Consider the following 554714-nt stretch of genomic DNA (forward strand, 5'->3'; position numbering starts at 1 on the left):
TAGATAGGGGTAGTATTGAGTCCAAAGAGAAGCGTTGGTTATTTGTAAGAAAAGTGTGTTAGTGCATTTATCTCCCTTCCTCTCACTCCTCAAGTTGTTTCTTCTCTGACAGCTCCCATCAACAACAGCATGCCGGTGTTAGTGTTGTGAGAGCATGCATGCGTGTTTGGGTGTGTGTACGTGCTGTACATTCTCCACTGAAGGGGCCAGGGGGTTACGGTGGAGCCACGGGGCCACAGCGACAGCTCGCCGCCCCCCTCCCTCGGCCCCCCCGTCTCCCCTCTCACCCTTCTGGCCCTTCGCTCCTCGCCTGGCAGGCAGCCCTGCATCAGGCAGACACACCACAGGCTTCGCCCCCCCTCCCTCCTTCCCCCTAACACCCCACCATCCCCCTCCGCCCGCTCTGGGCCGATCGATACAGCTCTTCGCCTTTCATCTGACCAGAGCTTTGGAGGAGCCGCACTTCCTGAAGAAAACCCAATACAGCACTCCCTCTCATGGTAGCTTATACTGTGTGTGTGTGTGTGTGTGTGTGTGTGTGTGTGTGTGTGTGTGTGTGTGTGTGTGTGTGTGTGTGTGTGTGTGTGTGCGCACATGCTGAATGCACTGACACTCATCAACATGTTGATGTGTTTGTGAATGAGGATGTGTGGGTGTGTGACTCACAGGGAAGGTTTCATGCATGTTGGCAGATGCAGAGCTGAATCAATTAAAAGAGAAAGACGAGTAAAGTGTTTGTTGCATTGGATGGTGTTAGCATGAAAGATTGGGCCAACTGCTTAAACATGGCGTACATGGTGCATGAAATGGTGTAACCCGCACAGGAGAAGCTGTTTGGTCAATGTAGTCAGAGTTTCTTCCCTAATTAGACCTGGAAGTTCTGAATTAGGAAAAATCCCTCTCACCAGTTCCGTGGGTCAATTTTTAGGTGCCCTGAATGTGAATGTGGTAAGAATAAGTTACAGCCTCAGAGGGTGAAACAGTTTCTACCTGCTCTGACGTGGAGTCTGTGAGAGGAAAGTTCAGTCTTAGTGGAAATCCTCATAAATACTTCAAAAGTATGAGCGGCAACACTCATTTTTCTCTCAGTTTCTCTTCGGCTTTTCCGGTGTTGTTTGAGGATTGGGGGTCTAAACTCTCTCCCTCTCTTCTCTGCCTATCTTACAGATCTCTGACTTGTTAGTAGATAGGGAATCCTGACTTCCTGTGTGGAAGACGGAGAGACTGAACCTCTTCACTCAGCACCCAGGTGTTAACAAGAGAGGCTGTACAGGTCACGAAGAGGTCAGACAAAAATGCTACCTCCCAGGAGAAAAACAGACCACATGTGGAAAAGGGTTTATGAAGGCTGGAATTATTTTAGCAAAAGCCGAAAAAAGAAAACCCAGAACAGGTTTACACTTGAAGTCCTGACAGATTCAGACAAATGACCTTAAACAGCTTGTTTTCAAAAGGTTTAGGAGAGATTCCAGGTTTAAAAAAACACACTCACCTCTCAATGATGCACTGACTCCTTGGAGTTACAGGCTTTGTGTCTGTACTATTCTCCATATCATTCTCCACATGGAGGTTGTTGAAACACCTGCACAATAAAAACAGACACCTTTCTTGTTACTCCATTGAATTATTTCTCCTGTTTGGTTTATTTCTGTTTACCAAGAGCTGTAATCATCTCTCTACTCTGAACTGGGGAGATCTTCACCAGCACATGACTAAGATCTTATATGTTTAATGAGTTCCCGCAATTGGGAATATTTTATAAAGTACATCTTTCCATGTTTGGACATTGTACTTTACAGAATGTAGTTTAAATGTGTTTCTAAGTATGATTAAAAGTCAGTCACAGTGGAGGAGTAGCAGTTTGTTAGCAGAGCGTAGTAAACAGGCTGAGAGTACAGCTTGACCATGTCCTGGATGTGGGATGATCCTGAGTTATTTCCAGCACGAAAGACAAGTATCCATGTCTTGATTTGGATTCAAGCAGCCACCGGTAGCCAGAGCAGGGTGCGGAGGAGAGGTGTAGAGTGGGAGAACTTGGGTAGGTTGAAGACCAGCCGTGCTGATTAGATGCATTATTCAATGCGGTCTGATGCAGTCGACACTGATTTTAGTTATCAGAGAAATTTATTGTGGAAACTATATTTCAGTTCTTTCTATAAAAAAGCAAACTTCAAATTGTCCATAGAACAATGGACCAGCAACTTGTGTTGAAGAGATACAGGAGCTAAGAGGAAAAAATAGAGCAAAAAAGATAAGCAGGGCAGAAGAGCATGTATGATACAAAAAGTTTTTCAAGTCTCCTGGTCTGCTTCCATGTTGTGTGCACACTGCAACTCACTCTGGGCTGCTCAAGTGTGCCATACTCAAGCATGACTGGTCCCCTGCAGTTCCATTCACAACTCTACTCCAATAAGAGCCAGACTTAAGCACTGTTGCTTATGGGACAAACATCTTCACGTTCTAATACGACACGCATGGCCCCTGTCATCATGAGCTGTCTGTTTATAAGAAGTGTTGTCTCATCAGAATCAGCCCAATGGAGAACATACAGAACCTATCTACGACTTTAGTTACTTTTTGGCTTATGATAAGTCCAGTGGCGATTGCTCTAAGACTGCAACGGAAGCTCAGCTTCCCCTAAAATCTCTCCAAAAAGTGTTGATATGTACTGCTGTGTGTACATTTCATTAACAAAATATGCGCTAGAATTCCTTCCTCTCTTGCTCAGAATCAGCTACCTATCACAGGAAACTGGCTCCACCTCCTCCTCATTCATCTCTGCAGCATCTCAGCACTATAACTCAGTCGGACGCTGGGCGTCTTCTGACTTCAGTGGGGAAGCGTAGAGTGGGTTGTTCCACTGTGGAAACTGGACGGTCATTGGATAAACGCTGGGCTTTGTCCCGCCCTCAGACGCTCAGCGTCTCTGGGGGTCAGTGAGGCAGTGGGCTGGCCTGGACGCTGGGCTTCTGCATGATGATTGGACGATCTGTCTGAGGCCGAATCCCTTTTTGATTGACAGTGAAATGAGCCAGTCAGTGATCTTGAAGTATAACCCTCCACTGGAGCATCTTCTGAGTTCTACATTAACTTGTTCCGGACTGATCCGGAGGCTTTATCGATCCCCAGTGAGTTTGCCTTTCTTAAAAACAACGAGCATTGTGTTTAAAGAGTCTCTATATTTTCACCAATAAGCAGCTACAGCTCCAGCTGCGGAGCTTCTCCCCCTGTCACTCACACTTACAGCCTGTCGTAGTCTCAAGTAGCAGCTCCAGCTTTACGTTTAAATAAATAAACAAATTTATGATGTAGGCCAGAAAAAAAATGACTTTCCCGTCCTTGACTGACCAGCAGCTGCCACTGGTTAAGTCACTTTGGTCTGCCACAGGCCTCGAACAGCCCCACCACTGTTTAAAATGATTGTTGAGAGGAGCAATCGCACTTTTTATATCGCTGCATATGCGTGCTTGTGCTCATGAATGCAGTGTAACACTAAGAAGCAAACCTCTCCAAAGTGTGCCGAAGCCAAGGAGGCGTACCATGCCTGAGTATGGTAGGAGCTGGCCAAATGGACCTGACACTTGCTTGGGCATGGCATGGATTGAAAGTGTTACCACCACCTTACTGGTGAGTAAACATTGGCCCTCCCCTTATCTTTGTGTCACTTTACTTGGGAATAAAAAACAATACATATCTGAAACACATAGTAAGCATGTAGAGCAAAGTAGTGATAGAGCATGAGTCAGTGGCACTGCTGGATTTCATGCCGGGGACTGTTGAGCTATTCAGCTGCATCTGGCTTTACTAAATGGGCCATTTTATTCAGTTTAAGTTTAAAAATGATAGATTGTTTGGCTTGATTTTGAAGTTCTTCCATCCTTCTGATTGTGTTGATTGTTGAAAAAAAAAAACTTCCTTTTTTTTGGCAAAATTTGGGGTCACTTGGAAGTACGTGTAGACACACATGCTTGTACACCACCCACCCATCAGACAACCTCCAGTCAGGATGTCGTCCGAACAGATGTTTAGTCTGCCCTGAGCAGCGCACCGCTCTCTGTTTTTATTAGCCCTCTGAATACACCGGCTTTCCACTCATGCACCTTTGCCTTGGTCACTGCAACCCCCCTAACCTGACCCATGCACACACACACATGCCAAGCCTTTGAGGTGGAACGTCAAAGGGTGACGGAGCCGGAGAGAGGACAGAGGTTGGAAGCAGGGGAGCGCCTGCCAAATCCACGGGACCGGATAAACAAGAGCGAGTGTGGCCGTCAGGGATTGCTACATTGTCCCAGTGGAAACGTCTGGCCCTGGATGACTCAGCCTCCGACACGGCACAGGAGGAGTGGAGAGACACCGCTCTGTCCCAAACAGTTTCCAGACTTTCCAAAACAGGCCTGTTAATCCTGGCCTGATGGCAACCAAATGTCAAGAGAGGGATGAGAGTGTTTGTTGGGCGTAACATAATTTCCCAGTCCAGACAGAATACTTCCAAACCTTCAAGCTGGACAAAGGTATGTGGACACATAGATGGGAACGTTCATCCTGTTGTTCTCCACAAGAATATGCCTTTAAATGGCAGATTTACAAGTTCTGAAATGACTGAACAATGAAAAATAAAATATGAAATGTAAAATGAAAAGAGAAATTATTTTGATGTCATAATAAAGAAGCAGATTTCAGAGCAGATTCCCATTTGAAATGCAAACATGAAAGATAAATGATGGTTAATTAGGCGCCTAAGCCCTGAGTTAGATGCGGCCTTGTTTCTGCCTTGGCCTGTGTGGGGTACAAGTTGAGGACGCCCACTGCTCGCTGCAGTCACAGAAAGGAAAATCAGGAGTCAGGAGGGAGAAAGGGAAAAAGATCCAGGAATGCACAGCAGGGCTGCTGGGTTGGCAGGTAGATGAAGTGAGGATCACACAGGCCAACGTGAGGGTGATAAATGCGCAAAAAAGAACATACGGGAAGAAAAACAAGACCATAAATCACCCACTGGGGATTCATGTTAATTGTAATTAAAATACATTTATCTGGCACATAGAGCAGGGAACTGATACTGCCATTGATCAACAGGACCCAAGCGCTCCAAAAAGGAAATGAAAAAGGGAGCTCAGGGTGTCCGTGCAAAGATCAATGTGTGACCCTGGTTTTGTGTCAGTAAAAACGGAAGTTTGCAGAGGAACCATATAACAAATAAGTTCCTGTACTGCTCCTGTGGCAACGCTGGTCAGTATGATGATGGAGCCATCAATTCTGGTATGGAGTTCTCTGACTTTGACCACAATTTAGATGCAATCTTGATTTGTCAAAAAAAAAAAGTGAAATACACAGAGGTAAAGCTGCAGAGGGAGATCAACCCTCATCTGAGCTCAAGCCAACCTATCATTTTTTGCAACTGCCAAGAAAGAAAATGTGCAAAACATTGCCCTGTGGAAAGAAAAAAACCTTCTTGAAATAGTTGCCTCATAGCTTTTTTTCAGCCTATAGTCAAGAACCACAGCATTGCAAAACCTCAAGCACAAAAACTTAGAGGAGGCAGTCTGTCGTCCACTTCTTGACCCTGATGCACAATCCACCACCCACAGCTCCGAACTCACGTACCAAACTGCATCACTTTATTTCTGCGACGTGCCTGAGTTTCTGCTTTACAACTGGTTTTAACGTAAAGCAAGATAACCTTTTAGAAAAGAAACAAGACACAAGAGCGGTTTCATCGTCACCCTCCAATGGATAAAAATCAGATGAAATCAGAATTGGCATATCGCATTAAGTAAGGGATTTTATATGATGAGAAAGACCTCATCAGAACACAAAATATTTATTTATTTATTTATTTTACAGCAAAATAAGCCCTGCTGTTTAAATGGTCAGTATTGAATCATAGCAGCAGATTCTCATCAGCATTTTAATCAATCAGTCTTTATTTGTATAGCGCCAAATCAAAACAAACGTTATCTCAAGACACATTTACTCCTACTGCTTCAGGGATATTTGGGCTCTATGTTGATATGTCCATCCTCATTAAGCTCTCCTCTCTAGAGTCGACACACCCTCAAACACATATGTCACAACTGTTATGTTGTTGACAACATCACCACTGCTCTGGATAAAGTTAGTTTAAAGCAATCAGCAACTTTAATCAGCACTCACTAGCTCTGCGGTCAGTGCCTTGACTGCAGGACAGGATCTTGTTCCATGTTCCCTCTCGGAGATGGTTGGAAAGCTGTAGCTGCTCTCACAACTGTGCTCAGTACCTTCCACTAACTCAGACTCTTAAAGGTCCCATATCATGCAAAAATCACTTTGTTAAGACTTTTAGTGAAATTTGTGGGTATTTGGCTTTCCTCCCAGCCCACAAAATGTGACATTTAATGATAAAACCTGTAATTGGTAGTGCTTGTGACTGTAAAATCCCGACCTAAAACGAGCTGTTTGGATTTTGGGGATTTGCTGACATCAGCGATTCCCTTTTTTGACCAATCAGGAGCAAGTCTGACCTGATTGGTCCACCGGAGCAGATACCCCCAAACCCCCTCCCTGCCCAAAGAATGCCAAAGTTGAAGAGCCATCACTGCTTTGGTTTTGGCTGTAAACAGCCACATAGTTCCGTGCTCAAGCTTCCCATCTCAGAAGAAGACAACACTAAGTGGCTAGAGTTCATATATCAAGGAAATGTGCCAGCTACACTCAGTAAAACTGTGCATGTGTGTGCTAGTCACTTCACGGCCGACTGCTTTTCCAACTTTGGACAGTACAACAGAGGGCTAGTGAATAGACTGGTCCTGAATCCAGGTGCATTACCAACTATCCGCCAACAAACCTCAGACCCTGGAAATGTGAGTATTTTAAATGCTGTGTGCTGTGGAGCAGATGTAGGAGCTTTTCCTCAGTGTCCCCTCTGTCTCTGTGTTAGCTTCAGGATGCTAACTTTAGCTGCAGTTAGCCTGTTATTTTACCCTGTAATGTTACAGTAAACAAGCTCACTGTTTTCTAAACATTGTGCACTCGGAGCTCGTGGTGCCGCTCTCAGTGACGCGGAAGAGCGGGGCGGTATCAGCGGTGGCTCATTTACATATGAAGGTCACGCCCACTAAATCAGAGCGTTCTGAACAGAGGTGCTATGAGAGCCTGGAAACAATGCTGCTGTGCTTGATTTATTGGCTTTTTGGACCAAAACATGTTACTACCATTTCATGAAGACATCAATGATCCATATTAAACTGCAGAAAAGGAGCACAATATGGGACCTTTAAAATCAGCCTGAGGCAGAGTCTAACGTTTTATGCTGCTGTGTCAATAGGAGGGTTTAAGGAGGGTTGAATTGACAGTTGTCCCTGGCATCACCTTCATCTATGAGAAAAAGTCACAGCTTTTACAGTTCTTACCAATCAGAATTTAGCACTACACAGCTGGGTTTAACTTGAAATGAGTAACTAATTAAAAGCACTTCAGTATTTTATGAAGTTCTTACCCAATGTCTACTCTATAGAGTTAGATTTTCATTCCTTAAGCCATGTGCCTGAGAATAGAATAGAATAGAATAGAATAGAATAGAATAGAATAGAATAGAATTACTTTATTGATACCAAACTGGGAAATTGTGGTGGTACAGAATGAATTGTCAGAGCCAGTGAAGCAATCTATAATACATAAATGGTTAAAAAGAACTCAACATAAAAATATATATATATATATATATATATATATATATATATATATATATATATATATATATATATATATATATATATATATATATATAAAATATATATATATATATATATATATATATATATATATATATATATATATATATATATAAAGAGATATATACACCAAGATATAAATCAACATACCTACTGGTTTTAAAAATGAAAAATGAAATACAACATTAACTTAGACTTGTTAGCTGAATGTAAAAATGTAATAGTTGCTTGGGTTGAGAGATGTAGGTTTGCAAAACACAGTAACTTGCACACATTAATATACTGATGCTCAGTGTACCAGATTGAGATTGTACTTTGCATTTTCAGGCACATCAACATAGGGTAATATAAGCACCAAAATAAGGTCATAATGCTTGTCTGGGAGACAAACATGATAGCAGAGTGAAGTTATAGAGTGGTCTTGTATCAATTTAGAAATTAAGTCATGATATGGCTTTCCCTCATGAAATGTAACTCTAAATGAGCAGTTTTTCACAAAGCTAAAAGAAACAGTATCTGGGATTTCTGGGATCCATGTTGTGAAGAGCACCCAGCAGAGTATTCTCTGCTCTCCTCTCAAGGGGATTTGGTCCCCGTATTGTTATCCAACTCCTTACCCTCATGAGACTGCAGATAGCATCCCAACCTTGCTGCAGGAAAAACCCCACCCTCTTCCATCCATACACACAGGAATACTGAGTTTCATAACAGACCCCCATCAGGACATGCACTAATGCCACAGCAGCTATGCTACTCATTTACACAAGCTTTTGGTCTCTAAGTATTGAATATGCAAAAGTGCGGTAAACGACTGAGCGTGAACCAAAGAGAAGTGAATGTTGCGTTACACGTTGAGTTTTGCATGGACAATTTCACACCCTCTGCGACACACCACACAACGAGCACTCAACACTACATTTATAGCTCTTTGAACCCTGTGGGTGCAACAAACAACAGGAACAAAGCATTGTTTTTCAATGGTCTGTGACAGTGTGTGCTGCTCAACACTGAGGTCTTTGCCTTTACTACTGAGGCTGTGTTTGCTAAACGAGCCAGAGCAACACCACGGAGCCCACAAGGCTCCACGCTTTCTGATACGACCAGGGGCTTTTCTCTGCCTGCACACTCCTTCCACCACCTCCTTCCCCCCATCCTTCCCCTCCGTCAGGAATCTATATTTCATAAGCGAGCTGTGGAGCTCCAGTGCCCAATTATCAGCAGATAAGGCGCAGGAAGCCCTGGAGCGCCGGCACGGCTATTTAGATGGGGAGGGGGGAAGGAGCCGGAGAACGAAGGCAGGCAGGCAGGCAGGCAGGCAGGGACCCAACCCCCCAGGGGCACTTCGCCCTCACCACGCAATTTTTTCTTCCCTCGCTTTTTTCTTTTCTCTCCCTCGCTGACAGCTCCCCCCTTACCTTAGCGGCAGGGTTCAATTAGTGCCGGCGGCAGCTAGCACCCGCAGCCCCGCTCAGCCCGGGAGCTGGAGCCTCAATCAGCACACACCAACAACACGCAAGGCTGAATCCAACTAGTGAACTGACGTCAAGGCAAGTTCAGCATTGGTCTTACACACAGCAACGAGCACATGATGCATATGTATGTTTGTACACTCGCACACACATTTGGGAGGCCTCTCGTATCTCAGCTCTGAGCGGAACAGCATCAAGTAACAGCTGAACTAAACTCTTGCTTTCTGCTCTGTTTTCCTGAAAGCCCAAAGCTGAGAAATGGATGATTCCAGAGCTAGCTTTGCAACCACAGAGTGTCCATGGAGATTCGTTACTGATATTCATTGTTGTAGTTTAGAATCATGTCGGAATAGTCTCTTGGGAAATACTTTAAGCTACACTTTGACCAAATGTAAAACCATCCGTAGCTACGCCAAGTATTTCCTGATATTTCACCATTTCTCAGATGTGTTGTTGCTGCCTCCTCAGACTGGCACATTTAAGTCAGGACTTTTCACACTCTTCTGTGGCCCCAGACCTCTATTAGCGAGGGGGTAAAACTCGGTGTGCCTCTCACATTTTCAGACCCCAACAAAAAAAACACACTCCAACCACCAATGCTGAGCAAGGTCGACCAGGGGTCAGGCACAGCTCACGGATACGAGACGGATATCGATTCGCTGGGACAGGCTGTGAGCGTACACAGACACAGAGACACACACACACACACACACACACACACACACACACACACACACACACACACACACACACTTTGGTTCCCCTCCTCTCTTTCTCTTTTTCTCTACAGTCACAGGGCAGGCATCAGCCAATAGATCAGCCAGGGGCAGGAAACGGCCTGGGTCAGAGGGGACAGTGTGTGTGTGTGTGTGTGTGTGTGTGTGTGTGTGTGTGTGTGTGTGTGTGTGTGTGTGTGTGTGTGTGTGTGTGTGTGTGTGTGTGATGATAAGACTAACAGCCTGCTGAAAGCAGCTCTAACCCAGAGCTATATAGGACCTTCAGGCTGTGTGATCCACCACGAAGCAGCTAAGTAACAAAGAAGATTGTTCCGAACACACACTGATGAAGTGTTAGTCTAACGCATGTACAAACCAGACAAGCATTACTGTTGTTTGTCCATCTTCCCTAAGTTGGATGCTATTACTGTGGAGCCATTGTCACTGGAGGACTGTGTGTGCGTCTTGCCGTGTGGCCTCCTTTGAGGGATCCGCCAATGGTGGAAAGACAGGGTTGAGAGTGAAGCGAGGCTTCCGCAGCGCCGGGTAGACTGGAGGCTCAGCTGGAGTCATGCACAGAGCGTCAACGGTGGATGGGTCGTCATGTGCGTGCACGTGCCATGCATGATTGCTGTGCATGAGTGAATAAGTTAAATGCACATCTGAGTGTGTGTGCATGTGGGCTTAAATGTGTATGTGTGTGCGTGCGTCTGTACGGTATATGGGAGAAAAAGTCAGGGGGCAGTGAAGCGGAGGAGGGCAGGCAATGCTCCCAGGCATAGAAAGCAGGCCAACTCCATCTCCCACTATGGAAAGCTTCAAAGAGATGGGGCAGTAAAGCCAGAGATTGTAGCGTACACTAGGTTTTCTCATGGAAGTTGTGTGAAATGAGCGGTAATGTTCTACTAAAACTAATCCAACAACAACTGCAACTCATAGCTAAAAACGAAAACAGAAAACAGTTACAAGTTGATCTACATAATGCAAACTGCTTCTATCGTCTCTGATTTTTTTCTTTCCACTCATTGACAGAGGTGTGACCCTGTTTTTGTAACTTTAAAAAAAAGCCACCACTTTTTTCACTATGACTTTTCATTAATTTCCTGCATCCTTCCAGTTGTTGAAATCCCAGGCTCATTATAAATCAGGTGGTTTTGACACAGAGGACTAAGGCAGTCAGTAAAGACCAAAGATTTAGAGAAATGGAGAGAAGACAAAGACAGTGAGGAGGAAGTGAACTCGCCCTGCTGACGCTCTTCTTCCACAGTGAGAGTCCCCCGGCCGGTAGCCTCAGACATCTGTTTGCAGTTAGTTCTCGGCACTATTACGCGTTTCCTGTGCTCCTGCCTCACACAGCCACGGCCACGACGCAGCCCTCCCAACGCCACGACAGCGGCTCACTCTCTGTAGATAATGTGTCGTAACCCACACGCATACACCTACCACATGTCCACTACTTTCAAACAGGCATCACAACTTTAGATTCATTTTTCTTTTCTTGTATATTTTTTAACGGCCAGTAAGCTTTTTTATTGGGATGTGAAAACCAAACAAAATGTGGACTGAGTCAAAAGGTGTAACCAAAACCAAGAAAAGGTTTCCCCTGTTCTCTGTCTTCTCTTAACTATTTCACAGTAAATATTTTGACCCCTCAAAGTGAAAAATCCTCTGTGTTTTTCAAAACAGACAGCGGATCAGTTCTATTTAGTCTCTGATTAGGCTGTGCCAGTAAGCCAGTATTTACCACCCCTCAGCCCTGAAACTGGGTTGTCAGTAGAGAAAGCAGGTTTTTTTTTCCCTATAAGGGGAAACCGGGGCTTGTTGTCACACGGGTAAGTTGTCACATTGCAGCTAACTTTCCCACCAGAGGGCGCAACTAAAAAGTGAAAGACCATATTTTTCCTATACAGGGTCAGGTGTAGCGTCCTGTATGAGAGGAGAGGGGCACACTGGGTGCGTCTCAATGTGTTAATGTTGTGTCTCCTCCGTCCTATCTCCTATGCGGCACCGGAAGGACTTTCTTAGTCGCCATTTTGAAGACTGTCCCAAAGCGATAATTGTGCTCAGAGGAGAGAGGAGAGAGGATGGAGGAGACTGATCGGAGGAGCTATGATCGAGGAAACGAGAAGCTGGCTTTGCGGAAGTCTTTTCACTGACAGACACGCCCCCGTATGGAATATCACTCTCTGATTGGACGCTGCAGCGGCTCAGACTTCTCTACATGAGACTTCACAAACACAACGGAGTTTAATGAGAGAAAAGACGAGCTGAGGACAGGCACAGAGGATTGTTCAGAAACTGATCATAAATCTGGTAATAAAGTGTTCGCTGTGACTTTAAAGCACAAAATACTGAACACAACCATCATCAAATCAATATAACAGAGGATTAATACAGAAAACTGACTGATAAATAATATCTTCCTGAGACACAATAAACTAGGTCATACTAGTAAGCTTCAGAGAGTTCACGATCAGATGTGCTCCAGATAAAGGCTAAATGATTCATAAATAATCTCACAATTACGTATTTTACCGGTAAAATGATCCGTGAGCTTCTAAAGAACACAGAATAAAGAGAGAGCAGGTTTTCTTCATGGTAACGTGTTTGATAAATAGGTAAAAGGAACAGACAGAGCTCTGTTACTGTTTATGTTTCATCAGAGTTATTACAGCGCACATGCCCAGGCGCACAAACAGCTGTTAGAGCTGACTGACAGATGATCCAGAGGTGATCAGCTGATGCCGTCATCAATGAAACACGTCGCTTCATGTGACGCTCCGGAGGAGAGGATGATCTAAAAACGAATCTCCTCCATCCTCTCTCCTCTCTCCATTTCCTCACGTCGCTCTCATGCATATCTGGTGGGAAGGACTAACACACAAGTGAACGACGCAAGCGGAGGAAGGAAGGATGGAACTTTGGAGCTTTGAGACGCACCCATTGTGAGCTTAGGTAAAATTAAGTTAGCCCAAGTTCATGCAGGACACGGAAGTCATACGCCCAGCTGTGATCAGCTGACAGGCTGATGTTCAATCTCTAACCTCTCTCTCAACCAATCACAGCATGTCTAACGACAATCCCATCTTCACTCTGTTTTATCCCTGCTACCTTTTTGCTACCCAGCTGCTGCTGTCTTAATAATTCCTCCTACACTCCAGCCTCCTCCTATTAAGACTCTGTATGTATCCTATTGATATGTATGCATCCTCCTAATCTGTATGTACGTATGGGGGTTTTGCTATGGTCTTCCTGGAAAGCTGGAGCAAGCTGCTTAGCTAACCCAGGGAGTACTCTAAAAAGCAGAGCTGTAACGTCAATTCTAACTGTTTCCATTTGGCAATAAATGGTTCAATGTATGACAAGAGTGTTCCTGACTGAACATCATTTAATCGCTTTGATCAACCCAAAGTAAAAAATAAACTACTTGATATATTAAAAAAAAAACCTCTTTTGGATAAAAATCCTGACAGTGATACATGTGAACTTATAAGAAGAGAGGTTAAGGCATCCTGTTGTAGCCCAGTCATTGTTCTGTTGTAAGCTAACTTTAAGCTAGACCTACCTTTAGCAAATATGGTAGTTTGTGACAACATGTCTCAGTCATTTGGGGTTAGCTGTCACATATAAACACAACTAGAAGGACAAGGCTGAAATGGGATTTACATTAAAACAGAGGGTCTGCTATCAGCAGCTGTTAAAATGACATTTTGAATTCATTTTTACAGGAAAAGGGTACTTGAAAGGTGAGGAGATAGAGAGAAGACATGCTCAGGAGTTACAAGGAAAAACAGAACATAGCCATGCTGCACCTGTGATGGTGAGGGCAGTAAGGCAGGTGATGCTAGCTCATAAACCAATCAGGAGTTCTGTGAATGACTTTAATGTCAACTATCATACCTCGACTCACCACTGTAAGATGTTCAGCTGAAACAGAAAGTCAGACAGCTGTCCCAAATACAGTTGTTGGGGACATTCACCATGGGAGGTTTTCATGGTGCGGCCAGCTGTTGAAATTTAAATTCAGATTTTATGGAACAGAAAAAAGGCACCGACAAATTTTGTGATGCATTTTGGTTTTCTATTTTTGTCTGATTACCTTAAAATTAGACAAACACTGATCGATCGGTGCCGATTTCCTTAATTTCCTTAAGCAACTATGGCAACTGGCCATAGTTGCTTTTTGCTCTGAGACCTAAAACTCAGGACACATTATTGGTTGTTTAAGTTAAAACGTAAAGATTTTATTGTTTCACAGGTATTGTTCAATGATTTTCAATAAAATAAGATTGGAACATTGAAGGTATATGCTGTCAGTAATAAAAAATAAAGAATAAAAATCTGTATCAATGAAAATCGGTATCGGCAGGTCGGGCTTTTTAAAGATCGGTGATCGGCCAGAAAATTGTGATCGGTGCACCCCTGCTTGAAATTACAGAAGTCTTTTGTACAGTTTTTTGATCAAATTCAGCTGATCAAAAGCATTTTTGAATAAGGTTTAATCTGGTGTCTTTTTTATCTTTTAGATCTCTTTCATGTTGCAGGACAAAAGACGAAACTGAGATTCAAATAATAGGGTTAACAGACTATATTTCTCAGTACCCTGGTGGTAGCATCCCTGTTTTCAGAGTGGAATAGCTTTTCTACAGCTAACTGTAATCTGTCCAAGTAAGCAAGCTATGTTTTCTCACAAGAACTTTAAAGCACAGCACCCTGTCTATAATCTTGTGACATTGTAGCAGCTGGGGATCATGTGGATACACAGGCATGAGTTCATCTGACAGGAGGACACACATGCAGTTGATTCTCAATCACGCTACATTAGCAACACCTGTTAATTTGACCAGTCCCAGGTCAGTCCTCTAACTTAAACACAGTACAGGACGAATAAATGAATGACTTCATTGTCTGTTTCTTGTAATTTTTTTGTATCTTTTTTGTGATCTTTGTATTTGGAGTGGATCATTACTTTGTATGGCTCCTTTGCTGGTCATGGACACCAAAGTTTTTGTGGCTTCTGTGATATTTTTACTACTTTTTCTCCTGTGTTTGTCTGGAGATCCTACATGTAACCATGGCTGCATTGTTTACATGTGAACTCAGCTGTTAGCAGCCTGTAGCATGTCAATGCTAACAGGTGTAAGGCCTGATGTCTTCCCACAAGGTGAGAAGAAGGAGGTGAGGATGACGTGCTGGTTCTCAGGTGTGAGCTAAGAAGTGACGACATGGACCTGTCCTTCAATCCATCGTTATTGGGAACGTAAGATCTATCTCCAATAAAAAACAGAAATTAACTTTAAATTTACCTTTTTTAATTGAATAAGTTGTTTAGAAGTGCTATTTAAATGTTTGAATGGAATAAATGAAAGACATGTAACTTTCTTTTAACTTTGAAATGAACAGTCTCATAGCATCACAGAGATTTTTGGACATAAAAACTGAGACACAGGCATGTGTTTCCATGTATGATAGCCTGTTCTATGGGTCATTTCCTGAAAAGGGATAGGAAGTTGTCTATTTCAAGCACTTATGATACAAAAAAGGGAGAACAGCTACAATCTGTTGTGTAATAAACAGGATTGTTATCCAACCTCTTGTGTGAACCTTCAGGACTCTGACAGCTGATTTGGTGGCAGTGGGTAGAAAATGTCTGCTGCTGTTTACATTTCATAACAGAGCTTCACCGACATGGCAATAAAATACTGAAGCTGAGTCTGATGCACGGTAATGGGGATGCTCTGAGGCCTACGCTGTATTTGACCTGTCATTCTAAGGAACTGACAGAAAAGCAGCGCACATCATGTCACTCACACATTTGTATATTGTAACATTCAGTGCAGCTACCCACTAGATCAACCACAACGCCTTTCAGTGAGGTGATCCCCTGTTTTGGGGAGTGGAAAAGGGTGACCCAAGAATGGAGAGTTACATGTGAGAGGTAGAAAAAAACACACACCCACAGGGCCCTGCTGCTGAGAAGGGGAACACAGTCACTTTGTGGGCTACACCGGGGATTACGGGTATTAAAAGTGAGAATGAGGGGGTGAGAGCAGAAAAAGAAAGAACATCAGTGCAATGAGGAGGAGGAGGTGAAGAGACAGGAAGGAACTTCTCAAAGGCTTTCCTGCGTTGGAGGGACTCCCCTCACCACGCAGATTCTCTCTAAACAGTACAAAGAGTATTCTCTGAAATCACAATGTGACTGGAAAGTTACCGAACCCACATTCACCTACACCAAATCAAAAGGCCAAGCTATCTCACATCTCAGCTTAACTATTTCGTGCTGTAGAAAAATCAATGCACAACAAATCTAAACAATTCAATCTTAAAGAGAATTTACTGTAATCTATGAAAAATGATTTGTACTCATGCTTTTTTCTCAACCAACAGGAAAAAAACAGCACATGAATACTTCTCCATCCAAACTCAGGCTTAGAACATGTTTTTCAGGCTTCGAAAAGCCCCACCTTAATTGCTCCCAATCGGGGTTGAGCGCGAGCAAACGAGAACAAATGAAAGTTTAAGGAGGCAGTATTGATTTGTGTGGAGGTCAGGGGTAGGTCACCTCTATCAGAGAATCAACAAACAGCCGCCAGCACCCTCCTCAGCTAAGCCAATCACCTTATGACCTGGTCCACCGTTACCATGGTAAATGACCCTGAACCACACAGACTATATACTGGGCTCCTCACTGAGTGAAAGCAGCAGAGTGGAGATGGTGGAGGTTCAACAATCCTTCAGGGATGGCGGCTAATTTTGTCTTTATAGCTGACATATGTTCGTAATTTGAAATTAGTACGTTTTCTCTGTCAAGAGCATAGAGGGCTCCAGGATAATTCGTTGAGGTGGCTGGATTCAGTGGTACTAAACAGTGAGGATTTGGTGACATTGTGTCACTAAGTCATGGTTTTGGATCATCTGCATGGAAGCACTAATGTAGGTTTTGTTTCAAGCATGTAATGAGTGAGGTTTGAGTCTAAGGCCTGAGAGTGAAACTAATATTGCCATAATTATGGAATAAAATAACTGACTTGTGACTTTGTGTACATTTGCTTTCACTTGACAAATATTACTGAAAATAATGTTTGGGAAACCATAAAGTTTTTCATTCGGAGGATAAAATCTCAGATTTTTGCCCTCTCCCAGTCTTTTCCATCCTGCCCTCCCACCCTCCTCTCTAACACCCCTCCCTCCCTCGGAGGCAGGCAGGCTGTGGTGGTAACCAAGCCTCTGGCAGTGTGTTCCTATCCTGCAGGAGCCCTCAGGTTCCAACCTGTCAATATCCCAGGCAGCGTCTTGGCTCTGCTGGGGCTCAGTTAACCTCCTCACCCGCTGCAACCGCACAAGGGGGGCTCCTGTCCCCTCTGCCAGTCCAAAGAAGAGCACGATCAACCCTCCTCTCCCCCTCGCCCTACGCCTCCCCCCTTGCAATCCAGCCCCCAAACCGCACACACCACACTCACATCCGTAAAGGGCAGCACCCTGGCAAGCAACAGTAAGCAATATGGCAGCTGACGGCAGTTTTCAGCTCACTGACGTCTTCGTTGTTCTGGAAGACAGTCCCGTTGGAGGTGCGCAGAGGGTAAAGAGGAAGATGATATTGGAGAAAAGGCTGAAGGAGAGAAAAGCTCAGTGACTCCGTGACACAGGTCCCATCAGTCCGTCATCTGTATCAATTACAGGGAGAGGAAGGCTACATGTGAAAATGAATCGATGTAATAAGTCGCAGCTGAAAGGAAGTTTTGGAGTGATTTAGAGGACGTAATGTGTGAAGTTATTAAAAAGACACAGAGTCAGAGCGGTGTCGAAGTGTGGCTGATTGTGTTTGAAATCTAAACACAAAGTAAGGCCTGCTCCCATGATATCACACACACACACACACACACACACACACACATACACACACATCCCACACACACGCCGTTCCTGACTGCAAGGCACCGCGGCTGTCTGCCGGCAGCTCAGGTTACGGCTGACCGGCGGGACAGACTTTATGGAAACCTCTCTCCCACACCCACTCTCCCCCTCCGCAGGGCTCCGGAGGAGGTATCGGGTTGCTGGTTCAGCGCCGGCCAGGCTTGGCGCTGGCGGCGGCTTGTGATCTCGGGTGCCTGTGTGTGTGTGTGTTTTATCTCCTTCTCTTTGAGGGTATCGACACACAACACTGCTGTCTCCTCCAGGTATGTAGGTGTGATTTACAGTCATGCACATACACACATGCAAATCTGACCTCTTCCTCTAATCCAGAGAACTAAAACAATCATTCTGCTTTCCAGTCTGAGCTTTAATACGAAGTTTTTATCCCAATAAGAAACACACGTGTGCTCAGAGGTTTGCAGCTATGTAGCGAGTTTTGCGTATTATACTTTGAGATGTCAGTTTTAAAGATTTTGCAAACAGACCAATTACAGGATTAATTCAAATTGACTACATTTATTGAGAAATGTTTCGGGCTTGTTGATTATGTTTCCAGAAAAACAAAACTGTCACTGAAAACTGTTGATCAAAGTGTCTGATGAATTATCAGGGACACTAGTCTGAGACAAAGACAGAAAAGTTCAGTTTGTCACTTTGGTGAATGGATCTTTAAAATGAGGCCTTCCATGATGAAGTATTTTTATTCACAAGCAGCCATGAAGGACTCATCACCTAAATATAGAACCAGTCTCTAGATGTGCTAACTGGGGGTGCACCAATCACAGTTTTTGACCCAATCATTGATGACAGATCTTTAAAAAGCCAGACCTGCCGAAACTGATTTGGGCTGATACCGATTTTTATTCTTTATTTTTATAACTGACAGCATTTACCTTCAATGTTCCAATCTTATTTTATTGAAAATCATTGAACAATACCTGTGAAACAATAAAATCTTTATGTTTTAACTTAAACAACCACTAAAGTGTCCTGAGTTTTAGATCTCAGAGCAAAAAGTAACAATGGCTGGCTGTCAGACCTTCCCAGAGGTATATAAGATCAGTTTCATATATAAGGATGGGCCAATCACCGGTCACCAATCCCCCAAAATTAACCCTCCGAAGCATAAAATGTGGAATTCTGTGTCAAGATTTTTGAAGTGATTTTATTCTTAAGGTATCAAAATAATGTTTTCAATGTCTTTTTTTCAAATACATGATTTGTTCAGAAAGTAACAGACATGTCTACTCCAGTGGCCAACGTTCAGTATAAAACAGCATGAACTTGATGTTACAAAAAAAAAAAAAAAAAAAAATTGTAATAATATTTTTTTATTATTATTATTTTTAATTAATAAAAATCAATTTTATTTATTTTTTTTTATGGTAATTCCATTAAAAAAATGTTATGCACTGCAAAAAAAAATCAATATTTTCGGACATTTTTATCCATGCATATTTTAAAGTTGATGAGCTTTTTCTCTAACATTCTGAAGAAATCAAGTCTTTAAAAACACTAACATTGCTTTTTTTCATGGTTTATGAAGAATACACGGACGGATACAGTTCCACCACAGAAACCATTGGCGTTTTGTAGAAACTTATTTTTTAATATCTGTCCACTGCAGGGACCACAATGCACCAGAGGATTAAGGAAATTGGCACAGATCAATCTGCCAGCTGATCAATCGGTGCATGTCTAATGCTAACTTTAGTGTCCAGTACGAGGTCATAATCAAGAACTCAATTGTTCTTTTTTCAATGTTTAGTCAGTTTTCAGAGTCTCTCAAGAGCCAAAGAGGACATCATACAACTGCTGCTACAACAGAGCATAGCTCTCCATTTCACAAGTTCATTTACATTTAAAACCTTATATTTCATGTCAATCACAACAGCACATACTTAAGAGCAAAGCATTTCCACAAACATCTCTGCAGCTCCTAAATTCCGGAAAATAAATTGCTAACGGACAGAAGGCTGAGAAATCCTTCCTGTCTATGTGGTCCATGAGAAGACACAGGCAAGGTGCACTCGCAGGTCAACATGGAAAAGACCCTCTATATGCAAGGACCTTGTGACTGTTCTGCCGCTGGCTCACTTGCTAGCCCAGCAAGGAACGGCATTCATGAATAATGCATGGGGACATCTGCCACCATTGAATTATAGATCTGTGGAGGCCCAGCATATGGGGACGGCCCTGCAAGTGCGAATGGCTACGACAAAATATGGGTTCAGAAAACGTGAATGATGATCAGGTCATGCAACCTTTCCCTCATAAGAGTGTGGGGTGAGTTGTAAATGTGTTTATGTTAATATATATAGGTGTTTTTCTGTTAGCATTTCTGTTTATCTCTGGAATGAGGGAAGTCCTCATACAGTAGGATTATGATGACGCTGACATGTTTCTGTTTTTTTCTTTTAACAAAGCCCCAGCCAAGCCATGTATGGATAATGTTTTTAAGCCTCTACCACCAGCATCCTCTCAGTGAAGTGCAGCTTGCTTGTATATTCTATACTATCTGGTTGAAAGTCCCGCTCTTTAAAATAGCACAGACAGGACGAAGGGTTGGAAAGTGGGGGTGTTTTTTCGTCCAGCCCAGGCTAGCAGGAGGCTCAGTCTTCCGGGGACCAGTTCGATCTCCGCCTTTCTCTCCAGGATTATCCTCTTATCAGCACCGCCAAAGCCAGGCTAAGAAGCGCCAGCAATTAGCCTATCTTTAATTAACGAGCACCTCGCTCCAAAACCACCCACGGTCCATGTAGGCTCCCACTTGGAAGGCAGTCAGTGCAGCGTAAAGATGAGCAGACTTAATCTTGTTTTTGTCTGAGTTTAAGAGAGAGTGAATGTGTAGAAAAGGGCAAAGTTCATCTTCAAGTAGCTCGGGAGTTGCGGCATGCAGAGCATCCCTCATGCATGCACCCTCGCAAACAAGCCTTTGTACACCCCAGGTTTCAAAGGGAATCCTACCACCCACCACTGTTCCACTTTGTAGTGCATGTGCGCCTGTAACGCGCCTGTGTGTGAACTTGAGTGTATAGTGTGTGGATGGATGCAAAATTTAATTTATGCCATCACTCACTTAAATTTCCAGACCAACTGAAGCCTCCTAATCTATGATGGAAACATGGGTAGGAGAAGACGTGGGACAGAAATCACCAGCATGTGCCTCGAGGTTCACAGCTCCTCCTCTCAACACTACAACCCTTATGAGAAGTCGAGAAAAAGTTGTATACAGCTACCAACATGAATAAACAAATACCGACTGCAGCACCATTGATTAACTAATGACTCTGTCGACAGAATGACAGTGGACAGATTCATCTGAGAAAGAGTAAGATGATGTCCTGCAGATGAAAGAAAAAAGGATAAACAGAGGGAGAGAACACCAACAGTGACATGGCCGGGCCTTGGCACCGCTAGACGGAAGGGGTGGTGGCGGCAGCCCCAGCATGCATACATTAGCGGTGCTTAGGCGCACTAATTGCTTCTCACTTAGACAAATCTCCTGCAAATCACGGCTACGCCGCCAGCACTGCCCAAGCCCCCCGGGAGGGAGAGACGGCAGGCAGGCGGACGGAGCAAGAGGCAGAGGAGGAGGAGGAGGAGGGGTGGATGAGGAGGGGGATGGCGAGTGGAGCGTGTGTACCAGAGGCGCCTCGGAGCAGGATGGAGGAGGAGAAAGGAGAGATGGAGGAGGAGGAGGAGGAAGACGAAGAGGGGGGCGCTCCCATGAGAATGGAGAGACACGAACAGCGAGAGGGAGAGAGAGAAAGTCCCAACACTTCAAGAGTGTCTCTCTCCCTCCTTTCTGCTCATCCACAGTCCAGGCTCAGAGCCCCCCCCTCCTCTTTCACCCCAACCCTCAGAAGCCCCACCGCTGCTCTGCTCCTCCAACTCTCCATCCACCCTCTTCTTCCAGCTCTCAGATCTCTGCTCTGCCCCCTCGCTTGCCCCTCCTTCCTCTCTCGCACTGCCTCCCTCTCCATCGCTCCACAGAAAAGTGGAGGAAAGATGAAACTCTACAAAGAGGGAAAAAAATCAATAACACAGATGGATAGCTGGATAACAGGGTCCGGCATGCTTCGGCGGTGAGGCAATCCAGAGGGTGCCCACACAACTTCCACACAGGCGGAGAGACGGGCAAAAACAAGACGCTGGGATGAGGGTGGTAATCAGCCTCAGGAAGCCAACATCACCCGCAACACACACGTACACACTTGTTCACACACACACACACACACAGGCACATGTTGCAATGTATGTGCATATACAGCACTCAGTGCACACATGCAAACTATAGACAACAACACATGCACTTGTCATCCACATCATCCAGCACACACTCCTGTTCTTAACTCCAGGAGGATTAAATAATTCATTAATGTTGGGAAAACACCACAAAAAATACCTTTATCAGGTAACCTGAGGTGAAGAGAGAAAATATCTGTCTGTAACACAGATATCACACAAAGGATCAATACTATAACAGGGACTACATTATTCCACCAGTGTTATCTGAGATATTGGCTGGCTGAAGGCAACATTTGTCTTGTTAGAGCTGGTTGAAGGTACTGCAGGCTCCCATAAGGAAATATGTTGAAAATATACTGCAAAGGCATTGCCTGCATGGTTTTTATGCATTATAAAGATAGTGGAGCTTGTAGTTGCAGCTAAAGTTAGTGTTAGCATTTATTTTCATAGGTTTTTGTTGCTTTTCTCAAACCTGAAACTCTCTCGCTCCTGTAATGTCACCGTGGGCAGAAGCTAAGTTGTGTTAGCTAGAACCAACGCTAGTTTAGCTAGTTGAAACTTGACTGTGAAGGATCAGGTATTAACATCAGATTTGAGTTCAGAAGTAATTCAAACTTACAGGAAGTGAGTCTTGACTGTGAATTCTGCAATCAGGCCACACCATTTTTTTTTACATTGTAAGTATGAGTACAGATGGTTACATTTCTACAAAACTTTGGGGTCACCAAAGATACCTCTATGGAATCATGGGGACTTACAGAGACGCCCTAATATTTGTCTTAACTGCTGCTGATTTCATTACCTAAACTTGAGCTAAAGCTAACAAGAGCCCCTCTCACACAAATATTCATGGATTATTATTTCTGAACAGCAGTATCATACTAAATCTGCACAATGTGATTTGATGAGTGTTGCTGTTTGAAGGTTTGGTTGAATGAAGTGAATATATTTCAAACTTAACCAGAGTTGAATCTTGAAAGCAGCTGAGCTACTGCAGCAACTTCAAATAATTTCACTCTGACTTCCTGTGACTGTATCTTCCTGATGAAACCAACTATTTCTGTTTTTTCATCCCATTTTTATTATTAACACTTAAAATTTAATCGTGGTTGCCAACATTTTCCCTTTGACTCTTGTTCAATTTTCAGCAGGTTTTGTCATTTGCTGATGTCACATGGTGTTTTCACTGAAATACATACACTTAATACACAACATGGCTTTGAATTGTTTTTTCTCAAGCAAAAAAAATAAGTAAGTGTTGGTATGGGGTTGGGAAAGTACTAGATATGTTTGGTTTATGTTCTAGTTATTATGATATATATCATAACTTACACTGAACCAAGAAAATCTCTGTGCTGGTTTGGGACATCTCTTGAAGCCCGCCTCGTTTTGTGATTAAAACTTTGTCAACACAAGCCCATGTGGGCCAGTGGGTTGCTAGTCTCGAGGCTGTTGTTTAACATGGTGACAGGGACTTTAAAATTGTATCATGCAGATTCAGGAAGTGGAGGAGAGTTCAGTCTGTAATGAGAGGCTAATGAAAGGTTTATACACAGGACCTCCGTCCACTGAATCAGACTGGTGGTGTTTAAACTCCTCTGGTGATTTTTGGGTTGTTGTACTTCACACAGTGCATGAAGGGATGGCTCCACAGTTTATGGCCTCTTCTGTATTTTTTCATTAAATAAATGAAATTGTGTTTACTTGAGACTGAAAATTAAGATATTTATAACTGGTTATAAAGTAAACTGTGACTCTCAATACTTTAGATCATAGCATGAACATAGCGTGATAAAGTTTGTACCTTACTTATAATCTGTGAGTAGCAAAAATACGCAACAATAAACAAGAAAAACTTCTAGTTTTTATGTTTTGATCAAAAATTAAAACTGACTCCTTTAGGAAAAGGAGCCTTGCAAGTCTATGATAGTTTTCAAATTCTGCATTTTGACGCATGATAAAGCTCAGTATGAAATGCTACTGTACCTTGTGACAGCCATCTTTATTCTGCCTGGTTTTGGTTGAGCCTGTTGTTGGTTTTGTTTGATACCCATCCCTTCCTCCTGAGCCAGTGCTGACTGGGTGTGATGCTTACAGCAACTGTAGGAGTGGTGAAAGGTCAAAGACTTCATTACAGTGAAGGTAAATAACAAACACCCAACTCCCATACACTCACCACATGTAAACAGGTAAACACACCGCACTTGCCCAGTCTCTTCCCACTGCCCAATCCTTGTGGAAATTACTATAATCCTTTCTTGGGAAACGTCCAAGAAACCATTAGGTGACTTTTTCAGAGACAGAAAATTTGCAGTTTTTTTTCCAGACGTAAATGTGATTTTTTTTTTTGTTGTTGTTGTTTAAAACATAGTAAGATATGTAAAAATAATTTATTTATTTCTGGAAGTGTAATGGGGTTGATTTTAAAGATGAATTCTTAAAAAAAAAAAAAAGAGTAATATTTGGTATGAATAGGTCACCTGACATGATTTGCAGGTCAGAGTTCAGTAGCATTACTGCTGGAATAGGATCGACCCAAGGTGACAACAAGCCTTCATTATAAATCCAGAATCACACTGGATAAGAGGATGGTTCTGAAAAGTTTAACTTACAAATTGAAGCTAGTTAACAACAAATGGTGAGTTTAACCATCCACCATATTCAAAACTGAAACCTCAAATGATGCTTCTAATGAGCTTCTTATCAGAAAATAACCAGTGTAAACTCAAACGATAGCACAGTGTGTGTTTCCTGGACCTTACGTTCTTCATGCAACAAGCTCAAACACAACAGAAACATGTGACTACAGCTCCATCTTGTGGAGACAAACAGACATCTCATCCTACAGCCTTCGTTTCAATAAGGGCATACAATAACACTTTTATGAGGTGTCCTGGTGAACTTTTTTTTTATTTATTTATGCAGTTCAACAGCTGATAAATATAACACAGATCATAATAGTAAGACAGATAACAGCTTATGACATAAATACAAAAATGTGGAAATCCTTTTTGAAGATTTTTTAGTAAACTATACAGGAACTTAAAACTACATAACAAAAAGTTTTATTTGGGAAGAAATCCTCACAGAATAAATCAACCTAAATAATTAAAACTCACATGGAATAAATATGATACATATGAGCCATCTTTTATTTCAAAAAGTACTTGACAAAAAGGACTCAGTTAATTCAATACACATTTATTTTTACTGATGAACTAATGACTAAGATGTAATGACAAGCTTTGGGAAACTGTGTAAAGATTCAGTTATTACACCAAAGACTCAGAACTAGACAGGCATTGGCTCCATCTTTGCTAATAGTTCTTTAGTTCTTAGATGAACTAATAACTTATACAGTTGGGCACTTACCGTCTTTTTGTCATGGGTAAGATGAATCAAAGCCAGCTCTTAGTGAATACTTAGCACTGAAAATGCTGAATATTGAATGTTGAATGATATTGTTGACACTGAAATATTAGTTGTTACTAGATTAATTCAACAAAACAAATCAACAACCAAACTGGCTCTTTTTCTGGCATTAGATGGCAGCACCTGCCGCCAAACAAACTTGAAGTTAATTAACTTTCTAAGGTTTTTCCCTTCAGTCTAAATTCTTGATTGTGTTGTAAATCACTTTGAACAAAAGTATCTGCTAAATGAAACTGAAGAATTGAAGACCAAAGGATATTACACAAGTTTCATTGAGACTGTTGAAGGACATAACAACATTGTCTGCTAATAGTCAGAGTAAGTTAAATACCCATTGTGTGTTTACATTCATCTCCTTTTGTTTTGTGTTTTGTTATGTTTTTGAGCTTCTTGATATTTTCTTCCAGTTTTGTGCTGTTCATTAAGGGTTGGCGGAGGTCATATTTAAGAATGAAACATTGTAGTCAGCTATTTTTTAATTTACCTTAATATTTCTTTCTATCTTTCTTTCTTTCTTTCTTTCTTTCTTTATTTATTTATTTATTGAACAAAGGGCACCTTTAAAGGGGTTGTTAGCTAGGGTTTTTCCAAGATGAAGACTCTTCATCCCATGAGCACTTGCACCAGCTGTCAAGGGAACACAGCTCTAACCAAGGTGCGCATTTGTTCCGAAGCAGATAAATGGAGAGCAAATCTATCTTTAACATTACTTTTCTTTGTATAAAAACTTTTTACCAGATTCAAAGCATATGCAACATGGGTGCTCTGAAACATGCCCACCCTTTAACTGACACAAGAGACCCCTGAAAGCCTTAACTGCAAAGCTATGGGTAGTTTCTTAACCCCTTATAACTAATGAAAAAGAAATTTTTCGGAAAAAATGAGGACTAAAACATAAAGCAACCCAATAGTATCCTCATATCACCACAGCATACCAGTGTGAGAAACATTTCTACAAGGTATATTATTATATCTCAAAATTTTACCACAGCTCTGCTGGAATAAACAGGCGACATTAAGTTTTTGATCTGCAGACAGTCAACAAGGGGAGCAGCTTTTATTAGGCAACCTGACTTCAAGCTGAGTGAGCTTTTTTTTTTTTTTTTTTAACAGTCTTCGCTCACTGCTAATTCATGACTTCAATGACTTTTTAACAGGTATTGACAAAAATGGTTCAAATAATATGATCTACCCAAACTTGATTTATGTTCCCAATTAATGACTGGCCCTGTTCCCTGGAGATGGCAAAACTGTTTCTCATCTTGTGAACCACCATTACCTCACCTGTAGCCTATGTTTGGCACACTTAAGACAGAAATGAAAGAAAACAATGCTGGTGAATGTCACATTAAGTGAGTGTTAGTCTTTATAGACTCTCCCTCATCACAGTTAATTGTAAAACAAATTCTGCTACATCTATAGTTTGGTTTCTTACCTGTCATTTTTTTGTTGACTGACATGGAGCTAGCCTGCCTGCATTATGAGCTGTTTCTGCACCTGGTGTGGTTGGTCATGCTCTTCCAGCTGGAGATACAGCATTTGTACCTGTCAATCAGTGCTGCCAGTCTGAAAGAACAGACAGCCAATTAGTAAGAAATTAATTGTATATTCATATTCAGACTGTGACCCAGAGAGCCAGAAAACCGTGGCTGTAAACTGTTGTTGTTGTTTTGGTTGTAATCACTGTTGTTGAGTTTGACTTTTCATAGTAAAGAAGAACAGGCCTTACTACAAACTATGGCTGCAGTTTTCTCAAAGAATATATAGAAAGAATATACAATTCAACCTGGGGTGATCTTATTATTTTATTTGTATTTTTAATATTTGAGAGAAATAATGTAACTGAGTGTCTAGACAGAGTAAAATGGACAGTGATGGGGCTCTGATGCCCTCTGCTGGCTAGCCACCATGAACAAGTCTACAGTGTTTTGAATGCTCAGATTTTTTTCTTGCTGTTCAGAAATCATCTTAGTTTTGCAGCTTTATAAGAAATTCTATTCAACAGCAGAAAATGTTATGAACCCACTGTTATGATTTTAAGAGGAGGCTTTTAGAACAATCTTCAGTCAAGAGAAATCTGTTGTTGAAAGAAAACCACTGAGATATATTAACAGACCTACGTAAAATGACAGTCGTGTCCATGTGAACGTTTAACCTTTTTAACATAAAATATCTCCTTAAACTTTAGCTCCTGATTTGTAATCTTAATTTCTTTTCAAATAATTCTTTCTGAGTGTTTGACATTTTTTCCCTTGACAGCTAAATAGCTGTTCCTCTAAAGAAAACTAAAACAAGGCTCACCTTGATTTAATATCATTATGAATTTAAACATCCACTTGTGCTGTTACTCATTTAAGCTAAAATGAGAAGTTTTAAGTTAGTTATTGTACAGATCAGAATCACTTGTATGGCATCTTCAAAAGTAAATAAGACCATCAGCGATAAGGCTGATGGTATAGTACGTGTAACCACTGCCACTGAACACATGCTCACAGAAACAGCCTTTTACACAGATTGAACAGCAAAAATCCACAATGAATGATAGTTTTACTGAAAGCCAGACATGATTTTCCGTCAGAAAACACTTCTTACACTTATTCACAATAAGATTAGAGAAGAGAAAATACCTAATACTTCAACCCAAGTCCACACAATCCAAAATTATTCACATGAACTATGTATAACAGATCAAAAATAAAGACTTTCACACTCACAATGGCAGTCAAAAAATACAGTGAACAACTGACAGCACAAATCTTTCTGGGCATATTTTAGATACGTTTTTTTCTACAGTGGACCTGGAAAGTATTCCCAGCATATTCCAAAAAATTTTTTTTCTTCAAAATTCTAATACTCCGTAATGACAATGAGAAAAAATGTATTAAAAATATTAAACTAGGTAATCACATTTGCCCAAGTAATCACAACTTTTATCACGAAGTTTAAAACTGAGCTCAGCTGCATCCTGTTTCCATTGATCATCCTTGAGATGTGAGTCCACCTGTGGTAAATTTAGGCCTTGTATACATGTAGCTGAGCATTTTCAAAAACAACCCCAGACCTAAAAACCCATGCCAGCCAATCAGAGTGAGCCCCCATCGTTCAGCGGTGACGTTTAAGAACTGAAAACTCTGTATAAGGATGTCTACACAAAACCATGAAACCAGCGTTTTCCAAAATCTTCACTTTGGCAGGTGTTTTCCGAAAATCTTGTTTTTTGTTTTGGATGACAGGCGTAACCCATGAAAATATGCAGTTTCCCAGATACGTATGGACATAGCCTTAGCTGATTGGACATGATCTGGAAAGACACACCTGTCTGCATAAGGTCCCACAGGTGACCAAGCATGAAGTCAGATGAATTGTTGGTAGACGTCCAAGACAGGATTGTCTTGAGGTACAAATCTAGGAAAGGTGCAGAAAAACTTCTGCAGCTTTGAAGGTCCCAATGAGGACAGTGTCTTCCATGGAAGAATAGAAAAAGTACAGAACTGCCAGGACTCCCCTGTCTAAACTGAGCAATCGGGAGAAGAAGGGCCTTAGGCAGGAAGGTGACCTGGAACCTGAGGGTCACTCTGTCAGAGCTCCTGCGTTCCTCTGTGGAGAAAGCAGAACCTCCCAGAAGGACAACCATCTCTGCAGCGATCCACAAATTAGGCCTGTATAGCCCCATTTCCACCAAGCAGTCCAGTTTAGATCAGCACAGACTGGTACAGGTTGAGTTGGTTAAGACTGATCCTGTTTGCATTTCTACAGCCAACCGTGCCCCCTCATGGTAGGCAGCGTGTAAGCTGGGTGCCAATAACCATGTCAGTTACGTAGGGAGATGGACGACACCCAGCAATTTGTCTTCTTTTGATTACCCTGTAGCTCTTTGCTATAAAGCACAATCAAACTTTGTTTCAGAGAAGACTGTGCCGCGAGGAGAAATATAGCTGCCACTGTTGCGTGGTAAGTGACAATTCTTTTGACCCATCAATGGTCTGTAGTGTTGTAGCTCCACCTTTTGGGATTGCATCGGTTTAGTCTGGCATCCCTACGAAAGGGTCCCAAAAATGTGAGACGGTTAGTCTTGGTTATTTGGGGATCTGTCCTGGGATTAGTCAGTTGAAACGTCACAAAATGCGTGACGTACCAAGACAAACTGAACTGAACCGCTTGGTGGAAACAGGGCTTAAGTTTGAGTGGCCAGATGGAGGCCACTCCTTCATAGAAGGCACATGGCGGCCCGCCTTGAGTTTGCCAAAAGGCACCCAAAGAGCTCTCAGACCATAAGAAAATAAATTTGCTCTGATGAGACAAAGATTTAAGTCTTTAGTCTGAATGCCAGGCGCCATGTGTGGAGGAACCAGGCACCACTCATCACCTGGCCAATACAATTCTTACAGTGAAGCATGGTGGTGCCAGCATCAAGCTGTGGGGATGTTTTTCAGCAGCAGAAACTGGGAAACTAGTCAGGATTGAGGAAAAGAAGAATGCAGCAATGCACAAGGATCCTGGATGTAAACCTTGTTCCAGAGCGCTTTTGACCTCAGAAGAGGGTGAAAGTTCATCTTTCAGCAAGGTAACAACCTTAAGCACACATACAAGATATCGAAGGAGTGGCTTCAGGATGACTGTGAATGTCTTTGAGTCCCAGAGCCCAAACTTGAATCGGATTGAACATCTCTTGAGAGATCTGAAAAAGGCTGTGCACTGACGCTCCCCATCCAACCTGATGGAGCCTGAGAGGTGCATGCAAAGAGGAATGGGCCAAACTTCACAAAGATAGGTGTTATCAGGTTTGTGGCATCACATTCAAAAAAACTGCTGCCAAATATGCATCATCAGGGTATTAGGCAAAAGCTGTAAATACTTATGTACATGTGATTTCTTAGTTTTAGTTTTTTATTTGAATACATTTGCAAAAATAAAACAAAACAAACAACAAAAACACATTTTCTAGGTTGCCATTATGGGGTGTGTGTGCAGAACCATTAGGACAAAAAAAAAAAAAAATTCTCTCTTGAAATGACGCTGTGATATAAAAAATGTGGAAATACCTTCCAGAGGCCCCATACATACAACACGTTCGGTGACTCAATGCTTAATTTGACAAAACTGAATTTCTTTCCCAGCTGAACCTGACAGAGGTGATTTCCGTGGTTCATTAATCCTTTTATGATGGTCAAATTTCTGTTTTCTTTTTATAGTGAAAAACTCACTTATTAAAAGGTGTTTATTTGGGTCAATGATATTTAACATTTTGAATACTTCAGTGAATGATATGAAATCTTAGGTGAGTGACACACATTTTTTTTCTTTTTTTTCTCTCAAAAATCCAATTAAAACCCTTTAATCTGACAATGTTTCATCCTACCAGTAAATATTTCATGTTTGGTCAAAACCTGATGTAGCACAGATTATCCTGTTCTGCCATTACCCCCATGTTTAACCATTCTTTTTTCCAACACTGTGATGTGTCACTGTGTTGGAAAAAAGAACCAGAAAAACACGATCCAAACAGATAAACAGATGACAATTTGAGAAAAAATGCCATGTCCTCAACAACAGTTCCCAGCTTTATTATTTGAAGTCCCTTTTTTATGATTTGTTGTCCTGGAGGTCAGTGATTGTGGAAACACTGTCATCCTTATTTTTGACCTGTTGGCTCAAAGGCCCCATATTCTGCTCCTTTTCTGCAGTTTAATATGGATAATTGATGTCCTCATGAAATGGTAGTAACATGTTTTGGTCCAAAAAGCCAATAAATCAAGCACAGCAGCATTGTTTCCAGGCTCTCATAGCCCCTCTGTTCAGAACGCTCTGATTTAGTGGGCGTGACCTTCATATGTAAATGAGCCACCGCTGATACCGCCCCGCTCTTCCATGTCACTGAGAGCGGCGCCACAAGCTCTGAGTGCACAATGTTTAAAAAACAGCGAAGCTTGTTTACCGTAACATTACAGGCTAAAACAACAGGCTAACCGCAGCTAAAGTTAGCATCCTGAAGCTAACACAGAGACAGGGGGTACACTGAGGAAAAGCTCTTACATCTGCTCCACAGCACACAGCATTTAAATTACTCACATTTCCAGGGTCTGAGGTTTGTTGGCGGATGGTGATAATTTCTTGTCTTCTTCCAAGATGGGAAGCTTGTGCATGATGGAACTATGTGGCTGTTTACAGCCAATAACAAAGCAGAGCAGCGGGGAGGGGGTTCGGGGGTATCTGCTCCGGTGGACCAATCAGGTCAGACTTGCTCCTGATTGGTCAAAAAAGAGAATCGCTGACATCAGCAAATCCCCAAAATCCAAACAGCTCGTTTTAGGTCAGGATTTTACATTCACAAGCACTACTTAATACAGGTTTTGTCATGAAATGTCCCATTTTATGGGCTGGGAGGAAAGCCAAAGACCCACAAATTTCACTAAAAGACTTAACAAAGTGATTTTTGCATAATATGGGACCTTTAAATATATTAATTGTAACATGTATTTTGTTATCTTGGAGTAGGTTTATCCAACACATTAATATATAAAGTTAAAAAAAAAGTCAGGAGAGTTTTAACATCTCACTGTGAACACCTACTTATACACAGAGCTGCAGAGTTGCTGTGCAACAACATACAATAAAGGTGAGATACTTTCCCCTTACATGACCTCTTCCTCTTCATCTTCACCTCATGCTGTTATACTGTGAAAGTGAAACACACACACAAACTCAAGCAGTGCTGCTGGGTGGTTGGTGTGTCCGTGTGGGGGCGAGCAGCTCCCAGACAAACACAGTGTGACGGGTTCATTCAGCCAAGTCTGGGCAGAAGGTCATGCTTATAGCAGAGCTGGAGACAAGGTCAGCCATGATGAGACTGACAAGCAACACTGGCTGAGATTACACACGATAAGCCTTTGTTCATCCTGCGGCCCTTTTGCTCGAGCTCATTTTCTCTTCCTGTCTTTCTCCCAGACTGCCTTCATTTCTCTCTTCCACAATGCCAAGTGTTTACGCTTTCATTCTGTTCCACTCAAAGCCTTTTTGCTTTGTTTAAATATTTTGCCCCCCCCTGCAGTGAAGCTAGTGCGACAACATGCTTTTTTTCTTTAATGAGGGCAAACAAGCAATGCAAAAGACAGCTTTTCCTGCCTCCTTTTTACTCAAACACACCTACAGAGGCACACAAACGCAGAGCGAGCATCTTCTTGATTTATTGAGCATATACTGTACGCTCACGAGCACAGACAGTTTGCAAAGCTGCCACACTTGACTCCCACACAGTCACTGAGCTGTTTCTGTCTGCGGTGAGTGGGAGAACATGGCACTGTGGTGTGTTTGCTAACAGTCAGAGAGACTGTGCAAACACACACTCACACACACACACATTCACTGTGCACAAACACAACATTATCACTGTTTACACACACTGCCTGTTGAAGCTCATATATGCACAGAGCAACTGTGCAAACGGCAATAAAACTTACATCAGCCTGTGTGTGTCCAGAACAGCTGGTAATTGTAGGAGGAACCAGGCTGCGTGGGCCGGTTCTGTGCACAAAACGGATCTGTGCAATCTGTCACTTTGTTATGTGAACAGGAAATACTGTGTGCAATGTCTAAAGAAGAAAAAAAAAAGGGGAAACCTTTACTGCTTGGGTTTTTTTTCTAATGCAACACTGGTTGATTCGTTTTTCACTTTTTAATCTGGTCATATTTGTAGACAGCAGTGGAGCACTCAAAGAGCTCCAGGCAGAAAAATAAAATTAGTTAACTGTTCAGCAGCCTGAAAAAGAGTACCCTCCTGCTTATCAAAAAGTTACGCTTCATGTTTTTGTTTATTTATTGTACAAACCAGATGAAACAACTGTGTCAGTTTACATGTTGCATTAAAAATAGATGAATTTTCCAACGCGCTCTTTACGTCGGTTTACACTATTTCCACTAGAGGACTCTGTGCACCACTTTCTATCCAAACAGCTTCAGGAAGAACAGTGAAAGGAGACATGTGGACAATTACAGCTGTCCCTGAAGAGGGCGGCCTTGTCAAGAATCTTTGAAACACCATCCTGTGCTCTCATTTCATGAATTAAGAGATTATACACCGACTACAACCTCACGCAGAAAAGACAGAAAGTGACTCCTGCTTTGAAACATGAGCTTCAATTCAAAGGAAACTGTTTTCTTTGAGTTGCTAAATTCAAAATGATCAAAAGGACTGGTACAGCAGTGTAAAAATGGGGAACATCGTTGGAACAAAAAGTCAGTGAAGTAAAGTGAATGAAAACAAGCTGTAAAAGGAGTTTAATGGTCGACTGCAGCCCCTGTGGCAGCTCTGCGTTCAGCTCAGGCTGTTGTAGCTTGTGTGGTGTGCTTGCTGCTCTTTGTTCTAACCAGAGCATATGCCACAAGCCCTCACTGCTTTTCCTCAACAGCTGCTAAGCCCATTAAATCTGCAGCCAGCCACCGGAGTAGAGGGGCTTACAGGGAGGGAGGAGGGCTCCACTAAACCGTGCACTGCTCCACCACAACCCCGGGGGCTGCACCAGAGAAATGTTCAACATGAACATGGATAATCAGGATGAGCGGTGTGCATCCTGCTCTATGTTTCTTTGATAATAAATGGGTTATCAGGTTGAATTTAAATCAGATTACTGTAATATAGTGTCTGTCATGTGTTGGATCACATGATGAGATGATTTTCTGGTCAGTGTGCTGATATAGCCTGAGTGAAATGGAGGCGCTCTGTTCTACAAGGTGCCTATAAAGGAGAATTTATGAGCAGAGTGGTGATTACCCAGCATCCATCCTGCATCGTTTAGTAAACCAACACTCTGCCTGTTTGCTCTGCAGTGCTGCGCCTCAGGCTCTGCCGCTCAATGGCTCCCAGTGCTTCTATTTGCTGTGCTGCAGGATATCACAACACTATTAATTTCTAGGCTTCACATCATCTCATTAAACTGACCAGTCCCTCAGCACAGCATAAAGCACAGCCATATAAAGACTTCTGGGAAAAAAAAGGAGAAAGAAAGAGAGAGAAAGAAAGAAATACCATACATGCCTCTTTTACTTTGTCTCTGTTCATTTCGAGGCTCAGTGATTTGTCTGGATTTTCTTCACACCTCCATCTCGAGGGGGCTCCAGTTTGTTCATAACCCCGCTGCTCTCAGCTGCTGAAAAGCTCCACAGCCAAGGGATTAGCCACAGCCTCTGATTAGCGGCCCACTGCTGCACCCCAAGGAGGATTTTATACTCACATCACAAACACTGCTTTCAAACCTCTGCATCTCAAAGCTCAAAGATGCTCTACTCATTGGTATCATTGCGGAGGTAAAAACTATCCTCCCTAAAACACAGTGAACAATGGATAAATACCTCAGTCTGTAATAGAGCCCGACCAATTAATCGGCCCGACCGATTATTCGGCCCGAGCGATTAATCCGACCGATTAATCGCTCGGGTCGATTAATCGGTCAGGCCGATTAATCGGTCGGGCCTATTAATCGGTCAGGCCAATTAATCGGGCCGATTATGCCTGTCACCGATTTTTTAACATCGTGTAAGTTCCTTTTTTGTGAAATAAACAAAGATAAATGCTACTGTTAATTCACACGTCCACCATTATCCAATGTAAGACTATAATACGGCGTTTAAGTTGCTCATTTAGTCTTTACATTTTTATTTTTTTTTCTACTTGCTGTGTTTAAAGTTTGACTTATTCATCAAAGGTGTTTACAGTTTGACTTCTTTATTGTGTTTACAGCTTGTTCTTATTTATCATTGGTTTACACTACAGTTCTTATGTTGACAGTTTTATAATTTAAGTTCCTTGTTTTAATTTAATAGTCTTCTGTCTCTGTCTTGAATCATATGGGTATTATAATGATATGTGATTATATACAGTATATATCCCGTGTATATCAATGAATTTATTTTATATATCAACCGATATATCGGATATCGGTTGATATATTGGATATCGGCTTTTTTTTTTGCCCCCAGTATCGGTGTCAGCCCCAAAAATCCCATATCGGTTGGGCTCTAGTCTGTAATACTTTTATCATTCAAATGAAGCTTCCTGACACCCTGGAGTTGTTACTTCGGGATATTTATTTCTACAAAATTCAACAGTAAAATCAACAACAGATTTCTCCTAAACTGAAAAGTGCAATTTGTTGAAATGTGCATGTTTTTTTTATTCCTTATCACCTAAATGTCACCGAACTTGTTTTTAACTCTTAAAATTCAACCAGAATCTTAAAAAAAAATAGCTGCACAGCTATGTTCATTAGCTTTAAGCTGTTTTAGCTCACAGCCTCATTATCTTGTGAAATGGAGCAGAAAACATGTGGTGAGGCAATAGGTGGAGATAAACCAGGCCTCAGTATAAAATATGTGTTGGCAGTAGTGTTAGAGAGGGTCTATTACTGCTGAATCTTCTCAGAGCCGCTATTTTCATCCAAGATAAATTGTACTCTGGAGCAGGGACAAATATTGGGCTCGCCACCTCTTCTTCTTTGATAACCAAGGTGAGGGAGAGGCTCCTGAGCTGCATGCATTTAAACATCTTCTTTTGGGCGGTGCTTGTCCTCAAGGCCTTGAGAGCTGCCTCCCTCTGCCCGCCCGCCACTGAACAACACGCAGTCTGATAGCATTCTCTTCTATGGACTCTCGCTGAAGATTAATTACACAGTGGAGGTGAAGTGAAAAAACAAAGGCCAATCTATCCGCGTCAGGGTGAGTGGACAGCCCCGCGGAGCAGCAGGTGAATACTCTGACAACAACATCTATCACAGGGACAACCACTACATAAACACAAGGTCAGGGTGCTTCCTGTCTCTGTCAGCCCCCCAAGCTGAACAGCTCAAGTTAAACCCCTTAGCCCACAAGTTAGCCCCCAGACCACCTTTCCCCTCAGCATCCTGGTCCTCTAAACAACAGGAGGTGAAACTAACCTGCTGCCACGCTGCACTGAAATCAAATTCTGGGTTACTTTAAGGTAGCAGGCGACTGACAGCATGCTATCAGTCCCGACACACAGACTGATGAGCGCTGAGGAAATTGCTGAGGAGGAGAAGCCATTTACTGCCTGTGATTTATTTAGCATCAGGGCTGTTGCTACCCTGACACAGGCAGGCTTTAAAGAGCCACCACTGCACATCTGAAGGGCCAGGGTTGAACCTGGTTTATCTGCACGAGAGAAGGCTGTGTGAGGCCGCTAACCTAAAGTGTGTCAGTCAAGTTTACAACATCAGATCCCAAAAACCACATCTGTGGTGCACTGAAATAAATTGAATGTGGAATGAGGAGTTAAACAAAGACTCATCGAAAGATGCACAGTTTGGGTAAAATCTAGCCTTTAATAATCTCAGCAGGTCAGCTGTTGTTGAACTGTTTTTTATATGCCTTATTTGATCAGTTTCATCCATCCAAATTATTTCCCTACAATAACTTTATTCGCTAAATTTCTCAGGATTTTATACATACAAAACATCCTTCTCTTCTTCAATTGCAGAAGTGGAAGTCACTAATTACAGATACTCAAGTTACTGTAGTTGAGGAGCTTTTTGGTTTAATTGTACTTTTTGTCTAGTTTTTTAAACCCAAACTTTTACTTGTACTACAGTTTTTGGGTGTGAAGTATTTTATGTTACTATATTTAACATAGCACCAGATACTGAGAGAAAAAAACACTGAAAAGCAGAAAGGACAAAAGTTGACCTTTAAGTGCGACTTCCAGCTGATTGGCTAACATCTATCATCCAGGAAGACATGTATGCTGAAATCACAACAAATACTTTTGTCCTTTCTAGTACAATGAAACATTAATGAAACAGTTTTTCTAAAACTGACTCCTCTTTTAACTATAGTCTGGTAAAATGTTAGCTAACCATCATAGGTGTTTCAGAATGAATTCTTAGCACAGCAGGCTGTGACTGAAAGAAGAAAATCAGTTGCTTCAAGAATGTTAACTGAAAAAGCCTCTTCTAGCTGATGTAGAAAAGTTGTAGCATTATTTGGAGGTCATATGTTACTTTCAACCCCCCTCCCCCTCATTAATTCATAAATAATTACTCATAAGACTTTAAATACTTTTTTGAACTTTTACTAAAGTAGATTCACAGACTGGTACTTCAACATATTCTTAAGTAATACTAAATCGGGGTAGCTGTACTTGTACTGGAGTATTATACTGCATTATCCTCTGTCCGCCAGTATAAATACTGAGTATTTAATCCATCACAAAGTTAACAATGATTTATAGCCAAGAGAGAATAGGCAAAAGGTCTGATTATAAAATTCTGATGTCATTATTACTCACGAAAGGACAGTACTGGAGAGAAATTTATTGGTCATGGACACCAAACTTTTTGTGGCTTCAGCAATATATTTACTATTTTTTCTCCTGTGTTTGTCTGGAGATCCTGCATGTAACCATGGCTGCATTGTTTACATGTGAACTCAGCTGTTAGCAGCCTGTAGCATGTCAATGCTAACTGGTGTAAGGCCTGATGTCTTCCCACAAGGTGAGGAGAAGGAGGTGAGGACGACGTGTTGGTTCTCAGGTGTGAGCTAAGAAGTGACGACATGGACCTGTCCTTCTATCCATTGTTATTGGGAACGTAAGATCTATCTCCAATAAGATGGACGAGCTAGCTGTGCTAACCCAGCAACAGAGGGAATATCAGAAGGCAGAGTAGCATCATGCTATTCACAGACATGGCTAACAGAGCTAACATCAGACACCAACGCCACATTGGAAGAGCTTCACCTGCTGTGAGCAGACAGGATCTAGGAGACAGAGATGGAGCATGACTGAAGAAGCTCAGTCCTGGACCCTGTGGAGGTGGAGGCTGGCTGAACGGGAGAATGATGAACAAGCTGTCGTCATCTATTTTCTTATGGACCTTTTTGCACTTTCTATACGCTTTCTTACTTTTGTTTTCTTGATTGCTGCTGTGACTTCAATTTTGTTGTACTTGTCCGCCTCAGTCCCACCCTTTGCCTCATATCAACCTGAACTCAACCTCGCCTGAGTTATGTTGAGTTCAATGTTTCCAGAATAATAAAACAGACTTCAAAAATCCACTACAGACACATATGGGGGACGTCACAGAGACTATTGCTGCGTTTCCACCAAGCGGTACGGGTCGGTTCAGTACGGTTTGGGACAGTTAAGTCTCATCCCGTTTGCGTTTCCACAGAAAACTGTGCCCTCTCGTGGTGGGCGGCGTGTAAGCCGCATGCCGGAAGCCACAGCTGGTAAACAATAGCGCGACGCCGTAGCAGCTTACCCCGCGATTAAATCCAACAAAGAAGAAAACGCGACACAGTAAACAAAGAGCACGGATGGAAGACATGCAGCATTTCGTCCTCGCTGTGATTTTCATGTAACTCTCTGTTACAAAGTGCAATCAAGCTTCGTTTCAGAGAAGTCTGTGTGCCGCCAGGAGAAATGCAGCCGCTGTCGGGGTAAGTGACGATTCTTTTGACCAATCAACCGTCTGCAGTGTGTTGCTCCACCTCCCGAGAGCGGATCGGTTCAGTCTGGCACCCATACGAAAGGGTCCCAAAAAAGTGGGACGGCTCGTCTCGGTTTTTAGGGATCCGTCCCGGGATGAGTCAGTGGAAACGCCGCTAAAAGCGCACCGTACCGAGACGAACCGACCCGGACTGCTTGGTGGAAACGCGGCTAAAGTCCACATACTATGCAGTCTGTGGTGTTGACTGTAGAGTAGATAGAGCAGGGGTGGCCAACCAGTCAGAGACAAAGAGACAAAAAAATGACCGTGGTACGATAACCACGTCACACACGTGGTCTAAAACACTTCCTCTCGCATATAAAGAAAATGACATAAAATGAAAATCGATACATTTCCAATTTTCAAAGCGAGGTTTACTGTGTTTGTGTATTTAAATTTGTACTAGAGAAAAGAAACTGAAACTTAGGTATCAACCTGTACACCCAAATATTGATCAATACTGAACCAAACATTGGCATCAGTATATCAATATTTTATTTTAGATTGATCAGCACACCACTACTCATAACTCTCTATATATTTTTATGAATGGATTGAAAAGCTGCACACCAAAGAGCCACATGTGGCTTGCGAGCCACAGGTCCAATGTCTTCCGTGTCAATTTTGGCACTGCCTGTGGAAAACGTGGGTAGTGTTCTTTTTTAGTTTGAGGAAAGTTTAAAAAATAATAACAATGATTTCCACTCCTTATCAATCTTTGGTTTCAGGGTTGTGAAGTATATGAATTTGAAGCTAACACTAACTTTGTGACTGTTGAAAGAACAGCCCCTAGCAGATCTTTTTTAAGCACAATTTTCTTTGTTCAAAACATTTTTTTTGCAGATACAAATCAACAAAGTATGTATTTATTTACAGTTAAGGCGCTGTGTTTGAATAGCCCGGTGCTCCAAGACGTGTCCATCACTTGTAACCCTAATCATGTCCTATCAGCACTCATCTACCAACTACAACCTCACCAAGTAGAGAAAACGTAACCTCACTCTTCATTTTATTGTTAGACTCTCAAGTTTGAACAGACCACTGCAGAATAACTAAACATCATCACAAATAGTTGAACCCGTTTTCCAGCCCTTACCCCGTGCTCTATCACTCTCAGGTTTACTTAATCCATGAAATCTTTTCTAGCAGAGAAAAACAGCTCTCTCTTCCCACTGCTAAACTTGGTCGGTTAAATAAATTGGTCCTGGACAATTAAAACGGAAACTTAGGATTTAGAAATCACCTAACTTGGTGCTGATTATCTCATTTTAAATTGTAGTATACGATCAGGTATACATTTGTAGACGTGAGACTTTTCAACATAACTTGAAAAGTTCTCACAGGAACTTGAAAGATGAGAGAAATATTTGTTAGGAAACATAGGAAAAAGAGAGACAATGCTTCTAAGATTGGAAAAAAAGCTGGTGGAAAAAGTAATAAGATATGACCACCTGCATGTAGATTAAGAGTGAACTGAAGTGCATCAGGAGTGAATAAGTGCTGGATTGCATCATAAACCCATCGTGTGTGACAGGGAGTTTGGGATTTATACATTTCCTGGTTTTGGGATTAACAGAGTTTATTCATAAATTTGAGAGTAAAACAAATCTGTTTCAGAGCTCTTACAGGTTATGAAAGCCTCATGAGAGCACATTAAAAGGGTTAAGGGAAGCCACACGGCTGTATGCTGACTGCTTCTTAAATTGGTTCTGGGTTTCTTTTCCCTTCATGCAGAGGAGAAGTAAATCAGATGACAGCCTGGAGTCTTATTTTCATCTGAAAAATAAATTTGAGTGAGTGCTCCGCCAGAAGAACCAATATCCCTCCACTGTCCCAACATTTTGAGATGACAGAAGAGGACATTTCTGCAGACTGTAGCCTCAGCCGTCTCCTGATTTTGTCAGATTTTCCACTGGTGAGCGGTGAATTGAAAAGCTGTTCGGTGGAGAAGCAGAAATGTCAGGTCTATGTGCCGGTGACGGAGCACAGACGCTGAAGAGACAAACATGGACGAGGACAGTTGGAAGGGCAATACCCAGCAGCACAGAGTCCCACTGAACGTTAAGTCTCTGCCAGCTGCATGTTTTATGACAACACATTAAAGAGGAGCCTGGAAGTCTAGCGTGTGAGCCGTGCTTTGTCTATCTGCTGCCAGCGAGGAACCAAACCTGGCACCGCTCTGCTGAACAAAGAGTTCCTGCAACTCTGGCTACAGGCTGTTCCTCTAAAATCAAACTCAAGACAATAGAAACAGAAGGGAGAGTGTGTGTATGTGTGTGTGTGTGTGTGTGTGTGTGTGTGTGGGTTAGGGTAGGCGTCATCAAAGTTCTCCTGAGGGTGTGTGTGTGTGTGTGTGTGTGTGTGTTGGGAGTGGGTAAGGAATGCTCGAGCCAGTGGCTGCACTGGGCTGATCTGCTGGTGGAGACGAGGGGGAATCCAGATCGGCTGTGACAGGAATGTGAGAGCAGGATATGATTAGAAGTATGAGAGCTGCAGCCAAGGCCTTAAACACACAGCAGGCTGCAAGGAAAACAGATGCACCCAGATAGACTGATACAGACGCTCACATTAGGGAAAGTCATTACAGCACACATGTTAGAGCTGAACTTTGAGACTGATCAAAATAGCAGCCAACTCTGAGACATGAAATATTATGCTTGTGGTATGCAGGGCTGCAGTGTCCTCCCCTGTTTTGTGTTTCTTCTGGCCAAGATCTTTTAACGGCTTCTCAAGAACAAATTGAGAGCTCAGTCTTGACCGTCAACTCCTACGTCTTACTCACAACAGGAATTTACAGGGAGCAGCTTTTAACTGAGAAAAGCTAATCGTTTTTAAACCAAGCTGCTGCCGTTTTGCTGTCTTATTTCACACCTGAATCTCAGACTTCAGTTTCCATTCTACTTCATCCAGACCTCCAGTCCTTACATCTAAGTTACAGTGAGGCGAATGCTATGGAGAGCCTCTTCCTCCTCTTTTTCTGGGGAGACGCAGCTTTGTTTACAATTAAAACCACGAAACACAAAGTGTTCCATAAAGAGATACTTTTAAAGCTTGTTCCTCTTTTGGAAACTCATGAATGTGTGATTAGAGTTGTATAAACCTTTTTATGGCTCCACAGGCAGCTACACTCACTGACATATTGCCCCAAATAATGTCCATTCAGTCAGAGTTGATTAAGTTATGAGCAGCCAGCTTGTAATTTTTCATTAGGGCTAACAGCCTTAAGCTAATCTTCAAATGAAATGTTAGGGGTCAGGTTGCATTATGGGTTATGTACACTTAAGCTGCGTTTCCACCAAGCAGTTCGGGTCGGTTCGGTACGGTTTGGGACGGTTTGGTACAGTTAAGCCTGATCCCGTTTGCGTTTCCACAGCAAACTGTGCCCTCTCGTGGTAGGCGGTGTGTAAGCAGGATGCCAAAAGCCGCAGCTGTTAAACAATAGAGTGATGCCGCAGCAGCTTACCCCGCTATTAAATCCAACAAAGAAGAAAAACGCGACACAGTAAACAAAGAGCACGGATGGGAGAAATGCAGCATTTCGTCCTCTCTGTGATTGTCATGTAGCTCTTTGAGACAAAGTGCAATCAAGCTTTGTTTCAGAGAAGACTGTGTGCCGCCAGGAGAAATGCAGGCGCTGTCGGGGTAAGTGACGATTCTTTTGACCAATCAACCGTCTGCAGTGTTGTTGCTCCACCTTCCGAGAGCGGATCGATTCAGTCTGGCACCCATACAAAAGGGTCCCAAAAAAGTAGGTCGGCTCGTCTCGGTTCTTAGGGATCTGTCCCAGGATGAGTCAGTGGAAACGCCGCAAAAAGCGCGCCGTACCAAGACGAACCGAACGGGTCTGCTTGGTGGAAACGCGGCTTTAGATTTCAAAGCATTTCTAAGTTAAAGCTACTGTGAGCAACTTTACATCTGGGTTGTTTTGGGCACCCCGTGTGGCAAGTACCTTCCCAAATCTTTGCTGTGTGTGTCTTGTTGTGTGTAAGTTGTATTTTGCATCAAAAAAATCTCATCAGGCTGTTACAGCTGGTGTAATATTCTACAGATGATCTGTGGGCGCCACCATCATGAGTGGCTGTCATTACGGCAGGGGAACAGTGGAGTCTACCACCACCTGCTGGGTGTGACAGCAACAGAGATGTTTGTAATATAGACCTTAAAGAACCACAAGAGTAGTGTAATAAGAGGGCTATGACTTAAAGGAAACCCTGGCTACCAGAACGTCATTTTCCTAAATGATCAGTGTTTTTACCAGCTACATAAGAACGATAATAAAATCTCTCAAAATATCTTGGTTTGTATAAAATTTGAAATAATATCTTCACTCGTAGGTCGCCATTGTTGTTTACGCCGCAGTGACGTCTGGGTAGTGACGTCATATGGTTTCACCGGTCTCAATCTCATATAGGATTTAATCTCACGACGCAAAGTCATGTCGTCTGTTCAACCATTTCAGTTTGAACCCGAGAGAGACGTAGTGAAAATGATAATACTGAAAACAGACAATCAAACAAACTTAAAAATGAAGACGAACGAGGAAGAGAAGAGGCGAGAGCCGGCCAAAGTCGCCGGTGTGCTTGCGGCTGCTGCGTAGCTATGTCAACGGAGAGGGAGAGCGTCTGATGTAAGGAGGTTCACTTTCTGTCATCAGCCGTTCAAGGTAACAAAATCTTACTGTCCTTTGATTAAATTAATGCTATCAAAAATAACTTCAGTCACTAGAATCCTTCGCTGTTGTGTTTTTTACATGAGGATGACCGACGACTTGATGTTGTCCAATGGAAATTGTTTACGCCCACAAGTGATTTCCCACAACTTCCTTTTTTTCTTGTCTTTTGGAAAGCTGTGCAGACTAACATCAGTCTCCTTGTTTCCTTTCGACTGAAAAGTGCACCCAAAAGCAGCGCAATGTGGCATTAGAAAAGTTTTTTTCGCTCCTGAAACCTAGGGACTTACGGCGACTAGCAGTGAGTAAACGGCGAAATCCAGACGCTCAGCACCAAGCAATCAATCTATGTCATCAACCAAGAATAAAACAATGGCTGCGCCTGTAGGATAGAAATGGTGTTTTAAACTGTATATTTTTTTAAAGAAAAAACAATTCTTTATGTCTTTTAACAACAAATTCTTGTTTGAGACAAGCATTTAAGCATTTAAGCATTTTTATGCCTATTAGTCCTTACAGTCGGGGTTCCTTTTAAGTAAAATATCACGGATGAAGGATTTTACCCATGTCAAATATATTTTTAAGGCAAATATATATTTTTTAAGGTCCAGAGATCATGCTAGACTCTCTTAGCTAACCAATCAGAATTCCCTCAGACCTTTACTGTTTGTAAACAGTTACGACTGCACGCTCATCTTGGCAACAGACGTAGTCATGGGCTGTTTCCCTAAGCCCAGGTACCTTGCCTTGCCTTGGTCTGATGTGAGCGTGGGGTGGGCGTGGGCAGTCATCCACATCATCAGATGCTGACCAAGTGCTGTTCCAATGTTCATGTCCTCCAGAGGCATATGTCCTCCGTTTGGTTAGCATGTGGCTAATTGACCAAGGATACACAGGTGTATCCTTTGTAGCCTTGCCATGGCTATAAATACCCAACATGCAATGCGTGAACCTACGAAAAAGGAAAAAAATGGAAGGAAAAGACGCACCAGAGAGAGACGCTCCAGTAGAGGCGCGTGGTAAATTCCAATTCAAATGTAAGCAACAAAATACACCTTTTGAAAATAACAACTTATACCATGTCCAACACTGAACTCTTTTGTGTGTCACTCACGTAACTATAATTACTGAGAATCTGCACCTGCAGAGTATCAATGATGTGACAATAAAAAAGAAAAAAGCGTACAAAAGTGGCAAGACATGACAATATTTGTAGCTGCTTGAGCTCCTCCCATGTTTGTATAAACTTTCCAAGCACTGTCCACAGTGCAACACATGTTATGTGAGACAATGTAACTCCAATTACATATACATTTGTGACAGGAACCTGATGGTTAAATATGCCTTTGTAGGCTGTTCCATTAGCATCTCCTTTTGAGCAGAGGCAGGACACTTGCCTTGGATTGGAAGGAAGTGGCTTCAGAGGCACTGCCTTCAAAGCCAAGGCAAGGCAAGGTACCTGGGCTTTGGTAAACAGCCACGGACAAGGCCGTAGTCTCTACTGTTCCTGATACCATGAAATTAAGCCAATCCACATTCACAGCCACTCTGGATATGACGCTGGTTTTTAACTTCCTTTCTAACAGCTATATAGCACCCATCAGTCATGTGAGCTGAGCTGCATCTCTGATTGGACAACCAAACACCGATAACAGCGTTAACAGTGTTAGCATTTCAGACCCAAGCTGTTTTTTAAACCAGGTTGTAAATGTGCTTTTTAATGCCATAAAAATCCATCATTTTTTTGTTTTGTTGATGGGTGGTTTTTTTTTAACTTTAGGTCTTTCTGCAGCCAGCCTCAAGCAGATTCTTGATGAACAGCAACTTTAGCACTTCTCCATAGGCTTCATTTGTCTGATTCAGATGTTTCCCATTAACAGAGACTCAACGGTTAGCACGGTCACTCTTTCCTCCAATAAACCAGTAGCTCTGTAACAGTCAGAACTCGATAGAAGTTGACTCCATGTTACAATATAATTTATGAAAACTGATCACAGAACAGATATTTTTTATGATGCCTGCAGCTTAAATTAAGTGTTTCAAGAACGCCAACTCGTCTAAAATAATGGAGCTAAATCCTTGCTACTTCCGTTGCCAAAATGCGCGCACATTTTTGATGACGTCGACTTTAAATTGGCGTATATGCGTATACCACTATATGGGGCATAACCAGCGTTTAACAGCAACAAAACACTCAATAACATTGATCAAGCATCATGTCTCACAAGAGCAACTGGCACAACATATTTCACTATCAAACTCCACCTGAGTCCAAGACAATAAAAAAAACGTACTAAACTTCGGCCTGAGTTGACGGTCATGATGTTGATTAACAGAGAAGGACTTACGACTGAAACATTAAAATGACTGGAAAAGTCATAGTTCCAACTATTTGCTTCCAAGTTTGACTGAAAAGATCATAAAGTATGGCTAGCTGCTTCTTTTTGCCTTCTGCTGCATTTCAGACATTAAACAAGCAGTAGCTTCAGTAGACTTACAGTTAGCTCATAGCTTATTAGCTAGCTGCTCCAGTCACACACCCTCCACACAAAACACAACACTGCATTTAAAATAAACTAGGTTACTCACCCACTGGCGATTTTGGTCCTCAAACCGGTGAATACATGTGCAACCGCCGTTTCCCTCAAACTTTAACATCCAGTCACCATGCTTGAGCCTTGCCGTTTAGAGAGAAATGGCTCCCGTGGTTCAGTAAAAGTTAAGAGTTGTAACGCATATTGATGATAGCTAACTACCGTCTTTTTGTTGTGAATCCCATCATCAACTGAAGTTACGTCTTTACTGCTGTGAGCATCGATTGAGCAAGCTAACCAGCTCCTACTTCCTGTTTATATCATTAATATTCAATTAGCCATGTGTTGCTCAAGTCGCTTTTTTTTTTTTTTTTTTTTTTTTTTTTTACAAGTTGCAGTTTTCCTCTACTGTTATGGCAGCCTGAAATAAACCCAGTCCGCAGACCAGACGTAGCCACATTGGTTAGGACGTGGACTTTAAACTCCCTTTTCTAACCATAGTTAATCATAATCATTATTATTATTGTTATATCAATCACAATCATTATCTTTGGACTTAAATGTCATGATTTCTTTTCATGTGTGGATTATTTGAGTTAATCCCAATGTCTGGTAGAAATTCCGTTTGAATTACAGTTTTGGAGATAAATGTTATGAGAAAAAAGTTGAGTCGTTCAATACTTATTTTCCCCACTGTATAGGGGAGAATGGGGTAAGTTGAGCCTGTGGGTTAATTGACACCCCCGTCTCTGGGGAAACGGTATGCATCAGTGGTCACATGACTCTGGATTTAGTTAGCCCGCCTCATTTCATGCTCTCTGTGGTAAACAGAAACACAAGTTGAAGTGTTAAGTAACTTTTATTCGCCAAAAATCAATTTTTGCATGTCGAAATAAATTTTCAACATATTATGAATAATGATTATTTACTCAAAATAGTTTTAACAATATTTAAAAACATACATTAAATGTGTTGCTGAAGTATCAATGTATAAAACCATGTGAATTGTGTAGCGAGGTATTAGCCTGAATTGCTAAGCTAGGTTGTTTTTAACAAAATGGTGGCTGCCAAACTGCTTTAGGGTAAATTGACCCAGTGATTTAACTTACCCCACAATGAGGCACTAAAGTGTCAGAGGTAAAACGTGTTTAAGTGTAGTAATACACAATGATTTGTTTTTTTGTTTTGTTTTTTAAATATGTGTAACATTGTAGACAAGCTAGAATGCCTAAGGAGCAGCAGGAAGACAAACTGGGGCTCAACACCCCTTGAGGAGATGCAGAGAGCAGCAACCGAAGTCCAGGGTAGAAAATCCCTGAGAAAAGTGGCCACAGAGAGAAATATTGACAGATCAACCTTACACAGATTCCTAAAAAATAAAGAGGGAGGGGGAGTGACAGTGGCAGGCTACACAGGGACAGCAAATGCAAAGAGGGTCTTCACAGAGGAGATGGAGGAAGTCCTTGCAAACCATATGAAAAAACTGGCTGACCAGTCCCATGGCCTCACTGCAAAGAAATCCCGTGGTAAAGGCTACGAAATGGCAGAGAAAAACATTATCCCTGTCCCCAAGAGCTGGAAAGCTAACCGTTCAGCAGGTAGTGTAGAAGAGATCACAATTTAACTCAGGTAAACAGTTGGTCTTGTAGCTAAACAGATTATTAGTAATGTCCCTATTCTTTTAGGTCGAGATTGGTTCATCATCTTCAAGGAACGCTACCAAAAAAGTCAAAAAGTCAACTTACCCCCACGTGGTTCAATTTAACTTTTGAGGTGGAGCAATTTACCCCTTAGCTGGGGCAAGTTGAGCCACAAACCACTTTTTGACGGGTTATATTTCCATGACCAGTTGTGGATGTGTTCTAATTATTTCCATTGATGTGAGACATCATGAAATTAATGTACATGTGTTGATTTCACTTCAATTTCATTTCCACTTGCCTACAGGTCAAACAATGTAAAAAGTGGCTCAGTTTACCCCGCTCTCCCCTACACATTAATGCATTAATGTTGCCTGTGGTCTAAATAGGTTAAAGTTAGAATTTGAACTTGGCACACAACAAGCTAGTACAAGACTCTTATAGAGAGAGTTGTTGTGGAAGCTCAGCCCTGAATGAAAGTACGAGATGATCACAGCTGGGTGAGTGGATCTAAGGGTCAGAAAAAAACTCACAAACTGTGGGTTCACTCATCTAAAAATCAGAGGGATGTTTTTTCCTGTCATGAAGCAGCAGGTTTGTTTTTCACACCTGCGTTGTGACGAATGCAGAGCCTGAATTCTCAGCCCGACCTTTACTCTGACTTTACAGGAAAAGTGCTTGAAAGCACAGAGCGACACGACAAGTACCTTAGCATACAGCAGAATTTAAATCCTCCTCCAGGTGTACTTATCATTCCAGCGTTTCACAGGAAATCCTTGCTCTAACCTTTCCTTGGAAAATGAAGGTTGTGTCATTGGTATAAATATTCAGCTGTGTGGAATGCAGGGAGCAACCTTGTTTAAAATAAAATGCATGTTTGCACATTTGAGATGGGCTCATTTGCATTTTAGATGGGTTTAATTATCTGTATTTGCATGCATGAAACTCCAGCAGCTGTGTGGGCTTTTTATTTGGAGTTTCCAAACATCCACAGGTTGTTTTGTGGGTGACTGAATGTCAATCCATCAGCTCAGTCAAACCAAGAGATCCAGACTACATGACAGGATTGGATGTGAGTCAAAATTGTTGTGTTCTTGAAGGTAAATTAAAAAAGACATTAGCAGCAGTCAAAGCAGCAAGTCCAGAACCTAATCCTGTTTAGCCACAGTCTGAACGGTGTTGACAGTGAACTCTACATGAACTTGTTGATAGATAATGGATTTCATACATTATCCATAGACGAAGGCTGATGAAAGAGCCATGCAGCTTATTTAGAAATCATAATGATCTTTTGATGAAATTATCCTAATCCAATTGTGATAATAAGGAGATACATTTAGTCAAACACGCATGAAACAAATAAGTAAAGATCAGGGACGGTGTTGTGGGTAGGCCCAACTGTCCCAGGTCCACCCACTTTTAACAGGCCCACCCTAAACTTTTCCACACAAAAAAGAAAGACAGAAAAGAAAAGATTTAAAAAAGAAAGCAGTTTAAAAGAAAGATTGATGAATTTAGTCACTTCAGACATGTCTTGTTATTGTTAGATGCCCTGTCTTTTTAAAATGAGCTGAGTTTGGCAATTTTTTTTAGACTTTTGGAAAAAAACAAAACAGAGTTTTCGAACATTCAGCCTCATGTTATTTGTTATTTGGGCAGGACTAGAGAATGAGTTCAGGAAAGACTGTAGATTTCCGGTCTTTTTTTAAACTGTAGTTAATGTCTAACAGCACTAATCTTTGGTCAGATCTATGAGGAGTGATTGCAATTTTGGTCTGTATAAAAAATAATGCAATCAAATATCAAAGCTGCTGTGAGGAAGATCTGTTTAAACTGGACTGCCTCGCCACCTTCTGGCCCAGAGTATCACGCACACTGTTGTGAAGATGTAACTTTTCACATGGCGAGTGTTTATTTTGGAAATAAATGGAGATCAGTTCAAAACAGGTTTTCTTTATCTAAGATGACTTTTACCAGATACAACGAGATGAGGTCAAGTATTTACCAGTTTAGTTGCGTAGCGCTGTTGTTTGAAACATGACAACAAACTAAAATAAGTTTGTACCGTAGTTTAATTCGTTCTATTGACAGGCTCTCATGTTTGAACAGACCACTAAAGAATAACTGCTGCGTATGGGTTGGAATTAACATTGTCACAAACAGCTTGGCTTGTGTTTTGGCCTTGAGCCCATGTTGTTTATCTTTCTTTGGCTCTTCTGTCCTTTTTCTGTCTGACAGTGAGGCTCCTGTGTCCACCATTACTACAACATTAATCACAGAAATTGTTTTCAGCAGAGAAAAACACAGATCTCTCTTCTCACTCTAAACTAGGGTGCTGTTTACACAACAGCGGTTTTAGGGTAAAACGCCAAAGTTTTGTTGTGTTTCAGCCTCGTGTTTACACGGAAACTGCGTTTCAGCCGACCTAAAACGCAAACTTTTGAAAACGGCCTCCAGAGTGGGATTTTTATGAAATGTTCCCGACACTGTTGTTGAGTAAACAGTAAGCCGGTGTTTTCAGCGGAAACGCTGACGTCACACTCCACCCCGCGCGAGCGCATACAACAGGACAACAGTACCATTGTTTCGATCGTCACGAACTACCGTGTTGTGCTTGTGCTGCTTAATCTACTGTATCTGCTGACTGTCTTTATACAAAAAGTGCATCTTTCGCTCCACTTTTGCACTTGGTATTCACCAATACATCAGATGATCGGCTCAACTCTACTTTGGTGGAGATCTCCCAAAAGCTGCTTCTGGACAAGACAGTTATGGCACCACCTACCGGCCTGGCATGTTTACTACAGCATTTCAGTCCCTTTGCGCAGATTTTTTCACTTCATTTTCACTACATTTTAGCGTTCAGTCTCATTTTAAAGTGTGGATTACGATCAGGTATACAAATACATACATTTTTTTAACAATAAAGCATCTCTGGTGAGATGGGTTTGAGCTTTCATTTTCAGAGCAATTTTGAACATCAGCCTCCATTGATACCTGATTAATTTATTTTTGTTACAACAAGTTTGAAAGGGAAAACAAGGAAAAACTGATAAAAGATTTAAGTGGAGATTTTATGATTAAGTAGAGTCTTTAAGAAAAGGGTGTAAAGCAGTTTGCATCATAGTGAAGAGAAACTTACCCAAACACTGCATCAATGAAGGTGCATGTGAAATTACATTTTTATTACAGGATAAAACTTGTTTGTTCAAGACAAAACATGGAGCCAATGATTATTTCATCACAAGGGACATAAAACAGAGTCCCAGACAAATGAAATCTCTGCTATCATGTCTCTGTAAATCTAATCCAGACAGCGGTTGTTGAATCACACCAGCGGCAGCTTTGCTTTCACTGTCAGCACGGCTCATTTCTACACAAACAGACTCCTGCTCAGCCACAGAGCAACCCGCTGAAGGAACACGGCTACCTTCCGACTCAATGCACTAATAGCATGTAGGCTCCTCTCTGCCACTGAGCATCACTCTGCAGCAGGCAGGCCCGGCGGAGCGGGAGGGAAGAGACAGGAGCACGTAGGAGGAGAGGAGGCTCTGTGTCCGAAACCTGCTGCAGCAGACACAATAACACAGCGAGAGCAGCAGAAGACATATTGCTATGCAGACAGAAGGAGCAGATTTCTGTGAGACGATGTATCCCTGTGTGCATGCCTGAGGGGTACACACAGCGCTGTGAGAAGGATTTGAGTTGACACAAGTCACAGTCGCTCCATCGCCGGTGAGGAAGAGGAGGAGGGGAGATGAATTATTCAACCAGCCACTGCTGCTCGGCTCTGACGTCTTGTTGTGTCTTATGGGGAGGTGAGGCGAGCCAGCAACAACAAGCAAGCGGCACCTCCTCTCAAAGCTGCCGTCACATGACAGCCCCAGGATAGAGCATCCAAGGAACCTCGATTTTCCCGAGGACGGGGCATCATTTCAGAGAGCAGCGGCAGGATAATAGCTCCCCCTCAAAATGACAGCCATCGCTGCGGCACAGCATCACAGATTGCTGCTCTATCACTCTCCATACACACAGGATGAAATGACAGGCCGGGCCTGCTGATAGCGAGGTATCTCAGCCTGAGTAAGTGTTCCTCCTGGCTTAGCCCTCCTTTGATGTTATTATACCACAGCAGTGCAATATTCAGCCATGAGATCCACTACCTGCTGCTGAGGTGATCTCTTACAGCTCGGGGCTTGTGGAGCTGAGAAATGGAAGGCTGGAAAATGAGAAATAGGGTGCCTGGTCTATTCTGTAACACATTCAACCTGTCCTGCAAAAATTCTATTATTCAAGAGCAAATGCAGGAGAAGGGTGTTATCAAAACAGAGCCGCATCAGTCCTGCTGCTCAGCCTGAGAATGACATTTCACAAATGTAAGAAGAAACAAGGCGCGAGGAGGAGTGATTTCAGCTTTCTGTCTTCACACTTCAGCAGGGAGCAATAATGAGGGTTTAGCCTTAAAATAGGATTGCTGTTTTATTTTGCTGCTGGGAAAAATAACTGTTTAACCCGCCACCCAAGTTCTTATTTATGTACCAGTGGAAGAAAAATTCAGTCATGTGTTGTGGTGTAACTTAGTCGTTTATTTTAATTCCACAAATTTTTCAAAAAAATTACAAAATACTCAAATGGAGAGAACACAGGACTCACAATTTTTCTTATTATTTCTACTTTTTGTTTACATTGTGTCATCCCATGGCGACTACTCATATATACAATAAGCTTCAAGATACCAGTATATATATAAATCTTAGCAGTCAGAATTTACATTCTGCTATTGCCGCTTTCAAACAAGAAGCTAAACCATTGACAACACTTAACATCAAAGGTTTTGGAGACACAAAAAAGAGGGAATAAAAGGCGAGGGAACCGTCAAGAAACAAGGCGAAGATGATGAGGAGCCGTCGTCGGGAGAGAGACAGGAATGGGAGATGGCGAGACAGAGCGAGACTGTTTTGGGATTTTTAAAAAATGGGGCATGACTTTGATGCTTGTAAGTGTTTAAATGTTAATTATAGTGCTCCAAGGGTAGATATGGTCACTTTAAAATGCAAGTACAGTTTCTTCATTTGGTTAAAATAAAAGATAAAAAAAGACACAGTTTTATAATTGTCCATGACGGTCAAACAGTCTTAGCTCATGGAACAAGCAGTATTCATGTCATGGCTACAGATAAAAACAATAAAAAAAGACAAACTTAGGCTCATGTGCACTGTACGACAAGTCAACACAACTTGTAACAGTCAGTGGCACACACAAACACACACTCCTGAGTCCCAGGAGGCTGCGAGTATCCCTAAGGAACCAAGGCATACGAAAACATTGTGAAGAAAACACGTGCACACGCTCTTCTACAGTCACACACAATCATCACCCTCTCCCTCCTGGTTGTTGTGCATCAGCAGGCCCCCTCTAGTGTCACAGTGAACATTATTACAGCCTATTTGGAGGATGACTCAGTGAGACATGAGCCCTGCCACAAACATGGACGACCGGACCAGGACAAGAAACGGTGACACAGCATCACACCTTGAACAGACTCACAACCATTCACACTCTTAAAACAATCCCAAAGTCCTGTTTGGCTCCTGGTATGTCAACTAATTTAGGTCCTGATCATTTTAAAAGAAGTGGAAGCAATTTTGAATGTCTTTAGTTCAGCCAAATACATTTCTGGTGTCCAAATTTTTAAAATCATCATTAAAATCATTCTCTGTAAAAACAAGAGGAAGTGTCACTCCACTGTATTGGACTTAAATAGTGATTTTAAAGGATAAAACCAGATGAGTGGAGCTCTCTCAGTGCAAACTGTTTTTTTTTCTTTTTAATCCATGGCCTCGGTGTGCTCCCCACAGAAGCCGCAGTGACGACTGCGTCGCCTCTTCAAGTGTTTTCAAATAATGAACTCAGCATATTGAGTTTACACATTCTGACAGCCTGCTGCGGGATGATGAATGGATCTGGGTGTGTTTATGGTTTACACGGAGAATATGTAGGACTAAATCTAACACAGTGATGTCAGAGGAACGTCACAACTGAACCACAACTCTCTCAGAAACTGCTCATTTATAATGCCATGGTGCTCCCCTCTGAAACAAGGGATAATGCTTCAAAACAATTATATCGGAGGTTGAAACGACTTGGTTTGGAGTCCACACCTAGTAATAATAATAATTATAATAATAATTATATGTTTATATATACTATTTACAGACTCAAAAACGCCATGCTGTAGCTTCTCTTAAAATTATGAAAAACCTCCAACAATGTATTAAAATAAATGTTGAATTTAAGATAGCACTTGTTATTTTTCCATAAACGGCCTGACCGGTCTTGTCTTTTTTATGTTGATAAGCACAGTGTCTTGTTCTAGCACCTACAAAAAATGTCAGGGAAGCTTCTCATGCAGGAGTCTTGAGGACGTTGTCACTACTGGCTATATACCAAAGAAAGTCAATGTCTTGAAAAATCATAATAAAAAAAAGTCCTTGACAGAACAAAAACCCAATAGCAGAAGAATTCTCAGACGATCCACTTGGCCTTTTCCTGTTCTTCTTCCACTGAATGTAACAACTCTGTAACAACTTCCCAGGTCCTGCACCTGTCAGTCGCTGCCTCCCCTGACTGGTTACAGCTGCTTGTCGCTCTCCTTCTTCAGTCGACTGAAATACAGAAAACAATGATTGTTAATATAAGATAAGCCAAAGGCATGCACACAAGGCTTAAGATCTGGGAGTTTTCTGAATGGTGTTGTTGCTTATCTGACCTGTAGTAGTCCTCCTGGCCAGGTAGTGGTCCTCCGTGCATGTGATGGTGCCCGTGAAGCCACTGCTGCTCCATGGCTAACCTTTGGAGCTCAGCTGACTGGGCATGCATGGCCTGCAGCTGGTGGGCTGCGGACATGGGTGGTGGCAGACCTCCAGGTAGATCCCGTGGGTATGGAGTACCTGGAAGAGGCGCAACACAAAGATTTGATCAGGCTCTTTGGCTGAGCAGGGTGGAGGCTGATTTGGTTGGATGTGATATTACTGCTGATGAGAGATGAAACTGGCAGAGAGCTTACCAAAGACTGGGTGGCGCAGCATCTCGTGTTCGTGTGGCGGCTGGCCGAGGAGGGGGTTGGGTATGGCGCCGGGCGGGTAGGGGAAGCGGGCCAGGTGAGGTCCAGCTGCCAGGGGATCTACTGCCAGCGGATGGGCCCCCGAACCTGGGGGACACACAAGACATTCACCACCACCTTCTGGGAGTCAGAGTCTGAGGTTCAAGGTACACTCATCACAAGATAGTACATCACACAGTGCATGCTGCAGGCATTATATACAAAGACTAAAACTTCTCTCAGGAAAAACTTTACAACATGCATGCATTGTAAAACATCAGTTAGCTTTTCTAAAAACTTCATTAGAATATATATTTCAAATAATAGCGTAAAGGCTAAAACTTTGGCATATTGAAAGCATATACTGATAAGCAGGACTGATAACATCATCCTGGTCTGAATTTTTTTATACCTGAAAGCATGAAGTTTGAAATTTTTAAAAATAATTCAAAATTCTTGCTCATAGTTCAAATGAACAAGTTTTTCTGTATTTAAATTTATGCATTCTCAGTAGAGAAACTTTTACTATATGGAGTTCCTCAAGGCTCTGGTGTGGGCCCAATACCTTTTCTTTAACTTCACCTATGATAAACTGTTTACAGAAAGATTTTTACTCATTGGGCTGCTGATTTCAATCTCCCTATTCATATATTACTCAAAAACATTTTAGATTAACACAAATATTAACAAAACAAATCTATCTTGAACATGCTATCAGATGACCTATGTGCAGATTTTTTTTTAGTTTAAATCCAAAGAACAGAAGTGGTGTTATAAAGAGCGTTCAAGTTAAGACAATGTAACCTCAACACTTAATACTTCTTTGTTATTTTCTGAACAAATAAACATTTTATCAACAGTACAGGCAGATTTAAATGTATTTGTATAAACAGGGCTTTCTTTCACCTTGGTGGAGAGGATCCTGCTGGTGGAGGTGTAGATGAGAGTGAATATGCGAGTGCTGGTGGTGGTGCGGCGTGACATTGAACATCTGTAGACGTGCGATGGGGTCGTTGGCTACTGTAGCCATCCTCTCAGCATGAAGTCTCTCTGCAGCCAACCGCTCAGGGTAGCTCATTTCTGGCCGCAGCTGTGGCCCAGCGAGGGCCAGCCGCTCACGTTCTAATGGGTTCAGGCCTGGATGGAAGGAGGCGAAAGGGTGAGGGCCGGCCATGGGGGGCAACGTGATGGCCCCATGCCGGGCAAAGTGCTCCATGGGATTTGTGGAAGGGTGGAGTGAGTCCATTTCTGGAGGCTTAACCTCAAAACCAGGTTTCATCCTTTCCCTTAGCTCCCTCTCACGAATCTCCCTCTCTCGCATCTCCCGCTCTCGTAGCTCGCGCTCCCGCATGGCAGGGTCAGCGTTGTATAAACTGGGCATGTGATAGGCCAGCAGAGGGTCCGCAGGGTTAAGGGACACAAAGAAGGGGTGGTTTCGATTGGTGGGGGACATGACGTGGGGTCGAGCGTACTCGCTGAGGGTGCGAAGGGCAGGGGTGTCTGGCCCGATGTAAGGTGGCACAGCTGCAATCGTGGTGGGGGGGCCGTCGAAGGGCGGGCGCATGTGGGCGGGACCAGCCATCTGAGTCTCTCCCATTCTGCCTTCATGGGAAGAGCTGGAGGCTTTCTGTGAGGGGAAAATGACATGTTTAGATCAACTGTAAGAACAAAACACGAACAGTGCCAAAAGCAGGAGAAACAAACAAGCACTCACCGCGGCTCGCTCTGCTTCCTTTTCTCGTTCCCGCTCTCTTTCCCGCTCTTTTTCCCTCTCCCTCTCTCGCTCCTTCTCTTCCCTCGCTTTCTGTTCTGCTTCCCTCTTGGCTTTCTCCAGAGCTTCCTCTCTCTTCTTGGCCAGTTTGGACGTAGCCAGAGGAGTGAAGTAGAAATCTGTTCTTGCACATGAGTTGTAGCCTCGGTCCAGGTGCTTGTAGAACCTGTGGTCATGATGGAGACATTCACATCAGTCACTATTTACTCCTAAAAAAGGAATAATGCTCCAGTTTGTAAATTAGTATGTGCTATAGACAGACATTTTAGACTGGAGGCATGATACTCAAGTCTTATTTGGCATGTTGAATGGAAGGATAATGTCCCATTAGATAAAAGACAGCTCACATTAGCTAACAGCAGTCCATTATTCAAAAGGAAACAAACTCCCTCAGCATTCACGTCTGTGGCTATGCTGACTATGTATTAACAACCTCATTGCTATTCATTGGCAGTCTGAGAGCCACTTAAGCACAAGGCAACTACAGATAGTTTTATTCAGATGCCTCAGTTCACTCGCATCTCGCTGTAATTAATCTCCCTGCTCTCCATCCCAGATAATTCCTAACCATCAGCCGCTCAGAGCTCAGGGCTAATTGCGGCCTTGGATGTCTGTTTTTGCTGAGGACATTCGATTTGTTGCTTACATCAAAGCCTTCAAATCTGAAGGCAAAGGCTCTTTGTAGTTGGATGTGTTTGAGCGCTAATCAAAATCCCCAAACAAGAACAGGAAGCGGCTCGACAGACTGCTGATAAATAGCAGCTTGTGCAGGTGAAGGGTTTCATCTTTCACAGAGCGTTTTGGGGTAAAGTGTGGACGTACCGTGCTGACTGGCTGGCGTGGCTGGGTGTATTGACGACAGTGGGCTCCGGGGAGGGGCTTCTCTGTGGGGGTGGGGGGCTCTCTGGTTCCTCTGTATCATCCAGTGGCTCCTCTTTGATGTGTACAGGAGGGAGTACTGGGCCCGGTCCAGCACAACTGACTGAGGCAGGGAGTGGCATGGAGATGGAGGAGGATGAGGCTGAGGAAGATGGAGGCTGTATACTGGGCATAGAGTTTGATGAGGATGGGGGAGGGCCTGTTGGAGGTAGAACTGTGTTGAAAGGATGACTGGAGAATGGTGGCTGTGGTGGCCCGCTGGGGTGTGAGGCTGCTGTGGTGGGTGGCAGAGGCGGAGCTGGTGGAGGCTGGTGGCTGGCTGATGGTGGTGGGAGGCTCTGGGATTGTGTGAGGACTGGAGGCTGTGCAGGTGGAGGCTGGAGCTGCTGCCCCTGAGGCATAAGCTGCAGGGGAGGTGGGTGTGCTGATGGAGGATGGTGGGTGGACAAAGAGCTGAGAGGTTTGAGGGCAGGAGGTGGAGGAAGGTTTGAAGGCATCTGAGGGAATGGGGGTGCAGACGCATGAGGTGGATGTTTGTGAGACTGTGGGTTGGGTATCTGAGGAATGGGCGTGGTTGGAGGGGGCTTGATGTGAGGCATAGACATTGGGGCAGGGGGCAGAGGCTGCTCTCGAGGAGGCTGACCTCCAGTCTGAGCAGATAACTGTGATTGGGAAGGAGGCGTGTGCGGCCTCTGCTGTGATTGGCCAGGGATTGGAAGGGGAGGGACCTGAGACTGACCCACAGGAAAGCCCTGAGGGGGCATGGAGTGAGGGTGAGGCAGGTGTGAGGGGCCAGGCTGCAGAGGGTGCGGCAAAGGAGGCATGGGCCCGTGATGGGAGCTTGGTAATGATGGAGGTGGGACTGGGGGGCCAGGGGGCGGAGCCTGAGTAATAGGTGAATGTGGAGAAGGAAGCCTTTGAGGGTGGAGGTTGGCCCCTGACTGAATGAGAGATACTGGGCTGGCCTGGGGCAGAGGCTGGGGAGGTAGAGAGGTGGAGGCTGCTGTGGGGGAGACCTGTGGGGGCAATGAGGGAGCTGAGGTTGTAGGCGGAGGTGGTGCTGAAGAGGCAGCTGAGGTGCCTGGCTGACATTGGATGACCGCAGGGTGCTGGCTCTGCAGGAGCTGGCTCTGCTGCTGAGCGGATGAGTCTGAGTCGCTCTCGTTGTCGCGGGGGCTGGGAATGCTTGGGGAGGAACTCCGGTTGTCCTGATCAATGTCTTTAGGATCGCTACTGAGCTCCTCATTGATGCTGCGCCCGTCAGAGCTCTCGCCCTCGCCTTCCCCTTCTCCCTCGCATTCTGAGGGTGAGTCTGGTCTGTTTAGCTCCTGAGGAAAAACGAACAAGTTTGAGTGTCATTACACACTGTATGGCTGAAATATATACAGACGGCTATTTATAGACCATAGACTCACTTGTGTCTTGGACTTTTTGGCACTGGCTCTCTCTGGCTCCTCTGTGTCTGAGGCTCCCTTCTCCCGCTGCCGTTTGGCACTCTTCATAGGCGAAGGAGCCTCCTCTTTAATCTTCTGTGGAGCCAAAGTAGAAGAGTCATAAGTGGACGTTCTAAATAAATGAACTGTAAGAGGAGGAGGTTTGACAGTCTTTTCTTTGTTTACCTTGCTGGGCTTCTTCATGGAGTCTGTCTTGCTATCTGTGCTGTCAGTGCTTGCTGCACTGGGTGAGGTACGTCCGCTGGAGCGCAGGTCCTCGTTTGTAGGTGAGGCTCTGCCATCAGGACTTGCTGTCTGCTTCTTACGACCACTACGTAGCGTCGACATCTGTGAGGAAAAACAAAGTCAAACATGTAGCGTGAGCTTTAATAGAGCTAATCTAGATGGATGAAAGTGAGATGCAGACACTTCAAACTACTTTCATAAAGCTGGCCTTTTCTACAGGCTTTTCTAAAGGGAATACACGCATATTTCTTTGTAGTCTGGCTCTGCATTACCCAGGAGGAAACTCTGAGGCTATAGTTCCTGAAGGTGAAAATAGAGGGATAGATAGGGAGCAGGAGTGCGAGCTCACCGAGCCTCGGTTCCGTCGGGTCCTCATGCTATGCTTCCCGCTGAGTCCATCCTCTTCCTCTTTGACAGGTTTGAACATAAATGGCGGTGGGTCCACAGGCTTCTCGATGGGGGGCAGCTCACCGTACTTCTTGAAGTGGATGCGGCAGTCTGTGCACAGCAAGATATTCTCTCGGCCCCCGTGGTGCCAGTCCTTGGAGGCTGAAAAAAGCCATTTACAGTTGTGAAATAACACACTTTCCCAGGCGTAAAGAAGAACAAACACACAAAGATAACCTCACAACTTTAGGGAAACTGAGGAGGAAATTCTGAACATTAATCTAAACATGTTTCATGCTGACGTTTAAATGAGGATCACATATGACCACGTTCTTCACTACAAACTGCACTTTTCAGGAATGTATTAATGTTTTGTAGGTCACAACTATGAAGCCACCCTCATTGTGATGTCAGAGCCTTTAGTGTGATCAGACAGGAGCCTGTCAGAGGGAGCCAGCTGTGTGTAAAGAGGGGAATGATAATGAGGTGGAGAGAGTCAACAAGCTGTGGGCTCATGTCTGGTATGATCAAATTAGTCCTGACATCTTCTGATGTTCATCTGTCACACAGTGGTGCGTTGCCCAGCCCCACCCTGACGCTCTTCAGGACAAAAATAACCAACAAGTCCATCCTGCGAATGTGACGGTCTATAAATGAAGGATGGGGTCTTACTGGTGGTGAAGCAGTGGCGGCAGGCGTAGCCCTTCAGCTCCTGTTCGCTGTCTTCACTGTCAAAGTCATCTTCACTGGCTGAACTGAGGTCCACTAGAAGAGAGAGAAAAAGAAATCTTTACATAAATCACTCTTGCATCAGAATGTATGAGGTCATGTCCTTGTTTCCTCCGTGGCTGCTGCTGGAGGGTCAAATATAAACGTACAGAACTCGCTGGAAGGGGGCCGAGAGGGGGTGTTGACAGGAGTTGAAGCTGTCCGTGTTTTGATGCGGCGGAAGACAGGCTGGCGGCGGTGCCTACGATGGGCTCGACAACTGGCTGCCTCTGGTGTCTTCTTCCAATAGTAGTAGAAAGTGATGAGCTCTCCCTAAAATGGCAAGTGAAACAAATGTTCAATGACAAAAACTCAAACGCTTGAACTTTAAAAAGAGATGGCTGGTGAGGAATTCAAAAGTTTGTTTTCAAATTAGGACACTGTGAAAAAATCTGCAGTTAAAATGAATTTTACATATGGAAAACACACATTAGCAGTCAGCACAGGAATTCATGATACAAGGCTCTGGAGAGGGCGAGTCCATGCCAGGATTTGGATCTAGCCAGGCATGTTTGTGCTGCGGCCTTGTCTGTCCCAGGATTAGGCGAGGAGGCTGACTGAATGCAGGGATATTAGGATCAGTGCATTGGTGGCTGCCTGGGTGGCAGGAGCGTGAATGGGAACAAAAGAACATGTCAGGCAGAGCTTTGGCGCTACAAATAGGGAGTGAAATGGCTCCTCGCCCCTTCACTGGAAGAGTCAATTGAACTTTAATCAAACATTCAGAGGGGCTCGCTTTGCCAGCGAGCGAGGCGGATAAATCCACTGTACAAAAGGCGGCCAGGAAATCAATACCCGACTGAAACATTAACACATGCAATCATGGATCAGAAAGCACTTTGCTGAAGCAGCTCGTGCAAATTAACCGCTTCTCTCTGGCCACGCACGCATCATACACCAGGCCTTGAAAACTGCTGAGAGGGGTCAGAGATAATTATGTATCTTTCTTTGGGGCTTTGGCCTTTCCCTCCTCACCCTGAACTCTCACTTGTTATTATTTCTCTTCTGGCTCTATATCAAATTCATGAAGGTGTGGTGTGATTGTTGGGTGAGCTGTAAGTCACCTGTAATCTCACAAGCCCAGAGGGCACCCATATACTGTTTGAGGTCTGTTAAACTGCTGTTCAACAAAGCTCCCAGACTTTAATGGCTATTGATTGTTTTTCCTTCTCCGCTTCAGCTGAGAAACTTGACATAAATTAGTCAGTGCATTGCTCTCTAAATGCATTAACAGCTTTTCAGCAACGGCTTAACATCCTTTAAAAAACGTACCAAAACAAACAAGTGCAAGGAAGGGTTGAAAGAAATGTTTTTTAATGTCTATTAAAAGCTTTTCACTCAAAGTTATTTTAACAATAAGAATAAATAACTTTTAAACCAATCCTGGAATTCCTAACAGGCTGGTGTTTTGTAAACATAAAGCAGCTTTAACGTCTCATTTCTTATCTCATGAAATAAAAAAGCTACTTGAGGCAGGCGGGTTTCTTGTTCTGTGCTGTGGGAAGCAAAGGTCAGGGATTGGCCAGTGTGTGTTTCTTTATCGCTCCAATAAGTCTTGTGAGAGTCTGACATTAAGGAACAAGAACACTCCATTTCAATCGTTGCTCTGATTGGCAGAAAATACTCAACTTGGAGGGTTTAAACCCGTCTAATAAGATCTGCCTTCATGTGGCTCTAAGGGGAAGTTCATATCTTGCAGTGACTGTAGGACAGCTTCTTATCAGGCAGAGCAGAGCTGGGAACATTTACTCAGGGTGTCTGAGCTCGATGAAACCTTCTCTGGTTTCAGGGTAAATTGAGGTGCTGGGCTGTGTTATGGCAGAGGCACCGCTCCAGTGCAAAACTTTCCAAAGAGCTACAGCTTGTTGTCTTGGCTTTCTGGACTTCAAACTGCTGCAGATGAGCACAGCTGGAGCGCTGGGAACAATTCCACATGCAGAAGCTCGACAGAGACAAACCAGAGAGCTCCAGTGAAATAAAGAAAAGCAGCTGGAGACAAAAGGTTGAGATCTTACTTTGGAATAGAAACAATCCTTCAATTCATTCTCATTTTAAAAGTAGAGCCGAGGAAAGAGAAGTTAAATGTTATTTATTAAGAACACCTTATTTTTAGTGCAACGTGCATCTATCTCAGGATGGCAACAGCTTTCCAGTGGTTTTCTGTGCGCCTCCCTATAAGGTCCGGCCTGCCGGTTGGGGAGGGCAGGGCGCAGGTGCTAACTGAGGGAAGGCAGGCGTCCTGATGTGAAATCTAATTGAAATGTGCAGATCAAAAGTGTCGAGTGGTGCCGAGCGCTGGCTTTGCTCGGTGCTTAATGACTGTTCTCAGCAGTGCTTCTCTGCCTCCTCGCTGCAGGCTGACAACTACACGGCCTCAAACAACAGCTCACAGACACGAGGAAAGGTCACCCTGCCTCTCCATCACTTACACTGTGTCAAGCACCATTATATTAGGCGGTGGCTAATGAAAACATTAACATTGGGGCTTTTGAAAGGGAATTAACAGGTGCACTGATGAGCTGGTGCTGCCAGCTGTAATTGTACAGGGGGAAACAAAGGAAGCAGCTTATAAAGTTCACAGCAAATGTTGACTTGGGGAAATTATTGCTGGCTAATAAAAGGAGTGCTCTCAGCTTTTATAAAAATGCAAACTCCAAAGATGCTTCAGTCATCTTTTGTTACAGCAGTTGTTTATTCCATCAACACTCATTTAATGTACTCAAGTTAAACAAACATTAAACCTCGTAAAACATCAGAGTGTAGCAAATCCAGGGTATCTGCTAAACTCCTGAGGTTGATTTCAATACCTTTTTAAGTCTTTTTCAAAAACCTTTAAAAAAGTTTTAAGACTTTATCGCAACTTTCAGTTGTTGTTGGCATCCACTTTTTAACAGTTGTAGTTTACATTTTTACAGAAATGATGTAAGCTAAGGAGGAATAAAGCTTGAAAGAACAAATGAAACTAAAGGTTTATCGACACTTCCACAACAGGAAACAGCAGTTATTCAAGGCCAACCTGCTGAAGAAAATGAGAAATTATTTAATCATTTTTCAAATTTAGGACATGTGTTAGAGATTGTGTGATTTGCTTTAATGTTGTATTTAATTTCTCTTTATGAAACTAGAAATGACGTTAATTTAAAGCTGGTGTTTATACCGCTCACAATCCTTATTGTTGTATTTTATTGTAACTACAGTCTTTATGTGTGTTTTTTTTTTATTCTATTCTTTTTTCTTTTTGTATTTTTCTACTGACTCCATCGATTTCTGCTGTTAACACAACAATTTTCCAGTTTGGGATCAATAAAGTAACTCTATTTTTTTCTATTCTATTCTATTTCAGAACTTTATTGGCTGAATGTTGAACGTCCCAATCAGGGGACAGTTGCAAGGAGGAAAATAATTATTCATGAATATTTTTTGGGTCAAAGCTTGAATACCAATGAAACTTAGTACCTCATAAAACCACAATTAAGACTTTTTAATACTTTTTAAGGCCCTTAATTTTCCCAAAGTCGATTTATCAACTTTTAATACATTTTAAGACCCCGCGGACACCCTGAAATCTATCTGAAGTTGAACACATGAAGTTATTTCAGAGCACTCACAGATTAACATGGGTTTTCTGTGTATGTTGAAAGCTCATGCAGTAAATCAGTGTCAAAGAGAGATTGACAGGTTACCTCTCAGCCTGTCTGCACATCAAATTTATTTCACCTGAAGTCAAACACGTCCGTCTTTCACGCTGACTGAGTACTGTCTCTATTAAAGTCACTTTGTCATGCTGCCATTCAGTAGAAGCAGCACTTTTACATTAGTCACCTTGTGCTACCTCTTCATCTTCAGAGTTTGTGTACATAACTATGTCCTCCAAGATAAAAATCCCCTTTTTAATGAAACGAGTAGAAGCATGAAACAGAAATGATCCTGTGAACCTGTCCTTAAAACAGTTCATGGAAATACTTGAAATAGAAATCCAGATTGGCCCTGGCCTCTGCACCATAATTTTCCTCTGGTACACTAAATCACTGCAGAGCGGTGCTGTGTGTGTGTGCTGCAGCTCCGCAGAACATGAGATAGTGACAACATAAGCTTGGTATTATAAGGCCTTTTAGACTGCTTCCATCTGCAGGAGCTTTCTGGTCGGTGGATTATCCGACAAGGAAAGGCTTACCCTTCTATCACGACACTCAGGGCCTTCATTCCAGTTATTGCCACTTAAAATGCTCTTCTACACGCAGGCATGATATTTTCATTTTGACACATACAGCTGAACATCCATCATGCTGAGATTTTTATGCTTTTTCAGTCTGGTGTTGGACTCATGCAGAACTTAAAAAGAGATGTGCTTTATTGAGCCAGAGTCAGAGTATTTTTTATTCTTCAAATTTATGTCTTGATACCTAAATGTAGGTTTCTGGTATAAAACAGTTTTCTTTTCACTGAAAAAAATAGGATTTCTTATGGGGAAATTGTTCTGTCACTTTTTGTGCAGAATATTTTTTGCTCAAACCTATTTTTAGTGAAAATAGAAACAAAGATTTCTAATCACATTTACATAACCACTTTCAGTTGTCCATTTATCTACCATGTTGAGCTCATCTGATGCCCCTGCTGAACAGTGATTATGGTTATCTTTAAGTTCACCGCAGACTACAGTCTAAATGTGGGTGTGAGTTCACGTTGAGGCTGAGTAGGAGTGCAGAATCCTCTGCTGGGCTTGGTGGTCCCGTGTGCGCGGGCAGGGCTGGGGGCGAGGGCTAAACTCATGTATTTACACCCTCATCCCCTCTCAGGCCCAGGCCTGAACAGATGGTTTCTGTTTTTCCTGGCAGATTTGTGACAGAGCCACAAAAGGCCCCTGCTTTGACATGAAGCCAAACGGTTAAGGCCGTTACTGGCAAGAGCAGGGGAAGGAGGAGAGAACAGGGGAGAGCTGAGGAGGGGGAGGGCCCAGCGTGGAGGAGAGCCCAGAGAGGGAGGAATAAAGAGCCAGCAGAGGATAACAATGGACAATCAACACTGAATCTGACCACAACCCTCACTGAAAATCTCTCAGCAAATAAAAAATCTCAGCTCTGAACTTGAGGCAGTTTAGCCGTGAGAGCGCACAGGGAGCGTGTGATTTCTGGGTTCTGGTGGCCGATGGTGAGTTGTGTAAACATCCATTAGTGCAGCATGAACCTGTGCTCCTCCTGCTTCCTCCGCAGTCTGCTGCCTGAGGAGGGAGGATTGCTTCCTGATTCATTTCAGCGAGGTGAGGGGGGGATGTATTTCTCAGAGCTAAATCAAACCAGGTTTAATTATGTATGTGCTCGACCCCTGGACTCGGGGTTCTTCATCACCCCTGACAGGTTGTACAGGGTGTCGTTTCAGCGAGCGGTGCTTGACTTTTCTATCATCCTGCTGCTGACTGGAACTGTAGGGGAGGAACTTCATGAAGGCGTGTGTGCCTAAGCAGATCAGGGTCATCATATGTGTAAATAAAAAAAGAATTTATATAAAAATGATGTTCTCAAGTTTGAGTTTACTATGATCTTGTCAAGTGACACGTAGAAGGTTAGCATGATGCTAGTTCATGAAAGACTATTAGTAAATTATTCCCAATATGTCAACATAAATGCAGCATAGATGCTAAAACTACAACCTTAACATGATAGACATATAGTTATTTCAACTATTATGATAGGAATGTGAGCGATTCTTCCTCTTCTTCTCATACCAACTTCCTGATTTACCTTTCTTATCATCTGACAAAGCTGCACCATTCACCTTAGAGTTGTGATGTAAAAACCTTGGGTATGAGGTGAAACTGGCTATAAGGTCTCAGTCGTATGTGTATGGTAGATTCAAAGTCAGACCTCCAGCACACTGATGCCTCAGAGCCCATCAGCAGACAGTGGCCTCTGAATAGTAAAAGGACCTTGGCTGGTGGAGCAGAGAGAAGTGAAAGGCGGTTAAATAGACAGCCGTTCCCTGCTGCGCTGAGCCTTTCTGCCGGAGAATGACTGAATAAGCTCTGCTTTCACAGGTCAGGGATGCACATGCTGAAGAATCAGCACTCGTGTTTTTCCCCGCTGTAAGCGCTTTTGCCTATGAAAGCAGATTGGATGGCAACAGTGCTTTTTTTCGCTGGAGGGTCGATCCTGTATGTTCTGCTGATAAAAAAGCCCACAACATGAAGCCCACCAAAGAACTCAATTACAGAGGGAGCTCTGGCTCTGTGTTCGCCGCTTATTAGGCTAAAAAAACACAAGGAGGATTTTGCCCACACTTAGCTGGAATAAATTGCCTGTGGTCTGCTGAACGAACATCAATAGATGCTGGTCGAGCTTCTGTCAGTCGACAGCGATTTCACCGTCTTAACAAGTGATATCATTTACCAAACAAGGAAGCTGTTCTGTCAAAGTACGGACAGCTGCTGCCAACTGGACCAGGCCCCTGTAGTTTGTAGCTGTTTAATTAGTGTTCGAACCAAAGTATTTATAATCACAGTCATCCCTAAGGTTCTGGCTGCTGAGCTAAGGACATGGCAATGAATTCAATTTGACGTTTGTACAGATTGTACCGGGGCAAACATCTGCTGTGAGGTCGTGTCGAGAACACGGTTCTGCTGTCGGCCATCCTGCAAATGACAGGGCCTGAGGGGAGGGGGGTGCTCTCTGTTCTCTGAGAGAAAGAACAAGATGTTGTGAGAAGCCGCTCGGCACATCACCTCCTGGTTGATCTGAGCGCGCTGACAGAAACAAGGCAGCTTTTTCAAAATGGGACACACAGCTCAGGTCTGCCATATGCCCCGAAAGTTTGAACATGCTCTGAGGTCAACGTGACTTTTGTTCTCTGAACTGTTCCATCACAGGAAAGTCAAAAAGACACGAATGAAACTACGGACTATAGTTTTCTTTTTTAATGATTACTCCTACATACTCAGCTGCCATCTGACCTGTTTGACTTGTGAGTTAACATGAGCCAGGTACACACCATGGCTTCGCCTGTGTTAGCTTTTCTGACACACTGCCACTGCACCTTTCTATCTCGCCCTCATGATAAAACACTGGAGGGACCAGCAGCAGAAAATGTCTCCATGAATCAGTTCAGTTTTGTTTTGTTTTTCCTTATGTTTTCTGTCATGTATGTTTATGAGGCAGGCAGCTGATCTTCCAGCAGACTGTTAAAGCTCACGTTATCATTTAACTGTTTTTACTTTCAGTTTGAAGGGGCCACGCTCCAGGAGGACAACAGGAAATGTGTGTCCAGGCATCCTTTAGGATCTGTTTATGCCACCCTGGCAGATGTTCCTGCAGTCTTGGTTCTCAACTACAGGTGACCTACCTGTGCAGATAAGACCTGTGTGGACACTGTAGAAGTGTTCCTGTGGTTGTACATTTTTAGGGTGACTCCTTAAACCTCCTTGTACAGGAATGATTTCTTGAACTCTTAAACCCTCTGGATTTAATTTCCTTTCCCCTCCTTTCCTTTTTTGCATATTTTTCAATTGGTTTCCTTTTATTTTAATGTACTGTTTTGTGATTGTATTTCATTGTTAACTTCACTATCATTATTATAAAACTGTAGAACATCTTTTTTTTAAACTTCCTGTTTCCTGTTATGAAAATGCTGAACACCTTAATTCTTTTCACCCTTTTAAACATTATCACAAAAATCAAATAATGAGCTTTGTTGTTGTCTTTTATAATACTTTGGCATTATATTGTGTACACTTTTAATTCTTAACCAAAGGGAAAGATGAGAAGCTACAAGAGAATCTAAAAACAGGAAGTAGGATCGCACATTTTCAAAGATTTGGTTCAATAACTGTTAAGTGTTGCACAGAGCTGGTTGCCTTTTTACCCTGTAACACAATTTAACAATCAATAAATACACAATTCACTGCTACAAACCAGTGAAGTCAGCTTATTATGGTATAATTTATGATCTCTGACATACAGAAACATCATCTGCACTAAACAGAATAAGGCACAAGTTGAATTTAAACTCTGGATGCCAGAGTAAAAAAGGATACCAGTGTGTGGATACTAAATATATGCCCTGACCCTAAAATAGCAGACTACCAGTTATGCTCACATGTTCTTATTTGCACAGTAACATTTGATTTGCATGTTCTCCACCGCAGAAATGGTCAGGATCAGTCATGTGTGGATTTAGGTCAAACTTTCTAATGTGATCTCACTTTTGACTCAATTTCTCTGCTAGTGCTGCAGTTGACAGACCTGATACGAATCAGCTCAGCCATCAGTCTGTTGATTTCCTCTTAAACCACTTTTCTTGATCTGAATAATTCATCTGTGATCTGCCGTTTCAGCACATTTTGTTTCTTTTGACGCTGGAAGCTCAGATTTCATGACGTCCTCTGTGCAGTGAAGGAAATGGTGGCAGCAAAGCCAGCTGCAGACGGTCAGACGACACACCCTCTTCCCCCTCTGGGCCTTTATGTGACATTATATAAAACATTCCTGAGTGCTAGTCAGGCCTGGTGTGTTTACACAGCGCTGGGTGCTTACCCTTGGCACTGGCTGTTTGAGCCTCGCTGGCGCTTCAGGGGCAGCGCAGCTAATAGGGGCTAGAAGGGAGGAACAGTGAGGGGCAGACACAGTACTGGACCTCTGAATATCAGCACACAGCCTTGATGTTCTGCATGCTAAGTTCAGAGCAGTGTACAGGCAGGGTCTGAAAGCACAAACCTCCTCATTTCTTGACCATTCTTGTTTTGTCTTCCAGTATCAAATGAAAAAAAACATGTGCCTTCCTGGAAGTGACACATTTAGATACTCTTGTTGATATGTAATTCTAAGGCAAGTATGTTAAAAATATAAGTAGCTGTCTTTAGGGGGATGAGTGGCTCTCCCTCAGATCAGTCTAAGAACATAAAAAAAGGTTCAATCACAGAGTTTTTTTTTTTTTTTTTTACCTGTGCCACAACCCTGGCTTTTTAGAGTCTATATTAAGCCACCGCACCACTTTACCCCTTCTCCTCTGCTTGCTGCCACCCTCCCCTCGCTCTCCCAGTCATTTTCTCCTCTTTTCATATGTTTAAAGGGCAGTTTATTTTCCATTTGCAGGGGAAAAATTAATCCGTCTCTGCTCTGTGGCGGTGGCAGGCCTGGATCCTGGAGGAGGTCTATTACCTCTCCTGCCAAGTCGACTCCCCCTCCAGGTTGAATTACATTAATACCTCCTTTATAGCCAATCAACTGGACTACTCGTATATTTCAAAACCAGTAAAAATAATTGAAGAAACCTCTGCGCGGAAACTGTATTCATACACTTTAATCTCTTCTTCAAGAGGTTCAAATTGGTTGTGAGGCATAAAAAATGTAGCACAAAGAAGGTGACACTAAAGAGTTCTTGAGTAAAAATATTACATGATGTATGTATGTGTGTGTGTGTGTGTGTGTGTGTGTGTGTGTGTGTGTAGGGGATTGGTGCTTAAGAAGTCGGGCTGACATATCCTTAGCTCAGAGCAGACAAGGAAATTAAGTGGTGAGAAGTATGACAAACACCTCTGATTTTCCTTTGATGTCTGTGTCAGCGCTGTTTGGGCAAACTTCCAGCAGGAGCAGCCTCGCACAGACAGCAGAGTCTGCTCTGCTTCAGATATTTAAACACGTCCTGTATCTACGAATTATCTCAAAGCCAAGTTAAAGGTGAGGGAGGCTTTAAGATAATATGAACATGTTGAACATTTTACCCTCCTCAAGGGATAACAGTTGAGGTAAATTTAGTGTTTCTTAAGACATGAGATTGTTTTTTTTTAAAAAGTTGTAAAACAAACATGAAGTGTTTGTCCTGGTTTTGTTTAATAATCTTATTTAAAAAGGGTATATAACCTTAAATAGCTTTTGTGTGATTGTGGTTTAGTCATACTTTGTCATACATACTATTTTATGCTGCATACTTGGTTGGTTCTGTTCACTTTTTCTCTCCAATGTTAAACTAGTTTCTTATTCTTAAATAAGAAAAGAGAGACTGAATGGCAGAGGTAATTTTATTATCTTTCTATGTTTTTGTCCTGATGTCTGCCTTTCAGAATTGAAAAACAAAGGATTTCAAAAAAATTAAAAAAGGGTAACTGTCATTAATTATTCTAAGGCCTGAATGTGTCTCAGAGAACAGTTTACAGAATTGTTGAATATGTACAGTAACACACAGACAAAGAAAATAATATTTATGTACAATTCAAACACCAGGGTCAAATTAATCAAGTAACGCCACTCTAAAAATGGTCTGCGTAACTGAATAGGTTGAAAGTACCAAAAAAGAATTTATGCAGTGCAATAACTGTGGGTATAACAGTATAAACTGAGAATGAAATCAAGGCACAATAATCTGTGTTGCAAATGAAAGCTGAGCTGAACTTAGGCCAAGTTCAAAGTGCACATTTGGATCCTACTTTCACTCTCAAATTGAACACAAGGAGTCTTGGAAACTCGACAGCAACAAAATCTAACTTATTAATATTTTGTGATACTATAAGAGGTTTGCTGGCACTGGTGCTAATAGCATATAAAAGAGAGAGCCATAAAATGAAGCTAACACAGAAAAAAATTACTTGATTGAACTAAAAATCATAAATTACAATGTATGAATGTATCTTTTCTATGTGATTCAAAACAGCTGATTTGACCAAATGAAGAAAAAAGCTGAACTCTGCAATCCAGTTGTGTCTCTGTCTATATCACTTTAAGACACCAAATATAATCCAGTCCTTAAACAAAACAACTATATAAAAGCTGAAGTCTTCAATCTGAACTTGCTCTCTAATCCTCTTTGCAGACATCAAGCTGCAGTTTATTGTTAAAGTTGGTAAATACTTTAAAAAACTGTCTGTGAAGCTGCTTTAAACATGTGAATGAAAGCTGCTCTTCAGACCTGAGACGTGCTAAAAGCACAGAGGCTCACATCACATCTGCACAACATGTTTACAAGTTGCTAACAGAGGGTGCTAATTAATGTTTAGTGTCTCACTTTAAACGTCTAAATGGCTATCTGTAGAGCACATTCAGCCTTTCTTTATCTGGTGAGATGTATTTAAACATATTAAAGATGTCTTATGATCCTGCATCACGGTTACGATGTCTTATCAATAAGGCCTCAGTGGAAAAATGAGCCCTGCTTAAAATATCCCACAAAAACAGTGCACTGCTAAAGCTTTCCAGCTTTAGTGAGCTTTAGTGAGGAGCAAACCACTCAAACCTTGTTTTATATGTTCCACAGCTGTAAACAAATGACAAACACACAGAGAAAAAGTTGAACAGTACAGGGAGAAAGAAATCGTCTTACCGTTTCTTTGTTGGGAAGCAGCTCTTTACGGATCCTGAAGAAGTTTTTGCCGAATTGTCTCAAGCCTTTAATGAAGCGCTTCTGTAATTTTTCACAGAAGAAAAACAGAGACAGAGGGAGAGAAAAAAAAGGGCTGTTACTATCTGTGAAGTCAGCTAAACTCTAACCGCATAAAGTAACAGGCGAGCACCATGACAAAAACATTGTTTTCCTTTCGGTAGACTGTGGTTTGAGAGGTTTGAAGTGTATCTAGAAACCTCTGTAGCTGTTTAAACTGGAGTGAAAACACAGCTGTCTGAGGGCGAAACGAGAGAGGAAATGACAAGTAAGGCTAAGAAGAGTCGCTGAGATTAAGCTCGATTTTTATATACTAAATAAACAGCTTTAAAAGCATTGTTATTTATATCAAAATATACAAAAGTGAAGAGCTGTCAAGTATTAGCCGTAACTTCACAGTTGAATGGTGAGAGATTGCCTTGCTGTGCCTGATGAACAGTTTCTTTTTCAAAAGGAAATTTCAGAATTGTACAGCCATTTAAAAACAAGTCACAGTGTCGAGAAATATACCCATACGAGAGTGAAAGGAAGTGAATGGCACAAACAGAATTTGCTACATCAAAACATTGAGTTTTATGACAAGAACACTGGTTGTTGACATGCTGTCTTATTGCTGTTAGCACAAAAACAACATCAAGAACAAATAAACACCAAAAGGCTGAACAACCTAAATGTATATCTTCTCCTTTAAGAGCCACAGACCGCGAGCCATAAAAAGCGGAGGCTGGAAACATTCATAACCAGCGGAGCAGACAACCAACAGATTTACTTTCTTGTTCCAGAGGCAAGCCCCGATCCTCAGTTGATCTAAGCCAACCGTTTCCCCCAAAGTAACTCCAGCGAAAAGTCCTCAGAGAGCACGGCACAAATCTCTACATCCAGCCACAGGTAGAGGAGAAATAAGGGGACAAATCCACAACGACTCAGATGGTACACCGCTTTTCCCCCCGTTTTTTTACAAGCAAGAAATAGCTTGTCACTCTCTGCTCTTCCACTACAAAGGGGAAGGCTTTACATGTGATCTTTCTGCAAGAGAGCCTCTGGTTCGCAGCAGGCTGGAAAACCCGGACTGGAGTGTCATGTTTGTGTCTGGCACAGCGCTCAAGCTCAGCCTGATCTCGATCCTCTAATGCTGCATTAAGAGGCTTCATGTCTCCCCCACACACTGGGAAAATCAGGCCACTGTTTGTTCATGTAAATACACCAAAGCTGAAGATTTAATGGTACAGGAATCCTTTAAGTGTATTCACAGTGAGCACACACTCAGACGCACAAACTCAACTAACTGGCAGCCTGTGAGGGGAGGCTGGCTGATACAATTTGTGTGGAGAAAGGTCTTGGACATGGTGGAAGGAGACAAGTGAGAAGGAAAACCAGACATGGAGTCTCACTGAGTGTCAAGGGTTCATTTTCCAGGCCATGTACAGAACATTATGTAACCACAGATTGTTTACATACTCAGCTTTGGTGGGGAACAAAGGCCAAACTTGCTGAAGTAAAACAGCCAGCTGCAAAACACGACTGTCTTTTAGAAGGAAAATTACAGGCAACAAGGACAGACTAACTTCAACAAAAGCAATAAATACTATACTTATCTCCATCATGCAAACTAACTGGATAGTCTGGGGTTTAAGATTTTAACTGTTTAATTGTGAGAAACAAAATGTCAAAAGTATAAGCCTAAGTTAAAGCAGACTAAATAATCAACAGAAGAAGCCTAATCAAAAGAGAAGTGTAAACGTGCTGACAGCTGAACTAAACATGCCGTCCTAACTGTGACATGAGGCAGCACTTCATTTGCATTAATCACACTGAAGGTGTAGCGGCTGATTAGCCAGTAGATGGAGCCGTCTCCAACACAAGGCGCTCTCCCGCATCCGACACCCATCTCCATCCACTTGAGGGGTTAAGAGCAGATTACCATTTGGACTGTCAGTCAACTTCCACAGAGTGACACACAGCAGAGTAACCCCAGTGCAGAGACTTAAAGGATCAACATCACACCATTTGTTTGGCAGGTGATGACATGAGAAACATGAGAAAAAATCCTTTAGATTTTTTTAAAGTATTCAAAACATTTGACAAGAATACATACATGTTTTTTTTTTTATTAACTAAAGGATGAATGATGTCCTGCAGGAGTCAGATGACAGTAGTGGGTTAAAACCAGAGGTTTTAGTCCAGCTATGAGAAAAAGTCTTTTCCCCCATTCATTACAGTCAAATTAAATAAGCTAGTGAGGCTAAATGAAAGTCAAAGCTGATAATTACGGCTGGCCCACAGAGCTGCAGACTGGTAAACTGACACACACAGGATTACAACTAAACAAGACAAAGTGTTTTCTGGGCAGTGATAAAGTACATAAAGAGGGATGTAATAACTCTTAAAAAATAAGCTTCATCATTTGTTAACTTCTTGTATCAGAGGGCTTTTTCAGGGGAATAGTTTAGTCACCAATTTAACAACAGAGAAACTAAGACCTTAAGTTTCACGTCTCATGATTTCAGGATGAGTCGACAATTCAACCTGTCTGTGCAGACTGTGCATCTGTCCTAATTATGTCACCTTAATTATGTCCCCCTACTGTACTATTTACACAGTCTGTCCGTCTGTCTCCATAAAGGGTCCGTGTGCTGCACGCTCCCTCTCTCCTCACCCCCTCCCTTCTGTTTTCTTTCTCTCGTTGGCTCCCCCCGCTCCTCCTCCCTCTCTACGTGTCGGCTCCAGTTTAAGGCTCCATTTCAGCTGCCTGGGCTCACTGCGCTCCAGCCCAGCTAATAAATCATCCGCCAATCTGCTCCCTGAATCGCTCTGCCCCTGCTCCTATTGCTCCAGCCCCGCGTTGCTAGGCGACACAGCGGTAGAGGAGGGGCAGAGAGAGCCTGAGTGCGCGAGTAAGAGAGCAAAAGAAAAAGAAAAGGGGGGGGGGGGGGGGGGGGGGGGGGCGAACCGAGCAGGGTGGAAGCTCCACCAAATGGCCATCCACTGTGCAGAAACAACAGGCTTCTCTCTCTGAGTGTGTTCCAGTGCTGGCGCTTTTAAACCCGCCCCAAGTTTCCCCTCGGAGGCTAACAGAGCGCTATTGTGAGGCTGCAGAAGAGACGAATAAAAGGAGGAGGAGAAGGAGAAAAGATGATTCAATAGGCCATTGTTGGTTGTGCGTACTTCCTGCTGGAGAGTTGATTGTTGGGAGTTGTTAAACTGGTTAAGATAATGCAGACGTAGGCGCAAAGATGGTATCATGATGACAAACAGAGTACAGGAACACACACAGCACATAAATCCCCTAAATGTCATAGCATGAAAACACTGATGCGAGTCTGGCCAGCAGCAAACAAAGCCACTCTCACTCAATATGGAGTCATTATACTTGACTCGTTGTTAAAAGCTGACCTTTTAAAGTTCACAGTGTACAAACCCAGAGGGCAAGGACGGTCAGCCGGACAGCCAAAACCAAAGGCTAACAACACTGTTGTCTGTTATGAAATATCAGCCAGTAACACGATTGGCCATGGAACGCAGAGAGAAAATCACAACATGCTTGAAAAAGAGAGGGAGCGCTCACTGACAGATACTAGACTACCCACATCCTCTTTACACTCACACCACAAATCTATGTTTAGACATGCTCAAACGACTGTAAATGCAAATGGAGATTCACACGTTCACTTCTTTATACCTTGAACTCTCAAACATCCTGCCAGGCAGCCCCAATGTGCTGTTTTTATATTTATCCAATAATAGTCAGGAGACATTTTGCCAACTTTCAGCAGGCACAGTTACATGTTCTCCTTCCCTCAGCCTGTGCCGACACAAAAGGTGACAGGAAATTCCAGCACACACCCATCCTGCCTGTTATTTAGTTACTAAACAACCTTAAAAAGCTTTGCTGGCACAGAACCATGACGGTGATAAAATGCACTGTTGACACTAAATCTTTGGTAAACACAGCTCCCTCTGCAGACCAGGGCTGCTACAGTGAAGAAGCTTGTCTGACTCGAAAATAATGCACAGCCTCCGGAAGGAGATGCAGGGCAGCGTGTTGTGTCTCTCAGGTCTATAGGTTTGCTTTCAACCACTGGGGGGCTGCTTTCCCACCCGCCCCGCCCTTCCTGCTCAGTGCTGTCGGCGGCCTGCTCCAGTCATCCATCAGTTGAAAACACAGCCGGAGATAAGACACGGCACAGTGCAGCTGGCAGAGGAATAGACCTGCTGCCCCGCAGCAGTCATAGATCAGCCTCCCTGTCTCTGACACGGTGACACACAGCACGGCTGCTGCTGCTTCTGATTGTTTATATGGCACCTCCTGTTGGCCGATGCATTATTAGCAACACTTACTCAAATCAGGAGCGACAGGAGCTTCATGAACAGAGTCAACTGCATTATATCACGGGTCCTAGAGCAGGGATGTTCAGATGATTTGTACCAAGCTTGTAGCATAAAGAAGATGAAAAAGATTAATTGAGATGATTTACCACTGACCTTGTGAAATTACTGAGACTTGGTGTAAAAATAATCAATAACCACAGACAAAACTATTTCTGTTTCCAGCCTTCAGAAGAATGCAATGAATAACTACACAAGAAGGAAAAAGTAACGGCGCGCTTCAAGCATGGATGTGTATTAAACATTTAATATGTGCATGAAAAAAATACAAATATTTTGAAAAGCTTGAATGTCAAAGAATGTTACAGAAAGTTTTGAATTTGTGTTTACGTTCAATTTTTTTTTAGCTCCTTAAATGAAGTTTTTAATTGAAGGTGTCTTAAAGCATTTATATATGAAGACATTCCTGATACAACTTGAATCTAAACTGCAGTAATCATTTTACAAATCTTGTGCCTTTGAATTGTATTTATCTATCTTGTATGTGATCGACTTTATGACCTCTGTTTCTTGGTTTTTGCTTTTGTGAAGCACTGTTTTACTTGAATTTTGGAGACTTCCTTTTTAAAGAGAGGTGAATATTACTGGTTTATGTTTTTTGGTACTTTTAAAAATGATCTGGTCTCCGGAAAGAGATTACTGATGTGGCTAGCACCAGCTTCTGTATTTAATTACACATCTGTATTCAATTATAAATTACACCACTAAATATTAAGTTAATAAAATTCATGTTCTTTGTTTTGTTTGTAGGTGTTAAGTGTACTCTGCAGTTTTCAATGCTGCCTGTTCAACTAATAACTGGAGCATCACACAATCTATTTTTTCTCATGAGAAAAAAAATAACTTTTCCAAATATTTTCCAAGTCTTTAAACTATTTATTTATACTTTCCCAGAAGTAGACAGCCACAGCTGTTTCAATCCTAAATAATATTTAATCTCAATATAATCTGTCAGGATTTTTCAGATCCCAAAAGCAGAAGTTGTTTAGAGTTTTGAAAGTCACATCTTATCAGCAATTAATGGTTTCAAGTGCCTCATGTTAACGCTTTGAGAGAGTTTATTTCTCAGTATAACTATTACACAACCAAAAGGATGTGATGAGCTGACGGCTGGTAAAACATGCAAAACAGCAGTGGTGCAGAGGGATTGCCTTATTCAGCTAGACAAACATCTCAGGACTATATTATGTCTGCTTGTCTGAAAGCTTTGGCCAAGCTATAAAAACGGTAAAAAAGCATTTTTTTTAACCAACAGCTTGCTTTAGTGCTCCGAGGTAGTCAAACTATTACAGTGAAATATGTAAGGCTCTACATTTGATTTATTCTTCAACCCTTCAGCTTTCTGAAGTTATCAAACTGAAGATTTTTCAAAAGATGGTCTCATTGTAGAAATAAATGAGTAATTGCTGAGAGCTGTTTCAGTAATCTCACAGTAAAAAGAAAAGAGGAGAGAATTTTGCCTTTGCCAGCATCACAACAATACAGATGACTAAAAGCTCTTTGATGAGCGATGTTGTCACTTCCTCCAGCACAGTAATGAAACAGCTAAAATGATGATAGCAGCGCTGTTATCTCTCTCTCTTAGATGAGTGGGTAGAAATTATTAAAATTTTCTGGAATGAGAGGGTTGAGATAGAATTAGGTGCTGTGTGGCAGCAGCTGCAGGCGCAGAGAAGAGAGAGCAGAGTTCGGATGGGGGAGCGAGAGAAGTCAAAGGGGGGAGAGGAGGGTGACGAGTGACCCCGCAGACAGGCTGATTCTGTCATTCCAGCGGCTCCCACTGTCACTTTCATTCACGTCTGCAAAGAAAGCAGGGGTGGGGTGAAAAAGAGCAGGCAGGAATAATGAAGCAGCAACCTGAGGGGATGAGATGGTGGAAAGAGAGGAGGAGGAGGAACAGGACTGATAAATAAATAAAGAGCAGCAGAGGCTGATTTCTGGGAGCCAGTCAAGGTTGGAGCTACATTTACACCTGTCCCTCAAGGCTGTGGGGCTGGAAAAGGCACAACTGGTGATCTGATCACTGGGAGTTGTGTCCTTGTAAGGCCACAGACACGCAGAGACTGCTGCTGTCGAGAAGGTAGGACACAAACAGCTTCCTGAAAACTTCAACCCGCTGACACAAAAACCCACACAGAATAAAACAGCGTGTACTGGACTCCCTAACAGCTCAGCTGCTCTTACAAAAGGCTGAACATGATGAAGGCGCTTCTAAGTGTGAATGGTTTCACTCTGAGGATCTGTGAGAGCATCATTTTAATGAGCAGAGGATCCAGTGATGATGTTTCTGAACTGTTTCTGTAAAATAACAATTTTTAGTTCACCTTGCTATTTGGGATAAGTAAGACCTATTAGGTATAATAACTAAACTTGGTCTTTTTAGTTTGATTATTTGTGTTATGAGTTCTCTGTTAGTTGTTTTGTTAGTAGTGTTATTCTACTTCTAAAAATTCTAAAATGTGTTTAATGTTGTGATTTCACCAAAAGATAATGTAGGCAGTATCCCTAACTGTGGCTAATCAGTCAAAGTTTTAAAAAATGTTTTTTTTTTGTTCCTTTTAAATATGTATATTGTGTAATGGACTCTGTTAGGCATGCTGTTATGGAGGCTGGGTGCTTTCCTATTCATTCTCGGTTCCAATGGATCTGATGATGGACTTTTAAATATGTGTTTTGATACACGGACATTTCTGCACCCAGGCTCTGTGACTTTAATTTTTTGTAACTTGTGCTGCTTGCCCTCCCTTTTTTCTCTGTTTTTGTTAAATTGTTAAATTTCAAGAAAAAGTTGATCACAGAGATTACAGATCAAAGAAAAAAATATTTAAAAGATGATGTATCAAGGGTCTGAGAGGCAGAATCGTAATGTCCACATATGTGTATATTACTAAAGAATGCAATTTTCAAATTGCAAAGGCTGCAATTAAAAAAATAATAATAATAAAGTTTCATGTACACAGACCTGGAGGAAGTATAGTAACTTGAACTTGTCCTCCCTTAAAACCAGAAAAAGTCAAAATGCTGTTTTTTTTTCTGGCAAAAAAAATCCTTGTGAGCTACAAAGATCCATCCAGTAGAATGATCGTGGCCAGCAGAGCCATACCCCTTAATCACCTTGTTCTGTATGGTTTGCTACTCTTACTGACAACGGGAAGTCAGTAAATATTTTGTGTTCCTTTTTTTTTTTTAATTTAAGAAATGCAAAAAAAGACTTGTTTAAATGTTAACAGTATCTTTTGCCGTGTTAGTCATACAGTAAAATGACCTAGAACTTGTGTTAAGTGAACAATGCAGAAGATAAATGCCCCCCCCCCAAATTCGTATGCTAAATCGCAATCGCAATATTGGTCTGAAAAAAAAATCACAATTAAATTATTTTCCAAAATCATTCAGCCCTATTGCCAAACAACTCCAAACTGAAAAAGTTGTTTCTTTGAAAGAATAAAAAGACCACTTTAAAGTTTCCTTAACTTAGCATCTCGACATACAGGGAAGCATTTCCTTCCCAAACACATATGAGGTGCTGATTTGATGATCACCTGACAAAATACTGAATAAAGACGAGCGGCTTTCTGATTCTACCTGGTTTAAAATTAAGACGTTTGTTGTTGTGCTTTAAAAAAAAGAGTTTGTTTTTCCTTTGTATTAAAAAAGACCTAAATTATTCTTTGGCAGAAATACTGTACTGCTTGTGGACCAGCTGTGTTAAGTGTGTGCCTCGTATAGAGAAGTTATAGTCCTCGTTAAGGAAGCTTTTCAACCATGACTCTTTTTGTTTTCAAAACATTAGTTTTCTCAAAACTGGGCTGGAACTAAACTTTTTTCTCTCTTTTTGCCCCCACCATTTGGTTCAATCACACTTTCAGGATAAGACATCATGCTATCACTACATGAATGTCTATCATAAGCGATACATAGCATTGTCATCCTTTTTCCTCCCTATTTAAAAATGAAAAAGTGAGTACCAAAGCTTGTCCCATCCTTATGCCTCACTGTCTGCTCTGACTCTGATCATCTTCACACAGCCGCTTAGTGCCGCAGTGCTAGCGAACATGCATAAATAAAGGCAAACCCATAAGCACAGCACAAAAGGATGGCAGACTTAATTTGTTGTGATACGCGGTGGTCCTGCCGTGGGCTCTGGTTTTATTCAGATGTGCCCTGCCCATCATGTTCAATTACAACACAAATCATCCTGTGCACTTATACTTGATCTGATCTGCTGGATTCAAAGCTCAACAAGAGGCTGCCAACAAGCTTCAGCATTAGCAAACAATATCAAAGTGGAAAGAGAATGATTCACCCAAGAGGAGGAAAAACTAACAGGAGAATTTCAGCTGTGGAGGCTCGTGTCTCAGAGATCTATAGTCATAAAAGGAGAACGAATACAAACATGTAGTGCAGCGTGTCAGAAAGCATCAAGGCAGAGGCTGCAGCTCTCACTCGTTTTGACACGGTGTTATCCAGCACTTTCATTTCCCTCCTCCTCCTCGCTCATGATGGGGTGTTTGATCTAAGGGAGAAGGGCTGCCATTTTCTGCTTCCAGCTCTTCAACAGCTGCACTGAAATTCACATCTAAATTCAAATGGAGGCGAACATTACCAGCCCTCAATCTTTTCCCCTTTCCAGACTTCCATGCTCAAGATTTATTCTGTGGCTGATAAACAGGATGCAGCTGCTCTTGGGCCTTGGAGGAGCTGGAAACTGGTGAGTTTTTTTCCCTCATGTCTTGTGAGACTGAGCCAACAGCCTTATTTTAAGTCTCTCAATAGCTCCCTCTAAAGACACAAAGCGAGCTCTGACAGCAAGCAGCTATCGATGTCAGGTATACAGAGACCGTAAAGAAAAACAAATAGTAGCCAAAAACAAAAAAGATTGTTTTCATGCACAATATGCTCTTGTGACATTTTAAAAATCAAAAGTCTTCTCTTACCACTTCATCTTCAGACCAGCACTTCTCTATCAGTTTGGGTACAGGTTTCTTCACCAGACGCTGGAGAGCTTTACCCGCATCATAGCTGCTCTCGTGAAGCTGAGGACAACAGAACAAACATGGAGTTATCAAAAAATAAACATTTTAAGGTCATAACTTGCTTTACAGTGACTCATGTGAGATACTGTTAGCTGTTTTGACAGATTTTATTCCACAGATTTCTTTAATAACCCATCCAGGGATGACCACAGCTTTCACTAGAGACCTAACGGCATCAGAGGAAATGGTTTGCTAAAGACCCATGAACCCACATGGAAATAAACAACACGTTGACAAGGCAATTGCTGTGCAGCTTTAAGGTCCGTGTCACATTCAAATTAGGGAGACAGGCAGCGCTGGAGCTCTTCCTCTGAGAATAAACAAGCATCGCTCATTGGAATTGCAAATGGAGAGGAAGGTCGAGAGACAATGACCTGCCAGCTATGTTAATTTTCCACTTTATAGAGTCAGAATATAAATGCCCTGTTTATGATGATTCTAATCTCCTTGAGCCTGATTCCTCAGTATTCATTACCATTGTGATGGACAAATCTCTCATTAGGCCTAATGTGTTGTAAGTCTCTGAGCCTGGGTTTACTACAGGGGGCTACTCTACTAGCTCAGGGGCTTTATCATTGCCCATCACAGTGCAGTAACATCACAGTTAAAACTACAGTTAAACTGAACCAGATCAATCTCTTTCCTGCCGTATCTTTGAGACTTGTAGCATGGTTACTTACAGTGTTAAGTGCGTTTAATGTAGTGTCATCTCTCGAGGCTGCTAGACACCCGTCTTCTGTGGAGCCTCCGTCACACATCCCTGCAAAGGCAGCCATACTCCTGCAGATACAGCACATGCAAAAAAAAATCAGTTATACTGTTTTCATTTCTGCTATCGGTTAAACTGATGAACATAAATTGGGGGAAAGCATGTAAACAAATGCGTCTGCTGTAATCAAAAGAAGAGATACATTATCAGAAAACTCATTGCTAAAAGAAGGATCTACAAGACTTACAATATTCTTATAATGATGTAAAAAAAATTTACATTATCGAAAGACGAATAAAAAAAAAAAAACTTTTTCTGATTTAAAGGACATCTAGCAGTTTTATCTCTTTGCTCATGTTTTTTGGTTGGTTCCCCTCTTCAGAAAGTTATATTTCTCTAATGAGACTCCCTCCTTTCTACACTGTAGTCCTGCTACTTTATTAAAAACCATTATCTGTATTTAACACATATGCTTATTCTCACAATAAAAAGTACTTTAAGCATTTTCAATGAGCAGGACTTTAGCACTAGAACACCTGTGTGGTGGCTACGGAAAGGCATAGATGGAGCTTCTACAACACCGTCTGTCACAGTAACAGAGTGTGATTAATTACCCGGGGGCCCCCTGACTACAACATAACACAGAAACCAGTTAGCATGAATCACTTTCATTGCGAACACATCAAGGGAACATTGATGAATGATTTAATCCCATCATGCATCATCTGATGAAGTGCAACATTATTATGAAGGATTCCAAAACCTCTTTGAAGACACAGATACAATCTTAGGTGCCGAGACATGTTTAGACTGAAAGGACATCTGTCTTGTAGATTTAAGTCTTACAAGTTTTGGAAACTATCTTTAACCTCATCAGTAACACTAAACCTCGACCTTGTTCAGTTGACCTTGCAGCCCTGCACGGACAGCTCTCCTTCTTCATGCTCACCTTGCGGCTCTGAGGTACATGAGAAGATCACAGTCATTGACCCCCGGCATCCAGACCAGCTCCTCATTCTCTGTGACGGCCTGGCCACCAGGAGAGGGGAAAGGCTGTAGCTCAGGGAGCTTGGCCTAATTGGATCCAGGGAAAAGGAGAGGGACAGATGGTGTCATGCTACAAATAGTGTACAAGCTAGCAGAGAATATCAGCTATCAACCTCCTGTCATCAACTTTTGTCCGGGTGATGGCGGAGAGGACTGGAGAAAGGTTACAGCCACAACTTTTCAACATCTTAACACAACATGGAATCACGGTGCTCAGATAACTTTCTCTTCATGCTACATTTCAGATGGATGAGGCTATCCCATTATGCTAAGTGTGTTTTTGGAAATACACGACAGGCTTACATACTCAAACAGTGTTGGTGACAAAATAAAAAAGCAAAGAAAGTTTGTGTAAGTGTCAAAAGTTTTTACACATATCTCCTGCAAAGTTACAAGGCAACTACAGGGGTCTGAAATGATAAATAATGGCGCAAACATTTTAGTTAGCTGAGTAAATAATTCAAAAGTTAAAAACAGTGTGTTGTTTAACTCTTTATGTGGGTGCCTTATAAATCTCTTTTCTGAAATAATATGGGTAAAGTTGTATGTTTTGTACAAATCACTCACTATCATTCAAGATCTACTTGCTGGGTAATGTGTGTTATGATGACTTACTTGGTGGCTAGGTCCCACTCGGATTTCCCCCTGTGTGCTGTTTAAACGCCTGGGAAGAAAGAGAAGAGGAGATTTTAACATTTTACTCACACTTACTTACTTTTAGCAGAGAGAAATCTGACTCTAACAGCGCTTAAAACAAGATGAACAAGTCCAATGAAGTCTTCCGACAAAGTGTGACTAAAAATAAAGAGATTGTGGCCTGACAGTGATCAGATGCGAGGGGCAAGGAAGTGACCTCTTATTTTTATTAACATTTTACAGGAGTGTCACAGGTCACTTGTTCTTAAAGGTCAATAAAGGTAAATAAAGATAAAATATTTTTGTTGTTTGCTTCACCCTAACCAGCCAGGCAGTGCACATTTGCAGGCCTAAATGTGTACATGCAGCAGTCAAACAGAATCCCCTAAAAGAGGAAGAAGGGGGTTGAGGTGGGGGAACTGGCTCTGGATACACAGGGTGAGAGCCTCTCAAAAGGCTGCTGGTACAAATGTGGGTAGCCATAGCAACTGCAATTTAATAATAGTGTTGGGATCTCCAGCTGCAGTGGATTAAAGAAAATGACAAGATGTTCCTTTTCAAAAGCCTTTCCTTCAGTTGCCTAGGTAACAGCGCCAATTTTCATAGAGCCGAGCGCAGGGCGGCCCAGAATCTGTCAGTGTGATTTGCACCCGGAGAAGCACGCACTCCATCACGGAGACCTGGAGGAAACCTGAGAGGCCACATCTCCTCTGGTCTTCTTAAAACCCCCTCTAACCCTGAAACCCTTCTGACGGTTACAAATTTAAACCCTCCGTCTCCTGCTTTACACAAAAACCCCTCCGCTCAGACAGCACAGGGGATCCAGGGTACACTGAACTATGGCTGACAGAAGCTCTGGCACAGACAGATTTAGGCTCAGGCCAAAAACTGAATTTTCAGCTGCAGAAAATGTCCCCAGGCCTGCCAGGAAAGCCTGCTGCTCCAACATACGCAGGAATACTTTGTTTTATTTAGTCGCAAAAAGAAAAAAACTGCAGAAAAGACAAATCTAAACATGAAGCGATCAGAACTTGTTGAATTTAAAATGAGTAGTGTTGAACAATATCCAACACCTCCGAGTCACCAACACTTCTGATGAGCTGTTTCTGCACAATTAGATCCTTAAGGTTATGAAATATATATATATATTTGAATATAAATGTTGCATTCAAGCCTCTAACAATTTATGTATGTGACTGGATGTAAATCTGATCTGTGTTCCTGCTGAGAAAGTTTCATAAATGTGTTCCTGACAATGTGCAGCCGGCCAGGTCTGCTGAGGGTTTGGCAGGAGGCTGTAAGGATGACAAATGAGCACCGGCGCACCAGCATAGCAGCGGTGTCTAAAAGGCAGCCATGTTTTACTCAGGCAAATCCCAGACATTCAGATGGAACACTGCTCAGGTCCTGGGAGAGGAGGCAGAATACAGATGTATGGTAGCAGGAAAGCCCACATAAAGACTACAGCAGGGATTCCTATGCAGACACAGCATACAGAGGTAGCACAGTACTAAGAAGAGCATGATGAAATTGATATATAAACACCAGGTATTAAATTTCAGTGTGTGTTTCATAATTCTTGTAGTTAAAAATAGCTGATTTCTAGTCAGGATACGAATAGCATACATGGAGTATCAAAGTTATTAGTTCTAATTCTGATTTGTTGTAATATTAAGCTGCATAAAGCCTGTTGCTGAGAACATTAGCACTGTAAAACATGCCCAGTTGTTTCACAAAACAAGTTCAGCTCTAACTCAGCATTAGCGCTCAATCTTGTCAAATAATTACAGGCTTACTCATTAAACCCAAACAACAACATGACAGACTGGTCAACTTTGTGTGTGGGCAATCAAGGATAGACCCGCCCCCTCCATCAATTTCAGCCAATCACGGCGCTACTCTGTGGCACACTGACATAATTGCAGCACAGCAAAAACAAACCCCACGACGTGCAGCTCAGGTGCCACGGCGAGCAGAGCGTGCACATCTTAACTGGTCGCAGAGCATGGGGAACTTTTGTGTGCAGACCTGCACCGTTCCGTACGCCAAGTCAGCCCGGTTGTAAACAGGATCTGCAAAATGGAGCCAGGGCAGCCTCTCCGGGTCGAGCAGGCATGCTTGGTGCTCTGCTTCGTCTGCTTCAGTCTCGAGGATGCTACGAAAACCTTTGCTGCCAACATGACTACACTGTATAAGGTGTTCATAACAGTGTGATAGCAGAGCAGTCATATTGTTGTCACACAAACGCGTAACGGTATGTGATCCGCAGTGAAAGAACGCATGTTCACTTCTGCAGCTACCGACACAATGTGCATGCTCGTTTTCAGGCGTGTCGACACAAACACAGCCGGTAAACATAATGACAGCCACACGGTCACATTGCAAACATCACACAGTTTTGTCAGACAGCTGGAACGCGACTCGTGAAAATAAAACGAACCAGCCGCTCGCGCAGCAGGCAATAAAGGCACGAGAAAGCAGGAGAAGAAATGATCGCAGACCTACCTCCGGGGACTGAACAAATCGTCCATTTCTGACATCGAGCCCTAAGGTTTGGGAGGTGACACTGTGTGTATAATGCTCGTTGGAGTTAACTCCCCTCTCCCACCTATTTCTAGGTGCTCAAAATGGAGAAGCACGCATTCGCTCCGGAGAGGTGTTCACTGAGCTTGTGCTGTGACCTCAGCCTGCACGTAACAGCGTCGCGAGCTCGGCTGGCTGCTCTGTAGACACTACTGAGCATGTGCTGCGACCTCATACGAGCGCACACACGCGCAGACACACTCAGGGGCAGACAGACACGCATGCAGGATACGGAATTCATCTCTCCTCGTATGTCTGCGCCATAATAAACAGCAGCGAAATTGCAAGGCTGCAGACACCCCGCTCAGAATACCAAACGAGCAGAGCAGAGCAGAGGAGGGAGGGAGGGAGAGAGCGGGGGACTGAGATTGAAAGGGGCCATGGAGGAGGGGGTTCCCTACTTGCAACACTAGATGCCAATAACAAGGACAGCCGTCACTGCAACATGTGAGTTGCCCTCGAACATTAAACGTAGATTAAAAAAAGGAAGATTCTCATATTTTAGCGGTCAACTTAAGAGCAGCATGCAGCAAACAACATCTGCCTCAACTTGTGCAGTTTTCATTGTAGTATATGGTAATAGCGGAACATCAGCAGTATATAGCATGCTCTGAAATAAGTAATAAAGTGTAGACCGAAGCAGAAATATTCAGATACAAAGAACACAGCTAATTCCAGTTAACACCAACATTTCTATTAAAGGCTTCTTTTTTATATATATAATCGAAGCCTCACAATAATGTTTAATAAATTAGTTAGTTCAGACAAAGTCAGGATGTGTTCATGCAAATACAGTGTACAGCAGCACTGCCTGTCACTATGTAAGTCTTTAAAGGATGAGAGTAAAGAGGTTAAGTTACCATAAAGTTGTAAATAAAAGCAATTGAACAGATTTTCCTCAAGTTCTGCAGAAAATGAGGAAAAAAATCTAGGAAAGTGGAAGGATAAGAGAAAACTAAATGATGCAACATCCTCTCTGTAGTGAGTAAAGACTAAGCGAAATACACAAAACAAGACAGCCACTCTGCTGCACCCTCAGGGGAGAGAGACAAATTTAATTTTGTCCAATTTAAAGCACATGTCACTACTGTAAGGAGATGTTTTCTCTAAGAAGAGGCTAAATTGAAATTATTGTGCCTCTAAACTAACAGGTTAACTTGAGATGAAACATCAACTGTAAAAAACTTGTGTTTTTGATACACATACTCGGTACACCCAAAAGTTACTGATAATGTATTGCAGGCTCATTATGTACTATTATACTCCAATAGGGCTTCTCTTAGTGCACTGACACAGAAAGCATCATTGGACACAGCACTTAAACCAAGACTGGAAAAGCAGAAAAAAGAAACAAAGAAAATAACTCATACTTTTCTTTCCATATAAGATTAGTACATTTTGATTGTTTTACAATTTATTTCGAATAAAAAAGTTAAGTATATGAAATACTGAAAAGGATTGCCTGATTACATTCATGTCTTACATGTCATTGGGGAATTTTGCCATCTGCTCTATTCAAACACATTTGATCTGATTGAGACAATGTTGTGTGAAAGATTTTGAGGGTACTCAGAAAAAGCCCTCTCTGTCTACATTTTTTTTCAGCATTATATTCCTTCTGACAGTGGATAATGGCACTAAAGTTTTGCTATAACAGCACTGAAAACTATGGATAACACTTTGATTGTGGCCGACGCAGTAAGTGCATCAGTCAAACAAACAGGAAAACTGTTTAATTTCCTTTTATGATTGATTGTTTGGATCATTTTTTAGAGTAAATTTTTAAAAATATTTAATTTGACTTCTTTCTTGTGTTTTATTTGCTGCTTTACTTCAGATTTAATGATGCTGACTATGGGTACTTGAATAAAAATGCTACATTAGGCTTCAGAAATAGTGAATATTTTTCTGATCTTTTTCTCAATTATTCAAAATTTTATCGATTACTTGCTGGATAGTTTATAAGTTTTGTTACTTGCAGTTCTGTTTTAATGTAAGGTGAGTCTGCTGTGTAGAGTTGGCCCTGTGTTCCTATGTCCCTGGCTTGTGTGGATGAAAGCATATACAGTGTGGATGGAACTGAGTGGACGGAGAGCTCCTCACCTGGTCTCGGGGTTATATCCAAGGATATAGAAAAAGGAGTCGATGCGAGCTTTGAACTCCCTGGCAGCAAAAATGTCGGAGAAATGGGAAATGTTGCATTTCCCCCTGTGAGAGGAAAGACAGGCTTTATTAGAAAACAACAGCAACAACATGACAAAGTGATGCCCTAGCAGGAGCAGACGCAGGCCTAATTAGATACTCTCAGGGTGCGTGTCTATCGGAGGTGACAAATACAGCAGCAGGAATCTCGTGCCTGTCAGAGCCTGCTGACTTTGTGGCAACACATCAGGCTTTGGCTACTGAACCCGTAAACACCAGCTGAACATGTCAGCCCTGCCTCTACCAGAGTGTGGGAGGAAAGGAAAGGGAAAGAGGCATGAAGATCCAGACAAGAATTCAACCTGTATGCCTCCTGACGTGATAACCCCCCAGTGAGCTGAGTGGGCTGCGTTTCTGACCACATCTTGATACCATTTCCTGTTCCCAGCACCCTGGTGTCTGGCTCTATCAAAATAACAGCCATCACAGGCATACAGAGCTGTGCTGCCGTGCAGAGAAATAGTATCTTCCTCCCCCTGAAAAGATTAAAGGGCGCTGAGGAGAGTTGTCTTCGGAGAGCTGCGGCATTACAGCACCCCACTGGAATTCCCTCCAGTTTATCTAAAGCCTGGAGAATAAGTCAAATCAAAGGGTGCTCTGTGCCGCTAATTTGCCCTGAAATCAGTGGTTTCTGAGAGACGTGGCTTTGGCTGCCCGCCTTTGTGCTGCTCACACATGGTTTTGGTTAAAGAAAAGGGGAAGTGGGAGAGGTGGGAAAGGTGGGAGGGACAGGAGGGGTGGCCAGACAGGAATGGCTGAAGCGACAGAAACAGGAATCACAGAATGAACTCTCAATGTCTGATTTCCCACCAAGAAGATGATAGAGCCCTTGTTATCATCTCTTGACCCAGGGTAAAAACAGTGGGTGCTATCACTTTGTACCGAATGTCTCATGTGACAGGAAGAGTATGAGGGGTTGAGTTAACAGCTAATTCAGTCCTTGTGAATGGAAGGCAGCACAAGATATGGTTTTATATTTGTAGCATCTTTACACACTTCTTTCTGTTATTACCACAGTTGTTACAGCAGCAGTCAGTCAGAAAAAAGTCACTTAATCCAATAGGGGGTGCTAAAATCAACTTAAACAGAGTTACTTACATGAGCTTTAAGACGGGACCTCTTTTAACATTACTTTCCCACTCATTTGATATTTTAACCACATCAAGTCTGAATTAAACATTTTAAGACCTTTCAGAATCGTATTCAAGACGTTTTATGAGATTTTAAGAGAATTTTGGACTTTTTAAGGCCTTAAATTCAAATTATTGGATTTTAGACACTTTAAGACTTTTAAAGACTTTGCAAATACCCTGATTTAACATCAATGATCCTGTGGTTACCTTTTTTGTTTTTACAACTTATAACATAGAGCACTTTGGAATCAGATGCAACAAGTAAAAAGGGAGCCCCTCATACCCAATTCAAATACAAGTTGAATCTTCAGTACTGCATTCTCTTGAGTACAAAAAAAACATAGATTTATTTAAGAAATAAAGAATGAAGGTCATTACAGAAGTTGCCACTGTCACTGTTAAACCTATATTTTGCAGGCTGCAGGTGTTACTTCAATTCTAAGACAAAGAAAACTTAAAAAAAAAAAAAATCGTGTCTTTTTTGTTCAGTCATGACAGCATTTTACTGCAAGCTGACAGCAGGCATATATCCAATTAATCCAAAAATACTACATTTTATTTCACTGAATATTAATACACATTGCTTTAAGGGTAGAAAGTTTGTATAGTTGCACCAAATCAATGACTAACAATGATCAAAATATCTGATTCTGCACTGATCTATCACATTGCTCCCTCTCTAAATCTCGGGATTCTGTGAGAACTGTACAAGCAGTGAGCAGATTTCAAAAACTAAACTAAAACTAAAACTATAAAGAGGATGACAGAAATAAATGCTGAGAAACACAGATACTGTCTTTATCAATACAAGCACTTCATTCCTGTTTCTGGACCTTAAGGGGGTGAACACTGTGAGCAAGGATACTTGAGAAAAACATACTCTTACTTCAAAGTACAGCTTTTATCTGTGAAAAAAGGTCTCAGTCTCCCTGTGCGTGCTGTTGTAGATAAATGTTGTGTTGGTGTTTGTTTACCTGAGAGCAGCAGCATGATAAGTATCCACGTAGTCAGAAATAAAGAGTTCCCGACTCCTGACCACCGGGTCCGTGATAACCAGCTCCCGGCCAGAGTCTGCGCAGGGAGAAAGAAACAGTTGTACTGAATACATTTCTATGTTACACAAAATGCTTCAGCCAGCCAAGCTCATTCATCTATGACACAGAGGGAACAGAGATAAAGTAAGTCAGGCATTTGAACTCACTAATAAAATCATGAGAACAGTCCTGCCTACAAAGTAACAAGTAAGTCAGTGGAGGTCAATATTATGCCACATAATTCAATAAGGCCAATAAAGAGCCGTCCCCTGAGGAGGGGACATAATGTTCAGTTCTCAAGTGAAATGACCCTTACGGGGGTTAAGACGCATCAGCAGCACCAAGTCCAGCCAGCACTCGTCATTGACAAACGACCCGGGTTGTTACGAGTTGTGGACTCCGTGCTTCGGCCTTATGACATCAATTCTAATAATCCTGAGTCTCTACTGCAAGGACAGAGTGCAGATAGCAGAGCACTGCAACACTGATGCTGTTTCTGGAGGGAGCAGCGTACAGAGTGTCTGGCTGATAACCTCAATGACACCGAAACTAAAGCCTTCCCTATGAAACAACTGATACAAAGATTGTAGGAGAGAGGAAAAACAGCGTCAAACCGTGGCCAGATTGGCGGCATATGTGTTTTTTTCTCTGGTTAAAATGCTGTTTATACACTGAACAAAACCTGAGTTGTCCTTAAGAAATTCTTTAATCTGTGTCTTAAAAACATGAAGGGAATTTCAAACTGATAACAGAATGTGTAACAGGTCTGTGTGAGTGTTGTGAGATTGCTGCTTTCTCACTATACAGAGTGTGAATAAAAGCAATGACAAACCTTAGAAAAGAGTGAACACACAGCTAAAGTAAACTGAAACTATCAGCTATAATAACACAGTGTTCAGAGCGAGGACAATGAGTGCTTGCTCGCCTGAGGCAAAGTACATCAAACACTTTGAAGTCAACATTTTTGGAAGAATAACTTCTGTTAAATGGAGAGGGAGAGGGACTGAAAAAAGATTAAAGACGATTGGGTTTCACAGAAGAATGTTTTCTTTGTATGGATTTACAAGTTCAATCTGTGATGGATTTATTAATTAAAATCTTGCTAGAAATCACAAGATATTTCTCCATACAAATTGTAATGAAAAAGACTGTTTTGTGAAATCCAAATCTCCAATTATAAAAGAGCATTCCAGCTTTTACAAATCAACGTCCCCTCTGTCCTCATCATGTGTTAGTCAGTGGTTGTAAAACAGGAACAGTGCTGATGGTTCTGTGGATGAGTAAGTGTCAGAGTGTGATGAGTCCACTGGCACTGATGGTGTTGAGAGTTTGCGCTCGAGGGCCACATGACACCGCAGGTTATTAACACTTGACAGTGAGGCTGTCTGGCCTGAGGGAGTGTTACCGGGGGAACAGCATGGAGCCACGGGATTGGCTCTGTTGCCCGGGACACCATCTTCTGGTTTCTGTTTGAAATGCAATTCACAGCTAGCTCTTACATCTCCCAGCAGCCTGAAGAGCTGGGGCAGGTGTGTGTGTGTGAGGGAGAGAAATTGAGAGTCACGAAGAAAGAGAGTGTATTTACTGAGTGTGTGTATATACTGTATGTGTGTATATTGCATTTATGCTTTTAGGAGAGGCAATCTCACCGTTCTCATTGTTGCGATCCTGCACCAGGTGCTGGTAGACGGAGTCAGGCACCTCTGACTGGCGGTAGTACCATTTCACATTCATCAGCAGATGGTCCCGTTTACTCTACAACACAGAAAGACACACAGTGAGTGAGCAGGAGAGGGAAAAAAAAGCACACAGACACACACACAGATTAACAGACATCATTTTGTTTGATCACAACGTCACAAACCAGCCTCTCAGTAAACAGAGATGCTGCGCAGACACAAAGTTTATGACTCACACAGGCTGATGCCAAAAAGCACGCAGAGAGACCGAGTCAATTAAAAAGGGATTGCGGAGCATTTAGAGCCTTAATAAAGTAAACAGTGGGATGGCCGTTTGCTGGAGGCAGTGTGGAGAAAGAAAAACCATGAGGGGGCTGCATGAGGCTTAAATCTCTGCCTTCTGGGTTTGCTTCACTTAATGACAACACGTTAATGATTTTAATAAAGTGTTAGGGCTTTACATTTTCCTCATGCATAGGTATTGTTTCCTTTCACAGTGCTTTTTTATTTTACTAGTGCTGCCACTTACTGGTCCTTTTACAAAGTGCACATCAGCAAAGGCTTGTAATCCCTTACACGGCCAGCAAGTGGCAGCTCTGAGGTAAGAAGAGGGGCTTTTTCAGGGCCAGTCAATGAAAAGCTCAGAGGAGAGGACAAGAAAAAAAAAAAAGAAGGGGAGGAGAAAATGCCAAAAACTGAAGCTAGCAGTGAGTTGAGGGATGTAAAGGGCAAAATAATCTTTTCATTTCATGTTGTAAAATATTTATTGTGCCTTCACATGAGCCCAACTGACCGTCACAGTGGTTTCAAAGAACATTAAGGAAACTGCCGGGCTGGGTGCTGGACTGCAACATAATCCTTTTGGCTCCAGCCATCTTTACTGGAGAGATGGTCGCTCTGCACTACAGAGTACTGTACAGTACTGAGCTAGCTGAGACACCTGCACTGACACCACCCAGGGAGGACAGAGAGAATGAGCAGATGGAAAATGGAATAAGGGAAAAAAGTCTTGAATAATCTAAGACAGACAGTTTAACATCCGCTCTTTCCAGATTTGTTACAGTCTGTGAGTGAGTTTATGTGTGTGTGTGAGTAGAAACATGAGGTCAGGGTAAAGATATTTAAAGCTTTTAGAGTACATTGTTCTGTTATGTCACCGGGGAGGAGATAGAGCACACGCAGCCAAGCAAATCATCACCTCCCTAAACCCTCAAGCCCACCTCTGGTTTTCCCATTCTCTCCTCTCCTCTCTTCTTCCCTCCCTCCTTCCCCAGAGTTTCTCATTCTAACCCTCCACTCCAACACCTCTCCATTTTCTCCCCTCTTCTTCTTCCCTTCTCTCCAACCTTGAGCAGGAAGGAGGAGTAAGAGAGCCTGGTTGTTTTATACAGCAGCTGGCACGCAGTCAGTCAGCTACATTTACAGCTCTGGATGATTGTTCGAGTACACACGCAACGTCACACATCCACACACACTTATGATTGTTATTCAAGGGAGATACATACTGATGGAGTGTGACACAGACCCCCTGAGCACATAGACATACTGTGAGTGTGTGTGTGTGTGTGTGTGAGGAAATGTGTGCAATGACGTCATGTCCCTCCCTCCCTTACAGCAGTTAGCCCACCTTCCCCTCCCCTCTTGTCTTTCCAATGTACTGACACTGTTGCCTTCTAAACTAACAGGCTGCCTGCCAGCACTGAGCGAGCAGTTATACTGTGCTTATACATAATTAATACTTTAAGGAGACTGTAAATGCTGCCAGTGTGCTACCTGAACATTTCAATTTCTGTGTGTGAAACCACAAAATCAAAGGGATTTCAGAGAGCTGGAACACAGAGCCTGACGCAGACACAGAAGCAGAGCCTGCACGCACACACAAGAACACGCAGATTTACACCTGATTCACAAGCCGGGAACGTTTTAAACCAAGTGAACAGAGCAGAGAGTGAATGTTACTTCAGCTATCATCAGTATCCTCGTCACTACAGAGGAGCTGCCGCTCTCCACAGCAGATTGCTGTTTAGAAGCTCACAGTGGCGTTAAGCCCTCTCAGGCAAAAAGAGGGAGGGAGACAGAGAGGAAGACTGTGAGTGCAACATATGGAGCACGTAGTGGGAGTGAAGCATAGCTTTCAATTATCACAATTCTATAAACACGCAGGGTGGAAAAATGAGTAGATAACGCTGGGAGAAAATGGAGGGGGATGATAGACAGCTGAGACTAGCTGAACGAACCACTGCTTGTGTTGTCTGGGTTTTTACAAAGCCTGCCGTAGAAAATAACAGAGGGGACATATAAGAGGGAACCACAATGCTGAATTGATTAGAGACATTCCACGCTGCTTGTAGAGAGCTCAGCCTCGCACAATGTCGGACATCTTTGTCTGTCCTGCCAGAGGCTAAACATGGCCCTGCCCTCCCTCCTCCTGGGCCCTAAACCCTGGGAATGCCACTCACTGCAGAGCATCCAAAAGACTCACTAACCCACTACTGAAAGCAAGGAATGAAACAAGAGGGGTAAAAGTGCAAGGAGACACGGTCGAGGAGAAAAGAGGGGGTTGGATTAAAGTAGGAGGAGCAGGACCTTCTCATTTCCTCCGACTTAAAATTACAACTATCCTCCTCCTGCTTTAATGGAGCCCCCGGGGTACAAGGCTGCCCCTTTATTCATAGAGGAGATATAAATCTGAGAGTCATGCTTTGGGCTGGGCACAGACACCCCCTCCCTCTGCTCATGGCTTAGGCTGGCCTGGGACACTTTCAGCAAATTCATCAGGCAGAGTCTGATTTAAGCAGTGCCACTTATCAAAAGGTGAAATTATCATCACATTTGAGATAAGGTTGAATTTATCAAAATGTATGCGTAATAATTTATAGAAACACTTCAAAGAATCCATCACTGTTCCTAAAGCAGCCCAGGCAATCCAGGATTTATGTAAGTTGGTTAATTCTTCCTCTGACTCGCTAAAGGTGGCTGGCCATTTGGATCCACAATGGCCGTGTGCTTTTCTTTGAGCAGCTGCATGTGTGTGCAGTCAACTCTGGAGCAGGGGCCCCTGTGTGTGGCTGCACCACTACAAAGACACAAGGGGGGGTATGGAGAGGGGGGACTTCCCCTTTAACAAGGAAAGACTTTGAGGCCCCGTTTACACGACAACGTTTTATCTGAAACCTTGTCGTTGTAAAAAACGCTAAGTTGTAAAAAAAAGCTTAAACGCAGTGAAAAAAATCTGCGTTTACACGGAAACGCTGACGGACTGAAAACGCTGTAGTAAGCATGCCAGGCCTGAAGTGGGCGCTATAACTGCCTTGTCCGGAAGCCGCTTTTGGTAGATCTCCACCGAAGTAGAGTTGAGCCGGTCATCTGGTGAATTGGGGAATACTAAGTTAAAAGTGGAGCAACAGATGCACATTTGTTGAAAGACAGTCAGCAGATTCAGCAGCACAAGCACAACACGGTAGTTCGCGACGATTGTACCAACGGTACTGTCGTCTTGTTGTATGCGCGCGCGAGGCAGACTGTGACGTTAGTGTTTCCACTGAAAACGGCGGCTACTGTTTACACGGCAATGGTGTCGGGAGCATTTCAGAAAAATCCCACTCTGGAGGCCGTTTTCAAAAGTTTGCGTTTGAGGTCGACTGAAATGCCGTTTCCGTGTAAACGCGTGGCTGAAACGAAACCAAACTTTTGCGTTTCACCCTAAAACCGTTGTCGTAAACTGAGAGACAGAGTGAAGTGGGGAATCAATGCCATGTTTGCAAGCAAAGGAGTGTGAAATCAATACAGTGCTTGTCTGAAAAAAAAATAACAGACAAGATTTGACGCCTTTCTGTGTTTGAGAAAGAGCCAGGAGCAGATTTCTCCAACATCTGTTCACAGTGGCCTCTACAATACGGTCACCGCCTCACAGCCAAGCTGAGCTGTGACAAAACTAAAGGAACACTGTAACAACCTGTAACCCTTAAACCTAATGCCCGACTACACTCCCCCTCCTCTCCTCCCTCACTGTAACACTAGAGCTCTCCTTTAAACAAAACCAGACTCTCCCCCTCCCACACGACAGACCCCCAGAGCACCTCGTTAACAGGAAACCTCTGTTTATTTTCCCCTCTTTTCAAACACTCTCTTCTTCCTCTGCTAACCCTGTTAGTGACCCCCCCTTCATTGGTGACATCAGCAGCCGGGATCTATGACTTCCTTCAGAGGTGGCAGCCAGGAGTAAGGAAGGAAAGACAGACTCCAAACACGCAGATAAAGGGGACAGAAGAGTGAGGGAGGGAGGGAAGAAGGGAGGCAGAGAGGTCAAACAGGGAAGAGCAGCAGCAGCTCAGTGTTAGCAAGGAATGTCAAGCAGTTCAGCCTGGCTAGCAGGCTGCTGAGCTAACAGCTTAGTTAGCTAACGCCCCAGGGGCACAGGGAGGCTCGGGTATGGCGGATCAGGGAGGGAAGTGGCGGTGTGACATTGACAGGCAGAGAGGCTCGAAACGGCAAGGAGGGCGGATTGAGGGAGTGTTCAACCTCGCCCGCCGCAAGGGGAGAGTAAGCACGACTGAAGAACAAAAGGCTGATTGTAGCATTTGGAGGCAGAGATGGGATCTGGGAGGACTAATCTGCTGCTCCAACATGATAAGATTAGAGAGGGGAGGCAGGAAGAGCTGGCTGGGAAGATCACACACGCACACGCATAAACACACAAACACAAACACACACACAAACACACACACACACACACACACACACACACACACACACACACACACACACACACACACACACACAGAAAGATGATGGATCTGATTGGAAGGGTTTTCCACTTGGCTTTCTCTCTTCCTCATTTTCTTTTCTTTCTCTCTTATTTTCTCCTGCTCTCTCACAGACAGAGATATCTGCCAGCACACCAGCACTCAATAAGCACTTCCATCTGGACGACAGAACACACACACACACACGCATGCATACACACACTCACACACACACACCAGAAAACTGTATGTGTGAACATATACTGGCGAGGTACAAGGGATCTGCAGTGCTCACGCAATCTACGACATCTCAGTGACTGACAAAGGAGGTTGTTACAAAGAAATGCCAGCGTGCTGTGTGAGCAAACACACATACACACACACATACACAAATAACAGGCTTTCAGGATAAGCACCACTATTCTTCTCCCAGCCCTGCAGTAGAGCGGGGCAGCCTGGGACTCTGTGTCAGAGGTAAGAAAAAGCACCTCTAAATCAGGCTGTCAGAGCCAGCAGCAGCAGGATTCCTCTCTGCAATCCTCTACTCCTTATGGGCTTCACAGCGAGCACTTGGCTATTTGGAGGAAGGAAGGATAACCTGCCCTCCTCGAGCCTCCTTCTCTTTTCTTGGGCACGTACAGTATAATAACACTAAACAAATGCTGATTATAATGTTTGTGAGGAGAAGCTGTGCGCAGCCTGTTTCCCCGCCTAGCAACAAGAACAAATGGAGTGTGGGAGGCAAGAGGAAAAAGAGGGGGGATGGGGGTGGGAATGGGGTGAGGTGAGTCCCAGCTGCGGCTGCAGTGCTGGCAGGACCTTTGCGCCGTGCCTACACAGGGGTGCCTCTCTTTCTGCCTCTCCCTGGCTTGACCTGTTTGGATATTAAATCGGCGCCCTCTGCTTTGAACACACTGGGCCCATCTGTCAGCCCGGCTCCATATTGGATTGGATGAGCTTTAGCCGTTTCAAAGTGGGCAGATTTGCTCTCGTTGCTCTTTATGCGTGCATGTGTGTCAGAGTGTGTGCGCCTTTGAACACGAGCCTGCCTCAAATTTAAAACCTCCTTTCAAAGAGTCAAGCAGACGCACATAAATCGCTTTACGACTGACTTCCTAATAGTCGCGTCATCGCGCAAATTGATGACATACAGCGACACATCAGAGGATGTTAACAGGTCTGGTTAGAAAAAGGAGAGATGGTGGCAGAGATGGAGGGAAGGCAGGAAAAAAGAGGGGAGGGCTCGAGTCACGTGGAACTGGCAGATGATACTAATTAAGTCTTGAAGGCTGAGGGCCACTACTGATGCATCATACTGCCAACCACAGGCACACTTTACTCACTGGAGAGTCAGAAGCACCACACATGACTGCCACATCTAAGGGCAAGTACACACAAAACACTTTGTCTCTGCATGTTGATGACAAGCTGGGCTAATTAATGCACCAGCTAATTTATTTCAAATATGGCACAGGGAGAAAGAGAGTAAATGAACAGCAGAAATAATGAGAAAAACGCTCCGTTCTGACCATGATGCTCTCCTGCTTAACAGAGAGAATGCAGAGCACCAGTCCTGGCTTGCACGCTCCATAAAACATCCAGGCTGTGTCCAACTTCAATATTTGTCTTTGCCTCCAACACACTTTGACTGCACAGCACTTTAAGCCAAGAAATTCAAGAGGAGTTAAGTGACGGTACAAAGAGAAGCACCCTGAAAGGCTAAAGGAAAGAGGATATGAAGAATGCACTCACTAATGATGATCATTATCTGTAGACCACAGACACAGAGCACCGGGGCCCTGACAACTTGTATTTAGTGATTTAGGCAACTCACGAGTACACTCCTTGAGAACACAGGCAGAAATCCTTGCAGTACTAGCAGGGTATAAAAAAATAGAATGCAGATCCAAGTGAGACTTCAAACGTAGGCTGTGCGAGGACAGATGGAGGCGGTTAGAGGAGCTCATATCTGGGTGTTCAGATCATAATACTGACTTTATTTCCCGAGCTCTCCCTCTCAGCCAGACATACAGTTAAGAGCCTGCCAGAAAACATTGTCATTGCTGCCTTTAGCCTTTCATTTAGCTGCCTCTCTTTGATACCTGGCTTCCCGTGCATTTGCCGATATGTGCATGTGTGTTAGGAAATGGGGATGTTCCCTTGAGAGCATCGACTTGTCTGGTCTCAAGGTAATACCCATGAGTCAGAATCCAGAATTGAAAGCAGAGGCGAGAAGAAATGCTGGTGTTCTGGAGGAGGTGTTTGTGTTGAGCTGAGTGTTTAAGTGGCCGGGTGTTTGGTTTGGAAGGCCGTCTTGCTTGTGTTCCTTTGTGTTAGCTCGGCCTTGTTAGCATAGCCTGGTGAGCTAATGAGACATCTTACTAATACTGACTGGACTACTGCGGTGGGGGAAAAGAGGGGGAGAGTGCTCGCTGAGGAGGGGTGGGTGTAGAAAGGATATGAATATCAGGTTCTGTGAGTGTGTATGTGTGTGTGTGTGCACCACGTTTTTGGATGCCTGCCCAGTAAGCTAATCTAGACTGTGTGCGTATGTGAATATATGTGTGTGTGTGTACAACTATCAGTGGCAGAAAAAGAGCTGTGAGCTAATCGAGCGCTGTAATGGAAGACAGGAAATGAGAAGGTTTGCTTAAGCCAATGCTAATCGATGTCCCTCTTGGTATAATTGACAAACACAGACAGGCACTAACAGATGCAACATTCAGGCTTAAATGTAGGATAATACAGTCGTTATGAATGTGTAAACAAAGCAGACAGTGTGTGTGAGAGGGATGGGCCTGTTGAGTAACTTAAGGGAGAGAGAAGGTTTGTGTTGAGATGCTTTTTGTTGTGTTTTTTAATCTAAAAAAGTGACAGAGTTGTTTACGGGCTGTGTCTAAGTGAACTGGCATGTAACCATACCATGAAACGTGTATGCCACACAAGCTCTGGATAAACTGTCCTAGAATTTGGCGGTTTCTAAATGAATCAAAAATTTAATTTCTGTTCAGATTCAGAGGGTACCCTGTTGTTATGAGAGCAGCCTGGGGAGCATAGACTTAAAATTTCGACTATTTTTTTATTGTTACTTAATTTTTAAGGTTTTTTTTTTCTAAGGGCTGGTTTACGACTTTAATTTGATTGTAAAGGGCAGAAAACAGGGTAATAGGGAGTGACAGTTTGGAAAGAGTCCTTGGACCAGATTCAAACCCAGGCCATCCACTCAAAGGCAAACTTCACAAAGATGAGACTAGATGGCCCCCATCTTTTTCCAATAAAGAGTTTTAAAGCAAATCATTGGTGGAAGCCATATTGGAAATGGGGTGGGCTTAGAGGTTCTTCACTAACCACCACTAACAGTCAGGTGAGCTGTGCTGTGAATGGACACACCTGTGATTGTAATAACTTCCAAACTGATGAAAACTAAAATCATGCAGTATGTGTTGATAGAGGTACTAGCTATTCAGACTGAATTCTCTTTTTGTCTTAGACTGTAGACATGTTTATTTTTGCTGTCAGCATTTTTGTAATAGTGTGTATGTGGTTTCCAGTATTTCCAGAGCCAGCCTCAGGCGGACACTGTATAAACTGTAGTTTTTAGCAATTCAATACTGCTGGGGCCAAGTCATTTCTAGTAGAGTTAATTGGTGCAAGGTCCTGTTCTACAATACAGGCAATAACAGCAGTAAAGCAGGAGACTGACTAGTCTCCATATTCCAAACTGCCAGAGTCATCCAAAATCAAGATCTGTTGAAGCCCTGAGACGAAGGAGAGCGGAATGAGGACAGAGATGTCAAAATAAATATTGCTGGAAGTCCTGTTCACCTTGTTCCAAATTACCTTCAAAAGAGATAATCTGTCAAATGTTAATAACTATGATTAAGCACAGTTAAATTTTGAACTCTAGTGTGATTTGAGATGTTAGGTTTACTGTTAATTCGTCCCACAACGAGGCTGATAAGAATCTGCTGCCATGGAAGTGGTACTGACCATGGAATTGGAGGGACCGACATGTACCGTGGGTCGAGGCTAATGCAAATTATAATCCCTTTGGAGGGAGATAAGCCCCCTGTAGCTCACATCTGGATCGTAATTTGCAGAGGTACCTGTTCACTTAACAATCTCCCTCACTTGAAACATGAATAACTTACAGAAATGTCTTCATTTTTAAAAACATAGCGGACATACTCTGATACTCCAAATAGTTTTCAGAGGGCTACAAAAAGAGAAGAATTGAGGACTTCCTGGGACCAGTTGTCTTGGGTAAAGCCGATGTAAAGCTGTAACTTGATACTCTGTATGAAAAACTTAAAATAGAATTCGGGATGGATGGCAAATGAGGTACTTTTAAAGGTACCGAGTACAAATTAATTTAATATCAAACAGTAACATGTTTTGGTTCCTAAACACATCCTTGTGACTGTGAGGGAGTGAAGAAGTGGGCAATTTCCCCAGCTAGACGTGAACACAGCATCACTACTTTATTTACTGAGAAATAAATATTGAACAACTTTGAGATTTTATCATTAAATAAATGAATATTACTTGCCACATAAACACATGCAAGTATCAAAAACTGGTACCACTGAGTACTGATACTGATTGCTAGGTACTTGACATCGGTACCGAATCAGTTTAAATGCCAAAGGTATCCATCCCTTAATAAAAGAACTCTTGAATCAATTAGTAGTGGTTTAGTTCTCAGTATAGGTCGTTAAAAAGTCAGTTACCAGGGTCAGTTTGTGTGTGAGTCACACAGATATGGAGGAATTGATAAGCAGTGTGTTCATGTGTTTGTCCATATGGCCGGTAAACATCTATACAACGCTAATGAACACACACACCAAAGCTCATTTCCAGCACACAAAGCCCCATGAGACAGAGGAGTGTTGATACACAGCCAGAGAAGGAGGCAAATAAGCAAATAACAAAAGAGCCAGCATGCAGAATCAGATCACATCGCCGTGTTTAACTGGACAGGCAGCATAGCAGACGGCCTTGAAGGGCTCATATCCCCATGAGTTGTGATTGTATTGTTTTATCTGGCCACTGCTTCTGTAGATATCCATCTCTCTGCCCCCCCCTCCACTCCATCTCTGCGTCTGAAGGTGACCTCGCCTGTCTGTCACTCTCTTGTGATGACATTGGTCCTATCAGTAATACATCATGTAAGCAGTGTTGCAGCCAGATGCTGAACTAGCTGAGCAGTGGGTGGTCTGTCAGGCACGCTTGCTTTGTACAATATGCAAATAATCACATGCAAATTACCCAACGTGTGTGTGCAACAGTATATCAGTGTGGATGCAAATGCAGAAGGCTATCAGATGTCTGTGCGTGTGCGTGTGTTTGTGTGAACAAAGGATTTAAAGAAGTTTCAGACCTACGAAATAGAGTTAGAGCTTGAAAAAAAATCAAAAGACTACTCAGTGCAATTGCAGTTTGAGTGCTGGGGAAGAATGTGATTATAACACATGTGCAAAAACACACACACACTGATAGACACACACACACAGGCCAGAAGCTTTGAGCAGCCTCCTGCTGTGCGGCAACAAGAGATGTATTGTAGACAACACAGCTGCAATAACAAGGCTGGCCCAGTGCTGGAAGGAGCTGTGCTGCATGACTCTCAGTCTAGACCGGCAATAACAGCCGACATATTGTAACATGATTATGGAGTTTCTGAGAGTGTCAGGGAGGAAGCATTTCAGCCCATTTGAAACATGTTAAATTCAACCACAAAATGAATTTCAAATCACAGTAAAAAAGCTTTTTAAAAAAAAAGTAAAAAGAAAAAAAGAAAAACACACTTTGCATTCCTTATTCATCAATTACCAAGTATAAACTGGCTGTCAGGAAGTCCAAAGGCATTTTTTAAATTGATGGGAAAGGCTTAATTGTTTGAGACTGTGTTAGGGTTTTATTGATTGAAACTTTTATTCATTCCTCCCACGCAGTAAACTCAGCAAGAGGGATTTTTTTGGTGCATTCAAATTGAGCAATTTTTGGTCTTTTCTGTGTTCAACCGTCAAACTGATGTCATAATGAAGGTAAAGTGAGTGAATGAGGAATGAAAATGTAAATCAAGAAATGACCAAAATTAAAAACAGCACCAGATAAATAAAGCAGTTTGTTCTTATTTATCTGATTCATGCTGATTCAATTGGTGACGACAAAAGGCAAAAACAATAAACTGTGCAAAGTCTGCTCTTCATTAAATGAGTGAAAAGAAAAACATGCACTACGATTACGACTGTCAGATAATGAAGTATTTTCATTTGCGATTAACTGCTGAGTTTCATTAGTTAATTGCAATATATGCTGTTTTAAGTTTCATTATTTTGATTTTTTTAACACTTTCAAGTCAAGTATCATCATCTGGTAATTGAATGAATGCAATTGTAAGTACTTTCAAGTTTTGGCTTTTAGTTTGTTTATTCAAAGAAATGCTGCACTGCTAGACCACTGTGGTCAGAAACAACGATGTTATAGGTAAGATGCAGCTTCAAAGGGCTTGTTCTGTGTAATTCAGGGTTTCTTGTTATTTTCTTTTTAAGGAACATACACAAAATGTGCAGAACATTTCAATTAGATGTATAAAAAGAAAAAAAACTCTGAATTTTGCATCTTCAGGACATCTTTTAGACCCGAGTCCTCCACAGCAGCTGTTCCAAACTTTTCAGGCCATGCACCCCCAATGACCAAAACACAGAAAAACAGAAAAGGCGTAGTCTTTCTAGCCACATATACAGTATCAAGTTTAATAAAATAGGCTACAGTTAACACAGAACAGAATGTACAATAAAGGGTCTAATGATTCTCACATTAGAATAACTGTAAGTAACAATATAGTAATGACAATAATAATGTTTGTAGGTCAAGATTGATCGCAGAGCAATGAATAGCAGTCATTGCTACGTAACAAAAATTCAACATTTAATTATATAAACTGTTCAAAAAAGTGTTTAAACTATTTGATTATTTATCTATTCATTTATTGATACAATATCAATAAATAATGGTTCTGCTGCCATTACACTTATGTCGCGCACCCCCTAGCGTACACTGGGAATCCCTTTACAGTGTTAATTGGCCCAAAGTTATTCGCCACTCTGGTCTGTGGGGATTCACACACTCCAAAATAGTTGTCTTCAACCTTCTGTGATACAGTTTCACACCGACATCAGTCTGTGAAGCTGCACCTGTATGCTTAGCTCATGGGAGGCAAAGTGTTGTGGTGATGTGGTATTTTCCATCATGGCCACAGCATGAAGCATGAAGACACTGCAGTTGTTAAACTACGGTGTGCTGAAAAGGACGTCACACTTCCAAAAGGAACAATTCAGTGATTCTGGAGCTGATTGGCTGGGACACTATGCTATTCTTGTGTTTTGATTCTATTGCAATTTTTGGGGTGCTGATTTGATTTAATTTGCGATTCTTCAATATTTACGATTTTGAGTTTGCTTTTTTAAACACCATATGGCTCCTGATAACATCTACAGATCATATCAGGAGCCAAATTTGCACATCACGTGAGTCATGGATAAACATTTCATCCTCTGCTGGAGAAAAGTGGTAACTTTTTTTCCAATCCAGTTGAATTCGGAAAAAAAAATTGACAAAGAATCCCAATTTTAATATTGTCAAATAAAGAATCCTGATAAATTGATTTTCAAGTTTTCCTCCCACCCCTAGAGTGTACACACTGACTGACTTTATTTGAACACTTTCTGTAACCTCATACAGCCTGTAAATACATAGGTAAGACAGCAACAGCTATCAAAACATAACGGTGAAATCATGAGTGTTTTTACACTGTTTTCAACCTTGATTAATCAATGAATAACTCTCAAAGCTTCCTCTGATTGTTGTGACATCTGAGCATTTTCACAACACAAAGGCACCAAGACAGCGCAATGCAGTGTCAATTCAACAGCCCATAATAATGTCCCTTTGTTAAACGATCAAACAAACAGTCAAGCAAAAAAAAAACTGCTCACTAATGCAGTACTCAGGAAAAAAAACACAGGAGTCATGATGAACTCAGTGTGTCAGACACTTTGGGTATAGCTCAGAGATTGGGCAACAACACCAGCATCTCCACTCTCTGCAACCAGAGAACATCAAAGCCTTCTCCAGCCGTTTATCTGTGTGTGTGCCTGTAAATCAAAAGGCATACTTTGAATGCACGGGCAGTCAAACACACACACATATGTATATGCACACATACAGGCTCCGACTGCATTAGCTTTGTGTGGCAGCGTCCAGGGCTGGGTAGAGGAGGTAAAGGATTTTTGCTGTAGACAGGGGAATTACTTGCCTCAGCTCACTCTGTCAGTGAGGAGAGAGGACGACTGTTTACCCGCAGTGAGGAGAGAGGGAGAAAAGAAAGACAGAGAGGTCAGAGCTGTGTCTAAGACGCAGCTTTCTTCTCTGCAAGTCACCTCTTACTTCATTTTCACCCCTCGCTCGCCCTGGTCACCTCATTGAAATGTGACACGCACACAAACACACATCTGCATGTGTCTTAAAAAGGGACTGTGGGCTGTTAGATAAGAGGATTGTCACTTTAATTAGTTGAAACAGCATGTTCAGGGCACGATTCCACACAGACACACACAGATCAGCACCGGGACTAAAGAGGGAATAAATGCACAAGCACATTTAGAAACCCACTGAGAGGAAGATCAAGGAATTTTCCCCAACACACACACACACAATGTATACACTTGATGGTGCATCCCAGTGTGAACATATGGTTTAGACGGGGACTTCCTACCCACCACAGAGGAAGTGTCCGTTTACAGTGCATGGCTCAGTTGTCGGCCATCACATCCTGTCTCCCTGCTCAATGCGAGTGCTACTCTGCTCGGCCCGGTCACAGCTTTGAAGTTAAATCAAGCAGAAAGGAGACACAGTTCACCATACCATGCAATCAGCATCAGCACGGGATCTGTTTGGGTGCACGCAAACCTCCAACAACAAAGCAGAGGCTGCATAAAGAGAGCTTGATGAACTGGAAGTCAGGTCTGTTTTGCTGGCAGTTTCTCACCTCTCTCTTCTTCTCTTTTGTGCTGCTGTGATTGACATCCACCTGTCCTTGGGTGGAGGCTGATTAGGTGTTCTTACAGCTGGCTCTTTGTAACAGAGTGGGTGCTTGTAATGGATTGTGTGTAGAGAGTGATATGATAGGCTGATGATGGAATGATCCAGCAGACATTGACTAACAGTCTGTGGAGTACAACAGGGCGGGGTTATTGATGACTCTCTTAAACAGCAGGTATCATTGCCATGGCAGCCCATATATTATCACTGTGTGGCCACGCCCCCGCCACTGGCTTGGACCAATGGGCATGCAGCTGCCGAGCAAACAATCCCCAGCAGTGTCGGAATGGTTGAGGAGAGAGGAGAATGCTAAATGTGCCACTTCATCCAGTGATTGACACGAAGCCTCTTGTTTACCAGCGCCATGGAGATTTGCATCTTTTCACCGTCGCCCCTCCCTCTCGTTACTGCCCCCCCCCTTCAATCCCACAATCCTCGCTGTTTGTTGCAACGCTGCATGAAGTGGATATTACCCCACCCTGCTGCTATGATATTGATCAGCCTCCTCCCTCCCCTCCCCGCTTTCCTCTCTCCTTTCTTCATGGCCCACTGCATTGATTCCACCTCTCCCTGTGAGCCCGCCAGCGAGGAGTGATTACACACGGTGCTCACACACAGTGATGCAGGCACACACACACACACTTTAGAGGCTTTGGTAGGGATGTGGGGATGTGTAGCCTTGCTTTACTTTAAAGGCTAAAAAGCTCAGCGGCTGCTGCACCAGCCCTGTGAAAACACTGCTTCTTTTCATTCAAGGCAGCACGGGCCTGTGAGCTTAGCATGACATATTACCATAATAAATATTGTTGTTTAAGAGTGTAAGCAAAGCAAAGTGCAGGCTGGCGTGGAGCCGACTGTGCTCTGGTGGTTTTTCTCAGGCTGGTGCTAAAGATGGCTGTCGCTGGGATTGACAGGTGGGCTCCAGACACCTTATGATTCTGTGCAGAACCACAGAGAGCTGATACTAACGCCTTATATGGACCTGCAGCGCTGCACTCACCAGCTACAAACCAGCAGCTAGCCCAGTACAGTCAAAGCAGCTCAATGAGACAGCACAGAGTGGGTGTCAGTGCTATTTATACAAAAGACTTCATCAAAGAGCCAAAAGCAGCGGTTGCAGCTGAGGCTGTGAATAAAGAGTTATCCTCGATGAGAGAGACTACTCCGAGGAATTTCACACCCTAACACTGAGAGAGAGTGAAGGAAGCAGGGCATCCTTCATTTTAATACTGAAATACTGGAGGATAGTAACTGTGCTGACAATAGTTGGTAGAGAGTGAACGCTTTTGGATGGGGAGTCCTCGCCAATGAGCTAACAGGGTCGCGTAGGCCGATGCTGTAGGAACAACCACTTATCTCTGTGTAACCTCTCCCTGGCAGCAGCAACAATCCAGCAGAGCGTCTGCAGCAACAGGCCAGAGATCCCTCGTATTATACGCAGCCTCTCTGCCATTTGGCATTTAAATGGCATTTTAGCGTGCCGGAAAACAGTTTGCACCTAATTATGTCCGGTTTCTGCTGCGTACTGATTTTAGCGGGGAATCTCCACACACGAGCAGGGCTGTTTAATCTGCTCTCTGAAGGATAACCAGCACCTCTACACGTAGGCTTAGTGCTGAGGGTGACAAGATGTGAGTGTTAATAAAAGGGCTCCGTAGCATGTAAAATGTTAGCAGGAACAAACAAAAGACAAAGACAGGGGAAGAGCAGGAGAGCAAGGACACAGAGAGTGATCAATAGCACTGATCAATATTCTCTGTCTCTACCTTTCACTGTTTGAATTAGTGCTGAAGTATAACCTCTCAGACAGGCTCAAAGTGACTTTATTGCAGTTGTGTAATCTGGTAAACAGAAAGCCCCAAATTCACCAATTTAAAGCTTCAGAAAGCACTGCATTACAAATGAGTATCATAATGTTTCTACATCACTGAGAGAAAGCTGCTTTAAAATACAGTTAATGACCCAATGATGTCTTTGGGGATGACGTTTTGGGCCATAAGTACTAAGTGACAGAGTCAGCCATCTGCTAACAGCAAGCCCCATCAGTCCCCTACAGGTCCTGTCACACGTCCACAGCCAGAAGAGTGTAAGCACAAGTTCCACAGCGGTGCACACGCTGAAGAAATGAGGTGTGCATTTTGTGTAAATGTGTGTATCCAAGCTCTGCAGGGAGGAGAGGACGAGAGGTCAGCGTCTACACAAGGAGCACGCCTAGACAGACGGGGGGTCTCAATCACCTCCAACACCCCTCTCCACCCCCTCCACCCACTGATGGAGGGAGCCTCTCACACTCATCCGCAAACTCCATTACCCACTCCGGCAGTGCCGCACATTAAATCATTCCATTTCACCTGGAGAGGAGGGTGAAGGTAGGAGACTGTTGATTCTGCCTTTCTTTTTTTCCCCTCTCTGTCCTTTCCTGCTGCTGTGTGTGAACTGATTCGGACACCATGTTAGCTTGTTCACTATCAGTAATGGGCAAAAACCAGACACCCCCCTCTTTTTCTATCCCACAATGCCTTTAGGGATAAGATTCATCACAGGGACCAGACAGCAGAGGAGAGGAAGAAAGGATAAGTGAGAGGAAAAAAAGGAGGATAACACTCAAAGATATGGGAAAAGGCAAATGATGAGAGCTCATAAAGAGTTACTCACCCTTCAATAGGGAGGGCATTAAGGCGATCTATAAATGGCTGTAAAGTTCAATAGCCCAAGGTTAGCCTGCTGCAATGCTTTAGTAAAGCGTTTGTAGTCAGCTGTGGTAGTCCAACCATTAAAAACTCAGCCAGTAGCATCTGGATTAAAAGAATGAATTTACAATGCTCGGATTATTTTAATTAGCTCCAGAGCAAGTAAGAGGAGGAATTAAGCAGCACATTAGACAAAAGGCTCCAAACACAGTCAGAACAGCTGTAAAAGGGTAAAGGAGAAGCTATCGGACAAAAGAAATGAGGATTTGACAACTGTACAAAAATGAGGGGACTTAAGAGAGGTCCGTATTTTCTTAATCATTTCATTAAGAGAATGCTTAGGCTAATTTAACAGTGAGCTTAATAATGCAGACTCTCCTCCCTTTGCTCTGTACACAAGTGTTAACTGCCTGCTGGAACAAAGGCAGCTCTGTTCACAAACACAACACTGCCAAACTGTTAAGTACATTCCTATAAAAAGAAGAACAAAGAGCGTTTGAGCGTGGCGGGAGCAGAAATGAATACAGCTACTGAGGGGATAGCACAGACTCAGCCCTTTGATGCCAGGAAATGTCTTTACCAGCGCGGATAGTGTTTAGCTGCTTCAGAGCGTGCTGCTAAAGATCGAGGCAACAATAAAATCAACTGGTAGTGGCGTGAAATCTCAGAAGAGATGATGTTCAGGGGAGAGACTGGGCTGGGGGAGGGAGGGAGGAGCAGCAGGGAGGGAAGGGGAGGTATGTGGTGCAAAACTGCAGACAAGTAAAGGAGATGGTGGAGGTTTTCGAGGTTTGGCTTTCTCTTTAAGCAAAACAGATGAATTGAGGATTACACAATGCAAGAATAATGAAGTGTGGAGCATTTCGTGTGTGGAGGGAAGTCAAACAAACGTACAAACACCTATGTGCAGAATAAATGAAGTGAGTGTGCTTGTGTGGCGAAGCTGCGCCGAGCGCTCACAGCTGTGGTTCCCTCAGCCCATGTGATCCATTGGTGGTGACAGACAGGCAAACACAATTTGGACTCGCCCATCAAAACACATACAACACCAGCCACAAACACTGTGGGAGGAAATATGACGCACTGCACACTGAACAGAAAAACACACAGTCCTCCCTCTGTGTCCAGGAAAGACCAGACTAAATTTGTCACTCAGAGAAATCCGAAAACCTGTTTATGCTGCTTTTCTGCTAAGCTGCTATTTTATAGTTTACACTGAGACATAGATAGTCATCTTTTTGTGTCAGAGAAGGTGGGGCTCTACTGTAACACTCTTTGGAGGTCATGAATCTTTAAGTGGTACAGCATTTCTTGAACATGAAAGTCAGTCATGTTGAAGCATGTTTGCTCTGCTGTTGAGTCTTGTAGGTGTCAAAAAGTAACATATCTCAAGGTGAGTCAGGTCATTTGAATGAAATCATTTGTGTTCAATTTTTTTTTCAATGAAATAGCCAACAGGTATTCAGTTTCATACAGCAGAAACCAGACACATCAGCATTGTGCATCAAATAAAAGCAGAAAACACCAACTTAACTCAGACTTTCAACTCAGACTGACCCTTCAGCTTCAGGACAGGCATCCTGGAGTACAAACAAACTTCGTCTCACATCACATTCCTTAGAAATAGTTGTGTAGTGCATTAAGTGTCACTACAAAAGCTAAATCCTAGTAAGCTTCCCCTCCCCCAAAAAACAACAACCCCCCCGATTAAAAGCGAGTGAAAAGCGCAGCCATTGGAGACGCACCTACTCAGAAAAGACTATATTCTATACCAATAAACTAAAAGAAGGCAGAGAGATGTGACCTGCATGACTGTCACTTACTGCAGGTCTGACAGTAAAGAGTCATCCAGTATCTCAGCATGAAGAGCTCTTTCTACCTTGGTAGTGAGAAGAGCTGCACTGCTGAAGTACCTGGGCATATGGACTATTCTTTTCCCTTTCCTTTGTGAGGGCCAGAACTGCTCTTTTTACACAGTGGAGGAGAGTGTAATGTAAAGAATGCAGTCTTTGGAAGAGAAATTAGTTTGTTTTACAGGCAACAATAAATCATGGCCATGAACTGTATAATAAATGAACACAGTCTGCTTCTGACATGGAATTTTTGTAGAAAATCGTCTGGCGCAGCCTATTGGAAGTGAAGCAGGCTTTGAACCTCCACACTAACAGCTATAGAGCGCCCATCGGTCACATGAGCTGAACTGTGCCTCTGATTGGCCGAACTCACAATCTTGATATCCTCTTAACTGCTGAGTTACAAGAAAATTCATCCCCTGTACAGTGTGTGCCAACAGTGAAATTAGCAAATGACAGAGGTTGAGGTTGCTGCTTGATCATGACTTGTAAATGTTTCTAACATAAGCTCTAGACAACTTCAAGATGCTTTAAGGAGACCTGTTTTCATTGGACTGCCTCGCCACCTTGTGGCCTGGAGTCTAACGCACACTGTTTTAAATTACTTTGAGTGAAGCTTGTGTTTGTTTTGGAATTAAATGGACATAAGATCGAAACAAATTTTCTTTGTTCAGTACAACTTTTTACTAGATACAACACGCTTGATGTCATGTTTCAAACTGTACTGATAGATACCTTACATAGAGCATATATATGTGTATATATATATGCAGTGCTAATTGCAGCCAGGTGCTCTGATGTATCACCAATGTGACAAGTTCACACTGTCAGTTTGTAAGTAGTTTGGTAACTGTTTATGTTTCAAGCAGCTGGCAGTCCGGTGCTCTAAGACATGTCTGTTATGTGTAATGTAGGTAAATCCTGGTTAGCAACGTCCCACCAGTCATCCACCAATCAGAGCTAACGTAACCTCACTCTTCATTTTATTGATAGACTCTCACGTTTGAACAGACCACTGCAGAATAACTGCTGACTGTGGGTTGGGATAAACATTATCACAAAGAGTTTAGCCCTTTTAGCCTTTAGCTTGGGCTGTTTCCCTCTCCTGTTTAGCTTTCTTCTGGTCTTCTGTCCTTTTTCTGTCTAACAGTTTGGCTCCAGTGTCCACCATCACTACAAAATTAATCACAGAAATAGTTTTCAGCAGAGAAAACACAGATCTCTCTTTTCTTATTACTAAACTTTGTCAGCAGGCGTGGTGTTGTCATCAGGCATATATCTAGAAGGGAGACTTTTGCAAGCTCACTTAGAAACTCCTCACAGCCCCTTTAAGATAGATCATCAAAAATAGTGATGCCAAGACCTTTCACAGCAAACATCTAAATAACAAACTATAGTAGATTACAGTACTTCTTAACACGAGAAACCTAATTTAAAGTGACAGTAATTAACAGAAAATAGTGAACTGTTAAGAGTCTCCATCATGGAATAAACATTAGTAAAAACAAACTGTTTCAAGAGAGGTAGTGAATGAGACTTCTTACAGAGAGTAACGTGTCCCTTTTATGATCAAAGCCGAAGCATATATGGGCCAGTTGTTAAGGGTTATATCAACAAGGGTTTAGGAGATGGAGAAAAGATAAAGCTAGCAGTGAGAGGAGCTGCAGCACATGTACAATGTGTCAGAGGCTCTGTATTAGATTGCAGTAGTGCTGCAGGGGAGCTGCTGGAGATGGCAGCCCTGCGGTGATGCTGTTGTTTTAAAGGCTGTGTGAGGCAGCGGGCTCCAAGGTACAAAGTGTAGACATTCCTCAGACCTAACAGCAATCCCTGAAATTTCCTCCTCTCGTGTCTGCTCCTCTCCCTGACTTATGCCCTTTCCCTTCTTCCTTCCTTCCTTCGCTCTCGCTCCCTCTCACTCTGATGGCAGGAGTTAATTTGCGCCATGTGTTCTTTAATAGAGAAAGAGGAGGAGAAAAAAAGAGCCCTGGTGGAAGCGTGTGAACCTGATACCACTGTAAATCTCCACTTCCACAGTGTAACCCACTTGTCCCTCCTCCTCCCTGTTCTCTTCTTCTCCAATTCTCTCTCATTCTTTTTTTATTGGCGTGTCACACATTGGACAAGCTGGAAATTACACTGAGCTGGAGCTGAGAACCGCTGGTGAAGCACGCCAGATACCCACTTAAGCTGAGAGCGTGGGGGGAAAAGTGGAGAGTGGAAAGGAGGAAAAATAGGGGGACAAGTGAGGAAGTGGAAATGTAAAGTGTGGAGAAGGATCCAACAGGAGGTGGGTTAAAATGAGCCTCCCATTAAAGAGCAAAAAACAAAAGTTCAACCAATCCACCCAAATATGTTGAGTGTCTAGTAATTACATTCAAATCTGGGTGTCTGAAAACCATGACAGGGAATAAACCTTGAGTTATTTCTGTTGATGAACGTGAGCAAAATAATATGGAGGAGCTGAATTTTCAAAAACCAACAAGATCCAGTGATGGTGGACCACTTCAAAAGACCCCGTTCCCTCTAATTTCCAGCAAAGCCCTGATAGCAGAGACAACAGTTGTCATTCCAACAGGAAGAGCTGCTCAGGTAATTAAACAGGGCCTGTCATTATTTTCACACACAATAACCACGTTTGGAGACCTGGCGGCTTAAGGATGACCCGTCTACCTGCATCTTTTAGCATGTTTGGCTACATTTGTTATTTATACTGTCTCATCAAAGTCAGAGCCAAAGACAACAGCACCGTCTGTTTGCTCCCCTGCTTTAAAGATAAAGTTTTGTGCTCGTGGTGATTTGCTTCAGATGTTAGTGACGACACTAGAGGACACATTTTGCTTGAGCTGTGCAAGAAAGAAGAAAAAAATAAGTGTTGGAGGCACCGCTGAATATTTCAACGACTCATCAACAAGGGGTGAAATTAGCACTTGGATATACATGCAAGGCCCAAATGTCATCTGTCAACTGAAAAATGACTGATTCACATGCATGTGTTTGTGTGAGGAATGAAGCAAAGCCAATGAACGTGAGCTCAACAAGTTAAACTACAAAAGGAAAAAAAGAGGCGAAAGGCTTCTCTGCTTCATTATTTAGTAGCTGGTTTTAAATGTGCCTCCTGATTTAGCTTTAAAATAGCACGCTGAAAACACTATAGCCACTGGTCTGGCCCTTCAGCCCCATTACCCCCCACTGTCCAGAGGTGGCAGCCTCTCCAAGTGGGAGACTAATCACCACTCGTGAAAACACACAAAAAGCTCATTTTGATTTTCAATCAGCCTCTACTCCCCTTCCCTCTCCTCCTCGTTTCATATCCTGGAAAAAGAGATGATCCTATTGGCTGAACAACTAGTTTCCATAGCAGCATTTAGCTAATGCACAGGGAGGGCAGAGAGGGTGAGAGAAAGAAGTGTTATCTGTCCAAAAAAGATGAAAAGATTGGGGATAGTAAGAGCGAGGAGCCAGGGGAAGGTTTGCAGGGGTTGGGTTTTTTACCCAGGAGGAGCCAGGCTGAATACAGTCTCTTGCTTGCTGAGTCGGAGCTGTGCTGTTATCTCAACCTTGCCATTTGTGTTTTCTGTATTTATTCATCGCTGCACTCGCGTGGACAATCAATCTAACCTGCCTCCCCGAAGAGAGACGGGGCTGTGTAGCTGTCTGAGAGATGCGTGCCTGTCTCCATCTGATTTGAGGAACGCACAGAACCGGCGAACTGACACCAGAGAAGGACTCACACTTGTCAGTCTCAGTCATGTTGCTTCTGCTTCAGAACACACTTGCATAGAAACAGCAGCTGCTGCAGCTAGTGACCTCAGCACCTCAGCTTAATGACCTAATGTTACTCTAAAGAACAGCAGTAATAGCTTCAGCTCAATGAAATTTTAAGTGAGCTACAAGAGAGGAGGAGGAGGAGGAGGAGGGAAGTGAGCAAAAAGGCAGGATTGGTGGAGTGCATTCCAGCTCATAGAGGAGGCATTAATCAAACAGCCATAATGGGGAAAGTCACCTGATACTGCCAAAGCAGCAGTAAAAAAGCCTTTGCTCACAGGGTGTAGTCACAGCCAACTCTGAGTGGAGGAAAGAGAGCAGAGAGAGAGAGGAGCTGTTTGTCAAATAAAAGCAGGTAATGTGAGCAGAATGAGCGTGCTGAAATGTTTAAAATTTCACTTCAGGAGTATAATGTCAGAAACCATTTCTGGTCTGTTTTCCTTTTGTAGATAAGTGACAATGAATGTCCGCTCAGTGTTGAGCAGCTGATGTGTTGGGTTTCTAACGCTGTAAGGCTGGGACTCAATGGGGACCATTACAGGCAGAATGCTTCAATCAAACAGCTTGCAGCGGGCTCGGCTGGACGGTCATGTCTATAGACGCTGAGATGCCCTTGTCAGAGCTGCTTCCTCACACAGAGCACACAGACAAGCACACACTTATGACAGCCCCACACACACACACGCACACACACACAAACACACACCAAACTGTGAAAGGCTGCACCTCCACATGCTCATGTCTGTGAAATGTACCCGCTCGCTCACAGCAGCTGAGTGGACCATGGAATGAAAGAGAGAGCCCAGCACTACACATACATTCACTGACTGACACACACACACACACACACACACACACACCATACATGGACGCATGCACGCACACACACACACACACACACACATACAAAATTGCCCCTAATGAGGGTAGAGCCCCTCTCTCAAGAGATGGCAGCGGCTGCTGCTCCACTCGATAAATATTAACAAGAAGTGCGACTGATGGCGGTGCTCACTGATCCATAATTGCATTTCAAAATGTTCGAAGGGGGAGGGAGGGGAGGGTGGGGGGCTGGAGAAACAGGGAGATAAAAAGAGAGAACGCAGCCTTCTAGGCACTGACAAGAGACAAGTGATGCCTGTCTAGTCAACCTCCCACCATCATCTCAAAGGCTCAGCACCAGTGGAGGAATATTTGGTGAAAGAAGCGCACAGGTCCTGCATCACTATCAGACATTCCCATTTCATTGACTCACGGTGGCATGCATGACAGGAGAAGGACTGTAGCTTTACAAAACCAGCAGAATCTGAGGGCTGATCAGAGAAGTCCACTTCACAATGCTACATTGTACGTTAAGGGATATTTTTAATGGATCTGAATACGCTCAGACATGGTAGCCGCAAGCTAATTAGCTAGTGGGTCTCATTGTTAGGCTAATTCTTTGCATTTTGGATTCCATTAGGACTGTACTCAGGGTCCATAGAAAACCCAATAACTGCTCATGTTAAGCATGCGTATTTATGCACATATATTTGCATCTTTATCAAACATTTTTAATTATAGGCTCTGAATGGGTGGTATTATCCAAGGCTGTAAGATAAGCACCAGCTAAAACCATCAGGAAACAGTTGCAGGAGATAAAATTAATATTCTATGTGTTTGTGTGTGTGTGTGTGTGTGTGTGTAGGTCTGAGCGTGCACAGGTATACAAATGTTGTTTACATGACAACTGGGGAAGCTATGCTGTTACATCTATCCAACATAAACATGCAGCAGAAACACATGCAGTCAAACACGGAAAGTGAAATGTCAGTGAATACATGGCTGAAGAGCACAGCTATTTAAGCATTCTGTTGTACAAGCAGAACTGCATAGAATAGTAGTGTAACCTGGATCATGTTTTAAATAAAAAAAGATAAACTGAGGGGAAAGCCACTGAGCAAACTTTAAAGCATTATAAATCTGAGTGCTATTTTGAGTATCATGGAGCTGTAACAGCTTTTCAAATACAGTCCAAGAAGCATTAACAAACTGACTCTCGAATGCATCTACAAATATTTGTATTAATAATATACAGTGGTGACAAAAACTATTGCAACAGATCTATAGCGTAACATAACAGATATGACAGATCTGAAAGTACTGGCCCTCTTTTTGTCTCCAAATCATGATCGTGAAACATGCAGATGGTTGCCCAGAGCACAACAAATATCATAAGTATTAAGCCCTGCTGTTTTTATCTACCTTTAACTTTGATATTTGGTACATCCAGCTTTTGCAGCAAAAATATAGCAGCTCATGTATCTGAAATGGTGTCAGTGTATTTTCTTAGAACTCCAACACTAATGTTGTCTCATGCCTTCAGCAACTCAAGAGAAAGGCTATCCTTTAGATCAATTCAGTTCATTTCCCAACTCGCCCAAATTTGCTGGATGGGATTGAGATCAACTTGGTGAGGCAGTTCATCATTTTCAGAGTTCCCTGTAATAAAGAAAAATGGACTAAATGGACTAATGATGGCTCTTTTCTATGGGAAATAGAGCATAGGATGACTTTGTTGATATTTCTTTTATATATATATATATATATATATATATATATATATATATATATTTATATATATATATATATATATATATATATATATATATATATATATATATATATATATTTCAAAGGCCAATTCAACAAAAACAACTAAAACCTCCTAAAAATGCCAAGTGTTCCAATAATTTGGACCACTACTGTGCTCAGTGTTTGTCAGGTTGTCTGAAAGGTACTTTTGACTTCCCCATCAATCATTTTTAAACCGTTTTCAAACATTAACAAGGTGATACCTCACCTCAGGATTAGAAAATGTCAAATGAATTCTATACATATCAAAGTGTGAATGATGAGGGATGCATCATGATTCATGACTGCTAATAACTCAGTACTAATTTCCCCTCCCCCCAACATGTAACAGCTTTGATATCAGCTAGAAAGCTTTGCCACACCGTTAGGATCTGAAAATGATCTTTAAAGTGTGTATATGACTGACATACAGTGTGATAAAACAACAGAATAATTACAGCAAAATTTGTTTTCTCGGATACGCTTGTAATATGACAACCATATTTTAGCGTTTAACTCACAATTCAGTTTAATATTGATTCTTTGGTCATAACTCACTCAAATGGATATTAATGAATATGCTTTGACATAAATTCAATAAGATGGAGATAAGACAGAAATAGCAAGCTCCTTCATCACATCTCAATGACTGCTTGACTGCTCTTTGTCTCTGGGTAGAGCTTGGCGCGGTGAGATCTGTCATGTACTTTTGCACTGGACTGATTTAGAGTAGTTTTAGTGTGTGCATCATGTTCTCAAAACCTTTGCTCTCAATACAAAGCTACAATGTAGGACTTCTAGTGGCAGATCGCTTCAGATTGTTATCTTTTGTTCAAGCACAGAACTTAACAGCAGTTTGCAGACAAACAAACTTCCACATGACATGACTTCAATCAGCTTCTTCAAGTTTTACATCTGACTCTCTAATGCATCTAGAAATAAAGCTCTTGATATTTTGTGTTCTCATATATCCTTAATTTGTTGCAACATTGAAAATGAAACACCAGTATGAGCTGTCAGAGGTGATGTAATACCAACATGCATGTCCAGCTTTAACAAGCAAAGCCAAGCAGTAATCAATAGAGGCGAAGGTTCAGAGCTAATCTATCTGCCTCCCCAGTAGCACCTTTCATTTGAAAACATCTCATCAATTAGAATAACAAATCAATTATTTCAATAACACACACGTGTACAGTGTCCAAGTTGGCAACATCACTAGACTGTGCTGGACACTACAACAAGCGCACTCATCACAGGCTGTTTCTGCTGGATGTCGCACAGATTTGTATTCATACATCTCACTGCGCAAATCAAGCACCCTAAACCTTGAGGTGGCTTAAATCCTGCAGAAAAAGCGATCCTCAGAAGAGCAGCACATGATAATACAACAGTTAGAGCACCGACACACACACACACACACACAGAGTATACAGGTTACATGACAGAGAATATTTCTCATCCTTTAAGCTGATCAGCCTTGCAACATATGAGCTGGACTCCTGGCAAGATAATTGCATTGTACATGGCATCTAATTAAATGTCCATAAGCAGGGAGGATCCAGGAGGAAAGATGTGTGCGTGTGCGTGTGCCTGTGTGTGTGTGTGGTTTACAGTGAAAGAGATACTGTGTTTGTGGGTGGTGTGTGCGGGTGCACTGTGTTCCTTGATCCCTCGGTTCCCTGGAGGGAAAAACGCTGCAATCACTCCATTAGTGAATGAGGGAGGGGGACAGGGATGCAGGGAGAAAGCAGAGAGAGGAAGAGGTATGTTGGGAAGGAAGGAAAGGAGGGAGGATGGAGCAAGGCTGACTTGGCCAATAACAGCAAATGAGGTTAGATACAAACAGAGAGGGAGGATGGGGGGGTCAATGAGCGTCGAGGACATGGCACAATGACTGGAACATGGGGTGGGAGGAGAGCAGGAGGGAGGTGAGTGACAGCAGATAAAGAGGAGTGGGAATGAGGGGTGAAGTGTAGAAACGGGAATGAGAGAAAAGGGAAAATTGAGCTAGAACAGCAGGATGGATGAGTGAAGTTAGGGTCAACAGGCAGAAATGGCCGACATGACATGTACGAGCTTCAATTCTACATCTGTGTCATGTTTATGCGCATACATGAAGTGTGTTATCAGAGCTGGATATACATCAGTCATGTTCAGAATTTAAGACCAACATACACCTCAATACAAACACATCACACACATCTACAGCCTGCAGGCTCACTGCATTACTCTCATTAATAATAGAACACACAGCAGAGGTCATGGTGCCTGGAGTAAACTGAAACTAACCCACATGGGAAAAATACATTTTGAAGAAATGTTGGCTCTTTTTAATATGTGATGGAGGATGAGGGCTGAACGATGAAAGAAAAAGCTGATGCTGAAAATTATGTTATATTACTAGACCAAAGTTGTAATTGAGGAAAGTAGTAAAATTGAGAGAGTAGTGTCTTTGTATTTTGAGAAAATTTTATTTTTATATGTATATTATACATTATATTATATATTATACTTCAGTATTACATTTTTTTTTCTTTTGGCAAACTGTGTTTATAAAGTCTGAGGAATTTTTAAACGACTGTGAGTGAAATAGTGTTTTTCACCGGAAGACGGTTAAATCTGCATGCTTCAGCGACCACTGTTTGTCCTCAGCTGTCACACTAACAGCTGAGAACACAACATTAATCAGATGCAGTTGTGATTGTTATATATATATATATATATATATATATATATATATGTGTGTGTGTGCGTATATATGTGTATATATATATATAAATATATATATATTTATATATACATATAAAACAAGTTTTAAGTGTTGTCAAAAGGTCCTGATGGGCTTAGAGACATACGATTCAGTTAAAGGTATCATCTTTTCTTTGGATTAAATGTGTCCTGACCCTCATTACTGACAAGTTATTCTTTAATTTACAACCATTTTTCCCCTGAAAAACCTATGGATCATTGTATTATTCAAAATCTGGTACAGGGTTTTCTCATTTTTATTATGGTTTAGTTAACATTTAATATCGGGAAAAGAGTTAAACAGAACCAGCCATACAACCAACAAGCGCCATGTTACTGAGTGTAGCAAACAAAGGTGGTGAATTTGGTAAATCCTGTAATAGTCATTACTCTTTTTTTTCTCAAAGTCTTATTTTTCTTCATTCTTTGTGCGGACCCAAACCTTGGTCATAGGTAGGGATGGGTACCGAATTAGGTACTTTTATAGGTACCAACTGAAATCTGTCAAAAGTAACGGGTACCGATTCACGAAAAATCAAAAGGTGCCATGTTCAGGTACCTACATGCATCTTTGTGACTATAAGGGAGTGGAAGAGTAGGTGATTTTCCATGGTGTACATGAACACGGCATTACAAGGTTATATATTAAAGAATAAATATGTCAAATTGAAAAACAAAAAAAATATTTATTATTAAACAAATTGATATTTTTTACCAAATACGCACAAAAAAAGTACTGAAAATTGGTAACGTTAAGTACCGGTACCAATTGCCAGGCTTTGGTACTGTATCGTTTCATATGTGAAAGGTACCCATCCCTAGTCAAAGGAACCAAAGCAAAATGATCAAACAGACTTTACAGACAGATCATTGTAAATGTGTTCTTGTCTTGTTCTTGCAGTTTGTAGACTGAAACTGTGAATAAGGGGACTGAATTCCCAAGGCCCCTGCTTTGAAAGGGTTAACAAAAATGCAAAAATTAAAAGTGGTGGATGCATGTAGGTGCCAACACAGAATTCCTTTCTATAAGGTGCAGAATTTTTTATAGCATATGGCTCCAAACAGTTTTCCACTCAATCCATGTTAAGGTCTTTGTTACTACCCCAATGGAAAATGTCACACTTGTTTCTTTTTCTTGTAATTTAATTACAGCCGTTAGATGAACAATATTAACAGTGTCTGGCTTCTCCTCCTTGTATAGTTTTTTCTCTGAGAAAGCTTACATTTGTTAAAATGGCCTCCCGCTGGTCACCTCTGTATCTAGGCAGATAATTCCAGGAAGAAAGCAGGAGTCTGAAATCTATATGGCAAGATCAATATGTCACAGGGGTTACACAGTGCGCACCACAGCTGCCACTGTTGACTAAACAAAGTAGGGAAAAATGATTGTCCAAAATGACCCCAATAATGCTGCAGAATAGATTTTTCCAAATGTGTAATTGCAGCTGTGTTTTCTGTGTGTATGGACTCAACGTAAAAGACACAAACATGCAACAATACTAGTTTCAGAATCATCACGACTCATGAGAGATAAAGTGAGGGGGAGAAAAAATTGTAAGATAGATACAGAAAGCTGAGCTTCAATCCTCCCCACGCAGGAGAGATTGATAGCCGCTTTCAGGATTTCTACACACCACTAATTGGATTCACAGGTCATTAGATAAAGTACACGAGTGAGACGGCTACAGCCAAAAGACTGGGAAGCAGAAGCAGACAGGAAAAAGGGAGAAGCGTGCAAGAGGGCCAGTATTGATGATGTTGTTTGGTTTAGGACCAATGAAATTTCCTCCCCCCTCTGCTGCACCTCTAAAGCTCTGCTCTCCCACACAGAGGGGAGGCAGATCGATAATCTGAGCAGAAAGAAAAAGGGGGAGAATGAGGGGGAGGAGAGAAAATAAAGAGGATGAGTTGGTGTCTGATATGTGGAGCTCAAGTTGCCTGTTGTCTCTCCTTTTCAATATATAGTGGCAATAGAAGGAAATGAGATTACAGTGACCATTATGTGGCACAAAAGAACAAACTGACTGGACAAAGCCTTTATTTCTTTCTCCCAAAGGCATACGACTGCCCCCTGTTTTTTAAAGCAGGGTGACAGGTTGGTTTTAAGGTCGGTGAGCTGGATGGTTTTTATGCCACTGTGTGCAATTACAACATAAATCAGCGATCATCTTAAAAGAGGATTCTGTGCTGCTCTAGTAAACTGAGATTACTAGTTTGAAATGTAGCGAGTGCAGTGCCATCGTTTGTGATTTGTAGCTCGGCGTCAAAGTGAGCTCTTTGAAAAAAAAAAAAAAAAAAAAAGCCTGTAGTTGTTTAGAGAGCCAGCGGGGCTTGTTGTTTTAACATAGGAGGGACAAGGGTACAGTCTGCTCAAACACATACAGGCATGCAGATGGCTGTTCATTAATTACAGATGGATGGGGGAGGGAGAAGCAGAGAGCCAGAGACACAGATAGAGGCAGAGAAAATAGGAGCGAGAGAGGTCAGCTAATGGAGCCAGTATTCGCTCTCTCCCTGGACAATTACCACTGTCTGCCCCAGACCTCTTCTGGTGCTCTTAATCAAGGTGCAGGTGCGTGGGTTATTTTTTCTGTGCGTGTGTGTGCGTGAGAAGGGGTTCCTGCCGTCCTCAGCACTCTCTTGCAACAATCCGATTAAAGCCCTGCTGCTGTGGGGCCTGGCAGTCCTCCCCTCTTTAAGGTCTGCAGCTCACCTTAAAACCCGCTCTGCACACAACTGCCCTCCACACACACACACAAATATTCACACTACATACTTCACTCTGTTGTACATACATGCACAAAACAATGCATACAAACACTCCTCAAACTAATGCAGCATTGCTGTGTGTGGGTGGCCTCTAAGCTGACCCCCCATCATCACCCTGGCTGTTGGCAGCCATTACTGTGGCCCCCTGGGACCTGGCCTCCTCTCACTGAGCCCCTCAGCACTTTGCTCAGGCAACCAATCTGTTTAAAGACAGGCAATACTCGCTCCACAAAGATTTAATGTTTCTTCATTTGGTAACACAGACAGACTGATCACATGTTCAGAAAGTCCTTTCTCACATTTCTGCAGATCCAACATTTCACATGTGATGCGCTATATCAAACAAAGGAGGGAGCTGAAAAAAATCTCTTTAATGTGAGTAATCAATATCAGGCTTCTGAGCTGAGCTTTCATTGTGTGAACTTTGACAGGTGATGCTTTGTGAAAAAAACTCAACATTTCTTATTCACCCCACAAATTATGCATTGATTAAAAAAAAATCTTAATCTCCACAGCTATCAAGGAGGAAAGTGATCCAGAGGAAATCTTATGAGAAATTGCTTTTGCAGCATGTTAGGTCATCCTAGTGAATCCTCCTTTATCAACATTACAACAGAGCAGTTCTGCTGGGTGAACTCAAATGCACTTCCTCCTTTGACAAACAGAGAAAATTACAGAATCCTGTGTGGTGTGTGTGTGTGTGTGTGTGTGTGTGATACATTATAGGTGTCCTATTGCAGAGAAAACAAGCTCTACTTCACTAAACTGATGGAGCCTGATGAATCAGCCTTTCTCAGTAGCAAATTAAAAGCTAATTTCTTGTGTTATTCAGCAAAAGAGGCAATTTGGCCACATTAGGTTGTAAAAAAATCAATTGAAACCGGTGAAGGTCTCCTTCATTAAATCAATTAAGTGCATCGACAAACATCTTTATTCTATTACAAGCATTATTACACTGCCAGTGGATCACAAAGGTGGTTAATATTCCACAGTGATCCTCAGAGGATTGTCTTTTTTCTAGGTGACACTTAAAGAAGAAACCCAGGATACTAACTGATTATGAATTATGTCTTATTATAATTTGGACTTCTACATTGCAGCTTCATTGTGTAATTACTGTGCTCAATGCGACACAACCTTGATTGCTTTTTGCATGTAGTGGAGTGTACAACAGAGATTTGTTTTCAGTTCGGGATGCAGGGTGTGTGTGTGTGTGTAATAGTAGCTGATGTCAGGTCACTGCGAGGACAATGGGACATAAAGCAGCAGAGACAGGATGTGAAGTCTACTCACCAGTTTGAAATCCTGAATGCTACAAATGAAGTAGGGAGTGTTGGGCCGCCGACTTTCAATGTACACACAATCTGCGTGAGAGAGAAAAAGAGGAAGGGAAAAAGTAAGTTTGAAAGATGTTCACACTTCAGAGAGCTTTCATGTTTCTCATGCAGCCGGGCTCAGTAATATGTTATTTTGTGTTCTGTTACCTCTGCTGAAAAGACATTTTCTCTCCTCGAGTCAAATTCAATTGGAATGCGAGTAATAGGATTAAGGACTTTTGGAGCGCTACAAGGTTGCCTTTCCAAAGCAAACATTACGCCCAAGGGGAATTATGTTATTGTTCCACTCCATTTATACACCAGTGAGCAATTCTAGCTTTAACCTCATTCCACCCCCCCACCCCCACTGCAACCATCCAAGTTTCTTGTCTTCCTACAAGATGACACCTTCTGTCATTGCATCTTTAAGTCCAGCTAACTCTTTTCCCCCTCAGCCGTGACACTAAAAACATAAACCCACCCTCTGTCCTCTTATTCATGTGTTAAATGTGGCCAAATTACATAACCCTCACGAGTGTTAGTGCAGCCCTCTCACATTGGGAGTGAGGAGGTGGCCTGGTCTGAATGTGCTGTTAAATTGAATGTGACTGCTGGTATGGCCAGGTCGTGAACTCTCATCTCCTTAACAAAAACATTCACGCTGCAGAGGACAAAAACACACAGCCACTTCTGGGGAGAGAAAAAAAGGAGGCGGCGGTGGGGAGAAGAGGGGTGGGCTAATGGTTACAGCTCAGCCTGGCACAGTACTTCCCAGAAACAGCCAAGGGTTTAAAATTTTAAAGCTAAAAACATCTGAATGCAAAAAAGAGACATTAATTTTCACTTTTTAGCTTGTAAGTAAAATGAAAAAAACCCTGCAGTGTCACGATGAGGGAGAATTAAGTTTATGCCTTCCAATAAAAACACTTTGTACTTGCTCAACAAGCAAAGTGTAAATGTTAAAACATACAGAAGCAATCTAGACAGACACTATTTTCAAGCTCTGTATGCTTTAATTAGAAAAAGCAAGGTGGGAGCTGCACCGCCAGTGTTCACTGCTGGGACTCATTTTACCAGAACAAATGCTGAGCTGTTTCTTTCAAAAAGACCAGAGAGACATTTTCACAAACAAAAGATGAGTGGCTGGCTTTTTTTCCAATGACTGACAGTGCCATCATCTGTTATTTATTTGTTTGTGTCAACAGAGTTATCGATCCGGCTGTGGTTTATCTTACGGCGTGCAGAGGAAAAGAGAGGTGGCAGAGATATTAAATGGCTCTGACACCCAAGATACCATTTGTAGAAGGGCTGGTGTGTATGAGTGTGCATGTGACATCATTGTCTTTGTTTTGTTTTTTTAAGGCTGTGTGTGTGTGAGTGTGAGTGTGTAACCCCAGGGTGGGCTTGTTATCTACTGTGGTCTGAATGAGCTGTTCTAAAAAGGGGGAGCATGAGGGGGGTTTATCTCCCTCGCTGGCTCAGAGTGACGCATTATATCTCTCTCACTACTGCCCTCTTCACGCTCATCCCCTCTCCCTCCTCTACACCATCCCTGGAAGTCATTTACAAGATAACATGAATGAAAATATCCATCAGAGCTATTGTGTGATCTGTGAGCAACACAGTATGTGTGTGTTGAGAGTGAGAGGGGAGCGCGTAGAGGAGAAGGAGGAGGAGGAGGGACCATGAGTGAGCCAGGGAGTGGGGGGAGGGCTGAGAACAAAAGAGACTAATCTGAATGAGATGACATGTTTCGGAGGAGTCAAATCGGGGGAATTAGGGTTTAGTGTCCCTTCACCTCGTCTGCACATTCATTTACAGAGGCTAGATCTCCGCATCTGCACATCAACAGGCACAAGGAGCAGACAGCCAGAGTGCGAAAGATAGGCAGTGGTGGGGGCGGGTGGAAAAAAAAGAGAGACAGGGATCTAGTTTAATCATTCACAGAGAGCAAGCGAGTCTATTCTTCGAACGTCAAAAGCACATTTCAAATTCATCCTGGGCACTAAAAGTCTACTACCTCAAGGGCATTTCTCTGAGAGCCACTATAGCACGAATCCCAATGAATGTGAAGTTAAGACCGAGTTAAAGCTGCAGACTCTGCCCTTTGAGCCAAAGAAGGAACTAACTGAGATCAGGGAAGGTTGGGGTGGGGGGGTTCGAAGGGGCTTGTCACACGGTCCCTCCAGGGTCTGCTGGGCTTGTTAAACATTCCTGCCATTTTGTGCATTTGGAAGTGGGTCTCCTCGCTCAAGTGGAGAAGTGGAAAGGGGAGGGACAAGGGGTTTAGCTGTGGTGGGGGTCTACGTAGGGGGATGGGTGTGGGTTTTTTTTTTTTTTTTTTTTTTTAAAGGGTTGAAGTGTGTGCTTGCTGGATGGATGTAGCCTTTCACTGTAGGAGGCAGATACAGCAGGGCCTTTGTAGAAGAGTGCTCTCACCCTCTCAGCAGCTGTAAGTTCAGGTTTTTGTGCTTGCCTCCGCCCCTGCTGCCCACCGTGCCACCCAGACAGAGACGGAGCGGGAGAAAGTTCAATACACGGACACAAGGCGAGATAATCATGACGCTATCGAGCAGCGGTCCTCACACCCGAGCACTTCACTGAAACCTGATCCTTAGCTTTGTCACTGCTCAGTTCAAGACACAGCATATTCATTGTTATAACCTCCAGACACACACATACACACACACACACACACACACACACACACACACACACACACACACACACACACACACACAGAGTAATTTTCTCAGCTGTAGCTCATTGCTCAGCCATCCATTCTCTTACAGCTGCCAAGCATGTCTAATCTAAAACACACCTAGCCTCAGCAGAAGAGCCATGTCTCCTCTCTTTGTATCAAGTGAATGAGATGCTGTTTAATTTGCAGCGTTTAAGCGGAGGGGAGGGCGGGGATTCTCACATCAGTTTTTCTTTTACATGCCGCCAACGATGGAAAAGTCACACAGTAAACACAGGCGTATTCGCCAGTGTTTTGTAAACAATGGAGGAGGTGAGGGTGGCTGGAATGATTTCAACAAAACAAAGAGAGAATATGAGCTTAATTTAAGATACAAGACAGGCCTATTAAGTCTAGAGGAGTGTTTCTTTAAGCCACACTTGCAGGTGCAGAGTGCTAGCCTGGAGGCAAGACACACCTGCATTGTTAAAAGTCGTGCTAGGCTTCAACTGGCAGAGCATACACAAATGCACAGTGCATGGCTTTGGAAAAGCTACCCCCCGAGAGTGCGCTGATCCTAAAATTAAATAGCACAAGGAATGCAATAATGGAACCGCAGGGGTGTGAGGAGACTGGAGAAGTGCTGTTATTACTGATGCACAGCAGTCTGCAGTGCCTCTGCAGGACAGACCAGCTGATGGCCACGGCCGCCTTGTGCCACTTCCTGCTGGGCCGATCCCTGTGGGCCGGCTAACAGGCAGTCAAACCTCAGCGGCACACGGACACTTGATTCTTCCAACTTTCCTTCCTCTCTCCACAAACACAAGCCCGGCAACTCTCCCTTCTTCTTCCTAGAGAAGCAGTGGGAAATACCTGGCAAGCGATACCATCAGTTCTCTACAACAGGGCAAGCCTACAGCTGACTGAGCTCCTGGGGGAGAACAGAGGCTCTTTGACAACACACCCTCTCCCTCCCTCCCTCTTCCTCCCCTCCTTTCCCTCTCGGCTAGCCCACGCTTTCTCATTTAGCAGTCGGCAGGTGGTTGGATTTCACTAAAAAAGCTCTTTTCCCAGAGTCTCTAGCGTTGGGAGGGATGGGAGAGCAGGGAGGGCTTTTTAAAAATAGATCTGTTCAGTTAGCGACAGGCTACAGATTCACATGCGATGTTTCAAAATGAGATGACTCCCAGGGCTTGACTGTGTTAGCTTGACTGAGTGAGGCGTCCTGATCGACAGCGACTTTTTCTGGCAGGGGGAGATATGCTATGCTAACAGAGCTCTAGCCTGGGGTGTCTTGGCTCTGGAATAATGAATCCTACTACTTACAGATTCACATTATATCAGCTCCTCCAAAAATGTATGTATTTCTATCAGGAGTTACATGTGGCACTGAATTAAATATCCAGCTTTTACAGGAGTTTAAAATAAAAGATGGACAGATATTCTTTTTTTTTTCGTCCAAATGACAGACTCCAGCCAGGTTTCTCGATTTTAAGTCAGTAAAGACTAAAATTGCAAATTCCAAACAAATTGTGTGGCCTTTCCAGCATCTAGTAAATCCACAGTGTCGTAAACAATACAAAAGAGAAAGTACATCACGTCTTAACATAAAGAATGAAACAGACTGCCAAAAGCTTTCTGTGTGTTTGTGTGTGTCATACCTACTTCTGCACCGCTTACTGTGAGTGCACATAACACATACAGTGACACACACTCCCTTGGGTTTTGTGGTGACTGCAGCAAGCAACGCCAGCTGTCCGCATTGACAACTCCCACAACACTCATACACATTAGGTGTGTGTCTCAGACTAGCCTGCAACTTCTCTGTATAATTCATCACACTCACATCACAAACACACTCTCAGAAGAGCTGTCTCAGTGAGGCTATGGCAGCTATGTTGTGTGACATACAGCAAGATTGGAGGACAAAAGGGGCTGGGCTGGAGGGGGCAGGTGGTTCCCATTAGCTCCTTCCATTATGAGCAGACTAGCCAGCCACCCAGTTAGGAAGGAAGAAAGGAAGGAAGGAAGGAGGCATGGGATGGTAGAGTTAGGCCCCGTCTAGAGCTGAAACGGTTCCTCAATTAAAAAAATACTCGAGTGATTTTCTCCGCCTCGAGGAATCGTTTAATTTGAAAACACATCAAAGAGTGGTATTTCAAATAGAGCTGAGGCCATATTAAGAGAGTTTTCAGACCCTTCAAGCTACCTCTTATACAAAATAGCAACTAGCAACAAATCTAGCTTCTTTTCTGGAGTTTGGAGACTAATGGGTCATTCTACGAAACGGGTGCCATTTGGGTCCGCAACATTTGATGAGATGTACAAGGGACAAAAAATGTGTCAAAGTGTATTTACAGATTTTGGAGCTGCCAAAGCAAGTGCTCTTATTGACATGCTGTATCAGAAAATTCTATTTCTTAAAGAGAACAATGTTCATTTGAAAAATAACTGCTCTTTAACTAAACAAAAATGTATTTTATCCGATTTCTCGATTAATCGATGGGATTTTCAGTAGAATACTCGAATACTAAAATATTCGATAGCCGTAGCCCTAGCCCCGTCTACACAACAACATTTCATCCGAAAATGCTGAAAATGCAGTGAAAAAAAATCTGTGTTACATGGAAACGCTGAGAAACTGAAAATGCTGTAGTAAGCATGCCAGGCCTGTAGTTGGCGCTATAACTGTTAAGTCCAGACGCAGCTTTTGGGAGATCTTCACTTAAGTGGAGTTGAGACAATCATCTGGTGTATTGGCAAATACGTTTCAGAAAAATTCCACTCTGTAGGCTGTTTTTAAAAGGTTGTGTTTTAGGTCGGCTAAACACAACGATACTTTTACATTTCGCCCTAAACCGTTGTTGTGTAAACGGACCCTTAGACAGAATGCTGCTGTGTATTAGAGAAGTATGACTGATATGGACAGTGATGTTTCTGTGTATGTGACACAGATAGGAGCCATGTCTGATTTTAAACACACGTCTTGCACATGAATATATGTTGCAGCACATTTAAAAACTACTCATAAACTACTTTTCATCCCAATGTGTACGTACATGCACTGACATGTTTCATGTGTCTGTGCTTCTGGGGAGTCTCCTATTGATTCTGACCCCCTCCCCTGCCATAGCAGTGTGTATAATCTCCAGAGAGAGGATCTATAATCTGAGGTGGGGGTTGGGTAAAGGGGGTGTAGTGAACAGGCTTTGGAGGTGTCTAGCTAGGCCTGGGGAAGTGGCGAGAGCTCAGCCATAGGGCAGAGATCGATCTCTCATGTCTGCTTGCACTCCATCCAACTGTTCACCCAGGCAGCCGGCCATACAAACAGCCCGGGACACAGAGCCCCAGACACTGCAGACACACACCTCCATCCTTTTTAAGCAGCTGCAGAGCTCGATTTAGCTGCAGGCCTACCTATTGGCCCGCTACATCTCTCCTTCCACTCTTTCCCATCCAATCGATACAAGCTAAGCTGCCTGAGCCCATCTTCAAGGGATGAAAAAGGCTAAGCACAGAGATTGGAGGGTGTTGATTGGGATGCTGCAGAATGTTTCAACACCACATTACCAGTTGTGTCTAATATGACGTGTGATTGGTGTGTTTCCATAAGCATTCAAAACAGTGTCCTGATGGCTTTCCACACAGCTCTCCAACACTGATCTCCTTCCTCTCCTCCTGTCTGAGGCAGAGTAAATCCCTCTTCAGGGGTGGTCAGTTTTACATATTGTGTGTCACTAGACAGCTATAAAGGGATTTAACATTTAGTAAAGCATAATCCAGCACAGGCTTTGTGCCTGCCTAAGCTGCACACATCAAATCTGATTGCAAGAAGGCTGCTACCAATGACCAAGCAGGAGGTGGAAAACACGCGCTGAGCGCACACACACACACACACACACACGGCTTACAGCTTGAACAATAAGCAGAGGGGATGGCAGGAGGTCAGCTGCTAAGGTGGAGGATCCTCCATGATGACAATAGGAGGTAAATTACAAACTAGCACTCTGGTTCTGGGGCAGTCACCGCCCAATCCTGGCTCATCCCTGATCTAAAAACCCCCACTTTGTGTGGAGGGCTCAGGTTGTGACATTCGGGCCACTGTCAACCTGTCACACCGATTGAAGAAGACGGCACCAAACATAAATATTCCCCATCAGTGAGAGGCTGCCTGTGATGTTGGCTCAGATGTGGAAATATAAATATGCGGAAGGGTTAATCCGCAGAGACCGTCGACTTTGTTTATATGCCTTTTGAATGTTTCATTGATGTGACTGACTGCTCCCGCTTTTTCCAACCCCCTTTCTTCCTCTTTATCCCCCTCCTCTCCAAGTGATTAACTAAGAGACAAAGCAGCGGTGCTCTTTCTATCAAACAAAAAATATGGAGCAAAAAGGCTTGAATGGAGTCCATTTCAGAGCATGAGGGACACAGAAAGAGAATGAAAAACAAGGATTGAGTTCAGATTGACTGCTTTCTTGAGGACCTCCACTGATACCAGTGCAGAGATAATTTCACTGACAAGATTACACAGCGAGACAGAGAGTGTAGGATGGGGAGGTCAGGCTGTTTCACTGCAGCTACTTGAAGTCGCCTCTTAGAAGAAGTTGAAAGAAAGGAGGAGTGGTAAGTGTTTGTGTGTGGGTAGGTAGCTGGAGAAGAGTATAACCTAACACACTGGCTGTGATTTCCAACCTCTTTTCAATAAGCACCTAAGAAATGTGGGCCGTCACCAGACCCCCCTCCTCCTTCCTCTACACTACTTGACCTTTTGCTAGCTGCTAGATAAACAAAAAGACATGGCAGCAATGATTTAGTTGCAAAGCTGATACCACCGAGCAGGAGCAGAGAAAAGCAGACTGTACTAACTCACACACACACTTGGCCAGCCTGGCTTCCTTCAGGCAGTGATTGCTGACATTCCTCTCCCTAACACAGCTGCTTTAAAACAGTAGGTGAAGCAGAGGCCATGTTTACAGCGGCCGAAAAGATTTGCTCTGTTTTACAACCATTCACCCTCCATAATAAAGACATCGCAGCTCAAACATCTCTCTGGGAAACGAGAGTACCTTTGGCTCATGACTTTATAGCACACTTTCAGTGAGTCAGATGGTGTTGGGATGAAATCATTATCGTGGCTGTCGTCACTATCACATCATCTTGTGAAGCACCACTTTGCTATATTGACTACTCCAAAGACAAAGCGCAGAGTGGGTCGACTTGAAATTGATTGCATGATGCATCGGCCTATGGCCTGAGGGACTACTTCTGCTGTGAGAGTGTTGCTACTTTGGAGAATCTGAAATCCCTCGGCAGCTTATTGCAACACAGGTGACTTCTTATTCTACAGCCAAAAAATCAATCAGTGTTGTCTTCATAATGTCCTTTTCTCTTCATTTCATTTCTGCTGCATTCTGCTTCCACCTGTGCCTGATCAAACTTTTCTAGTTTATCAGGAAACAATTTGTCTGACTGCTTCATGACGTTCTCAATGCAAAACAAGGAAATAAGTGAGTGTGATGAAAAGAAAGTGAGATTTTGAGCTTTATTTAACTCAAATCGTAGCCACAAGAGGAGTGTGTATGATGAGATTAGCCATGACTGGGACTCACCTCCAGGTCTGTAAACAACATCGTCTTCTGTGATAAAGGACGTGATTTCTCCATTCTCTGTGCGCTCGTAGCGTGACTTCTTCTTGGGCGTCTTCTTCTTGCCCTTTTTGCCGGCCTCCTCAGCCGTGCCGCTGCCGCCTCCCGTGCTGCCATTGTCGTTGTCCTCGTCCTCGCTGTGCTCGCTCTCTGCATAGTTCTTGGCCCCACCCTCCAGCGTACAGCTGCGTCGGGGCCTGGAGCTCTCGCTCTCGCCCCTGTCCCCGTCCTGCCGCCTGGACTTCCCGGCCTCCCTCTTGTCCCTGTCCCTGTCTCTGTCTCTGTCTCGCTCTTTCTCCCTCTCCTTCTCTTTATCGGCCGTCATGATCCGCCACGTGCCTTCCTCAGTCCTCTCACGGCTGGGCCTCCGTGAAAGGTAGACTGTGAGCCTGGGCTTCAGTCTTCTGAATTTACCAGTCAAATCCAGGGAAAATTTGGCCACACCAACAACCCCAGTGTTTCAGAAAAGCTGTGAAAGAGAAGGAGAAGAACAATTAGCATTGATCTTTGTCAATAACTTTTATCCTTACAGTTCAGGAGACACGTTCTCTGAGTAAAAATGCCGATTTGCTCGGGAGAAGACCTTTTGTGGGTGAGAAATATGAGATTAGTTCTAGAGATCAGGCAGCTGAGCTGACTCCTCTCAACATCACAGTAATTGTTGGCACTCCCACAATGTATACTCTGGAGAGAACTAAGCAGCTTTGTCAAAGTACAGAACCTTCCAGCTTCCTGCTCAAACATATTTCCAGTCTTTCAAAAAGGCAGTAAAACAGACTTATTACAGGGTAAAGGAACGGACAAAAGGAGAGCCAGAAAAGCATAAAGACGCGTGCTGCACAGGCTGTATTTGTAACACAATAAGCTTCAGGGTAGTGGTAAGCACAATAAAAGGTAGTTTGCTGCATTGATGATGAGGCACAAGGCCAACAGAATTCCTCAGAGATAAAGTGTCGAGGGGCTTTTCAGCACAAGACGCTGCATGTTTCCTGCACTGCCAGGGGAGGGAGGCAGCTTGGGGCTCAATGACGGAGTTAACTGGCTAGCTCCTCTTCGGACCATCTGTGATGACACCAGGCTCAATTTTACTCATCTGTGTATGGTTATGTGTATGTATGAGCGTGTATCTGTGTGTGTACTCTGGCTGACTGGACAGCAACCCATCCCACCACACCCTGGCCCTCTCTCCTTCTCTCCTTCTCTCTGGCTTGGCTGACAGTCACTGCTGTGTTAATGTGAAGTGACAGCTCTGGAGGGGCAGAGCACAGCAATCCACTGGGTAGGGAAAAAAAGGAGAGCGGCTGAGCCAGTCATTTGCCATGCCCGGTCCACAGTCATTTTCAGCCACCAACGTTCACTCAACAAAAACCGGCACAGCTCTCTAACAGCGTACAGAAATCTACAGAGAGCCATGTGTTTGCCCCCTCCACCCAACCACAACATGCTAACTAGTAGGGATGCACGAAATTATCGGCACAATATTGGTATCGGCTGATAAAAGCTTAAAAACATGTTTATCGGTATTGGCAGATACAGAAACAAATAAGACTGTCACAATAAGAGTAACATATAATTTCCAGTACAGGATGGACTTAGCTTTCTTTACAGTGAAAAAAACAAACAAACTTGTGATTATCGGTATCGGCCAAAAGGAGTTTCGATATATCGGCATATCGGATATCGGCAAAAATCCAATATCATGCATCCCTACTAACTAGTAATAGTTCATACAGCGCCCAGAGGAATCAGACCAGGCAATCAGCACCTACACTACCGTGATAGCAAGATGGGTGAGGGAGGAGAACCAGGTAAAGAGGACCCAGCTGAGGAAAATCCCAAAGCTTGTCTGAAGAAAGATGTTTTCTTTTCGGGGAAAGACAGAATAAAAGAAAAGGTGGTGTTTTTTTGCGCACACACACACACACACACACACACACATAAATGAAGCATTTTGACAGCGTGCTCCTCAGCAGTGGGTGCCGTCATCTCATGAGCAGACACCAACTGACAGGGCAGCTGCTCTCGTCGTCGGCTTCAACACAAACACCGGGCCTGATTAAACCGCAGCCTCGTCACAGCCCCATTAATCACCTAATGATGAGTTACCAGGGAGACCACTGGGCTGCCGGCACACACACTCACATGAACACAAGCAGAACATAAGGACTCCAGAGAGAGGCGAGAGAGGAGTGCATGTATGTGAAAGGACACACACACACACACACACACCCCACCTTGGATACACACCTCTTTTAGAGCGTTAAGTCACACACACTCACTCCCCTCCTCCTGTGTCCACATCCAGCAGCATGTCTCAGAGGTGTAAGGAACATGAAAACGTTGATGAAGGTACCATTTGATAGCACAGCTCTAATCCTGGGAGCTGCTAGAATCTGTGTATGAGCTAAGCACCTCTTCTTCCTCTAATCAGTAACATAAGCCTCTTCCACTGAAACCAGCGAGGACCCTGAACTGCTGCAAATGCAGGGCTGGTCCATTCCACTTTGATGTTGTAGGCGGCTTTAAGCTTCTATAAGTATCGTAACAATCTAGGTGCTATTAGCTAGCATCTGGACTCACTTTACACAAAAGCCACAAAAGCCTTGTTCCTCCGTCTGAATCCATCACCCCGTCACTCTCACTCATGTTTGGAAAGAAACAAGCTAAAAGAAAGAAATTCTAATTTTACTCTTACTTAGGGATGCATGATGTTGGATTTTTGCCGATATCCGATATGCTGATATATCGAAACCCCTTTTGGCCGATACCAATACTGATACCGATAAACACAAGTTTGTTTTTTTCACTGTAAAGAAAGCTAAGTCTATCCTGTACTGGAATTTATATGTTACTCTTAATGTGACGGTCTTATTTGTTTAAGAAACACACATAAAACAAGACAAAAAACATTTGATTTTACCATAAATTAGAAATGTATTATTTTTTCAAACTCAAGACATTCAGTATTGAAATACAGAAAAATAATTTCTTTAGATCACATGAACTTTAAATGTACAATGCATTTTTAAACATAACCAAGTTGCATTTGATTATTTTAGAGCTACTGTAACAACCTGGTGACAGACACAGAGCTCTGCAGTGCAAATAAATGAAGTGCTACATTTTATTTAAGGGGCTTATTTTTCAGATGGAAAATAATAATAATCCTAACTGAATAGCACCTTATCGGCTGTGCCTATCGGCAGAAATTTTCACATCTGCAGATACCGATAAACTTGTTTTTAAGCTTTTATCAGCCGATACCGATATTGTGCCGATAATATCATGCATCCCTACTTTTACTAGTTTCTTTGTGCAAATATTTCAGCATCAGCTGGCATGTTCAAGTGTTTACGCTGAATTAGTTGTGCTAATTGTGCTGTGTCTGCTTGATGCAGACAAAAGAGCAACAGAGGAAAGTGAGGTGTTAACACTGAGGCGATGAAGAGTCATAATGTACTGATGGCTGACAGGGAAGAGAATGAGAAAGAGAAAGCCAGGGAGAAGTCTCTCCACCCACTCCCGGGGAAACAAAGTGCTTAGCAGAAAGCAGCGCTGGCTGCCTGGCCGATGAATAACGCCGTGAGGGGGCAGGTGAGGCTTGCAGCTATTACACATCAATCACCAGGCCAGGACCCTTTGAAAGATACCAGCTGTCTTAATGGAAAAGAGAGGGAGGGGCAGAGGGGCAGTGGCTGGAGAGCGGGTTTAAGGGGTCCCAGCCAACGTCACCTAATCCACCATTTACATTACTGCGACAGAGTCAAGGGCTAGCAGCCAGCGGGGCCCCGCTCAAATACATTTCTCTTTTCCAAGCCTGTTTAAATGAGACCTTTGGCCTGAAAAACCACACAGTTTGTGCCTCGATTAACACATCATCCCCCACAATGGCCACACAGCAGGTTCTGTTACTAAACAGCTTTTTCTCCCTCTCTCTCTTTAGCCTTTTTCAAACTGATGTTTTATTCATTTCAATCACTCCCACATTTACCCAAATCCGTGCTCATCTCTGTAGTTTTAATCAAAACCTGTCCACGGGTAAACATCCAAATTATCATGCTCGCAGCCCTGTAGGGCGTCTTTTTCTATGCCACCATATTTAAGTAATTGATTATCTTTGAATATAAAGTTGCAAAATCTTCAAATTTATTCCCTCAGCTTTATGAAGAAATAATACTCAAACTAGAAATGTGTGCATTTAAATGCAAAATGAAATCTTTCAGCAGTATAAGCAGCAGTGATCCACTCGGTTTTGGAGGAGTGCCTGTAAAGTCATTCATGGCATATTCAATCGGAGAATTATGAAGTAGCAAAATGTGATTGGCAAGGATTTAGTGCTGGCTTTGCAGAGGGATTGAATGAAATACTCGCATGAATACAGATTAGAGCAGAACAATGTTAGCATGAATATACACAGGGTTATTAACAATGAGGGCAACTCAAATTGATCCGAATAAACCAGCCAGATCCTCAGCAGCGCACGGATCCTTGCTGTGGTGATGTCGGGCTTCAGCAGGTTTTCGTCAGCTCCAATCCATTACTCAGTGCCATCTAATCTAAGCTGCCATCCAAGCCCCCTGGAAACAACAGCACAATGAAGGGCTCAGCTGGAGGCGAGGGGTAGGCCACTTCATAAGGGATTCTCTGTGGTCTGTGCACCCCGCCTGCTTTGTCGTACCTGCTGCAATCATGGCTCGCTTTTATTCTCGCAGGCCCTCTCTGTTTTAGTTCGCATCGAGGGGCAAAGACACTTGTCTGCTCCACTTGTTTTTCAATTCACTGATGAGTAACCGCGTCTTTTTTCCCCCCTTTGCTTAAGCTGTGCTCACAAAGGCTCTATTTTTAGCACGCATCCGGGGTTAGTTTAGTAGGTAAAAGCCGTTGCTCGAGAAAAGATAGCTTGGGGCTTTCCAACATCAACATTTAAACCTGCCTAGAGACTCCCATGATAAAAGGAAAAGTGCTGCTGTGCAGGAACACATACTTAAGCATTATGATACTGTGTGCAACAATAAACCATCACTGCCTGGAAAGATTAGTGCAATTCATAAATTCTCCTGAAGCCAACATGAGTTTCTCCTCTTGTTTTTTAATCTGTCATTTAGTCGACACATGTTCTGTCCAACAGTTCTGCGGTACTTTCAAGTACAGACAGGAGGATCAGACTCCGTGCTCCATGGGGTCTAAGCCTCTGCTCCATCTCTGAAAGAGAGCTAAATCCCACTCTGGTTCCTGTTTGCGTGCTCTGAGGGGGCCACTCCACAACAGGGGTCTGTGGGCTGGACTTCCTTCAGTGGCCTCACACCAGCTACTCCGAGACACAGAGCCTGTCAGTTTGCCACGTTTGTGCGACTGGAACAAAAGCTGAAGGCCATGTCGGCAGCTCTGACTGCTTCACCAGGCGTCATGTTTAGACATGGCTCCTGAGGGAAATGTCAGGGTTGTCCATAGTCACCTTTCGCCTTTTCCTCTAAATGAGGCGCTCTTGAGGAATGTAATCCTGAGCGAACCCAGTGAGGGACCTCTGTTAGTGTTTCATTGATAAGAGGAGCAGGGGGATGTGAAAAATGGAGCTGCAATGTGTTTTCATGAATGCAGCTCTTAATTGAGTTTTCCTCTCAATCTATACGCTGTGTTAGTTTCTAGTGTGGTTAAAGTACTTGATCTGAAAGCTTTTCTACTGTGTTCCACCTCTGGAGAGGCAACGCCAATTCAATTTTTTGGTGAATTATGCTTTTGTAATGGGAAAGCACTCAAAGGCAAAGCTGGGGTCAGATGGTGTATAGAAATACACCGGGGACACATTCAAAACCGAGGTGTGCTGAAAAATAACTGTATGGTGTCTATCTTCAAACATCTATCTCTATAAAACTGAACAGTGGTGTCGCAGAGGGAGGAAATACGTTACATGACATTCTCTCAATCAGATGTATATGGGGAAAGATTTACTGCCAGCAAAAACAGTGATTTTGTCTCCTGTTAGACTGAAAGGGCTCTTGAGATTTTAATATTCGAGCACTCACTTCAGCTGATATTCTGCAATCAAATATCCCCACTCCTCCTCCTCCTCCTCTTCCTCGCAGATCTGCCTATCAGCTTAACGATCCCATCCGTCAGTTTAACTCTGACTGGTAGTCTAAATGAGTGTGGGAGAGGAGGAAATGTATTCATACAGCTGCCCTACATCCTCCAGCTACTCTAATCACTGTGTCACACAGTGCGACGTGCCAACACAAGAGGAAAAACTAACATAAATAGATTAGAGTGACAGATAAGACAGCTCGGAGGTTTCAGACTGACAGGTCGGGCCAGCAGGAGCACTGGAGGATGACTTCAGGAACAGCTACCAAAATACAAAGCCATTAGGTCAGTACACAAGAACATTTTTCCGCCTAAATTATTTAGCTATGTGGTGGCAAACCAGGCTGGATCCTGGAACAGATGGTAGAGAAGGGAAGGGGAGGGGGGTAATCCCTCTATTCAATGTCTTATAATGATCCAAGCCAAAAAAAACACCTCCACCTCCACATAGCACAGGATGGTATTACCTCTAATTAGGCAGGGCAATAATTTCATGCAAAGGTTTCCCCTCAAACCAGCCATCAACAGTGAGTGCTAAAAAGAAGAAAACAAAGGATCTGCTTCCTGCTTAACATCCCCTTTTTTGTTAGCATCTATGCTAACACCCCCCTCTCCGCCCCAAGAAAAAAAACAGATGTATTGAGTAGAGCTGAGACGATTCCTCGAATGATTCGAGGTACTGGATTACAAAAAGTACTTGAGTAATTTTCTCCACCTCAAGGAATCTTTTAATTTTAAAAAAGATCAAAGAGTGGTATTTCAAATAGAGCTGAGGCCATATTAAGAGAGTTTCAGACCATTCAAGCTAACTCTTATACAAAAAAGCAACTAGCAACAAATCTAGCTTCTTTTCTGGAGTTTGGAGACTAAACTAAACAACTGCTCTTTAACTAAACAAAAATGTATTTTATCCGATTACTCGATTAATCTATGGGATTTTCAGTAGGATACTCGGATACTAAAATATTCGATAGCTGTAGCCCTGGTATTGAGGATGGTGATTAGAGGTAGACCGATATATCGGCCGGCCGATATATCGGGCCGATATTTGGACATTTGTCTCTATCGGCCATCGGCCGTATTTTCTTTTAAAAAGCCAATTTTTGATCCGTTATATAAAATGACGCAATTTTTGATCAGGCACAAAAAAGATGATCACCTCAAACTTGTGGAACCACTTGGATACATTACATACTTTTGTTCAAATTATATTAATAAGTTTAAATTTCTTTTTTGACATTTTAAGAAGAGTGTGAATGTTTACTACTGCTTGTTACATCGTGTGTTTACTCAGACAAAAGATTTCATTGTTTTGAAAGCTGAATAAATGTTCAGAGGACTGGACACGACTTGTTGTAATAGATTTCTTTTAGTTGCTCAGAAATTGCTGCGTTTCACAATAATGTGATAAATATATATTTATTTAACAATCGGCCTGAATATCAAATTGGAAAAATCGGCTATGCATTTCGGCATCGGCTGCCCAAATTTGGAAAGCATTGGCATCGGCATCGGCCCCCAAAAAACCCATATCGGTCGACCTCTAATGGTGATCCCCAGCAGAGGGAAAGCACCCATATGAGTTACTGCTCCGTGAGGGCTTGACGTGCTCTTGGACTCTACCTTTGGACAAAGCTGTGTGGGAGATGTTGTTGGATTCAGTATGAGCTTCATCCACCACAAAAAAGCTTAGGATTAACGTCCAAGACTGATGATAGTACTGTTACAACAAGCAGGACGCAAGCTTCCAAATCCTCTGAGGACAGCTAATAAAACATGCAGGGGCTGAGACCTGGCCTCTTCGAGCAGTGGCATTTCAGCAGACCCTGACAAACACAGCGGCCACCCACACACAAAAGAAGGATATAAATACACACAATTAGCTTTAAAGGAGTCAAACCTGTAAGGTTCACAAGCAAACTGTCAGCTCTGAATCTAAAATACTCACACCAGCTGCTAAAGGTAACCATTTTTCCAAAAACATAAGCAGAAGCAGGGGGTTAGAACAATGGGCTTTCAGGAACATATGAGAGCAGAGTGTGGATATTACACAGTGTACAGTAGTGATCCAGATTAACTCTGCCTGTTCATGTGTGAAATGGAGACTTGATCCCTGACTGATAGTGTGCTATGCCTGCAGCAAACACAAGCTGCATATTTTTCATCTCTCCAAACACCTAACAACTGCAATATATTGGATTACACATCACATCCTTCACTGTGCAACAACATTGGCACATTAAAATACAGCCTGACACGACACACTGTAGCTCTGGCTGACTCAAAGCCTGTCGTCTTTTTATAAACCAAAGGTGAATGTAGCTGGCTGTGTGGCTGAGTTGCTGGGAATAAGCCTCATATATTCTTGGAATGTTAATGTTGGGCTTTGACCGTGGCAGTCTCACCAGCTCCTCCTCTTGTCGCCAGGCCATTAATGACAATGAAAATACTACTTAGCCTTGCCTGAGCCAAATACTTTGTCTTTTCAAGTACAGATGCAGCAATAATATGGTTTTATCTCTCTGATTTCAAAGTACAAGCAGGAGTCTCAAACAGCTAGATCATGGAGTATGGTATCTGTTTATTAGGGTTTAGTGCTAGCTGTGATACTGAACAGTAAGTTTTATAATCAAGAGTAAGATGGAAAAAATGTTCTTTAAAAGAGAGAATTTAAAGTTTTAAAAGGCACTGTGAGGAGTTTCATGTTCTGTTGATTCTGGCTTAACTTATGATTTTACTTGCTGGTAGGGCTGGGTATTGTTGAGAATTTATTGACACCAGTACCGACACCTTCGCTTCAATACTGGTTCCTGAACAATACATTTTTTAGTACCAATTATATAATGTCAATTTTAATAAAAAGAAAGTTACATTACATGTTACAGTACAAATTTTGAATCTTATTTTTCACTCATATTTTTCCACTCTGAGCATTTTCCTTACAGAAAATAAACAACAAATAATTGCCTGTGAAAAAAGAACAGTTGCAAACAAGTGACAGGTCAGTATTAACTGAGTGCACCTTAAATGTTTTTATAACTGACAATGAAATTTTTTCTTATTTTTTTTCTATGCCAAAATAATCCTCCTCCTTGCTCTGGGGTTGGGACTGCCCAAACTGACCAAAAGAGACAAATGTAAGCGTGATTGATTTGCATGCAGATGTTTTTTTAGGCTACAGCATTTGTCTTGGTTCATCCAGAGAGCCAATCACCATTATCAGATCTTGACCATGTGATTAACCCTTTGGGCACCCAAACTTTGCACCGAAAGACGAGGCATGTTTTGACACACAGTACTACCAAAGTGTTTTGGTTGGTATCATAAAAGAACCAAAGTTTGGTATCCAGCCCTACTTGTTTGAGACTAAAAATGATGCCTCAAGTGGAGTACATTGTAGGACAAAACAGATTTTCCCACTATCACCCTGTAGTGACACTTGTGGGTAAAGCAAACTCTAAAGATGTAGAAAAATAAAATGTGACAAGATGTGAAAGAATTCAGGTGGTTTAAGGTAAATCATCTCCAGAGACTAACCTGACTTTATAAAAAATGTGGACATGCTGTGGGTTGTTTTAGTAAATAAAGTTGCACTCAGACACAACAAGTCCAGACAAGACATAGGCAAAGCATCCTCTTCAAAATAAAAGCTTACAATACACTGAAAGTGGGATGTCCTTGACTGACAGACACCAGAGGTAAATATTATGATTTAAAAAAGATAGCTAAAAAAATATTGACCCGGCATTGAATCAGGAAAAAAAAAACCTTCAGGTGTAACTTTGCCTGAGCTAAAGGTTTCCTTCAAGTTAAATCAAAGCTTATTTTGTCATCAAGGCCTTAAGTTTCATTCATCTAACTCAATGGGAGGTCTTTAAAGATTTACAGGGGCCCTGCCAATCAGTGTCGAATATTACAGAAACACATATGGTTTGAGTAGTGTGTCCTCAAAGAGCTTCCATGCTGCCATACATAGAGCCATTTTACTCTGTTACCTTTCAAAGCCCTGGTTGTAGAGTTTCTCCCTATCAAACAAAACTGCAATATAAAATGTATTTTTGTAAATCCTCCCTCAGTACTGATCATGAGTACAAAACATTTTGTAAGAAGATAAAGAATTCTTATGTTTGCTTAATTAATTCTCATTTATTAAATTCTCCTTAATTCAGCGTCTTATCACTGCTGATCTTGTATTACTGTGAAGGTTATGGAAGGCATCAATAAAAGATGTGACACTATTTTAGATTCAGCTGAAAACTCCTCGAAGTGCTTTAAAACATTTCACAAATTTCATTTAACACAAAACATCTGCTGAGACTGTGTCCTTGGTGCAAAACCTGTCTGTCACTTTTTCTGTCACTTGTTTTCCTGGCCTTTGAATACTACAGTCAGAATCATGTCAGTAATATTAAATGTGATGTGGAGTTGCGTGTCCTATTCCAGGTGTGAGATATGCTAGCATTTGGAGAGTGGTGTATGGTGTCGGATCAGGGTAAAGACGCAGGAAGACAGTTTTTAGTAAGGTTTAAAAATCAATCATGAATGGCTGATGAACAGGGAGCAGTGTGAGAGGAACATTTTAAAATGTGCAGTAAGACACAGATTGTAGGTATTTTAGACATATCATCCAAATGCCAACCTGCTAAAGCCTGGCATTACACAAAACATAAATAGTGGTGCAATTACATGAAAAGGGCTTAATTACCACACTGTTATGAGACAGTGTTAAATAATCCCATGCTTGCATTGTGTTTAAGTACACCATATGCCGTGCTCATGCATACAAAATCAGTCTCTAGAGCTTCAGCCGTGGCAAGCACCTCCTGGAAATCCATGAGGACAGTATGGAGCTACAGTCCTGTTAAAATAGCTTCCCACTGCATCTGTGAGCTTATTAAAAGCCACTGAGAGCTTATTCACTACAGTGCAGCATTCAGCCATGTGAATACATGCGTATCAATTTAAAATGTGTAGACCATTCACATATACTTACATTATATATATTACACTTTCATTATATATATATATATATATATATATATATATATATATATATATATATATATATATATATATATATATATATATATGCAAGTTAACGCGTTATTTTCGCGTTAACCCGTCAATCTATTAACGCCGTTGAATATTTTATCGCACATTAGTGCATGTTGCTCACATGCTTTTATTTTGTAAATGTCTGTTGCTGACCCCGGCGGAACCAGAAGTGAAATTGGCGGAAAAACACGATGAGTAACCAAAACAAGCATGGAGAAGAGGGGCAACTCCACGGAACTTAAAGGCGCTCGCCGCTTAGTGTATCAGTCCGCGCGCACGGCGTGCCAGATATAAACAAACGCAGGTAGTCTGCCAGGACGAAGAGACACGATGAGAACTAGAGCTTTATTTAGCAGTGTTTTTGTGTAAAAGTAACACGCTGAAAATTCTCTAAATAAAGCGTGAATGCATACCAATATCAGAGTTTTTCAGTGGGAGTCAGTTCATTTGTGTTTTTGGTCAAGTAAAAATTGGCCCCGTCTGAGTGCAGAGGAAACCGGCAGAGGAGCAGGGAGGGGGCGTTTGGTGCGAGCGCTCTGGGCTTCTGCTGCACAAAATCACTGCTGTAGGGGTAATTTCTGCCCTAAACCTTGTGATAGGACCCAACTTGTTCCATCCCGGAGTATCACTTTAATGCCCTGACAGTGGCAATAAGCTTTAATTTTGTATTTACATTTCGTAAATTTGATTTGCACTAAATATGTGATCTAACTATTACTGTATAACAAGTACTGATTTAGTGTTTGCATGACAGAGGTTATGGCACTTTGGTTTATATGGTAGAACATTCCAATAAGAGTACACTATACACTGCTTTTGAATTCATTATTAGATTTTGAATTTACAATGCAATTAATTATGATAAATCAGGGAAATCATGCGATTAATTACAATTAAAAGTTTTAATCGTTGCCCAGCCCTACTATATATATATATATATATATATATATATATATATATATATATATATATATATATATATAAAGCAGCTGTGGCTGCTGAGCAACTGTATTTGCAGTGCAGGTCAGACTGTGTGCTCGGCCAATAAATGGCTGGAGTTTAATGTGCCTTGACCTTCTATCTTTCTTTCAGCAGCTCCTTACATATATTGCTGTCTCTCCTCATATATCACTTCGGCAAATGGCGCCCTTCACCCTGCTCCCTACTCTTCTCCTGTCCCCTCCCTAAAAGGCTGAGGGGACATCTTTGCCCACTGTATTGGACTGACAGCACTGGCAGCTTCCTCACAGGGCTCATGGGGTGGGGCGTGAGGGGGGGAAACAAGGCTTGACGAAGGGGGGAAATGCTGCAATGAATAATTATGTTTCATAACATGCCCCCATCCTCCCCTCCTTTATTAGCATCAAACAATAATTAATGAGGAACAAGGGGCACTGAGGAGTCTGCTTTTCGCTTTCCAGAACAAGAGGGTCAATATGCCCTTCAACCCTTTTTCTCCCTCTGCCGTCAAAGCAGGATACACCCCATTCCTCTGAAAAATAAAAATAAAAAAATAAAGAAAGGAGGGGAAAAAAATGCTCTTGCTTATTTATGATGCCAGTCGCTCTGCTGGGGAAAACACAGCAATCCTGCTTCACTCAGCAAAAACAGGCTGGATCACTTTACGCAGCAGTTCACCCGCCTCCATCTCCACACCTCTTCTCAGCAGGCCAGCCCAACAATTCAATAATGAATATGAAATGCCTCCTAATTGATGTCTATGGGAGTTGGAGCTGGGCTGAAAATATGTGGCAATCGGACACGGGCTTGACTTGATTATGTATTTGTTTCAGGTTAGAGTAAAAAAAAAATCTCTGATCAGCAGTAGCAAAAGCCAGTCCTGATCAAATTAGCTTTACACTAAGAGCTCCATTGATCTTGGCACTCATCTGTGCAGATGAGACCAGGGAAAGGCAGCTGGTAATCCAATAGCAGAGATGGGGAGTGCTTCAAGGACTCTGCTGTGTTTATCCACCTATTTCCTACACAAAGAGGGAAGATGTTAGCGCACGCTGCTCACTGGACTGACTGGAAGCCATGGGGGCTTTGGTGGGATGAATGGGAGCCACAGTGTGACCAAAAGCATGGAGCTTGTGAGCTGGGAGTAACTGCTTTAGCCTTATCTAACATGTAATGAGTAAACAGGATGAATCAAACAGAGCCTGGATCAGGGGTTTATATGAGCTGTATGCTCAAGTCCTGATTCATGCTTCATTTCATTATCCTCACTGAAAAAATAATCGAGAGGTTACGCTGTTTAAAGGTTCCATTCACTTGGGTGTGAAAATGTAAGGTTAAGAGAATCAATGTCGGGGAAATCTGCCTTTACACTTTGATAACTTCATCGCAGCAAAGCATCGATGCAAGCCTTTCGTGATCAATTTTGCATGACATGAATGACATCAAACAAGTACCCCAGAGGGCAGGGAGCACATGGAATGAAACAGAGCAAAACTAAGGTAGTAAAAGGGCAAAACACACACAGCTGTTTCACTTGTGGAAATAGTTCCAGTGAAGTGCGCCTGAATGGTATCGCTGTCGTGCATTAAGCGTAGTGCTGCCACAACAGCGCACCCTCCCTCTGTGTGTGTGTGTGTGTGTGTGTGTCTCTCTCACACACACACACACACCCGTAATCCATCAAGGATTCATGAGTGAATGCTCAATAACAAGACTGAGTGCATTTCTCTCCTTCATATCAGTGCAGCGGGGAAAAGGAGTGAGAACTCTTCAGCAGCCCACAGACACACACCACAAACACACACACTCCTCTCATACCACACTAATAACCTTGGGCTGTCTACCAATGCCATGGCTTTATGGAACTGTACAGGCTCTAAATAGAAGCTCTATTTCTCACCAGCAGTCGGTAACAGCTCTATTTCAGACGCCCTGTCATTAAATATTTATCTTAGCAGAGTTGCTGATCATACCAAGGTGATAACCGTTTAAAAATCTAAATCTGAGAGTTTTTTTCCTGGCCCCTCGCAGCCCAGCTCCATCCACCACTGCCACAACAAAGGCCTATTTTTAAAAGGATTATCTACAAGTGTTCCTTTAATCAGCGCGTGGCAGAACTGCAGAAATCCCTCAACAGCGGTCCCACAGGAATACCTTTCTCTGAAGCCCTATCAGGCAGAGGATCTCCTTCACCGACAGGCAGACTGAACGAGTGGGAGTGAGCGTGTTTGAGGATGAAAAGCTGCGCTGCTACCTTGCTATGATGTGCTCTCCAACAATCTCGGAACAAAAGAGCCTCCATTTTGAAGTGGAGTTATGAAGGCACGGCTCTCCTAAGGCCCTCTGTTGTTGTGTTGTCCTATTGCTTTCTATCCTCTTTGTTAGCCTTGCTTGTTTGTTATGCTAGCAAGATAAGCCACTGTTGTGGGTGGCTGGGTTGCACTACAGCAACCGGTGTACTGCCTGAGTGCCAAAGCTGACAGTCTGTGGGAGGGATTGTGGGCGTTATGGATCACTAGGAGACAGATGTCCGGTCTTGCCCCGATGCTGACTAAACGCTAACCCTAAAAAGCGCGTGTTTGCAAACTGGACGGCTTCCTGGTGGGTCTAAAGTTGATCTTTATTAGAGCAATGGAGTCAGCTCACTTTATCATGGCAACGTGCCTCTTTTGCTGGCGCAGGGCTGAGCAGCTTTGTTATTTATGTAACATAAGAGGTGGAAGTCGACTCTGTTACAGCCTGATAAACATAACAAGCTGTCTCTCGCAGGCAAACAAGCACTTTGAGTGAGCGAAAAAGTGACACCAGGCTGGAGCAAACAAAGAAATGTGAGGTTTGGACGAAGGTTGAAAAACATTAAGTGAATGTAGTGAAAGCCTCTGGAGAACAGATGACTGTCTGGGCATTGCCAAGGCACAGCAGTGTTGTCTACCATCGAGATTCTCCGCTGCACTAAATGAGTGTCATGCTCCAGTAAGCAGAATCAAACCCTTTGAGCATCTGTTGCCTTAACTCTCCCTCTCTTTGTTTTGTGCTCCGTCACAGTTAATGATTTCCTCAAGATCTCCATTTTCCACGTATGATTTACATGTTTGAAATGCTTAGTTGAGCAGACACAGGTTTGCAAAGCAGCCGTTACTGCCAAGCGAAATCCAAAGAGTGTTTGTGCACAGCCCAGAAATTAGATTTTAAGAAGCCAGGTTGATCAAGGAGAAACAGACAGGGGGGTAACAGAACGGTGCCGCTCAGTTTCTTTGAGTTTACATATCTAAATGGTGCAGTCATCCCTTCCAGAGAACACCGCCAGTAAAAACAACTACAACCAACCCCCACCAGAAGCACGAGCCTCTAACATTTCCTCAATTCAGCTTGACAGTCAAGCCCATTAGATCTTTCTGTGAATTAAAGCTAGTTAACTTAAAGCACTGACACACATCAAGAATGGTCATTAGCCTGCCTTTTTAGCATAAAAAACAGGAATGATTTGCCGGTTCAGAGAGATCATCTCCCTACATGCAGCCTGGGGCAGCCCTCACCGTCTACCTCATTATTTTTGGAAGAACAAGGCCGCTGATGAAGCCGGCTGGGTTAAATGTAAGGTGCTTTGGTAATGACCTGGCTTACACACACAGCGGCGGCAGCAGCAGACTGCTTTAAGCTGCTCCTATTACAGACAAAAAAGAAAAAGCAGTAACTCGCCAACACTGTAAATATAGGGCTAAATCTCTCTCGACTAAGCCGTAAAATCAAAGTGGGATTGTTGGAGAACATAACTCCCACGCAGCTGCACATTCTGCACAGGGAAAAAAAAAGAAAGCTGTCAAATGTTGGCTTTTTACGAATACTAGCCGAGCTGACAAGTGCCAATGATACACCATGAGTGATAAAGACATTCATTCCTGCTCAGAGAGAGGTTTTCCAGATGTGATAGAAGTCTGCAATGCTCCGCTGCTTCATTACCGGAGAGAAAGAGGCTGCTGCCATGTTTTCCCATTTGCGTTGCCAGGGTGACAAATGAAAAGCAGAATCGCCCACACAACTAATCAAATGAGTGAGTGACAACAAGTCAATATTTTCTCATTGTGTGGACAAGTAATACATCTACACAGTAACGGGCTGTGCTTCAAGGCACAGGCATAGTATGCTTGCAGCATTATACGGGTAATGTGCCAATAATCCAGCTCGGTGTGGTTGTTAAAAGCAGCGCCAATAAAGACGCAGTATCAAAGACAACCTTTAGTAAGAATGGGCTGTTTTACTAATTCAGCAGACATCGTCTAGACTCTGCACTTCAAGCAAACATACAACAGTTGAATGACAAAACTGTGGTCGAACATTGATCTGTTGAGCTCTGAGGCTAAATAAGTCATCTAGGGATGCACGATATTGGTATCGGCTGATATGAAAATTTCTGCTGATAGGCACAGCCAATAAAGTGCTATTCAGTTAGGATTATTATTATTATTTTCCATCTGAAAAATAAGCTCCAGGATAGACTTAGCTTTCTTTAGAGTGAAAAAACAAACAAACTTGTGATTATCGGTATCGGCCAAAAGGGGTTTTGATATATCGGCATATCGGATATCGGCAAAAATCCAATATCGTGCATCCCTAAAGTCATTCTAAAGGTGAAGAGTTTGCATTCACACTGAGGTGTTAAAGAGTATGACAGAGCTGAGAGAGTTCACATTGTAAGCTTTTGCTCTGATTCTTCAGAGCCTACTTGTCACTTTTAAAGAACGTCCTTCTGAAACACAGACATCAAGGCTGCTTTGACAAAATAAGAATCTGCCCTAAAGATGAAACGGAGCAAACATCATCTCTACACGCTTGGTTAAACACCAGTAAGATCAATGGGTAAAATTTATCAGCAAATATTACCATTCGCCGCCTGGCATGTAATCATTAAGGAATGGCGCTGATGCATTATTCATCATCTGATGTATAATTCAGACTTAACAGCAGATTCTATGCATAAATAACGCTGTGATACATTTAAACACATTAAATGTTTACTCGCTAAAATCGGAAATGAAGGCACAGCACGATTGCTTCCCCCCGCTGCTTGTCATTTGATTATTTGCAAGGATTTCTGGGGACGTACAGTGGATAGTGAGCTCCAGACTCTGATGGCTCATTCATTCTAACACTCAAACACATAATGGACTCAGGCTGGTTTTATCTGATTTAAGGCGAGGAGAGAGGCAGTTGATGTCCAAACAGCATCTTGTTCCTTTGTTGTATTCAGTAAATGATAGTCAGGACTTTTTAAATGAAACAGAGGAATAACAACTGTTTTATTTTCTTGCACATGAAGACTTTAGCCTCTGCATAAAAGCATCTTAGGTCTGTGAGGATGTTCCTGTCCAAGTGTCAGAGCTGGTGTCAAAGGGACAGTCAACAGGGATGAGGATGAGGCAGTGAGGACACACAGGCTCCATCTGACGGTGTTCGGAGCGGGCTGGGCCTGTAGGGATTGCAATTCCACTTTATGACCATGCACTGAATTAACAAGGCCAGATGTCCCCCCACTTAACATGTGTGAAAGTGCCCTCGGATGGGCTCAGCTGCTTTAAAGATGTACAAGCATAGAGGGGGAAAAGACGACAGGGCCCATTTTCAATTATCCCAATTTCTCACTCATCTACAGCTCCTGAGGTTCATGTTAATTAAAGATATCGTCCCTTCTTCTGTGCACAAAACAAATTAGATGGAAATGTTTCTGTGAACAGTTCTTCATCATTCTCTTTCACCCACAAGAGGGTTCTGCCTCCTTAACACGGCTACTAGCTTCATGTGTACTCAGTCAATCTGAAGCTAATGCTTTCTAAATGCGTCACTGATAAACCACTATCACACAGGACAATAGTTCAGGAAGTGCCTGGCTGGTTCACTCCACTTCAAAATGAAACCCATCTGAAGAATCAACAAGACCTGAAGAGATTTATCCTCGCTCCTCGATACAGAGTCTGTCTCTTCAGGAGGATGGAAACAGCACCAACAATGGTATGGACAGCCATGACTCCTCATTGATTTTCCGCCTGGCTTTATGGCCAGACGGCTCCCGCATTTTTGTATTGTAGGGGTCAGATGTGGGAGGAAAGGGGGGGAAAATACATTTTATGTGGCATTTCAGACATATTCCATGAATACAAAAGCTAGTTGTGTAATTTAGCTTTTTCCTGATCAGCTTTTTACAAACAGTGCTTTTAATAGGTCATGCATACCATCTGTTTTCTTTTATGTGGCTTATTATAATAACAGCTGGGTCATTTCTGTGTGATTACAGTGGAATACAGTTGAGTCATCCAGACTGTTACACAAATGGAAAACATATCAAGACCCCAGCGGACCAACTTATTAGACAGAAATTTAGAGGCGCGCCACCACTGCATGGACTACACTTTCTATGATTCTTTATGCATTACATCATGGTGCTAAAAAACTACACTCAGACAACCTCTGACTGTATTCTTAGCAGCCATCAACTTGACACGAGGAGGAGGGAAAAAAGGTGGGCAGAGACGCAGCGTGGTGCAATCCCAGTGAGGACCATCAGGCAAGCAGATTAAATAACATTTTTCCAATGCCCTGTCAAACATCGAGTCGCCTCTGAGCAGCTAGACAGCCGTTACAGCCTCACTCTATGAAGCATCGCTCTCTCTGTATGGTCGGAAACAGCCTCTTTGATCCAGATATCGCCCCTCCGATTCCTCAGAGGTGACACTTGTACACGCGCTTGAATGTGAGCTGAATGTTTACTAGATCCCTCCACCTTGTCAGTGGTGAGACTTGTGTTTGTGACTCACGGCTCTGCGATGCTTCCCTCAGTTTACATGAATCAACAGCACAGACAGCGGGCTCAGACCTGGATCAAATTGCATGTCATATTTAATTTCTTACAAACACTGGTATGAAGCTCCGCAAACAGAGATGATGTGAAAGGATACTTAGAGTAGTATGGTAATGTGTACTTAATTTAGATTAAGTCTGCTGTTTTCTCATCTGATAGAAGCCTTACTGCGAAACACTCAGGGCTCTCTTCCCATACAAATCCCACGCTGCAGAACAACTCCAGCTCTTGTGTACAACTCCATTAAGAGAGCTGACCACTTCCTTCTCCATTCAATCCACAAGTAGTGAAACTAAATGGATATCCTAACCTCCGGGGAGGTGAGGAAGAGGCCATTTCAAAACGTGTTCGGGAGGACAAGCAAGGCAATTTTCCCTCACATGACAGTGGAGGCTGAGACTGTGATTGCATGTTAGCCACAAAACCAAAACACTGCAGTACATTAATAGTTACTGACTCATAGACTAACCTATAACTTTAAGACAAGGAGCACGTCTCCTCTGATTAAGATCATCAAAGCAACAAAACACACATGATGTAAAATGGGATTTAACTCTAAAAACAGCACAAGGAGAACTGAGGTGATCAGTTTTCCTATACACAAGGTACAACTTAGTCTATTGTGATTTACTTTTGCTTATTAGGCAACAGGATATACCGCACCCCTTTCAATGTAATATCAGGAAATCTTCTTATTGGTAAAGATACACTACATTCCAAACAGCAGCCAATTCAGACACTCAAACGCAATCCCAACAGTGGCATTTTCTCGCACTTTAGTCAAATGTTAAAAGATAAAGCATTACTTTTTGGGTGTGATGTGAGGAGAAAAAATCAAATTATCTTTCACTGCATAAAAACCTTTGCAAGTGCGCTATAAATCAAAGAATAATAGCTCGTTACGAATCATGACACATCACTTACACAAATGCAACATGTATACATTTGCATGATTTTTATAAGGTTTCAAAGTTTAATCTGTATCACTGGCTGTAAACGTCCTTCATGTTACACCAACCATCCTTTATCCCCAGCTCTTATGCCTTACATTAGCCCGTGCAGCCAGTGGATTAATCACATCTGAATCATTAAGCTAGAGGTCACTTCCCAGCCAGCAAGGGGAGCAAGACAAAAAGCTGTAGGAAGCTGGAGATTAGCTCCTCGCACTTAGCAATGCAACTTCTGAGTCCATGTTAATAGTTCAGGGAGAGAAGCAGCAGCAGCAGTGGGGGGGATTTCTGGAAAAAGGGTTGTTTTCATGGTCCAGAGATTCAAAGGCAATCAGGGTTTACCCTTCCTCTTGATTTGAATCTTGTAACAAGGAGGGAAGCTTCTTTGTACTGAAGAGACCACATCCCCCCTGAGGATCCAGCTTCTGACTGGAGTCACATGAAAACTTACTATGACCAATTTTACACCCATTTAAGTAAACAAGACCTCCTCCCCCTGTCTTTACTATAACTGGAAAACATTAGATAAGCTGCCTCTCAGACAAATAACTGTAGTCTGCGTTCAAATCCTAAGCTGCTGCCCCCCCTCTCTCTCTTAAACACACACATCCCACCAGCCACCCACCCCCTCACCCCTTTTTTTTTCAACAACAGGCAAAGACCCCCCTCCACACACACACACACAGAGTAGGAGCTGCATGTGCTAAGGCCACAGTTCATAGCCTCTGGGGTGCTGAAGGGGGAAGTCAAGTTAATTTGGTAGCCCTTCAGCAGTTTGCAACTGGTACAGCCTCATCTCCCAAACACAGCCCCCTACCATAATGTCTAAAAGGCTGAACTTCTCTCCAGTATCACAGTCTCATTATCAATGTATGACAGGCTGTAAATCAAACAAATACTTTGTAGAACTTGGGGAAACCCCAGATATTAACTTTATGTGCCACAGATCTTCCTGTCAAATGCAGTGAAGTTGATTTGCACACTTACAACCAAAAAGTTCTGTTCTTTCTTTTAACTCAGAAGCATTGTTTACTAGCCAGCACAGAGCCATTTGAGACCTCCTTGTGTTTAGTCCATTATTGCCACCTTAAAACCATTAGCTAGATGAACGCCTGTCCCAGCCTGGTCAGGTCATGGAGGTTGCTGGAGGGTCTGCTGCACCGTCCGCACAGAGCCAAGTTTTACAACAATACAGCCAACTTTCAGCTCGCAGGAGCACTCGCAAACATTTGACTCGAGGTCACGCACGCTTCCTACTCTGTGTCTAAACACAATGTGTATTAGGTCAAAGTCTATGTGCCAGCAGGCTTAATGTAACAATATTGCCTGAATTCCGTTTTTTTAATCACCCGCACATTGCTCCCCCGGTCTACCCCCTCCTCCTCCTCCCTCCTTCCTCCAACCACAACCGTCCTGCAATCTTTTTTTTCTGTATTCAACAACTCACCCGCCAGTCTGGTGATTCTTGGAGTCCCAGAGACCGCTGCAAACAAGTTCAAAACGCGATTCTTGCCCGGGTTGACCCTCCGAGCTGGGCCAAATCCAACAACCGGGACAAACCGACGCGAACACGGGCACTTTTTTCTCCAGAACACCCCCAGTTTTTAAAACCCGCTGCCCGCACGAATGGGCTCAGTCGAGCACTTGCTTCAACAAAAGACGGGTTTCACTTTACTGATGGACTGTTCACGTCGGGAAAAAGGCACTACAACGTCCCCTCGCAGCAGCTCCGTTTAGTCCCTTTTTGGCTCTGTTGTTGTTGCCGTCGTTAATAAGTGTCCGCATGAAAACTAACACGGCGCTGGTAGTTGTTTCGAGGGGTAGGAAACCAGCGAGTTCGCCGTTTACAGGCTCCGCTTCCTTTTTCCACACACACATACACACACGCTCTCTCCCCACTCTTCTCTCTCTCTCTTTTCCTATGCACACACACTCTCCACGCTCCCCCTATCGCTCCCTTCGTCTCTGTAAACCCCCCTCTCCCTCCTCCTCCTCTTCAGCTGTTCAACAGACGCATCCACATGGCTGACCTAGTCTTTCTTTATCCAGACACTAGTGAAGGAGAATTACCCCGACCACACTCCAAAAAATGGAGAAAAAAACCGAGCGAAACAAAAACATGGACTGGATTCAAATAATCATCACGAACAAAAGGGTGGAGGTGGTGGTTGGGGGGACGCCAATGGGGCTTTTGATTGATGGCAGCCCCGTAGGGACAACGCTGCGTGCACGGTGTGTGTGTGTGTGTTTGTGTGTGTGGTGCACCGGGAAGGGAGATGCACAACAGCAGCCAAAGTGGCCCGACCGACCATCAGCAGCAAACCGATCAATGGTAACGCTTATGGGAATGTGAGTGAAACACAAAAGCGAGACAATGAAAGCTAGTAGTAGTTGTAGTATTGCCTTGTAAATAACGGCTCAATACCCTACATTTTTCTCTCCACACAATGCCACAATGCATTGACACGTTTGATATGAATAAATAAGTCATAGATAAAATGTTGTTCTTACAGTGAACATTAATGGCGTATTCATCTGCTGAAAAAAATACATTGGAAAGTGTCTGAATGCTTCTCAGGCATGTGGAACTCATTTGCATTTTTGGATAATGAATTAATTAGTCACCCCACCCATTAAAAAGGCAGAAACAAGCATGGATGATAATGTGAATAGTCCATTAGCAATATTCTGGGTGGGATGAGGAGGGGGGATTTTAATGGCTAGCTCCATGCACATCACATCAAATGTGATCCTGGTTATTTTCCGGGGTCTCTCACTAATTTTGTCATATTCTGATGGAAAACATAGATCGCATTCTGCTTTCTCTTTCTTTTACCCCAGCTCACAGAAAAAAAATCTGACTGACACCTCCTCTGAGGAAGTCAGAATAGCGGGAAAACAAAGATGGACTGCATTAAGATTTAAATTAATAGGATAATTTCCATTCCACTGAGCGCGCTTGACACATTTTCATTGTCTTAAACATGATATTGGATCACTGTCAAAATCCAATTAACTTGGCAAATAGTTTGCACATTGGGCTCTTCTATTTTTTTTTAGCTCTAAAGCCCAACAGGGGCAGCAGGAAAGACAGGCGGTAAGGATCAATAGCAATTGAGTTGGGGGTGGTGTGCAGGGGGTCCTTTATTGTGCTGCAAACCATGTTGGTCGTCTTCGTTTCAATAGCAAGAGGGTGGAGATAAAGAGAGGAGAGGGAGGGGTCTCGGCTGGGGAAGAAGGTGCTGGTAAAACCTTATCCTGGCTCCTAAGAAGTCGTACTCCCACCCCCTCAAACAGAAACCTTACACCACAGCACCTCCCTTATCACAGTATGTATACATTTCACAAGGTCAATGTTTATGATATTTGCACACACAGACACACACACACACGCACACACGCACACACACAGTCTGCCTCCATTCCGGGGCTACACAAACACTGAGTGGATCTTAGATTGATAAACTAGCAGAAATGCTAGCTTATCAATCTAATGGGCAGGAACATCCCTTAAGGGAAACAATTATATTTCTATCACTGAGAATTACTCGAGAATTAGAAAGCAGCAAAATGTCAACACTTTCTGTGGGCTTGTGAGGCTTAAGTCATGGTAAAGACAGAACTGAAGGGTGAGTGCACTGAATCCTCTGTGAAGACAGTGCAAGGCAAAGCTGGATTGGCTGGCAGGGCAGGCTCCCCCTCCCCGGCAGATGAGATCCCATTATCAAGCAGACGAGAACTCCACCTCCAGGATTTCACAGCTCCACTGTTTATCACATGGCTCTGTCAAGTTGGGCACCATTAACCGATAATGAAAGGAGACAACCGGTGCAGTTACAAGCAAAGCACTCCACATTCTACAGGCCTAAGCATGTATCTGGGAAGCTCAGTGTGTCTATTCAATTCTGTTCAGCATTCAAACAGCCCGTCACAATACCTTTTTTCCCAGAGCACCCCCGCTTTTTCCTACTGCTACACATGCTTTCGATCCCAACAGAACAAAAAACTGGATACTTGGTGCGTCTCTTAACTTGGTTCAGAGGAAATGAAATCGAATAGAGCTGTGCGCACTTGAAAGAGAAAAATGACACTTTTTTCCTCTGACACCATTTTTCCTAAATTTTATTACAGGAGAATAATCCCTTGTAAGAGATAACAAAGCCAGAGGGGGCATGTGGGGAGGACAAAAAACAACACAAACTACCATTCTAAAAAATGTTTTCTCCATCCACATCAAGCATAATTAGTACAATTGTTACTAAACAAAAAGACTGAAAGACTGCCTCTGAATCCAAGGCCAACAACCCCCCCTCCCCTTTTTTTTCTCCCTCCTTGTCTGACTACTCCATTTATGGTTTATAGGATTCTGTAGCCACTTACGCTCATTAAAAATGAATACTTAACAAAAGCTGTGGCTGACACACACTGTTTGCTTTAGCCTGATTTCTCCATGCTGGAGAAAAACAAGCCACTCAGAGGCAGCAAACAGAAAGAGAGGGAGCCACACAGAGGGAAAGTGCTTGGCAATACAAGTAAAGTCAGCCAGTAGCTGAAACAACAGAAAAAAGTGACATGGATGACTGAGCCAAGCCTGCGAGAGACTTGGCAAGCCTCAGAGGCCCTGGCCTCTTAAGCACTCATATCTAGTAACTTCATTTAATACATTCACCAGGGATGAGCAGACAAGTTGATGGGAAAAAAAAGAGATTGAGAGAAGAAAACAGACTTGTAAACTGAGAGGAGGGTTAGGTTGTGGCAGCAGCAGCGGCAGCGGGGGCGGGGGTGTGCTTCAGAAGCTCGACTTTAACACATGACTAAATCTCTGCTGTGTAACAAGCTAACTTCCTCGCTGCCAAAACATAATATGTGAAGGGGAAAGAAAACGGATGTGCTAGAGTGAACCTAGAGATCACTTTTATACCATTCTCAGGCAGGTTTTATCTGCAGGATCCGGTCTTCTCATATTAGAAACTCGATCAGTGCTTTTCCAGATGGGGCTTTAAAGCAGTGACTCTCTTTGCAACACGTACTAAATCCATAAAGAACAAAGACTCTGTGTGACTGCTGCCTCAAGTTACTGCTCCCCATGCTGACGGCAAGTGCTGATAGCCCCCCCACCCACCTCACCCTACCCCGCTCTGCTGGCAGGCAAGCAAAAAATAAAGAGCTGACTTCAAATCATTCATTGCACTTTTTAGCCTTCATAGATTCTTAAGAGAGTACTTTACAAGTTGGGGGAATCTAAAGGGAAAACAGGGTCTTACATGACTAATTAAAACCAAGTTTGCCTGGAGGGGTTTAAGAGGGGGAAGCAATAAAAAAAGACCCTTTTTAAACCCCCAACAAAGTTACTCAAGGAAATTGCTCGACTAAACACGGTTAACTACACGCTTGTGGATATGAAGATTCATGGGTTTTGAGGATTGTTGCTTCAGCTAAAAACAGTGCTCAGAGAACAAGACAGGTTACTCTTTTCTCTGCACAGGCAAACAGCCCTATCAAGATGCCCTTTGGAGACAATCCAAACAGACAGCTAGTAATTAAGCCGCTACCTAGCAAGCCCTTTATTTGCTATCATTAACACAGTTGTAAAAATGTGAGAGAAGCCAAGGAATGGTATTTCACTTTAGGCAGTGAGAGCAAGGTCTAGCCTCACATAGCTATCTTGTTTACATAGCTATTCACAGTCACATTTGGCAGCCTTGCAACACTCTGAAAACCAAGACACTTGTAGGCTACATATGTCTAATCTCTCTGCCAAGCTACACAAGCTACTCAAGAGAGTGGAACTTGCACACAGCAGCCATTTGGTAAAACTATTGCATATATTTAAAAAAATGAAAGTAAGTAAACCTTATTCCAGATGGAGGTAGCTGCCACCTGGCAGGCAGGCTGATCAAGTGTTAGTGAGAGGAAGCGCAGCGTTCTTCTCTTTAGAAAATACAGCAAAACCTGACTGCTCATTGATACGTACAAGGAGAAAACAAACAGCTTTAAACAGAAGTTCACACCACGTCTGTGTTCCCACAAAGAGGTCAACAGTTTCTTTCAGATCACAGCTTGATAAGGGGAAGAAGGTAAAGAGACTGAAAGTGAGAAAAGACTAAAAAAAAGAAGAAAATAATCCACCCTGTCTGTATGGTTATGAACAAACAGATATAGGAAGTGAAAAACACACACTCATGTAATACCTTGAATGCTTTTTAAACTCCCTGATTTTCCACATTCTTCAAGCTCTCACATGGACTGTCTGTGTCGCTCAGATTCTCAAACAGGGCCTCATTCATCTGTATATAAAGGGCAGTTTCAGCACGCTGTGGCTGCTTCGAGGACAGTCTGCGAGGAATAAGACTGTACTCCCAGGAGGGCCCCAGAGAGACAGAGTGCAACGCACAAAGCTGTGGTGAAAAAGAGGAAGTTTACATTTCAGGCAAATCCTTTCCGTGAACAAAGACGGAGCAAGATAAACAAACATGTGTGTGATGCTCGGCTCAGGATGCAGTTAGGGAAATCCAGCAGGGTGAGAGTGGGCTTTAAACGTCTGCAGAATAAAACAGGACCCACGATCATGAAAGGAAAATAAAGAGACAGCAAGAGAGTGAGTGGCGGTTGGGGCGTGTGATTCCTGTGTGGTTACTGTCTCACAGCTAATCTGCACAAATAGCCAGTGACTGCTCCATTTCACACAGAGCACATGGCTGTCTCACCTCCACACACTGCCACCCTATGGACAGAGAGGGGTGGTGCAGCTTCACACTGTTGCTGTGCTGAAAGAGGAGGTTGGAGGACAGAGGATCATGGTGTGTAAAACACAACAGACAAAAAATAAACCACACTATAATTCACTGCATGGTTATTAAGACGCTCAATATGGCGCAATGGCCCACAAAGCTGCGCCTTTTTTTCCCCTCCACTGCTTATTCAGAAATCAATTATTCTCCTCTGGTCACACTCGGCTGCCCTCAGTGTGTAAGCTAATGATTCAGCTATCTGGTTTACAGATAGATAGTGATAACCAGAATAAGCACATCCATTATAGGTCAGATTAACAAGATTCTAGAGTCATTCTCACATCTTGAATTTTTCCAATTCACTCTCCTCTTATTATGATTTTTTTCCCTCCAATTTGGCACGCATAATAGCGAAGAGAAGAAATCTCACATGCAGGGGAGTCTACGGTCAGTGTGTCAGCAGTGGGTGCGGTGAGAAGAGGATGTGTTATTCAAAGAGATGGCGCGCACACACACACACACACACATACAAGGGTGAAGGCTGTGTTAGGAGATTAGACTGTTTTTTCGGGAACGAATGGGTGAAATTGTGTCGGCGCACAGTCAGAGGAGACAGTTTGGAGATCAGTGCTGGGGTCAAGAGGAGCCACTTAGCCGTGCTTCGGCCTTCCAACCCCTGCAGCCCTCAGAATCCACCGGTCTACTGTGGGAGTAGATAAAAAGCTTGGCAGCAGTCTTGCAACCGGAGACGGCTACATTTGCTAATGCATGCAGGCTTTATTTATGGCATTTTAAAGGTACAAAATGGAAATTAATGGGAAACAGTGGGGAGGTGGGAAGCTGGCTCATTAGCTAGAATATATATTAGCTTAGCCTCACTGGAGGAGATCCCGAAAGGCACTAAACCTGGGGTTTATTATAAACAAACAAAGCAATAAATAATACAAATTAAAAACATACTTCTCTATGAAACACAGTCCTACCATCAAGGTCAGTTCAAGTTTCTTTCTTCTTTTTCATTTTGTTATACCAAACTTTTATGGCTAGAATTAAATGTGTTTATAATAAGTAATGTGTAATAAAATTTAGGCTAGATGTAGCTTTTTTTCCTTGCCACACATTATTTCAACAGCAGCGATCCAAGAGTAATAGTCGTCACTTTGATGTTGCTGTTGAAGGGATAATGTGCTGAAATCTGAGAATAACATGTTAGGTGTCATTTATGATTACATAGCACGCCTGCTACTCTTTGTCTTTATTGTTTGGACTTATGAATTGACTGAGCATAGCAGTGTGTTTCTCATTATGCAGTTGTGGACACAGAGAGAATTACCGCTCCGAAGTGGTGAGCTGGAAACTCTGCAAATTGCTTGTTTGGATGCACATACTCTGCATAATGCATGAAGGATCCAACATGTAATAGACGTGCGTGTGATTGTGGATGTGTGTGCGCGTGTTTATGTGTGTGTGTGTAAAGAGAGAGGAAAGGGACAGTGCGTTAAAGATAGCATCTGAGCAGGAGAGAATAAAGGAAAAAGGAGATAGAGTCACACTGTTGATTCTTGATATAGAGCAGAAGGGATGGCTAACATGCAGCATGCTAACTGTCTTCATCACAGGCTCAAAGCAGCACGAGCTAGGTCAGCTCTTGAGGAGGAATAGATGTAAAGAAGGAGAGAAAGATTGATGGTTGGAGTGAGGGCAGGGAGGAGCGAGAAAGCGAGTGCAAGCTGTAGCTCTCTCCGTTCCTGCACACATCAGCAGCAGGAGGGCAGGGATGCGCGGAGGCCACGGCAAGCCAATTACCAAACTCATTAAGTAACCTGCGAGTCTGCTTTGAACTGCAATTCCCCCCACACTACCCCCGTAACGTGACTGGCTTCTCCACTGCTGCTGTGGATGGTCAGATAGCCACTTTGCTAGCTGTTGAATTTTTTGATGGATGAAAAAGGGATAAAAATGAGAGGAAAATGGCACTCAATGGGACTCACTTTCACTGCCACTATAAGTGCAACACATAATCATAAGTGAAAGCTCAATAGCAGGGAAGCAGCTTAAAGGTGTTAAGGTACCAAAGCTAGCCCTTTCTTATTTCCAATGTAAAGGAAAGACCTGTGTATAAGATTTTCATTTCTCCTGTTCAGCACCACTGACTGCTGTAAAGATGGAAAACATACATGTGTCACTCCTACAACAGATCTAGCATATTGCCATGGTGACCTTTCAAGACAGAGTCCACACAGCAGGGGTTAGCTGTTTGTAGCCCCCTCTGACCAAAACACATTGATATAGCAATAAAATGGCAAATACAGATTACGACATGACAGCTTTGTGAGCAATCATGGTAACTGTGTATATACCTCTGCTTGGAAAATAAAGAATAAGCAAGAGGCACGATAGTCAACAAAACGGTCAATCATGGCCATTTAGTGCATGATTGAACCAATCAAAACAGGGACCATTGAAGAAATGATGGCTCTAGCATAAATCTGCATGATAATAACAACAGAAATTATTATTAATTATAGAAAAGACTTATCAGTTGTATGATTTTATTTTAAAAGGGGGTGATTTTTTCCTTACACTGTCTCCATGGTAGCTTTAAATGATTTACAGCCCCAAAATGTAAACATATCCCAGGCTACTGTTTCTAATAACACAAACCAAAACCTGCCTCAACTGTTTAATTTCATCTACTGTCTCTGTCTGCCTCCCCAGTAATTTCTTTTTTCTGTGACTGGCTGGCTCTTTATAAACCTCATCCACTGTTGCCATGCTACAAAGTTATCACCTTTGAGTCTTTCAGTGAATCCTAAACTATCAAATCTGGCCACACAGTTTAGAGACTGAATCTTAACTAATTCGGTTCAAGAAACAAGTTTGTTATATAACGTTTGTCATACTCTATTAACAGTATTCACCGATCAGTGATGCCATAAATTAAAAAAAATGATGTGCTCCTCTGGGGTGTCAATTTGGGGCTACTCTAATGCATACTTAAATCACAGTTTGAAACTTACCACATATTTATTATCAAAATCCAAAATTTTTTGGTTACCTTTTGCTTTGAAAAATAAAAAAATGTTGCTTGATCTTCCAGCTGTTGGCATGGAGAAGGATGGCTTTGCAACCTGTACCGCATCAAGTGAGACCTCTGAATGTTTTAACGTGAATTCCCCGGATTAGAAGCAATTTTAACCCAATGTTTATTTTACATAAAACATTGATTTTTACATTTTTTAACCCCATTTTTACAACTTTATGCCTATTTTGCCCCCATTCATCTTTTTTGGCCACTGTCACAACCATTTTTTGAATTTTTACATGTTTTTTTTAGTTCAATTTCAAATTTAATTCTCAATTTTGCTGCCATAACCAATTTTCCTAAGCCAGTTTTGGATTTTTTTTTGCCAATTTTTCCTCATTTTTTTCTCTCTCCAGGCACCCTAGGTAGAACAGAGACATGCGTCTGCTTTAAAAGTTCCTGGTGCAACCACATCACTGTTTTGTTAGCTCCGCTATTGTGATCACACCATGTTGCCACGACAGTAAATCAGGAAATTATTTAGATAATTAGATAAATGTTACTTAATTTTTTTTTTACTTCAAACCAACATAAATCTTACCAATATGTTCAAATTTTTAAGACTTTTGAAATTTGGATTTAAGACTTTTTCATGCCAATTCAGGCCTTATCTTTAGAGTTATGAATTCAATGCCTTTTAAGACTTTTCAAGGATCCGTGGGAACCCTGTTTAAGAAGCTGCGAAACTCAAACTCAAGCTCAAACTCCTTTATCAGTTCCTTTTTTTTTGTTTTTGAGTTTCATAGTTTATTTGCAAGACCTTCAATGTTTTGGACTCTTATCACTTAGCATAGAGAGTGAGCCAGACTTAATAGCAGCTGGGGCAGTTTTCTCTCCTGAAGTTAAATCTCTGATAAAAAAGCAGAGAAACACTTGTTTATTTTTAAGTGAAAATTTTCAATTCAGTGTGTTTTCAAGCTTTCATGATTGTTTCAGAGGAAAAAGACATTTCTTTGTATAGGTCAAAAACCTTGGAAATCATTAACACTTAAGGGTAATTATGAGGCATGGTTTATGTTTACAGTCTGCAGGGACATTTTTTAACTCTAGTATGTGTACGACCAAGCAGCTAAAAGGACACATTTATAAAGATTCAGCAGAAAATAGAGACTGAACTCTGGGTCAGCTGGGCTAATGAGTTAAATCAAGAACTTTTAAAGGATAATCCACTCAGGAGTCAGCAGTTGAGGAACAAATGAGTGTCTACAGGCTTGTACTTATTCCCCCACAGAGACAGCAAATAGCAGAGAAAGGAGTCTTCAAGAGGGAGGACAGCAGAGAAGTGATGATGATGGAGAGGAATATGGCTGAGGGAGCACCAAGGGCAGGTAGAGAGCATGATCAAGGTCTATTGGGTGGGGTGGGAATAGAAACATTTTTTGAGGGGGCAAAGGAAAAGGAGATTAGTGTACAGACACAAAAATAAAATGCTGTGTTAGTCAGTGCTCAAGTGTCACGAAATGTTGTTGACTAACCTTGACTGCATTCACCTCCTAGCCCTCTGCCACATTGCCTCTCAACAAGTATTGACACAACGACAGTCTGCAAGAGAAAAACTGAGGGGGGAAAACAGACACACACACACAAAGGACAGGGGAAAAAAACATGAATGGTGTGTAAATGGAACAAACGAGGTGATAACAGCTTGACAGTAGAGGTGTATGCATGGGTGAAGAAGCAGCAATATTTAGCCTCATACTGAACACATGGTGAATGTAGGCAAAGAAAAACATTCGGGTTCACACACACAAAAAATAATGGCATTCACAGTGCAGTTAACGTTTTCTACGAGGAGAGTGTGAGCTTTTATTCTAAGCCTGTATTCATTTCTCTCTCAATAAACCTCTCTGGATGCATACAGATCTAGGCACTCATACCTGCTACACACACTGTAAGCTACACACACACAAACAGTCCCCCACCCCTGAACCTCCTCTATTATCCCATGAGCCCTCTCTTCTCTGTCTTGCTTGACAAGAGCTTGGAAATAAAAACATCACAGCTCTGCCTCGCAGCACCTGTTCAATAACATTGACATTTCACATTCAGCATCCACGCACAGAGATTCCCTGCATTTACTCTCTTTAACATCCGGAAACGCAACACACACTCGTACGCTAGCGCACTCACAGACTCACAAAGACGCTTTCAATCTATGTTTCAGCGCAAGGCGTTGTAAAGCTGCTGTGAGTGGGGATGTGTGCATCTCTGACTAAGCTGCATGTGCCCTGCAGACATATGCAGGCTGTAAAACCCAAGTTCACCTCATACTTTATCCAATACTTTATTCTGCAACGACACATCACTAATTATTTTTAAAAAAAGTGAGGATGTACCTAATACTTTCGGCCGTATATTGCCAAAAAAACACATTCGGCCTTTGGCAGAGCGAGGTTATTCAAGGCCGAATAGTACTGTGTGGCGAAATCAAATACGTCAATGCGTGTGACGTAATGACGCAACGTGCAGTAACGCAGTGGCAGTGACCTCTAACCCTAGGAGAAAATGTCGGCGGTGTGGAAATATTTTAAAGTGTTGGAGAGCGTGAAAAGAAGTGCAGTTGGCAACGAGTGTTAAGCAAAAATATCTAGAGGGGGTTCCTCTGCAAAGACTTTCGGCACTACTGCTTTAATTTATCATTTAAAAGCCAAACACCCGGAGCAGCATGGGGAGTACGAGAGAGACACAGTCGCAGCAGCTAAAAGGAAAGCGCCCAGCACCCCCACTCCGTCCGTGGCCGACGTCTTTGAAAGGACGAAAAAATTCGCAAAGGACAGTGCCAAAGCAAACGGAATTACAAAGAAGACAATGGAGTTCATGGCGTTAAATGATCAACCGTTTAGTGTTGTGGAGGACTTTGGCTTTCGGAGGCTTGTGGAGCACATTGAGCCCCGTTATACGACACCGAGCAGACGGTATTTATCGGATGTGTGCCTACCGGAGTTGTACAACAGTGTTGCCACTTGCATCCACGAGCTCTTGGATAAAGATAACAGTGCTGTCCTCAGCTTCACGACAGACATATGGAGCTCGGATGTGAGCCCCACCAGCATGCTGAGTTTAACTGCGCAATGGATCGACATGGATTTCAAGTTACAAAAGATTGTACTTCACTCACAGGAGTACAGAGGTTCGCATACGGCAGCAGCCATCTCCGAAGCATTCACCAGGATGTTTGATACTTGCACATTGACCAGACTAAAGTGCATGCAGTAGTGAGTGATAATGCTCGAAACATGGCTAAAGGGATGGAGGACAGTGACCTGAAAGGTATACTGTGCATGGCCCACACTTTACAGATAGCGGTCAACGAGGGTGTGTCAAGTCAGCGCAGTATCTTGGATATCATAGCGACAGGGAGCAGGGTCACCATAGGTTCAGTCATGGGCCAGATTTCTTAAGCAGTTGGGGCTTGACATACAGGCACACAGTTGTTAAGGTTTTTTTGTCTGTATGCCCTGGGATATGTTGTGTATACGTTTATAAGTGTATGAGGTTACAAGCATACACTTACTGAGATTTACTTGAGCTCTCTGTTTACATTATTAGTAGTGCTGGGCAAGTTAACGCGTTATTTTCGCGTTAACCCTTCAATCTGTTAACATCGTTGAATATTTCATCCCACATTAGTGCATGTTGCTCACATGCTTTTCTTTTGTAAATGTCTGTTGCTGACCGCGCTGGAACCGGAAGTGAAATTGGCAGAAAAACACGATGAGTAACCAAAACAAGCATGGAGAAGAAGGGCAACTCCACGGAACTTAAAGGCGCCCGCTGCTTAGTGTATCAGTCCGCACTCACGGCGTGCCACATATAAACAAATGCAGGTAGTCTGCCAGGACCAAGAGACACGATGAGAACTAGATCCTTATTTAGCGGTGTTTTTGTGTGAAAGTAACACGCTGAAAATTCTCTAAATAAAGCGTGAATGCAGACCGATATCAGAGTTTTTCGGTGGGAGTCCGTTTATTTGTGTTTTTGGTCAAGTAAAAATTGGCCCCGTCTGAGTGCAGAGGAAACCGGCAGAGGAGCAGGGAGGGGGTGTTTGGTGCGAGCGCTCTGGGCTTCTGCTGCACAAAAACACTGCTGTAGGGGTAATTTCTGCCCTAAACCTTGTGATAGGACCCAACATGTTCCATCCCGGAGAATCACTTTAATGCCCTGACAATTTTGTATTTACATTTTGTAAATTTGATTTGCACTAAATATGTGATTTAACTATTACTGTATAACAAGTACTGATTTAGTGTTTGCATGACAGATGTTATGGCACTTTCACAATGCGATTAATTATGATTAATCAGGGAAATCATGCAATTAATTACAATTAAAAGTTTTAATCGTTGCCCAGCCCTAATTATTAGCCTATCTACTTTGGCTAAGCAGACTTTTATCAAAAGGACAATAATTCATTTGTTGCAGGTTTATTCTTTTCAGTGCACTTTGCCTTTTTGTTTGAATGCATGTTTTGCATGCAAACTGTTTTGTGTTTTTTTTTTTTAAATCAAAGGCTACTGGAATATGAAATAAGTGTCAGAATATCAAATAAATAAGTACTTTATTTTAAAAACATGTCTTAAAATTTATTCTGAGCTATTTATGAAGTACTAAAAAATATAGTGAACTACTATAGTGAACTACCTAGCATCCACATTAGATATTCGGTATTGGGCAAGCGTTTATATATTATTCCGCTTTGGCTTCGGCCACAAATTTTCATTTTGGTGCATCCCTCAAAAAAGTGACTGTTTTAGAAATGTGTCGTTATTTTCATCAAATCAGTTAATTGCAGTCAATTATTTCATTTTGTTCACAAGGCTCAAACATTTGCCTCTTTTAAAGGTCTGGTATCAAACAGATGATAAGGAAAACAGCTTTGCATGATAAACAGTGTTGTCTGTATATTTTTGTGCATCATTATGTCTGTTTGCTTTGTCTTCATACAGGGAGATAACACGAAGAGCAACTAATGAAAATGTAGGGCACTGTCAGACGGGTATGTTTGGGGTTTTGTCAGAGTTATTTTTCCTCAAAGAAGGGTGTGTCTGGAACCAATTACTTATTGACAGCAAAGCTTGTACAAAACAACAGGCAACACATTTGCAAAATGTAGAAAAAAAATCCTGTTTGTTATTATTCATGCCCTGCTTCTGATGCAACACGCCTCTAGAATCAGCCTGCATTTTGATGTGAAATGGTCTGTTCCTGTTTGAATCTGAAATTCACAACGGGTGTGCCGTGAATAAAATCGGAGTGTTACTCTGTATGCACTCTCAGCACTGTTCAACAGCACAACAAGCAGGGTAAAGTGTCATAAATAGCACAAATAGACACAACAACCAACCAGATAAGCACATAATATTTATAGTCATGGCGAGATCAAAGCCACCACAGGAGATTTCAGGATCACAGATGTTTGATGTAAACATTTGGCGTAAGTTTCTTATTGCAGCATCGTGACGCTCTGTTGGACGTTTTAGAGCTGGCTCCTGAGGAGGAGCTGAAATATGAAAAACGAGTGTCAGGGCTCAGTGGTGTGACCAGGTGCAGCCTAACCTACCTGGCTGGCTGAGCAGAGACATCTGCTTGACGGTGTATGAGCCATCAGAGCGGTGCCATAACCACAGATTAAATGGCAGTAAATCTGAGGATTAGATCCATGTATGAATAGCTCACATTGATTTTCTGATCCCTTTTGGTAACTCTGGGATTTCCACAGTGACAGTCAATATGATGAGTTTTCAAATCCGTAAATTCAAACTGTGACTCTCATTCTTTCAAATATCTGCTCACATGTTGACCTCAAGTCTGTTTCTAAATAGCACAAAGCATGCGCCATCATTCCATCCAGTCTCTCCCACTAGTCACAACAGAGCAACTACAACAAGCTCAACAGGCCCAGAAATGTCCATTCCTATATTCTCCTCTGTGTGCTCATGTGAAAGATCACTTCCATGCTCTGCCAGATGAGTGTTATTGTATGTGAGCACAGAGGGCTGATGGGGATGATGACAAAGACAAACTGGCTCTTCCTTCTTTTGCTGCCATGCTCTCAGTCATACTCTCTTTCACACACACACCCTTCCACGCACGCTTGGCCCCAATGAGACCTTTTTGACTTGACAATCCTAAAATCCCAAGCTGAAACCCTGATCCCCTCTGACCACCGTGGCCCTTTGGAAGCTGGCTGACATCAAAGACAAGCGCTGGGCTTTCATGACTTTAGTCTGCCTCTCAGTCTGTCGCTGACTTTGTCCACCGCATGCTTTAGAAAACCTTCTTTTATAACACCAGGCAAAAGCTACATGCTTAAACTCCTCTAACACACAATGCAAGGCAACTGCGCAATTCTTGTGCTGCATCTTTAACACTCTAACTGTAAGGAGTGGTAAAAGATCAGATAATGGATTTAAAGATCGTCCCTGTGAATGATTTGTATTTTCCTGTGCATAGCCAAATAGAAACATTAGGGTGGAAGAAAAAATCAAAAATCGATATATCAGGATTTTTTGTTTGGCAATATCAGAATCAAGATTCTTCCTCAAAAACGTTTTTTTTCTCAAATTCAAATTCTTCATTTCAGTTTTTGTTTATAAACTGGATTGGAAAAAGCTACCAGTTTTCTCCAGCAGAGGGTGAAATGTTTTTCTCTGACTCACGTAATGTGCATTTTATGGGCAAATATGGCTCCTGATACAGTCTGTAGACATTATCATCATCATTTAACTTTTCCCATGGTCTGGTGTTAAAAAAGCAAACTAAAACCACAAAAAAAGTAAATATCAAAGAATCGCAATTTAAATCGAATCGGCACCCCAAAAATCGCAACAGAATCGAATCACGAGAATAACATATTGTCCCAGCCTTAAAGCCGTAAGCGCTTCGAAAGAATCTTCCTGGATCAAAATTGTCTTTCCACATTCGTTTTACCTTTTAACAGGAGCTTTCAGACACCTGAGCCAATCAAATAAAGCCCCATCAAGCTGTCAGCTATCTTCAGATTAATTGGTTTTAATTTGGTGGTGACCATCAGTCAAACCAGGAAAATGTCAAAGATTGAGTTTCATTGAATTATAGATTTCTTTACAGCCACCAGCAGGAGCAATGTGTAAAATACGTCCAATAACAAAAAAGAAAAGATACTAACATTGAAGTCAACGTGATGAGCATTAAGATGTCATATATGAAAACAGTTCTCTTGGTGCCACATAGGGATGGGTACCGAATTAGGTTCTTTTATTGGCGCCGACTGAATTCTGTCAAAAGTACCGGGTATCGATTCACATAAAATCAAAAGGTACCATGTTTAGGTACCTAAATGCATCCTTGTGACTGTGAGGGAGTGGAAGAGGAGTTGATTTTCCATGCTGAACATGAACACAGCATTGCATGGTTATGTTGAAGAATAAATTTGTTAAATTGAATTTTTTTTATATTTCGTTATTAAACAAATTGATATTTTTTACCACATAAACACAAAAAAGTACAGAAACTTGGTACCGTTGAGTACCGGTACTGATTGCCAGGTCCCGGGCATCGGTACCGTATTCTTTCAAATGTGAAAGGTACCCATCCCTAGTGCCACAAAACTACCCATCAGCCTAGACAGCAGCCTGTTTGAGAGGATGCTCTGACACAAGAAAAAACCCCGCCTATACAGTTAGTACACTTTCTAAGCTTTCATCTGCCGGTACCTATTTAATGCCACTAATAATGACAAAACAGAATATTAATAAAAGCAGCTGAGACTCACTTCAGGACTAAAGCTCTGGTTAATGGCGACTACCATAATGTGATGATACTACCCGGATGTACACAAGCAGAGACAACAGATGGGATCTTGAAGTATGATGTTGGTTTGGCAGTTTTTTTTATCTTGAGATTGGGGGTTAAATTGTTTGTAGGCTGTGTCAGGTTAGACTGGCATTCAACGTGTGGAAGTTCATTCATTCATTCATTCTCCACTTATCCTGTGCAAGGTTACGGGTGGCTGGAGCTGATCCCAGCTGTCTTAGGGTGAGAGGTGGGGTACACCCCAGGGTACACCCTGGTCAATCACAGGGCTGACACCATAGACTGTATAAAACATGGATGTAGTCTCGCTGACGTCACCCGTCTGTTTCTGAAACGAAAAATGAAGCACATCGGCTATAGCGGCCATATTGGTAGTGGTAAGGGCTTCGCCTACAGCGATAGGGCGCCTGTTGGTCGTGTGACCCTCAGCTGTGCCTCTCACTGGGGGAGCTCGCGATCTTAATGTCCTCCGAACGGCCGAGTTAGAAAAAAATTCACCCCCTGTACAGTGTGTGCCGATTAGTAAAATTAGCGACTCAGACAATAGACGTATTTTTAACCAGGCTGTAAATAGGTTAATTTCTGCTTTGAAAACGGCTTTTTTTGGCTTGGTGTGTATGTGACTTCTGCTACTTCTGGAGCCAGCCTCAAGCAAACACTCAAGAAACAGCAGATTGTAGCACTTCCACATTGTCTCATATTACCAGACCAGAGGTTGCCGCCTGGCTAACATGCTAGTTCTGCTAATGTTAAAGCAATTTATCAATGTTTTCCCACACACTCTGTGACCCCAGCCACATTAAATCCATACAGAATGTGTTCTGACCTGAAGATCAGTTGGTCTGTAAGCATTTACATTTACAAACAACGAGAGGATAAGTCACTTTGTACCATCACTGTATAGATTACACCAATCATAACGTAAAGATCACTGGTGCTATCTGATGCAACCCAAAACTGTCGCTCTACATTAAAATCTACATAGCTCATATATTTTCTTTTTTTGAAGACATGGTGACATTATATCTGGTGAATTATCTCTATTATGCAGACCTATTCTCTGACGGTACCTCTGCAGGGTAAAATCAATCCTGGGCCAGAGCTGGGTGAAGCCTCTGAAATAACAGAACACAATGTTCAATCTTCATCTCAAACAGATTCCCCGGTTCAAACTGGCCACACGATTACCATGGCTGGCCTTAGCCACCTATCACACCAAACTGAAGCAATTACATGTTAATCAGTGTTTGTGAGAGACAGCTCCTTTAACTTTAGAGAGTGTGAAGGCTGCTGTGTGTGACCAACTGGAACACAATCCTACTTTCTACATCCAACATAAGGGAGGTTAGTGAGAATGAGAGAGAGGGGGATGGAGAAACGCACAATGACAGAAGGGCAGCTCTTATTAGGTAAGCACATTTAACCGTCAGTCTGCAACATTCATCAACATACAGAATGCCAGTCAGCAGCACCAGCAGGGCTCATCCTCCGTGTGAGAGATGGGGTGGGGAGATGGGTGGAGGGGGTGGGTGACACACAGGCAGATTTGGATCCTCGGCATTAGACAGTGCAAATGCTTTTATGCACGGTTTGCGTAGCTTTAACTAGCATTTCCACCACTAGGCCTAATAGATGAGCCGTGGGCTGCTAATGATATCATTATCATACATGCAGTGTAATAATCTGGACTCCGGGTGTGCCAAGATCAATGGACGGCAAAATCTGGATCAATTGATTAGTCTGCTGCTGTTAAGCTGCTAAAACATATTTTGCACGCAGTTCAGTGTGTTGCTGGATGTGTGGTAAATGAATTGGGTCCTTGCCTGTTTTTCAGAGAGCAGGATCCAGACGTGGGGTTAGGCGAGTGGATCTGTGCCATATGAGAAGTGAGCCGAATTGGCAGGGCTGAAGAGCCTCCTCCGCTTATCTTAATGTCAACAGCAGCCACCACTATTACTCAGAGATCCAAATTAAGGCTAAAATGACTGCTTAACAGTCCAGACAAAGTCCAAACAAATGAATAAGTGCATTTATTTTCTGTACTGTCCCCCAGTCAGTGAGAAAGCCAAGCATAGCACAATATGAAAACTGTATTGACTTATGGCTAAGTCCCACCCTCAAACACAATGAGCCAATCACAGTGCACAGTTTAGGGCTGCAGCTATCGAATATTTTAGTATTCGAGTATTCTACTGAAAATCCCATCGATTAACCGAGTAATCGGATAAAATACATTTTTGTTTAGTTAAAGAGCAGTTATTTTTCAAATAAAATTTTTCTCTTTGAGAAATAGAATTTTCTGATACAGCATGTCAATAAGAGCACTTGCTTTGGTAGCTCCAAAATTTGTAAACACACTTTGACACATTTTTTGTGCCTTGGTCATCTCATCAAATGTTGCGGACCCAAATGGCACCCGTTTAGTAGAATGACCTATTAGTCTCCAAACTCCAGAAAAGAAGCTAGATTTGTTGCTAGTTTCTATTTTGTATAAGAGGTAGCTTGAGGGGTCTGAAAACTCTTAATATGGCCTCAGCTCTATTTGAAATACCAGTCTTTGATCTTTTTTAAAATTAAAAGATTCCTCGAGGCGGAGAAAATTACTTGAGTATTTTTTGTAATTGAGTACCTCGAATCATTCGAGGAATCGTTTCAGCTCTAGCACAGTTATTCCCATACACTCAGACATTCTCTTCCCAGAAGTCTATTGAGATGGACAGTTTTTAGTTTGGATTTATGGGGTTTTTCTGAAAATTTAAATCTGCCAAATGATGTTTATGGAGCATATAGAACTTAAAAACAAAGCATTCTGCGAGGCTGGGCAAAGGGTTGTATTCTCTACCCTACGATAAGTCTTGATCCTAAGTCACATCTCACCTGAGGCAAGTGTCATCTTTGGGTGAAGTGGGCACAACATCAACTCTTTTAGGATGATGTTGCGTTTCGGGCTCTCATTTACACAGAAACAGTGTTTTTGGCGACCTACATCGGAAACTTTTGAAATCGGCTACCAGAGTGGAATTTTTCTGAAATGCCATTGCCATTGTTGTTGTGTACACAGTAAGCCAGAGTTTTCAGTGGAAACGCTGACGTCACACTCTGCTTCACACTTAACACTTTCAATGCCGCAACTTAAATTGCCATACAGGAACCGGACAACAACAACAAAACCAGTAACAATGGCAGACGACCGTGTTGTGTTGCTGAATCTGCTGACTGTCGTTCAGCAAAATGTCCTTCTGTTGCACCAACTCTGCACTTTTCCTGTTAAGTTTATTACCAACCGACTAGACTTCTTTTGGTCTGTGGAGGGGTGTGTCTCTACAGATACATCACCATTTACAGGCCAAGCATGTATACTACATTTTCAGTCCCATGTTTTTTTTAACATTTATTTTTTTCACTTTTTCACTGCATTTTTTGTGTTCTCAGGTGAAATGTTGTCATGTAAACGGGGCTTCAATGTTAACAAAATTAACACTATCCCCTTGCTGGAAAGAAATATGAAATCATCTTTTACATCTCTAACGTTAGCTAAAACAAGCCCAACATTAGCTCGTTGCTGTATTGTTCATCATGTCACTTTGTTTGTTGGGAGTTTCTTGGCCTGCTTTGTTTTAGTTTTTGTACTTTGGTGAATCTTAAAAAATGTTAGCTGTTGTCCAAAGGGCTATCATCAAACTAATGCTAACTTCTGGAGCTTAGCTTCATTTACTCATTTGTAATAGCAGAAACGACAAAGGTTGGCAAACAATATGCAGAATGATTCAATGTTAATACTGTGGCACCAAACCAACAGAGGAACACTTTTGGTGAAGATGGTAAAAAAAGGCCGTCATGTTTTTTACATTCGAGCCAAAAACTTAAATTTCAGAGGCCATAGTAATGGCAACAAATGGGGTTTATCACATTCACACTGGGACCTGTAAGTTTTGGTTTCTAACTGAAGCTTTTTATCAACCTTCTCAACATTAAAATGATAAATGTTTCCCTTCAGTGCATAGTTTAGACCCTTTTGGTGACTTCTAAATGATGGGTGATCTTTCTGTCTCAAAAAATCATCAATGTCCTCCTGCGAAAAGTCTCCTACTGTGACACCTGTCACAGCCCCTGTCACTGAATGTTCACTGTTTGAGTGAGTGGAGGAAGGCGCGGCTTAACCATAGGTCAGTTCAGACATGAACGGGAGGGTCAGTGAATAAATGTGTAAAATGTTCAGCAAAATTTTGCTAATGAATAACCTGAGTCGTAACAGGTGTTGCATTGATTTTTGCAAATACGCAAAAGCCATCTTTTAAATTTTCCAGTATTTGCAGAGATCACTTCATTTATCACTTCAGTAACATGAGTCTGTTTGTGGCCTGAATAATAAAAACAAAGCCCACATTGTAGAACAGATTTAAAAAGCGCTGGATGGTTAAATAAACATCTTCATTTTAATAGATGCTCTTTCCAAGCAGCACAAAGGTGCCGTCTCTTTCTTTGAATCACATTATATTTTACAAATATTAATTTATCATGCCAACCTCCTGAATACAGCCTTCAAGCCTGAATCATAAACCTCTTGTCGTTTCCTGCCACCAACTCGGTCTCAATCATGGCTGTAATTTGAGAGCAGCGTGATTGTGTTCAGAGGAAGCTGATTGCCCTGCTGAGCAGAGAGAGGAGGAGGAAGAAAGTGTGCTGCGTGCACCGAACAAATGGAGACATCAGACAGCCTGGGTAAAATAAGTTTGTCAAAGACACGACATGTATTGTTTTTAAAATGATTGCCCTGTCAACCGCTTCACCAGCTTCTAACTGGACAATCCTGTACATCCTCTTCAGGGGAACCTTGAGATAAGGCTTCAGTAACACTCCTCCAAGGCTAATCTATCCTCAGTGTTAACTCCATGTGAGGCTTTCCACACCCTTTAGCCAGCATGATGCAACTCATTCTGCTATCCAAAAGGCTAATGCAGGTGAATCACACCTTGTGGACTTGAATACTTGACACTAAGCTTCCCAGCACACTAGCTAGCTCAAGTGGGCGAGAAATGAACCTTGTTATGCGTCCTGACACCGGGCCCTGCTCCCTGACAAATAAAAACATGCCTCTCACTTACTGGCTGCCTGCGTCCACAGCCCCATACATCAGCATTATAAAGGAGCCCGGCTGCCTCAAGGTCAGCTCAATTTCCTCCTGCCGTTATGAAGTATCAGAATCACAGCGAGAGGGGGCACCCACACACATGTAAAGAAATTATTTAGGGAGCCAGGGAGAAGGGGAGAGGGAAGGAAGAAAAGAGGAGGAGGAGGAGGAGGAGAGGGGGTTTGGAGTGCGAAGGAGAGGTTGGTGTGTAATACAATGGGGAACTGTGACAAATCACCAGGAGAGAAGCAGCTCTCTTCCACAGCTCGCCTGTGTGAGTGCGGGCATTTGTGAGGAAATGCTGAGAGCATTAAGCCTACTTGCTCATTTCACACACTGAGAGAATACAGCAGTGTGTAGTATACGTAATGGGATTGAACAATTTCTGTTAAACAAGCTGATTCGGCTTGTGCAAGTGCTCAAGTGCAGTCTTTAAAAGTCTGAAACAATTAGGCCTACTGAATGATTGTTTTAGAAAATGTGAATACAATGTTTACCGTTTATACTGCGATTAAACCCTCAGCTGTTACAGGGGCATAACAGCGACCTAATGCAAAATAAATGTCTTATTTTCCTTTAGAGATCCCAGCCCATTCATCGCACGCCCAAGCAATTTGATAAATTACACAGAAGCATGAAAGCTGATCATGTGAGAGGGAGAGAGTGGTGCGTTTTATGTGTGTGTGGGTGTGTGTGTGACTGTGTTTGCCTCTGTCTGAGTCGACAGTCATCCTTGGCTGCTTCAGCGGCTGAGGTTTGACATCTTCAGCTAAGAGCCAGGGGAAATAACAGCAAATTCACTTAATGGCACCACCTCATCTATTCCTCATACAGGCAGAGGAGGGAAAGGTTCCTTGAGGTGTTACAAAATGGCTGTGTGCTCTCAGCTGTGCTGCCATCTCATCCATGTGAGGGTGGGGGGGAGTAGGAGGAGGTGGAGGGGCAGGTTTGTGGGTAAACACAGAGTGCATTGAGATCTGTCAGTGGCCAGCAGCTGTAATTTGCAGTCAACTCTGACCCCCTGTGCAAAGAGCTGGGCTGTGTGTGAGGCAAGACGTCTGTGGCGACACCACAGTCTCATTTAAAGTGTGTCTGTGTGCATGTGGCAGCCTCTGCATGCATGCAAACCAAGGTTATAGTTTTGGATTTGTCATTATAGTTTACTTTTAGTTAGTTTTGACATTTTTTTTCCATTACAGTTTAGTTTTAATTAGTCTTGTAGCAGGCATTCTAGTTTTTATTTAGTTTTGATTTTTGCAACAAGGCTTAGTTTTAGTTAAGTTTTAGTTTTTTCATACCTTATTAACCAGGAGCAGGATTCAAAAAGGTCAGAGTAAATATTTTGTCATACTGTTTATTTTCAAGTCCAACATAGTGCTCACTGCTCAGTCAATGCTCATACTGCAATGTTGGCTGCTGCCTTAAACACAAGAAAATAATATAAACTTAGTATAAAAAATATAAACATACATTATATAAAATAATGTTAACATAAATTATAAGAAAATAATATAATATGAGCTTCAATAAATAAAAACTTGGACTCTGTAATAATTAAACTATTAGGAGTGCTCTGATTCATTGCTCCGCTACATTTTGTCGCAGTACAGAGCACAGCCAGTCAGTGCAGTAAACAAGCTCGTCCCTATACGCCGCTATGATGGTGCTGTGCGGCGCTGACAACTGCCGCAAACTGTCGTAAAATTGGTTGGGAAAATGTGTCGGATTAATTCAAATCCTAAAGGCTATTAACAAGTGCTGGGCAAGTTAACGCGTTATTTTCGAGTTAACTCGTCAATCTATTAACATCGTTGAATATTTTATCGCACATTAGTGCATGAAGCTCACATGCTTTTATTTTGTAAATGTCTGTTGCTGACCACGGCGGAACCGGAAGTGAAATTGGCGGAAAAACACGATGAGTAACCAAAACAAGCATGTAGAAGAGGGGCAACGCCACGGAACTTAAAGGCGCTCGCCGCTTAGTGTATCAGTCCGCGCGCACGGCGTGCCAGATATAAAAAAAACGCAGGTAGTCTGCCAGGACGAAGAGACACGATGAGAACTAGAGCCTTATTTAGCGGTGTTTTGTGTGAAAGTAACGCGCTGAAAATTCTCTAAATAAAGCGTGAATGCAGACCGATATCAGAGTTTTTGGTGAGAGTCCGTTTATTTGTGTTTTTGGTCAAGTAAAATATGGCCCCGTCTGAGTGCAGAGGAAACCAGCAGAGGAGCAGGGAGGGGGTGTTTGGTGCGAGCTCCCTGGGCTTCTGCTGCACTAAAACACTGCTGTAGGGGTAATTTCTGCCCTAAACCTTGTGATAGGACCCAACTTGTTCCATCCTGGAGTATCACTTTAATGCCCTGACAGTGGCAATAAGCTTTAATTTTGTATTTACATTTTCTAAATTTGATTTGCACTAAATATGTGATTTAACTATTACTGTATAACAAGTACTGATTTAGTGTTTGCATGACAGATGTTATGGCACTTTCACAATGTGATTAATTATGATTAATCAGGGAAATCATGCGATTAATTACAATTAAAAGTTTTAATCGTTGCCCAGCCCTATTGTCAAAAACTATAACTAAGGGAATTTTGTCTATCATTTTAGTTAGTTTCAGTTAGTTTTGTGAACACGAGATACAGTTTTAGTGTACTTATCCTTTTTTTTTTCTTTTCTAGTTTTTATTAGTTTGAGTTAACTGCAATGTATTTTAAATTTTAGTTTTCCTTTTTAGTTTTGTTTTAGTTAACTATTACAACCCTGATGCAAACTAAAAATTAAAAACAAGCGATTCCTGAAAGCACTGGCTAGGTGCATGCTTTTTGCAGGAGTAAGTGTCACACATGTGAGTCTGCAGGGAGTGTTAGAGAGCCAGCGATGTAATGGTCACACTCCATCTTCGTGTGGGGGGGTTGCAGAACAATCCAAAAGAAAAGCACAGCAGTTGGACAACAGAGCAACAGCAGCAGGTATGCTATCAACTCAGCTCCAATTCTCTGCGGGGCTATTTTTAGAGTTTCCGACCCTGCAATGACTGGCTGGATGACATCTCTGTACGAGCAACACAGGAAGAGCAAGACCCCTAAACATGCCGATGCTTCCTCTCTGCTGCCCATCATCTCATCCCAGCATCTGTCCACCATCCCACTATTGTTTACACTTTTGACTTGAAGAGAGTGGAAATCTGAATGTTTACAGCAAGTGCAATTTTTCAATTATTCAGACAATAGAGACAATAACAAACTGCCATTAAAAGTGACTTTTTTTCTCAATTACTTCAATGCTGCAAAGTCAGGGAAAACATAATAACGCAAACACACACATTCTAATTTCCTGATCCAGCAGTGTTTGAGGTGTGTGTGTGTGTGTGTGTTTATACACCCAGAAGCAATGATGAATCACAATCAGAACTCAAAGTATTTTCCAGCCATCCAACTGCTTGAGAAAACAGCCTTGATTATCTGACTCAGCTTTCACGTAGCTGCAAGACAAATAGCACAGAGCCCGGTGTTATTGCAGAAAAGGCGACACCACAGCAGTAAGATGGCAGAGGGGATACAGCGTGAGGCTGAATACTGGAAGAAACTTACGTAATGTGGAGGAGGCGTCTAAAGATATTAATTAGACTGTGCCCAAAGCTTATAAAGAAGAATTAGTAACCCACATGAAGAGGTAATAAAATAGATCAGGTCACATGTGAAACTGCTGCAGTCCTACATAAATGAAGTCCACTTCACCATCACATACAGATGCAACATTTACAACATCAGCATCAGCAATAAACCAGCACAATTTGACAATTAATTCACCAGATAACAGCGAGTATGTATTAAGAACACTCTCCCATTACAACACGCCCACTCATTTCAACCGACAGGCAAAGCATTCTGCAACATGGCTGCTTTTAAGAGGGAAACAATTAACACCAAACAGAAAGTCATCCAGTTTACCTAAAACACTATAAATCATGATAATCTAGATAAAGCGAAAAAAACAACAAAAAAACAACTGACTTTTATAAGCTCATGGATGTACACAAAGCAAAGCCTGCAGGACAACACTGTTATTTTGAAAATCAATACTGTTATCACTGTTATTTTGATTTTACCATCTGATGAACTGTCATCACCTCCTGTTCATTTCTGAGTCGACAACACAAGGTGCAGCTTAAACACATCAACAACAGTTTCTGCAGCACAGGCAGAAACTGTGATCAGGTGGAATGCTTAACATGAAAATACATAGCTGTGATATTTGGTGAAATGAGAGTCATGATTCATCACTTAAATGATTTAGTCTATAATAACTGCTAATAGACCAAAAATGTTTCACCTTTCCCTGCAAAATTAGCCCTGAATGGACTCTGAGGGATATCAGGAACAAGTTTAAAAACCTCAATCAATGTCCTCAGATGCTGCGTTTGTTCTACTTTAGATCATCAACATAGTGTTACGCTTCTTAATTTTTTTTTAGTATAATTTATTTTTATTATTTTAAAACAATTATACAACAGACGACTTAAGACAAGCAGGGGTCATCATGAGTAAGTCAAAGTTTTTTTTCCCATGATACCACACGGTAAAGAAAGGAAGCAAGAGCTTACAAGCATAAGTTATATATAAGTATGCATATACATACACAGACGCATGCATTCGTATATGAATCATACACATACACATGTACACAGATATGCACATGCATACACACACATGATCACATTCATTTAGCGAATGTTAGAAAAGCAAAATGTATGCATAAGTACAAACAAAAAGAGACTAGGGGGGTTGTGTACGGTGGCCCTGAAGGTCAATGCGAAAAAACATTTCAAAATACACAAAAACATTTGTGAATGCGCAAAAACATTTCACAATCTGAAAAAACATTTCACAATCTGAAAAAACATTTGTGAATGCACAAAAACATGTCTATTGGAACCCTTAAATCACACTTAAAGCACCTCGGATTACAGAGAAGGGGTGGATATGTTTTTGTGCATTCATAAATGTTTTTAGATTTTGAAATGTTTTTATGAATTCATAATGTTTTTTTTCAGATTGTGAAATGTTTTTTCAGATTTTGAAATGTTTTTTCAGATTGTGAAATGTTTTTGCGCATTCATAAATGTTTTTGTGTATTTTGAAATGTTTCTCACATTGACCTTCAGGGCCACCGTAGTTGTGCAATGCAATGGTGCAAATGATTAGGTCTTAAGCGTCCATGAATGATTTTAAAATCCTCAAGGGATGGCCCTATAACAATCCCTGGTATCGGTAGTGATTTACATCATGGGAGGAAAAATGTTTGCTACAATGAAACTGATTTATTTCGGTTGAGGAGCTCCCTTGCCTACAGAGGACTCCATCATGTCATATAAAGTTATTTAAACCTAAAATTATGAACACAACCAATGTCCCAGTGAGGAGCTTTACATAAGAAGTAGTGATAAAAGAGATCTTGCTTTTTTAAATTGAAAACTCTGATTTAAGAATCATCAGACGTTTTTTTTTCTCTCATCTTGCTTTGTATCGCATCCCACAATGCTTTAATCCAGAAGTCTGTTTTGCGTTAATAATGTAATTCAGGCTTTTAATGCAATGTATTCTGGCACTCAATAGGTGCGACTGCAGCGACCCCACCTACCTCCACATCACATGCATGTGCTCTAAACGAAAAAACACTCGTGTCATAAGGGACAGATGCAACCTGAGTTTTTGTCTGGCCAACAAAGGCCATGAAATTCTGTTGTTGTTTTTGGTACGAGTTGTAAATTCTGTTCACTTCAAATGTAGAAAATGTTAAATATTTTAATCCAGTTTCACTTAATTTGATTCGTTTCATCTGATAGGAACTTCCATTGTGTAACAGTATCAGTGCAAACACAACATGGAGCTGTGCAGTCGAAAACTGTAGAGTAAACAACAGCCTAAAAACACTTTCTAAGATCCCCAGGATGAATAAATTAGGCTAATAAATGTTCAGGAGTAAATAAGGATTAAATGTGTTTAAATAATGACTCAATTAGCTGAATGTTTTCATGGTTACTTTTTGAGGATGGCGTCGTTGTTTTGGCTGTCATCAAATCTGTCAATCTGAACGGGATTAATAAAAAAAGAAATGGAGTGGGAAGCAGACGTCCTTATTTTAAATGTGACAAATAAGATGTTCTGTTCTCATCAGTTCCACAGCAAATACCAACTGCTGCTGTTAAACTAAGGCCATGCTGTGTTCTCTGTACATTTGTAGCTGTTGTCTGTTAACAGAAGCTGAAAACATCTGGGTAATCAGTGAATGCTGTGAAGGTGCTGGAGCTGCGTAACGGATGCTTTCTTTGTCCCCTCTTACATAAAACCTCTCTCCTCTCCTGTCTCGCTGAATGGCTCCCCATGGTCGGCTTGTCAGCACCCTCTCCATCTCTCTTCTCCACACCTGCACCTGACACGGCGAGTATTCTGTCACCCAGCAGCCCCAGCAGCCCCCCCCTCCACCCTCCATTCCCTTCCGCCCCGGAGAAAATGTTCAACCCCGCCCAGCCAGCTCCCAGCAGCCCCTGGGGGCATGGGACAATTAAAAACGAGGCAAAGGCTCAGTGGAGCTGTCATGCTGCTGAGTCGGGGATGGGATCTTGGCTCTTGCAGGAATAGGTAGGAGGGTGAATTGGTGTTGGAGCCCAAAGAAAATAATAAACTGTGTCTGCTGCACTTGAGATCAACATTCAGTGTAGAGTGAGGTGATGGCAGCGTATCAACACCCTGAGAGAGCGATGCAGGTTGGCTGGAGCGATATATTTGGCTTTACAGTATTCAGATATAGTCTGGCTGCACACACACACACACATTCAGAAATGCACACACATATCCAGTGCTACATTCTGGTGTCAGCCAATTACAAGCCTGCCCTGCCTGCCCTTGACTACACTCCCTCCACAATCCATGTCAAACCCCGCTGCACTCATTTTTCTGCCCCTTTTTGCTCCGTCTGCTCTCGCTTCTTTGACTCCTCTGTCTTTAGGCTGTGAAATATTTAGCAGCTCCGTCTAAATACACCTTCAGGCACCCAGTCGAAGCCGTCCCCTCCCCAGGTAAGAAGTAATGAGTGTGAGAGGGAGAAGGGAGGAAGAGTTGGTGTAATATCTCATCAACATTATTAAATCATTCCTCCCCTCGGCAGTCCCTGGGTGGTCTCAGCTTGTGTTATTTCTCAGTCAGGGTTCAGCGGCCTCGGCTCCTAGAGTTTGAGTCTGGCCGCTCTGCTAGCATAGCGCTGCGCTAAGCAGGTGTCAGGGGAGTTTCCCCTCAATTAAGCAAAGGTAAAGTAATGCCTCTCACCGTGGCCACGCCATGAATACATTAGTCTTGCTGTCACCACGGGCTACGGCTATGACGCGTGACAGAGACAGACAGCTGGCTGCTTCCAACGCTGCTGGAGAAGATTAAGCAAAAAAGCAAAACAGCACCATGACGGTTTTAATCTGTATTGTATAAAATAAAAGCTCATATTCCATACGCCCTGTGGGATGTGATCCTAAAACCTTATCTAGGTGCATGAAAACATCCACATAATCAAATCTCACACACGCCGAAACTGCGAGCAGCGTAATAACATTTTGTTTTGGAGTTAGCAGGGAGTTAGGCTAATGAGTTTGTATTAGCAGTCTTGAGTGGATGACACTGGAGGACAGAGGATGCTTGTTGTGTTAATTAAAGCTCAATGAAATGATCCCGATGAAAAATGTGCATGACCCACAGCCTCAGTAAGAGAGACGGCAAGAAAAATGGTCCTCCCTGTGAAGCTGATCTCGAGAGAAGGCTCATGGAGGGAGAGAGAGAGAAGAATGAGTGTTTTATTTTAAAGATGCAAACATGAGAGGAATCAATTAGTCCCACAGGGAGAGCTTGGGACCTCTTGGTTTTGTTATAAGTGTGCAGAATAATTGTTTTTTAACCAGATTTTAAATCATACACAAAGTGGAATCGAAACCAACAATCAAAACGTCTCTGTCAAAAAATTAAGTGTCTTTCTTGACATTTTTTGCCCGCACACCACAGTAACCTCCCTGTTTTACTCTGCCTGACAAAGGCAGCAGAAAGAGAGGTTTATAAAAACATGTCAACAGCAGCAATAATGCCGTCCTTTGTCAGACTTTCTGTGAGTATTACAGTGTGCTGGACAGGCGAATTGAAAAGGGCTGATTGATGGCTTCACTGCAGACTGTCTGTCCACCTCTCTCCCTGATGAGACATGTCAATGTAAAGACACATGAATGCAGCAGCCTGTCCTCCATTTTCTCCTCCTTCTCCTCCTCCTCCTCCTCCCTTGTCAGAGGCTGGGAGGAATGACGCAGTAAATACAGATGCTGCGTGCACCGTAATTCTGAGGGGCCCGCTGCCTTTTATCTGCCGTGACAGCTTCTGCTACTGTCGAAAAATCAAACGCCCGGGCGCGGGGAAAAAGCTAGTATTCCCTTTAATAAACTGCCAGGCAGAGCAGAGTGAGAGGGAGAAGAAGGAGGCACTCAGCTCCGCTCTGCTCTGCAGCCGGCTGGGCTGGGCTAAGCGCTGGCTGAGGAGGAGAGGCTGAGATAGGAACGGGGAGAGTACTCCTCCAGGCATTAGTTGGTATAATGCCGCTCACGCAGGCTCAGGCATCCGGCATCGTTGCACTTACCCAGAGCCAATTGGTCAGCGGGGAGTCCTGGGCGCTTAGTAGAGATATGCACACTGAGAGGAGAGCTGCTGGTGGAGGAGACTGTGAGCTGCAGCTGCTCAGAGACATGACCACGACCACGACCACAGCCCCTTTGAGCTGACAGGGTCAATTAATTACATCCTTTTCTTAGTGCTGCACATTAGGGTAAACAGAAACAAATACTGAGGAGTTGGTCCAACCTTTGATCAACCTTTTTGCTGCACACCTGACCATAGGGCTTTCACTCCTCAGTGCGACGGCTTTGTCACAGGCAGGAGATTCTCCGCCATGACACTCTGGCCATCATTGCCCACACAATGCGCATTGTTGGATAGACAGTATGTCTCTACCATTTTTATTTCCAACAGTCCAACTGTCTTGATACGCACATGAAAGATTCTATTTCTCATACGGCCACAATGATCATTTGTGTGTGTAACGCTGTGCCAGTTTGCGCCTGTCTTTTTAAACATGCTAAATATAGACACAAAAACGGTGACTGCTAACAGTTTCCGGTTTAATATATCACTCTGCGAGCACCAAATGATTATATTTGCATCTCCTCCTCCCAGATACGATTGGCTATTCATTAGAGATGGGTGAGTGCCAATACAAGGTACTGCTATCGGTATGACACCAGCCATATTTCAAGGTACTGGTACGCATAAAGGCTGCTGATACCAGCAACCCATACTCAAAGCAAAAAAATCTTGCGTGGAGTAAGTCGTCCTCGCCAGTAGTTGGTGCATCAGGTCCTGTTCAGACAATATGAATGAACCAGGGAGAGTTAACAGTTTAACTGTTTAATTTGCACTTCAGTTTTTTTTTTAAATACTAAAACTCTGACAGTTATTAGTTGTTTCTTTCCGTTAATGTTTTTTCCGTCAAAAACAAACCATAAACTCAAAGAAAATTCTTGTGTTTTATTTTAAACTCTGTGACAGAGTGATGATGCTGTCTTTATGAGAAATTATCTGTCACTGTTAACTGAAATTTTATGTTTTAAAAGTGGTATCGGTTAAGGCTGGGACAATATGCTATTCTCGCTATTCGATTCTATTACGATTTTTGGGGTGCCAATTTGATTTTAATTGCGATTTTTTGATATTTACAATTTTGGGGATTTTAGTTTGCTTTTTTAACACCAAACCATGTAAAAAGGTAAATGATGATAATTTCTACAGACGATATCAGGAGCCATATTTCCCATAAAATGTAAAATCTCGTGAGCCAGAGAAACATTTCACCTTCTGCTGGAGAAAAGTGGTAACTTTTTTTCCAATCCAGTTTATAAACAAAGACTGAAATGAAGAATTTGAAAAACAAAATGGATTTTGATATTGTCAAATAAAAAAAAATCCAGATTTTGGTTTTCATTTTTTTCTCCCACCCCTAGTATCAGTACTTGGTGTCAGTGAATACTTCAAGGGGACATATCATGCTTGTTTCTCCTTTTCACTATGCCAGACTAGGATGCCTGTAAAGCATTTCTGCCCTCAGTACAAATCATTTAGTTCCTTCATTGCCCCACATATAGCGTTCTCAATATTCTCAGTTTAGTCCATTCTGAAGATCTCGTTGAAACGCTCCGTTTCCAGAATGACCTCCAGAAACCTTGCAACGTCACAGCCCTTTGTGCTCTGATTGGTCGGTTCTATCAGAGGGGCGGAGGGGGTAGAGCCAGGGGGCGGTTTTTGCATCATGGCAGTATTTACAACGTTGAATGGAGCAGACTGAGCGAGTTTGCTGTTTGCCAGAACTTCACCGTAAGGCATTGATAGCAGTAATAAAATGGCAGAGTGTAGGATACGTCCTTTTGTATTGGACCCCGAGTCAGACCCGGACGGTTCTGCAGCTCAAGAGGAAGAAAATCCACCTCCACACATCATCTCAGGACGCTTCAGTGTGGCGAGTCAAATGTCAATGACCTATTTTCAGAGGCATCAAATCTCGTTCTAGGATATCAGAAAAAATACAATATCTCATTTTTTGAAAATTCAGGGGGTGAAAGGTCTTGTTTTCAACTTTATTATTCTATATGTAAGTATCAAATCACGAATCAGCATGATATGTCCCCTTTGAGAGGGAGTACTGGTATCAGTACGAAAAAAGTGGTATCGAACATCTCTACTCATCATACGTCTGTCAAAACGATATTTCTATCCAGAAAAATCTATTTCACAATATATATCTTTATCGTTTTATCACCCAGGCCTACCTGACCTGCAACTGTCAGAACCAATTAGTCAGAAAGAGAGATGACTGAATTTCCCTATTAATCACTGCGCAGAAGAAATGAGCCAGAGTAGCAGCATCTCAAATACGAGGCCTTCCTGCTTTTCTCTTTTCCATGTGATCCTTTTTTTTAAACTGTGCTGTTTCAAACGTAGGAAAAATGACGTACACTCTCGAGACTTCACTCTTAATTGTGGGAATCAATGAGGATGTCAACAGAAGTTCAACATTACTGAAATCCTTAAATACTGCCACTGAGTCATTCCGTGTGTGTGTGTGTTGTGTGTATGGAGGGACGAGACGGGCTGCTGCTGTGGATATAGGCAGCTTTTTGTTCTGACCACACAGCTGTCCCCCTCACATAAGAGGGCCAGTCATGAGCATGTTACGGACACACACATTAACACACATTAACACACACACACAGCAGCAGCAGGCTGTGCTTCAGGATGCTGTTACCATTCACTACTGCATCAGAAGAGGAGGCGGGACAGCCGAATCTCTAAATACCTGGTCAGTGTTTAGAATCCCGCCTCACCGCGGTGCCCCCTAACACCATTAACGTCCTTCCTTATAATCCAATTATGAGCCATGTGTGTCCACATCAATCAGCCGTTTTCATTTGAGCCTGTGCTCTTCTTTATCACCATTACTGCTGCAGTAATTGAGGCGGCGCTATGGAGAGGCTGTGCAGTATACCTCCATCTGGGAGGTCAAGAGGAATGCAATTGGTTGACAATGATTATGCTCTGGCTGATTAGGCTACGGCTGAATATTTAGCGCTGATTAGACTAAGCCATGTAGAGAGCCATGTGGTTGTGGAACAAAAGGGATGAGGCAGAGCGCAGGGAGGAAAGGCTGCGACCGGCACGGGCTGGAGGAAACAGGAGGAATCTGATTGACACAGATTTACGTTGAGTTTGGGCGTGTTGTTTTATGATGATGCTACTGAAGTAAAAACAACAGCTCACAGCTGATACCACAAAGAAAAAGATGGCTCTGTTATCAAGTGATACACAAAATGGCACCACTAATCCAGCACTTTTCCTCATCACTGATTGTGATATTTACACAGAGGCTCGAGTGCACTCCTGACTGAAACAAGAAGAGCGGTCTATTGGGAGAAAACACAAGAGACATGTCGAGAGGGGAGGAGAGAAACGACACAGTGAAAGTGAGAAGAGAGGAGGAAAAATGACCAGGAGACGTGACAGCAGGGAGAGCAGAGGAGGAGAAAAAAACAGATGGAGGGAGGGCAGGGAGACACGCACTTATTTGCAGAGGCTTTAACTGTCTTGATCCTCAATAAAGAGGTGAAACTGATTAGGTTTATATCAAACGCTTGCTTGTAACACAGTGAGAACAAATCACAGTCGAGTCAGGTTTTCTTATTTTTTTTCATTAGAGGCAGCTCAGTCTCTCCTCTCCTCTCTATCTCTCCTTTTATTCAGCAGCGCTCAGCCTCCTAAAGCAGCAGCTTGTCACAGTGACAGATGCAGACACGACCACTGACCTAAATCATTCTTTTCCAGCATATTAACCCCAGTGTCCCTACACCTTTTACACAAAACACCACCATAAGGAATCACGCCCACACAATCCTCACAACACACTGCACAATAAGAAAAAACCTTCTCAGAAATGCCTCTCATACTGTCATCACTCCCTGAATAAAGGCTATTCTTGTAACCCCTGAAAGAAAAAAAGCAGTATCAGACTGAATAAACTAGAGCTGAAACGATTCCTCGAATGATTCGAGGTACTCGATTACAAAAAATACTCGAGGAATTTTCTCCGCCTCGAGGAATCGTTTAATTTTAAAAAAGATCAAAGAGTGGTATTTCAAATAGAGCTGAGGCCATATTAAGAGTTTTCAGACCCCTCAAGTTCCCTCTTATACAAAATAGCAACTAGTAACAAATCTAGCTTCTTTTCTGGAGTTTGGAGACTAATGGGTCATTCTAGGAAACGGGTGCCATTTGGGTCCGCAACATTTGATGAGATGTACAAGGCACAAAAAATGTGTCAAAGTGTGTTTACACATTTTGGAGCTACCAAAGCAAGTGCTCTTATTTACATGCTGTATCAGAAAAGTCTATTTCTTAAAGAGAAAAACTTTCATTTGAAAAATAACTGCTCTTTAACTAAACAAAAATGTATTTTATCCGATTACTTGATTAATCGATGGGATTTTCAGTAGAATACTCGAATACTAAAATATTCGATAGCTGCAGCCCTAAAATAAACCTGCTGTTCCTCGAGTGAGAATAAAATGATGCAGAAATAGAAGAGCGAAAGAATGTTTTTGTTCACCTTGGCCGGCATGAAAAGGATCAATACTACTTTAACTACTGTAGCCATTGTTTATCAAAAGGCAATAATCATTCAAAGATGCAGAGTGGCTAGCAGGCGGCCAGCCAGACGTCAAGGCTGCATTGAGGGGAAGGAAGGAGGAGAGGTGGGGGGACCAGTGTAAATGATTCATGGTTTGATATCTCTCCTGTATAATAGGCTCCTCCGGGGAGCTGCTGGGGCTCCACTGCAGCGACTGCCTGCCTGCCTGCCTGCTTGGATGGCTGTTCGCCGGGCTCTCTCTGACTCTGCCATGGCCGCTTCTGCTGCCCAAGATTAAAAAAGCTGCGCCTACCATGAACAAAAAAAAGAAGCTGCTCCTTGAAAACTGAGAGCAGCGAACATGCACACACACATGAAAGGAAATGACTTGATTCTATATCGGCTGACAAAGTATCAGAAGGGATGCAGACGGGGGGAGGGAAGGGAGGAAGGGGAAATATCAAAAATCCTTGGAGGGAGAAAACACTGGCTGCAGAGATACGAGGGATACTTGTAACATCTAATGGAAATATGGGGAGATTTCTACAGCCATCCCCCAACCCATCATCCTCCTTCACCACTCTATTATACTCCCCCATGCCTCTCCTCCTCAGCCATGGAGAAAGAGAGGGAAAAATGAAGAAATTAAGGTTGTAGCGTGTTGGGCTAATCATAACATAGACAGTTTAGTGCCATCTCGCATAATTAAATGCTTTGCACTAACCACCTAATGCATACTAATTTGGAACAATCCACTCCTGGAGTTGGCAGACCATGAAGCTCCCCGCAAAGGAGGTGCTCGCTTCCCTCTCGGCATGTGTGCATATGTGTATTTCTCACAGTAACACACACACACACAGATGTACACACTGTCTGATTTGTCGAAGAGTAAGGTGCTAAAGGTCAGGCTGTGGACTTGAAAGAAAAGGTCAAGCATTATTACAACATGACTAAATAAACAGCCTACACACAGCCCCCAGCCCAAACCGCTGAGGATGCTGGGAGTCTCTACCTGCAAGCCTGGCCGCTACCTGTCTGTCTGGTTGGGATTCAGTTTCATCCCTTGTCTTTATCCATATATCCCTCCAGCTCTAAGACAGCTGACATGAGGACTGTCATATCCTGCCTAGATTCTTATCCCCTGCTGGCTTTATTGCTCTCTTCCTCCTGAGTCACACACATGCACACACAAACACACATGCACACAGGCTGGAGGGAGAGGGAAGCGGGGCTGCTGGAGCGTGCTTTAAAGCACATTAATATTAATTGCAGCACTAGCTGGAGTGATAACACAGACAAGATGCCCCTGTGAGAGCGCCGGGCGCAGGCAGCTCCTGCACCACTCCACTGCTGGACGGCCGCGGTGAGACGGCAGAATGATGAGCATTTCATCTCTGAATCGCTTGTTTTATATTAGAGGGGGCCTGTCCTCGCTTGTGAGGGGAATTTGTGTGTGTGTGTGTGTGTGAGTGTTGGCGTGCACTGAGTGATAAAAACTAGGCAAGATAAATTATTAGGCTAGTGGCTACATCAACAGCAGTGGAAATGTGCTTCAAATAACAGAGTGCTTAAGCGGTGCTGCTTTTATCTGCACTACTACTCCTGGCTTGGCTACCTTTTATGTCCTCCACACTGAACTCGATATTCTGTGAGCAATGAGCTCTGCTAAAGATGTAAATAATCTGCCGTCCCGGGGAGAGAACCTGCTTTTTCAGCACAGGGGAGTAAAGATACAAATGGAGTTTAAACCTGGGTGTTGAAGCCCGTCTTCTTCCTTGAAGCTTTTTTTCTCCTCTCCCCCTGCAGGAATAACAGGCAGCCATAGGCATCAACAAATGACAGCTATATCTCTACAGCCCTCCATTTTTACCTCACACCCGGCGCCTTTTGTCAACGCTGCTGAAAAACCTGACGCCGTCTTCACAGCAGCTTCACAGTTGAGGGTATTTGCTGTACGGTTTTGTGCTCCTTTCCCCCCCATTTCCCCCAAGACTCATCAATGCCCCATTACCAAGTCAAATCAGGTGGTGCTGCAGAGATTTGTCAAAAAGCAGGGCTGCTAGAACACACACACTCACACACAAACACACACAAGAACAGGGATTCATTCAAGTAGCCTGGGAGGTTTTCAACCAGCAGCTCCACAGGATCACTAACAGGGCGCAGAGGTGAACAGAGGAGAAATCACTGCTGGCTAAATGCTTGTGAGTGGTTTACGGCTCAGAGGGGCAGAAAGGGAGACAAAGACACGGTAATGCATCTCTCTGACACTCCTTAAAGCGGCCGCACAGATTGTAATCTCCAGGGCCTGCTCCTCACACATTATTGTTTCTCATTTGGTGTGTCACAAATAATTAAAACACGTCTGATTCCTTCACCCAATGAGCTCCTTACACTCCTTTTTTTCCAACTAACACACAAATGTGCAAAAACAACCTTCCCCACACACACACACACACACGCACAACCCCATGCACAGCAAAATTGCAAAGCTGAATTCCCGCAGAACATCACAAGTCTTTCCCACTTTCATCGTCTTTATCTCTCTGTAACAGCAAATAGAAGGTGGCCCAGCCGGTGTGTAATGTGAGCAGCTACATTAGCAAGGTAGGAAAGGAGGGAAGGAGGGGGGCACAAGGAAGAGAAGAGAAGGAGGGAGTAAAGACAACATGTCCTTTTCCTTTTCTTTGCCTGTTGTCATCCTTTTCACAGCAGCAGCTGTACAGGCAAGACAAAAAACTCTGGGGACAAAGACATAAAGCAAAACATGTTTTATGTAGAGATTTTCACAAGGCGGTGTTGATTAGAAGGAAAAGTCTGAGTGCTAAATACAGAGGGAACCAGGAAGAGGAAAGTGAGGACCGCTGTGTCTCTGAGGAACGCTCTCTGAGGGCTGCCAGAGGTGCTGGAGAATCTCCTGCCTGTGACAAAGCCGTCGCACTGAGGAGTGAAATTTAAACTCCTGCTGTCAGGAGGGGTTTTTTTGTTTTTATTTGGCGGGTGCTTGTTTCTACACACTTGTGCATTCATTTGAGTGCGTGTGCGCGTGCGTGGTACCAGGGCAGACGCCACCTTCGTCTAGTTACTACATTGGTTGTTTGCAGTGAGCGCTGGCTGCGTGCCAAGCAGATTGTTTGCTTTGTGCCAGGAATAAAAAAAAAGAAGGAGAGTGAAACTCTGACATGGAGCCGAGCACAATCATGACATCTGTGCACAAACAGAACAACCCCAACCTTGATGAGAGATTCATGCTATGGCAAGGTATATTCTCACCTGCCATTTGTTTTTAAATTACAAAAATCAGAATTAGAGCCAGACCGATTAATCGGCCCGATCGATTAATCAACCAATTAATCGGTCGGGCTGATTAATCGACCGATTATTCAGCCCGATCGATTAATCGGCCCAACCAATTAATCGCTCCGTCCACCATTATGTAATGTAAGACTTAAGAACGGCGTTTTAACGCTGAGTTAGTTGCTTTTTTGTGAGATAAACAGAGATAAATGCTACTGTTAATTCACACGTCCACCATTATCTAATGTAACACTATAACACGGCGTTTTAACGTTGTGTAAGTTGCTCATTGTGTGTTTACACTTTGACTTTTTTTTTCTACTTTCTGTGTTTAAAGTTTGACTTCTTTAATTTAATAGTGTTCTGTCTCTGTCTTGAATCATATGGGTGTTATAATAATTTGTGTTGGTATACAGTATATATCCTGTGTGTATCAATGAATTTATTACATATATCAGCCGATATATCAGATATTGGTTGATATATCGGGTATGGTTTTTTTTTTGCCCCCAGTATCGGTATCGGCCCCCAAAGTCCCATATCAGTCGGGCTCTAATCAGAATGAATCAAGCTGCTCAGCAGACCCTTACTGTTCCTCCCGAATGAATCCAAAACGGACTAACAGTTGATCAAATTGACATCAGTAAAACATACGTTTTATCTGAAGAGGTAAAAAAAAAACAGCTCTTGAGGAGCTAGGCTTGAATTAGCACGTCCATACAGAGACGCAAACCTCAGGAATGCCATGGCAAATAGCATTTCCTTCATTTGAGAAGGCGGTGAAATGGGGAGAGGAGGAGGAGGAGGAGAATTTGGCCTCCTGGTGCGCTGCTATGCCCCAGCTAGGCTAAGTGACAGTGAATCCTACAGTGAGTCGATTTGCTGCTTTTGAGTGCCTGGAAACTTGTCTGGCAGAGTGCTCGCCAGGGAGACAGATAGATGGGAGAGTGAGGAAAGAGGGGACTGAGCCTCACCTTCCACTGTCGTTCTATTTGTCCGTTCATCCCCGGAGGCTTCAGGGGGCTGCTTGGTACAACAAAGAGGTGGTTGGTTGTGGTGGTGGAGGTGGAGGGGAGAGGAGAGGCCACGGAGAAAGAGCTCTGTGGCCATCCTCAGACAAAGCAGGGAGCAGAGAGGACAAGTTTACAGGTAAATAGTGAGCAGCAGCAGCAGAAGGCTGGGTGCTCGAGTTTCAAACAATCAATCATCACTCACTCCTTTGTGACAACAAAGACGCAGCTTATAGCCTGCTTTCTCGAAAACATCTTCCTTTGTATTAAAGCTACTTAGCGGGTCTGTATATTCCAAGAGCTTTGGCAGCAACACAAACCAACAAATTACTGAATGTCAGGTTCAAAGCCTTGAAGACACATGCACAAACAAACACCAAGTGTGCAAAAGCAAGATTTAACCTGACTTTCAGCTCCTTGCATGATCACACAGCGGCTTTAATATGGGCGGCTGATGACAGGAGCAATTTGCCACGTCGCTGATTTAAAAAGGAGCACTTGAGGATGACACACAAAGACAACTTTACTGTCATCTTAAAGAGGATCTATGAAATCAATGGGAGGAGATCAATTGCTGTCTCTCTCGATATCTCTCTGTCTTCCTGTCGGAGCTCTTTACATAAGCAGCAATAACCATCACAGAGGCCGTCATCTAGCTCACCGATTTTCCTGTGTAGGGCTCCCGGACACCTTCAGGCAACAAAGCTCCTCTCACTCCATCAGGGCAACAGTCACATCACAATAGAGAGGGTGAGGGAGGAGGAGGAGGAGGAGGTGGAGGAAAATACCTAAGGCAAGTCAGAATCAGAAAAACAGAGCTGGAAGGAAGAGGGGAAGAGAGAAAGAGACAGAGGTTGCAGGCAGCTAGAGCAGTGTCTTCATTAGCAGCTAGCTCTGGCAGAGACTAGCCCAGCGCTGTAGTGAGAGCGGCTCGTCCTCTCAGTTAATTAGGATTTCTGCTGCTTCATTTTGGGGCGAGGTGCAGGATGTTGGAGGCTTGATTGCCTTTTATTTCCCAGCCTAACGCCTCGCCTGCCACCGCCGCTTTATTAACAAGAGATCTCGCAGATTTACAGCTCCGCAGCAAACATCAATTTCAATAATTACAAGAAAACTGTTAGCAGGGACACAATGAAACACACACACACACACACACATATACATCCCCCCCTTCCTTTACACTATCCCCCCTCTAGTGCCCCTCCCCTCCATCACAGGATCTAATTTCCATAGATGTGCCCTTTTCATGATTGCATATTATAAACACGTTAAAACACACACTGATTTGCCTCAGTCACACTTAGCACTTGAAACGCTTCTCAACCAATCCGTGGCCTGAAGGGCAGAAGCAAATACTCTGAATGTCACATTTACATCCAACATTCAGACCTCAGCGATAGTGTTGTCACAAAACAAAGCCAATGAAAGACCGTTTCTCTGCTGAGGAGCAATTACAGCTGGATAAACGTGCCACTGGTCAGAATCAGAAGGGAATTAATAGGATAAAAAACATCTTTTCCCTATCTATGGGATTACATGAAAAAGCTCTGCTCTTAAGCTATATTCTTACGCACTGGCGTCACGCCTGGAGTCACATTTCATCATTTGACGGAGCGCGTGTGTGTGTGATGCTGCACCAAACGCTCTCGGAGAATGGCTCCAATTGGGAAAAACCAAATAATAGAAATCATACTTTGAAAGCAAGCAGCATCAGATTCAGAGCGGAGAGGCACAGATTCCATTTGAATAAAATCAATAATTGTGTTGACTCGCAGTGTATTGCCTTCCTGTCTTCTCATCTCGCTCGCTAATGTTTCTTTCATGAGCCAGCCCGCTGCTGGTGACATTATAGCTACAGCACTTCCACAACTCCCCAATGGATCGGTGAAAATGGTTGGCGTAAAACACAATTAGTACGGTCCATATGGCTGCTAGTGGAGGAGGAGCAGGAGAGCTCCCCTGTGGTCCTCACAGAGGCCCACTCTTTTGTTACCTTAAAGATCAAACTGTTGTCATAATAATAGGACTATTTTAATTCTGCTGCTTGCTTCTTCTAAAGCAGCGCTACTTCAACAGATCCCCACATTGTGGAATGACTCCTGGCAAATAAATTGGCCAACCTTGGCTGATAGCCTAATCAATAGCTCCTTCATCGTGATTAATGGCTCATATTGGATAACGGGCAAATTTAATGTGAGGGGAGCGTTACTTCCTCATTTCTGTGCTTGGCCCTATCGATTGGTTATAACCCTCCTTTTTTCCGACCAATGGAATGCACTGATAAGAGAGCAGTGTGTTCGACCTATGTAAACTGAGCACAGAGAAAATGATTTACTGCGCTTTAGGCGCGTCTCATTCACTGATAGCTCTGTATGCCCTGCCTGACAAGCATTTTCTTGCCTGTGAAACACAGACACCTTTTACTGAGTAGAAGCGAACAACAACAGCTTGAGGCAACAGATTTATTACAAATTGATCTATTAGATAGCTCTGCTGTGCTCTGCTGTTCTCCCTCTTTCTCTCCCTCCCTCTCTCTGACAGCCTCCCCCTGATGGTAGCGAGAGTGTATCAGAGCTGAAGTGCTACAGTGGCAAATCTAAACCCAATCCTCAGAACTCATTTTCTCTGTGCCGCCTGCTGGAACTGCACTACAGAGACAAGACGTCCATCCTTAAACCTACAGTCGATCCAGCCCTAAGTCCCCTGCACCTAAACTGGAGGCTCAGCCCGCTCAGTCGGCGTGCCTCACCTGCAAGGGCGAGCAAGGACGCAGTTTACCGGAGGCACCTCACGGACTGGAGAGTGCACAGTGCCACAATGTCAGCGGGGTCATCTCCTTATGGCTGCACGAACCCTGTGCTCACCACTGGCTTTGTGGAGCTGTCTCCTTTAAAACGTCAGCCATAGGTCTGAGCTGACTGAGCCTCGTGTGCACAGTCACACCATCAGAGCAATAACTGTATCAGTCACAGAGGCCGCAGAGCACAAGCAGAGCATTGTTTAAAGATGTATTAATGATTCGTCTCATCCACAGTGTTCAAAATCAATGTCCTGCACAGCCAACAGAGAAAACACAACAAGAATTCAAAGCCACTTTAAGTCATGACAAAGACACATGTTGGTATGGAAAAAGGAGCGGTGGCTATTGACACATCTTTCTATAAATCCGTCAATGAAATCGACTGTTTTCTTTAGACGTGCTAATCAAGGTAGTGCTGCAATAAACACAGTCAATCTTTACACTTCCTTCACATTTTGTCTAAAACAAAGCACGATGGAGCCGAGGGGAAACTGAGATTACTAATACTGCGCTACCTTACCTGTGTGACAAAAACACAAGCTTTCACCTCATGCTTCAGGTTCAGGGTTTGAGAGGCTGTGAAGCCCATTCACTTACATACATCTGTGCTGAAAAATGACTGCTGTCAATAACAACAATAGCGCTAATAGAAAACTGCACATTCTCCATTGTGCTCTTTTCCTTTAATCACCTCTATCTCTTGGTTGTGCCACAAAAGAGGAAAAAAAACACGTTGAGAAAGAGGCAATTGGCTTCCGGATGGTGTAAATGTGTGTGGGTCATTGAAGAAAGAAAAAAAAAAAAACACTATGTGAAGATGTTGAAATATTCTGGGGGGAGCGTATATGTCTATATAAACAACTTGAGGCAGGCAGCTGCGGGGGGTATGTGCAGTAAAACACTGGTATGCATTGTTTGTGTTTCTGCACCACTAGCACCATGCCGTGTCATTACATGAGGCAATCTCTTACCTAATCAGCACTGACACACACACACACACACACAGCATAGTACTCCTCCTCCTTCTCTTCCCTTCTCCCCCTTTCTCTCCCTCTCCTCAGGGGCCAGCCAGCTGATCCTACACCATTTCATTTTCCTCTTTTACTGCGATGGCAAATGGCTGACTGTGATTTCTGAACGCGTTCAATTTCTTTTGTGAGCGTCCAATTAGCTAAGCGCTATCATTAGCCTGTTTTGTCTGACAAATACTGCATCATCATCTGCATAATACCGTGCGTTTTCACTATTTATTGGAGAACAGGATTGGAAATTTAACATGTAAAAAAAAAAAAATCAGCTGGGGAGCTTCTATCATGATGATTTCTTTGTCTAGTCGTTGCACTCTAGTTGTAGTTGCTCTACAACTCTAGTAAATGTCAAGCCAAGCCTCTTTTTCCAGTTTCCACACGCTGCATTGTGTTCAAGCCCTCGTGTACATAAATCACAAAAGACATTGAAATGTGGTGAGTTGCAACACTTTGCTTTTTTTTACAGCCCCCAAAGCCACAAATAAAAATCTAGCCGAGGCAACGCTGAGAGGTTCATTTTTATGTTTGCCCCGCTCTGACCTTCTAAAACACAACACAACACAACACCGACCCAATCAGACACAGCCGGCATCTACAGGACTAAGTGAGACACAATTTACTATGACTATGCTCACCAAAAAAAGAAAAAAAATAGGTTCAATCACATCCAGTACATCAAATACCAGCAGAGGTATGCAGCACTACAGCTCACAATTGTTAACACGAGTTAGGTTTTTCCGATGCTATCTCCTCGGCACAATTGTGGAGCAGCACAGCCAGTCCTGAATCAAACAAAGATGAGATATGATGCAGCATGCTTGGATCTCCTCTTATGAGAGGTGAAGGGAAGCTGTCAAAGAACACAAAACACATCCAGAACCATGCCTCCCCCGACTTACTGGGATAAGCCAGGAGGAGGAGGAGGAGGAGAAAGGGGGGAGAAAGAGAAAGCAGGCTTGCTCATTTCTGCCAGTGTGTGTGCCCTGTGCATGTCAGTCCAATATCTTAAAACAACACATGCAAGGCTTTGCTACAGCCAATTACTCGGCTCTTGGCACAGGAACTGAAAAACATCTTCGGAGAACAATAAAGAGAGCTTGGCTTGTTGTGCGTGCTGTCAGTAAGTGCTGACAGATTGTTATTTTTAATGAATATACAGCATGAATGACCCATCAAGAGGTCTTTGAGCGAACATTGCTCCTTTGTTCGGAGCATTAATTTTCTATGTAACAGCCAGATATCTTGCAGTCAAGTCGCTATCAGGCAATGTGAAGGAAAAAGCCACATCAGTTTAACCATTTGCGTCTGCCCCTTGCATCCTCTTTGCATCTTTTATGCACTGTCATACAGCACAGAGGCACGAGAATACAGTCTCTGGAGTAAATTACAAGTCTCATGTCCATGCAAAAATTTCAGCGCTAACATTGTTTCAAAATGCATTTAAATGTCTGAGAAAACAGTCTTGAGCAAAGCAATAAATCAGCCTAATCACCTTTATCTGAAACACAATAGCCATGCTGAGAGTAAAATGCCTCTTTTAAAACACAGGCTGGCCACAGTGATGACAAGTTGCAGCATACTGCAACACAATGCTACAATGGTAAGCAGCTGTGAGACAAGAGCCAGGCATTATGATGGGGAATCATCTTTCAAGACAATTCATGGTGAAGCAAAGACGTAGTGACGGCACGGAGGTGAGAAACAGCAAGATGCCATTGGAGCGCAGCGTGCAAACACTGAATTCCTGAGCATGTGTATCGACAAATCTCCCAACAAAGACTTGTCAGGGTTGCAGAGTAAAAAAAGCTTTTTTCTGAACAGTGTCTGGCCTTCCATTTACTGTACATAACTCACAGGGAGCTGCCATTACTCAAACACGCATAAGTCGTTAAAAGGAAAATAGCAGGGTTATTACACTTCTCTTATCATTACTCTGCTGCTGCTGCAGACACCCAGCTAGGTGAACGCTGGATGGACGGGTTGTGTCATTGGATATGTGACTCAAAGTAATTTTACCCACTGCTGCTCTTGGGATCCCATTCAAATTGAAACACTAAAACACTCTGACCTCTAGTGACCCCTTAGCCCACCAGATAATGTGATTCAAACAGATTTAGTACATTCACATAAAGAAATGAGGCACGACATAAAAAAATAACATGCATGCCACACAATTCTTGACTGAACTTCAGGATTTGCTTAAAGTCAAAAGCGAGGCATCTAGATGATTTCTGTCATGGCTGTGCTTAAGTAGTAATTAACATATAGCCTGTAATAGCAGACCTCTGCGACCAAACCTGGCATGTTTACAGCCTAAGTGGTAGCTTTAGACATTTTAAGTCACAATGTCTGAGCAGCTGACTGCAAGAAAAGCCACTTAAACAGTATGTGTGGCATTTAGAAATGTATAGAGCTAAAAAGAAAAGTGTAAAAACATCTTTGGAGAAGACAAAGGTTACACCTCCTGTGAGGAACTTTCTGTTAATATCAACATTGATGCCCCCTGTGGGCAAGGCAGCACATGTTATCTCCTTGGTGATTTTATCCTGTACACGCTGTTGAGTCCTAGACAGAAATCTTTATTACTTTTTCACAGTCCACTGTGTTACACATTGTAACTGTGGAAAGTAATTAAAAAGAGTAAGCAAAAGAAAAAAATGTTTCCTTTGAATAAATTTGTAAAGTGACACCTACCCCATGAGAGCACATACAAGTATTAAAAGCAAGACAAAAGAAACAATTGATCTTTTACCTGATGCACTTGTTTACTTTTGGGGTTCATACAAAGATATCACTATTAATTCTATTAAATCTTCCATTTAATGCATGGAACTAAACTAGATTTTAAGTAGCAATGTCGCTGCTTCAAAACATGCAATAAATACAATTACAACAAAATACATTCAAACATTTTCAAAAATTATTTCAACGAGGACAATAACTGGTGAATTTATAAGCCCAGGTTCATCCTGCATGGCATTATGAAGTAAGACGCTGTGTAGTAGCCTTATATTAATTAACACACAGGAGCAGGAGCGACAGAATCTCCACGGAGCAAAATTTTTTATAATCAGCTACATTTTGGCCGATGTTGATTAATCGGTGACAGGCTATAATAGGCCCGATCAATCGGCCCGCCCGATTAATCAGTCAGGCCGATTAATTTGAAAGTGTCACTACTTAAAAAACAAAAGATGTTTTGTCCCTCACAAAATGTTCACTATTATATTGGTCTGTGTTTTTGGTCTGTAATTACCTAACCCAATGTCACAAACCCATCATTTGTAAAAGACTTTACAGACATATGAAAAGATGTGTTTATGAGCACTGTTTTTCTTTTCAGTGGCCTCAACCTTTAGAGTCATGTCTGGACAGGAGACAATAACTGAACAGATAGTTACACAGAGCTGGGGACTGCAAAGTACCAAAGCCTCTCCACATTGGCTTGTTTACAGTCATTACACATACTGTGGTGGTGAGTCTATCTGTGTTTCACAATGCAATGCTGGCAGGATATCAGATAGTTCATTAAAGATTTCCTCATACCTAGCGTCATATTATGGCACCTTGACAGGAAAATGTTTTGTTGTCAACATTAAATTACGTTCTGTAGTGGGCCTAAAATAGCTTGGCGTGTACAGAGCAAAACAAGTGTTTCTCCGGGCTTTGATCATTGAGTGGAGTGCAGTTTTATTAGTAATGATGTCCACAATTGTTCAGTGCTGTGTAGCCTGTGAGGCACAAGAAAGTGAATCAGTCAGGAGTGAGTCATAGACACTCAGCAAAGACATTACATGCTTTAAGTGGTCCTGCCTTTGTAGGATAAAGATTAAAATGTAAAGCATCTGTCTTTGAATTCCAATAAAAGAACAGAGAATCCGCACTTCCCATGGCCACAAAAAGTCAGGATTTTTTCTTCTGTGTCAGATGTAGATAATCTAACTTAGATCTAAAGGTTGTTCAATTGTACATCACTAAAAAGAAAAATGAAACATCTTTCACTGTCCTTTACCTGTGTGAAGTCACTGCCATCAGTGTAAATATTTTGAACAACTCCAACTGCCAGAGTGATGTTCAGTATCAGTACTAGTGATTGCTTTTGTTGACATTTTTTCTCTTTGAAAGATTGTACAAGTCTCTCAGCTTTGTCCCTACAAGCCAACACGAGTGCGCCGTTCTCAAGTGACATCTTTGTTTAAATCCAGCTCAGACCGATCTTGTAACTACAGTAAAACAGTGAGATAGATTACAATAATTGAGCAAAAGTCAAGCAGACAAAGACAGCAAGTTAGCTTTCCCAGCTAACGTCTCCATGAGCTACTGACAATAGCTGAATGGGCTTAGGCTACTCCCTGGGAAACAGCTACTACACCGGCTAATTCAAAATGGAAAAACGCTTACTACGAGTAGCTGCAAGGTTATATGCATGTCAAAACATCACATCTTATTGCAATGTTTGATGGTGTTAAGTATGTTGCACGCGTTCTGTGGTACCCGGTGTCAACGAGCTGTTAGTACCCAGACATTACACCCCCTCCTAGCTGGCATTCCTAATCAGCGCTAGTCAGTGGCGCTAGCCGCTAACGGAGGTCCATGGTTACCAGCAACAGTAAGGGGCAAACAAGTCTATTAGCTAACGAGCTAGCTGATGCTAATAGGCAAATTAGCCACAAAGCTAGCAAGCAAGGGTGAACGTTAACAGACCAACGTTTACATACTGTTTCTTCGTGTGTGTCATTTCTTTCTAGTTTTTTTTAATGAACGTCAAAGGCAAAAAGGACTGCTAGTAGAAGCTCGCAGCACTTACCTTAAAGGGCTTGACCTACAACATCAGTGATTTGTTTGATGAGAGCCTGCAACAACAAACAATAGCACCAGCAGCAGCAGCAGGGGCAATTAGCCAACGTTAGTTAGCCAAGTGTCGCCACTACACAGAGCAGCAGCACAACAGCTGCAGTGCCACCTGTAAATCTTCTCTCAGGTATCTATAACGGAACCGAGCACGTTTAATATAATGCTGTCATAAATGATAGACTTGAGAATAAAGAGGGAGTAATCGTTGCCGGAATGCTCAGACTAGTGTGTGTGAGGGGCACTCAGCATGACAGCATCCTTCTTCATCTTGGGGTGAGAACAGTTGGGGGGTTCTCAAAGTTCAACCGGTAAAATATCGTCACCCACTGGCCAAAAGTGGGAACATCCACACACAGACACACAGAAACACACACACACACACACACACACACACACACACACACACACACACACACACACACACACACACACACACACACACACACACACACACACACACACACACACACACACACAGGGGCAGTGTCAATGTCTACAGGGTGTCTATTCTGCGGAAACACCGAGTCTATTTTCATTCTTGTAAACCTGTGAAACTGCCAGACTACACTAGGAATGTCAGTGAGCCCGGGAAAAAAGAAAGGATTAGAGTTTTTTTTTCAGGGAGGTTTAAATGAACCGCAGCTTTGACTTATACAATTAATAAATTATGTTAATTAAAAGAACTTGGAAATGCCTGACTAAAAATGGGGACAGTTGGAAAAAAAAATGCACATTTGATACTGGAATGGTATTTACTTTAGGAAAAGGGCTTTCTTTGTGGTGAATCATTAACACCTGAACAACTGAATAAATAGAAATACAACATTAAGATTTTAAGCAACAGAATACAGCAGAACTCATTTTGAAAAAAAAAAAAAACTTTTGGCTTTTTTTTTAAATGAGAAAATAATAACTTAACAGAAAGGTAGCATGGGCCAACAAATAAAATAGATTTTTATGATATTGTATTGTGGATTGTAAGTGAAGAACAGCACAAAAGAAAAACAGGGCATCAGATGATAACTGGAAAGGGCAGAATTTCTTCACAGCAGGTGAAATAAGCTATTTTAGAAGAAGAGACCAAACAGCTGACACACAGCAACAGGAAAGAAAGAAAGAAAGAAAGAAAGAAAGAAAGAAAGAAAGAAAGAAAGAAAGAAAGAAAGAAAGAAAGAAAGAAAGAAAGAAAGAAAGAAAAAGAATTTTAATTCAAAGGAATAATCCCTTTGTTAAAGTATAGAAAGACAATAGAAAACATCTTGCTACTAAATAGTTCTTGTTACATAGGAATGATAAGAAGCATTGAATAGCCATCTTAAATAAATGTTACACTTCATATGTATTATCCATATTTTGCGTGTGTTGATACAGAGATTTTCAACAAGACAAAGGATATCTATATTGTCATCTAAATACCTGTTACTATTAAGAGATATGTTTAACATGAATTCTATTTTTAACACATATTCTGGCATTTTTCTACAGTTTTGGTTTTCAGCATGTGAAATACGTCTGACTGAACAGGATTAAATCACTGAAGATATGAGTGGTGTCATGTTTTCCATAAGGGGAAATCAAACTGACACTCTGAAAGCTCCACAGCTTCAACCTACAAATTATTTGAATTTAGACTCGGTGGACCACTTTCTTGTTCTTTTACTTTTCCATGTGTGATCTACATATGATTAATACAGTGAGACGTTCAAAATATCTGATGAATAACATTTTTTGTCACTATTATTCATCCATAGCTTTGTGATATGTACTACATAGATTGGACCACTAGATGGCGCACGGCTCAAGGAAACCAATGCAGCATTCCTAGAGCACGACATGTATTCTACACATCAGTTTACTTGTTGCCTGATTTACTTTCTGCAGTGGTTAATATTTCTGCACACACAGTTCTGTTGATTGTAAACACATTTGCAATACCAGCCTGCAGCCCTGTATAGCCAGAAGACGTATATAAACCTGTAACATATGTGTGAGGGTTTCTTTGTACCAGTGATTTGTAATACATCTCCTTGGTGACGGCTGAACAATGGAGGCAGGTTCAGACAGGCCTTACACAAAGTGAATTGGCGTGGCACAGACCCAGCTGGCAATCCCCCTTTAGTACTATGCCACCGGTGGATAGAAGCTCATTTATCTTGGCAAGGCTCTGCACAAGAAGAGCTTGCATGTAAGGCCCCTGGATTATTTTACCCAGAGGGGGACCAAAATGGCGTGGAAGAGCACTGAGCTCATGTTCCTTCCTTTCAGAAACTCTCAGATTACATCACACTATTCACACATACAGATACAGGGCCTTTTACTGAAAGCACTCTCACTTATTCTGAAAGAGGTATCCACCCACACTGACTTGTGGTTATGTTTTTTTTCTGCCTCATTTATGATTTTAATTTTAAACTTGTAATTTACATGGGACTTGTAATATTGTTGGACTTGGGAGTAAAATTCCCATAATTTTACTGGGAACCTGAACATGTTGACACAAAGAAATCACAAAATATTTCAAACTATATTGTTTATTTCATATACCTGCCAACGCTTACAGCAACACAAGACCTTGTCATATGCGACACATTGCATATACAGTACTGTTATCTCTGCTCTAGACAGAGCCGTGCTAAAGTTACAGTAGCTCAAATACTCAAGGAATCACTACAACTCACAAGAAGCTGAACAAAAATCTCCCACACAGTTACACGGACACGAACAGAGGGACTGACACACTATTGAGGAGCGAAAGCAGAGTTTAAGGATGAGCTGAACTGTGGTTTCACTATGATGTACTGTAGCTCCTCCACGCCACAGACCACAGACTTGGACCTTGGATTTCAGCGATGCTCTCTTGATCCTCTCTCCAGACAGGGCAGACAATCTAGCGTGGCGTATATATGTGGGGATATTTTTATGAGCAATGAACACACAGAGGCCCGAGAAGAAAGACCAGCTCAGATGGGGTGCCTGAAGTTCTGGCCAGCAAAGCGAGCCTTGTCGCCAAGCTCCTCTTCAATCCTGAAAGAGAGATTGAGACAGTGTTAAAACAGACTACCTGGAGAGAATCTGCACTAACAAAAGAGTTAGTTTCAAGTGTTTAATTTTGCTCTGAGTGCCTATACTCTGTTTTGGCAAGACTCACCTGAGCAGCTGGTTGTACTTAGCCAAGCGCTCAGATCGGCAAGGTGCACCTGTCTTAATCTGTGAAAGGAATGAAATGACAAATACATTTCAATATGAGATTTAACCATCAGCTTTAAAATATGCAAATGAGCTCTAAACATAGCTGAAGAGCCTTGTAAGTCAAGGTTTACCTGTCCAGTGCAGAGACCAACCACCAAGTCAGCAATGAAGGTGTCCTCTGTCTCTCCAGAGCGATGGCTGACCATCACACCCCAGCCATTGCTCTGAGCCATCTTGCAGCTAAAGGAAAAGAAAGAGATTCATGTTAGCACTAGTTTTTCATCAGACCCACTGAGTTCTGGTCATTCTACTCCGCTGCGGACACTCACGCATCCAGGGACTCTGTGACGGAGCCGATCTGGTTGACCTTGAGCAGCAGGCAGTTGCAGGACTTTTCAGCCACACCCTTGGCAATGCGTTTGGGGTTGGTGACAGTGAGGTCATCGCCAACCACCTGGATGCTAGTGCTGGCTGTGAATTTCGCCCAGGCTTCCCAGTCATCTTGGTCAAAGGGATCCTCAATGGACACCACTGTGAGAATATGAGGGAGACAGACATTTATGTCGTCAGTCTTAAAAACAAACACAGTGGAAAAAAATAAATAGTGAGCAGATTTTTTTCCCCCACAGGGACTTTAACTCCACTGCAACTAAAACACTTGGCCACTTGGGGGCAGCAGAATGTCTTCATCCGGGCACTCATTTTAAAGTTTACAGCATACAAAGACTTGAATCTCTACAGATGAAAAGGGATAAGTAACTTATCAGTTCGAGATGTTTGGGAGACTACACATTACTGCCGTTATTTCTTTTCATCTCTTCTGCAGAGCACAAAGAAGGTTGATCTGGAATAAATGGAGTATATGTTAAAAAAGAAAAACTCACCAGGGTAATCTTTAACAAAGCCCCTGTAGAGGTCAGCCAGCTTGTCAGAGGAGATGTAGCGGCTGGGGTCATCAGGAGATTTGAAGTCCAGGTCGTACTTGCCACCCTTGTAAAACTCAGAGGCAGCCACATCCATTCCAATAACAATCTTGTCGGTATAGCCGGCTTTAGCGATGGCATTCTTCAGCAGCTCCAAAGCTAACAAGAAAGCGACATAATACAATCATAATGTGCTTATTGAATTAGAAAATCACTGGGAATGCATGAGTCTCCACAGAAGTCTCTGCTCCACCAGAGCATTTGCCGTATCAGCACCCTGACCTGACACTGGAGTCAGAGGAGGGCTGTTGGGGCACTTTGGGGCCTTAATTTAGAAACCATGTGTCAGGCCAAGGGAGACATGATAACAGAAGCACTTCCCTGGAAGGACTGAGTATGTGGTGCTTTCAAGACACACAGTAACAGAGTCCAGTGATACACTCTTTCCACACACTAACAAAAAAGCTCTAAACGGTGAATCAAAATAATGTAACTTCAGTTTGAGCCACAGTTCTCACAGATCTGATATCATGTTTCCTCTCACCTTCCTTGTTCTCCAGGATGTTGGGAGCAAAACCTCCTTCATCTCCTACATTAGTGGCATCCTTTCCATACTTCTCCTTAATGACATTCTTCAGGTTGTGGTAGACCTCGGCACCAATGCGCATGGCCTCCTTGAAACTGCTGGCTCCCACTGGCAGGATCATGAATTCCTGCATGGCGAGCTTGTTGCCTGCATGGGAGCCGCCATTGATGACGTTGAAAGCCTTAGAAAGAGCAAAAGAGATCAGTTTTCAGCCTGACCAAGGTTAAAATAGTTTTGGATTTGTCATTATAGTTTAGTTTTAGTTCGTTTTGACATTTTTTTTTCCATTACAGTTTAGTTTTAATTAGTTTTCATTCTAGCATTCTAGTTTTTATTAAGTTTTAATTTTTGCAACAAGGCTTAGTTTTAGTTTAGTTTTGGTTTAGTTTAAGTTTAGTTTTAGTTTTTTCATACCTTATTAACCAGGTGCAAGATTCAAAAAGGTCAGAGTAAATATTTTGTAAAACAGTTTATTTTCCAGTTCAACATAGTGCTCACTGCTCAGTCAATGCTGAAACTGAACTGATGGCTGCTGCCTTCATCACAAAAAAATAATATAAACTAAATATAAAATATAAACATAAATTATATAAAATAATGTTAACATGAATTAAATAAAAATAATAAAAACATAAATTATATAAAACAATATAATATGAGCTTTAATGATTAGAAACTTGGACTCTGTAACAATAAAGTCAGACTCACATGAAATCAAACTATTACAGATGCTCTGATTCATTGCTCCACTATGTTTTGTCGCAGCACAGCACAGCGCACAGCCAGTCAGTGCAGTAAACAAGCACGTCCCAGTACGTCACCGTGATGGTGCCGTACGGCGCTGACAACTGTCGAAAACTGTCGTAAAATTGGTTGGGAAAATGTGTCAGATTAATTTAAATCCTAAAGTCTATTAAAATTGTCAGGAACGATAACGAAGGACATTTTATCTCTAACTTTGGTTAGTTTCAGTTAGTTTTGTGAACACAAGACACAGTTTTAGTTTACTTATCATTTTTGTTTTCTTTTCTAGTTTTTATTAGTTTGAGTTAACTGCAATGTATTTTAAATATTACTTTTCCTTTTTAGTTTCGTTTTAGTTAACTATTATAACCTTGAGCCTGACTGAGCTAATAACAGGTCTTCTGACCAAATGTCAAAGTATGGGCAACAGTTATCAGCGTAAAGACTTGATTTGTTAACAAACTCACAGGGACAGGGAGGATGACTTGAGGGTTGCCAGCCAGATCGGCGATGTGACGGTAGAGGGGAACGCCCTTCTCTGCAGCACCAGCCTTGCACACAGCCAGGGAGACGCCCAGGATGGCATTAGCACCAAACTTAGCTACAGGATAGAAGAGACCATGTTTAAGAAAGTGTGTTAACATGCATAAATTACAAAAATCTATTATGAATTCATGATTCTTTCAATAAAGACTGAATAAAACACAATTTTCTTCTGATAACTAAAGAATCTTACACTTGTTTTCTGTGCCATCCATGTCCAGCATCAGCTTGTCAATCTTTGCCTGCTCCAGCACGCTGACATCCTGGATTAGCCGAAAAAAATTACAAGTTAACCGGAGTATTCTGATGTAAAAAGATTACCAAGGGTTAAAAAATGATCAGTTAGCAAGAGCACACTTCATTCATGTCAGAGTTAGCACAACATCTCATCACAAACAGCTTACAGATATTTCAGGAATGCAAACATCAAGTAAAACCCAACAAACTCAACATGTCAGTTTTATGTTGTGTTACTTAATACTTGTGATTTAAACGTTTGGTTAGTCTTTCAGAGACAGTGCCGTTAAACACATACTAAAACTTAGGTGTCCTAACCTTTCATTGGATTTGCAAAGTGTGTAAATGATTTATTTAGTGATATGATGAATTAATCTCTGTAATATTGGGCAAACAATAAGCAGTCCTACCTTGTTAACCAGTGCAGGTGCAATTGTTGTATTGATATGACTTACAGCTTTTGAGACACCTGCAAGGGACAAGCAGACCATGACTGATGCAGACAGAGGAAAACCATGCAGCGCAGGAGAGCCAGATGAACACAGAGTCCCTAATCTGATCTTCCAGGATGTGTTAAAAATAAAGTAGAGATTATTTATTCTCTTTAGGTCTGTGGACATCTGTTAAAGCCTGCAGAGGTTAGTTTTCAAACGCAAACCCATTCATCATGCTACAGTGCACATCAATTTCTAAATCCTCTTATATCACACTTGATTTACCTGGTTACACAATGCAGGGGCCAAGAAATCATTAATATATTTAACTGCTCTTTTGACCCCTAGCAGGAGGAAGAAAGATAGAGAAATTGGAAATGAAGATTGCAGAAAAGAGGGCAGACTACAAATTGTGTGGAAGTATTGAAATGACATGAAAGAAAGTAACAAAGTGTGTTTGAAGGATGAATCAGTTCATACCTTTGCCCATGTAGCGTGTTTTGTCATTGTCACGGAGCTCCAGAGCCTCATATATGCCAGTGGAAGCACCACTGGGTACTGCAGCTCTGAAAAGACCTTAGAGACAGAGGACAGATTGCAAATGTCATTTTCTAAAGTGCTGCGTCACCCTCGAGAAGGAGGCATTAGATCAGCCCTCATTACCACAAATATACAGATCCAAAAACTCTGTGACTAATATGTAACATATACAACTCAGAACATGTGGATGCAAGTGTGTAGCAGAGCAGAACACACTCTGTGGACTGTTTTTTAAGAAAGGAGGAATAGTAAATAAAAAAAATGAATAAAATCACTGACATGCACGTCATTGTTGAACACTGTACACATAATGTACAGGAGAGAAAAATCAAGCATGTGAGGGCATGTAGCCCTGACTGTGCTGCAGATGGCTGTGATGTAACAGAGGAAGACAGACAGTCAACTGAGCATGTGCAGTGCATCTCTGTACGGATGCCAAGCCACACCCTCACATAAAGGGCTAGCTATTGTGGAGTAGCACAGTGTGCAGAAAAATGTGGAATGAGCTTAAATCTACTCAGATTGCCCAGTGGCGCGGCAGGGCTGGGGTGCGTCCGAGGGGATTTAGGGCTCAGGACAGACGCTGACTCGGCCATGGGTTCAGACCAAACAAATCATCTGCATGAAGCAGCAGTTTGGCTCCTGCTCAAGAATGCTTACACCCATCATTCAGGAGACAAAATAAGATTTGGTGCTCTTCTATGATCTTGAAAAAACAGTCCTACAGAGAGCTGTTAACCCTTTAGAAATCTTGCTGACTTAACCTGAAAGGTTTGTCATATAGATTTGAATACACAGAATTAAACACATTTCTATGCAGTGCTCCCTGTTTATGAGATTAAGCGGCTACACAGAGTGTATGTGTCTGTAAAGTTTACTAGAGCTGCTGAAACGACATCCTTCCACCGACAGGCAGAGGGAGGTTTAGCGTGTGCCACTGACTGAGGGGTGAGCTGGTTACATAACGTGTTACAGTAACTATGACAGACTGCCCTGAGTGTAGCACACTTGCTTTGCTTTGATCCATGTTGATAATGATGCCAGCAGGCCTGAGTGGTTTTATCAAAGAAGAATGGAAGTTTAATTTACAGTAAATGGAAGCACAATGCAACCATCCAGAAGGACTGAAAGACAATGAGGCTGCAGACCAGAGAAGTCCAGCCAGTGTAAAGGGCAGTGAAGCCTGTTTCACTCTCTTCCATGTCAGTGGTTATTCAGGCTGCTTCATTAACATTCTCAGGACATTTCATTGGGTTGAGCTGGTCCATTGTTTCTGTTTTCAAAGCAGAGCTGCTCGCCTAAAAGCTTTAACCAAGGTTGAGCCATTAGTTGATTGAATAAATTGGTTTGCGTTTTCAGCAGACGTGTCAGACATGACAGAGTTCTGATTGGATACGCCCAGCAGCTTCATTATGTCATCTAACATACAGTAAAATAAGTCGAGATAACAACACTGTAAATTCACTTTCCACACAGCTCCTCTTGCACTGAGTATCAAGGTTTAGAGCCAAGTCAAAGGAGTGCTAGGAATACTTGTTGTATGAGGTACTCATACACCCAAACAGGAACCATTACAGTAACAGAGTGCTGTATGTCAGTGTGATATTACAGGAGCTATTTTCACACATGCACCATCCAATCTGATCCACTCTGAGTCTGGAGCTGGGTAGTGTCAGGAAGCCACACTGGCTTTGCAGTCCTAATCCACAATTTTACTAGTTTTCACCGGCTTAAAAACTGGACCAAACAGGAATGAATTCAGAAACTTTCTGATATGGTGCAAGACTCAACAGTAAAACAAATGATGGTACTCTTTAAGCCATGGATATGTAATATTATCTATTCCATCTTATAGGCTTTCTAGTGCAATGTGAAATCTTTGACAATGATTCACAAAAAACTGAAGTCAGACAGATCAATTCACAAGTTAGCCATACAGTACCTTTCTTGGTGTACAGGTCAACCTCTACAGTGGGGTTACCACGGGAGTCAAAAATCTCACGAGCGTGGATCTTCAGGATAGACATGGCTCTGGATCTGTGGATGAAACAATCAGGAAAAGACATCAGTAAAGTGCTGATCTATAAGCCAAGATGATGCTGTTAGACCTCGGCTCTGGTACTTACTGGATAACAGTTTGGAGTATAAACAGTGACTGGGCAGAATAAGTAATGCTCTGTGACTGACAGATTTAAAAATGTAATCTATGACTGATAAAGAAAAAAAAGCTTCTGTTAGCTTTTCGCTTTGGGAGTGAGTATGAACTGTCCAGAGGACCTGGACCAAAGTGATGCAGGCTGCCAGGAGCACAGAGATATTGGTCCTACAAAGGGTGTGGCTTATGCAGCAAAAAAAAAACCTCTGCATGATCATCCAGTGTGCTGAATGTTCACGATTGCAACACAGTATTGCAAAAAAGCTTGCAAAACCTAAACAGTGAGGAAAAGTACACTTTAAAAAAAACTCACTGTAGGAGACAATGGATGACCTGGAACACCACATGTTTGAGTTTCTTTTGTCTACATTAAACTTTGCTGATATATGTCAAAGCCTGAGTCGTGGTGTATCTCACTGAGCATTTGTTATCTCTCTGAATTCCTCTTGTGAAGGTCACACAGAGTATGAAACCAGACAACGTGGCCACAACTGACTGCTGCACTATTGATTCCCATTCATTTTAGCTAACTTGCTCTGAATCTGCATGAGTGAACTTTTAGTACACTCAAACTGCAGCGGATAAACAGCACAGCTAATGGAAAATCCTCAGGCCTAAAAGACTGTGTGGAGACAAATAACCCAATTATATGCACAGACCCTGAATATAAACAATTAAATGTACAGGTGCTGGATATTAAACCTTTATACTTTACATTACAGTATTTTTGGAGTTAAGGTTGTTGACAGTCACCACTGCATTGACTTTAAATGCATCTTTTGTTTGTTCTTAGAGGAAGATAGCAAGCTTGAGTGCAGGGAGGTTAGCTGGCAGCACAAAATGGCATCCACAGATAAATAAATAATTAAGAATTGATACCTGATACCTGATGTGGTAGCTGTTAGATAAACTCAACCACTCCCGACACACATGGACACACACAGTGAAGTTGATATATATTCCAGTTAATATTCAATGGGATTTTATAAACTTCATAAAGACAAATTAAAACTGCTGAAAAACGGTCAAGGGATTCTAACTGGGTGTCTTGGTGGAAGTGTTTGGATTTCCTAGCGTAGTTAGTGGACAAATATGTGTTCATCACTAAAAGGACTCACTGGACGCTCCTGATTCATAGACCACAGTAATTTTCCTTCAACTGGTGGACACACCCCCATGTCTGGTGCATGCAACCGGTGCTCTTTCAGTCTGAGTCTGACTAAGCCTGCGCCACATCCTGCCGCGTAGGCCTTTACATTTGAACAAAATGACACTTATATTGGTTCCTTAAGGCTGTTGGATGTCAGGCCTGCAACTTGACGCCTCTTTCCCACACACCCTGCAGTTCTAAATGGAGTGACATGTCGCCAGCTGACGGTCTGGTTTAAAAATAGACGGTGGGCTACAAGCTACTCCATCTAGCAGGCCACAGAAGCTTCAGGTTATGAATTAAAAATCATTTACAACAGGCAATATCTAGAGGAAGCTCCTAAGACGACACAAGGACAACACATCGAGGTTATCGTCAAGGATGTGGAACACAATGTACACACTTATTAAACCAAAAATGTATCCACAGTAGCACAAACTATCTTAAAATATGCTCTTCAAAATGTAAGAGCTGTCACCCTGCTCAAGGTTCGCGTTTAAAAGAGAGAAATAAAGGTGATAAAGTTACCTTTTCCGCCTAACTGTGTGCAAGGAACGGTGCTGTCTCTCTCGTGCGGGCAGGCAGAGAAGGCGCTCGTGACGTTACGGGCTCAGTGATAAGTGGACAGAATCAGGAAGAGGCTGCTAACCGAGCAACGCCATTGGCTGGGACAAGCTCACGAGGCAGAGTAGTGCGAGGAGAGACGCACGTTCACTATCTGGAGTCAGACTTGGTACATCTCGAGGGCAGGAAGGATGCGGGTTTCTCGTGCTCTACCAAAAGCAATTAAAAAATACGGTTTACACAACAAAATGTTGGTATTTGAAGGAAATGTGGATTTATCTGCCTTTTTCCGAGCCTGGATGTGCAATAAGGGTAGAATGCGGAAAGATGACGCATTGTGAGTACGTGCAGAGAGGCAGGCAGGGATTTCCATTGCAGTGGTTTGTCGTAGGTCACATGTCCATCATGATCACGTTTTTGAGGCTCCAACATCTTCATTCACATCGTGAACAAAAAGCATTAATAAGCTGCATTTTTTATTTACCTTTCATGATCAAACAGGGCCAAGAAGCATTGTTATGGTTAGTTTCAGATGAAAAAAAAACCTCATTACATGAGCATCAAAACTTGACATGCAAAACTTGCTGGGACCACGTTGTCCTGATCTGTATTCCTTTATAACATCCTTTAGATGTGACATGTTATTCCAGTTAACGGAATTACCCTTTGACTCTTATGCAACATGATCATCCAGTCCATAAAGGCAATCAATCCTCACCCAAATTTAACGTTGGAATAATCTTAGATTCAGATCAATCAACAGGTCCGTGCTCATGCTTGAGGTTTAGAAAGTAAAATTGTATAATTAGCTCATTTGATATGTTTTATGTATTTACCACCCCCAATAAATTACGAATGTGCCAGTCCACAAGTTAAGTTTTTAGATATTTCTGTGTAAGTCCCACTCAGTGTAAGAAAATAGAGCTGCTTGGTTTTGCACGAGGCTTTAATAATGGAATACATGCTTCATTCATAAAGTGAAAACAGCACGAGTGGGTTTCCCTGAAGCATCTTGACGTCTCGCGGTTGCATGACATGGATGTGACGCAGCTGCGCAGTGCAGCGAGCGCAGCATCACGAGCAAATCGGTAACGTTGGAGCTGCAGAGTGATGTACGTCTGCTGCAGTGACCTTGAGATTGTCGGTCTTAAATCCAACCACGCCATCTGCTGGCTGTTCGATAGGCTGTATTAAAAGAGGTTAAACTGTATCAACAGGGCATTAAACACTCAGCCACCTGATAACAGACCAATAAATTTCCTCTAATTATTTTTATTTTGACTGATTTGGCCACTCTTTATCTCAATGTGCTTGGTAACTTTTCCTCCCTACAAATGACAGTGCTAGAAAGTGTTCAAGAGGCACTTTTTGGCCTGCACACACAAACTCTGCAGCATTTGAGGTTTGCAAACACAACCTACCAAAATGTTGTTAAAAAAAAAAAAGGGTTAACCACCACAAATAACATCGTATGCTGATTATTTTATACTTCTTACCTGCACCAGCATTTGAAGAGGATTCAGGTGATGCTTGCAAAATGGTATGCCTTTATATATACAAAATACACATTCTGACCTTCTACACATGCACACTTTTTTCCTCCCATCATACCCTGCTTGAGCAGGAAACAGGCCCATTTGGAGCTCTGGTCTATCAACAAGCCATATAATGTTTTACAGATCAGTCAAAAGCCAACTTTTGAATGTCAGCCTTTGAAGAACCCCTCTTCCTGGCACCTAGGCTCCTCTACGCTACCCAGACCATTTGATCTCTGACCTTTAGAGAAGTGGCTGCAGAGCATGTAGACCAAAACAACATGATTAACAACTTACCAACAACTGCAAACTTGATGTGTTGTTGTAGAAGCAACATGGTATCGTTTTACATTCTACGGAGCAGGACTGATGGTTTGTTTGAAAGATGACCTCACAGGAGCCCCTGTAGCACATGCCACAACATTTCAACATCAACTGTTCCATCCTTGGCATGGACACATTTGTTGCATGTTAAATCATTTTTTTTTCTCCTAACACTTCCCCATCCTGCTGAGCAGAATAACAAATTCTTTATTGAAGAATGATGTGATGAGAGAGGGCACACAAAACTGTACAAGTGTTTGTTATTGCTCAGTCACAAGGACTGTATATATTTTGGTTAGATTTTTGAGGAAAGGTGTGTTTAGATTTCTTCCTCGCCTTTCTGCTTTTTTTTTTTTTTTTTTTTTTTAACCAATCCATTGTTCGTATGCTAGATATGATGCTACACACAGTGGCTCGTTTGCATAGCTCAGCACAAAAACTGGTGGACACAGCTGCCCTTGCCCTGCCCAAAGCTCACATTATCAAGCAACGGTGTAATTCATTAAATAGATTATAAAAATATGGTAAACATGGAAGAGACAGTTATAGACCAGGGATGGTAGCTAACCCTCTTCTCTGAGTTTTGCACAGCAGGGCCAAGACTTGTTAATTGTTGGAAAGATGGTTGGACATAATGACACAGGCGCTCTGTTCGTGTATGAGAAAGCTGCAGCAGAGTGGGAGGTGACAGGAAAAGAAGGCTGGTTAACCGTGGCATGTTGCTGTCAGTCATTTTATCATATTTTCCCCAAACCAGAGCACATACCCTCTCTGACGTCACAGGGGGAAACCCACAGTAAAAGCCGGTTTGCTGATTGCTCATCTTACTCCACTGCTGCATATTCTTGAGATATTTGGCTGTTTTCACTTCCTCGCTCATTTGTACAATTTTCAAACATGAGAATAGAATAGAATAGAATAGAATAGAATAGAATGAATAGAATAGAATAGAATAGAATTTTATTGTCATTGTAACAAGTACAACGAAATTGAAGTCACAGCAGCAACCAAGAAAACAAAAGTAAGAGAGTGTATAGAAAGTTCAAAAAGGTCCATAAGAAAATAGATGATGACAGCTTGTCCATCATTGTCCAGTTCAGCCAGCCTCCACCTCCACAGGGTCCAGGACTGAGCTTCTACAGTCATGCTCCATCTCTGTCTCCTGGATCCTGTCTGCTCACAGCAGGTGAAGCTCTTCCAATGTGGCGTTGGTGTCTGATGTTAGCTCCGTTAGCCATGTCTGTGAATAGCATGATGCTACTCTGCCCTCTGGTATTCCCTCTGTTGCTGGGTTAGCACAGCTAGCTCGTCCATCTTATTGGAGATAGATGTCATGTTCCCAATAACGATGGATGGAAGGACAGGTCAGTGTCGTCACTTCTTAGCTCACACCTGAGAACCAGCACGTGGTCCTCACCTCCTTCTCCTCCCCTTGTGGGAAGACATCAGGCCTTACACCAGTTAGCATTGACATGCTACAGGCTGCTAACAGCTAATTTCACATGTAAACAATGCAGCCATGGTTACATGTAAGATCTCCAGATGAACACAGGAGAAAAAGTAATAAAAATATCACTGAAGCCACAAAATGTTTGGTGTCCATGACCAACAAATGAGCCAAACAAAGTAATGATCCACTCCAAATACAAAGATTACGAAAAAGAGACGGAAAAATTACAAGAAACGGACAAAAAGGCAAAAGGCAGCCACAGCCAACAGGGCGGCGCCTCACGACTCAACTCAGTGAATGTGAATTAGTCAGGCTGCTCTCATCAATATGCAGCATGAGTTCGTCAGAGAAAGTCTTTCCATAGAGAAAGCAACCACAGACTCATTTGCTCCAGTAAAGCTTCTCACATGAGTCAGACTGAGGTTGTACTGGTCAGTTTCCAGGTGTAAACGTGTGTCTATGTGACCTGGACGTTCCAGGATAGATCCTTCATGCTCAGTGGACCTATGCAAAGAAATAAACATGCCAAACCTAATGCAAACAGACCAAATAACAACCAGTGTGTCTTTATGCATTAACGTTGCCAGCCTTCTGTACACATTTTTTATTTTCTTTTAACATTTCCACCCTGTTAAAAAGAGCTTCTCCTGTTAGATGAGTTTGCATGACATGTGTGGTGGTGGGTGACCAGAGCAGCAGTTTCCTACTTTGACCTCTTTGTTTGGCAAACCTATGGTTCACACAGTTATGTTAGCACTAGTGAAACCATTAGATTTTTATTGCATGATCTCAGGTTTTTTTTTGTTTGTTTGTTTGTTTTTGCATCTTGCTTAATTCAAAACCAATTTAGCTCTGGAGCAGAACAAGAAGCTGCAGAAACATGCGTTTGCTATACAATAAGAGTGACAAAGACATCAACAGAGTAAAGGTGGCAAATGAGGGTGTGAAGTGCAAGGAGAGGTGATAACCATGAAATAAAAAGAAGTCACAGATGAAGATAAAGATATCAAATGTGTTGCAGAGGAAGAGAAAGACGAGTCAGAGGGTTGTTTTAACATCCGCTGATGCTTACCTTGACTAAAAGCTGTGAACCATCAGAACAAAAACATCAAAAATAGTTGTTTTTTCTTTTTACCAGTTTAATGTGTCCTGTTGTACTGGTCGATTCTTAAGAACAGTCTTGAAAACTTCCCTTCCAGTTATTTCCTCTCTTGGTTGGTTGAAGCTAAACTGGGTGAAATGTCAGGGAAATGAGAGTCATATGGTTTGAATTGGCCTGTTTAGTGCTTTGGCATCACACTTCATCAAAACCAGCTCGTTAGGTGGTGAGGTTTTGGGATTTCTTCCAAATAGGGCACTAGGAGGTTTGGGAAAAGGAGACTATAAGTGCACTAAATTCCCATAAGACCGGCCGTACTGTTCTGTATCAGGACAATGTATCTGTAGACTGTCAGATTTGACCTGTTCTGTCTTCTACTACATATTTGATTGGCTGCAGGAAAAAAAAAGTCTGTTGTGGATTTCTGATAAACGAACCTGGCTTTAACTTAGTCATATTTCCATCTTTCATCACTCCCTCACCCTGTCAGGCCATCATGCTTCTGTACATACACTGCGTATTTGAACCGCATATGTTGAGCTCAACATATGCAGCCTTTAAATTACTGGGCTTGCTTTTTGCCGGTACAATTACATCATCAAAGTCCCCAAGACGTTAAGAGCTATGATTGTCCTCAAGTCAAAGATAAACCCAGTGATTTACTGAGGGAGAGGGCAGCTCTGGTGGGAGGGAGAGGACAAAGTGCTGCTGTGAGTTGAGCACTGAGGGGCATAAGAAACGACTGTTCTCAGACTATGTGTGTTTGGAAAGTGCTCTCCTGCCAATTAACTTTAAGTTTTGTTGTTTTTTTCTACTCTTGACCTTTTAAAAGCAGTTTCACAGCCTTTAAGTGTGAGCAGCCTACAACAAAAATAATCACAATCAGTGAAGTGTGAGGTGCAGAGAGGCTGAAGATCTATGGAGGAAGGATGTGAGCACAACAATGAGTTTCTTAAATCATGAGTCCTTTGATCATTTTGTAATTCAATCACTTCCTTAAGCTCAAGAACTCACACACTCAACATTTTTTATACATGGACTTAAATCCATTATATCCAATGGTCCAAACCTTACTTGTTGACTATTTTCAAACCCTGAATGTCTTTAAGGGTAAGTACACTGACCAAATTTAACTAAAACAACAACAAAAAATCTCAAATTTTCAATCAAAATTTCCTCTAAAGTCCTGTTTTTGCAGAGGTTATATCACTTGGAAGCTATTCATTTTATGTGCTAAGCTAAAGTGTCTATACTACTCCCATTTATCAGTGTTAACAATCTTACATTTGAATTCTTGGCAGGATTATAAAGTACCCTATTCACCTTCCTTCATTTGTAAATCCTTGAGGACATTTTCTCCTGCTTTACAAACACCTACACACCCCAGTTTGACAGCTCTGGCATTTACTTTTGAGACATGTTATGACTGGTGGGCAGCAACAGGTGATACCAGTCATGATGTAGCGCCTACCATTATTTATTACAACTGGCTCGGATATCTTTTCATACAAGGAAGTTATTTTATCAATACAATCTGGGACTTTCTTGGATTGCAGCTTTACCAGCAAAGCTCTGGTGACTTGAATGTGAGTGTAAAATGAAAAAAGTCCCCTCCTCAAATGGATTTTTGACCCCTTAAACAAAGAGTTTGCCCTCTAAATAAGAAGGAAGGCGCTCTCTCAGGGTGGGCTTCAAATAGTTTCATGCAGATCTAAATGAGCAACATGAGAGGAATGACAGAGGACATATTTCGAGACATATTCCAGATAAATCAGATAGCCAGTATGAGTAGTTCCCCTCGTTGTAAGTCTGCTGGGAAGAGCTCTGGGCGTTTACAGCTGTAGTTACAACACCTCCCTCCCCACGCACTTTAAATGCAGAGAGAGAATCGCCGTGAGATGCCTCAGTCCTGTCTGCGTTAAGGAGCAGGGGAACGCAGCGATGGAGTTTCTCTCTGTGTTTGTATGCGCTGTTCTGCTTTGTGCAGTCAATGCTGGGATATCTCCTGACGCTATACACTGGACATACACAGGTAGGTCTAGTTTCAGGACTAAATGTGGCTTTGGGTTGTTTTTCTAAATTAAGCCTTCTCAGGAACGAAAGTAATCTGGTGCGTAAAAGTTGCGCGTAAGTTTATCCAAAATGCATTTTTTATGCATCCAACAGAAGCGAATGGAAAACACTTTTCCTAAGCTGCTCAGATATTATAATGCTATTTGTCTTTTTATTAAATACTGACCCAGGTTTGCTGTGTGAATCGCACTGTGTTGGCCAAATACCTCCGCTGTCAGACTGTGGTTGCATCAAGTGTGTGTGAAAATAAACTGAAAGACAAATCATTCGGTGTGGGTACAACATGATGGTAATAAAATGAGAATGAATAATGCTGGAAAAAAACATCACTTCATCAGCAATATCCAGTTTGACAAGTCCTGTCCCTGTCAGTGCGCTTAAACCACCGACCTACTTTATTACTTCACAAACAAGCGCTAATACCTGGTTCGATCAGTGTCACTCCCAAAGTGTCTTTTTATCCGACCAGACAAAGTATATATGCTTTAATAATATCTGCTCATAGTTATTTACTTTACTTTCTATGTGCAGAGGGTGCTTTGGACCAGATGCACTGGCCAACCAAGTACCCTGCATGTGGAGGTAAGAAGCAGTCTCCTATTGACATCCAGCGGCGCAACGTGAGACATAATCCCGACATGCTGCAGTTGGAGCTCAAAGGATATGATGCTCAGAGAGGAAATTTCCTCATGTCCAACAACGGACACTCTGGTAAGTTAAGCCAGCATGTGGATCTAAAACTGCAACATTTTATTGACCAGAAAAAAAAAAAAAAAAAAAAAATGCATTAGGGGAGACCGGGTATGGTTGTGACATGGGGAGAGTTGTAACACCATCAATTCCACCAATCAGGGATAAGATTGCAGTCTTATGATCATTTCAGTATTAACCCACTTTCACCCTGATCACTCATGGTGATTGTCAGGGCTCGAAACAGGTGTATGCAGATGCTATAGAGAGAAAAAAAAAACTGATTTTAAGGTAAGAAAGTAATTTTTCCATCAAGACTATAGCTACATTGTAATGTTATAAAACAGAAAGTGAGTTCTTGTCAGTCACAGAGTCACAGAGACCTCTGCTTTTGCTTTGTTTTTGTTTACCTGTGACAACTTATCCCAGCATGTGTTACAACCTACCCCAGTAGTGGGGATGGTTGTAACAAAGGACCACCATGTGTTTGACATCACCTGGTGAAGTCTATTATATTCCTATAGAGGTTTGAATTGATGTCATTTGTAGTAAACAAATGTGGGAACTTTGCATTACAGTTTGAGAACTCTGACTCAAACTTCAGTGAGTTGGAAGTACTGAAGAAAAAAGTGTTACAACCTTTCCCAGTCTCCCCTACCTACCTGTATGATAATTGGTGTGTGACTTCTGATGTGTGCGGGCTCTTTTTTTTTTTTTTTGTCAATAAAAGATTAAATCATTTAATTTCCCATCAGTTCAAATCGACCTGCCCCCCACCATGATGATCAGCAAGGGTCTCCCAGGAAAATACACAGCAGTCCAGATGCATCTGCACTGGGGCGGCTGGGACTTGGAGGCCAGTGGTGCAGAGCACACTGTTGATGGCATCCGTTACATGGCAGAGGTTTGCTTTAGGATTACTCTTAGAAAAAAACATGTCCTGAACCAAAACAGATCCTAAACTATCTGTTGAACAAGCAGGCGTGCCTGTAAGGAGGTGACAGGTAAAATGCTATAATTTTGTGATAATCAAAGGCTTACCTTAATAAAACACATGTAGTGTCTATAAACAGACTTATCTCCCTACAACAACATGAGGTACATCAAGGCACAAAACAGCCCAGTGGAGTAAATACCTGACAAATGTAGAGATCTAATTTCTTCAAAGTTATGCTTTTGTTAGATAAGAAAGAAACAATTTGTTTTATTGATGAAGTTTGTGAGCTCTCATTTAGACAGTTTGAGGAGGTTTTGTATTATCTTTAGACAAACTCTGGGTGTGGTTTCAATAAAAACCATTTAAAGGTTTCAACCACACCCACACATGGAGCAAAGTGGACAACAGCAGAGTTTAAAACTTTTATTTTGAATTTGATCCTCATCCTTGTCTCTAACGCCACCTCCATCTAAGTTTACTTTAAAAAAAAACCTTAGATTTCTTCTTATTTCATATTTTTTCTCACTTAAGTTGTTATCATGCATATTCTGGCACCTAACCTGTCTTTCATTTACACCTTGTCTTTCAGCTTCATGTCGTACATTACAACTCTGACAAGTACAAGAGCTTCACTGAAGCCAGAGATAAGCCTGACGGGCTGGCAGTGCTCGCCTTTTTCTATGATGTATGTATGTCAAACACACTTTCCTCCCCTGTCTCCTGTGTTTTGCTTTCCGTCACCTCTAGGTCGTTCAACATTTACACAAGAAAACTGGCACTATTTCTTAAAAATGACCTTTAACTGTGCCATGACAAGTTTACAGACAGACACTTAGCAGAGAAAAATGATCTTTCAGTGCCAGTTGAAGTGTATGAGTGGACATCCAGCTGTGTTGAAAAGCTGTATTGAGTGTTGAGTTGCATGGAGACATACTGACTGAGTGCTTGTTTATTGAGGAAATGCTCTGGATGTTGAGCAGTCTGCGGCTGTCAGCTTCAGGAGGTCACTTCTGCACGAACACACCTCTGCTGGTATCCAGTAAGAGCGAAGCACAGAGTAGCTGGGAACTGTGCTGACTCATTTAGTGACAATGATTCACTTGGCCTGAAAGTATGAAAAGGTTCTAATCCAAGTATCATGACAAACATCCCAAACATTGAGATCTGCGAGTGAGGCGACATAACAAAAACCTGAGAGGTCAGACTAACAGGTATTGACATGTTTTAATTCAAAAAGTTGGTTTCTTGATGTTCTGGTTCACCTTTGACCTTTCTGGGATCAAAACAGTGTTTACTTGCAGACTCGGGTGATTTCACATATTTTGAAGCTACTGTGAGAAACTTCTGGGTGTGTCAATTTTGGCAACCCCTGTTGATACAAGAGGAACTTAAGTCACTTTGTTGGTTCTGTCCTAACAAGTTCTCTATTATAAATGTTTCACTCTAATACCGGGGTGGCCAACGAGTCAGGGACCAAGAGCCACAAAAATTACCGTGATACTACAAAGAACCACCAAAAAACGTGGTCTTATGTGAACAAATTTACATAAAATGAAAATCAATACATTTCCCATTTTCAACGCAAGATTTGTTTTGTTTGTAAGCGTGTTTAAAATTTGTACTTGGAGGAGAGTCAAAGACAAATTTCTGTTTTTGCTGCAGAAGAGACAAAGTTTCATCTATCTATCTATCTATCTATCTATCTATCTATCTATCTATCTATCTATCTATCTATCTATCTATCTATCTATCTATCTATCTATCTATCTACACATGAGTGATTGAGAGGAGTACATGTAGAGAAAAGAAACTGAAACTTAAGTATCAATCTCATCACCCATGTATTGATCAATACTGGTCCTTATGTTTGCAACAATACATCGGTTTTATGAGTGGATCAAAGAGCCGCGCACCGAAAGGCAAAGAACCACATGCAGCTCACGAGCCACAGGTTTTGGCTCCCCTTCTCTATTACCTCTCAGTGGGGACTTGTTCAGAGGGGTGGGAGAGGCCCCCCTTTAGATCTGAATGGCTGCTCCAAAATCCTATGATTAGCTATGTGCATTGTCAGAGGCGGGACTTTTATTAAAGTAAACTAAACGGGATGTGATGGAAATGGCTGATTGTGGCCTTTCTTACATTTCAACGTCACACATTTTCTTCTGTCTGTACTTAGCGCATCTATTTACATTAACAGTTCTAAACAACATGCAAACCAAAGTTTTTCTACCATTTGCCGGTGGGCACACTTTACCTCAGCCCATCTTAACTGATTTTGACATGTTTTGGATAAAGTTCAAATTTAATGTTCCACTTTTTCTACTTCTTTGCCTTCACCATTAATTAACAACCCTCAGCTTGTAACTAGCTGAGTTTGAGTTAAACTCTCTGACTCAGTCTCAGAATCTGACACAGATCTCTGGCCCTCTTTCAGGATGGGCATTTTGAGAACACGTACTACAGTGACTTCATATCCTACCTGGACAACATCAAGTATGCAGGTGAGTAACTGCACACAGAAACATGCTCCTCTGAGTTTCAGTGTAACTTCATTCTAACACGACCTTCACAGGTCAGTCTATGAACATTTCCAGCATCGACGTGCGATCCATGCTCCCCGAGAACCTCAACCATTTCTTCAGATACCAGGGCTCCCTCACCACCCCGCCCTGCTACGAGAGCATCCTGTGGACCGTGTTTGATACTCCCATCACTCTTTCACATAACCAGGTGAAGCAGACAGAAGGATTTTCCTCTGTTTGTAACATGGAAGCTGTTTGTAAAGTGAAGCTCTGTCATGTGTGGAAGGTTTATTCTAAACAATATGTCATGAGATGTCACAGTGTGGTTTTCCGTCTCCTTCGTCTGTTGTGTTCAGATCAGGAAACTGGAGAGTACCCTGATGGACGTTTTTAACAAGACCCTGTCACGTGATTATCGCATAGCTCAGCCGCTGAACGACAGAGTGGTGGAGTCTTCTTTCCTGCCACGCCTCGGGAAAGGAAGTGTGTAATATGTTGAGACATTGCTATTACAGAAAGGAAATGACCCCACAGAGTTTATTATTGTCCCAGCCTTGGTCTGATCCACTTTTTGTCTTTCTAGCATTTTGTCGGCAGGATGAGATTGAGTCCAGGCTCCTGAGGATCGAGGGTCTGATTACATCTCTTGGGAAGCATGTAACATCAGGTGAAAGAACTGAGATCAAATCTGCCTGAGGTGTTGTGTTCGAGAACCCAGATTCAGTGTTGTTTTTTCTCCCTTTTTAAGGCGGACCTCGTAACTCAAGGCCTTCCAGATACGGTAAGAATTAATCCTGACTGACTGAGATCAAACATTGAGGATATATCTCATCATTCAGACTGATTCTTCTTTCTTTCTCAGAGGCCCGTGCTCTTTTTCCCTTGGTGCTCCACTTCCAGGAGACAAACCCTGGTGGTTATGCTTTGGCTCGCCCTGACCACCCCATGGAACTGGACTCTTTCACCATCTGCATGCACCTCCTTCCCCAGCAGGAGGGCCTACACACAGCCATCTCGTATTCCAGCAACGGCATCGAAAATGAGCTGACCGTCTCAGTCGGTGAGGACAGAGATGCCAAAGAGGTCGGCCTCTGGATCGGAAATGAGTTTGTCAACCTGCCGCACAACTTCATTTCCCACGACTGGTCCAACTACTGCATCACATGGTCATCACACACAGGCGGCGCACAGCTGTGGATCAATGGCAAGGTAGGGGAGCGGCGTTTCCTGAAGAGCGGCTACTACATCAGCCCCGGAGGTGTTTTCGTCCTGGGAATAGACCAGGATGGGTTACTCGGGATCTCCAACACCAAAGCCTTTGAGGGAAAGATGACCGACGTCAATGTCTGGGACTACGTCCTGACCACAGCGGACATCCGGGACCAGATGTCGTGTGAGAGGAACAGCACCATGGTGGGAAATGTGTTCAGCTGGGGGAGCACCAAGCTCAGCATGTTTGGAGGGGTGCAGCTGGACACACAATACAGATGCTCCTGAATCAGCTGATCCAGAGCCATTAAATAATGCAAAAATAAACAAAAGTGTCAGTACTGATGTGGAATTTAACTGTGTTTGCAAACAGAATGAAGAAAGTCACGTGTTTCATGCACCTTTAAGTCAGTTTCAAACAAACGCTTTGCATCTGCTCGTCATCAATAAAAGTTTTTAAGTGTCTCTGGTTTGATCAATGACTCAGCACAAAGATATTCAATTTATTCACAAAGAAATAACACAAAAAGAAGTTGTGCAAAGACTCCTTTTGAAACACACATCAAAGTCTGGATTAAAACATTCCCTGTCCATTACAGTCCTCCCCAGAGTGCACACTTCCTCTCCCCTGAATGCTCTCATTTGTCTTCAGAAGGCCGTGACCCTCACCACATCCTCCAGCTTTTCTTGACTCTCTTTCAGCGGCAGATCCCCGTCACCCAGTTTGATCTCCACTTTGTTCCTTTTTGCAAACATCTGGCAGATCTCCAGGAAGGTCTTGTTCTTGGTCTCAGGGACCACCAACCAGATGTAGACCAGTGTGACCAGACAGATGACGGAGAAGATGATGAAGCTGTAGGGACCCAGGCCTCTCTGTGAGAGAAAAGATGAAAACAGTGTAAATATGTCGTCTAGATGGGCATACACGTTGTCAAAGAGGAGGTAAAGTCACATTTGACTTATTTTCTTTTATATTTTTAAAGCCTTGTTTGTATGCTGTTGACATTGATGAATAGAGTGAAAGAAAAGGGAAAGTTTTTGTTTTTCACGAAGACAACATGACCAAACAAACTGGATAAGTAATGACCAGCAAATTTCTTCCACACGCTAGATCTAGAGAAAATGGACTGAGGATTAAAGATGCTCAAAGTATGCACGCATCTTAGTTTAAAAACAATAAAAAAGATATCCAAAAGTGAAAATAACCTTATTTTACTTATCATATATCATCCACTACTTTACTGGTTAACCTGGGTCACAGACTGGTCTGAGCCAACCCCTGCTGTGACAGCATTAAAACCTTAACTACCGGTCAAAACATCTCCTTGTCACAACCGTGATGTTTTTATGATTTACGTATGTTTACACTAAAGTATCAAGTTCCCACAGCCTCTCTGGTTGCACTTTGTGTTTTGAAAAACTTCCAAACTGGGTGTATTATCATAAAATCTTAGGACTTGCTTGAGATAACATGAGTTGATCTACACATTACATTGCAAAGTGAGTCTCAAACCTTTTAAAACAACTGTTGAGCAGTGAAGGACAGAGGAAAGTTTACTGTGGTACTACAAAGAGCCACATCACACATGTGGTCTTGAAATGGCATAAAATGAAAAATAAATAAATAAATAAATAAATAAATAAATAAATATATATATATATATATATATATATATATATATATATATATATATATATATATATATATATATATATATATATATATATATATATATATATATATATATATATATATATATATATGTCTGGAGATCCTACATGTAACCATGGCTACATTGTTTACATGTCAACCCAGCTGTTTGCAGCCTGTAGCATGTCAATGCTAACTGGTGTAAGGCCTGATGTCTTCCCACGAGGTGAGGAGAAGGAGATGGGGATGATCGAGGTGAGGAAGATAGATGAGCTAGCTGTGCTAACCCAGCAACAGAGCGAATACCGGAGGGCAGAGTAGCATTGTGCAGACATGGCTAACAGAGCTAACATCAGACACCAACGCCATGTTGGAAGAGCTTCACCTGCTGTGAGCAAACAGGATCCAGGAGACAGAGATGGAGCATAACTGAAGAAGCTCAGTCTTGGACCCTGTAGAGGTGGAGGCTGGCTGAACTGGACAATGATGGACAAGCTGTCATCATTTGTTTTCTTATGGAGCTTTTTTCACTTTCTATACACTTTCTTACTTTTGTTTTCTTGATTGCTGCTGTGACTTCAATTTCGTTGTACTTGTTACAATGACAATAAAGTTCTGTTCTATCCTATTAAATTCTAACGTCAAGGGACCAAAAACAGATTTTGACAATTATGCTGCATTTGAAGCTTATTGTGTGTTTGGATGAGTATATTGTCTGAATGTAGAGTTAAGCTATGAAAACCGTTTTGAAATTATATCAAATTTAACAAACCACAGTGGAACTAAAACACAGGAAACATCTGTACCTATTACATGACAAAATAAAAGCTTTGATTCCCCAAAGTAAGGCTTCCTCAGAAATTGTGTAACTGACCTCAAGGAAGGGGAAGACCAGGCCAACAGTGAAGTTGGAGAGCCAGTGGACAGAGCCTGCGACCATGAAGGCAGCGGGCCGCGCCGACTGCCTGAACATCTCAGTGGTCACCACATAAGGAATGGGACCTGGAAAAACACAGAGCATGTTATCTTCAACCCAAACACTAGACACACGCCATCAGTTTGAGGAGTCTCATGTGTGAAACAGCTGAATGCAGGTCTACAACATGTATCATTACAGGTCTGCTCACATCGGAGCAACACGTGAGCTAATGGATCAGCCTGTTGTAATCTGTGTGTTAATAAGCACTGGCAGGGTCACACTCACTGGGTCCTATGGCGTGTCCTATGACATAGATGATAACACAGGCGATGCTGACATAGGGCATCCACGTCACGCTCTCCTGTCGACAGAAAACAAACAAATGTGATCCTCAACCAGCGTATTGATCTGTTTAACAAGAACAAACATGACACAGAATCTGCTTAATCTGGATTATGAATTAGTGTTATTTTTCCTGTTTTAGTGATGGTTATCTAATGTTTTTTTTTTTTTTAAAGGATGAGATCATAGGGCTGGGTTATGTGTCTGTGGTTTGTGGTTCTGTGTAATGGTCAGTGTCGTTCATGGGTGGGTAATTCTGTGGTCATGTCTCTGAATTCTCATGACCCCAGCAGATATACATGTCAAGTCATCAGATCCGGCTCTAAATGTGTGTTTTTGGCTGGAAGGTAATTACAGTATCAAACTTTTAGTGTTTCTGAGGGGAGCTGTTGGCTCTGTTAAATCTGACTTTGCACTTAATGATACAGACCTGTGTGAAAACAAAACAACAAACTGATTCACATTAGCAGTAGACAATTATGCAACGTAATAAAGAAACAAGTTTAATGGATTTGGTGTCCTTCTGTCAAACACAATATTTAGGGATCATAACATCAAAATTACAACCATTACAGCCCCATTGCATCAATTTAGGATTTGTAAATAGCTAAAATAGTCATAATGGTGCAGCATCCTGTTCTGCAAAGGCCTTTAAATGAATATTGTTGTTGTGTTATGCCACCTGTATTTCTTGGATCCTAACTAAAAGCATCCTGATGTTTATAATGATTTTACCGTAAAGAGAATGACATAGAGGTACATTAATGCAGCAGTTTTTCAATGCATTAGGTTTAAAGCTTTCTCATGGATCCACCAAAAGCGTCATCTCTGCCTCCATTATGTGAGCTGGGCCTGAGCAGCTGCCTGCAATCAGTGCTCATCCAGCCCTGTTCAATCAGCTCCTCATCCTCAGGGAGCACAGATATGCGCTTCACTGTGATGACTATGCGTCTGAATCCCTGCCAGAGGCTTTCTTTTGGCTTGCATTAGGTTTAAAGTGTTCTATGCTGTGTTTTTGGGACCCAAGTTACAGGGATAGTTACCTCCGCAAAGGAGTTCATGCTCTTGTTTGTTTGTTTGTCTGTGAACAACGTAACTCAAATAGTAAAAAACAGATCTTAATGAAATTTTCAGGAAATGTTTAAAATGGGATAAGGAAAAAGGGATTTAACTTTTGAGGTGATCTGGATCACTGTCTGGATCCAGGATTTTTTTTGAGATGGGGCCGTTTTCACCATGTGTGTATATAACTCCACGATAAATGGTCGGAGTGCTTTGCAAAAGAATACAAGACAAGGTCACCATAATTTCTGACAGATGTAAAAGTACGATCCAGATCCTGGTAATATTCTGGATACTAAGATCTGGAATACGAAATATGTACTGAGTCATCATAATTTTCAACACTGTCAGGTAACAAATTATTGTACAAACCTGCAACTAACACCAAATTGTAGCAGACAGTCTGCTGAAAGTATAACATTAAAGTAGGACTAAAGTGTGGCCTATTAGTTGTTGACCAAAACAGCTGGTAGTGTACAGGTACCGTACACAAGGCTGTTATGTTGAGTAGGACATACCTAAAGGAAGAAGTAAGACAATAGACAGTGTGGTATGAGGCTTTAGTCTTAGTAATGTCACCCATTGTTTTCTGAAGCTGAATTTTAAGGCCCAAAACAGGTGGATGCTACATTAGCAATAGTGACTTGTCCTGTTGAAACCTTGCATGGGGCACAGAGGCAGAGTTGAGTTGCCTCTCTCTTCCAGGCCAACAGCTACATGGGGCCCACCTGTCAGCCAAGTCAGCTGTTCCCCAAATTTTACCTGATTATAATAATGTGTAGCCGTGATATCTTCAAAACAAATGAAGAAGTTTGCCCCTGTAGAGTAGAGAAGGGAAATACGCTTAACAAATCAAGTGGGGTTTTTTGTACCAGGATTTGTACAGATTAATTTCTTATGCTTTAGAGAAAGGCTGTCAGACTCTTATATCACTGCACTACCTAAATACTTGTGCCTACTCTTTTTGTAACAGACTCAAACCATCAAGATGTGTTCGCTCGACAGGTCTGTGGTCCAGCATCCACAGTGAAATATAATGCGCAAGTTTAATTCAACCTATGATACATATTTCTGTCAATAAAATGTGGTATTTTGTGTTTTTAAAGGATGCTATACCTACATCAAACAAAGACAAGGTCTGTTTTAAATAAAAGATAAAGGTCAGATTTTTCGTTGGAAATACCATAAACTGGAGTGAAGTTATGAGGTCAAAAAATACATCTTACTCTCCTCCCTTCAAATTAAATACTACTCCCTGTTACCAGTTTATTCACTGGGAAGTGCAACATTAATGATCTTCAGCACCAGGATCATGACTCCCCCTATAGGAATCTCTAGCCTCAGATATTTTGCATTATGTTGTGTAGGACACTGAACCACTAGAGGGCAGCAGAGCAGCATAATAGTGATGAGAGTTAGACTGAAGCTTTCACGTGATACCTGAAAGTTGAGAGCAACAGTGAGCAGCACACAAGCCCCACAGCAGATCCCAAAACCACAGAGGAGGAGCAGCCGTCGTCCTGAGGCCTCCACGATGAACACCTGAGAGCCAAAAATCCTCTGATCAGAAATATTTACTCCTTTAACTCTCTACTTTACTTTCTTTATCTTCTTTAGTTGCCTGGGGTCCAACTGTTAGGGAAGACCTAAGGAGGTACTTACAGCTGCTATGGTCATGAAGACATTCACTGCACCTGTTCCCACAGTGACATACTGGATATCATTTGGTCTGACTCCTGCAGAGCCATAAATGCTGTCTGCATAGTAATAGATCTGTGAAGGGAGATGGAGGTGAATAATGGTTAAAAAAATGCCTTGAGTTAGAGAAAACAGGTAAACAGAAGAAGGATGCAACAAAGGTTTGAGTGACTAGGTCAAGATGGATCCCGTATTGTCTCCTGATCTTTAATCCTCATGATTCAGAGTCTATTTGATCTGCTGCCAGAGCAGAACCAGTAGCAGTCTAAACAAAGTGCTCTGGTGTGATGTTATTTCTAAAATAGTCAGTCTGTTGATCAGTGGGTCAGAGACAAGGACAAGGACAAGTGGCACAACAGGCACGGCTCACCGCGTTGACCCCTGACAGCTGCTGGCCCATGTTCATGATGATAATGGAGACCAGCTGCCAGCGGAGGGAGCGCTGGGACAGCAGGCTGAGCACTGACAGGTGTCCCTCAGCCCTCTCAGACTGGTCCTCCAGACGCATCTCTGACAGCTCTGATTCCACGTTGTCCCAGCCGCGAAGACGCTGTAGTGCTGAGGGTGAAACATGTTCTTCAGTATAGATCAATCATTTGATGTTTAAATGGCACCAAACACAGCTTCTATAAGAAAAGGTCTTAGGTTCTGAACTCTGTCCAGTAATCTGCCATGAGAAGGCACTTTGCAACTCTTCAAATAAAAGTGCTCCATTAGCTGGCAGGAGTTTCACGCAGAACCAGACTCACTGGTGGGTGGCCATCTGCCTCGACCAACCAGACCAAAAAAAAGGAAAAGAGAGGAACAGGGATCCTCGTATCCCCTGCCATGTTTCAGTCCTTTCTGCCAACCTCACTTGGCAGTTTTTGTGTTTCCTCACCTTTTTTCGCTGTCTTCTCATCTCCTTTTTGTATGAGCATGTACCGAGGACTCTCTGGGAAGAAGGGCAGCAGTAGAAGCTCTATCGCAGCAGGAATACCAGTCAGACCGAGCATGAGAGGCCAGCCTGGACACAGAAGGAGCAGGAACATCTTTATAAATGGATTGACTCAAAAAAAAAAAAAACAGCTGCCAATGACAGGCTTTGCATCCAAGCAATAAACCCTGGTCTAATATTTACCTGTGCTGTTGCCCAGTATGTTCCTGATGCCCAGCACTTGTGCACAGAGGATGCCAATGGTGATGAAAAGCTGTGGAACGATGCCAAGGGCTCCCCGCAGGTTTTTAGGGGCAAGTTCCCCCAGATACATGGGCACCACGTTGGAAGAGAGACCTACAGACAAAGAGATCTTCAGATATACTGTAAAGAATCTTTCATTATCACTCAAACTAATCTGACCTGCACAGATGCCCACTATAAACCTCGCCACGATGATGATCTCATAGGACTTGGCGATGTCACTGACTCCCATCATCACAGCAGGGACGATGGAGAAGATGTTGTTGAAGAGGAGGGTGCCTTTCCTGCATTCAAGGACACATTAGACAAACACTTCAAGGTACGTGCATTCTCAGATGAAGCTCAGCGTTACCTGCCCAGTTTGTTGACGAGAGGAGCAACCATCAGAGAGCCGAAGAAGCCTCCTAACGGGTACATGGACACAGACAGGGACCACAGCAGAGTGAGAAAGGTGTCCTCCATTGGTTTTCCAAAGCGCTCCAGGTATGTGTTGTTATAGAAGTCCTGCATGAACTACAAAGAGAGGACGAACTGAGAGGAACACCTGCTCTGATGATTTTATGTCACACTTCAAACTTTAATGTTTCCTTTTTGCCTCTGTTACCGGTGCAGGAGAGTTGATCACAGCCACATTATAACCATACTGGAATGATGATCCAAATGCAGATATGAGTGTTGCCAGAGCCAGAACCACAGTCAGTCTCTGTCAGGAAAAATCAATCAAACCTCTTCTTTTAAACACAAACACCATCCATCATCATTATTTGCCGGTTGTCACAGAATAGACCCGACAAACACAGCTGTCATAATCACATCTGGTGTTAAACTCACCCCTCTCCTCTCCACGGGCTTATCCCACTTCTCTTTCTCCGCCATGGCTGTGTTTGGACTGAAAAATAACAACAGCACGATTTGTTAATCCTGCATCGGTGGACTCTACCTGACCTTTGGACCTGAGATCAGAGAGCACAGCGCAGGTTTACAGCTCGCCTCAGTTATCTGCTGTCTCAGGTGTTTTTTTTATGTGCAAGATATGTGATACTTTACTGCGCTGTGACTCCAGCGGAAATGATCCAATTGATTGGAAATACAGCTGCCATTAAATAATGAAGCAGTGTTATCACAGAATAAAGCCACATGAGTGTTTTTATTGCATATTCACCTGCAGACTGAATTAGAAGAGGTGTTATTACAAAACCACGTCTCAATGCTAAAATCACAATCAGCTGGCAAAGATTCAATGCTGATCCTGAGCAGAGTGAAGGCTAATCACTGAATAAAATTCACAACAGCACACACAACATCTGTTATCTCTTTTATGAGTGAGTTGTCTTTCTTTGTCACATGCTGCTCTGCTTCTCATATCTCAGACGCTTAGTGTTTATTAATACAGTGGCCCTGAGGTTGTTTGCTCTTGAAATTGGATGTCTTCTTCTTCTTCTTCTTCAGGGAGGCCTGTTATGTCAGCCGGTGGAAATCTGAAATAATTAGAAATCAGATCTATGTGTACTTGCAGAAAAATCTCAAAGTTGGGTCAAAGCAGAGCTAGCTTTTAGAAAGCAACTTCTTTAAAACTCTGCTGGGCTATTAACCATACAAAAAAAAGTGTTTTTATTTTTGTTGACAGATAGATCTTTCCATTACTGTTTCATTTAAAATACTCAAATCATAACTTTTCATTGATAGGTTGGAGTTCAGAGCTTGGTACATGGTGAGAAGAAATGTTTTAAAGTTCCTATATTATGTAGAAATCACTTTATTAAGTCTTTTAGTGAAATTTGTGGGTCTTTGGCTTTCCTCCCAGCCCACAAAATGTGATATTTAATGACAAACCTGTACTCAGTAGTGCTTGTGAATGTAAAATCCTGACCTAAAACGAGCTGTTTGGATTTGGGGGATTTGCCGACGTCAGCGATTCCCTTTTTTGACCAATCAGGAGCAAGTCTGACCTGATTGGTCCACGGGATCAGATACCCCTGCATCCCCGACTCACAAGAATGCCAAAGTTGAAGAGCCATCACTGCTCTGTTTTTGGCTGTAAACAGCCACATAGTTCCATGCACAAGCTTCCCATCTCGGAAGAAGACAAGACTATGTGGCTAGAGTTCATTTATCAAGGAAATGTGACAGCTACACTCAGTAAAACTGTGCATGTGTGTGCTAGTCACTTCACGACTAGCTGACTGCTATCTGCTTTTCCAACTTTGGACAGTACAACAGAGGGCTAGTGAATACACTGGTCCTGAATCCAGGCGCATTACCAACCATCCACCAACAAACCTGGGACCCTGGAAATGTGAGTATTTTAAATGCTGTGTGCTGTGGAGCAGATGTAAGAGCTTTTCCTCAGTGTCCCCCCTGTCTGCGTGTTAGCTTCAGGATGCTAACTTTAGCTGCTGTTAGCCTGTTGTTTTAGCCTGTAATGTTACGGCAAACGAGCTTCGCTCTTTTTTAATCATTGTGCACTCGGACCTCATGGCACCGCTCTCAGTGACGCTGAAGAGCGGGGCAGTATCAGCGGGGGCTCATTTACATATGAAGGCCACGCCCACTAAATCAGAGCGTTCTGAGCAGAGGGGCTATGAGAGCCTGGAAACAATGCTGCTGTGCTTGATTTATTGGCTTTTTGGACCAAAACATGTTACTACCATTTCATGAAGACATCAATGATCCATATTAAACTGAAGAAAAGGAGCATATTATGGGACCTTTAATCCAGGTAAAAAGATTGAGATGATATTCAGTAAAATCAAGCTCTGAAACAGGACAATTGATGAGGTCAAAATATGTGTATAAAATTTGAGATCATGATCACTTCTGCATGTCTGTGCTCAACACCAGGGAAATATTTTGGAGCAAAAGCTGCTCCGATTGTTCTGAAATTGACATTAAAAATACTTTAACTGACAGCGTTTTCCATTCCAGAGTTATTTTGCATCTCATTCATTTTCTATATCCTGTTTAGGGTTGCAGGTGGCTGGAGCCTATCCCAGCTGTCTTAGGGCGAGAGGTGGGGTAAACCCTTGACTGGTTGCCAGCCAGTTGCAGGGATGACGCAGTGGCAACCTTTAATGCGCACACTTACACCTTCAAATTTTGCATCTTTTCTTTGTAATTATTCCTGTGTGTTCATCACATACATCATCCCTTTGCCTCTCAAGCAGAGCTCTGAAGCTTATTGTCAGGTGAGTTATCAGAAATGCTGCTTCAACTTAACTTCAGTTTAGCTGGTGGTGGAGTTGAGGCAGAGTTTGAGCCTCACCTCTAGCTGCTCCTGCATCAGTCACACCAGCTGGGTCTCTAACTGTGAAAAACACGTGGCCTATGTTTCTACCTGACATTGGTATTAACTTAAATAATCCACACGTCTCATCTTCATCATCCTGGTGGATGGCAGCAGATTCATATCAAGAATTTCCAGATACATGGCTCCATTCTTTGCTCCGTCAGTTATATGAAGTTTGCCAATACTATGAGATGAGAAACAACCCCATGCCATGATGCTTCCACCTTCAAACTTCACTGTTGGTGTTGTGTTTTTTTGGTGATGTGCAGTGCCATTTCTCCTCCAAACATGGTATGTAGTGTGACAGCCGAAAAGTTCAATTTTGGTCTCATCTGACCACACAACATTCTCCTAGTATTCTACAGGCTTGTCAAGATGCTGTTTTGCAAACTTTAAAGCAGCCACAACATGCCTTTTCTTGAGGAATGGAGTCTTGCAGTCTGAGCGTCCATAGAGGCCATGGCGGTGGAGTGCATTGCCTGTTGTTTTCTCTGTAACAGTTGTATCTGCTGCCTCCAAGTCTTTCTGGAGCACCTAAACTGCTTGGTGAAAAAAACGACCTTTTTTATGGGACCATCAATTTGCTCTAGCCCAGCTGATGTTGGTTTACACCAATTGGAAGTTCGAGTAATAATTACAGACAGATTTCAAGTGGTATGGTGCATTTCCTTGCCAAAGTATACAGCCTTTCCATGGTGTGTTCAATATTATTTTCATGTGTTATTGCACTTAATTCCATATAGTCATTATTCATGGACTAGAATGTCATGATTTCTTTTCATGTGTGGATTATTTGAGTTAATACCAATGTCTGGTAGAAATTTTGTTTGAATTGCATCTTTGGAAATAAATGTAATGAGAAAAAAGTTGACACGTTCAATACTTATTTTCCCCACTGTATAAGAATACAGTGTATGCCACCACAGAAATGATCCTGTCTGATCAGCTTTTCTGACAGTGTGTCGACATTATTTCTAATATTTTGGGAGCCAGCCCCAAGTGGATGCATGAGGAACTGCAGTTTATAGCACTTTTGCTTTGGGAGTGTTGTTTGTTGCAGTTCCTTTCATCTGAAGATTGGACACTTGGACACGTCTTAAAATCATCTCAGAGATGGTGTCGTACTCCCACACTGCTGATATTTTCTTTATGTTTGATCATATAAACAAATTAGAGTTTTTCAAACAGGTAACTTTGTCAAAATAAACACCAGCTACCAGCAAAATTATGTACTGATGTCTGTCAGCAGAGTTGATATCTGTGATATATCTAAACACAGTCAATGGCTGAAGTCCATCCAAGCCACACTGAAGCCCGCGCTCAGCCTCTGTACATGTCCTGTTTCAGCTCTGACCTATCATGTTTACCTTTAAGGACAGCGTGTTGACAACCAGTTCCAAAAAATAGCTCTCACAGCCAAATGAACAGCCTGTGCTGTGAAAATATGACTTCCATTAACCTGACTGGTGAATGGACAACCCGCACAGTGCGGTGCGGCCTTCTGCTGCCTTCTAACTTAATGAATTGAGCGGGCATAGAGCCAGCGGAGGGGAGAGCGGAAACCCTTTCCTGAAGTGTTTCCACAAGCTCCAGTTACTTCAATGTCAGCCAAAAACTCAGAACCCACTCAAAGGATTAATTCCTGCAGGAAATACAGTAAGTGTGGGTCCTCTGTGCGGCCTCTGCTGTCCACAAGGACGAAAAACTGCTAGCTGGTCATTTTGGATGTCATCAGCATAAACAGCGCTCACTTCCTCCATTTTCCCAGACATGCGATCCAGTCGATGTGACTGATGGTCCTGAGAGAGTGAACCCTGCACAAAGTCGCATGACTAAAGGCCAAAAATAAATTATACAGAAGCAAAACTGTGTGTTTTTGTTTCAGTGTTTTCAGGATAAACAGCATAAAGTCTCCATGTCTTGGAAATAATTTATGAGAACTAACCGTCCTTGGAGGAGTTACAGTGTTATTGCCGTGTAATGGAAACTCAGTTCAACCTGATGTATAGGCTTATTACAACACTATCATCCATTTCTGCTCTGCCTAATTTATCAAACACAGACCGTACAGCCGTGAGTAAGCCTTCTGAGTCAAAACAAACAATAATCACTGGAGGATAAGAGGAAATTGGATGTCAACATGGCTGAATTTCTCCTCCCTCACCTTTCAGAGAGTGATTAATCTTATTTGAAGGCAGCTCATCATTTCTTAAGCGGACCCATTAACACTCAATGGGTCTGAGATAAAATTTTAAAGAGCTGAAGAAAGTAAAAAAGCTGTCTTTGTTATTGTTGCGAGCCAGGTTCAGTGGGTACACGCTCCGCACTCATTGGTATGCGTTCAGCCTGCAGCTCAGTGGAGTAAACAGGAGCTAACAACAGCAGGGGTCAAAGGAGAAGTGAGGCTCACACAGGAAAGGTCTGGGTCTGCAGGAGGAAGGAGGACATGTGATAACAGGTCATGCATCCTGACCACGATGACGGCAGTGATGTTGAGTCAAAGCTGGTGACAGGGCTGACTCTGCTGGGCTGTTGCATATACTGCACAGAAAGTTTAGCAACTGAGAAGTTATGCAAGAATTACTCAGTTTCAGGAACTAGAGGGAATTCAACACTGTAAAAAACTGAAATCTTATCAAGTTTTTTTTCTATTATTTTAAGTAAAATTGTTTTATCATACTTAATATGAGCCACATCCAACTGGTCAGTCCAGTCTTTTTTAAAGTCATTTAAAGACAAAAAAGGGGTCTAAATTGCTTGTGACAAGTAAAAAAAAAATCTGCCAATGGAATAAGAAAAAAAATGCTTGAAAGTACAATAATGTCATAATGTAAGTAACTTTTCTCTTGTTCCATTAACAGATTTTTTAAACATTTTTTACAAGAAAGTCAGACCTCATATTTGTCTTTAAATGACTGGGAATAAGACATTTTACTGGACTCATCAGGTGAAAGTTGTTTGTATTAAGTCTTATTTTCTACAAAAAATAAGACAAAAACACTTAAAGAGATTTCATTTTTTGCAGTGAAAGAATGACGAAAAAAAAATATATCAACCAGCCTAGCCTTTAATGTTTACATAAATCATTTTATTTACTGTTTTTTAAGAAATTGTGATGTTTCATCAAGTTTTGAACAGGCACCAAAGTCGTACAGGATATAAAAAAAAGTATCTTATTTGTTAAAGTTACATAGTACGATACATGTTGTGCCATAAAATTATTTCAAAAAATGGAATTTACATGGAAAAATAGTAATTTGCTAAAGAGGTCAGTTAAGTCAGTAAAAACAGCTTCTCATGATGACAGAGGCTTGATTTTAAACTCACAGAAAATCATCGAGTAGAGTTTGTAGCATGATTTTTCTCCTTTTACTGTACCGACTTCTTAGTTTGTCCTAAACATATAATAAAACACTACATGTACTGCGCCTCTGTAGCAGTACAACAGTATCGTGCCATACGTGAACCTCAGAATGATTTAGCAAAAAGACTTCCAAGAAGCTGAGCACAGATGATGATGTTGCAAAACTGTTCTCAGAAGTTTTACACAGTTTGATATTTTGGCTGATTGTTTGCTCTTGGCTAACAAGCACCTAACATGTTTTCTTTTAAAAACAACCACAAACTTTACACCACCAGTCTTTTCAAGCCTCAAAAATGCCCCAAATATTATGTTTTGAAAGAGCTGTCCCTGAAAGCTTTCACAGGAGTTTAGAAACTGTAACAAAAGTTCAAACTAATTTGCAGTTCCCAAAAACGTAAAGAGTGACAGTCAGTGACCACTTCCCCTTACATGTTAAAGCTCCAATGTGAAATGTAAATGTGAAACACTAAATAAAATGTTCTTATTCTTCACCATAAGTGCAATACTTTGATACTAAACATGTATTTTGCAGTCATAATTTCAGAATGTAACTGAACACACACATCACAGAATAAATAAAGGTGTCAAACTGTCTCGAATAGAGTGTGCAAGGTGTAACTTAAAGTGAAACCACTTTTTGAAGTGTGATGATCAGCACCTCTCTGTGAAACTAAAACATTCATGTGCAAAATATTCAGTCTAATGCTCAATGATTCAAATGCTTCACCATCGGGAAGGTTACAGCCAGCTCGCACCATCTTCATCACTTAGAGTGCAGGTAAGTGACCTTTCAGCTGTGCATGGACCTGCAGGATCTCTGGCCCTGTCAGAAGACACTTGATGGAATGAGGCTCTAAGTAAAGCAGCGAGAACTACTGCTCCCCTCACTTCAACCTTTACAGCCACCGAATCATTTATCAGTCAGGGCTCGGCTGGTGCTGTCCTCCTCTCTCTGTGTGGAGGGGTCCTGACCCGGCAGCAGCCTCTGGGGGTCGTCATGTGAGTGATGCACTTCTGCACCACATTTACAGCAGCAGCAGCAGCAGCAGCAGTCTGCGGTGCAGAGGCGACTGCGGATTGGCTTGGTGAAGAAGACAAACATAATGCAGTTTGCTGTTCCCTGTGAGGTGTTGCCAATTCCCTGTGGGATCAAATAATAGCATTAAAAAGGAGAGTACTATGAGGGGCTGTTAAAGACTGAGCTTACACAAACTCAAATAATTCACACACACACACACACACACACACAACTGAAAACCTCTACATAAAAAAGTGTGAAAAAGAATGTGCGAGAGCTTTTTAGTTGTATATACGAGAGTATAACTTTCAGTATAAGTATATGAGAGTGTCATAAATGATTACACAGATAAAACGCTCCAAAGTGGTGGGAAATAAGAACAAACCTCAGAGAACTTTTTGATTGAAGCTATTGATAATTGCTTGTAGTTTACAGTGTCATTTAGCTGACACTTTTGTTCAAGCAAGCAAGAATTTAGACAGTAGGAAAACCTAGTTAGTGCGACAACAGTGCTACAAGTTATTTAGCCGCAGGCGCAGGATTATTTTTCATTTTATTTAATTTATTTATTTTTTATTTAATTTAATTTAATTTATTTATTTTTATTTTATTTTATTTAGTTATTTACATTTTTTATCTATTTTTTTATTTTTTATTTTATTTATTTATTTATTATTTTTTTTGGAGGGGGGGTACAATAATCAACAAGCCAACAAACCACAATTAATTGCTGCAACAGTATACCTCAATCGTTAACAAAATTCAGTAGTAGTGCTAAAAAATCATAAGAGCTGAGTCTTAGACCTTCTGACTCATTCTACCCCTGAGGGCAAAGAGGAGAAGGGTCAGATTAAGTGCACAATTGTTCCCTGAACAGATGAGTTTTCAGACTTCTCTTAAAAGTAGAAACGGACTCTGCGGATCGTATAGAGTTAGCTAATTCATTCCACCATTTGGGCACAACAGAGGAGAAGAGTCTGGCTAGTGATTTGGAGCCGCGCTGGGCTGGGAGCATCAGGCGTCTTTCACAAGCAGAGCGTAGTGGGCGAGGGGGAGTGTATGCCTGGATGAGGGACCCCAGATAGGCAGGAGCCATTCTTGTCAATGTTTTGTAAACTAGAAGAAGAGCTTTGAATTTGGTTAGAGCTGCTACTGGAAGTCAGTGGAGCGAGATTAACAGCTGGGTGATGTGCTGTTTTGGGCTGGGTAAAGACCAGGCGTGCTGCTGCATTCTGGATCATCTGCAGAGGTTTAAATGTACACACAGGAAGGCCTGCTAGGAAGGAATTGCAGTAGTCGATGCGTGATATCACAAGGGCCTGTACCAGAAGCTGCGTAGCCCGTTGGGTCAGGTAGGGTCTGATCCTCCTGATGTTATAGAGGGCATGTTGACAAGACCGTGAAATTGAGGCCGCATGAACCTTAAAGGTCAGCTGGTCATCAATCATGACACCCAGTTAGTTAAGTATATTACACAGTCTTAGATAGTAACATTATTCATTGATAATAAAAGTTTTATAACAGATTTAATCACCTTGAAGGGACAGTTACAAAAGATCATTTTCAGATGTTTAAAATTCACCCATGAACTTGATGACTGTGAGATGATTCAGAAACCTCAACCACGCACAACCACACCATCACAAGTTTGGCACCACTCAAACTAAAAAAAGCTTATGTTTACGCCCACACAAAGATCCTGTCATTCACACAAAACAGGAAGTCCTGATGTCACTGGATCAAAGGAGGCTTCAAACTTACATGTAAAGTGACCAGCACTGGGTTCAGTCTGGCAGGAGAGCCGGCCAGCAGCAGTATGAAGCGCACTGTGCTCCAAATACGGAGGAAGATGAAGATGAGGGGGATGAGGGTTAGCTTCATATCAGCCATGGAGAAGAAGGAGTGAGACTGAGGCCTGGTGCCCAAGATGGGACGATACTCAGACAAGGCTGCGTGCTGCATCAGACACAAGCTTTATTTTAGAAAACATGACATGTTGCTGTAGGACAGTGAAAATAACATCAAAACAAACAAATGCTTTTTGATACGCCCTGTTTGGCAAATGTTCTTAAGGAAAGGTTTTACATTTTATTTAAATTTGAAGGCCTTTTGCCAGTGCAAAACGTGTACATGCATAACCTGATCAAGGAGTTGGCTCAGGATTTTGTTCAAATATTCCTGACGTATTTTTGATCTCAGATGAGAAAATGAATTATGAAGCTGAGTGCAAGTTCAACCAGAAGTACTGTCTGTGTGCTCACACTTATGTTTCCTTCACTCACTCTTTCTCACTATCAGCTGACCGGGGGCGTGTCAGCTTTTCTTTCTGTCCAATCACATCATCACAGCTTCATTCATGAGGCAGTTATCTCATAGCTGTCAAAGTTTAAATGCGGTCTCTTCTGCTTGTCAGCTCTTTCAGACTCATGTCACAGCCCAGCGTCATCACCTCCTTTGGTCTTAGTTACATCCTTAACCTTTAACTCCTTGTGTAGTTACTGCTGCTCTTAAGTGAACTCGTCTTCATTTCTGTTTGTGTGTCTGTCTTGTACAAGCTGCTCCACACAAATTTCCCCATGTGGGATTAATAAAGTTGTCTGAATCTGAATCCTCTTCCTCCCGATGTACCTCTAGTCTAGATCGCTCAGTTCTCTGCTCTTCAACCCTGCAGTCCTCAAGATCCAGCTTACTCATGACTTCTTTACCACCACCAGTGTCTAGACTCGATCAGGGGATTATCATAATTCATCACATCATCGTACCCCCTACATTCATCATTCTTAATGATTAATGTGGTCTAACCGCCAAAACTTTTAATCTTGCATTTATTACAATAAATCTGTTCATAACTCTGTCTGGTGTTTAAGTCTCTCCTGATTGAAATAAGTTAGTCCACCACTGTCAAATATGTAAAAATATATCAGTTACAACTGTTCATTTTTTCTATTTAAACAGAGTTTGCTGAGCGAATATGGCTAACAAAATCCACCAGAGACAAATCTGTCTTATGATGAGCAAGATTTCTGGAGTGCATCAGAAATCTCACGTTAAGCTGTTCACGAACCATCATCATAGAGTTGTTATTTTTAAAGCCGAGACCAATACTTCAGAAGGAAATGTCTTTCAGATTTAATCCCCTGAAGTTAGCCAGAGTGAAGCATGATGTGAGTCTACTGATAAACTGAGGCTGAGACCTGTAGCTGCTGGTCACATTCTGTCCTGAGAAGGGATGGGAATCAAAAACTGGTTCCTGTTAAGAATCGATAAGAAATGTTTCAATCCATCGATATTGTAAGCCTTTGTGCTTAACGATTCCCTTATCAATTCTTTACATTGTGCCGGAGCCACTGGACCTTACGTTGACTTGCCTGCTGCAGCTATCTTAGCTTAGCAGTTAGATAACGTTTCCCAAGAAAACTCTGATTCAGGATTTTCAGTTTGAAGTTTTACTGAAGAACTGACTTCATAAAGAAATGTACATCACTCTCTCTCAGGAGATTCATAGTCAGTACATTCAAAATGGTATAAATCACCTTATTTACCAAAATAACAAAATAGTGCAAGCTTGATGCTAACGTATATGGGAAACTGCATTGATATGCTAGCAGTTAGCATACATCAGCTTAACTTCTGCTTCAGAATAGAATTTCAACTTTCATCACAGAAACATATCACATCAACTTTTTGTAAAAAATACTGAGAATTTCAAATGTCAAAAGCTAACAGGCAATTGAAAGGCTCATGGCTGACTTCACAACTACAGAAAGGTTCCAAACAACTTAAACCATTACAGTACATCAACGTCACATAGTGTGCAATTTTTACCTGTTTCTGGATAATTATGCCCAGAAATATCCAGACTCAGGGACCAATTACATTTTTTTCACTTACAGTATAAACTCAATTAAATGTTGTTGACACAGAAAACCTGTAAAGCTACTTTTTGTACCAAGAAAATTCACAACAGGAACTGATAAGGGAATCGATAAAGAATCAGATCGATAAGCAGAATCAATAAGGGCATCGGTATTGACAAATCTTATCAATTCCCATCCCTAGTTCTGAGAGATGTAACAAACCAAGAAGTGACTGCATTTAAGTTACAGATGTGACCACAGAACGGAAAAACAAATTTTGGCATCTCTTCATCGAGGCACATAAAACTTCTTGTTGTCAGACAAGGTTAGTTTTGTGTCAACATTCTTGGTCCCCACAACATTAATCTTATTGACTACTGGCTGACCACCAGCTGATCCCAAAAACTGAGCTTTTGTTTTTATCAGTATGCATATTTTGATGAACAGAAAAATAGGAAAAGATCCACACAGAGAGAACTTACATTTAACAATAACCTTTGATTTTTTGAGTTAAGTCTATGCTGTGAAATTGCTACAGGTTCATATATGTATAACAACTAATACCCTGGTTTGACTCTCACCGCAATGTGGATGTGCCTTTTGATCAGGATGTAGAGGACAGGAAGGGTTAGATAGGCCAAGAACTCCCAAATCTTTCCAGTCAGCAGCATCCACAGCACGCGGTCAGGAGCGTGGATCCTCACCCAACACCAGCCCACTGACACCTCAGAGGCATCATAACCAATCTTACTCAAAGACAGAGCTGCAGCGGTGATGGCCAGAGGTACACCCCAGCTAGAGAAAAAAACAGAGAGTTTGGAAGATTAAGCATAACCTCATTAAAAAAAAGAACTCATTGTTTTTCACATATTTTTTCCATAACTGGTGAGAGTATTCCTCTCAAATACTGCAAAACACGAGGCATCATGTGATAGATTAGTTTGTGCTTAAGTATGTGTGTATGTTACACGGTGAACTCTGCAGAGTCATGCCAGTTGCTTTGCTCTAGGTCTGTACAAACCACCAAAAAGATGTCACCATTTAATGATTCTTGTGTCTCCCTGAGGTGTTTTCTTATCTCATTAAAGCAGTTTTAAAAGGATTTAATATCTTTCTGGAAAAACAACGCTGATCATATGAATATATGAAATGCTCAAGGCAGTGTTGTTTGTGTGTTAGGCACAGGAGCACAATGAATGGCTCTAGTGTGTGATCCTCATTTCAACGGACCATTTGAGAATTCACAGAAACTGAACTACGGTGACAACCAGGGACACCGCTGTGAGGCGTACCCTGGGGTGAATAAGCTTGTTTGTCTAAAAATAGATCAATTATACAGCACTGATAGCGACTCCCTCCTTGTGTGTTTACAGTCTACATGGAAAGCTCATTAATGCAAAGGGAGAAACTGAGACAAAAGATGAAACACACAAGCAGATCTGAGCCTTCAAAAGGAGTTCCTCTTTAATCAGCAGTCGAACAGATGCTTGTTTAACACTGAAACCTCGTTTGAGGGTCTTTATTCTGAAAGAACTCTGAGAGCTGGTTCACTGAGCTTGTTAAATGTGTTTGTAGTGAGAATACATTAAAACTATTTTACCTGAAAGAGTCTCCTTCATCATCATTTTGGGACTCGTGAAATTTGAGCTAAATGTGGTGTACGAGTCCTCAAACTGTGAGAACGTAATAAAACCAAACTAAAGAGGGATATAACATTTTACCGTCACTAATTCTGTCTTTTAAAAACCCTTGTGATTATTAAAATGAGTTGATTATCCCCATTTTAAAAGCAGGTTTTTCCTGGAGGTGGGATGTAACAGCATCTTAATGGGATGCTCTCAATCACCCTCTGGATATGGAGCAAGTACAAGAGCAGATAAGGTGAAAATGAAAACAAATGTTGAATGGCCTACTTATTCTGCTTTACCTTGCATAATTTGTGCTTGTTGAAAAAAATACACTTGCCCTTCATTTTTAATGCAGATATGCATATAAAATAGCCAAAAAATGACAAATCATACCAGTTTAGGTGTGATTTGTTCATTACTCTTAACACTGGTATTACTTCTTGTGCTTAATCATATTTTAAAGTCTTAATTTATTTTGTGTCATTCAATTTGGTATAACTTACTACCTTTTACTCCGTTTCTTGTAATGCAGCAAAATATGAAGATACATTTGTGAAAGTAATTGACAATGAACGTTATCTGTGTTCATCCGTTTTGCTCCCTGCACATTCTAGTTGTGTGTGTGTAGGCCAGAGCTGGATTCTACAATAAGCAATAACAATCAGCTTGAACTTATTCTTTTCTATGCTAGCAAAGCCTCCCTATGGTTGGGATATCATTTAATGGATGCACTTGGCATTTAAGTGTGGGTTAATATTCCAGTCCATGGTGTACTACGCCAAAAACTACCAGCAATGATAGAATCAAGACCAGAGCCTTCACCAAAGGAGACTGTGTGATACCCTATAGATGTACTGTATTTGGTCTGTGCTGTCTGTTTGGGGTGGTGGGATCTGGAACAACACGCTGGTTGCTGTAAGGGCATGTCCCATGTACTGCACATTTAAAACCCATATTAAAGTATGGCTCAAGAGGCACATCAGGCCTGTAATTTTTATCCTATGCCCTGTGAATGTGGAAATGTTGGATCTGACAATTGGAGACAACCTTTTGTGAGATCAGACTCCAGGCACAGAGCTCTATTTCACCAAACGGCACTTTAAAAGTTTTTTTTTTGCACTTTTTGAAAAGGTGATATTTTTGTGCTTTGTTGTGTTTGATTTTTATATTATTATGTTCCAATCCATATCTTTTTTTTGTCTGTTTCTATTGTTATGAACTCTGCCCTGACCTGCAGGAACTACTGATGAAAATTAGCCTTATGATTTAGCCATAGACTCTGTAACCAACAGGCGACATCCCTTTGAGTGAATAATGAATATATATTTGGCCATGTAGTATGGACCTTTCTGCACTTTCTATACACTTTCTTACTTTTGTTTTCTTGATTGCTGCTGTAACTTCAATTTCGTTGTACTTGTTACAATGACAATAAAGTTCTATTCTATTCTATTCTATTCTATTCTATTCTATTCTATTTTATTCTATTCTACAGCACATTACTAAAAAATGTGTTTCTGTATTTCAGATTCCTCCCTCCTTTGTTTTATTTGTGGAACCTCACAAGACTCTTTAGAGGACTTCATTTAGAATGTTACTAAATGGTTTATTGGTGTAACCATGGGAACAAAGCTCTTAAGCTAGCATTGGAGTATCCTGTGATATTAATTTTACAGCCTCAGATATAGTTTTTATTTTATTTCATAAGCAAGTAGACCACTGTGACAAATAAACTCTGCTGAGAGCAGTTTACTGGTTCTCATTTGAAAGCGAGCTATATTCTGCACAAAATCACTGATAAAACTAATGTGAGTTATTTTTTTAAGGCTCTGTGCAGACTTTCTAAAAAAGCTGGTGGTTTACCAGGATAGAGACTCAGTTTCCCATGAGCGCTATGTCCCACTGTTGCGAGGATGTGACTCTTCTACAAAGGCTTGTTTTGGAAGCAGATGAATGGAGAGCAGGTTAACTTTTTTAACACTACTTTTCTTCAGGACAACATTTTACAGGATGCAAAGTGACAAGGTAATGCATTTATTTATAGTTACATAGCCATACTGTTTGAAATGTGAAAACAAACTAAATAAAAATAAAACTAAAACTCAATTTGCTCCGTAGTTTAGTGTACCAGACTATATCTAGCACTACTAACAGCTCGGCTCTTAGACGTGACCGTAACTTGTAACATTGGTGAATCCTCTTTATATGTTACTCTTATTGTGACGGTCTTATTTGTATAAGAAACACACATAAAACAAGACAAAAAACATTTGATTTTACCATAGATAAGAAATGTATTAGTTTTTCAAACTCAAGACATTCAGTATTGAAATATAGAAAAATAATTTCTTTAGATCACATGAACTTTAAATGTACAATGCATTTTTAAACATAACCAAGTTGCATTTGATTATTTTAGAGCTACTGTAACAACCTGGTGACAGACACAGAGCTCTGCAGTGCAAATAAATGAAGTGCTACATTTTATTTAAGGAGCTTATTTTTCAGATGGAAAATAATACTAATCCTAACTGAATAGCACCTTATCGGCAGAAATTTTCATATCTGCTGATACCGATAAACGTGTTTTTAAGCTTTTATCAGCTGATACCGATATTGTGCCGATAATATCGTGCATCCCTAAATGCAAGGGTGGCAACACTACAATAACCAAGAGTATCATGTCATATTATTTTACTTATAAACTCAATTAAATGTTCACACAAAAAAATCTATAAAGCCTACTTTTTGAACACAGAAAATTCACAGGAGGAACTGATAAGTGAATCGATAAAGATTAGGTATAAGAGGCAGAATTGCTAACGGCATAGGTATATATATATATATATAAAATTTACCCATATGGACATGGACTGGTTGGGTCGTCCACAGATACTCAGAAATAGCATTTAGAAATAACAGATTTTGACACTGATATTTTTGTTATAAATTGTGGATTATGAAAAGGCAAATATATAAAAACAAGAATACTTCAAGCTCACTAATAAAGTCCTCACCGAACTTTTAAGTAAAGCCTAAATATCCCAGGATGCTTCGGGGCATCAGGCTGAAGCGGGAGAACTTCGTCGAACGGCTCAGATCAACCGTTGACTATGAGCCTGGAAACGGTATGGAAACCACACAGAAACGTTTTTAACTTACCTCACAAGGTGAAAAATCAACTCCAGACTATCTGCGACCCTTTGGCTGGACCTGACGATAAAAACATACAGGTAAACAGCGATAGCTACAGTCCAGAAAAAGGAGCTGGTGTTGGCGAAAGTGGATATAGCTCCCTGAACGATGCAGTCCACTGAGTCGGTGTGGAAAACTCTCCAGACCCCGAAGGCGTACGAGACAGCGGACAGCCAGTCCGACACCGAGAGGTAAACCAGGAGCCTTCTTGGAGTTGTTCTTAAGTCTTTGAATATAATGTAGGTGAGGATGATAAGTGACGAGCCTAGAAACGACAGCGCGCAGGAGAATAAAACCACCACCTGCTCAGACAGAAGAATAACTGTCTGATTCCCAACAGCCATGGTTTAGTGTAACTGCTATCACCTCATTGACACGACTATCACTGTAAAGCTTTCTGCAGAATCTACAGTAACTTTAAAACAAGCGCACGAAGCCTCCATCGTGCCATGTTAACCCATGGAGTTGATGTAAACAGAGTCTACCCGAGCGATGTCAGTAAGAAAAGATCGTCCGATGCCTCCAAGGTAGCAAACAAACTTTTCTCAAGAGTTTAACCCCTCCCTCTCCGCCCCTTGTCTTCCCTCTTCTCACTGCACCAACCGGAATCCAAAGCAGAAGTGAGACAGTCAGCTGGTAGCCTGATGGGCAGTCTCATGCAGCTCTATTTATGGCACTGATGGGCTCTGCCTGTGCCGTGACCCCGATGAATATATGTGGGTTTAAGAAAACATGTTTTTTTTTCTATAACAAAGCTGACTCTACCCTGCTGATGGTTGGTTAGTTGGTTAGCTGGGAAATACAAGATATAATGTCACTTCTTTTAAAAGGTTTGATTTATGCCTTACTACACCCTGATAAATAAGAAAGCAAGTGATAGTCAAAGTTTAAATTAGAGGTCGACCGATATGGGTTTTTTGGGGGCCGATGCCGATGCTTTCCAAATTTGGGCAACCGATGCCGATATGCATAGCCGATTTTTCCAATTTGATATTCAGGCCGATTGTTAAATAAATATATATTTATCACATTTTTGTGAAACGCAGCAATTTCTGAGCAACTAAAAGAAATCTATTACAACAAGTCGTGTCCAGTCCTCTGAACATTTATTCAGCTTTCAAAACAATGAAATATTTTGTCTGATTAAACACACAATGTAACAAGCAGTAGTTAACATTCACAGTCTTCTTAAAATGTCAAAAAAGAAATTTAAACTTATTAATATAATTTGAACAAAAGTATGTCATGTATCCAAGTGGTTCCACAAGTTTGAGGTGCTCACCTTTTTTGTGCCTGATCAAAAATTGCGTCATTTTATATAACGGATCAAAAATCGGCTTTTTAAAAGAAAATACGGCCGATGGCCGATAGAGACAAATGTCCAAATATCGGTCTACCTCTAGTTTAAATGAATAAATAACTCAGAGAGCGCAGAACTCTGCCAAGTATATTGTGATTGTCACGCAACACTTTAGTCCTACTTTAATGTTATACTTCCTTTCAGCAGACTGTCTGCTACAATGTGGTGTTAGTTGTAGGTTTGTACAATAATTTGTTACCTGGCAGAGTTGAAAATGATGATGACCCAGTTCATATTTCATATTCCAGATCTCAGTATCCAGAATGTTGCCAGGATCTGGATCGTACTTTTGCATCTGCCAGAAATTATTGTGACCTTGTCTTGTATTGTTTTGCAAAGCAACCCCAGCATTTATAGTGGAGTTATATACACATATGGTGAAAACGTCCCTATCTCACAATGATAAAGAATCCTGGATCCAGACGGTGATCCAGATCACCTCCAAAATGTAATCACATCTTCCTTATCCCAAATTGAACATTTCCTGAAAAATTCATAGAAATTGGTTTGTTACTCTTTGAGTTATGTTGTTCACAGACTAGGGATGGGTACGGCATTAGGTACTTTTATAGATACCGACCGAATTCTGTCAAAAGTATTGATTTATGTAAAATCAAAAGGTACCATGTTTAGGTACCTGAATGCATCCTTGTGACTGCGAGGGACTAGCAGAGTAGGTGGTTTTCCATGCTGGACATGAACACAGCATTTCAAGGTTATATTATGAGGAACAAATGAGTTAAATTGAAAATAATTTACTTTTTATAATTAAACACATTGATATTTTTCACAACATAAACTGCTGAGTACTGATACTGATTGCCAGGTACTGGGAATCTGTACCATATCGTTTCAAATGTGAAAGGTACCCATCCCTATCATAGACAAACTCTGCCAAAAACATAACCTCCTTGGCGGAGGTAACCAGGAAAAAAATTGAGTAGTACACCTTCACAAAACAGTCAAGACACAGAAAAACTTGTGAAAACAAATGTGACATATCAAGGAAAAATATCAGATATTAAAACTCATGCTTTGTCAGTAGTAAATTAATAAGGTTAATAATTTTGTCAGTAAATTGGTTAAATTAGTTGTTTGTTTTTTACTGTCTTTGTTGTGGTTTCCCAAAGAGTTTCAGTGCAGAGAGATCTGAAGCTCTAACGCTGTGACCTTGTGTCAGGGAATTTAATGCTTCTGCATTGCTGCAGCACAGAAAATCTGCAACCCCCTTTTCATGTTTGCAGCAATGCAGCAGCACATTGTCCTTTTACTGCAGTGTGCAGCAAACACTTTCACAACAGAGTTACACTTGACTAACAGTGAAATACAGAACAGTTATACATAAGAATTTCACAGCCAACAATTTGTTGTTCTGTGGAAATAAACCTGTCCAAAAGCAAGCAGTGAGAACATTCAGCTGTGTCTTTGTTCTCTGCATGAATCTGAGTTAATGCACACCTGGCGTCCAGGTCTTTCTGCTTCATCTGCACTCATTAGATGTTCCGTGTCTGAATAGCAACACAATATTTTCAAGTGGCCTCAAAGCGGCTTTTCAGGGCGCAGAGAGCTTCATACAAGTCAAGTTTTTAATGATGATTCAATGTGTGTGTGTGCTGTGAAAACAAACAAAACAAACCACCAAATCATTCTTAATGCTCTTTTTATTCACTGCTTTTTTACAGACACAATTTATCAGACACAGAAGTGATTAAACTGTGAGTTATTAAGTAGATTTAAAACTTGTTTGCTCTGTACAAAGACAAATTGAAAATCAAGCATCTGTGATTGAAAATGTGACTTTCATGTTTAACAATCACGACCTATGTTTTTAACGTAAGGGGGCTCTTAAAACTTTCTTTAAAGGAGTTTATTGTAGCTTTAATAGATTGCTACAGTGATGAAAAACATGCCAGATGGTTTCTTTCAGTCACAAGATGGCAGCAGAGGATCAGAAAAGGACAACCGTGAAGAAGTTTGATGCATCTGTGAATAGTGTAGAGGCGGTTAACCATCTATCTCTGTGCTCATGTGACTTTCTACAGAGTCAGCACACATGTGAGAACTTACAGCGGCAGTAGGATCCACATTTGCTACCATGCTGACGCTTTTCTTTCCTCTTGTTTCCGTCATCCCGGGGCCTCTTATTGCGAAGAATTTCTGCGGCAGTATACTTGCTGATTGCTTCGTTCTCACTCCTCACAACAACCAGCTAAGACACTGCCAGAGAAACACCCACAGGAGCCACGTCCAGCCACACGTCCCCCAACCGTCCCCTCCACCTGCCTCCTCCTCAGCGGGATCCTGACTGCTCTTTGCCACAGGCCTCCACCTGTGAGTCTGGCACTGCGGACGCTCACACTTTGTGTGCCCAGCTTCATGGCGAAATGGCTTCACACTAAAGAGCCTCCGGGGTTGGTGTGGTCCTATGCCAACAGCCAGAAGCTCTAAAAGAAAAGTAGAAAATAGATTGAATTGAAACTGAAATAAACTCAGTTGACCTGTAAATGTAAAACTCCTTTAAGAGATCTTAAATCTGGATTTAAAAGGCCTCTGTCTCTCCGTCCAGCTTACTTTTACATAACTGCAATGCAAAGGGGAGTCTACGCTCCAGTGCCCAAAGCGACCCAGAGCCTGTTCCAAAGCAGATCCCTGATACTATTCTAGCCTCTTGTGCAGCATCACTTTAAGTGCACACAACTTGGGCAAACACAAACAGCCCCCCCAAACTAAGAATAGACTTACCATGACTCATGATGTTGCAACAAAAAGCTCAATTTGAGTTAGCTCTTATCTACATGCCTGTGTCTTTGTGTGTGTGTGTGCGCGTCTGAGGACGACTATCTGTTCACATAGGCAGCACATAATGCAAGCGTCCTGTGTGGTTGTGTACCTAAAGGGCAACAACTAGATTCCCCTTGCTATCAGTTGCGTTTGCTTGCTGCAGTGCTATTTTTGGGCCAGCTGACCATTCCATACTGTCCTCCCCCTGTGGACTCTGCTTTGCTGACAGGACAACATGGATACTAGAGAACAATCTGCAAATGAACACAGCGAATAATGAAGGAGACAGAGAAGTGCCAATACACAAGGGACTTGTGGACATCAGTCAGTTTGAAAAATGTCCTTTACTTGGCATTTCCTCAGAGCTGGATTCTGCAGAAAGGCTATTTGAAGCCCTCCATGTCTGCTTTTAGTGTTTTTTGTGACGCATTTTTGTTGCATAACGGGAAATTCCTTGCTAAATTTGTAGTTTGAATGTTTTGATCTTATCTTTTTATCAAAGAACTTTAGATTCTTCGAAGAAGAATGTCATGGACGCGGGGTCTGACACAATACAAGCAGTGTCTATAGACACAAACTCCTCTTGACCTGCTTTCAGGTGCCAGATCGCTGCATCCGTGTCTCTTTGTCGCAAAGCCAAATGCTGCTTTCTCTGAGCACATGATGACAGGAATTCCTTCCTACTCAGGGTTTGACGTAATCTCTAATGCAAGATTGAGGAATGCCAGTGAAAACAACACCCAGCTTGCTAAATGAATGACCGGCCGGCTCACTGCATCACACAGCAAACAGCAGTAGTGATGAGTCTAGACTCACAAAGCCTGTCAACAAATATGTTTCAGGCCTCCTGATCTCAGAAATACACCACCCGTTTCTGTTTTTCTAGCCCAACATAAAAAAGGTGGTGGGGAAAGTGTGTTTACAAATATCGGTGTGAGGTGTGTGGATGAATACATCATGAGCTATTTTAGCAGGAAAACGGCTTTTCAGATGCACCAGCTCAATTAAAAGAGAAAGTACATTTTTAAACACCTTTTTTTTACATTCATTACACTTATATTATTTTTTTATTTTTATTTTTTTATTTTTATTTTTTATTTTTTATTTATTTTTATTTATTTATTTAATGTTTTATTAAATGTTTTATTTATTTTATGGTTTTTGCTTTTGTACAGCACTTTGGAGACGTTGGTCTGTTTTTAAAATGTGCTATATAAATAAAGTGGATTTGGATTATATGACAAAAATTTACACCTGGTATAGACATATAACAGTAGCTTGCAATTATTATTCGGACATTATTCAGACATCCAGACGCCTGGTCAGGGTTGCAGCCAATGATTTCTTTCAGTATCAGCTTATCTCTGACTTACTTTATATAAAATCAGAAAACCACACTCTGGCAGGGCCTTTGTGGCCTTTTAAGATGGATTAATAAATTCAGAAATATTCAGTTAACTTTAAGGTGATGCAGAATAAATCCTCATGTAGAGAAGCTGGAAACAGATTTTTATTGAATTAAATATGTACTTAAATGATTTATCAACCTCCTACAAAGGAGCAGTTAATTATTTTAGCTCTAAGCGTGATGGATGCTAATTAAATTGTAAACTTAAATTAGTACTTCTAAGAAAATTTATAAACGGTATGGATTGATGAATTCTGGTTACTTGTCGCAAATAATTCAATCAATTAATTTATACAAAATTAATTCTAACTTAAAAGCCAGTTTTGTTGTGTTGACATTTAACATCCCTGTGGGTTGTGTTTGGTTTCATGTGAAGATTTTTGTGATGGAGCAGAAATAAAATAAAACTATAGATATTTTACATGAATCATCTTTGTCTGTTTAACAGAGTACGAGAAGTGCTGCACATTGTTGAAAGTGTGGAGTGTAAAAAGCAGACGAATAGTGTTAGACTGGTGTTTGTTTTTGTGCTATGTTTCTCCCCTTAATTAATCCGTAGCTTATGACACGTTCCACCAACAGCTTCCCCACAGCCAAGCAGTAGATTTCTCAACACTTCATGGAAACACAAAGACACACTTATACATACAGTGCATTGTATCGTGCACAAGCCCAGACCCTCTGCACTGACAGGCTGGATCCTTTTGGATGTAAAAACACCGAAACACACGCGGATATGAAGTCTGTGCATTGATTTTGATATCCTTGTTTCTGTCATTTCTCTCTTTTTTTTTTCCTTCCCACTCGGCTGTGCATTTCAGACTTGTTCTGGTGTCAGCTAACACGCTCACACGGGCATGCTTCCCTGCTCCCGTCTCTCTCCACACAGACCTAATCATCTTATGGCTCACAATGACATTAGTATTTACTGTAGAGCCATGTTTCTGAACAATGCTACACATGACACGCACATTGATAGCATGCTCGGTGCTGGAGCTAAGCCTCTCCTGAGGTTTACAAAGCTTCAGTATTCGAACTTTCTGATTACTTAATTTCAGGAGCAAATTTTCGGCACCAGTCGTGATTGATCAGAAGTTATAAAATAGTTATGATATACACAGCATTTGCCGTGGACGGTGAAGGGTGAGCTGTCTTCAGTATTTATGTTTAAGGATTGCATTTCAAACCGCAGTGTGTTAATAATTCAATAGTTTTGAGTCTTAGACACAGTGCAGCACCCCTGGTTACCAGAAAACAGAGTTGTCTAAGTAACTCTCCTCATGCTCCAGCGTACACAGTTAATTAAATACACACATCATAATTTAAAGGACGCTAATGGTGATTGTGTGAGTAATAAACATTTGAGTTTGAACTGCTAAGTTGATTTGTAAATAATGATATAATCTGTTTCCTGATAACGCTTCCTGTATCTGCTTCCTTAAATGTCTCTTTTCTCTCTGATTTCCAGGAGAGGAGACGGCCTGCAGCAGGATGAACTGAGCTTACTGATGAACACAGATAATCAAAACACATATGCAGCTGTCCTCCTCTGTGAGGATCAAACACTGATTGTGGAGTCTCCCGAGGACTTGTGAAAGGGTAACTAGTGGCTGCTCAGTCTGTGCCGAGGTTACTGTGCCACTGTGTGATTGGTGACTGTTTTTGGGTGTATAACCACTCTGTATTCATAACCTTTAATACTGTTACCATGGCATCATGCTAGCATCAGGACTCGGTTTGGGACGCTTTCACAACGCCCAGATCCACACACTTGAAACGAACATGCTCTCATTTGCACTTCGATCAAATTACAAACCATATGAAGTAGATTTAAAGGAAGGCCTTGTTTCATTGTCTCTAATTTCACAACACTTCTTCATGTTTCTGGAGTTTGACTTAAAAGTACATGTTTGCTTTGCTTCTGTCTGCAAAAACAATTAACCTAGATGCTTACAGAACTGCTCATCTGTAATATTATATGTCAGCAGCTTATTTCAAACACTGTTATGCCACTCACCAAGCAGCCAGGCAGCAGAGCAGCTCCTCCATCCGCTCTCGTCTCCAGCGAGGGCACCCTGGCGCTGACATCCACGGGAGTGTGTCCACGGGGTGCTGCAGGGCTCTGCCATCATATGGGTCACTTCACACTGGCAAACTGTTGACCACAAGCCTCTCACCCCTTCTCCCTCTTCTCCCTCTCTCTGCTTCACTCAGGAGGAACAACAAGTCAAGGCATGTTCCAACACGCCACCAACAGCCAGGCCGGGTGCATGAGCCTGCTCCTAGACCAGAGGGGGAGGAGCAGAGGATCAGAGAGGGGGGAAACCCAGAAAAAAAAGCCCAGCATGACTCAGCCTGCTTCATTCGGTTAGCACACACTGCTTTCACTTTGAACACTTCGACACATGAAGGAGTCACTGTTAAAAAAAGGCAAATTTCCCTTAAGATTAAAAAAGTATCTATCTATCTATCTATCTATCTATCTATCTATCTATCTATCTATCTATCTATCTATCTATCTATCTATCTATCTATCTATCTATCTATCTATCTATCTATCTATCTATCTATCTATCTATCTATCTAGAGACATTTGTCATGTAGATGTTTTCATAAAAGTAAATTTAATACGTGGATAAAAAGGACAACAGAGTCAAAAAGTGTTTGAAAGGAGTGCATTTTGAAGTTGAATCTGGCTGTCAGATTAACTTTATTCATCATAAATCATAAAATATTTGCCTGCGGGCTGTGACCAGCGTCTGCTCATAATGATGTGTGTTTTTTCCCCGGCTGAAGCTAAAACTCGGCCCTCGCTGGTTGAAGCTGAATGGATGCATGCAGCGATGCCATTCATTCATAAGCTTGTTAGAGCAAGTGTTTCTTTTTTAAACACATAAACCAAAAGCTGCAACCACTTCAGCTCAGCATGCTAAGAAAAGCTGCTGATTCATCGAATCGTCCCCCAACAGCAGGTCACATCAACTCCAGATGAGGCTCATCATGCATGCTCAGAGAAAAATATATAACGCTGGTGAAATATTAATGTTACCCTGGATCTGTGCAGTTTGATAATGTGAAATCTGGATGTAACGGCAGTTTGTTAATGCAGCAGAGAGAGAACTTTCTTTCAATTGGATCACAGGGATAAATAAAGAAATGTACATTTCATTCCTTTTAGCTACTGACACGTTAAACTGAAGCAAATTTGCAGAATCATCACCATCCATAAGTGCTAATTATGCAGAGCTGCTCTGATGCTTGCTCCTTTTTTTTTTCTTACTGAAGGAGGGGTGATGCCAGTTCATCACTGCTGTAGAGGAAGTGATCACTAGGCAGATTCTGGGTGCAGCAGCAGAAACCAGCTCAGCAAAACTCACCTGCTACAATATGGTCTCAGTCTGGCTGCCTGAGCATCTCTGAAGCACTGTGCTGTATATCACTGGTGCTGCTCTCCACTGCAGCCTGTCAACAGACTGATGACCTTATCAATGAAAGAGCAAAGTCACTATGATGTTACGCCCAGAAAGAACTCAAAGCACTTTTAGCCCCGCTTGGAGGTTTGTCTTTTCCCTGCTGATCGCAACTAAAAAAAAAACCTGTGCAACTTTAAAAAAAAAAGGGCAGAAGAGGCGGATGAGCCTGCAGATAGTTGCTTTGATTCATTAGAAGTGGTGATGCGGCACTGCACTGCACTGTTTTGACTTTGCGCCAGCAGTAGTTTCGCCAACTGAGTTGTAATTTATGGAAGCATGAAATATCTGTTTGCACAAGAGTGAAATATGGACCATCGCTGAGCAGGCCCACTCACGGGGAATTATTTCCTGCACTTTTATAGCTAAATCATCACATAAAAGTTGAATTTATTCTTTTTCATACCTGCAGCCGAGGCCTCACTCTTGCATCTGTGTAAGTCAGGGGGGAGTCGGGGAGGGGGGAGAAGGAACCCCTAGCCCAGCAAGTTCAAAGCTTGCTGCATTGATTACATCATCGGAACTGGAGTGCTGGAACGGGACAATGCACCACTGGTGGGGGGGACAGAGGGGGGTGGGGTGGGGGGCAACCAACTAATCTCAGCACTGCTTCCCTGTGAAGCTCCATGAGCACAGTGTCTTTGGTGCATGTGTGTTTTTGTCTGTGTCTGTGTCTTTGTCTCTAAACTCGGCTGGTCCAGTCCAGAGTCAGACGGCCTGCTCTCACTCACATTAACCACCACTGTGTCATGTGACTAAGAGACTGTCTGTGTCTGGGAGGGAATGATGTGCATCTCTGTATTTCTGTGTGCATGCGCACGCATATGTGTGTGTGTGTTTGAGTGTGTGTGTGCTCACAGAGGCCGGCACTGCAGGAACTCAGCTGCTGCAGGACACTGCAGGATTGCTGTTCTGCTGCTGGCTCACTGGCTCCTGCTTTTTTTTTTCTCCCTCTTGCTCCCTCTCCTCTCTCTATTCACTCAGGCAAATTGCTCAAGGAGGATGGTGAGAGCATGTGCTGCATACTTTTTCATCAGGGGAGAGGGGGGTTGAGATGAGGAGAGGAGAGGAGAGGAGGAGGAGGAGGAGGAGGAGGAGGAGGAGGAGGAAGGGCGGGGAGGAGAATCACAGAGGTGCACAGCATGCCGGTGAGGTGCTGTGCTGGGCAACTGTACCTCTGAGAGAGACTACAGTAGAGAAATTGGAGATGAGGAAAGAGGAGGAGGGAAGATGAGGAGAGAGGAGGGGAGGTGGGGGAGGGCAGAAGTGAGGTGCAAGGAACATCAGGTGAGTGCGGCAATTTCCTTTGCTAGCGGTGCAGCACCCACCCTCAGTGAAAGTGCGAGCAGGAGAACTGCAGATGTTCCGAGATGATGTCAGGCGCGGACCTCATGTTCACTTCTCTATCACTCTGATCCCCCGCGCTCACCCGCACTTGCTTGCCTGCAGTGGGGAGAAACTTGAAGGCGAGAGGGAGCCTGGGAGTTCTGCCTCACAAAGAGCCAGCTGGCGACGCAGGGCCGGCGTTTTTTTTTCAAGGTCTTAGCACAGTTACCTGAGGTGAACTCAGAGCTGACCGAGCCTGTGTGCAGGCAAACTGACCCGGCTGGATCCATCATCAAACCTCCCAGACAGTGTTCAGGGCACATTTCCAATACTGACTCACTTTTGTATGAAGCTTTTCGCCCACAAACTATTTTTACATGGCCTTTGAAAAGGCTTGAAGTTGAGCATAGACAGTGCTATATGGCGCAAAAGACAAAAGTAGCCTCATCGACTTTTTACAGCAAGAGAGTTCCTGAGAAACTGCTGCTGCTGCATTGTTATTACAAAATATGAGTGGTTCTGTTCCCACTGAGTTTTTCTTTTCTGTTTGAATCCAATTAAACACAAAAACACACGCCTAAACACATCCCCAAACAGCCCAGCAGGTACTCTGCAACTATTTTTGCTTGACTCTCCAAAAAGAATCTGAAAAAGCTTCACCCTGACCTGACTTCTACTTTTAGGACGGTTGAAGAGTCCCAGCAGCTACAGCACAACTTCATGACTGCAGCATAGCCCCCCTGTCCCATGCAGGCCACTGTAGCCTCATTCCTATTTCCGCATTCAGACACTGACAGCCCAGCACCACGGATACAGTAAATACCTCTTATCATTTTGTAGCATCACATTCACAACTAACACATTCTTCTAAATATAAACACACAACTAAACAGAGAAAAGTGGAGAGATGGGACTGTTTGTACTCTCCTCAGAGCTAAATCAGCACAGATCAAGCTCTCCTCTTGTGGTGGAACTCCTGGTTAGTTAGGGGTTTTCTGTCCTTGTGTCAAATAACGAGTCGTCTCAACCAGCCGCTATCTGACACGCCGGCTGCTATTTCCAGCCTGTACCATGTGTTAAACATGGATGAGGGAGCAGGAGAGCCTGCCTGCTAACAGGCTGGCTGCTGCCTGGTTATTACTGGTGCAGAGGAGGCTGACACTGATGAGACAGAGGCATCCAGGAGCTCTAACACTGCAGGCATGCATACCGACACACGTACATCAACTCCTGTTCAGCTGGTTTCAGAAGTAACATCCCATGCAATGAGACACACACTTAGAGAGACAACAGACAAGAGGAATAATTCGAGTTAAGAAATAAGCAATACCTACGGATGGGTCTTGGACTGCATCGCAGACGGGGTGGAGAGGAGGAAAACTTCTCTGCACTCACTCTCAGCCTCATGGCCGCTAGTGATGTGCCTTCATGGCGCGGCAAAGTTGACTGCAGCATTGCCTCCTGAACAGAATGACATTGTTTGCACTCTCTCTCCCTCTCCCTCACTCCTCCTCCTCCTCCTCTTCCTCCTCCTCCTGTACGCGCTCACTCCCCCTCCTCTCCTTTTGCACGCTTGCTGGCAGCACAAACTGCACAGCTCAGCAGTGTTCCCCCACTGCCGCAGCAGATCCTGCATGAGCTCTGCGTATCTGAGTGGGATGGGACTTTTAAAGGGGAACGCAACCTCCAGGGTCAGTGTGTGTGCACATCCTCAGTCTGCCCTCCTCTCCTCACTGTCCTCCTCTGCACCCACCCCAACCCCAACAACACACACAAAACACCCCCGAGGATCATCAGTGCAAAGAACTCCTCACTTGAGAGACCCCCTCCACGCACACATTACTCTCCATCCCCTTTTATTCATTTTCACACTACAGCAAAAGCTGCTTTGAGACATGAGTGCGTTCAGACCTCAATGAGGCACAGTTTGCTCCACAGAGAGGCCATCTCCTCTGGTGCACTTTGAGACTTGTCAAATTATCTCAGAAATGTTATTTCCCCTGAAAATTCTGAGGAGACTCTCTCAAGATATAGCACTGCTAAAAAATTTGATTTTAAGCTTGTGTCTGAAACATATTGGAAAATAGAAAAGCTGATTCTCCGTTCAGTTATACTAAAGTATTAAACTTTTAAAAATTATAATTCAGCACATCTCTCACCTGGTCATTCAGGTATATCGAATCACATGCAAGCAAAGCACAGAAAACAAGGCAGACTGTAAGATTACACTTTTTTATTAATTGAAACATCACTCAGATTTTTGACAGACGTGTCCTGGAATCAGTAAATAAAAGTCACTCTCTAGAAGTTGCTACCTCATCAGCACTTAAAGTTTCTCATCACTCACAGGTACAATATCTCCTTCAGGAGAGTGAGATGTCCTTAATCTGCAATCTCTATTACCTGCCCTTTATTACCCAAGATGCACTGCTTCACCGGTGCTATTCTGCAGTGCGCTAGAATATAGAAAAATCTTGAGCAACCAAATTTGTCTTTTGCGCGTTGCACAACTCTGTGAGAGTGAGCTCATCCATCATTTAGTCAGCCAATGAGCTCGGGCTTTTTATTCTGCAAAGTCTTAGCTCCACTGCCCTCAGCTTCAGTGCATGGGCTTTGCATGGTGCATTGATAACGGTGGCTTCATTACAAATTCTGTTTGGTTTTGCTGATCTCTGCAGCAGTGCAGCGATCTGCCTCTTACTGCAGGAGTGCAGCTCTTTTTTTTTCTTTGCATGGCTGTATCTCTCTTGGGCCCTAGCTGAGTATTATTAGAGTTTGTGTTAATAAATGTGTTAGCTCTATTAGCTTGTAGTTCTGCTAATCAGACGCACCACAGCTTTAAGAGATTGCTGAATCAGGTGAAAACACATTATTGAGCATCTTTGACGATTGAGGGCCCATAAGGCTGTCTGCATCCATCAGCGTCTGTTTGAATCATAGATGTGCTTCACAGGGATCAGCTGAGAGCTGAGCATCTTCCCCCCCTGCATGTGCGGTCTGCATGCAGTGCTGCATCAGTCTGCTGCATCAGTTCGCTGAGCCTCGTTGCACCCGTCCTCTCCTCTGTTCTCTGTGCCACCGGGGGAATATGCCCCCGCCAGCATATCTCTCACATAGCCCACGCCGCTCCCCGTAATGGCATCCCCTGTGATGAATAAGCCATGAGGAGGGGCCCTTTTACACGTCCTATTAGATTACCTCCCTGTGCTTTACCTGGCTACTGTCACCTCATTGCCTCTTGCTTTCCACTCTTCTTAATATTCCCTGTTGTTATCCCTGCCAAGGGCACGGTGTGTAAATGTGTCTTCAGGCTCATAGATCATAAGAGTGTGGAGATTCATAGTTGATTCCCCTAAACAGGTCATTGAATGTGTTCAAACACGGCTCCCTCTCATGGTTATGATTCGCATCAGGGCTCCAGGAAAACTGCTTGGTTGTTAGTGTGTCAGCAGTTAGTCAGAAAATGTTTACCAAATCAGGTGATTGGTTTCCATGTGTGGTATCAAGCCACCCATTGACATTGCTTCATGTCTTATCAGGCACAAGCTGTGTCAAAACGTAATGCTCATCAGAGGGGGGGAAAGGTTTCTGTCAGGTATGGACATTCCTGACACACGCAGATAATGAAGTCGAGTCCAAACATTGGCTGGTGGGTTTGTGTGCGCCTTTTCTCTTCTTGCCATTCACAGCCCATTCCTGCGCTCCATTGATCTGTCCGGAAAAGATAATAGACACATTGATTTACAAGCTCAGCAGCTTGCCTGGTTTACACATCGCTTCAGACTAATTCTCAACAGTCCTCAGTCAAGAAGGAGAAATGTTGAGATTGACAACGGACCCCTGGGTCTGTAAAACTGTGAGCACAGCATCACAGAATTTATTTGTGAAAATCTGACACGCAGTTATAAAAAGAGTTCCAGTGAGAGTGAGTGGTTAAAAGTGAAATTCTCAGGGTAAATCTGACACTCCTGATGAAATAAAAGAGCTAGAGAGGAGGCAACAGAAGCAATAAATTAACTTGAGAAAAATCTCTGGTGAAGTCTGCCTGGCACAAAGCGAGTTTGAATGATGGGATCTGCTTCTCTAGAAGAGGGTGAGAGGTGTGTTACACTGCGCCAGAGCTTCTTTGTTGACCTCATTTTGTAAAGCTGAGCAGTTTCCACCTCCTTAGAAAGAAAGAAAGAAAGAAACACCAAAGAGGTAAAATCCGTTTGAACAGAATTGACTGTGAGTTTGCTGAAGTACAAACATTTAGAGATGAATCACTGTTTATTTCACTCTTCTCTATTTTATCTAAGAACCACTTAAGACATCACTCGGAATTTAATTAAAGATCCTGCTCACAGAGCCAGAGCTTGATATGTGAGGTTTCTCCCCAGTAAGAAGAAGGAGTAGTAAAACTGTGGATTGACTTTATGGTGAATGGCTGTGTTCTGACAGCTGGCTGCTCTGCTGTGGTGAATGAGCAGCGTCTCTGTCAGCGTCAGCAGCAGACGGTTTGTTCTTTACAACTGAGCACAACACACAGATCAGCCTTGACCGAGGAGGACTGCAGCTGGGAATCCTCACAGAAAAGGATTTTCAAGCATCTCGCGCTCTCTAGTAACGGAGGGTTAGAAAAAGCACAAATAAAGTCATTAAAACAGTTTCTGTATTTCTCTGCACCATACTGTGCATTTGTGGCGATGGCAGCCTTTTTCAGAGGACACAGAAGGACAAATGAAGTCATTTCTCTGTTCAGGCAGAGAAGACTTTGAACTTTGTTTTCATTTTATCCGTAGCAGAAACGTGTAGATGCTCATTAAGCTGTAGAAAAGCAAAAGCATACCCGTTAATATTCGAGGGTCATAGTTAAAATGCACTTCCTGGCTAAAACTCAAGGCAGACACGTTTGCATGGAAAAAAAGGTGAAATGATCATCTTGAAAACCCTCAAGGACCTCACTTTGATGAAAAATGTCCTTCAGAAGGAGCTGCCACAATCCATCACTGTAATGCTGTTTTTTCATAAGCTAGCTGCGCGCGTTATAGCGTTACAGAAAATAACTATGCATTTAGAATATATATTCTCTTAGATGCGGTTGTTGTTTGTATATCAATCCCCTCTTACGGAGATGCCAAATGGCGCGTTATTTTAGTCTTTTCCCTGCTGAATTGTTTTTTCTATGTTCCAGGTTCTTGTAGGAGTGTTGCATATCCTTAACAGCAACCCGTGTCATCTGGAGATGTGTGCTGACTCCTGGCCCACATTCACAGCTGCCATTTGTTACCGTCAGAAGCAGGTATGGCAGAAACAGGCATACAGGGACATGGCTGACTGATAGGCTTTTCTGGCGTGGCCTGATGATGTCTGTATCTGCCTGTGAAATGTTTCAGCAGCAGCAGCAGCTCTGAGGTGATGCCTCACATCTGTACTGCTTTCACCAAGAACACAGAAACTCTGAGAAGTCTGCTGCTCGACGAGAGAGGGGTACGCTGGAGGAACGGCCTCGTATTTACAAGTAAGGTGAAAGAAAGAAGTTTTTTTGAGTACATGATGTATTTTGGATTAAAGCTGGGGTAGGCAGTGTCTCTTGAACGCAGCTTTTCTCAAACATGTTAAAATTCTTGCATCTTGACATCTTTCAATGATATTCTCTATAAATTCAGTGAGAAAAGGCCGTCCAATCTAAGCCTACCTCACCGTCTACATACGTACCTGTGCTCACTTAACCTTTACAATCATCATGTATGAATAGTCTTTCACATGACAAAGACAGGGCACTGGATGCACAAAGATGGCATGTAAATGTGGTTGATACAGCTAAAAATCACAATTCATGGGTTGCTCTAAAAAGTGTTTCAGACAGGGTGTGTTCTAGGGGAAATGGCTTTTGACATCTGTCTTATTTAGCTTATCAATACATGCAAACCCTAACTTTTTCCAAAACTTACCTGACCCAGCTTTAAAGAAGCACTTCTCTTATTGTGTTTTTAAGGCTTTATACTGCCCCTCTGGTACCTCTGTAAGTAGCTTTACATGATTGACAATTAAAGAAACTGTTTTTTTCTAGGACTCATGTTAACAGGGTTCTTGCGGATCCTTGAAAAGTCTTCAAAGGCATTGAATTCATAATTCTAAAAATAAGGCCTGAATTGGCATTAAAAAGTCTTAAATCCAAATTTCAAAAGTCTAAAAAATTTGAACACATTGGTAAGATTTATGCTAGTTTGAAGTAAAAAAAATATTAAGTAGCGTTTATCTATTTTTCTAAATAATTTCCTGATTTACTCTCGTGGCAACATCGCGTAATCACAATAGCGGAACTAACAAAACGGTGATCGGGTTTCACCAGAAGCTCTTAAAACAGACGCATGTCTTGGTTCTACCTAGGGTGCCTGGAGAGAGAAAAAAATGAGGAAAATTGGCAAAAAAATCAAAAAGTGGCTTAGGGAAATTGATTATGACAGCTAAATTGAGAATTTAATTTGAAATTAAATTTCAAAAACCATGTAGAAATTCATAAAATGGTTGTGACAGTGGCCAAAAAAGATGAATGGGGGCAAAATAGGCATAAAGTTGTAAAAATGGGGTTAAAAAAAGGTAAAAAGTGATATTGTATGTAAAATAAACATTCGGTTAAAATGGCCTCTAACCCAGGTAATTCATGTGGTGTTTTTTTTTCTTAGTTTTGTTTGTTTCAATTGTGGTTCATTGTCGACTTGTTTTTAAATTTGATTTCCAACGTCATTTAAAAAGTCTTAAAAAGTCTTAAATTTAACTTGCCTTGAGCTGTAGGAACCCTGGTTAAGAAAAACCTTATATCAAACTCTTTTTTTTAGCTACTGTCTCTTTAAGGCTCTCCACTCCACAAACCCCCTTCCCTCTGATTGGCCAGCCCTCTAGAGGCCATACTTTGGTGTTTGTTATGAACCATTTAAGAGATCCATTTATGCCATGACTTCATCATTTCAGCAAGTCTCATGAAGAAATCGTGCTCTTTTTAGAACAGAGTGCTTTAAGCAGACTACAGACAGATTCAGGGATTTCTACAACGTATGAACATTTAGTGGTTTAAAAATCTGTTCATGCTGAGTATAAACGCCCAGCATTGTTTTTTCTAAATGGTCGTGTTTTAATATAGAAAAGCGTAATACCCCATCTTTACCAGTAATGCGAGCAATAGCAGTCTTTCTTATTTGGTTTCGTACCCTGAACACGACACAGTATTAGTATTTAAATAAAGACTTGTATGCACATTTTCCTTTAGCTAAGTGAAGATTAGTGCATGGGACAGAAAGAGTCCATCAACAACGCTGTTTTTGAGTCTATGAATCTTGTTCCTTCTTATTTTTCTAAAAAGATTACACCCTTATGTTTTATTGTGAGCTAAGATAAGAACATTAGGACAAAGCTTGAGTTGTTCTATATTTTAGATATTGTAAACAGATCAGAAGATCATGAACCATGATACTTTTAAGAAAAAATCAAAGTCTACTACTGATTCTTGACACTTTGGCAAAAACGTGTCCCACTAAGAAAAGTGTAAATTTGAGTCAAAGTGAATTAAATTATATGATCTATTCATATCTATTATATGATCAAATGAAAACCCAGGGCCCAAAAATATATTGCCCCCAGACAACAGTTAATCTTTTCATGTATGTTTCTTAAGTCTAAAATTTTTATTTTGAATATTTAATGTAAATGATAAAGGTTGCCAGTATGATTTTTTTCTAAAAGAGATCATATGAAACTTTATAAAAGATTAACAAAAGTTAACATTTAACATTTGACAATTTAATAACACAATTCCAATATAATAAAAAACAGAAATGATTAGCTTTTTATTGTGTCTGTTGATGTTGGAAAAAAAAGACATTGTGACAAAATTACAGAATCAGGAGGTTGCAACAAAACATTTTTTGATGGCAGAGACTTTGCTTCATATACACACAATTTAGATTCATTAACTTTTAAAGAAAAAATCAAAAATAAATCCTGTTTTAACCAAATTATCAATAATCAGTGCTACATGAGTTTTTACAGTGATTCAAGTAAAGATTCACAAACAATCAAAACGAAGCAAAAAGTGAAAGTTTTTTGGGGGAAAGCAGATCCCAGTTCACCTGCTATGCCTTCATTTGCAGCACAACCAACAGCTGTTTAATGTAAAACCGCACCCAGATGAAAGTGATGGCAAAGCCATGAAACAAGTGAAGCTTAAACAAAGGATAATCAAGACTAGCATGATGATACACACTTTGGCTCCAGCTCCTAATGGAAGGAGGAGGAAAAGTATCAGAGTCTGTTTCTCAGTGCACTGTCATCTGCAGCTCTGAGCCCAAAGCCCTAAAGTGACCAGTGATGGTATTAATCTTTCACATGGGTCACAAAGACAGACTTTCTTATAATTTTAAAAAGTCATGGCTCAGACTTTAAATTTTCCCAAAATATGACTCAAACAAGAGGAAATGTTGCGTTTGCCTGGATCTATTTCCAGCCACAGGATGATTTACACACATTCTTTTGGCAAGTTTGATGAGCAGGGCTGTGTTTAGGTGGTCAAGCTAACAAACTACTTAGGCCTTGTTCACTGTAATGAATGGACAGGTCACACAATACAACAGTGTTAGTCACAAATATATTTTTATGATACAGGATAAATTTCTGAGCAATGAGGTCAATCATGCTGAAAATGCACAAAAGTGGTTGTGTGGATAATTTATTTATTTAACTCATTAAATACTTTTATGTAAAAAAAAAATAAAAAAAAAAATAAAAAAACACCAACGGCTCCATGTTAATAGTTAGCAAACCTCCAGACAAAAAAAAGAAAACACACACACACACACACACACACAAACCTGACCAGTCTCTGACCAGACAAAGTCATACCTATTATTATAAATACTGTCCACACATATTAAAATGTGGACTACTTTCTCAATTTGTAATAAAAATTAAAAGTGATCTTAAGTTTTTCTCCAAAATGTGTGGATTAAAATTAAGAGTCACTTTGCCACTCTGTTTGGTGAAGGTATACCAAGCCCACATTGTCCCCTCATCAAAGAGCTGGCCTCTCTCAGAGGTTTGCATGTCACTGAATACGGGGGTTAAATCACCTTCATCCACCACAATGCAGATAGCATGGACTGGCAGGGCGGAGTTTCTGCTACATTTCCTTTTTATGCTGACTCAGTTGCGTTTTCAATGACTGACTTATATTAGAAATATAAAATAGATTTTTGGGTCATTGATAAATCTCATTATTTTTGTTCACATTTTCTCTGTGCTTCAGGAAAGTGTTGCCACTGCCTGTTTCCATTCTGGACGAGTCCCACGCTGAGCTGGTGGATGCACACTTGCCTTATGGAGGCAGCCAACAGAGTTCAAACCACGTGAGAACCTGCATCCGCCATCTGCCAAACCACTGTGTGAGGGATGAGAATGGCTGGTTGTATCCTGGATGCTGTGTGATGAGCTGTGTGAGCTCAGGATGGCTTACACCCTACCAGAGTACAGACGGGCCGGTCACCTCCTGGCTCTGTCTGTGGCTCAGATCCGCAGGATGAGCTCTGCGGGCCTGCCAGTCTACTGCCACGTCTACCAGCATAACCAGGCCACAATTAACGCTGTGACCTCGCTCGGCTTTTCTGCTTGTCCTGGTATGGAGAACATCTCAGTGCTGCTGATATGCAGGGAAAAGGTGTAAGCTGCCAAATTAATGACAGTGAAGTCTGCTGGGTGATTGACTCCTCACAGGAAAAACACAATGTTTTATGGTAAAAGAGAAAAATGTAACACTCACACTCTCTGTTCAATGATTCCTGTTTCCCTACAGAGCTCAGGGGATGCTGCGCTTTAGACAGCTTAGTCTGTCACTGACAGCAAACTGCAAGTGGAACACACTCAAAATAACAATTTCTGTGGCCGTAGGGTGGCTTTGATGGATATGCCAGACAGGCTGCTCTTTTTTAACTTCTTTATAAAAGGTAAAGAAATATCCCTCTGTTTGGAGCTATACTTGAAGATCAATACAAATTATGGTCTTTGGTTTTACACCGTGGTGTGTGTACTGCACTGCTTTTCCTGAACAAAAAGACTCCTTAATCTGCAGATCACCAAAGGAGGCTCTCCTCCACCTGGGACCCCTCCCTGGAGGTGTGCTGTTCCACTGCTGATTGCCTCTCTGTATTTTAGCAGCAATGCACCATTCAAGTCTGCAGGCAAACTTGACAAATGAGCAGGATCTGAGCGGAGGGGATACTCGTACTGCACCACACATCCTGTCCCATCCACATCCCCCCCTGTCCCGCAGTGGTGCACCTCTCTCCACTGATGCCCTTTTCTTTTCTCTAAACCAGCAAGAGCTCCTTTCAAAGTCACACAAGAACAAATCATGCGAAATACACATCGGCCAACGTGTGTGTTTAAAAACACGCCGAAAGAGTGAGTCCATTAACACTCATATTCGTTTCTATTTATAAATTTAAATTCAGGATGCACTTATTAATACTCAAAATCCTCAAATATTAATCTCAATTAGCCGTGCTTTGAGTTAAATATTTAAAGAATCAATTTGAGTGATCATCTATGTAGGTGCGTTAACTTGTAAATAGGGCTTAAACAGTTACTTATGTCTTATGATGAAGGATCGCTAAAGCAACATTTAAGAGGATAAAACTAAACATTTTCTGCTTCCATAGTGTGCATGTAGGATATTTTCTGCTTTATCTGTATGTATGTAATTGTAATTGGCTTTTCAGACTATCAGTATAAAATATAAAACCTTATGATTATGATGATACAAGTAATGGTAATTTCAGGGGATCTTGTACATTCAGTGTTATTAAATCTGCAAAAAATAAAAATATGAATTTTGTATCAAAGTTGATTCCGTTCAGGAGACACCGAGAAGTTTAAAATGTTAATTTTACATGAAAACGTGAGTCAAATGAGACTCTCCCTCCCTCTCTGTGTCTTTAAATAATGTTTGGAAAAACTTGGTCTGGAAACTCAAAGGACTCATCAAAGGTCAGTACAAAGTGGGGATTTTCTTAGCCTTGCTGTCCATTCAAACTTCTGTAATAGCTGGTAAAGATGATTTGTCCTCCATTCAAACATTTCTGCTTCACAAAGCCAGACTATGCAAGTCTTATATTGCACCCAGCCGTTCACTGAAACATGAGATGTCTCCTCACCTACACCATGAATCTATTTAAGTGCTCACCCTCCAATACAGTCCGAGAGTGGGACGATTATAAAAAAAGACAGCAGGACAGTTTTATGCAGGCTGCATCAGCTGCAAATCTTTACTCATCTGAGGGAAGATTTGTGAGTCAGCTGAGGAGCAGAAAAACTCAGAACATGAAGTACCTGACCGCTGAGCTACTCATCACTCTGTTGCCTGCAACTGCAACCACCACTTGAGGACAGCATCCACCCACTGGTCCTCCTCAGAAACTGCATCCCAGAGCGAGCGAGGAGCTGAGTGTCTGACGCAGCATGCGATCATTCACCTTGGCTGCGTGTGCTGCTCAGACTTGCCTCGGTGCAGCTGTCCACACATTCCCTCACTACCCACATCCCACTCGCTCCCACCTCCTGCCCCCCCCATAAAGGCAGTGCACTCTGCCAGCCGTGGAGTGGGACGTACTATTGATCCTGCTGAAATGATGGTTTCTAAAAGGGAGGCAGTAAGCATGTCTGCACTCCCCTCCTCCACTGTGGAGGGGCCCTGAGATATCACCGAGCTCAGCACATTGCACCATCACCGTATGGGAAAATGGGATTTTCACTGCAAGACGAGCTGAGGGGAAGGTAATTCAAGTCACAAAGCTATGTTCTCTACAGAGGATGTAAAACGAGCCTTTTTACCTTCAGACGCCTCATGTGATGGACGAATAAGGTCATTTTAAATGTCTGATTAATTTGAGTCTTTGTCCCTGAGAAATAAGGTGGGAAAGCACATGGTGCTCAAGTACAGCAGGATTTTGACCCACACACTCAGCTTTGCACCTTTTTGCACCATTCCAGGAAAAGGCCCATTTACTACCCATCATAGCTTACTTGATTTATCTAACTTGACAAGGAATTAAATGTTTCCTGAATAAGTGATTACTAAGTGAAGCAGAGCTTTATGGATACAGGGTTATTAACCTAATGAGATGCTCTGAACCTCAAAGCAGAAATGTTGCACTCTAGATAAAACCACTAGATGGCAGCAGAGTCCTGGTGTTTCCCTGCAACACTGGGGTGACATTTGGAGCAGCATGCACTCAGGCCTGCAGACTCAGAGAAATTCTGGGCAGTCTTTCATAGTTTTCTGTGGGCAAAAAAAATAGAACTAAATGCTAATTATAAATGATCATCCTCTGGGGCTACTTATGAAAGAAATTAGTGTGCCTTTTTATTTTTTTATAAGTGATCCTAGGTGTTGAAATGCTCTCCAGCTGTAGCTGCTTAAATGATCAGACATGAGCTGCAGGAACACATGGAGGTCCTGTGAAGAAGCAGTAGACATTTTGATCCAAACTCCCCATCCATCACCATTCTTGAAATTCCACCTGGAGTCAGTGTACAAGACTGTGACATACTAAGCAGCACTGACTGATGTGTTTGAAATCTTCATGTCTTACTGTCATCCTCTGTTTTTTTTTTTAACCCATGTCAGTAGGGGCTGAAGGGCCTGAAGGTCAAACTATAAAAAAAAGAGGCCCCAGTGTTTCTGCGTGTGCCTGATCATGGCTTACTGATGCTGCTATGTATTGCACCAGCTGAACTCGATCATATGGATGTTTTGCTGTGAGTGTGTGCCTGTACTTGACAGATTGGAGTGTGAATGATCAATTATGGTCCCTCTCACTAACACACATCACATGCATGCCCTCTTCTGCAATAGGATGTTTTTGTCCTTGAATACATTTAAGGACACACAAGCACACATCATATAGCCTACTGTTTAAGCTGTCAAAGGCATGTAACACTGATGGCAGATGTGAATACACTAAAAAGTAGGCTTTCACAAATATTAAAAATACTTGATTATCTTAAACTAGTTTTAGCAACAGTTTATCTATTACTGTCCATTAATTTAGTGTCTTGTTTAATGTATTTCTGTGAGCGTGACATATAAGGGAATAAGTGACTTGATGTTTTATCTTATTTTCTCATATCACCATATGAGCCAGGGTCAGTCTGCAGTCTGGATTGCTCAGTTAAAGAGACGAGTGTTGGCGACGATCCGGACTGAAGTTGGTTCTGTATTCAGCTGTAGTCTATGATTTATACTTATTTCTAACAACCGACAATTTTCAGTGTAAAATACATCACATCTTATGTTGCAAAATGGCTTATGGTAACCAGTCCATTTCAACGGTTAAACTTACAGGACAGAAGATTGCAAAATCAAAGTGTTACTGCATTTTAAATCAGATGTATGAAATGTAACATATGGGAATTTATACATTGCAAAACAAAACTAATTTATTTAGTTATATTCCATTTTATATTGATTTTTTCAAGAAACCTACTTTTTTAAAAAGAGAATCATAACATGTTACAGTAACATTTCCGTTGTATATAAGGTAACGTGGATATAGCATGTGCTATCCGCAGCCACCGCAACACCAATTTGACGCTTACTTCATGCAGCGCGTCAGTTGGGAGGTCCTAATCTTGCATAGCAGCTGGGAGCATTTGACCACGTGATGCGAGAGATGTTAGAGAGCAGCCATCATTTCACCTAATTCATGACCAGCCTGAAATGGTAAATGGTAAGACGACAAGGAAACGGAAAACTACGATGGAGTAGCTGAAGACCGAAGCCGCCTCTGTTTCCCTTCCTTTCAATCGAAACAGGTCTGTTTGCTGTTTCTCTTCACCCCTTCTCCCCCTGTTTTCGGCTCATATGGTGGCTGCCGAAGCGCTTGTTTCGGTTTCTGTGTTCATCCTTACATCTCATTTATGTAATTGATAGCGTAAACAGCATCTCCAGTGGGTCACCACTGTACAAACGTTCAGCTCGGGTGGGATAATGAGATGTTTGGTGCTTTGCCCTCATCCGTTCATTGTCATTAGCCATGTTATGATGCTGTTAATGCTAACACGGTTTGCGCTGCTTGTTGTGTAACGATCATTGGGACGAGACCGAGCTTCAGGTGAACAGAAACACTATCACTAAGCACAGGTTAGTAACGCTCGATCCACCCCCTGTTTATGTCTGAGATCTTGCGTGGAAGTCTGTGGGGTTAGGGGCTTTGTCCGCGAGGGCTTGTTTGAAGATCTGCTAGCATGACAAGCTATTATGGGTTAACAATTCACAAGGCCTTCATACACTCATTTGTTAGCTTACCAATTGACTCAATAGGCGTTTTGATAGAATTGATACTTTAATTTTTACTTGGGTGACTTGTTTAATGACTTTTTTAAATTTATTATCACCAAATTTGATGCTGGTAGCTTTATGTTCTACTACTTTAGTTGCTTTCCTCTTACAGGGAAGTTTCATTGTTTGATTATCCATCTCCATGGATATACTTGCATAGACAGAGATGTGCTTTGAATGTGTTGTTCATCAAATCTATGTAAAAACGAAGTGACAAAATATTTTGAGTGTGTCATAGCGTCGTGTGACACTTGTCAGTGGAACTGAGTGGACAGCACAAGTTCAAATGCTCTTAGGTTTTGTATTATCCTGACACATTGGAGTTTTGTTGTCCTACAAGGGGTAACTTTGTCTATGGTAAACATAACTAGAAAGGTCAATAAACAGACTAAGCTTTGGGCTCAGGTGGGCCCAATCTTAAATTGGGCCTTACAACACAAACAAGTGTTTCATTGGCTCAGCAAATCCAGGGAGCCCTTCTTCTTGCATTTTAATAAGCTCCAAACCAACCCAGGGGCCCAGGAACCCCAAACCAGTCCAGGCCAGGATCCCAGCCCAAATATATCCCCCCTCAAGCCGCCTTTTCTACTACTAATGGGGCATGTTTGTTTTGAAGGCCAAGGTGAATGTGGGAAGACCTTTCATTGTTCTGTTAGTTTTGATTTACTTGTTGTGTGCGTTGTAAGGTGGCCCTTTGCCACAACCAGAGGGAATGGTAAACTCCTGGCTCCCACACTGTGCAAATTAACATGTTTCACTTTCTCTGAATGCTGGACAGGCATTGAAAAAGAGATTGTTTACATTCAGATGCTGGCCACCCGCTGCTTGCTTTTTCTTCCCTCCTGTTTTCGAATCACTGAAGAGACATGACCCATTTAAATGGTTGTTTACTTGCATTAGAAGAAGAGCCAAAGCACTTCTCAATGAACTCTTGTCTACAATTCAATTAGAGTGGCCTTCCCAGCAGCACAGTTTTCCACATTACACAATGCCCTCTTCAGCCTGGCTGAAGCCTGGACAGAAGTACCAAGACCACTGAGAGGCAATAGTCAGTCACACCTGCATACCTCAGAAAGTCAAGTCTGCTAGGTATTGATCTTGGCTTCAGACACAGTGGGGTATCAACCAGTGTATGGATGTGATGATAGAAGAGTCTGACCTTTGTTTGAAATCAAGTAAAGAAAGTTAAATCTAGCTGAAACCACTGTAACAGTCTGTAGTCACATCAAAACACCCCGCCACAGCTGTGGTCTATTGTTTAGGAGTAAGTGAGGTAAAGCTCAGCAGGGATTCACTGAGCTGCTGTTGTCAAGTTTCTTCATTTCTGAAACAGTTTCTGCCTCAAAGGAGCTGTGGTCAAGCAGAGTCTCCCTCGTACTCCACAGAACGGTTTTCATTTCTTTAAGCCAGACGTTTTATTACTGCTTTCCTGTTGCCCTCTGACTAGCCAGATGTATATTAAGAAATGGCTGGAGTGTTTCCCCTCTTTTTCTTTCCCCTATTTTTGGAGGTTGTGGGAAAAGCAGCTGAGTGATGTGTCAGCTCTGGACGGCCTGCGATGCACTTTTTTTTCCCCCTGCTTCACTCTCCTTTTAAATTCATCAGCCTCTAGACACCAGAGCTACAAGATGAGTCATTGTACCATCTAACCAGTCGACTGGAAATTGTACTTTATCCTCTTTCAGGAGTTCTTCCACCTGTATTTTCATCACCTCACTGGTTTTGTTTTCCCTGAGGGCTGTCAAAAACTTCTTGACAACGCTGTTTCAAGTGCTTGAAACTGGCAATGTTGTGTCATCACATTTTCTGGATTGACTGATGAAAACTTGGCAGCAAATAATGCGCTAACTTGAGGACGACTAATCAAATAAAGTTTGGACGTCTTTTCATCTTGTTTGTGCTTCTGAGTTTTAAATGAGTCACTGAGCGAATGGAGCACATAAAAACATGGGTGTTAACTAATCATTTTGGGTAAACATTGATGGGAACTCGTGGTGAGAGTTCTAGGATCAAGTTAGCATGTTGATCTTCAGTCAAGCTTCATGGAGTACGTAATGGCTCCAGAGTTTGTTCAGATGCTGGGTGCACAGTGCAACACGGCCATGTTTATGGTCTTTTGTAGATCTCCTTTTTTTGTTTTCGACAACATCACAAAAATTAGAATTGATCATAACACATATTTTATTGATATGATCTCTGTGTAACAGCTCCTCCATGACATTATAATCACAAAAACTGAATTTGTCCCAGCAAATAAGGATGAAAACAGTCAAATCTCTTGGCTTTGTTTTTTTAGTTTATATCACAAGTGTGTACACAGGGTTCCCGCAGATCCTTGAAAAGTCTTAAAAGGCATTGAATTCATAATTCTAAAAATAAGGCCTGAATTGGCATTAAAAAGTCTTAAATCCAAATTTCAAAAGTCTTAAAAATTTGAACACATTGGTAAGATTTATGTTGGTTTGAAGTTAAAAAAATATTAGGTAGCGTTTATCTATTTTTCTAAATAATTTCCTGATTTACTCTCGTGGCAACATCGCGTAATCACAATAGCGGAACTAACAAAACGGTGATCTGGTTTCACCAGAAGCTTTTAAAACAGACGCATGTCTTGGTTCTACATAGGGTGCCTGGAGAGAGAGAAAAAAATGAGGAAAAATTGGCAAAAAAAATCCAAAAGTGGCTTAGGAAACTTGATTATGGCAACAAAATTGAGAATTTAATTTGAAATTAAATTTCAAAAACCATGTAGAAATTCATAAAATGGTTGTGACAGTGGCCAAAAGAGATGAACGGGGGCAAAATAGGCATAAAGTTGTAAAAATGGGGTTAGAAAAAAAGGTAAAAAGTGATATTGTATGTAAAATAAACATTGGGTTAAAATGGCCTCCAACCCAGGTAATTCATGTGGTGTTTTTGTTTGTTAGTTTTGTTTGTTTCAATTGTGGTTCGTTGTCAACTTGTTTTTAAATTTGATTTCCAACGTCATTAAAAAAGTCTTAATAAGTCTTAAATTTAACTTGCCTTGAGCTGTAGGAACCCTGGTACAGTTGACCTGTAACTGTCCAAAACAGAATAAATCAAATTATAATCCAGTAAACTATAGCACAATTTAGCAAAATTATGTCAAAATATCTTCTCCCTGTCTTTGTAGATTGGAGCAGGCACTTCCTGGCATGTGTCGCTGATTTTGATAAATATTCCAGAAGGCTGCACTAATTTGATAAAACCTCTTTGAGGGTAAACACAATTTAGTGCTGCACTACTTTTAGGACCGGAAAATAAGATGAGCAACATAATACTCGTCACAAAAACATACCACAAAAGTATTTTCCATGAACAAGTCTTGCTCACTAACATGCATCATCACCTTCAATTATAGAACAACAAGATACATAAACATTAACTACCAGGTATTCAACAGCGTAGAGGAATCTCGTAGCCATGTGTGAGAAACATAAACACTGTCAGTCATGAGTTGCCGAGCTGTAGTGTCGTGATCTTACACGTACAATATATTGACTACACTGTTTTCTGTAAATAGGCCGATCCATTATGTATGGCCTGTTCAGTCTTGCGTGGATTATTTCTGTGTGGCAGAAACTTGTTGGTCTTGTCTTTCCTGGTTGGTTTGACATTATAGTGAGCTGGTGTGGGAGGGAAACCGCTCCTGACTTGACCTAAATTTTCAGTTGATTGTGGGCAAATCCGTCAGTGATAGTGCAGTTTTAACTATCTTTTCTGAGGCTCTGGGATACAAGGCCACAGTCGGTAGACATATGCGTCTCTGCTGGTGTGTAATGATAATGTTATCCATGTTGTTTAGGTTTACATCTTAGATTTCTCAGGTCATGAGACCCTGCCGTCTTTATGTTTCATATGCTGAGCATCACATGGGTACAAAGCCACTTTTGAGGGAGTACAGCCCCTAGCCACATTTGTTGTCAACAGATTACCTAATGGATCAAGATAAGTGAATTTTCCATTAAATACAGTTCCAAAAGGAGCAGAACTTATTGGACAATTACAGCAAATGTGCTATTTTGTCCCCTTTAGAGGGCATGAGGTAAGCAGAAGGACACTGTGTCTTCTGCTCAGCTTGTGACTGATTATTGTGTCTGATACAAAATGTTCCTGTTCAAAAACAAAAAATGGCTCATGAAGTTACCTTGTTCTCTTGTTATCCTTTATTTCCTCTGATTTCCTCAGGTAGCCTTCGACAACACCTGTTCCAAGCTTGGCTGTCGGGGTCTACACTGGAGCACAAATCTGCTTTCTAGACTACAGGAGCACAGTGGAGGAGAGGGTCTCAGGCTGATTACTCCCCCCATTAGTCTCTGAGGAGGGGGGAGGAATAGAAGACGTAGGAGGAGGAGGAGGAGGTGGAGGAAGAAGGAGCAAGTTAGAACCACCCAGAGCATGGGGCAAAAGGTCCCAGGTGGCATTAAAACCATTGATATGCGGGATCCGGCGTTCAGCCCCCTGAAGCTGGAGCTACAGGCCCTGAGTCACACCAAGCCGTCTCGACTGGACCTGCTGCTGGACATGCCACCTGCAAACGTGGACATACAGGTCCAGCACTCATGGAACAACGACGACCGCTCGCTAAACATCTTTGTAAAAGACGACAACAAGCTGGTGTTTCACAGGCACCCTGTGGCACAGAGCACGGACGCAATCAGGGGCCGTGTTGGCTATACGAGGGGACTGCATGTGTGGGAGATCAGCTGGGCGATGCGTCAGAGGGGCACACACGCTGTGGTGGGAGTGGCTACAAGTGACGCCCCGCTACATTCTGTGGGATACACAGCTTTGGTGGGAAGCAATGCCGAGTCCTGGGGCTGGGACCTTTGCAGGAGTAAACTCTACCACGACGGCAAGAATCATCCAGGAAAAAGCTACCCGGCCTTCCTCGAGCCAGACGACACCTTCATCATTCCAGACTCCCTCTTGGTGGTCCTGGACATGGATGAGGGGACTCTGGGTTACATAGTGGATGGACATTATCTAGGGGTGGCATTCAGAGGACTTAAAGGCCGAAAGCTGTATCCTGTGGTGAGCGCTGTGTGGGGACACTGTGAGATTCGAATCCGGTACATAAATGGACTTGATCGTAAGTGAAAACTTTTTGTTTCCAAACATTTCTTCCTACTTTTTCCTCTTTTCTATACAGGGTGTTAAACTCTCCAAGAACTCTTCGGCATCACTCTTAAAAAAAACTGGCGACAGCATTTATCTACGTCATAAACCAAGGTGTGACAGCTCAGGGTTTGTCAGACTGTGTGTGCAGGGCTGCTTGTTGCAGACGGTGTTTGAGCTGTGACTCACAGCAGTGTGTCAGCCTCTCTGGCTATTATGTAAAACACAGTACAAGTGATAGCATGACATTTGAATTTTTGTCTTAGCAGTCCACCTAACATTTAAACTAATGTTTAACTGTACTCCTGAATCACTAAAATGAGCTCTCAATATCCAGATCTTGGTACGGAAGAAAACCTGCTCTGAGCTGTGATGAATTCATCTTACTCAGTTTTCACTTGCATGCGTTTCTCCTGTCATAGATGGTTATGTATATCTACTTTGAAACATTGAATGTCTATAATGCTGATGTACAAACAACAGATTGCTTGGTTTTCCCCTTGACAAACATAAATTTGCTGTAATTGGATTAATTTGAATTATTCCATGGCCAAAGGATCATGAGGAGACAAAGGTGCTTATCCAAACATGCTGTGCTGACTGCATGTCCCATGTGCTCTGTGCTCATTAGATTTATGCACAACTCAGATTCCTCAACCTCGTTTAGGCCTGTGGAAGATGAGCACTGTGGATGCATTGATATACTTCACTTTGATCGTTATTTTCCTCTTAATGTTGGATTCCACTGTTATTGGAGGCTTTTCTACTCACAGTACATAGTCTTGTATTTGTGAGTGTCCAGTTACCAGTATGCAGCAGAGACTGGCTGCCAGAAACAACACTCTTCCCTTCTGTTCTTGTTCTGTTTTTACACCTAAAAAGGCGCTGATGGTAAATCCCCATAGAGCTGAATATTGATATATTAGAAGGCTCCAGAAAATCCATTTGTAGTTCGTTATTACGTTTTTCAAAAACCACATTTTGGCAATTTTTCTGTGTTTTGGGGGTTTTCTTGTACCACATTAGTTTTTTTTTCCTGTTATATCGCATGATATTGATGTTGACAAACCTATACATCTGTAACATATATAGCTATACTACAGCTACAGAAGTCACATACACACCAAGCCAAAACAAGCCATTTCAAAGCAGAAATTACCCTATTTACAGCCTGGTTCAAAAAACGTCTCCTGTCCGAGTTGCTAAATGTACTACCGGCACCCACTGTACGGGGCTGAATTTTTTTGTAAGATCGCGAGCTCCCCCAATAAGAGGCACAGCTGAGGGTCGCGTGACTGACAGGCGCCCTATGGCTGTAGGCCAAACCCTTGCCACTACCAATATGGCCGCTATAGCCGATGTGCTTCATTTTCCGTTTCAGAAACAGACAGGTGACGTCGACAAGACTACGTCCATGTTTTATACAGTCTATGACTACAACCTGTCAATGAATCAGTTTTTACACATTTAAGATCAAGCACTTTGTAGGAAACCTTTAATTGCTTGTTCGGAGTTTCTACCAGTTCACGCTCAGAACAGAGGGATCATCACTGACTCACCTAAATGTGTTAAACCCACTTTTGTGGTGGACGATGGTCCTTTGTGTCCATAGAGGACTGATATCCCTCTGTGAAGAGTTCTGCTGGTTGACCTAAATGCTTTGAGCAGCCCTGGTTAAATCATGTAATGCTCCTGTCTGAGTTTTAAAGATCAAATGAATGGATGGAGGTCATATTTCTCAAGTGGTTCATTAGTACTTTGGTTAATTTGGTTGGCTTGATAAGGGACTTCTTTTTGGTCTCTCTAAAATCCTTCTTCTGTAGACTGTATTTGACTTTGTTCACACCACTGGTCATATTCAAGCCTTGATATGACACCATCAACCTGTTGCTTTAAAGCTGCTCTTCCTCACCCCTCTCCCTCTCTTGTTTCCCCTCAGCTGAACCGCTCTCTCTGATGGACTTGTGTCGACGCTCGGTGAGGGTGGCATTAGGAAGAGACCGTTTAAGTGAAATCCATAGACTGCCCCTGCCCGACTCTCTCAAGAACTATCTACTCTACCAATGACGGCGCTGACTGACTCACTCTCAGACACACACACACTCTCAGCACACCCTCCTCTTTCTCATGTTTCTCTGGGATTCTCCTTGGGCTGAACCCGTTCGACAACATTGCTCGAGCCTCCAGGACTGACACAGCCTTCAACAAGTATGCTTCTGTGTCAGCATTTCTTATCCTGTTTTTATGACTGTTTGCAAAATGTACACTCTAACTTTGTGAAATCAGGAATCACTGAGCACTATGCACATGCTGATCCAGACGATGCCCTGACAGTCACCATGTTGGTGTAACTCTTCCAGTTTGTGAATAAATGTGGCATATGCATGTGGTCGGTATCTCTGCTGTGAGAGCCAAACTCTAAAATCATGAATTTCCATCAAGTAGTCTTTTTAAATCTGAATACTTGTTATTGTTATTATTGGTTGTGCCAAAATTAATTTGTGAAAATTTAATGTTGGTGCAAAAGTCCACTGCCAGTAACTGACCACAAGGTGGCAGCACATACACATGTTGATCTGACCATCCTGAAGCAAGAATCATGAAATTAAATTCTTGTTTCTTTTAAGAATTCTGTTTTTTTTTAACTGATAATTGTTATTAAATTGGTATTCAACCTACACAACAATGAGATGCTGACCACTCCACAGTGAGTCTGGTGCAGTGAAGATGATTGCACTGTGAGGATGCTGGTGAGCAGCCCCTCCAAATCACTGCACTATCAGGTTTCACTGTGATATGGACGTGTGCCTCATTGCTTACCGTCAAGGCTTTGGGACAGGAACATCATCAGCAGAAACTTTAACAGAAGAATAATGTCACTGTGATTATTTGTAGCATGCATCTGCAGGAAATCTTTCTCAATACAATCACAAAGTTTTTTTTATGTCTGTCACTCCTGCTTTTTGTTGTGTAGTACAGTAGTTTTCAAACACATGCTGTCAGGGCCCAGGAGTGCAGTTTTTCCGCTATCCTTCAACCAGTTTTACACCGAATGATTTCACTGGTTTGCACAAATTCAACCTGAAACTGACCAAGTGGACTATCAGAAAATGTGGCAGTTTTTGAATGGAAGCATGCTGTTCTTGGGTTTGCTGGCGCATAGCTGAGAACCATTGATGTAGTGTTGTGTTTTGAGACATGTAGCGGGGGTTTAAAAGGTCCAGGTTATGTTGGTGGATGATTTTGTTTTTTAATCAGCAATCTTCCATTTTAAGACACAGTCACAACATGAAAAGACAATCCACAAAGTGCTGCACAAATGTAGTGAAAGAAGTCAAGATTGCCAACATATTGTCAAATGCCATATCATAGACCTGTTGACTAGTATTTTTAAATGTGCAGACGTGGTTCTTATTTAGCAGCAGGCTGATAAGAGTTCACTATGCCACAAATTTTCTTTTCCTTGCTTGCATATTCCATTTTATTTGTACTCCTTGTTGTAGATTTGTTTGTATCTATTAAAGTTTATTTCAAAGTATTTACTAATGACTGCAAAGTCCTTGTGTGAAAATGTCAAACTGCAGTTATTGGAAAATGTCTGTCTTTAATTTTAGGTGAAACATAACAGCTGTTAAGCTTTCATGAATTAAATTTTACACCAAACACGACTAAAACCACACATGACAATCTTTAACTTAAGTCAAGATACAGAAGCTGCAAATTAAATGGATTTGCAAGCTTGTTGTTGCTCTGTCCAGGCCGTGTCATTTGCGTAAGGGAAAGTAACAGTCTGTGTAGTAGGTATCTGCCTGTCAAACTGAAGCTTCTCACAGGCGCACACCTCTCCAACTTATCCCAACAGCCCCTTGTTCACTGTTATCATTCCATGACATGGAAAATTAAACTTTTCTGACATCTCTGAACTTTTAAGGAGTGCTTTGCTGTCACCCAAACATACATTTTATCAATTCTTTTGTTTCTTTTCCAGACAATGCATATAGAAGGCACAGATTTTATCATGCTCTTGTGGCAGTTCAAACCAGATTCAGAGATGCCTCCAGCCTAGAACTAAGTTAAAGCTTTGAAAGGTTTGCTTTGGTCTTTGTGAAATGTGAGTTTCCTGTGCACTAATGATACACTACACTGACCAACACAGGTTGTGAAAATGTTGTGTGGTTAGTGCTTCAATGACATCTCGCGCTCGATTTAGGTTTGATAGAACAGGAAACCACATGGGTGAATATGAGCACCTGCTGTGTGCCAGTTTGCTACATCAGCTGTTTTATGTATGCTGACAAAGTGATGAGAAACTGGGACTCTTGTTTATAGCTCAGCCCTTGTTGATCCTATTTAAAACACTTGTGTGTTTTTCACACCATGAAAAGCAAACATGCCTGCTGTGCAAAAGGCCTGTTTGAGAACATCCTGGGTCATGTTATGTAACACATGCAGGGAGTTCTCAGCCACACTCTGTTTAATTAAGAGTCTGATCAGGCTGTTATTGAAAACACCTGTGATAATTTCTCGAGGCAAGTTTGTGTTGTGATGCTGTGACTCTCCCTGTCATCAAGAAAACCAAAGTGTTACAAAAGAGTGTTACATAACTCTTAGTTGTGTTGAGAAAAGACACTCGGAAAACAAAGTCCCTCTAACTGAACTTGATGCTAAAAGTAAGCCAATGTAAACAAGAGGTCAAAGCCACAACTGTAAAAAAAAAATGAAGGCAAAGAGAAAATCACAAAGGCCCTGTGCCTTGATTTAAGAGCTCTGACATTTATCGCAAGATCTCAGGTTTCTTTGTAATGTGCCTCGCAAATGCAGTCAAATAACATCTGACTGCTGTTTCTCTTGGTGTGGGTTTAAGTCTGGGGCAGGAAACTGGACTGGAAATTTAAAAACATTGCTGCAAATAAGAAATCATTCTATGGCTATGAATCGGGCACAGGACTCTAAAGTCTGTTTCTTCACACTCAACAACACAATAAATCTGAGAACCTAACTCCCGAACATCATGCGGCTTCAGTGAAGACATTGCAGGATCTCAAAACGCAACATTACATTACACAAAACAGAGTAAAGTACACCATGTACCTACATGCTTAGACCTGCTCTAATTTCTAATAAAGGTGAAAATGCTCAGTTTACCCCTGGCTAAACATGAATTCCTCCATGCACACCGCTTAACTCCATTTTCCCTCCTCAGGGTGTTCATATTAATTCATATTTTCTACCAAAACTATTATAACTAAGTTATGCTTGATTGTCTGGTCTATCTCATTAGCAAAATTTAGTCCACTGTGCAAAAAACTAAACAAAAAAAAAACAATGGTCAAATGTAGAGACCCACACTGAAAAGGGGGTATGAAAGGAGGGATTTCAGCCTCTTATTGTTGAATTTAGCTATCATGCAAGTTTCACTGATACAGAAACTAAAACACACCAGCCCCTGTAACTGTGTAAAAATTAAGACAAGGCACAGTGTTATGTTCAGCAACAGGGTTTCTTTGCCCACAAAGACTGTTAATTGAATGAAAACCAGAGCACACTAAACAGAGATACTTCATTACAGTTGTGAGGCTGACCACTGCTGAAACTGGAAAAAAAAAAAGTGACTGGCAAAACAGAAAAACAACATATCACTCAATTAAAAAGGCATACAACCTGTATGCCAGGGTTTAAGTGTCTAAATGTCTTTCCTCTGTGAGTGGAGCAGTGAGGAACTGTAATGTAGCATCATGATTTTGTCACTTGGTGTCAGCATTACCAACAGTTCTTTACCTCTAAAGATCCAACAGCCTTATGACTGAGAACTACAAACAGCAAGAAAATGATTGGATTTATCTGTTTGGAAAACTGCAACAAATGAAAAAAGTAAGAAATTAAATTAAATGTAAACATGCTGCGGGACATTTGATCTATGGCTGTTGATTTTATTATTTATGGTACAGTTTTATATTTCATCTAGTACTGATGTATCCATGTGATGTTATTTTACAGTTATAAATAACATTAAAAAATATAAAGCTTAAAGAAATTCCCATCAGGTTTGAGCACGTCAGTCTGCTTATCTACAGTTTATAATATCTGGATACTTTTAGTACATTAATTTTAATCACCACTGGAAGTGATTAAGCAAAAGCTGAAGAACAAGCCAAATAAATTGTGTAGGCTTCAAATATATGAATAATTTTTGTAAATAAAATCAAATGTCAGTTATGTTATGTTGTACATGATTAAATGTTTGGAATACTTTCACAGACCTTTTCTTATATTATGCATTACATGCCACAGCATGATAATAAATAAAAAGCTATAAAACCATAAGAAAAACTAAATTCAGGCCCTGTCTGTAAAAAGCAGAATAAGTAGAACAGCAGCTCATTGTGATAATCATAGAAACACTGTGTACTGTCAATACAGCACAAAAACAACAACAACAACAACACTGCTTATAGGACAAGAGCAAGTGCAACCGGTTTTAAAAGGCTGTTTTGACACAGTGCCACAGATATGTCTGTTAAGACATAAGGACAAAGCAAGGTGCCTTAGGTGGTTGGGCAACTTTCTGTGAGGTCAGATATCCTTTTGGGTCCAGCAAGGGTCACATTCCAGATTTTATTACTTACTGTGGACAGCATGTATTGTGAAAACACATGACATCTGGGGCACACACATGAAGTCATAAGCTATCCTAAGTTGAAATCAGGGACTTTGTTTTTTCTCATGTTTTTCCTCTGAAAACGATTAGGCTGTTTGTCCTGGTTTTTATCTTATCAATACAGGAAGACCATAAGAGGAAAACAGCTTGTTCACGGGAAAGTATGCAAAAGCTGTTCCAGCAGCAAAAAGCAGCAAAAATAAGATGTTCCATTGTGGTCATTGCTGTCAACACTTAAATATCTCCAGCAAGACAATGAAATTTTTTAGGTTATATTTAAATACCCCATAACATCTCAAAAATCTCTTCTCACTCTCTCTTTTAAATTATTTATTTATTTATTTATTTATTTATTTATTTATTTATCTATTTATTTAAAAATACTTGTAGTTTTATTTTTATGTGCTACTTTGTAAAAATACCCATGCTTCTATTTATTCACAACAACCTCTGCATGCATTATATAACCCCAAAATCCCTTCATGAATGAATTTTGGTTTATTTTTATTTTTTTAAACTCCCATTTTATAATGAAACAAGTGAAGGTCAAGAGAGGCTCAGAAGTCCAAAGTATTGTTAATGGATCTGGGTAATTATTATGCAACTACTTGAAAAAGGACAGAGCACAAGGTGGCGGGCACGTGTGCCTACGTCACAGACAACACCCCCGCCCGGCCCCCTGACGTAAATGTGAGCAGATCTTTAGTTCACCCTGCCTCCCAGCCCGGCTGACCGCTGACAGATACACCAAGCCAGTACTGGATAGATGAACAGCAGGATACCGGGACCATAGAAACTTAGCTAACCCTTCGTCTCCAACACTAAACCGGCTTTAAAGAAAGAAAAAATCGAGTATGGTGGCTTTTTGAGAAAGGGAAACATGCCACAAAAAGACACGCTGCTACATCTCTTCGCCGGGGGGTAAGTCATATTAATGTTACAGGTTTAACTTTAATCGTAACTCAAATGTTCTAGAGAAATAAATGATGTGAAAATTTAGATGAGATTGGTTATTTTAAAATTAAGATAATCTATTAATAACAAAACTGCCGGTGAGATCCCAAACAGTCAGGGCTGCTAGCCAACATGGTCACGTTAACAATCATGCGGGCTAGTCCTTGTTAGCACAGCTTGTTCTTTCTAATGTCCAGATAGTGTTTGGTCATCAGTTCCTCTTTCCGCACTCTTTTTTTGCTGACCTGTTCATGGCGAAAAAAACACGGAAACTTTACACTGTCCTAACTCACCGCTCACAACGCTGTGGACAATGAAGTACCATCCGCTCTTTCCCCTGACTACCAGTTAGCCTTTCACCAGAGAGGAAGTCTGCTAATGTCTGTTAGCTTCCGGGAGCTAGTAGGATTTCATCAGTAACTCATCGTATTTACACTGCCAGTTTCCGCACGATTTTTCATGAAATAACATTATTTTATTATAAAATGGACACTGTGCTTTGTAACAGCACAGTACGAGTCTTCGTTTTGCTAAGAGCGGTCTACTTCAGACCTAAGTCTAGCGCCGTCACGGGAGTCGTTAGCCTGTAGCTACAATATGTTCCTGTTACATAATACCGATGGTATACAGAGCCAGCAACCAATTCTCCCCTCATGCGATGCCTGCAGCTCACCGCCACCTGGTCGGGTTCTGCTATTTATAAACCCAGAATAATAATATTGCAACTGTGACACGAGGACGAGCTGGTTGGACGCCAGTTTATGTTAAGGTCACATTAAATCAGAAGTTGCGATTCCAAAAACGACGCCATTTTACCCTTGAAGTGTTATGATGAACTCTGTTTTGATCTGGTGTAAGCCAGTGAGCAGTGACGCAGATGTCAGTCAAATATAAAGTAGTGTTCAGGAGATGTTTACTTCTGCCGGCTAACTCATGCTTTACGCTTTATGTTGTTCTCAGAGGAATTTATTTTTTCACCTCCCGAGAGCAAATTACTTATCAAACCAGCTGAGCTTGTATGTCTGCATTGGATCCTTTTAAAACTAGACTCATATGAACAACACAAGCACTCATGCTAGGTTAGTGATCAGTGGTCATGGCCACAGCACACTATTTAAACATAGTCACATGTGTTTGTTGGATTTGGTTATTCAATTGAATTATGCAATGTGAGATTAAACTCAATACACTCTGTGAATCTTTATTGATACTTCAAGCTGATAACATGGGTATGGTTTTTAGGACTTATGTTCAGTGAATGGAGAATGGGTCAGGTGTTACCAATTAAGTATCTTTGCATTTGTCCTTCAGACATGACAGGTTAACGTAACAGAGGCTTAGTTTAATCTGTTCTACTTCTCTGAGTTTGTCATTGATGAGGTTTAATAGAGGAGACTCGGTGAATAGTTTAAGATATTCCAGTGAGAGCTGTAAAGAATGAAAGGATGGTTTAAAAACAGCCATTCTTCTGCAAAACTGCTTTTTCTCCGAGGGCTTTTACAATGTCCGAGTCTGAGCTTTCAGACGCTGTGTTTGAAATGCTTTAGGATGGCTCAGAGAGTTTCCTCCATAGCGACTGCTTTTGACCATAATTGTTCATTACACTTGGCTGGCAGCTTTACAGCTGTGTAACAGTGGAAAAAAACACTCTCCCACTATGGCTAATCCTCTGAAATATAAAACCTGTTACTCTAAAAAAGGATGGCTATTGAATACAAGGATCAGATCATGCATATGTCAGCTAATGGTGCATAATTTATTGCAAGACTTGAAACAACTCAAGGCCCATAATTCCAATTTGTATGTTTTTCTTTTGCAGATGTAGTGGCACGGTGGGGGCCATTGTGACCTGTCCCCTGGAGGTGTTGAAGACAAGGTTACAGTCTTCCGGCCTCGCCCTCAGACCGGTCTTCCAGGTACAACTGGGCACATTAAGTGGTACCGGGGTAATCCGACCAGGCACTGTTACACCAGGGTTGCTGCAGGTCCTACGGTAAGATGTTGTTACGTATTTGTTGTTGTCAGGCAAGTAGTGCTGCTGCAGCTAGGACTTTTCCCCTGGAGCTTTATTTTTCTACCTGAAAACAAACAACGAATAAGGAACAGAATGTCCCAACGTAACAGCTGGTGCTCTTCACTGTACTTAAAAACTACCTTTTAAGAACGCCATAATTACTGGGTTGTGTGATTCTTATGATGTCCCACTGAGTTCTACAATGATGAACCCTACTGCTTTTAGCATGTCAAAGACATCAAAAGAAGAAATTAGCTAAATTTAACTCAATAAACTGTTACGTTTGGAGTAGTTGTGTAAGGTCCTGCACTGTTTTTGGAATTAGTCCCATGGGAACAAATTCGAGAAATCCTGTCATGTGTTTTTTGCCTTTGGAGTCTGCAAATGAAGGCTGTTAATCCTGTCCCATATAAACTGAGGATTAAGAATGCAGTAGCCTGTTTGTATGAAGTGTCTGTAAGCAGGGCACAAAACATGCTTTCCAGGCCTAAAATATAATTGTATTCTATAAATGTGACTTTAGTTTAATCTTTTTAATTTATGTAGTTCTGTAAAGACCCTGCCGCCTGGATTAGGAAAATACACAGCAGTCTCAGGGAGCCGCGAGATAGGAGTGAGCATTTTAACAAGGGTGCTGCATCAGGGTTATATTACAATCAGATGACTGGGGCCTAACACTGAACTGGTTTGAACTGGTGTCTGTTTTCACTGCAGACTGTTTGAGTTAAACAAGCCCAAAGACAAATAACCACTCAACAAAAGTCCATACAACTTGAGGTCCAATGCTACATTTAAACAGTTTCAAAACCATTATTGCATGTTCTAAAATGTGCAAAAATCAACATGATGAGCTGCTTTGCCCTCCAAGCATTTAAACCCAGGGTTGGGCACTCCTAAGCCTAAAATGGGTCATTCTTGCATGTTTAAAACAAATCCTCCAACAAGAAGAGGTGTTAGGTGACCGTGAGAGAGAGCTGAGCAAGAGGCGAGGTGTGCATTACAGTTACCGGCACAAATTTGAGTCGTACCCTCCCCCTTTGCCGGGCCCCAAGCAGGCCACACTGTCATCTGAAGAATGAAGGTTACAGCTCAAACGCGCTGTACAAGTGTGTCTGAGTGATAGGCTGGACGCTCCCTGCAGGAGAGACACGGGGACATGCAAATCGTTATGTAAAGTCTGCTCAAGTGACCAGGGGTGGCTCTATCATGCTCATTTCCATTTTGGGCATGTGTATAAACCAACACACGCCTCTTAGTCTAAAGTAAGGGTTAGTTGAACATGTATCACTGTATTTAAATAAAACTATTGAATATGTTTTAATTGTCTTGGGAATTAATGGTTTTATTTTTTATTTCAGATCAATCCTTGAAAAAGAGGGACCAAGATCACTTTTCCGTGGCCTGGGGCCAAACCTTGTTGGTGTTGCCCCTTCAAGGTACAATGAAGTTCCAGTTAATGTGACATGATTTGTTTTGTCCCATATTTTTGCTTTTGCATTCACTGATTGACTATGACCTGAAACTACTCGGCAGTCTTCATAAGTTCCTCTCTGTTGGTAGCTAGGTGAGGTTAATATGGGTCTATGTAGCCTCTTTGCTTTTAATAAAAGAAAACAAAAAAGTCAGGCACACCAGTTACATCACAGCAGTTTGTTTTCATGTACACAGAACTCCATTCTTATCAACGGGGATGGAAATAGAATGGCTTCCAGCTCTTTATCGTGTTATCCAGAGTTCTCCTTTATGACTCCATTTCTCTGCCCCAGCACAGCTCTCTCTTTCTTTATAAACTCAAATAGTTGAATAAGTTCAGTGAGTCAGTGAACCATTTCTCATGCCAGGGCTAACATCAAATGAGCAGCTTACAGCTGTGTGTAATTTTAACATGGTGTTTAAAGACATATAATGGCTTTATAAACAGGAAGCTTTTGTCATGGCAACAACTTCCGAGTCCTCCTCTAACCCCAGTGAGTTCTGCTCCAGTAAGTGCCCTGTGCAGTTTCAGTCAGTTTTAGAAAGGCTGTGTTTGGACCGTTCTCACCTTGAGGCTCATGTGAATAATATGAGTCATGAGGTTTATCGTTGAACAAACGCAGAAGTGAAAAAGTCTGAATAATCATTAAGCTGGTTTTAACTTGTGAATGAAGTTGCTGGAAGTCAAGACTTCCGTGGAGACACACGATGAAATTTTGATTTCACGTGTCGTCTGTTTTGTATAACCAACAAACGGTCTGTACTTTCAGTTGATAATCTCTGAAGTAGACTCTTCTATAACAGTCATACAAACATTAAATGAGGAGCCCTGCTGATCAGACTCCAGTGACGCTAGTAAACTAAAAACAAGGTCATGGGTTACATTTACTTTGCCTGTAGTTAATAAGTATCTACAGCACAATCTTTGGCTCCGTAATCCCAATGCCCCTCCGTTCCACTGGCCAACTTGGATGGGCTCTCTTTGCAGCAGCTCAGGAGGCATCTGTGGTGCTCGGTGCTTATTCAGCCCATTCTGGTGCAGTGACAATTTGTTCCAGAGGGAGAGAGGGGGAGGGAGCTGGGGAACAGACGACTCTGGATGCACTCTGTCAAAGGCTTATATTACATAATATCACAGCTGTTTATAAAACAGTATCGAAAAAGCATTCTTATTCATGCGCTTCCTGTTTATCCCTGCACTTCTAACCAGTTTGTTCTCTGTGTTTCAGGGCCATTTATTTTGCTGCATACTCGAAATCCAAAGAGATGTTCAATGGGCTGTTTGTGCCTAACAGTGGAATGGTGCACATGTCCTCTGCTGGTGTTGCAGGTGAGCAGTCAGCACGTTAGTCTGTTACGTACTACATGTTATGGGTGTCACAGCTCTGAAACATTACACAGCGTGGTTCCCTCCGCACTGATTATTTTTAAAACTTGAGAGTTGTACTGCCCTGGGGAAAATAAGGCCATAGTGAACTCAACTGGGCTCTTTTACAAGATCCTTTTGATAAAATTATTGTAATATTAAACGTTACAAATTATGCATCCTCTGTCCCTTTCATTTTCAGCTTTCGTTACTAACTCACTGATGAACCCCATCTGGATGGTCAAGACCAGGATGCAGCTGGAAAAAAAGTGTGTAAATGCTTGACTTGACCTTTTTTAGCCATAGACTGACTTGAACTTTCTGTACTGAATCTGTCTGAAACAACCCAAGCTATTTTAGGAACTTAGCAGTTGGGAAGGTACTCCTTATAAATGTGCCCTTTAATAGAAGTCTTTAATAGAGGCCTCCTTCACAGCACTGCCCTTGAGTTATGCAGCCTGAGCGTGTGATCTGGGTCCATAAATACACAGAGCTGACGCACTGTCCTGCTAGGACAGGAAGAGTCTATATTTGCATTAGCTAGTACAGGCCAGTAGTATCATTAGAGGTCAAAGGAGCCAGTCTGTTTACTGTGACTTTAAAGAAACACCCATCCTACATCACACCATGTCTTTGGAAGTGAAAAGAAAAAAATAACAACACTAAGTCAAAGGTTGTAGTGGTTACTCATTTAACCCTATAAGGAAACAACGATTTCTCTGACAGCATGGAGTAAAAGTTCACCAACAGATTAAACAGTAAGCAGGAAAAGAACAGGCCTATTGTGATATTATTGTTTCAAGTAAGAGATGTTAAGCATTCAGTTCCTTTTCCATAAAAAGAATTCATGATGCGACATGAAATGATTGTCAGACTTCTTTGGCAACGCTTGATACAAGCTTCAGCCATGACCAGTCTAAGGCTGCAACACGATTATCAAATAACAGTTTTTAACATTTATTTTGAACCTACTGTGTCTTGTCTTTTTACTGATGAGCTCAACTGGTTTACTTTTTCAGAGCCCGAGGAGAGAAAAAGATGAACGCACTGCAGTGCGCCCGCTATGTTTACAAAAGCGAAGGAATTCGGGGCTTCTACCGGGGCCTGACTGCATCGTATGCTGGCATCTCTGAGACCATGATCTGCTTCCTCATTTATGAAACACTGAAAAAACATCTTGCTAAGAGCCAGCTATCCTCCCCAAATAGTGAAAATGAGAAAGGAGCATCAGACTTCTTGAGTCTGATGCTGGCAGCTGCTTTTTCAAAAGGTTGTGCATCCTGCATAGCCTACCCACATGGTAAACACTCACATTTGTCACCTGCAATATGACACTAATCACATGAAATATCTGATGTTAATGATGTGCCTTTTTTTGTAATCAACAGAGGTCATCAGGACACGGCTGCGTGAAGAAGGCAGCAAGTACAAGTATTTCTTCCAAACAGGGAGGTTAATAATGGTGGAGGAAGGCTACGCAGCTTTTTACAGAGGACTCATTCCACAGCTCATTAGACAAATCCCCAACACAGCCATCGTCCTCTCCACATACGAACTCATTGTCCATCTGCTTGGGGACTCCAAATGAAGAACCACTTGGAAGTTGTTATTTTTTTTTCTGACAATGGACACTTTGAAAAAAAATCAACACAAACTGGGTGAGAGACTTTAAAAATGCAGCACATACATTTTTCTATGTAGTGCCACAAAGACTTGAATGGTGAAAGTGAAGCAGGTTGTGCTGTTATCCAAAGATCTTAGTTTTATTCAGAGCTTATTGTTTGGAGTTCAGGATATTCAGAGTCTAAAGAGGTACTTCCTTCAAACTATAAACCTGTGGAAAAGGTCATCTTCTTGGAGGACTAGTGTTAAGTTAACTAAATTATTTGATGTTTTGTTATTTTATGACTGTTTGTTTCTTTTTCTCAGTGATAAATGTACCCACTCACATGACAGTGCAGTTTGACTTTTATTTTATGATGGGGTTCAGAAGAAGTGCTAGTTATAGTGCTGTTCCTTGCATTTTTATAACTACGCATATCATTTCGAGATTTCTGATTCACAAATATAATGCTCTGGTTTTAATATTTGAATTACAGAGAAATTTATCATATTTTCTGTTAATATATACATAAACAAATTCTGTATATATAAATACAGGCGTATCTGTATGTTTTATTTGTGAAAAAGATGGTTAAATTCACAAGATAATGAGAACTTGGATGCCTATTTGACCAGTGGTTCAATAAAATGCATCAATAAAAGTAAAAGCTGGGTTTTGTTGCTGATGTTAACAAAGTCTGTTGCATATATCTGATCATCTGATAGCCCCATTTACTAAAGGCAGCCTTTTACAGACAAATCAGAACACCAGAGATATGCTTTCAAACATGTCAACAAGTTGATCATTGTCTTCATGTGCATCTATAAAAAGTATGCTCCAGTGAACTTTTTCTGATTTGATGTTAGAGTGGTAAAAGATATTAACTTCTTGACCTACTTAAAGAGCAAATATGAGAGTCATGGTTCAGTTCTCGCTGTCACTCAGTATTCCATTTAAAGGAGTTGTTGGTAGTAATTACATATTTGGCTCAGTTTGATTGGTTGGTTTGAATCAGGTAAAAAAAGTGGGTCAGTTTTCCTTTCATAGGTGATGACCTTACGACAGGTCAAGATCTGGACTGAAAGAAATCATACTCTCATTTGGAAGCCTATTAATAAATCTCTGAGTTGCTTCTCTGGTCTGTACTTAAGTATGTGTTCAGGATTTCTCTGTATTCATAATTTTTTGATTTTACACCACCATCCCGAATCAGTTGGTACCAAGTGCTCCGCTATGGACAGTGATGAAACTAATATGCAGCATATATTGTTAAATTGAACTCTTGATGGTATTGAAAATGGCGAACTGTAGCCAAAGGGAAGCGTTGTACTGTATGACTGGAAATATGAAACAGAAAAGGCCTCTGGGTAACCACTGGATGAGTCATCTGGTTGTGTGAAGAAACATTTAAGAGCGTAGACATGAATCAGCAAGCAAGCACAAAAACTTCTTCCTGCTTGTGGTTTTGGTTGATTCATGCACATTCTTCCCAACGGGACATACCAGACAAGTGATCAGACGCTTTCCAGCCGAAGGACTGAAAATGGAGTCAGTGTTAAAATGGCACCACAATCTAAAACACTTCCTCTAATAATTTCCTTCAATTTGTAGTAAATGTTTTTCAATCTTATTTTGATTCATTTAATTCTAACTCTGTTATAAGTAGAAAAATTGATTGGCAGCTTTAGGCCTGCTAAATATAGTTTGCGATTTTCCTTTCTGTGATTTTGATCAACTGGGGCAGTGACTTACCTAAAGCTGACAGGAAATCGTGTGTGTGTGTGTGTGTGTGTGTGTGTGTGTGTGTGTGTGTGTGTGTGTGTGTGTGTGTGTGTGTGTGTGTGTGTGTGTGTGTGTGTGTGTGTGTGTGTGTGTGTGTGAATTAACATATTTGTACCTTTAATCTGCGCTTGAACATTTGACTACTAACTTAAATTATTAAAAATGTTACATTTCTCAACCATCATCCAGGTATGGATATGTCCAAATCACATTTAAGAGTACAAATAAAACCAAACACCACACTTGTGAACAAAAAGGAGCTACCTTCTGTGCTTTGCGGACTCTAAATGGTTGGTAAGTAAATCATCAAGGATTTTGGGTGCCATGTGTGGTGGCCTTTCAGGTTTCAGGTATTCCCAGGTCAACCCTGCTGCTACGTGGTGAAAAAAAATACTTAATTTCCTTATTCTGCATTTCCATAGTAGAAAAAATATGATCTTCTATACTTATTTTTCCAGTTTTCTTGTTTAATCTGATCATTACTGTGTGTTTCTGAAGATAGATTGCCCTCTCCTTGTGCCTGTGAAGAGTATTTTCCTGCTGACTATGGACTACAAATTATGACGTGTAAGTGAACAATTTCATTTTCACTTCCTCCCTAGCGGCCTGTCTCAAGAATTCCCTTGGCCAGAGGCAGAAATTGAGGACGTCACTGGGAAAGCACTCATGTTCGTCCCCCACTGAAGGTAAATTAGAATCCCTCTATTTGTCTCAGCTGGTGAATGTAACAAATAATGAAATGATTTAGAAATCTTTAAACCACTTGTGGTGATCACAAAATCAGGGATGTTAGGGTTGTTTGTCATGCTTCTGTGGACTCATGCTCAAACTTTTTTTTTTTTCTTCTAAGGCCAGCTCAAGAGGTAGAGGACACACCTGACCAGACATGCATATTTTTGCTCCCATTTTTAAATTTTTATCAGCAAAGAAGGAATGAAGACACCAACTGGACAAGAAATTCCTATTGCAGCACATTATTTTTATTGTTTGTATTTTGCTATCTTTTCATTACCTGGCATTGTAATTAGTTTGATTATTTTTTGTTGTGTTATTTGTATTTCAATATATTGTAATAAAAAGTCCTGCTGGACTTGCATTTTCATCCATTACTGACTACTTGTTCAAAGTACAGGTATAAAAACAATTATGAGGATTTAAAGGTGGTGGGGCACTTTCAATACAACCAAAAGATAACCAAAAACCAACATTCCGTTAAGGTTAGGGGAAGGTTGAGAGAACCAAACATCTAACCAACATAGTTTAGAGAACGTAACGGAAACTTTCCATGGGAACGTAGGGGCAACCTGAAATCAAGCCCAGAGGCACGGGAACATCAGAGCTTTTGTTCCTAGAACATTCTGGGAACCAAAAAATGTTAGTAGGGTAGCACTAAGTACCTGACTTGGGATTAAAAAAAACTATTACAAACTTTGATGAGCATAATACCAAAACAGAAATGTCCAATGTTGAAGCAAACCTTATACAGACAGGCCTTGTTTGATTGTGAATAAAACAGTCATGGCTATCCTGCAAATGGTTTCTGTAGCCCATATTTACTGAGTGGACATTAACAACAAACACCATGCTTTAGATATAAACATTGCATGTGAAACTTTTAAGACAGACTTGAAAAACAAGACTATATTATTAATTATATTGATAGCATTGCTAAAGGACAGAACAATGGCTGGAAAAGCAACTTTTGAAGCCTTCTGTAAAGCATGACTGGAGTGAAACAGGAACATTTAGTACTTGCTCCAGCTTTGCCAGTACTAATTCAATTAGATAAGATAAGCAACTTCCTTATCAAAGAACAAAAAGGTATTGAGCTTGACAGCAAAGAGCAAAACCAGTCAGTTTTAACTATAGAGGCATTTTTAATGGAAGCCTATTTCCACCAGTAAATTAAGTTTTTTTTGTTTTTGTTTTTTTTTTTAATTCACAATTAAGTGATTAAGTCATAATAATGGGACACTAATGAGACTCTGATTCATAATTACGAGATGCCATAAACTGAAATCTTAGGTTATATGATTATCTGTGCTTTTTGCCGACAAACGGTCAGTTATTACATTGTACCCCCCTGGACTGGGAGCGACGCCCTGGGCAGGTGATCCTCTAATGGGACAGCTTATGGTCTAAATGCGGCGCTGCAGCTTGTGCTGACCTCTGTCTGCTGCAGAGGGAACGGCTCAGTCGAGGGCTGACTCTTGACATGGGTATGGCGCTATGACGGGATGTAGCTCTTCTGTTTCTCGTTGTCATAATGTTTTTGTGACGGTGGACGGACTCCTCGGTAGTCTTGCCTTACTTCGACTCACGAAACAATCGTTTTTCGTTGCATTTGCATTGCTCTGTTAACGACTATGCCTTTGACAAAGCCAGCGCCGTAGCCAAGTGTCAGTTAGCTAAAGTTGCTAACCGTTAGCTCTTAGTTCAGCCTATCTGGACCTTTGCAGCACTCAGGCTAGCTAATGTCTCGTGCGGTTACTAGTTTTACACAGCTGTTAGCATCGTCATTACCACGACAACCGGCATCCTTCCCAGCCGGCCGACTGATGGAAGGCTAAGGGGAACCATGCTGAGATTTCTCCAGATCCTTTTAACAGGTAACGATAAGCCTGGGCTGCTAATAAAGGTTAGCTAAGCTTGTTTGCCAACTAGAGAGATAGCTTATACCGCTTTAGATTATGCAACTTGGCAACTTCAACGGCAATTATTTCACCTGAAATTTGCTTTATTGTATCTGTCTGTCACCAGAAAGAGTTTACATTACAAAGATGTAGAAACATCAGAATATTGATATCTATAATTAAGCATTATGCAATAATTATAACAATAAAAATCAACTTGGCAAACCAACTATGGGCCAGAATGTTTCTTTAAGTGAAAAGTGCTAAAAAACTTAAAGGGTATAACAAAACAGGTCTGTACATCAATCACAATTATATATGGTCAGGATACAGACACTGTCTTCAGGGGATAGCACGCCCATAGCTTCTTTTTTGGGGAAGTTGATAAGTTTGTATAGTTTTGGATGCTGTAATCTAGGTGCTCATACATTTAAACTTGAAATAATTGTGAATTTGACCTAACACACCTCTCACGGTGAAACAAAAACCCTAAAAGTTACATACTGCAGTCTCAGAGAGCATCACAATGTAAAACCAGAACCTTTGTGGAAAGAGTCCATCAAATCTGAACACTTCTATGTATGATTGTCCTATGGGACTGTGGGATTTTATTTTAGTTTTCCAGGTCTATGTTGAATGAATAAGAACCACACCATGAGTACAAAAAGCTGGACCTCTAAATGCATTGTGTTTGCTTGATGATACTCCATGTTTGTAATTTCTTCTTCAGGCCTCTTTGGTTTTCTGTGGGATGGAGTTCATGCTTTTGGTAAGACATGGGCTTATATCAAATTGCAGCATCAATAACCACTTTTACACCTACTCTGTCTGAGCAATTTTTTTCTGACCCACAGGAGGGGTCAGATTAGTAGATGGGGACAACAGATGCTCTGGCAGGGTTGAGGTGCTCCGCCATGACCAGTGGGGAACTGTTTGTGACCATGGCTGGGACATCCGGGAGGCTGACGTTGTGTGCTTGGAGCTGGGCTGTGGCTTGGCTGAATATGAACATCACCGCACATCATTTGGTCCAGGCAGAGGAGAGATCTGGCTGCGGCATGCCCAGTGCTCAGGACACGAGTCCAGTTTGACACGCTGTGCAGTCGTCCTTCATAGTAACTCCCACTGCTCCCATGAGAATGACGTGGGGGTGAGATGCTCAGGTGAAGCTTGACTACTAAGAGACATTATATACCAAATGTAGCAAGAGGCAGTTGACCAACGTGGGGTTTATTCATATTTATGTAATTTTAGCCAATAAGATAAAGGATAAACGAGTCAGATCATTACCACTCAAATGTGTATACTGCTTAGAACACTAATCAACAAGCTCATTATCTGGGTTATCATTATTTCAGACTTTCAAATTAACTTTCCCACATTTTGATCAACGTGTCTCTTCTCACAGGTACCCTTTTAACGCCCTCCCTCACCCTTCTGTCTCCTCACACTGTGTTCTCTCCCGGGGAGGCTGTCCGCTTTGGCTGCAGCGTTCTACTGGGCCATCACCTCAGTGACTTCCACCTGTATAAGCACGGGGTGTCCACACCGCTGGTCACACAGAGAGCCGACCAGACTCAAACCACAGTAGAGCTCACGCTGTCGGACATAGAGACTTTCCACCAGGGCAGCTACAGTTGCCGGTACAGGATTAAGGGAGGTTTTCCCTCTCAGCTACTCAGCTCTCCGCCCAGCAACTCCATCAACATCACTGTGGGTGAGTCATACCTGCAGTGTCTAATCCATATTAATGCACCAAGACCTGTTCCCATAACACACTGTCTGCTTGTGCAACATATATTAGACTTGTGATTCCTAGTCTGACTCAACCTAGAACAGTTTATTGAATCAGGTTTTATTTAACTTTGTTTGAGGCTAGAGGAATTTTATTTACAAATTCAATTTCAATATTCAATTTACTTCCTATTTTATCCATTAAAACTCCTGTCAGAAATCCATTCATTGAATTTTCTCTCAAAAAGAGGAAGTACTGTGTCTTCCTCAACAAGGCACTAACATTTTAATTCAGAGCTTGGACACTCACAGGTTATTGTACTAAAACGGCCAAACAGAAAAAGTAATTGTGATTCATTAAAACGCTGCTGTTGTCATTTTTTGATATTTCATATACATTTGACAGTATCAAAAAGCAGATTTTTAAGGTTATGAAGGAAAACAGATCTACAGCTATATTCATTCTTTAAAATAAAAAGCTGCCTTGGTTCTAAAATGATAAACAGTTCCACCCTGAGGACAGTTCATTGGAGCTTTTACGCCACTACACTATCACAGAGGTCAAAGGGATAAAAAATTTATATATCATTATATATAGACAGTGTGTTCTCTGGAATATACACACAACACAAATCCTCTGGAACTAGTTCATGTTGGGGAAACATTATTATTACTATTAGAGCCCGACCGATATGGGATTTTTGGGGCCGATGCCGATACCGATAATGGGGGCAAAAAAAAGCCGATATCCAATATATCGGCTGATATGTATAATAAATTCATTGATATACACAGGATATATACTATATATAATCACAAATTATTATAATACCCATATGATTCAAGACAGAGACAGAATACTATTAAATTAAAACAAGGAACTTAAATTATAAAACTGTCAACATTAACTGAAGTGTTAACCAATGATAAATAAGAACAAGCTGTAAACACAATAAATAAAGAAATGAAACTGTAAACACCTTAAATAAATAAGTCAAACTTTAAACTCAGTAAGTATAAAAAAAATAAAAATGTAAAGAAAAACTGAGCAACTAACACAACGTTAAAACACAGTATTATAGTCTTACATTAGATAATGGTGGGCGTGTGAAATAACAGTAGCATTTATCTCTGTTTATCTCACAAAAAAGCAACTAACTCGATGTTAAAACATCATTCTATAGTCTTACATTTCATAATGGTGGACGGAGGGGGCGGGCACTCGGGCAGTGTGCAGCCCAACATACAGACACACTTGAGCAGGAGCCACAGAATCTCCGTGGAGCAAAAATTTTTATAATCGGCAACATTTTGGGCGATGTCGATTAATCGGTGACAGGCATAATCAGCCAGATTAATCTCTAATTACTATCCCTTTTTCTTTCTATAAAAAATCCTATTTTAAGAAAATCTTGATGTGCCTTGTAGTACTTAGAGTAAACAGGGATCTGTGTTCGTTGACTAGTTTGTGCCTGCATTGGGAGCAAATTGGAAATCAGCCTGTCACCTTGGCAAACAGGTGTTTCTATTATCAACACTTATTTGTCAAAAGTAAGTCTAAAGAAAAGAATAAAGTAAAAGCACACCATGGTATGTTTGATGTTACCACGTCTAAAACAGTAAAAAAAAAACTTCCTGGTAATTGCATCTAGTCAGTGAAAAACCAAAGAACCACCAAGTGCCCTGTGAACATTAGGAGTGATCCATCAGATGCTTGTGAGGTGCTGAAAAAGTGGTTGATAGAATATAAGAGCTGTTACCATTTTTTCCCCTCACAAAAGTTTTTCAGCACTCTAAATTGTAGGTGTGAGTGTGTGCTTGAATGGTTGTCTGTCGCCGTGTCAGCTCTGTGATTGACTAGCGACCAGTCCAGGTTGTACCCTGCCTCTTGCCCACTGACAGCTGGAATAGGCTCCCTGCACAGGATAAGCGGTTCAGAAAATGAATGAATGAAATGTTTATCAGTACTGTTTTGATTTTTTCTGTATTTCATAATTAGAGTTTGAAAAACTCACACTCAACCAGGATAAGCTAAATATTTCTTCTTTGATGATCACAGTGGAGCTCCTGACTCCCCAGCACTGGTACAACACGTCCGCTGAGGCCCCTGCTGGTTCTGTCCTCAAAGGCCACAGCTTTAACATCACCTGCTCCACCCTGCAGCAGTATCCCGGAGGCTCCTTCCAGCTGCGTCTCATCCGCTCCAACGGCACAGTGCGCCAGTCTCTGCCCGCCCTCACCCCATCTGTCACTTTTACTTTTTCTAACGCACAGAGCTCTAATGAGGGCTACTACTACTGCCTGTACCGGGTGCAGCTGGGTGGACGCACCTTTGTTTCCAGAGAGAGCCAGCCCCTGCCTATAGCCATCAGAGGTAAACCAGTTACAACAACGGAACCAGAAATTTAAGATAACACAGATCAGAAACCGATTCTTCTTCTCTCCTTCAGACCCAGATCCAATACTGAGTCCAATGGTGATCAGCTGGCTCGTGTCTGGTGTGACATTTGTTGTAGCCCTTATAATAATTGTCATTGTGGCCAAGGTGCTGTGTAACAAGGAGAAGAAGCCCTCTGAGCTGGAGAGGGAGACCAGAACCTGTATGTTGATTTAAAACTGACAAAAATGTAACTTTTGTCTAATTTGTTGCATATATATACACCTGGAATAATACACGTGTTTCTGTTTGCAGGTGTGGACAACACTTATGTTGCCTTATCAATTAACAAGCTATGACTGGGTCTGCTGGGATCAAACACCTAGAGGTAATGAAATCATGATTCTTGCATGGACCATTGTGACAAATCAGTAGATACCACTTTTATTAAAACAAGTGATTTTTATAAAACTGATAAAACTAAACCATATGCAGCTGATTTCATTCAACTGAATTGTGAAGCATAAGCCAAGTGTTTGTGAGTTAAAGTGAAGCATTTTGTTTGTCTCATGAACAGACTGAAGGCTATGCGGGTGATTCAAGCATCCGTGGATGTGGTCCTAAACTGAACAGCTCAGCTGGCTCTCCATCGTCTCTTAGGAAAAGACACCATCTGGACTCGGTTCAGCTCAGACAGAATGAGGCACAGTTTTTACTCCACTCTACCATGGACCTTACCAAGACTGCACAGCAGATTTCTAGTGTTAGAGCTCAGAAACAACTGAAACGCTAAGCTTTTAAGCTTTACATTATGGAGATGTAGGCTAACAGCTACAGATGAGGATCTTTACACACAAACCTATTACCTTTTATCTCTAGATCATCTGTTATTCCCATTATCTTCGTTACAAAAATGGTTTAAAAAAAAGTTTATCACTAAAGTTTTCATGATTTACAAAGATAACATGGTACTTATTGGAAACCAGGAAAACAATGTGTCAGATAAACATCCTGGGCAACAACAGAAAATGACATTTTAGTGAGAAAGGTGAGAGTTAACAGAAAAATGAACCTGTGCTCAGAAAACTAGTTCTGCTGTTGTTGACAGATCTTGTCTTCAGGTTACTCTGACTTGGTGGCTGCTCTGACCTGGGATGGGAGTGGAAAACTACTTCTTAAAGCTCAACTGTGGAAACCAATGTGTTTCTCAGGTGTGTGTCTGTGAATGTGACTGTATGTGTGTGAGTGTGTGTGTATGCAGTTTCAAACCATTTTTTTTATTTATTACCAGGTGACACTAATAAAAGCTCCACTAGTTTATGATGTATTATCTTCAGATCAATGATCCTTACAGGATTAGATGTTTTTGTATTTTAAGTCTTACCCTACTATGCATCTTTGTCATTAAATGTACATTATTGCACTTATATGTCTAACTAGGAAATGTAGTTCATTAAAACGCTGCTGTTGACAGAGCTGTTGGGTTCATTAATTCTTTTTTTGCAAATAGCTGGAAGCACTGTGAGCATCAGATCAATCTCAGTGTGAGAAAAAAAATAAAGATTGAACATAATGCACATTTGTTCCTTTACTTTTATACTTTCCATTATTTAATGAGAACATTTTGTCTTTGAATAAATCACTTTAAGTCCCAAATGTTTGATTAAACTTTTTATAGTCTGGATACAAACTGAACAACCTTAGACTCCACAGGATGTAAAAGTTTGAAAATGTAACACACTTTCATTGAATTTACTGAAATTTAAAATGGTATTACAAGTTATATAAACCTTTTGGTTTCATCTGTCCCCCCACAAAATAAAGCTTTTCTCAAACAACCTTTTGGACACTGGAAAAACATTGAGCCCAATCAGGCTAAAAAAACAAAGATCTTGGATTAATCTGTGTTTCTGTATAGTTACTCCTGTCTACTGACAGTAGGAAGCAGTGTTTCCCTCGCTGTTATAATAATACAGACTACAGGGCTCAGTCAACTTTCAAATGATAGTAAAGACAAAATGAAAGATCACACACCCTTAACATGTAATAAAAAGAAAAGCAATACAAATAAAAGTTTTTTAAAATCCTGCTGCAACATCTTTGAAGTTAAACTTCAGATAGGTGAATGGTCATAGCAACGTGTTTAGTGTTTGTTTTTATACATGAACACTTCTGTTTCAGGTCTTTTAAGACAAACTGAAACAAGGGGAAAGATTATTAAATCAAGTGAGTGCCGACAGTGGATATTGCCTGATTTTGTGCCCCAGAAATCTCCTTGGCTATCTAAATATTGGATTTCTTAAACAATTTTCTAACCTTAAATAACTGACTGCAAGATTACTGTGCAACTGTGGCAGAACATTAAGTGAGCTGGGTTTCTGAAATTTAGTTTCTTGACATATTCAGAACCACAAATCTCAAACAACAGAGTGCACAGTGCACACCGGTCATACTAAGACCATGTGTATTGACTCAAAAGCTGCTGACCTGGTAAGAGGAAGCATTTTTTGTCCTTTTTTTTTAGCACCTTCATCAAAGTGTTGCTGTAGTGAGGATGGCTGGCAAATACACATTTTATATTCGCAGGAAGCAAGTAAACTAACTGCAGTTCAAACACACTATATCACACAATATCTTAAAAACCTCAAAATGTCTCATGTCAGAAATTTATGTGTGAATTCAAATACATTCCCCATTTTAAATGCATAATAAAGTGAGACTCTCCAACAAACTGAGAACGAGTAAAACTAGAATCATTCTATTCCTTTGGCGGATTCGTTCGTCTCCATACTAGAAAACACAATGTAGAGGAAGATGGCCACAGCCAGGAAGAAAACAAACTGAACCCAGAGGGGGATAAGACGAGATGATTTGGTTGGCGGTGGTGCTTCTTGTGCAGGTTTCATGGGTGTTGATCTCGAATAGGACGACCTGTAGGTGGACGGTGAGTCGTACATGTAGGGTCTGAAAGAGAAACAGAAAAACCTCATGACATCAAATTTTACATTGAAAACACGGAAACAAACTTTTAGTTTAGTCTTAGTGTGTGAAGCATGGATGATGCTGACACTTTTAGTACGAACATACTTACTCATTGGCATATTCCCTTCCTCTGTAGTCAGTCTGAGTTTGTGTGTAGCCAGAGAAGGATCTCCTGAACAAAGGGACATCAATTAAGATATTATCTGAGACATCTAAACTTAACAAGAGCTTTTAAAAACTTTGACTTACTCTTGCTCTCTGTTGGTCCACTCTGGTTTTGACCTCGAGAAAGACAAACTAGACAGACAAGAAAAAGAGTCATTGTCAATGAAGACTAAGTTGTAGGAATGAGGCTGTGTCCTCAATAAATGAGACAACTGCTACTTCATAAACTTATTAAACTGAATCTTACTCATGTTCTCTCTCTGTCCACTCTGGTCTTGCCCTCAAGAAAGATGTACTAGACAGACAATGAAAATCATCATTGTTGATAAAGACTTTTCTGTAACTTGATCTTATTGAAAGATAGCAGATGTCGCCTAATGGAAAGCTGCTACTTCAAAAAATTGTTCAACTGAATCTTACTCTTGTTCTCTTTCGGTCCATTCTGGTCGAGACCTCAAGTAAGACCCACTAAAAGCAAGAAAGAAAAGCAAGTGGTATTTTAGACTGTATTTTGTGTTTGTGTTAGGAGATGAGAAGGAAGAATTTGACAGGGTACAGACCTGTCTCCTGATCCTTCACTCCTTACCTGTAAAATTGTAAATGGTTAAATTATTTTTTTCTTATTTTAAGATGTTCACACTCAAAGTCCACTGAAAGCAGTGAAATGGCATAGATCAACAAACGATCAGTGTATGTAGACAGAGATACTCACAGGTTTTCTGTAGACATATGTGACTTCCTCTTCTGAAAAAAAAACACAAATGTGAGGCTGAATGTCAAAATGAGGAAAAAGAATTGAGGCTACATGTTTATGCTTCATGAGATATAGTAAATAGCAATCAATGTGTATGTGAGTCTATACCGTCACATTAACCAAAAGTTTAAAAAAAAAATTGTGTGGGAAATGTTTATGTGTAGTGGGACTCACTTGATAAGAAATACTAAAACACTGACTAACCTGACATCTTAAGAACTGTTTTGGGACTTTTATCTGACTGTTTATGATTATTTTTCATGTTAAAGTACTAATTGAAGTCACTTACTGCTACAGGGCTTTAGTAAGTTCTGCTCACTAAGTGTAATTAATACAATTAAGGGTTGTTGAGAATGTGTAGAATATTGAAATAATCGATTACCTTCCTCTCTGTAAAAGGTTCTGTCAGGTGATGGTCTCGCTTTCTTCCCTTTGGCCATTGCCTCTTTAATCTTCTTTTCGTACAGACCTCTGGTGGAGTCTGTGCATAGAGAAGCAACATACAATTAGTATTTTAGAAGTAATGGACACGTAAACCCAGAAAACAACAGTACTTTAAAGAACAGCTCATGGTAAACTTCACACTGCGAGCGGCATGAAGTTAGCTGGACGTTTATTCAAACAGGTTAAATCTGAGCCACTCACCAACCACAGGCCCGTGTTTTATCCCATATTCATCGAGCAGGTCGGTTATTTCCTGCGCAGATTTACTGCTTAAGGAAGACATTTTGGACAAAGTTGTTTATTTGTTGAGGTTTCTCTGCTGGTTTAGGGTTTGATATCTTGTGTTTGTCGAGCTGTGGTTTCGGCTGCCATGAAAGTCAACAGTCGTAGCTCCTCCCACCGAAAAAGACCGCGAGCTCGTTTTGTGTTCAGCGTACCGGACATCTTTACGTGGAGTCTAACGGCTGCTCCCAGCACGGCTGTTGAGACTGGATGAGGCTCGTCCCCGCCCGCGTTTGTTTGTACAGGTGTAGAAAACAGTCGCATCTACAGTTAAGTCCAGCATCACTTCTGTTTCCGTCGTTTCCGTTTGAAAATTCTTCTTCTACGGTTTATTTTAGTTTTTTTTTCTGGTTTCCTCCAAGAACAAAAAACAGCACCACCAGTGCTTCCATCATCAAATGTATATTTTGTAAGATATCAAATACTTTTTTTGTCGCCATATATTACACAGTCTACGGTCACCCTGTTACATACAGTCTGTGACGTCACCACTGGCAAATTAAAACGTGAACGGTAGGACTGATATTTCACAAAAACTTGATAAAAATGAATTTAAAAAAAAGATAATGTAGCTGAAGCCCTGCGATTGACTGGCGACCAGTCCAGGGTGTACCCTGCCTCTCGCCCAATGATTGCTGGGATAGGCTCCAGCCACCCGCGACCCTAAACAGGATAAGCGGTATAGAAAATGAATGAATGAATGAATAATGTAGCTGACATTTTCTATACCGCACAGAACAAAAGTAACACACTGATTAACGGCATTTATCCTACAAAGAAGTATCTCTGTGCACGTTTTAAATTTAAAGACAGTTTATTTTCACTTTCCAACAATGTGTAAGTGTACGTTTTTATTACCCAAAGCTATGCTGAGGGAAGTGTAGAAATAGTCAGTTAGTACTGTTTTCCCCCTTTAGTTTAGCATATAGATATGTTTTTTTAATCCTCCACATTACATGAAAATTGCTTACTATTTACTCAACTGTTTACAAGAAAAAAAAGGTAAGCAACAATGTAAAAAAAATTAAATCTTTATTAAGCACAAACCTTCAAAGTACAGATAATATTACTGCTTGACTAAATGTCTTACTCCTACATAGCTTTTTCTTTTCAGGATACTTAAGTCGTTTTGGATTTTGATTTAATAACTTTTGAAACATTAGGCCTTGGTCTTCTGGACGGACGCAGGGCTGAATGTTTCTGCTTAGTCTGTGACCGCCCAGAACATGAGAAGTCCCATCACTATCACTGCAACCATCTTCAGAGTCAGCTTCAGCACGCTGAGACACTGCAAGGAACAAAGAAGTGGACAGGAAGGCAAGGATAAACAAACAGTGGAGTAAATGCTCGGCACAAAACAAACAAGTGCTTACTTTTTGTTTCCTGGTACAAACTGGAGCAGTCCTGAGGTCTGGCACATCCTGAACGTTAGCATTTGGGAGAACCAGTGCAGGCTTCTTCTCCATGTTGTTGTTGGTCACAGGTTCCTGCAACTCTTGCTAAAAGACAAACAGTTAACATGACTTTATGTTGTGTGTATGTGCTTCAAAGACGGTAAGTTTCTGTGTACCAACCTCTGATATTTCTGCAGAGCTCAGGTCCTCTTCCACATCTGTGGAGCTGCTGGTTGAATCCCTGTCACTGGAAAGAAAAGTTGAATGTAAACATTGTCCGGATCACTCAAAGCTCAGGTTGTCTTCATTATTTGAAAGGAACAGCTCACGAAAAATGTGATGGAAAAGCTGCTTACCTTTCAGATTCATATCGAATGACTCTTGACAAAGGATCCGCACAGAACTGAACTTTGGTCTGCCTCTCTATTAAAAACAAAAAGAAAACAACAACTGATGAATCGTGGAATACTTGCACCACTGAGAGAAAGATTCACCCACACTCACCTTCTCCTCCTTCCTCTTTGTCACTGTCGTCATAAAACTTATAGAAAGCCTTAATTCTTTCCTTTTCTTGATCCCAGTTCCTCTCATCTTCACCCTCGTCATCTGCTTGCTGTGAGAGCTCAGTGACCCTGAAGGATTCAACCCCGGTATTGAAGAAGAAGCTATCATCCAAAGATCCATGGTAAGAGGAGATGGTGGTTCTTGTGTCTTCTCTCTGTATGCTTGAATAGAGGTCTTCAGCAGGATGAGTCACACCTGAGAGCAGTGTTTCCACCTTGTTTGTGTCCTCTATGGTCAACAGGTCTTCAATCTGAACGGTAGGAGTTTCTGAGTTTGGATCCCAGTTAATGTCGGGATCTGCTGTGACCTCTCTTTGGTAGTCACTTGATGCGCTCCTGATTGAAAACTCCGCTCTGTTTCCTGACTGGAGCTGACTCTCTTTGTGTTGTTCGTCTTCTGGTAGGCCCAGGTTTTCTGTACATATGTTCAGATGCTCATCTCCTCTGTTTTCTTCATTTTCATAATCACTGGAGCTGCAGGAATCACTCTCACTCACAGCTTCATCATCGGACGCTGCCTCACCTTCAGGGAGCTCCAACATCCCTCTGTCTTTTCTCTCACTTGTCCCATCCAGGTCCCTCAAGTATTCAACATCTTCTAAATTTTTGCTGTACAGATACTCTTCCTCCTCTTCCTCATCTATGTCCTCACCTCTGGCCATGCAGGTTCCTTCTCCATCTTCATTTGCAGCTGAACTGCTTTCACGTAACTGCTGCCTTTCTTCCACATACTCACAGGAAGAAAAGTCTGAGGGGTAATCTGCAAAGCTCTCACCTGCCTCTTGGTGCTCCTCCCCAGAGAATTCTTCCACTTTCACCACACACTCATCGCCCTCAACTTCAGCGAGGAGATCCTGCAGATTCTTCACGGATATTTCTGGAAACTCCGGGCTCCAGTTCTCCCTCTCGTGGTCTTCTCTGTAAGGATTTTCTATCTCCTGTGCAAAGCAGTGCTCTCCCTCTTCTTCCTCTCGTTTGATTTTCATGCCCTCACACTCAGAGTCAGATGAGTCCTCTTGCTTTCCTTCCTCCCTCTCTTTCTCATCATCTTCAGTCCCGTCACCTTTTATCCCCATCTCGCCGCCACGTGCAGGGACTCTCTCAAAATAGGACACCTCCTCATCACTTTGCTCTTTGTTTCTATCTTCAGTGTGTGCAGCACCCTGAGGTGCCAGAGGTTGTCCCTCTTCTGCACAGACCCTGTCCTCTTTATTACCACTGCAGCAAACTGACATCAACAAATCTCCTGGTTCCTCTCCTGCACTTAAATCTTCTTCCTCTTCCTCATTACCTTCATCACCTCCTGAGACAGATCCTTCCTGTTCAGAATCTCCCTCTGAGCTTGTGTAATTCTCCTCCAGTGTTTCGTCCACACCCATGACCCCTACACCTTTAAAATCCTCCTCATCCTCCTCATCTGACCCGCCTTTTCCATCATTTTCTTCCATGTTAACATCTTCTGCTTCAGTTACACATGTAGCTTCCTGGTGCAGATCATCGTCTTCCTTTGTCTGTTTGCTCTCTTCAGAGGTGTCTATTTTGTTCTCCTCACTAAAATTCAAATTCTCAAAATCCATTTCTCCATCAGCAAATGACGGACCAGATGTTTCTGGAACAACATCATCAAACCGAAGTTGAAAACTTGTGAAAATAGTTTAAAATTAGGACTAAGATCACAAAAAACTGATCCAAACTTACCTGAAAATGCATCACTCAGAAGATCAGCAAAACTTTGTTCCATCTTTGCAAGAAGCAAAAACAGAATTCAATGTAAGAAATTATCTCACTGTAAACATTAGCAGGTCGCCACAGATGATCTCTTCTCTCAGCAATGAAGAAAACACAAAGTACGACTCATCTGTTGCTGCTGTGAGTGGCTTCCTGTCAAACACAGAGTGCAAAAATAACACAGTGAGACTCGATGGTCAATTTCAATGGTTCAATACAAAATGAAAAAAAGTCTACCTGATACAAGCCTTACCGTGAAGAAGAAGTTAACTAAAAGCTCTTCAATAACTCCTCTTAAAGAGTAAAATATCCAAAGCAGTGTTTTATGTTTTGTGCCGCTTCAGAGACGTACCTTTCGTGAGCTCATGAAATGATGTCAGCTTTGATGTGGTTTTGGTTACAGCTGCATGACTGAAGCTGCAGCAGTCGAACATGCTCACCAAACCATCACTCTGAGTAAAGTGCAAATGATTCATTTAACACTTTAAAAACAACACTTTCCAACAGTGAATCTTCTTTTAGTTTCTTTGGTTTATTTTAAAAGGTTAAATCAAGTGAAACTTCATAAAATCAAAACATCCTGGTGTAATGGCAGTGCTCCTCCAGGGGGACTAGAGCTCATGGCGAAGGAGGTAACGATGGTTTGGCTTTAGGTCGACTTCAACAGGAAAGTGGTCACTCACCTCCAGAGCCTAAAGTGCCATTAAAACAAGATTAAAACTTAGATAAAGAAACAGAATGTACCAGAGAAAGATTTATCAACATGTTTACCTCTTCCTCAGTGAGATGAAAATTCTCTTTAAAGTTGAATGGCTGAGCTGAACCTGGAACTATACAGGAAATAATCTCACGCCCATGGACAATGATCCTGTAGGACAATGTCAGCATCAACACAGTCAGTCAGTCCATGCTCGGTTCAACTCAAAGGATGACTGAAGCTCTTAAAGGAACAAAATCCTACAGTAAATAGAGTGAATAAGATGGTCTCCAGTAGCCCTGACCTGTCGTACGCACAGTGTGTCTTCTCACGCACAGTTGTGTCTTGTTCGTCTCCAATCAGCCAACGAAACTTGGGGTCACTCCTGAGGCGCACCGCCCTCCAGCCCTTTATGGTGACGTAGTTGCAGTCTGCATTCAGGTCTCCTAAGATCATCACATTCTGGGTAAATGACAGGAAGCCAGAGAGGAAACAGATAAAAATCACTCCTGAATGATATTATTCTGTTTGTGAAGGCCACACTGAGGAGGTCCAGAGTGAATAAAGACAGAGAACGAGCAGGACGGATAAAAATGGATGGACTCACATCAGTCTTCCACTTCTGGTGAACTCCTTTGAAGACGGTGTACAGCTGGTCCATCTCCTTCATGGCATTTTTGGGACAAGTGTGATGACCAATCAGGACAAAATCCTTTACCACTGTAAAAATGAATTATTGTATGAGAAGATTGAGGAAAGTGGAGAGCAGGACATGTGACAAAGGGTGTTGAGTCGAAACAGTGACCTTTGAGTCGAGCGCTGTAGCCTCGTTGTGTGGAGGTTGCAGTGTATTTTTTGACACGCATCATACTAATGTTTGTTTTGACGGTAATCAGATATGAGATAACCTTGCCTGAAATGATAACTGGTACAGAAACTCCCCTGGGACCAGAAGAACCCTGAGTGCTGAACGATGGAGGGATCAAAGAAATCTAGTCGCTCATATCTATGTATACATAACTTAGACAGACTTTATTGATGTCTCTTCTAGACTGAGCAAACCAAATTCAATTGAGCAACCACAAAATCAGATACTTTTTTTTCTGATCCCCATAATCTGTGATGAGAGAAACAATCAAATTTTCTGTGGGTCTCTAACTACACAGAGATGGTCAAGGTTTGACTTCTCATGTGACGGAAAGACGCTCCAATGAGAGACAACGCAGAAAAATAAAACCCTTGATAACGTGGTAATGTTCACATAAACTCTGCCTGATGTTTGGACCAGTGGCGATTGCTCTAAGACCCAAAAATCTCTCCAAAAAGTGTTGATATGTTCTGCTGTGTGTACATTTCATTCACTAAATCTGCGCTAGAATTCCTTCATCTTTTGTTCAGAATCAGCTCCTATCACAGGTAACTGACTGGACTTCCTCCTCATTCATCCCCGCAGTTTCTCAGCGCTTTAACACAGTCAGACGCTGAGCGTCTTCTGACTTCAGCGGGGAAGCGTAGAGTGGGTTGTTTCACTATGGAAACTGGACGGTCATTGGATAAACGCTGGGCTTTTTCCCGCCCTCGGACGCTCAGCGTCTCTGAGGGTCTATGAGGCAGTGGGCTGGGCTGGACGCTGGGCTTCTGCATGATGATTGGATGATCTGTCTGAGTCCGAATCCCTTTTTGATTGACAGTGAAATGAGCCAGTCAGCGATCTTGACGTATAACCCTCCACTGGAGCATCTTCTGAGTTTTACATTCAGTTGTTCTGGACTGATCCGGAGGCTTTATCAATCCCCAGCGAGTTTACCTTTCTTAAAAACGACGAGCGTTGTGTTTAAAGATTCTCTCTCTTTTCACCAATAAGCAGCTACAGCTACAGCTGCAGAGCTTCTCCCCCTGTCACTCACACTTACAGCCTGTTGTAGTCTCACGTAGCAGCTCCAGCTGCTAACAAGCTGGCATGGAGGGTAGAAATTACGTTTAAATAAATGAATAAACAAATTTATGATGTAGGCTGGAAAAAAATGAGCTTCCCCTCCTTGACTGACCAGCAGCCCCCACTGGTCTGGACGTATAGAAAGATGACTGTCATATATCAGCACATGTAAGCCACATTTTTCTCCTTGATTCATTCCTTTCAGATTTAATTTTCCTCTTACACGTGGTGGGGGAGTGAAAGCGAATGATGAAAGGCTCTCTGGAGAACACATCAGTGTCATTGGCCCCTTCCACTTCTACCCTGGGATACTGGTAATGCTCCTTGACCTCCAAGATATCGTTCCTGGAGAAGGTCAGAAAGGAAAAAGTCACCACCAGGGATGTTATTCTCATCTGTCTTGGCATTGGCCTAGGTCATGCTGAGTGTGTGTTACCTGTAAATGTAGACATACTGCTCCTTGTAGGTCTTCCTGCCTAGCCTTTCACTTGCAACATAGGAGTATGAGTTGGATGAGTCAAATCTGCAATCATCATTAATGAGATACTGATAAATGCTGTCTGACACACCTTTATGTTTAGTTCAACAGTTTTTGAGAGCTTGTACCTGTTAAGATCCTTCACCAAAGCTGGGACTGCTTCTCCTTTTGAGTCTCGGACCTCCTGAATGAGACACAAGTCACACCGAGAGAGGATCTCGGGAGCAGAAGAAGAAAAAACTGTCCATCAGGTGTCTAGTTGTAAGTGGATGATGCTGTAGTCTTGACACTTAACTCAGTTGATTACCTTTAATAAAATCCCCATGACCTTCTTGTTGTGCGCCTTTGATTCACCAAAGCTCTGAACATTGAAAGCGCAGATTTTCAGGCACGATGTGATGTTCAACACACACAACCCGACAGCAAAGAGCAGACCTGCAGTCCTCATTTTGCAGAAGATTATCACTCTGTAAGAAAAAAGACTCTTAGGTAACATCCTCTTTGTGAAATACATTACACAAACCTCCTCACCCATGATCACCCACAGGATCCACTTACCTTCAGGCTCACAGGGAGACTGACCTCAGGACAGCAAAGATCCATCTCTTCAATGACCCTGGGTGTTTTTTGGGGAACATGCAGGTAAAAGTGTGTGAAAGACTGACACACAGGTGAGTGTGTGTTGGATCTGCTGTGTCAGTGCCTGAGGAGAATGCAGCTTCATCTGGAACAGCTAAAACAACTGAACACCACAAACAATGGCTGCGTCACACTCACAGCTGGGACTGTTTTGTCTCTAAGTTTGAGTGAAATCTGACAATAGGTGCTGCCGTGTGTCATCTCTGTCACTTTCATGAACATTTGAGTAGAAATAACTGATTCATACAGATTACTGGGAGAAAGAATGGTGCAATATAGAGATACAGTGGCTCTAATGCTGAAATCATTAGTAAAACAGGTTTCTGTATCCTCTATATTTTCTTTGTTAAAAATGAAAGTTTTGACACATCTTTATGATCCAAAACAAGGTTAGCTTTAATACATTAATAGGAATTTCCTGAATATTACAGAAACTAAGCCAGAAGTTGTGGGGAAAAAACTCTACTCTTAATTGTCCTATATGACAGGACTTTTGACTTCTTCAATGCATTTTTTTTTACTGAGCAACATCTATTTGACAGCTGCCTTGAAAATAAAGGCCAAACAAAATGTTTTTTATAATTGTCCATGTATCATCAGTCCACATGATCTGCTTTATGAAAATCTCATCCTGACATGATATACACGTTCAATTTTATCACACGTTGCAGATAACACCAGCTGTGAAGAATTTTCCAACTGCTGTCATACTGCTCTTTTATAACATGAATCTACCTTCTAGGCTCAACGTTTATGACCATAAACCTTTAACGTTTATTGACATGTCAGTAATTTATCTGGTATTGTATAGTTAAGTGATAAAACAGATTTTCGAATCACAAAGCAGCTCTAGTCAGATTCTCTTTAAAGAAGGTGATTTTTGACACATCTCTGTCATCATAGTTCACAATTCGCTAGGCGCCGCTCTGTTGGCTATGGCTGCCTGTTGCAGCAGCTCTCTCTTCTTTGTCCATTTCTAGTAATTTTTTTTGTCTCTTTTTCGTAATCTTTGTATTTGGAGTGGATCATTACTTTGTATGGCTCATTTGTTGGTCATAGACACCAAACTTTTTGTGTCTTCAGTGATATTTTTACTGCTTTTTCTCCTGTGTTTGTCTGGAGATCCTACATGTAACCATGGCCGCATTGTTTACATGTGAACTCAGCTGTTAGCAGCCTGTAGCATGTCAGTGCTAACTGGTGTAAGGCCTGATGTCTTCCCACAAGGTGAGGAGAAGGAGGTGAGGACGACATGCTGGTTCTCAGGTGTGAGCTAAGAAGTGATGACATGGACCTGTCCTTCCATCCATCGTTATTAGGAACATAAGATCTATCTCCAATAAGATGGACGAGCTAGCTGTGCTAACCCAGCAACAGAGGGAATACCAGAGGGCAGAGTAGCATCATGCTATTCACAGACATGGCTAACTGAGCTAACATCAGACACCAACGCCACATTGAGCTTCACCTGCTGTGTGCAGACAGGATACAGGAGACAGAGATGGAGCATGACTGAAGAAGCTCAGTCCTGGACCCTGTGGAGGTGGAGGCTGGCTGAACTGGACAATGATGGACAAGCTGTCATCATCTATTTTCTTATGGACCTTTTTGCACTTTCTCTACATTTTCTTACTTTTGTTTTCTTGATTGCTGCTGTGACTTCAATTTTGTTGTACTTGTTACAATGACAATAAAGTTCTGTTCTATTCTATTCTATGATAGGATCAATTAACACTGGATAAACACCCAGATTGAGGATCCTGTGCTCAACTACCTTCACAGAACAGTAAAGTTGGGAATGAAACAATCAAAAGAAAAATGACACTTTCATTTGGTTTAGTGAAAATACTTCTTTATTTCTAACAAAAAAAAAAACAGTAAAGGCTCTTTTTTCTCAGTGCTTCACTCTCTGAGGTTAGTTCCTTCACCACAACAGCTCTGCGATTATTACCGTGATTTTGTACCATTGCCTCTTTTTGCTTTTCCTCTTCCAGCTAGCTTTTCAACCAATAAAGGTGAGTCAAATGTGTAAGTAAGTGTAAACAGTATAAAGATACTTCTTTTTAATTGCAAGTTTCTATTTAAACTTTGTGCAAACATCCAACAACACCCACTTTGAGTTTCAAGTCCTCCACTGCATGAATTACAAAATCATCCACAAACTACAAACTACAAAATTTTCACTCTAAAACACCAGAAACTAAATAAAACAAACTAATAAGACTGCATCATATTGGTCTAAAACAGCCTGAGTATCGAGGTGAGGCCATTTCCATGAGATAGTCTTCAATACGTGTCTCTATGTCAGAGTACAGATCTTCAACTTTCTCCCTGAAAGGGGGATGCCACAGCCACAACATGGCAACCTGAGCCACAGCAAGGATCAGAAGGAAGAAAACCCACACCTTCCACCAGGAGCCACACACGCTCTGTAAATAAAGACGAGAGCAAGACTTTTTAATGCTGAAGGCATGTCTGCCATGATGCATTTGTGATAGAGTGTAACACACACACACACACACACACACACACACACACACACACACACACACACACACACACACACACACACACACACACACACACACACACAGCTCACCGGTTTCCTGCGTTGGCTGAGTTGTCGGAGCTCATCTCTGCACTGCGACAGCCGGGCCTGGCTGGACTGACACTCCTGCTCCATGGCACACAGCTCAATCTGCAGCTCCTCACACTGTGCATACACACACAGACACACACACACACACCAAACACACACAGAAAGGTCATTTTAACTGCAACTCTTTCTGTATGTTAATACTGCTGGAGATCCACAGGATTTTCCTTTGTATGCTGAGTTTGCTGAGAAAATTCAAGGCGCTGGTGTGACCCCACAACGCAAGTAGCCCTCAAGCAGCTGGCCTGGGTTTCAATCAAACCGTTGGCCTCTTTATCCACTACACTGTCCGCTTTACATATAGGCTTACAAAGATTCTGAATGTATAACTTCCAAAAATTGACAAAACATTTTTTGTTTTCCAAAGAAATGTATGATAAATTATATAAATACTGCTAAATTTATGCACTGTTTGTAAGAGGAAATTCAAATGTTTCTTAACCAAGGTGGTGTAGTTTCTGACATGCTTGAAAAGTCATCTAACTTATTTAGCATAAGAATGATTTTCATCATCTAATTTTTAAAGATCCTGTGTTTTCATTTATGAGTCCTCACTTTGCATTTTTGCACAATGGTTTTGCACTCATCTTGTTTTTCTTATTTTTTGAAAACCCTATCTGAATGTTTCTTTGAGTCAGACATTTCTCGTTCAGGATTTAACAAAAATAGAACACTGATGGCAATGTGATACACTTAGTACAAAAAACGTCACTCTTTACCTCTTTTTCTTTGAGTCGTAGTTTTTCCTGAGTCTGACGTAGCTCTTCCTCTAGCTGAGAGACCCTCCTCTCTGTCATCTGAGGCCCTGCTTCCTCTGACGTCAGTCGCCCGTGCATCATGAAGTCCGGAGTCTCATCACTCCCATCTAAGAATTAGAAAGATAGACTCATTTTCAGTTCTGCACAAAAAAACATCAGTGCTTGGAATCTGAACTCTGTTCAGATTTTCCTTCAAATTACAACTTTACAGATTTCAGAGTAGTCTTACCTGTCAGCTGTTGTATTTCCTCTCGAAACATTTGGTTGTCCTCCTCCAGCAGAGAGATACTGTACTGCATCTCCTTCTTCTCTTGGCTTAGAGACACAACACCGTCCTGCAGCTCGGCCTCTCTGGCTCTGGACAGCTGGATGAGACACTTGTGTTTTTAGTAAGCATTAACACTGAACCTCTGACCATCGACTAACAAACTCCTAGACTGTACCTCCAGTTGGCTGTGCAGCTGTTGCAGCTGTTCTCTGCTGACATGCTGGTTCTCCCCGAGTTGTTCATAACTCTTCTTTAGCTCTTCATACAGACCCTGCCATCTCATAGACTCTGATTTTGCTGTACTCAGCGCTTCCTGGAGGCATAATTTCAAAGATAAGTCATTGTTATCTTTTTAGTTATATTTTAAAAGAAATACTCCATCAGCATTAATGTGTCCAACAGAAATATCCTGGTTGTAATCTTTAGATTTTAAACTATTATTAACCTGCAGTGTTTCAGCCAAGCTGAGTGCCTCCATTTTCTCTTCTGTGGCTCTCTGCAGGGCCTCCAGTGCCTTCTCCTCATACACCCTTTTCTGCTTCTCCATCTGTATCACCACTTTCTTCACTGCATCCTTTGAAAACTTCTGTAAAAAAAGATAAAATTGCTGAGTTAAATTTCAAAAATGCTTACAGGGATGGGTGCAAAAGACTGCCTGGTGTAAAGACGCAGTTTAGAAAAAAGACTGTGATATAGCGCTCAGTGGTTGCCTCACAGCTGCTGTTCTTACCTGCAGGCAGACTTGCAGCTGCGCCTCCAGAGCCTTGATCTTATTTCTCAGCAGATCTTCATTGCAGCGAGCCTGTGTGGGTAAGAGAGGAAATGGCTGTCACGCTTCAACCTGCAGATGGAAAATTAATGGTTCATGTACCAAAATGTACGACAGCTTGTTCTTTCACTGTCTGTGCTTAATGGTGCAAAGAGGGGACTCACAGTGCCTATGAGCCTCAAACATCAACAGTGTTCAGCATGTGATGCACTTAAACAGTGCAATGTTATACACATTAAAAAACATAGAATCTGCCTGAAAATTACAAACCTGGAAGTTGGGTGCTGAAATGCATTTTTAAAAATAAACAAACAAATTGATTTTTAAGAGCCTTTTATCTTTAAAATAAAATAGAAACAATATTCCTCCTCATGCACAACAGCTTGAGGAGTTAGATGACGCTAATGAGAATGTATAGCAGCTTTATCAGCTGCAGACTGTCACACCCTTCCTGTATACAAATGACAGCTTACACTCATCCAATGCAGTACTGACAGGAAGCTCCAAACCACAGAGAGCATAGGCCTTCCTGTGAACCACTGTTTTACACTGCTGTGTGTGCAACTGTGTCATTTTCAAAGTCAAATCAGTCAGAGAATCAAGAACAGCCGTATGTAACCGACTGTAAATCGAGGTGATGTGTTTTAAGTAAAATGAACTTTCATTCCCGTGGAGGGGCCTACCGTCCATGTTTTGTGAGAGGAGTTCACGAGGTTGGTCGTGCTCTCCTGGAGGGCTGCCAACTTCTTCCTCAAGACCTCTTCTCTCCACAGGGCCTCCTGATAGTTAGCAAACAAGAGGCAGACGTAACAACATGGTAATAGTGAAGGCAGCTAAAGTCAAGACTTTAAAAAATGAAACAAGAATAATAAAAGATTTAAAGACAAACAGTCTGTTTTGTTGCTAAAACGCTGTAACAGAAACTTTGGTCAGCAACAAAGCAAAAACTAGCTTAATAGCGCTAACGTTAAACATCTCAAGCTAGCAGTTTTACTAGATCATCACAAATCAATGAGAGTGTGCTCAAACCTCAAAATACAAGCCCTACAAAACAATCCTTGGTCAATGTTGCAATTGTAATTCAGTGAAATTAATTCTGATATCTTAAAAAAAGGGTTTAAGTATTAATGCAGTATTTACTTTTTACACTTATACTTAACACACCCTAACGTAACTAAAGGATCATACATTTCCCATTTAAGACAGACTGTTGCTAACTGTTGCATACTTGTATCACTTTGTATTTACCCTATTTCTCTTACCTTTAATCTGCAACTACATAATCTTTGAGCTCCTGTTAGAAGTTTTAACCAGTTGTGAAATTGTTATAATTACATTATGAAATGATTAATACTATCATTTCATTTACAAAGGGAAAAAAGGCTGTCAGAATTGTTACTTCACATGCAGTCATTTAACAGCCTGATATTATTCTGCAGTAAAGCAGGGGTCAGACAATTTGCTCCTGCTTTTTCACATTTCTATGGCACAGATCTTCAACATTTGAGTTTAAAGAGAAAGCAGGATGAGATCTGTTGTTAAGAAACATTACTTACAAATATGATAGAGCAGCAAAAAGAAAAGATGAACTGACAAGGGAGGTGCTAGACAACCACCATTCAATATTTCTTACAGAAACTTTAACATTATTACGTACATTTAAAAAGCATTTGTTCTGCTTGAAGAAGCCATCTAACTGTTTAGAATATTGTAATGTCAGCTTTAAATAGAAACTAAATGGCCATAAATGCTGCACAACAGTGAGTGTTGAAAACTATTATTATTATTATTATTATTATTATTATTATTATTATTATTATTATTATTATTATTATTATCATTAAGAAGCAGTAGGCTTACCTGCAAGAGGTCAGCAAGCAGCTTGATGTCCTTAATGGAGTTAAGGGAGAAGAAACTCAGTTTATTTTTATTTTCCATCAGTTAAAACTAAACGTAACAAGCTAATAAATAACACCACGGTTAAAAATGATTCAACTATGCTTGCAAAATTAAAAATATGCTTAGATGCACTAAACATTCAAATGCATTTCTAAGATTTTTTCATAAAGCCACATTTGGTAACTTACCGATTCTTTGACAATGACAAATCCAGACCTACACAACAGGAAATACATTAGATAAGTGCATAAACATTAATCACTTTTGTTCAAGATGAGATCATTTTGAAGAAACCCACTCTGTCTGCACGCTGTTCTCTCGCAAACTTATTTTCTTGAGAATATTTTCATTCAGAGCAGAGAATGTTTGGTGGCTCTTTTCTGTTTGGATGAATGATTTGGTGCTCGTCTTTTGAACTTTAAGAGAAAGACACGCACAAACACAAAGAAAGATTGATATGATGAAAAAACAAAAATTAATTTGCAAGTTTTAAGGAAAAAAAAAAAAGCATATGTCTGGCAAACTTACCATGAGCATTGTTCTTTTTTTTAACCATGGTTTTTGTACTTTGCAGATTTGACTCCTTGGCCGTTGGCATGGAGGTAGATGTTTGTTTTTTCGCATTGTCGGCTTCTGGTCTTGTCAGTGTAACGTCTTCTGACCATAAAGACGCCTGGTAAAAAAAGAGAGAAAATAAAAATTTTAGAAAATAAATTTAAAAAAGAAAAGAAAAATATTTGTATTTATATTTCTTTGGAAAGCTGAAATCTGGATCTAGTGCACAATATGAGGTATTTCTGGCAGAAGATATTTACCCAGTTGCTGGTGATTTTATCATCAGTTTTGCTGCTGTTTGGTGCCAGTACTGTCAAAGGACGCCCATTAGAAGTGGGAATATTTTGTGTGTTTGTATGCAAAGTCTCCGACTTGCTGATTGAAAGGTAATGTTTCATTGTTAGTCTCTTTTTTCTAGGTTTTCTCTTCGAAGAACAGTTTGCAGTCTGCTCCGGGCTCACAGATCTCCTTCTTTGAAATTCCAGATGCCTCTTATCCTTCATTTCAGTCTTTATGCATAGTGCATCAAAGTCCCTGGGAGGGCTTCGACATGATGTCACATTGTTACGTCCTCGCAGGTGTTCACGTTTCTCCGCTCTGTAATCCACTATTTTGTCAAAGTCTTTCATTGAGGAGAGCTCTGTTCCACTTACAGCCAGGTCATTCATGGCAGTGTTAGAGCTCAGCAAGCTTGAATCAGGAGCAGAAAGCTAAGACATTGGCAAGATCTCACAGAGATGGAGAGGAAATGCACTGTAAAAAAAAGAAAAAAGCAGTTAAAAGAATCAGTGATGACATGCTGGTTCGAGTTGTGAAAGTAGTTCTTCTGGATGCTATAGTCTGATAATGTATAAGGATATATGACTATTTAACTACATTGATTTAATTCACAGAAAGAAAACAGCTGTGCTGAAACAATAGAATACAGCGATGTATTTAAAATGTTTGAAGTGGTAACAAAACAGTTTATTCTGAAAATATGACACAAGTCTGACTTGAAATTTTAAAAAAGTGACGTTTTGAAAACATCCATGTAGAAACTTTTGACCTCATTTTTGACCACATATTTGTTTTGAATAATGCATTAAAACCTCTTGAATCAAAACCTCTGTATCACACTAAAAAACATTCTTTTGTGACCTGTGCATGTAGGTTGTAGTAAAAAGTGTAACACTATAACTTTTAATATAACTACTGCAGTAGTATTAGAAGCAATTATATTGAGAAATGTAGATGTTGCTGTTTTGCAGCATATAGTTTTTGCAGAGAACTATCTTTTCAACAATTTCCTAGGCCCCAGTAAGTGTTCCTAGATACTAGGAAGGGAAACATGCAAGATAATACAAACGCAAGAAGCTGCCTGATAAGCAGAAACCTCGATTGAACTTACCCTACAGGGCTATTTCATTCGGTGGCCTAAAGTCTTCAGGAGTTGTCGGAGTAGTTATCCATTTTCACACTCCTCTCATACAGAGTGCAGGGGTTTTGTCTGTGTTTCACATGTAGCAGTTTCTGTTGAGCATAATTTTACAGGAAGTGAGGAGAACCACAGCGTCATATGTTCCTCTATCTCAGCAGCCACTCACACCAAACTGATGGCACACACGGGTGGGCCCCAAGATTACACACAGACCCAGCCAATTCCCCTTGCATGCAGCCTGGGATAAAAGCCCATCACACTGAGGAGAGATGTGTGGTATTTAAAGATGGCTCTTGTGAATATTATTTTTCAGTGGCAGTCAAAGTTTCCTTAAGAATCAGCCTATTGGTGCAACTTACTTTACAGGGCATCAGTAGCTTCATTCTTAGCAGTGAGTGTACAGCCTGTGACTGCCTGCATTATTTGCTCGGCCAACTAAATTTGTACTCATTTTATCAGTTTCAGTTATGATTATTAAGTCATAAACATGAGTCTGGCGTAAAATCATAAACTCTGAATATTTACACCATTTATCAGTTGACATAGTCTCAGAATAAATCTGAATTGCCTTCATAAATCCCAATACAACAGCAGGATAAGTACTAACTGTACCTTTGCCTACAGCGCCTTCGAGTGGTTGTCCCAGGATATGCCAACGTTTCCCCTGAACAGCTAACTGTAGACGTCCTTCTCTAATCTCGCGATACTTCAGTAGGATATCTCGTGTATCCGCCATCCTTGTGGCTCTTTGCAGAAGGGCACGGAGAGGCCGAAACAAGGGTGCCCGGTGTAACAAGAACTAGGCACTTCATCTTCCAAACATGCTGTCAAGGCTTGTCTTTGTCTCAGGTATGCATTTATCTTTTTCTGGAGATTATTAGTCAGCGCGTTATGTTCTTGTGTCAGCGCACTGTCATGGGATAGAAGTTAAAGTTTGAAGTGACTGTGAAGGGTAAAGTGAAGGCCGCACATTGAATGAGAGACGTGCTAATCTTAGCTGTACGTAGCTGGTGTTACTGTACTCTGTAGACTCCTTAGCTTTGAAAGCCTGATTCCTCTTTGACCGAGGGCATTGTAACTGTTGCTATAAACTGCACTACATGTGTTTTGAATGTTCAGTTTGATTCAGGTGGTCACAGTTAACACAAGACAAGCTAACTAGCAAGCGAAAGCTAAACAGGCTACCGTCAGCTAGCAGCTCTGCATGCATGTAAATGTAAATGTCACCTTTTTGACAGCAAGGATTTTTTCGGTTTCTGAGCTGATTTTGTCAAGAAAATGTAAAAAGTATTCGATGCATTTAGTACCACATTGTGTTCTATTGTAACTAATTTATTAGTTTGCTAATGATTCATTGCCTACAGTCGTTAAGTTGATATAGAATAACAAGTACCACGGTGTTCCCAGCCTTTAAGTGTATTTATTTTTCGTTTGTTTGCATGTTAATGCACAGTATAACAACACACATTTTGTTGTTTCTGAGTTTTATCTGACATTCTAACTTATCCTACTTTTTGAAGGTTAAAGTGTTCAACATTTAAGGACTTGGAGACTTGATTAATTTTGAAAATAACTGATAAAAATGACTGATGAACTAAAGGCAAACTGTTGTCTGACATATTGTTCTTTTTGCAGCCAATGCCTTGAAAGGCAGCGGCCCCCTTGGAGCTGGGTAAGTGTATTTCTGTTATTATAAGATCCTTTTTGTAATATTATGATGCATCTGTGCAACAATACAAATCCTGCCTATTCTGTCCCTCTGACTGTTTATTATGCTGTGTCCCACAGTCTGGTCCAGGCGTCTCGCTCCCTGCACACATCGTCTCAAAGTCTGGCCCCAGTCCCTGCTTTGCCAGAGAAGGGAGGCAAAGTCCGCCATGGCTTTATCCCAGAGGAGCTTTTCCAACTTCTGTACCCCAAAACTGGAGTAACAGGTCAGTAGACTCAAACCAAGATTCAAAATAAAAAACTTTTCAGTTTTTCAAAATAAAAAACTTTCAGTTTTTTTATGTCCCCTGTTTGTTTTGGACAGCATTTATATCAGACTTTCTCTGGTCCTCTGACTACGCAAAGCACTTTTAAAGTTCAAGTCACATTCACCCATTCATACCACAGTCACAGATGTAAAGCGCACATAAGCATGGAAGCAGCAACCTTTAGTCTAAAAATATGAGGCAATGCAGAAGTGCTAAAATCTGCTGTTTCTCGAGTGTCCACTTGAGGCTGGCTCCGGATGTACCTCATGTCACATACACGCCAAGCCCCCCATAAAAAGCTAATTTCACTATCATGTGACTGACAGGCGCCCTATAGCTGTTAGTGAGGAGACTCAAAGCCTGCATCACTTCCAGTATAGCTGCTCAGAAACAGACAGATGACATCGATGAGACTACATCCATTAATAAGTACTACAGTCCTGTCTGGAACTTTTGTCAGTGAAGCCATCCAAAAGAAAGAAGAAATCAGATGCTTTATTTGACAGCTGTAGAAATGTGAAGTTTGTTTGACACTTTTTTGTCAACACTCCATTTATCAGCCCAGCAGGAGAGTATGTCTCTCAGATGCTGAAATGTTACAACAAGAGATGAGCAAGAGACGGATCTGAAATCCTGAATATTGTGGAAACCTACAGTAAAGCACAGTACTATGAATGAAACCCCCCAAAAATCACGACTCGGGTATGCAGCTTGATATTCTTCAGAGTACTTAGAATATAATGGGTTGTTGCATATCAGTTGAATGTTGGTGCTAAATGACAGAGGGCGTAACTTTTAACCAACAGATAATAGCTGTAATGCAGAATTATTTTTTGTACAGCTTTAGTTTAGCCAAGAGACATGATGTTTTTCTGAATGATGAGACATGTTCTCTTCTGCCCACAGGACCCTACATGCTGGGAACTGGACTCCTCGTCTACTTGCTGTCAAAGGAAATCTACGTCATCAACCACGAAACCTTTGCGGCCCTCTCCATAGGTGCTGTCATTGTCTACGGTGTAAAGAAATTTGGTCCAAGTGTTGCAGCTTTTGCTGACAAACTGAATGAGGTAGGCTGGCAAGGAAAAGTTTTTTTGCAGGAAGTTCTTTTGAAAGTTATGGACATTTTTTTCATCATTTTCAGGCCTTCTGTCTCAGTTGTTCAGTCTTTTTTTAAATTTTTTTTTATTTTTTTATTTTACGAAATCAACGAAGCACCTCTGTGATCATGCTTTTTGTGTGTGTGTGTTTGCAGGAGAAAGTGGCCAAGGCTCAGGAGGTGAAGGACCTTGCTGTGTCTAGCCTCACTAAGGCCATTGAGGAGGAGAAGAAAGAACAGTGGAGAGCAGAAGGAAGATCATTGCTGTTCGATGCTAAGAGGGTGAATAACAACAATATGTTTCCCCAATACTTTCAACAAATTAAAACAAACAGCTTCAAATGTACTCAACTATATGTACTCTGTAACTAAACACCACTCCTTCACCTTTGAGCTGCTGGAGCTTAAAAAAAAAACAAAACACCATAATGTGTTTTTGATTATATTGACCTCTGCTGGCAGCAAGTGGATACTGCAACAATACTGTGTCTGAAGTAACCACCATTTATTAACATGATAATATGAGTAACAGACAAGTAAGAACAAAATGAAGAAAACAATTTGATTTATTGTAAGTTAACAGTACATGGCATTAACACGTTTCTCATATAACAAAAAAGGGAGGATTTTGAATTGTTAATGTTCCATGTGCTGGTGCAGCTTGACAAATTACAAATACCATTAAAAAGTTAATAGATTTTATTGGTTCAATGCAATAAAGGAAAGTGGAAAATTTCAGAGACTCAGTAGTAATATTTAATAAAAAACATTTAAGCATTTATTTCTTTTATTTGTATTGGTTATGGCTTACAGTTGATAAAAACCCTAAATTCACTTTATGAAATATTGAGACACACCTGAATAGTGTATCTCCCTTTGGTAACATAAATCAAATTTGAAACAATCTCTTTCTTCCCTTTAACACCATGTTGAGACAGCATAGAGAAGTAATTTTATCTGCAACAAATCTTTACCCCTCAGAACAATGTGGCCATGCTGCTGGAGACAAACTACAGAGAGAGACTACACATGGTGACCAATGAGGTGAAGAGGCGCTTGGATTACCAGATCGCCCTGCAGGACCTCCACCGCCGTATGGAGCAGGAGCACATGGTCAAGTGGGTGGAGAAGAGCGTTGTTGGCAGCATTACCCCACAGCAGGTCAGTCCCTGAATGCTGCTGTCAGAGGACTGCAGTGAGCGGTTTGTCCGTTTGAGTGTTAATTGAGAGAGAGCATCAAATGTCTTCCTGTTTGCTTCATTCCCCTCGATCAAACATCACTTTCAGAAAACACACATCCCTCTCACTGAGCTCAGAAGTGGAGAAGGTAGTTTTTATCTGTGCAACATTTTGTCTGCCTAAGTAAAACCTTCTGAGCAGTTCTGACTTTAGACAGGAGATAACCTCACGGCTCTGGACTTCTGTTGATTTCTCTTTTATTTCAGTGAAAAAGTGAGCATGTGTAACTACAAACTGTGGATCTTTGAAATGATCAGGATGGTAAAATCTGAAACCACTGGTTAAAGACAAGTCTTGATTTTAAGACTGAAAAATCACAGAGAAACACACTCTGTGGGAACTGTTCTTCAGTCAGTGCTCTTTCAGTTAAAGAAGCAATCATGTTTCAGTTGTGAATAAACAAAATACACATCGCTCCTACTTTCCTGTCTTCACATCACAGCCCATACACAGGTTGTTGAAACTGCAGGTGCTGTTCTTATTGGTGAAACTGTCCAGTCTTATACAGGTGTGTTGTTTTTTGTGTTACAGGAGAAGGAGAGCATCGCCAAGTGCATCTCAGACCTGAAGGCTCTGGCTAAGACCACCCAGGCCACAGTCTAAACCATCAAGTCTTCAGAGAAGGCTGCTCTTGTCCCTGACTCTTTGCCCCAAGACGAGACGTTCACTTTTTTCTTTACAGAATAAACTATTTCCTCCTTTAAAGATTGTCTCTGTCAATGATATGGGTGTGTACAGTATTTACCTGTCAGCTGGCGGTAGAATAAAATGTTCTTTAATTCAGCTAAAAATGGCTGGTTTGTTTTTTCCTCTCCTGGCAGTGTTTATTTAATGTAAGTCCTTTTTAATTAATTATAGTCGTAAATATTTGTGGAGCAATCTGCTAGCTATACTGCAGTTTTATAACCATGGTAGATTAAGTTTGAGTTCTGTTTATTGCACAGCCGTGTTTTCTCGGGCACCTCCAACCTTTGATTCTCCTGAAAGAGATACTCAAAGAATTTGTGAACCTTTGGACCCATAATGAGCCACACATCATTCTTCCCTCCACCAAATCATAAACACTGACCAATCAGCCCACCCCTTCCGATCTGTTACGCCCGTCACATTGATGCACTTTGATCCTAAACTCTTTGAGCAGGAAGTCAAGGAAATTTTCACACTGAGCCGTGATAGTGGTAGATGCTGTCTGCTCCAACAGGTCGTGGTTAAAAAGTAAATTCCAGGGGAGAAGACGATGACAGAGGAGCAGAGCTGACACTGACAGGTAAAACAGGATGAATAAATCATGTCAAGACCATAAGCTCAGAGTTTTTGTTTGAAATTAAATGGATAACTTTGTTTTTATTACAGTGTTAAGAATTGGAAATGTTGTTTTGCAGTTGGTGGTTTCTTTTAGAGCAAAACTCTTTTTGACCCAGTCTTCAGATTGAAAGTATGTGACAAGTTACTTTTCAAAGCTGAATTTTGAACCACAAATTAAAGCTGACAGCTCTGGGTTAAGTTTAGTCATTTAGATCAAAATCCCAACCGGAAATAAAAACTGTTGACATGGATCAATGATTACTGAAATCTTGTTAATTTTCACTCTAAAGTTATAACAGTTTAACCATTTATGACTACTTGTCTCTGAAGTGTTTTGTTGGCTTCTAGTAGTGTTTAGTTTTAGTCCACACAGCTGTTTCTACTGCTGTTTCCTCTGCTGTGTTATAGCTTCTGAAGCATAAGGTCACATTCAGCTAATACTAGTTGATGCCAGTACCGATCCGGCTTTAACAGGACTGTGGCAGTAAAAACAGATAGAGTTGAGAATTCCCTGTGGTTTGGGTCAAAACTACTATGTTCGAAGCGAAAGATTCTTTACTTCAACAGCCACAAAGTCTGACTCTGAGCTGTAAATCGTTTGTCCTTATGCAAGGTGTATCCATGCAACCATCTTACCTGGTCTCATTCTCAGTCGTAGTTAAGCTCACTCACTGCCTCATTTTCTTCCCTCACAGGTTGATCTTGATCCGAGAGTGGTTCCTGCTTATTAGAAAAGAGATAAACTGTTTTAAGAAAATGTTTGGAAATACTGGACCTTTCTCTTATTCCCCAAGGTGAGCGAGTTTGATTTCACTTTCAGGTTCCTGATAATGCACCAGTGTGTTGTTGTTAATCTGTAGCAGCTTTACTGTCGGACTCTGGATGGGTCACCTTATACTCAGCACTCTGGTGGAGGTGATATGTATGTGTACTGTGCATTGGTTTCCTTTCATGTTTGATAAATCAGCTGTTGATGTGCTTCAGGGGCTTCACCCCAGAAGACTTTCCTCAGATGAGACGAACTTTCCAGCAAGATGACCACAGGGCTGCTCCACTGCAGAGAAACAACATGTCCAGACCCAGTGGGAGATCAATATACAGTATGTGACCTCGTGATTGCTTCCTTTGTTTTTTTTTTTTTTTTTTTGTGAGGCATCTTTATTTCATTATTTTCTTTTTACATCAGTGCAGAGGAAGGAGTACTCTGATGAGCTGAACAGAAAACCTGACAACCTTCATGTCAGAGTGGAGGTAAATTCATGTGACACTCTCACCACCATGGACACACACATATCTGACTATATTCTCACCATGACCATCAAAACTGAATCCACAGCACCTGATCACCTGTGAGCTAGATGGCCAGGAGGTGAAGACGGTGGAAGGCTGTGTTGCAAAGCTCAAAAGGCTGGATGCTAAAGGCCGTGTGTGGTCTCAGGAGATGATCATGGAGGTTCAGGGGGGGTATCTGCTGCTCAGTGACATTGAGACAAAGGTGGGTGGCTATGCTTTTTTCAGAATGAACTTCAGACAGCTAAGCACCATGACAATCTGTGAGGCAGAATCTTAAGTTTGGAGAGGTTTGACCTGCGGTTTGTGGATTTGTGAAGACAGATTCCTCTTTTTGTCTTTCTTTAAGACACAAAACGAGAATGAATTAGTGGAACACTTCACTTTATAGCCCTTCCAGGATAAACAGCTCTTCGTAAAAACAAAATAAGATGGGATAATCATTTATTGTTCCTCAGGAAGAAAATGTCCTTAATGATTTTTATTACACCTGCAGTTAATATAAAATTATGAAAACTAAGGCTTTTATTATCTAAACTTTTTATGGATCAGTTTTTATTGTAATACTGAGAAAATCTGAGAAAATGCCCAAAATATAATCATAGATATAAAAAAAATATTATGAGGAACAAAAACCATCTTCAGGAAGCAGAATTCACTTTCCCAAGCCTTCTGTCACATCCTGTCTGATCTGAATCTTTAGGCAGAGCTGGAGGTGCTGCCTCTGAGATCCATCCTGCAAACCAAAGCTGTGCTGGACAGTTGTGCATACAACTCCCTGCTGACGGTGGCTGTGCAGGAGAGAAACAAACGCCACTCCCAGGTCTACATGTTCCAGTGTGAGGAGACTGGGGTGAGTCACATCTCAACACATCCCTCAACTAATGAACTCTGACCCTTAACCCTCTGAAGCCTGACAGGGGAAGATGGATGTGGTAGTCAAGTTGAATCCCTTATCTTTATTTCATAACACACTCGTTTTTCCTTTTGCTGATGTCACCTGGGTATCAACAGGCAGAGCTCATCAAGAGTGACTTGGATAAGGCTCGAAAAGGAGGTGGGGATGTGGAGCCACACAGAGAGCAGCCTGATATCAGGTACCAGGCCTTTTTGTGTTAACACCATGTGAAAAAACTCATGAAGTCAGGCACAAACACTAAAATTCAACTTTCTGGTGCTTTGATGCCAGGAGCGATCTAGAGAATTTGATCGGGCAACATGCTCCTGGAAGTTTCCGGCATGCTGGCCCTCGTCCCATGCAGCAAGAGAGAACCCCACCACCTCCACCTGACCACCCGCCCCCTCGGTGGATCAGCAGAGAACCAGGTACTCTAATACCCTGTATTCAACCAGATGATGTGTGCCAATGACCTGTCCAGTGTGATGCTGTCTTCTGAAGAGCAGTTTTGCTTTCAAACCATACTTTGCTTCCTCGCAGAGAACATGCTGCCTCCTAGGGGTTACAGCCCGCAAGAACCGATAGAGCAGCCGAATTTCTATGATCAACAGATGAGTCAAGAGGTCCCCTTTTTCCCTGAGCTAACAGAAACAGAGAGGAACACGGTTAGTCCTGTTACACTATTATCAGTTTGTTGTTGGGTCACACTTTTGTTATTAGTGGAAAACTTGTTCATATATACAACAGTTTTAGAAATCCTCACAGGTTTAGTATCTTTTTTTCTTCTTCCAGGAAATTTTAAATCACATTTTAACTGATATGGAAATCTTTATGGAAAAAGTTAATGGTGCAGCAAACCAACAACCACAGCGAGAGGACAAGAGCAGGAAGAAAATGGGGTTTGGGATGAAAAAATCAAAGAAAAGTGGTAATACTGTTTTTTTTTTCAGTTGATCTTTTCATTACATTACAGGAAACTAAATATTAGTGCAATAATACTAAACGTGCAGCTATGTGCATCCAATTTTCTTCAGCAGCAGTTGTCCCTCTGCCATCCTGGCAGGAATACACCTCATGTCTCCAGAAAATCAAATATGGATTCAATCTGCTGGTAAACACTCCTTCTTATGATTTCTTGACAGGGTAAAAATCATGGTTTAGGAAAGAAGTGAAATGATGTTCTGATTCATTAACTTGAATATATTGTTTAGTGTGGTACAAAGACGTAGAGCTTGGCTGAAAAAGACTTTTTATTTCAGGCCCAGATGGAAGGGACGCTGACCAGCCCCACTGCTCCTGAGTTTGTCCACATCTTCTTCAATGCTTTAGGCATGGTGAGCTCCTATGAACTTATCTCTTCCTTTATAAATCACCTCATTAATCATGCACAAGTTCTTGAATGTGACAGAATATTTCCCCTCTTTTCCTCTTCAGATAGTACCTCAGTATCCTCTGGACCTGCCCCCCTCTGTGCTGTCCCCCCTGCTGACTGTGTCGGCCCTGCGGCTGCTCAGTCAGGTGGTCAGCCCGGAGGAGGATGACCTGTGGAGGTCTTTGGGAGATTCCTGGAATATTCCCAGGTAGGGCAGCCTTTTATAGCCCTGAACCAGTTGCACAAGTTTTTTTTTTATTTTTTATTTTTACAAAGCCTGTTAGCCTCCCTATGATTGTTAGCTCACCTGCTTTGGCACACCCTATCTTGGGTGTGGGTTCTTGCTGATATGTAAATGCGGGTCAGAGTTCATTTTCCTGTTAGGTTTATGTCCAGTGGATAGAAACAAGAGATAAACATGACAGAAAGTGCAATGTGGTGTGACATTACTGTTGAGTTTGAGTTTAAAGAAGGGTAATGTCATATTTTTCAGTCATAGGCAGCAAGAAACACAGTATAATGTATTAAGTCATTTATCATGAGCTTCATAATGCTTTATGAGGTGTTAATTTTTTCATATTTTATATCCTTCTTAAACACCTTTGCATTTTTTTTAAATCTCACCTAAACTGGTAGAAATACATTAAACCTTTTATCTCAGTGTTTTTGACATCAGTGCCATTCACTAATCCATGTAACATAAATCAAAGATAAAACATTAACTAACAAGTCATTGGAGTTTATCTTACATATTTTTTTTCCTTCTTGAAAAGGTCAAGAGGAGGTTAACCTAATGCTGTTCTTAAGGTTTCAGCACGTGACTATGATTTAGTCATGCATAGCATCAAAACTGACGCGGAGATGACTGTTGATTTCAGAAGCTCACCATATGTTCCTCCCCTGTTTGTAAACTGATTTTTTTTAACCCTCAGTTTTGAAATCTTTTATGGGTGAAACACTAAAGTTTTTTTGCGTTTCAGCCTCGTGTTTTCACGGAAACGGCGTTTCAGCCGACCTAAAACGCAAACTTTTGAAAACGGCCTCCAGAGTGGGATTTTTCTGAAACGCTGCCGACACCGTTGCCGTGTAAACAGTAAGCCGGTGTTTTCAGCGGAAACGCTGACGTCACACTCCGCCTCGCGCGCGTGCATTCAACAGGACAAGAGTACCGTTGGTACGATCGTCGCGAACTACCGTGTTGTGCTGCTCAATCTGCTGAATATGCTGACTGTCTTTCAAATGTGTATCTGTTGCTCTTAATCACCAATTCACCAGATGATCGGCCCAATTTCGGCGCACATCTCCCAAAAGCGGCTTCTGGACAAGACAGTTATAGCGCCAACTACAGGCCTTGCATGCTTACTACAGCGTTTTCAGTCCCTCTGCGTTTCCGTGTGAACGTAGATTTTTTTTCCCACTGCGTTTTAGCGTTTTCAGGTGAAACGTTGTCGTGTAAACAGTAGCAGGCCCCTTAGCCTCGTCAGAATGACCCAAAGACAGAGAACACTCTAGAAAAAAGACAAGGGAAACTGGTTTCACTCAGAGGACTTCTTTGATCAAGGGGCTCATTCATTCATTCCCTTTTCAAACAATTTTGTTATTTCTGTCTATTTATACTTTCTATTAAGTCATACCTGAACTTGTTTTCCCTGGTGTCTGTTTGGTCTGTACATTGTTGCTGCTTTTCAACACCCAACTTCTGAAAGAAACAAAGTTCAACTACAAAGAACCTATAGAAGAAGTTTGGAGACAGGAGGTTGCCTTAGCATTAGCTGCTGCTTTCTGTTTAAACCGTTTTCTGCCCTCCTGGCATCTCTCAGGTCTCGATGGCCCAATGATGACATCCCGGTTTACATCCCAGAGTTCTACGATGGCTGGCAGTTGCCTCCTCCCTCAGGCATGCCAGCTCAGCTGCCTTATCAGAACGGTCCAACCAGGAACAACAGCCAGCGCTTTACACCTGACTATCCCCCAATGGAGGAGGTAAACCTTTGATTATCTAGTCATGTATGTTTTATTCCTTGAACTTACAGCTGCTATGGTGCCATCAGGAGGTATTTACTTTCATGTATCAGCGCATTTCATCCATTTATTTTCCATGTTTAACTTATTCACCTTCACCATGTTGTCTTTTATAGCCCATGTCCAACGGTCCATGGAGCTCACCACCACCACCACAACCATAGTAAGCATTATTGCACTGCTGTAAAAAATGTTTATGTGATCAGGTGTTGCTTCTCACTCACTGGACTTTACAACGGTCACAAACTACAATTTTCAAGCTGAGTGTTTTTCTGTTTCAGCCCCACTGAACCTCCTCTTCACATGCGGGTCATTTATGACTTTGTGGCCAGAAACAACCAAGAGCTAAGTGCCATGAAAGGTGATGTGGTTCAGGTGAGGTGACAAACTTGATTATCACTTTAAGATTTGTTACCCATAAGACTTCACCAGTATTTCTCTGACACAGAAGCACACATTTTTAAATTCTGTCAAGCTTGGAAATAAAGATATCTAATCTCAGCAGGCGCCAACACTACAATAATATTCCATATTGTGTTACTAAACAGCTTCAGGGGAAAATATAGTTGTCTGTATTTCCTTTCTTTCTGAATGTGTTTTTTTAAATGGAATCTTTATAGATGAATTTTGCATTTCAAAAATCTTTTTTTTGTCGGTTTGTTTTTTAGGTAGTACAGAAATCAAAGCAGTGGTGGCTTGTTCGCAACTCCCGTAATGAGGAAGGCTACATTCCCCGAAATGTCCTGGAGCCAGTGGAGGACAGTGGGCCCATGGAAGATCAACAAGTGAGAAGAGTTTTGAGAGTGACTGTGCCAAGCAGCTGCTCAGCAACACCATGTGTCAACATTTGATTCTCCTTTTCTTCCTCACAGCGGGACAGCCGTTCAGTGACACTAGACATGACATCATCACCTGCCCAAGTCCAAGCCTGGCTAAGCTCAAAAGGTTTCTCTAGAATGTAAGTCCAATAACACACAGAGGAACCGGAAACATAGAGTAGATTAGACATTTTTTTGCATGATTTGTCTCATATTTTGTCTGATTTCATGAGCAGGACGGTGAACAGCCTTGGAGTGCTCAATGGTAAGCTGCTTCTTGGAATGTCAAGGGATGAGATCAGGACTGTGTGTCCAGAAGAAGGAGGAAGAGTCTTCTTTCAGCTTCAGGCTGTTAAGTCAGCCATTGCAGTAAGTAGTGCATCACGTAGTATGAAACCAGCTGCAGCACTTTGATAACAACTGATCACGTTTCTTATACCAATAGCTTGCCAGTGAGCCATCAGGCCCGTACAACGGTCGATACTGAAAGAACACACCTCAATACTCCCTCATCTTTTCTGCTGAACCTTCATCTACGGATCAAGACATGGAGCTGTTGGCTTTAAATTGACAAACGTCATGATTTGTAAGAATTTTACTGAGTGTGGCTGATTGTTCAGCATTTATTTAAGATAAACAACTATATGAACTTAACTTCAACATCAGGTACTTAAACAGCATCAAATTTGATTTGTTTTTAATTAAAGTGCACCTCTTAGTAGTTTTGCCTAAATGTGTAAATTAATCTGACTCCTTAAGGTAGAGAGAATTAGAGGCAAATAAAAACCATGTGATCCTCACTACTGTACAAACACATACCTTGTTGTTTTTCTAATACTGATTTGTACTTGTCATGCTTGTACATAAAACAAGATTTAATTCATCAATAAAACTCTGTTTAAGATGGATCAAAGAAGATAAGTGCTTTTATTAAAATTAAAGTCTCAACATTTTTTGTCATCAAAGTACAAAGATGGAGTTTTGGCATCTATGGAGAGTCTTTTGTGTTACGTAAGGACATGAAACCTCCGCTACTTATTAGCTAACAGCCTATTACAAAAACAACTATCTTCGTTCTAGTCTTGATTTTATATAAAATGGAATTCAAGCTACAAGGAATTACTTTCCTTTCCTACTAAATTAAGGCAAGAAGTGTGTTCTCTTTTACTCTTATTTGTTGCCCCACTTGGCCATTTTGTTGTTCACAGGAGTCTTCATGAATCTGTCTGACTTCATGTAGGCAGCGATCTTCTCCAGAGCCTGTGATAATAAAGTCATAAAAACACAGTACTGTTATTCAAGAAAAACTAACAGAGGCAAATATAACTTCTACATATCTCACAGAGACAGAAACAGAAAAACACACGTGGTGAAGTAGTCAATTAATTTCCTCTTATTCTTTCAGTGGTGAGTGGAGTTTGTGCCCAACAAAACACCAGGTTGCTCTCACCTCAAAACGATCCAAAAGATCCCTGAGGTTCTTGAAATCATCAAGACATGTGGGGTGAAACATCCTGTGTTGATCCAGCAGCTCGTACATGATGAAGTCCACGAAAGTGATCTAATGTTAAAAAAAAAGTTTTCAATACCATCAACATTTTATTGGAGAGGAGGGGCTTAAACTAGACTTAAGAAATCTGAACTGGTCAATAGTTTTAAATAAGCAGTCAAATAAATAGCTTAAAAAAGTAATGAAGACTAGCCCTTTGAGCTCACTGTTTTTTACTTAAACACCCTTAAACAGAGGGCTGTTTTATCAGCTCTAAACTAATTGACAGTATTTGCTGGACCCAAACAACAAAATTAGACATAATAAGATTCTCACAGCACAACTTTGGCTCACTCAAGTCAATAAGCGTCAAATATGATAATCCTGACTTGTGACAAAACAAGAGTGATGCAGCTCAACAAAAGAAAATCTTATGTTACAGAGTATCCCACCTTGTCACCAGCAAACCACTTCCTGTCTCCCAAGAAGTCTGAGAACTTCTTCAGTACACCTGGCAGCTTCCCAAGGTACCCTGGTTTAATTTTGTCCTGATGTCACAGAGGAGATGCTGGCATTAGTGCAGACTCAAAGAAATAATGTGACAGATTAAGTGTTTGAATTTCAAATAAAATGCTCACAAAGTCAGAGTAGCACATCATCACAAAGCCGTTCCTGAAGTCCATCGCCTGGTTCTCCAAAATGTCCACACGGATCTTCTCATCCTCTGTCTCCCCACCTGTGATCAAATCAATAACAAAACAAGTCTCAACATCACACGACTCTTCATGAAACAAGTCAGGGTAAAAAGGGAAAACACACTGGTGTATTTTCTGAACTGTCTAACAACTGTCTATCCACTACAGAGAGTATAACAGAGAAACTATCTGTGTGTCTTTAGATCTATGTCAAAGTGTTAAATAAAACGTAACCCCTTGTGTTCAGATAAGCAGGATGTGAAAAAGAAATCTACACAAAGCATTCTACTTACACATGTTGTGCTTGCGGGCAATGTATCGCATAATGGCATTGCTCTGCACAATCTTCCTGTCTCCATCCTCCAGGTAGGGCAGCTACAATCACAAAAACAGTCTCTGTTGACAATTGAACCAATGTTTTTCACTCTGGCCCACAGAATTCTGAGCTTTGACTCACTCACATTTGAAAAATCCATTCCCAGTGTGTCTTTTATATCAAACCAGCAGCTCTTGTCATAGTTAGGGGCTGTGTGATAAAAACAGGAACTCATAAGATGTGTTGTAAAGACATTTTACCCTCTGTTTTGATTTAAATAAAAAAGGAATTCATATGTTAACAGGAGAAGTGTTAACACTTTACCTTCACCACAGCGGAAAAACTTGTTTTCATACTTGGTGCCGGTGTACTCAAGCAGCAGGCGGGCAGGCTGGGCAAGCTGAAAAAGGCAATTAAAAAAAAAAAAGTAATATAAATACATGGATATCTGCACATGTGATGCATTCACTGTTGTCCCCATCTCTATTTTTTGTGTATTACATCTGTTGGTTTTGCATCACGATTTTATTTTTGATATTATAAATATCTTGTACTTAAAGTAGGACACATATAAATGTGCTCAAAATGACTAAAACATTTCAGGAAATGAAAAATGCAAGCAGGAGTAAAGCTAGACTTCAGATGAAGGAGCCCAACTGTGGCACTGAGTTCTGCAGGGTCAGCATGAAGTGTGAGTGCACAAACACACATTCACAAATCAGGTTTGTCTACCCTGCCCTTCTAAATGAATGATAACCAATTTCTTATGTTGTTGTGTTTATTTTATTTGACAAGGAAAATAGCCAATCAGAGACAGCCAGATGTCAAAGGAGCTCATTTCATCCTATTAATCCTTAGCTTTGACAAGTCCTCTTGTGTGAGTACCCTTAGCCCCAGGTTATGACTTTGATTATCATGAGATAACATTTTTCAAATATTCTTGTACACACACACACACACACACACACACACACACACACACACACACACACACACACACACACACACACACACACACACACACACTTGTAGTCTTGTGGGTGACCACAGGGAGAACTGACCTCTACCTTTGACCTGCTAACAAGGTAATGGTGTAATCAGGATGCACTGATCCATACAGGTGTGTTCCTCATTCCGGCTGAATTTTTACAATTTTTTGATTTCTCATTGTATATCACATTACTTTATCGAACCTAGTACTAAATAAAAAATGAATACTATTGCAAGTCCTTACAATTTGATGGTCTGGGGTAGCCATTTCCTAAGGTGTAGTCATCTTTATTTAGAAAAAGCATTTTTAGTTGTGTAACACTGCTGGGCATTAAATTTAGAGAGGCAGGATACTGTTAGCTACAGTTCACATTGAGTTAATCATCACGTCGACCACCGACAATCACATTTGAGCACGTGCGCGCGGAGCAGCGTTATGTTACATAACACTAACCGAGCGAGGCTCTGAAACACCGTTTGTTCACAATCTACGTTCGCGTTTTTAATGTTTTATTACAGTTTCCGTATCGGCAGATAGGACCAGTATTATTCAATGCTAACGGGTTTGTGAACCCGTCAAACCTGGAGGATGTGGAGCAGCCGTTAATGTCCACAGCGCTGCAAACACAGACTACTTTCCAAACGAAGACTACGGCTTTACTTACCCCGCGGATGTCCCAGTAAGCAAGTGTCATTGACATTTTGACAGACTTCTGTTCTCTGACGGTGGCTGCTAGCTGCAGTTAGACGCTGCTCCTTCAACCGAGGAGAAAGAGGAATGGAACCGCCGCTCGTTTGTTCGTTTGTTGCAGACGGAGGAGTGGGCGGGGTGATCCGGGCGGTCACACGGTTACTCAAAACCGGTTACATGCTGAACAAAGGAGAAAATACTGCAAGTAATACTATAGAATACCTACAAAGCATGAGAGGGTGTGTACTATAATCTTTATGCAAGTCATCCTACATTTGTCATTCACATCTACAAAAGAACTGCTAGACTCCTGGTTTGGATTCGAGTATCAGACAGCTTTCATAATCCAGAGATACTCTTTCCTTCCTCAGTATCCATCTGTATAACACCGTTTAAATATCACTTTCTATGTTTGCACTGTCTGTTCCAGTAATTTTGCACTATCCACTTTCAACTACTTCAGAACAGATCTATAGGTGCTTAAAATTGATGGACATTCTTGTTTTACTCTGCACGGGTTTTTATATATATATATATATTTTTGTTTTAAGTATAGTTTTCTAATGATAAATGGGTGTGTGGGAGGGGGCATCAGTCCTTTAGGTTGATTTTTAAACTGTTATGAAGTGTCATGTTTGTCTTGTAACCACTACTAGATGCCTTGAATTGGATAGGACAGTCAAATTGCTTAGTCATGTTGTGAACATAACAGTGTACTCCGGGAGGACATTCTGATGTAAGTTACAGCTTAGTGTGCATGGGAGATGATTACAAGAGAATAGACAAAATTCACATTTTCGATTTTCTGTTTGTGCTGTAATTTGTTGACTGACTTATCATTGATACAGAAAGGAGAAGAAGGCACTGCAGCACAAAGAAAAACAAAAAACAAAAGTAGAAATGTGAACATAGAACAGTCTCTTTAGGGGAAACTGTTCATGCAGTGCTGTGGGAATTACAGAGCAGTGCAGTCTTTCTACACCTCCTTATGTTTCTGTATGTTGGGCCACAAATTCTCATCCACATCATAACAAATATTTTCTCTGTCCACAAAAAGTCTGAATGATTGAGGACACAGTTCTCCCAACTTTTGGCTGCATCCTTCAACCAAGCTTATAATTGAGAACATAGTCCACAAGTGCGTAAATCTTTATTGTCCTTCAACAGGAAATTTGTTGCCATTGTCTGTCTACAGAGGAAAGTACACATACATACTTACCAGTTGATGGTTCAGGAGATGCACTTTTGAGGTATTTCAGAAAACTGGTTGATCATTGGTTGATCTGCTGCTTCACACATTTCCATTTGCTAGAAAGTCAAGACTGGGCAGGAAGCAATTTATCAATCCAGACTGATTTAGAAAAAAAAGTCTAATGGAATTGTGTGGAAAGAGGCCTGACATATTATGATGACTTGTTCAACCTTTTTGCATGTTAAGACTTAGAGGATAAACTCAAGACTAAATGTTGTGGGGGGTGAGACTATTCAACAGAGCCCCATGATAATCCATTTGACTCAACATGACATGAGGAGCTGATAATGTAGGAAACAGCAGAGAATTGTACATAACCATTTGCGTGGATGTCCAAAAGTATTTGCAACTTGTTCTTAAAATGAGAAACTGCTTTTCTGAAAAGCACAAGTGGTACAATGATGTGAAGATTGAACAAGTAGTTTTGAGGATTTAAAGCAACTGAGTAAAACTCTAAAAGTGTGTTAAGTTGACTTCATTTGTCTTGTTTACTTTAGTGACAGCACACTAAGCTATGAATAATATCTGCCATTAAGCTTAAGCTGAGCCTATTTCTGTTTGTTTTGTGCTTTGCAACTAAGGAAGTCATCTAAGATAAAGCACTCTTAAGAAAACAACTGAAAAGAAAACGTTTCCACCAAACATTTAAGTAAATTTGATATGAGGATACCTGACCGTTAACGACTGCCCTCAAATGTGTGGGCTGTTAAGAAGTTATGTAAACTCTTGGCATGAGTTATGAATTGTACTTATGACCCCAAAGAGAATCTCTTTGATCCTTTTGATTTAAAAAAATGGAGGTTTGTAGATTGAACCTTGTGTCAGCCATCCTGCACACTTTGACCCACATCAAAGTGTAATGAGCAATTAATGGATCCACCAAACAATGCACTCTTTGTTTCGCTTCTATTCTCACTCACACACATTTACAGACTCCACTAATGATCTCTTTAGCTACAACTCAAGCAGACAGTGTTTGTCTGAAGAAATTAAGAATATTTTTATTTTTCTAGTCAGCAGGTTTCAGTTTCAGGAACCAGACATACACTTATTTGATTTCTGGCAGATTCATACTGCAGCCAACTTCAGTCAAGTATTACAATGTAAACATTTTTTTTTTCATGTTTGCTTTGACACAAATATAATTAAATAATATTTCACAAACAGCACATAGAATTCCCTGGGAGCGACATGCCATGCTTTTGAAGAGCAACAAACAGCTCAACGGTTAACATCAGAGTTTACTGGAGTTCTGAAGGTATTCGTTCAGTCATTCAGTCGGGAACTTGGCAATGTCTGTACTTTTGCAACGGGTGAAAACTGAAAAACAGATCATGCATGATTCACTGTAACATGACAGTGTTTTTTTTCTTGTTTTCTTTTACATTTCCAGACACAAAGGTTCAGATCAGAATGAAGCTTGAGACTGTCAGGAGATACAGTGTCACAAAAGAAGACCTCAAATAAAAGGCTACAGCCGTTAGCTTTTCAACACACCAGAGACAAACACATGCCTTCATGCACATGACTCAGGGGAATGTGAAGAGTTAGAATCACTAACAGCAGCAGCAACACTGAGGTTTTTCACAGGTTACAAGGCATGATGGTTTGTCCTGTAGATAAGAACAGTGAGAACTCTCAAACAAACAAGAAATAACTTGATTATAATCTAACATGACTTTAAAACGTATTCAAATCCTTGGAGTTGCATACCAGACAAATGGGTGGAGCAACAGTTGTTGAGCAGTGGCAAGAATTATAAAAAAAAACAAAAAGAAAAAAACAAAACTGAGGCCATCCCCAGTCAGCCAATCCTCTCAAAGCATGAATGGGCTTTGCATTTTTTAAATTTCCCCCTTTTTTTTTTTAGCTAAGTTCATCGGGTCTTCCTTAATCTTAAGTGTGTGTGGGTGTGTGTGTAAAGTTGAACTTTGACTCCAAATGACTATGAGACGGATTCACATTTGTGATCTTATAAAGTAGGTTCTGCCAAAGTTTAATTGGAAGTCTGGTATATCTCCTGACACATATTTGTAGCTATCTTGCTGATGGTTGCTAGGCAACTGTATAGCCAATACAAACTGGGCCTGGCTGTTACATCACAGGCTTTGGTTCAGTTCATATTTAAGGCTCTTTACAGTCAGTCCCTGTACACAATGACTTGACTTACTTGGTAGGATGATATAAAGTAAATAGTATTTCCGGTAGATTTTCATTGAGTGGAAAACTTCTCTTTCAGGGGAGTCATTCAACATGACATGTAAGCTTATGTTAGCTTTGCTCATCTGTGCTATTTTGTCTGATGTAATCTGTTTTCATTTGGTAAATTTCCATGCACATACTTGCACTGCTAGAGTAGCATCTGCAAGCAGCGCCTGAGAACTTTACTTAAACGAAATGTCTTAAAACTTTGCATGGTTCCTACAATTTCACAGAATAAACTAAAAAACTCCACACCTACAGGCTTTAAAAAACCACTCTGAACTCCATGTATTTGTGTTGCTGATCTGAGAGGAAGTTGAACTTCTAAATACCAAAAACAGTGTCTGTGGTTAATCTCAGAGTGTAGATTCTTTCTGGGTCACAACAGAAACATGACAGTTGTATGAATAATCATTATAGCCTTGTAAGAACTTAGAGGCTTCTTACTTTTGACAGTTTTCTTTCTGTAATCTCTATGTTATTTGCATTAATACACTTTATCCATGTGTAGGACCTGGATCTCTGCACTGCTTAGGGCTTGGTTGCAGATTCAGGACAGAAACTCTGAAAAAACATAGTCATGAGGCTTAAAAATATGATACTTTAAAATAAATAGATCAAGACGTGTAGTGAAATCACCATGACAAATCTAACACGGAATGACTAAGGGTAACTAGAGGAAGTAAACACTTCAGGGACACAGATTATAGGTCTTCTCTCCCACTACCACATTAGCAACTCTCGTACTCGTCTTGTAACAAAGGTTCCCTCTCCTCACAGCTGTGATATGTTGATATGAAAATCTGTACAAAGTCCCATTGTGCAAACAGAGAATGTGCTGTAGTGTGTGTGAGCATTTTCACTTCTCTCCCTGCACAGATCCCATACACAGACTGCCCTCCTCCTCGATGGTCTCCAGCTCATCTGTGCGGATGGCCTGTGTGATTAAATTTAGCTCCTCACACATGGTCTCATAACGGTACGCCACGCGGATGTCAGGAACGTTTGTGCGTCTGATGTCGTTACTCTCTTGCCCCTCCTCGATGTAGTTTGGGCCCAGCCAGGAGCTCTTCACCTGTTCCAGAGGAGAAGTCAGAGTAACAGTGACAGACTGAGAAGGGAGAGCCACAGCTACACATTTAAACCAGATAATAAGGTATGTCCTGTGATGTGCTGTTTAGACATATCTGATACCTTATGGGAGAATCCACTCATCAGCACACTGTTTCTGGCCAGCTCGCACATGTCGCAGGAGCTGAGTTTCCACACCTGAGCAGCAATGCTGTACTCCTCCATCAGCGGCTCCTACAGAGGGAACCATCACAGTAAAACCCTGCTGAATGGGGGTGTCTTTGTGTGCAATGTAGAGTTTTTGAGCACCTTTGAATAAGCTGTAAATTCACAACAAATTCTCTTTAATTACTTATAATTCTAATATGCCCATATTTCTCCCTGGGGGGATTTCGCTTGTCCTCAAGTACTCTGCTCTGACTCTGAACATGCTTAAATGCCGTCAGTGCTGATGTAAAAAAAATCAGATAGCCACAAATACTACAAACAACACATTTTAAACATTACATGTATTAAATGATATTTGCAGAAAAAGAAAACAAATATCAGCATTTTGAGGCATAAAGTTTATTAAACCATCTATAAAACTCAAACTCTCATTTTATTCACACGTCTTCTGTCCATTAAAACTTCTTGCCAGGGCGTGCTCACTTACTTTAGTAAAGTGAAACTGCAGAGGGTCGTCTGTAGACAGAGAGACCATGAGGCCTCTGGACAGATACTCTGGCAGAGGGTTACGGTGGTAGCTGAGGAACAGGCTGTTATTGCTGAGAGGCGACATGGCGATGCCAATCTGAGCCAGGTAGTACAAATACTGCAGCACGGGAGCCTAGAGGGACATAAATCATTACACTGTGGATGCAATAAGCAAACACTATATTAAAGTCTGAACAAAGAGAGGGGGCTGATGAGCTGAGCTGAGCTGTGGCACTGTCTCTTATTTTATCAGATTCAATTTCTCATGAGCTCTTTCACTGATCTTCTATGTGTCAAATAAAGCAGCTGACAGGATATTGAGGTCACACCTTTCTGAGCAGCAGGCCGTGAGAGATGTTCTCTGACAGCATGAAACCAGACACCAGGTGATGGATTGGACCTGCCTCCCCACAGTGAGGACGCAGGACGAGTGTGTGAAACCCCCGCTGCCTGGGTGAAAAGGACACAAATAATGAGAGTGTAAAAACAGAGCAAAGAAAAGTAGCATTACAGATCACACATTATGTGCAGGTATATGTTAACACGACATACCTACGCAGGTGATTCAGCACCGTCATGTTTGCATACATGTAGTAGAGGTAGTACGAATAGGGCGGGTTCTCCTCCTCCGTCCAGTTCACTGGCAGTGGACTGTCTAAATTAAAAATATGTTGCTCTGGTTTTGATTCATCATCTACGCTGTCGAAACCCACAACCTGTAGGCAACAACAACAACAACAAGAGACATGTTACACACTCTTAAGTCTGGCTACAGGTGAAAAACATCAGCATCACAGTAAAGTCTTCATACATGCTGGAGGAAGAGGTGAAGCTCTGGGTGGCTGCCGGGGTCAACTGTGACCTCAAACAGAGGCGTGAAAATGTTCTCCAGCATCTCCTGGAAGTTTGATAGCTGTTTCTTGGTGTGGTAGACGTCACTGTGGGAGGAAAATACACCTTTAAGAATGTTTTTCTGTATCCTTTCTAGTGCTGGGCAAGTTAACGTGTTATTTTCGTGTTAACCCGTCAATCTATTAACGCCGTTGAATATTTTATCGCACATTAGTGCATGTTGCTCACATGCTTTTATTTTGTAAATGTCTGTTGCTGACCGCGGTGGAACCGGAAGTGAAATTAGCGGAAAAACACGATGAGTAACCAAAACAAGCATGGTGAAGAGGGGCAACGCCACGGAACTTAAAGGCGCTCGCCACTTACTGTATCAGTAAACAAACGCAGGTAGTCTGCCAGGATGAAGAGACACGATGAGAACTAGAGCCTTATTTAGCGGTGTTTTTGTGTGAAAGTAACGCGCTGAAAATTCTCTAAATAAAGCGTGAATGCAGACCGATATCAGAGTTTTTCGGTGGGAGTCCGTTTATTTGTGTTTTTGGTCAAGTAAAATATGGCCCCGTCTGAGTGCAGAGGAAACCGGCAGAGGAGCAGGGAGGGGGTGTTTGGTGCGAGCGCCCTGGGCTTCTGCTGCACAAAAACACTGCTGTAGGGGTAATTTCTGCCCTAAACCTTGTGTTAGGACCCAACTTGTTCCATCCTGGAGTATCACTTTAATTCCCTGACCGTGGCAATAAGCTTTAATTTTGTATTTACATTTTGTAAATTTGATTTGCACTAAATATGTGATTTAACTATTACTGTATAACAGGTACTGATTTAGTGTTTGCATGACAGATGTTATGGCACTTTCGTTCATATGGCAGAACATTCCAATAAAAGTGCACTATACACTGCTTTTGAATTCATTATTAGATTTTGAATTTACAATGCTATTAATTATGATCAATCAGGGAAATCATGTGATTAATTACAATTAAAAGTTTTAATCGTTGCCCAGCCCTAATCCTTTCTATTGCTAGTTTTAATCATGTGAGTCATGTGGCTGTTGAAGACCTCAGTAAGGGCTAGTTAAGGGTGTAAAAGTGAACATGGTTTTTATCAGAGTGAAAATAATCTATAATACAAATAATTTTGGCAAAGTCATGCATAAAAATGTGTCTATAAGATTCATACAGTAAATTTATATTTAAATTTTGGTTTATCAAAATGCAATAAATAAAATAAGAGAAGTAGTTTGAAATTTTGAAATATAATTTTTGACTATTGTTATTACTCCATTATTTATACTGTTATAACATATAAAATGCAGTTATAAATACATGTGTGCCCTTTGATTCCTAGTTCAGTTGATTACACAGACATTTAAATATTATGAGTGATAGAATAGCATTATATTTTTTTTGATAGCTTCATATACAGTGACTCATTATTTGTTGTGTATATAAGCGTAGAGTAGAATTGAAATGCTACAAGGCTTGGTGCTTCAGTGTTGTATTACAGCTCTGTACTAAAGTAAATTCTTTCCATCAGCGGTCGTACTCACAATAGTCGAGGCACTTGCACCAGCCAGCGCACATTATTGGAGTAGACGAGATGTTTGACAGCCCACTTGGCCAGTTTGTCCCACTCGTCTCTGGAGCGGCCGTAGATTGACAGTCTGAGCTCCACATTCTGGTACTTACTCTCCTCCAGGTCAGCCATCACCTCCTGACAAAACAGTGACACAGGCAGTCAGCAGGGGGCGCAAGATACTCGTACAATCATAACACAGTTATTCTTATGGCAACAAGAGTGTCTCAGGTGTGAGAGATGACCTTAATAATGTGGCCAAAGTATTTTCCCTCGATGTGGTTGTCAGTTTTGATGAAGATTTCTCTGAGGATGGACTCTCCGATGGGATTGTATTTGGCGTTGAACTTGTCAAAGCGATGAAAAGTGTTTCGGTCCTACAAAGAGAAATGAAAACTGTGACTGACTACAAATAGAAACTAGCCTTTTGACTAACTCTGGCACTGACACATTGCACCTGAAGGTGTTACTTACTGCGTGCATGTCTAGAGTGTCCACACTCAGGTCAAAGGCCGTCAGATTCATGCTCTCAAACACTTCCATGAGCGTCTGACCCTTCCCTCTCTCCACATGAACAATCTCTTTAGGATACTTTTTCATGGCCCTCTTTATAAAACGCAGCAGGTGCTTCTGGTTCATACAGGAAGAGGCATGTATGTGTGTGTCAACCTGCGGAGAAATTTAGTTAGGGAAAATTAAAAAAAAAGTTAAACTACTTAAGTCTGACTGACCAGATAAGATGTAAATGACAGTGATTGGACTCGGAAGAAGCAGCTGTCTAGTTCACCTTACGGATATTGTAAAAGTCGCGGTGTGGGACTTTTTTCTGTGCTGCCAGCTCTTTCATCTCATTCAGCAGGATGTGCATCTGGAACTTAGAGCTGAGATACTGCAGACGTCGATAGCAGAAAGACTTTCTGTAGTAAAGAAAATGCAAAACAAGTTATTGGTATTATGGTCTTTATGATCTTAAAATGCTTTTCCATGTTTTTCCGGCAACTAAAAAGAAAGAAAAAGAGAGAGACAAGAAACCTGGAGACATACACATGAGGCTGTGTTAAAAAATCAAGTCAACTTACACTGGTCCGTTGATAATAAGAGCCATCATGACGTTCATATCAGCAATATACTCCTGCAGATCTGGATATGGCAGCTCCAGCTCTGTGCTCCTGTTTGCAGAATTAAAAGTTGAGCTGAAAACTCTGATAAAAATCAAAATATGTGAGCCTAAAAACAGTTCAGCACATTTAAGTTTAAGGCATGCATGCACACAGTGATTCATTGCAAGTGTCTCACTTCTCCATAGTGTTCCTCGTCGTGTACACATGCATGACGCCATTCACCATCTTGCAGCCGTAACCCATGTCAGGAGGCATGCTGGAAGGGTCCTGGTTCTCATACGGGTGCGTTTCAGAAACAGGTGGGTGCACTGTGGCGTCTGAGAGGAGACAGAATGTGGCTCTGTGAACGCCACAACTTTGAACACAGTGGAAATTTGCATGCAGCCAAGGTCTGATTGGAACAGGCTGCAGGTTGTGACAGCAGGTCCAGGGGTGTGTGACAGATGGAATGTGAAAACTGTGGAAGAGCCTTCTAACATCTTCATGTGAGAGTAACATACATGATAGGGGGGACTGGGTATGGTTGTAACATGGGGCGATAGGATGATTATCTCAGCATCAACCCACTTCATCAAGTTTCTAAACACTGAGTGAGGTAAGAAAACAATTTTTTGACTGATTTTTGATTAAAGTAAAGTTTCTCAGGCAAAATGTGAGGCCTCTTTTCCTGCTAATGTCAAACCACTGTATCAAAGAGATAGCTAAATATCAACTGGGGGTGAAGTGTCTTCATCACTTAGCTTAAAAAATGTACAACAATACCCTCACATACCAGTTATCACATTTGATTGATTACAGTATTTCCCCAGAATGCCTAAGCAGTGGAAAAGAAAGGCTAACAGATCTTAAGCTCTTTACTGCTGTCAATCAGTGGGAGAGCGTCAAATGCTTTTGGCTTCAATTTTTGGAGCTGTTGCATCATTCATTTTTGATTCAGCCCCTGACTGTGTAGAAAAAAAACATATAACATTACACTACCTGCTAAACACTCCAATGGTATGTGTTACACACTGCCCTCAAACTTCTTATTATTTGATGATATTCTACTGCAAATCCTCTCTCTGAGCTATGACAGCCAAGCTAGCACACATTTCAGGCCTTACATGGAATTCAACATTAATGCTGAAACATTTGTTACTTGTGAAGGTACATCATTATTTTAATATATCTATAAAGTATCCATCATGTAAATGAACTATTAAGAAAGATCGTTCATGTGGACTTGTTTACCACATATTCAGACACACATGGTCACTGAGAGAGTGAAACATCATTATTATTATTATTTTTTTACATTCAGAAAACTTCATTATAAAACATTTCACAGATGTGACCTCTGTTTTTGCTTCTTTTGCCAAATTCTTACTTCTTATCTTAGCATGTGTTATAGCTTATTCCAAATGTGGTAGTAACAAAGGAACTCCAAGTATTTGACATCAACTCAAGAGGTCCAAATATTCCTGCAGGGGTTAGACCAGTGGCAGCTGCTGGTCAGTCAAAGAGAGGAAGCTCATTTTTTCTGGCCTACATCATAATTTTGTTTATTTATTTAAATGTAAATTCTACCCTCCGTGTCAGCTTGTTAGCAGCTGGAGCTGCTTTGTGAGACTACGACAGGCTGTAAGTGTGAGTGACAGGGGGAGAAGCGCCGCAGCTGTAGCTTTTAGCTGCTTATTGGTGAAAAGAGAGAGAATCTTTAAACACAACGCTCGTCGTTTTTAAGAAAGGTAAACTCGCTGGGGATCGATAAAGCCTCCGGATCAGTCTAGAACAACTAACTGTAAAACTCAGAAGATGCTCCGGTGGAGGGTTATACTTCAAGATCGCTGACTGGCTCATTTCACTGTCAATCAAAAAGGGATTCGGCCTCAGACAGATCATCCAATCATCATGCAGAAGCCCAGCGTCCAGACCAGCCCACTGCCTCATAGACCCCCAGAGACGCTGAGCGTCTGAGGGCGGGACAAAGCCCAGTGTTTATCCAATGACCGTCCAGTTTCCACAGTGGAACAACCCACTCTTCACTTCCCCGCTGAAGTCAGAAGACGCTCAGCGTCAGACTGTGTCAAAGCGCTGAGACGCTGCAGGGATGAATGAGAAGGAGGTGGAGCCAGTTACCTGTGATAGGTAGCTGATTCTGAACAAAAGATGAAGGAATTCTAGCGCAGATTTTGTGAATGAAATGTACACACAGCAGAACATATCAACACTTTTTTGGGGACATTTTAGGGGAAGCTGAGCTTCCCTTGCAGTCTAGAGCAATCGCTACTGTGTTAGAACTGGGGTCAGTTAATGGGAGAACTTTGAATGAAATTCGAGAACTGCAGCTCAAAGTGTCAGTGACTGATGTGTGCCAAAGTAAATGCATACATAGTCTCCTCGACTTCCAGGGTTTAAAAGAAGCACTTATGAACATCTCAGAAAATATTTCTCTGTGTAGTTGATGTTTAAAAAAAATAAAAGATTCATATTTTGTCAACACTAGCAGTCTATATTGGAGGGCTGATCTTTGTGTTTCTTGGAGCTTCTTTCTCTGTCCTCTTCGTAATGTATGCTGTGTATTCTTAAACTTTTCAAGAATTCTTTTATGTAGTATACCTTGATTTAATGTATTTTTGTTGAAAATGTAATAAAAGTGTTCATCACAACACTCCAGGAGTGGAAGAAATGCATACGTTATGGGAATATGTAATAGACTAAATTTTTTTGCATGATAATTTGGTTTAAATAATTTACTACTTTCTAAATTTAGGGTGATTAAGTTTCCATGGGTTCATTTTTAGTGCTCTATTAGCATGAGATGCACAATATTTTTATAGTGTGTGGTTAAAGAGAAAGACATTATTGTCCTGTGATTGTGCTCTTGTGTAAGTACCAGCAGCTGTGGTCTCTGGGATCTCCTCCTCCTCCTCATCATACGTTTCCAGGTCCAGAGGTCTCTCACTGAGCTCCTGCAGGTACCGAGCAGTGGTTCTGCAGAAACTCTGCAGTGACAGACCCATATACTTCTGTCTGATGAACAGAGCCTTCACCACACATTTAGCTGCATCCAACAGATCTGTGAAGGGAACCTGGACGGAGGAACAATAGAACCAAATAAATGGAGACGGAAGCAAAGGAACATCAAAACGAGGAGGTGTTATTTAATGTGAGAGATGAATTAATGTGCCAACAGATTCAACTAAGAAATGCTTTTACTTTTCTTTTCTGTGACTCTGACTTACCCCACATTTCTCCTCTCCAGATATTGTGACCCTCTGGTACTCCCTCTCTGGAACGAGCTCTCTATCCTGCAGGTCTGGAGCTTCACTCTCTTCCTTCATGTATCTAACAAGAGATCAACCAGGAAATGTTTCAGTCTATTTTCTTCTCCTGTAGCTCACACATTAAGAGCATGATGAAGTCTGTTTCCTAAAGCGAGTAGGGAACACTTACTCCAGATCTGTGGCGCTGTCAGTCTTCATGAACTCCTGTTTGGCTCGGAGGAGGATGTCGGGTTCAAACCTGAGCACAGAGAGACTGAGCTCACTTATGGATCAACATCATCAGGTTCTGGATCTTTACCAACAAACCTGTTTTTCTATCTTGGCACTTACTTGACATCCTGGCTGATCTGTCGCTCCAGGCGATGACGCCTCTCCTCCAGTTGTTCGATTGGGCTGTCCTCAGGGAATTCATAGGGGGCGCTGCGCATCTCACTCTCTGCCAGCGTGCGGGAGAACAGCTCCTTAAAAAACAGTTCACAAAAATATGAAAGTGTGCTCATCCAACAGCAGGCAAGACTTAAAACAAAGCCAAGTGCACCAAGTTCTTACCTCAGCAATCTCTTTGTACTTCCCATCCATGGATGTACGCAGGTCAATGGATTGTTTCAAGGCCACAGGGATCCCAGGCAAGGAATGCTGGGAAGTGAGGAGGTGGCGTGCACCACGGAGATCAACTGGAGATAAGGAGAAAGAGAAAGAAAGACTTTTAACAATTACAGGGGAAAGTATTAAACTTCCAAAATCTGGCTTTAAGAGGAGAAAGGCAGCAACTCATTTCACTTCAAGGAAAGAATAAATTAGTTTAGCTGGCAACAGCTGCATCCCATTAACTGTCAATGAGCTTATCAGCCTAAAAAGAGCAAACGTCTTCTCATTTCACCAAGCAGGGGAAAAGTAGGCAATCCATGTGAATGAGCTCGATTAGCTTGTTTAAAGTCCTCTGCTTTTTCAGTCCTTGAATTCTGAAGCATATCATCCACTCACAGTGACCACAACAGTCTGCAGAAGCTTGTTGTTCCTCCATCACTTGGTCTGAGCTCACTGGATGTTTGTGCCTTGAGACACAATAGAGCATTCAGGTGGCGAGCCCATTAGCGCACACAGGCTAACACCCTCCATTGATGCCAACACAAGACTCAACTTTTATATCAGCCCAGTCGTCATGGAAAGAAGTGGAGAGAAAAAGAAAAGGGGAGAGTGACTGGCAACAAGACTTGGGATACGGCTGGTTGTCAGTGTACTCTTGAGCTTTGAGAGACAGATTTTACCAGTGATAGGGAAAACAGAAACCGGAAGCAGAGACAAAGCCTTCAATGCTGTGTTCCCCTTGGGTGTAAATGTAGCAGCCTACTCACAATGATATTAATCTTTCCCTCGAAACTACACACCTGCCACTGAAATATTCATCATCCTGCTGAATATTTCATCCTGTGCACACCAGAGTGTCGGCCGGCCTGTTGTCTGTCAGTATTTATAGACCATACACACAGGACGGTCAAAAAGGGCAATCTGTGTGGCACAGCCTGAGTCCTCTTTGTAGAGTGGTGCCCACACTAAAGGAAGTCTGATTTATTTAACAAAGCCTGTCTGAGTCTGTCTGCTCCACAGGGTCAGGAGAGGAGACACGAGAGGCCTGCTAACTGGGCCAATAAAGACTCAACGAAGTGCTTCATTAAAAACATTAAACATTTTGTGAGGTGACAAAAACAGTTTCTATAAAGAGATATGAGGTGGTGTGTGACCACGTGTTTATCACCTTCTGTTTAACACCATCCAATCAACACATCCCACTCGAAAGTTTGCCCGCACCACATGAAGCTATGTCAGAATAAACACACTTGTGTGCATGTAAATGGACTAAAATAATTGAGGGACATAGCAAGAGGAAAAAACGTATTTGGTAAATAAACCAGTGACTTATCCAGGCTTTTATCTTTGGGCACAAAATAACACCTGGAGGGAGCTTTATATAAAGGTAGATGATACAAACACTCTGCCAAATCTTGGTCTTAATCAGTTTTCTGCATGTATCCTCACTGTGTGACAAACCTCACAGTTCTAAATGAACTTCACTTTTGTCCAAAATATTCTGAGTCCAAGCAGAAATTTTGCTTCTTTTACTATAAACATAAATAAGCAAAATCTCTCATAAGCACAGCTTTCTCTATCAAAAGAACCAGGCCACAAGACAACTGATGTTACCAAAGCACAGAGAGTAACAGTAATCCAGCCTTAATGTGGCGAAGGCATTGGTCACTACTCATGGTTATTTAGACAAATATGAGGTTCAACTTCAGCTTAAGCTCATTGCTTACAAATGTTTTTAACTAGGGATGGCCCGATACGGATACCAGGCATTGGAATCGGGCCGATACCAGCCTTTTTTCAAGGTATCGGTACTCGTGAAGGCTGCGGATACCAGCAGTAGATACCCTAGACAAAAAATCTAGGAAGTCCTCCTCGCCACTAGATGCTGCTAATTGCTGCGGTTTAACACAACTACAAATGTGCCCCAGGTCCTTTTCAGACAAAATGAATGAACCAGGAAGAGTTAACAGTTAAACTTTTTTTTATTTTTCACTTTAGTTTACTTTAAAAAATACTTAAACTCCGACAGTTGTTAGTTGTTTAATGTGTACTTTTAATATATTTTTTAATATTGATAAAAAAAAGTTGAGAGAGAGTTGTTTGTGTTTTATTTTGGACTTGATGGCAGAGTGACTGTGCTGTCTTTGATTAAAATGATCTGTCACTGTTAATTGAAATTTTATGTATCAAAAGTACTAGTAGTATTGGTGCTCGGTATCGGTGAGTTCTCAGGAAGGAGTATCCGTACTGGTATCGGTCTGCATAAAAAGGGGTATTGAACATCCCTAGTTTTAATAGTCCAGTAAGACCTCTTCATCCAAGTTAAATGAGCTGTCAAGAATTTACAAAACATTTCTGACAGATTTTACATTTGTGACCAGACAATTAGGTTTTCCAGATACATATAATAATTAATGTAATACATTTATATTCAGAAAATTCAAAGCCATTTCAGTTTTGATATTTTTCAGATAATTTGGAGTGAGTCTGTAACATGTAACTCAAACCTTCTCAGGTGGCTACCTATGATGTTCACTCTGCTCAAGGCGTAAAGGAAGGATCCTGTGATCCATTGTGTTAAAAGCACAGATTAGGCCAGTCAGTAACAAAACAGTGGGATCTCCCAAATGAACAGTTGAAAGAAGGACACAAGATTGTGTTAGGCGAGTAGAAAGATATAGAAGCTACAACTGTTATCCCTTTCTTTCTTTCTTTCTTTCTTTCTTTCTTTTTTTTAAGCCTTCATTATGGTGACACTTGAACCACACTCATTCACCTCAATCAATGACCCTTAATGACACTTTGAATTAATTGTAAGAAATCCAAACCTATATTCATGATTAAAAGTTAAAGCATAATTACTAAATAATAACTAATTACCTGAGTTTGCTTCTGTTTTTGTATAATTGTTATAACATGTTATATTTTGAGGTCCTGCTGTACTATAAAAGAAAAATAACAGGATTAAAAACTTCTCCCTAAGAGTTGTCAAGTTACTGTGTCATGAAAATGTATGCACAAACAGGAAAGTTTTCAGGAAACTTACTGACAGTTGAAATGACAGTTGTGATCTTTGTCTAAGTTTAAAGTTTAAAGACAAATCAACTAGTGTGCCTCCTGTAACTATTCCAGTAGACCCTGGGGCTGCACACATTCAGTTTATCATAGTAACATATATAAGCATAAAAAATGACAGTTACTAAAGCTTATAGTTGCTCTTGATGTATAGAAATGTAAACACAGACTGTCTCTCTGTTTGTGCCACAGAGACTGGCTACAGTGAGATGCTGAGAAGCTGCAGCATGTCTGTGTAATGTAACAGCTGGAGAAGACGTAATCTCTGCTGTCCGTTCAAGGCATATCATTTCATGGTGATAACAGCGGATGCTGGTGTGGAGGGCAGGAGGAGGCAACCAGCGGCAAAGACATCCACGCTGGGACGCAGTAAAGCCAAGCCTAGCCAAGCCTGCCGGGCCTGAAGCTAATCCCCTAATGGCTGCTATATTTGGATCAGTGGCATCTATGGTTACGCAACAACTCATCTCCCCCACTGTAGGAGAACAAACTGCTCAAAAAATAAAGTTGGCCATGTTTCACCTGAGCATAACCTAGTTGGCTGAAAGTCTTATTGATCTAAGAGGAGCAGCAGGAGAGCAGCATGAGTGGGTATACGCCATGAACTACAAGGTGTCTAACACAATAACAAGCTGGATCAGGGTCGAGCTTCAGAAGGAGGTCAGATAGTATCAGTTGGCTGAGGGACTTCCACTGCATTCATGTTTCTGCAGTGCATATAACTCCACTCTAACTGTAACCGGATGGTGTGTGTGGGGGGGAAGTTCCCCAGGGATGAGATTACAAGTGAAAAGTCATCCAAAGCCTACAAGCCAGCAGGGAGCACAAGGTCAGAGGTCAAGAGACATCCTGTGAAACATAATCTCCAGCACTGTTTGTGTTTTTGCCCTGCTTTTGTCACCAGCAAAGAAAGCCTTTTTGAGTTTTAAAATGTTTGCATTAATAAGCATAAATCTGCACTCTTAGTAATTACCAAGAGAATCTCTTTTTTTTTCTTTTTACCCCTCTCAGTCCTTCCTTCATCAGGGAAGCCATGCATCATCAGCAACAGTCTACCTGCCTCCATTGACTATACAGATTTGGTAATCAGCCCACAGGGAAAGCCTGTGACTCATAGTGAGAGACAAACTCATGAACAGCTCATAAACACTTGTCAGTGCTGCTGTACCTAAAAGTGGTGAATATTTGAAAAGTTGTTGTTAAATTATTAACGAAATCAAATCGTACTGTTCAACAACAAGCCTATGTTTTTTTCTGGAAAAAAACCCAACAAAATAAAATGATGCAAAATTTAAAATCTGAACTGACCAGTCTTAATAAATGCATCAGACTAGCTGTCTGTATTCATACTATTCAACACTCTGCTCTGCCATCCGCTATAGAACAATCAAGGTCTAACTTCCACTACTGTTTTTTAACCAGACCTCATTAGTTACACAGTTTACTTTCCACAACCGTCATATATCTATAAAGTCATCATGATACATCCAAGAAGCATCCTAAAGCTTTAGTGTCAAATGCACACACACACTCACACACACTCACTCTTGCAGCAGACTTAAACAACTCCTCTGCCTTTCTTAGGAGTGCTCCCTCTTCCAGCGTCTCTGCCAATGTCTCTGCGGATGTGCATTTAAATTTTCTCCGCTGTCACAGATGTTTTAGTCTCTGCAGCTGCAATGACAGTGTGTCTGCAGGTCCATGTGTGTGTTCCTGAATCTGCCTTCCTGTGTTTCCTTTGGCAGCTGTCAGTCTCCTCTCTTGAACCATAAAGAACAGAAATGCCAGAAACACAAAGAAAAGATGCCTTCCAGCCTTGTAAACAGCCCTTTGATCCGATCTCACGGCTGCAGCTGCAGTCAGCACAAAATATTGATCTGTTCTGCTTCTTTGTTCACAGTTGCACCTTTTTCAAAACACATGAGAAAGCTGGTTTGTGGGACAATCAATCGCCACACATTCTCCTCTGCACTAAAGACAGCACAGCTCAGGGCTATTGCACAAAGCCGTCAGGGGACAGGCAGAGGAGAGTATCATTGAGTGCGAAAGAGGGAGGGGGGAAAATAAGGGGGAGGGTTAGAAGGGAGGAGAGGAGAGCATTATTTGTGCTTCTGCACAGGATGGGGGTAGTGGAGCGTACCTGTCTCCTCAGAGCCTGCGTTAACCAGCAGCTAGCAGGGTCGAGAGGGGAGGGAGGGAGAGGGGAGGGGAAGACAGAGAAAGAGGCTGTCCTGGCAGGTTGATGGAGCATGCCCAACAGCTAACAGCCCAGGATGGCGTCTGCTGTCCTTTGAAAAGGGGTTTAACGTGAGAGGAGAGAGATGGAGAGAAACAAGAAACAACACACTCACAATCTAATGACACAACTGGCCAAACACACATGTACACGCAGACATAAACATACTCAGCGTCACAGAGTCATTTCCTCTACCTCCTATAATCTGTCCCTGTCATACATACAAAGAGCAGGTCCAGCAGATCCATGAACTCCCCCTCACATCCCAGTGTGTGTCACCCCCTGCTCTCTTCAGGCCAGCTGTCGCTGCACTCGCTGCCTCTGGAGCTGATCCTCCTCATTTAAATGCCTCTGACATCTATCTGGGATGTACCATAGGAGGGACAGGAGGCGGGGGGGAGACGACGTACATCACCAGCTGATTTGTGTTCTCCCGCAGTGAGTCCCTCTAACAACACCCCCCTCTCCTCGACTTCATCCTCCGTACTGTTTTGCTGAAGAGACCATGTGTTTGGGATGTTTGTGTCGTCTGTGCATATGCGTGAGAATAAAACAGTGCTGTCTCAGCTATATAGTATGACATGTCTGTATTTTTGCCTGCTGAATGGCAGCAGTCTGACTGTCTAATAAATGAGCCTTTGCTCCCATCTCCCCTCACATGAACAAAATTAAAGGGCCAGCACGTTGTCCCCATTAAGGTTGCAGCAGAGATTTCTGGAACATGCTTTCCCAGGGTATAAACACAGGACTGTGTGTGCCAAAAATGATGAAAACGCACATTAATAATTTAGAGGACTGATGAAATTTGATGCCAAAGAATGATAAATGATGGTGAAACCTTCCTCTGCATTGTGCAGTGTTTCAGCGATATCTCTTTTCTTATTGTACTTTTCACTGAGAGTAAGTTTACTCTGGATAACATGTCTTGCAAAAACATGACCGTGTGGCCTCTCAGAAAGTGTTCATGCCATGTTGACGGAAGCTAGAGTTAGCTAAGACTCAGAAATCACATGAATTCGCAACAAATGCATAAAAGAGCCATTCAGGAGATTAAACATCAGTGTGTATAAGGTGTGGGAGCTACATATCTTATCTGCTCTTGCTCAACACCGTCAATAGTTCAACTCAAGTTGTGGTATCATAACTTGGAAGCCAAGGCAGAATGAAAATATTTTACCTCTACCTCCAGTTTTGACAGTATCATGAAAAAAATATCAAGGTGGAAATGGATTAATTGATTTCTTTACATTACATTCTGGCTTTCCTCCCTTGTCTGCAGGGTTGTATCCAAACTTTTACTGACTTTTTTACTTGGGGTGTTCAATAAGGACTTAGGACACTTGCACACAGCTTACTTCAAAGATGCTATGAGGAAGATCTGTTTTAATTGGACCGCCTCGCCACCTTCTGGCCTGGAGTCTCACGCACATGTCGTAAATGACTTTTAGCGAGGTGTGTGTTTGTTTTGGAATTAAATGGAAATCAGGTCAAAAATAGTCTTTGTTCAAGACAACTTTTTGCCCGATACAATGCGACAAGGTAGGGAATTTGTCAACTGTTACATTGCGATATAGTTTGAAACATAGACTGTTTAAAACATGGACGTAGTCTCTGTGACGTCACCAGTCTGTTCCTGATACAGTGAAATGAAGCCAATCTGTGGACACAGCCACATTGGATATGACTTGGGCTTTGAGCTTCCTCTCATACAGCTAGAGGGCGCCTGTCAGTCGCGTGAGCTGAGCTGTGTCTCTGATTGGACAATCAAATGATCATAATATCTTCTAAACCGAAGAGTTAGCAAAAAATCACCCACCTTACAGTGTGTGCTGATAGTGAAATCAGCGTTTCAGACCCAAGTCGTATTTAGAACCAGGCTGTAAATATGCTCTTTAACGCCGTAAAAGTCGGTCTTTTTGGCTAGATGGCTCATGGCAAATTTCTATAAACTGGATGTTGCGCCTTGTTTGAAATGTGACAACAAGCAAATGTTGTAGTAGCCGGATATATGAAGTGCTGCTGGCCTGATGCTTCGAAGAATCTGTAGGCTAAGGTGACAACAAGCAAACACGATCAGTTTGTATGTAGTTTAATAGCTGTCAATATTTAGAGCATGTGTAATGTGTAATGTTTGCGAATCCTGGTTAGCTATGTCCTGCCAGTGCTCATCTATCAATCAGAGCTAACATAACCTCACTCTTCATTTTATTGATTGACTCTCAAGTTTGAACAGACCACTGCAGAATAACTGCTGACTGTGGGTTGGAATGGACATTATCAGTTTAGCTCATGTTTTAGCCTTTAGCCCACACTTTATCACCCTCCCATTTAGTTTTCTTCTGCTCTTCTGCCCTTTTTCTGTCTAACAGGCTTCTGTGTCCACCATCACTACAAAATTAATCACAGAAATTGTTTTCAGCAGAAAAAACACAGATCTCTCTTCTCACTTCTAAACTTTGTCAGCCAGGGTGGTGTGGTCATAGAGACTGGCCCTAAAAAAGTCAGATCCTATTCAACCCGATCAGGAAGCTAAGAAGTAGCATTTCGAAATAACCTGTAATTTTGGTGCTGATAATCTTATTTTAAAGTGTGGATTATGATCATGTGTATGATGTATTTTAGTTGCCATCAAAAGACAATGTTTTAAGCAATACCGTTTACACAGATGAACATGCTGTAGCTGATAGCGGTGAGGCTGGTAGCCTATCTAGACTTCTCCTATTTACTTCACACTAACTTGACAGGAGTTAGTATGAGATTAGCATCTATTAGCAACTATTATCATAGTTACTCAAAAAAAAAACAGACCTCAAAGCGATGTGTAAATATTTTTATGTTGTAACAAGTGGCCATACTTTATTTTAACCTTTCACTTTGACCACTCTTCTAGACTTGCCCTCACCTCTCCATTTGTCATATTTGATAGCAAGTACTGAAGACATCCATCGTCAAAAAAAAGTATGTTACATAAAACTAAAACTGAATGTACAGGAACAGAAATGTGTTATTGTGCAACAATGGGATTGTATGAGCTATAAATAGAGTTGACAAGAGGAGCTCAATCAAGTTGTTTTTGTATTTCCACTGGGACATTTTCATCTCTGTGTTCTGATGCCATTATCTGTTATCACTGCAGAAATAATCATCATTTATAATGTGCATTGGTTTATTTTAAGCCTTGAAACAGTCTTGAACATACCAATCAGATCGTCATAAAGTGATGATCCATCTCAGACCAGATTAACACTCACTAGTCATCAACTTGAGAAATGAACATTATATATTAATATAGAAATATTATAATTATATTATATATATTTCATCTGGGTTACTCTAGCATGCTCAACCAGAGGGATCTAGATCAGAGAGATCTGTTGACTGACTGCACAGGAAAACCTCAGGCTCTACTAGAAGCAAATTACCATCCAGCCTTCCAAGGTTAAATCCTCATGTCTGTTTTCTTTTTTCAGTCCACTCAAAGGCAAATTGCTTCCAAGAGGGCTAATCAAATTGTTGTAGCCCCTAGAGGAGCACAGCAAAAAAGGTTACTTTGCATAGACCCGGCTGGTTTTGTGAATTTATTTAGTCCAGGCTCCCCCTAATGGTCAAATGTATCACACAAAGCGGTGCAAGCAAGTAATGGTGAAGTCCTTCAGAAATAAGATACATAACTTAAGACTGACAACAGCTGAAACCTTCAACCTGACCTTTTATGACTGCACAGTGCGCACGTACCCCTTCAGATAAATCACAGCATTTTAAATCAGGCCTTTATACATGAAGCATCAAAGAAAATGACTCAACATACATAACTGTCAAAGTGAGGGTTACTATTATTATACATGATCTATATATCAATGTTAAAATTAATATAAAAGTAGATATGAGATATTTCAGCCGGGGTTATATTTTAGCAAAGCAATTAAAAAAAAGGGTTCTTTATGAATATTCAAGAGCCTCAGGAGATATTTTCAATAGCAGTTAATTTCATAATGACTTAATTAAGTCATTGGAAGTTTATTCTACAAAATGTGAATACCATGTAAAAAAAAACCAAAAAAAACAAAAACAATTTGATACAAGCGAAAACGATTTGTTTTGTTATGACTAGCAAAATAAAAATTAAAAAAGGACAAATTATTTAAGTGTCTAATATGACACAGATATAAACTGTCCATATAGGATACATGCGGCTCTAAAAAAGTACATTTACATCTGAGCAGGAGCTGAAATCAGTATAGATAGACTGAAAAATCCAACAACCTAATCAGTACACTTAAGAAAAGCATGTATGCTGTCATCAAGTTACTGTTATATTTTGGATAATTTTCACAGTAGCATGCACTGTACCTTTTAAGCAAGGCTCTGGCTCTCCACAAGTCGTAATGTTGCAAACACAGTTCAGCCTCAGCTACTCTGTCCTTATACTAACCCCTCATTAACACCCAGCAACATTTCAACAGAGAGTGGATCCCACCCACAGGACACAAGTCCACCAAAGAGCTGTGACAGACCACATGTTGGTCAATATGAGGAACAGAAGGGTCGGCTGCTTGGAGTGAAGAAACAGTCGCAGGCTGAAGGTTATCACTGGTAGGTGTGTTGGGGTGGGACTCATGGGATGGTGTCAATCATTAATTTCATTTTAAGGGGCTCTCCCATGTCATTACTGTAAGTCACTTTGTGAAACAGGCGATGATATGTGTGAGTATGCAGTGATGACACATTGTGACACAAGGAAAGGAGGTACTAACAAGATGTGATCAAAGTACAGTGTGTTCAAAGGTTAATTATCAGCCTAATGCTCTGCTTAAATTATCATTTATCATAGTGATGTGATAGTGAATTACAGCTATTTCATGTTTTATATTAACGTTTTATTTGTTTCTAACAAAGGTTAAGAGTAATGCTGTACCTCTATGTATCTTACTGCATTTCTATTAGAGGTAGACCGATATGTCGGGCCGATATTTGGACATTTGTCTCTATCGGCCATCGGACGTATTTTCTTTTAAAAAAGCCGATTTTTTATCCGTTGTATAAAATGACGCAATTTTTGATCAGGCACAAAAAAGATGATCACCTCAAACTTGTGGAACCACTTGGATACATTACATACTTTTGTTCAAATTATATTAATAAGTTTAAATTTCTTTTTTGACATTTTAAGAAGAGTGTGAATGTTTACTACTGCTTGTTACATTGTGTGTTTACTCAGACAAAATATTTCATTGTTTTGAAAGGTGAATAAATGTTCAGAGGACTGGACACGACTTGTAATAGATTTCTTTTAGTTGCTCAGAAATTGCTGCGTTTCACCAAAATGTGATAAATATATATTTATTTAACTATCGGCCTGAATATCAAATTGGAAAAATCGGCTATGCATATCGGCATCGGCTGCCCAAATTTGGACAGCATCGGCATCGGCCCCCAAAAAACCCATATCAGTCGACCTCTAATTTCTATGGCCAATATTGCACTTTTTCCTTCCTTACATACATCTGAAAGCCTTATCTTCTTTATAGATGACAATTTCCGACACAAAATGCATACAATTTATAACTACTTTACAAAAGATAAGGTCGTAGGAGTTTTATGTTTAAAGAATATATCCACACAAAAAGCTGGATCCCTTGGCTTAGAGTAACATCCATTCTCTGTGAAGGACATACTCTCAGTAACGTCATCCACTGGTTTATGGGAAGGCTTTGAGGAGCCAAAAGACCATGGTTGCCCTTTTGGATCTGATAGCTAACTTTTGGCTGATTCAGACCCCCCCCCCCCCCCAAAAAAAAAAAAAAAAAAGGCTCTCAAACAAAAACAATGTACAGAAACCAGAACTATATTAATTACATGAAACATGGACTTTGACACCACCCTTACGGTTATGAATCCAACTATGGTGGTCGCCACTTTGGAAACACTGACTCAACCCAACAATCTGTTAAGACACAAAAAGGTAAGTTGACGAGGGCCTTAAGCCTCCTACAAAAAAACTCCATGTAACCACCTGTGAGTCAGCAAAAGCCCTAATTATGCTCAGATGCTTGATCCCCTGTACAGTTTGTACAAATAAGAAAATAGCCTGTTCAAGTCAAATTAATTTTCAGAGCCAGGCAATAAACATGGTGGGAATACTAACATGGATGATGATGCCTGCAGGACATATTAGAAACAAGAGTTTCAGCATCAACTTCATTATTTTAACACAGAGGGTTGTCTCTTTATTTTCCCTTTCTAAGGCAGTTGGTTCTTTTTGACTTTTATTTTGATTGGACATCTTGAGAGAATAGTACACTGGGGCAGTTTTCAACACCTGAGATTGGTCCTTAAAACACAGCAATCCTAACACAAAAATGAAATTGTATAATACACTAATTATCTGATAATATATAATTGTGGTATAGCAGTGACAGGACACCTACAGTGATATAATAAATAACTTATATGGAAATATAAACCATGTCCTTGTGTACTTTCAATTTAAAATGTATAAGTGCTCACATCTTTGAATTGAGCATTTTCTACACTAATGCTAAAAGCTCCAGTGGGGAGTTTTTTTTTAATCTTGTTACTAGATCTACTAAAAGAAATACCAATTTCTTTCTATGATTAACAAAAGTAACCAACATCAAAAGTGACAAGATTGAAAATTTATATATTGATATATCTAATCACTGAAAGTTTTTGTGTGAGAGTCAGGTGTCTTGATTAATAGCATCCTTTGAAACAGTCTTTTTTTTTTTTTTTTTTTTACATTTCTAGGAGCAGAGATTCTTGATGATTGACAAAGCAGAAAAAACATCAGTTTAAAATGTATATGTAACAAGTAACCAGGCTCAGATTTTTTAACAGGGGGTGCCAAAGTCTTCATAACCAAAAAGTTCCTCACATGAGCTTTAAGGGTGAAAATATTTTATCAGTGTTTTCTTGAAAGTGTGTTTTCCAATTCATATATGACTCATTCAATAATTTCTCTTTATAAAACTATCATCATCATTGAGATCACCATCACATTATCTTGAAAAGTGGCACTCAACAATATGTGCAATCACCATCGCAACATTTTCTATGAGCATCTTGCGTCAAACACTTATTCCACTCGGAGCAAAAACTTCTATCATTAAGCAAATACCAGCTGCTGCATAAGTCCCACTTATTTATTCTGAATCCTTTTGTTCAGTAAGTGCAGAACAGCATGAGCACAGAGCAGGCTAATGGTGAGTGGGTAGTGCTCTAATCTCAGATCTACCTTTTTCACAGCCAGAGAAGTGATTCATGCTCTCTGAAAACCTTCCAATGATGTGGTAAATCTGGACAATGCTCTGCCTCAGCTCTTGACACTGTAAATGTACAAGAGTCTGTCTGATCCACATGGAGCAGTGTATAATGTGTGTAAGGAGGTTTATAACAGACATAGATGGCTCAGCTGTGAGTGATTTAAACATTGTTGGAGCTTATTCGATACTGCAGCATCACTCCACATCATCCTCTGTGCTGTACTGATGGATCTGCAGAAAGCTCATTAGATCAAATTAAAGGTTAGGTTTCGTATTAAAACAATCTCACCAGCTTAGCCCTCTCCAGCATGCTCAGTGTCAATTAAGCTTACCAAGAAGAGTGAAATCTAAATGTCAGACAAATAACTCATGCCCCTTTTCGTAAGTGTTCATTAGATTCGAAAGGAGCAGTGTCACAATGACGGAGGCGATCGCTCAATCAGCGGCCTAATCACCCACCATTAAATGATCATGTATCCGCTGCTGTCTCCACATCACATACTGCTGTTACCATGGACTGTTGTGTACAATGGGCCAAAAATTAGATCAGTTCCTTTTAGAGAAAAAAAGAGACAAAAGATGAGTCATCTAAATGTCATCTTTGCTTACTTAGATGATTTCAGTGGATACTTTAACAGCATAAAATGTGAATGTTAACTGCATTTGCTTCTGCAGAGGCTGTGCAAAGTCTGCCTCTCCTGTGGCCAAAAGGAACAAAAAACAAAACAAAAAAAAGCAACAGAGAAATTATTCTTTCGAATGCTAAAGTGAAGACCACTTCAAGCAGCCTTCTCTTCCCTGTTACAGCTATACAAGCTGCAAATAAGGGTAATCATAGGGAGCATCCGGATGGGAGGGGTAGGATGATGAATCACTTGTTGTCTGGGTTCAAATGCATCTGTGACAGTCATCGTACGGTCACTGCGTGTTTGGTCCCCTGTGGCAGCATGACCTGGGTGTGCTGGGCTTTTAAAGATACAGCAGATATTTGGGCAGTGGTTCTTTGTATCTTACAATTCTTAGAGAACAATCCAATAATTTACTTTCTTTGACTAAACACCTGTGTTATTCAGTTTGTCTGGTAACATAATATCAATTATTTCTGCCTTGATGTTTTTTGTCCAGTGGGAAGATGAGACATTCTCACACCACCTTTGCACATCTTTTTTTTTCTTACATTCAACACAATATATAGAGACTAATGGTCTTATTTACAGTGGTCTTATCACATAAGAACGTATCTGTTTGCATGATGCCTCCACAAACTGCAGCTATGTTAAACATTTCATAGAGATAGAGGGGGTTAAAGAGATGGTACTTAGTTCATATGGCCATTGTACTTTGGATGAAAGGCTGATAGGGGTGTGCATACATCATAGGGGAGGCTAATCCTCTCATTCAGCTGGGGGATCATGTGGTGAGGTACCAACCCACTACATATTCACTCCATGCCAAATACAGTCATCAGGCTCAATAAAAAAGAGCAAACAAGCATCACATTGCTGCTCTCGAGGGACAAGTCTGAGTATAGGGATGAGGAAAGTCATAGACTTCATTTTTATTCACCTTATACAGCATCTTATGACAAGCAGTACAGCAGAGGGCCAGCAATTGAAATAATTAATCAAAAAGAACTGATTCAACATTTAAGCATCATCCAATTTTTAGAGTTGGCCACCTCTACATTCTGTCAACATGGATCTAAACCTGGAAGTATGCAAGATACTTATTTTTTTATTAATCAAAATAAGTCAGAAAACAGGGACATTCAGGAAAAGCTCGATGCCAGCACACTGCAGGGTATGCCAAAACTATTCACATGCTAAGTGCATCCTCTTTATTCAACAGGTTTGCTTTTCAACAAACTACAAGCAAAAAGTCAAAGTAAACCATCATGTTTCCATTTTCCCCCAAACCTGCAAAATGACTAGAATTCAAAATGTAACTGTTCAAAAAGTCTGAATGCATGAAACTGCACAGTCCATAGCCACAGGACCTCAGGCTCAGTAAGTAGTCCCCGTTTTGCTGCAAAAGCACAATACTCACGCACACACCGCAGTCCACTCACCTGTGCTGGCCGTGTACTGCAGGCTGCCCCGCTTCCTGAAAGGGGATAAGGGCTTGCTTTTGGCCCCGGCTGCAGTCCCGGGGGGCAAGTTGGAGGACATAATTCCAGGTTGTGTGGTTCAGTTTAGCGCGGATGAGAAAAATAAGCAGTGAGTCAGAGCTGCGGAGGACGGAGAGACAGAGAACACGAGGAAGAGGAGGAGCGGAGGAAGGAGAGCAGAGATGGAGCACAGCTGCTGAAAGCTGGAGGGTGCTTGATTGCAGTCTGCGCACGTTTATGTACGTTCGTGTGTGTATGCGTGTGTATGCTACTGCTACGTGCCACGGTGCAGGGCTTTCCACGGTGGTTGGTCCAGCGTGGGGCTGTGGAGCATCCCTCTGCAGCGAAACAGGCCCCGCCCACCTCCGGAAGAATACCATGCGTGAGCTGCAGCGCTGGTACAGGCTGGGGAGAGAGCTGGGTGTGATGAGAGGCATGCCTACCCCCTGCGACGCATAAACACACTCAAACACACTCTCTCAAAAGAAGGTACAGTGCGCAGCTCTGCTGTTGCCATGACAACCTTAATTTTTCTGCGTCCGCTAACCATTGGGGAGAAAAGTTATTGTGCGCTAACAGTCGAGCTAACAACTGCACTAATGTACTGAAATTGCACGATATTCAAACATATCACAGAGTATAAAATTACAAGAAAAAAAAAGGAAAAATAAACAGTCCAAAACCTTTTAACTGAAAACGAGAGTCGGCTGTTTATGACATTATGAACAACATGTTAGCAAAACTTTACATGTCCCCTGGTTAACAAACCTGACGTATCACTCCCACTTCACTTAGTGCTTCTTTTTTGTTTGAGGCCTGACTGTATGGAATTAGTGACATCTGTACAAAAAGACTGTTTCTGCAGCAGGGGTTTGAAGTCTGTCGTCAAGAGTGCCAGATTGGAAGTGTTGAGTCAACCTATCTTTCGTCGAATTTAAAAAGTCAGAGAGCCGACGATGAGGTGGGTTTTGAGCTACGCTGCTAAAAGCTAAAGAGTGTAGCTAGTGTCGAACGTTATGAAAAACATCTTCCAAACAACAGTTTTTATAGTTTAAATTGTCAACCGTACATTGTGTGCCGTTAGAGAAATGAGTTACTCTGTCTAAAATATGTTTTGTGTTCTGTACCGTGTATATGTGTTCAGAAAATTTGCTTGCTATTCGCTAGCTTACTTTACTTGGTGTTAACAACAAAGCTAGCACTGCAGTATTTGAAAATTCTCAATGGGCTACGAAGCCTACTAACGTTAGTATGTTAAAGTGGCAATGCATATAAACAGCATTATTAGAAAATATTGAAAACTGTGACACATTCAATTTTCCATCATAAGGTTCTTGTATGTTAATACTCAAATAATGTTTTGTTTTTCTATGTATCCGATTCATATGAAATTTTGGGCCTGACTGCATAACTCAAAGGGGACATATCATGCTGATCCCTGATTTAATACCTACATATAATATAATAAATTTGAAAACAAGACCTTTCACCCCCTGAATTTTCAAAAAATGAGATATTGTAATTTTTCTGATATCCTAGAATGAGATTTGATGCCTCTGAAAATAGGTCATTGCCATTTGGCCGCGAGATTTCGACCATCGTGACGACACGAGGATCCTTTCTTTTTATTGGAGTAATCTGATTAAGCAGCTTCTCCTCTGTGATGTCACACAACCGCCACCGAGGGATACACCCACCAAGAGCCGAGTATGAATAAAGCTCCCCACCAGCTCTGGCTAACTTGACTGAGTGCTGGATGCAGGGACTCTGCTCTGCTGAGCAGCTCGGCTTTACATGGGGAATTAGCAGTTAAAACACTGTAGTTTTAGCAGACGTCGTAATACTTCTGAGACTGGGATATTTGCATGCTTGTTCTGACATACACTGTGAACCTGGACCACAATAATGCTGCGATCATAACATAGTGATGAACTGACGGTAGAGGCGATCTTTAGACTACACTTTCAGCATGATGGATAAAACAGACAGAGAAAAGTGAAGGAGCAGGATGGAACCCTGTTATAGAAATAGTTTATTGGTGAAGTCTGCCTATATTTCCACGTATAAACTATACATGTTACAGTACTGGTTTGACTCACCACACTGAAGCGTCCTGAGATGATCTGTGTCCAGGTGCAGAACCCTCCGGGTCTGACTCGGGGTCCAATACAAAAGGACGTATCCTACACTCTGCCATTTTATTAGTGCTATCAATGCCTTACGGTGAAGTTTTGGCAAACAGCAAACTTGCTCGGTCTGCTCCATTCAATGTGGTAATTTTGTAAATACTGCCATGCTGCAAAAACTGCCCCTTGGCTCTACCCCCTCCGCCCCTCTGATAGAACTGACCAATCAGAGCACAAAGGGCTGTGACGTTGCTCGGTTTCTGGAGGTCATTCTCGAAACGGAGCGTTTCAACGAGATCTTCAGCATGGCCTAAAATAAGGATATTGAGAATGCTATTGTGGGGCAATGAAGGAACTAAATGACTTGTACTGAGGGGAAAAATGCTTTACAGGCATCCTAGTCAGGCATAGTGAAAAGGAGAAACAAGCACATATGTCCCCTTTAACACTATTGTTGTCTTTATATTTTATGTTTAGATTATGTTCAAGAATTGACAGTGAGTGGAATATTTGGCCAACAAGCAACACCTAAACAAGTCGCTTATTGATTCATCAGTCATTCTATGCCTTTGTCCATGATAAATACCCATGCAACAACTACTATGTTGTTCAACATCTCCTGCAGGTACGACTTGAATCAATACTCTGATCTTAAATTCATCTATCTTCACTGAATTCTTATTACTTGTTTATTAGATTTCTCACTGACTGTAAGTGTGGTAGCTAAGTGGTGGTGAGAATTAAAGGAACAGAGTAAGCCTGTGGAAAAGGGTCAAACATGTTTCTGTGTATTTCACAAAATTACTAAATATACCTTGTAGCTGTTTGGATGTTACTTAGGGAGCAGTTGATATTGATTACATTCACACGTGATTTGAAATTTGCCATTTTTATGGTTACTGAGCTGCAACTTTATCCATGTAGTAGCTGGAGTGGCTTTCAATAATAACATGGAGGTTCTATCTGTGTCAGGGCATAACAAGGGCAAGTGGCTCAGTTGTTAAAGCAGAATAAGGTAGATCAGGAATTTAGCTAAATGGTTAGCTAGATCGTCCAGCATTTTACTCATCTTGAAGGAGAAAATCACCAAACATTTAAATGACTTCTATGTTGAAGCCAAAGTTATGAAGTGAGTCAATTATGGCTTTGAAAAGAGCCCTGCAAGAGAAGTTTATTGTCAGCCTATCAATCTGTCAGCTGCTCAATGAGCCCATGTTTGCTGAGGAGCCAGCGCCCTCTTGTGGCTAACTGCAGCTTGTAACCCTTTCAGTCATCACTTTCACTGTAGCATACAACTCATTTACTATGCGCTATTGGGCCTTATTGGGATGCATGGTGTATAGTTTTAACATTCAAATAACACGAATAGATCTGTTCTCTCTCAAAAGAAAAGACTGTGTTAGTCTGGATGTTTGTGCAGACTGACATAAAAGGTAAATCTGATTATTTTATTTATTATGTGAACATTGAAGGGCAATATCAATACTTCCTGTCTAAAAATAAAAGTAATGTCTGACTAATGAGAAACCAAAGAAAAAACTTTCATAGCATCATGAAAGAAAGTAAATAAAATAAATAGATAAAACTAGAAATAAATGACGACTCAGCCAAAGCATAATCTAGCCAATGTTTCACCCCCAAAAATCGACCAATTATCAGATGTTTTTTTAAAAAAAATTTTTTCTACTTTTTCATCATTATGTATCCATTTATTTATTTTTTCGTCCTTCATATTAATAGTCTCATATTGAGAAATGGACATAAAACACATACTTTCATTGACCTCTCCATGTTATGGGCAAATGGCAAAAACATTTCTGTCTCTTAAAATGCCCCAACCAAAGAATCATAATGAAACTGCCCCGGGGGTTGGCAAACATCCTTTCCTGAGTATTGTCAGATACTAGTTTAAAAGATATCCAACACGGTATTCATGGAACAAAGTGTGAAAAAAAGTCAAATCAATCAATCAATCAATCTGTATAAATAACAAAAAATAAATAAGTAGGATGGAGTTGAACTTTGTCAGTGCATACAGAGATTTTGATGTTCTGCTGTATGAGCTCATGAGATGAACCAGGGTTTGAGATGTAATGACTTCCCCCTGGAGGACGTCTTTGGTACAGATGGAAATGGATGTGTGGGTGAGATGATTTCACTTAATGACGGTCTACTACCACACAGCAACAGAGCAGTGATCAGATGATAGGGATTAAGAATCTGGTGTACTGTATCCATTAATAAAATCACCTTAAGTCCACTCTTCTGCAGTCTGACTTCTTTTCACTTGTTTCCTCTCGAGTTAATCTGCATGTGGTTAATCCCTCTTCAGCAGCAGGAAAATGTTGACCTTGGACACATGGTGTCATCAGATGGCTGAGACACATTTATACATACAACCAGTTACAGAGGACAGAATTTGGACTGAGTTTCAGTGGCTTTACAACAAGAGCTGTACGAATGCAGCACGCATAAGAGTACTCTCTGCACACTATGTCGAGGACATAAACACAGGCAGTGGTTTGTCAGAAACATAGTAGGAGGTGAAACCTGGAGGAGTTGGATAAAAACTGAAAGGGGAAGTGAAACTGGAAAGGAAAGAATTTAAGACTGAGATGCAGGAATCGAGTCAGTAGCAGTCTTGTTTTTCTGTGCGGTTTTGATAAACTTTTGTTTTGATAACAAAGCAATGGATTTCTGTGGAGCCAAGTTATGTTTGTGGTAAACATTTTCCCCTCAGTTTTTTAAACCTGCATTGCAATTCCTATCTTTTGAATTTCAGTGCAGGTTTTGGCATCAATTCATATATTGGGCCACCACTTCACAACTGCAAACGCTGAAATATGGGGAGTCAGAAAAATAATAAATAAAATAAACTTGTGTTCATGATGGCTGTAGTCCTTCAGCGATGGCCAGCCGAATCTCATATCAGGTTTCTTGTCCTTTCCACTGTCCTACCTCTCTGAATGAAGGTTAAAAGGCTTCTGACAGTGATGAGTCTTTGGAATCTTCCAAACATTTTCCTCTGCTGTGTTTCTGACATAAAACCAAGTAATTTATATGCTGCCTAAGTTAACATTTACGCAACATATTTGACTCCAGTTTGAGGGAATTTAATTTGTTGTCAGAATACAGTATGTGTCAACCTCAGCTCAACAGCATTTCCATCCATGCAACATTAATCGTCTCCACCCCTCTCTTACCCCTCACTCTTCAGCTATCCTGGTCCACAGCCTCATCATCTCACACATTGACTATTGTAACTCACTCTTTTTCGGTCTCCCACATAAATCATAAGCTTCAACTGGCCCAAAACTCTGCAGCTCACATCATCACCAGAACCCCTCCCTTTTCACCATATCACCCCTGTACACCAGCAGCTTCACTGGCTCCTGGTTAAATTCAGAATCACCTTTAAAATCCTTCTGTATATGTTTAAGGCTATACACAACCTTGGCCCGCTGTACCTGTCTGATCCTATCCGCACTGCCACCCCTTCTCACTCCCTCAGGTCTTCCTCCTCTCGATGGTATTGTTTATCTCGATTGGGATTGTCTTTTTAATTGTGATTTTAATCACTGTAAAGTGTCCTTGAGTGTTTTGAAAGGCACTTTGAAATAAAATTCATTATTATTATTATTATCATTATCAGGGCTTTACATTAACTTTTTTGCTCACCAGCCACTGTGCCTAGTGGTATCCCTGAGTTACTAGCCACTCAGTATTTTCACTGGCCACAATTTGTTGTTGGATAATTATGCTCAATATGATTAAAGCCGATGATGACATGCTAAAGTTTACTTAAAAAAGATTTACAACCTCTTTAAATGTAAATGACCCGTATGCACATTCAAAACAAGACTACATCAAAGTTAAAATCCACAGGTCCTTAATCAGGTATTCAGCTCTGATAAAGTTGTGTGTAACATTGTGCTCCTTTCATATGAAAATATGCAGTCTATTAAGACATAGTAATTAAAATAGTAGTTTGTTATTGCTTATAATAAAATGGTAAAGGGGATTAATTGAACTGATAAAAACTCAGCAAGAGACACTGTCTGCTTAGATATTTGTTAACGATTGTAATCAGGAAATCATTTCTTTTTTTCATGAGAATGACAATGAAGGAGAGGTAAATTAAATTTCCTCAGAGCTTTCATCATCAGAGTCATCTTTTTGCTTGTCTCTCTGCTCCATGTTTGAGATAAAATTCAACCTGCCTCAGTGGCCAGTGGGAGCGGCGGTGTTACCAGCCACTGCCAAAATCCACCCGCATTTGGCCGGTTGGCCTGTGTTAATGTCAAGCCCTGATCATTATTATTATTATTTATTATTTATTTATTATTTTAATTATTCATTTTATTATTTTCTATTTTATTATTATTAATTTAAAAAATAATAATACGTGGATGGTTTCACAAAGAACACTAACATCTATCATTGCAAAGTCTGTTTAACTTAGAGTAGCATGCTATGTTATGTGAGAGTTAATGAGTCAAAACAACTTGTGAGTAAATACTGTCGTACAGCGTCACCCAGATCCCTCCTGGATTATCAGCAGGAGTTCACGATTTTATTTTGCAGACTTGTAGAAAAGCTCAGAGACTGAATCACAGGAGCTCATCGAGGGGTGGGAACCTCCTGTAATGGAGCCTGGAGGATTTAGAGTAACATCGGCACACGTAACAGTCAGGAAAGTAAAGAGGATTTATCTGTCAAACACACATTACCTCTACCTCTGTGTGAGGGTACTCTTTAACAGAGGTGTTAATTATACATCTGATTATTTGATTAATACATCTGTAGTCTTTGATTGCTTGTGTTTTTGTTTATGAAGGTTAAACCTCAGCTAAATGCTTCATTAAAGCTGAAGACTCAACTTATTCCTGTGTATTTATCACCAGTATGTAATGTTTCAGAATTCATTAATAAGTATAGTTTCATTGTAATGAAGAAAAACAAGGTTTTTGTTTCTACTAATGCACATTACCTAAGCCTGAAGCTTGACCTACTTGGATCAACAACATGGAAGCAAAGCTGCATCTGTTTTTATCACTCTCTGCACAATGATGTATAGTAGTTACTAAAACACATGTTGAGCATGATGAAACTGTCTACTCTTCACAACTGAACCCACTACCCCAAAAAGTGGACCTGTTAAGCCCCTGCCTCTCAGGTTGATCTGAGGCTCTGATGGTAATCTCGTCAACAGATCAGAGTGGCAGGGACTGAGCACAAAGTGGGGCCACACCATCCAACGCCCTAATGGGATTGGCCGCCATCACTAGATGTGCTACTGCGATTAGCCTCCTTGGAAGCGTTCAGGGATTTAGGCCTCAAGGACCCTGCCCCGGGCAATTAGCACTACATGCTTAGGCAAAGTGACGTAGGTGTAACAGGACAGAGCTAAACTCTGACACCGTGACAGGCTGTATAAAAGGGAAAGTGCTTTTGATGCACTGCTTGCAGATACAGTGTGTAAGCTAGTTTTATGACTGGAGTAAATATTGCCACAGATGGTGCAGTGAGGGTTCAGTGAGCTTGAATATCCTCTACAGTACATTTTTCTGAAAGAAACAGATTTTTTTTTGGAAGGGTTTTTACATCATTAAACATTCACATCTTAGAATTTATTTATTTTTTACCTTTATTCACCTGTCACATTTTCTCCTCTTCAGAAGTCCCAGTCTGTCAATCCTTGAGCTGCTTGCTGAGCCTATTTGACCCTGACGTCAGTGAACAGTGTATGGACTGTCTGACTGAAGGACGGACCAAGCGGACCAAGCTAATTCTGCTCCTCTCATAGTAAAGCTAAACAAAGTCGGACATGCACGGGGACTTTAGAAGCAAAGTTGAAAGGGAGCATTGATTAAAATATGTGGCAGAGCAGACACTACTGCCAACCTGTCCATTAAGAGCTATTATACCATGAAACATTATAGACATACAAAAATCACATAAACTGATATTTGTGTGACACGAATCAGCTTTTTTATTGTATCCTAGAGTCAACTCATATGAGAGACAATAATCACCTTATTTGCTCTCTGTGAAATATTTTCAACAGGTAAAGAAACTGGTTTAAAACTCTTCTTGAAGATCTCTGTTCCTGCACTCACTCTATTCATGTTGTAACTCCGTGGCATTGTTTCCGTGACTCTGTCCAAGCAGCTAAATGCTGCGTTATTTCATATTTCCCCAGGTCTCAATGTGAAGACACTTTTTCGAATAAGTCTAAATTAACAGTGCAGGAACTTGAGTACTTTTACTGTTAACAAAGCCAAAGATCAAGTTGCTAGCTTAGTTGGCCTGGGCTTCAATCTGACCTGTGGCCTAGTGCTGCATGTTTTTCTCTACTGTTGCTTTCTAGTGCCTTTCCTACCCTTGATCCCTCAGTAAGTTAAAAAAATAAAGAGAAGAAAAAAAATCAAAAACCAGATGAATTGATTTGGAGTAAAGGAGATAACAAGATCATACAAGTGAAACTGTGAGGGTGCTCTCGTTTTACAGTCGAACTTTCAGTTTGTGTGTCCTGAGAAACTTTATCTGTCTAATTTAAGCTGGAGCCTTGTTATCAACAGATTAACTTTACATTACATAATCCAACAGATTGAGGGCTATGGACTTCTGGGTTCTCTTCGGGTTCAGTGTACCAGTGCTCCATGTATGTGGCATGTGAGCACTTTGAAAATATAAATCTATCTCCTGGCATTCCAGATGTTTTTCTCCCATTGTCAGTACGTGTATTGTTTACAAATGAGGTTTTTGACCAAACAACTTCAATTGATGCCTGACTTAAACAGCTTAATGGGAATAATGTGTATGAGAAATGAGAGAATCATGGTTTCAATGAGAAACAAAAACCATCAACCTGCCATTTCCAGGAAACACACTTCTCCTGAGATGTGTTCTTTTTTTTAACTCCGGGATGAAAATGGATTCAGGGTTTTATACTGTGATCCTAATGCCAAATATGAAAGTTAAAACTTGCTACCTGCAATCATCGAGCATCAGAGATACAAAATGATCTCGTGGAAAGTGCATGACAATTTTAACTTCTGTTTGACAACAGTTACTCCAAATGTAGATTTTGCAAATCCTCCTCTATCCTTTTTGGGACACTGGTGTTACTAAACTAATCCAAGCACGCCTGGTGCTCCTGACGTATCCTGTGGGCCAAATTAAAGAGAAGTTCTCTGTCTTCTCTCTGAATTAGCTACCTCAAATACAGTATCTGCCTATAAGTTCTCTAACACGCCAGGGCGGGAACAAAGCAGTCCTTAAGACAAGGCCCACTGACCTCCACCCTTCAACCCTGCAGGCTGACCTGTCCACAGATCATCTGCTCCGTTACCAAACAAAACATGCTCACTGTCAGCAACACGGGGCTCAATGCCTTTACACTTCTGAGAGAAAAATATTCCTGAGATCTTTGTAAGTGTGTTGGACTCCCCACTCCTGCTGCTGCAGATGGTGTAAGTCAGGAAACATTTGGGTCATGTTATTGCTGAGAGCCCACCAAACAGCAAGGCGCAATGACGATGCTTTATTTAGCAGGCACCACACCACCTGGGATTTAACCGTCTTAACTATAAGAAGTTTATGAGAAGTTAATGCCTGCCTCCCTGCTCTGTCCATGTGACTGACACTGAAGTCAAGAGTCCAACCGTACTCAGGGTGGACGAAAAGATCAACCCCCACTCTCTGACTCCAAAACACACTTTTATCTAAAGGGAACAGCTTCAGATCAGAGCGTTTGAATGGTACCCCAATGATAGGTGCACCAACGTTTTGTGTTTCATTTGGAGTGGCTATCCTCTCTCGTATTACTGTTAATGCCCTAAACATCTGACACTTTTAGTTTCTCCATGTGAAGATGTTTCTCATTGGTTCATCCACGTTGATGATATCAATGACGCTCCTGTAGCCCAAGTATGGGAGTGTTTATTTTCTCCTTTTCTTTACATCATTCACTATTGCCCTTATTAGGCTAATTGGATTGACTGGCCAATCAGGAAGAGGCACCTCCTAAGTCATGGGTTTAAGCAGAGGGAATTAAAGAGTGGAAGCAGCTGAACAGAGCTGCTGAATTGATTTGATCCTTGAGAGGGTCCCATCTGATCATCTAATCGAAAAGAGGCCAACCAAGCCAGCAAAGCTCAAGCACCTCCCTCTCAATCCCCTTCCGCCAGGAAATCGCCTTTCAACACGATTAGTGTTGCACCCAGTTCTCTGCAGCTACTCACAGAGAACCGTCAAAATTTCCATCCTTGAGGATCTTGAGTTTGCGGAGGAAGAAAGCATGGGTGCGGGAGCAAGCGCCGAGGACAAAAAGTCCAAGGAGTTGGAAAAACAACTTCAGGAAGATGCTGATAAGGACTCTAAAACAGTCAAGCTATTACTGCTGGGTAAGTGAACTTGAAGAAAGTCTTGTTGCTCCAAATTGGCCACTTTTTTTTCCTACTAGACTGATGCAAAGTGCTGATTGACAGGTTTCGACTTTGAATGCAGTAACTTAAAAAGAACTCTTTAAAATCTGTATGTCTGATTGTACAAGACCTTCTGTGCAGAGTCAGGTCTGCAGGGCTGAGCAGAAGTCTGGTATTCTGCCAACAGGCCAGACAAAACAGTCCAGCCAAAAGATACAGAAACAAAACAGAATGAACTCTCATTTATCCCTTTACAGAAATAGAAACAACTCATTTCTAGTTTCAATATGTCTGTTATGTAACCAACCATGAAGTTAAAAACATTTAATACAACATACTATGTTGGATATTTAACTTCATTCAGTGAACATTGTCTAATCTAGGATTTGATTTATCCGATGCTGCTCTAATGCACCTGTTTGTCTGCAGAGTGAGATGCAAGATTTGGTAGAATCAAAGGATTTACAGTCTGTGCAGGTGATTTATTTCAGGGTAAGACTCTGCATTAGTTTATTGGAAAGACAGGTGACTGTTAAAGCTTGTGCACAGCTGATAGGGACTTACAGAGTAAGAGACAGGCTGCAGAAAGTGAGGGATGGCAAAGAAGAAGCTACAGGTTGGTGATCTGTTTAGACGCTAAAGGATGAAAGGAAAAAGTGATTAAAAATGGTTTTGAGAAAAGAAGATAAAAATTGAAAATTTACATTATTTAAATAAAATATGAAAATTAGAGATGAGCAGAAGTGTAGAGTTATCTCATGCACAACATTATATACACTCAAGCGTCTTATAGGTACATTTTCACAGAGTTTAAAGTTACTTGTTGAGGGGATTAAAATTCATTCTTTGAATTTTGACGAAGGTTGACAAATTATGACAATCTGAGAAAACCCACTGGAAAACTGTGTCCATAACTTTGGCTGTGTCTTTAAACGGACAATGACTTTTCAACTTCAGTGGAAGGACGTTGGTGCTTAAAATATTCGTAGCCTTTGGTCTAAATGAATCACAGCACAGCAGTGAAACGTCAATCCGATTAGCTAACTGGTTTAGTGCAGATCCACTTGGTGAGGACTTCGTTGATCCCTTCACCCTCACATAAAGCAGAAAAAGTGTTTTATTGTTACCAATTATTAAATATATATTCACAGAGACTAATATTACGTTGGCTTTTCGACAGAAACTTTCTGAATATCCAGACTAAAAAAGAAAATTCAAGTAATTTTAAAAAAACAGAAGTAATAACTTGAGAATAGACCTCTGTGTGTTCCCTAGGTAATGCTCAAACGCACACTGCAGTTATTGCATCAGTTATTTCTATAAAAAAGAAGTAATAATAAAATTTAAAAAATTAACGTTTTTTTGTTTTCTGAAGTAGGCTGTCAAAACCTGTCAAAACTGCAACATTTCTCTGTATCAGTCTGTAAATTCACATAGCATGTACTATCATCAGATTGAGGCGGAGGAGTCACTTCAGTTCAGGGGGAACTGAAATGTAAAAGAGTGCCATCTAGTGGACTCATAGACCTTGTGAGAGGTGACACGGCCTCAAAAAACACTGAAGTCTGCAGTTTTTAATTGAGCTCATTGAGATTTTTTAGCTTTTAGGGTGCAGAAGAAAGCCTACGAATTGTTACCTCTAAAAGTACCTTTAAAAACTGAGCAAACAGCTCTGAACCACTCTCAAACTACATTTTCAATGATGGTTCAAAAAGTGGTTTCTCTGCAGTTTATAGAAAATCTCCACAACATCGTAACAAGTGCAGTTTGCATCTGTGATTTTTAAACCTCCAAACTGATACACAAATATACATGTTGGACACAGTCTAAGGAAGACTATTTTGAATATCCCTGTAAACCCAGAAGCAAAGCCAACAGTTACTAGCAGGAGAAAGCATTAAGAGGCATTCCCAATACTGTAACAATACCACCTTAGCAACCTCATTGACAATTAGCAACAGCAAACCTGCTGTCTGTCAGCTAATGATTGCTAGCAGGGGAAATTTAGTGCTTTCTTCCTGAGAGGACTGGATGACGTCTGGTAATGTCTTTAAATGCTCAGCAGTAAGTCTGAGATGGAGCTTAATGCGGCTCTAGTGAGCGCAGGGTGGCCAGCTTGGTCTCCTCTGTGATGGGATAAATGTTCCCTAACCTGAGCTAGCTTACAGGGCGTCAGGCTTTTCTTCAGCTAATAACTGCTACGGTGACATTAGAATCTCAGATATTGCAACAAGGTTTGCACATGTATGTACAAAGTATGTGCCAATCAGAAAAGCTTGGATAAAATTCCCCTTCATTTTTCCCTCCAGACATGAATCCTCTAAAAACTGGAGATGTCTGTAAACTCACTGGAGCTTGGGGTAAATTGTATCAACACACACAGGGGCTTTTTTGGGTGACAAGATGTGACAACAGAACATTGAATATTAATGAAAGATGAACACTAAGAGTGTGGCGAGATGATGTAGAGAACTGTAGTTGTGAAGAGCTGGATAAGTCTCTACAATTGAAGCTGAAGAAGTCAACCCATTAAAATGTTTCCTCTCCACTGCACCAGACATTACTGCATTGCTTGTGCCTTTCAGAGCTGTACCTTGAATTACGTTTCTCATGACTAGAGCTGATGTTTGCTGCAGGTTTAAACTTCAGTGCACATTTTAGTTCACTATTTTTAACGTGTATCGAAATGAAAATCTTGAAAAATTAACTTCTTGGCTCATTAAGAGGTGGGAAAGCAGATGGTCACACCGTTCATGATTTCCATCTTGGGATCTAACAGACTGATAGTTGCTAATGGTTTACCTTCTGTTCCAATTGTTATTTGGTCTTGATTTTTTGCAGGTGGAAGGCAAATTTCTGGAGAACTTTAAAAAACTCAACTAAGTCAGATAATATACACTTTGAGTCAAGCAGAAGAGATAGCGTGTCTTTTCTTTTCATTCTGACCGCTCCTTGAGTTTAATTCATCATCAAAGCACAACTCTTCCTAAAGTGTTTCCCCGCTCAGTGACAGGTCCAGGAGAAATATCAGAGGTGATGTTGTTGCTGACTTTATTCTTCTCTTCCAGGCGCTGGAGAATCAGGAAAAAGCACCATCGTAAAACAAATGAAGTAAGTAATAAAATCACTGACAGAATTAGTCTGTAGCGTCGTTCACACGGCATGTGTGTCAGTGGAAAGCAATCAAAGTGCAGCTCAGTTTCTTTTTTTATTGTAATCTCTTCGGTCAGGCATAGAGCCAGCAGGCCAAAGCTCTGTCTGTTTCACTTACACTGAAGCCTGTTACAAAAGGTCAACAGGGCAAACATCCGCTTAACTTTGATTTGTCAGCACTTGTATTGTGCAGTTAGTCTGGTGTCAAGAGCTGAGCAAGTTCAGAAATGCACCACAAGGGGGCGCTGTGACCCTGGGCTCAGGCAAATAAAGATTATTACTTCTTTAGAAGAGCCTTTTTTTCCCCCACTTAGCAAATGATTGATCAGAAAAGTCCTGTTTAACTACAAATCAACAGACTTTACGCCAAAATAAGGATGACTCATAAAACACTGGCTGAAAGTAGAGAATGATATTGTGCTGTTTAACATTTCCTCCCCTTTCCCACTGCAGGATTCTCCATCAAGGTGGTTACACAAAAGAGGAACAGTTGGAGTTTAGAGCGATCATCTATGGCAACATCCTGCAGTCTGCTCTGGCCATCATCAGAGGCATGGAGATGCTGGGCATTGATTTTGGCGCATCCTCTGGACAGGTCTCATATGACACGAGAAATTAGTTCACCAGACATGCTTTACTTGTGGAGCTGATTTTCCCTGACATTAGATCATGCTGTATATACTCCAAGAACTGCTACCAATGGTTGTTTGCTCTGTGTTTGTGAAACCACAGGAGGATGCACAGAAGCTGCAGAACTTGTCAGACTCCATCGAAGAAGGCACGATGCCTGCTGAGCTGGCTGAAGTCATCAAGAAGCTGTGGAAAGACTCTGGTGTGCAGGCCGGCTTTGAGAGAGCTGCTGAGTACCAGTTGAACGACTCTGCTGGCTAGTAAGTCCACATTTACAACTGGGATTGAAACTGCAACTGAAAAGTCAGCTCGCTCAGTGTTTAATACTGCATCTGATTATTTTTCAGCTACCTCAATGAAATGGACAGAATCTGCAAGCCAGACTACCTCCCCACTGAGCAGGATGTGCTGCGATCTCGAGTCAAAACAACTGGTATCATCGAGGAACAGTTCTCCTGCAAGGAGTTGCACTTCAGGTAGGTCACAGTGATGGAAGTGAACCCTAGCACCAGCAAACAGGCCGGACAGCACACTGATAAACAGACTCTGACTCTGTTTGATGAACAGGATGTTTGATGTGGGCGGCCAGAGGTCAGAGAGGAAGAAGTGGATCCATTGTTTCGAGGGTGTGACCTGCATCATCTTCTGCGGAGCTCTCAGTGCATACGACATGGTGCTGGTAGAGGACGATGAAGTGGTGAGTGACACCTGCACTGTCTGATCCTAAAAACACCAGATGACACATTAATCAACCGTGAACTCACCCTGGTGCTCTGTGACCTTTTTCAGAACCGCATGCACGAGTCCCTCCATCTATTCAACAGTATCTGCAACCACAGATTCTTTGCACTGACCTCCATCGTGCTTTTCCTCAACAAGAAGGATCTGTTTGAGGAGAAGATCAAGAAAGTCCACCTGAGCATCTGCTTCCCAGATTACGATGGTAGGACAAAGTGATACACCTTTTAGCTTTTTGGTTTGGTGAAAACAGAACCACATTGCAAAAACTGAAATCTTATCAAGTGTTTTTGTCTTATTTTCAGTAGAAAATTCCTTTTTAGACTCAATATGAGCCAAATTCACATGACCAATCCAGAAAAATGTCTTGTTTAAAGTTATTTAAGGACAAAAGTGAGGTCTGAATTGCTCGTAACCAGTAAAAAAATCTGCCAATGGAACAAGAAAAAAGTTACTTGTATTAAGACATTGTTCTAGTCTAAAGGAAATTTTCAAGCAAAGTTTTCTTGTTCCATTGGCAGATTTTTTTACTGGTTACAAGCGATTCAAACCTCATTTTTGTACTCTGATAACTTGAAACAAGACATTTTTCTGGATTGATAAGTTGAAAGTGGCTCATATCGAGTATAATAAGACAATTTTACTTAAAAAAAGACAAAAACACTTGATAAGATTTCAGTTTTTTGCAGAGCAGGCAGCAGAGGCCTTTGATATCTCAACAGCAGCCTCAGTATTCTCTCAATTAAATTAGGAGATTAAATTAAATTTACATCATGCCAGCTCATCAGCAGTGATGCATAAACGCACAGTTTAATGTCGTGAAAAATCACTCTTTTTATAATAAAATAATAACAAAATGACATCATCTCTCGTCTTCTCACTCAATTCTTTCAGGCCCAAACACATACGACGACGCCAGCAACTACATCAAGACACAGTTCTTGGAGCTGAACATGAAGAAGGGCGTGAAAGAAATCTACTCCCACTTGACCTGTGCCACAGACACAAAGAACGTCGAGATTGTGTTCAACGCCGTGACAGACATCATCATCAAAGAAAACCTTAAGGATTGCGGTCTTTTCTAAGCAGCTTCAGAGTGAAAAAGAGGTACGCAGGGACCACATGACACACAACTCCAGGGGACTTTGTTGATGCAGGGTAATAGGGTCCAGATGAGGCAGACCCCCTCACAATTTAATTTAGCTATCCTGTGTTGCTAAGAAACGGCTTCTGACCAAAACATGATCTCATACAAAGTCAAAGCACACAGAAATGGAGAAACTCAGGGACTATCAGGGGGTCAGCAGGATGACGAGAAGCTAAATACATTTTTCTGTAGCTGACCTTGATTAGAACCAACATAGCGAAAACATAAAGAATAGGAAAAACATCTCAATTCATGGTGATTTCTTCGTATTAGAGACTGATTTGTTTCCCATTTTTGCAGACCTTCCTTTCCTTTCTTAACCCCTCACATTTTGGCATTAACTGAGAGAGTACTGATGGAGCGCAAAGGATCCTTAGTTTGTTGTGTTCATGCCATCGCGTCCATGCCAAGTCCCAGTCCTTGACTGCTCCAAGCACACCACCGTCTCCAACAGTAGATCTCTGCGACACAGCGACGCCCAGCTGGGTTTCAAACAACCATCAGGTCTCCACGCTGTTGTTGTGGATGTTCAGCTCAAATCGACAAGATTCTTCAGTTTTTTCTAAAGTACAGATTGTTGTTGCTGGTTTGAAGGTTTGAAGAAGAAATAGTTGCTCGAGCAATCTTTGTTGCTTTTGACTGCTGTGTTGTGAGTTATATTTACTATTAAAACCAACCTGTAAATTAAATAAAACCATAAATCTGGGGAAAATAATATTTTGAATAGCAACATTGCAACCTTGCTTACGTTTTTGAGTACGTTAGTCTATGTGGTCTTGATATTTAAACTGTACAAAGTTGCTGAGCAAATATCACAGATATTCCCAGTGCTTGCAGTGCATCCAGATTACAAACCAAATTGTAAATGTATCTAATCTAACTAGTTGTAATGTATTCAACTCACTTAACATTTTAATGTGATGAATATATTTCAGAAGGTCAAACATGGTAGAGAAACTTTGTACATAAGAGTAGATAATTCAATATATTTTGAAAGATAAATCTGTATGGAAATGTACAAGACAGAGGGTATAACTAGAGGGATGTTGCTTTATTATGAAAAGGGAATGAAAACCTACCGACTTTGTCCTTTCTTATGAAATGTAGAGGCATGAAATAAAGATGCATTAACTTCATGTGTCTGTGTGTCTTTTTGCTGCAGAGCTGCACTGTCAATCACTGAATAATGCATTTTAAATTAGAGAAACAGAGCTGTCAACACTGGAGGAGAGCCTCAGGCTGTCACTCTTATGGAGTTATAATGATGTTATGTAAGTCCCTGTTTCTAGTCAGGCGGGAATTGCAGCGTACGGAAGTTCATTAACAATGAACCAATTGAGAGGGCAAAAATAAATTAGAGCTGTAATCTACAAGAGGAGATTCACAGCACGATTGTGGAGTGGACAGATTCTTTGGTTGTGACAGCCAGCAAGGACATCACTGAGTGATCAGTCAGAGCGAGGAGGTGGGAGAGGAGCTACATGGTGAGGTATCAGTCGGTGGAGGAGCTTCTGATGGTTTGCATGGCACTCAGACATGATCAGAGCAAAGAGTCTTCTTGTTGGAATTCAGTTCTGTCACATCAAACTGGATCCTAGTGTGTTTTTTTTATTCATCCATCTGTCCATCACGATTCAGCGGTAAAAAGATGCAGCGTCATCCTTATAGAGAGGAATACACATGAATGACCAAGGCTTTCCAGCCACAGAGTACTTTTTGAAATCTGAGTCCATAAAAACAAAAAGATAAATTTCTTAATCATTAGATTCACTCCTTCATAGCAAAATATCTCACAGGGCTTGTGTTTGTTCATATTACATTTATAAAGAAATAACTTGACTTTAGCCCTTAATGCAAGCATGAAAAGAAATGACTCTGGAGTCCAAAAATACCTTTTCAATGAGCCCACTCTTTTTTCCTGAATGGTTCAGGTGAGACTGTCTACAAGAATCTTCACAGTGAAAATTTGAAGGTTGTGTCGTAAGCTGGTCTTCAGAAAATGATGAGACATATTTGTTTCACGATTTAATGAAGCTTCGGAAAAAATGTATTTGCAGCAACATTCCACTGAGAGTGATTTTTTAAATCATGAAAATGGAAATTCAATAATGTTATTGCATCTGTGTACCATGCCCATCTCCACTACAGTGCATGGTAGGCTTTCTTAATATTACGCTATGACTACTGCCAACTAACACAAATAAATCAAACTGCTGCACCTTTTATGTTTAACGTGTTAATGTGGCTTCACCTATCACTTATTTATTTGTACCTTAAAAATGAAAAGCTCTCCTAAGTAAATTAAATGAGTTATTCACACTTCTGTAGTGAAAAAACAAGGTTTGCCCTAACTAGCTAATTTGCAGCAAAGTCTCTTTACATCTAAATAAATGTTTTATTTTTTAATGACTGAATTAGGGGTGTTGTTACCAACTTCATTTGATTTCAGCTAATTCCAACCCCAGAAAAGGTTGTTTTATACACCAAACTGCTCAAACACACACACTCACACACACTTCTGCATTCATAAGTTATACTAATCCAACATCCCAAAGTACAAAGACCAAACAACTGCAACTAGAAAATTAAAATAACATACAACAGTGGAAAATCATTCAAAGCAGTATGATAAAATGTAGGCTAAAAGGAGATGCAACAAACAAAAAGTGAGCTGAATTTACATCTGACTTGTGAAACTGTGAAGTGTAGTCATAGATCTCATAAAAAAAGGCTCTTTATATCCCTGTACATATGACAAACTCTTAATGTGTCCCCACATTAGAGGGGCTTTCCCTGCCAGCCCCTCATTAATGGACAGGTTTTAAATAAGACAGGACTCCACACAGCTCACAATCATCATATCACCAGCCTTCTTCTCTCATCACTTGCTCTCAGTATTCTCATTATCCATTAAGACAAAAGTGATCATAGTATCAAGTCCCAAAGTATTGGGATTAAGGTCCAGCATTCAGCATGGCCACCAGCTCAGTCCTTAGACCTACTGTAATTTGCAATGTGCTTTCTGCAGACTCCACATGCCAGCCCCAAAGTCCTTTTCTTCCTCCTGACACCTGCAAAGAAGATGAAATCAATCATTTACGAGCCAAGCTTTAGAGGAGGTTTTGAACTTGTTTTTAAGGCAAACTCAATATTTAAAAGGTATCCATGAAAGACGGTCAAATTTATGAATCTAGGCTACTGTTAGCTAGCACTACATGCTGGTACAAGTGACTGTAAATGAAGCATACTACCATGTTAGCCTAACTATGCGTCCAATCTGTATTATTGTAGTATTTTAAGTTAAGCCTTCTCTTAACATTAATAGGCGTTTAAGCAATAATACAAACCCCTGAAATTTTAACAAACCCATCTTTGCCAACAAGTAATTACACTTTTTCGTACAGTTAGCCTTAAATTTTAAGTCACTGCTAACACTTTAGCCGCCACTTTCTCTTTCAGCTAAGTTTTAAAGTCTCTACCTCATGGGTCACCTGGGTGCCCGCAAGAACCGCTTAAGGTGCCCGTGGGAGTGATCCAAAAAAAAACAGCACTGGTCACAATGGAGCTCCTTACTACCATCATTGTTGTGTAAATCATTGTAAAATAATTATCATTGACCCGTGAGCATAGTATTACCACTTCTGCTATGATTAATGTTATTAAAAAGTGAGCTGTGCAATTTTGTTCAGAAAGTCTTTATCTGACATGTAGCCTGGTTGGTGACCCCTTTTCTACTTTGTCTGGTGTGTTTCACTTGTCCTGGCAGGACCATAGACTGTATAATAAATGGGCATCGTCTCTGTGACGTCACTCGTCTGTTTCTGAAACAGAGTTATGAAGCAGTTCGGCGAGTACTGGCCATATTGTAAATGGGGCGGGCTTTAGTCTCCACACTAACAGCTGTCATGTCAGTCACGTAGGCGGGAGTCAGCCTGTAACTGGGTGAACTCGCAATCTTAACAGCTTCTAATGCGCTGAGTTAGGAAAATTCATCCCCGTACAGTGTGTGCCAATAGTGAAGTAAGGGATTCACATGGGGAACATTTTTTTTTACCAGGTTGTAAACATTTTTATTTCTACTGTGAAAACAACTTTTTTTGCTTGGTGTGCATGTGACTGCTGGTAATTCATTTCTGAAAAGAAACAAAAAACAAACAAACAAACATAAACTAAATTATATTTCGGCATGCCTGAAAAACCTACTTTTCAGCTCTGCTCAGAGCAGACAGTTTCCAGTGGGCAGGGTTTTCAAAATCTGACACATTGACAAGCTCACATGTTCCCATGTTTAGTAGTGCAAAGACTGTATAACTAATTAATTGATTAATTATATTGTATTAATGGACATAGTCTCCCCATTGTCACCCGTCTGTTTCTAAAACAGACTTCTGAAGTAAATCAGCTATGGTGGCCATATGCCATATTGGAAGTGACACAAGCATTGACACCCCACCTCATAATGATGTGTCGACACATTCATTTAATTGCTGTTGATACAAACTGAGTTAAGGACTTTGGTTCAATTTGTATAAGCTGACTGTTATCACATGTGAAAATCCCCCTTTGATGTTGCAAAATCATTTCTTTGCATTTACAGTAAAATGACCTTGGTGCCAAACCTCTACAACAGAAAAAACAGAAGTTACAGGGGAATCATGAAAATTGAAATTCAATAATGTAATTCAGTCTGCTGACCTTCAGGCCGTGATTCTTTAGAAGAGCCCTATCTCTATCAGGTTCATCTTGATGATGACATCGGTGACGGCATCAAACACAAACTGCACATTCTTGGTGTCAGTGGCACAGGTGAAGTGGGTGTAGATCTCCTTGGTGTCTTTTTTTTTGTTTAAGTCCTCAAACTGGCACTGGATATAAGCTGCAGTCTCTTCGTATGAATTCCCACCTACAGCAAGAAAAACAAGAATTTTATAACAGCCTCAATTTAATGTCAAAAATTCTCAAAACACATAAAATTGAATTCAGATAACTCTTATCTACAACTTAGTATGGCATGGCTCTTTCAGATTTTTTTCTTAATAAATGTTTTTCTTTGCTTATGTTATTTTTTATATGTCAAATCAGAATCAGAATCAGAAACTTGCGTACAGCAGGCTATCAGAATTCCCTTATTTTAAAAGTTAAAATACAATGTCAGCTCAATCCTACATTCCCACAAAGTTGATGCTCAAACACAGCAAAAAAATGAATCAATAGTTCCTCTTTTCAACACACTTAAGGGGAGAACTACACAAAACCACATTTCAACGTAAAACTAACGGCTGAAATACACCAGATGTGTCTGCAGTTTGTCTCCGCTCCATCAAGGCAACGGATCAGATAGGTTTCCATTCAAGTCACTGTGTCAACTCCAAGGTCCCATATTATGCAAAAAAATCACTTTATGAAGTCTTTTAGTGAAATTTGTGGGTCTTTGGCTTTCCTCCCAGCCCACAAAATGTGATACTTAATGACAAAACCTGTACTTAGTAGTGCTTGTGAATGTAAAATCCTGACCTAAAACGAGCTGTTTGGATTTTGGGGATTTACCAACATCAGCGATTCCCTTTCCCAAGTTGAAGAGCCATCACTGCTCTGTTTTTGGCTGTAAACAGCCACATAGTTCCATGCACAAGCTTCCCATCTCGGAAGAAGACAAGACTAAGTGGCTAGAGTTCATTTATCAAGGAAATGTGCCAGCTACACTCAGTAAAACTGTGCATGTGTGTGCTAGTCACTTCACGGTCGACTGCTTTTCCAACTTTGGACAGTACAACAGAGGGCTAGCGAATAGACTGGTCCTGAATCCAGGCGCATTACCAACCATCCTCCAACAAACCTCGGACCCTGGAAATGTGAGTATTTTAAATGCTGTGTGCTGTGGAGCAGATGTAAGAGCTTTTCCTCAGTGTCCCCGCTGTCTCTGTGCTAGCTTCGGGATGCTAACTTTAGCTGCGGTTAGCCTGTTGTTTTAGCCTGTAATGTTTTGGTGAACGAGCTTCGCTGTTTTCTAAACATTGTGCACTCGGAGCTCGTGGCGCTGCTCTCAGTGACGTGGAAGAGCGGGGCGGTATCAGCGGTGTCTCATTTACATATGAAGGTCACGCCCACTAAATCAGAGCGTTCTGAACAGAGGGGCTATGTGGGCCTGGAAACAATGCTGCTGTGCTTGATTTATTGGCTTTTTGGACCAAAACATGTTACTATCATTTCATGAAGACATCAGTGATCCATATTAAACTGCAGAAAAGGAGCATAATATGGGACCTTTACTGCAGACCTATCTGGTGTATTTGAGGCGGAATTCACTGGTTTGTCTCACCAGAGTATTCAGGATAGCAGATAGTGAGTGGGCTCCTGGTGATCTTCTCTTCGAACAAGTCCTTCTTGTTGAGGAAGAGGATGATGGAGGTGAGTGTGAACCACTTGTTGTTGCAGATGGAGTCAAAAAGCTTCATGCTTTCATGCATACGGTTCTGAGGAGAGAGCAGATTTGAACACACACACTCGAGGCATTTACCTTGGATGACATTTTGTCATGTCAGGGCAGAGCAGGACAGCAGGAATGTTAATAATCATAACAACGATGGTACATTGCACGTTGACATGAGGGCTCTGTATGGCTTATAAATCAAATGCCATGTCATAAGCAACGTAAATTAGAAAGACTAATTTCACACCTTTATAAGTCTACAGTGTCTGAATCCAAATGAAAGGGCTCTGCTGTGTTTTTGCCTGCGTGTACGAGCCACAGAATAAGAGCTGGCTCACTGTCATGGCTTACTGGGACACTTGAATTGGAGCCATCCTTAATCTTATTAGTTACACCTGTGATTTTCCTCTTCACAAAAACCTGACTGTGTGCTGTAAGAAGGCTGCTTTCTCCACACACAAAATGTGGTATCACCTCAATGTTGTGTTTCCAACATTTACCATCTCCTCGTCCTCAGCCAAGACCAAGTCGTAGTCGCTGAGCGCCACACAGAAAATGATACTTGTGACTCCTTCAAAACAATGGATCCACTTCTTCCTCTCTGAGCGCTGACCCCCAACATCAAACATCCTGCAGAGGCAAAAAACACACAGAGACACAAAGACACAGAAGCTTCATAAATCGATGTTCAGTGACTGGATAACTTCACTTGAATATCATTTCAATGCATTAATTTGAAGGGGTTTATAAACCCACAGCAAAAACCCTCACATGCACTGAAACACAAGTTTGTTTCTACTGCATTTATTTACATTTGAAGCTTTAGCATTGATGTGAATCTACACAGAGGTTTTTAAATTGAGACAAAAGAAAAACAATGGAGCAGCATCTGTTTATAAGTAGGAGAGTAAAAGTAGTGAAGTCACATAATGACATTAACTGTGACTGAAGCAGGTGGATGGCTCTTGTGAGTTATGGAAGAAGTTTAAAATGAGGCATGAAGGAGCTCCTAACACGCTAAGAGGATGCAGGTGCACCGTAGAAATACCAAAAGTTATTCAAACCATGAAATGTGAAATGATCGACTTAAAACTGCTCTCAAACGTTAAATAACCTTCGTGATTATGGATATTATCTGCAGTATGAAAAAATATGAGATACAACACAAGCAATCCTGTCTTTGTATCAGGGAAAAAGCTGAGGCCAAAACTAGCTTTTTATTTAAGAAACAGGTTGTGTTTTTTATCTTTTAATGTAAAAAAGTGTCTTATTGCTGCAACTAGGGATGCACGATATTGGATTTTTGCCGATATCCGATATGCTGATATATTGAAACCCCTTTTTGCTGATACCGATACCGATACTGATACCGATAATCACAAGTTTGTTTGTTTTTTTCATTGTAAAGAAAGCTAAGTCTATCCTGTACTGGAATTTATATGTTACTCTTATTGTGACGGTCTTATTTGTTTAAGAAACACACATAAAACAAGACAAAAAACATTTGATTTTACCATAAATAAGAAATGTATTATTTTTTCAAACTCAAAACATTCAGTATTGAAATACAGAAAAATAATTTCTTTAGATCACATGAACTTTAAATGTACAATGCATTTTTAAACATAACCAAGTTGCATTTGATTATTTTAGAGCTACTGAAACAACCTGGTGACAGACACAGAGCTCTGCAGTGCAAATAAATGAAGTGCTACATTTTATTTAAGGAGCTTATTTTTCAGATGGATAATAATAATAATAATAATAATAATAATAATAATAATAATAATATCGGCTGTGCGTATCGGCAGAAATTTTCATATCTGCTGATACCGATAAACGTGTTTTTAAGCTTTTATCAGCCGATACCAATATTGTGCTGATAATATCGTGCATCCCTAGCTGCAACCATTTTTACCTGTTCTAGATTATGGAGACCTTTTATACATGCAGGCTTCTGCACAGTGTCTTCATATGGTGGATACTGCCTACCATGCCTCCTTGAGGTTCATAAATAACTGTAAACCTCTGACTCATCATTGTGAGTTGTACCTTCAGGTTGGATGGCCTGCTTTGGCGACCTGGAGGCTCACACATTGGTACACTTTAATCTATAAGGCAGTTCTTGGTCTGCTGCCCCACTATTTATGTGTTTTTATCATGCAGAAAAGTAACAAACAGTACTCTCTGCACTTTGCCCCAAACACCCAAACTGAAATTGGGAAAAGGGCCTTTGGGTACCTTGCACCCTCATCTTGGAACCAGTTGCAGAATGACTTAAAGCTCAAGGAGCTGGTGCCCTTAAATGTTTTTTAAATCCAAAATGAAAGACATGCAAGCTGATTCTATGAAAAGCAAATGTTTTAGCTCGGTTGTTGAACTGTTATTTCCTAGACCGTGATTTTAATCCATTACATTGTGCTTTATTGACTGTGCTTTGTCTCTTTTTGTGTGTCCTGTCTGTAACTTTGTGTTTTTGCTGCTGCCTGTCTTGGCCAGGTCTCCCTTGAAAAAGAGGTTTTTAATCTCAATGGGACCAACCCAGTAAAATAGAAAAATAAAAATTAAACAAATGAAGGCTCTGCAATTTAAGTCATTCTGCCTGCTCTGTTTACATTTTCTGAAACTGAATAATCGGAAAATCAATCACAATCAGTTTGAGTGTTTTGAATCCAAGAACAAGTACATCACAATTTCCTAACTATCAAGAGGGCCAGAAGCTCTGTGATGGAAAAAATACAGCTAGGTCACCTGTATTTAGAGGAAGTAAATGCTTATCAGGAGAGTAGACAAGCTCAGTATTTATCATAATCTCTCAGTTGTAAAATCTCTCATTCAGATTGATTCTGGTTAATACTGACTTGAAGTAGAGATCTTTGAAGGTGAAGTGAGTCTCCACAATGCCGGTTGTCTTCACTCGCGTACGCAGCACATCCTGCTGAGTCGGGACGTAGTTTGGCTCACAGATCCTCTCCAGATCGTTCAGATAGCTGAGAGACAGAAAACATGCTCATGTTCTGCCGCTTGTACACATAGATATTGTATTGGATGATATGACACAGGTATGTGCTCTAAAGTTCTGTAAATAAGACAAACTTTCAATAACTTCTCTGAAAAGCGATTTGTGTCCTATACCTGATGACCAATACAACAGGACAGAATTATTGTGTTGCAGTACTTTAAGCAGAAAATGGCTGTTAAAAGGGCAGGCCATTACTTCTCTGCTCAAAGCATACTGGTTACAAAGCGTGTCAGACCAGGCTGGTGCTGCCAGGGGTGATGATTTGAAGTGGAGAGGATAGGACAGTGGATAGAGGAGGAAAGTGGGGAATGACCACCATTAGGTCATAATCATCAAAATAACACTGGTACAGTATGAAGTGAATTAAACTTGTGCTGGTTTGACTGAAAATAAAATTTAAAACACAAAGTGACCAGTAGAGGAAGGTGGTATGAGGCACAGCAAAAACAGATGATACTGAAGCAGCAACACAGTGACAAAGACAGTGTGCCCGTTGGTCTTGGCTGAATGCAAAGTCGTCTCAGCAGAAAGCAGTCAACTCTAAACACTGTTTCTAAGCATTTAAAGAAGTTCACCTCACAAGCAATGCTCCTGCTTCACAGCCAGGAATACCCTGCACACTGTCTCCAACAACTGTGTCAGAGCATTTTATGACTACAGCGGGATTTGTCATATATTTAATTAACATGTCATTCATGTCAGGAGCAGTATTGAACTGGATTTTTCTGTCACCAAATTCATGCGAAACAAAAGCCACACTGGAAAAAACTGCAATCTTATCAAGTGTTTTTGTCCTATTTCAGTAGAAAATGTCTTTTTAGACTTACGACCAGCCAAATTCACCTGACTTGTCCAGAAAAATGTCACTTTTCAAGCTGTTTAAAGACAAAAATGAGGTCTGATTCGCTTTAAACAAGTAAAAAAAATTGCCTATGGAACAAGAAAGATTTAATAGAAAATGAGCTTGAAACTAGAATAATGTCTTGATACAAGAAACTTTTCTCTTGTTCCATTGGCAGACCTCATTTTGTCTTTAAATAACTTAAAACAAGACGTTTTTTCTGGACAAGTCAGGTGAATTTGGCTAGTTTTAAGTCTAAAAAGACATTTTCTACTGAAAATGAGACAAAAACACTTGATAAGATTTCCATTTTTTGCAGTGCAGAAACTGTTTGGACCTGAAATTCTGTAATTTAAGAAAGGAAAATGTTTTTATTTAAAAAAAAAAAACAAGGACTGTTTCAACCAAATGTGGAATGTAAAAGACAAAATGAACATTAAAGAAAGTGCTAACATCACTCAGAGTAGCCACACTGACAAGGCTTCAGACTTAACTAGTTTGGTTTTTTAATCAGCTGATTTCTGTTATCTCAATCATTAAATCTTTGCCTATAAAAACAACCTTTGAGCGCCTTAACTGGGTTTTCTTGGAATGGATTGGGAGCATAAATAACAGATTTTCTTTTTTATTATTATTTGTACACAGAAGTTTTCTGTGCTACCTGCCAATAGCACATTAAGGATTTTTCCTTCTAATATTGATCCCAATTGTATCTTAATTTATCAGCCTTACTTTAAAATGAATGATTTCCCAATATATACCCTAAAATAAGGTTAACTGTAAAGTTTTATGTTTTCTTATATGTTATTTTATCGCTGTATGGTGAGTTGAGGTCATCTTGGAGCTTTACAGATTGCTGCTCAGTGGAATAGAAAACTTTTTTTTGCTTTATGTCTGGTGAATCTTGCTCTACAGACAGTTATCCCAGGACTCCACTGAATGATACTAAATATGGGCTCATATTTTGGTGCATTATAAACACAGGCTCCTTGTGGGCTGAGTAAAAACAGACTAACTCCACTGGTTCCCCTTGTGTTGTAGTGTGGACAAAGTGCACTGAAAGTTATGACGGCCCGACTATTTCCAAAACAAAGAATGTGTCCTTCACAGCGAGCTACTTTCTAGCAGAGAAACTGTGTGATATGAATGCTGCAGAAACTGCAAATCTTCGTCTCATAAATAATACCTGGTAGAACTTAGCTACAGCTGTCTGTTTTTTCATCTGTGTTTAGTTGTTAAATGTCATCGTTGAGTTAAGTGTTCATGATTTTGAGTAAAGTGACGTCTAAGCAGGTAAAAGCAGGCAGAGATCATTTCTGTCAGTTTCTTTCTCCTCCATGTTTCTCCTTTTTAAGGAATGCAACCAATCTGTGCAACAAGCTGACACAAGACTATGACGAGCAAGACACATCTTGTCTCTTCCTTTGTAGCCACGCATATAAAGGAGAAAAAGGTCTTAGTCAATCCTGAACCACTTCTCTGTAATAAGGGAAACAACATTACAAGAAATTCCCCTCAGCTTACTTAGAAGAGGATCTTGAAAAAAAAAGTGAGTGATGCAATCAGAAACTTCACCCTTTATCATCATCAGAGCAGTTTCATTTCCATGGGAAAATACAGAAACTCTTCCTGAGTTGAGTATTTACTGTAAAAAGCGCTGACTCTCTAGAAGTCTGATCGTGAATGGAACTGAGGTCCGGCTTAAAAATGAGATTTCATTACTTATTTGTCAACATATTACTTTCTTTGTCTTATTACTGTTCAGTTATTTTGTCCAAAAACATCCATAAAAACAAACAGAAAATGCAAAAACTTATTTTATTACATGGATAAAGAAAAAACTCCACCCCTCACACCTGAGAAGCTAAACATGATATGATTGTTTGTTTTTACGGATTGATCAAGTCATCTTTGACATCTCCAGAATTAATTGAAATAACTTTATTGAAGTAATTATTTGTTAGAGGGGGTTTGAGGACTACCTGAAAAACCTAGTATTTTCCAAGGATAGAGACTCTGTTTCCCTTGCACCCTCTGTCTTGAGAATATAAGGCATGTTTGTTTTGAAGCAAATGAAAAGAGAGCAGATCGTGTTATTAGCACTACTTTTCTTTGTTAACCAACTTTTTAAAATACAAAAATACACATACAAAATCTCATCACCTTGAACCAGGGTTCAAGGTGATGAGATTTTGTATTTATTCTTACTCACAAAACTCCATTGGTTAAAATGTTACAACAACAAACTCAGTTTGTGGTGTAGTTTAGTAGCCAGCTACATTCAGCTCTTCTCACAGCCCCGTGCTCTGAGGCACGTTCGTAACGTGTTATATGAGTGAATCCTCATTATGTCCTGCCAGCACTCATCTACCCACTCCAACCTCACCAAGCAGAGCTAATGTAACCTCACTCTTCATTTTACTGATAGACTCTCAAGTTTGAACAGACCACTGCAGAATAACTGCTGCATGAGGGATGGAATCTATAATATAGATTCTACGTTCGTATTGATATTGAGTATTTGTATTGTCTATTTAAGACAGATCTGCTGATCTGTCATATTGCTAGGCGCCACCCTGTTGGCTATGGCTGCGTTTTGCAGCAGCTCTCTCTTCTTTGTCCGTTTCTTGTATTTTTTTTGTCTCTTTTTTCGTAATCTTTGTATTTGGAGTGGATCATTACTTTGTATGGTTCATTAGTTGGTCATGGACACCAAACTTTTTGAGGCTTCAGTGATATTTTTACTACTTTTTCTCCTGTGTTTGTCTGGAGATCCTACATGTAACCATGGCCAAATTGTTTACATGTGAACTCAGCTGTTAGCAGCCTGTAGCATGTCAATGCTAACTGGTGTAAGGCCTGATGTCTTCCCACAAGGTGAGGAGAAGGAGGTGAGGACGACGTGCTGGTTCTCAGGTGTTGTTGAACTTGTTAGGTCTGTTTAGCTCCGTAATAGAGAAGTGTTTTCTTACTATGCAGCAGAATCGTTGAGCTGATACTCTCGTGATCGGTCGAAGCAGCTCTGAACCCCAACGTCCTTCCACAGCCGTTGGATGACACTGGTCAGCTCTGCTGACATCACACCTTCTTCTGCCGAGCTTGCCAGGGCAAACAGCTGGCGGGCATCATCCTTTGAACAGAGACCATACAGTTCAGTAAAACCTTTGGCACTTAAAAACTGCATTAAAAAAAAGGTAGACTATGGAAGACTTACTGCCCGTGCAGCATCTCCAAATTCTATCTTTAAGCGACCCATAGCCCGAATGATGGCCATGATGGACTGGATGGTGTTACTGTACACGACCACTTTGTACTGCTTGCACTCTTCCTCTGAGTAGCCGTCTTCATGAATAATCCTTATATGGACACAAAATCCAAATACACTCTTAGAGTCCGGATAAACAATAGAAAATGTGAACAAGGTCTAAAACAAATATGGGACAAATTACAGTTTCAAGAATGATTTCATGCCACACTGTCATTAGTGCAGGAATTTGAGCTTCAGAGTGCATGCAGCATGTCTAATGTGGGAACTGGGGGAAATCTATTCAGGTCCTGCCAGGCTACCACTGGCCTCCTTTGTTTGACATGTTATGCAAAAGGGTGCTTCCTCCTCTGCCTGAGCCCAGTGAAATGAGGCTCCTGCTTTGCTTCCAATGAGGGATGAACCCTGTTTGCAATCATAGCTCTCCGCACACCATTAACCTCTGACAACAAGGCTGCAGCTGAAAGAGTGAGGGAGGGAGCGCCACTGTCCTTCGTCAACTAAATACGAAAATAGTGCTGAAGCCTTTTATGGGAGGCATCAGTTTGATATAATGTTGTGAGCAGTGGAGTCGAGACTGTTACTTACTTCATCTGCTTTACTATTGTGCTTTTCCCAGACTCCCCAGCACCTGAAAAACAAGGACAGTGGTTAGGCAGCTACAGGGGGAATGACATCAGCCACAAAACCACCTACACAAGATATGAGATCCACCTCACATGGAGGACAGATCAGGACAGCTTTTCACAACAGAAGTTAATCTGATCCCACCAGGAATCATGCACCGTACGACTTCTTTCACAAGGATTAAAGAAGAAGTAGCCTAGTAATGAAATTCAACAGCGAGTGTTTGAGTGAGGACTTAGGGAGTTCTCATTATCCTGATTCCTGCACTAAAGTTGTGTGTTTTTTGGTATGAGATGATACAGTCTTCCTTTGGATAAGCTGTTTATCATTGGGAACACAAAGACGTGGACACCAGTGTCATGTTTAGGAATCCAGAACAATCTGCCAACCCTAAAATGTGTACAGTAAACCACAGAGATGCTGCAGCACAGAGAGGATTATGGGAAACAGAAATGTTATTGGTCCCTTCTCTAGGAAAGCAGGATAAAAACAACCTGTGATAAATGATGGCACAGTTGATATCAAAGTCTTTAACACAATAAAGGCTCATGTAATAATGTTAAGAGGGGAAATAATCTCACACCAGGAACCTCGGCCGTACTTCTACAACTATCATCCAAACAGGAAACAGTTGTCACGATTCTGGCTGAGCCAGTGTTTTTCCACTGGAGAGACAATACCAGATACCATGCTGCTCTGAGCGTCAGAGAGCAGAGGGGCCATAAAACCCCTCAGATTATTTAAAGAGTCTGTCAGCAATCTAAAGCACGGAAATAAACACAGAACTCTCATCTATCCAGAGCACTGCAGTGTCGTATGAGGGAGTCTGCTCCTCTTCTATTTCAGAGAAATTTCTTCAACCTAGCACTGTCCCCAGGATTATATTCTGTTGTTTTTAAACCCCAAACAACTAGGAAAGCTGACACTAACAAAGCTGGAACTAAAGACGAGGGATCTGAAACATATCTGACAGAAGTAAATGGATTTGGTCCATAAAATATCAAGCAATGAAAAAATCCTCTTGACCACAGAAAAGAACATCTTTCCAAGTAAAAACCTGCGAATAACGGTTGTTAGTCATTTCTGTCACACAGAACCACTTGTTCAATCTGCGTAATAACTGATGACTAACGCACTGTTCGGTGACTCATAAATTAATTGTTTCAGCTTGTTGTAGGAAAGACTTGAAAACACTCCACATAAAAAGCACAATTTTTTTGCCTGTGTCAACCATTGTTATGTAACACAGCGGAAATTTCAAAGGGACAGTTGAACATTTGAGGAAGTCCTCTGATTTAATTGTGCACTAACAATACTAAGCTACAATATTTATGCTTAGCTTATCTCAGCTTGGTTTAGCAAGTCTTAAAATAGTGTGAAACTTGAGTGTCATTGAAAGATTAAGTCCAGCACAGCGTCCTTTTTAAATCTATTTTTTGGTTCCCCTCTTCTTTTGGAAAATATCACAGAGAAAAGACAGAGATAGAAATCACTGAGGATTTTTGTTCCTTATAAAACGAGTTGTTTATTTCCTCTGCCAAGGAGGTTATGTTTTTGGGAGACTTTGTTTGTTCGTTTGTCTGTGAACAACATGACTCAAAAACTAAAACATGGATCTTGATGAAATTTTTAGGAAATGTTCAAAATGGGTTAAGTAAGAAGTGAGTAAATTGTGGAGGTGGTCTGGATCACCGTCTGGATCCAGGACTTTTTTTAAAGGATTCTTTATCATTGTGAGATAGGGCCTTTTTCACCATATGTTTATATAATGCTACGATAAATGGTTGGATTGCTTTGCAAAACAATACAAGACAAGGTCACCATAATTCATGACAGGTGTAAAAGTATGATCCAGATCCTGGCAATATTCTGGACACTAAGATCCAGAATATGAAATATGTACTCGGTCATCATAGTTTTCAACACTGTCAGGTAACAAATTATCATAAAAACCTGCAACTAACACCAAATTGTAGCAGACAGTCTGCTGAAAGGAAGAATAACATTAAAGTAGGACTAATGTGTTGGTGACAATCACAATATGCCTGGCGGAGGTCTGCGACCTCTGAGTGCTTCCCTAGTTCCTGTAGTTTGTGGTAAGATGAGCTAACCAGTAGCTAAGTATCATTTCATATATACTACTAATATATAGTATCATGCTTTTACATAACGTTACCCCTACACACCCAAAAAACAACAGTTTCCCCAGTTCCACAGTTTTATTGCTCAACTGTGATTACCATATTTCATTCTCAGTATTAAGAGTGCATCGAATAGCAGTTTGAGGAGCTCTATATGCTGGATATGGGGGTCCTCTCCTGTCCTTTCCTGTCCTGTTTAGCGGTTGTTTTTAAAGAGCTACAGTTACAGGTTAGCTTTGTCATTAGCATGCGATGCGATGCTGAGAAACTAGTCCATGCTTTCGTTTCTTCTAGGCTGGACTACTGTAACTCTCTTTCATCCAGCTGTCCTAATAAGTCTATTAGGACTCTTCAGCTGGTTCAGAATGCTGCCGCTCGGGTACTGACGTGGACTGGGAGGAGAGAGCACATCTCTCCAGTGTTAGCGTCTCTACACTGGTTACCTATAAAATCTAGGATAGAGTTTAAAATTCTTCTTCTGACTTACAAAGCGCTTAATGGCATCGGGCCATCGTATCTGAAAGACTTAATCGTTCCGTATAATCCGTTTAGGTCTTTGCGTTCTCAACATGCAGGTCTGCTTGTTGTACCTAGGGTCTCTAAAAGTAGTATGGGAGGTCGAGCCTTTAGTTATCAGGCTCCTCTTCTTTGGAATAACTTACTGGTTGAGGTCCGGGGAGCAGACATGGTCTCAACCTTTAAGAGTAGACTTAAAACTTTCCTTTTTGATGAAGCTTACAGTTAGAGCTGGATCAGATCTGAACCAGCTCTTAGTCATGCTGCTATAGGTTTAGACTGCTGGGGGTAACTAACACACAGGGCTCCTGTTTCCCTAGTTTTAATGTCCTGTTATAGTTACTGACCATACACCTCTCTGGGAGGATCTGAGTTTGTCTTGTAGGTTCCTGGGGATCTGTGAAGTAGACGGCCTGCTGCTGTGCTCCTGTCAGACACCAGCTGCTACGGCTTTGGATGAATGGCCTGCTGGTTTCACCTTAACTGTCGCCACAGCGCCAAACTTCAGACTGCGTCTGTCTCTCTCTCTCTCCCTTTGTGTGTGTGTGTGTGTGTGTGTGTGTGTGTGTGTGCGTGTGTGTATCCCTATCCCCCCCCCACAAACGCTTTCAGGATTTTGCAGTTATTGAAAAGGACATGTTGCTTTTCTCTTCTTCCTTCTCCGTGGACCCTGATGATGCTCCTCCACAGCTGCAACTGGAGCTCATTGAGCTGCAGTGTGATGATGAGCGGCGCGGTAAGCACCAGCAGCTTTCTTTTGTTGACTTTTATGGGCAGCTGAATTAGGGCAGGTTTCCAGAAATGCGAACACTTGCTGAGAAAATGCTGAGCTTATTCTGCTCCACATATTTGTGTGAGCAGACATTCTCTGTCATGAACTTAAACAAGAATCGATTGAGCTCAAGACTAAGTGACTCCCACTTACGTGACATTTTACGCATCTCAACCACTTCCCTCAAACCAGACGTGGCCTCTTTACTGAAATCCAGATCTCAGTATCATCCTTCTCATTAGTGTCAGCAAGTTAGTGGTTTCTTGATCAATATGAAACTAAATGTTTTGAATCCGCCACTATTAACAGTGAAAATCCAAAAGCATACTTATGCACTTGGACTGATGGTCCTTTTTTATTTTATATAACATCTTGAATAAGATTCGGGTTTAACTGTTAATGTTGTGTACCTGTAGATATGGCACAAACTATTACTCTTTGAAAGATCTTGCAAAAGAAAAGAGCAAAATTCACTTGTTTAAAACTTTAATGATAACAGACAACTTTGCATTACACATAACTCCTGTTTAAAATGTTCATGAGGCAAAGATGTTTACCAAACTCGTGGAAATTTAAGGTATTTCATACTGTTCAATGTTCATTGCTATCTGACTCTCCAGATAGGAGTTAAACAAGGCAGAATTGAGTTTTTAGAGTTGTTCGAATCTGCCTGAGTGGCTTATATTTGTTTACACTGCCATTCGAAAAATAAAGAGAATTGTGACAATGAAAATTTTGTAATAATAGTGTACATTTGCATGTAACTTTTGTGGTTAAAAAACATCAGAAGGAACTACTGGCCCTCTTTGCAAAAAGTTTGGACACCCCTGGTGTACACAGTGCACTTCATGTAAGTGAACTTACAGAAGTACGCGATTTGAGACTTTGGACTTTGATTGTGCCTGTTGACCTAAATACCACCCCCTTTATAGTGTGTTACCTGTGTACTGAGCCTGATTAAATAGAGTTAACCTTGATTTTTGCCCGTGAGTCATGTCTATCTATGTCATTTTTGGTTCATTCTGACATGAAGACCATATATTAAAATGATTAAACCTCATAAGCAGTTATTATATTCTATTAATGTGCTGGTGACACATTATTAATTCAGAGTTCAAAGAAAGTGCTACCAAAACCTTTGCTGTAGTTTAACAAAGGAGGCATGAAAACCTGTGTGAACATGATACATGTGTTGGAAAACTCATCCAGACATTAAAAAAATGATTTCCATAAAAAAGGTGGACTAAGTTTGGACCATAGACTGTATATAGAGTGTTCAGTGTGGCTCTGCCATTTATCATTGTACGGTTTTGAAGCCAAAATACCCCCGTCACAGGCGCAGCCATTGTAGCAGTTGTGCAGCCAGAGTCTGCGCAGTAGAGACTATGAGGGATTCTGGGAGAATCTGAGTGGAGCTGGGTGACAAAATTAATATTTTTTTTTCTTTCGAGAGTCTGATCACTTCTTGACTCTACCTCCAAACATATTTTACAATCCCCGAAAAAAATACACGAGAACGGTATCTGTCAATCATCGTTAAACGTTACGCAAGGCCTCGTTTTTAACCTCGTATAACTAATGAAAACAATTTTTTTTTTGAAAAAAGAGGACTTGAATACAAGACAGCCAAATGATATCTTCAAATCACCACAACAATCGGACATGAGGAATATTCCTATGAGGAGTATTAATTTTTTAAAGTTTGACCACAGCCCATCTGGAATGGCTGGAAAGACAGATTTTTTAACCTATACTGCAGCCAGCCACCAGGGGGAGCAGTTTTTGTGGAGGCCTAACTTCAAGTCGAGCAAGCGGACGTCCATTTTTTTTTACAGTCTATGTTTTGGACCGGTAAAAGAGCCTTATTTTGCTTATTATATCCACATTATGAAGACTTATTCAGGCACTGGAATCTAAAATATGAATACCTGATTTCTTTAAAAGCACCAGAGAACAATTCGGATGTTCAAGACTCTAAAAGTGAGAGCAATTATTTTCTAAATTTATTCATTTTTTTGGTACGCCTTTAGCATTTTGTTGGAGAGAGTGTAAATTGTTTGGCCAGCCAGAAAGTTTGAAGTCCATGAATATTTTGGTTAAGCTGTCACCAGGAAAGAGATTCATCCCAACTCTCCAGAAAAGCAGGGGAGGAATTGCGTTGTTTCCTTTCCTCAGTTCTGTCAGTCACCAATTATCTCATTCATGGTATTTTTTGGCCTGTTACCAAGCATGGCTACCTGCCAGCTTACAAACCAACACCACACAGACGTTCACAGAGACATGCAGGAGTCTGCACTCCAAACCAAGCCTCATTTAACAAGAATCTTAAATTAAGATATTTTATGAATCAGTGTTTGTGGTCTAACAGGAGAACATTTTCATTGGAAGGGTGTGTTGGCTCTCTAGCTTAGTGGTTAAACAGCAGCTGAACTCCTTTGTTTTTCCTCCATAACTCTCTCATTTCAGCACAGATGAGAGAGAAGGGCTCTGCCTGGAAAAATCGCTCCCTTTCTGACCCTCTTTTTTTTCAGAACTTGGATGAATACGAGCACACAATGAGATTTCAGCCTTCATTGCATCATTTTGCCACTGAATATATTCTCAGCCTGAAAGCTATAGCCAGCTGGTGGCGAGGATTTGTTTTTACCTTGTTGAACTCATCCCAAAACAGTTTGTATGACATCATCTAAAATCTATTTTACTTCTGCCATTACGCACTGGGCACAGTCACCCTCAAATAGCTGTGCTTCTCACAAAGCAAAACAATGCAAATGGGCTGTAATCTAACGTCCAAACTGTGGAAACTGTGGGAAATGCCCTCTCTGTTGGTCATACGGTAAGTACAGTTCTTGGTCTGTTGTCTGTAAAACTGAAAGTTGTCTTTTATTACCTGTTCACAGGATAGTGCCACCCACAATAATGCAAACTAGGACCTCACCAGCTTTCATCTAAAGACATTATTTGTCTCTGGCAGCGATGGATGTCTCTCTGTTCATCCCAGTGTAGCCAACTATTTGCAATAATCAAATTCTGGCAAAGATATTCTTTTCTGTATGCTTGGTTATTTACATTGCTTTAAATAGATAATGGAAGAAACATTTGTGTTCACCAATTCAGATACATAACATAATGATTCTCATGCTACAATTCTGAAGTCTGGTGCAGAATCTGTAGAGATTTGTATGAGTGTGATCATGAACACAAAGAAACAAGCAGGACCATTTTTATAACAGTCATATATGGTTGTACGAAGTGGAACTAGGCTATCTAACGCCTTGAATAGCTGCTTGGTGGCATCATAACATACCTCACATACTTTAATCCAGCGATAAGAACCAACAAATCCAGTTGACCGAAAACAACTAAATACTTTGAAAACTCAAGCAAAGGCTCCCACTTTGAGAAAGAGATTCTTTATAGGGATATTTCTTTTGTAATCAACAAGGGTGAAGCAGTTTGTATCTCGAGACAGAGCTGAATATGCATCACAAACCATCAGTGCATTATGTCTGAACGTCTTCAGGAAGTCCTGGTGGATGGATGAATGTGGGATGTTGGATGTTTACACACAAAGCGAGTCAGTTAAAAGCTACTTATGTGCTCACAATTTCCTTTTGATAAAATGCTTCACTCACTTGTGTGTACTTGTTAAATGATTTTCTTCTCTCATCTTGGTGTCACAGGAATTGTAAAATAGAAACATTTATCTATGTTATCTGTATTTTTACAATTCAGACATTTTTTGGTGGTAATGCCAGGGCAGCACTACACAAGCTGTGTGAAACCTTTGAACACTCACTGTGACTGTGTTCATTTTTATTACGTTCATCATTTGCCAGAAACAACATTTTGGCAGCAGGATAACTTTCTATCTGCTGAATATGTAAACAGGATGCTAACTGTAAACATGCCTTTTAGTTTCATGAACAGATCAGCTGTTATGTGTTCATGCATTCACTGAACTGACAGTAAAGAGTAGTTTTTACCGTCAAAACAGTTTGGGAAATTATGGAAAAATATAACAAGTGTTTGGTTATTATTTTTGTCATGAAATAAGGTGATGAAATTAACACAGCACAGCACCAGATATGTCCCACGCTACATTACAAATTCCACTTTAACGGCATATTTTCACTTCTCTTCCAGTCAGGGATGTGGTATTTAGATATTGCTTAATTCAAAATGCCCACAAACTAAAAAAAAATAAAAAGAAGCCTGATTTTTTGGGGGGGTGTGAATAAGGTATGAGATAATGTTTTGAAGCTGGCATGGACCTTATACAGAGAGAAGTTCCAGATAAATGGAGTATAAAAAGAGTTGCTTACTGCTGGTCTAGGGGCATTTAATCCATCTGGCACGTCTGTGTCCACACCCACAGTGTCAGAACTACTGAGAGTGTGACAATAATTCAGACTAACAGTCACAGCTACAGCAAATGGTCAAAACAGTTTACAGGTTTAGGTTTCCCTACAGCTGAAAAGTTTAGGTTGTGACCACAGAAGTAGAACAGGCCTACAGGAGTTTCATTGCTATGTGTCAAGTTCAAGCACTTGAAAAGAAGTATCCATAAGTGAATTAATCTATTTCTACTTCTTCCAAACTAAAAATTCAGTGGGTAAGCAGAGGAGTAATTTTCCCCTCACCACCAACATCTGTTTGAGTTCTGGCAGTGGAGACATGATGAGCCACAGCTGTTTTAAACCAACAGAAGAAGAAGATAAAAACTGCAGTCAAGAGGGCAAAGTACCAAAAGGCATGGCTCGGTTGATTTCATGTGTTAGAAAGAGAAAGTAGCGTACCTAGCAGGAGGAGTTTGACTTCTCTGGAGGATTTTTCTCCGTCCTCCCGAAGGTTTTTATCAATCATCTTACTCCTCTCCACCGCAGCCTTATCCTCGGCACTGATTGTGCAGCCCATTTTCACTCTTTCGCTACTTCTCCAGCAAGAAGCCTGTCGTTTCAGCAGCTCATGGGTAGCAGAGGAAAGCCGTGAACAGCCCTGAGGGGCGGTGTGAGCACAACTTTCTTTCCCAGCCGATGAGGAGAAGTGGAGAGAGGGGGGAAAGGCGTTGGCACCGGGGGCTCCACTGCCCAAAGTCTGATGCTGAGCTGAAACAGCGCCTGTCCACGCTCCACCGTGGGTCCTGTCAGAAAAATCAAAGTGACGAAACTCCTCGGAAAAAAAAACTGTCTCAAAGTGTCTCCACCCGAAAAAACAACGATAATGAAAGGAGAGCGCAAAATAGTTTCTGTTAAATATTATTTAGAAGGCGTATAAAGCGTAAAGCAAAAATCCCTCTAATATCCCCACACTTACTCAGATAGACTGTGGCTGCTGCTCGTTCATCAAGCTCATCCAGCTGCAAACCAAGGAAACAGCACTGAAAAAAGAAAATTGGTGCGTTCTAAAGGGCTGACGGGAAATGTAGTCGTCTAAAAATAGGCTACAAAAAGAGAATTTGTTCTCTCTAGCTTGAATCGTGGCCCAAATTCTGAAGAAAGACGAGAAATAACTTGTTATGCAGTGGGTAAAAAGCTGAAAAGCTTGTTAACGTTTATTTTTGTTCTTTTTTTTTTTTTAATCACCAGAGGGGCAGCTGTGTGGCAGGAAGTTTGCGTGGTGAGCCAGCGCCCTCTGTGGGAAAATGAGAGAACTGCGGGCGGTATAATTTCATCCCACGTGAGAACCGTTCAGTTCAGACGTTAAGTTGTTAACAATACGGCAACGACATATTTCCTCTGTAAAGTATTGTGTTTAATTCGATGTTTTTTTTTCCTGGTGGGCTATAGAGTGGACACACGATTGAGTCGCCTGCATAAATTGAACCACGCCGTTTCATGGCATCATGCTTTTTAGAGGTACCCTTCATACAGAATTTACGGTTTATGGTTCGCTATTTAGACCTTCCAAGTGATTAGCTTACACCTTCTTCCTGAAGTCATGTTTTCTCAATACCAGAGGTTTTAACAGACATTTGAGGCAGATAGGTCAAGGGCACTACACTTTCAGTTATTGAAAATGTTGCTTTGGACTCACTGGGGTCAGCAAGAGATCAACAAAGCTGGCTAGTTCTTTGCAAAGAAGGTGCAGGGGCTAGCTAAGAGCTAGTTTTGGGCTAATTAGCAACACGTTTGACTGATCAACCCTGGACCAAAATCAATGTGCTTAACACTTATTGAGAATTTTCTAAAATACATTAGGATAACTAATTAATAGGCTGTTTAAGTTGACAAAAATAGAAACTAAATAAATAAAAAACAAAATATGGCTCTCATGGACCAAAAATGTTATCTTAAGGGGTTGTTTCTAAAACTTCACAATCCTACCTGTAATTTGAGTGATAGACTTCACCTTCAAATATTTTGGGGTCCATCCAGCCATACAGTCATACATATGTAGGCCATATGTCCTCTTTTGTCTGGGCATGTCCCTTTTTGGTTATAAAATTAAGATTTTTTTTTAAACTCCCTCAGATGTTTGTGTTTTGCTCATCTTGTCCTTAAGACCATTAATATTTATGATAAAGCGCCTATGGCATTTTTATGCCTTTCCTACTTGTCAAGATATTGAGCGTGCAGGCCGCATGTGTCATGTCGTGAAACACCCAGGCCACAGATCAAAACAGAAAACATGCTCAGACTGCCACATCTCATTTACTTTTCCTTTCATTTTGAGCTATTATTTATATTTTACACTAAGTCAAACAAAACAAGACAGGATGAGCTGTCTTTTTCATTTGTTAATAATAATAAAAACACTTAAGACTTAGTATATCTATTTTGATTTTTGTTTAACTAAGATTCTGAGGCATTATTCATATTTTTGCACAAGAGAAATATATTTTGAATAAATATGCTATCTCTTTTTAATGAAGCTTGTTGTGGGATAATATTTGTACTAACAGAAAATTTTCCCTCTGAATTAGAAAAGGAATATTTTAAATATATGAAGGCCTATGGTTCCTGCTTCCTCTGACAAACACTGTACTCCTCTAGGTAATCAGTGAAGGTTACTGAGGCGCCGGCTGGTTCCAGAGGAGTCAGGATTTGGAGGTACAGAAAAAATTCACAGGTGATTTTCCTCTCTGAACTCAACAAGGAAGACTCCTCTGGCATATAGTTCCTACATCCTCACACACTTTGAAGCTCTGTTTGAGAGTTTAGTTTCAAAAACACACACTACCTCATCTCCCTGCTTTTTTCTGAGCTGTGCGCCAAGCAATCCCCCACCTCCCACCCATCCAGAGCGACACAAGGCTGCCATGTGTCCTCGAGCACCTTCACCAAGCGTGTTGTTGCCTGTCACAAAGGTCAGGCTGTTTGGACTTAGCGCTGAGGGAGGCGCCCTTCTCTGTTGCACATCAAAGCTGTGAGTCAGTGTCTCTGATGGGGAGCGGCACAGGAGAGGGTATATTAGGATAATCAGGAAAAAGAAGAGGGAAAGATGAAACTGGTGTTGCTGTGTTGAAGGCAGATTGAGACCCTTCAGGTGAAAAGGTATCAAGAAATAAAATGCAGTAGCTGAAATTTGAACAACGAATAATCTCCTTTGGTTTGATTCTCAGATTATTGTGATTAATTGGCAAATTCTGTGAGTTCATGATTTTGTACTTTTCAGTAATGTCTTCATTTGTGATTGTTTAAAAACGCGTAATTCTGCAGAAGACGACTATACTTACAGTTCCATTTGAAACCACCCCGTTGGAGGAGCTTTAGCATCCTCTAAATGTCATCCCTTTTTCATCCTCTTCTTAGGCCTTCATTTCACCTCAGTGATGCTGCACCCCCCGCCTACACAACACACACTCACACAAGCACACACACAGACTGAGGCACGGAGAAGCAGAGGTAGCTGGAGGACAGGAGGGGTGAAAATGACTGACGGGATTGATCACGAGATGAATGCTGTTACTGATGAGAAAATGTCTTGCAAGTGTGTCAACAAGCACGACATTCAAGTTAATCTTCTCTCTTTGTCTCCAGTCATCTCAACTGACGGCTAACCAATACACAGGAGACTCTTGATAAGCAGGGAAACAAACCAGAATAATGAGGAGTCCAAACAGGCTTTTTAGCTCAGGCAGGAAAAATAAACAAAGATACAGTTATTATTTTTCAGTGGATTGATGATGGAAGAATAACTTCTATGAATATTCCTGGAGGTGTGAACGTTGTCCATCACTTCCAATGCAGTATAGTATAATATAAGTTGTTTATCAGCAGATGGAAGCACAAAATAGAGCTTAAAGTGAGGAATTTAGCTGCTGAATCCAGCTGCTTGATGTTGAATGAATATGCAGTCAACGTAAGTGAAGTGTATCACTAAATTTGTTCCATCATCCATGAACAATAGAAGAGACCAATGATTGTCAAAGAGGTGGATCTATCAGTGTAAGAGATTAAACTCTGGTAGTTTTATGTTTATTTGTTTAAAAATGTCATTCAAAACAAAACAATATTATATTTTGTTTAAAGAAATGTGAAAGTCAAAATTGCTGTGCAGTCAGGATTATGGCAGTTTTCTGTTTGTGCTTACAGTTGTTATTTAATCTCAGTTTTTATTGGCCCAACACAACTTTTTAACACAAAAGAAATGATGAAAACAAGACAACATCTCACCACAAAAACAGCCAGCAACTAAATATATTTCCGTCATATCCAGAACACTTTGCTTTCATGTAAGACAAAGAAACAGTTTTTGTTCTGACTTGGAGCAAGTGCTGACCGTTCCCTGCTCGCTTTGTGTTGAGCATCTTGTGATCACATCATCAGTTTGTTATGATGCAGATAAAGGCAAGAAGACATTTTAAAAAAGGAACCAAAAAAGTGTTATGTAAGAGATTTATGCCTCATGATTTCTGCAGAACATTTGTGGTGTGACTTGTACAAACTGTTTGTATCCACCTGAGATCAGAGAAGGTATCACTTGTGTCGTCCTCCTGTTGCTAAACAAGGCCAAAGGCGAAAGCTGCCATGTGTAAGCATGGCCTCACCTGTGTGCTGTGTAGCCACAACAAGTCTGTGTGTTTGTGGCACAAACATGAGCACTCGCCCTGCGCCTGTGTTTACCAGTAAACAACACAGACGTCTGAGTGAGGGACTGCCTGCCGTGTCGGCATCCAGTCACATTAGAAGGAGCTGTCAGCTGGAGCTGTTTTTTTCTATGACGAGCTGAAAACTTTAACATCATCATCATCTACGCAAACTATTTCCAGCCGTCAGCAATTTTTCTCTCAGTGGTTGAAATCACAAGTTTATCAATGTGACATATTTTTGGTGAGGTGGTTATCACAAGACCAAGAATAGATGAGCGTGATAATGTTCCCAGAAAATGTTGAAAAATACACTCATGTGTCTGTTTATTATAAATACCAGCAGCAGCAGCAGCTTTGAGACGATTCCTGTAACACTGTGAGTATTTCTGAATTGCTTTGAATATCCACATGAAATACAAACGACAGTTTGACTTAATTTTCCTGTGGTATGTGATGTGTAAGTGTGATACATTAACAAACTGGCAGAAAAGCTACAGTAATAGACAAATTTTATTGTGTCTCCATAATTCAGTAAAATTACACTCTTTGGAGATGAGCTGGTGTCCAAATAGAGAGGCAACTTTTTTTTTATTCTAATGGTTAAATCAATAATAGCACATCTGTCTATTTAAAGATAGGATGTACAGTAGCACTGTAACACTTTAAACTGATTGTCAAAGGGCTTATTCAAGTCCTGACAGGCAAACATGAGGGAACATTTTGCCCTTTGTCCAAGTTAGGCAAAAGTTTCCAGTGGCGAAACATAGTAGAAAGGGTACCCTCTTAGCTTCATCAGTTCTTCATGTGTGAGAAAAATGGTTCATCACTCTTTTTGTAGAGACACTGTATGGCTTGTACACATGTAACCCAGTGTTTCATAGCCTCTTAGAAACATTTACTGAAAAGCACTGTTGGACTTAGACAAAAATTTGACAATTCAACAAATTTAAGGAAATAAGAGTAAAACTAGGAATATTTATTGTATTGCGATGGAAAAGAGGACAGCACAAGAGAGGCAGCTACAGCTCAGGTGCAGTTTTGCAGCAGTTTTCTGAAACATGCAGCTCATTGTTCAGCTGTTGCCGCTGTATGAACTCTGAGGTTTCCTCCAGGATCTGCCCGGGGATGTTAAAGTCAGCTGGCATGTTCTGCTGACCAGCTGTTTCCTCAAGCCCTTCAGTCTCTGGCTCCAGAGGGCTTCCTCTGCTGTGAGAGTTGCAGGGCTGCAGATTACATCCAGTGCCCTGAAGAAACTGTAAAAAGTTCTCTTCAATGGAGGCCTCGCGGCTTGCCAGCTGCTCCCCCTCACCAGGCCCAGCCCGCTTGAAGAAGCAGGCCAGGTGTCGGCCCAGCTCCTCACGGATCTGTCTGTTCAGAAAGCCGTAGAAGAAAGGGTTGGAGGTAAAACAGAAATAGCCAATCCATGTGACCACATCCTCGAGCTGGGCCAGTGAGACAGGAGAGGTAGATGAAGCTGCAGAGTAGAGATGAAGGGAGAAATATGGCAGCCAGCAGCAGAGGAACTGGCCTCCAACCGCCACCAGGACCACAGCGGCCTTTCCACCACTAAAGCTCCTCTGAGGTGTGCTCCGCGCGCCGGTCCCACCAAGGCTAGCTGCCATGGTGGAGTGGCTGCTGATGGACTCGGACCGGTGTCTCGGTGTGTCCATCCAGGTAGGGAGAGGACCGTGCTGCATGCCTGCCACCCGTGCTACTTTGAACATGTTGCAGTAGACCACCAGGATGATCAGCATGGGGCACAGAAAGTAAATGAATGTAAAGAAGACCATGAAGACAAGCCGAGTGGTCCTGCCTCCTGTCCAGTGCAAAGAGCAGCGTCTCTGACCCTGAACAAGGACTGAAGGGATCTCCAGACCCGGGCTACCCTGCAGCAGCCACCCTAAGAGAGGCAGAACTGACATCACAACAGCTTTAATCCAGATTCCCACCAGCACCATAACAACCACCCCCACTGTCATCTTCACCTCGTGGCGCATGGGGTGGATGATGTAGTAGTAACGCTCCACATTGATAGCACATATGGTGAGGATGGCAGCACTCACAAGACACACGCTCAGGCAGAGGTAGCTCCGGCACAGGGCCTCATCCACCAGGACCCTGTCTGACAGCATCCCCAGAGGCATCAGCACCAGTGCTGCCAACAGGTCCACCAGGCACAGGTGAAACACGAAGGCAAACTTCCTCAGATGTGGTGTTTTGGTGATGACGATCATCACAGCCAAGTTCCCAACCACTGCTAGCACATCCATGATGATCATAGCACACAACGCCAACGTCTGGTTCACATCTACCCCGCCTCTGACGCCAGCCACGGGCCGGGTGTTGTTTGAGGTATTTGGGTGCAGATATTCTGGTGTGGTTTGGAGGGAACTGTTCCAGGAGGGGCTCTGTGTGACAGGATGCTCCATGAGAGGATGGGATGAGGAGGAGAGAGTCCGCTGAAGTTCACAGGCCCATCACCCATCCTCCCCTGTCATAGGGTTGCACTGAGAAGCTCAGGTGTAGGTTTGTACCATGGCAGCCCAACAGGCCTGGACCCTGGTGGACTGGAGCCTGGGATCCAGCAGATGATATCCTGAAGTGTGAGTTCTTTGTCACTCCAGTGAAGGCGTCCTTTTCCTCTCTTGTATAAACTAAGCTGTGAAACAAAAGAGATTGAGCCGGTTAAAGGTGGGGTGAAAGATTTCAAACCAGATTTCTAGCTGACCTGATACTTTTTGATAAAAATTACCACATTAGTATGAAAACAGTAAAAAGCCGTTATGTGTACTTTAGCTGCACATAGAGCTGCTATATCTTGTGTTCCCACTAATTAAATACAAAACAGAAGTTAAATCAGATATTTCCTTAACTTTAAGCTCACATTTTTCACAGTTTCTGTGACCTCGCTCTGTCACATGACTTTTTGCTCAAGCTGTCGAAGTGTGATGTATTCTGCACTCATTTGCATCCAGGGTCATAATTTATAGCATATTGAACATCTGCATGCTCAGATGTGTGTTTTCAGGACAGACAGAGCCCTGAGGGAGCAACACGGAGCATATGTCCCCGTTACTAAAGTGGATGCTCGAATAAACTGGGAAACTCCGAGCGTCATGCTGTACTCTCTGTTTTATGATAAAGATAATAAGGACGGAGCTTTCTGTGGATTTCTAAACCTGTCTGTGAAACTGTGGCGGTGGCAGAGCTGCCTCAGTAGTAGAGTAGTCAGGAAGCCCCACTCTGTGTTTACTGTCGCAACCTCACCTGGACACAACCCCACACAGCGTAAGAAGCCCTGAGCACTGAGACTTTGGTACATTTCCACATGCCGTAAACCTGCATGTCCAAGTTTTCCATTTCACAAGTGTGACAGGCTTCATCCCTGCGAGGCGCCTGCTCTTTTCCTGCCAACGTACACACATCAGCGAGCACGGCAATCACCTGACACACACATACACACTCACACACGCACACGCAAGTAGGCGGCCTCCCCTGAACAGGTCAAAGGGTTACAGTCACCTTCAGCCCAATTAAAAAAAAAACTGCCTCTCTACTACAAGGTAGCAACAAACGCAGAGGAGCCCTCTGAAGACACTTAGTCAAATCAGAATTGATTCTCTTTATAGCTCTCCAGGGTGCAGGGTCACTTAAGCTCTCTGTGGACCAGGAAAATTAAAATTGTTGCTGCAAAGGAACAATTTGTTTGTGTCTTGAGTGAAATATTTACCCCTTCCGAGAGCCCCATGTATCACAAAAATCCTCTTAAAAGCGTTTCCGTTGTTATAAAGCTAATATTAACACGCTAAAGGCACACACTGACTAAGCAACTCAAATCAGAAAGATAAACTGAGATTTTAATTCAACCTCTTTTTAAATCAAATCAAGTATATTGATGTTTTACAATTCAAGCACAGAAGCTCCAAAGAAATTCACTTTAGGCTCAAACACAGGATTGCTCCAGGCTCTCTCCAGTTCAGACTTAAAACCATATGACCCTATAATATGCACATGACACAGTGTTTACTGCTGGAGGAAAACTAGCCTCTTGTGTCTTTTGTTACAAAATGCTGTGACTTCTCCGGAGCAGCATGCAGGCGACTAAAGCTAAAGACTTCTGCTAAAGATAATGTGATAAATGAAAACACTGGCTCCAACATCATCCCACATTTACACAGACACACATATATGTACACACACACACACACACTCTGCAAGCAGATCAGGTGTGTGGTGATGTGTGTGGTGATAAATTGGTGACATACCTCAGTCTGGAGAGGGGCTTCTTCCTCCTGTGCAGGTTCACCGTCTACTAAAGGACCTGTTTCGCTCTCCCTCCCACAAACACAGCAAACACACACACACACACACACACACACGCACACACACCACGTCACAGATACAGAGAGAAGAGAGAGGGAGGAGGGGGGGGCAGCTCCTGTGTCTCCTCCTCACCTGGCCCCTTTCATCTCATCATCACCTCCCCACGACCAGCTGACTGCCCACCTCCACATCCCTCCGCACACAGACACCCCTTCCTCTTCTTCCTCCTCCACCTCCTCCTCCTCCTCTTCTTCTTTGGTTGGATGAAGAAGAAAAAAAATAAGCAGTAGGTCTCTGTCTTCCAGCATACACCAGCTCTCCACCTCACACACTTATACACACTCATGTACTGACTCCTGCACGCGCTCTGTGACTGCAGAGCTGTGCAGAGCAGACACACACAGGCAGGAGGAAGGACCGAGCCTCCCCACTCTCCACTGGGTCTTAGTGCCTTGTTGTCTTTTGGCTCTTCTGCTTTTCATCCATCAGTTTAATCTCATCTAGGGTCACGTCAGGTCCCTCTAACAGGTGCAGAAGTGGCCAATAATTAGGAGAGAAAATCACCTCTATTCCCTGGATTAGCATTTCTGTAATTCTCTGTCTCTTTCTGCTCAGCTTTGCTAAGATCTCCCCTCTATACACAATCCGACAAAAGCCATCTCACGAGGCAGGATTATTGATTTGTAGAGAGGAAAACAATCCCAGAGGTTTATGTTAAAGAGCTGAGATTAAAAACCACACAACCTACATATTACACCTACTCAACTGTTCCCTCCTGAGAAATAAGTTTGTTTACCTCCACGGGGTGAGAAGTAGAATTTACTGGAGGGTGTGTTTTTTCATGTCTTTGGGATAAAAAATTACCAGAGAGCTGAAATAAAATCACCTGTCAACTGATTGATTGTCTGGTTGAGAGGCTGAAACTAGACTTGATGCAGAGGTTTTGTGGGACTCTATCACTTTAAAAAACTTTGACTAAATAAGACTTTATTTTGATTGGGATTTACTGAGCATGAAACGTCAATTTTAATTGAAGGGGGCTGCAGGAATAAAACTGGAAATCATCTCTACAGTTTCAATAATCAACAAGCCAACATACCACAATTAATTGCTGCAACAGTATACTTCAGAGTTCAACAAAATTCAGTAGTAGTGCTAAATAATCATAAGAGCTGAGTCTTAATTCTACCCCTGAGGGCAAAGAGGAGAAGGGTCAGATTAAGTGTTCCCTGAACTGATGAGTTTTCAGACTTCTCTTAAAAGTAGAAAGGGACTCTGCAGATCGTATAGAGTTAGGTTATTCATTCAACCATTTGGGCACGTCAGAGGAGAAGAGTCTGGCTAGTGATTTGGAGCCGCGCTGGGCTGGGAGCACCGGGCATCTTTCACAAGCAGAGCGTAGTGAGCGAGAAGGAGTGTAGACCTGGATGAAGGAGCCCGGGTAGGCAGGAGCCATTCTTGTCAATCTCATCAATTAACAGATGTGATAGATCATGTAATACCTCATTTCATCCACATACCTTTAAGTAAGCAAGCTTATCTGTAGTTCCACCCACAATCCTGCACAAAATGAGCCCAGGGTTTGCTGAAACTCAGCAGCCTGCTAACCCACTGCCTCACCTGTAAAGCTAAATAAATTGTAAATTTACAACTTAATTTAGGATGGATATCCTGAGCACAGTTCTGCTATTAAAGGAAGAGAGAAGTGTTTATTGGAAGCTTTTAATGTATAGAAATATGGACCATACAACACTGTATTATAGAGAAAGAGACAACTTTTCTTTTTAATTATGGATATTCCATTTAGTTGTTTATTCTAGGACCAAACTGTATTGTACAAGCCTGTTAGAGTTTAATACGTAACAATGACCTGAAATGAAATGAATTTAATAAAACACACAATTTAATGATTGGTTGATAATGTGACAAGATGATGAGCCTGAAATGTAATAACTTATCACATTGTGACATTTTTTTAGTAATAATATTTTGTGTCTGACAAGGCCAGTCTCTTGTTTCTACCTTTTGCTCATGTCCTTTAGTAATTATAGTTCTACTTGCAGTACAGATGAGAGCAACTAAAAAAAATGTGCCTTTGGTACAAGGAGTAACAATATGAAACATGGAGGTAGCTGCTGTTTTTACTAAAAAGCTTGGTTTGTAGGTTTGTACCCAGGCAGCAACTACAAGAAATGAACGCAGTGCAGAAGTGCTTGAAGCAGCACACACTGACCGATCAGGAACACAGCTCGCCTGAACCGAGAGGTCGGTGTCTTGTAGCTGTTAGAGCAGAGGCTCAAGGCTCACCTCACTTCTGTTACTGCTACAGCTGACAATTTGCTTCAAAACCTCCAATCAGAGACAGATGGGTGATGTCACGGAGGCTATGTCTGTATATCTAAATATCGATGGCGGCACCTTTAACCCATTTAAATATTTATTTCAGTCTTGGAATGAACTGATACTTACCTTGCTTACTTATACCAGCCAATTGGTAATCCTTTAGCATTTGCAGTTTGAGTATTTATTCTGGTATTAGTCCCAATTTTTTGTTTTTTAAATGTCTTATTCTTTTAATATATAAAGCTCATGCATCATCTCCTTATAATTGCACACTTTGGGCTTTTTTATGTGTTTTTATCTCAGCAGATGCTCTGAAAACTCTTTGTCACTCCCTCAGTGTTTTAACAAATGGCCTGCCCCTTGTGCGACACGTCAGCTCTCTTTCATGCGCTCTGTTTCCTCAGGAATTCATTCAGCTGTGTGCCCTTAAAAAATCTGGTTGGTCTGCTCATTGCCTTTCTTTTGTTCTCATTAATCAATAGGTAAATTGAACACATGTTGATTTATTGATCCAGGGTCTTTGTTGCTGTTTGTATGAACACAACAGCTTCTTGTCTGAAAATGGCTTTGTATTCTCTACAGCAGCATGTTTTTTTATTTTTTGTGCAGATGCGGTTTGTGTTGGTTCTCATGTGATCTGTAAGAAAGCATTTTTTGTTGTTGTTTTCTCCAGAAATGCTTTCCAGGAGTAATTATGCAATAGACAAATAAAAAACAACAAAATGTGAAGAAAAGATTTTACTTTTGACAATAATGCACCACTGTTAGAATGCTTGGAGTATGTGTGTGTGTGTGTGTGTGTGTGTGTGTGTGTGTGTGTGTGTGTGTGTGTGTGTGTGTGTGTGTGTGTGTGTGTGTGTGTGTGTGTGTGTGTGTGCGTGTGCGTGCGTGCGCACACACATGTGTATGTGCACGTGCGTGTGTCCTATGACTGTGCTCCAGTCTGAGGTGTTGAATAATGACAGAAATAGCAGATACTTGCTCACGCCTGCAGCACCAATCACAGGGGAGGAAAATACAATGGTTTCCACAGCAACCCTGACTTCAGCCTCCCTGCCTGCCTGCCCCCCAAACACCTCAACCACCACCACCACCACCACCACCACCACCACCACCCCTCTTATCCTCCCACAGCAGATAAGAAAAAGTGAATGAGGACAGAATCACACACACACTCACTCACACATTCACTGCATCTATTAGCAGACACCAGGAAACAGTGTGCTCATTGTGTTTTACAACTCTGTTGGATCAGTGATTATTCTTGGTTTCTTTTTCCATATTTAACTAAGAAGAAGTGGGCTGATTGATGCTTAATCACAGCTGCTGATCTAATATTTTCTCTATGGTCATCTCGGATCCTACCAGCAGGGGGAGCTGTCACACTTGGAAAAGGAGCTGCAGCAGCACAGCCCTGAAAATATCCTTCTTATTCTGCACATCAGCACTGATTCATGCTCATAGGGCAGGACTTTTATTGACATTCATGAATTTTTCACAGAGTTACTCAGCTGTGCCAGAAGGGCTGCCACAGAATTTTCATTTTCCTTTCACACATTTCCTCCAGATAAGGTGCACACTGTGGGGTGAGAGTTATCGTCACTTTATTCCTTTTTTTTGGGAAGAAGGTATACAAGCGAAAAGGCAGAAGGGTAGGATGGAGGGCAGAGACAAAATGCATTTGGATTAACTTGTCAGCACATTTCAGTTCAGCAGTTTGACGCAGGATGCAGTGAAGCAGAGGAGCAGTGCAGACCCTCATGCAGGCACACAAAGTCACAGATCAAGAAAAACATCATTTTGCTCTGACGTCAATCCTTCAGGAACAACTTCATCTGCATTTCTCCTTTTTTATTATTTTAGTGTTGACTGTGAAACATTTGTGCCTCCATGATGTACCACCCAGCCTTATCAAACCAGCACTGAAGTGCGAGTCATTGTGAGGTGAATGCATGTCAGAATTGCATAATGCCACACGCTTTCAACATTTGTTTTTTCATATTTAAACACAGCAGTTTTTAGACTGGTGCACCATCCCCTGTGAAGCCTTACAGTCAGTACATTTATAAAACATGTGGGTAGCCTGTATCTCACCAGTTAAATGAGCTTTGCTCCAGTTTTATCCTCCCACGGTCCCCCAGAGAACAACATCCAGCAGGAAGGTCACATCATCAGACTGATTACTAACAACCAGTCGTGCACCTCACCAGACGGAGGAGGATGCACACACCTCTCTGAGCTGGTACGACCCTCCATGTGAGACTGTGCAGCCTCATTTTTTACTTCACTGCTCATCACAAATGATAATACTTTGTTAAATAAGTGCAGACATCAGGATTTGCAGGCAGAAAGAATATATTTCTGGATGTGTCAGGGCTCTCACCTTGGGTTAAATTCACAGACGTATAGGATCCTAATTCTGTCTGGTTTGAGATATTTATTCAGCTGCACTGAGGGAACAGCTGTGTTGATTCGCCACAACCTTATTTTCTGAGACCTGACATAAAAAATAAAGAACATTGCTAAAGTTTTTGACAGCTTATTGAGAGTTTTATAAAACTTGGAAGCCAGAGAATACATTAACAAGGGAAGTTAACTAGTTTGTCCCAGACTTCTGCACTGGAGTATGAACAGACACAACGAGCCCTCCCTGTTGGCTACAGGTTGGCATTGACATCTTCTGCACATTATGAGTCACTGATGAGCGCCGCCGGGCCAGGCTGCTGCCTGTCTGTCTGGGGACGAATTAAAGCACTGAACCACAACAGGAGCCAAGATTGTGATTCTAATAAAATCTTGAGAGGACAGAGTTTATCTTGTCAAATCTTAAGTTTTTATTTGTTTTTAACAATAAGCTCCATTCCATCTTTTTCTTCTTCATCTGTTTGAGATTTTAGTTATGTAATCAAGCTGTTAGGACTTTTTTTTCTTCACATGTTTACTGCCTATTAAAATAAAACTCACTGCCACAGATGCTCAGTGGCTCTTTTCAGAGTCACACTTTTCTTTGTGAGAACATCATGACTCCCCTCTAAGTCACTGATTTTTAATCACTTACCCACGGTGAGTAATTTCATGTCATGACCAACTCATTTGTTTATTTCTGATTGACTAAAAAAAACTTTAAATGACGCTTTGATCCATAAAATTTAATTTGCTAAGCTGAAATAGCTGAAAAAGAAATCAGAGATGCCCCCTTTTTCCTTTTTTTGACAGCATCCATGGATGTAAACAACACGGTGCTAATGTAGGGAAGTGAAATGTCCTTGCTTCTGTGACAAATGGGTGACAGGGTCTTTGCTCTGAACCACAAGCAGCAGAATATAACCTTCCTGTGTGAAGACATACTGCTCAGACCCAGACAAACATGTGCTGGACCAGAAAAAAATGACATTAAAACTTCTTCCTCTCAACAAGAGAGTTCAGGAAAAACACAGTTTCCCTTAGAATCTGGTGTATGAAACATACTTTGATAACCCCTTTCCCACCCATAAGGTAAACTGCTTTGTTAACACAGGTGAGATCTATACACCAGTATTAAAGGTAGGGTATGCAAGATTTTCCTAAAAAAAAAAAGAGTGTCAACTTTTACTGGAATAATCCTGCTCAATCATCTCCTACTGGCCTCTATACATGTGTGTCAGTGTCAGTGTCTGCCTCAAACCACCTCCTCAGCCTGTGTGTTAATATCTTAGTTGTTTTTTCAATGCAAAAAAAAAAAAAAAAGAAATCTTATTGAGTGTTTATGACAGAAGCGTATTGCATTGAAGAAAAAAAAATAACTCAGGTTTTTTCAGAGTAATTTATTCTTTGGTTTGTTTTTTGTGGTAATTAATTTTGCTTTTCTGATTAATGTTTTTTTATTGGTTTGTTTTTTGTTATAATTATTTCTGTTTTTCGTGGTAATTTTAATGCATTCCTTCTACACTGGAAAGCCGGTAGAAAGTTTCTTCCGGCTTTCCGATGTAGAAGCAATGCATTTTTAATGCCTCATCTTCGTCTATTCCTTCAGTATTACACTGAACAATAGGCTTATATAAAATATTAGGATAAAGTCGAAAACATAACAAGGGTACTATACCCTGTGTGTGGCTAATACCTGACCTTTATTGACCCGGTACAGACCAGTAGAAAATTAAGGATAAGGCATATAGCCTATGTGCGGGACACAGGAGCCACCACACATCCACGGGAGTCGTCTGCAGGTTGGAGATTCTTACGGGATTTTGAAGTAGCTCGATACTTCAGAAAAAAAAATTACTCCTAAAAACAGGAGGAAAAAATTACCATGAAAAACAGAAAAAACTATAACAAAAAACAAACCAATAAAAAAAATATTAATCAGAAAAAGGAAATAAATTACCACAAAAAATTACTCATAAAACAGAAAAAATTATAACAAAAACAAACCAATAAAAAAATATTAATCAGAAAAACAAAATTAATTACCACAAAAAACAAACCGAAGAATATATTACTCTGACCTGAGTTGTTTTTTTTCTTCAAGTGAATGCAATACGCTTCCGTAGTTTATCTCTTATTTTTAGTAAAAATGTCTTTTTAGAGTTGATATGAGCTCCTTTCCAATGACCAGCCCAGGAAAGTCTGATGTCAAGTTATTTGACCACAAAAACAAGGTCTACACTGCCTGTAACAAGTTAAAAAAATCTGCCAATGTCTTAATACAAGCACATTGCTCTTACCCCACTGGCAGATTTTTTTTACTTGTTACAGGCAGTTTAGACCTCATTTTTGTCTTTAAAGAACTCGAAATAAGACATTTTTCTGGAATTGTCAGGTGAATGTGGCGCATATTAGGGCATTTTTACTGAAAATAAGACAAAAACACTTGATAAGATTTAATTCTTTGCAGCGTTGTCTGTGAAGCTTGCTGTTAAATCTTTGATTGAAAGCACTCAGACTAATCGTACAGACTTTGGGGTTCCTTCAATGACCTTTATCCAGAATACAAACCGCAAACTCAAGGATGTCAGTGTAATTCTAATGTGACTGTAGTGTGATTTTTGATCAGTGTAGGCAGTTGGCTGATTGATGACTGCTAGCAGTGAGGTCTAAAGCTGCGTCCACCCCACCCCCCTCTGTAGGTCACTTCATAAATCACATGCCTCTGCTGATGAATGGTGACTTCTATCTTCATTCTGAACCATCTTTACCTTCATCACTCACTCCAGGAAGCTTGAACTCAGCAGTATTAGCTGAAACATCAATATTCATCTTTCGATAGGAGTGCATTTTCTCTTTGCAAGCACAGGAAGGTTTTTTGAAGAGAAAAAGTGCAGTTGTATAAAAATAAGTCCCATTCTTTCCTGTTTATTCGACTATTTTTCTGTTCAGTTCTCTACGTGAAATGTAAGATTTTAAAACACATTTATCCGACAAGTGATTGAATCCCTTTCAGCTTGCCAAATCACAGAACTACTACAGGTGTGAATACAGGATATGCAGAGAGTTGTGTTTGCGGGCCTCTCATCTTGTTTTTCTCCTTGCCAGCAAACATCAAGGCTCAGCCCACAGAGGTCAGAGGGTGACAAACATGGGGGATCACACAGGTGGATGCAGAGGTGGAGGTAGGAATTATGAAACGCTTATTAGACTTCCAGATGCAGCTGTGTTACAACAGTGTTTGTCTTAAATGTTGCTACAGATCACACTTCAAATGATTGACATCGGAGAAAGTTGTTGCTGTTCATCCTGGGGAAATAGCAGCTGTTTTTACAATAGTCCCAAGCTAGCTATGTTAAAAAAAAGCCACAAATTTAGAGTTCATAGGGTTTTACTTAAGAGTCTGTCTACTAAACAACCCCAGCCTCAGAGCTCTTCCAGTTACCTAAAAAGTGACTGATGGGTTTGTTATAAAATACTCTGATGGCTTCTTATTTACTATTCTAAGCAGTTTTTAATAAAACAGAATAGTCCACTGATAAAGATGGTGTTACGCTGCATGGTATGGATCTCTCTTGTACAACAGCTGATAAAAAAATATTACTCACTCAAACTGTCCACGAACATTAGGTGACAGAAATAGTCATGACATACATATTTATGAGAGCATTACAAATGCTGGAGGTCTGCATAAGTAACACATGGAGGCAATGACTTGGTGCTTTTTTTTTCACAATATTTGAGCTTTTACTAAAAATAAATGGAATGCTGATTTATCAGTGGGTAAGGACATAAAATGTGTGGTATTTTCATCTATTTATACACTAACTAAAAGACAAGTGACAAGAACACTATCTCAGCAAATGTAGACAGAAAAAAGCTTTTTATTCATTAATCTATTTTACAGGTTTGAAGATCAGTCTTGTTTATGTCTCCTGACCTCATTAAAACCAGAAAGAGCAAAGACTTGCTGGAGGGTCGATGGGGTGGAGGAGGAGGAGGAGGAGAAGGAAGAAGGGGGTGTTGATGTTGTGAAATCCAGACAGATGCTGCACAGTTAATAACACAGACCAGCTGTCCGCTTTCTGAAGGGTGAGAAAAAAGAAATCAGCAAGGCCACTGTCCAGCTTGTGTGGCACATTTGTCTAACAACCCAAAACAAATTGTAGCTTTGCCAGTCTCAATGGATGATAAAAAGGTAATATATATATATATATATATATATATATATATATATATATATATATATATATATATATATATATATATATATATATATATATATATATATATATATATATATATATATATATATATATATATATATATATATATATATATATTAGTGCTGGGCAAGTTAACTCATTATTTTCGCGTTAACCCGTCAATCTATTAACACCGTTGAATATTTTATCGCACATTAGTGCATGTTGCTCCCTGGGCTTTTGCTGCACAAAATCACTGCTGTAGGGGTAATTTCTGCCCTAAACCTTGTGATAGGACCCAACTTGTTCCATCCTGGAGTATCACTTTAATGTCCTGACAGTGGCAATAAGCTTTAATTTTGTATTTACATTTTGTAAATTTGATTTGCGCTAAATATGTGATTTAACTATTACTGTATAACAAGCACTGATTTAGTGTTTGCATGACAGATGTTATGGCACTTTCACAATGCAATTAATTATGATGAATCAGGGAAAACATGCGATTAATTACAATTAAAAGTTTTATTCATTGCCCAGCCCTAATATACATATATAATGTCAACTTTTACTCTCCATACATGTGTCCCAGTGTCTGTCCTGTCTCGACACTCCCCTCAGCCTGCATGTTGATGTTTTGGCACTGGCTAGAAAGAGGCTGGGTATTTTCCAATGCTAAGCTAACTGTGTACATGGTACAACAGTACAACTGGATCTCATCATGTTTCTGATAGCATCAGCAAGCTAAGTTGCCTTTTCTTTAGTCCAGCTAAATCAAATATGGTTATTTGTCTAAATATGAATAAATGTAATGTAAATCAGCACCCTAAAGAAATATAGTATACCTTTAAAAACCTGTTTACCATGGTGTGTGCATGTGTCAGAGGAAGAGCCCATGATGAAGGGGGAATCAGGTTAGAGCTGTAATCATGACTTGTACCACAGCTCTGTTTCCAAGAAAATGTTCCACATTTCAGACAACATAGAGGCACCAGAGGCAGTGCCTTTTAAATCCCTTTGAGCTTGACACAAGGTTAGAACAGAGGAGGATTATCACAGTAGGAAAAAAAACCCTGTTTTATTAACAGTAGCTTCTCCCATCTTGTGATCCCCACGGTGCTGAGTCTTTTCTCTTGATTCTGTACGTTTCTATGAGTAGTTTTCCCTAAACCTTGGAACATCTATTACCATATCACAAGTGTCAGGGGAAAAACTGATGATGCAGGAGCTGGAGTGGCATTGAAGGAAGATCATTTGAGGGAACATACACTGACTTTGCAGTTTGGCCCTTTTTGAATCAAGTAGACAGCATTTTCTTTTGTACTCTCATCATTACTGAGTGAAGCAAATGTCAATGTTAAGTACCAAGGCAGACCTACAAAGCAGACCAACTGATTAAAATCAGAGAATTTGTTACCCCCAGAGCAATGGATGCTTATTTCAGGATGTTTTGTCAAGTGTGGAGACCAAAACACAAAACCAAAAGCATCAAATTTTAGGCAGGCGTTCATACTTTAACTCAGTTATAAATGAAAGTTTCACCTCGAGTATAGGTTGTGAGGGTAGCCAGGTGGAAATACAAAAGCCCCTAATGGACTTTTAGCTTGTTTATGCTCAGTCGTGCTTAGGGATGGGTACCAAATTAGGTACTTTTATAGGTACTGGCCAAATTCTGTTAAAAGTACCAGGTACCGATTCACATAAATTCAAAGGTACCATGTTTAGGTACCTAAATGCATCCTTGTGACAGTAAGGGAGTAGAAGAGTAGACAATTTTCCATGCTGGACATAAAACACAGCATTGCAAGATTATATACTGAAGAATAAATATGTGTTTTATATATATATATATATATATATATATATATATATATATATATATATATATATATATATATATATATATATATATATATATATATATATATTATATAACTAAACAAATTGATACATAAACACAAAAAAGTACCGAAAATTGGTACTGTTGAGTACCAATACCAATTGCCAGGTACCGGGCATTGGTAACGTATCGTTTCAAATGTGAAAGGTACCCATCCCTAGTCATGCTAACCATTTAGGATGATGGGTTTTCACTAGGGATGGTTACCGAACCAGGTACTTTTATAGGCACCAACCAAATTCAATCTGTGGCACCAAGTACCGATTCACGTAAAATCAAATGATACCATGTTTCAATACCCAAACTCATCCCTGTGACTGTGAAGGAGTGGAAGATTAGGTGATTTTCCATGTTGGACACGAACACAGCATTGCACATTTATGTTTTGAGAAATAAATATGTTAGATTGAAAACTTTGTGATTTTATTTTTCAAAAAAATAACATTTATAACCATGTAAACAAACACAAAAGAACCTGACATTGGAACTGTTGAGTATCGATACCACGTGCCAGGCTGGGCATGGGCACAGTTTTGTTTCAAATGTGAAAGGCACCCATCCCTAGTTTCTCTTGTCACGCTTCCATAACAACAAAAAAGTGTTTGTACAGCAGTTTTTTAACTCAGCTGTACAAAAACAATTGTCATGAAAAAGGGGTTTTTGATAGTATGAGAGTTTTTACTTCTTCCTGTCTCATACTGTCTGTGGAAAAAAAGCCTCTGAAGTCGTTTCAGGGAATGACTGAGGAAACTTTCTTCACATTATTATTGGGGAAAAAACTGCAAAATTATGAATAAAAATGTATGAGGGTGAAGTCATAAATAGATTTACATTCCTGTCAGGAAAACAACTGTAGCGCAGTCAAAATTGCTTTAACTCACAGTGGTGTGCAGTTATAAAGAGGCTTTAACACTTCACTGTGATGCTTTTGATCTTTTATTTCACAGTTTTCTTCCCATTTAAAAGCACATTTTTGCTTCTTGAAACAGACATGTGTACTGCAGTATTGATTTACTGCTACTCTGTTGGAGAGTGTCCAGTCTCGGCTTTGCGATGTGCACACAGGCAAACCTGCACTTGAATAATAGATACATCCCTCAGCACCAAAGTCCCTGACTCATTCGTTCTCTGTATCATAAACCGTCATCTGCATCAGCAGCTGTTACATAAGAGCTGCAAAGACCATTTCAAGATAAACACCTGTCCATCTGTTTAGGGGTCAGCCTTTCTGTCTGCCTGTCTTCAGCTGCTGTCTGAGCGGCTGTACCAGCTCCACTGGGGCTCCATCCATTTGTGCATGATGTCATGATTATCAAATGACTTGCTGACTGGATAAAGACTTAAGAATAAAGGTTGATTTTAAGGCAAAGCCTAAAACCCTGTGTTTAAAATCCTCTTACTTATCCAGCAGTTATTGCTGTGTGGCTCATATGTGAGTCTTACGCAATCGAGACAGACAGTCAGCTTTTTGTTTTGGCTGAGGCTGTGAAGGCCAGAGGTCAACGGGAATAAGAAGAAGAACGAATGCACTGGGAAATGACCTCATCCTGGTGTCTGAAAGCCAATCTGCTCATGATGGGAATCGAGAAGGTGCATTTTAGGACTCTGAATTTCTAAATTTAGAAGCAGCAGAGAGCACTGACGTGTCTGTTAACCAAAGAGGTGTGGACTCTATCGTAGAGGCAAACAAGGGAGGTATCTAGCATGCAAAAGCACACACACACACACACACACACACACACACACACACACACACACACACACACACACACACACACACACACACACACACACACACACACACACACACACACACACACATTAAATGTGTGTGGAAAAAACAGAGCTGTGGTGATGGTGCATATTGTATGGGTGTACAATTTCAAGGGTCTTGTGCTATTTACACTTCTGCTTCACTCCTACAGAGAGAAATATAATACTTCTTGACAACCAACATTCATCAATCAACTTGAGTTACTTTTGAGAGAAAATATATCAAAGAAAGTGTTGAAAAAGTAATGGATTATATGATGCACTGGAGTTTAACTCAGAGATTAAAGCAGTCAGCTGACATACAGAGTCTGCTGAGCTTTCAGGGGCATCGTGGTGATACGGAGTGGCATGGGACTGCTTTAAAATCAAATTGGTCACCCCAGGTTCTGCCACAAAATCTTCAACAATGAATGGCTGTTTAGAATAGAATAGATTTGGAAAAGAATAGAATAGAATAGAATAGAATAGAATAGAATAGAACTTTATTGTCATTGTAACAAGTACAATGAAATTGAAGTCTCAGCAGCAATCAAGAAAACAAAAGTAAGAAAGTGTATAGAAAGTCCATAAGAAAATAGATGATGACAGCTTGTCCATCATTGTCCAGTTCAGCCAGTCTCCACCTCCACAGGGTCCAGGACTGAGCTTCTTCAGTCATGCTCCATCTCTGTCTCCTAGATCCTGTCTGCTCACAGCAGGTGAAGCTCTTCCAATGTGGCGTTGGTGTCTGATGTTAGCTCCGATAGCCATGTCTGTGAATAGCATGATGCTACTCTGCCCTCTGGTATTCCTTCTGTTGCTAGGTTAGCATGGCTAGCTTGTTTATCTTATTGGAAATAGATCTTACGTTCCCAATAACGATGGATGGAAGGACAGGTCCATGTCGTCACTTCTTAGCTCACACCTGAGAACCAGCACGTCGTCCACACCTCCTTCTCCTCACATTGTGGGAAGACATCCGGCCTTGCACCAGTTAGCATTGACAGGCTACAGGCTGCTAACAGCTGAGTTCACATGTAAACAAAGCAGCCATGGTTACATGTAGGATCTCTAGACAAACACAGGAGCAAAAATAGTAAAAATATCGCTGAAGCCACAAAAAGTTTGGTGTCCATGACCAACAAATGAGCCATACAAAGTAATGATCCACTCCAAATACAAAGATTACGAAAAAGAAACAAAAAAAATTACAAGAAACGGACAAAGAAGAGGGAACTGCTGCAAAAGGCAGCTATAGCCAACAGGGCGGCACCTAGCAACATGTTTTTATTCTATATATATATGTATATATATATATATATATATATATATATGTATATATGTGTGTGTGTGTGTGTGTGTGTGTGTGTGTGTGTGTGTGTGTGTGTGTGTGTGTGTGTATATATATATATATATATATATATATATATATATATATATATATATATATATATATATATTCCTTATTTATTATTTCTGTAACATTCTGTTTAAAAGCCGAAACATACTTAAATTCCTTACAGGAGCTTTAGGTAAAATATATCTTCATCTCCACAGAGAGTAGGATTGATGTTTTGTAGCTGAAAGAAAACTCCTCACTGTGTCCTCCATTATTCACAGCCCAGAGATGAATAAATAAAGGCATGCAGTAAATAAACACCTCTTATCTGGCAATGCAACAGGACACTTTAATTAAGCCAGCAGATATGATTACCAATGCCTCAGTGCTCTTCCAATCCTTCTTCAGTTCCTATCAAACATCTCCTCTTTTCAGTCTCTCCCCTCCTCCTGTTCGCTCCATCACAACCTGCCTTTAACCTGCACCTGCTTTATGATGTGGAGGACATTTTATTGGCATTTCATATGAAAGGTGTGGTCTGTTTATGTTCCAGGCTCCTTAATCTCTGCTGGGTTATGACTCCAGAGTGAGAACCTCTCAGCCTCTCTATTACACTTTCTTCCTGTATCACATAGCACTCAGCCTATTACAATGTAATGTTTCCATATTTAGCCTGGGGGAGGTTTTGGAAAAGCATCAGCCATTGAGTCTGAATCCCTGCACACCTAGTGGAAACTAACATCCTTATTCCAGTGTCTTCATAGTTTCAACTGTTCTGCTTTCATATTGGTGCTGGCTTTTTTTTTGTACTGACACCAACAAAGTTTGTTTCATAATAAGATTTTCAATGCTGAATCCCCCCTTGCTACTCTGATGCATGCTTTCCTCTCAGTCTCATTACTCTGCTCGCTTCCAAAACGCAGATGCAATTATCTGCTTCCCCCCCAAGCACAGTTATTGCCATTTGACTGGAGAACTGTGGAGACGACCTCTTCACTGTGGTTCAGCCTGCTGCAAGTGGTCACAGTCAAAGGGACAGGAATCTGAAAAAATGGAAGAATAAGCCAAGTGCTCAGCAAACAAACCCTGCAGGTCAACGTTTTAACCCGTCCACTCCGGCTTGATGGGTTCTTAACAAAGATAGAGACTACAGGACGAGCGCAGCACAGTCACTTGTGAGGGATTGTTAGTCCTCACAGCTGAGTAACAGTCTCGGTGTTGACTGCTGCTGCTGTGACTTCTCTGACATTCTCACGAAATGGCCCCAGAGCGTGGTGTTATAAAAGGCTCAGTGTGGAAAACTGAACATGAGGAGACAAACACCAAAGCACATGAGGCTAAGAGCTGGATACAGGGTGTCCTGATAGATAAAAGAGCTGCTGTCGTCTCTCACCAGCAGCATAAACATCTTTATCAGCCGCCCAATCTGAGTCCTTTCTCTGTAGCCAGAAAGCGTCATCGCTTCAGCTGATTGAAAGACTGAGAGCTAAAGAGTTTTTCCTCCTGGCAAAGAAGAGAATCATTTATTTCTTACCGTGAACTTAAGCTTTCATGCACCAACTTCTTTATTTATGACCCCAGGGCATAATTATGAAAAACTAAGACTTTCGGCTAAAGATCAAGATAGACCACTCTTCAGCTGAACAAAAGTGAAGTCAAAATACCACCACTAACATCTTAGAGCCACAGTCCTTGCAGTAGTGATGCAGTGTTGACTTCCAGTGCTTTGACACCAGAACACATTTTTCACTTATCAGTTCGACAGCAAAGGTTACTGAGGTTGGCACACAGCTCAGATGACTCTGTGGTTATGTAAAGTGGGTCCTATGAAAATTTAAAAACATCATCTTTTGCCATGCTTCCTCTGTTCACTGCAGGATCAGCAGAGCTGTTAATCAAGGATTTCACATTACCTGCCAGGACATGTAAGTATTGATACTCATTATGGATGAAACACTTTTTTTGTCACCAGCAGAAGCGGCTAGGTTTTTCTCTTTCTCTCTAGATGTCTTACTTCTGTTCCTGATTTGAGGTGTACAGACAAGGTGATCCAGGGTAAAGAATCTGAGTTGAGGATGTCCTGTCAGTTCTCTCCGCACAGAAACTTTAATGGACTGACCTGCAAAAGTATATTTACTGACCACTTTAGCATCATATACTACGGTCTAAAAATGTGAGGCAATAGAGAAGTGCTAAAATCTGCGGTTCGTCAAGTGAGGCTGGCTCTGGAAGCACCAAAAACCACAAACGCAACAAGCCAAAAAAAAAGCTGTTTTCACAGCAGAAATAAACATGTTTACAGCCTGGAACAAAAAAATTGACATCCCTCTGATTAACTGATCTCACTAACAGCACACGCTTTTTTATAACTCAGCAGTTTAGAAAATACTGAGATGATGAGTTTGAAAGGTTAACAACAGCATAACAGCATCCAAAACCCTTTACAGCCGACTGTACGATGAGCTTTAACACAGCTGCACATTTGTTATCAAAATAGGAATAAACTGACCATGACATGAGGCAATAAAAAGGCAGCAATAACCCTCTGGTGCATGAAATGTGAAGGACTGTGTTAAGATTTTTTCTTCAAGTGTTATAATCTAAGAGCATGAACAACAACCCCCTCGCCCTCCTTTTTTTTCAGAAAATTACAAACATGTCCCTACAGACACTGTTAAAGAGTCTGGACACAATGTTAAAATGATGAACTGAACAGTGTTTTTTTTTTTTTTTTTTTTTTTTTTTTTTAATTCCCTGAATAAGTATTCATTTTTATGCTCTGCAAACATTTTAATACAATTTGACATTGTAAAGGCCTATAGATTGGGCCTCAATGAGACAAAAAAAAAAAAACCTCACAACTGTATTTTAAAACTTTTCTAATAAAAAAAGGTAACTATATTTGAGTTACATCAGTGGACAATTTACTGCTCATTTGAAATAAAATGTTAAAAAAATAACAGCATGATACTCTTTCTTAGATGTTACTGTATATCCCCTTGATACCTGTCATCTCAAATTTTCAACATGCCTCGTCAGGCCTTGATACAGCTGAGATGACCTTTGTATTCAACTAAGGCCTAATGACACATATTCTATACATACCAAGGATTGCATCAAATGCTTTATGTACCAATATTTGGCTCAGAGGGTAAAGATGTAACTTATCTATGAATACTTTATGTACTTAATATGTGTTTAAAATCGGATGAGATAGGTTTCCATTCAAGTCATTCTGTCAACTGAAAGGTTCCATATTATGCAAAAATCACTTTATTAAGTCTTTTAGTGAAATTTGTGGGTCTTTGGCTTTCCTCCCAGCCCACAAAATGTGATTTTTAATGACAAAACCTGTACTTAGTAGTGCTAGTGAATGTAAAATCCTGACCTAAAACGAGCTGTTTTGAATTTCAGTGATTTGCCGACATCAGTGATTCCCTTTTTTGACCAATCATGAGCAAGTCTGACCTGATTGGTCCACCAAAGCAGATATAAAGCATGATACAAATAACTTATGACAAGACCTGTGTTTCAGAAATACTGAAAATGATGTGTTTTCAAAGTTTGACCCATGCACAACCAATTACAATGACAGAAATTGGGTTCATGACCATTAGTGCTGCCAGTAAGGCCAGCCACACACTGGTCAATTATTGCTACAAGCTTGTGCAAGCCATGTCCTAACGTAGCCGAGCACCTGGGAAATGGCATAATTTTTCTTATAGGTTTCAACCTGTCATCCACACGAAACTGCATTTATACGTCACTAAGGCCATGTCCACACCTAGCCGTCTTCACAAGAAACCACATTTTTACATCACCATAAACGATGTTTTCTGAAAACTCCGGCCAAAGTGGTGTCATGGTTTCACATATACACCAGGAAACAGAGTTTTTTTGTTCTCAAACACAGATTCTCACAGCTCAATGACAGAGGTTCATTCTGATTGGCTGGCACAGATTTCATATCGTTGTGTACAAGGCCTGAAAGTTCAACATCTCTAATATTAAGATGACTGATCAGGGAGGCTTCAGTGAGGTAGGGAGCAGTAAAATAGTGGCATCGACACCACACACCTGAGGATTTTTTGGACAAATGACTGATTATGACGAGCCCTGAATCAGCTCCCTTTGCTTTGTCTGCCTTCATACGCTTCATTGCAACCCCTATATTTTCCTGGTACAGCTTTTAAATAGATCCGCAGCAGGGTCCCTGGCCTGACAGTTTCACCTGACAAGTATAATTGTGCTCAGTTACCACAGCACAGCTTGTAATTGTGTTAGAGGCAACAGTAATTGTTGAGTGAAAACAATGAGTGCCCAGCCCCCTGATTACATCCATTGTTAAAGCCTGCTGCTCCTCAGTGTGGGCTGTCACCTGCAGCCACTTTCCCATCATTTAGAGTAGTGGTCTCACATAGCTAAAAGCATGGCTTGTTGCCAAGCGATGGGAGAAGAAGACGTGCCAAGATCACAAACAACTTTGCTTCGATGGAAGTATTTGCTGTCCGTGTGGGCTTTCTGTGGGTTTGACAGTCGAGTGACCTTGTTTTATCCCAGGTACTTCTGATTGAACACTAGACTTAAAGTGCTGCTATGGAAACCAGGAGCAGTTCAGACACCGGTTACGCTAGATTACAGCTATATCTCTTCCATTTCCTCAGGAGATCACACCTGCCATCTCAGTGTCTCTGATTTGTTTTGTCTTTTACAGCCAAAGAGAAGTGATCCTGCGTGTTGAGCAGCCACCCTGTTTACCTGCCTCAGACACACTGCAGTTTGACTCATTTAGTTTGAACAGAAACACTATTAACAATGTCTTCCTACAAGCTGTTTACCTGCCTGATCAACAACAAGTATTAGAAAAAAAATGACACTTAAGCTCATTAACACCTTTATGTGAGAAAATGAACCATGAAGTCTAGGCGCAGTTTTAAATGTAACACACAGTAACACATCCTTTAGTGTGTAAGATTACAAACCATGTTTTTGCTGTATTTTAAATTACAACAAATCTAACAAGAGCAAAGTGTAATGAGGCAGGTGGCAGTCAACTGCAGTTCAAAGTTTTTGCAAATAAGCATCAATACAAATCTGTGAAAAGGAGAGTTATTTCAAAGAGCCTTAGAATGACTTAACCGAGAATGTAAAACAAAATATAATATAAATATAGTATAAATATAATATAGACAGTTAAGAAGTAGTTCCTTTCCCACGTTCACCACAGCAAGTGATGGAGATGATGCATCTTTGTAAACCTCCAGTGGGCTCTCGTCATTAAAGGGGCTACGAGGAGTTTGAAAGTGATCTTGAAAAAGTCTCCCTTCTAGATATTTGCCTGATCGTAATCCACACTTTAAAATGAGATTATCTGCGCCAATATTGCAGGTTACAAGTTATTTTAAATTGCTACTTCTTAGCTTCCAGGACGGGTCGACCACGATCAGACTGATTTACAGAACGTTTAGGTTTCTATGACAACACCACGTAGGGTTGCCACTTTTGAGGCTAGAAAATAAGGGATACGCTCAGCGGGGGTGTCACCAGTTGAGGTATAGTTAAAGTTTCAAGTCAATATGTAAGAATTTTAAAACATTTTTTCAATCATCAATGCTATTGTTTATCAATATTATACATTTTTCACATTGTACTCATAAAATGTCATGTCATGTTTTTGATGGATTGACAAGAAATAACCACTTTGAGAAAATATACTTATTCTGTCGTTTTATTTTAGTAGGATTAACTTTTCCAAATTTATCACAATTTCTTAGTAAGGTTCCTGTATCTGGAGATGCTCCAGGTATGAAGAACTGTGAGACTGACATTTGTCTGTCCTGCCTGATGTTGCAGTATTATTGCTCTCTAGCTGCATGTTGTCGCATGTCCGACAGGCAACCATGTAGCACAGAAAGCACTCAGCGACAGATTGTACCGTGTCCTTTGAAACAGTTTCACTCACACTCACGTCTGTGTTTCTGGCAAACTGGAAATACGGGATAAATTGTGTCCTGTATTGATTTAAAACAGGACGCAACGTTTGAGGACGAAATATAATTCTGTATTTTACGGAACGATTCTGTATTTTAAGGGACGGGTGGCGACCCTAACATCACGTCAGCTGACAAACTTTAGTAGTGAGAAGAGATAAAACACAGAGATCTGTGTTTTTCTCTACTAAAAACGATTTCTGTGACTAATTTTGTAGTGATGGTGGACACAGAAGTCTAACTGTCAGACAGAAAAAGGACAGAAGAGCAGAAGAAAGTGAAACAGGAGAGAGATAGAGCCTGAGCCAAAGGCTAATTAGCCTTTAGCTCGGGCTGTGTCACTCTATAACACAACACAGGGGCTAAACTGTTAGTGATAATCTTCATTCCAACCCACGTGCAGCAGTTATTCTGCAGTGATCTAGTCAAACTTGAGAGTCTATCAATAAAATGAAGAGTGAGGTTACATTAGCTCTGCTTGGTGGATGACTGGAAGGACATAGCTAACCAGGATTTATTAACTTTACACATTACGGACATGTCTTAGAGCACTGGGCTGTGAGCTGCTCTGAATAAAAACTGCTACTAAACTACTTACAAACTGATGGTGTTTACTTGTAATCATGTTAGATTACAGATACATTGGAGCACTGGGCTGCCGATTTCACAATATATAACCAGCTGCTACAACGTATTCTTGATGTCACGTTTCAAACTGTAGCACTATGTAGGCTAAATGATAAATACCTTATCAATAAGGTAAAACCAAAAACTTTTGGCTCATTATTTAGCCAATTGGATGCTAAGTAGTATGCAGTGTCAGTTTTAGAACACCCTTTTTGGAATCTGCAGCATCACATTGATGGATCTTGTTTTTTTTCTCTGGGGCAGAGGAAGTCAAAGCAAAAATTTGGAGAAAAAAAAATGACTTTCTTGGTTTTCTAACAGAAGCCAAAGGCCTTTTCTTGAGTTATATTCTCAATAAAAGTGTCAGAAATTTATATGGACACTGTTTCAACACTGTTCATTTTGAAACATCCAAAACACAACGACAATTTTTACTGCCTTGGCATTTTAACTCGGTTGGGTATGACCATGATAAAACCTGCTCTATAAAGTAAACAATCTGCAGTTTATGTGTAACTGTGTTGCTCTTTCCCCCGTCTTTGGTCTCGAGTATCCAGTCTTGTTGGTGATCATTGGGCGAGTTTAGCTCAGCATGACAGAGGACGAGTCAGTCAGAAAGCTTAAACTAGATTATCACACCTGAGCAAAAACACTGTTAAGTACCTCTCTTTAAACTGGTTTATCAGTCGCACTGGTCCATGAGATTCAGCTTCTTTTTTAGATGAAAGAAAGATCCTTTTAGTGTGTCACATATTTCAACACCAGAGGTTGCCTCTTGAGCATAAGGAGAAAAGGTAATGGTATTGATTTGGGCTGCCCCAACTGGCATAAAAGCTACTTCTGTAGATTTAAAAACATGCTGACACATTTAACGACACAATCACAGTAATTACTTTAGACAGAAATAAACCTTTGCTTTTGTGCCATTTTGTGGAGCCAGCTGCAGGTCTTATGTGTTCAGCCAACACAGAATCTAGCTACATTAACTTGTGTGTGTTGTGTCAGTCAGTAAGCTGGAGAAGACTAATTTGTGTTTACTGTGTCAGCGGGAGAGCAGGTGGAGCACAGAGAGAGACAGCTATATGTAAATATGAGATATAAGCATGTAGGCTTCAAAACCTGGAACAATAAACGGATGATCCTCTCAGCCATAAAGTGAGGTTAATGTCTTTCAGATCGCTTGGTCTGTGTTATCGTTTGTGAAATATGATCAGGTCATCTCAGGCAAAGACAAGGCTTCCTGTCTGCTAAAGTGCTGGTTATGAGAGCTGTAGTCATTCAACAATGCTGCCTCCGCTTAATGATTAATAAGTGGTCGAGTCAGACAGTCTGACTGCCTCCAATGATAGCTCTACTGACAGACAGACCTGCACAATTTTAAATATTTCAGTATAAACTGATGAATTATGGAGTAAGATGGTTTAATCCAGAAACTGCAGTTTGTCAGTGCTCATGAATTTTTCTTTTTTTTTTCTTCAGAAATACAGACGTGGTTGAGTGCCAGAAATCCCATCCGAGCAGGTACGCAGAGACGAACACGAGAAGGCAAGGCCACCTCACATTCACCACTGAGCCAAAACAGTGAACCAAAGGCCGCAGGCAGTTGCCAGGCAACCCTATCCCTATCGCAGCAGGAAGTGGAGTCGAACAGCACATTAATCACTTTCAGCTCCATCTCACAGGAGTCACGATGCACGATACAGAGCTGTGGTCAGAGGTTTCACACCGTGCTCACTCACTCTGCCTGCTGCCTGTATTTCTTACCTGCACTATGTGAGAAACACATGTATTAATAAGCCTATTTTTTCCCACTTTTTGAAGGAGTTTACAGCCCATCACTCTTTTTAATTTTTGTCACCAGTTCCAAGTGATTTATCTTCAACTCTGGGAATTTACTTGGCACTGAATTTCTTTAAAGCAAATCATGAGGGATGTCTGCCTGCGTCTCAGCCTTCCTCCAATCTGTTTGTTTAACCTGCCAAAGCACATCTTTTCAAGGCAACGCCAGCTCCAACAGAGTCTCTAAAGTTATACTTACTTGTCCATGCTGTCTCTCTCCAGAAGGACAAAATCTTGCACCAAGACAGAGAAAATCCTAACTGTAATGTCTGCTTAATAAAATCAGAGGTGATAGTCATATAGAAACACAAAGAGCCAGAGTATTACATATACAAATCTGCTGCGGTAGCATGTGTTTAAGTATTAGATCAGAAATGACCAAAACTGACAAAGTTTCATTTAGAAATAACCTCTAGTTTGGATTCTGGCTGATAAGATGATATATGTTGTTTCTAAGTGAAGGTTTGAACCCATTCATGCATTATTTTTTGAAATGAGGTGATAATTCCTGTGACATTACAATGATCCACTGTCCCCTGTTTCTATAATCTCCATTTATTAAATGATGTCTGGAGGCATTTTGAGTAGGAGGCTACACTGGTTTAGCAGCTTATTGGCAATGAAGTCTCTCACAGCAGTGCTGCCAAAGCCGAGCTCACTGCAGTAGATCTGTGAATTGAGGAAAACCCGGGAAAAAAATCTCAAAATGCAGCATGTGGGTGGATTCACTTGAGTAAAAAATGACAAGGTTTTCCCCGCTCCGTTGGTACTCATAAGAAGACCTAATGTAACACATAAACAGAGTCTAAACAGGAAGAATGAGAAAGGTGGACACGACTTGCCTCACCAGTCATCCACAAAACAGCTTTCTGGTCTACTCTGTCTACTCCTGCAGTCGTGTTAGCATGATTAACCAATGCTGAATAACCACACAGACCAAGAATCTAAGGAGTCATTTTTTCTCCTGGCAGTCTGAGGCCTTCAAATCCTGGATGCAGCTTAAACTGAGGCATCTGTGAGGCAATGAGGCATCTCATTTTGACAGATTTTTTTGAACTGCAGCTGAATCACCAACCCATCAGTCACACATACACTGACAACAATAACCACATGTTTTACACATTCTCTGCGCGCAGACGAAGATTAATCAGCCACAAATAGTCAACTCAGATGTTACTGTGATGATGAAATGTGCCACTGCATATGTGGCCACAATCCACCACATCAGTAAAAATCTATGTCTCATTTGGTGCAGAAGCAGACGGTAGCATCCAGTTGATTTTTTTAATGTGGTCGTGTCAGGATCACCAGGTCCGATTAGAAAGTTTTAATTCACTTAAAGCCAAGCACAGATGTTTAACTCATTTACTCCATTTAAATGTTAAATGGTATCTTTAAGTCTGACAGACATAATCAGTAAAGGCTGTATTACATTTCATATCACATCACTTTATGGTGAGTATTAAGATTTGGGCTGTTTAAAGACGGGTAATTAAATAAAGTTGTAATAATGGCTTAATGTCATGGGACAACAGTACTGTTGTTGCGTCGCGAACTACCATGTTGTGCTTGTGCTGCTCAATCTACTGTATCTGCTGACTGTCTTTATACAAAATGTGTATCTGTTGCTCCACTTTTGCACTCAGTATTCCCCAATACACCAGATGATCGGCCCAACTCTACATGGGTGGAGATCTCCAAAAAGCTTCTTCTGGACAAGACAGTTATAGCACCACCTATAGGCCTGGCATGCTTACTACAGCGATTTCAGTCCCTTTGCATTTCTTTGTAAACACAATTTTTTTTCACTGAGTTTTAGCGTTTTCAGATGAAACATTGTCATGTAAATGGGGCCTAACCCTCTGCAGATGATCCAAAATGCAGCTGGTCTTTAACCAGCCCAAAACAGCACATGCCATCCTGCTGGCTTCCAGTGGCAGCTCAAATCAAATTCAAAGCGCTTCTCCTGGCTTACAAAACATTGACAAGAACAGCTCTTGCCTATCTGGGGTCCCTCATCCGGATCTGGCCCACTACGCTCTGCTTGTGAAAGACGCCTGGTGCACCCAGCCCAGCGCGGCTCTAAATCACTAGCCAGACTCTTCTCCTCTGCTGTGTCCAAATGGTGGAATGAATTACCTAACTTTATGCAATCCACACAATTCCTTTCTACTTTTTAAAGATGCCTGTAGATTCATCTGTTCAGGGAACACTTAAAGCCAAGTTTCCACCAAGCAGACCGGTTCGGTTCGTCTCGGTACGGCACGCTTTTTGCGGCGTTTCCATTGACTTATCCCGGGACAGATCCCTAAAAACCGAGACGAGCCGGCCTACTTTTTTGGGACCCTTTTGTATGGGTGCCAGACTGAATCGATCCGCTCTCGGAAGGTGGAGCAACTCACTGCAGACGGTTGATTGGTCAAAAGAATCGTCACTTACCCCGACAGCTGCTGCATTTCTCCTGGCTGCTCACAGACTTTTCTGAAACAAAGCTTGATTGCACTTTGTATCAAAGAGCTACATGACAATCACAGAGAGGACGAAGTGCTGCATGTCTTCCATCCGTTTTCTTTGTTGGATTTAATAGCGGGGTAAGCTGCTACGGCGTCACGCTATTGTTTAACAGCTGCGGCTTCCGGCATCCGGCTTACGCGCCGCCTACCACAAGAGGGCACAGGAAACGCAAACGGATCAGGCTTAACTGTACCAAACCGTCCCAAACCGTACTGAACCGACCCGAACTGATTGGTGGAAACGCAGCTTTAGGCACTTAAGCTGACCCTTTTCCTCTTTGTCCTCAAGGGTAGAATGAGTTCAAAGGTCTGAGACCCTCCTCTTAGTGACTATTTAGCACTGGTTATTGAATGTTGTTGAAGGTTGAACTATACTGTTGCAGCAATTAATTTTAGTTATGGCTACATTATTCTACATAGGAAAAAATATCTTCTTGCACTTAACTGCAGCACCTGCTGCCAAATAACTTAAAACATGTCACACTAAATAAGGTTTTCCCTTTTGTCTAAATTCTTGCTTAAGTTGATCGTCGCTTTGGACAAAACCGTCTGCAACATGAAACTGTAGAACTGTAAACTACCTGATCTGTAGCCTTTCTTCGAGCGTGTCCTTTGTGGTTGTTTGTGTCCTTGGTGCTCTCGTTTAATTTACGTAGCCTAGTGTGTTTACGTATCGCAACCTTAGAGCGCCCTCCATAGCTAAACAGCGCCTTCTGGCTTTTGGCGCTCAAAGTGCCGAAAAACACACACCATCTACTGCCGCAGCAGCAGGCTAGCATTGAATCACAGGGAGGCTCGTCAGCTAGGGACGGTCATTCCTCATTATCTCCACGGCTGCTGATGAGAGCAGACAGGACCCGGAGCTGCTCGAACTGCGCCAATTATCTCACATGGGGCTCGTGCTGTGTTTGTGACCGCGTGTGTACCCACCGAGCAACATGTCACATCTAAAGCGAAGGGGCTGACTGAAACAGAGTCACCTATCGGTTGTAGTTGAAAGGACGTGCTCTCTGCTCTTTACGCAACCCCGTGTTATGCGTAATTTCGCTCTGAGATGTCGCGTGGAGCTGGATTATTTTGACGGGGGTTGTTTGAGTGCTCTCCCTCCTCCCTGATTCCGCTGTTGTCCTCGGCAGCAGCAGCAGCAGAGGGCTCACAGACTCATTCAGACGGAGATTGTGAATGCAGCAGCTGTGTAAACAGTCGAGAAGCTGTCTTACTCAACGCCAGCATCGCTGCATCCCGCTAAGAGGTAAGAGTCTCCATCTCCCTGCTCACGTTTCCATGATGTGCGCGTTTGTTTTCGGGCAGAATGGTGCAGTGCATCGTTAGCATCGCTCTTCCTCATATGGACAGGGACATTTCATAACGTGACACAACTGAACATTTGTACGATTTCACATTTGAATTTGATTCGTCGATTTATTGGCTTCCTTGTTTGTAGAGTACCATAATATTTCCATCGTGCTTTTGAATGAGAGAGGGGAGAGGAGAAGAAAAAAATCAATGCATTTCCCTCAGAGTGTGAATGCACAGTGTGTTATTTTTAAAGGAAGACGTGCACTGAGCAGAGCAGCATTGGGTAAAGCGAATTTAAAACAGAACATGCATCAGAGAGCTGTGAGCCAAACACAGATCCTGTGTTTACTGCTCGCGTGCAGAAGTCAAGGAGTATCCGGGCTGTGAGGAGTGTTCAATTTGCACACTGTGATTGTGACTTGTCTTATCGAGCAAATGGAGAAGATGCACACAGACATGCTGTGTGTACACGTGAGGCTGTGGCTGCATGCTTATTTATTTGCATGTGAAGCTTTTACTTGCAAAATTTCAAACGCTTGTGAAATGTGATCCATTTCTAGAGTTGTATACTAAAATATCAGTCACATGAATATTAAAGAATTAAAGTACTGTCTGAGCAGTGACAAAAAAATGAGAGTTCAAGTATTCTTTAACCTGAAGGAACCATTAATTGATATCTTCCACTAATAAAAAAATAACCAAACATGCGTCACATAAGCATATTCTATTCTTGTATTAACACATATTACTAGAGCGAAGATATTCTGAAGCGTTTTAAGGACCAGTTATCGAGTGATTGCCAGTGTGGGAGGGACAGAAAATTCACGTGTTTTGAAATGTGGCGGTGGTTAGCTGGGACTTTCATTCACAGTATTTTGGTTTTGATGGGATCAGACAGCTCCCCCTAGGCATGATGGTGCACAAGTATGTACATTAAAATCTATCAATCTATTTATCCTCTTTGTTTCTACTTTCTTTCAGCCTTTCATCAGCAATGCCTGGGAATCCTCCAGCTGCTCTCCCCTGCTGTTCTCTAAGAATGGCATCGTAGTGAACCTCTCTGGGATTTAGATCAACTACTAGCATGTTGCAGCCCTCCACCAGAGCAGGTGACAGCCTGTTGGAAGCAGTACCTCACTGGAGTAAGCTTCAGAGATGGGCTGTCCCCCTCTACCTCTGCGTGGCTCTCCTTTGGCTCCCAGGGGTGGCGGGATCTGCCCTGGGCTGCCAAAAGAACTGCATCTGCGCCTCCAACATTGTGAGCTGCTCCAAGATGAATTTGAGTTCAGTGCCAACAGGTCTGCCTCTCTATATGGCTGTGCTGGATCTGAGCTACAATAACATACAGCTGTTGAGGTCTGAGTGGACCACGACCAGGCTCCCAAAGCTCCACAACCTCCTGCTCAGCCATAACGGTCTCCATTTTCTGTCTTCAGAGGCGTTTCTATATGTGAAGTACCTTCGATACTTAGATCTGTCCTCAAACAGTCTCAAGCAGCTTGATGAGTTTATCTTTGAGCCTTTGGTAAACCTCGAGGTCCTTCTGCTCTACAATAACCAAATTTCCCAGATTGATCGCTCTGCTTTTGTAACCATGATCAACCTTCAGAAGCTCTACCTGAGTCAGAACCAAATCTCCCGTTTCCCTCTAGAGCTGGTCAAAGAAAGATCCCGCCTGGAGAAACTTAGTCTCTTGGATGTGTCTTCTAACAGGATCAAGAATTTACCCATTGATGAGCTCCAGGTGCTGCCTGCCTGGATTAAAAATGGACTGTACTTCCATGATAACCCCCTGCCATGTACTTGTGACCTCTTCACACTCCTATCCCACTGGTACATCCGAAAATTCAACTCAGCCATGGACTTCAAGGACAACTACACATGTATTTTGCCGGGCCAACAAAAAACCTTTGAGCGTGTTTTTGATCTCAGCGGCGACAGCATGAACTGCAGCACGTTTAAGGAGAAAGATGCAGAGGCTTTTCTGGAGCAAAGACTTATTCTGAACTGTGACACTAAACACAGGAAGATGTCAAAGATTTGGATGATGCCTGGCAATATGATGGTGACGTCTGGGAGCAACCACACCGCCAAAGTGTTGAAAGATGGGAATCTGCAGATTAGTCCGGTGAGAGCAGAGGACTCTGGCACCTACACCTGCATTGCCATGAGCGAGGCCTTAAACGAGACCATCTATGTGGTGCTGAAAGTTCATAACTTCACCATGCATGGGAACGGAGAGACACTAAACACTGCATACACCACCTTAGTGGGCTGCCTGGTGAGTGTGGTGCTGGTGCTCATGTACCTTTACATGACACCATGCCGCTGCTTCTGCTGTCCTAATAAAGGTAAAACACGAGGGGAGGACAGCATCCACTCATCCATGCTCAGCGTTACACCCACACACGAGGACCCTGCGCTCAAGGCGGAGCTGAACCGACATGTGGCGTTCATAGACTCAAAGGAGCTGCAGAGCCAGAATGGAAAGCTGAACCCAAATGGGGATGAGGATGATGAGGATGATGATGGAGAGGACATGGATGAGGAGGCTGGTTCTCTTATGAAAGGGAAGAGGAAGAAGTCAGTAGCAGAGTCCATCAGCTCGGTCTTCTCAGACACCCCTATGGTGGTCTGAGAAAAGACTGGCAGACATGTTGGACGTGACTGGACGTTGATAACAACCTGGGCCATGTTCAGCTCGTGTAGCCTGTGACTTTGACTACATTTGAGGAAGAGAAGGAAGGATTTTTATCTCTTGTTGCTGGCAAGTGAAAACAAGGATCTCAAAGGGAATAAATTAACAAACTATAATGTTGTCTAAAATGACAACAAACAAGCAAGACTTTTCCAGCATATTAATGTGTAGCACTTATCATTAATACTGTGAAGGAATGGCAGAGGACAACAAAAGGTGAGAGCAAAATGTAGACAGCAGATTGTTAATATCAGCACTCAGGAAGTGTTAAAGCAAGTTTCAGTGTGGAGAAATGCTCAGTGCTCTTAATGCACAGGTTGTATGTAGATTTAAAATAATCTTAATGAAACTATGGCTGGCTCATTATTGTATTTATTACAACATCTAGATTAGACTGCATCTTATAGAAACTTTAGAGCAGAGATCCTGAACCCCTCCCCTATCAGGGATACAGACTGAAAATCACCAGGTTGTGAACACACCATTTGAAGCTTGAGTGGCCATGAGAGAAACCCTGTGTTACAAATACACATTATGTTTCCCCAGGTCAGTCCCACCCCACTGCTCATCTGGTACTTACTTGCACTGGAGCACAACTGTTTTATCCATATTTAAAGACATATGTGTGGCCCTTAACCTGTGTTTAAAAAAATAAATAAACAGCACAACAACTCCCTAAAAGTAAAGACAGAACTTTTACTGTCCCCCTGGTGACTGTTTTAACAAAGGTAATATTGTTCAAACTAGAAAAGTAAGATATATGTCCAATCCATTTACTCAAATGTTCTTTCTGTAGCAGCATTTAGCTTTTATCACATAGGTTTATGTACAAGTGTCAGTTTTTCCAAAGAGTTAAGTTTTAGTTGTTTGATTTTTAAAATAAGTAATGTCACATCACCTTTGTCAACAAAACAAGGATTTTTCTCTGGATTATAAGAGCAAAGAAGAGAAGGTGGAAGAAAAAATTCATACAAGAACAACAGTCATCAAACTTTCCATACCTGTTATAGTATCAAGTCAGTCATCGAAGGGATTAGAGATAGACCAATGTGTTTTTCTCATGGCTGATACCGATACTGATTATCAGTAGTCAAGGAAGCTGATAACCGATATTGGGGCCGATATTCATTTGCAGTAAAAGTAAAAATATTCGTGTCAAAATTACGAGCTCCAACACTTAACTTTAACGTCTTTAAGCTTGTTTATTAAAAAGCTCCCAGGCTCAGCAGCTTTCTTAAAAAGTTAAATGAAAACTCAAAGTTTTCTACAGTAAGTCAAGTTTTCCAAACAATGGCTCTGCGTGTCACCAATTGGATGGTTCTTTCTCATCGGCCACCGGGATTTAAAAAAAAAAAAGGCCAATGTGCCTCAAAATGCTAAATATCAGTGCGGATAATTGGCCCAGCTCGAACGATAATCAGCCAGGCTGATAATTAGTCTATTCCTAGTAGGTACCAGTCTTTATGTGGAGTGGACTGACCTGAGGGACCTCTGACTTTTCGTCAGTAAGTAAATTGTAAAAGAAGGGGTGAGATGTCAGTCCTGCAGTTCCACTAACCATACCAAATGCCAAAGCTCCAAAATACATCAAGAGCTCTCCATGTAGGCACCTATAGCAGGGGTATGGTTTTAATTCATTCTCAATGGGAGGATTTACAGGTGCATTGTCTATATTACATTTAATTTTCAGTAAAAGGTGTTGTCTTAGACTGTATTTATGGGAGATATTTTCCTAACCTCAGTTCAAATATAGCTAACGGGGAGATAGTTTACCAGCCAAAAATGTATCATAGTAAATCAAAATAGTTTCCTTCCACCACATCTTCAGCAGAGTCCAAAAGAAACTGTTAGAGCCTTCCTCTAAACATCAAATCATCTTTGTGTTGTCCTGTGAGACAATACACATATTGTCTAGTTACGAATACAAACAGATATTAGTGACTAAATATAAACACCTTGGTTTGTTGTCAAATGCCTCTTACTCCTGAATTTTAATCATATCAAAAAGGGATGGGTACCAAATTAGGTACTTGTATGTCAAAAGTACCGAGTACCGAATCACATAAAATCAAAAGGTACCATGTTTAGGTACCTAAATGCATCCTTGTGACTGTGATGGAGTGGAAGAGTAGGTGATTTTCCATGTTGGACATGAACACAGCATTGCAGAGTTATACATAAAAGAATAAATATGTTGAATTAAATAAAAAACATTATAACTAATTATTAAATAAATTGATATTTTTTACCACATAAATACAAAAAAGTACCAAAAATTTGTACCATTGAGTACCGGTACTGATCGCCAGGTACCCAGTATAGGTACCATATGGTTTCAGATGTGAAAGGTACCCATCCCTTATCTCAAATCACACCATCATTAGCAGGAAATTAAACACCAAGCCAATGACAACTGCTGCTTCAGCTTTTGTGTTATTCCTCTGGATTTAAAGTAAGAGCGTTTTACAAAATGTGGCTCCATCAACAACAACAGATAAACATTCTTAGGTCTTGTCTTAGGTCTTGTAAATTGTTGTAGCGGTAGTAAAAGTTAAGTGCTGAACCAATGCTCAAATCTGCGAGATCCAGCCCATACGCTTCTTTCCTGGCTTTGAAATAAGCGCCTTACAAAAGCCAGGAACATTTTAGGTCACTGACTGAAAAGCACAAGCATTCCTAGGTCACAAGCAATAGACTACAGTGCTCAGAAAGACAACAACCAGACTCACATTAGTTTGAAATGTAGCTGTTTTGCCCTGTTGTAGGTACGCTGTGTCGAAGCTGTAGGCTATGATAGCAGGTAAATGCAAGTGTCTGCAATACACCCAGACCTTCAGGTGAATGTCAAATAATGTTGAGTGTTCATGTTAATGTTGAGTGTTGTTCATTGGAGAGGGCTGATGTTTTTAAGTCCTGGCACAGTCTCTACACTCATTGTTGAATAATTGCTAATTGAATTTCAGATGCAGGACGCTTCCCCTGCTTCACTAACAAGGTTTTAAACAGAAGACAGAGTCTCTGCTTCAACAAGAACAGATTTAATTAAACTGTGTGGCATTTTACTAGACTAGGTTGACATAAATGCTAATTGGATCTTTTGATGCGTTGCAGCTTCTGTCTGTGTCTCATGTCTTTGTCTGTGCGAGCAGGAGAGGAAAGGTGTGCTATCAGAGCCACACACAGCCATCCTCTGTATACACAAACAACCTCGGTTCAGCCCAGATAGATCTGCTTTGTTTGTGTTCCTCGGTCATTATGTGCCTGCTCGTATGAAGTTCAAAAGCAATCATTCAGCCAGGCTGTGAATGTGATGCCCTTTAAGTTGTCTGGTATTTGTTTATGAGGGTAACGCCTGCAGCTTTGTAGTGTACGTTAGCTTTTCTGCTCATACAAGTGGCTGGAAAATAAAGTGTGAGAATTTGGAACGTATAATGTTAGTAAATACTCAGTACTTCTTAGTTTTCTATATAACACTAAATAGAAAAATAGGTATTTGTCTAAAAGTTTATAAACCCTAGGTTTAATTGTCAGTAGGATACTCAGTTGAAATGACGTACACATTTTGGAGCGCAGTAGGATTTTACGCGAATTTAATGTTATATTCATGGTTGCAGTGTGCACCTCAGCATCTCTTGTGTGGGTGTGAAGAGGAAGTCACACTTATCAGAGGTTGGTGTGTGAATCATCCATTCCTCACACATAGAAATACCAGGTGGAGAAAGAGAACGTTTCAAAAAATACCACAAGGCTCACTTCAATGAAGCCACATTTAGCATTTAGACTGGCTGCAGGTGGTTGGAATCTGGTCTATTTTCATAGGATCCTGGCTCCAGGTTTCTCCCCGTGGAACTGAATAAGACAAGCTGTTTCCCACTTTTTCATCCTGGGATCAATCCAAGATCCATCAAGTGTAAAACCTGGCACCACAGAGTCTCAGGAGAAGATATTGAATGAAGTCCACAGACTCTGAAATGGCTAAAAGCTCGGATCAAATACAGGTATCATGGGTGTTAGAGCGTGAACATTGTTCGGCCTGACTATCCAGTAATATATTTGTGAAGCCAGCCAGCACCAAATAAATTATGACTAATAGGTGGTCTTCTTCTGGATGTTGCTAAAAATACAAATTTCAGTGCTTTTGAAAGAAAAATAAAACTCTCTTAGTCCTGATGTAGAGGATAAGTAAAGCTTTGTTCTGTCCAAAGCAAATCTGCCTTCCTATGTGTATCTATATATACAGTATATATGCGTATTAAGACTCACTTTTATGTGTGTTCAGTATTGATTAGTTGTGTACTGCTCTGTTCTATCAGTGTACTGACTGTATTCTTGTAAAATCTAAAATGTTGATCATTTTGCATTTTGTCTGCCGCTGTGCTTCTGTTAGCTGTTTCAAATTTTAAGTCTTGACATATATGTTTATTTATCAGGCGGGGTGGGGGTTTTTTTTGTTTTGTTTTTAATTGAAATAGGATGTATTTGAAACTTAATTCTGTGATAGGGTTAAGTGAAATGATAGAATAATTACACATATATTCACATCTTTGAGACAAAACTGCATGAAAATAACGCCAGTTTTGGAGCGCGGTGAGTCTCGATGGGCAGTGAGTATGTAGCCTGCAAGTAATTATCAGTCAGTATTTGACTTTGCTTATAAAGCCATAAAGAAATCAGGAAAAAATGATGGCATTTTAGGTTTTTGGGCTGTTGGCTTTGTTAGATGATATGGGTGAGTTTCACAATAAATAATTTACAACAACTAAAGCTGTTTTTTTTCTGTCTGTATAAAATTGGTGGGTATTTTTATTTATTTATTTCTTTATTTTAACAAAAGTCAGGACACAGGAAAACAAGAGATGTCAATATGATCTGAAAACAGAGGGTATTTAAATCTCAGGAGTTTTGACAGTCCAAAGTTTAAAGTGATGCATAACATAATTCATGCCTTTATCAGCAGAATCCAAGAGACAAAAGCCTCGGTTTGGTGCATGTGCAGTTCACAGGCTTTTTGCAGTAATGGATCATTAAGCGTTGTCATAATGATCAGTTCATGGAAGGGAGAGGCTTATCACTGCCGGCAAACATCTTCCTCCATTTATCTCACCATGGAGTAGCAAATTACAGGAAAACATCCTTGAGGCGATGAGCCTAAAAGCCTTCCACTCCCGAGAGCTTTTATCTGCATTAAAAGCTCAGAGTTTATTGACCACAGCTTTCAAGACGAGCTGGTTGGTCATCTCCATAACATCCGAGAGATCTAGCAGCTAAAGTGGAACGGCTTCGCATGGTTTGCTTGAGAGCTTCATGGACTGTAGAATAGGTGACACCAGTATAGGTAAAAAGGCTAATTTTTCATTTGACCAAATAAAGATCAAGATTTAAACTTTGGGCTGTTTTCATTATTTCTGCTTAAATGCTCTGAAAGTATATGATTTAGATCTACTAAACATTTTACAGATGATATTTTAGCCAATAAAGGATGAGACATAAAATTGAGGGCACAAAACATGTTCCTTTGATTATCAATAGACTGAAATTATAGAAAATCTGATTTGCACAAATTTAACATCACATATCAACCCCCAGTCAGTAAAAATGATCACTTACCAGTGCAACTTTAAAATCTCTGTTAATTCTTCATGTCATATAGTACATTAAATCTTGGACTGCCTGTGTGCACATATCACTTTGTATCCTAAATTAACCTGCCGCCACTGTTACATGCATTATCTAGATTTAGTCACCTTAAAAAAGGAGTGTCAAACAGATTAAACATGTTCTGCTTTATGTGCTAACTCTGCCTTGAATTAAGGCGATATAACTGATTAGCAAACTTTTTTTTGTCCCTGAAGAGTCAGTCCACCAGAAACTCAAGTTATATCTTCAATGCTAAACTATAATTGTTATTTTCATTCAGGAATTTTCAAATAAACTATTTTACAAAAAAAAAAAAAAAAAAAAAAAATAGGAGGAAAGAAAAAAAAGCAATGCAATTTTTATTTCTAATTTGCCAAATTGCAATTATTCACTTGCCTTCCTGAACAACAACAAAGTTTTAGTTCTTGAGTGCTTCCTTTGATAATTTCTGACTCATCAGAGATTTCCAGTATGATGGCTCAAATGTGGGTATAAAAATGTAAGATAAGTTTCAAAATTCTTCAGTGAACTCACAGGAAAAGGAGGAGTTAGAGTTGGAGCGCTGCATGGTGCAGGAGGGTTTTTTAATGACAGGTGGTGTAATACATTTGTTTAACAGTATGTTCCTGCATAACAGGATAGTAGTTATAGGTCTTCACCGCTCGCTTGTTTTGCCCAGCAAAAGCAATGCTGAGCAATTAAAATTCATTGGTATTTTAACACCATCTAGTGGTCAAAGTAAGTAACACCATACTGCCTTTTGTCGTTCACAATCACATTTAAAGCATTAATCCTATGGTTGAATAGTGGGAGGTTTACTGGGTTTGTTTATATTGAACAGACTAAACGAGTATTTTGAACACCGGTTACTGATAAAGGCAAGAAGCTCCAAAAGGTCCTTATATACACCAATATGGGGTAAATCCAACATCTTACCTTGCAACTAAGCATATATGAATTTAATGTGTTGAGGCTCTGATCAGACCAGGGATGAAACCACCAGATCCATGTTCAAAAGCTGCACTCATTGTCACAGTACTGGCCTGACTAGTTTGGTTCCCTTTGCTTTTGACCCACATTACTAGTCTCTTTCCCGTCTTATAAGGCAAAAACACCTAAAAGCAAATAATGCAAAAATGGTAACTTGTTATGCTGCTTGTCTACACACTTAGTTCAAAACCTTAAAGCAGTAAGTCTGTGTATGACTCATTGAAAGTGATGACTTAGGCCTTATTTGGCTTTTATTTATCATGAGAGCCACATTTGAAAAACTGAAACACTTTCAGCCAGGTCAACCATTTACTTACAGTGAAAAAGTGAATAGTCAAACTTTACTAAACACAGTTGTTGCTGTATCTAAGCTTACAGATGAATAAGAGAAGACACAGGGATAAGTAAATTCAAACATTTTAATCAGTTCTTCATGAAATTATTTTTCATTTTAGCAGCACAATAAAAATAGTGAGGTATGTTTCTATTTTGTACACAGGTTATAAACTGACACATTTATTCATGTAAAAAAATACTCGTTTTTGAAAAATAACACCCACATGATAACAAACGCAAAAATATTTATTCCTGGTGTATGTGCTTAGGAATGTGAAAACAATCAAATATGACACACACACACACACACACACTAATTCACACGCCACACTCATTCACACTCAGCTGTCAACAGCTGTAATCTGTAGACGGCCTCATCTCGGCGCTGTCTTTCCGAGGCCAGCCTCTTTGTAAGCTGTGAGGATGAGAAGTAAACAACGACTGTCATTTACTCACTACAGTTAAAACACTGAAATAAGGTGAAGATCAAGAAACTCTTTTTCTGTTATTAATGTCTGATATGCACCCCATCATGTGGAGTGATCTGCTGGTCTGCTCGGTCTTCAGCAGTCAGATCCTCTCTCCCGGCCCCAAGCAAGCACATTTCTGTTGCTCTCTCCCTTCCATGTGAGGATGTTTGAGTGGGGAGGAGACAAGCGCTGACACTTAGAAGTTCGGGATATTGGTGAGCTGAGGGGCTTTGACTCTTTTCTTCCTTTCCGCTTTTGTGCAGGACCAGAGCGGTCACAATCCATCACCCTCTGCTGAACCCCTGGGGGCCTCCCTCTGCTGCTCAGGGATTGAAGAGGAGGACATGGCTTCTTCACGCATGAGAAGGAACCATTTGCTGGTCTTTTAGGGCAGGCGATGTGTTGCTGGTCCTTCTCGTGATCCCTGATGAATTTTGAGGAGTTGGCCTCGCTGTTTGCATCAAGCATAAGCTCCACCCCCTTTGGGTGAGCCTTGCTGTGTCTCCCAACGGGACTGCTGCATGCCTGGCTAGGACTACGACTTGCAGGGATGGTTGAAGGCGTTTTGGTCCTGTTAGCATAGTTATTACTGCCTTTGGTTGCCAGTGAGGTAGAATCAAGCCTGAGGGTGTGAGAGGATTTGGAAAGTCTGGCTCCGTTTTTGACCAGTGATTTCACATTTAGAGAGGTGTGATGACGTGAGCTGAGACCTGATGGTACTTGAGACATATTCCTGTAGAAGGAACAACAGAAGACTGTTTAGATTTGATGTATTCCATGCTAATCAAATCAAAGATAAAGCCTACACATCCCAACTCTATTCACTTTGGTGGTTTAGAAAACTTTGGACTCAAATCCAGGGCAACAATGGAGGACCATCCAAAACAGAGGGAGGCCAGGGTATATGCTAAAATCCTGAGGTTGATTTCAAAACCTTTTTAAGTCTTTTTCAAAAACCTTTAAAAAAGTTTTAAGACTTTATCGCAACTTTCAGTTGTTGTTGGAATCCACTTTTTAAAAGTTGTAGTTTACATTTTTACAGAAATGATGTAAGCTAAGGAGAAATAAAGCTTGAAAGAACAAATGAAACTAAAGGCAGGTTTATCCACACTCTCACAACAAGAAACAGCAGTTATTCAAGGCCAACCTGCTGAAGAAAATGAGAAATTATTTAATCCTTTTTCAAAATTTAGGACATGTGCCGGAGATTGCGTGATTTGCTTTAATGTTGTATTTGATTTCTCTTTATGAAACTAGAAATGACGTTAATTTATAGCTGGTGTTTATACCGCTCACAATTCTTATTGTTGTATTTTATTGTAACTTAATGTACTAAGTTACAATAATGTATTTTTTTTATTTTATTCTTTTTTATTTTTGTATTTTTCTACTGACTCCATGGATTTCTGCTGTTAACACAACAATTTTCCAGTTTGGGATCAATAAAGTAACTCTATTCTTTTCTATTCTATTCTATTGTAGAACTTTATTGGCCGAATGTTTAACGTCCCAATCAGGGGACAGTTGCAAGGAGGAAAATAAATATCCATGGATATTTTTGGGGTCAAAGCTTGAATGCCTATGAAACTTAATACCTCATAAAACCACAATTAAGACTTTTTAATACTTTTTAAGGCCCTGCGGACATCCTGGGAGGCACATTAAATAAATATGCCACTGAATGTAGGACATAACAATGAGATACACTGGTAAATTGACAGTGATGACAGGCCTTTCTTTGGTTCCATTACAGGATAACATCCTGCTCACTAGACATTTTCCTCTATGTAGAAACTTAGTTTAAACTTTTTCATTTATATAAATGTATTCAATCAAAATCCTACCTGTTTTGGCAGATGAGTAAAATTCCATAATTCTACAATTTTATTTGGCAGATGTTTTGTCCAAGCTATGTACAACACAAGCAGGAAATAAGACTGGAGGGGTTTTAAAGTTGTTTTACTGGACATATTCACCTTTAAAGATAGGACAGCTGTAGAAGGAGAGGGAATGTGGGGAGCAGATAGTGGGAGGGAAATGTAGCAAATGTTGATAACCAGGACTCAAACCAGTGATAGCTGTGATGTAAACAATAGCCTCTTTAGACTGAGAGCATGCTAAAACCACAGGACCAACGGGCCCTACGTATTTTTAACCTGGCATATGCAAATAGGTAATAATAGTGCTTTGCACTATAGTCCTGATACTCACTTCCACAGGTGTGTGTTGACATGGTGCTCCAACATGGCACTGAGGGCAAACTGCAGGTGGTGCCATCGCCTGTCAAAGGTGAAGATACTGCAACCCAAAGTGCGGCATCCAAAAGTGCAGAGCTACAAAAGAAATGGTTTCAGAAACACAAACACATTACATAAAAACAGGCATTTTAAAGAATTTATTGTCAAATAAGTGATCAATTTCTTTTCTGTGTTCAGTTAAAAAAAGAAAAGGAACAGAATTTGTGTGCTTCTCTCCCAGTTTGTACATCAAACCAAAGAAATAAATTCACTTTGAATTTCTGTTAAAAAAAAACTTTTAATTTAAAAATGCTAAAATTATTATTATTGTTGTTGTTATTATTACTTACCCCTAGAGGTTTGGGATGCCAGGGTGTGGCAGGCAGGTCCGTGGCTTCCTCCTGAGTGTCTGCTTCATCCTCATCACTCGAGAGCATAGTTTGGTTGAGAGCGTAAGAAGGCTGGATCTCCACCTCTGCTGTGCTGTCATTTTCTTTGCCTGAGAAACTCTCTAACGGAGCTCTGGACCTGGAGTAAACACAAAAACAGCATTTTTTTTTTTTTTTTCATTTTTCTCATTCTATGTATGTTCCAATAAAAAGAAGTCATTGTGCTCCCATTTTTACTACCTGCTACCACCTGTTAATCAAAAAAGTGAAAAATATTCTTTACCTTGCAATGTGACAGCTGCTGTTAAGGTTGTTTTTACTGCCCTGGGTTGTTTTATCTTTTAAATGTTGCAGTTTGTCCTTCATTTTAACAGAAAGCTGCTCTATATTTTGTCCCGCAGAGGATGCTCTTGGATGCTCTGATGTTTTCTTCTGCTGTTGGAAGAAATCAGTCTGCATCAAAAAATGAAAAGACAGATGCATTTCATCCCATCCAAAACACAGTGTGAATCCTTAAAGGTGACTTCTTAATGTAAAAAAAACTCACAAGATGAACAGGAGGCAAAATCAGAAGTACTGGGAATAAACTGTTGACAATTTAATTCAGAGCTCACCTTGCACATAAGCTCCTGGCTGCATAGCTTCTTCCTTTCTGGATCAGGACCTTCACTGTGTTTGTTCAGGTCAAATTCTTTCTCTATGGGAAACAAAGTAAACACACAAATATTTCAGCAACAGCAGGACACACACACCCAACATCCTCAAGCTAGTGGAGAGACTTCAAACAACACATATGAACATCTCTCCCAACATGTAAATAAAACTCTTATAAACCTCATCCTATGACATCTCAAATACTGGACACAAACTTCGGCTAACGCACTGACGGCTGAAGGGCTCTCCACAGCTAAGAGGAAGGGCAGAGAAGCAGCAGGAGAATTCAAACAGATGTCGACTCACCGAGGTTGTTTTGGTTCATCCGGCTGTAGGTTCTCATTCCCCGCAGGGGACTCTGAGTCTGACTAGACTGTCCAGCTGTGGGCTTCTGTGTAGAAGGTCTCTCTGATGGCGATGTGGAGGGGGAGCACAGGCCAGGGGGCAGAGGCCCTGAGTGCCAAGGGGGAACCCTTGGGCGAAGCGTGGAGGAGGAGTGAAGATGGAGGGGAGGAGGGGTGTCCTGAGGAAATGTCTCCACTGAAGAACTGCAGAGGTAGGAACATGACTTAAAATTAGAATTATCAAAAGTCAGAAGTAAAATCCAAACTTAGGCCTTGGATACCTAAGTACCTCTCTGTTCCCTTGGTAGGCCGGTTGACAGGTGAAGCTTTTGAGAAGCAACCACGAGCATCATGACCTCTACTAGCTGCCTGCTTCTCTGTAGAGATGGAAACATCAGAGGTAGGGTGGCCAGAGCGAGGTTGCTTCTGACAGGATGAATCTGGTGAAGGACTGCACGTGACAGTGAGATGACCATGCCGCCTTTCGCAGTGCTTCTCGAAGGCCTGGGGCTTCACCACCTGCCCACAGTGACTGCACACCACCAGGTATATCTCATCATGTGCTGGGCAGTGACCATATATGTGCATGTCTAGAAAGGGAAAACATGAAGTAGAGTTAAAGAGAGATTTAATTTTAGATGGCACTGAATGATCACAGATTTTGAGTTTCTTGGGTCTGTTTTGTCTTCACCTTCCTTCATGAGGGTCATGGTCTCACAGTTGGTTCTCCCATACTTGCTGCTGTCTTCAGTATTAGAACCAGCTGTACAGAGAGCAAAAACATTAGGCATCATACACCAAGATGTAACATGTAGGTATAGCTTTTACACAGAAGCAGGTGTAATGTGACATCTGGAATGCTTCGCTGATGAAACACGGAACAGTTAATTCACATCAGCGTTTCGTCAAGTTAAGACGTTTTACTCTCGTGGGTTTCTTCAAAACTGATGTGCTTTCTTTAGCCTTATCTGTCATTTCGACTATCCAGTAACTCTTCCTTGTCAAAGATTTTGACCAGTAAAATCAGCTGTGGGCAAATTGGTCGAAACGTTTTCATGTAGTGTTATTGTGTTAGGTGAGACAGAAGCTGGCGGGTTTACGCTAACGGCGTTTATGCGTATGTAAACTGCTGTCCTTAGGATAACTGATTCATAAAGTTTACGTATTAAAAGTGCCCAAAACAAAATATTTGGATCATTTTTTTAAGAAATCATGTATTTTTCACATCGTTTTACATCCTTAGATAACTCACACTGCACTAGGACCCAGCGGGTCTTTTGTTTGGGTCCCACTTCATGCAGCTCTGTGAGTAACGTTAACGAATAAATAAACCCCAGATAGCTGACATTGGAGTGAAATAAAACCAAGTGTAGGGCAGGGGGTGCGACTCACCGTCAGATGGAAAAATATTTACTCCATCTACCCAACAACTCCAGTTTAATCCGACAAAATCGTCGAGATTAGGATTTCGCCGATCCACCGCGGCCATTGCTGTTCTTGCGCGTTCATGACACAGCACGGGCACGCGCAAAACATCCGTGTCTCTGAGCTCGCGGCCGTTTACTCCGTCTCGTGCTCCTGATCAAACAATACTTTATTTACAATCCAGTGTTTGCGTGTTTGCTACTCACTTTGCTAAGTTAGTTGGACCCGTTTTATGACTAGAAAAACAAATATCCTCATCACGACAATTTATTGCTATCATATTTATCCCAATATCAAAAAAGGGGCAACAAAATGCACATTTTTAATAAACAGTTAATGAGCTAAATTGTTAATATTTTTGACTTTTCAGATGACTTGACTGACTTTTGAATCCCTGCACTACTAAACTGACTACTTAAATTGGATACTTCTAAAATTCCCAAAATGAAGCATTGTTCTTGGAAGGCCCTGTTCTATTGTATTGTTCCCTTTTTGTTTGTTTTTCGTCTTTAAAAAAAAATAAAAATTTGTGAGTGTTTTTTTATTATTATTATTATTAAAAAAACTGTAATATTGAAGAGTGAAATAAGTATTTGCTTGTATAACTGACTGAAGCTCTACAACATTGAAAAAATCTTCAATAAAAATATATATATGGCAAAAAAATTATTAATATTTTTGCGCTTCTTCATCATATAGTTATATTCTGTTACACAGGCATCATATCACAATTTATTTCCAACAATTTAATTAAAAGTGTGACATCAAGTGTGACATTTAAAAAAAAAAAAAAAAAATGTTTTTTTTTATTATTATTAATAAAAAAATGTAATATTGAAGAGTGAAATAGGTGTTTGCTTGTATAACTGACTGAAGCTCTACAACACTGAAAAAATCTTCAATAAAAATGTATATGGCAAAAAAAAAAAATTTTGCGCTTCTTCATCATATAGTTATATTCTGTTACACAGGCATCATATCACAATTTATTTCCAACAATTTCATTAAAAGTGTGACATCAAATCAATATAATTATTTTCTTACTGAAGCAGGTCATGAGAGCTTATTTTACAGTCTATGCATGAGAGGCATGAAAGCCAAGCAGATTTAAAGAATGCAAAGTAAGCTTACCAGTCTTGAAGTTTAACAGTTACAGTTGTTAGAAGAAATGGATCAGGCACTGATGTTTTACAGCTGCTTCAATGACAGACCAGCCCATTGTGTAAGTGACCTGCGTGTGATTGGACTGGTGAGGGTCAGGAGGTTCATCACAGGCCTGTTGGTGGGTGTAAAACTACCCTGGGAGGGGCAACGTGTACACCACCTAGTGACTGTCTTCTGAATTGAATGTACATCTGTAAAGCTGGTTTTGGTTTCTGAATGCCTCATCAGCTCAATGACCAAAACTCAGACAGCCTCTCAAAGTAACAGACATTATTTACTTCTCTAAAAAAAGAAAAAAAAAACACATGTGAGCTACAAACAGTGAAACAACAAGGCAATGATTCAGACACATACATACCAATCCAGTACCGGATTTTAATGCTGCACAGTATTTTATGTCCAAACAGTTCCTGACTCTTAAATACATGCCAGTCTCATTTATTAGACACTTCTATCAACACAGGGTTTAATCCAACTTGAAACTGTGAAGCAAGCAAGGCTGTATTAAAGAAATTACAATGATGCAAATAACCATGGAAAAAGCTTGCTTTTAACATTTTTGGGTGTTCAAAAGAAGAAATATAAAGCATCTTAATAATTTAAACATATCAAACAGGGCAGGATAGAATCCTGTTTGCTATGGGAAAACATCACAATTTCAACCTTAGAAGTGTAAAATGTTAAAATCATAAAATAGTGACAAAAGCAAATGTGCCCATAACATTCAGATATCACTTAGCTGCAAGTTTATAATTTTGGCTGAAATGGGAGAAGTGAGATGACGAAATGCAACATGAAATTGAACAACTCAAAGAAAAATTACAGCCATTATAAGTAATCTCATAAAGGCAACAAAACAATGTTATCTACTAACTGCAGCTCATCATTTGTTAAAAAAAACTCTCCTAAGCCAGCTAATTTATTTTTATTACTTCATTTTTTTAGTCTGATTTTGTAAAGAATGGATTTAATTGAAACTTTCATATAACAGGCTATTTTGTATTTTATAACTGTAATGGCCCTGAGTTTTTTTATCATTAAGTTTATACATTTTTATTAGGAGCTTTGCCTCATCATGATTAATCACAAAAACACAATATCTGGGGTTAAATCTGTAGTATCACCTGAGCTGTGGGACAGGTTGTTTTGAAAAATGGGTAAAAAACAAACAAACATCTTAGAGCCTTTTTCAACCCCTATAGTTTCCTTTGGCTATTTGACCATAAACTTTGTACCTTCAAAACAGGACTGAAGTCAATGCAGCACTAAATATAAAAAGAATACAGAGCATACAGAAGCACTTGGTTTTTGCAAAATAGATTCACAACCTTATGCATTTTCTTTTAATAATTAGTACCCAAATGACTTATTTAATAACTCTACTTGTTGAGCTACAGAGATGAAGAAGCAGTTATGATGGTCCGACTCCCCCTTCTGCATATGTGGACTGGTCGGCTGATTTGTGGAAAGGTGTCTCCTTGTAAATGAACCAGCAGTTTCCACCCCACAGGATGAGGTTCAGAAAACCAAAAATCTGCCACAGTGAGACGGAAGTCAAAACCCATGCAGTAGCACACACATGAATGTTATGTCAGATAAAGACGCATTTTGACACAACTTACCACTGAGGCATTTAGTCGGCCCATGTGAGGAACAGCACCAGGAGTGCAAGTGTTGGGATCCTTGCAAACAGCCAGTAAGGTGACAATAGTTGAAGGACTGGTAGCCCACTTCACATCTGACAAGCCTTTAGCCCATGCAGAGGAGGATGCCAACCACAAAAAGGCAAAGGCTGCAGTTATCAAGAGGTCCTTAGAGAGAAAAAAAAAAACATAATCAGTAGTAAAACCAAGGCTGTCGCACCAGTTGGTGCAATTCAGAAACACACCCTCACCACTGTCCTATTTACACATTTCTGTGAAATGCACTCCCTGACCCCCGGAAAGATTTAAGATGAAGTAAACTCCACCAGCAACAATACAAATTCTATCCATATCAGTGTTATCACTGCTGAGTTTTACAACTGCTTGAGAAAACATGTTTGATGCAAACCTACCACAATGGGGCCACGATTAGATCCTCTGTATACATGCTGGTAGCCCAAGTAGAGGATCAGTGTACCAGTGCAGTAGAGGAAGGCCAATACTCCAATGCAGACAAAAAACTGTGCTGAAGACGTGTGGTCTCCAGTCAGGTACATAGGAGTGGTGGTAGTTTGATTGGTGCAGTCAGGAACACTATACGGGTGCTGCATCAACCTGTGCAAACACAGAATAATTTCTTTAATATATGCAATCCTAAAAGTAAACACATGCTCCTGCTCATTGTTAACAGGGTGTGAACATGGCTCTGTTTGCTCACACAGACACACCTGAACGGGTAGCCAAACTCTGCATGTATTTCTTGACTCGCGTGCCCCTGGCATGTGATAAGGATGCTGGTTGTGCCGCTGTAGCCTCCTGTTGTAGCAAAGGCAAATATGGCAAACACCTGCAGCCACAGACACATAAAAGAGGACACAGTTAGGGCAGATGACAGAGGGGCTAAGAAAGTCATCACACACATGGACACTTCCCTTTATTTAACACATCTGACAGGAAATCCTTGTCTTAGTCTCATATAGAGGATGTTTTCACTGTGAAAGGAGTGCAAAGTTAACACAGGAGCCACATCCTTGAAGATGAAAGCAATCATCAAGAAGGTTTAAATTAAAGTTACAGAACAACCAGAAGTAACTCCTGCTTGCAGGTTAAGGCAGTATTAAATGGTATGACTTGGCTTTGGATGCTGAAAGTATTTTCATTAGTAGCAAAATAAAAAAGGTAATTTTAACAAGCTATCCTAAATGTGTTAGGTCAACATGTGAAATTGCTTATCTGACAGAAATATCTAGACCGATAAACTACTGTGCGTAACATGATTGAAACGGTGTTACAGCTCACAGGATGAGTCGCACAGCTTACCCAGGCGTGCAGTAAGTCACAAGACATGCCTCGGAATCAATTTGAAAGGTATTTTTGCTACCAGGGATGGAAAGCTCGCGTAGATGTTACCCCGCCATTGACCATATGGTAAAAAAAGATTTGAAAGAAACGTACCCATTCTAGTACACGAATGAATGCCAGCGGCTCCTTTAGAGGACCCAAGTCAAGAGAGAACCCCGAGCTGAGCACTTTCTGTTGAAAAAAAAGTGAAGAAAATGTTAAATACAGCCGTTATACGGCGAAACAAGTCCCACACTAATAAGTATGTCTGGTATTAGTATGCGCCATGAACCGTTTTTTCACTCTTTGTGTCAGCGACATTACCTGTGCGACAGATTCCATCGTTGTTCCGATGATTAAACAAAACCTTCTGGTGTCGACTATTTGTCTCCTTTTCCGAGCTAAGCTCTTTGGGGCTCTTCTTTGGGCTTGTCAAACTTTTCTTCAACTTCAGCGACTCATAGTAGAGAAAACGTGAAACGTGACGTCATGACGTCGAGAGGGGCACTGCTGGTACAGGGGGAGGTAGATCAGCTTTTTTAAAAGGCAGGCCCTTCTTTTCACACATGCAGCATTTTTGTCACAGTATGGACTGGAGGATTTTGAGGAAGTTTTTTTTGGCGCTATACCCTTTGGTGTATGTATGCTTTTAAATTTTAACACAGGTCAGGTGGCTTTTGTTAACCCTCTAAGGAAAAATCATTTTTTCTGATCATTCTATTAACCACAATCTATCTATAAGGAGACTTTCGACAGAATACAGGTTTAAAATTGGCATTGATTCCGACTGTAGCTCCTGCAATCTATGTCCTGAAAATGTTGTAGGCCTACATTCATTTTGGTATTGATCTCTTGTGAATAAATTCTGGCAAAAATTCTGTGATTTCATTGATAATAACATAGTTAAATATTTTATATTACTATGGAAAAATGCAATGTTTGGACTCAAGGGAAATGGTACACACAAAAAACAAGTGTTTATTCCTTGACAAATCTTACTGTTATACTAGCCAAATGCCATACCCATAGGTGTAAAATGCCAGGCAAAAGACCTTATTTAAATACTTGTATGAATAAGTTCAAACAATATACAAATCTCCTTAAATACTCAGCAAAACAAAAAGCACTTAACACTGTTTCAGCTTGTAAAATGATTGTAGTCTCTGCATAGACCCTCATTCCCCCCAAGTATTTGATGTTAACTTGTTTGATCTTTTTTGTTTCAATTATCAATGCGCTTTATATTTTACTAAATGGAATAATTAATCACTTGAACTATGTATATGCAAATTTTATGAATGATATTAAATCTGAAAAAGTGCAATAAAGTTTGATTTAAAAAAAAAAGGTTAGGTAAGTTTATAACAGTCCCTTCCCATTTTTTATCTATAAGAAGTCCATGATCCTTTTTTTGACACGAAAATGTATTTAAGTTGCACAGGACATATGAACAGCTCATAGATCATAGAAAAAAGTACTCTGCCAAATTATTCTTTTCAAATTAATGTAACACTCGAGTCAGATGGAGGATGCAAATATGAGACAAATTTGCATCATCCATTAAATCAGAGGATTTCACCAAGTTGTCGCTGCAAAGTTATTCCTGGAGTACAATTTTAAAAAGAAATTAATTAAAATCTTAATGGAGTTTCACCAACAACAATTCTTTCATATTAAATTGTGCATCCAGTTTAAGTGGTGAAAGTGGCTCTTAAAAAACTAAGGAATAATAGAAATGTGTTTGTTGCATCAATGAATGTTGTAATTTGTATCTATTTCTGCATTTATGTCACCCTGTTCAGCACAGAAGGCATTCACCCAGTGTTATCATATAATGTTTTTTTTGTTTGATTCTCAAACAAATTCAAACTGAAATATAAGAACAACTTATAGATTTTCATTCATAAAACTTATGTTTAAAAGTGGAAAAACTTTGCAGCAGGAATACTCTGTCATTGGGTGAAAAAACACAGAAAAAGGGGAATCAGAGGCAGAGGTGCAGTGATGCACTACCTGGAAGCAATTACTTTTAATCATTCATTTTTCTTATTGAGAGGACATACTACTATGTCATGCATTTCTGCCCAAAATTAAAACATTTGTGTACCTTGGGTTTTACCACATTTAAAAAATTGCTTAAACTAAACCAGGTTTGTGAACACTAAGTGAATAGTTTCAAATCATAAATCATACACTGACGTCCATGTGGGCCTTGTGAGAATTATATTTATCTTTCATCGTGCTGGTTTGGTCAAAGAGCAATGGAGGTGAGTGTCAGGGTCTGAAAACTTCCTTCTCTGGTTATTCTGCCCATGTCTTGTGAATGTCTGCTGAAAACAACAACAGCAAAAGAGATGGAAACTGATGTCTTTCTTTTTTTTACTGCAATATTCTAAATTTTCAAGTTTCAGAGAACTGTGTAGAAAAAAACACTTCATTTATGTAATAATTGTTTCAGAAAGTCTAACTTTTTAATACTTCTCTATCACAGTTCAGTGTCAAAAAGTGCACCTGGAGCTAGTAAACAGCAATGGCAATAACTTTTCACAAGAGGTCACCATTTCCTCAGTCAGGCAGTCACAGCCATGGTAAATTAACTCACTCCACACTGTTAAAGAAACTCCTTAGCAAATCTTGTGTTTCCCATGACTGTCACCAGTGTAGGCTGATCTCTGCACATGCCAGTCCATGAAATTCTCAATTTAGGTCAGTGGTGCTTATTATTATTTATAAGTATGCTAAAGGACTGTAGGCACATTTTGGGCCTTGACAATGATTTTGTATCTCCATCCATGCAGTCAGAAAAAGAAATTATACTTCTTTATTGGAAAGTTAAATTTCTTTTCCACACTTGGAGCATCTCAAAAGTATAAATGTGGCTTTGTTCTCCATCTTTTAATAGTCGACTGGGCTGCCATGGGGGAGGGGCTGCTTCTCTTTTGAATAGTCCATTTGTGGAGGAATGCTGCTCTACGGATCAAATTGTTTGGCTTGCTGACTGAATCTTGGAATTTAGACACAAAATTTCAAAGCAATACATGATGTTTTTTGGTTCAAATGGGTACATTTAAGTATGACTGAGGAGTAAGTTCAAGAGCAAGGTTTCAGGATTCTTGCAACTAAAGAAACTTGCTCCACAGCTTTTTATTTTTGGCACTGAATTGTTATGGACTCCCAAGCTTGTCAGACAGGTTGGGTTGCACCAACGAGTAAACAAGAGGCTAATCAAATACCCAGCAAGTCAATCTGATCAGTACCTGCTGCCTTTCACGATAACAGTTTCAGTCATAGGGCCTGCATGACAAAGCTACAGTGTCCCAGCATGAACAACTGCAGGTTTCAGGAAATGATGAGTCAGTCATACATTAGAGAAAGTTTATCCTACATATCCTTATATTCAAATCCCTTTTTTGTGCAAGTTGAAGTTGGTCACTCTCGCCCATGGCAGCTTTGATTATGGGGATTTTTTTTTTTCCCCTGCAGCACATGACCAGTGGTCATGGGTTTGTTGTGACCCGTTGGCCTATCACATGAATACGTTTAATCAAGAGAGCAATATGACCTATTTTGACTAATGCAGTTAAGAAATAGAATTTGATATGATATAAGATCACAAATTTGAAAACACAATACTTAATACTTGAATCTTCAGTAAAATGATTCTACATATGCTAATAACATATGGAAGAAAGGTTGTTGTTCCATGGCCTTGTTTTTTTCAGTGAGATAAGCTGATGTCAGAGTTGTATTGATTGTACCTGAGCCTGAATGGGGGAAACATAAATTTAATACTGCTCATTTAAATACAAATGTTTTAAACAATCCAAACAAAAAATGAAACTACCTGACTTCAAGAATTTTGTGTTGATGGATCGAGTGTTTCATTAAGTGATGTTTAATCCCTTGTTTTGGCACTGCCAAACTGGAGCAGGTCCAGATGTTTAACCCCCTCTCAAGTGTGGTATTAAACAAAGGCTTGTAAGACACATCCCTGTTTAGAAGGCACACACATCTGTATACATCTGACATATTACCCAGTCTCGTATTGCCTGTACCTTTGAATTGTAAGCCATTTAAACAATAGTTAGTGCAGCAAAGTGAAAAAAGCACACAAAAACGAGAGATTAACCATGCCAATTTTTCACGTTTTATCTCTCTCATTTAATTATTTTTTTGATAAACGTCTGGTCACTTTATGAGTGTCAGATGTGACTTAACAGGGCTGGGCCCATGAATTATAAAGCACCACTAGTTCAAGAAAATGACTCTTCACTTCAGATAGTGTTTCAAATGTCACAGTTAGTCCTCAGCTTACGTGTCATGAACAGTTAGAAAAATTAAATGGCAGAAATATAGATTTTCACAGTGTTAATGTTTTGTTCAGGTGCATGAAGTTATATGAAAGCGCTGCACAACCTATCTTATCAGGCTTTAACATCTCATTTTTAGCCTCCTGTTGTCCTTAATTGTCACCGCCCCTTTCAGGATTCAACCAATCGAAAAGCAAAAAGGTGAACCAGAGGGGAATGCCAGCCAATCACAGAGCCTCCTCCCAGCAGAGAGCGCTAACGACCTGCAGACACTTGCCGTATTCATTACAGTGTAGGATAAGGAGTAGTAACACGAATTATTGATGCAGAATTATCCAGTTTATCCGGCAAATCGCGTTTTTGTCGTTTTCTACAATCTAACTGCGACTGCGCGAGGGATTGGCCGGAGCTTTGAGAGAGCTTCGTGTTTTCAAAGCCGAGAATAGTCGCTGTTAGGACTACTGTTTTGTTGATGTCATCCGCGGCAGTGCTGTAGCGACCTTCAATTTCAAGACAAGACCGGGATAAACAAAGAGTCGTTTTGGCTGATTTTTTCGTCTTTGTTATGCTTTCTTTGTCAGTGACACTTGCACCAAGGATGAGAAGACTTTTGCTGCCCTGTCTCCTGTTGTTATCTGTTCCCACTTTCACAGCCAGTGAAGATTTTCAGCAGGGATCCGAAGCCCTCGGACAGTCGCGTTTTGTAAAGCGCTCATACATCGAGGAGAAAGCTGTGAAAATCGTCAAGAGGTCTTTGCCTGCATGGCTGGCGGCATCACCAAAACACAGGATACATCGAAGAAGTGTAGAGCAGGGAGACTCCTGCGATGCCCTGCAAGGATATGAAACCAAGTTGGCAGACAACACCCACATCGTAAGTTACTCAGTGAGGTCCTGTTACTCTTCAAACGTCTCTGTTAAATGAGACAAGAGGATGCGCAGGTGTTAACCAGGTATACTAGAGGGCTTGATCAGCTGCTCTGTCCATGTTGGGCTGTCTACATTTATAAACAAAAGTCCTGAAGCCAAGGATGAAATTTGGCCTACATTGCTGTAGGTGTATTGTTCTACATGCATTACCATCAAAAGGTTTGATTGTTTACTGATAGTTGATTCAGGGAAACACACTAAGCCTCTGAAATAGAAACAACGCCTATGTTCCTCATGCTTTAAGACCTAGGCGTGCTCAACTGAGGCACAACCGGTTTACCTTCCCATTACTCCACTGATGATGACAGTGACCTATATCTTACTCTTCTCAGAGATGCAGCTGTATTCTGTATTTAAGGATCCCTTATTATCTCTGCCTCACAAAGAGTGAATGTTGACAGGGAAATGTCCCCCGAGGAATCCATGTGACTGGCTGTGTGGTAGTTATTTTGTAATTAAAAGCAGTGAGCACCACATGGAGGCAGACAGTGTGTCTGAATACAGTGAGATGAGAGTGTCAGGCTTTTTGCCCAAATCCTAGATAGCACAGTGAGCTAAATTTAGTGTCACCAGATGTGAAATGGATTTGACTGTCTTAGCACAAAAGGCAGAGAAAGCACAGAAATAAATGCAGCTTATGAAGCACCCAAACAACAATGCAGTTCTCTCTTTTTGAAAACAAACAGTAGGCTGACCCCAGCAGTGCCCTGCCCTGCCCTGCTTATTTGCCTAGCTTGTCACAGCCATGTGATCAACTTTGCATTGCACTCTTTGTATAGTTGCTTCAGTAATCTAAAGTCGACTGAATTCCACAAAAGGCTCAGCTCATTTCCCTCATGGTTTCTACTGCAAGCCACTAAATGGGCTCAAAGAATCAAAACTTTGACATTAGGTAACTGGGAAGGGGAGGCATTTCTGAGAGCTGCACTGTTAAATTGACAAAATGTGCACAAAATTGTTGCCAAAGAGAAAATCTGACCCTTTATAAAATGTGGTGTTCAGTATTTCTTTTCAGAAGCTTGGCCCAGGAACAAATGGTTTGGAGCCACATGCTCACTGAAATGCTTGCCTGGTCTGTGAAGTGGTGCTTCATGTTTTTACTTTGTCATCTCTGCTTAAGTGAAAAACATGGAGTCCATCAAAACAGAAATACAGACTAGAGGCAGAATTAACTGCACTTTTTAAAACTCTAGTGTCATTGCCTTTGTCAGCAACACACACACGCACACACACAGATATGAACGAGTTTCAGGTTCAAGTATTGTGTGACGATGACACAAACTTGAACAACTCTTCTGCTCAGAATGTTTACTTCATATATTACACTTATTGTGCATTTATTTGCTATTCTCCACAGTACCCCTTCAATGACCTCAGTGGGTCAGTGTCACTGGCCTGGGTTGGAGATGGAACAGGGGTAAGTGTGATCCAGCTTTTTAGTCCGTGCTGTTTTTTTTTTTAGCATGACCAACATGGATGACTAGTTCACTAATCTGTATGAAAGTGACAAGATAATCTGACAGATTATGAGCCTCCTCCCATCAGGGTCTCAGTACCTGATCCATGCAATGCCTTCTGTCTCTGCAGGTGATCCTGGCTCTGACTACCTTCCAGATGCCCTTCTTCATGTTAAGATTTGGGCAGTCCAAACTCTACCGGAGGTAAGTCGCATGATCCCATGAGTTGGAAGAAGCAAATGTTTGTGTTTGATTTGCATTACATTTGGCAGCAACCCCTGTCTTTCTGCTAGTGAGAACTACGGGAAGTCATTCCAGGATGTGACTGAGCTTATCAACAGCACTTTTATCAGATCAGAGTTTGGAATAGCAATCGGGCCCGAGAACTCTGGAAAAGTGAGTCATGACCTCTTCAAGCTGCCAAGTTATGAATCCATTCAGAAATCTTATAATGTAGACCTTTTGTGGCGTCTGTCTCCTGGTTTAACCTTTAACATCCTCACCTGACTCATAGGTGATCCTGACAGCAGAGGTGTCTGGGGGTATCGCGTCTCGGATCTTTGTCTCAGATGACTTTGGAAAGAGTTTCACACCACAGGACTTGCCCTTCCTCCCTATAATGCAGATCACATACAACCCCTACAACTCCAACGTGCTGCTGGTCCTCAGCAACAGTGTAAGAATAATGAGAGAGAATGACTTGTACTGTGGGGCAAACCTTCTAGATTTAGGTGACAAATATGAAAAGATAGTTTTTAGTGTGCCATGAATTTATGTTGATTAATTGTTGTCATAGCCTAGTGTAAAACTCTTAAGCAAACCCTTATCTTACTTCCTCATATGTTTATAGGTAGCTGTAGTTGACAGGTTCCTGTATGACCTAGATATAAACATGGTGTCGTTACAGCTGGACAATAGATGGATGATTTAGTCTTTTCTTTGTGTCTTCAGAATGAACTGTGGTTGTCTGAAGATTTCGGCAGCAACTGGAAGAAGTTGCACAACATGGTGTGTCTGGTGAAATGGTAAGAGGGAACACTGTGATTAAATTAGCACCTAGTCTTAGGTGTCTTGGGTTATTCAATATCCATGAGCTTGTTATTGACTCAGGGAAATGTTTCCATGCAGTGAGTTAACTATTACCATTCAAAAAAAGTCCCACCCATTTATGATCAAGTCAAACAGTGTTTGACCTATTTTTGTTTTTTTTGCTCTAATAATGTTACTCTGTTTCACGCTATATATCTAGTAGGTTTAAAGTTAGTTGTTGAGGCAGGCTTTTTCTCTAAAAAGGTTATTTTTGATACGGCATCTTTCAAATTGGTGATAACATTTAGTGACTGTTTAACCAGGTCCCTTGTAGTGCTGTTGTTGTTTCAGGAAAGTCCTGGTATTTATTGTTTAACCTTGGCGGCTCTGCGTGTCTTGCTCTGCATGTCAGCGTCTGCATCAGTTTTAAAGCAGTGTTATCAAGTTAACCATGTCTGTGTGAACTCAGCCTCCTTCTGAAACATGACACCAATCCCGACAGGCTCCACTGAAATGGGTCATTTCAGGGTTTGGGAGCAGTTGTCTTAAGTTAAAACACACACACACACATACTTATGAGAAAGTACATATTTGGGAAAGGCATGACTGTGCAACAGTTTTATTTGATAAGCCAGGTCATGTGGTTCTCTGTTCTGCAATGCTATTATAGAAATATGCAAATGTATAAAGAGTCCTGTGAAAGACTGCTCCTAAGCATTGCCTGTTCAGTGTGTTTGTTTTTTTATATTTTTATATTTGATCACACTTTGAATGGTCACATCATCATTAATAAACCAGTCTTCATGCATTTTCTCACATATCCTTGGCTTTTTGGACCCAAATGTGTGGGTGTGCTCATCTAATATTCTTGTTGTTTCTCACTCTGATTCCAGGGGAAGAAAAAACACCATCTTTTTTACAACCAGTCTCAATGGATCCTGCAGTAAGTAGAGGATCACCTGGTTTCATTAATATCTGGTTGTTTACTGAGAGGTAGAACATGTTATTAAATAAGAGTCAATCTATTTCCAATACCACTACTTCTGATGCAGTCTAATATTCACAGTTAGGAGTCAGTCAGTCAGTGTTTATGAGTAACATTAAGTGAGGGTTGTATATGTTACATTATTGCTGAGTTTTCATGTGTGTTCTTTTTCCAGGTGATCGGGGAATGTTGGAGCTGAGAAAGACAACAGACTATGGCAAAACCATCAAGACTATTGCCACTAAGATCTATTCATTTGGCCTGGGTGGACGGTTCCTCTTTGCCTCTGTGATGACAGGCAAGGTCAGTTTACAGCAGATATAAACAGTACCAACAGATACACGATCTGGCCTCCTGAGGAGTTGTATTGATTGTTTAAACCTTAGTGTTTGTTAGGAAACCCTTTAGTGTAATCATTTTTTCCAATCTTGGCTGAAGCTGCACATGTACATGGGCAAATGTGGTATTTTAAAGGGGCAGTTCCCTGTTTGTACACAACAAACTCTGTATACATGTCTCATGTCAGGTAGTTCTGCTAATTTTGTGTTAATACTTTATTGCGTCAATTGTCTGACTTTCTATGTTTGGTAAATGACTAAATGTGTGTTATATTCTCATATGGATTTTTTTTAAATTTTATTATTCTATGTGGTAATATGATTCTTTTCTCTGAGCTTGCTCTATACATTTAACTGATTTTTGATTGGCATTAAATTAAACTTGCATGGACCAAGATTTTTTCTCAATAGTTCCCCCTTACCCCTGTTTATCTGTCCTCTTCTTATTCTTATACTTCTCCTACCCTGCAGGGCACCCTAAGGATGATCTATGTGTCAGTGGACCACGGTGAGACATGGAACATGGCCCAGCTGCCGCCAGTGGGTCACGAGCAGTTTTACTCCATCCTAGCAGCCAACGATGAAATGGTCTTCATGCATGTTGATGAGCCAGGAGGTCAGTCTGAACAGGAACCTAATGTTTACTCTTCAAATTGTGTTACATAGAGGATGAGATGACTGGATGTTGTCCTGCATCCTATTATGATCTCATTTTAAGTTGCATGGTTCTTGTTTTGTCTTGGTTCCTATGACTTGTGCTCCTTCCTAAGGTCTTTTTTTTTGTGTCTTGTTTTTGTTTCTATTCTATTATTATTATTAATAATAATAATAATAATAATAATAATAATAATAATAATAATAATAATAATAATAATAATAATAATCGTAATAATAATGATAATAATAATAATAATAGTACTATTATTATTATTATTATTATTGTTATTATTATTTATTTATTTATTGTCATCATCATCATTATTATTATTATTATTATTTTTATTAGTATTATTATTATTATTATTGTTATTATTATTATTGTAACATAAAAAAAGTTTGGTGAATTGTTCATAAAATATTTATTTTGTTGTTTCAGATGACCTGCTTTTCAACTACAGTATGTGTTCACATTTATCACCTTCCACAGATACAGGATTTGGTACCATATACGTATCAGATGACCGTGGCACTGTGTATTCTAAGTCGCTGGAGCGCCACCTTTACACCACCACTGGAGGCGATACGGACTTCACCAACGTCACCTCCCTGCGAGGAGTTTTCATCAGTAGTGTCCTCGCAGAAGGTACATCCATTCATGTGCCTGTGCTTTGTTAAAAGAATATCAACACATGCCTGTACTCAAATTCCCATCAGAAGACACACACAGATACGACTTCTCCATTACATACCAGAGGGAGGGCGTTGGGTAAATATTTCATTAGCTGTTCAGTGTTAAATGTGTTGTCTGTGTGACGCGGCTGGCTCACACCCAGAAATATCTCACATCGACATCAACATCTCAACCTCACTGTGTCTGCTGCTCACCATATCCTGAGCAAATCTGTCGAGTGTGTGCTTTTTGTCTCCACACTTCTGCACCACACATACTGGTGACATGATTTTTCAGTGGCAGGACGCGTTTGACCTTTGGTTTGCTTACCCTAAATACGTTCTCTCTTTTTTTTATAAAGCTACTAAATCTAAGCTTTGTTTGCATTTATTTTTTCAAGTTGGTTGAATTAGTATGATGCTAACTTTCTCCCTGTTGATGTTGTTGCAGACAGCTCTGTGCAGTCTGTTGTGTCCTTTGATCAAGGAGGGGAGTGGGTTCCTCTGAGGCAACCTGCCAACAGCAAGTGTGACGCTACAGCCAAAGACCCTGATAAGGTAAAGAGAGGAAGTTGCTGTAAAAACAAATAGAGAAGTTGAATTTTTCAACATGAAAACTGTGTACTTTTATAGATTGTTGGCACCGATTAAATTTCATTGTAGGATGTTAAACAAAATGGGCTTTGAAAAGGTTTTATTTAGTTCTTAGCATCACAAAAGGCTAAATCAGGCTAGTACCTGTATTCTGGCTAATTTCGTTTTAAATATACAACTTTTTGTTTTCCTCTGTTGTTCCTTTAAACAGTTTGAAATCACATACTGTCTGTGCTTGTGTTTATAGTGCAGTCTCCATATCCATGCTGCCTACAGCACTGCCATGAAGCTGAACATCCCCATGTTGCCCTTGAGTGAACCTAACGCTGTGGGTCTCATCTTAGCTCATGGTAAGTCCCTGATCAGAGCTTTAACTCTTCCATCCCCTGTTCCTAAACTCCAGTGTTTTAGTCAGATATCTATAACACACATTTTTTTCCACTGTGCGTGTGTGAACAGGGAGTGTTGGGGACGCCATCTCAGTGATGAAGCCAGATGTGTATGTGTCTGATGATGGAGGTTACACCTGGATAAAGGCCCTGGAGGGGCCCCATCACTACGCCATTTTGGACTCTGGAGGTCTGCTGGTTGCTGTGGAGCACAGCCCCACCCAAGCGATCGACAAGATCAAGTGAGTCTCAGTTATTAACAGCTGTTATTTATTTGAATACTGTCTGTGTCTAAAACACAAAGGCCCATGAAGTGTGGAGCCTTGTGACAACAACCAAGTCAGTGGAAATGTCTGTGCGATTCCCTCGAGCTACAGCATACATGCATGTACTAATCACTGCACAAAGACAACTGCAACTCTAACTCTGTAACTACTTTATATAAGATTGTTTTTGATGTAGAATCACCTGAAACAATAGAAAGAAGTCCTTGCTCTACAAATAAATTGTTAAAAACTGCATATACCTTGTGTTTATTGCTTCAGCCCATTACTGCAGTGTTAAACCTGCATACTGATTCTTGTTATATTTTGGGCTAATTTCTGTGATTGTCTGTACAGATTCTCTACAGATGAAGGACAGTGCTGGGGTGTGTACACTTTCACCAAAGAGCCTCTTTACTTCACTGGTCTGGCCTCTGAGCCAGGAGCACGCTCCATGAACGTCAGTATCTGGGGCTACAGAGACTCCTTCCTGAGCCAGTACTGGATCTCAATCACCATCGACTTCAGGGAGCTGCTCACCAGAGACTGTTAGTCACACAGTACAACAAATACACCTCAGCAAATCTCAGGAAAATTTGTCAATATTTATAAAGACTAGATGTTAATGGAGCCACTGATGCCTCTGTTTTTAGGTGATGACAAGGACTATGTGCAGTGGTTGGCGCACTCCGATGACATCAGCGACCCTAATGATGGTTGCATGCTGGGCTACAAAGAAAGGTTCCTACGTCTCAGGAAGGACTCTGTCTGCTGGAACGGACGAGATTATCAGGTCAACACGCAGCCAACGCCATGTCCCTGCACACTGGATGACTTCCTGTGGTGAGAGATTCACTCTGGCAGTTCACAACCTCACATAATGTTTCTTTAATTTATGCTCATGTGAAAAGGTTCAATTAAGCTTTTAGTTATCATGTCACAGCAAAATAAAAAGAAAGGTCAATTTTTAGAAACTACATTCGTTTTTATTCAGAGCACAAGTCAGTGCTAACTACAGATGTACAAACTTCTTGCTCACTTTGCCTTTATTTTGTACTCAAAGCTGTTTTACTCAAAATGTGCCAAGGATCAAATCTTGACTTTTTTTCTGGACAGTTTGATTCAAACTCTGGTAACATGAAACATCATTTCAGTGTCTTTAAACTGGACCACCCCGAATAGGATCTATACCTGTACTGCTAAAAGTACTGTTTAAAGAGGAATGGTTTCTCATTTAATCTGAAGAGTTCACATTGACCTTGGCAAACCATAGCTAAAGAAGTATCAAAATGAGACAAAAAAGTTAACTCAGAACAAATAAACATTCTCACTCCTTTGACATTCTGTCTTAACGCTAACCCTTTTCACAGTGACTTTGGATATTACCGGAAAGAGAACAGCTCAGAGTGTGTGGAACAGCCGGACCTGAAGGGAAAAGTGTTGGAGTTTTGTCTTCACGGCAAAGAGGAGCAGCTGCAGACCAGTGGGTAAGAGTCCAGCTCCAGTTTAAAGGCTAACAGATATCTGCTCATCAAACTGTTTAACTCTACTGACAGGAAACCACCTTTTAACAAAATGTAAGAGGAAGCGGTTAATGTGTTATGCATACATTTAAAACTACTTTTATCTAGTCTGATTGATATTTTTTTCAATAATCTACTTTTTTAGTGTTTTACAGGTTAAAAAAAAAGATAATTTTGCTGTTATGATACTGAATAATTCAATGCTCCTGTGACCCTGTTCTCTATCTGATATGTGGTGAAATACGGAAGTTACTGCAACAGTGAAAATGTCAAAGGAAATGGTTTTGGGCACAAACAAGTGTCATGTTTAGTAAATTGTTGGAAACTTACTCTTGCTACTGAAATTTAAGCAGCCCCTCTCTAAAAAATAAATGATGTCAATGATGTCAAAGTCATATATCCTGATTGAATGATGTGGACATCATCCATTTGTCTGTGCTCCTCAGCTATAGGAAAATCCCTGGAGATAAGTGTGAGGGGGGGAAGATGCCTGAGCGCAAAGAGATTGACCTCAGCAGGAGGTGTGTGAGCGACCTGATTGGTCCAGAGCTGACGGTCAGTACCTCTTCCAGATTTCATTAAAATCTTGTGAAAACTATTTTCAACATGCTTTTTTATTAACCTGCAGTATGTCCACATGTATTTCTACAGGTAGACAACCGCTCGTCCAAGTCGATCCCTATCGTGATCACAGTCATCATCATCATGCTGCTGAGTGTTGCAGCAGGAGTCGTCTTTGTTAAGAAATATGTCTGTGGTGGCAGGTTAGTGTTTTTCTGCAAACCAACGTGAAGAACATGTCTGCAGGAAAACATATTTAAAAAGAGCAAGCTGTTCTTTATTGTTGTTTTTCATGGGTTATTTTCCCCCGGTTTTACTGTTGATTCAAGAAAACCTGACAGTATTTTGAATTTTCTGCAGGTTCTTGGTTCACAGGTACTCTGTGCTGCAGCAGCATGTTGAGGACAATGCTGCTGAGGGGGTAGACGACCCGCTGGAGACCAACCACACTCAAAACGGCAAGATCGAGTTTCACGATGACTCAGACGAGGTACGGTGGATCCCTGTTTTCCCTGCTTAGATGGGCTAAGGCAGATGTCATAGATGTCTTTTAACAAACAGACAAAGTGCCTTTAAGACAACTTATTCATTGTTATTGGGGACAGAAAATAGACAATAGTAACTGTTTTTATTCTTCATTAGGAACTTTCAGACTACATCACTAACAAGAATCATAGTTTTTTTTAATTCAATTTTTAAAAAGAGCTATGAGCTAGGAGTGGGGGACAAGTTGATCTGTTGGGTTTGCTGAGGTAGAATCAGAATCAGAATACTTTATTGATCCCCGAGGGGAAATTTTCTTTCAGCTACATCCCTTTCAAGACATATAAGAAACCAAACATGGGGAAACACAGAAATGGGATAAACCTCAGAGCTGCCAGCTACCCAGCGCCCCTTTAGAATAGATATGAAAAATCAATATTGGGAGAAGAGTGGGGAAAATCAATTTTTAAAAAAAGTTAATCAGTCTACCTTCTCTGTATTTCCTAAAATCATTATAAGGTAGGGATAGAGAAAGAGATGTTAAAATTAGCATTCTAACACTGTTGATGATGGTGTTGGTCAGACTGCAGTAGTTGTAGCAGCTGGAGTCTGGCAGGGCCACAGCAGGCCCTGTACTGCAACAATCCAGATGAATCTATAAAACAAAGGGGCTCAGGGATTTCAAGAAAGATCTGTGGTCTGTAACTTTAATGGTAAAATAAGATTTGGATTTAGTGACGAGTAGAGGAGAGAGGGAAATAGAAGCTCAGTGTGTCATTCCCCCCATCCCCAGGGCTAAGGCGTCCTTAAGCAACGTACGGTGTCCCAGTGTGACTGCGTCCCAAGTCTATAGCAGCAAAACTATGAGCTGGTTCACGCCTGAGCCGGCTCTAACTATGAGGAAGTTAGAGATAATTATGAGTAGTAGCAGTTTTAAAGTACACAGAACAGCAATATCGAGTATAGTCTTAAATAATTAAGGAGTCAGAAGTTAATATTCACTTTCTTCCATAAAACCTAATAACAGCAGCAAGAAAATCAAAACTGAAAGACTTGAGCTTTAGAAACCTTCTGATAACCAACTAGAAATGTGCTCTTAACATTTTTTCCATTCCGAAACTGCAGTGCCATGTTGCTTATCAGCTGACATGTTCAAACCAGAGCCCTTTGTTATACAAATTTATGCTGAATCATCACGCTGAAAGCTGGTTCCCATCATGACTCCAAGGAGCAAACAGTCATGCTTTAAACTATAAGTCGTACTCGATTTATGCAGTCACATAGTTCCTTAAAAGTGCTTTATTCATCACTCAGAAGAAGTATCCCTGATGTCAGCATGGTGCTTTTTTCTGTAGTACAGTTTACATTGTTACTGTACCCACAACACAGAAACAGATTCAACTTAAACTAGGTCATTTAAGGATCCTTAGAAGCTGTGTGTACCAACATGAACCCAATGGTTTTTATTTCGCTGTTGTTAGTTCTTCATCGGCATCCTATTTTCCCTTCCTGCAGGACCTGCTTGAATAACCGGCTCAACCTGTTGTGCAACTAAGCAACAGATTTCCCATCCGCCCCCGTGGCTGGCTGCTGTTGCTGTCCCTCTTTTGTCTCCAGCTACTTCTTCCTTTCACCTCCTGGATTGCACTTGGGCCTCGCTGCACAGACAGAGGGTCTGTGGGCCTCTGTTGTCATGTATGAAGAAAAGTGAATGTACTGAGGCTCTGTGGGACTGGTGTCACAGATAAGAAGGAGGTCTAGTGTTTGCTCCAGTTATTGATTTTATTGAGTGAGTTATTTATTTTAGAGAACTAAGAACTAAAGCAGTAATTGAACCTGCTCGAGGAGCCGGAGTGATGGGTTAGCAAAGCTAGCTGTGTAAACCTGTCACTGTTGTATTCAGGGTTCTGCTTCTTAAGTTACCTGAAATGGCTCCTGGAAATAATTTTCACCTCTGTTGAAGAGCTGTGTCCCTTTCTCCACATGCACTTGTACATAAATCAATTTTCTTTGCCATCTCTGATGTGGTACCAGTTTGGTTGGTGTTGAAAGGATTGCTGTATGTAGCTGGTTAAACATTCTCCTTGACCACAGTCTCAATCCTTACTTTTAAGTATTTGTCAAGATAAAAATGTGCCCAAAATAGACAAGAGTTGGTAAATTTTTCTTTTTTAACCCCATTCCTTTCCCAGGCACTGACTTTTGGCCCCATTTTGTAATTATCATTTGGAATATAAGTCTGAATACTTTGTCCCTTGATCACAATGAGTTCTCGTCAGATGCAAGGGGAAATTAGCATCAGCTTTGATAGCAATAACATCTTCAGTGTGTAAATACAGCTAGAATAACCCTACAGGAGCGTTTTGTCTGATGTGTGAATGGAGATGTCGTTGAGTGGAGCACATTCATGTCTGTGTCGGTCTATGTGTCTGTTTCAGGAAAGAATCTGTTTATAAATTGTTTAAAGCACAAGGTCCTTTGTATGTGTAGAGTTTGTAGTAAAAAAAAAAAATCCAAAATGTGACACGAGATGAGTTTAAAAAAAAAGAAAAACACTGTAGTCACAAGTCTTGTTTTTGATCACTGGAGCAACTTTTGTACTAATCAACTTTTGAACTGATGTAACAAATTTATAACTCAGTAAACTTTGGTTCAAAGATGCTAAGGCATAACAGAAATAAGTCTAGTTTGCTATTAGATATCAACAACTTTACTTAACCCTCAATGTAGAGGACTATATCAATATCATTTGGAAACAGTGCAGGAGCAATGTGAAAAAGAAATTTAGTCATGTAAATGTTGTATAGCCTTATAAACGCTGTAGACTACGAGGAGATTGACAGACATGGTTGAGCAAGTCGCAGCACTGTTTTGTAAATTGGTACTCACATCTAAGCTGGAAAAAATTCTGTGACAGGATAGAAAGTTCCTCATCTACGACAGTCACTGTAAACTGCTATTTTCTTTTTAATCATGCTGATACTACTGTAATTTTAGAGCTGCATTTCTTTCAGCAGAGCTGTCTGGTGTATCATGTGAAGTCTAACAGGGTTTTTTTTTTCTTTTAAACTTTCACTGCATAATTATTTGTCTGCTGTGTGTTGAATATTTTGGTTTCATAAAGAATTTATTTATTCTTGACTGCAGTAAAAATGGATGAGTTTATACAAGTGCCTGGTGTGAGGGTATGATGAGATGCTCTCTGGGTGTGAGGCCAGCATCCATTTTCTGGTTATTGTTTAAATCAACCACTGTGCACCCAGCTTCCCACAGTAAGCCAGTGACACCCTGAAGTTGCACTCATTGCTTAAGACAAATCCTTAAGCAGTTAAAGAGAGGTTGGTTTCACTGGAGCTCCCATTCCACTGCATGTTTGCTTCAAATTCAAATCCACAAAGCCTAAGCTAGCAATAACCTGGCTTTTTTGTCTTTTTTTGTTTAGTAATTTCACCTGGCAGTGGGTGTGGGCAGGGGAGTGAGCTCCAGTTGAAAACACAGAGTGAATTATGATTAAACTGCTTTGCACTGGGGAATACTTGGCAGTTTCTTATTTAATGATGGTTTATTGCATTAAGTAACTATGTTTTTTCTTGACAGTTTGAAACTGCTGTAAAAATTAAAGTCATTGTGATGGTTCTGTAAATATACAAGGCTACATCTTTGTATCTGCTACGTTTCTTTTTTTCTGTATATTTGAGGCAGTTTTCTTTGGGTTTGCCAATAAATTGATTCGTTCCTTTATTTTTCTCTTGTCCAATGATTGTTTCGAATGAACAGTTATGTAAAAACAGAGATAAGGAAATGGGGCCACATGAAAACATTAAATCACAACAAGTTTTGCTGTGGTTTACTTATAGTGGTTTTTCTTATAGTTTTGAAATTTTGTCAGTTTACTAAGATTTCAATTTCAACAACGCATTATTGCTGAAGGCTGTTAACACGGTAAGACATTTAAGGGAAACTTAAATCAACCTGAACCCACTGCAGTAGTCCAGAAAATGTGTTACCCAGTTTGTTCATTTACTGTACTTTAAAACAGGTGCTGCATTTATTCTTAAGGGCATAAAAGTACACGGCAAATGTAAGTAAATAAATCAATACACATGGTAACAAATAATAAAATTAGTCTGTTCTGAGATTTCTTTTATTTCAGCTGTTTTGCTTCTTAACATGTTAAGAAAACCCCTGAGCAGAGTATTGTCTTGTATTGAGCAAGCTTAGCAAAAAGCCCAAACACTGAAAGTCTTCAGATTCTGTACAAAAAATTTCCCTCCACATCAAAATATTCATTCCCAACTTGCGTTACTGGGGGAGGCTTCTCCATGTTAATATACTCTTCAAGTTTGTCGTCCGTAAACACCTCTCCATCCCAGCTCTCCTCATCCTCTTCACTCTCCTCTGTATAGGTTTCACCAGATGTTGTCACTTGAGTCTCTCCATTTATACCAGTTCTAAGCATGGTGGGTATGACTGTACTGGAGACCAGCATTTTAGACTCCAGGACCTTATTTTGAAGCATTAAACTCTTCTCAGCCACAGGTACCACTGAATTAACTCCAGCTCCAGATGGAAGCATGCTTGGTGTGTTGTTTCCATGTAGCTTCTGCCTAACTGATCCTGTCTCAGCACCTGAAGGCAGCACTTTCTGGCTGAGTTGTGACATTATTTTGGCGTCCTGTTTGGCTCTTCTTTGGGGACTAGGCACAAACTTACTCCTGAGGACTCTCAGAATAACATCTGGGCTGACAGAGAAACCTTCGGCCAGACGCTCCACTGTCCACTCATCTGGTTGCTCCTGCTTCAGATATCTAAGAAATAGAGAAAGATTAAATATTAAGCCACATTTTATAGGTTGCCTTTGAAAAAAGCCTTTGTACATCGGTGACTGGCTGGGATGCAATGTCGACAAGGCTTCACACCTGATCTGCTCCATGGCATCCCAGGTGAGCTTCCTCTGTGGGGCTCCTGCTGGAATCATCTTTCTTCTCAGGATGTGATATTTCACAGTCTTCTGCCTCTTTCTCCCCTCACTGAAACATACAGGAGGTGGCGATTGCTCAATTCAAATGTTCAACACAAAGATGTTTAAAAATTTATGATTTCTCTCGCTGATACCTACTCAACCAATGATTGGAGCTTGTCTTCAACATCCTCCAGACCAAATTCTTCATCAGACACGTGGTCGCTGTATCTTGAAGCTCTGTCTCTGATTTTTTGGCTCTGTCTCATCCATACCGAACTTGCATCCCTGCTCGCAAATCGACAGCCACTGATATAAAGTGAGGATCCCACGGATGGAGCACAGAGCCTAGAGAGGACGGAGAATAGCTGGAAGGGTCGGGCCATGGCTTTCCTCTCTTTTTAAGCCAAACGATTTGCTAGTTTTGGCAGGTAGGGTATTCTCACTATCACACACACAAGTTAAATGAAATACATACTCGTCATATGATCGAACTGGCCGCTGCTTTCTTTTGAAGATAGCTCCTTTGACATGCCTGAAGGGGCAAATTGTAACGTGCACACGTACTTCCGCAAACATAGATCATTGGGGAATGAAGGTGCATTACTGCCACCTACCGGGCAGGGGTACAGTGACACAAAAATAGTGCCAATGACAAGAACAAACTGTTGTATCAATTAATAAAGCAGATGATTTTGGTTCCAAATCTAAACCAAAAAATGCCTTGCTGACACTTTCTCATAAAAAATAATTTCTTCACTAGAAGACTGCCAAAGGGGGGAAAAAACACAATGTAATTGACTAAGTAGCGACATCTGCCGGGCACCGTGAAAACTGCATCTTGTTCTGACCCAGTATTCATGTGTGACGCAGCTACGCACCTCCTCCCAGGCGCCGTTGTTTCATTTGCGCCATTTTGTCCGCTCACTTTGTTGATTGGGCTTTAGCGAGCTGTACTAGAGCCAATCAGAGGGAAACCGGACAGCGAAGACACGGTAAGGGAGACCCTATTGAAGGCATTGGTAGTTGTCAGCACGGATTGGTTTGCTATGGACCAACCAAATTACTAACCCTGCTAAATGCAAAAAATGGCATGGCAGTTTGATTTCGACCGCTGCGTTTCAGACTGGTTAGGCTGTAAATAACACCGTGTTCTCGATGTCGGCTTCTGGGAAGGAACATGATCTCTGGAAGTCGACGAGCCTTTGCTAACGGTCGCTAGTTTGCTAAAATGTCGAATCTCCACAACAAAGGAGTGTTTCAAAATGTTCACCCTTTAGTTAAATATGCTGTATGACTACTCACAATAAGCATGAACTTAATCAGGAATAAACACTGGTAGAGCACCAGATAACCACCACAGGCTTTGTGCCTTTTTGTATTTAGCACGTTTTCTTTAGCTTGCTGACGCTAGCCTTGTTAGCCTTTACATATGTGAGCGGTTCACAAAGCATCACGTAAAACACAAGGGGATAGCTAACATAGCACGTATTATTTGGTGTTGTGCTATTTTGTCACATCGGTTATAAAATATAAGTTTTGTGCACAATATGGCCTCATTTAGCATCTTGATTTTAAGAAAGGGCCCTCAATGTCACATTTGGATAATGTCTCGCTAAGGGAAAAATTTTGGGCATCAGTAATCTTACATGACGTTGGCTGCTTGTCTGTTTCTGTATGTCGAAAAGGGTTGGGACATTGTTTAAAATAAAATGCCAATAATTCTCTAACACTGCCAATGCTGTCTCTTTCTTCAGTCTAAATAGAGGGTTGTGACAATAACAAGCTATGGAGCAGTACACCACTGCCACCACTACTACCGGAGAGCAGATAGTTGTGCAGACTGCCAATGGACAGATCCAGCAGCAGGTGAGCCCAGACTTTTCCTACATTATGCAGATTTTAAGGAGAAAATATTTACTGACCATAATATCAACATTTTTTGAGCTCCGAGGTTACAGGTACCCAGATACAGACCACTCCAGTGGATTCCACAATCATCCTGATCATTACTTATCTGAGACTGTATTGTTCTGCCTTACCTGTAGACACAGGGCACAGTGACAGCTGTGCAGCTACAAACAGAGGCGCCCGTGGTGACGGCCTCTGGCCAGCAGGTGCAGACACTCCAGGTAGTGGTGTCACCGCCGCCCTGTGTCAGTGCCCTGATATAGTTGCAGCTTGCAAGTTTGCATGCTCAAACAAGGGCTAATTTTCATGACCCATGGCTGTGCTGTTTGGTCCACCCCCCTCCTCCTGCCGCCTGCATGTCTTGCAGCTGCCTGACCTGCATGTTCATCAGCACACTGTGTTATATGTCAGCATTGGGTTTCCGCTTGTGCTGTCATAAGGCTATCAAAAGACCACTGTTTGTCCAAGCCGTGTTTGTCTCTTGCTTTTCAAAGCAAGTTTCACAATTCAAACATTGTTCTTCCTAATGAGGACAAAAGCCATTTGATATGGGTCACATGGTTTTGTGTTTTGCAGGAAAAAGATCCAGAATTGAACAGCAGGGATCCATAGCCATGCCTACATGTCACTTCTCATCATCCACATATATTTTTCTTTTTGAATTTTGGCAAAATTACAGTGTCCCCTTACTATAAGGCATATTTTTTCTATGATATAACCAAAAGGGACAAGCTTGAAGTTAGTCGAACCAAGCCTGTCTGCAAACACTTCACCTATTTTGAAGGGACCATTGAAATATTAGATGTTGTCACAATTGAACCTTTACAACTCTACAACTTGCACAGATTAACACTTCTCTGTTGTGGTCATCATACATTTTTAGATTCACTTGTGTATGTAAAAATAAACTGAAGGTAGTCCAGAGCATTTTCTCCAATTATGTGCGCTTTTCAGCAAGTAAGATTTCATTAAGTTACACATGTTGTGCTTGTTTGGCAGAACTTTTCTGTTACCCTTTGTATACAGCAGATTTGTCAGTGACAAATACTTTGATGTGCTGAGGACCCGTGTTGTGTATTCTTGTGACATACAAAAACAAAAAGGTTGACATCAAATCATTGTGCATGTTTATCCGCTCTGGTGTCATCTTGAATGTGTCTGTTTTGCCATCATTTGCTACTTTTGTAGCATTTAAGTGTTTTGTTGCTGCTGTGACACCTTCTGTTTCTCCATGCAGGTCCAGGGACAGCCTCTCATGGTCCAAGTGAGTGGTGGGCAACTCATCACATCATCAGGACAACCTATCATGGTGCAGGCCATGTCAGGTGGTCAGGGCCAGACCATAATGCAGGTCCCTGTGTCTGGAGCCCAAGGACTACAGCAGGTAAGGGATAAGGCACCTGCAACTTTATTAACTTTTGTTGTTCTCTGTGTAATAGTGAGTGAATTGGTTCAGTAAGATTTTTGAAAAGCATCTATAATTTACCACCCGGCTTAAAATTTTGACTTAGAGAATTGTTCTGGGATTTTGTTGCTATTTAGATCCAGCTGGTGCAGCCAGGTCAGATTCAGCTCCAAGGTGGTCAGACCCTGCAACTCCAGAGCCAGCAGGGTCAGCCTCAGCAGATCATCATCCAGCAGCCCCAGACTGCCATCACTGCTGGACAGAACCAGGTTTGTAATAATAAACAGCTGATGTGACCATGTATTTCATTTTACTATTACTGATGTGAATACTGAGAGTCTGTTCTCCTTTCTTGTGGCCCTTCAGGGGCAGCAGATCAGCGTGCAGGGCCAGCAGGTGGCACAGACAGCTGATGGACAGACCATTGTTTACCAGCCTGTCAATGCAGATGGTACCGTCCTGCAGCAGGGTACACTCAGTTTTCTTCTCCTTTTAGTGTGTGCCTTCTGCTCTGAAGACTCTTTAAACACATTACCTTTGAGATGTCTATTCGAATATTAATTGTGATGGTAATCTGTTGGCAGGAATGATTACAATTCCAGCTGCCAGCTTGGCAGGCGCCCAGATAGTACAGGCAGGGGGTGCCAACACCAACACAACTAACAGCGGCCAAGGCACTGTGACCGTCACCCTGCCAGTCTCCGGTAACATGGTCAATGCAGGTGGAATGGTCATGGTAAGACCCTGTGCAGAGGTACCCAGCATCTTCTTATCTTTTTTTTTCAATCCAGACTTAATTGAGGGTGTGTAGTGTTTCTCTTTTCTATGTGAAACTCAAGGAGTCTAAAATTGATTTTTCTCCCCCTGTAAAATCATAATATCTCAAAATGTTGTGAATGAATTCCTGTGATGCCCAAATTTGTTGACCAAACTGTATCTAAAGGATAAAAGACATGACCACACAGCTTCCTTAGTGGCGTTTCTCAGTGTTTTACATCACTTGGCTATGCAGGGAATAGCAGTGTGTCCTCCCTAACTTTAGTAGACTTATTTACCTGCAGAATTTTTATCAGTTCAAAATAATTAGAATCATTTGTAGTATTTTTGCATTATAAGACTTTATATAGGCTTATAGACAAATCTGTTCATGGCTGACTGAGAGCATGAATGCATGGCCTCATATGTGAGTCTGTAAACTTGAGTTCTGTTGATATTCTTGACAGAAGGATCAGATGAGAGCTTTATTTTGTAAGTAATCTGACTGAACTGTTTTTGCAAGTGGTTCAAAGCACTGCGTCTCTGTTTTCTGTCTGTCCGTCGTCAGATGGTACCTGGAAGCAGTGCAGTTCCCACAATGCAGCGCATTCCTCTCCCAGGGGCTGAGATGCTTGAGGAGGAGCCTCTCTATGTCAATGCAAAACAGTACCATCGCATCCTAAAGCGGAGACAGGCCCGGGCCAAGCTGGAGGCTGAAGGCAAGATCCCTAAAGAAAGGAGGGTAAGAGACTCATCAAGCATGAATTTCACTGCACACAAACACGGGCAAACAAATGTTTACCTTCTGCCTACTTGGCCAACATAAAATAATTTTCATAACACCTTTATTCATGGATGCAAATTTGGTTTTCGGAAGCAACTTAAAAGCTGAATTGGGCTGCAGATTTAAGTACTAGCATTACAATTGTTGAAAACTAAGATTATCACTCTAAATACCTGTAAGTATATCTTAGTGCTGGTACCAGAGCTAGTGCAGCATTCACAATGTTAATGCGACCAGAAACTAATCGTCCCTGTTTTTTTGTACTTTTATAGAAATACCTGCACGAGTCCCGCCACCGCCATGCTATGCAGCGTAAACGAGGAGATGGAGGACGTTTCTTTTCTCCTAAAGACAAAGAGGAAATGGCTCTGGCCCTGGCACAGGTAAATATATGCTGACTGAAATTTGTATATTTGTAAACTATTCGACTTGGATTGATAATTTTCTTTAAAGATTTGTGGGAAGATTGGCTGGCCCTTTTGTCCAAAAGCCTTATAATATTTTATCACAAATGCAGAGTATTGATTATTTTTTCCTTTCCTCTGTTACAGCAACAGCAGGATGTGGCCCAGGCAGCAGCAGATGAAACAGTGGCTCAGATGATCAGAGTCTCATAGCACTGTAGCGAACATCATCACTACTCTCTGCCTGAGACTTTTCATCCCATTTTACCCACCCACCAAACCTCCTTTCAACCATTTTACACCAAGCTACAGCACTGCCACTTGGGTATCTTGTCTTCTACCCGCTCTTGTGCTGGTCTTCCAGGGAGCTGGCTATGTTACAGCTGAGGCTGTGGGCCTTTTTTGGTCGTTCTTACCTGAAATGGCAGATGCTTCCATGCTCACCTAAAATGTTCAAGCACGTAGGACTAGGGTTTTATTTGCATGAGGATTTGTTCGGACATTAAGGATGCATTCGTTTTTGTTATCAGTCTAGTCAAACAGAGGAAGCTGTGAAGCCATTCTTTCTGACCCTCAATTGATGAAACATTAGTTTCTGTCACAAGGGGATACTTGTTTGAACAACTTTGAACATTTTTTTTGTAAATGGTACATAACTTAAGGGACATTAACTAAGTGTTGTGAATACACTCATGTCCTTAATCTTTTATGTCGTGCTTTGTTTTTTTGACGCGTCATCTTTTCTACTCGTGTACAAGGGGGGACAGATTCAACATAAATTCCGTTGAACAAAAACTAAAATGTGAATCCAATGTGAAGATATTGTACAGAGAGTCTCTTCTTCCCCAACATGTACTTACTATTTTGCTCAATTCTGTGGATGCATTTTATATTATTCTGTGGTTAGAAATAGTGTTTGTAAGAAAAAATAACGTGATGTGGATCCATATGACACATTCAGTTCATGTAGAAATTACTTCACTGGTCAACCTAACTGTGTTATTTCCATTGTAGATAATAAGATTTTTTTACCCATCAGATGCAGTTATGTAATCTTTTTTTTCCTTCGAGAAAAAATAGGACATTGAACTCATAATACATGTCAATTAAATTTTTAAGTGACTGAAGGTTTTTGGTGTTTACTTCTCCCCCTTATGTAGTAACAGTTTGTTAATTAAGGATTTCTTTTGGTGTGCAGTAAATTGAAGCTGTAGTTTAGGGTCTTACCCTGAAGAATGCTCCATGACAATTTATTCAACAGTTGACATTAGATTTGTTAATATCAGAGAATGAAACATTGATCAGTTTAAGAAGTAGCTTGTGGCATTATATAGAACACTGAACTTTTGCAGGTCAAAGAAGCATAATCCAGGAAATGTGGTCTGGTAAAGTGAGGTTCATAGATTAAAGGAACATTTTTTCCCTTTAATGTCCTGCTAAGGTAATAGTATCTGGCGCTTCCTTGTCAGGGATGTGTATATGGACCTATTTTTATTTGAATCGATTCTACCCTTTGAAATGGTTGCATAAGTTGCATTACCGTCTCGCCTTTAATGTTATGCAACTATTTATTTAATTTCTCTCTGATATGGGACGACCAAATCAGTTTCACCCTGATTGTACCTCGCAGGTTTAACTCTGTCCCGAGCAAGCTCAGCCAATCAGAACCTGAGAGAAACGTTGGTACAACAGGCGTCCAATCAGAGCAAAGGTAGGCGGGACATGTTGTAGAAGCTACGCACAGTGGCACACTGCAGCTATGGAAACACATTACGCCCGCGTGCACCTGTCAAGCAGCAGCAACGGTTAAAGTTACTGTTGCCTGTAAATCGTTTTATGTCTTTAAAAACACGACTCACATGATATAAGACACAAGTGTCAACGTTTATGCTTCCGTATCCCCCCCTACACGGGCGCTTACTGGCTGTTCTCCGCCTACACACTGCCCACTTGCTCAGGTGACAGTCTCAACAAACCGCCCCCTCCCCTCGGAGATGTAGCTGTCTGTGGATGACAGCAGTACTGGAGGACAGAAGCAAGTGTAGGCGCTGTTGTTTGGAAAAGTAGAGAAAATATAAAAAGGTGTATCTCTTGAAATTGTCACTCCCCACCGAGCCCTTGAAGGAGTGCTTTGACGTCGTAATAGTATTTCTGAAAGCCTTAAGGCTCAAAAGACAGACAGAGAGAAAGGGCAAGAAGGCGACATAAAGCGAAGTCCCGTTAACTCAATTCAGCACCGGCTTCTTCTCCCTGTAACCGTGTCGACATCACCTGGATGCAATGACCGACTCTGTGGTGGATAGCAAGACGGAGGTTAAACAAGCCACGAAATATGTCAAAGAGACCGAAAACGTGGCAGAAAAATATTCGGCGATGACTGTCAGCAAGAACAGCAGTGATGTGAACATGAATGTCGGGGAAATGCCCTCCGCAGCTTTCACCGCAGTCCCCACTCTGAAGACCGTCAAGAAGGTAAGAAACGTGATGCTCGCCATCAGTCAGTGGCACCGGGCAAACTGCAGACAGGCAGCTTTACAGCACGGCTCACTGCAGTGAAGTGCTGCACAGCAAGGCCGGGGAATGCACCGTGCCGAAGCCAGAATCCGCATTTTCCGGCTAAAGTTGTCATCAGGAGAAGGTTAAAGCATTGTTGTGGGTGATACTGCAGTGTCGCTTGTCACAGTTACTGTACATTACAGCCATCCCACTCAGGGGTCCAAGATGGGCTGCGAAGTGAAAGGACATTGGTCAAATCAGACTACAGAGTCCTAGAAGTGAGACCACAAAGGTAACCTTCACTTTGTTGTATAATCATAGTGTTGACTATTTAATAAAAAGGTAAAAAAACACAACCTATAGTACTGTTCAAGTCTGCATTTGTGGGGCCCACTGTTTATCCAGAATACCTGCATCATGCCAAAATCATGTAAGCAGGAAACAACCATAAGCCAAGTTGAGCTCTTAAACCTCTGATTTAAGGCCTCTGCAACGTAAAGAAATAGCAAACATACATGGGCTTAGACAGGGGTCTGCACGCTAAGTGTGAGCTATTTAAAGAGGTGAAGGCTTTTCAGTCAGCCATGAATTACAGAAGCTATCAGCAAGTTCCAGAGAATTTGATATGCTAAAATGAATCATGTCAGTCCACAGTGAACTCACTCCTGTGTTCAGTCAGTCTTGAATTTGAGCAGGAGTGTGTGGGCATCATTGTGAGGAGACCAGAACAGCTTGATGAAAAAACGCAGCACACGGTGCACCTGAGAGAGGAGGCCTTGAAATTCTTGGCTGTTACACAACAGCAGTGAACAATCATCATAATGAAAGAGTCCCTTGAGGTGGCTGTCAGAATCATTACCGATCTGCTTCAGTGCATTAAAGCGGGCTGTGGACAGTGGGTGCAGGAACACAGAGAAATGAAGAACTCTTTGGGGTTTCTCTGCTTTTGTTGACTCTTGTGGTTTTGGATTTCTTGCTCTGGCTTCAGGTATTGAGGTGTTGTTGTTACACATGTTGGATGAATATCACGGTGAACTTTCTTTGAGACTCTAGGGGGTACCTACTGCAAAGTTTGCTAGGTTGATGGTGCACAAATCTGTCACCAGTCTTTTCTGCTGTGACACTTTGTGTTTGATACATGCTGCTGTGTTTGAAGGGCCGGAGCCTGACTAAGAGGTGTGGGAAAGTGTTGCTACCTAACAGAAAAAAAACTATTTTGTGGTCAGTGCTTGAATGTAGTCATGTCACCAAATGTAAACACAAGGTTTCCTTGTTCCCTGAGAGGCTGTTCTAGTTGTGATACTATGGTTACCATTTGCAGTCATTTCCATACAGACCCTCAATATTCAGCTCTAGATTAGTGCTAGACAAGATATAAAATAGTTTTACAACTCACAAAATGCCAAGTGAGCGGCTTTATTTAAATGTCACATGTATTATTGGTGCACAGTTCAGACCTTTTTACATAAGTTCGTCAACAATGTTTGGATAAGATGACCAGGATAAGAAAAAAACATATATCTTCCCAGCAGCAGGGCTCACAGGCTTCACAATATTAGCTCAGACCTCCTGTCTGACAAGGCAATAACATGTACACTGTGAGCCGCCTCAGGGGGCTCGATTTAAAACATATTGGATAGTAGGAATGTGCGCTCTGCTTATGAAAACAGAGAGCGAGAGTCCTGTGTCAAACTGTGCCACCTGTTTGCTTGGGAAAAAAAAAAAACAAAGGAGAAAATGAAGTACCACACACCAGGAAAAAAGCCCTAACCAATTAGGATCACAAATATCAGCATTAAAGTACAGGAGCACATCTGTCGAGCTGAGTGCACTATCACATCAGGTAATGAACAAAATTCAAATACAGCAAAATGAGACTGAAATGAGTGTGTGTGAGAGAGTGAGTGAGGAAGAGAGTCGCTGTCACAGCACACGACTACCATGCCTCCTCTCTGCATCCATCCAGCAGTTACACAACACGTCGCCCCGGGAATGGGACTCACTCTGAGTTTGTTCATGCATCATCATTTCTGTCTTCTCTCTGTGGGCTGATTTTCATGGATCCTCAGAAGTGTCTCATTCATACTTGATTTACATTATCCCACCTTCTTGTTGTACCGACAGTGGATGGGTTTTCTGAAGGTCAGAGGCATGTTGTTCCTCTCTGGCAGGTCAAAAGGTTTTTAAAAAAAGGTGAAGAAACATTAAGTTCAGTAAATGAAAAATCTACTCACAGCTTTTTATCTTCAGGCTACAAAGTCATGGGTTCATATATCAAAAAAAGTTAAATTAAAGTCAGCAAACCTGTTTACTTGCTGCCTTTATAACGAAAAGAAATTACAATAATTATGATAATAATAATGAAATAATGATAATAACAACAAAAATAATGATGATAATAATACCAATAGTAATAATAAAAATACAGTAATAATAATAATATCAATAATAATAATAATAATTATGATAAAAATAATGTGAAAAAAATAAAAAAAGCAAATTTTGGATGCCAAGGTCATTTTGCTTTTCTGTTTTCTTTTATTTTGAAGAGATGTTAATTTAATTGGCCATTACGTTCATTCAATAGTTATATTAAAGTAAAAAAATATGCTTGATTCAGCATTGTGTTGGATGATATTGTTACGCAATATGACATGTTTGTATTTTAAGTAGCATCATGGATGTGATTATTTCTTCTGAAATTTAAAGTTGAAGACAATCAGAAGAAGTGCTGATATTTAGCATAACAGAACTTCTTGTGTGATAAAGCCTTTAGACAACAGGTCGTTGAAAAAAATGTTGAACAAATAAAGAGCTGGTATGTTGTTGTTTTTTAAATTATTCAAATTTTTATTTTGTCCTGCCACCAAAAAACTAGTCCACAACTTCATACATTTACTGTTGCTTTTTTTGTTACATTGTCATTTCCTGGGCTTAACTGCAGAATTGCAGTGGAATACACATTTGTTAATAGATCTGTATTTTTTTTTATCCATTTAAACTTTTTGCTGATTGTAACAACAGTATCCTGGAGCAACACTGACATGTAAAGTCCCTGTGCTGTACTACATATCAGCATCCACAGAATGCATCTTGTCTAGTCAAACTGCTTTGGATGAACCAACGGTAGAAAGTGCCTCTTGTAATAACATAAAGCAAACATCATTAAGCCATGGGCCAGGCTCAGCACAACTGACATAGGACATGTTGGAGTAAACGCAAAAGCAGGTCTCAACAGACAGTGTGTATGGGACTTTTTGTGAGTTTGGTGACCCCAAGTGGTCAGGCTAGATCTGAGACTCAGCCTTAAAACATTAGAGAGGCTTTACCTTGTTTTGCTTGTTTACAAGGACTGTATAAGTAAAAACATAAAAAAAAAATTTTAATGACAAAAAAAAAAAACAGAAAAAAACCTATCAGAGCAAGCTCTGAATGGAGCACAGAGTGAGTTTGACTTCATACTTCATGCTGCATTCTGATACTGGTAAGAAAAGTATTTATGAGATTATTAGCTAATAAAAAGTACATTTGCTAAAAGTTACATCCTAGTTTTCAGAAGCAGAGAGTCTCTCACAGTCCATACTAGTAGAGCGCTGTATGTTTTTGCTGTAGTTGGAGCAATATTGACGTTAAGGGAAAAGTCACCATAAACTGAGAAATTTAACACATCTACACTGAGTTTCACTTCTAGCATTGACCCTTTAAGAGGATCTTCCAAGAATAACTACTATGTGTTTCCAGCATTCTTGCTTCTAAATTTTACCTTTTGTACTTCATATTTTTAAAGATGAGATGATAATGTAGGTGGTCAGATTGAATGCTTTTGTGCATGTTTTTGAAATGCAGCTTAAGATTACTGTGATACTTTATTAAGCCTGTGCAAATGATAAAAAGAGGAAGATATAGTTTCTGCTAAAGGTCACAAAGTTCTGGAGGAAGGATTAGAAGTCTTTATGTTTTTTTACACAACACTGTATAATCCGACATGCATGTGTTGATCTAAACAGGCGCCTCTGCAGCCAGGATGTAACATCTCAGATCTTCACCTTCTGACTCTGGCTGTTTGAATTGTGCGCTGCATCACAGTTTTTTCCAAGTTTTGTACTAAATTAAGAGTTAGAAGAGTACTTCTGGCCATCTGTCGTTCACATGTTGATCCTTGGCTAACTTAAATACTCAGATCTAGGTGGATTAGTCCGTGTGTCTTCGCTGTTAGATGGCGCTGTAGAGCATTAGTGGTGCCTGGCTAAGTAGTTAATGTCACCTTATGCCAGGTCCTCATTGAACCCTTGACAGTCGCCAGTTGACAGCTACACCACAGCTTAAGTCTGTGACCTGGCCTGCTATCTGAGAGAGAAAAGATATTTTTAGCGTCAGGATGGGACTGAATGGGCTGCTTATTGATGCAGCAGAAGGCTTACGGAAGCAGACTTTAATTTGTCCTATCAGTCCCTTTTTTATTTAGATGTCGACATTTGGAGTGCATCATCAAAGTAAAATCTTTTTTTTTAGTGTGTGTATCTGATAAACTCCAGGTAGCTTTGTTCATGCTTATACAGTGGGTTTGCAGTTTTCACATGTTTTAGCTTTAGCAGCATTTAAGCATGAAATACGGTCTCTTGACTTTAGCAGCTGGTTGTCAAGGGCAGAATCAGACAGAGAGAGAGAGCACAAGGTTCAGTTGGACTAAACCCCCCTTTCTGTTTAGGCCTCTCTCTCTCTGTCTGTGTCTCTCTCTCTCTCAGGTTGGCCATTAGAAATCAGGATAATAGGTGGGAACCTCCCCCCAGCTCGGCCTGGGAGTGTTCTGGGATAATAGCATCAGGGACACCTAGTACCATCTCACAGAGGACACACAGGCAGAGAGGTAGGCTGGAGACCTGGAGAGGCAGTGAGAGCGGGCAGAGACCGGCAGACATGGCACACAAACATGGGCACAGCAGAGAAAGGGTGAGTGGCTGCTAATGCATCACTGGGAACTTATCCAGGAGGCACACTTATATCCCACACACAGATGTGATGAAGTCACTTTTGGCAAGTGCTCTATCTTCTTTCTGCAGTTTTGTTGAAGTGTTTTACTTTGAGCTGAAATGGTAGAAGAATGATTTTTCTCCAGTGTAAGTAGAGGTGACCCGTGCTCCTCTGTGTTTGGTTTACTGCTTTACACTAAATAGTGTTTAAATACCCTGTAGGGAATAATTTTCTAGTAATTAAAGTGACTAAAACCAAAGCTTAATGTTTGAAATGACACACAAAGTCATAGCAGACCATCAGAGAGAAGAGTATATCAGAAAAGTTATTTTAAACAATCCTCACTCCTGTCAGGAGGTTGGTGACAGACAAGGCAGTCAACACCACACCACCACAACATTTTATTTTTCAGTCAGTGCCAAAGATTCACAGTGAGTCATATGGTAGACATTTAGAGTGAAGAATAATGGTGATTTATTTGTCACACAGAACAAGATCAGTGAAAAGATAAATGTACAGTACTCCAAACCCAGAGTTCCTCTCATTAGCTTTAAAGCAACAATAAGTTCACAGTTCTGTCCTGCAAACACTGTTACAGATGGACTCTGTTTTCCATGTCAATGAAGAGCGGTGAAAGAGACTGCGCAGGACCTCTGCTGAATCCTCCAAGGTCTGAACTGATGCAAAGTAAACATAAAAGAAGTATTTTTCAAGTGTATGAGACAGAGAGAACTCTGGATTGTGAAAACAGAGACACGCAGAGAGCCCGGAGTTCACACTGCCTCACAAGCTTCTTGAGTTTCTTGATACTGACACAGTTTCACCGTGCCAGTAGAAAAAAAAGAAAGTGGGGTATAAATTCTGGTAAGTAGGGTTTCCACCGAGTTAGCTACTCTGACATTAACTGAAGGAAGTCAAAGACAGTTTGGTGCGAGTATGTACCATTCTAGTTGGAGATTCAGTGTCGGCGTATTTAAAGTTCATTTATATAAGAACCAAAAATCACTGACATTACAGACCACTCATAAGACTACTCGTTGTTGGATGTCCAAACGTGCAGTGCATATTCACACTCAAATGTTACCTGACTCACTGTTGTTGGTCACGCTTTCATGTGTTCCCGGATTTATCATCTGTGTGTTGTGTCAACTCTGCTGGCTGGCAGTCAGTTGTTGGTCCAAACATTTTCTATGGACATCTAAAATAAGAGAACAAGGAAATTCAGCCGCAGTGTGACAGTCGACAAAGACATTTGAATCGGATCATCAACGGGGCGAAGCGGACGTTGAAGGATGAGAACAGCACAGTGGATTCATTTCAAGCTTCAGATACTTCCATATTAACACTTCCGGTCTTAAAGTCACATTAAAGCTCCTGTGAGGAGCTTTAAACCGGTCGTGAAACAGACTGAAATTTAAAGTGGTGTTTCTAGTTGAGCTGTAAAAGCAAAGAAGATCCTCAGAAACAAAACTTCTTATCTCTATTTAGTAAGTTCTGATTCCTTTGCACGCTGCTGCAGTAGGCGTCAGAAAAGATGAACAATAAAATGTGAGAATCCAAAAATTAAAAGTGAATAAAAAGATTTACTGTTAGAGGAAAGTTGAACAAAACTGACTTCAAAATACTACTGTCACATTTCTAGGTCACAATCAGAAAAGAACAAAAACACAGGGTGCCAACACAAACTCCAGGAGCTTTAAATTCAACTTTGTTGTATGAGTAAAATGAATCGTTACTAAAACAATTGGTTATTAGTCCTATGCCTGACCCCCTTAAGTAGAAGTACAGGGTCATCAAAAAGCATTAGCATAATAAACTTTTTCCAACTTACACTTTCTCTAAATGATAATGAAAGAAACTTAACTATAAAGCAAGACCACTTGCTTGAGTAAATGTGCTTGTAGAAAGCCCTTATACTTAATGTGCTATTAAATGTTTTGACATTACACACTGATAAACAGTAATATTATGACTGCTGACAGATACAGAGAATAAAATAGACTACTTTGTTACATTTCATTGGCAAGTGTAAAAGAAGATGGACAATTTGTCACTAGAAGTAGTGTTTTGGATGCTGGTACTCCAGGTCTGCTGTGGTCATTAGCTACAAAATGTGATCAAAAGAAGGACAACTGGTGAATCTGCAACTGAGTCACTGATGGTTTCTTGATGAGCATGAGGAGTGAAGGCTGACCTGTGTGGTCTGATCCAATACAAGAGCTTCTGGAGCCTAAATTGCTGAAAAAGTGAGTGTGTGGAAGGTGTCAGAACAGAGCAGCTCAGCCTGTTGTGAATGTAGCTGCAGACTGGTCAGAGTGTCCATGATGACCCCTGTCAATCACTGGAAGAGCCTGATGGAGCGATGAAAGAAGGTGGCCCAGAAGAAAACAACAACTACAACTTCAAGGTGTTGATTTAGCAGACGAGTTGTCCAGATTTCATACTGGACGACCAAGTTTGATCAACGGAGGCCCCATCTCACAACTCCCAAGAATTTGCTGCAAACATCTCGGTGCCAGATATCACAGCACACCTTGAGAGGACGAGTGTTTGGATCCAAGCCAACACACTTACCACTAAGCTATAAAGACACCTGTTGAATTTATAGGCACACGAAGAAAGATGGTGCATCACAGGTCCTATTCAGGTCAAAGTGGTTTTCTGTGCTACAGAATCTTAATACTTTGTGCTCTTATTTGATCTGTAAAAGGGCATCAGACAGTAGAAGGACACTGCTGAATGGTATGTAGAGTTTAATGCTGAGACTAAATGGGCACTTAAGCACAAGAGGTTTGAGATATGAAAAATCCACGTGTAGACTCTTTTAATGAGTAGAATGCTGAGTAACTCTTCTACCTGTGACTCTGTCTGGCATTTTTTTAACAGTGCTGAATAGTTATAGAGCCAGATTTGAGAACAACAGAGACAGCCTGTGGAAGCTCACTTTTATAATTATTATATATATATATATATATATATATATATATATATATATATATATATATATATATATATATATATATATATATATATATATATATATATATATATATATATATATATATATATATATATATATATATATTTGCTGTTTTAGATAATAGTTAGAGCCTGTTAACCCTGTTTGACTGGGACTAGTGCAGTTTCTTGAAGGATCTCTTCATGGTCTGTTTATAGCATAGACTGAATAATACATCGACAGTTTCCGTGATGTCACCAATTTGTTTTTGATACAGAGATTTGAAGCCTCTTGTTGCTGGGGGCTGTATTGCAAAAGCTTGACTCAACCTAGCTTCATTTGTGTTAGGATAAGGTAAATGGGTGGGCCCCTTTGTAGACAACTACAGAGAGCTCTCTTGTCAGTCGAGTCAGCTATACCCTTACATGCTTGAAAAAGAGATATAGTTTTTAAAGTTTTGTTTCTGATTTTGGATAAACAAAGTTGAAAAACGATGTACTTAAAGAAAAATGACCTGAACTGCTTGGCGAACCGGACCGAAAACGTGTTTGTTTTTGCTGTGACAGTTGTCTTACCTGAATTGTTGCGTGTGTGGTTTCTGGTGCTTCTACAGCCAGCCTCAAGTGGATGCTTGTTGAACTGCAGTTTTTACACATCTACATAGGCTCCGTACTTTCAGACTGGAAGTTGCTGTCTGGTCCTGGGTGCACTTCTGAAGACCTTAGGGTGCAGTCTTTCTAGTTTTTCTATTGTTAAAATCTGTTTCCTACCTTCTGTTTTTATGGTCAGGCTGTCACTGGTGACACAGAGGTTTGGAATAAAACTCAGTGAATTTGTCGTATCATAATTGAAACAGCGGCATGAAAATACCCAAATAGACTCAAACATACTAGAGCCAACAGATAAGATTAATATGATTTTAAGCATTTGATCAACTTCTGTCTCTTGGTACAGAAACCCTGAAGCCTGCAGAGAAGAGACTTTAATCTCTAGTTAGAAGTGAGTCAAAGAAAATTCAAGCTATCTGTGCACTGGTCCACTTTATGTGTGTTCCAGGTCTTTGATCTTGGGGCCTTTGAAGAGCTGGATTCACACGATGAATCAGAGCAACAACTGAGGCCTGTGTATTTGAACACATCATAAAACAGAGCAGGACAGAGTGTCTAAAAATAGGCCGCCACTCGGTCCTTCCTGGTCCACCTGTGATGTATTGAAACAAGCTCAGGTGGTTTAATTCTTGAGGGGACAGATAGAAGCTGAAACAGCTAAATTTACCCAAATATCAACTAACAGAGAAATTATGCTAAGACGTTATCACTGTAGCTGATTGTGTTTCATTGTGCTTCCTTCCTCCCCAAAGAATTTATCAGACAATCAGAAAACTGAGTAAGTAACACACCTGTGTGTTGTTATGTTGAATTGTATGCTGATCGAGTGTGATTCTTTTCTCCACAGATCCAGTTCGCTAACACCGAGGACAAACAGGAGTTCAGCAAGTTCCCCACCAAGGCAGGCCGGCGCTCTCTCTCTCGCTCCATCTCACAGTCCTCCACAGACAGCTACAGCTCAGGTAGTCCTCTGAACACCTGGATGTATTGTTCTACTTTCATTTAAATCACACTGTGTTTTGATTCGCAGTCTAATAGACAGAAGGGAAATATTCATTAATAAATCCTTTAGAGATATCAGTCTATTTGCAGGACTTTGTTAGGTCCCATTTTTAATGAAGTATGCCCACACAACACATAACAAAGCAATTTTACACTAAAGCAGACAGACAGGGAGTTATCATATTCCCCCGTCATGAGCCTCAGAAAATTTAGAATTATTATTATTTTTTAATTTTGCAAGTGGCAACAATTTTTGTTTTCACTGTTTGAATTGTCCAAGGGAAATTTCCTCTCTGATATCACCGCTTGACAACATATAAAACCAGTAACAGCTGTACAAGGCAGGCCATAGTAAACAATTAATAAAACGAAGATTTAAAGGCAATCACTCTAAGCCTTGTTGTTTGTATTTTTACAAATCAGGGCTGTCAGTTTTATCATGTAAATGTAATGGGAATCTGGTCCATGTTCTTTATTTGCATGATGTTTTGTCCCCTTTGGTACCCTGTAGTTTGACTGCTCTCGTGTTTTCATGTCTCCTGTTGCTGCAGTTATGGATAACAATGATAAAAATTTATTTAAAACAAAATTCCCAGAAAGATCAGTCAACAAGTTAAGAGTAACACATGCTGTGTGCCTAAAAGAATTAAGGTATCATCAAAGTACTGTAAGCATATATGTGCAGCTAATCAGTCTGACGTTAGCTGGCAACCACATCACAAGTGCCAGCAGGACGCTGTTTTGGAGCATGTAATTCGTCACAGGCCTGTGGATGGATTTAAAGTGAAGAGTAACAGTGCTTGCTAAACGGGAGACATATGACAGAGAGAGCAGTGGAGTGGCAGTGCAGCATTTATTCAAAATAAATGTAATAGTCAAGATTGTGTAGTTGACAGTGACTATTTAAATTCAGGGCTTAATTGCTGTTTTAAAGATGGAGTTTTGGACATCCCTAAAAAAGTATCTTTAAATAATATCCCTTCAAAGCTCACAGTGCTGGATGTAATTGCACTCTTGTTTGCAACAACTGCACACAGTGTGCACACACAAACACAAAAACACACACATGCTGTGCCTAGCACTCGGTGGATTTGAAGCTAATATTTCATAATTGGCTTTTTTGTGTGCTTTCCCACAATAGTGACCTTTTCTGTTCTCCATTTCTCAGCTGCATCGTACACCGACAGCTCCGACGATGAAACCTCCCCCAGGGACAAAGCGCAGGTCAACACGCACGGCAGCACTGACTTCTGTGTCAAGAACATCAAACAGGCTGAATTTGGTCGCCGTGAAATTGAAATAGCAGAACAAGGTAACGTTTTTACAGATTTTCTGTTTTCTCATTTCCAAATATAAGAGAGTATCTCGCATCCTGATGGATCTGTGTGGGTTTTAAACAGAGCACTCCATATTTTTAGCAGTGAAATTTAGAGCAAAGGAGCAAAAGTTCAGCCAGGATTTGCAACGTGCACAGTGGAGCTTGTGCATTTAATATCAGCCTCAAAAGATTGCATTGCAGTTTGTCTTTCTGTGATTTTTGTGATACAGACAAGAGGCTACAGAGACATGTCATCGATACTGTTTGTACAAAGAGAGCTTTGTGCTACCTGTTGTGACTGTTCCTACAAACATATCAAATTGCATATTTTCTGCTGCACAGACTCTATTTTATAAAGGTTGTCTTCTCATGATGTCTCAAAGCTCATGACCTCAGGTTCGGGCTGGGTCAATATTATTCTGGGAACCTCATCGGGGTCTTTTGTCTCACTTCTCCTATTTGTTACCGTCTCCTTCCGTGATACCTCGTCCTCCCTCTCTGATTTTTTTTTGTATGCTATAAGGCTCCTCTCCTCTCTCTGCCTCTCTGTCTGTTTCTCTCCCTCCTGTCTCCCTGGCTGTTTACATTGCTCATGTGAATGATAAGTAGGAGTGAGTGGCTGACGAGTGTTCTTCAGGCTTGGAGCCTGGGCGGCACCAGCTGTTGCTGACACGGTGCTTAATCAGTCTCCTTTTTCATGACTTCCAGAAAGGTCTCATTTTGTATTCGAAGTGATCCACCATTCTTATCTCCATAAAAAAGAAATGCTGACCTTTACATTTGCTGAATTTTTTCTCCCCACCCCTCCACAGATATGTCTGCTCTGATTTCCCTGAGGAAGAGGGCCCAGGGGGAGAAGCCGCTGGCTGGTGCAAAGATAGTGGGCTGTACCCACATCACCGCTCAGACCGCAGTATGTCCTCCCATCTTGTTCATTGTGTTTGATTATGTCTTTCTCTGATTTGTCTCTGGTACATGCACACGTATCTATATATTGCATTTCCTACTATCAGGTCCTGATTGAGACTCTGGTTGCCCTTGGGGCCCAGTGTCGCTGGACTGCCTGTAACATCTACTCCACTCAGAATGAGGTGGCGGCTGCTCTTGCTGAAACAGGTCAGATCCTCTTCTTTGTAAGACAGCTATTGATAACCAGATTTAATCAGAAAGATGGATTATTGAAACAATTAAAAATCGGCACATGACAATTAAGCAACATAGTGTATTGGCAGACTGTATTAGTTTGTAACATTTGCTTGGTGATGTGTTCAAACTCTTAAGACTGGTGGAAAAAAAATGTTTGAATCTGTGTTCAGTAGGGATGGGTACCGAATTAGGTACTTTTATAGATACCGACCGAATTCTGTCAAAAGTACCGGGTATCGATTCATGTAAAACCAAAAGGTACCATGTTTAGGTACCTAAATGCATCCTTGTGACTGTGAGGGAGTGGAAGGGTAGCCAATTTTCCATGCTGGACATGAACACAGCATTTCAAGGTTATATATTGAAGAATAAATTTGTTAAATTGATTTTTTTTATATTTCATTATTAAACAAATTGATATTTTTTACCACATAAACACAAAAAAGTACAGAAACTTGGTACCATTGAGTACCGGTACCAATTGCCAGGTACCGGGCATCGGTACCGTATCGTTTCAAATGTGAAAGGTACCCATCCCTAGTGTTCAGCCATTCCAATTAAACAACAAAACCTTGGATTGGAAATTTTGTTGAGTAAGCACAGAAAAGGTACAGGTCTAAGAAACAGGCATAGTCCTATAGGGTACAATATGCATACATTTTCCCAATAAGGGGGACATATACTGAATCCTAACTACTTTATTGTATTTTCTATGAATTTTTTCAAATAGTTTTTAAAGTTTTATCACTGATTCTGGATTAACAAAGTTGAAAAACTATGAACTAAAAGAAAAAAAACCTTAATATTAGATTTTATAGTTACCTCATAGATCACGTCAAACTCTCTGTAAGCTAAAAGCCTGCTAATCATAGGTCTATATACAAACTGCACTTAAGGGTTTCACAGCATTAAAAATGTTTGTTGCATTCATCACTCTCTCATTTGAAACATGTTTGATGAATATTTCTGAGAAGAGTAAGCATAAGACTGCATGTGCTTTCACTTTCTGACACCCTACTATCCAACCTGTTGCCCGCTGGGCTTGCAGCTGCCTGGTCCTTCTCTCCTCCCCTGTCTGTCTTTGCCATGATGTGTTTTGTTTCTTGCAGGGGTGCCTGTGTTTGCCTGGAAGGGTGAATCAGAGGATGACTTCTGGTGGTGCATCGATCGCTGTGTCAACACAGAGGGCTGGCAGGCCAACATGGTATAAACCTGACAACCTGGCTATTGATCTAACACCAACCTTCACCTGTCCTCTATCTCCTCTACCTAAGTGCTTTCCTGTGCTGTCGTGCACAGTGTGCAGAGTGTGAGTTATCTTAAACTGTCATTTTTGTGTCTTAGATCTTGGATGATGGTGGAGATTTAACCCACTGGGTGTACAAGAAGTATCCCAGTGTCTTCAAGAAGGTGCGGGGCATCGTGGAGGAGAGTGTGACTGGAGTGCACAGGTGAGTTGGGTTTGGGACCGGTGGGGACCCAAGACCTCTATCTATCTTGACTATGAGAAGAAAAGTATGAACTGGATAAAGAAATAGGTCTAAGTATCAATGAAACAAACAGGTTTAATTGTGAGTTGCAGAGTGAGTTACAGTCTTTAATGCAGGGTTTGTTTTTTTTGTAAAGTACAAGTATTTATCAAATTCTAGGATTAATTATATGGTAATTTTGTGCTGGGAGATAGTAATATTTCCTCTGGTTTTAAAACGATTGTGTAGATAACCAGAAATTCAAAACCTGATAGCCGGGACACAATGAAAATTACTGTGTTAAAGGTAAAACATAAATCTTACTCTGCAAAAAACTGAAATCTTATCAAGTGTTTTTGTCTCATTTTCAGTAGAAAATGTCTTTTTAGACTTAAGTTGAGCCACATTCACCTGACTAGTCCAGAAAAATATCTTGTTTCACGTTATTTAAAGACAAAAATGAGGTCTGTATTGCTTGGAAAAAGTTAAAAAATCTACCAGTGAGACAAGAGAAAAGTTACTTGTATTAAGACATTAATCCAGTTTTAACAAATTTATTTACAATTTTTTCTTTTTCCATTGGCAGATTTTTTTTCCTTGTTTTATGCAATTCAGACCTAATTTTTGTCTTCAAACAACTTGAAACAAGATATTTTCTGGACTGATAAGTTGAATGTGGCGCATATCAAGTATAACAAGACAATTTTTACTTAAAACAAGTCAAAAATACTTTAGAAGATTTCATTTTTTTACAGTGTACAAACTACATTTATTCGATGCTGTGTGTAAAAAATCATCGTATGATGAATTATACATAATTTTTTCATCCCTGAAAACATGATTTTCAGTCAAGCCTCCTGATGAATGATGCTGTCAGCCCAAACAGTATCATAGGCTGTTATATAAGCAACACGAGTATCAATACACAGCGACAGGGTGGCATTGAAAGGTCAGCAGCCTCAATCTGACTGTGGTGTGTATGATAAACACTGCAGAGCCGTACCACCGGTCACTGCAGCTGTGCATGTATGACTCTCAGTGGAATCAATTAGTCAGACACTCTGGAAAGGGAGAAGGTCACACAGGATCTCTGTTTGTTGATATGTGTGCTTGCGTTTGAACCTCTGCCTGAACATGTTTCCCCCTGTGCCTTCTCAGATTGTATCAGTTGTCTAAGGCTGGCAAGTTGTGCGTTCCCGCCATGAATGTGAACGACTCGGTCACCAAGCAAAAGTTTGACAACCTCTACTGCTGCCGTGAATCTATCCTGGACGGGTGAGGAGAAAAACCACACAAAAAGAAAGCTAATGCAAACACATTCTGCAGCTTTTTTCTAGGTTGTGCAGATGGATAAAGTGTGTACCATCTTTCTTCTCTCTGCCAGCTTGAAGAGGACTACAGATATAATGTTTGGTGGCAAACAGGTCGTGGTGTGTGGTTATGGCGAGGTGAATCATTCCTTCACTTAAAAAAAAGACGTCTGGGTTGTAAAGGTGCCACAGAACTGTGTGTTTAACTGTTTGTTCCTGTTTACAACAAACTGCGCTGTCCTGTGGTGTGTGTAGGTGGGGAAAGGCTGCTGCACTGCTCTAAAGGCCCTCGGAGCCATTGTGTGTATCACAGAGATTGACCCCATCTGTGCCCTGCAGGCATGGTGAGTCACTATCCATTAGCAGTCAGTGCTGCTCTGTTAATGTGTTCCTGGGGTTGTGCTTTTGTCTCTACTTCGTGCACCCTGTTATAGCTGAGATTCTGATAAGACAGTTTATTCTCACGACTTGTTTTGTACAATGTTTAACAGTTTAAATAAAGAAAATGTTTCTGTGTGTTTTCACGCAGCATGGATGGCTTCCGAGTGGTCAAGCTGAGTGAGGTGATCCGACAGATGGACGTGGTGATAACTTGCACTGGTAATGTCTCCCCCTGCAGAGACAAACATTACTTTTGCTTTGATAATCACAGTGTTTCCAGAAAAGGAGAACACGCCTCACTTAAATACCATGTTTAAAGTCACAATCACAACTTTCCATCTGAACCTTGGGAGGCTTTTAGCTAGACAGGTGACTGTAGACACACCTCAGATTTCCATGAAATTTGGAGATTGTTGTTATAGTTGGAACAAATGTTTGCATATTGATTTCTCTGTTGTTCTGCCTTGTTTTTCTTTGAGATCCCACTCTATGCTTTCCACTGGTGCTATTTTAAAAACATTTTTTTCTATTTTTGAACAGGAAACAAAAATGTTGTGACCAGAGAACAACTCGACCGGATGAAAAATGGCTGCATCGTCTGCAACATGGGACATTCCAATACTGAGATCGATGTGGTAATGCTTCTACTTACCTTATAGTTTCTTGTTTAATTCACCCAAATGAATGTGTTTTTGGCTCTGCTCCCAGTATCAGTCATGTGATCTTTGCATCAATATCCATGATGCAGATAGCAAAACAGTTAAATTCATGCCTGTTTAATGATGAAGCAGCTGCACCTCTCTATCTATGTTGTTATACTTTGAAATGCTGCTGCTTTTGACACAGTAACCATAAAATCCTCCTCTCCACTGTCTGAACTTGGCATCTCAGGATCTGCGCTGTCTTGGTTCAAGTCCTACCTCACAGACAGATCCTTCAGAGTGTCATTGTGAGGAGTAGTGTCTAAATCACATGGCTTATCAACGGGGGTACCCCAGGGTTCAGTGCTTGGTCCCCTACTCTTTTCCTTATACACCACCTCACTTGGTGCAGTGATCCGCTCTCATGGCTTCCCCTACTACTGCTATGCTGATGACACTCAGCTCTTCCTTTCTTTTCCTCCTAATGACACAACTGTCTCGGCTCAGATATCAGGGTGTTTGGCTGATATCCCCACATGGATGAAGGAACGCCACCTTCAGCAAAATCTGTCCAAAACTGAGCTCATTGTCCTTCCCACTTGTCCCTCGGTTTAATTACAGATCAATGTCCTGCTTGATTCCAACCAACTTGTGACCACAAACTCTGGTCTTAAACCAGCCCAAAACAGCACTCGTCATCCAGCTATTAATCTCGCTTCACTGACTTCCAGTAGCAGCTCGAATCAAATTCAAAGCTCTTCTTCTGGCTTACAAAACATTGACAAGAATGGCTCCTGCCTACCTGGGGTCCCTCATCCAGGTCTACACTCCCTCTCGCCCACTGCGCTCTGCTTCTGAAAGACGCCTGATGCTCCCAGTCCAGTGCGGCTCCAAATCACTAGCCAGACTCTTCTCCTCTGTTGTGCCCAAATAGTGGAATGAATTACCTAACTCTATACTATCCGCAGAGTCCCTTTCTGCTTTTAAGAGATGTCTGAAAACTCATCTGTTGTGCACTTGTGCATTTAGGCTGACCCTCCTCCTCTTTGTCCTCAGGGATAGAAAGAGTTAGTAGGACTCAGCTCTTGTGATTTTTCAGCACTACTACTGAATTTTGTTGAAGATTGAGGTAACTGTTGCAGTAATTAATTGTGGTTTGTTGATCTGTTGATTATTGCACCCCCAAACCAACAAACACACAAACACAAAAACAAACAAAAAAACTTGCCCTTGATGCAGCCGAATAACTTGTAGCACTGTTGTTGCACTAACTAGGTTTTCCTTCTGTCTTAATTCTTGCTTGTGTTGAACAAAAGCATCTGCTAAATGAAACTGTAAACTGAAATGTGAATTCATCTTTGTCTTTACTTTGTAAACATGCTTTTCTACATAGATACGTTACAATCCAATAACACCCTCTATCCTTTCATTACTGTCCTTAGACTGAATCTGTCTTCTCTGTCCTCAGGCGAGTCTTCGCAGCCCTGAGCTGACCTGGGAGAGGGTTCGCTCTCAGGTTGACCACATCATCTGGCCGGACGGGAAGAGAGTTGTAATGCTTGCAGAGGTGATGTACTCGAAACTATTAAACCCGTGCCATTGAATTCTGCAATTAAAGCTACACAAATAATTCACAAACTCCATTAAGCACCTAAAAGTGTTTAGTGAAACTTCCCTCTGGATCATAGAGGAGCTGCATACCTTATTCCTTAATGAGTCACAGTAAATCCTTCAAGTCCTGTTGTTTGAGCCTGTGTCGCATGACTTTCTTGCGTTTACTTAATACCTGTTCCCTGTTATTCCTCAGGGTCGCCTCTTAAACCTGAGCTGCTCCACAGTGCCTACGTTTGTGTTGTCCATCACTGCTACAACTCAGGTCACTGGTTTTTCTGTTTACTCCTCACAGACGCGGCCCTTTTATCCTAAAGTAGTGTGAACATTCATCATGTACCCTTTGTTGCTTGCAGGCCCTGGCCCTGATCGAGTTGTTCAACGCTCCAGAGGGTCGTTACAAACAGGACGTGTATCTCCTGCCCAAGAAGATGGGTAAGAATAAAGACATGGGTTATGCAGACGCTGTTATTCATTTAGAGCTTTTCCACTCAAACCATCTTACACATACACAGTTTTAAATGCTTGCTTTGGACATTTCCTTATGCTGGCCTTATTTGTTTTACTCGCTGTTGCCACCTAGTGACCTGACCTTCAAATTACACCATTCAGTGAACCTGAGAATTTGTCTTTCCCCTCAGATGAGTATGTGGCCAGTTTGCACCTACCCAACTTTGATGCTCATCTGACCGAGCTCTCTGATGAGCAGGCCAAGTACATGGGCCTCAACAAGAACGGCCCTTTTAAACCTAATTATTACAGGTAGGTTTGGCCTCTTTCACTTTAATTCTCTGAAATACATTTATTTTTACATTAAACCACATAAAAATGTTACAAACTCCTATGTTAACAGCATCACTGTTTTATATTCACAGGTATTAATGAGTGTGTCGGATGGCAGGATCTTCACCTCACAGTTGCCCTGGATAAACAGAGATATCTATTTTATTTTCTCAATTGCAAAATGAAGGAATTATTTTACTTAAGCTGAATGTAACTTATTAATAGCACTTCAGACATGATGTTACACATTAATAATAAGATTAGGAAACACAAGATGTAATATTAACTAACATTTTACATGTCTTGTCATGTGTTTATAGAAAAGCTTGCTTGCATGCTTTTATGTGTGTGCTAATTTATCCGCTTATGTTAGTAGATCACAAAGTTACTGATTTATTTGTTTACTCTATGTACGCACAGTGCCAAAGGATACTGTAAGAGCTGAAAAGAGACCATTTATGTTTAATTTAAGGTTTTCAGAGTACATTCCATTATTGAGGGTTTAGGTTGAGCCAAAATAAATCTCTATTTTCATGTAAATTATTTTAGAAATGTTTAAAAGCTGTGTTAATTTGTCGTACTGAGTGGTATTTACATACATGCCCTAAAAGGTAACATCCAGTTATGCTTTTGATTATATGGAGAGCAGTGATGACATTTATCCTGTGTCTGTGTTCAATTTATAACAACCTGCAAAAGGATAAGTGCGTTTTATGTTCCTGAATTTTTATGTTGGCAGTCAGCACTCATCTTAACATGACCTTAAAACACAACAGACGGCTTTAAAAAGTCTACTTCTGTTGTGTTAAGATGTTTCAAAGACAACAACCTGGATCCATTCCTTTAAAGGAAGACCTGTAAAGATTAAGAACAAGCTAATGATACATTTTTAAACTAAGACTCCCCTCTTCTAAGTTTCCATTTGCTCATCCAAAGCCCTCTAGACTAGAGACGTGTGTGAGGCTGAAGATCAAATTGTTCTTTCTTAATGTACTGACTGGAAATTACCTTTAAGACCATGGTATGAATGTGCCTTTTAATAACTTATCAGCACTGACCTTAATCATGTGGACATTCCCTTTTTTGTAAAACCACATTAATTCCTGGTATACTTAAAGTCTTCCTTTCACTGCTTCTGGTGTTAATGTGACTCTGATGTATGAGCTATATGTTAAGAAAATTTTAGACTTTATGTTTGCCATATAATTTTCGCTGTCTTAATTTGATCCAACAAGATCACCTTGTGTTATACTTTGTGTAATCTAAGTGCATTAGTGTATATGTATGTAAAATAATGCATCAAATCAGCAATAAAGCAAGTCTATCTAAGAGAGACAGACTTTTAATATGTCTCCCACAAAGGACCAAAAGTAAGGGGTGCATGTGTATTTATGTTGTTACAGTTATTAACCATTATCATACAGTCATGGCCTTTCTTATCCTCCCACCTCGATGTGCCACATTCACCACATTGTGCTCCTCTACAGTCAGCCCTGCCTGCAGAGCGTCACTCTGCTGTCCTGCTCTGGAATATTCACCGCTCCACGAGCTACTAATATTATCAGTTGAGTCATGGAGCTGTGTGGAGGGGGGTCAGGGGGGTGCTGGAGCGTTCTGGAAACACTGTAGAGACTATATAAGTGACGGGACAGAGCAACTGCCGGCATTAGAAGAACCACACAGAGGAAGAGAAGAAATTACACAGGGGGGGACTCAGCTGAGAGGCTTCTGCATCTTTGAGCATCAGAGAGATTATCACTACTGTAAGTACATATTTGTTTTCAGACTTCACATATTTTAACTTAAATCAGGAAGTTGGGCTCTTCGCTGTTATTCAAATGGATCCTCTTTTTTTGTTCTTTTCATTTATTTTTTTTCTAACTTTTTTAAAGTTTGTAACTCCCCTCCCTAGAAAAACATAAAAAGTAGGATGTAAAAATGTGTGACTTCTGCCCTGTATGTATTCGTTGACTGTATGAAGTGGATTTATGGTACAATAAGCGGTTATTAAAGTTGGGAACCTAGACACGCAAAGGGGCTTGTGGTTTTGGACATTTGGATAATGCAAACTATTTTTAATAATTTAGAGGCTTCACCCCCCCCCCCCCCCCCCCCCCCCCCCCCAAAAAAAAAAAAAAAAAAAAAAAAAAGTACTTTGTCTTACAATTTATCATGGTAATGGAACTGGGCAGCAAGAGTTTAAGTTGGTATCATTTCTATGTGGTGGGTATGCAAGAAAAACAGTATTTTGATGATATACAAATAAATACACTATAAACATGGTACCTTTTGGTTTTACATGAACCGGTACCCGGTACTTTTGACAGAGTTTGGTCGGTACCTATTAAAGTACCTAATTCGGTACCCATCCCTAAGTTTGACACTTTACAAACACGTGGAGATGTAGAGCTGAATGTAACAAGACAATTGTCTAAAAATTCTCAAGTGCAACCTATTTGTTATAAGTAACATTTTAGAATTAAAAATCAGATTTTTCTTGTTCTTTTCTTTGTCCCCCAGATTTTCTAACGCACCTATCAAAATGTCCTCAGCCAAAGGAGTATCAATTGGCATTGATCTGGGCACCACTTATTCTTGTGTTGGGGTTTTCCAGCATGGCAAAGTGGAGATCATTGCAAACGACCAGGGAAACAGGACCACTCCCAGCTACGTGGCCTTCACTGACACAGAGAGGCTGATTGGGGATGCTGCCAAGAACCAGGTTGCCATGAACCCCACCAACACAATCTTTGATGCCAAACGGCTCATTGGGAGGAAGTTTGGTGACCCCGTTGTCCAGTCTGATATGAAACTCTGGCCTTTCAAGGTGATCAGTGAAAATGGGAAGCCAAAAGTCGAGGTGGAGCACAAAGGGGAGATCAAAACCTTTTACCCAGAGGAGATTTCCTCCATGGTGCTGGTTAAGATGAAGGAGATTGCTGAGGCCTACCTGGGTCAGAGGGTCTCAAACGCAGTCATTACAGTTCCGGCTTATTTCAACGACTCCCAGAGACAAGCCACCAAAGATGCTGGTGTGATCTCTGGACTGAATGTTCTAAGGATCATCAATGAGCCCACTGCAGCAGCCATCGCATATGGCCTGGACAAAGGCAAAAGAGGAGAACGCAATGTGCTCATTTTCGATCTGGGGGGAGGCACCTTTGATGTGTCTATCCTGACTATCGAGGATGGCATCTTTGAGGTAAAAGCCACTGCAGGAGACACTCACCTTGGAGGAGAAGACTTTGACAGTCGCATGGTCAACCACTTTGTTGAGGAATTCAAAAGAAAACACAAGAAGGACATCAGCCAGAATAAGAGAGCAGTGAGGAGGCTGCGTACAGCCTGTGAGAGAGCCAAGAGGACCCTGTCCTCCAGCACCCAGGCCAGCATCGAGATCGACTCTTTGTTTGAGGGGATTGACTTCTACACTTCCATCACAAGAGCACGCTTTGAGGAGCTCAACTCTGAGCTCTTCAGAGGAACACTGGAACCAGTTGAAAAGGCCCTTCAAGATGCCAAGCTGGACAAATCCAAGATCCATGAAATTGTTCTGGTTGGTGGTTCCACAAGAATTCCCAAAATCCAAAAGCTCCTTCAGGACTTTTTTAATGGCAGAGATCTGAACAAGAGCATCAACCCAGATGAAGCTGTGGCCTATGGAGCAGCGGTCCAGGCTGCCATCCTCATGGGTGACACTTCAGAGAACGTGCAGGATCTACTGCTGCTGGATGTGGCTCCCCTGTCTCTTGGTATTGAGACTGCTGGTGGAGTCATGACACCTTTGATTAAACGAAACACCACCATTCCCACCAAGCAGACCCAGATCTTCTCCACATATTCTGATAACCAGCCAGGTGTGCTGATCCAGGTGTATGAAGGTGAGAGAGCTATGACCAAAGACAACAATCTGCTGGGAAAGTTTGATCTCACAGGTATCCCTCCTGCACCTCGAGGTGTGCCACAGGTGGAAGTTACTTTTGACATTGATGCTAATGGCATTCTGAACGTGTGCGCAGTGGACAAAAGCACCGGCAAAGAGAGCAAAATCACCATCACTAATGACAAGGGTCGCTTGAGCAAAGGGGAGATTGAGCGCATGGTGCAGGATTCAGAGAAGTACAAAGCTGAGGATGACATGCAGAGGGAGAAGATAGCAGCAAAAAACTCCCTGGAGTCATACGCCTTCCACATGAGGAGCAGTGTGGAGGACGAGAGTCTGAAAGGAAAAATCAGCGAGGAGGATAGAAAGATGGTCGTTGACAGATGTAACCAAACAATCTCCTGGCTGGAAAACAACCAGCTGGCAGAGAAAGAGGAATATGAGCATAAGCAGAAAGAACTAGAAAAGGTGTGCAATCCAATTGTGACCAAGTTGTACCAGCAGGGGGCAGCACCATCTGGCAGCTGTGGAAACAAGGCTGGGTGCAGCTCTCAGGGTCCCACTATTGAGGAAGTTGACTAAGATGATGGATAAACTGGACTTATTTCACAGAGATATCCAGGCCTCATGTTGTTTAAAAGTTAAGTTGTCATTTGATTGTTTTTTTTTTTCCCCGATAGTTGTGTTATTTTAAAGATAATAAAATAAATCTCTCCTACATTTGTCTTTTTTGTACAATGATTCATTGTGGAAAAGGAAAGGATGAAGTCTAACTTTGCTTCTCTTTTTAGATAAACAAGGCAATGACAACCTCATAGGGTGACTTCATAAAGGCTTAATCCCATCTGGTACTTGCTGCTGAGCCAAACAGAAGTATTTTTAACATAAAAAAAAGCTTTAAAAAAGGCACCCGTGTTAAACTGTTACTAACTGGAAAACAAACATTGTACATCTTAATCAGGAAGTTTTTTGTTTTGCTTTTTATTTCATGATGCCCTGACTTTTTAAAGAGTGAACAATATAAACAAAACATTAATTATGTCAATAATAAAATATATTCTTCCCAGATGCAACAAAGTCAAATTTGAATAAAAAGACAAAAGAGAGAGGTAGCCCATAACTCAGTGATTTATTTCTTTTGTGCAAAAATATCAATACTTTCTTAAAATCTTAGTTCAACAAAAAGAAAAAAAGACATTTTGTTTTGTTTTGTTTTGTTTTGTTTTGTTTTGTTTTGTTTTGTTTTGTTTTGTTTTGTTTTGTTTTGTTTTGTTTGATGAACAAATGAAAAAGAGAGTTCGTTCGATTTTGCTTTATTAGGACTAATGTAAAAATATGAGTAACGGCTCAAAATTATAGTGAAAGAAAATGAGATCGAGCAGTCTAAGCATGTTTTCTGTTTTGATCTGAGAAAAAGAGAGGCATGGGTCTTTCGCGCCATGACGCATGCGCAACATCTTGACTGGAGTTACATCGGTATATTGCCTTTGGCGTTTTATTATTAATGATAATGGTCTATAGAACAAAATCCACCAATTTTACGACTGAAAGGGATGACATATCAGAGCAGAAGAGGACGGATGCTCACCCTACACTGCACATATGTTGGTCAATATAACATCCACTAGATGGCACTCTTGTGACATCTTAGTAAGATCAGGAGTTCATGTCGCACACTTCAGGTGTCACCTGACGTATCACGTTAGAGAGTACACAGACACCAAGTAATCCTAGCCTTTCAGTAAGACCTGTAACAAAATCAAACTTTGACATTTTATTTTATTTTTATTGTTTTATCAAGGATGAAATTTCAGGTAAATTATTTTGTATTGAGAAATCAAAATACTAGTGTATAAAGACTGTGTGGAAAGTTTATTAGGACGTATGCACTTCTTTTACAGGCTACTGGATATTATTATTATTATTATTATTATTATTATTATTATTATTATTATTATTATTATTATTATTGGTCCTCTTTATAGATAAAAACTAAGGATCTATTAATTTCAAATAAATGTGTGCATCATGCCAGGCGAACATTTCCCCTATGATGACACAAACTGAATTATATAACAGTCGACAAAAAAGTGAATTGACAGTTGATGAAATATCGGTGGTACTGCTCTCATCTCTGTTATTCTAACTCTCTCACACAAACACACACTTCATCAACCCATCTCTCTCTCTCTCTCTCTCTCTCTCTGTGTGATTGGAGGGAGTGGTTCGATGTTGCGCCGACCTCCAAGCAACTAAAGGGTTAAACCACTGAGCCTGTTGCTGAACGCACCATCCAACCGTGCTGTGTTGCGAAGGGAAGATAGGCTACTTGAGGAGAAGCAACAGATCTCCAGCTGGAAAACAAGTCCATAACGGTGTGCTAGGCACGCGAGCAGAGCACCTTCCGCGGCCAGGTCTCGAGGGATATCTGATTACATGCGCGAGCAGATTTTTGTTTGCTGTCATCGTGTTGTGTGGGGAGGAGAAAAGTTGTTGGGGAATAGTTGTGGGCTCTGGCGTTGTTGAATTCGGGTGTCATTAATGAGGAGATGCGAGGGTTGACACGTGAGCGTCACATCCAGTTGGGCGCGTGACTTAATTGCAAGTATCTCCTTTTCAATTATAAACAGCCCTGCTTTCATTAGCGGGAAATCAGTGCAACATCTAACAGTCACGCTGTTACACATTTCAAAGAAAGATTGGCGGTTTCGCTGCAGCATCAGTCTGAGTTCTGTAACAGGTGGTTTTATTGAGCATCCGTCTTTGCAGCTTTAGAACATTTTATTTTTGGAAAATGAGACATGCACGCCATTGTAGGGACTTGGGTGTGAAATGACGGCGCACTTTCGGTTGATTTTCTGATTTTTGTTTAAGTGGCACCAGTTTTGAGGTCCTTCTCAATGATAAGCTCGGTGTGCGTTTCGTCTTACCGAGGGCGCAAGTCAGGCAACAAACCTCCATCGAAATCATGTCTGAAGGAGGAGATGGCCAGAGGAGAGGACTCGGACAAGATTATCATCAACGTGGGCGGCACTCGACATGAAACCTACAAGAGCACCCTGAGGACCCTGCCGGGGACCCGCCTGGCATGGCTGGCAGACCCGGAGACACAGGTCAGCTCGGACTCGGACGCCCCTGCGCCCCCAAGCACCTCCGAGTTCTTCTTCGACAGACACCCTGGCATCTTCGCCTACGTGCTGAACTACTACCGAACCGGGAAGCTGCACTGCCCGGCAGACGTCTGCGGGCCTCTCTTCGAGGAGGAGCTGGCGTATTGGGGTATTGATGAGACTGACGTGGAGCCATGCTGCTGGATGACTTATCGGCAGCACAGGGACGCAGAGGAGGCCCTGGATATATTTGAGCCACCGGAGCCAGATGACACAGACGACGAGAGAGAGATGCCGAGGCGCTTCGGTATCGAGGACTGTCCGGACAGGTCGAGGAACTGTTGTGAAGTTTGGCAGCCGAAGATCTGGGCCTTGTTTGACGACCCTTACTCGTCCAAAGCTGCCAGGGTGAGTCCTTAGTTCGTGTTCTCTGGTATGAGTGGGCTTCGTGCCACAGTGACAGAAAAGTTGCATGTGGTTGTGCTGATCAACAGGTGTCCATCTCGCTTTGACTGCACGAATCTGCAAGTGTGTGCGGATGTGCGTGTCAACTACTAATGTCAACTTCCTGTAGTCCGGTGAAGAGTCTACTTTGACAGATTTTCAATCAAATTACTTTACTGCACCAGGACTACACTCACTGAACCCTCCTTTGTGCAGTGAATGAACACACAACACAGCAATACTGAGCATAGAAAATTATAGCTATGCTGCCATTCATGTGTGGACAATCCAGAAATTATTCTTAATCCAGTACACATTGGATTTCTCAAAGTTTTTTTTTCTTGCATTAAGTGTTTGTCAAACATGTTTTGTTTTTAGCCACAGCTTCTATTTGGAATCTGTTCCATTGACTGTTTCCACGAACAGACACTCGCCCACACATCAAGCAGGGGCTGGAGATGTAAGCATCCTTAAAAAACATACTGGACTTCCTTTTTGGAAAGATCATGTTGCATAAACAGTTTAGAGGAAACTCATACTCCCACATCGTCCTTGCTGGTTTGTTTTGGTTGATACAACCACTGACATAATTGCGGCTTTCTTTTTGTTGTTTAATGCTCAACAGGAATCTTTTGGGTCACGCCAGATTGTCTTATTAACAATATAAACTTCATTAATGTTTTACATCCTATCATCTGAAGTAATACAGGTTTTTATGTCAAGTTTGTTTTTGTTGTTGTTCCACAGTCAGGTATTTAAAGTTAGTGGTCACAAAGAGTCACCTTCATGCTTCAGGTTGGATCTTTGCACTAAATTTATCACAGAAATATAACTCACTGAGTGTCCAGCATTAGGGGATGAGCAGAGCTTTACCAGAAGTGCACTCTGTCATAGTTTACAAGCATTTAAGCACACTCAACTAGGGCTGGGCATTTCCCATAACCTATAGAAGCCTTGATATGATGCATAAGTTAATGCACATTGATGTGGATCATGATCATTTCCTATACATCATTAACAGCTGTTCATTATTGTGATGAAAGACAGCACAGGCATTGGTTTAAAGATCCTAGATACTCTTACAATACAGGCCCTGTGAGATCCTGAAAAAAATGATTTTATTGTCTCTACTTTTCAGTTTTTGATGCAGCAATAATATTGATGTTTCACTTAAATTTCTGTCCATTTCTGTTAACTACAGAAATATATAACTATTTTTCTTTACATCAACACACAACCACATTTTTGTGAAGAAGTGCTAAGTGGAGGTTTCACAGCATTGGTTAAACCTCTGAAGCAGCTGGCTCAAGCCTTTGTTATGCCACACTTCTGCAATAAACCCATCTAGTATGCCATAGGTCTGCAACCGTAGACTGTAGAAAACCCAGATGTATTCTCTGTGACGTCATCCATCTATTTCTGAAGCCGAGTTTTGAAGCCTATATTGTTGTCAGCTGCCATATTGGAAGTGCCTCTCATGACCTTATTCAAATTGAAGCGGTGCAGTTGGAGCAGACATGTCACTTCCCTGCTAACAGCTTCATGGTACCTACCTGTCAGTCAGGCTAGATGTGCTTCTTAAACTTGATGTCATCTTTGTTACTGAGTTAGCTGCAAAGAAAATTCAGCCCTGAACGATGTGAGGTATCTAAAAAATGAGCAGTTTTGATAAAAAAACACGTCTTTTTTTTTGTTCCAGGCTGTAAACATGCTTATTTGAGCCCAAGATGTTAGCTTTTTAAATGGGTGTTTATGTGGTTTTCCAGGTCCTCCTGGAGCCTCAAGTGAACACTTGACAAACTGCAGTTTGTATCACTTTTGCATCAGCTTCAATTCTCATGGTCTGAGGTCCCTGCTTGGTTCCTTCTCTTAGTATTTAACTAGGATTTGAAACAACGTGGGCTACAAGCCCTGTGACTGGTCTGCAGGGTTGCATTGTATTTTATGCATTCCCAAGAGTTCTGAAACATTTTAAATTGTTTTTGCATAGCTTGTGTAGGGGAGAATGGGGTTGGTTGTCCCACTTTTTATTGTAGGGTGAACTGATCAAAACAGCTTTCAATAGTCATTCCTATATTCAATTGAAGCTTAAGATGTTGACTTAAAATGTGTAACCCTTTAATTTTTATCTCATCTTAACAGAGGTAATAAATTATCAAGGACACTCCAACACATTGTGGAAACCAACCCTATCAGGGCGATGGTCGTCAAATACTGTGGGGTTGTTTGTCACAATGTTATTTTAACGGGAAAATTTTTGAAAATATGCAAAAAAAGCCAAACTAAACTTGAAACTTTTATTGCATTGACAAGTTGACATACATAACTTAAATCATCTCAAAACAAAATGAGCAAAAACATGAACAGGAAACACATCTCAGCCTACTGTATACACTTACTGGCCACTTTATTAGGTACACCTTGCTAGTACCAGGTTGGACCCCCTTTTGCCTTCAGAACTTCAGAACTGCCTCAATCCTTCTTGGTATAGATTCAACAAGGTACTGGAAACATTTCTCAGAGAGTTTGGTCCATATTGACATGAAAGCATCACGCAGTTGCTGCAGATTTGTCGGCTGAATATCCATGATGAGAATCTCCCGTTCCACCACATCCCAAAGGTGCTCTATTGGATTGAGATCTGGGGACTGTGGAGGACATTTGAGTACAGTGAACTCATTGTCATGTTGAAGAAACCAGTCTGAGATGATTCCAGCTTTATGACATGGAGCATCATCCTGCTGGAAGTAGCCATCAGAAGATGGGTACACTGTGCTCATAAAGGGATGGACATGGATGGTCAGCAACAATACTCAGGTAGGCTGTGGCGTTAAAACAATGCTCAATTGGTACTAAGGGGCCCAAAGTGAGCCATGAAAGTATCCCCCACACCATTACACCATCAGCAGCCTGAACCGTTAGCACAAGGCAGGATGGATCCATGCTTTCATGTTGTTGACGCCAAATTCTGACCCTACCATCTGAATGTGGAGCAGAAATCCAGACTCATCAGACCAGGCAACATTTTTCCAATCTTCTATTGTCCAGTTTTGGTGTTGCTGTGTGAACTGTAGCCTCAGTTTCCTGTTCTTAGCTGACAGGAGGGTCACCTGGTGTGGTCTTCTGCTGCTGTAGCCCATCTGCCTCAAGGTTGGACGTGTTGTGTGTTCAGAGATGCTCTTCTGCAGACCTCGGTTGTAACCAGTGGTTATTTGAGTCACTGTTGCCTTTCTATCAGCTCCAACCAGTCTGTCCATTCTCCTCTGACCTCTGGCATCAACAACACTGCAAAAACTGAATTTTCTTATCAAGTGTTTTTGTCTTATTTTCAGTAGAAAATTCCTTTTTAGACTCAATATGAACCAAATTCACATTAGACCAATCCAGAAAAATGTCTTGTATAAAGTTATTTAAGGACAAAAATTAGGTCTGAATTGTGAAAAATCAAGACATTGTTCTAGTCTCAAGGAAATTTTCAAGCAAATTTTTATTGTTCCATTGGCAGATTTTTTTGACTGGTTACAAGCGATTAAAACCTCATTTTTGTACTCTGATAACTTGAAACAAGACACATTTCTGGGTTGATAAGTTGAAAGTGGCTCATATCGAGTATGATAAGACAATTTTTACTTAAAAAAAGACAAAAACACTTTAAGATTTCAGTTTTTGCACTGAAGGCATTTTCACCCACAGAACTGCCGCTCACTGGATATTTTCTCTTTTTGGGACCATTCTCTGTAAACCCCAGAGATGGTTGTGCGTGAAAATCCCAGTAGATCAGCAGTTCCTGAAATACTCAGACCAGCCCTTCCGGCAGCAACAACCATGCCTCGTTCAAAGTCACATATGCAATGAGTTGCTGCCACGTGATTGGCTGATTAGACATTTGCGTTAACAAGCAGTTGGACAGGTGAGTGTATATTTGCAAAAATCTGTAGTCCTTTTTGCTTGCAGTCCTTGTATTTGCTTTGATTTGGGACATGCAGCGTGGTTTGCCTTTTCACCACCTTTTGGCTTTATTTCATAGCTGCCATCACAACATTTGCTGCTGTATCATACACATCAATGCTTGGATTGACAAGGAGTATGTGACGATACAGCGCCATAATTACCCATGCTTCTGTAGCTGATTCCTCGTGTCTGTTCATAGTCATGTTCATATTATATAATCCAGAGATTTTTTAAAACTATGATGGATATTTTATTCAGGTTCCAGATAATTAAATAATGCTTCCAAGAAAACTTAATGGGCCTGTCAGTCATGCAAGAAGTCAATTTTCTGATCTCACTGAACTATATGCTGAGATGGAAGCAGAGTTTTAGAAAAAGAGAAAATGCTGTTTCATAGCAGAAACACTGAAGTGTTCCCACACATCCTGTTCAAGGTTCACACTCACAGGTCCTTAAAACATGAGTGTTTGAAAGGCAGCTGGAGAGCACAGCTATGTACAGAAACTCATTGCGCTTATTGAACAGGGATATTTTGGTAAAAGGGTCTTCAGTGGACTCATGTGTGCTGTTAAATATACTTAAGATTTATTAAAACAACCTCTTTCCAAAATATTCTGTTCCCTCATTTAATCATAACGGAGAGAACAGGGTTACTTCTGTTGGGTCTATCAATGAAATAAATCTTACTGAGTTGTAAATTAAAATCTCTTGTTTCTTTCATCGATGATATCAGCAGGCATTGTAAAGAATGCTGTGCCTAATGGCTTGGCAACAAAGGCAGCAGAGTGCTCAGTGAAGTAAACGTGGAGCAGGCGTATCATGTGTCACTATGGCTGGATTGTCAGGCAAAGAGCCAGGAGCTTTCATCTGAAAAAAAAAAAACATTTAGTCCAGAGAGAGCACTGGTACTCTCTCTAATTTTTGTTTGCTGAGTTGAATGGTCTTTTCAGAGACTCTCGCACGACTACAGTGCTCTTGTTGCATGCCAGTCACACTCGAATATGTTTATTTTAGCTTCTGGTGCAGGTGGCGTTCGCAGGCTGTCACTGAGTCACAGCTGCTGATGCTTTGTTGCCATCTGAAGATGACCGCACCAGTCTTTCATGTCTCTCAACACCAAAGATTTGTAAATAATCACCAAGTATTTGAGAAGTTTCATGAGAAATTGCTGTGTGGATTTCTTCAGCAGCAGGTCGTAATAAAATGAGTGTGATGTCCTTTGTTCATTTCCTGTCCAACAGATTCATGTTCATATGTTTGCTCTGTGTTTGTTCTGCGAGGATGCAGAGTGCTTATTGAAGGGGTCATGTTACCTTTATGGCCTTTTTATTTCAAAAAGCCTCTCAGCTCGGCTCAGGTAATGTGATTCCTGAAAGCCAGAGGGAAGTAAATTTGCCCATCGTTTCAGCCACATCCTCCCAGCTAACAACCTGGGCAGGAGCTACAGCTCTGTGCCAGGGAGTGTGGGAAATGTGCAAGGACTCCACACTGATAATGGCACCAATTAAAAAATCAGAGACATTAAATAGAAATGTGTAAACTTTATAATGATTTACTTTGACACTTTGACAAGTAGTAATCTGCAAAACTTTCAGAGAATACTTCTTCTTGTGACAACTTTAAGATCACATTTGTCTTTATTACTTCTAATTTGATATAGGAACAAAAAAGCTGAACATCCTATGAAATTCAATAAAGCAACAAACTGAGTTCTAAGAGAGGATTTTTACCCTTGAGAGATTGAAAAGGGCAAAAATGTGATCCCTACTGTCGTTGCTTTGAACAACCAGCCCAGCTCAGTGGTAGAGAATGCAGGTTTTCTGCCTTGGATCCTTTTTATGTCCAGACGCTGTCTAACTGCAGCTTTTCAGCAAAGTTTGTGACAATAAACGAGGTAATTACATACTGTTATGAATGCTGAAGTTTTACCAAGAGACATTTGAAACTCTGATATTTATCCCATGACATTAAGTGCACACCAGGCTGGCTCCTCCTTTGGAGTTTAAGGCAGCTTTGTGAATGGCAAGTAGCAGTACAATCAACAAATGAGAACTGTAGCCATTTCTAGTCATTTGTTAAGTTAATTCTTCATATGTATAAGAAGTTTTGTTTACTCCACATCTAAAAATGAGATTATTATCACCAAAATGTGATATTTCTAAAAGCTATTTCTTTGCTTTTGATCAGGTTGGACAGGATTGGATTGATTTATGGCACGTCAAAGTCCCTGTGACAACAACATGCTGGATGGCAAAGTGTAGACCAAGATGCTGGAGATGATTTCTTGGATCAGTTTTGCTGGACACAGTAACTGAACTGTCAAAAAGAAAAAGGACAAGAAAGCAGAAGAAAGCTGAACAGGAGGGTAATGGAGCATGGGATAAAGGCTAAAACACAGGTTAAACTGTTTGTGATAATGTTCATTCCAACCCACAGTCAGCAGTTATTCTGTAGTGGTCTGTTCAGACTTGAAAGTCTATCAATAAAGTGAAGAGTGAGGTTACGTTAGCTCTGTTTGGTTGATGAGCGCTGCCAGGACATGACCAGTATGTATGCTGTATGAAACCGGCTACTAAACTATGGTACAAACTCACAAAATTTGCTCATTGTCATGTTTCAAACAACAGCGCTACATAGCTGTTAATAAATACATTACCTTGTTGCTTTGTATCCGACAAAGAGTTGTTGAACTAAGAGAAGCAGTGTTAAAAAGATGATCTTCTCTCCATTCAGTCCCTTCAAAACAAATGGTAAGAGTCATGTCCTCACTACAGTGAGTGCAAATGCTTATGGGAAGTGGATCCTTTATCCTGGAAAAACACTTGCTTTTCCAGATAGTCCTCAGAGCCCCTTTAAATGTGTGTATGAAAGTAAAAATCTTTAACATGGTCTTAAACACATGGACCTTCAAAAAGTGAAACTCAAAGGAATAAACAGTGTGTATGATTCAGAACACTTATTTTTTTAATTCTGATGATTGTGACCAACAGTTCATGAAAATCTCAAATTTTGTATCAAAACTTAGGATATCGTAAAAAATTGTAATCATTATAACCTAAAGATGTCAAACTTAATGATTGCATTTCAGACTGCCTATTTGGCAACTGGCCAGGGACTACAGCTGGAAATTAGCCGTAAAGGCTTAAGCCACCTCTTTTACTGTGTAGTAAACTAGAGGGGACTGTTCACAAAACAATAAACAAATAAACTAAACTGCCAGACTAAACCAAATTAAACCCTCTTATCAGCACGCACAGTTAACTGGAAAAAACCTGCAAAGGCTTCATGAGCCTTTCAATGGTTTCTTAGGGGCCTTTAACATGACAACAGTTTTAGGGTGAACCCCAAAAGTTTTGTTGCGTTTCAGCCTCGCGTTTACACACAAACGGCGTTTCAGCCGACCTAAAACGCAAACTTTTGAAAACGGCCTCCAGAGTGGGATTTTTCTGAAACGCTGACTACACCGTAAGCTGGCGTTTTCAGTGGAAACGATGACGTCACACTCCGCCTCGCGCGCATACAACGGGACAAGAGTACCGTTGTTATAATCGTCCTGAACTACCTTGTTGTAGCTGCTGACTGTCTGCCAACAAAATGTGCACCTGTTGCTGTACTTTTGAACTTAGTATTCCCCAATTCACCAGATGATCGGCTTAACTCTACTACACTCAACCCGACTACTGGCCTGGCATGCTTACTACAGCGTTTTCAGTCCCTCTGCATTTCCGTGTAAAGGCAGATTTTTTTCACCTCGTCTTTTCCCAAGCTCAACAAAGTGGTGGTCTGGTGGAGCTTTTTTGATTGATCTATCCATTCATCTACCCAGATCTTCCATATTGAGCCATTAAAAAGTTATCAGCTGACCTTCTACCAGCATTGTTGCACCATTTTATTTTGGTTTAGGTAAGAAAGAGTAAAAAAAAAATTCAGATCAGCTTACTTCATCCCTTGTCCTAATCTGAATTTTTAAAGGGGACATATCATGCTGATCCTTGATTTAATACCTACATATAGTATAATAAATTCGAAAACAAGACCTGAATTTTCAAGAAATGAGATATTGTATTTTTTCTGATATCCTAGAACGAGATTTGATGCCTCTGAAAATAGGTCATTGACATTTGGCCGCGAGATTTCGACCTTTGTGACGACACGAGGATCCTTTCTTTTTATTGGAGTAATCTGATAAAGCAGCTCCTCCTCTGTGATGTCAGTTAGTCACACAACCGCCACCGAGGGATACACCCACCAAGAGCCGAGTATAAACGTATAAACTATACATGTTACAGTACCAGTTTGACTCACCACACTAAAGCGTCCTGAGATGATCTGTGTTGAGGTGGATTTTCTTCCTCCTGAGCTGCAGAACCGTCCGGGTCTGACTCGGGGTCCAATACAAAAGGACGTATCCTACACTCTGCCGTTTTATTAGTGCTATCAATGCCTTACGGTGAAGTTTTGGCAAACAGCAAACTCGCTCGGTCTGCTCCATTCAATGTGGCGATTTTTTAAATACTGCCATGCTGCAAAAACTGCCCCCTGGCTCTACCCCCTCCGCCCCTCTGATAGAACTGACCAATCAGAGCACATAGGGCTATGACGTTGCGAGGTTACTGGAGGTCATTCTCGAAACGGAGCGTTTCAACGAGATTTTCAGAATGGCCTAAAATGAGGATATTGAGAACGCTATTGTGGGGCAATGAAGGAACTAAATGACTTGTACTGAGGGCAGAAATGCTTTACAGGCATCCTAGTCTGGCATAGTGAAAAGGAGAAACAAGCATGATATGTTCCCTTTAATATTCAGTATTAGCCAGCAAATCCAATACCTCTTTTAGCCACAACAATAGCAATGTATACATTCTGAACAGGTCTATTTTTGCCCAAAAATTAACCAAAGTTTTTTTGAAGCTGACTAAATGATGTCTTCAATTAATGGCATATAACTTAGTGGTGGTCATGGAAAAAAAAAAAATATATATATATATATGTGTAACATGCTTCGCTGTATGAGATCCAAAAAAGGTGTGCACGCAATAGTGAATGCTTAATATGGATCTAGTACTTCAGCAAAATTTGAGTGAGTTTTGCCCTTTTGTCAAAAAATTAGTTGGTTAATCACTTTCTATCACAATACATTTATATACAGTGAAAAACAAAGACCTGGTTACATGATAATTTGGTTCCAACACCTGACATTAACACCAAGATCAGACCTGTTAACGTTTATTGTCCTAGAGGCCACATGTGACGTATTCCATTGTGTTGGAAAATAATCACCACTGTGGTTATGTGCTGTAAATAGTTATCAGTGGTTAGCAATTAAAAGTCTTCTTACCACAGAAAATGGAAGCATATTTCATCCCACATAGAACAAACTCAATGAGTGTGAAACTGAGGGATTTACTGATGTAGGAATGTTGAAATGGGAAAGATTTTATCTGGAGAGTAAACATCCCATCACAAATCAATTTGGCCCAATAAAATGCTTTTAGCCACAAATTGACTCATAAACCTTTCACTATAAGTGGACAAGTTTCTGATGGAAAACTCATTTGTTCTATTTTGTCTGCATTAGCAAAGATTAGCTGATGGTAATACTTTTTTATTCAGTTTTTTTATAGGAAAATTGAAATGAACCCTTTTTATAAAATACATCAACTCCATCAATTGTATAGTTTTCCAATTCTGAGACATTGGAAAAATGTCAACATATCTTCAGCAAGATCTTATTTCAGCATCCAGATCAGGCATTGTGTTAAAAAAAAGCAATAAATATTGATTTTAAATAGAATACAATGGTCAGTATCTTCAAACAATACTCTTCACTGGTTGCTGAAAATGAAACCTATTCTCACACCTCATTTGTCTGGATGTGACACCCAGCTGATAAATAATAAAAGAGTCTTATGAGCAGAACCTCATGTTCCTCTGGGCACATGTTTCACAGCGCTGACACCTTTCTCTGCTGCATGAAACACAGGGTTTGATTTTTCACACATCATCAGAGCAGCAGCCACTCGTTAAGGAAAATTTCATAACACTGAATTCTCTGTGAAGGAGGGATGTAATCCTGTGTGATTATGCTGGTTGTTTATTCTGCTCAGTTTCCAAGCTGTTTGCTGAAAATAGATCAGCTGTCTTACTTTGAGATCAGTGGATGCACCACAGAGTCTGCACAGAGCTGGAACCTTTTTATGGCTGATTTTAGCGAGTAATGACATTTAATTTAATTTCTAAAGAATATATTCCAGTTCCAAATTAAAGAAAAGAGGGGCATACCAGAATATGAGCTGGGTACAGCCTACATTCTACTACATCTATTTAGTTTTTCATTTTGACCAGTAGTTAAGGTTCAGTGTTTGACATGAAGAAGGATGACATCTGTGATGAGTAGTGATGCACCTTGAAGAAATGCCATGTGCACAATGAGATCAAGGAGAATAACTAAAAACATATGCAAATAAAAAGTAAATTTATGTAAACTAGGGGACAGATGCCACATCACATGCAAACTCTGGCACTGCAGTAGCAATAAATACATTTTGTAACAACTCATTTAAAGTTTGGATACAGTTAAATCAGTACTTTTTAAAGACTAAAACAGACCAACAATATTAAAATTACAGAAAAAAAGAGCAACTATGCACAGAATTTTGAATTAACATGTCAGATATGTTCTTATAAAACATAACCAATCTGTCTAAAAGCATTAACAAAACGTTGGAAAGCAGCACTGCTCTTGGCTACCTCATATATGAACTGCACCCAGCTGTTTGAAAATAAGCTGGTCAGATGACGGCTTTAAGAAACATTATACAAGACAGCCAAGAATGTCCCCAAATTAAGTATTTAATTAATTAGCTTTCTATTCAAAAAAACAAATATAAATTGTTTAAACTACATGGCTCCATTTTAAGCACCAGTAACCAGGGTTGGTAGTCCTTTAACCCACTGATGTGACCCACTGAGATGATCGAAGGTCGACCTTTCATGTTCATTTTGACCAAGCCAACCTCTTTATCTGATGTCTGCTGAACGTTCCTTTATGACTTCTACAGTACCTCCATAAAAAACAGCCTTTGTCCATACCAGGTCTCAAACCAGCATCCCTCCAGTTCCAGAGCCGTGTTCTTTTCAACTGAGCTTTCGTCACTGCTGATGCCATTGCGGCCATTTTAGGCATTCTTATTGTTTTTATACCACTATAAGTTTCTGTGCATCACTGTAGTCCAATTCCAGAAGGTGGCATACTGTTCCAGTTCATTACCCTGTTGCTATATTTGATTTTCGCAGCAGCAGATGGTAACTGTAAATACATACAAAGGCGTTATACATTTCCATTTTAGACCTGCTGCTGAGCCAATTGAAGCTACAGGAAAATTGACTGGGACAGGATAACAAATCATGGTTTTACAATAAAAAACAGGAAATGTGAATAAAAAAAATATTACTTTTATTGAAAACTGATGTTTAAAATTAGACGGCTAAAAGTGACATAGAGAGGATGTCCTTTGAACATCTGTTTGCACAGGGGGGAGGGACTGTGGACATCATACATGGATGTTCAGTAGATGTTGGAAAAAAGACACTGTCTGGGGGGATAGTCTGCACTTATAAAGGATAAGTTCGGTTTATACATTTTTTACACTGTTTATAGAATGAAGTAGAACAAAATACTCACCCAGAAGGCTTTCCTGATCCAAGCAGTGCTTCAGGAGATATTTAGATCCAAAATCGTGCAGCAGACGTCCGTATAATGGGATCCATCGGGGCATAGACAGCGCCGCTCCTAAAACTGCATTGATCGTCCAAAAACTCGTGTTTTTCACCAAGTGAGTATTTTGTTCTACTTCATTCTATAAACAATTTAAAAACTGTAAAAACCGAAATTATCCTTTAAGGAGACCAAAATTAGACGTCCAGAATTGGTGTTTAAAGGATGTCTTTGGACGTCTCTTTACGCAGTGGGCTCACTCACGTCTAGAAGATGTCTAGAATAGATCAAGGATCTACAGACCCAATACAGACTTGATCTGCATGTCCATCAGACGTCTAATGTGTAGTGTAAAGTCTGTTTGTGGACAGGGTTCATGAAATGCAGTTTTTTAACCAAAGGAGGGTAGATTCTTGGATAGCAGAAAAGAGCATTTCAGAATATGACTAACTGAAATGTGTATTTAACTTTTTGGAAAAGTAAATGTTGTAGTTTGTTTGTTTGATCTGAGAGAGTTTGTACATCACACAGCACTGGAGAGGAAGGGACAGATCTGTGCTTGTCACTGCAGGAAAATACTTTGGATCGATTTGATTCTTTCCCCTGGTTTTTCCTCAAGCTGTAGCAGGGCCTGGCTAAGTGGTGTTTTTGGATGAAGCGGTTCACTGCTGGATGATGAAGTTTGAGGGGAGCCGAAAATAGTTCCCCTTTTATACAGTTTGATACCATAGAATGGATCATCTTTCCCTATTTTTCATGATGGTTCCATTAAATATAAAAAAGCGGTGATTAATATCAGGTCTGTAGACACTCCGGAGAAGCTTGGCTGACAGGCCGAGGAGCGGACATTAATCCTCCTCCATCCTCAGGTGGACTGATTCTCAGACATGAATCAGTGACATGAATTTTTAGAAAACATTGGAGGTGACTGCTCTCATTGCTCTCAGGCCCTGACTGATCACGCGGTTTTTTGTTGTTGTATGTAGGTAACACAGGCTGATGCTGAACAGCTGGAGGCTGTGATGGAGGCTGTGATGGAGGCTGTGATGGAGGCTGTGATGGGACTCCCCAGCTGCTGCTTGCTGATACACACTCGACGTGTCTGGCTCTGATTTTCCAGCTGAGACAGGGCGGCTGCTCCCTCAGGGGGTCCTTGCTCTGTCTGCTCTGTGACACCTGGCACTGACACCTGATGACCTTGCATTGATGTCCTATTAGCACCACACTTTGGCATTATTACCAAGTGTGACCAAGCCTTAAGGGTAATCTACAGCCTTTTCTTTGATTTATCGTTCACAGTATCATCATTCTTATAAATAACTCCTATTGTTGTCAGAGTTGCACCAGTACCAAGTTTCAAATCTGTTGCACTTATTACTTCTTCCAAAGATACTGAGGCATCAGTCTTAGTGTTTTGATTCAGTCTCACTCCTTCGTAGCATGTTTTGTAAGCAGATGACCCTTGGCTTATTTCTTATTAATCAACAGGAACACATAGCAGCTAGCTAGTAAACACTGTGGATGATCCTGTCAAGAACTTAAGCACAGAAATGTGGACACAAATGCAGGACACAAAAACAGAGTTCAGTGGGCAAAAAAAGGTTTTAATCAGGGTCTGGGCAGTGGTTGGAACGCAAAAAGGCAGAGGTAACAGGCAGACATGAGGCAGAAAGCAAGGTCAAAAAAGGCAGGCTTTGTAGACACGTAGCCGGGTATTTTCAAAAACGAATACCCCGAAATGAAACTATACAGACATGATAATTTCATAGATTGGTGGGGACCAAAACAGAGCTAAAACTATATCATCACAGTAGGAACATGTCAGATAAGAAGAGAGTGAAATAAATTATTTTGTAGGGTAAGAACCAAAGTCCACCTTTATTCGGATTCGATGTCTACTAATCTTTATCAAAAAATGCCCACTGATGGAGTTATTACTGGACTTTGACAGAGAGGCACAAAAACTGAACGTCAGTCTCAGAGTCCCCTGGATTAGAAAACAAACATCTGCTCTAACAGCTTCTTGAGGTGAACAGTGTACTTATTGCTACAGCTTTTGTTTACCGATCCCAGTTTTAAAAACAACCACATGCTTCTGGTTTAAGTGAGAGTAACGTCTACATAGTGTGTTTCAGGTAGAAGTTCAGGTTGAAGGTAGAAAGATCAGCTGGTGAGCCCTCCAACACAGGGACTGTGTTTAAAGTTTCCAAGGCTGAGCTGCAAACAACATATTGAGACATTTCTCTGTGTCAAGCCTTAAATAAACAACAGAGACACATTGAAATGCATAGAGATGTATTGAAGACTTGCAGACATGGACACAAAGATGAAAATGAATCAGAGAGGAAAACACTGAAATGCCTTTTCCTACTGTCACAGATGTAAGGCTTTGGAGTAAACTTTGGTATGTGAGCCAGGACTTCCTGAAGCATCTGTGCCAACATGCGTCTGCTGTTGAAACCAGCTCTGTTTAGTTCTAAGATAAACCGTTTAGTGTTTGAGTAAACTGAACATTGTCAGGTCCTGTTGAACTCTCCAACAGAGACCACAAGTTGTATTCTGCTGCTGGCTTGTTGTCATACCTGCTTTGCTAAGTGTGAACTGACGCGCTCCTCATTATGAGCATGGTCTGTTTTATTCAGGCTGGAGCACTCAGTGAATGTTTTCATATTGATCTGTGCTCCGTTTGTAAACTCTGGTGATGTCTTTTTGTTTCATTGAAGCTGGCTTTGCAGCAGCATCAAATCAGCAAGTGATATTTGATACAAAAACTCGTCCACATACAGACTGCTCTCACATATCCATACCGCTCCCTCAATTCTCCACCTCTTCTCAACGCTCTGTCCTTTGGGCATCATTCAGTTGCAGCATTAGTGATGCTTCATGACATCGCAGACCCTACACTACTTCCTGTTTGATGGGAGATGGAGTATGTATTATTTAAGAGCTTAAGGATTCAGGACAAGCATGCTGACTTTTCATGTGCTCTGAAACACTTGTTGCGAGGCTGAAACGCAACAAAACTTTTGCGTTTTACCCTAAAACCATTGTCGTGTAAACAGTCTCTTAGGGTGACACGCAAGAGTTTTGTTGCGTTTCAGCCTCGCGTTTACACAGAAACAGCGTTTTCTGCCGACCTAAAACGCAAACTTTTGAAAACAGCCTCCAGAGTGGGATTTTTCTGAAGCGCTGCCGAACTTTGCCGTGTAAACACAGATGAAACGTTGTTGTTGTCGGGCCTCAAACTTTTGCCACACCTCATGTGTCTGCTGGCTTCTGCTTAATTTTCTGATCAGTCTATGTTTTTGAAATACGCTCCGAGTCTTTGCCTTGTTAAACACAAACACAAACACTAACACACTTTTTAGACAGGTAGCTTGGAAATTGATGGGGAAACCTGTCCATCAGTGGAACTCCGTTGGGCAGAGTCAGAGCTTCACGGCCTTCATCCTCCTGAGGCTCAGTCCTGGTTCTCGTCCGGGAGCAGAGCTGTGGAAGCTTTCTGACTGAGCAGGAGAAAAAACCTGCAGAGGGTTGTCATGGTATAGAAAGCTGCTCATCATCATCAGGGCCACAAAAACAAAACCACCAGACATACACTCAGCTGTGCTGTACATCTGTGTGTGCAGTATGTGCATTTTGTTTGTTCCACATTGAGTGTGAGTCCCTGTTGGGCATGAAATGTTTTATTTGTTTTTCCCAATCAGGGACCCAAACGCTTTAAAACCAAGTGATATGTGAGAGGCCTGCAGGGAGAAAACAGTGAAATGCATGTAAGCACTGGTACATATTTATCCAGCTGCAAGATTAGAAAGGTTAGAGAGGCATTATAATGTGCTCAGGCTTCGGCAGACAAAGACAGATCAGGTATAAGTGAGCACACAAACAGACAGCAGGCATTGTGCTGGATCAAGTGAATGCCATTTTATTTAAATCTCACAGATCATAACAGGGGTTAAACTCAGCTGCCTTATCTCTGAGGTTACATTTAAAAGACTGGTCATTTGTGTCTGTGTAGAGCAAAATCTCACCCCTTTAACCCCTTATAACCTTAAAAAAAACACATCATTAGGCTGCTCTCTTTTAAAACACAACCTGCATAACCATTTAGTGAGTCTAATAGGCCACTTCCACTATGTTATCATACTGTGAGTGCCCCCTGCTGCTTGTGGCTGGCAGTGCACGTGATAATGAAGTTTCCTCACAGCGTGTCTGTCAGTGTGAACATGAGAGTAACTGGTTTGAAAATGATCTGAAAATGATCTCCTGTAGATTAAGTGCTTTCACACTAAGAAAAAAAATACACATTTCAAATTATTCCTACTAAATATTCAAAAGAATATGACTTAGACAGAGTAAACTGAGGAATATTTATCCAGGTGTGCCAGGTTAGTCCCAATAACCACTTTTTTTTACAGTGTTAATAAGCTGATCTGAGGAGGTTAATCACACAAACATAATCAATGACCAAATGGCTGCTTGTGATGTTTCAAAGAAAACTTATGAGGAATTGCAAATGACTGCTGTTCCACCAATGTCCACTAGAGGCTGATATCAAAAGCACAGAAAACTTAATATAAGCTCATATTATATATCATATTATTATCGTGTTTGATGACTCCTCCATTTTTTAATTTCTCACTTTCTGATGCATGAGGCATAAATAGGGGCGTGAACTATTTGACTGACAGATGGGTGTGTTATAGCTGTTAGCTATACATGACAATCCTATGGCTTCAAATCCACCTCTCTTGTTGTTAGTTAAAGCCAACATTTACCACATGTTCTGTGAGCTACCTCAGAGTGTCATCACTTAGAGTAGGTCCATGTCTTATACAGTCTACATTAGAGGTGTCCCAGTCCGATATTGGTATTGGATATCGGTCCAATATCAGCAAAAAAACAAGTATTGGTATCGTATCGGAATGCATCTAAAATCTCCGATATAAGCAGTTTCTGTTACCTATTAGTTAATAATAAATGGGTCAGTTTTCCCTCATACTTGCTGTTGCTGACTACTGTTCTTTGTTTGAATAATATCACTTAATCAAGCCCTTTCTAACATGACAGACATACTACAAAATAAGTAATAAAAGTATGTTTGTTTAATGCTGTTATCGTATTGGATTAATATCGGTATCGGCCAATACTCAATGCTGCAGTATCGATATCGTATCAGAAGTGAAAATGTAATATTGGGACATCCCTAGTCTACATAGCCTTCCTGTAGAATTTAGATGACATTGCAAGTCTAATATCATGTAGCTCAAAGTACTGAATTAATTTTACACTTTGGCTGACCCCTACATCAGGGGTGGCCAACCTGCGGCTCGCGAGCCACATGCGGCTCTTTGCCTTTTGGTGTGCGGCTCTTTGATCCATGTTATGAGTAGTGGTGTACCAATCAATCTAAATTATTGATATATTGATGTTGTGATCAGTATTGATCAATTCTTGGGTGATGAGAATGATACTTAAGTTTCAGTTTCTTTCCTCGACTTGCACATGTGCTCATAGCTATCTGGATAGATAAATGGATGAAACTTTGTCTCTTCTGCAGTAAAAACAAAAACTTGTCTCAGACACGGCTCCAAGTGCGAATTGAAGCACGCTTAAAAATGCAATAAATGTCACTTCAAAATTTGGAAATGTATTGATTTTCATCTTATGTCCTTTCGTTTATGTGCGAGAGGAAGTGTGTGTGTGGTGTGGCTCTTTGTAGTACCACAGTAGTTTTTGTGGCTCTTGGTCTCTGACTTGTTGGCCACCCCTGCCCTACATCGTGTAACTTAACATCTTCACATTCAGCAGACAATCAAATTGTTTTGTCATAACACAAAATTTCCAAAAAGTGTTTCCGGTTGTAAACTTAAGGTTTAACAAAATAATTCAGGCAACTCTTTCATTTTTTAAAATGAAAGTTTATTGATATGAGATCATATTGTCCATGTCCATGTAGTGAGAGGGTTTAGGTTTGATTTGTATCCTTGGATAAAGCTTTGAATTTGTATGCAAAATGAACCTTAACAAGTAAAGATCCTCCTCAACATAACTCAATCATCTTTGATTTTTTTCAGATTTTGTGTCAATTTTTTTTTTGCTGCTCATAAAAGTGTCCTTAAATGACTACTTATTTACTTCATCATTGCCTGCTGTCAATCATCCGGCACTCGCTGCCTTGGCTAGAAAACGATCTGTCAAAAGATACTGTTTTGCAGACTTGATTGGCACATCCATGTCTTCAAACAGGAGATACTGGAGAGAGTTTGGCTAAAAGAAACTTTATTGTAAAATTCCTTATTAGATGGATAAAAAACTGTTTATTAAAGGCACAAGTTTTAATCAAAGGTGTTTTAAAAATAATTTGTTGCTGATTAATTTGTGAGAGGGCATGACATTGTGCTAATTGTCCTTTTTCTCTCCTTCAGGGAGTGGCGTTGGCCTCTCTGCTTTTCATCCTGGTGTCCATCACAACCTTCTGCCTGGAGACACACGAAGCCTTCAATGAACTGAGGAACCAGACAAAGCGAGTAGTCGTGGGGAACGTCTCTCGCATCGAGCAGAGGTCTGAGATGGTGACCAAACCCATCCTCACCCTGGTGGAGGGCATCTGTGTGGTTTGGTTCACTTTTGAGTTCCTGGTGCGGATCATCTGCTGTCCAGACAAGGTTCTCTTCATCAAGAACACGCTCAACATCATAGACTTTGTGGCCATTTTGCCGTTTTACCTGGAGATGGGCCTGAGCAGTCTGCCTTCCAAAGCGGCCAGCGATGTGCTGGGTTTCCTGCGTGTGGTGCGATTTGTCAGGATCCTCAGGATCTTTAAGCTGACGCGGCACTTTGTTGGGCTGCGTGTTCTTGGCCACACGCTTAGGGCCAGTGCCAACGAGTTCCTCCTCCTCGTCATTTTCTTGGCACTTGGCGTTCTCATCTTCGCCACCATGATCTACTACGCTGAGCGCATCGGAGCCCAGCCTGATGACCCCAACCCCACACACTTCAAGAACATCCCCATTAGCTTCTGGTGGGCCGTGGTCACCATGACAACGCTGGGGTATGGAGACATGTACCCACAGACATGGCTGGGGATGATGGTTGGGGCCCTGTGTGCGCTGGCGGGGGTGTTGACCATTGCCATGCCAGTCCCTGTCATTGTCAATAACTTTGGGATGTACTACTCTCTGGCCATGGCCAGACAGAAGCTGCCCAAAAAAAAGAAGAAGCACAACCCGAACCCCGATGCCCCGACAGATTCGGTATCGTTTGGGAAGTCAGAAACAAACTCACACAGAGACAGCACTCAGAGCGACACGTGTCCACTGGCTGCCGAGGAGAGCGGCAGCAGGAACCGCTCAGGTCAGGTTGCTCAGCCAAAGTACAGTGTTAATTTATCTGGAATGGGTTACTTATTTCTGAATGCATTAATTGTGGCTGAGTTTTCCCCAAATTTTATACTTTTTAGCAGTGTTAGCAGAAAATAAATCAATATTCCTCAAATGTTTTTAGATAGAAAATTAAAACCAAAATTGTCAGTGTTTATGATCAACACAAGAGGTTATTTAAAACTGTTTTTAATCTTTTGGCTCAAATAACCCTTAGTCCCATTCTCTACCTACTTTTGTTTAGAGATCCTATGTGCTTCATCCATTCTTCCAAACAGTGTTAGACGATGAAGTGGTTAGAGCCAGACTGTAACATAAACAACCACTGTACGTTTTTGCTTATCCAGATATTTTTTGTGCCTAACAGATGAAGTGGGCTTAGTCATAATGACTAGAACACACTGGGGTCAGATGACTCCCTACAGTATCTCCAGTTGAATTTAATCAAAGAAAAAAGAACAGATTTAATGTCATATACCTTTCCTCTGGGCTGGGTCCTCAGGGTAGTCTCAGTAAAAGCTTTGGCATTTACGTTGCCGTGTGTTTTTGTCTTCCTGTCAGACTCCAAACAGAATGGAGATGCTAATGTGGCCCTTTCAGAGGAAGAGGGCTGCAGCCTGACCCAGCCGCTATCCCCCAATGAAAAGTGGTCTCTGCGGTGCTCTCGAGGGCGAGACAAGACGAAGAAAGAGGCCACCTGCTTCCTCTTAACCTCTGGAGACTCCAGCATCCATAGTGGTAAGTTACATACTGTACATATCAGCACTGTTAAATATAGGTATCAAAGAAATGCTCCTAAGAGTAGAGCTCCTTATTTCACTTTTGATAATCATTAAATGATTCTAAATGTATTGGGTTTTTTTTACTGAGTTATGGCGTGTAAGTAACAAAAGATGCAGTTTGTACTTGTAGTTCCTGAAAGTAAGCACAATTAAAATCCCTTCTCATGTCTATTGAGCATCAATGATTGTCTTTCCAGGCCTAACATGATTGTTTTTGCAAAGCCTGGAGTTAAAGCAGTCAGAAACAGCTGGCCTGGCTCTGTCTATTCACAACCTATGAACTGTAAACAGTATTTACAACCTTGTTCCTTTTTCAGCGGCCTGAAGGTTTAATCAGTCTGCAGGCAGCACTGGCATTAAGAAACACAGTTGATGGGCAGAGAAAAAACTAGGTGAATACGTTTTTAGTTATAGATTTTTACCACTCAAAGAGGAAAAAAAAAAAGAGTTTGGCCTCAGGGTTATTAAAGTGATATATGGTTTCTGCATGTTGGGGGAAAACTGTTGTTATTGCAGTTAAAATTCTTTCTTTAGTTTGAAAGGATACACATTGGTGTTGTTTGTTGCTAATGTGTATCTGGGACACATTTTTATAAAAGTATAGCAGTGAAAATTACATATACCCAGTAACTTGTATTCACTAACATCATACTCTGAACGACAATGTGCTTTTGTTTAGAGGGCTCATATCAAAATCTCCTTTGTGTGTGTGTGCATTATCTCATTTGACTGTGGTTGCATGATCACATTTGCTTACTAACCATAAAACACAGAGTGCATTGTGTGGATTTTTTTCAATATATTTAAACAAATGAATCATTTTGACTAGTTATGGAAATATGTGAAAATATTATGACCATTAAAGTCAGAGAGTCTTGTACTGGCACTAATGTGTTAAATGCAAATCTGTCCAAGTTGTGGTCACAAGAATCATTTCAAACCAAGAGACTGATGGAAAAATGCCACGAAATGTCTTTAAGACATTTTTAGTAGGGATGCACGATATTATCGGCACAATATTGGTATCGGCTGATAAAAGCTTAAAAACACGTTTATCGGTATCGGCAGATATGAAAATCTCTGCTGATATGCACAGCCGATAAGGTGCTATTCAGTTAGGATTAGTATTATTTTCCATCTGAAAAATAAGCTCCTCAAATAAAATGTAGCACTTCATTTATTTGCACTGCAGAGCTCTGTGTCTGTCACCAGGTTGTTACAGTAGTTCTAAAATAATCAAATGCAACTTGGTTATGTTTAAAAATGCATTGTACATTTAAAGTTCATGTGATCTAAAGAAATTATTTTTTTTGTATTTCAATACTGAATGTCTTGATTTTGAAAAAATAATACATTTCTTATTTATGGTAAAATCAAATGTTTTTTGTCTTGTTTTATGTGTGTTTCTTAAACAACTAAGACCGTCACAATAAGAGTAACATATAAATTCCAGTACAGGATAGACTTAGCTTTCTTTACAGTGAAAAAGACAAACAAACTTGTGATTATCGGTATCGGTATCGGCCAAAAGGGGTTTCGATATATCGGCATATCGAATATTGGCAAAAATCCAATATCGTGCATCCCTAATTTTTCAACTCTGTACAAAAAGGTTTGAGTTCAGAAATGTAAGATATAGATGCATGCAAAGAAAATGTTTGTTTATGTGGTGAAACTTCAGTACCTGGGTAAAGACACCAGGATTAAACTTAAAATATATGATTTATTACAATTAAAAAAGTGCATTAGTCTATCCATTTATTATCAGACAATATTCATTTTGTGTACCTTTGTTTGAGTTAGCCTCCTGTCTTTAAGTCATTTTATTGTTTCGGGGCCTCCGACTGACTTACGGCAGATGTTACTGATGGTTCACAGGGGAGATCAAAAGGAAATCCATGGAGGAGCTTTGTCGTATTAATTGCTTCATCTATCTCTCTGTGCGCGCTCAGTGTGAAAGCTTTCCTGTCACTATCATCTTCACACAGTGCTGTTAGGTTGGGGTTAGTTGTAACACAAGACACCAAGCAATGTTGACTGCACCACTAATAACTCCTTCAAGAAACACCATCAATCTTCTGTTTCCTTCCTCTGCTTGGACAGTTGCTTTACATCACATCCCAACTTCCTGTCATCCCCAAACTCCTCTTGTGATGAGGTCTCTAAATTTGGATATTGCAGGTTCATCCTGGAGCCCTGAGCTCGCATCCTAACCGCTCTACATCCTGGCACTCATCCAACTGCAAACAACAAAACAACACGGAAGGTGTTTTATTTTTTTTCTGGAGCTCATTAGCACATCACATTTGAGGAAAAAACAACTGCAGCTAGTGGCCATAAATTAGGCACTTACCGCAGCTTGGTTCCTGAGAGAGTATTCTCCCCACCTTTTTGACAGGCCATTACCAGAAACTGTCTTTGAACTTGAATCTAAAAGCCTCGTCCATCAGCGAAAATGTTGAGTGTTTTCAGACCGGTGTGGGTTAACTGTATAGTGTCACATGCAAATGGTAAAAAGAGCGCACATATCATCAGTTAAATCTGTCAGATAGCTGAGAAAACATGAAACATCCACATGTTTGCTCATGTTTGGGGTCACTCAGCGGAGGGAAACATTAGATATCACCCTTGGTCTAATTTCACAGTGATTTCTCTCATGTTATGTTAAACTATGTGGTCAGTTCAGGAAACCACCAAGCAAGCTTTCTCCTGACAAACACAAAAACAGCGAGGGAGCTGAGCAAAACCAGAACCCTGCAAAACTAATCTTTGAGAGAGGGGAGGGCAGTAATTCAATCATGAGTGCTGTGTCTGGTGAGTTTGTGGATAATGACATCCCAGTCTATTACAGAGGAATATCACACATACACAACACATTTTAGAGCACATTACCTGCAAAAAAGGCTGCCAGTGGACCTTCCCTGTTTCCTAACAGAGATAAAACTGTTATTGGGAAGTCAAATCTTTAAAAGTGTGTGTTTTTTACCCCAAACAAACAAATAGCAAACACTTTGATTTGAGCAGATGGACACAGATTAACTCATGGTTGTTCTTCTCTTGCCTATAGGGGAACGCATGTTATTTCTGGGGTTACATGTGGATCATATTTCAGCTGAGTGGTATAGATGAGAGTAGAGAAAAGGACAGATGGATACAGCAGGTCGAAAGATGTTCAGATGGTTATCAGTGGCAGGAAATGGTCTTAACCCCCCCCCCCCTGCAGAAGGAACCGAAAGCTGAAAGATGTGAAGTGATTAAGGTTGTTACAGGCAGTCTGTAACAGCACTCGCTCACAAATTTCGCTCAGTGTGTCCAAGTTAAGAGCACATTTTTCTCAGCAGCATGACAGCAGCACTTGAACATTTTGCTAAATCATTATGTCCTCATCTTTGGGAAGTTAGCTGTTGCCTTTGGACACTGATGGTGAGATCCAAAAAAAAAAAAAAAAAGCGTATAAGCTCAACCTCTGTTTTCTCAAGTGACTCATTTGACACTAATAGGTTTCCATTATCAAGACAGGCAGTTGGCTCAGAAGCTTCCCGATGTTGAGATGTGCAGCATATGTGTCTGCAGGTGCAGCTAAAATACTTTCTGACTGGGTGTGTATTCATAAAATGCTGCTTTTGTGCATTTTTATTGTTGCAAAAAATTTATTTCCATAAAAACAAGACTTGGCTTCTTTTTGTATGAAAGTTAAATGACTGAATTACTGTTTGGTGACTGTTCTTTATAAAAAAAAATGTAGCCAGGGCCAAATAAAGGTATTGTGGATTATTTTACCAGGATACATATTTTTTTTATAAAATTAATAACGAAAATAATAAATTCAATAAACTTTAATATTTATGTCCAGAGGGGAGTCACATACACACCGTGTCATTAACTATGCAGCTCCAGAACTGTTTTCTCACTGCTTCATGCTCTTGTCATAAGTTACGGCGTCTCATTATGCTCCTGTCATTCTGCTTCTTCTCACAGAGAGCTGTAAAGACATCCTCGCTGCCACTGGAAACTACGCTCAGCCGGAGGTCAGCACACTGACCTGATGCTGATCATCTGTAATAAGGAAAAAGAGCATGAATCTCTGCTCTCTTGATCTTCACTGAACTACAGACTGGATTACTATTATTATTTTTTTTGACTATATTCTGTTTCCCCTGATTTGCCAAAGTCCTGTGGTACAGAGTCCACTGCAACACAGGTTTACTGTAATACTAGTCAGTTATGAGTTATGTTAGCATGAACTGCATGGACTAGCATTACATGTACTAAAGACTGGCTCCAATGTGTCACTGCTTCATTTGAAGGTCCTGTAACCCTGCCACTGCCAAAGTAGGACAGTTTAACTCAACCTTTTTTTATGTTTCAGATCTCTTTTTTTTATTGTGAGGCCTGCTGGTCTGCTGTTGTTAGACTAAAGAAGGAGAAAAATAATGTAACGTTGCGATGCTCCAGTGAGATGGAGTAGAGATATCACCAGGTTTATTAATCACCATCAGTCTAATCTGATGAAACTATAAACAACACAGTCCTCATAAGTGGGGTTGTTTTCTCTAAACAAACCACATTAGCGTCAGCGTAACTTCCTGCTTTTTCTTCTGCATCTTAAATTGTGGTTATTTAATTTCTAAGAATAAGAATGACCATTGTAAAAAAAAAAAAAAAGTTTCAGCTATTCTAAACCATCTAGCAAGATTTCTTACTTATGAGATACTGCATTGGTGTCATTTTGTTTGTATTCTCGGAGTAATACAGGACTCATTTGAGCTCCCCATAACTTCCAGACATTTGTGTATGAGGGGTACTACAGTCAAACTGTTACTGTGAACCAGGGTTGGATAAAACACTTAAAATTTAATTTCTTTTTTAAAACAATCCCAGAGTTTTTCGTTGATTACCTCCTCTCCTCTTTCTACAGCTGACCACAGATGCAGACTGTCTGTCCAGACAGGACTTGGTATGAATGGTGCACAGGCTATACATTGTCTGTAAATGCTTGTACAAAGAGAGTTTTAACAAAAGCAGAGGGGAAAAAAATCAATGGAGCAGTATTGTTTATTACATTATCTGTACACAACTAATGCATCACTGCTGGTTGAGTCTGGACCAAATGTATGCTCTATTAGATTACATGGTAGGTTTTCAGTACTATTGTTAGTAGAAATACATCCAGTACACTGCCATCAGTTTCACTTGTGCCTCATGTTGAGTAATGGAGCTTAAACATGTGCAGTGATGTCGTTAGATTTATTCCTTAACACTTCTGGTGGCGTGAGATCTGTAGGAAACAGTGTTTCCACGTGGAGAGAAGCAGTGGGAGTGTGGTTTCTCTCACATGTGACTTATAATATATTCCTCCTGGTCTACCATAGTGGCCTTATGTTTAATAAACAAAGGGAAAGCTCATTTCATCTTCATTAGACTGCAGCTCTGTCTCTATGCTGACCCTAGAGTTGTGTTATTATGTATAAGCACAGATATACGTATGTAGCACAGTAGGATTTTCTGGATTATAATTCTATTAACTTTTTTCTCCTCTGTATATGACATGTTATGCATCATGAAATAGTTGTTAATCTATGATGAAGATTATTATTTTGATATTTTACTTATTAGCCCCATTCCCTGTTTTCACTACTGTAAATATGACTGTGGTAGGGATGCATTCAGCACATCAGATTTATATCTCCTCGTTATGGATTGTATAGGCGACTGTGATGGATTTAAATGCAATCCATCAGTCATATGTTGTGTGTGTGTGTATGTATGTGTGTGCGTGTGTGTGTGGGTGTATGATGTATCATATAGGCATGTGTTTCTATGCAGAAATAGAAATAAAACCTATTCCCCCTTCTGGTGTAGATGAAATCTTATCATTTATGCTCATTCTGATATTACTTTTGTTCACGGCTTGCAGCAGCAGAAACTGCTTATTTATCCATTAACCACACAGTTTGCAGCTGTATGGCAGCTGTCGTGGTGTCGTACTGCTTTTGTACCACTATTTATAGAGATGACACAACTGTAATCTGCTGGCTGATCTCGTCTTGTTGCCTTAAGTGGTGGAACGACAGTCACAGCCATGCCTCTTGCTCTCCTGTGCCTCCATGATTATGTAGTCAAGGTGCACATGGCATACAGAACTCGTCTCCATGGTGATTCTGGATGACAGGCAACACTAATCGCAGCTACCTCTCCTCTCTTCTTCTGTCTTTCACATGGGAAGAAACGCCACTTTCCCTCACACACCTCAGCTCAGCCTCATTGCCCACGAGGAGCATTACATGTTTAGGGATGAGCTGTGCATGGCAGTGAGGAAAGATGTCACCAGAGAGATGCTGCATGATCACGAAAACAAACACTCTGTGATTGTGAACAGCTGACACAGTCGTTTACCTAAAGCTGGACGTTGTATCAGGTAGATACAGTCCAACAAGACAGGGATGGGACATGTTAATAAATGTCAGCATGGATTTAATATTCTGATTATTTTTAGGATCTTTAATGGGACTTTTTTGCCATCATTATATCTGAAACATGATAAATAATATAATTTTGCACTAAGAGTTTTGATTGGTTGGAATGATTAATGAGTCAGGTGTTTTGCAGCATTCTACCATCATCTTTTACATCATTTGTGCTTCACTGCTGTTTAAATGTCATGGTCATACATCACAGGTATCATCATTATCATCTGCTTGAAAGTCACCTCAACTCTTCAGAAAACCCACTGAAACTATCATAAAACACACACTATTCATCCTCTGATGTACAACCATCACCTTAATGATAGTCCCAGAGAAATATAAAGAGCAGACAGTGCTTTCGAATCCAAGTCTCTAAGCTCAGAGGTGATAATTGTCCAGCTGGTCCTTTTTATTTGGCTGAATGCCACATCCTAATGACTCCATCAACACAGAGCTGTCATCATGCACATACCTGAGGGTGTCTTCACCTGAATAACTCCATCAGTGAAGCAGCATCTCCCACTTGGTGGTGTGATTGACAGATCCACAGAGCCGTGGTTTATGAAAGAGGGAGTCAGTGTCTGGAAGATATGAAAGAGAATGTCAGGGCTTGTCCTGTCATCCTTGATTACTCCCTTTCTTTGTTTCCCCTCTTTCCTTGTTTTTTTTCTCTCCTCAGCTGAAGGTTGTCATGACAATTGAACAGTTTCCATGGAGAAAGGCCTAAGCCCTGAGTCATTTCACTGGTTCATTCATACGTATCGCACTGGAAGAGAAAGCATCTTGACTTCTTACCCTGCTGTTGACTGGTGGATTAACAAACTCTCATCAACTCTGATGATTGAACTGATTTAGCTCTGGACTGTTAGAGGCATTTTCATCATAACAAGGAAATAAAAAATAAAAAACTAAGAGAAAGTATCATATTACTATTGTCTGTAAATCCTGAAAGTGTAGGGACATCTGGATTTGGAAGGATATATTGAAATCACTTTGTGCGTGTAACATCATCAAATTAAAACAAAAAAACAACAACAAAACAATCTGTTTCCATATCCATTAACCCTTTTTGAATAATCTTATTTCACACAGAATATATTTTTCAACGATGAAGCTTCAGGGCTGTTTTTTTCCATCTCTCCACTTTCAGGGTTCAAAGGTCATCCCTGTTTGGCGAGCTAACCCCTATTAGCCCTCAGAGCTGAAGTGCACATGAAGCCACAGGAGCTCTTCACTGCTGTCATAACAGGGAGCAGAAGTGCCTCTGTGTCGCATGGCTTATAGACTGAGCTTGCGACTCAGTTCACTCATTCAGGTTCAGTTATATGTTCTTTATTCTATAATGTGCTTAAGTTGGGTCCAAAACTGTCAAATAGTACACACTCAAATAACCAATGTGAAAGAGATACATTTAAATCATGAAATTCTTTCTTCAAATTGTTAAAAAAAAATCTCTTTCTTTTTTCCTTATGAAACAGTCTTTTCTGTCAGGCTCTTGTAACCGGTCACGACAATTTTCTCTGACATTTCTCAGACTTGTCATTATGATAGACTGCAGCAGTGGATGCTCTTTATTTCACATCCTCCAGTTGTTTCTGGAGCTGGGAAATGCTTTCAACCTATTTTAACTAGTGAAGAGTTTTATTTTCTCTGATGATAGGAAAAATATAACACCACAAATTCTTGAAACTAAGCTGCTGGAACGGCTTTGGGGCTTTGAGGGTAGTTATTCACATGAACTTTGTAAATAATTTTGATGAACATAATGAATGAACATGCAAAAGCTGTATGTATGTAAATCAGGAAAGAAACAGACTTAAGTTTATTTTACCCTCTTTAGATAAAACACATGCATACCCAAAGGCAGCTAAATTACTTCTAACAACACAATGTGTCAGTGTTCCATTTAAAACCCATTGTCATGTAAAGTTCAATGGCTGTTATGTTGATGTTTGTCACCTTTGTGTATGCTGTTTCTCCTTTACTGATAGTAGAAATAATGCTGTCAGAAGCACACTTCCTATCAGAACTGTCCACCATGACACCCCATTACCGTCTTCTGAGTTCTCAGAAGCTAATGAAATCTTTACTTCCTAAAAGTAGAGTCTGCAGGATTTTTCTAAAAAAAAAAATTAAAATAAAATGTCAACTTTTACCGGACTAACCCTGTTCAATCGTGTCGTGTGGGCCTCTGTACACGTGTTTCGGTGTGTGCCTCCACTCTCTGTTCTGCCTGTATGTTGATTTTCTATCTGTATCTGTACCTCAGCCAATCACAGCGCGTCCAGTGCGCACGTGACTTTGCGTGTTGCTAATAGTGAGTGGAGAAGCTAACCTGAGCAGCCGCGATAGCGGACCACAGAGAGACAAAAACACTACCAAAGTGAAAAGAAACGTGAAACAGATAAAGCTTTTTCCTAATTGAGGGAGACGTTTGGCTCGTCTTTCTTCTCTGGGGAGCAGCACGGGACGAAGAGCCAAGCAAGTTGGCTTTCCGCTGAGCAGGTATGTATGAAATACCCGTGATTAGCTTGTGCTAACCATGCCAAGTCAGGTGCACGGCTCTCGAGTCTCCCTCACTTAGAAACGCGATGCTACAGGTAGTTGCTGGGCTAGTAAGTGAAAGTAAGCTGCTGCTGGCACTTAGCCAAGGAAGGAGAGCCCAGTTTGAATGATGTTGACCAACAAGTAACGACAATTCCTGCTGACCCTACCTTTGATGTCATCAAATACGCATAAATCATCATGATAATAACACCCTAGTATGACAAAAACGAGTCAAAGGATAATGTATTTGAAGAGTATTTTAATTGTCCAACGACTCAATGGCTATATAACATCTGACTGAAGTCTCAGTAACACCCCCCACTGGTTTCTGGGGAAGAGTCTTGAAGCCCAATAACTGTAGTTGCCATATCTTGAAAACTTTCAGTATAGTACTAGTATGAAGCTAAAGAGAGAGCTGGCCTCTTCTGTAACAGCTGCTTTAACAGCCCACCTGGCACTCAAGTCAGCTGTGTTACTAGTTATGCAAAACTTATAACATTGGTATACTTAGAACTAAACAGTTACAATCGTAGCCCCACTGTGATAGATATGAGATAAGCTTTTCAGACCAGAAACATCAGAATCGGGCTGAAAGCCTTAAGTGGACACTTGAGGAACTTAAGTTTTTAGCACTTTGACAGTTGGATTCATTGCAGAGGTTGCTCCTTGGGTTTGACCCAAGAATCAACGGTTGACGTGGAAGATGCGAGGCTTTAAAACCTGCATCCAGTTACTTGTGAGAGCACTCAATGTCTTGGCTTCACTGTTCTGGCATTATGTTGTTCTTTCTTTATAGGTCTGATAGTGGGGCCTTGAAGGGTGAGTTTTTTCATGTTTGATCAACAGGAGAAATAAGAACATTCTTTTATTACTTTGTTTTTGTCAACTAGGGGTGGGGGAGAAGGGCAAATAAATATATCTTGTTTTTTTTTAACAATATTTTTATTAATTTTTCACTTTTATAAAAAAGGATATGTATAAGGTATGGTCTATATAAATAAAAAAATAAATAAACAAACAAGCAAACAGAGCAATACAAACAATACAAACACCAGCTCAGATCCAAATAGATAATACTCAGGGTTACATAATAATGTATAATATGAACAATCAAGAAACTCCCTGCATCATAATATTGGAGACATCAGGCTCTACATAGTTCAAATAGTGTTTCCAAATTTTATAGAACTGGTCTGTTTTTGAATGCATGATACATATCAGGTACTCTAATTGTACCAGATCAAGCACCACTCTTTGCCAGCCCTTAACAGTTGGTACTTATTCAGTAATCCACTGCAGTAGAATGTTCTTCCTGGCTGCATAAGTAAGGATGCAGTACAACATCTTTTTATGTTTTGATATTAAAGGGATAGTTCAGTTTTTTTGAAGTGGGGTTGTATGAGCTCTATGTGACCACTAAGGACATTAGATACAGTAGAAAGGTGTCTCCTCTCTCTCAGCAAGACACAAACTGTAATCGATGGTGATGAGGAAATAGGCGCTAACAGGGAGAGACTGTACCAAATTCATTTTCTCTGCTTACAAGAACTAACATCAAAAAGTAATACCACGGTTTAAGAGTACGCTACATGAAATATTTTTTAAGTGCATTAAGTCTTCGGAAATATAAACATTTATCAGGACCTAACTAACTGGTCATGTATCCTTCTGCGCAGTAGTGCGCTCCGTCCCCCCTCCTCCTTTCAGCTGTAGGGAATGTAAAGCTATGCTTCAGGTGCCGGTTGTAGCCTCGTGTAAGTTTGATCAAGTATCGTAATTCTTTTGTTTGTACTCTAAGGATTGTGAGGCAGCGTAGGGAAATTCAAAATGAGTGACTATGACAGCGACGATGAAGTTCCATTCACTTTGGAACCAAAAGGATACCTGTATGAACCGGAGCACACAGAAGAAGAGCTGCTACAGATGGCGACTGAAAGGAATACAGAGGAAACATCCGCAGACACTGGACATTAAACTGTGGTATTACTTTTTGATTTTAGTTCTTGTAGGCAGAGAAAATAGCCTTTGAATTTGGTACGGCCTTTCCCTATTAGCGCCTATTTCCTCGTCACCATCAATTACAGTTTGTGTCTTACTGAGGGAGAGGAGACAACTTTCTACTGTATCTAATGTCCTTAGTGGTCACATAGAGCTCATACAACCTTATTTAAAAAAAACTGAACTATCCCTTTAAGTATTGGCTTGGGAGGCCCAGTAAAAGAGACACCGGATCCACTTCCAGTTTTAAACCCAGGATCTTTTGTATTTCAGACAAGACTGAACACTAGTTAATCTGCAGTTTCTGACATGACCAGAGACAATGAGTTAGGGTGCCAACTTCTATCTTGCATTTAAGACACATGGATGAGAGAGTCAGGTTAAGTGATGTCTTTTATCTCAATCATTTTTTCAAATTTTTCAATAATGATATTTTGACAATATTGAACAAAATAATACTGTAAAACTACTTGCCTACCGAGACGACAACTATGGACGGACACAGCATTTTAGAACAGCAGGAGGCAAATGCCCCCCACTGGAAGTTGAAATAGTTTTATCTTCCATTTAGCACTAGATGACAGCAGAATTGATTAAAAGCTACCCCTCTTCTAGGTCTATATCTTTTTTTTTTAATTATTTAACAAACTAAAAAGCCTTGTGTTATTTGTCTTATTTACATGACGGGATGCCATTTGTACATCCCTGCATTCAAATTTCTCCTCGCACCACAAGAAACATGTCCCGACACCTTCTCTGTGGAGATGCAACACTTGCACCAAACCATTTTCAGGCGAGGGACGTGGACCCACATCTAGCTATTAAATCATCTGCTGAGACGGGAGACTCCTGCGGGTTTCCTCCATGTGCGACTGTGTAGTGTTTCGCTTTCCACTGAGCCTTATGACTGAACCCTTTCTGCTGATTGGCTTCTGAGGCAAGCATTCAGTGAATGTGTACTTTCAAGCACCTCTCCTTTGCCATCTATGCACCGTCTGTTTATTCTTTGCCAAACAGTAATACTCGATAATGTAAAATTTTGCATCGTCAAAGCAACATTTTGGAAAATATTGCATGCGATATATATCGCCCATCCCCATTGTCAACATTTATTGATCATTTTATTTTTTAAAGAATAAAGTCTTAACTGAATCTCTTAAACCCAAAACTAGAGCTGAAACGATTCCTCAAATGATTCGAGGTACTCGATTACAAAAATTACTCGAGTAATTTTCTCCGCCTCGAGGAATCGTTTAATTTTAAAAAAGATCAAAGAGTGGTATTTCAAATAGAGCTGAGGCCATATTAAGAGAGTTTTCAGACCCCTCAAGCTACCTCTTATACAAAATAGCAACTAGCAACAAATCTAGCTTCTTTTCTGGAGTCTGGAGACTAATGGGTCATTCTACGAAACGGGTGCCATTTGGGTCAGCCACGTTTGATGAGATGTACAAGGCACAAAAATGTGTCAAAGTGTGTTTACAGATTTTGGAGCTACCAAAGCAAGTGCTCTTATTGACATGCTGTATCAGAAAATTCTATTTCTTAAAGAGAAAAATTTTCATTTGAAAAATAACTGCTCTTTAACTAAACAAAAATGTATTTTATCGGATTCCTCGATTAATCGATGGGATTTTCAGTAGAATACTGGAATACTAAAATAGTCAATAGCTGCAGCCCTACCCAAAACTTTCCTTTTGAACAATGGTCACTGAGCTCCTAATGCCAGCAGTTTCTGATGAAACTGTTTTGCTTAAGAACTTTATGACCAAGACTGTCCAAAAGTGAAAAGCCCGCTAACCTGACCAATAGAACCCAAAAAAATAAGTGAAACCAATCCGACCTTGTGAGTGGGGATGGAGAAGTAATGATCTGTGAAGAGCAGGAGAATTATTTCTCAGCTAACCATCCTAAAGGGATTTTCCCCTCGCCGCAGGAGCATTATGTGCTCAGCAGGCCGGTCTCCTGTGGGCCACTAATGGACAGCACTCTCAGCAGTTTGTGTGTGTGTGTGTGTGTGTGTGTATGTGTATGTGTGTGTGTGTGTGGAGGGTGGGGGCTCCATCAGCAGTGACCCCAGTGGACTACACATCACACCAGATCTCCCACGTGCCACCTTTACACAATGACTGACCACAAACAACACACAGCTGAAAGAAGGCAACCTAATCCAGGTGGTTTCAGGGTTAATGATCTCCAGCTAAAGATGAGCACCATGTGTGATTACTGAATACTACTGACTGTAAAAAGACTAAAGCATCAAAATCACAACATTAGGTAACTCTAAATATAAATCTGTGTGAATGAACAACTGGTTTGGTCCATTTTCTGTTCAGAAGACTCACGTTTCCACACCTCAATGCTGGATTAAATAGCAGAGACTCCAAGAAAAGAGAAATGTTTAGTCCCATGAGCTACTTCTTGCTATACAACACTAATTTGTTTACTTAAACCAAACAGTTAACTGAATTTACTTGAGTTTTAAAACATTACTCTTATTTCAAAAAACTCAAGAAGCTGTTTTTCCTAACTCAATTTTTTGTACTCTTTACCAGTCCTGCACTGGGTCGGGTACCCGATGGGTACCCGCAAAAACAGCTGATTTGCAGGTGGTTTTTGAAAACTTTTTTTTTCCCGGGTTCGGATCTGGGCGGAAAAAATAACATGCAGGTCGGGTCGCGGGTTTTAGTTTGACACATCAGAATTAATATAAAATGATAATAATAACTACAAGAAAATAAAAACGTAAGTTGTAAGCTGGTTGTAAGGCTCTGACCATAAAGCCACGCTATCCAGTACTTATAATACATCCATGGTTGTGACATGATCACGGCTCGTACTTGCCAAGCGTCGCTTAAGTCTGGACAGAAAGTAAGTCTACTATTACACACGTAAAGGTCTCTTTAAGAGATTAAAAGTTTGAAAGCATTAAATGTAAAGACGAGTGATTTTACAGTTGTGTGTGAGAAGATCACAGAGGGTTGATGATGGAGCTGAAGTCAGGCTTTTATTGGAAGAGTTGCTTCATTCAGGTGCATTGTTTACTCACTGGCATCTTAATTATGGCGATATACCGTTCAATTTTCAGGCAATATGACCCAAAATGGTTACTTTGTATAAAGCTGCGGGTCGGGCTGCGGGTCGGGCTGCTGGTCGGGCTGCGGGTCTGGCTGCGGGTCTGGCTGAGGGTCGGGCTGCGGGTTGGGCTGCGGGTCGGGCTGCTGGTCGGGCTGCGGGTCTGGCTGCGGGTCTGGCTGAGGGTCGGGCTGCGGGTTGGGCTGCGGGTCAGGCTGCGGGTCGGGCTGCGGGTCGGGCTGCGGGTCGGGCTGCGGGTCGGGCTGCGGGTCGTGTTTCAAAGGGTTGCGGTACTAATCGGGCTGATGCGTGGGTTTGCTGTTCGGGTGCGGGTTTGTACGTCCCCGGGTCGGAGCTGGGCAGATCTTGAAAATTGAACCTGTGAAGGACTCTGCTCTTTACAAGCAATGCAGGCTTCATTTCTGTCTTTTATATATTAAAATAAGTCATTTTCTGGATTTGTTGCGTCAATTAGACTCATATGGAGTCTAGTAGACATTATTTAATTAAAATTAATTCATAACGCTCGCTAAGATTGAATTTAAAAAATACAAACTGTACTGAAGGTAAAATCATATCATCCTCAGAAAGAGGCATATCTTATTGTAAAGTCTAATGCCTTCCTTTATATTCTTAGGAACACGTTATTAGGATTCTGTCCACTTAGCACAGCTAAAACTCAGCTGAGCATAAATGTGTTTTTCTGTTGAATTAACTCTGCCTCTCTCTGTAGCTCTTGATATGTAATTCTTATTTATATGATTTCATGCCACATAATTTGTTAGAAGTCCATCTTCAGACTCGGATATCTCCCAGGTGGATTGTGTGTAAATAGTTTGTCAGTTTTGGTGGAGCTTTTCAAAGAGTAATAAGGAATTAATGCACTGGGAACAAACATACAGGATAGATTATCCATCACAGCGACATGTAATACAAATAAAGATCTGAGTCAGATATTTTTGGAACACATTTCCTTCCCTTCATTCCCTTAGTTGTTTTGACTCTTGGCCTGCTGTTTGTCTGACTCAAAACAGCAGGAAAGTTTAGAGAACTTTGAGCAGCATTTTTTTTTTCTGTGCAGCGTCTCATAAAGCTCTTTACTACCATTTAGTGCGTTTGTGTTGGTGGAGGATGGAGGATGTCTTGTGTAAGAGCTTGGCCATTATGTCCAGAGACAGGCGGGGAAACAACACAGCCATTAGTATGTGCATTTGCCTCACTCGGCTTTCAATGCTGGGTCCATTTAGATGCATTCCTATGCAGTCATTTCCTGACACTTTGAAAGGGGATAATTAAAACATGGATGATAGGAGTCAAAAACAGGGGCTTCTGGGTATTTCTCTCTCTCTCTCTCTCTTCTATGATTTTTTTCAAAAACATTTCTGTTTCAAGTTGTGATACAATAAATTCTACGCTGTTTGTGCAGAGACAGGAAACGGCAAACTTGTGACGTCAGAGCAGGCTGCTCATTTCTGCAGCATAATGAAGTCTTTGCATCATTGTGAAATCAATGAAAGGTTAGAGAAAGAGAACATGTAGTGGTCTAATCGGAGCTCATAGCTCTTCAGCTGTCATTACAGACAGGCTGTCTCAGAGCTGCACTCCAACACAATGCTTGAATGGGTGCAATCATCGCTTCTGACGGGACCAACACACGCTAAATGGCTAATACATAAGTGATGAGGCCTCCCCCAGGTGGGTGGGGAATCATTAAGGCGCCAACGCTTCAGAAAGGCTTTTTATTCTACCTTCAAGTTCTCAGTATACAATTTGAACATGTTAAATATTTGATATTACTGTCTACTTATAAATTGTAGCCTTGTCATGTAACCTTTGACAACGTGTGGGTGGATGCCCTGACTTCTCTCTGGGTTTGTGGAAACATTTCTAGAAAACTGAAGCAAGAAATAAAGCAGCAGACCTTAACTCAAAATTCAATGATGAAATGTCTGTTTTTTCAAACTACAAAAGACTCAACAGCCAGAAACTCTTTGAGGTGTGGATTTGGAACTAAATAATAACACAAACTGTCCACTTGAAGCTGGCTCTAAAAGCACAGGAAGCCCCGCTGACATCCATTTACTGGGCAGAATGAAGCATATTTACATCCTGGTTCAAATAGCAGTTTCTGAAAAGCTGTTTTCTTTATTTATTTATTTAGAAACTGTGTAAGGATTGATTTTTTTGTAACTTGTGTGTTTTGAAAATGTTAAGGGGAAGAGTAGAGCTGAAACGATTCCTCAAATGATTCGAGGTACTCAAAAAAAAAATAAAAACTCGAGTAATTTTCTCTGCCACGAGGAATCATTTAATTTTAAAAAAGATCAAAGAGTGGTATTTCAAATAGAGCTGAGGCCATATTAAGAGAGTTTTCAGACCCCTCAAGCTTCCTCTTATACAAAATAGCAACTAGCAACAAATCTAGCTTCTTTTCTGGAGTTTGGAGACTAATGGGTCATTCTAAGAAACGGGTGCCATTTGGGTCAGCAACGTTTGATGAGATGTACAATGCACAAAAATGTGTCAAAGTGTGTTTACAGATTTTGGAGCTACCAAAGCAAGTGCTCTTATTGACATGCTGTATCAGAAAATTCTATTTCTTAAAGAGAAAAATTTTCATTTGAAAAATAACTGCTCTTTAACTAAACAAAAATGTATTTTATCCGATTACTCGATTAATCGATGGGATTTTCAGTAGAGTACTGGAATACTAAAATATTTGATAGCTGCAGCCCTAGTGGAGAGTTGAGCATAGATTTGTACCCGTTCAAATAAAAATGAACAATGTTAGCAAAAGTGAGCTGCATGCTGTCCCAGACCAAACATAGTAAATGCAGAAACAATGGGTTTAAGTTTTTGGATTGAACTTTGATAGGATAAACCCTCAAGTTTCGAGTTGTGACCCAGTAGCAATCTCAGGCTGTGAGAAATGAAGCTTTGAGCTTCAGTTCTTCCAGTATTCTCTTTGGTGCTGGAGCCAGAACTACTGCGGACCACATACCTACCCAATAACAACAAGCCTATTATTACAGAAAAAAAGTTAAATCATTTTTTCCAAAGATACTAAAATTATTACTTTTGCATATTTAGAGACACAGCTGATTTGACTGTCAGGTGGCTTTGGTTGTGAGGTGGCTTTAAGCCAAATGTTAACTCCACCTTTTTTCACTCATTAGGTCAACCACTGTTAGGTTGAGTCAGCATTTTGAGTATGGCATCTTTTGACTATAGGCTTAAAAACTCAGCCTCAGAAACAGATGGGTGACATCACACAGAGCGCCATAAGCTTTGAAAACGTTATATTATAGAGCAGAGAACCACACAACTTGGACAAAGACGCTATCATTTAACTTTTGCAGCTAAATTTACCTTACATCAAGTCTAACAGCAACAACGTGTGTACTTGTACCTAGGGGTGTGCCATATATCGTCTACGATAATACTGGTATAATTTTTTCTGACAGTATAAATTTGCCATTTTACGATATTTACAGTGCAGAGACGCAATGACGTATGAGGCTCCCTGCTGTGTACAAAACAATAATGGCTGAGAGAGAAAGAAGCATGGCAGCATCAGCTTTGTCCTCATGTGAGGATTTAGTGCCTAAAAGAGGAGTTACCTCAGTGATGTGGAGGTGGTTTGGCTGACCAAAGATCAGACACGCATTAAATGCAAAATGTGCAGCAGAACTAGTATTGCGAAGGGTGGCAACACCACAAACATGTTCAACCACCTAAAGCTGAAACACACGGCCAAAAATAACCAGGTTATGAAGACACGTGAGGAGGAAGAGAGAGCTATGTTATTATTGGTGGAGTTTTTGCCTCTACGACGGACATGGACGAGCTTAACATCCGAACCCAGTGCAGGGCAATGCCCATAGCAGCTGGATACCCAGGATCACAGGAGAACCACACGTTACCACAGGGATCCCACTGATGACAACATACTTTCATGTTAATTAATTAGTATGTTAAGCTCATCTGGCCCTCCCAAAACTTCAGCTCCTTCAGTCCATGCTTTTTCCTTTCTGTCGATGTCTTTAAAGAAAGAATATGTAGTGTTGCATAGAACTATGAAGTTTTTCACTTGCAAGATGAACTTTTCCTCCTCCAAAACGTCAGAGTTCCCTTGGATCTGACCAAGTAGTAAATGATTGGAAAAGTGGCTTCCATACTGTGTGTGCAATAAAATCGCTGTTATTCAGAAACAGCAAGTCCCCCCCCCATATTGTTATAAATATGGTTATCGCAGATTTCATTAAAATATCGTGATATCATTTTGAGGCTACATCACCCACCCCTACTTGTGCCATCAAAATCTAAATGATTTCTGATGCTGATTGCCCTTCGTTCACACGGCTCTGATGTGAGGAAAAAAACGCCTGCAAGGCGTCAACAGACAGATTTAATGTAGACTCGAAACCATAGCAACCAAGTAGAATCTCTATAGAAGCAGCTTGAATCAATGCTGTGATCAATGCGACAAATCAGGCTCATCAACCGTCTTTAGAGTTCACAAAGAAGACCACAGTGCATCCTGCTGTGAGATTAAGTCTTCCAGCTCAGAGATGGAAAAAGTCAATACTGATGGTCCATTCATTTTAAAAATACCTGAAGCACAGGTCATCATTCACCTTGGTTTACGCAATGGGTGAATATCAGAGTTTTGCCACTACAAATCCATTCCTGGCTGTACAATCCAATTTCTCACATTTTTGAAAAGGAGCCCTGCAGGAAATCAGAGGTAAAGATCACTCAAGCGAGAAATGAATGCTGTGTCTGCCTTTGAAATTGGTTTGAGCCATCACTGTCACACCATGTAGGATGTTTTATTTTCAATTAAAATGCTTGATTAAATGAAACCAACATCACAACAGCATCTCAGGATCATCCTTTCTTGATGCTGGATGAATCTCAGAGAGTAAAGTAATTTCAGACATATAATAAGATCCTGTTGCTGCCTGAAGATTCCTTCATATTCCTCCCTATCCCTGGAAGCCCTAACAGTATTTTTAACTGTGTATAGATTTGGCCTCAGCTTTTCAGCAGTGGAGTTTTTCTTCAGATTAACCTTAACTTTCTTTTAGAATATAACTAATGTTTTATTTATCATCTTTGAGATCATGGGTGCAAAAGATTGTGGGAAGCTGCGAAACAGGCTGGCTGTATATAACACTGCACAAAACTCTCGGCTGTGCATTTTAACAAATCTGTTCTTAAAACATGAAAATTAACTCAAAAAGATATCATACATATACATTATTTAACATTAAGCGGGCTACAAGAGTTCCATTACAAAGCGAGCCAAGCAGGGCTGATAGAAGGGGTGTGGAGAATGGAGGTGGTGTTGGAGTGTTTTTGGATGAGAGGTTAAGATAGTGTTGTTTTCCTCTTGACTAATTTATTAATGTTGCAGCTGCTAGCTAGCACACTTGTAAACATTTATTGAATGTGTTTTAAGCTCCCTGTAATTAATTATATTTAACAAGATAAACTTAATGCATTAAAATGGCTTGTCTTTAAGAAAGTAGCCAAGCGACGTGAGTGCTTACATACAATTTAGGTCAAAATTACAAGGACCCCCAATAGAGGGTATGCGTTTACATCACTTCCCCTCTGGGACACGCCCACTTCAGTCGGACTGAGTGGCAAAACAAATCTCACTTAGCATTGCTGAGAGCAGCAGTAACCATGACGAGACCAGTTGAAATGTGGAATATGACATAAAATTATGGAGCGTTGGACTTGACATTGATTTGCTAAAGCTACCAAAGCTACCAAAGGTCCACAAACATCGACATGTGGACAGAAATCACATCCTGACATTTATTTGTTCCTGATTTCAGCGCCAGGAAAACACACATTGTAAAGCCTGAAAGCTACTAAAGCCTCTACATGATTCAATTTACAGTATACAGTATACAGTATATTTACCCAATTGAATACCCGTATTATCTATTTGTGTTTTTGGTATTTAACATAGACTGTAATATTGATGAACATTCGGTCCCCACAATGGTATTTAAGTATAGTTGATATGAAATACTTTATACAACACAACTACAGCTGCTCATGCTGTAATTCTCCCCCATTTAGAAAACTGGGTTAGCCTCAGTTTGAGTTAGTTTACCAATCGTGTTGAGCAAAACGTTCATAATCATACAAAGACAAAAATATTTCAGCTATGAAAAATATGATGAATGAAAAATGCTAACATTTAGAGATTTTGTAATTTAAGAAATGATTTAACTTGTGCTGGGCAAGTTAACGCGTTATTTTCGCGTTAACCCGTCAATCTATTAACACCATTGAATATTTTATTGCACATTAGTGCATGTTGCTCACATGCTTTTATTTTGTAAATGTCTGTTGCTGACTGCGGTGGAACCGGAAGTGAAATTGGCGGAAAAACACGATCAGAAACCAAAACAAGCATGGAGAAGAGGGGCAACGCCACGGAACTTAAAGGCGCTCGCCGCTTAGTGTATCAGTCCGCGTGCACGGCGTGCCAGATGTAAACAAACGCAGGTAGTCTGCCAGGATGAAGATGAGAACTAGAGCCTTATTTAGCGGTGTTTTTGTGTGAAAGTAACGCGCTGAAATTTCTCTAAATAAAGCGTGAATGCAGACCGATATCAGAGTTTTTCAGTGGGAGTCCGTTTATTTGTGTTTTTGGTCAAGTAAGAAATGGCCCCGTCCGAGTGCAGAGGAAACCGGCAGAGGAGCAGTGAGGGGGTGTTTGGTGCGAGCGCTCTGGGCTTCTGCTGCACAAAATCACTGCTGTAGGGGAAATTTCTGCCCTAAACCTTGTGATAGGACCCAACTTGTTCCATCCTGGAGTATCACTTTAATGCCCTGACAGTGGCAATAAGCTTTAATTTTGTATTTACATTTTGTAAATTTGATTTGCGCTAAATATGTGATTTAACTATTACCGTATAACAAGTACTGATTTAGTGTTTGCGTGACAGATGTTATGGCACTTTCACAATGCAGTTAATTATGATTAATCAGGGAAATCATGCGATTAATTATAATTAAAAGTTTTAACCATTGCCCAGCCCTAGATTTAACCCAAAAATACAGCATAAATTCATGTTAACTGACACAAAATAAGAACTGCAAATCCAGCTATAGTTGCCTGGATTGTTTCTGAAAATTGCAGCGATCCATCAGTTTCTCTTCTTTTTGCCTTTAAGTAGCCTGTCAAAAGAAAGCTCTGATTGCTTTTCAAACCTGTTAGTTCAATCAATCAAGCAACAGCTCTTCCCCATTTTTGATTTTGTTTTAGAGTTTAGTATTTCAGCCAACGCTGCTACTCACCCTCTTTCTGCCACTCAGTGGATGTAACCGCAGTGACTTCCACTTGCTGTAACATCAGGTGCATACCCTCTATAGTAGATTGTGTCTCCTTTTTGCAGTTGTTTTTTGGAGTTTGTAACAAGTCTTTGACACACCACCCGAGGAATCTCAGCCCAGTTGTCTTTTTCAAACTCTTCCAGATTTGGTGGCTTTCTGGCAAAGACCCTGGTCTTTAGCAACTCACAGTTTTTATAGGATTCAAGTCAGGCCTTATTCAGGCCAGTCATAATGTCCCCTCTGTTTTCTGGATGCAATTCTTCACCGTAAGCTACGTATGTTTTGGGTTGTCGTCATGTTGAAGGACAAAGCAAAACCTCGGACCCAGTTTGGCTGCTGTCTGCTTGAGGTTCTCTTTAAAAATCTTCACATAACCTTCTTTCTTCATGATTCCTTTAACCTTGGCGAGACTCACACTTCCAGATGCACTGAAGCATCCCCACAGCATGATACTCCTACTACCGCCTTTAACTGTGGGGGCAGTGTACGTTGAGTTATTCACCTGTTCCTTCTTTCTCCAAACATGAGCAACATCTCTACAGCCAAAGAGCTCCAGTATGGTCTCATCTGACCAAAGAAAACGCTTCCAGTCTGCATAATCTTTCTCCAGACTGTCATTAGCATACTTCTATCTGGCTTGAAGGTGTCTCTTCTGCAGAAGTGGATTTTTTATTTGGCCTGCGTCCTCACTCTCTATTTCAGAGCAGGGCTCCAGTGACTGACTTCTTTGACACTAGGAGGCAGCTCGCAGGCCCTCAGTAAGTAACTTGCCAAGCAAATAGAAAATATAAAAAAAGAAGAAAAGAATAAGAAAATAAAATGAATCGACACAACCTCTCTCTACTTACTCGGACTCTATATCTATCCACCACACAAAGGTTATCAGCCAATCATGTTCGTATTTATGACTCCATCACATGTCCTAATGAGCAATAGCTGTTGTGTGGACTCAGTAGCCTGTTGCTATTGTTTTCAAACCGAATGGCAACGGAAATATTGTCACAAATTTGGATTTTGAACAATGAGTAAAAAAAAACAACAAAAAAACAGAATAAAAAAATATTTTTCACACTGATATTAAAACCACTGTCATATCAGATTAAACTGAAGGAAAGACGAATGTTCCAAGTTAGTTATGGGTGTTTCTTGTCTCTGCTCTTCCTGCTTCCCTTCACTTTGCGTCATATATTGACCTCTCTGGCTCTCATGAAGCCTTATACACAACTTGTTGCTCATCCAACAGGAAAAAACAAACCAAGTGGAAACAGTCACCTCTCCTGACCTGCTCTACTTTTTCTCTGTCTAATTATGACCACTTCATGTCTGGTTTTTGTACTGTAAGAAAAATCACAGACAACTTGAGTAAGCACATACAGTTAAAGAGTGGAAATAATCCATTGATATTGTGTGTTGGTATTAACATTTTACTGGACTTTGAGCCTTTCAGAGCAAATGGTCAGTGTCTGGATGACAGTGAGCCCTGCTGCACAGCAAATTGTGCACTGTAAAAAATTTCACTGGATCCAAATTCATTAGATTACAGTATATGAATGTGAAATAACTCTGCTGCCAGTACTTTGCCATTAATTTATTGTTCATCTGGACCAGTCCATGCCATGTGGAGCACAGACAGCCAGGCCATGCTGTATGTAGCATAGACAGCCTGTGCCCTCCCAGGTGCAACATCACAAAATGCAGGGTCTCATATCCACTGTGTTTCCCCCTCACTTAGGCCCCGTTTACACGACGCCGAAAACGGTCGATTCCGCAAACATTTCATTGCGTTTTGGCCTTCCGTTTAGATGAGACCACGTTGCGTTTTCAGTGAAAACGCAAACTTTTGAAAACGCTCCCCAGAGTGGAAAGATCTGAATCTGCTCCTCCATCCAGCTTCGTGTAAACACAGAGCGGAGCGTCTCAGGGTGAAACGCTGACGTCACCGCATGCGCACTCGCAGTTTCAGGTGAAGGCTCCGCGCTCAGCCACATTTCCAGTTGAGCCAGTAGTTGGCGGTAATGCGCGTTATGGTTGGATTCCCGACCGTCTCACACAACAAAACGGCAGAAAAAGAAAGAACAGAAGAGGAGACTTCTCCTCCTGGAGTCGTATGAATGCGGATCGTTTTCACGCCGTCCTCATGTAAACGCGGGTGGCTTTTGAAAACGCAAAGGAAGAATCGTTGCGGGAGTCTCCGTGTAAACGGGGCCTTATAGTTACAAAACACCATCACAACAAAAATCACTTTGTTGTAAACTACTGGCCTCCGGGTTGCCAGTATTTTACAGTTATTTTACTGTGAATTTTTTTACAGTGAACTTAACAGCTGGGAGGGGCTTAAGTGTGCGAAAAATTATGACACAAACTGATGGAGGACGGAGTGGAGAGAGGAGCAATTTGTTCTGTTTGGAAGTTCTATGGCTTTAAAAACCTGGACACAGATCAAGAAACAGTTTATTGTAAAAACATTACTAACATAACAACTGTATTCTAATACAGTAAAGTACCATTATTTACAGGGTTGTCCTGTATTTAACCATAACAGGTTTCTCCTGTGAAAAATCCGTTAATTTGATAGTATTTCTTGACACTGTGCTCTTTGGGCCTTTCAAAGTTAAATGCTAACATTAGCAGATTTTGCTAACACTCCACAAGTTTTTTGAAACAAGCTTTACATGTTTATTTATTTTTCAGTTGAACGCATCATGTACGACTATGAGCAGCTGTTTGTGTTACTTGTGCTGTTAGTTCTCTTAATGAGTTTGTTACGTGACTATCCTTAGGGATACCATCCATCCATTGTTTTGTTGTTGTACAAACCTCTGCAGCCATCAGAGGGTATAATTCTTAATAATCTTTAATAATAATAATAATAATTATTAATAATTTAATAATAATAATAATAATAATAATAATAATAATAATAATAATAATAATAATAATAATGGTAATGATAATAATAATAATAATGGTAATAATAATAATAATAATAATAATAATAAAAATAATAATGATTTTTATTATTATTATTATTATTATTATTATTATTATTATTATTATTATTATTATTATTATTAATTCAATAATAATAATAATTCTTTAATCTGAAGATGAGCCCAAACAACATGAATTTCCCTTCTGGGATCAATAAATTATATTTTATCTTTATCTTTTTATCTGTAACACTTTAAAAAAACATGTAAATCCTAAACTAAGGACTAACTAAGGACTCTTAACCTAAGTTTTTTTTTAACTTAAGTTATTTTGACATGAGGTTTGTTTAAAGAGTATTTTTTTAAATCAATTTTTTGTTATTCAAAATAAAATATAATTTCACCTACACTTTTGAGAAAAGAACATACTTTGCTTTGCACAGTTTATCCTACCTCCTACCTAATTAAAAAAGGAATTCTCTTTATTTTCTTAAATATATGAAAATATATTTTGTAGTTTTTATGCTGTTAAATATGTGTGTATGTGAGTAGGGATGGGTACCTTTTACATTTGAAGCGATACAGTACTGGTACTCAACAGTACCAATTTTCGGTACTTTTTTGTGTTTATGTGGTAGAAAATATCAATTTCTTTAAAAATAAAACATATACCTTTTTTTCAATTTGACATATTTATTCTTCAATATATAACCTTGTAATGCTGTGTTCATGTCCAGCATGGACAATCTCCTACTCTTCCACTCCCTCACAGTCATAAGGATGCATTTAGGTACCTAAACATGGTACCTTTTGATTTTACGTGAATTGGTACCTGGTACTTTTGACAGAATTCGGTCGGTACCTATAAAAGTACCTAATTCGGTACCCATCCCTATATGTGAGTGTTTTAAATTTTGTAGTCGTTGCAGGTTTGTGTTTTGCAGTTGCAGAAATAATTAAAAGAATATTTGTCGGTCATATTTTGTCTACAAACTCATTCTGTTAAAAAAAAAACTGTGAGAAAATTGCATCCTTAACCCAGTATCAGAAATCGTATGGAATTGTTAGTTGAGTCAACTGTTACATCCCTAGATTATCCTAAAACCGTTGTTGTGTAAATGGCCTCTAAAAGACAGGGAAAAAATTTGTATTTTTGTTATACCTTCTCTCTGTCTTCAGAGTAACATGTGGCCTCCTTCACTAAAAATACTGCTGGAGCTCAGCCTCGTTTGCAGTGTGACTGGCTGGTCAACATTAATGAGCTGTCGTGGCTCTTGGGTCAGTCTGCTGAGCTGACATCAGCTCAAAGAGCCATGTGAGAATATGACTGATGGAGCCCTGCCCGCAGGATCCCAGTTTGCCAGGAAAACACCACTCAGAGTGTGAAATATGTCCCTGACATGTTCTTTTCCTGGATCAGGTGCTGGGGAAGCAGGAAAGGGGGAAGCAGCGTGGCTGCATGCATGGGTGTGTGAATAAACATCTGTGAAGGATCCTGCAGGTGGGATCCTCATTACTGCGTTTACACATATACACTCTTTGTGTTGTTTTTATGTAACCTCAGTCTATTTGTGTATCTCGTGTGTTACAGTGTGCTGGGAAATGATTTGTTTACAGGATACAGAGTTGTGAGATATTCTTCAAAGTGCACCGGACAGCTGAAAGGAAATGTGACGCAGCTTGGAAGACGACCAGCTCCACATTTACGCACACAGAACAACACAACAG

At 41.2% G+C, this 554714-nt stretch overlaps 28 protein-coding genes and 2 long non-coding RNA genes across 53 annotated transcripts; 14 read left to right on the forward strand and 16 right to left on the reverse strand.

Moving 5' to 3' along the window:
• Window positions 1-52402: 52402 nt before the first annotated feature.
• rerea (arginine-glutamic acid dipeptide (RE) repeats a) lies at window positions 52403-201315 on the reverse strand. Of its 6 annotated transcripts, none has more exons than XM_074680827.1 (23): window positions 200996-201315; window positions 163339-163419; window positions 132113-132617; window positions 123798-123868; window positions 92187-92292; window positions 90478-90574; window positions 88272-88376; window positions 83565-83613; window positions 82852-82976; window positions 81874-81973; window positions 81095-81193; window positions 71718-71798; window positions 60527-60689; window positions 60321-60413; window positions 59611-59810; window positions 59202-59363; window positions 58998-59111; window positions 57526-58910; window positions 56647-56869; window positions 55839-56559; window positions 54897-55040; window positions 54600-54780; window positions 52403-54495 (listed from the first exon to the last, which is right to left on the reverse strand). In XM_074680827.1, exons 3-23 carry the CDS (start codon window positions 132471-132473, stop codon window positions 54462-54464), a joined length of 4614 nt encoding a protein of 1537 aa, XP_074536928.1. In that variant the 5' UTR covers window positions 132474-132617; window positions 163339-163419; window positions 200996-201315; the 3' UTR covers window positions 52403-54461. The 6 variants fall into 6 exon arrangements, with proteins under 6 accessions (XP_074536928.1, XP_074536925.1, XP_074536927.1 ...); XM_074680824.1 differs by having other exon boundaries at window positions 54897-55070; XM_074680826.1 differs by lacking the exon at window positions 163339-163419 and having other exon boundaries at window positions 54897-55070.
• A 2242-nt stretch (window positions 201316-203557) lies between these two features.
• On the reverse strand, window positions 203558-212224 carry eno1a (enolase 1a, (alpha)). The gene is made up of 12 exons (XM_074681483.1): window positions 212072-212224; window positions 210181-210275; window positions 208179-208274; window positions 207675-207733; window positions 207221-207290; window positions 206952-207085; window positions 205699-205921; window positions 205116-205313; window positions 204561-204762; window positions 204363-204471; window positions 204191-204249; window positions 203558-204066 (listed from the first exon to the last, which is right to left on the reverse strand). Exons 2-12 carry the CDS (start codon window positions 210263-210265, stop codon window positions 204003-204005), a joined length of 1299 nt encoding a protein of 432 aa, XP_074537584.1. The 5' UTR covers window positions 210266-210275; window positions 212072-212224; the 3' UTR covers window positions 203558-204002.
• Window positions 212225-218406: 6182 nt separating this feature from the next.
• ca6 (carbonic anhydrase VI) lies at window positions 218407-224367 on the forward strand. The gene is made up of 10 exons (XM_074681895.1): window positions 218407-218547; window positions 219120-219299; window positions 220034-220182; window positions 220805-220900; window positions 222650-222716; window positions 222788-222945; window positions 223094-223220; window positions 223321-223404; window positions 223486-223518; window positions 223600-224367. Exons 1-10 carry the CDS (start codon window positions 218457-218459, stop codon window positions 224232-224234), a joined length of 1620 nt encoding a protein of 539 aa, XP_074537996.1. The 5' UTR covers window positions 218407-218456; the 3' UTR covers window positions 224235-224367.
• A 169-nt stretch (window positions 224368-224536) lies between these two features.
• On the reverse strand, window positions 224537-231680 carry slc2a5 (solute carrier family 2 member 5). The gene is made up of 12 exons (XM_074681800.1): window positions 231630-231680; window positions 231403-231501; window positions 231151-231311; window positions 230958-231082; window positions 230739-230891; window positions 230499-230624; window positions 229989-230176; window positions 229583-229693; window positions 229361-229462; window positions 226802-226877; window positions 226472-226599; window positions 224537-224819 (listed from the first exon to the last, which is right to left on the reverse strand). Exons 1-12 carry the CDS (start codon window positions 231672-231674, stop codon window positions 224595-224597), a joined length of 1539 nt encoding a protein of 512 aa, XP_074537901.1. The 5' UTR covers window positions 231675-231680; the 3' UTR covers window positions 224537-224594.
• A 5522-nt stretch (window positions 231681-237202) lies between these two features.
• gpr157 (G protein-coupled receptor 157) lies at window positions 237203-247765 on the reverse strand. Its single transcript, XM_074682390.1, has 4 exons — window positions 247114-247765; window positions 242905-243118; window positions 240228-240422; window positions 237203-238589 (listed from the first exon to the last, which is right to left on the reverse strand). The coding sequence occupies exons 1-4, from the start codon at window positions 247488-247490 to the stop codon at window positions 238359-238361; spliced, it is 1017 nt and encodes a 338-aa protein (XP_074538491.1). The 5' UTR covers window positions 247491-247765; the 3' UTR covers window positions 237203-238358.
• Window positions 247199-268244, forward strand: LOC141799961 (uncharacterized). The gene is made up of 6 exons (XR_012599275.1): window positions 247199-247337; window positions 254164-254294; window positions 254910-255062; window positions 262665-262772; window positions 262867-262991; window positions 266772-268244. It is a non-coding gene; the product is annotated as an uncharacterized LOC141799961 (long non-coding RNA).
• LOC141799960 (uncharacterized) lies at window positions 250167-258965 on the reverse strand. 2 transcript variants are annotated; one of them, XR_012599274.1, is made up of 3 exons: window positions 258826-258965; window positions 254713-254977; window positions 250167-250950 (listed from the first exon to the last, which is right to left on the reverse strand). It is a non-coding gene; the product is annotated as an uncharacterized LOC141799960 (long non-coding RNA). The 2 variants fall into 2 exon arrangements; XR_012599273.1 differs by having other exon boundaries at window positions 258822-258965.
• Window positions 268245-271135: 2891 nt separating the features above from the next.
• Window positions 271136-280540, forward strand: spsb1 (splA/ryanodine receptor domain and SOCS box containing 1). Of its 2 annotated transcripts, none has more exons than XM_074682210.1 (3): window positions 271136-271333; window positions 276069-276972; window positions 278938-280540. In XM_074682210.1, the coding sequence occupies exons 2-3, from the start codon at window positions 276279-276281 to the stop codon at window positions 279063-279065; spliced, it is 822 nt and encodes a 273-aa protein (XP_074538311.1). In that variant the 5' UTR covers window positions 271136-271333; window positions 276069-276278; the 3' UTR covers window positions 279066-280540. The 2 variants fall into 2 exon arrangements, with proteins under 2 accessions (XP_074538311.1, XP_074538312.1); XM_074682211.1 differs by having other exon boundaries at window positions 276073-276972.
• Window positions 280541-284325: 3785 nt separating this feature from the next.
• On the forward strand, window positions 284326-291740 carry slc25a33 (solute carrier family 25 member 33). Its single transcript, XM_074681578.1, has 7 exons — window positions 284326-284577; window positions 286430-286603; window positions 287983-288060; window positions 289327-289427; window positions 289666-289732; window positions 290483-290763; window positions 290852-291740. Exons 1-7 carry the CDS (start codon window positions 284537-284539, stop codon window positions 291049-291051), a joined length of 942 nt encoding a protein of 313 aa, XP_074537679.1. The 5' UTR covers window positions 284326-284536; the 3' UTR covers window positions 291052-291740.
• A 3264-nt stretch (window positions 291741-295004) lies between these two features.
• On the forward strand, window positions 295005-301130 carry LOC141799695 (uncharacterized). The gene is made up of 8 exons (XM_074682010.1): window positions 295005-295457; window positions 296212-296250; window positions 296336-296644; window positions 296890-297198; window positions 299275-299589; window positions 299666-299815; window positions 299908-299980; window positions 300170-301130. The coding sequence occupies exons 1-7, from the start codon at window positions 295427-295429 to the stop codon at window positions 299949-299951; spliced, it is 1197 nt and encodes a 398-aa protein (XP_074538111.1). The 5' UTR covers window positions 295005-295426; the 3' UTR covers window positions 299952-299980; window positions 300170-301130.
• Window positions 301131-301250: 120 nt separating this feature from the next.
• Window positions 301251-304513, reverse strand: LOC141799697 (uncharacterized). 2 transcript variants are annotated; one of them, XM_074682011.1, is made up of 7 exons: window positions 304139-304513; window positions 303876-303974; window positions 303452-303483; window positions 303300-303325; window positions 303160-303207; window positions 302684-302746; window positions 301251-302556 (listed from the first exon to the last, which is right to left on the reverse strand). In XM_074682011.1, the coding sequence occupies exons 1-7, from the start codon at window positions 304218-304220 to the stop codon at window positions 302346-302348; spliced, it is 561 nt and encodes a 186-aa protein (XP_074538112.1). In that variant the 5' UTR covers window positions 304221-304513; the 3' UTR covers window positions 301251-302345. The 2 variants fall into 2 exon arrangements, 1 of the variants encoding a protein (XP_074538112.1); XR_012599250.1 differs by lacking the exons at window positions 301251-302556; window positions 303876-303974; window positions 304139-304513 and having other exon boundaries at window positions 302824-303207; window positions 303452-303485.
• Window positions 304514-305163: 650 nt separating this feature from the next.
• Window positions 305164-308025, reverse strand: LOC141799492 (uncharacterized). The gene is made up of 6 exons (XM_074681743.1): window positions 307875-308025; window positions 306118-307785; window positions 305970-306036; window positions 305794-305860; window positions 305593-305718; window positions 305164-305507 (listed from the first exon to the last, which is right to left on the reverse strand). The coding sequence occupies exons 1-6, from the start codon at window positions 307915-307917 to the stop codon at window positions 305424-305426; spliced, it is 2055 nt and encodes a 684-aa protein (XP_074537844.1). The 5' UTR covers window positions 307918-308025; the 3' UTR covers window positions 305164-305423.
• A 464-nt stretch (window positions 308026-308489) lies between these two features.
• dnase1l1l (deoxyribonuclease I-like 1-like) lies at window positions 308490-311624 on the reverse strand. The gene is made up of 9 exons (XM_074681744.1): window positions 311574-311624; window positions 311323-311482; window positions 311144-311232; window positions 310974-311060; window positions 310761-310882; window positions 309209-309321; window positions 308906-309063; window positions 308676-308772; window positions 308490-308596 (listed from the first exon to the last, which is right to left on the reverse strand). The coding sequence occupies exons 2-9, from the start codon at window positions 311461-311463 to the stop codon at window positions 308516-308518; spliced, it is 888 nt and encodes a 295-aa protein (XP_074537845.1). The 5' UTR covers window positions 311464-311482; window positions 311574-311624; the 3' UTR covers window positions 308490-308515.
• Window positions 311625-313598: 1974 nt separating this feature from the next.
• On the reverse strand, window positions 313599-320057 carry traf3ip3 (TRAF3 interacting protein 3). The gene is made up of 14 exons (XM_074682068.1): window positions 319950-320057; window positions 318820-319312; window positions 318533-318677; window positions 318303-318420; window positions 318193-318220; window positions 317966-317995; window positions 316789-316884; window positions 316067-316138; window positions 315782-315922; window positions 315512-315649; window positions 315298-315433; window positions 315030-315175; window positions 314254-314367; window positions 313599-314083 (listed from the first exon to the last, which is right to left on the reverse strand). Exons 2-14 carry the CDS (start codon window positions 319225-319227, stop codon window positions 313883-313885), a joined length of 1773 nt encoding a protein of 590 aa, XP_074538169.1. The 5' UTR covers window positions 319228-319312; window positions 319950-320057; the 3' UTR covers window positions 313599-313882.
• A 618-nt stretch (window positions 320058-320675) lies between these two features.
• On the forward strand, window positions 320676-325037 carry atp5pb (ATP synthase peripheral stalk-membrane subunit b). Its single transcript, XM_074681628.1, has 7 exons — window positions 320676-320828; window positions 321615-321651; window positions 321768-321913; window positions 322862-323025; window positions 323211-323336; window positions 324036-324215; window positions 324825-325037. Exons 1-7 carry the CDS (start codon window positions 320801-320803, stop codon window positions 324894-324896), a joined length of 753 nt encoding a protein of 250 aa, XP_074537729.1. The 5' UTR covers window positions 320676-320800; the 3' UTR covers window positions 324897-325037.
• A 1289-nt stretch (window positions 325038-326326) lies between these two features.
• On the forward strand, window positions 326327-332878 carry eps8l3b (EPS8 signaling adaptor L3b). Its single transcript, XM_074682519.1, has 19 exons — window positions 326327-326392; window positions 326583-326698; window positions 326785-326849; window positions 326935-327093; window positions 327592-327741; window positions 327903-327985; window positions 328078-328214; window positions 328327-328451; window positions 328579-328714; window positions 328821-328897; window positions 329046-329120; window positions 329221-329366; window positions 330979-331141; window positions 331297-331343; window positions 331462-331555; window positions 331849-331965; window positions 332053-332138; window positions 332235-332367; window positions 332444-332878. Exons 1-19 carry the CDS (start codon window positions 326355-326357, stop codon window positions 332483-332485), a joined length of 1989 nt encoding a protein of 662 aa, XP_074538620.1. The 5' UTR covers window positions 326327-326354; the 3' UTR covers window positions 332486-332878.
• Window positions 332879-332908: 30 nt separating this feature from the next.
• Window positions 332909-336329, reverse strand: LOC141800062 (glutathione S-transferase Mu 3-like). The gene is made up of 8 exons (XM_074682524.1): window positions 336154-336329; window positions 334823-334898; window positions 334644-334708; window positions 334476-334557; window positions 334126-334223; window positions 333940-334035; window positions 333449-333559; window positions 332909-333258 (listed from the first exon to the last, which is right to left on the reverse strand). The coding sequence occupies exons 1-8, from the start codon at window positions 336187-336189 to the stop codon at window positions 333169-333171; spliced, it is 654 nt and encodes a 217-aa protein (XP_074538625.1). The 5' UTR covers window positions 336190-336329; the 3' UTR covers window positions 332909-333168.
• A 2094-nt stretch (window positions 336330-338423) lies between these two features.
• ampd2b (adenosine monophosphate deaminase 2b) lies at window positions 338424-363852 on the reverse strand. Of its 3 annotated transcripts, XM_074682518.1 has the most exons (19): window positions 354335-354428; window positions 354015-354157; window positions 348761-348885; window positions 348542-348672; window positions 348381-348464; window positions 348170-348272; window positions 347821-348016; window positions 345121-345262; window positions 344904-344993; window positions 344612-344741; window positions 344299-344493; window positions 344070-344201; window positions 343799-343962; window positions 342212-342338; window positions 341953-342116; window positions 341730-341850; window positions 341360-341533; window positions 340828-340938; window positions 338424-340708 (listed from the first exon to the last, which is right to left on the reverse strand). In XM_074682518.1, exons 3-19 carry the CDS (start codon window positions 348788-348790, stop codon window positions 340493-340495), a joined length of 2310 nt encoding a protein of 769 aa, XP_074538619.1. In that variant the 5' UTR covers window positions 348791-348885; window positions 354015-354157; window positions 354335-354428; the 3' UTR covers window positions 338424-340492. The 3 variants fall into 3 exon arrangements, with proteins under 3 accessions (XP_074538619.1, XP_074538617.1, XP_074538618.1); XM_074682516.1 differs by lacking the exons at window positions 354015-354157; window positions 354335-354428 and adding an exon at window positions 363462-363852; XM_074682517.1 differs by lacking the exons at window positions 354015-354157; window positions 354335-354428 and adding an exon at window positions 363462-363850 and having other exon boundaries at window positions 348381-348449.
• Window positions 363853-373873: 10021 nt separating this feature from the next.
• On the forward strand, window positions 373874-380594 carry gnat2 (guanine nucleotide binding protein (G protein), alpha transducing activity polypeptide 2). Its single transcript, XM_074682216.1, has 9 exons — window positions 373874-374034; window positions 377124-377166; window positions 377662-377803; window positions 377941-378098; window positions 378186-378314; window positions 378406-378535; window positions 378628-378781; window positions 379471-379683; window positions 380024-380594. Exons 1-8 carry the CDS (start codon window positions 373929-373931, stop codon window positions 379659-379661), a joined length of 1053 nt encoding a protein of 350 aa, XP_074538317.1. The 5' UTR covers window positions 373874-373928; the 3' UTR covers window positions 379662-379683; window positions 380024-380594.
• A 724-nt stretch (window positions 380595-381318) lies between these two features.
• On the reverse strand, window positions 381319-402851 carry gnai3 (guanine nucleotide binding protein (G protein), alpha inhibiting activity polypeptide 3). Its single transcript, XM_074682215.1, has 10 exons — window positions 402654-402851; window positions 402137-402480; window positions 393870-393912; window positions 393231-393372; window positions 392989-393146; window positions 389015-389143; window positions 386654-386783; window positions 386043-386196; window positions 384419-384626; window positions 381319-382794 (listed from the first exon to the last, which is right to left on the reverse strand). The coding sequence occupies exons 2-9, from the start codon at window positions 402252-402254 to the stop codon at window positions 384436-384438; spliced, it is 1065 nt and encodes a 354-aa protein (XP_074538316.1). The 5' UTR covers window positions 402255-402480; window positions 402654-402851; the 3' UTR covers window positions 381319-382794; window positions 384419-384435.
• A 2994-nt stretch (window positions 402852-405845) lies between these two features.
• Window positions 405846-410999, reverse strand: gpr61 (G protein-coupled receptor 61). The gene is made up of 2 exons (XM_074681763.1): window positions 410637-410999; window positions 405846-409030 (listed from the first exon to the last, which is right to left on the reverse strand). The coding sequence occupies exon 2, from the start codon at window positions 408798-408800 to the stop codon at window positions 407391-407393; it is 1410 nt and encodes a 469-aa protein (XP_074537864.1). The 5' UTR covers window positions 408801-409030; window positions 410637-410999; the 3' UTR covers window positions 405846-407390.
• A 25337-nt stretch (window positions 411000-436336) lies between these two features.
• amigo1 (adhesion molecule with Ig-like domain 1) lies at window positions 436337-444447 on the forward strand. Its single transcript, XM_074681788.1, has 2 exons — window positions 436337-436857; window positions 437886-444447. The coding sequence occupies exon 2, from the start codon at window positions 437989-437991 to the stop codon at window positions 439540-439542; it is 1554 nt and encodes a 517-aa protein (XP_074537889.1). The 5' UTR covers window positions 436337-436857; window positions 437886-437988; the 3' UTR covers window positions 439543-444447.
• A 2230-nt stretch (window positions 444448-446677) lies between these two features.
• atxn7l2b (ataxin 7-like 2b) lies at window positions 446678-452219 on the reverse strand. Of its 3 annotated transcripts, none has more exons than XM_074682523.1 (9): window positions 452052-452219; window positions 451351-451422; window positions 450949-451249; window positions 450622-450863; window positions 450276-450358; window positions 449945-450093; window positions 449623-449800; window positions 449247-449368; window positions 446678-447768 (listed from the first exon to the last, which is right to left on the reverse strand). In XM_074682523.1, exons 1-9 carry the CDS (start codon window positions 452146-452148, stop codon window positions 447129-447131), a joined length of 1884 nt encoding a protein of 627 aa, XP_074538624.1. In that variant the 5' UTR covers window positions 452149-452219; the 3' UTR covers window positions 446678-447128. The 3 variants fall into 3 exon arrangements, with proteins under 3 accessions (XP_074538624.1, XP_074538622.1, XP_074538621.1); XM_074682521.1 differs by having other exon boundaries at window positions 446679-447768; window positions 449945-450096; XM_074682520.1 differs by having other exon boundaries at window positions 446679-447768; window positions 449945-450114.
• Window positions 452220-453115: 896 nt separating this feature from the next.
• Window positions 453116-456729, reverse strand: sypl2b (synaptophysin-like 2b). Its single transcript, XM_074680530.1, has 6 exons — window positions 456557-456729; window positions 456347-456424; window positions 455620-455738; window positions 455305-455506; window positions 454871-455059; window positions 453116-454782 (listed from the first exon to the last, which is right to left on the reverse strand). Exons 1-6 carry the CDS (start codon window positions 456572-456574, stop codon window positions 454660-454662), a joined length of 729 nt encoding a protein of 242 aa, XP_074536631.1. The 5' UTR covers window positions 456575-456729; the 3' UTR covers window positions 453116-454659.
• Window positions 456730-460796: 4067 nt separating this feature from the next.
• sort1b (sortilin 1b) lies at window positions 460797-474038 on the forward strand. The gene is made up of 20 exons (XM_074680723.1): window positions 460797-461416; window positions 462830-462889; window positions 463060-463133; window positions 463223-463325; window positions 463444-463605; window positions 463881-463954; window positions 464852-464901; window positions 465119-465246; window positions 465753-465897; window positions 466429-466584; window positions 467062-467168; window positions 467452-467554; window positions 467664-467835; window positions 468214-468404; window positions 468510-468699; window positions 469227-469343; window positions 469826-469934; window positions 470031-470143; window positions 470301-470430; window positions 471939-474038. Exons 1-20 carry the CDS (start codon window positions 461108-461110, stop codon window positions 471951-471953), a joined length of 2508 nt encoding a protein of 835 aa, XP_074536824.1. The 5' UTR covers window positions 460797-461107; the 3' UTR covers window positions 471954-474038.
• A 141-nt stretch (window positions 474039-474179) lies between these two features.
• On the reverse strand, window positions 474180-477337 carry ngrn (neugrin, neurite outgrowth associated). 3 transcript variants are annotated; one of them, XM_074680735.1, is made up of 4 exons: window positions 477309-477337; window positions 475543-475731; window positions 475343-475453; window positions 474180-475231 (listed from the first exon to the last, which is right to left on the reverse strand). In XM_074680735.1, exons 1-4 carry the CDS (start codon window positions 477320-477322, stop codon window positions 474670-474672), a joined length of 876 nt encoding a protein of 291 aa, XP_074536836.1. In that variant the 5' UTR covers window positions 477323-477337; the 3' UTR covers window positions 474180-474669. The 3 variants fall into 3 exon arrangements, with proteins under 3 accessions (XP_074536836.1, XP_074536834.1, XP_074536835.1); XM_074680733.1 differs by lacking the exon at window positions 477309-477337 and adding an exon at window positions 475862-476019; XM_074680734.1 differs by lacking the exon at window positions 477309-477337 and having other exon boundaries at window positions 475543-476001.
• nfyal (nuclear transcription factor Y, alpha, like) lies at window positions 476241-481279 on the forward strand. 8 transcript variants are annotated; one of them, XM_074680724.1, is made up of 10 exons: window positions 476241-476378; window positions 477141-477252; window positions 477432-477518; window positions 478532-478678; window positions 478837-478968; window positions 479066-479168; window positions 479284-479453; window positions 480024-480197; window positions 480512-480622; window positions 480791-481279. In XM_074680724.1, exons 2-10 carry the CDS (start codon window positions 477172-477174, stop codon window positions 480854-480856), a joined length of 1071 nt encoding a protein of 356 aa, XP_074536825.1. In that variant the 5' UTR covers window positions 476241-476378; window positions 477141-477171; the 3' UTR covers window positions 480857-481279. The 8 variants fall into 8 exon arrangements, with proteins under 8 accessions (XP_074536825.1, XP_074536829.1, XP_074536828.1 ...); XM_074680728.1 differs by having other exon boundaries at window positions 479284-479435; XM_074680727.1 differs by having other exon boundaries at window positions 477432-477515.
• A 1342-nt stretch (window positions 481280-482621) lies between these two features.
• Window positions 482622-502553, forward strand: ahcyl1 (adenosylhomocysteinase-like 1). 3 transcript variants are annotated; one of them, XM_074681100.1, is made up of 17 exons: window positions 482623-483115; window positions 492525-492639; window positions 493848-493991; window positions 494810-494910; window positions 495011-495113; window positions 496253-496347; window positions 496488-496594; window positions 497771-497887; window positions 497997-498060; window positions 498178-498266; window positions 498452-498522; window positions 498844-498938; window positions 500413-500511; window positions 500752-500820; window positions 500912-500990; window positions 501197-501317; window positions 501431-502553. In XM_074681100.1, the coding sequence occupies exons 1-17, from the start codon at window positions 482924-482926 to the stop codon at window positions 501435-501437; spliced, it is 1668 nt and encodes a 555-aa protein (XP_074537201.1). In that variant the 5' UTR covers window positions 482623-482923; the 3' UTR covers window positions 501438-502553. The 3 variants fall into 3 exon arrangements, with proteins under 3 accessions (XP_074537202.1, XP_074537201.1, XP_074537203.1); XM_074681102.1 differs by lacking the exon at window positions 482623-483115 and adding an exon at window positions 487942-488089; XM_074681101.1 differs by lacking the exon at window positions 501431-502553 and having other exon boundaries at window positions 482622-483115; window positions 501197-501321.
• A 178-nt stretch (window positions 502554-502731) lies between these two features.
• Window positions 502732-505803, forward strand: hspa1b (heat shock protein family A (Hsp70) member 1B). Its single transcript, XM_074681099.1, has 2 exons — window positions 502732-503101; window positions 503859-505803. Exon 2 carries the CDS (start codon window positions 503881-503883, stop codon window positions 505801-505803), a length of 1923 nt encoding a protein of 640 aa, XP_074537200.1. The 5' UTR covers window positions 502732-503101; window positions 503859-503880.
• Window positions 505804-507438: 1635 nt separating this feature from the next.
• Window positions 507439-534458, forward strand: kcnc4 (potassium voltage-gated channel, Shaw-related subfamily, member 4). Its single transcript, XM_074681949.1, has 4 exons — window positions 507439-508739; window positions 526872-527799; window positions 528387-528563; window positions 532586-534458. Exons 1-4 carry the CDS (start codon window positions 508122-508124, stop codon window positions 532651-532653), a joined length of 1791 nt encoding a protein of 596 aa, XP_074538050.1. The 5' UTR covers window positions 507439-508121; the 3' UTR covers window positions 532654-534458.
• Window positions 534459-554714: the final 20256 nt, after the last annotated feature.

This window comes from Halichoeres trimaculatus, unplaced genomic scaffold, assembly GCF_033239565.1.
Source record: "Halichoeres trimaculatus isolate MK-OKI-2021-1 unplaced genomic scaffold, fHalTri1.1 fHalTri1_scaffold_11, whole genome shotgun sequence".
Taxonomy (NCBI): domain Eukaryota; kingdom Metazoa; phylum Chordata; class Actinopteri; order Labriformes; family Labridae; genus Halichoeres; species Halichoeres trimaculatus.

What these genes read in the sequence shown, in the direction of transcription:
- LOC141799697 (XM_074682011.1), bottom strand. Translation starts at nt 304,220, where the DNA reads ATGTCTTCCTTAAGCAGTAAATCTGCGCAGGAAATAACCGACCTGCTC. An exon ending in CATATGTCTACAGAAAACCT is followed by an intron (nt 303,326 to 303,451) that starts GTGAGTATCTCT and finishes ACAATTTTACAG; the next exon opens with GTAAGGAGTGAAGGATCAGG. An exon ending in TGGACCGAAAGAGAACAAGA is followed by an intron (nt 302,747 to 303,159) that starts GTAAGATTCAGT and finishes CCCTTTGTTCAG; the next exon opens with GAGATCCTTCTCTGGCTACA.
- gnat2 (XM_074682216.1), top strand. Translation starts at nt 373,929, where the DNA reads ATGGGTGCGGGAGCAAGCGCCGAGGACAAAAAGTCCAAGGAGTTGGAA. An exon ending in ACCATCGTAAAACAAATGAA is followed by an intron (nt 377,167 to 377,661) that starts GTAAGTAATAAA and finishes TTCCCACTGCAG; the next exon opens with GATTCTCCATCAAGGTGGTT. An exon ending in TTGAACGACTCTGCTGGCTA is followed by an intron (nt 378,099 to 378,185) that starts GTAAGTCCACAT and finishes ATTATTTTTCAG; the next exon opens with CTACCTCAATGAAATGGACA.
- ngrn (XM_074680733.1), bottom strand. Translation starts at nt 475,962, where the DNA reads ATGTTTGCGGAAGTACGTGTGCACGTTACAATTTGCCCCTTCAGGCAT. An exon ending in CCAGTTCGATCATATGACGA is followed by an intron (nt 475,732 to 475,861) that starts GTATGTATTTCA and finishes CGTCCTCTCTAG; the next exon opens with GCTCTGTGCTCCATCCGTGG. An exon ending in GATGCCATGGAGCAGATCAG is followed by an intron (nt 475,232 to 475,342) that starts GTGTGAAGCCTT and finishes TCTATTTCTTAG; the next exon opens with ATATCTGAAGCAGGAGCAAC.
- atxn7l2b (XM_074682520.1), bottom strand. Translation starts at nt 452,148, where the DNA reads ATGGCCGCGGTGGATCGGCGAAATCCTAATCTCGACGATTTTGTCGGA. An exon ending in CATGACCCTCATGAAGGAAG is followed by an intron (nt 451,250 to 451,350) that starts GTGAAGACAAAA and finishes TTCCCTTTCTAG; the next exon opens with ACATGCACATATATGGTCAC. An exon ending in CCTACCAAGGGAACAGAGAG is followed by an intron (nt 450,864 to 450,948) that starts GTACTTAGGTAT and finishes CTACCTCTGCAG; the next exon opens with TTCTTCAGTGGAGACATTTC.
- LOC141800062 (XM_074682524.1), bottom strand. Translation starts at nt 336,189, where the DNA reads ATGTCAATGACACTTGCTTACTGGGACATCCGCGGG. An exon ending in GTTTTTCCGCTGTGGTGAAG is followed by an intron (nt 334,709 to 334,822) that starts GTAAAGTGTTAA and finishes TTTATCACACAG; the next exon opens with CCCCTAACTATGACAAGAGC. An exon ending in ATCTTTTGGATCGTTTTGAG is followed by an intron (nt 333,259 to 333,448) that starts GTGAGAGCAACC and finishes TTATTATCACAG; the next exon opens with GCTCTGGAGAAGATCGCTGC.
- rerea (XM_074680826.1), bottom strand. Translation starts at nt 132,473, where the DNA reads ATGACGGCCGATAAAGAGAAGGAGAGGGAGAAAGAGCGAGACAGAGAC. An exon ending in GAGTGGGACCTAGCCACCAA is followed by an intron (nt 82,977 to 83,564) that starts GTAAGTCATCAT and finishes GGATCCAATTAG; the next exon opens with GCCAAGCTCCCTGAGCTACA. An exon ending in GGCCAGGAGGACTACTACAG is followed by an intron (nt 54,496 to 54,599) that starts GTCAGATAAGCA and finishes TCTGTATTTCAG; the next exon opens with TCGACTGAAGAAGGAGAGCG.
- ampd2b (XM_074682516.1), bottom strand. Translation starts at nt 363,561, where the DNA reads ATGTCCTCCAACTTGCCCCCCGGGACTGCAGCCGGGGCCAAAAGCAAG. An exon ending in GACAGCGCCACAGATCTGGA is followed by an intron (nt 348,273 to 348,380) that starts GTAAGTGTTCCC and finishes ATCTCTTGTTAG; the next exon opens with ATACATGAAGGAAGAGAGTG. An exon ending in ACTTTGGCCACATTATTAAG is followed by an intron (nt 343,963 to 344,069) that starts GTCATCTCTCAC and finishes CTGTTTTGTCAG; the next exon opens with GAGGTGATGGCTGACCTGGA.
- nfyal (XM_074680724.1), top strand. Translation starts at nt 477,172, where the DNA reads ATGGAGCAGTACACCACTGCCACCACTACTACCGGAGAGCAGATAGTT. An exon ending in TCACTGCTGGACAGAACCAG is followed by an intron (nt 478,969 to 479,065) that starts GTTTGTAATAAT and finishes GTGGCCCTTCAG; the next exon opens with GGGCAGCAGATCAGCGTGCA. An exon ending in TGGCTCTGGCCCTGGCACAG is followed by an intron (nt 480,623 to 480,790) that starts GTAAATATATGC and finishes CCTCTGTTACAG; the next exon opens with CAACAGCAGGATGTGGCCCA.
- LOC141799492 (XM_074681743.1), bottom strand. Translation starts at nt 307,917, where the DNA reads ATGGAACAAAGTTTTGCTGATCTTCTGAGTGATGCATTTTCAG. An exon ending in TCTGAGTGATGCATTTTCAG is followed by an intron (nt 307,786 to 307,874) that starts GTAAGTTTGGAT and finishes ATGTTGTTCCAG; the next exon opens with AAACATCTGGTCCGTCATTT. An exon ending in ATTCGATATGAATCTGAAAG is followed by an intron (nt 305,861 to 305,969) that starts GTAAGCAGCTTT and finishes TTTTCTTTCCAG; the next exon opens with TGACAGGGATTCAACCAGCA.
- gpr157 (XM_074682390.1), bottom strand. Translation starts at nt 247,490, where the DNA reads ATGGCTGTTGGGAATCAGACAGTTATTCTTCTGTCTGAGCAGGTGGTG. An exon ending in AAAGGCACATCCACATTGCG is followed by an intron (nt 240,423 to 242,904) that starts GTGAGAGTCAAA and finishes TGTCTGATGCAG; the next exon opens with CACGCAGCCTTGTCTGAGTA. An exon ending in CAGTGCTGGTCACTTTACAT is followed by an intron (nt 238,590 to 240,227) that starts GTAAGTTTGAAG and finishes TTGATCCCACAG; the next exon opens with GGAATTGGCAACACCTCACA.
- traf3ip3 (XM_074682068.1), bottom strand. Translation starts at nt 319,227, where the DNA reads ATGAATGACCTGGCTGTAAGTGGAACAGAGCTCTCCTCAATGAAAGAC. An exon ending in TTGTCATTGTCAAAGAATCG is followed by an intron (nt 317,996 to 318,192) that starts GTAAGTTACCAA and finishes AACTCCATTAAG; the next exon opens with GACATCAAGCTGCTTGCTGA. An exon ending in TACGACTCAAAGAAAAAGAG is followed by an intron (nt 314,368 to 315,029) that starts GTAAAGAGTGAC and finishes GTGTATGCACAG; the next exon opens with TGTGAGGAGCTGCAGATTGA.
- ca6 (XM_074681895.1), top strand. Translation starts at nt 218,457, where the DNA reads ATGGAGTTTCTCTCTGTGTTTGTATGCGCTGTTCTGCTTTGTGCAGTC. An exon ending in TGCTCGCCTTTTTCTATGAT is followed by an intron (nt 220,901 to 222,649) that starts GTATGTATGTCA and finishes GCCCTCTTTCAG; the next exon opens with GATGGGCATTTTGAGAACAC. An exon ending in GGACAACATCAAGTATGCAG is followed by an intron (nt 222,717 to 222,787) that starts GTGAGTAACTGC and finishes CGACCTTCACAG; the next exon opens with GTCAGTCTATGAACATTTCC.
- LOC141799695 (XM_074682010.1), top strand. Translation starts at nt 295,427, where the DNA reads ATGCTGAGATTTCTCCAGATCCTTTTAACAG. An exon ending in GGATGGAGTTCATGCTTTTG is followed by an intron (nt 296,251 to 296,335) that starts GTAAGACATGGG and finishes TCTGACCCACAG; the next exon opens with GAGGGGTCAGATTAGTAGAT. An exon ending in CTCCATCAACATCACTGTGG is followed by an intron (nt 297,199 to 299,274) that starts GTGAGTCATACC and finishes TGATGATCACAG; the next exon opens with TGGAGCTCCTGACTCCCCAG.
- kcnc4 (XM_074681949.1), top strand. Translation starts at nt 508,122, where the DNA reads ATGATAAGCTCGGTGTGCGTTTCGTCTTACCGAGGGCGCAAGTCAGGC. An exon ending in ACTCGTCCAAAGCTGCCAGG is followed by an intron (nt 508,740 to 526,871) that starts GTGAGTCCTTAG and finishes TCTCTCCTTCAG; the next exon opens with GGAGTGGCGTTGGCCTCTCT. An exon ending in CGGCAGCAGGAACCGCTCAG is followed by an intron (nt 527,800 to 528,386) that starts GTCAGGTTGCTC and finishes TCTTCCTGTCAG; the next exon opens with ACTCCAAACAGAATGGAGAT.
- dnase1l1l (XM_074681744.1), bottom strand. Translation starts at nt 311,463, where the DNA reads ATGAGGACTGCAGGTCTGCTCTTTGCTGTCGGGTTGTGTGTGTTGAAC. An exon ending in ACCAGAAGTGGAAGACTGAT is followed by an intron (nt 309,064 to 309,208) that starts GTGAGTCCATCC and finishes TCATTTACCCAG; the next exon opens with AATGTGATGATCTTAGGAGA. An exon ending in ACACACTGTGCGTACGACAG is followed by an intron (nt 308,773 to 308,905) that starts GTCAGGGCTACT and finishes ATTGTCCTACAG; the next exon opens with GATCATTGTCCATGGGCGTG.
- slc2a5 (XM_074681800.1), bottom strand. Translation starts at nt 231,674, where the DNA reads ATGGCGGAGAAAGAGAAGTGGGATAAGCCCGTGGAGAGGAGAGGG. An exon ending in TGAGAAGACAGCGAAAAAAG is followed by an intron (nt 230,177 to 230,498) that starts GTGAGGAAACAC and finishes TTTCACCCTCAG; the next exon opens with CACTACAGCGTCTTCGCGGC. An exon ending in TCTTCATGACCATAGCAGCT is followed by an intron (nt 229,463 to 229,582) that starts GTAAGTACCTCC and finishes TTTGGCTCTCAG; the next exon opens with GTGTTCATCGTGGAGGCCTC.
- eps8l3b (XM_074682519.1), top strand. Translation starts at nt 326,355, where the DNA reads ATGTTTGGAAATACTGGACCTTTCTCTTATTCCCCAAG. An exon ending in TCAGTGACATTGAGACAAAG is followed by an intron (nt 327,094 to 327,591) that starts GTGGGTGGCTAT and finishes CTGAATCTTTAG; the next exon opens with GCAGAGCTGGAGGTGCTGCC. An exon ending in ACTATCCCCCAATGGAGGAG is followed by an intron (nt 331,142 to 331,296) that starts GTAAACCTTTGA and finishes TGTCTTTTATAG; the next exon opens with CCCATGTCCAACGGTCCATG.
- ahcyl1 (XM_074681100.1), top strand. Translation starts at nt 482,924, where the DNA reads ATGACCGACTCTGTGGTGGATAGCAAGACGGAGGTTAAACAAGCCACG. An exon ending in ATCTGTGCCCTGCAGGCATG is followed by an intron (nt 498,267 to 498,451) that starts GTGAGTCACTAT and finishes GTTTTCACGCAG; the next exon opens with CATGGATGGCTTCCGAGTGG. An exon ending in TCTCCTGCCCAAGAAGATGG is followed by an intron (nt 500,991 to 501,196) that starts GTAAGAATAAAG and finishes CTTTCCCCTCAG; the next exon opens with ATGAGTATGTGGCCAGTTTG.
- slc25a33 (XM_074681578.1), top strand. Translation starts at nt 284,537, where the DNA reads ATGCCACAAAAAGACACGCTGCTACATCTCTTCGCCGGGGG. An exon ending in GTTGGTGTTGCCCCTTCAAG is followed by an intron (nt 288,061 to 289,326) that starts GTACAATGAAGT and finishes TCTGTGTTTCAG; the next exon opens with GGCCATTTATTTTGCTGCAT. An exon ending in CTGCATAGCCTACCCACATG is followed by an intron (nt 290,764 to 290,851) that starts GTAAACACTCAC and finishes TGTAATCAACAG; the next exon opens with AGGTCATCAGGACACGGCTG.
- atp5pb (XM_074681628.1), top strand. Translation starts at nt 320,801, where the DNA reads ATGCTGTCAAGGCTTGTCTTTGTCTCAG. An exon ending in AAGGCTTGTCTTTGTCTCAG is followed by an intron (nt 320,829 to 321,614) that starts GTATGCATTTAT and finishes TTCTTTTTGCAG; the next exon opens with CCAATGCCTTGAAAGGCAGC. An exon ending in GCAGCATTACCCCACAGCAG is followed by an intron (nt 324,216 to 324,824) that starts GTCAGTCCCTGA and finishes TTTGTGTTACAG; the next exon opens with GAGAAGGAGAGCATCGCCAA.
- hspa1b (XM_074681099.1), top strand. Translation starts at nt 503,881, where the DNA reads ATGTCCTCAGCCAAAGGAGTATCAATTGGCATTGATCTGGGCACCACT.
- gnai3 (XM_074682215.1), bottom strand. Translation starts at nt 402,254, where the DNA reads ATGGGCTGCACAATCAGTGCCGAGGATAAGGCTGCGGTGGAGAGGAGT. An exon ending in ACAATAGTAAAGCAGATGAA is followed by an intron (nt 393,373 to 393,869) that starts GTAAGTAACAGT and finishes TGTCCATATAAG; the next exon opens with GATTATTCATGAAGACGGCT. An exon ending in CTCAACGATTCTGCTGCATA is followed by an intron (nt 389,144 to 392,988) that starts GTAAGAAAACAC and finishes TCTGTCTCTCAG; the next exon opens with CTATCTGAACGATCTGGAGA.
- sort1b (XM_074680723.1), top strand. Translation starts at nt 461,108, where the DNA reads ATGCTTTCTTTGTCAGTGACACTTGCACCAAGGATGAGAAGACTTTTG. An exon ending in GCATGTTGATGAGCCAGGAG is followed by an intron (nt 465,898 to 466,428) that starts GTCAGTCTGAAC and finishes CACCTTCCACAG; the next exon opens with ATACAGGATTTGGTACCATA. An exon ending in CAGTAGTGTCCTCGCAGAAG is followed by an intron (nt 466,585 to 467,061) that starts GTACATCCATTC and finishes ATGTTGTTGCAG; the next exon opens with ACAGCTCTGTGCAGTCTGTT.
- amigo1 (XM_074681788.1), top strand. Translation starts at nt 437,989, where the DNA reads ATGTTGCAGCCCTCCACCAGAGCAGGTGACAGCCTGTTGGAAGCAGTA.
- gpr61 (XM_074681763.1), bottom strand. Translation starts at nt 408,800, where the DNA reads ATGGAGCATCCTGTCACACAGAGCCCCTCCTGGAACAGTTCCCTCCAA.
- spsb1 (XM_074682210.1), top strand. Translation starts at nt 276,279, where the DNA reads ATGGGGCAAAAGGTCCCAGGTGGCATTAAAACCATTGATATGCGGGAT. An exon ending in GTACATAAATGGACTTGATC is followed by an intron (nt 276,973 to 278,937) that starts GTAAGTGAAAAC and finishes GTTTCCCCTCAG; the next exon opens with CTGAACCGCTCTCTCTGATG.
- eno1a (XM_074681483.1), bottom strand. Translation starts at nt 210,265, where the DNA reads ATGTCTATCCTGAAGATCCACGCTCGTGAGATTTTTGACTCCCGTGGT. An exon ending in CTTTGTTAAAGATTACCCTG is followed by an intron (nt 204,763 to 205,115) that starts GTGAGTTTTTCT and finishes ATATTCTCACAG; the next exon opens with TGGTGTCCATTGAGGATCCC. An exon ending in AAGTACAACCAGCTGCTCAG is followed by an intron (nt 204,067 to 204,190) that starts GTGAGTCTTGCC and finishes TCTCTCTTTCAG; the next exon opens with GATTGAAGAGGAGCTTGGCG.
- sypl2b (XM_074680530.1), bottom strand. An exon ending in TCATTCGTGTACTAGAATGG is followed by an intron (nt 455,739 to 456,346) that starts GTACGTTTCTTT and finishes CTGTGGCTGCAG; the next exon opens with GTGTTTGCCATATTTGCCTT. An exon ending in GCCGACTAAATGCCTCAGTG is followed by an intron (nt 454,783 to 454,870) that starts GTAAGTTGTGTC and finishes TCACTGTGGCAG; the next exon opens with ATTTTTGGTTTTCTGAACCT.